Genomic DNA, 525,443 nt, shown 5'->3' with positions numbered 1-525,443 from the left:
ATGGCACTCCTGGATGAGGAGTGCTGGTTCCCCAAAGCCACTGACAAGACGTTTGTAGATAAACTCGTATCGGCCCACTCTATGCACCCCAAGTTTATGAAGACCGATTTTCGAGGAGTCGCAGACTTTGCCATAGTGCATTACGCCGGGCGTGTTGACTACTCGGCGGCCAAGTGGCTGATGAAGAACATGGACCCATTAAACGAGAACATCGTGTCGCTCCTCCAGGGCTCCCAGGATCCGTTCGTGGTGAACATCTGGAAGGATGCTGAAATCGTTGGCATGGCACAGCAGGCCCTGACTGATACTCAGTTCGGGGCCCGCACCCGCAAGGGCATGTTCCGCACCGTGTCCCATCTGTACAAGGAGCAGCTGGCTAAGTTGATGGACACTCTGCGCAACACGAACCCGAACTTTGTGCGCTGTATCATACCGAACCACGAGAAGCGCGCCGGCAAGATCGATGCTCCCTTGGTGCTTGACCAGTTGCGCTGCAACGGTGTGCTCGAGGGTATTCGTATCTGCCGCCAGGGCTTCCCGAATCGCATTCCCTTCCAGGAGTTCCGTCAACGATACGAACTCCTTACGCCCAACGTGATTCCCAAAGGATTCATGGACGGCAAGAAGGCCTGCGAGAAGATGATTCAGGCGCTGGAGCTTGACTCGAACTTGTACCGAGTGGGCCAGTCGAAGATCTTCTTCCGCGCTGGTGTCCTCGCTCACCTGGAGGAGGAGCGTGATTTCAAGATATCCGACCTTATCGTTAACTTCCAGGCCTTCTGTCGTGGCTTCCTTGCGCGTCGCAACTACCAAAAGCGCTTGCAGCAACTAAACGCTATTCGAATCATCCAGCGGAATTGTGCCGCCTACCTTAAGCTTCGGAACTGGCAGTGGTGGCGCCTCTATACTAAGGTCAAGCCCCTGTTGGAAGTTACAAAGCAGGAAGAGAAGCTTGTCCAGAAGGAGGATGAGCTGAAGCAGGTACGCGAGAAGCTTGACACACTGGCCAAGAATACGCAGGAGTACGAGCGCAAGTACCAGCAGGCTTTGGTGGAGAAGACCACTCTAGCGGAGCAGCTTCAAGCCGAGATCGAACTTTGTGCCGAGGCCGAGGAGTCGCGCTCTCGACTAATGGCACGCAAACAAGAACTGGAGGATATGATGCAAGAGCTTGAGACGCGTATCGAAGAAGAAGAGGAACGAGTCCTCGCGCTTGGAGGCGAAAAAAAGAAACTTGAGCTTAATATTCAAGATCTGGAAGAGCAACTCGAAGAAGAAGAGGCCGCCCGCCAAAAACTACAATTGGAGAAAGTGCAGCTCGACGCTAAAATTAAAAAGTACGAAGAAGATCTTGCGTTAACTGACGACCAGAACCAGAAGCTTCTGAAGGAAAAGAAGCTATTGGAGGAGCGTGCTAACGATCTGTCCCAGACACTTGCTGAGGAGGAGGAAAAGGCTAAACACCTGGCCAAGCTGAAAGCCAAGCATGAAGCCACAATCACGGAGCTCGAGGAACGTTTGCACAAGGATCAGCAGCAGCGACAGGAGTCTGATCGATCTAAGCGGAAGATCGAGACCGAAGTTGCTGATCTTAAGGAACAGCTGAACGAACGGCGCGTACAAGTAGATGAAATGCAGGCTCAACTGGCCAAACGGGAGGAAGAACTTACTCAGACTCTGTTGCGCATTGACGAGGAATCGGCTACGAAGGCCACCGCACAGAAGGCTCAGCGCGAGTTGGAGTCGCAGCTGGCCGAGATCCAAGAGGACCTAGAGGCCGAAAAGGCAGCCCGTGCCAAGGCGGAGAAGGTTAGACGCGACCTTAGCGAGGAACTAGAGGCTCTCAAGAATGAGTTGTTGGACTCGCTGGACACCACAGCCGGTAAGACTAAGCATCAATATTTTAAAAAAGTTTTCTCAGAAATCCGTATCATTAAGATAAATTTAATTTAAACTTTTTTTTTTTTTTTTTTTGACAAACAGCTCAGCAAGAGTTGAGGTCTAAACGCGAGCAGGAGTTGGCTACCCTGAAAAAGTCTCTCGAAGAGGAGACTGTTAACCACGAAGGTGTTTTGGCCGACATGCGACACAAACACTCGCAGGAGCTCAACAGCATCAACGATCAGCTCGAGAACCTGCGCAAAGCCAAAACAGTCCTTGAAAAAGCCAAGGGCACCTTGGAGGCGGAGAACGCCGACTTGGCCACTGAACTGCGCAGCGTCAACAGCTCCCGGCAAGAAAACGACCGCCGGCGCAAGCAGGCAGAGTCGCAGATTGCTGAATTGCAGGTAAATAATCACGAAAAATATGTGGCTGATCGCACATGATATTTCTATAACAAACAACTTATATGTATGCCTATGTTTTGCACAGGTAAAACTGGCTGAGATTGAACGCGCCCGCTCGGAACTTCAGGAGAAGTGCACAAAACTGCAACAGGAAGCCGAGAACATAACAAACCAGCTGGAGGAAGCCGAACTAAAGGCCTCGGCCGCCGTAAAGTCTGCAAGCAACATGGAATCCCAGCTTACTGAAGCCCAGCAGCTGTTGGAAGAGGAAACGCGACAAAAGTTGGGTCTCAGCTCCAAGCTGCGTCAGATCGAGTCAGAGAAGGAGGCTCTACAAGAACAGCTTGAGGAGGACGATGAAGCCAAACGTAATTACGAACGAAAACTGGCAGAAGTCACCACCCAAATGCAAGAAATTAAAAAGAAGGCCGAGGAAGATGCGGATCTGGCTAAGGAACTGGAAGAGGGGAAGAAGCGGCTTAATAAGGATATCGAGGCATTAGAACGGCAGGTCAAGGAACTTATTGCCCAAAACGACCGCCTCGACAAAAGCAAAAAAAAGATACAGTCGGAGCTTGAAGATGCCACCATTGAGTTGGAAGCACAACGTACGAAGGTGAGTTTTTGTCTGATTTAAATAAACTAATTCTAATACAAAAATTGCATGTCCTTGGTCAGGTGCTCGAATTGGAGAAAAAACAAAAGAACTTCGACAAAATTCTTGCCGAGGAGAAAGCCATATCAGAACAGATCGCCCAAGAGCGTGATACTGCAGAACGAGAGGCCCGCGAGAAGGAGACCAAGGTGCTTTCGGTTTCCCGCGAGCTAGACGAAGCCTTTGACAAAATTGAAGATCTTGAGAACAAGCGAAAGACCCTCCAAAATGAACTCGATGACTTGGCCAACACACAGGGTACAGCCGATAAAAACGTCCACGAACTGGAGAAAGCGAAGCGGGCGCTAGAGTCTCAGCTGGCTGAACTGAAAGCACAAAACGAGGAACTTGAGGACGACCTACAGCTGACCGAAGACGCAAAATTGCGCCTAGAGGTGAACATGCAGGCCCTTCGTTCCCAGTTTGAACGCGACCTGCTAGCTAAGGAGGAGGGTGCCGAGGAGAAAAGACGCGGACTTGTCAAGCAACTGCGGGATCTTGAGACCGAACTGGACGAGGAACGTAAACAGCGCACGGCTGCTGTGGCGTCAAAGAAGAAACTGGAGGGCGACCTGAAAGAGATCGAAACCACCATGGAGATGCATAACAAGGTGAAGGAAGATGCGTTGAAGCATGCGAAGAAGCTGCAAGCACAAGTCAAGGACGCGCTGCGCGACGCCGAGGAAGCAAAGGCCGCCAAGGAGGAGCTACAGGCGTTGAGCAAGGAGGCCGAGCGCAAGGTCAAGGCCCTGGAGGCAGAAGTATTACAGCTGACTGAAGATCTGGCCAGCTCAGAGAGGGCGCGACGTGCTGCTGAAACGGAGCGTGACGAATTGGCCGAAGAAATTGCCAACAATGCCAACAAGGGCTCCTTAATGATCGACGAGAAGCGCCGATTGGAAGCCCGCATTGCCACTCTTGAGGAGGAGTTGGAGGAGGAACAGTCCAATTCCGAGGTGCTGCTGGATCGCAGCCGCAAGGCGCAGCTGCAGATTGAGCAGCTGACCACTGAGTTGGCGAACGAAAAATCGAACTCTCAGAAGAACGAAAACGGGCGCGCTCTGCTCGAACGCCAAAACAAGGAGCTGAAGGCTAAGCTTGCCGAAATCGAGACAGCACAGCGCACTAAAGTAAAGGCGACAATCGCCACGCTAGAGGCCAAGATCGCCAACCTAGAAGAGCAGCTGGAGAATGAGGGCAAGGAGAGGCTGTTGCAGCAAAAGGCCAATCGGAAGATGGACAAGAAGATTAAGGAGCTTACAATGAACATCGAGGATGAACGGAGACATGTCGACCAGCACAAGGAGCAAATGGATAAGGTAAATAATGAAGTGGCTCATTAATATGAATTCCTACTGATGAGTATTTACTTTTATAGCTGAATAGCCGCATTAAACTGCTCAAGCGCAACTTGGACGAGACAGAAGAGGAATTGCAGAAGGAGAAGACGCAGAAGCGAAAGTACCAGCGTGAGTGCGAGGACATGATTGAATCGCAGGAAGCCATGAATCGTGAGATTAACTCACTCAAAACGAAACTACGGTGAGTCTTGGACTGTGCCAACATATTTCTTCTATGATCATGACGAGGGTTCCTTAGGTGTCTCTTGGAGATGCATTTTGATTATTGTTTGAAATTTATCTTTGGTTCAAGCTCCATACAAGTGGCCGAGACTGAAAAGGCCAAGGCATATTCGCCAAAAAAGGATGCCGCACTCATTATGAATTGTGAGGGTCTGCATTAGGTTTCCTTTCGCTTCGATTCGCTTCGTTTCCTTCTCGTAGGCTGTAAGTGCTGATGTTCGCCCTGATCCTTAGAACCAGTGAATGTCAACCGAACCCAGCAACCAAAACATTGTGTTCTCTTTGCATGTTAGGAACAGAACTCACGAAAAGACCAAACGTGCAAATTTATGCAGTTCTCCAAACTTCCTTAAAAAAAGTTCTTAGTCGTGAACCCTCCAACGTACCTCTGTTTGGACTCGTGTAACTGTTGCCCCTGCACTGCACGCTCATAGAAAAACCTAAAAACCGTCCTGAACCAAAATACTAATTATATGTCATGGTCTATCCCTTCCTAGACGCACCGGCGGCATTGGTCTCAGCTCCAGTCGGCTCACGGGTACACCTTCATCAAAGCGTGCAGGAGGAGGCGGTGGCGGCGACGACTCATCGGTGCAGGATGAATCATTAGATGGAGAGGATTCTGGCAATTGACGCGTTAATTATTAGATGAAGAAAAAGTTTAATCGCAGGAAGAAGGTGATGATGATGAAGAGCAAAATAAACGATTATATTTAATGTTTCTTTTATATAATTTCTCTGTTATTTTTTATATAAACTATTATACATACTTAAATTAAAACGTAAACAAAAAACCAACATTTTTATAACGACAAAACTTAAACAATGTTGTAAACACATGAACACTCAAGAATTTTCGCATCCCTCGAATGGCTGCGTGTTTAAGTAGTCAACGAAATCAAATAAAATAATACAACACACACATCAACCAAGAAACGTATTAACTCTCAGATCCAGAAACCCGCAAACACCAATAAAGAGAGACTAAATCCACAGAAAACTGATTTCTACATTTTTTCTACCTTAATATAAAACACATAGAATTACTCGATGCAATGTAATTTATGCATTTAACAACTAAAACGGTTTTCGAACAGAACAACAGACCATAACAGAAAATCAAATGTTGAACACGCAACTAATATACGAATTTCGTTTTTGTTTAGAACTTAACAATAAAATATTTGCTACATGAACATCATCTTTCCTTGGGCAAATAAGTGTTGCAATGTGGCCAATTGAATTTATTATAGGGACAGCATATAAATATTAACAGTTATAGGTAATGAACAGTTTATTGAACGATTCTACATATATATACATCAGATGACTAAAGACTAAAGGTAACTGGCGACTCTATGTTTACAAACTATTCTATAATTATACAGACAAATTCGAAAATCTCATTTAAGTTTGAACTTTCCCCATACCCGCCCATAACTAAACAACTAATGGCACTTTTACGTTCCCTGATGGTTGCCCCCCTCTTGAACGGGCAGTGGAACGGGCATGTCAATGTGGTGCACAACGATGATGTTCTCACCGCCGTTCAGTGCCTCCAGCTCAGCGGACGTCTTGCTCTCCTGGAGCTGCTCCTCCCGCCTGCTGTTCAGGTAATAGACGCCGGCTACGATCAGGCTGAACGATGTCACCGATATGAGCAGGGTGCCGTATTTAAGAGTTTGCTGAATGGCATTTAGACCAAAGGTGCTTAAGTACAGCGTGTGGAGCACCTCCTCGGAAAAGTCTCCCGACGTAATCTCGATCCACATAAGAGGAAGGATGGTAGTATTCTTCAATCTACCGCCCTGATCTAAAAAAAAAACCAGTACATACAGTATTTGTCCAACAGAAGGTTATCTGGTATTTGCGCTTACTTCTCAATATCGGCGTCTTGTCCAGCATTATGTTTATCTGGACACGGGACGCGCCGCTAATTGGAAAACCGAATCGAGGATGGATGTCGGCATAGGTTTGATGCACTGCTGCGTCTGGTTCAATACCCTCAAAGTCTTGGTACAGCACCGGATCGCCCGTGAAGAAATGTGGGAACGAGGGAAAAATGGGCGCATCTCCGTAGCACTTGGTGGCGTTGATAACTCCGCTGGGCAAGCACAGTTCAGTGTTGCGACAATAGCACTGGTTCGCAGGATTTTTGGAGGGATGGCTGAAGACGTCCATTGGCGTCCGGTAGCGCAGAACATCAATGTCGTTGTAGATGGTAACCTCTTTTTCGAAGTGAAGCGGCACCTTGCGGCACAGCACCTGGAGGAATACATTAACGGTGCTGCGATCCTGCAGCAAATGCGGTGAGAACATAGAAGGCTCGGAGCCATCGATGCGATTGCACTCATCGCCCTCCCAGTAGTCCAACTGAGGCATGCCGTTAAACTGGGTAATGATGCTGAACTTGGTGATGTCGTCCTCGCCTGTGTTAAGCTGGACCGAATCCACGCTAGTCCCATTGCGCTAATGGATAACATATTTTGATTAGCAAACCAATAACCAATTTCTTTCTCAACTTACGCTCATCAGAAGACCAAATCGTCGCCGGCCTCTGCCCAGTGATTTCAACTTGATAATGCTGTCCTCATAACCCCAGAGATATTCGGAAACCGTAAGCTCCTTAAAGAGAGGCTCCTTGAATTGTTTGATCCAAGTGGATACAGCTAAGCGTTCGAAGGCCTTCATGCGCTTAACTGGTCCGGCGGCAGAGATAAGCGGCACATTGGGCACCCGAACCACTTCGTGTTCCCCAATAGACGACTTTTCCGGGAGAAACTTATAAGACTTGCGGTCCTGAAAAACATATTGTTAAATCGTGTAGTTTGATTACATTGATTGGAGACCTACCCTGAAGCTAACAGTGAAATTTTTGTTAAAGGAAACTTCATCTTTAACAGTGTGTTCCTGGTAGGTGAGAGGTCCCACATCCACGACCTTTATTTTATCAGCCCGCCCTGCTAAGTAGTCATCGATGTTGGGGTAGTGAAAAATGTGAGCCTTTAGCAAAGTGTCGTACTTAGGATCGGGGTTAAGCCAACTATTAGCGGTGTCCGAGTTCTCGGCCAGGATCAGGTTCTGCAGATCAGTTGAAATTAGGAACACCACGATACATAGGATGTACGATAGACTCACCTCCAGAATGGTGTTGTTGTAGTATTCGGTGAACCACATTACGAAAAATCCGGTCACGCTGATTACAAAGAGCAAAAACATTACGCCTAGCACTGGAAAAAGTGAACCGCATTAATCAAGCATGTCGCGCTTGCCGAGAGTGCTCTACTCACTTATCAGCGTTCCAATATCCTTGGATGTTGGCTCGCGGTTTTGAGCCTGATTGCGCAGACCCAAGGCTTCCATTATCATGTGCAGCACAGAAGGTTTCTCGGCCCCGTTCGTCATGCCGTATCCCCCGAAGTTTCCCGTGCCCACCCCGCTCCGTGTGGAGTTCAGAGTGAGGGATTTAGGAACGGATGGGGCCGCTGTACGATCAGATTCCTGCCGAGCTGGCATGGGCATCTCTGCATCTTTGGTATGTGACATTGTTTTCAGATAGTCTGTCGCTGCACGCTGAAATGGGAGTAATAAATGTCGTAAATGTCGTTATGCTACACATGTTGTCCCCGGTTCAGAAAGTAAACAAGAGCAACATGTAACTTAGCTGGAATTCGAAATCTTGTTCATTAATATTAAATTTATATAGGGGGTTATCTTTATAAATGCGGAACACGTGGCTCAACCCAGGAATCGTTTGGCGTAACTAAGCTTATCAGGCTGGGCTATATATTAGCCTAGGAACTCGGGGTTCATTGAACACATAAGAACACTGTCGACTCCTGAGCACCTCTCCTTTTAAGTTGCTATAATTCACACCTAATAGTTAATACGTTGTAGACCCTAAATAAATTTCTTGGCTCGTTGTGCAAATTTTAAACCATTTTTTCGCACCGGACAGATTTTTAACCATGCGCTTACAGATGTTTCCACGAACTAATCGGGGTTTCGATTCCGAGAGCCTTGGTTGCTCCGGAGCTTGTGGATCTGCCCGTGCTGAATTCAAAGTTCAACCGTATGTGTTCTAGTCTTATCAGCAGCTCCTGCGTACATAAGCTTGGCACATACTTACTAGGCATTAATTCATTATTAAATGGAAACAACACGTATCAGTATGTGCACTATATGTATAGAGTTGAGATTTAGTTCGATTCGCCAACTCTGAAATCGGGTCAACGGCATCCGATAAGGCGCTCCCTGGGCGTTGAAATTTTCCAATAATGCGCTCGATCTTGAACTCGAATGTGAACGGGATTGAAATAATTGGTTGAACGGTCGGGTGAAGCGATTAAATTGATAGTGGAACTAGCTGTTTTCAAATAAGATAGGACCAATCTGAAAAAAGTCCGAAGCACTCTTCTCTGCTTTCTGGAACCTTCGAGATCAACCGAGGGCTATCTCAAATCGGTGGTCAAACGAAATCTGTATATCTTGACAATTTGGAGTCCTATGCTGCGATTGCTTCTACTATGATATCTTAGGGTCTGATCTAAGGATGGTATGGTTTTACTCTGCTCTGACTTACTTGTCGACCTCTCGAGTTCGCAAATGGTTCGTACTTCCCTCCGCGCTCCTCCTCTTCGCTTCAGTTGCAGAAAAGAGGCATTGGCTGATAACGTGATGCGTGGCGATAGAAAGGGGGTGAGTGGGTGGCACTGAGCTGGAGAGCGCTTGCAGAGAGCGCGGTCACGATCAGCGTGCACTTGGAATGAGCTTTGGGCACCAGCTGATTTTCGGTGGGCAACACAAACGTGCGCGCTCCGTTGGAATCGGAACCACTCTCTCGGAGACGAACTGCACCCACACGCGCTTATCTGGCGTTCTCTGCCCCTCTCTTTCTCGTTGTTTACTCGCTGTTCAGTGCTCTGCACTTTCGAAGTCTGCCAAACATTTGGCGTCTTAATTAACAATTTCGTCGCGTTAACGCTGGCTGCACACAGTCGTGTTTATTGGGTTTTTTCGGGTCTCGTTTCGCTCCCCTACCGATAGATGCTCCTGCTGGATGCACCCCACCTATGAGATGTATCTATGCGACAGACTCGTTTTGTATCTGCTGCCTGTATCAGTGCTGGTGTGCCTGTGCCTCTGTGTTCCTTCGTTCTTTTGTTGCTGCGCGTTCTTTGTTCGCCCGCTTCTTTGTTTTGTCGCCGTCTCTTTTGTGGGCTCGATCGCACTGGCTGGTCTGTTGTTGTTTTAATTCCAGCTGCAGCTGGAGCGTAGAGTTGGAGCTAGCGTTAGAGCTGGAGCAATATCAGGTTTTACAACCGTACTGCAGTTTTCCTGCCCAGATGCTGGTGCACGAATCTAGCGCGGATTAGCTTCCGCCGCCACTTCCAGTCAAAAGCGGCAATTAAAGACGGACTGCCTTGCGGAATTTGATTATCTGCGCACGGAGTACGAGTTTGGCCCACTGCCACCGGTTGATCCACTTGCAAATTTTTGCTTTGCTGCGATTAGCTATTAGCTACATACTCGGGGCGGCCCACGCACTATCTGGCCGAGAACCTTACGGAACCGATTAGATTTGGCCCGTTTCGCGGCGATCTGATCTGCACTGGGATTAGAGAGCGTGCCTGGAACTGGGACTGGTTCTCCGCTGGACTGGACTGTGCGTACTGCCGACCAAACAAGTTATTACTACGACGTCGGAATCGGACGGAATCAGTTCGAGCTGGGCAACTGAACTGAGCAATGCCAGCAGAGCAGTCGCTCCTCTTTCCTCATTCTTTGCCGTCGCCGTTGCCGTCGCTGCCTAGGTCGACGCCGCTGCCGCCGCACTGATAACCGGGCAGGCGGTCAGCTATGATTGCAGATTACCGCTGGACGGAGCTGGCGCCGACTGCGCTGTCGAGAAATCAAGAAATCGGGATCCCTTGTTTACTACGTAGCAGCTTTGTGCGTACCCGCGAGACAAAGTGCAAAGCAAATCGTCAAAACAAAGAATCCACTCGGGGCAATATAGAAGATGTAGCAACCCTCCAGCTGCTCGTTCCGCTCCAGCTTCGTCTGCGCATCATTATTATGGAATCAGACTGGATCCGTTAGGGAGGAGGCTCAGAATCGGGGGCTTCATAGATTTCCTTTAAAAAATGTAAATAAACCAGTCAATGTTTTGTTTTCGTTTTGATTTTTTATTAGTGCATGCAGATGCAAAAACAAAGTCCCACATCTACGACTATTTTTAGGTGTGCACTGTCGCCAAAACAATTTAATTATCACTTAAGTACTTTAGGTTCCCTTCACCTTCAATGGGCCTGCATTTGGATTACCCAAGTAATTAACGGCGGGGAAATGCACTCTGAGAAGTCCGACGATACACAGAATACACAGATGCTGAATATGCTCTCATATCTTGCTTTCCTTCGTAATTTTGAGACGAGGACGTATTTAAACTGGCTGATCACGCCGCTTCTTGGATTATTGAGCTGGCAGAAAGGCCGGAAGATCGCAAATACCCCCGCCGGAGCCGTGTTATTGAACCCCAAGTGTAAATGAGCTTAGCTTTATCAATTCAAAACGTCCCTTTCCCGAAATGCCTGCCTATTGCCGACTTCATCGGGTTTCGCATCAGCACAATGCGATAGCCCCTCTGAACTTTTTGTTTTCCCCGGATCGGTTGACGCGCACGGGTATTCAATCTCTCAATCTGCCGTGCTAGCTAATGGCCCCTCAATTTCGCAGACCTGCCTGAAATATTTACCTGCGCACTCTCGACGGAGCAGTTTTTTGTGCGATGTTCAAGTCCGGATGACAGCTCAAGGGGCTAAATGAGTTACTTAAACTTGTTTTAGGGCCTGGCTTAAGCCGCCCTCGACAGATGTTTGCTCGTGCCGGCTATTATCGGCTAGTGCCCACTTCCCTGCGACCGCCTACAGGAATCTTATCACCCGAGGGAGCTGGCTTATCAACCCGGTTGCCAGGCAGTAAAGTGCCAAACAGGTCACAAACACAATCGAATGTCAGAACACCACTACTCTGTATTGAAGCCAAACAGTTGGGAAAGTGCTCCAAACCCTTTGGAACTCTGGAACTCTTAATGGAACTCTGATCGTTGGCCATGCAGTTGGATGACATTCTGCATAGTAAGTCAGAAATGGAATCATTATAGATTTAAGACTTTTGTGACTGAGTGGGGGGACGCAATTGATGACACGCCACCGGAGCTGAATTAGCATATGCGTACACCGTTGTTGTTTTCGCGGTGTTTTTGTTATTATTTATTGCATCATTTACAGCAACAAATGCGCCACTTTGTACGACAGTTTACATAAACAGAAAGGTCGCATGCAACCCGGTTAGCCTTATTGGCATGCAAAGTCACCGCGGAGTCAAGCTTCGGATACGGGTCTCCATTAAGGTGATTATGTGTGGTTGGACTTGGCGTGGAATGTCACAAGCATTGGGGCGATATTGTCTTGGCCTACCTTCTATGTATGCATTACAAAGAAATGTAGAATGATATTCATATTTGTGTGTGACGATTGCCCAAGAGTTAAGGCTCATATTGGATTATGTTATTTATGATATATATTGCAACCAGATGCGCCACCGCCATGCAACTGAAAGTGCACTATATTTTCAGGGTGAACTTTAGATTTTTCTATGTGTCCGTTGTATTTTCCGTGCATTAATGACACAGCATTCCTATAATATTAGATTTTAAAATTTGTCTGGGGAAACAGCTCACTTGTTTATTTAGCGAATCCCAGTTAATGACGGACTGACTGTTCTACAATTTTTTAATGCAGCAGAAACGATTCACCAGACGGAATTTCTCCAGCTGTTTACTAAGAAGTCCGTCTCTGAAAAGAAAACCTGGGCAATTCAGTGAATCGCATTAGCTTCATTGATTTCCCCTTGTTGATTGATTATGTAAATACAGCAAGTTTCTGAAGCCAGGTTTTTCACAGCTAAATCGCGCATATCCCAAACTTCGCTTTGGCCAGGTCTTGATTCTGGGCAGGCAGCAAAGAAACCTTTCGCAATGCAGGCAAAAAGCTCCATCGGCAATAACAATAATTTGCGATAGCTGAAGCTGTCAACTTTGCATACATTCTGCGTACTGCAACCTGTCGTCGCTCGTGGATGTGGTTATTGTGCTGAGTTTGGTAACCACCCCGTGAGTCACCTGCCACAACTACTACAGCCGCGAGAGGAGCACTAACGACAGATATCATAATCCCGCGAGTGGACGAGTGTTGGTGTGGCAATCAGTGATATTTTTGGAGTTAGCAGCATAAAACGAAACGCGCAACGCAACAAAACGAAAGACTTCAATGCAAGGCAAGGCAACAAACTCGTTTCATCAGCCTGGTCCAAACATTGGCAACCACATGGACCGCCTCGCCCGATGCCGATCCGCTCGAGCTTTGATCGCATGCGTTGCACTAGCAAAACCCAAAAGCTCCCGCTTGCTCACTCTCGCTTTTGCTTTGCTACCCACCTGCCGGGCTGGGGGTTTCGCCTACCTGTTTATCAGGTTTTCCAGTTGTGCTTTGTCGCAACGCGAAGCCGAGCTTTCGCCGCCTGAACATCTTACGATCTTACGTTGGGGGGCCACTTGAAGACGGCGACTTCAGTTACTCGACGGCACTGCGAGCGTTCGAGTCGTTAACGATTTTTACCGGCGGTTGTTGCTTAACGTTCCCTGCTCACCGATCAACGATTACCTTCCACGTTATAGCCCGGGCCCAAGAATCTTGGCTTGCACATCGGACCGCCGCAAGTCCGAGTTACCGTCAAAAACAGTGTGAGTGAGTGAGTTGGCATGGCTATTTGGAAATGCCTGTGGTTTCCAGCCCGTCCAGCCCGTCCAGCCCGAATCAAACCTGCCGCACCAGATACGAGGCACCAGTGGCAGTAAGAGAGTGTTGGTTGGGGCAGCAGTGCGAGCCGCATTCCTAGGATTTGCCTGACTGCAGCTAGAGTTCGATTATTGTTTCTGCACCGATCGGTAGCAGACCCTTGGTCCCCCTTGCACGCTCCGAGTGCGAATCCGCATCCCAGTCACAAGCTTCGACTCCAATCAGAGCGCTGGTTAAGCAAGACCTTGCCCAGTCAGCCAAAATGAAACCACTTCGACAGCGAGTTCGCTTAGCAGCGCTACAAAAGCGGAAAATCATTGAATTATGCTTGGGGGCTATGATTTCTCAGTGTTTGTGTTTTTATTTCTGCTTCGGTTTCTGTGCTGCCTCCGCGTCTAAACGCTGTCTGCGGCCCTGCCAAAAGCGCATTTGATGTACGTGCATAGTTTTATGATTACTTGTGTGGAAAAAGTGAAATTTCGCTCTGCACTTCACTCGGGCTGCCACGAAGCAGCGACTCACAGCGAAATCAAATAAAAAGCAAAGCCAAACACACATTTACAAGACGCGAGATCCGAAATTAAGCATGCGCAGGCCAGAAACCCTAAGATAAATACTTGTAAATAAATGAACGGGGGCCAACCAGCTTTTGACCACATAACGAAGACGATTATGTGAAGGTTGCAGCAGCAAAGAGCTTTGGGCCATCTCCGTCATCAGGTCGGTTTGCCCTGCCGCTGTGCCCAGTTGATCATCTAATTGAGGTGACAATTGGGTGGCTTTGTCTTAGCCAGCTGTTGGCACATTTCACTGAGAAAGCCATCGCCAGCCACGCTTCGCACTCCGAAGTCCCCTGCCTCTCCCACAGCGGAACTGACCCACTGAAAGTCCAAGATGAACCACTTCAGTCCGCACATGTCTGTCACGCCATTGACGACGACGCCAACATGGTTTAAGGCCTAAATGTAAAACCCATTTCGTTGCGTATTATCAAATGCAGCACGGCACGACAAAACGACAAGTGAATTGTCATCCGCTGGCATACTTTTTTGGACGGTCAGTGTCACAGTGTCCATAATCAGCGGGATCATAGAAGGAGGGGTCGGTCCGAAGTTTTGAATACTCTATAAAGCTGTGTTAGGGATTTGCCTGGAGCTTTGATTGAAAACATGTGGTTAATCTAGTTGGGTGGATAGTAAAAGTGTCTTTCAAAAGACACCCATATTTTTCCCTTCAGAGGCAAGAAATAGTACAGACATCTTGGTTGACAGTGACTTGTAGGAGTGCGACTCCGAATGTAATACCCTCCGCAAGGGTAGCGTCTCACAATTTGGGTCAGGGTAATTGCCTCCACTAAACAGCTACTACCGCTTGTATTTATTTGTGCAACACTTAAACGCAGTGAAATTATGAGACGATTCAGCTCGATCTCTGCGCCACCAAGCTGATCAAAGCCGAGGAGCGGATGGCTTCGCCGCTATACCGCTTTCGGCACAGCTCATACAAGACGTGTGTTTAGAAAGTAAGTTTCTATTGAAGTTGGATTCTGGCCAGGCGATTTGCGTTAGCCGCAGCAACTGGAAGCCAGCAGCTGCTAATTGAACAGCCACAGCAAGTGAAATCAAAAATAAAACAAGCCATTACATCAGAAATCGCATTTGGACGGAATGCCGAGAGGCGCTATTGTTATGGAAAGGTGTTGTTGGGTCTAGGGTTTCCCGTTTCACACATTTGCATACTTCGCGGCGAGCTTGACGCTGATAAGAGTCGCTCAAGTTCTGGGTAAACACTTGGCAACGCTGAGTCACACGGTCTGCGTAAACATTTGGGCCCGACTGGTACTGATTCCGAGCAGTGAGCAGGCTGCACGGTTGCAGTCACCTTTCGGAACAAAGCAGCCCAGTGGGGCGTGAACGCAGAACCCAATTAGCAGGCAAAGAGGCAAACAGCTGAAGGCATGGGTAGCCAAATCCGAAATTGAAATCACTGATTAATGGCCTGACCGGCCAGTGTCGCCGAAAATTCATTTGAGGTGAAATAATTATTGGTTAATTAGTATTCAATGGGCATCGGTATCGGCATCGGCAACATTAGCGCGATGCCAACAATGGTGGATCCAATAGCCAGTCGAAAACAACAGCACAAATATTTAAGCCCAGCTCGAGTTCGGCGGGCGAGGGCAGAGCCAGAAGCGGAGAAGTGCGACCTTGTGGTGCTCGGAAAGCGCAGTAAACTCGGCAAATAATAAAACTTCGTGGCTGTGTGCGTTGATAGGCTAGAGCGAACTCAAAGTGCAAAGTTTAGCGCTTTTAGCTAAAACAGTGGAGAAATCGTAAAATCACTAGCCATTCTCGCGAGCCTCCAAGAATCAGACCCCTATTATCGGCGACTCGTGGAGCGTACGAGCCACATAACTCCATCTGGACTTCGTGGATCCCATATAGCATCGATAAACGGCCGTTTGTATGCACTTTGGAGGATCTAAATCGAACGTCAAGGGACCACTCGATCAGATCGCAATTAAAGTGTTTCTATTGTCTACGGCCGTGCAACGCCTGCAAATGGCATGCGGGCTATTTGCCGAAATCCATTTGGCGTCATGTCGCTTCATTTGCATGGTTTTTTCGGCTTCGCTTATAAATATGAATAATGGCGAACAGCGCTGTTGCTGGAATTGTCAATAATAAAAATGTCTCGGTTTACGAACGAGAGATACATGTATCTCATGTGTTTCGCGCTTGCGCAGCCCTGGCCTCGGTCAAGGTAGCTCACAGGTTGACCTCAGCGCAGACCGAGCCTGTTGGCCCATTAAAAAGCGCTTAATGGCGCAAGGTCCGTCTCTGTCAGGAAGGGCGCACTCGACTGCTGGAACAAAGTTCGCTGACTCGAAGGTTCTGGAGTCAGTGCGCCGTTGGGTTGGACTGCCAGATTGGTTTTGTTGGCTTTTGTGCTGCTGTTAATACGATTTCGGCCAAAAGCCCGCATATTGACAAAGCGATGTCAAAACAGCACAAGGCTAACACGCCCCAAAACGTGTCTTGGGTCTGTGGGCCTCGGATTCTCTTTAAAATACGGCGGTTGCATATGGAAAGACTGGGCAAAACGAAAAGATTGATCGCCATCTGAGAGTCATGATCGCGAAGCGATGGCCTAGGCCCAATGTCATTCAGAACGCAGTGATCAAGATGCTGTATTGAATTCCTGTTTGTCTGGCTGCCACTGGCAATTATAGATTAACGAGCTGAGACTACAATTTAACCGGTATTACGGCTAGTGTGTCCGTGTATCTCTAGGTCTCTGTAAAACAACGCGATATGCCTTATGTATAATTTTATTTTGCATTTTAGTTAACAACTGCAAGGCGGATCGCTCCTCGCTCTCCACCACACCCAACGCCAAAACCGACTTGGTCAACATGAACGGGCCGAAACACAAGTTTTGCACCAAACTCTCCAGCACCTATCTGCGAAAATGGTGTAAGTATTCCATTTAGATAACCCCTGGAGGTTAGTTCCAAATCACCCCCACCATTGCCGGCAGCATTCCCATGCAAGAAATTACCATATAAATTTCAAACAACCTATCCACAATGCATTGCGAGTGGATTCACAGGTACTCAGAGCTGGCGATTTATTAAGCTATCGCATAGGTGTCATAACTCCACGTGCCACGTTCTTGTTTTGAACCGAAATTATAGTTCCTGTTTACTCGACTGGTTAGACTGGTATCTGAGCAAAATGCTATTACCTATTACAGAGTACATAGTTATAAGATGACTTCCTATTTTACCGAGCATTCCCTTATGCGCAATTTTCTTATTTCCGAAGTTCTCTTGGCAGGGATATCAAAATCCGGTTAGTTTTAACTAGACTTTCCAGTTCTGGTGTATAGTTATTCGATCCATACTAATTGGCCGTATTTATAGATAATGGGAGATTGTAGAACTGGGAGTTAAAGGTCAAAGGGTCAGTGAATCATTCGCAAAGCTCGATCGGCGATCTATAAATATTGATGTTCCATCCCAAACATTGCAATCGAGCGTTTTCGGTCGAGTGCCAACTCAAATATGAGTTCCGATTAAAGGCAATACGCAGTTCACGTTTCCCCACCCAATATCAAATGACTCAACCCACTTATCCAGTAATTTATGCAATCGGTGAACAATTGCTAAACAATTCGCATTGGTTTTCCAGGGATTACGATTGTCGTCGCGGCGGCGCTGATAATTGGCGGCATTGTGGTGGCCTGTGAATTCACCGTGCTGATCGATGCGGTCGTGGACCGAATGGTGGCCCTGCGTCCCGGCGCCAAGACCTTCGGATGGTGGGCTAAGCCCCCAGTGGAGCCCAGAATCAGTCTGTACATCTACAACGTAACCAATGCGGACGACTTCCTCAGCAACGGCTCCAAGGCCATTGTCGATGAGGTGGGACCCTACGTTTACAGGTAAAAGATCACAATTGGTAGCATGAAAGCCATCTGGCTCAATCCATTACCTCATCTGCAGCGAGACCTGGGAGAAGGTGAACATCGTAGAGAATGACAATGGCACGCTGAGCTACAATCTTCGCAAGATCTACTCGTTCCGCGAAGATCTGTCGGTGGGGCCCGAAGACGACGTGGTTATTGTACCCAACATTCCCATGTTGAGCGCCACCTCGCAGAGCAAGCACGCGGCCCGGTAAATACAGCTCCACTGAAAAGTGTGTCCCCATTATTAACCCTGAATTTCTTGGTTCAGATTCCTGCGTCTAGCCATGGCCAGTATCATGGACATACTGAAGATCAAGCCATTCGTTCAGGTGTCCGTGGGTCAGTTGCTTTGGGGCTACGAGGATCCGCTGCTCAAGCTGGCGAAGGATGTCGTGCCCAAGGAGCAAAAGCTGCCCTACGAGGAGTTTGGCCTGCTGTACGGCAAGAACGGCACCTCCTCCGACCGAGTAACTGTGAACACAGGTGTCGACGACATTAGGAGATACGGCATCATTGACAACTTCAATGGTCGCACCCATCTACCCCATTGGACCACCGACGCATGCAACACTTTGGCGGGAACCGATGGCTCCATCTTCCCACCGCACATTGACCACGATCGCATCCTGCATGTTTACGACAAAGATCTTTGCCGCCTCCTGCCCTTGGTGTTTGAAAAAGAAGTAATGACTTCCAACGAGGTGCCCGGATACCGGTTCACACCACCAGAGTGGGTCTTCGCCGATGTGGACAGCCACCCGGACAACATGTGCTTCTGCCCCGCAGGCAAGCCGTCATGCTCCCCCAACGGACTTTTCAACGTGTCGTTGTGTCAATACGGTGAGAATGAATGTGGGGTACCATTAGCGATCAAATTCAAATTCAAAGCTCTCTGCAGACTCTCCCATCATGCTAAGCTTCCCGCATTTCTACCTGGCCGATGAAAGCCTGAGGACGCAAGTAGAAGGTATTTCGCCACCTGTGAAGGAAAAGCATCAGTTTTTCTTCGACGTTCAACCTGTAAGACCCGATAAAATCATCTATCTCCCAGGCGTACACTTACGACATTTTTTCGCAGAAAATGGGAACTACGTTGAGAGTGCGCGCCCGTATCCAGATCAATTTGGCCGTTAGCCAAGTGTTTGACATCAAGCAGGTAGCCAACTTCCCGGACATCATCTTTCCCATCCTTTGGTTCGAGGAGGGCATCGACAACCTTCCCGACGAGGTCACCGACCTGATGCGCTTTGCGGAGCAAGTGCCACCTAAGATCCGCGTGGCGCTAATCGTCGGTCTATGCACGCTTGGTGTGATCCTACTACTGCTGTCGACCTTCTGCCTGATCCGCAACTCGCACCGGCAAAGCACCCTGCACCTGGAGGGGTCCAACTATCTGGCCACCGCCCAGGTGGACATGAACAAGAAGCAGAACAAGGATAACCAACCCGCCAGATACTAGGCGCTCTAGTCGCTGTCTGGTCGCAGTACGAGTATCTTCGGGTGACTTCGTAGTAGTATAAGCCGTAGCTAGTAACTGGGACCTGCCCACTTCCACTTCCATCCCCAATCCCTATAACGATTCCCAATCCGACCTCCCTATGTTAATCCCAAACCCCCCATCCCCGCGGAGCAATGTGCCTCTATGTAGTTTAAAAGAAATGGAGCTGGGAAGACTTGTATGTATTTGTATGTGTATCTGTATCTATTGTATTGTATGTAGGTTATCTGTGTAAGTAAGCGTTATAAAAATTTTGATGTGTAGTCCAACGAAACGGTCGTGATCGCTTAAAGGCTCAAAGCTTCGACTTAGACAATATTTGTTATACCAAAACAGCAATCGATCCCGTTCTTGCTTCTTAAGCCCTTGAAATGAAATTGAATGTCCAATCAAGTCACAAAACTCGAAACGTTTCTCAAATAAAGCAAAGTTCCGTCCTCGAATACAAATGTGCTTTATAAGACCAAATGCTGGGCATGTTCCGCACATGAAATTTATATTCTATAAATACATAACTATAATAAAAAAATTAAAAATAATGTACAATTTATATTCATTAATGTGTACAATAAATCACGATATTATTTTAACTAGAGATTGGCCGTAATCTTCTGCAATCCATATACATATGTATAAATGATTCACAAGCTGTGCACGTAATCTTCTTCTATATGGTTAATTGGCTGTTATATAACTCAGTTATATTATAATTTACCTCATTGTGTGCGTGTATGTTTTGATGGAGTCTGATTAAGAATTTATCGGATAAATTGATATTTTTACATGAGAAGAAATACATTTCCAAAATTAGTATTCAATATATTTTAAAAAAAGAACATTTTCATTAAAAGTTAAAAACTACAATTTTAGGTGGCCTTAGTTATGAATTTCGTTCACAATCCCAAAAGTATGCAATACCAAGAAATTTCAAACAAGGGAAAGTACTACAATAATATAAATTGGTTTCAAACTTGTACTGCACCATTTAAATTGGAAAACATATAAATATTTATATACCCCACTATTATATTTATTTTATTATATTTACAACCCCACTAAAATGCTAGTATAATGAAATCTCCTGTAATTTCCTTTCTTAAAGAAATGGTCATGAATGAATGAATGGCCATGGATGCTATATCTTTTCGATAGTTTATAACATGTCACATTAAATGATTAATTTTTACTACCTAAAATTAGGGCACCCATTGACCTTTATATTAAGTTTATAGTATTTTCACTTTCGATTTTCACATCGCACTTCGTAGATGGACCAGACCGGATTCTGAAGCATACTAATGGCTATATAAGCTATAATACGAGATTCCGAGCTCAGGGAGGATCAGACAGACCAGCCAAAGCCAGACGTTTATGGCGAGTCATTTGTTTCGTTGCACATTTGGCTGCCCGCGGCACTGATAAGAGCAGAGAGATCTGTCTGTGCCTGATAAGCTCGCCTTTGCCAAAACCGCAGGGCAGGCAGAGTCGCCTGTTCCATGGTTGGTCATCCACACCTGCTCCCGATCAAGGTCAGTGCTATCCCGGTGAGGTCCACCCGGGAAGAGGGGCATCTCTGGAGGCTGTTCAGTAGTTACCCTCAATCCAATGGCCAATCTGCGTTATGGCTATTTTCTATGCTCGGGTCAGAGGTCCGTCGTTATCACTGTTATTCCCAGTCAGCTCTCGCTGCTTTGGTGATAACCTTTCTGCTATTGGATTTTATAAAATTTGTTTTCATTCCATTTTGATTCAAATGAAACAAGAGGAGCAAATGGAAGGCGGTGGCTGGTGATAAGTGATTGCACGGCCATTGCCGAAAGCGTTTAGAATTCAACTCAAACGGATCGCGTGTTTTCCCTCGATCGGACGCGATTTACTCCCGTCTCTGGATTCCGTCAAAGCCACTATTAGTAAATAATGAAGTCGGTTCAGTGGGTGAAAATATTGCTCTGCCTGATCCTTGCGGGCCTCAATGTATTCCTCTTCGTGTTGTCTTGTGGTGTGGACTATCGCATCTTGGTAGCTAGGGAACATATACGCTTCCGCCAGGAAATGCCCACCATGGACAGTTGGATAAACTCGCCATTCGGGAAACTGAAAAACTATGTGTTCAACGTGACCAACGCCGAGGAGTTCCGCAGCGGTCGTGATAACAGGCTTAAGGTAAAGGAGATCGGCCCCATTGTGTACAGAATCGTGGGGTTCAACGAAATCTTAGATCGCAACGAGACAAACGTTATGTATCGCAAGCACCGATACCGCGTAGTGGAATTCCTCCCGGAGGAGAGCGTGGCACCCGACGTCCTTAACTGGACCATTACCTCCACAAACAACGTTATCCTGGGCGCAGCGACGAAGGTCAAGCATACGGCGCCACTTGCAGCCTTTGGTTTTGATGCAGCGCTCATGATGGAGGATATATTTGTTACAGATAGCGTGTACTACTTCCTTTGGGAGTTCACTCGTCCCCTGCTGCAAACGCTCTCCAGGATCTCGAACATAAGACCCAACGTCGCTGTTCTATACAACGTAAGTCCCTGGTCTATCCTGAAGACTTCCTTGTTGGTTCCCCGCTAAGATTTTTCCCACAGGCTCTCAAGGAGAAGGAAGAGGTTTACACGGTCAACATCGGCCCTAAGCGCGGCATTGAAAACTTTTTCCGCATCGAGACGCTTAATGGCGAGGTGATCATCCGGGAACAACTTCCGCACACCCGTCAGTACGACTCCAACTCTTGCCCCTTTAACGTGTCCGGAGCGCTGGACAACTCTCTCTTTCCGCCCTTTGTCCAGCCGGATACGCCGCTGAACATAGTGGCTATCGAGTCCTGCCGGGTCCTTCCGCTGACCTACCAGCGCCAGGAGCGCTACAACGGCCTTGATACCTTCCGCTACACTCTGCTTCAGTCCCATCAAAAGCCTCCCGGCTGCCTGGACACAAGCTACGGTGTCAAGCTACCCGACGGAATGTTCGACGTATCCCAGTGTGTGATAAGTACGGTTCTACGTCCTTAAAACGACAGGTTTCCTTAGGTAAATCGAACACATTCTTACCCCCAAAAGATGACGCCCCCTCTGCGTTTTCGATGCCACACTTTTACGGAAGCAGCTACAACTGGAGCCAGCACTACGAAGGATACACACCCAACGCGGAGGATCACGAGCCATACATTTTGCTGGAGCCGGTCACTGGAATTCCGGTTACGGAGAAATACCGCTTCCAGTCCAACATTCCTATTCCGGATCTCAGGAGGTTTAGCTCACGCCTAAGTCGGTTTAGCAACATGATGATTCCCAGTTTTTGGTATGAGTTCGTAAGTACTTTGCCGCTGCAAGAGGAGTGCATATGATTACTCTCTAGTCCCACTCAGGAAATGGGACAGCTGCCCGGTTTCGTGACCTCCTTGATGTGGATCAACGTCAACATTGTGCAACACGTACAACCGTATTGCATGGTTCTTTTTCTGGTGCTGGCCTTGTGGAGTGTCCTAAAGGCAATTCGAGTGGCCTGCGGCGACCTCGGATATGTGGGCCTCTTCCGGAAGTTATGTGGCGATATGGGCACGGTCACCGCTCTAGAGACCAAGTTCCAGGCCACTAGTGCTTCCCCCGACGTGGCAGTCAAATAGTGATCTACTTTCTAGACTGGACCCGTGTATATATGTATGCAAGATTTAGATTTAGGGTAGAGGTGTCGCTACTGATGAACTATCAGTAGTCCGCCGTTACGTAATATACGATTTAGTGGAAAATTGAATGTGCCTCATTTCACCTTATCTGTCAGCCAGTCAGACGGCCAGGTCCAAGCGCTCCTCTGCCGCCTCCGCCTTCGTCGCCAACCAGGCAATTTGAGGTCGCGGCTCTGTTTGATTCGCCCCGCCTCTTGTGCCGTGCGGCGTGACACTGGAAACTTGGGCACGTACTGAAGATTTATTTTGCGTTTTATACAATCTGTGCATTTACTTTTTATTGTTAGTATTTCTTCAGCCTCTGAGCTCTGAGCCGCCGTTGTTGTGGATTTTGCGGTTTGTTTACTTTTGTTTGCCTTGCTTACTTCTCCTTCTCCTTCCTGAACCTGAACTTTTGCACATGTCGCATGATCTTCCCTGGCTTCAGTGCTGATGCCCTGTCCGACTTCAAGGTAAGACACCCTTGGCCCCTCGGCACCTTGGACCTGTTGGACCCGTTAAGCCCTCCTCCGCGCACGGCGTCCGGGAGTTTTTTTCCTTTCCGATCGAGCGCTCGCGATTTGCATAAATCAATACGAACCCCCAGTGCTCGGGGCTAAGGATGCCCCAATTTAAATGCTAATCACCGCGGACAAGCTGAAAGTTGTTTGTTTAATTGGCACGAGAGTTATGTCACAGGTGAAGAGTCAGCGCTGGTGATTTATTGACCTCCAAGACCAGACGGAGCGGAGCTGATCCACCGCGCCAGCCAATCAGTAGAATCGCCTGCGTCAGAGTCGTAAAATGCTCATAATTATACGAGGGTATGAAGTGTATTTTGGCTTTATGGCCAATTATTGTTTGCCCCACCATACTAGTAATTTCGGGCTGCACCGCGCTCCATTAGCGAGATCAGTTCCAAGTGCGGACGACCGCCAATGGTTGTCGCCGAAAAACCCCCAGCAAGCTGTCCGAATTGTCCACCTGGACAGGGGTAAATCCCGATTACTAAGGCAGACCAGTTGGAATCGGTGGGGCTGCGCCAAAACAAAACCCAATAACTCTCGCCCCGACCGATGAGCTTTCGAAATCTGGTTCAGTCTAGACTGGTGCGTGCGATTCATGACGCCAAAGATAATTAAAAGGGAAATGGAAATGCATAAAAGTGATTACAACACAGCGCCAACAACTCTAGCACTACCAAATGCGGTCGTTATGTCGGGAAAGAGTTGGAAACCCAACTCCAAGCTGAGCCGAGCCGATTCAGCAGCTGCGAGTCTCGGAGCCACTAAAAGCAACTGGCAAAATCAACATGTAAATTTCAATTTTCACGTACGTCAATGCTTTTCCTATGAATTTCGTACGTGAACGGGTAAACAAACGACCAGGGTCTGAGAGATAAATCTGTGATAAAACTCCCATTTCATTCCACCCTTTGAACCGCTGGTCCGAGCCTCGGACCACTTGCCGAAATTCGGCTGAAAAAACCTTAAGTCAGTCATCGAAAATCCGGTTCGGTTTGCCTGCTTTGGGTCTACGCTGTGCCGCGACTTGGCCAAACCCGCCGCCTGCTCGCTGCCTGCTAAAGCTCCGGACGCCAGAGAGCTGACCATTGCGCTCAGTGTACGAGCCGCTAAAGCTCCTGGTATAAAAGCGAGGCCAGCGGGCTAACTGCTCGCAATTCGAGTTGCGCCTTTGATCGTACCACAACTGCACCCGGGCCACCGAAAACCACCGGAAGAGAAGTGAGTAAGCCATTGTTCAAGCCGTGTTTAGTTCGCCCTGGTTAGGCCGAGCTCCCGAGGAAATGAGGGTGCTGCACCTCATGGATCAAGGATTGCGAAAACCAAACAGCTGGCCACGGGCTAGCACGGATTCCCATATTGGACGCAAAGAAGTCGAAAGCTGCTAAGACTACTTGGTGTCGGTGAAATTGTGAAATCTTTTCAAAAATATTAAATCCAAACGATGCCAATTAGTATGCATATGCGATATATATGCCAAGGGCCATAAATAATGCATGAGCTGGTGGGCAGACCACTAACCGCTTTGGATGATTCTTCGACATGCGTCGAAAACACAGAAAAGTCGAGACTGACTGACGCCTTCTTATTATCCGCTTACCCGGAAACCAAAAATCCCTCATTTTAGGACGTGTGTTTCGTGGCTTACCTTTAATAATTCGAATTTCTCACCTGCCTTTCCAGATAATCCTCCAAGATGAAAGCCTCACTAGCTCTAGTGTTCTGTGTTATTGTCGGTCTTGCGGCCGCCGCCCCTGAAAAAACGTACACCAACAAGTACGACAGTGTCAACGTGGATGAGGTTCTGACCAACAACCGAGTATTGGGTAATTATCTCAAGTGCCTGATGGACAACGGCCCATGCACACCAGAGGGCCGTGAACTGAAGCGTCTTCTACCCGACGCCCTGCATTCCGATTGCTCAAAGTGCACGGAAGTCCAACGCAAAAACTCACAGAAGGTAATCAACTACCTTCGGGCCAACAAAGCCGGCGAATGGAAGCTGCTCCTGAAGAAGTACGATCCCCAAGGCATCTACAGAGCAAAGCACGAGGGACACTGAGCGCTTTGCTCGTCCAGCATCTGCATCCAAATGCACTCATTTCACATGAACCTAATTTAAACCAGAGATCCACAGTAAAGATTTTAGTTTTTTATACTTAAATGCGGAAAACGAAACTTTTATTCCAACGAAGGCGGCGGCTTACGCCAATATATGCTATGAGTCGGCGAACAGTGCGGGTGGTGGTAGCCATGGGCCGATGTTATTTGGTCTCGTTAATAAGGTCGATGGCCCTAAACTGGTTGGCCACATTGACGGTCCAGTCCGATTGGTGCCCAGCGGTGAACTCTTTCACAAAACGGTAGTTGCAGATGAAAACCTTGTCCTGGTACTCGGGAAGGGTCCTGCAACAAATGGGTATGAGGAGCTTAGCTTTCGGGCAGTGGCAGTCCAAACTTACCCCATGTTCCAGGGTATTTCCTCGCCGCGTTCCCGCATCTCGGATAGACCACGCATTACGTGAAACACCATGGTGATCTCTACGAAACGCTTCTGCAGCTTGTCGTTTGCATCGTCAAACATAATACCTACCTGATAGGGAAAGCTGAGGTATATGTCGCTCTCCCTGATTTCCAGCTGCCTCCGTTGCGTCATTGACAGTTTCTGGATTACCGGCCTAAGCTCTGCGATCGCCTCGGGCGAGACAAGATTGTCCAGGGAGTCTAGGTCGCCGCCCATTAGTTTTGAGGATACTACCTATGAGGGATTAACAATCATTACACTTCATGATAGCCAGACCATGACGCACCTGCAGCGCTTGCTTGGCGCCGTATATGAAGTCCTTGAGTTGAAACTCGCTGTCGAAGTAGGGTCGAATTATGAACTGTATGGTGATCCAATTCTTCAACGAGTTCAGCGCCGATGGCCACACGATCTCTGGAAAGTCCATTAGGCGAGGCAGGCGGTTGAGGCTTTCTCTGGCATTCTGATCCTTCTTGTCTTGCTCCTGCGGCAGCGAGGCGAAAGACCGACTGACCGGTTGTGTTGGCTTCGAGATGGAGGTGGTGATGGAGCCAGCTTCCTGTCCCCTGGAGGCTGCCACTGTGGGTCTGGGCTGCAAACGCGTCAGGGATATCCGGGCCATGCCCAAGCAGCGAATAAGCGTGTGCTGCATTGCAGAAATTGCACTCTGATCAGCTGCAACTGGGATAAAAAGTTGTTTTTGTTTTTCTTAGCCAATTTAGTGTGACCGCAGACAGATAAATAAAATATACCAAGCTTCGTACTTGATGGCTCTAACTGAATTCGAACAATATAAATATGGCCGGATTTTGCATATGCACAGTGCTGGAAACCGCACAAAGTATTTGTTATTTAATAATTTTTTAAAATAAATCTTGCCACTCCGCTCAAACTAGTACATCCCCGAGGCGTTGCCAGACCCCCGAGTCCGTTATCGATGTATCGATAGCACCCTTCAGAAAATGGTGCTGACTTCCGGCTGTCAAATTTTTCTTTCTTTCCCAGCCACGACGAGGTCGACAGCATGAGGTAGATTTGTGTTCGTAAATATGAGCGAAAAGTTGCGCTCGCGGCGTCTAAATGTTTGCAAAGTGTGCCGGGCGAACGCGTGCCGTATGATGCGGCTGCCGGTCGGACAAGTGCCATTCTGTTTTCCGGCAGTTGTGAAATAACCGAACATGCGCCGCTCATGCACACACACACAAGCTGATAGGCGCATCCCAGCACGCTACTTTCGAAATGATGGACTAACAAGTTACCCTCCTTTGCAGTTCTCTAAAGCTCCAGAAGAGGCTCGCAGCCTCCGTGCTGCGATGCGGCAAGAAGAAGGTCTGGTTGGACCCCAATGAAATCAACGAGATCGCTAACACAAACTCGCGTGAGTAGAAATGGACTAAATGGTCGAATAGACAGCCCAGCTAACTGTGTTGTTATCCCATTCCAGGTCAGAACATTCGCAAGCTTATCAAGGATGGTCTGATCATCAAGAAGCCCGTCGTGGTCCACTCCCGTTACCGTGTGCGCAAAAACACCGAGGCCCGCCGCAAGGGACGTCACTGCGGATTCGGAAAGCGCAAGGGTACTGCGAACGCCCGTATGCCTACCAAGCTGCTGTGGATGCAGCGCCAGCGCGTTCTGCGCCGCCTGTTGAAGAAGTACCGCGACAGCAAGAAGATTGACAGGCACCTGTACCACGACCTGTACATGAAGTGCAAGGGTAACGTGTTCAAGAACAAGCGCGTCCTCATGGAGTACATCCACAAGAAGAAGGCTGAGAAGCAGCGCAGCAAGATGCTGGCTGATCAGGCCGAGGCTCGCCGACAGAAGGTGCGCGAGGCCCGCAAGCGCCGCGAGGAGCGTATCGCCACCAAGAAGCAGGAGCTCATCGCCCTGCATGCTAAGGAGGACGAGATCGCTGCCAAGGCCGCCACCGCGGGTCACTAAGCAGTCCGACCTCGCTAGTCGAGGAACTCCATATTGATAGTACTGTTTATCGTCTGAATAAAACACCTTTAGTTTGGCCGAAATGATTTTGTACAAACGTGAAACTCATGCTTCGTTTCTTAATGGCTGGTAACGTGTGAGCAGTCGTAAGGGAATTTGGTTGAATGTGACTTGTTAGTTCTCATGCCCTTAAATGCTCATTTTAAAAGACCTGTTGCATTTCATTGTGAATTCAGATTAAAGACAGACGGTGATCAAATTCAAAATATCCACTTCCCTCGTTTTAACATAACATCAATACTATCCCTCCACTATTTTCGCATTAATAGTTCTTCAAATGCTTAAAAGACTTTAATATATTGGTTCGATCGACAATGGTCGATGCAGTTCCACAATTTATCGACTTTTGAAAAACAACGAGGACATATGAGTGCTAGTTTTTAAGAAAATGGTAAGTATTTTGGAATTGAATTCATTAATTATGCCAGGTAATGTATTCATTTTACAAGCAGCGTCAATTATTACTTACAGAAGCGATCGTTTAAGTTTAATTGTATTATCCTAATATATTTTACTTTAAGGTAAATTAATATTTTACTTTAAGGTTACCCATATTCCAAACTTAACTGAAAAGATGCTGGCCCTAACTACGTTGGACAACAAGACGTCCAAGGCTCTGGAATTCTATATGTATTCTTGAATTTAAATCCTATGTATAATAAAAATAATAAGTCAAATAAATGTATAGTAATAAATAACTGATGAAAAAGGTAAAATAGCTCATGAAAAACCGCTAAACAGCGATGTAAATGCCAAATGTCCCCTCTTTCAATATATATAGTGAATAAATAGCGATGAACCGTAATGTTTTGCCTATTAAAATGTTTTTGTGATGATAAAATTATCGTATTTTTTTTTTCATACATATTGAGCGGTGAATTATGCGCTTGGTATTTTTACTGAGCGCTTACTTACTACCGAAGAACTGGGTAATGCATCTTATGCTGTGTCAAGTCGGAAACTTAAAATAGGTAACCGTATTTAATATATATTTAGTTCGTTTACACTTAAAGTAAAAATTAAATTTTTTTAGTATTTAATCGATTGTATAAAAGATTCCGAGTGCTTCCGATTAGCGGCGAACCGTATCTTCAATTGTGATTCATTCATCAAATAATATTGAAGAAGAAAAAATGGAGGAGCATAGAAATCTTGAAAAATTTGTGGAAAAAAAGCTGTATGTATGCAAAAAGAAGTATATTGACATTCCGAAGGACGAGGGCCAAAGATATGGTAAGCACTTTAAAGCACTGAAATCAAAAATCTTTGGAATACTGAGAAAGGAGAGTGCACAGCTGGACACCCTCATCGCCGCGTACAGTTTGGAAGGTTTGTATGTTTGGCCAGCAGTTCCTGATTCTCGCCTCCTTAGGCGGCAAGTTCACGTAACTCCATCCCATTTCCGATATATAAAGATAAAAAAAAAGTCCGGTCGTATTCGTGTATCCGCGCTTCGTATTCGTTTCCACCGCGATTCCTCCGCGCCGCGTTCCTCAGTCATTCGTATTCGTTTCCATCGCGATCCCTACGCGCCCGGGTTTCTCATTCATTACTAACCGCGTAGCTTAAATTCCGCAGGCAGTGTCGGGGATAGGTTAAAGATCGCGAAGCCCAACGAATTCGATTTGGTATTTAAGTTGGAATTTCCGTACTACAAAAGCATCGCCGTGACGCGAGATCCGAAAATTCCGGGCAACGTACTACTCGATATGACGCGCGTGTTAGAGCTCCTTAAGGATGATCCCCGCGAGGATTTCCAGAGAATTCGGGAACTGATTCAGGGTCGACTCGTGGATGCGCAAAACTTTCTCGTCGTGGACAGGCTTCGTTCTTGGCTTCAGAGCTTGTTTAGCCAAGCACTCAACCGGATATCAGATCGCGTGGAGCTGGTTCCCGGCGCCGTGTCCCATCTCAAATATAGAACCTGTGGGCCGGCCCACACCATCTACGTGTACGGTGATTATGAGTACTCTGTCGACTTCGTACCTGCCATCCGTTTGGCGGCCGAACAGAACGTCTTGCCCACGAAGCAACTGGAGTACTTAAACACTTCTTACTGGGAGGCGATTCCCAAGCCTCTGAAAATCCTAACTGAAACCAGCACCATCTCCTTTCGCTCCTCATTTTACGCCTTAGAGAAATTAATGCTGCAGGGTGTGCACGAGAATTGCCGGAATGCAATTAGGTTTATGAAAAAATTTCGCGATGTGAAGACCAACTTGGGCAATTGCAAGAGTTATTACATTAAAACTTTATTTCTTTGGAAAATTACACAGGAACCAAACTCCTACTGGCAGAATCCGCTCTCATTCATTTTACCCGATGTAAGCATGAAGTGACTTCAGTATGTCGACGAATGGCAAAATTAACTCTAAGTTAAATCCAACAGATGTTCCACGACCTGGCGGAGCACTTACGGCGGGGAGTTATTCCCTTTTTTTGGGACCCCGAGCTGAACATGCTCGACGCATTGACCCGTAAGCAAGTTTGGGAAATGTACCTGTGCGTGCGAAGGATTCCAAAAATGCTGTGGGCCGCAGGGATCAGCCGGAATAAATTGAGTCTTTTCGTACTTCGGGCATTTTGTAAGCTTCTAGAAGATTTACTTCCAACTGTCCTTAACGCCTCTTCGTTTCTTAGGTCACAAAAAGGAAAGAAATTTAAATCTAAAGTGCAGCTCTAGGCGAAAACGAAATGTTATTAAGGGACTGAAGACCACTTAAATTTGCATGCTAAGAAATGCTCGAACTAACGGTACCGCGCTGGACTTTGGACTCGAGTCGGCCATTCGCACAGGCGTCCATCGGAAACGGTGTCTACTTGGGACACTCTGCGAGAATACAGTAATAGACGTGGCGTGGTCCGAAGGGATTGTGGAGTCAGTGGACAGTGTCCTGCGACACGAGCGGTCCTAACAGACGTGCGCTTCCGGGTGGTTGCAAAGGTGGTTCTGGGAAGAGCATTGATTCGCAATAATGGACGATACACCTGGGGCGGTTCTCTAATCTCAGTGCAATTTACATATGTACTCTCTAGCAATTGTTGAATGCACTTTGGTGGTAATAAAAGGAACATCAAATGGCACGCTCTATTTTTTGGCCAAGTTATGTTACAACAATCTATATGGATAATTTGGTGTAAAACTAAAAAAACAAAACACAATGTTGAATATTTTGCCGCTTATCCTAATTTTTTTTTAAATTCAAGCATTTTCAAATTAGCTAATAAATTAACGGCGTTGGCCGGTGCTGCCACATTGAACATGACAGCTGATGTTTACATCGATTGCCCCGAGCTGAGTAATCGATAGTTCTATCGGAGCCTCTGCAGCCCTGACTCGGCCCGTACTATAAAAGCAACTGGCAATGCTCCCCTCTCTGTAATTTTTTCAAAATTCTTCTCGCTGACTGCTCGTGTCGAAACAGAAACTGAAATTAAATTGAACTCGGTGCGCGTGCAGACTGCTTAGAATTCCCATATTTAATTGGTTCGGACTAGATCGACGGCCAAAGCCAAACCAAAGTCGGGGTCTAATCGAGTACATGTAAATTTTTGGCATAAAACAGCCGCGACTTCTTGGAGGCAGCGCACTAGACACAGCAGTTCCGCCGGGGCAGCAGCTACTCCTACTTCGAATCCAAACCAATCCAGGCCAGACCTGCACTGCAACCGAGCTGAAGCCAGCCCAGTCACCTGTGCCGATTTCGTAATCCCAGTCAGGAATACTCCGATTCCAAACGCGAGTGAAAGTGCGCGAGTGTTGGTGCGGCCAAAGAAAATTTCTCGAACCACATATTTCCTGCAGCAGCAGTTCATAGTCATCAGGAATACACAGAAGTCATCATGAGTGGATACACGGACCTCACCAAGCTGGAGACAAGTCGGTAAGTCGGAATCCGAGTCCGCTAGTTAAGGCGTTTAAGTTCAATTTGCCCAAGTGATGCTAAATTGATCCCCCCTGTTCCCGCTCCCGCTCCCGATCCATCACCCAAGCCCCGCACCGCCTTCTCCACCAACCCATCCGAATCGCTCTCTTCCGTCCATTTACTCGCCTCTCAAATTGAATCCAAACCGCACCCCGCGAGCGTTTTCTCTTTCGTTTGCACCGCCACCGCCGAACGAAAAACGAGATACAAGAAATTTATCGTACGATTTTTCGATGGACAGGGGGACGGACGGCCATTCAAACACGAAAGAAAAATACAACAACAAATACAAAAAAAACCAAGCCAGCGCTAATATGACACAATCGGCTATATATTGTACACCTATACAGAAGTATGTTAGTGTTTTTTCGCCGTTTGTTTGCCTAAATGTTTCGAGTGAGCCAGTGGAGGCAAATCACAGCTTTGGGATAAGCGATAAGATGCCTTATCTGTGCGCACCTCCGGCCCACTGACACCAGTCCGCCAGCCCAGTTATCGGCCATAGCCATTACTCATCGCGGATAGTGCTGCCCGCCTCCTTGGGCCGCTTAAATCGCAGAAAATTCTCTGATTCACCTCGTTGCGCTGGCAGTGTGTCACTTTTTGAGGCAGGTGTCGCCTTGAGCGCCAACTTACGGTCGCCAATGCTCTATGCCCGATGGCCGAACCAATCCGGCCAACCCGGCCACCGAGTAGGTAGAATATCTAATTTGCGGGCGTATCAAAAATCGATTATGCTGGAGGTCGACGCGCAGCCAAAGCCAAAGTAAACCAAATATTGGTCAACTCGGTTCAAAGACTGCGTATGCGTATGCCTATGTATATGCCATTGCTCAACATTGCAAATACGAGAAATACCACTAAACATGGTTGCACGAGGGAAGGTGGGAAGGGAGGGGAAGGCAGAGCATCGCTAGCGATTCATTCATCTTGCTCAGCTGATGGAGGCGACTCTGGCCGCTGTACAGTTTCTGGGCAACATCACGCCACTCGGCAGCAAAGAGAAATCGGCGAAACGGACCGAAGAGAGAGCGCGAAGAGAAGCGTTTGATTCGCTTGCCACATAAAGCCAGCTCGGCATCAGCCACCCACCGAACCACCACCCCTTCAGCACTCCTTCACCGCCCTCAGCTGCCGCTGAGCGAAAAAGTCGCCTGATTTCGGCGTTGTATGCGGTACCTTTCCTCTCCCGCTGCTTACCCCGCCCTTCTTGGCGCGCATGTCGCGTGACGCTGGTGGGGCTTAACCAAATTTCCGCGCCGGGCAAGGAGTAGCACACCCAGCAGGTGTGCCTATTGCCTGGCCGATTGGCTGGTAGCATGTGGCGTGTTGCCGAAGCCAGCGTTTTTGGGCTCTCGGGATCTGTTCAGAGGAGTCGCTAGGAAAGGAAAGGTCAATAGCGCCCCTTTCAAAATGCAGTGATAAGTTGAACTAGCGTGTGGCCGGCTTAACTGGCTAAGCAAAGCAGGGGTCGTGGTCAGGGCGAGAAAATAACTATAATTTAAAATAAATAGAGGCGATTACTCAGGTTTCCACGAGATGGCAATCAATTATGGTCGAGTGTCTAAGCGAAAAGCGTTGATAAGATGGTAATTGTTTTCGCATTCCTACGCGGGTTTCCATGATTGGAACCCGCTGCAATTAGCTTAATTAGTCACTCGCTTGAGTGGCTGGGAATCCTCCGTCGACGTCCACGACATCTGGCCGTGCCAGTGGAAAAAACCTTGACACCCGCGCCAACCCTTTCTAGATCTAGATCTTATTCTGGCCCTAGACCACAGTGAGACGATGTCGGTCAGCAGAGCTCGGAGCACGCAGTACTCGCGTGGCCACCCCCACCCCGGCCTGCCGCGCGTTACACTTCAGTCATCGATATCTAGATTTTCTAAGTTGGATTGCCATGGCATCGGGGCGGGCGCTGGCCAGGGACAGAACTGTAGGGTAGAGGTCTTTAAATGGCGCAGTCACTGAAACTAAATTTATCAGTGCGCTCGGCGCTCACTCTGTCAACTAGCTGCGATCACGCGGCCCCCAACTGGCTGCCCTCATGCCGTTCCGTCCCGAGCAATCTGGCCGCATTAAATGGGAGGTGCGGGAGATACGCAACTTCAGCTCCGTCTGGGAACCGTCTAGCGACGATAAGCCAAGCCGCCTCTAGACTTTGGCCGCTCCAGCTCCAGATATCAGCAACTAACTTCCATTCCCGGCGGGTTAATGGAGGGAGCTCAGGCAAGTTTATGGGGCTTGACCTGGCGATGTTACGCGATCTTTTCGTGAAATTAAAGTTAATGCGACCAGCTAGGATTGTATAACCATTACTTTGAAGCTTGTGAGCAAAGTCGGGCTTTACCCGCGCACCCCGCCACCATCTGGCCCCCAACAGCACGTGGACGCGTTAAATTGGCTTCGGAAACCAAAATAGAAATCTTTCTGTCCGTCCGTCTGTGCTTTGTTTTAAGAGCCACACGAGCACTGTCAGGTATAAAGCACCAACTGGTTTTCTATTTTATACAAATTGAATTTGCGACAACGCCAGCGAATCGCTGATTAGCATAGAAACCAATTCATATATATCATATGCCACGTTGGCCAGCAGGAGGCGCACCCATCTCCAGCCGAAAGCATCAAAGAAAGATGGCTTCGAGTGGCGGAAGTCTGATCGCCGCAGACTTAACGACGCTGTAGAACGGCCAGCGCTTGGTCCAGTCTGGCGTGATGTGGCATAGTCACTAATCACGCAGACTATTGTCCAATCCAAACTGGTTCCCCTGCACACGCTCTACTGGTTTATTGTGCTCTGGCCCAAGCTCATCTTTCGATTGTTCTGTTTTTCAGAAACTGTCTGCGCCGCATCGCCCGTCACGATGAGCAGCAGTTCTCCAAAGACAGCATTGTCAATGTGATGGAGAAGTTTGTAAAGACTGTCAACATTATGGACGACACCATACTGGTGCCATGCAGGCTCATGGATCGACAGGTTGGTACCGCATAACCCAAGAACCCCAGCCCCCCGTTCGATCAGCCATCCGGATCCGGAACCAACGACTTATGGCTCCCACTTTACATAATTTATCCCCAGATCGGCGACAGCACTGATATCATCCCAGCCACCGGCAAGGACTCGACCGCCAACCAGCTGACACAGACCTCCAGTGCCCACGGCAAGCGGGGAGCGGCGCATTCGAAAAATGTCCAAGACTTTCTCAGCGCATCCGAGCTGTTCAATCTGTACAACATGCTGAACTCGCTGAAAAAAGATCTACTTTGGACCGCCAACCAGGAGGACGACGAGCAGCAGCACTCACAACAGCAGCTCAACGCCAGTGCCAGTTCCACTTCGAGCTGCAATCCCAGCGAGAGCAAGACTGAGTTCAACAGCGGCAGTCCAAGCACAACCGCTTCCGGAAGTGTCAAGGGTCATGTGCGCCGTACCTCTACCGCCTCGATGATGTCCACCAACTCGGTGAGCAACATGAGTGACTCTGACTCGGACATATCGCAGGAAAACGACTCGGGGCTAGAGTCCGATGGCAACAAGAGCGACAACGCCCAAAGCAGCGACGGCAGCGACATTGTAGACGTCGCCAAATCGAAGCAGGGCTCGGGGGACAAGGCCACGGAGCTGGCCAAGCGCTGCCGGAGGCATCTTAACGGTCTGTACCAGTGCCTAGAACAAATGACAGAGGCGGCCAACTACCTGACCGCCAGATACCAAAGTGATATTGGGCCCGTCTAGGACCGCCAACTCAAGGCCTTCTCGACCCTCTATTTCCTCCAACTCCTACACCTACACTATCACTTCCTTTCGAGCTGGTCGGGGTTAACTTCATACCATAGTCGCGGGCGGGTCTTTACACTCATTATTATAAAGTGTGAGGTCTTTTTTTAACTTTAACTATAACTGTATCAAATATCTATATCTATGTATGTATATGATTATGTATATGTATCTTGAGGAGGTGCTAAGCAAGACATATGAGAATCGTATGTGTGCACGAGGATTGTATAAATGTAAAACTGAGGATGATGAATAACTGGTAGATATAGTAGTGGATAAAGCAGCGCCTAAGCAACAAATTAACAAACGTTCTTTTGTAAAAATTGTAACCTCTGAGTTGCATCTCTCTTATGGGTTTAAGGGTAACCAAAGTCAAAAATCACAGAAGCGAGTCGCATCCATCCCAATCATTCCTTCTGTACCCGTTGGGGCTCCACTGCGCCCAAGTCAAAAAATTATCCATCCTGGCGCAGCGGTGGCACCGGCCCGAATATCCCTCTTCTTTGCAATTGATTTTCGTATTTATATATTGGATAGATAGCTATGGGAACTGCAACACAACACTAAAGCAACAATGTTCAACAAGTACAAGAAATCTAATTTCTAACTAAATTACGAATACGAACGTAAGTGAAGTGGGAGCTATGCTTGTGGAGACGGGACCACTTCACTTTTAGTCTGTACGCAAAGTTATATATTCCACAATTGTTATTGTAATTGTTTAAGCCAACTATTTGTGCCGTTATGTTTCGTTTGATTTCCTCTTCGCAGCCGACCAGGGACACCCAGTGGTTACAGCAGGAGTAGGGAGGATCGTCCCAAACCCCACCAAAGGTCACCTGGATATCCGACTGTGTGTCCCTGGTTCGACAACGAGGACTGCAGAGCAAACTGTAAATTACTAACGTTAATAGCGCTTGTGCGAGAGCTAAAAGAGAATTATTTATACACAATAAATAAATTTTACTTAGAAAATATATTCAGCTTGCTCTTTTACTGTGCTCGTTTTGGTCAGCCCCCTGGGCCCCGCTTTTTGGGGCTTGGCAACGATAAAGAAAGTGCCAACGGAGCTAAATTTCAGTTCTGGCTCGTGCGATGGGTACAAAGGCCGCTTGGATCAGCGGAGTCGAATGGTTGAAAGGTGGCATTGGCCATTGTAAATGTGCTATTTAGATTACAGTGGATACCCCGTAAAAGAACCGAGTTTTGGAGCAAAGTGCTTGTTGGCACTCTTATTGTCAATATAGCAATGGCTATATTTAATTTAAGCTCACTTCTCTGAAGAGTCTAAGCTGTATTACACATTTGATTGAAATTTCTGAATTCGTTCTTAAAATCCATCAGTCGTACTGATGTTTTCCTTTTAAACGGAAATTCCTCGTTATCTTATCCTAATGAAAACAAAGAGTCGATATAATTTGTATTTATAGCAACAACATAACCAACGTGACCACTTGTTATCCAGGTTTCCTTATATGCTTGTGTGCTTCTACAATCTGCAGTACTTCTCAATCCGAATCGGAAACTTCTCAATCTAATCGCACTTCCAGGTTATTTAATGAAAGCAAACGCGTGCCACATCTGGAGAGTCACTGGTATTATTCCTCTGGGGTCTTTGAATAGGCGTAGCTCGGGGAAAGGGAAAACTTTTCCTCGAACCACTTCTAGGTGAAGCCTATGAGGCAACCTTATCGCCGCATAGATAAAGTGCTTGAGGCGAAGCATTCGTCCAATAACAAAGTAACTCCCCGCCCTGCCGACTCGTAGCCTGTGACCGTGAAAAACCACCGATCATGCGACTGACTCATGGGCATATCTAGCTCTCGCTCAAGTTCAGGGCGTGGGAGGCCCAGGGAACTGGTGGCTCTCGAGTTCTTGGATCAAGACCGAAAAGGCGGTTCCATGCGAAAAAACATGCGACTCAAGCTAATGGTGGGCGCAATCCATCTCAATCTGGGTTCGGTTACTATTCTGATAAGTATGTATCTGGGCCAAGTTAATTGTGCTTTTTGCCGCGACCACTTGACAGCTAGTTAGTGTTTATTTCTGTTTCCATTATGGCTGTGCTCTTGGACGCGGCCTTATCATGGTGGTGTCGAGAATTGCTACCAGTCTAACGTAGAAGCCATGAACTTGTTTCGTGCTTATCGGCAGACTCCACTTGAGCGGTTTCCAGGGTCTTCCTCCTGGCCCACTGAATTGGTTGGGATCTAACCCGGCTGTGAGTCGGGGGATTTCTTATTCTGAGAGGTTCTACGTCTCCTCTCGGGCAATCAATTAGCGCCCTGCTACGGCTTCCGCATCGCCGGATGGTCCGGGAGGGGTGGCCAGCCGTTTGCCAACTGCGCCAGTCGCAGCTCGGGTTTCTTTCGAAACTTTGTTTTGGAATGGTGGATTGCCTTAGATTTCGGCTGCTGTGAGCCAAAACTTGTTTACGGTTCTAGTTGCCTTCGGCTTCCGCTTGTTGTTGGCCGTTCGCTCGCCTTAACCCCGGACGACGCCGAGATAGACGGAAGTATCCAAGCTCTGCGAAGATCGATACTGCGCCTATGCTGCCTTGTTGCCTCTCCGTTTATTGACCCCATCCGGACCGAAAGCATCTGAACCTTGAGCAGAGCAAGAGAACCGCCCTCAGCCCCTCGCCCCAAGGAATTAGCATATCTCGGCGGCGACAAAAGAAAGTCAGAGTCGACGTGAGTCAGCAGATTGGACCGTTTGTAATGGTTAAGCATTTCGGTACTGCCCAAGGTCGGAGTCCAAGTGTCCAAGGCCGGAGCTGGTGCTCTGCAGCATTGAGCTGCAGCCATCGCCGCAGCGGAGAAACGAAGTCGGAACCAAATATTATCACGTGCCGCTGCTGAGATCCGAAAATAACAATAACTCGGCATGCAAATCGAAACGAGAAATTAATTAATAACGGCACTCCGACCAGCTTCATCGCAGATTATCATTAAAGGTCCGAGCGCATCGAGAAACACTTCCGTTTGACCCCAGATCGACGTACGCAGGCGGAAGCGGAGATCTTGGCTCGCGCCTTAACAATTGTGTCTAACTTTGACTGGATTAGAAAAACGCCGCTAGGGTCGCCTCCCAAGTACCCGATCGCTTCCTGCTTCCATTCGCGGATGCTGGTCTCGTTATGGCCGCAGACCAATGGATTTGGATATGGATATGGTTAGGTTTCTGCCGCCGAATCGGGCGCCGAGAACAGAATTCCGCATTATGCTGTCAGCAGTACGTCACATAACCGAATAACCGCCCAACCCCTGCCCATCTGCGAGTTTTTAACAGATCAATAGCCAAGCGCAAACAACGCTTACGGTCTCGCGGGGATTGGCGGGGCCCGGACCGTGCTGGCAGCCAGCACTGCGAAGTCGGTTCATGGCTGTAGCCGCTGGTACAAAGTCCAAAAACTCGAAATTCGACACACACACACGTCCGAAGCCGAGTTGGCCGAGCTCACACGGCAGACATTACAGAGCGTGCTAAATCACGCCAAAGATATTCATTCACGAACATTCTGCGGATCCGTAGAGCTAGTTTCCCAATCCGCGTTACCCGAAACGCGATTCCCGCCCCGGGTGGGATGCACCGACCCTCTCAAAGTCCAGCGACCAACGTGATCTCCGGCTGAATGGGAGCGAGCGCTAATTGAGCACCCTCGAAATTAATTAGCTTGACCCACTCCACACATTAAAGGGGACCCACACTCACATTCGCATAAAGGTGGGCCAAGTTCGAAAACCCAAAGAGCTGTCGTGACGTCAGTGGCTTTTTGAGAAACAGGCACTTGAAGCCAATAAGCCCGGAACAGGTTCAATGGGACAGGGGGGCTCTGCTCGGAAGGATATGCTATGATGATATTTTTGCTACTAACGTTAACAAATGAGAACAGAAATGTAATCATGATCTGTTGCACGGTGATGCCGCTGAGGTGGGTGCCATTTTTGGCAGGCAACTGTGACCTGTTTGTGTGGAGGCAATCACTCAGAGATCACATCAAGTTGAAAGCCCCCGTTCCCTGGATGTCGAGAATCAGAACCGGACAATCCGCTACGCAGCGGGCTGAGCCGATTTTTGCATAGTGCCGCATGACTGGGCTATTTTCCTTTGTCACCTGTGGTCTGGGTACTCCTCGTATCGCCTGCCTGCCGTACATAAACCCCTTCTCAGAACGAGGTGCGATTGTCTTAGTATTGCGCTCATTTGTCTCACGTTGCGAAACGCTGAAGATGTGGCTGACGCAACATTGAGAACTGGACAAAAACTGCATGGGGAAGATCACTCATACGCCCTGTGCAGCAGTGTGGGTAATTACACGCTTACAAGAAGACGAGGCACGGGCAAAAGCTCGGACTTGAGTCAGACGCACACTAACACATGCGAGTCATTGGACTAGTTTCATAACTGCCAAAACAACAACGTGCCCCTCTGCCCACCCCACCTTTTGGAGCTGCAGTTCGGCTTGGCCCGACTCTGATTCGGTTTCTGTATCGGACTTAGTATCGGGCTCGGCCCGGGCTCAGGTGAATCTGAATGCCACACACCTGGGCATGACCTTCATGGCTAAAAACAGCGGTTGCGGCGACGCCACTTCGCTGTTCCCCTAAACAGCGACTGCGGCAGAGCCCGCAACTGCGCTGGCGCACCGAGCCGACGCTATAGTAACATTTTACGGCCGAAAACCAAAGCGGCGACAACAACAAGAATCTCAATAATAATAACAATAATCGACAAAGACGTTAAAAAGCAGCAACAACGCACAACAGTCAACACGACGGCAAACAGAAACCACAACAACATAGTAGCCCCCTTCCTCGGCGCTCAAAGCTTTCGGCGCGCTCGAGATCGAAAGCTACACTGCAGGCACAGATCACATCTTGGTTGTAGTCGGCCATGGCAATACCCTAACCGGAAATCGTCGAGCGCGGAACTTAATAACTGGGTTTTCAGGAGTGCGACTTACATTGTTTTTCATTTTTTTTTTTATTTTCAAGCTATGTAATTAATTACGTCTAGGCAGCATTTGCAAACTAACAGTTTATGGTCGACTTTTCACTATATTCAGCATTCGGAAATTGGTTAAGCACCTTTCATACCCTTAGTAAAAAAGCGAATCCGCTTGTAGACCGGCCCCTGCCTTTCCGAGTGCATTCCTCCTCCTGGCTAGCGCACAGATTGTGAAAGGCGAACCAGTTTGGCCATTTAGGGCGCATCTCCAACGCAGACAGATCAGGTCGCGCCTCCTTCTTCACTGGGCCACCACGCATTTTATGGCAACTCTTCCGAGCCATGTTTTTGCCGACTTAATGCTGATTTGATGTTTCAAGCGTGGCCTGGTCAATTGGTATTCCAACGGGCAGGCCAGTGTTCCTCGCCCAGCCCGCTCCCTGTCTCCGCCTCCATTTGCATAATTAGCAGCGGCCAGTCCATGATCTGTCTGCTAATTTTCCATTGCCGATGCTCTTCTGGGGATTTTTAGAACAGTGCGAGTTTATTTTTATCGCCAGACACAATAATGGACGAGATGACAAGAAACGGGGATCGGATCGACGTCTCTGGAAATTCCACGATGACTGGCATCTTGTTCGAACGTGGAAGAGCAATTAATGAGGCAGTTCAAAATATTGGTCCTTTATTGACGTTTAAAGTACATGGGTTCAATAATTACATGTGTCGACTGATAGGATAATGGGTATTCGGCAGAAACGAATATCACTCATACCACACGTGGTGCTACTGGGACTCGAACGGATGTAAATCCCCGTCTTTAAAGTGAATCTGCTGCAGTCTTTCCTAAGTTGCGGTTTGTAAGTCATCTTGTCAAAAGCTCGTTGGATTGTCTTAAGGTCGCTTTAATCGGAAATCCAATTGAATATTTGGAATCTAGGGTGCATAAATTAACATGACAGCTGCAGGTCCAAGCCGTCATTGTGGGCTGGGTGGAACTACGCATTAGCTGCCCATTTAAAGTTCAAAATAGCGAGTTCGATGTCTTGATATCGCGGCGTGCGTCTTTCGTTTTGCAGGCTGGCGTTCGATGTTCAAGTGTCGCGTCGCGGGTGAAACTAATTAAGTAAATTTAACACAGCATACCGAACCACTACCCCTCCTGCCACCCAGAGGCACTAGAAGCAGGCACTAGTACGTAAGCAAAAACGAAAATTGCAATTTTAATTTCGATGAGCAACAAGCTCGCAAAGCTACAAAACATGTATACGTACTACTAAGAAGAACAAACAAAACCGTTGAGAAATATTTAATTAATTTATACTTACAGTTCTGTGGGTCTTCTTCGATTTTGGATATGGTTTGATTTTGGTCTTAGGGTTTTCATTAAGTTTATTATCACGTTACAGTATGACTTAGATAATGTATTCATCGTGTAGGTTCTACAGCGTCTTTATGCATATTAATTGGGTACGCAACACCATAAATAATTACATGAGTCGATTAATCCAAATTACAACCAAATTTTTTCAATTGGAAAACATTAAAATTTTTGCCAATACAACAAAATTTTAAATTCATGGTAATGCCAGCTGGGATGTAGTTCGATTTCCGTTGTTTAATCCAATGTCTGGCATATAAACACAATAGTCGTTATCTACTTAACCAAGGAAACAAAACAGTAAAACAATGCCTTTTCTTTTCATTATTCTACAAACAATTTGGCTAAACAATTTTCATTTGGATGGATCTTAATATGGTTTACTTAAAGGTCTACTTTCGAATACTTTTCTAATATAGATAATTAGGTGAGATGTGTTGTCAAGTTTAGCAATAAGATGAGCTCTATAAGTGTAGGCGACGTTCAAATGGGATTTGCATTGAAATGTTAGTATATTTTCCCCATTAACGCACACGCGCTCACGCTCGTTAAAAACTAAGGAATACTACCAGTTATTAACTTATGTAGTTTGGTATAGTTACTAATATCAACGTATTCAAGCTATGATTGGATAGTATGAGTTGTTAGGATAGTATAATGGACATGCCACGGAAATAGTGTTCTGAACACACTTTCAGCTTGGGCACATAGACCGCACAAAATAGATGTTTCGAGTTTTTAATGAAAACAATGTATATGTCCAAAACAAAATTGATGTAAATAACAGAAACGATTAATTTCAACAGAATATTACTTAGTATACAAATCTTTTGATATGCTTTAACTAAAATCTATGGTGTCTAAAATACATTTTAAAACTGAAAATATTACTTTGCAAACTTCTGGGTTATGATTACGATTATAATGTAAAAGTTTCATCAAAAACAATTCGCTACATGCTAAATACTTTTTGTGATAATATTCTGCACCAGTTCATATGGTCTATTACGGCCCTTGAGTATTCTAGTATTTTTGTAAATAATCGTCTTCCCTTATAAGTTAAAGTTATTGCGCTTCGTTTCAGTGTCTAGTCTGAGGGACTCTTTTGGACTCAATATCTTAGCCAACTAGTTACTTTCTATATGATGCATTGTGAATATGTATGATGATGATATTAGTCCTATTAGTTCACTCAGTTCTATTCGCCATTAAATCCACTCAGTTGATGGCTTTGATGCTCCAAGCTGCGCTTTAAATCGACAATGGTATTCAGTATGAGCTGCTGCTTGCGGTTACTACCGCCTATTGCATGGCCCTTGGCCTCGTCAACGGTCACGTCTTGCATAGAGCTCTTGGCCGACACGGAGGCCAAAAGCTTAATTTGCGAACGCTCATTTGACTTGCACCGTCCGTTCGAATCTGTGTATCATTTGATTAAATACTTCACTAACAAACAAGCCGAATTACTTACCCAATTCGAAGTCGAAGTTTTTCTTTATGCGCTCAAACGATGAGCTACCCTTGTATACCTTGCGCTTTAAGGGCTCGCTGTGTGGGCAGTAAAAGTTGTTATTAATATTTAATTCGGCATGCAATGGATTTTGCATTTTCGTATTCGATCCATATTTTCCATCCACCGTATTCGATTGCGGCTGAGGCAAGTAGTTGTGATTGCCAATATCCTCTACAGCTATGCACTCCATCTCCGAATCACTGCCGTTGAAGCTGATCACCGTTGTCGTGGTCGTTGAAGTCACCATCATCGTGCGTCGCTTGCTCTTTGGACTCTCCTGAATACTCCTTCCATTTAGCTGAAGTTGTGGCGAGAGTGGAGCAGAGGGAGGGTTACCTTTTATTTTGCGTGGCGGCAACTCTGGTGGAGCATTTTGATTCATAAAGTTGGTCAGATGCGTTTTGCGAGGACTGCATCGGGCAGGCTTGGGACTGTTTGGTGGCGAAGAAGCAGCCGATGTCTCAAACTTAAGCATCTCTATGCGCTTATTAATGGCTGCTGCTAACTCATGCTCAAGCGGAGGAGAGTTCGGAACCAGAGTCTGTTTTTTTGAGTCCACTTCACTGTTTTTAAGCATTTCCACGCGCTTGTTAGCTAAGGGATTCACTCGTCTTGGGCTGGCGACAGGCGTGTCTCTGGGAATGCTAATCGTGATATGTTATTAATAACGAATCAAATATTGAAACTTTAACATTCCTTACCTCTGTAAGCTGTTCTTCATCGATTCCAGCAGGGACTCCGCTTCCATAATTAGTTGTTTGTATTTCATATCAGCCTCCAAGTCTGCTTTAAGAAGTGCCTTTTCGCTTTCTGCGATGGTGAGTGTGGACTTTTTTTTCATGCTTCCAAAGATTAGCGAGTTGGAGCGGTTTGACAGGGGAGACGTCTTGTATATTCTGTAGACAAAATATTTTAAAAGCCTATATATAATTATTAAAATGTTGTCTTATACCTCTCCCTTGGACCCAGTAGATTGCGGCGCAAGCAGACGGGCGTGCCACCCACACTTCGGGTGCCTCGTGGCTCACGAAGGGGTGACGAAGAGGTCTTTTCGCGATTTTCACAACTCTTCTTACGTGTTTTAAGGAACCGCTTGCGTCGGCGCTGTTGGGAGCTTTCACCTGTCTCCTGGCCGCTCTTGCGTCGGGAACGGACTGATGCCTTTCGATTGAGCATCGGACTGATAGGGTGATTAGAATAGTAGTGACAGTTGCCCAGATTTCGTGACAGATCCTTGCGGTCCAGTTCCACCTCTTGCATGGATGAAGTGTCTATAAAGTCAATGTCCAACAACTCGTCTGTGTCACACTCATCACCCGCATCCTGTCCAGTGTCGAGCTCCGAAGCACAGCAGTCAGTAAGGTCTGAATCACTGCTAGAAGTCGAATTAAATATAAGAAGACAACTTGAGTTTACTTGTCGAGCAATGAACGAGTGCAACTCACCTTAATATATCAGTTTCCTTTTCGTAAATGTAACTCTCGTCGAACTTCCCAATCATTTCATTAAGGGTGGCCTCGTCGTCACTAAGAACGAAGGATGTGGTGGTAGCTCCAGTTCCACCACCAGCTGCCACGGGCCCTGAAGTTGTTGTAGTCTCGGCGTGCTCCAAGTGACGACGCTTAATGGTATGTGGGGCATGCATATTTTCCACTTCAGTCGAAGTCGAGGAGCCCTCGGACTCGTAAACGACTCCCGCTCCAGGTGCAACACCAGGCCCTCCCCCAACAATGTCCATATCAGCCTGTTTGGCTGCCTGGCTAGGAGTAGCTCTGCAGTTGGGGGTTGCTGCATAAGGGACTGGCTTTCCTGCTTTGTTTGCTATTGTTTTGGCCACCGGAACTTCCAGTTCATTGCTTGACTTAATGCCCGACGAGGTCGTGGAGGTAGTACTGGTCGCATCCAGATCCATGCGTGTGGGGCCTGAGGAGGTAGGCAAGAGCTCTCCCGTGTTGTACCAGGGATTTGTTCTTATGCGACAGCGCTGTCTCGGCGAGGGAGCTGCAAAAATGGGAGAAAGAAGCAGTTGAGAGATGCTACTTCAGCCAAGTAGAGATTTTAAATGGGTTAATTGCTCAGTTTGCCGGCAGGCGGGCTAACAACACTGAAACTCACACTCAAAGAGCTTTGACTGCTGCCGCAGAGCTAGCGGACTAGGCGACGACTCCAGGCCATGAGTGGCAGTTGCGAAGTTGCTCTTGGGCAACGGATCCATAGGCGACATCTCCTCTATGCGGTTTAGGCCGAACTTGTAACGCTGGGCCTCGACGGCCAGCGAGTTGACGCTCTTCGGGAAATAGTGGGTTCCCGAGCGCATGTTAATGTAGTACTCAGGTGGATTATAGTTGCTGGCGGCGCAGGGCGATGTGCCATCTGTGGAGTAGCCCGTGGAATAAGCGCTTTCTGGCGAGGGCAAGCTATGAGGCCGTGGTCCCGACATAAAATTATTGCGCTGAATTCCCCGTGGAGTTCGCATACGCGAGCCGGTAAGTGAAGCGGGTGGAATAGGCGGTGTAGCTGTCAAATTATCCAGGGACTCGCCAAGCTGAGCCGGTGCTAGCTTAGAGGGAAGCAGGCGACCGTAACGAACATGATTCTTGCTTTGCCTTGGCTCTTCCTCGTAGATTAGACGCACGGCACTTAAGTTTTCTGACTGCGGGCGCTGTTGTTCTGCAATGGGGGGTGCAGGCCGAAGGAGCAAAGCGCCAACTTCCTCATACTCCACCTCCTCCTCAGGTGGGATGTGGTATTCCCCATTTAAGGACTGCTCTCTAAAAGTGGCTTGTTTGCCAGAAGAGGGCTCCTTGGATCCCGTTGACCAGGACAACGACGATATGGAGGACGAAGAGCAGTTTACCCTGGTGGGCGATTTCTCCGCATAGGAGGTTTCCTTGCTATTGGGTACGCTTAAGTGGTGCGACGGCTGCTGGAGCGGTTGATGCGGCTGATAGCAGTGCGGAGCGTAAAGCAAATTATCCGACTTGGGCGAGGCTATGACGTAGGAATCTTCATCTGGGGATTGCCAGCCATATCGACGACTGGGTGGCTACGGAAATATGATCGACGTAAGCATTCTTCATACTACTAGGAAGGAAGCTACTTACGTGACACTGGATGGGGGAGACCTCGCGCCTCCGCACCGGACTGGCGATGCTGTGGCTTCCGCTACTGGTCAGGACCGGGCTAGTTAGATTGCTGCCCTGTGTTGGTAAGGTGCCCGCCTTCTTCCCCGCGCAAAAACTGCCTGCGTCCACAGTCCCTTGCTTGTGTTTACTGCCCTTCTTGCGCGGACGCACAATATGCGTCTCCATCCAGGAGCGCAGCTTGGATCCAAACATAGTGGTATTCTAGTCTTAGCCGATGTGGACGGACGGTAATTCCTGAAAGGGGAGGTCATTAAGCTAGCTGGCTGCAATTCAGCTGCAACAATGAAGAGGAGTGGACTCCTGGGACCACTTTGGGCTGATAAGGAAATCCATTTACTACGGCACAAAAGCCGAATAGCTTTTCAGTAGGGACACATTTTCTATAGTTTGGGTGGGAGGCTGTGCTGGAATTTTATGCGAAATTACCTTACTTGCAAATGCGGCAGACAACGTTGTCCTCATATCCTTTGCGCCTCCTTTTATTGTGGCGCCCACACACACACGCGCACAAGAGATGAAAGGGCAACGGTAAATCTACACCAAAACACACACGGACTTCGTCGGCTTCCTATACTTGTGTTTGTTTGTTTTTTGTTGACGGTTATTTTTTGCCGTCATCCATTACGTCGCGCCGAGTACCGACGCACCCAATGTTGTGGGGGTTGTTCGTAAGCCGAGATGCTTCAAGGACTCCACTCCCGCACTCACCCGATGTAAGTATGTGTGTGTATGTGTAGGCCTGTCTGTGTGCTACAGCCCACGGTTGTAAATCCCACGTAACTGTAAATTTTATGTCAAGCTATTTTCCTTTTCGTCTGCAGACTCAAATGCTAAACGACATTTTGGCACTTTGCTTGTATCGTTATGGGTGATTGGCAATAGTCGAGCTTCGATTCCAGTCAATTTTTTTTGTAGTTTATGCAAATTATGTAAAAATGTTTCGGAAACTAAGGGAAAAAAGCACCGTTGCTTCCTGGAAAAACTACAACTTCCGATGAGTTTAACTGCTGCTTTTCACAGGAACCTTTCCGATTTTAACTTTTTTCCGTGCCTGTGTATGGGTATGCGATGTGTGAGCTTCGGTGGTAGTGAGAAAAGCATGCGGCAGAATTTAGTGAACTAAGGATGCGCGGACACGAAAGGAAACATCCGTCGTCGTCAAAAGTAAAAAAGCTAATGACGGAATGCGCAGCTACGTATGACTGCTAGGAGATGCCACTTGCATTTTAGTCACTTAGCTAGGTAACTGTAAATACAGACCTGGTAAGAATAGGCTTCTATTGTTTCCTTAACGTTTTTTTTCAGCTATTACAATAAACGCTCAACTCTCTCAGCCCAAAAGTAAGCTATTTTGCTAGATATCTACGTTTTCCCGTGGCGCTTTGCAGCACTGGCAACGCAACTGTGAGCGTCAGCTGTCTTTCCGCCCATCTGGCAACTCTATCAAAATTATTTGTTGTTCTAAGAAACATGCGTTGCTATTACGAGGAGCTTGAGCTCCAAAGAAACGCTAACGATGGGGACATCAAGACTGCGTACCGTAAGATGGCCCTGCGCTGGCACCCGGATAAGAATCCCGACCGACTGGCGGAGGCCAAAGAGCGCTTCCAGCTGATCCAGCAAGCGTATGAAGTTCTGTCTGATCCTCAGGAGCGGTCTTGGTACGACAACCATCGCGAGCAGATATTGCGCGGCAAAAACTCCGATTATGCGGAGAACTCCCTAGACGTGTTCCGGTTCTTCACGAGTTCCTGTTACAAGGGCTATAGCGACGATGAGCACGGCTTTTACCGCGTGTACACCGACGTCTTTGTCCAAATCGCCTCGGAGGACTTAGAGTTCATGGACAAGGACGACCGGCTGGGGATGGCGCCTGACTTTGGTCATGCGAACAGTAGTTACGAAGATGTAGTGGGTCCGTTCTACGCCTTTTGGCAGGCTTACAGTACCCGGAAGACCTACGACTGGCTGTGTCCCTACGATGTTCGCGAAATAAAAGAGCGCTTTATCCTACGAAAGGTGGAGAAGGAGATGAAAAAGATCGTGCAGGCTGCCCGCAAGGAACGCAACGAAGAGGTGGGCAATTAATTCGCTTGTTCTTCCGAGACACATTTTACTTACCTCATTTACTTAGGTTCGCAACTTAGTCAACTTCGTGCGAAAAAGGGATCCCAGAGTGCACGCCTACAGGCGCATGCTTGAAGAACGCGCCGAGGCCAATCGACTTAAGCAGGAGGAGAAGCGCAAAGAGCAGTTAAGGAAGCGACAGGAAGAACTGGCATCCGTCAGGAAGAATAATGTCTTTAACGAGGGCTACGAGGAACAGCTTAAGCAGTTGGAGCAGCAGTACGATAGCGAGTCAGAAGATTACACGGGTGAAGACGAGAACGACGAGGATGGCGAGGACTTCGACCATGAAGGCGGCCAGGAAGCCGAGGAGTACGAAGTGGAGTATGTAGACGATCTTTACTGCGTGGCATGCAACAAGACATTCAAAAACGCCAAGGCGCGTGCTAATCACGAAGAAAGCAAAAAGCATAATGAAAATGTCGACCGGCTGTGCCAGGAAATGGAGGAAGAAGAGGACGCCTTCCACAATGCACCCCATGAAGACAGTTTAATGGGCGTACAGGAATCGCTGGAAGAATTGCAAGTCTCCGAGGATCAGATATCTTTCGACGGGGTTCCAAGCGAAGAAGAATCTTCGCTAGCCAAACGATCCAAAAAAAACAAAAAGGCAAGGAAGTCAGCTGTCAAGCAAGCGCAGGCGGAAGGCAGTGATGAACCAGATGAGCCAATAGAACAGAAAGCAATCAAGAGCGAGTCAGAGGATGAAGACTGGAGTAAAGGCAAAAAAGCGAGCAAAAAGAGTAAAAGCAAAAAGACGACGACTAAGAAGGTGAAGCTATTAGAGCAAACGGTTTCGGAACCGAATACACAGGAGGCCACGGTGGCTCCAAAAAGCGGAGATGAGGACCTCGACCCGACCAAGCCGCAACACACTTGTGTTACCTGTAGGCTCGTCTTTGACTCCAAGAACAAGCTGTTTGCCCACCTAAAGAAGACGAACCATGGTGTCTACATACCTAAGGCAAAGCCTGATGTAGAGGGCAAGCCTCCTGGCAAAGCTAAGGGCAAGCGCAACAAGTAGGGTCGTATGGGATATCCATACCCAAGCCTTGTATCTATACTGTAGAATGTTAAAAGTTTATTTATGCTAATGATAAATTTAATTCGAGAATGAAGTAAAGTATGCTCGCTCCAAGTCAGACAGTGTTCTTATTGTATCCAAAGGCAGCTACGGAATACAGACCAGTTTGCTGCCCGCCTCCACGCGTCTGCGAACTCGGGTTCGCATATTGGAAGACTCTGCCTTTAGGCTTATACCGGCTGCAGTAAATGTTAGAAGTAACCCAATGATTCCGCAGTAGAAGGAAACTCCTGTAAGGATTACGTTTAGTAAGTTTCTACGATCAGTTTCAAAGAATTACCTATGCTACAGTCGGCGGGGTAAAAGGGCTCGGCATCCATGCCGCATAGACGTTGAATCCGGTTCGCTCGCCATCCCATCGGATGCAGAAATAGACCCAACATCATACATATTCCTATAAACAATGCAAACTTAACTGCTGCGAGGATATCGCAGTAATGGGTACTTACCTGCTACCACCTGGGCGCAGGCCGTCATGTTGTGTATGCTCTTGCCACAGGCCGACTGGCGGCAGCAGGTGATCAGGGTCAGGAGCACCGTTACAGAGAGTATACTAAATCCCAGCGTGACGAAGAACATTGCCGCTTTCCATTCGCTTGGGTAAACGCTACTGTCCGTAGCCAGTCCGTCCAAGTCGAAGCGGCCGCATTGGAATCCGCCCTCCTGCATGACCTTGCAGCGCGTGTAGATGCCCACCGAGGATTGGCGGTGAGGGCTGGAGGTGGAGTCTGTTCCTTGGGCGGGGCCCACCAGCCACCTGGGCGTGACCAAGGCCACAGCGAAGAGCATGTCCGCCACCAGGGAACAGAGGAACCACACCAGACTGGCGCTGGTGATAATAACGTAGCACATTTCGATGCACCAGATTTTCCGGAGTACACAGATTCAGCGATCGACGACGGACGACCGCAACGCGTCAGCACTTGCCGGATAGATAATAGACTCTAAGCGCTCTTGCGTTGTCTGGGCACGCACATCCCACACCCACTTTGCCGTCACCCACCACCACCGTCGCACCACTCGCCACCACCAGCAGCGCGGGGCCAGACCAGAACTTCCTCCCAGCTGACCAGCCCGAAATGGAATTGTTTATTTTATGTTTTGGCCGCTCGCTGTTGTGCGCTGCCTTCTGCCGTCTGTTTTATGTTATTCACCCCACTCACACGCGCGCGGAGGGTGACTGGGGGATAGGGGGAGCACGAGGGCGAGGGCGAGGCAGTAGACCGCCCAGTCCGCAGCTCTTTCAAGAACTCAATTCGCAGCTGACGTCGAAGCGAGTTGAAACAGAGTCGAGCGCGGAAATAACTCTGCCTCGATGGCGTTTTCGCTTATCCCCCAAGCGGCTGCAGTTATTTGGCAACTTTATTCCACACTCTGGAACTTTGGATCTGAGCTTCCGTTCGCGCAGGCGTGTCTGCTGCCGTTCCTCGCCAGCGTCATCTCTCGCCGACTCCGACCGACCGAATGAATGGAGCCCATTAAAGCCAGCTGCAGTCGCAGACGGAGCCAGGCCCCAATCGGAGCACTGGAAGAAAAGGTTTGGTGAATCACATTTTAATAATAACCCGAAAGAATTTAAGAAACTGAATTACTATTAACCTTATCCGTTTGGTAAGAATGTTTACTTAGAGGAATAAAGAATATAAAATATTGTAATTTAATGAAGAACTTTTTTATTTTCTAAGTCGCATGTATTTTGTATATTTTTAAAACTTATTTCCTATGTTTTCAGTGCCTTATGCAGATGTGGGCGCCGATTTCTCATTGAGAGCGTGGAAATCCAGACATTCCGAATTCAGAATCAGTCCCCGAATAGCTCTCCCTGGCTCTCTGCACACACGTTCGAGTTGGATCCAATCTGTCGACTCCACCACCACCAACCCCACCATTGCCTCCACCCCCGTTCGGGTGAGTAATGCACGCCGCCACTTCGATTCAAACTGATCATGTGCAATTCCGATCGAAACGATCTTCGGTCGAGCGGTTATCAGTTGGCCGAGTCTGTTGGGGGCCATTGCGTCATCCGCACTGTGTTTGTGTACAGTGATCGTGACCGAGGCCGTAATGAGATCCGTACACAAAGTGCGCAGCCTCCGGAAAGCACTTTCACTCTCCCTTTCGTTGCCGGAACCAATCCGCGGCTCATCACTTGCCATTAGCCGAGATGTCGCGCCGGATGGTCTTCCTGCAGTTGCTGCTGTGGGCAGTAGTTGAGGGTCACTACTACTACGACTACGGCTACTGGGAGATCAACGAGCCTCCACCGCTTTGCTCCGACTACGAAATGCTGGTGGTCAATACCCACCAGTGCGTGAGGCGCTGTAACATCGTCTGCCGGAATGGAGTGTGCTTCGAGGACGGACCCTGTCCCTGTGCCGACCAGTATCTGGCGGGTAATCCGGATGGGTTGGTGTGTGCCGCAGAGTGCCTCCCCGGGTGCGTGGCGGCAGGTGGCTACTGCGCCGCACCAGACCTCTGTGTGTGCCGTAAGGACAGGCACTACTACTTTGATCCCCTCTCCCAAAAGTGCCGCCACAGGGCTGCCCGTCTGCTGGACCCCTGCCTTGGGTGAGTATGATTCTTGCTCCTCACCTTAACGCTTGGGAACTGTACATACGTACATGTTCATGTACCCTTTCTCATTCGCAGACGCTGCACACATGGCACCTGCTCCTCCGACGGACGGTGCATCTGTGCCCAGGGATACGAGCTAAGGGACAGCCTTCTTCACGGACAGCAATGCATGCCAATCTGTGATCAGTAAGTTTGATTGTCGCTTTATCTTTTCGCCATACTGACCCTAAACTGTACCTCCAGCAACTGCGGACCACGAGCCTACTGCTTCGCTCCCAACTTGTGTGCCTGCCGGCACAAACAGCACCATTTTGCTCACAACGGCATCTGCTCGAGGGACTATTGACCTAGAGAGGAGGTTTGACAGCAATGGGGCTGTTTTAAGTCCCGCTGATGACGTCTGGATTTTAATATATTTATTGTTTAGGTTTATAATTATTAAGGAATTAAACTACAAAACTATGTTACGCTTTTGATTAATTTAAAAATCGAATGGAAAGGCAATCTTGTCTTTGGAAACGGTAATAAGGAGTAACATAAAGTAATCTATAATTCGTCCATATCAAAATACCAAATTAAAAAACACAAAGAGACACACTAACTTTATTAAGTGCTTACCCTGTAATAATTATTGGGCAACAATATATGTGTGTACTTACGCTTGATAGTTCGTACTGAGTCCGGAAACTTAAGTGCCTTACCTTTTGCAGGGCACAATTCAGAGAGCGCAGTGAGATTTTGATTTTAAAGAGCGCATGTCAACTGGTTTGGTTGTGGTGTTGTTGTTGCCGCACCCACCCCGCCGAATTACAAAGATACTTTGTTATTGTTTATAACAAATCGGACACATGGAAGTGCAGAATACTACAATATACAGTCTACAATTTCCGATCGCCGCCGATCAGCAGAGAAACCGGAGCAGACATGCGTACGTGTTCTCCAGAGGCGTCTCCTACTAAAATGCTGCCAAGGGGGTATCGTAGAGGGAGCGTGGATCTGAAGAGGGGCTTCTGTGTTCAGATGTTATTAGGCCATTGATAAGGCCCGAATTTTAAAGTGTTTGTGCTTGCGGGGCCTATAATATTTGGGGTATTTCAACTAACCCACACCCCCTAGAGGGTATTTCTTAGATAAAGACCAGAACCGTCATTTTTAGCTTTGCGCGTGTGGCGTGTTATTGTTTTACTTGTTGTTGTTTCACTAGAGGCGGGCCTCTTGGTCTCGACGACAAGGCACAGTGGGCAGAGTCACTAAACAGAGGAGATCATTTTGTCTTTCTTTTTTCAATTTTGATACCTGAGAAATTGTATATATAACATAATTATTATTTATGCATTGCTATTCCTCGTAGTGTCGTGTATTACGTTCGTATACAATGGATTTATATAAATTGAACCAATAACACGTTGTGATGAGTTCCACTGTGCCAGCAGCAATAACAACAAAAACATTGGCAGGCGGCAACACCGTGTCCGCAGCCGTTGTTCTCCATCACGATTCAGTTGGAGTTTTGCTGGCCATCGGCGCGGTTGTATCTCTGCTGGAGCTCCTGCACACCATCCTATCCAATCCCGAAGAGCTCTCTCGCCTTTGCTTAGTGCAGCAATTTGCAATTTTAATTATCTGCAAGGCGGTTCGACCAGAAACTGAAAGACACGAGAAAAATGGGCCAAGCAAAGGTAAGCTGAGTAAGAGTGCAGCACACTGTAAAGCCCACGCACACATGCACACTATTAGCTTGTGTATGCGCATCCCTTATCCTTCGTCCTTGGCAAGTGGGCAGCACCAAATGGAAAGCGTGGAAAAGCCTGAGTGCTTGGCCACCAAATTTAAGGCATTTTAAGTTATCCGATCCATCGGAGGGTTGTCAGATAGTTTATTGAAATTTTTAAGATATCTACATATGTATGTATGTTGAGTGTGAGCTGCCGCCTGTTCTGGGTTATGTAAGCGGATTCGCCAAGATGCTTTGATGCAACCGCTTGCCTAACAATGACATTGATTTAAGGCCGCTCGCGTGTGTTATCCATTTACTGCAATGATTAGACCGATTTAAGCAATTATTAATGCGTCTAATTACATGTGTACAGATATGGAGTATATACATACATACATATATACCTGAAGAGGCGTAGCTGCTGCGCAGTTTGTGAGGCACGCACTCAGCCTCAAAAATACGAAACAGCTATGTACATATATTAGCAACAATAACCGACTTTAAGAATAAACGTGTGAATGCACGAAACCGGTTGAGCCATCCCATCCTCGCCCAAAAAGCCGTTCAGCTGAGAATCTCGCCAAACACCGAGACGTTTCGTGAACCTTATCAATAACTTGCGGTGGCTAGCCAGTGGAAAGTATTCGGATCTCCTGATAAGCCACGGCGATCGATTGATACCAGTAGAGCAAACTCTCACAAGATACCACCTGTTTATCAGATCTCTAACCTAACCCTACTTATCTGTCTTTTCGCCACACCCACCTCCCACGCACTCCACAGAAAGTCTCCTCCGCCTTGAGCAAGCTCTTCGTGTACGGCGCCCTCAAGTACGGGCAGCCCAGCAACTCAATCCTGGCCAGCTCTGGCAACGGCTTCGCTAAGTTCTGGTGCAAGGCGACCACCACCCAAAAGCTGCCGCTGGTGATCGCCACCCGCTACAACATTCCCTTCCTGCTGAACAAGCCCGGAGTGGGATATTACGTAACAGGGGAGATCTACGAGGTGGACGACCGAATGCTCAATTCCCTGGACAACCTGGAGGATTGCGAGGAGATCTACACTCGCGAGATGCACGATATGAACATTGGCGTTGGAGAAGGGTGAGCATTAGTCGGATCTGACGTCATTTCAGCAATGTGGTGTGATGGGTCACAATTTCCTTTCCAGAACCGTTCCATGCTGGGTGTACCTGCTGCAGAAGTACCCGGAGAACCTACTCAGCCTGCGCTACTTGTCAAGCTACGAGAACTCAACCACCCATCCATACATTATGCGCCATCGCCGCACCCACAAGCATCCGGCCCAGGACGACCTCACCTACGAGGCCCAGAACTAATAGCCTAGGTTGTGGTATAGCCCGTTTCTTTGGATGTGCTCTGGATAGCCTGGCCACTAATCTTATGTTACCGTAGTTGCATTTTAAGACCGTACTTGCAGACGCAGATGTACTGATCGATATATACCCGTATATATTGGCAAATGATATAAACTGATACATATGTACCATACGCATTATTTAGGTTTTAGCGAACGTAGTCTGTAATTTGATAGTTTTCGACAAACAAAGCAAATAAACTGAAGCAATTTAAAATAAAATAAAATGCCCTCTCATTCTGTTATAGAAGTAAGATGCTAGACTGCAGTCCCTGGTAATTTTCCACAGCCCACTGCCGGCCGAGTGCTTCAGTTTCTCGCGGTGTACGGAGGCTAGATTCGGTGCGAATGGCAGCAAGAAGAAGAGCGGACGGGTTATGTCGACTGTGCAATCTACAGGTCGGATTTGATAGAACGATACCGCTTGAAACTGATAAGCCTGGCGGCGGGAAGCGCAATGGCTGAAAAGCTGAGAATGGCGGCAAGGGTCTTTGTGTATGGCACGCTGAAGCGCGGTGAGCCCAATCACCACTGGCTGACGAAAAAGGAGAACGGCCAAGCCCGATTTCTTGGCAGGGGGAAAACGGAAACGAAGTTTCCCCTGGTTGTGGGAACCCGCTACAACATTCCATTTCTGCTCGCCCGGCCGGGTGAGGGGAACCACATAGAAGGCGAAGTCTACGAAGTGGACGAGACCATGCTCTCCAAGCTGGACATACTAGAAGACTACCCGGACTACTATGATCGCGAGCAACAAACCATATTAATGGAGCAGAATGAGTATGAGAAAAGACACTAGAGTAGTTATGCTAGTGTCGTTAGTATGAGGATGTGGGATGATGGCCAGATGTGGTAACTCACTATTGCCCTTATGTGTAGAACCATTCAGTGCTGGCTGTACCTGATTCGCAACTTCCCGGACAAGATGCTGGCTAAGGAGCTGCTGATCTCGTACCACAACACCCCGGAGAGGCCGTACAATGAAAAGTCAGTTCGCACTGTTTCAGCAAGAGATGATCTGTCTTACTGATTTTGCAGCTACTTGGACAGCTGCCCGGAGGACCTCGCCATGGATGAGTGAGACACGAAAACTTATAAAAAAGTAACGTTTATAAACGGATTTCAACGCATGGGTATTATTCGTATTGTATTACATTAATCCATTTTTCAAAATGCAAAACGAAATGAACAATAGTAGTTTGTGGTTTAGGGTAAGAGTAGCTGTGGTGGTTTATATGAATCAAAAAGCCTAGAAAATCTGCATGTGCTGGCGTAGAACCCTGGGATGACTTGAGCTCGGCAGCGGACACTGTGGTAGATAGCGGTTCCCGTGGCCAGCAGTAGCACCGTTGGCGTGGACTGACCTAGCTTGCTTCGTCGTCGAGCGACTGGAATCGGTTGGATGCCGCCACCGGGGCAGCCGTGGACTCCTGAACGCGCTGGAAACGGCTTCCGTGACGGACTTCTTCGAAGGCGGGTTCGTTTTTCTTCTTGCGCTGTTCCTCCGGACGCGCCGCACTGAGTGTTGGGAAAAACTCGGTATTGGTGATGTCGGGGGCGGCGCGTCGTGGACGCAATGCCCCCCCAGTAGGGCCGCCTCCCAGTCCGCTTCCGGCCTGCTGCTGCAGAGAATTCGATTAAACTCGATCTGGATCGTCTCGCTCTTCCAACTTACGCTGTATCGTAGCGCGGGTGAAACGTAGGTCTTGGACGAGGGCTTTTCCACCTCCACGGGCACCGGAATTTGCATTACCTCCTCGGCTGGGACAACTTTCTTCCAGGGTCCGTGGCCGACGCGCTCCTTGTTTACCTCCGCGTTGTCATACCCATTGCTGTCCTCATCGTCCTCGTTGTAGTTCCCGCCGTCCGGGGCAGAGGGCACTCGAGCAGCTTGCGACTCGGAACTTTCCTGGGCAGTTCTGGAACGGGCCGAAGAGCTATAGAAAGCGAGTTTTCGCAATATGCGGGGTCAAATGGAAAGTTAATCAATGGAAGCGGCCTTTTCTCCTGCTCGTGGCATAGGCGGTCGGCGTAACGGTCGAAAACTCACATGGTGCTCAGCTGGCCGATCTTTAAACCACTGTAGTCCTTGCGCTGCTCCTCCTCGAACTCCTTCCATTCCTCCTCGACGGGCTACGGAGCGGCAAAACAATGAACTTATAAGCATGCCCTAGGTGGCGAATAGGCGCTGATTTCACCAGACTGAGATTCGGACTCACCGGGGCGGACTCTGGCACCTTGGTGCCGCTATTCTCGTTTTCGCCTACCACTGCCACGCCGCCAGCGGCTGCCTCGGGTTTTTTGGGCTTGACCACCTCGCGCTTGGTACCGTCCTCCAGGTTCTTGACCATATCGTCGGCGGTCACGAACTTAGTCTTGTTCTTGGACTTCTTCTTGTCCTTTTTCGCGAAGAAATCGTCCAGTTCGGCCATGGCTTGCAATTAATTATAAATGAATAAAATTCGCGACAGGAAATTTGGAGAACAACTCTGCACGCCTTTTGTGCCAGATGTATCGATAACCCGACCAGGGCTGGAGATTCCTGGAAATTCGCAGCGAAATTACAAGATGTCGATATAATTTCACTATGTAATTTATATAATTCATGCTTTTTTCATACCTGGAATTAACTGATGGTTTATTATAACTAATCAGCTTGGACAATACTGACAGCACTATCTTAGCAGGCCAAGCATCGATATATCATCTGCGTGATATCGATATTTCCAACTTTGGCGGCCTTTTTTAAAGCATCAGTTGGGACGTGACGTCAGCAACATATTCATTTTTTGCAACAAAATTTGTAACATGCATAATTTAGCGTGTGCAAAAATCAGAGGAAAGACTGCATTAATTACCAATATTCGCGACATTGTGCAACAATAGATTTGCATAGGAGATTGATAACCACCTAATTAAGGCAAACAAAGTGGAAACCACCGCCGCGGTGGCTGCGAATGCAAAGCTGGACCATTGTGTAATGGAAACCAATTCGATCCGTTGCTAATTTTGCATCCATAATGTTGCCAATATATCTTATTTGAGACAAAGCAGCAAAGCCAATAAAACTCGTCCAAATGGCAAAGCTAATGTTTCCAAAATATGCCCAAGAGTTCCTGGGCCTGGGACTTGCATCTTGTGGTACCCAGCAGGCCCGCCCATGTCGTCAAAAGTCAACTACTTGGCCCATCACTTGGACCCAGCCTCAGCCTCTTAGGCCAGACGGCCAGTTCCGTCTAGATTAGCCGAGCTAATAGATATTTATGTCTGTACCAACACCTGCCGAATACCTACCACAGTACGGTGTGCAGCCAGGCCAGTGGTTTGTTAGTTGCTTCGTTTCGGCTTGGTTTGCAACATCCCAGAGCACTGCTAGCCCACTCCACAGCGTATTCATATTGACAACCACCGAGCTGGTCGCGTTCAGTCTTCTTTCGAGCTTCGCAGCGTGCACACCGCTCCCTCCACTATTCGATTCGATTCGATCCGAACTAGTAAGCTCCGAACCGATATAGTCTCGCATTAATTCGCGTGCGCGAGAGTTTGATACCAATATTGCAAGTGTTTTATTTGAGGAGAATACCAAGCACTCAAGGTAATTGAAACACTTAGTAGCTCCAAAATAGTTTCGGCTTGCAATCTAGCACTCCGCCGACCTCATCTCGACCTGCGATTCCTCCTTGTGATTACCGCATTGTAAAGACAATGCTGCTCATTTTTCGGGGCTATTAGGCTGCAATTCGAGGCATTTGCCAGCCCAGCGAAGCGTTTAATTGGGGATAACAAAGGTAGGCCCCACTAGTTTTGTACCGTGTCTTGTCTAGTGGCTGCCCTACTGAGTTTGATTTCGAGATACGCTCGTGAACCCCCGTCTATGTCAGGGTCGTGTCATGACCTGTCGCAAAGTCTGATATTTCGATATTCCACATTTTCCGCTTCGAGTTCCGAGGTTTTGTCTGGCCCTTTGCATATATTTGAACCTCGGCTTGCGGCTTGCTGCTAATTTTATGTGTCGGGGTTTCATCTCATTTGTATCAATGCTGATCCAATACAAAAGCCATTTACATACTGAGGGGGTTTTTTATTTAAATATATCGTGAGACTACGTGAGCAAAGGCCAAATGGGAAATGGAATGGAAGAATTGCCAAACATTTAAAATTTGTTCGATTTCATGGTTTAATGTCTCAGCCTCAAGTGGCTTTCTTAATGATCCTCCACACAGCCACATCCGCAGCTCTTCTGCGTCTTCGAGCTTACGTTGCCTTAGAAAAGGGGTCATTGGTACGCCGCAGTCAGTCAATCAGTCACTGCGCTCCAATGGGTTTATTAACTGCAGACCGATTGCAGGCTGCACTTTGCATTGGAAAATTTTAATGGCCCCATCATCGTTAGCCAGTTCTGAGGTCGCAATCGAGTTGCAACAACACAATATTACTTAGGCTAAAAAGCAGCAATATGTAAACAAGAGGAGCACACCATCGATAAACACAGCCACATACAAGCTAATTAAAGATTCCAAAATGTTTCTACTTACAACTGATATACCGGTTTTGGCTCTAATAAAAATATGACAAACGAAGGAGAGAAACAAATATCATAAGATAAAGAGTCTTGTCGTTTCGAATAGGGTCAATTTGCGTTTGCGTAATATCAAAGAGCTTAAAAAACACTCTTGCCAATTGTGGGGAAGGTAAATATAAAATGGTATACAAAAATTTTCGGATTTGAATTTTTCGATTTCGACGTAATTTTTGCAAATCGTTCCGCTACATCAATATGCCTAAGAACCTAATACATAGATGGTAACAGCTCAAACAAGTTTCTTGAATTCCATTATCTTTGTGATGCTCCGTGTTGAATACTATGCACACATTGTCCTTTAATTAAAAATAACAAATAAGTTATGTTATTTTAGTTGTTTATCAGTATTTTGCATTAGTTACAGTTTTCTGATTCGTCTCTTTCTCACTTGTCCGCCCCAATTGGGATCAAGTTTGTGGCCTAAGTCTTTCGTTTACAAAATGAAAATGAAGCTCCGTTGTTTTAGGTTCAGTTTTAATAAATACGTTTGTGTGTAATGCTCATGACTTCGGGTTTGACAACTTGGGTCGACCGAAATTTGGCTCTCAAAATTTGTCTCAATGTGTGTATTTCGAGGATTGCATAAGTGCAGGCAATCTGAGGTTGTTTCTCGGGCTGTGGCGCTGCTCTCGTTGGTTTCACACATTCGGCGGACGCGTTTTAATTGGCCATAAAGCCGAAAACTGGGGCTCAGTAACAAGCCCCTAAAGGCAGGTGCCGCGAGGCGAGATGAAGGAGAACCGCAGTGATCCAAGTGAAGTGATCCCAGAAACAGCTCCAGCCACATAGATTATAGCTTGTAGTTCAAGGTGCATGGGGCTGCTGCGTCATGATTCCTTGCGATTTCCATCTTCGCCAGCTCTGCTCTGCTCTGCTGGAGGAGGTAAACACTCATTGCCGGAGATACAGTATTGGACATATGCATACACTTGGGCGGGGTGTGACCACAATCGAGCTGCAATAAATAGGTAAACAAGTACGTCCGCTCGGTCTTGCGTGAAATGTCATGACATGCCCAAAGTGCAAGGCACAGGCACAATCCACAATTCGAGATTGCCGAGCAGATGTGGCCAACTGTAACGCGGCTGCAATCCAACCCAGCCGCATGCAGATTGAGAAACAAATACTTGCAACAATCCCCGTCGGAGGGGGAGATATAAAGGCAACCTGGCACGCTAGACGGGTTCGATGCCAGCTACCCCTGGAAATTGCATAAGCCAGCAAAGAAATGCGAATCCACAGGCGCAATCGAAAATCCAAATAGAAACCGAAAGTCCACTGGAAACCAGTTTGCGGCAGGTTCAGCTCACTGGTTGCTGCTGGTGGTGGCTGCTTCCAAGTCGAACACCAGATGTGGCAAGAGGGGCACGCGTGGCCAGAATTAGCCCCAGTTTTTCCAGCACCACTTGCGCCATTCGCTTGCCAATCACTAGTTTTTCCTTTGACTGGTTTTCGCATTCCCGGAATGCTTCTTGCGTCACTCCATTCCCATTCCCACTCCCAGAAGGTGTGCTAATACACCCCTTTCTTGCAGCAAGATGACGGTGGATCTATCGCCTGTGCAGGAATACTATAAGGATAAGACGATCTTCATCACTGGAGCGTCTGGGTTCATGGGCAAAGTTCTGCTGGAGAAGTTGCTCTACTCCTGCCACTCCCTCAAGGAGGTGATCATCATCTGTCGCCCGAAGCGCGGCAAGGCACCGGAGACGCGTCTCGAGGAGATGTTCAAGCTGCCCATCTTCCAGCGCATCAAGGACGAGCGGCCGGAGATGCTCAAGAGGGTTACCATCTACCAGGGCGACGTCACCTTCGACCGTAAGTGTAGCGCTCATGTTCCGCACTTTAATATCGACTGATTTGCATTTCCTTCCCTTCAATTGCAGAGCTTGGGCTCAGCGGGGAGAGCCTCAAGCACGTGACCGAGAACACTAACATTGTTTTCCACATGGCGGCCACCCTTAAGCTGGAGGGCAATCTTCGAGACGCCATCGACATGAACTTGCTGGGCACCCGGCGAGCGCTCAACGTGGCCAAGGAAATGAAGCAGCTTGAGGCCTTCATCCACTTGTCCACGGCTTTCTGCAACTGCGACCAGGAGGTGATGTATGAGAAGGTTTACGAGTTCCCACACAAGCCGGAGGATCTTATGCGACTGGCCGAGTGGATGGACGTGAAGACCCTGGACGCCATTACGCCGGATTTGCTAAAGCCGCACCCCAACACCTACACCTACTCAAAGCGCCTGGCGGAGCTTCTGGTGCGCGACCACTACGAGTCCATGCCCGTCATCATCGCCCGTCCCAGCATCGGTAAGTGACCTTTTGAGCACGGATGCCACCTCGCTGTTGCCTATCCGCGTCGCTTTGGCCTGCGGCGAATCGATTTATCAGAGTCGTTAATTCTCCATGTCTCTGGACGGGATTGCTTGCTTGCTTGGTAGCCAGCTGCGCTGGAAGCGAAATGGAGACTGCAATTGCCAGCCGCCAGTTCCCCTCTAACTAATAACTAATAATGCGCCTCCGCTTATGCCGTCTTAAGTCTATGTCTGTGTCTGTGTCTGTGTCTATGTTGCCCTGGCTTGCTTATTATTTATATCTTTTTCGGCCACCTGGCGTATTTGTTGGACGTCTCTGCCTGAATGTACGATCTGTCTGCGCTGGCAGTCAATTAAAGTTTTCTATTAGCAGTTTTTGGCCAACCTGAGAGGTCGTTATTCATAGGAGGTGGAGAAACTATTGGGCAGAAACCAGTCTGACCATTTGCAAATGCAAATCTGCAAAATCAAACACTAATTAATTTGAAGTTGGGTGGTAATTTGATATGAAAGTATACTGTTTTCCGTGATGATTTCCTGCCAGTAGTACTCTATGTGAAGAAAAAGCAACATACAATTTATTTAATCGAATCTTCTATTTGTATACAACATATGATCTGAATAAGTAGAAAAACTGTCCAGACAAGGTTAGGAAAATGTTTGTGAATAGGTATTTCCGATGGCAGCTCCCCTCAAACTTATTTAATGATAGGCTAGCTGAATGCTGAAATCGATAGGAGTGGATGAATGTTGCATTTGTAACCGGGCGGGTTCAAGGCAGGGGTGACCTGCTTAGCTGGGCAAATAGCCCATGGATACACCCAATATAGACGGGTTACGTCCTCGTTTGCTAACTGGCGAGCAAAGTTCGGCAGAGTTCGCCGATTTTAGCAGATCTTCAGAGACATTAGCAGATGATAATGAATGTACTTGTTGGGGATTGGGTTGCTTTGGTGCTAGTTATAAGCCGCTTCTTGCCACCTACCGCTAATTCGTCAAGTGTTTACGCTTTCCGTGTGTTTTATGACATCGCCACTGGTTGATCTCGCGTCCTCCTATTCGGCGCGGGCTCACCCGCTTGACTCTTCCGCTGCCGCGCTTCTTAATACGTACACCGCACATGAACCACAGCAGCAGCAATACAGGTCTGAGCCACCACAAACCGCCAACCAACACCACCACAACCACAGCGCTTGAAAAGATAGAGCCCGATTACATGGCATGGTTTACAGCATTGCTTAAAACAACCAACTACCTCAACCACTGCACACAAACGCCGTCGTCATTGACCAAAAAGTTCAATGAGCATGCAATGAAAACAAAGAAGACAGAAACGCCCCGCTTTACCCTTCCTCTGCCTCCGCATCCGCCTCCGCCCTCGCATCCGCATCAGCCTGATCCCAGGAACGTCTGGGAGGAGGAGTCCCAATTTGAACTCATCTCCCGCACGCCCAGTGTCGCCGTCGGCGTACGAGCCTGTCCCGGGATGGGTGGACAACCTTAACGGACCCACCGGGCTTATGGTGGGCGCCGGCAAAGGTGTCATCCGCTCGATGCTGATTGACACGCGCCACCTGTCCGAGGTGATTCCGGTGGACTACGCCATCAATGGACTGTGCGTGATCCCCTACCAGTTTGCCAAGATGACGGAGCGGCCGAAGGACGTGCCGGTATACAATATCACGTGCGCTGACCACCGGAAGATGCAGTGGGGCGAAGTAATCGAAATGAGTAAAGAAATAGGGTACCGATACCCGATGGAAGCGGGTCTCTGGTATCCAGACGGATGCATCACCACCAACAAACTGCACCACAACATTAACGTGCTGCTTTTCCACTGGCTTCCCGCCTATTTGATCGACTTTATCCTGCTGCTGCTTGGCCAGAAGCGATTGTAAGTTGCGGACCCTGTGGATCGTGGACACAGATCTTGATCCTCTCTTCCTAGCATGATCCGCGTCCAGAACCGCATCTCTGTGGGCCTCGAAGTGCTGCAGTTCTTCACGATGCGCGCCTGGTTCTTTAAGTCGGACGCCTACTCCTCTCTGTGGGCCATGCTAAACGAGGCGGACAGGAAAAAGTACGTAGCGCGAGCGTAGAAGGGTACTGAGTTCACTTAATCCGAAACACCTGATCCCACCCAAAAGCTTCAATATGGACATGGATCCCGAGGAGACTGTCCCCATGTACATTGAGTCGTGTGTCCAGGGAGGGCGACAGTACCTGATGAAGGAGTCGCCCGATAGTTTGCCCCGCGCCCGGCTCCAGCTGAAGCTGTAAGCGAGACTCGCCCACAGGACCCTAAGCCCTGAGCCCGATCTCTAAGCACGGTCTTCCTTTCATTTATAGAATGTACATCCTGGACCGCGCTTGCAAGACGCTCATCGTGGGCACCCTGTGCTACTGGACCTACGGTTTGGTGGCACGTCTGCTGGGCGTCTAAGATGACGGCCACCCGGGACATTTCCAATCCATTTGCGCGCTTATCTCAATCAATCTCCGCTTAGGTTCGCTTGGGGCATAACTTCGAGCCACTCGACGAGAGGCCTCGAATCTGGTTTTCATTTCTACTTTAAGTGATTATCTATGTTTCGTGTCAAAATAAAAAGTCTGTGTACTGAGCTTATGTGTCTGTGCTTCAAGTGTACAAGTGTTGATCCAGAGGACTCGCGCGACAACACGAACAACACAAACAAAACCCACAAACCCACAGAACACACAGATCACACAGGAGAAAGAGCACAATGATATTTTCCCAGATTGCACACTATTTCCTAACTTCTAAATTCACACACTCATCCTTGGCGAAAACATAGTCCGAACCATACACAACTACACTACTCACACCCACACCCACACCCACACCCACACCATACACACATTCACACATAATACGGCTTCGGTGACCATCATCTTGGGCTCGTGGTATGTAGACTGGTTTCACGCGTTGAGCCGATCAGACGTCCCTTAGTAAACATCTCTTCCTTCCGCCGTGTAGTGTCTCCGGCTGCCTTCGAGCCGTTGCCCGGATGGGTGGACAACCTGAATGGACCGACTGGCCTGATGATCGGATGCGGCAAGGGCGTGATCCGGTCCGTTCTGGTGAATCAGCAGAACAAGGCCGAGGTGATTCCCGTCGACTACGCTATCAACGGACTGATCGTCATTCCCTACGAGTTCAACAAGCAGGCCAAGCGGCCTACCAATGTGCCCGTTTACAATATAACCAATGCGGACCACAGGAAGATGACCATGGGCACCGTTGTGGAGATGAGCAAGCGCATCAACAAGCAGATCCCATTTAACGCGGGCCTATGGTACCCGGACCCCTGCGTTACTACCAACCAATTATACCACAACTTCAACGTGGCCCTGTTCCACTGGCTGCCCGCTTACTTCCTGGACTTCCTGATGCTGATCTTAGGGCAAAAGCGATTGTAAGTTGCGCCGCACTGAATTACCCTAAATGTAGCTTATGTGCCGTTTCCCTCCCTAGCATGCTGAGAGTTCAGGAGAAGATATCCACAGGTCTGGGCGTCCTGCAGTTCTTTACCCTCAATGCCTGGTGCTTCCGATCTGATAGCTACGCCTCCCTCTGGAACAAACTCAACGAGGAAGACAAGGCGATGTAAGTGCTGCTACTGAATATTAACATATTAACATATCAACATCTATTTCCCGTTCAGCTTTAACATGAACATGAACACGGAGAACACCGAGGAGGAGTACATGATTGAGTGTGCCAAAGGAGCTCGAAAGTTTATCCTCAAGGAAAAGGATGAGGATCTGCCCAGGGCGCGCGTGCACATGAAGATGTAAGTTAGGCAAGAGCCTGTGCTACCAACTATGACTTACTCATCTTCACTTCCAGCCAATGGGTCGTGGACGTTGTGTGCAAGACGGTGATTGTGGGACTGTTCTTCTACTACCTCCTTAAGTGGACGGGGGTGCTGGCTATATTCTGATTCTAGTTCTCCGTGGACTTGCATTGGTTTGGTGGTCACAGGCATTTATTTAGTCAATTAGTTTAGTTGTAGTTACGCATATTCGAGGTTTTGAATCCAAATAAATATGATTGTAGGTTGTTGAATATACACATTTCGCCAACTGCGCCGTGTTTCTTTCCCAGTTTCCCAGACCAGTCACCAAATCAGACTTTGTGTCCTAGCATACTGACCTTTACTTTGTTCTCCAGTAACTCCAGCTGTCGCTGAGCCCCTGCCAGGTTGGGTGGACAATATGAACGGACCTACGGGAGTTCTCATTGGCGCCGGCAAAGGAGTTATCCGATCCATGATCTGCAACGGGGAGCTAAAATCTGAAGTCATACCTGTGGACATCGCCATTAACGGCCTAATCTTGTTACCATATCATAACAGTCTGGCGGAGAAGAGGTAAATTTTTCAGACGCCCCCTTGTCAATGTGATGTATAACTTCTGCCACAGACCTCTTCAGATCCCAGTCTACAACTTGACCGTGGACGATGCCAAAAAGCGCACATGGAAATGGATAATGGATGTGGGTCGCGACTTGGGCATTAAGTACCCCTTCGAAGTGGGACTCTGGTATCCCGACGGCAACATGACGTCCAGCAAATTCTATCACACCATCTGCACCATTCTGTTTATGTGGCTGCCAGCCTACCTTATCGACTTCCTACTCCTGATCTTTGGACAACGTCGCTTGTAAAACCTTCAAAAGAATTTGGCAGTTCCGAACAAGAATCTAACCCAAAACTTTTCTGTTTGTCTAGCATGATACGGGTTCAAACCAAAATCGCTGTGGGTCTGGAAGTTTTGCAGTTCTTTACCACGCGAAGCTGGGACTTCAAATCCACACACTTTGAGCAGATCTACAAAGAATTAGGATCTACAGATCGGAGGATGTAAGCAATATAAAACATATGCATCTTGATGCATTAAATAGGCTTGTAACGGAATTGTATTTACGACAGATTTAAGATTAACACCGACGATGTCGACGATTATGAGTACATGAAAGTCAGTATTTTGGGTGGCCGTCAGTATGTGATGAAGGAACCTTTAACTTCGTTGCCGAAATCGCGCATACAATTGAGATTGTAAGTAATTTGTTACTTCCATCTATAGTGTTAAACCAATGCTCTTGTTTGCAGCATGTATGTCCTGGACCGTATTTGCAAAACAATGATAATTTCAGGCCTTCTGTACTGGGTTTCCCAAAAACTGAGAGTAGTCGACCTATTGAGAAGCGCATTCCCTTCTAGTACATAAGCTTCTAGTACATAATATTGTTCTTCAGTTGATTTCTTAACATTTTGTACCTTTTATTTCATGTGCCTTTAAGAAAGGGTTTGTTGTAAATCAGGTCAAAAATATTCAGGTGTTTTGTATACGTAAACTTGTAATTGCAAGTCGTTGAAAATAAAAATTTTAAAACATTAAAATTTGCGAGTTACTGTTCTGGACATACATTTTTAAAGGCGCTGTCTTGAAGTTATAGAAATTTGAAAAAATAAAGACTCACGTCCCAAGCTCTGCAGATCTGAATGGGATTTGTACCAAATCAAGGATGATGTTCCATTGACAACGTTGGTAATGGAATGAATAGAATATTTAGTATCTATTATCACTTGTAGCCGTTTGTTATTAGTTATTATTAGCTGTTCGGCATACATATAACTGGGAAAAATTTAGCATTATTTTTTAATGCGCCCGGAAAGTCTTAACAAGTGTGCCCATATATCTGCCATTCACAAAATCTAAGCTCACGAGACAAAAGAGTTATCGATTGATAGGCAGGCTCTGTGTGGCCCCTGTTAGCTTTCTGTTAAATTTAAATTTCTGTAAAGTGCCCGCCACCGCGATCGCTTTCACGGATCAGATTAGTCGTTGTCTGGATATTAACGAGGAAGGTAATGATCGAGCAGCAGTGTCGTGCGTTACTTGCTTAGGCGCTGAGAAGTGTTTTGAAAACAGTTTTTGAAAGCCCGAGAAAGATCTCAATGGGTATGGACCATTGAGATGACTGTTGAGTCATCTCATTCACTATGCATATAAGACCGGTGTCGCGCCAAATCTTTACTTAAAGAGGATGACTCGCGGGGAAATTAAGACGTATTATTAGTTACGGCGAGTGAATCATGTGTAATGCAGATCTGAAACCGCAGTTGCAAAGTGATCTGTGCTCGACTTCAACCCACACAACAAAAACATAAGCAGTGAAAACAAGTTTTAAAACATTTAACGAACCAAGGTTAAGAAACTGCAGAAAACGGCGCCCACGGCGCAATCGAAAAAAATTAAAAAAAAAGCTTTGTTTTAATGACGCCAGAACAGCTAATAAATTGATTGAATTGCATTTGATAAATGATTAATTTGGAATGTATGCGACCAGTGACGTCATAGAAGTATTTTTAAAAACGATTTTAAAATGCCTGGTGGGCAGATAACGAACATGCCCTAAAAGGCAACGCCCGCCGTGTCCACTTTTCTGTGAAGTGCTCGGATTGTGATACCATTCCCAAATACGATTTGAACGGATAGTGTTCTTGCTGACCAGGCGAGTTTAGAAAATGTCGTGTAAGACGAGCCGACAGAGGCCCATGTTTACCCAACTCGGAACTGGGTTGGGGACAGTTTTCCCCAAGCACAGACATTTGCATCGAATTTAGGCGTACAGTGCTTCCGTTCCCCTCCAGAAGCGCTTAATATGCGTTTTTTATTGCCAATTACAATTAAGTAATCCATCGATTAGGCGTTATGCGGCATGTTAGGACCCTCCTCTGGAGCCCGCGCTCCAGCCTACTCACGACTGCAAAAACTATGCGACTGGATTGGATTCATTCGCTCGCTGATTTGGCTCCGCCCATCCAATTTTTTATTCGCTTCCTACTGTTCGTGGGGCACAGGGGCGTAGGCCCAAAGGGGCTAGAGTTTTTTGGACCGATTGGTAAGTGGTGATTCCTTCGGTTCAGGAATCCATCCATCCATCTAGCATACGAATTAGCCTTCGTGTGTTGATCTCACACATATACTATGTACATACGTCCGAGTGTGTTTAATTAAATTATTTGAAATTACTGAATCGTGCGGAGCGGAGGCTCTCTGTCTCCCCACTCCGGACACCCCTCCCAAATCTTTTGTTGTGCACACGATGTGGGCCAGTCAATTGTTTATGAAGTGCACAGTGGGTATATAGAGCACCGATCTCCATGTGGCAGGGGTATCCACTTTCGTGTGGCTATTGCCCATGTGTCTGTGGGCTGTTCGCTTAAACATTTTTTCCGAATACAACTAAATTCTGGCGCTGTTGTTTTTTCGCGGATGCTTCACAAGCTCACTTCACCATGAAGTCAGCCCCGTCCACATCTATATCCACATCTTCAGACCCATCTCCGCACGCATCCATCTTAATTATGACTTTTTTACGATGACAATTTCGGGCTGAGCTTTGCAAAGTTGATTACACAAAAAAACTTCAGTTGTGGACTGCTGTCCCCAATCACGATCGCTGTTTTTCTGCCACTCCTAAGCATTTTCAAAGAATTCGTGTTTCTGGCTATTTCCCTTGTTTTTCCAGCCCCCAATTCAAGTGTAAACACATCCGAACGATCGTCTGTTATTCATTAACTGCAGAGAGAGCATTAAATTTAGCAAGCAAAATCTTCCGTTGCCAATAAACGGACTTTATGGACAAGTAAATTAGTTTATTGTATTTCGAAATCGCCCACTCCATGAAAATCTATAAGGTCACGATATAGCCGAAATGTTGGCACTCCATTCGTTCCGGCACGTATGTACGTATGTATGTACGTATGTATATAACATGATAAACAAGGGAAACGCGATTTTAATATTCCTCAGATATTTGCTTGGATCCGGAGCAACTATAATTATCTGCGCTGCTTCATATCCAGCTGTCGGTGTCGCGAACTCCCTTCTTTTTCCAGACATTTTCCAGACTATCCCTCCGATCCCCTCTTGTTGGGTCCAATTTGGATTAAGTGACAGGGAGAAGAGAAAGCGAGAAAGTTATCGGCGAGCCGAAGTTTATCTACCCTTTTGTGGAAATCAGAATATATTTTCGCATAATATTTGACGGGCGTGACAATTGTAAGCTGAAGATCTGTAACTTCTCTATTCTATTGTGCTGTACTGAGTTGTATTGGGTAAGCCCATAATGGTATTTCTCATTTATACCATTTCCCCATTTTTGCCAAGAGCTGTGCAATTCTTCCGTTAAATGTTTGTGTTTGCTTGCTTCTTGTTTTTCCTGTGCAAACCTGATCGACGGGTTTTCTTTTGGCAGTCTCCAAGTGCATTCCACATCCCGAAGGCTGCGAAGAATTCGGTTGCCCGGTTCACCCGGCTCTTCTGAATGGCTGTTCTTCTAATTTTTATTACGCCATTCTGTCAACTGTCGGCTAAAACTTTGGGCCTGAGCTGGGCAAACAATAAAGTTGTTTGTCAATTGGTTTTACAAATAGCCTAGTGGCCAAATACGCAACACAAACAGAGGGGCCAAACAGTGAGCCAATTAGAGAAGATGATTGTGCGATTCTGTTTATCTTATCAGGCCGACCTTCCCACCTGGGGGGGTCATTTACAAAACCCAATTTTTTGCCCAGCCAAAAGACTTCGGCTGAGTAGCCGCTTTCAACGGATGGGTCGGGCATATGTTTCCTGATTACCAATTCTTCGGCTATTGATAAATAATCAGAAGTGGCGTATTCAAATTAGCCAGGTCTTGAGTGTGATTAGCAGATTTCTCACACATTTCAAGTATCACAGCGGTCAGCACAGAACTGTGGAAACGAGAATCCCCCAGAAGAAGCCGCCTTGAAATTTACGAACAAAGCCGCCTATAAATCTCGCCATTTCGGCGCTCCCATTGCCTGAGCCGCCCCAGGCTCCATTCGAGCCCCATCTAGAAGAGTTATCAAAGCGTAAAGCGCAACAAATTGATTGCTAATTGATACTGATGTGTCGATTATTTTATGATTATTCTTTATGATCGTTAGACGTTGATACCCGCACCAAACCTGATTCAGATTTAGTGGATCACTCCGGCCGCAGCCACTGCTGGTACTTTGGCGGCTCGAGTACCCCCGTCCACCGCCAACCTTGTCTTGTCTTCGCATGGATTGTTATAATTTAATAACTACACGGGGGAGCAAATTAAGACCGATTTCGGTACCACAGAAACCACTTAAGACGCTTTCTTTAATTGCCCCCAAAACGGAGATTTGGCTGTGAAGAAACCTGTAGGGCAGCTTTTTGCTCCCGCTCCATTCCAGCCTCATGTCCACTCCATGTGAAAACCATCGTAGCATGAAGCGATGTCAAATGCCGTTTTTCGAGAGCGTCCAATTCCAACCCATTGTTTCTGACTTCCAAGGCCCTAAGGTCTAGTGGGGTCACAAAGTTGCCTGAGTGAGCAATGCGGGTTCTTGCTTCATTTTCAGCTTACGTTACTCATTCGACGCGTGGGGGTAATTACCTGAAGTCCAGCCCACATATACATTGCTCATCCGCTCCGTGGCTGCTCTTTCTTTGCAGACCAAACCAATGGACTTTAACAACTGCGGCTTCATTGATCCACAGGCCCAGCTGGCTGGAGCTTTGGCCAAGCAGGACATCCGACAGTTCGTTGCTGCCATGGACAGCGGGGCCCTGGCCGATCTACAAGACGACCGTCATACCAGTATCTACGAGAAGGCACTCTCAACACCAGGTTGTCGGGAATTCATAGAAGCCTGCATCGACCACGGTAGCCAGGTGAACTACGTGAGTAGAGCAACAGGGAGTAGAGGTCGGACACAATCTAACCACAGTTCATCTTCACAGATCAACAAGAAGCTGGACAAGGCCGCGATCAGCTATGCGGCCGACTCGAGGGATCCAGGAAACCTGGCGGCTCTCCTTAAGTACCGCCCCGGAAAACAAGTCCAGGTTGATAGAAAATATGGGCAGCTTACTCCACTTAACTCACTTGCCAAGAATCTCACGGAGGAAAATGCCCCAGATGTGCACTCCTGCATGCAACTCCTGCTGGACTACGGCGCCTCGCCGAATATCGTAGACCAGGGCGAGTTCACACCCTTGCACCATGTGTTGAGAAAGAGCAAGGTGAAGGCTGGGAAGAAGGAACTGATTCAGCTCTTTCTGGACCAGCCGGAGTTGGACATCGATAGTTACCGAAACGGAGAGGTGCGCAGACTGCTGCAGGCGCAATTTCCGGAGCTTAAACTGCCGGAGGAGCGTCATACCGGGCCGGAAATTGACATCCAAACCCTTCAAAGGACTCTACGGGACGGGGACGAAACACTGTTTGAACAGCAGTTCGCTGAGTACTTGCAGAATCTCAAAGGCGGGGCGGATAACCAACTAAACGCCCACCAGGAGGAATACTTTGGACTGCTGCAGGAGAGCATCAAGAGAGGCAGGCAGCGAGCCTTCGATGTCATTTTGTCCACTGGCATGGACATCAACTCGAGACCAGGCAGGGCCAACGAGGCCAATCTTGTAGAGACGGCCGTGATATACGGTAACTGGCAGGCGTTGGAGCGACTTCTGAAGGAGCCAAACCTGCGACTTACTCCAGACTCTAAGCTACTAAATGCAGTGATCGGCCGTCTGGATGAGCCACCGTATGATGGCTTCAGCCACCAGCGCTGCTTTGAATTGCTCATTAATAGCGATCGCGTAGACATCAACGAAGCTGATTCCGGACGCCTGGTGCCTCTGTTCTTCGCCGTTAAGTACCGCAACACGAGTGCGATGCAGAAGCTCCTGAAGAACGGTGCCTACATTGGTTCGAAGAGCGCGTTTGGCACACTACCCATCAAGGACATGCCGCCCGAGGTTCTCGAAGAGCACTTTGACTCTTGTATCACCACAAACGGCGAGAGGCCTGGTGAGCAGAACTATGAGATCATCATCGATTATAAGAACCTGATGCGCCAGGAGAGAGACTCCGGAGTGGGAAAGACTTCAGATGCTCTCAACCAGCTGCACGACGAAATGGCCCCGATCGCCTTCATCGCCGAGTCGAAGGAGATGCGCCACCTGCTCCAGCACCCGCTGATCTCGAGCTTCCTATTCCTCAAGTGGCACCGACTTTCCGTGATATTCTACCTGAACTTCCTGATATACTCGCTTTTTACCGCCTCCATAATTACCTACACGCTCCTTAAGTTCCACGAAAGCGATCAAAGGGCTCTTACTGCATTTTTCGGATTGCTCTCCTGGCTGGGAATCAGCTACCTTATCATACGGGAGTGCATCCAGTGGATAATGTCTCCAGTTCGGTACTTCTGGTCTATAACGAATATTATGGAGGTGGCTCTTATTACACTATCTATCTTTACCTGCATGGAATCCAGCTTCGACAAGGAGACGCAGCGCGTCTTGGCCGTATTCACCATCCTACTAGTCTCCATGGAGTTTTGTCTACTAGTGGGCTCCCTGCCAGTGCTCTCAATTTCGACGCACATGCTGATGCTGCGAGAGGTGTCAAACAGCTTCCTAAAGAGCTTTACCCTCTACTCGATCTTCGTGCTCACCTTCAGTCTGTGCTTCTATATCCTCTTTGGCAAGTCAGTGGGGGAAGACCAGTCTAAAGGCGCTGCGCCGGGTCCACCTCTGGAGAATAAGAATGAGGACGAACAGGGCTTCAACACATTCACCAAGCCTATCGAGGCCTTGATCAAGACCATTGTGATGCTGACAGGCGAGTTTGACGCCGGAAGCATCCAGTTCACCAGCATCTACACCTACCTGATTTTCCTCCTCTTCGTGATCTTTATGACGATAGTGCTGTTCAACCTTTTGAACGGTCTTGCAGTGAACGACACCCAAGTAGGTCTATCGCCATTCGTATTATTTTCCTTCGCTAATCCCATTTCCGGCGTTATCTATTATCTAGGTTATTAAGGCTCAGGCGGAACTGAACGGAGCCATTTGCAGAACCAACGTCCTTAGTCGGTATGAGCAGGTTCTCACTGGCCACGGACGCGCTGGTTTTTTGTTGGGCAACCATCTCTTCCGCAGCATCTGCCAACGTTTGATGAACATCTACCCGAACTACTTAAGTCTGCGTCAGATTTCCGTGCTGCCGAACGATGGAAACAAGGTGCTTATTCCAATGAGCGATCCCTTCGAAATGAGGACCCTTATGGGCAACAAGAAGGCTAGCTTTCAGCAATTGCCCCTGAGTGCTGCAGCGCCCCAGAAGAAGCTGTTGGATCCACCGCTTAGACTTCTGCCCTGCTGCTGTTCCATGCTCACCGGAAAGTGCTCCCAGATGAGCGGCCGGGTGGTCAAACGGGCCCTCGAGGTAATCGATCAGAAGAACGCGGCGGAGCAGAGACGGAAACAGGAACAGATCAACGACAGTCGACTGAAGCTGATCGAGAACAAGCTGGAGCAATTAATACAGCTGGTCCAGGACAGGAAGTGATGGAGCATGTATTTCGGTAGCTTTAGTATTTATGAGACTAATCAACCTTTTAGAACGAGTTGCATTTAACTTGCAGTTTAAAGAGCCGAGTTAGTCGGAAATTGTTTTTATTAACATACGAGTAATGAAATTGAACAAAACCCTTAATAATTGTCAGTAAGTAAGTAGTATATAATGGTTATATAGACAGTAAATATTGTATAAACGAATATCATTACTGTACCATTTGTACCCGAGTAAATATTTAATTTCAAATGTTAGATGTACGTTTTTTAGAGTTTTCATTTAGTTATTCGCTTTACTTAATCTTCTTTTATTTTGATTTGATATGATTCGGTTCAAAATGTGTGTTAGTCACATATTATGGTTAATGGGCTCTTAATCTTTTACTTGTTTGTCTTCCTTCTATCATAATTCTTTTGTTTAAGTCAGAGCTGAACTGAGCGTAGCGGACCAAATCGAATTACACGGGCGTAAAGAGCTAACGAGGCAATCAATGGCAATGGAAAACCGACTGGAAATTTATGCAAGCTGTGCGGTCATAATTTGTTAACAATTTTCAGCCTAATTATTTGTTTTTTATGATTTCCGACAGCAACGGATAAAAAGCTTCAGGCCGTTTTATGGAGTGAGTGAAGCGCAGGCATCGATCGATTAAGCTAAGCTAGAATACAAATTACTACTAGGCCTTAGTTTGGTTACTCGACTTGATAACGCTGTTGATTAGCTGCTGTTATTGTTAGAGGACTAGGACTAGGACCTTCAAAGCGGCAAATCAAAATAATTGACTTAGTTCTCGGAGCGTTTTGGACAATCTTACGACTTGTTATTCGGTTTAAGTGGTATTATTCGTCTTACTCTGCTGCTGGTAGCGTGGCCGATGAAACATTAACTGCTATCTTTCGTATATACTTTAATCTCAACAATGTATATATATAAATAAAATCGTGTATTCTGTAAGGCATGCCTAATTAAACCAGCCGTATTGCTAACTATAGGTATATATTTGTGTACTTCCTGTGGTTTTGCTTCCTGCATCCTGCATCCACCTATCTCTCCCAAGTCCGGGAGATTGTCTTAATGTCTTGTCTGTGTTGCGTGAGCTCTAAATGCATAGGATTCGGATCTGTCTTCGCCTCCAATTCCGGTTCGCTTGCTTCGTACTGCTATTGACCGACTTGAGTGGGACCAAAGCCGCATCTACTGCGATTACGATTATCTAAGAGTTAAGTTTGTCCTTGTGTTCCCAGATTCTGTGTGAGTGGCCTGCCTGCTGCTGTTGTTTGAGTATTGGTTTCGGTAACGATGACTCGAACTAGCGTCTCTATAATTGAATATGCATCATTCCTTTTATTGTCGTTATACTCTATGACTAAATTAAACATCCCACATCATTGCATCGCTCCGACTGGTCTCGCCTCGCTCTGTAATCTGGTTAATCGATTTTTGTTGAAGAAAACTAAAATAAAAGCATTTCTCTTTTTTTGAGTTTTTAGTTTTTTTCTGGTTGGAATCAGGTTCTATTGCTATTTCGTTACCATTATCATAATCGTTTTTCGTTTATGTACAATCGAATACGAGTACGTACCAATATTAAATATCACTTAATTGACGAGTGTTTGGTTTCTGTCTGTTTTTGGTTTTGTTTCCTTGTTAACAATTCTAATTAAAATTATGACCTTATTTTTTGTATTTTCTGTGTAAAAATTGCAGTTAAAATCACAATTAAGTTGTTGTGTGTTCATTTGGTTGTTTGTTTCTGGAAAAAACGTTTAGTTGGTACCATAGAATTTCAACTTACTATCAATCGCTGTCTGATTGTCTGTTGTTAAGTTATGAAGGTAGAGTAAGAGTAGCAAAGTGCCCTGAATGGCGCGGGGGTGCATAAGTAATTCGGGATTTGTTAATATTTTCCCACTCGGAGTGTACGTTATTCACTTCTTAACTCTTTTTCCTGTTCGATGTTTAAACTTAATGCGATCACAATGGAGACTTAAAAGAGAGAACAACACTTAAAAAGTAACAAAACAAGGCGAGTTTCTTGGAAACTTGGCCCGTCCTAACCATTCTTAGTCGTACAATAAAGTGAGTGTAAATTGTAAATTATTTTGCTAAAATAGAGTTCATGTGGAAGCTTGTTGGTTGTTCATTGTATAGGAGACCAAAATTGTTACGTCCTGCTTTTGATTTGCTTCTTTCGACTGCACTTATCGAAAAAAAACTTAAAAACTTCACCTTCGTAAACTTCTTCTGACTGGTACTTATGTGGACTGCTGATTGATTTCGGGTTGATTTGGATCTCGATAGGAGTGCAGTGTAGTGTGTTAATCCCGACTGGGATTAGGATTGATTTATATATGTAAGTGCGTTGAGTACAAAATCACTTGACATTGTTTTTGGCTTAGTTGTTACCAAAGACCAATATAATCTCTAAGATGCGTAACGGCCACGTATTGGTGTTTGCAAAAAAAAAAAAATGGTATGGCGCTACGCATCTTCGTATTTTAACGTCTTTGTTTTTCACGTTGGATGCACAAGAGAAAGGGAGATGTGGATGAGGGAGGAGCCATAAGATATGTACAATACAATATAATAATAATCAAATCTACTAATACTTCGCTTTTGTACTTCGAACAATCAGTAATGGATAATATTCGCTATCGTAATCGCATTTGTAATCGGCAATCTTTGCGCTATCGTAACGAAAAACCTTTATAAATATTTCAATAAGTTGTATCTAACTAACGTCATATGTCTGTAACTATAGTATTAGCTCTTTAATTTAAAATACTTCCTTTGGCATATGTACAAAATGTATTTAGATACTATTCACATATACCTTCCGTATATGCAAGTCGATAATTACGAAACAAACACTACAGTTATGAGCCTAGATCTAACCGCGATAGTTAGTTACACATGTTATGTATGCATGTGATGCAAACCTCTACGTATTGTATAGTTCAAAAACAACCTTCGAAAATGTGGCAGAAAGTTGGCCCACGGCAGGAGAATAGAAGGCCGTGCCGATGCCTTGCCTTCATTGTCTCACTTGTGGGTCAGGCATTCTGACTACAACTAAATCGGGCAGTAAACTACCGACAAATTTGCTCTTCCTCAATTCTGATTGTGACATTAACCATGATGATGGCGATTCCGACTCATTCGGAGTTTTGATTAGATTCGAGTACTACAACGGTTTAATGCACGTTCTTGTTAACATAGTTAATATTGATTTCCTCCTTAAACTGATATTGCATGTATAAATTTGAATAGCTTCGTATCTGTATATGTGTATATATGTATATCGTATAAAGCGATTAATATATAACTATATAGGTAATCGACTATGATAACAAAGGGGCGGGCCCCATGCCTAAGCCTAAGAAACTACAAGTTCTGACACAAATGCACACAGGAATCGGCAAAGAATACGCACTCAGACCGAAGGTTGTCAGCTTGTACGCCGTGCCGAGGGTGCGGCTGTCGATGCCGCCGACGACGACGAGGAGGACGAGCAGCTCCTGATGCTGCTGGTGCTGCTGCTACTACTGCGGCTGCCACGGCTGGAGCGTTTCTCCGAATCCCGCAGAGGAGTGTTGACCGGAGGTCATCTCTGTCTGTCTGGAAGTGATTCGAACTGCGCTGTCTCGTCCTGCCCATTCCCTTGGTCGTCGGTGGCTTTCTCAGGATTATAGTCGTAAAACACCTGCGAAGTATCGCCCTGGACATTCACATCGATTGGCGCACCCACATCATCAATCGCCGCTGAGCTGAAATCGCCTCGTGGCGGGTCCTTCGGACTGTCGACCATGATCTGGACAGTGGGCATCGCGCACGTGTCCATTGAGCTCTCTACCGAGCCAGTTGTGATGCGTATCTGAGGCGGCGGCTGCTTGCCAAGCATGTCCAGGCCTATACCAAAACCATTTCCGTTGCCGCTCGAGGACGGGCTGCTCTCATCCTCCTCCTTGTACTCTTCGCTCTCGCGGTGTACCAGTACGTGGACCAGGGTTGCGTTGTCCGGACGCAGGCTCAGCGAGTGCGGATGCGTCTGTTGCTCCGGCGACGGCCTGGTGACGATCACCTCGGGGGCTGGCGCCTCAGCTGGAAGGGGGGAAATGGGGACTTTAGTGGGCTGCTCGTTCGAAAGATAGAAAGTACAATTCACACATACAGACAAAAGCGTTCTTGTTTACTCTTAAAGCGCTTTGTGCTGACAAACCTCTTTCTAGGGGCGGTTTCTTGCGAATGAAACTAGAGGCGCGCTTACGTGAAGGAGCCGACCCACCCCCCACCGCCTGGTGTCGGTCGCTGTCGGAGGCGGAGGTGGCTGCTGGGCCACACCCAGTGGCTGGGGCGGTGGCGGTGGAGGAGGCCGTGCCGGAGGTGGAGGCGGAGTTTGAGGTGGTGTTGGTCGTGTTGTTCATTGCGGCTGTCGTGGGTGAAATGTACGCATTAGTGTCAGGCAATCGTGATGGCACAACGCACAAGTACGAAGGTTGTGTGGACAGACAGGTAGGTCAGATAGACGAATAGATATAGATATAGATATAAAGAGATCGCAGAGAGTAACAGTTGATGACTCAAGAACATAAGCTTATAACTAGAAATGCAAAATACTGTTTTCGATGGAATGCATCTGGATGGAGATAGGCCACAAAAGTGAGGTTGATACTAACTGAGATTCAGAGAGTGGTGCAGATGTGGTTCGAGGTGCAGGCCTTTCGGGCGGTGCCTTTGTACAGGGAGTATATACAAATAGCGCAAGAGTTGTGAATGGTCTAATAAGTGATGGTTGTTGGTGGTGGGTTGTTAGGTCGAATGGAAAGTGGGTGGGTGAATAGGCACTTGTCAATAATTACTTTTTCTATGTACTGAAGGTGAGGTTAAGCTGTCATCGACAGCATCCTGATGACGCAAAAAGAAATTATAAAAGCTTCGGCGACGACTTGCTCTAGGCGCTTCCACAAAAATGCTACCGCTAATAATAGTAATAGTTTAGTAGTTGGAATAACAGTAACAATCATAAGCATAAATTTCATTTATCTGGATGTAGAATGTTAGGTTTAGGTCAGTTCACATATAAAAGTCGAGGATTGTTTCGTTTCAACGATAGCTGCAATTTTTTGACGAAATAACAAAAGAAATAGGGAAAGCTTTCAACGCTAAAGAAGCTGTACATCATTATCAATGGCGATGAAATCGATTTGGTATGTGATTTTGTCTTAGAGTTCCAATTACCTGGTGGCATGTTCGTTAAGCTACATTTAAACTAAATGAGAGTAATTATAGATAGCCAAATTATCTTAACGATCTATATAAGGGCAAGCAACCAATCAAAACTAAATCAAATGGCGCATTCACGTGTTCATCGCAAATTAATTTTGGCGAGACAAGTAAGGTCGGAATGGGTGGATCTACGGATTGGATTCAAAGGAAAAGCCGCTACTTACAAATGATCTTAATATTATTGTTATAGACATTTTTCAATTATTTTAAAGCTGAAATTACTGTGATTCTTGTTCTGATAATTGTCGACTAATAGTTGAAAAGAGTTGCTGTAGGGAGCTTCTGACTGCAAATGAGTTTTTGACAGACTGCTTTCGTTCGCAGAAATGAGCTGAATCGAGTTGAGGGTCGAGTTTGGATGGAGATACTAAATAGATTAGGTATAAAGGTCGAATGATTCGAGTACTGGATAGTTGGTACTGTAAATACATATGCTTAATCTATCTGAATATACAAGGATTGTGGATGAGTTATAGTCGAGAACTTAAAACGAAGTTGGTAAGATTGCTTGTTGCTTTTGTTTTAATACTGCTATTGATGTTGTCTGTTGTAAGATTTAAGATTGTACGTAAGTAGTAGGTTATAGATTGCCAGCTAAGCTAAGCAGCTGATGACTGGGAGATTGCCTTTACCTAGATAATTCAAGCCACTAGGCTGCGAGCCACTTCTGAGAACGGCAGTGACCATGTCTGCGAGCAGGGACTCATAGTTTAGGGAGATACAAGAGGATTTGCTAGAAATAGGGCTTAAGTTCATATACACTGTGGACACACAAAACGTTAATTTATCGATGCAGATCGACGGTTATGTTCTTGTTGCATGTGGCATGAGCATGGAAAGCCTTTCGTTTTCGTCTAAAAATTGCATTTCAAATTCATCGCAGCCATGAAACATAAACATACATGGAATGGCTACGTGTCAGTATGTGTGTTATTGGAGTGTGTGTCATGAGTCGATGTGGTTGTTTTGAGTAAGAGGAATGGGTGCTGCTGGATAACTACCGTTTGCCCAGCTCGTCGTTTTGCTGTTTTATATCCTTGACTACTTCGTCGGCACCTGAGACGAGCATCAGAGGCAGGTTCAACCAGGGCCCAGCTAGTTCGCTAAGATCGGATGCATCCGAGGCACGCGACGATTTTCGAGACGAGGCTCGACTGGAGCAGGCGGTGCCTCGACGACTCACCTGCGGAAAATCAAATTTGAGCATATTCATGAGGTCTGAAGTATATCCCTGTACTCACCTGAAGGTGGAAGAAATTTAGGGCAGAAAGTTTTGATTGCCATCCGCCAGGGCTGGAAGTTTGAGTGGCGCTGTCCCCAGAATTGGAGCGTTCCTTTTCCCGCTTGCGCCTGTGAAGAGACACCATAGGATTAGAAACTCGCAAATATCAGATAGGAAGTTCTCCGGAGAATGCTAGAGTGAGATAATGGGGCTGTTGTGGTAAATGTAGTACCGCAAATATTCCTTCCAGCCCGTTTGAATGGTCTTGGCCGCCTTTTCCTGGCGCTTCCAGATCCGCGTCGACGAAACAATTTCCAATTCTTTGCGCGTTGGAAACTGTTTCTTGAACTTGACATCCATTTGTTCCTGCAACTGTTTGAAGTTATCGGTCTCCTCGACATGACCTAGCACGTGCTTAACGAGCGCGTGCAAAATGTCGAGACAGTGTATTTTATTACCCCTAGAAATGGGTAGATTAAATGACACTAAAGCGACATTATTGGGCTTCGAGATGCCCAATGGTGGATCGAGAGAGGCAATAAAATCGGACAGTTGCGAGAAGTGTATAAATTGGGTGGCATGTGGATCGTATCTGCAAGTAAATCAGATGGTATAGTCAGCAGTGTTCCTTAAATTGTTTTCCAGGCAGCTTTTGGCGAGATCCTACGGCTAGGCCTACTGTCAGGAAGAAAACACATACTTTGACCAGCGAATGTAAAACATTTCCAGATCGTCCTCGACGATACCGATTTCCTCTTCCTGGTGCGCCTGATTGAAGTTTTCCAGGATAATGGCAATATACATGTTGATCACAATCATATAGCTGATGATGATAAAGCTCGTAAAGTAGGTAATGGCTAGAAGCGGGTGACCGCAGTTTCCGTTAGTGTGCCCATGGATAAATGGGTCGCAGTCGGGCGGCTGTATCATCAGGGACTCAAGGACGTCGTTCCACCCGGCTGAGGTCATCAACCGGAACAGTAACTGCATGCTGCGCCCGAAGGTCTGGAAGTTCACCATGTCATCGAGGGCACCTTGGAGCTTGACATTTCCGAACAGCGACATGCCCAGAATTGCGTAGATAAAGGTGATCAGTCCTAGCAGAGCTCCGATGTTAAAGAGGGCGGGCAGGGACACTACGAGAGCGAATAGCAACTTTCTGATACCCTTGGCGGCCTTGATCAACCGCAATATACGCCCAATGCGAAAGACGCGGACCACCCGAAGTAACGTCGGACTAATGGGCAGGTCTATCATGATGTCTTCCATCAGAATCCCGAAGATGGAGGCCAGCACCAGAAGGAAGTCGAACACGTTCCATGGCACTGTGAAGTAGTGGTAGCGCAGACCGACAATCTTCACAATGGCTTCTGCGGAATGGAGGTCATTTAAACACATCATTATATAAACAGCAAATTATTTCAGCGACTTACCTAGACCAAATACTGTGGTGAAAAAGGCGTTGCTCACTTCCAGAATGAAGAAGACTGCATGAGGCTGATCGTAGTGCTCGATGCCCATTGTAAGCATATTTAGAAAAATCAGTACAAAGATCGCGATCTCGAACCTGCACATCACAAAAGTGGATAATTAATAAGATTTTTGTTTGACACTATTAAACATCGGTCTAGCCGAATTCGCGGTGCTTAAAGAAATTCAGAAAGACGGGGATTATGTACAGGCATTTCGAGGAGCACCATTATAAGTAGATTTATATAGTTAACTAGTTCTAATGCTAACTATGTTTTTCATGCTGGTTGTACATAGAAAGGCGAGCTATTAAAGGGTCGGATCTTGAGGCCAAAGGACTGCTACTCATCCGATAGATAGAGCATGCCTAGAGTGCGGAGGGTCTGATATTTCGTATAGTATCTAGTTCAGTCGTTAAGTATCATAGCAAAATGTGCTCTACAAAACTTCAAGGGGTATGCATTTGAATATAGTATACACAGATTAAGAATACAGAAAATAGAGGCATTTTTGACGGTGCTTGCTTGAGACAAGCACCGGCTTTGACCAAAAATGTCGGGAATTTCAAGTGTTTAAATGAATTTTATCACCAAATCAGAAACATTCTATAGATGTGTTGTGGGCCTAACCTAAGCAACTAAGCTTTAGCATACACGTTGGTACAAAAGTACAAAAAGAGTTCATAGAGGACAGAGTCAGACTAATAGTAAGTACAAACTATAAGTAGATATACGTATTTGCTGTTCTTAGATTGAGATTGATTGGATCAATGGTTGATTGGCGGGTTTGTTTACCTTCTCGAATTGGATAAATCATAAAACATAGCTAAAAAATGATTTATAGGTCGCTTAATAACTTTCTGTGGTTTCTTTCGTCCCAATTTTTTCATAGCCGTGTAATAGTGTTTTTGAGATTCGGTGAGAAACATTTCCAACACTCCTCCTTCATACTATAAAAGTGATGAGAATAAAATGAACATTTAATTATATATATACAATCCACAGTTATGTAACACACTAAGCGGTATGCAAAAGATATTCAATGAACAACTCGTCACAACATAGCAACACAATAACACGGATAAATTTACACATTATGACGGCGATTCGAACGGAATACATCGATTCAAATCAAAGATGGATCATATATGGTTTGCGTTTGTACAGGTGATTTAAGTGTGGTTGCAAAGAAGCTGACCGGGCAGGAGCATAGGCCAATGGACTTACCTTCTTCTTAAGCATGTTAAAGTTATCAATAATAACTCCAATGAATAGATTCAGTGTGAAGAACGATCCGCACACAATAAATATAACAAAATAAATATACGCATATAGGTTGGCTTCCCGCTGCGGTTGCAGGTCCACTCCACGAGCATCAACAGCGTCTGCCATTACCTCCATCCAGCCCTCGAAGGTCGCCACTTGCAGCAGGGCCAGATAGCCCATCCCCACGTGGTCGAAAGTAATCTTAGAGTTAATCCACGTGTAGTTCTGTTCGATGCAGTCCCACTTGTCGTTAACCTCCTGGAATATGAAATAATTAATAATATCTCAGGTGTTAATTGGTATGAAGCTGCATCTGAACATCCACCAGAATACTTACAGTAATCGGCAGTAGCTCGCCCATCTCATTAACGCACTTAAAAAATTTACCACCAAAGAACTGAACACCCATTATTGAGAAGATCAACCAAAAAACCAAACAAACCAAAAGAACATTGAAAATTGATGGTATTGCATACATGAGAGCGTTTACTACAATCCGCATTCCTTGCCACCTGGAATAGAAATGATCGATGAAATGCCAGCAGCAATAACGTGATGGACACATGTCGTCTCAACTATGCCGGGAAAGTGCTAAGTGGTCGTGGTCAAATGGCTACTTTTAAAAGTGGTGTATGGATGGTGGAGTGGAACTCATCTGCTTAGTCAACTATTTAGCTAGCTTATCTTACATATATACATGTTTTTCTTTTCTATTTCTACAATATACCAAAACTACGGAGGCACAGGAAAGGTCTATACTTTAACTACAGACTAAACAGATTCAAGGACGAGGACGAGGACAAGGACGGAGGCGAGGACGATGCAATGCGTGTTCTACGAGTACGTATTTCTATTCGAAATTCATAAAGAAGACGAGATTGTATTAAACACTGCACACGGCTTGGATCGCATCGCTCGGTCTGACCAACTCCTCCCCAAAAAGATACAATAGATCAGTAGTGATAGAGGATGAACGAGAAGTAGTGACGGAAGTTCCTACGCAGATAGCTTTCTTCATCGGATGCACGTATGTCTGAGAAGGTTGTGGTGCAGCCTATCGGGAGACCAATAATTGGTCAACTTACCGAGAGATGGCTCTCAGCGGACGCAAAGCTCGTAGTGTGCGTAGCGATCTTAGGACCTTAAGGTTCTCATTCTCTTCAATAAGCAGCGAGAATACTGATACCTGGAGGAGAACAAGTTGGTTAGAAGAATTCTTACAATACATTTTTATTAATGAGACTTACAAACACTATGATGAAATCAAGAATGGTCCAGAAGCTGGTAAAGTACTTGGAAAATCCGAGGGCCAGCCACTTGAGGATCATTTCAACGACGAAAATCAGACAGAAGGAGAAGTTAATCCAGTATAGCACTCTTTTTAGCGTCTTGTTCTTGTCCAGGTTAATGTCCTCGAAGCAGAGCGTGATACTTGACGCAAAGATCAGCACCAACACAAACCACTCAAAGGCCGGAGTATCGACAACCGTTAAGACAGCCGTCCTCACGCGCGTCCAGTGCTTGGCGCTCTGCGTGTCCATGCAGCTCATGAACCAGGGGCAGCGAAAGTAGAAACTGAAAAGGAGTCAGAATTAGAAAGCGCAGGAGCGCAGGAACGCTGAGGAATACTTACTGATCGTAGCACTTCTGAGGAAAACAGTCGTCAGGCACCTTGGCGGCCTTTGTGGCCCCGTAGCTCGGAAAAGTCATGGGATCATTGTAAGCTCCCTGCGAGTTACGCCTCCCACCGACAGTGAGATCGTCTACGTAGGAAACCAAACAATGCCATGGTTTTTCGGTCAGTCGCGTAAATGCAGACGGCTTCTGGGTGGCATCTGGCGCCGTCGACTGCGACTGCTCAGTCTTATGGGCCATGGCCAGAGCCAGGGCTGAGCTTGTGTCTGCCGCTCCCGAGCTGTGCGACTCGGTGCGCGCTGACTGGAAGGATGCGGCTTTGTCTAGCGTCGATTGTGGATGCTCCATGCGTCGCCGCTGCCCAGCCATTGAGTGAGCATGTGCCTGAGAGTGGGCATGGGCGTGGGCGTGAGTGGGTGCTGCTTGAATGCTAGTGGCATGAAAGTGCTGCTGGTGCTCGGTAAGAGCAGCCAGCGGCGGGGTGGTTTTTAGCGATGAAATTTGCGCCAGTGTCGGTGGCTCGATGCTCGATTTTAAGGAGGTAGGCGGAGTAGCAGGAACGGCGGGTGGCGTGGCCATGCCCAGCTTTTGTTTCTGGATCAGGAGGTTTTCGTACGAGTTCGTGCTCTTTAGAGAGAGGCTGTCCAGGCGCAGCTGGTCGGGACCGTGCAGAAACTTGCGCGGCATCTTCTCCGACTCAATGCGTAGCGTCGAGATAGGCTTCTCCTCCTCGGGTACTTCCTCCACGCGCTCAATAAGGGAAAGACGCTTGAAGCGATCAAACTGCACTGTGAACGGATCGACCTTTCGCCTGAGAAAGGGTGATTGATTAGGTTGCGCCTGGCTGGCGCTGGTGGCTGCGACTGCCATTGCTTCCATGGCCACGAAGGGGGCGTGGATTTGATCACAGATTTTGCGTATCTCATTTGAGATGCTAAAGTCCTCATCGATCTTGCGTTGTTTTTCTAAGCTTCGACGCTTTAGTTTTACGGACTGGCGCTGAGCGGCTGCGCTGACGGATTGCGAACGTCGTGGTACGCTTGACAGGTCATAACTGTCGTACGGGTTTAAGGGGAGCACTACCTCGTCGGCGGCCGAGCGCTCGGAGGCTCCTGTAATGATAGCAATGTGCTCCATAATGGCTTTAGTGGCTTCATCGGCCGCCGGAGAGGGCTCTGAAAGGTTGGAAAGTTTGCGCTCTAACGATGTGGTGGACCGCTTGATCTCTTCTAGTTCTTTCTCAAAACTCTGAATTATATTGTCAAACTCTGAGTGTTCCACCAATGATTCGTTCTCAGGCTGTCCCATCTGACTAGACGGTCGTCGGGATCTCATGACATTTGAGATACGGCTCCGGTTGGTCCCTTTTTGCAGATCCTCTTCCTCCTGCAGGAACTGAAATAGTTCCTTTTGGTCGCAGTTGAGCAGTTCCTCTCGCAAATTGCCCTGCTGAGACAGCAGTTCATCCTGTTCAATAGATATGGAGTTGAGGGACTGGCCGCTCGAATGTCGCCGCATCTCAGCCTCTTCTGACTTGAGCAATGAGCGCTGAGACTGCCCACTAGATTGGGATAAGCGATCCAGTGACTTTCGGTAGCTAGGTGATCGCGTCAGCAGGGACTTCTGATACTTGAGATAGGCCTCGTCGTGCTCTTCGCTTCCATAGCGCCGCGATGAGTTGTCCTGCAGTGAGTCGCCTCGGTTAAAGGAACCACAGCCGCTCCTTTGATCGTTAGCGTACGGGTCTGTATCGGTAGAGTTGTATTGGCCCAGCAGGCGCAGCTCGATTGATTCTGTGTAGGTAGCCTCCTCGCGTGAATCGTTCTGTTGGGTGCTCACTCCCGAAGAGATTTGGTGCTGCAGCCGGCGCTCCGAATGGACGAACGGCGTTAGATTTTGGCAGGTCCCGTTTCCATTGACAGAGGAAAATGAGCCTCCAGTGGTGGCCATCATAGCACTTTCATACGTAGGTGGCATCGAGTCTGAAGTGGGTGGCAGTGGATGCGCCTGTAGCTGGATCTGCTCTGGCAAGTCTCCCGTGTCATCATACTCAAGGCCATCGACTATCGTATGCAGCCCGTCATGCAGGGGAATCTGGAAGCCAAAATCGGATCCAGAAACTGGGCGATTCATAGATTCCTGAGAAAGATATGGATTAATTTCATTGTTCAAATGTGATATGAAAGACTTTACCTGATAGCTCAATCTATGAAACTTGGTTTCGGCCAGCACACCGGGCTTGTCGCCTCTCTCCAGACCAACTGCAGCCTGATGGGAGTGAGTCTGAGCATGCGCCTGCTGGGCGTCTAGTACGATCTGCTGGAACTTCTCAGCAAACTTTCGCTCCTTGCGATCCTTGCGCTCTTGTCGCTTCTTGCGAATCAGGTCGCGCACTCGTTCGATACTCCTTGCCAACTTGGACTCCTCGCCCACTTCCTATTTGGGTCAGAGATGGCAAAACATTAGAACACAGCGAAGCCCAAGGGTGAAACTCAACTAAATAGTTCGCTACATGTTTCTTTTTGAATAGACATCAATACAATTGGGGATCCAATGCATACAAAACTGAATACGACTTATGCTAAGGGCAGGCAACATAAAAAATATAACGTACATATATAGCCTGATCGACTTTTTACTACTCTATACGTAAGTATTTACACATACAGTATGTCTGGATTTAGATATGGATTGGTTAACGCAAACGAGGCAAGCAAGTTTAAAGCAAGTAAGAAGTTTAGTTAAAAAAATTACCTTCTTCTTGAAAATCTGTTTAACGTTTTCAGTGTATTTAAATTGTTTAAGTTTCGTTTTGATTGGGTTTAAGATTGTGTTTAGTGTTTGGTGTTTTTTGTGTCGCAAGTTAGGATTTAAAACGCATTGTGCAGAGTTGACGACAGAAATTCGGTTAATTGGAATACGCTTTAGTGCATTTTTAAGATTTTTTTTACATGTAGACGTACAAAAAGACTTAAGCGAGGTCTGTTCTGACTCTGAGCTGAATGCGATTTAAGTGATTGCTAATTTTGTCAGAACAAACATCGCGGAAACAGTTTTCGGACGGGGCCGAACTAAAGAACCCAGCAAAGGGCGTCTGTGACTCCTGTGCTGAGTGGGGTTATTATAGTTTTGCTTAAATAAGAGAGTATGAACATTTAGCACAGTTAGTAACACAATACAGACAGCGATTAAATTTAGTAGGATTTTTAAAAACATGAAAATGATAATCGGTTTTGCTTGTGGAAACAGAGGAGTGCCACAAATCGTATGGTGTATAATTCAACTGGAAATTCAAATGGGGGTGCCATCGCGCGATCATGATAAAGCTAAATTCTTACACTCAGAGACACACAAATACCGAACACCACATAAAGTGCAAGACAAATTCAAATCATACATTAATAGTTCGACCAAACAATCGATCATCTTAACCATTTTAATGGATTGTTTAATGACACGGGAGAGATGATCCCTCCCCCATCGCTTTTCGAGATTTTCGGATTTAGTTGTTAGGTTGTTTAAGTACCTTTTCTGGTACACACATAGACATAAAGACATATACATTCACGAACGCTAAGAAACTGGGATCAAAATATAGGCATTCGGAACATTTGACTTGCCTCTTTTTTCGACTTGAGCTCCTCGGAGTTAAAACTGTTGAGCAACAAGGCCAAGAACAAGTTAAGCACCATGAAGTTTCCCATCACTAGGGTCGGCAGGAAAATGGCAAAGCAGGTGGAGGCTCCTTGCTGGAAAATTATATAAAATTTTAGTAACTTTCAGATATTAGTTATTAGCCGTAGGGCCATACCTCTTCTTCGGCTCGCATACAATCCCAAAGAGGCTCGATCCATTCGCCGCACAGAATGCGAAAGATCATCATAAATGAGTGAAAGAAGTCATTGAAATTCCATCTGTTCAAAGGTAATTAACATATAATTAATATAAAATCTTTCATAGGTTTCATTTTGGTCTTGCCTTGGCACTGGATCTGGATCAAACTTCTCGGGCGTATAGTCTTTGGAGAACAATTGCATGCCGATAACAGCGAATATGTAGATAACTATGACCAAAATGAGCGTGAGATTGCCAAGAGCGCCGATCGTCGAGATTATAATGCTAAGCAGCACTTTCATTGTAGTCCACGATTGAGCCAATTTTAATACCCTTAGCTGGAAAAATTAAATATGAAAATCCGAAATTGAAAACTAGGTGATGTCCTCCTACCAAACGCAAGCCACGCAAGACACTCAAGCCATCAACCAACTCAAATATTATATCAAGCAAGCTCGCAGTAACGATGAGAAGGTCGAAAATGTTCCATCCGCAAAGAAAAAAATCTTTAGACAGAGCCATTAGCTTGACAATGCACTCAAACGTGAAAATTGACGTAAAAACCTAAGAGGGAAAGAAAAAATTAGGTTTATTCTGGTGGTCGGCAATGTTACACTCACTTTGTTTCCCACATCCAGGGCGTTGCGGAAGCTCTCACTCATCCCATGGTGTTCCATGGCCAAAAAGGCGGTGTTTAACACGATGCAAAGTGTGATGGCCAGCTCGAAAAGGGGATCCCTCACTACCTTGTATAGGCAGTTTTGAAATTGTAGCCAGCTTTCATAGTCGGTGCACCAATGAACGCAGCGATCACAGTTTCGGTCGGGTAGGTCATCTGAAATGGTGTTATTTGCGTATAAAGTGTCCATCCAACCAAACTTATTTCTTACCGATCACCACCACCTCCGAAGAGAATTCCTGGTGCAGGGCGTACACATTGTGGTTCTTGATGCGGGCAATGTTTCCATTGCATTTAATAAGGCGTACCTCGCGTGGGGAGAGAGCCAGCTCAACGGTGGACACGTGCCCCATATCGTTCGTCGTATCTTGTTCCTCGTGATCGTCCACTACTCCAGAGTCGTCCTGCGAGGACTCGCGGTTCACGCCGCTTGAGTTGGAGCTCGGCTGACCGCTGCTGGCGATGAGCTGGCCTTTGTAATCCGAGGGGTAAAGCATATTAGGGTTCTTTACGCCCACACCGGTGTCCTGGAAGCTGATGCGCCCCTTGGGCGTGGGGGCCATTGAAGTGTTGCTACCGCCACTACCTGATTTGGCCAGCTTGTGCTGCTGCTCCATCTGCTGGTATTGTTTTTGCGCTTGCATAGTAAGTGCCGAGGGGCGTTCAGTTGCGCTATGGCGGGGACTTGGTCCAGGGCTGGGGGTGGCCGAATGGGATTTGTTGTCGTCCCCGTTGCTGCCGTTCCCATTGCCGTTGGTGCCACCTTCCTTTCCGCCTTTGGTTTTTTTTCGCCTAGTTTTTTTCTTGCTGTACGATGCCAAGAGGACTCCTTTCCGTGAGTCGATCTTTTTTTTGTTGTTTTTGTTTAGTTTTTTTACGTTGAGCACCGAGGGATCGAAGCTAAAAGTGGAGTCATCCCGATGGTCCAAGAGATCCTTCTTGCGTTCCTGCAAAGCCATTACAACTTTAGTATTGCGCCAGATAGAGATTTGACGGACTCACCTCGTTTGTTATCTCTGCTTCCTCCTCGTAACATAACGCCACTACAGCCAACATCAGATTGATTAGATAAAACGAACCAAAGAAAACCACCACGGTAAAGAAGGAGACGCTCATAGGACCACATGTTGCCAGCACCTTGAAGAAATGTCACTGAATTAGACCCGCACAACACAAGAAACCTCAAAAACCAACCATGTTATATACATTCTCCCAGTAGTCGAGCGTGATAAGCTGGAATGTCGTCAGCATGGACCACATAAAGTTGTCAAAGTTGGTGTAGCCATGATTGGGATTCTCGCCTACGCAGAGGCACACGTACTCGAAAGGGCAGTGTCGGGCTCCAGTTAAGTTACCACACAGCACGGGCAGTTCATCCTCGTCATATAGCCAGTTGTCGGTGTCGTTGACCCAGCTAAAACGAAGCAAATCATCGATTAGATCGCACTTCAGACCTTAAAGTCAGACTCCTTGCACAACTCACATCTGCCAGTCCGTATGAGACACGTTCGTCCAGTCGGTGGGAACCTGGCGCACGCACTTATTGCGCAGCTCGCCCATGTATACCTGGAGGGCAAAGAGCGCGAAGACCATCAGGCAGAAGATGGTCAGCGTCATGACCTCCGCCAGCTGGCGGAAGGAGTGCAGCAACGCGTTGATGATCGTCTTCAATCCGGGCATGATGGACACCGTCTTGAGGGCGCGCAGCACGCGAAAAGTGCGCAGCCCCGCCAGGTTGCCCACCTCCATGCCGATGGTGGCGTAGCCACTAGTAATTACCACGAAGTCCAGCCAATTCCACGGGTTTCGCAGATACGTGTACTTGTTGAGCAGAAAGCCCTTGGCAATAATCTTGATGACCATTTCGATAGAGTAAATAGCCAGAAAGATGTACTCCGCCTCTTCCACGGTCTCCGTCATGGCCAGGAAGATGCAGTTGAACAGAATGGTGGCCATGACGCAGTAGTCGAAGAACTGGTTGGTGGCGATGTAGACGCAAACGCGCCTTGCTGGGCTCCATGGGTAGAAGAGGAAGAGGCTCTTTGTGCCCGTGAAGCGATGGATGTAGTTCTTCCGGAACCGCTTGGATACTACACAGAAGGTCTGAAATTTGAAAAAGCGCGCTTAGTACAGGGTGCTGTTTGGTGGAGGATTCCTGTTTTCCAGTTAAAGCACCTCGCAATGTGGTCCCAAGCGTTGCCTACTCCCAATTTCTATCCCACTTGTTTGGCACTGCACTACCTCCAATTAAACAGGACTTTCTTGTTAAATCTCATTAAAATGAAATCGGATATGGCAGCACCAGAGCGCAAAATAAGTGGCAGTGTTGCCAAGTGGCAACCTTAGGTGGCAGCGCCACTATCGATAGGCATCTATCGCACCAAAGCAACCCTTCGGCGAGCTGTCAAATAGACACGCGAGCCTAGCACGCCGACTTCCGTTTTATATTCGTTCTTTCGTTCTCAAACCGTCGTCCAGACCAGAAGGAAAATGAGAGCTAAGGTAATAAATTGTGAAAATTAAATTTTCCCTTTCGAACATAGTGTTAAACGCGAGTGAACAGCAACTAACAGTGATTTTTATCGTTTGCAGTGGCGTAAGAAGCGTATGCGTAGGTTGAAGCGTAAGCGCAGAAAGATGCGTGCAAGGTCCAAGTAAGCGCAGCGGCATTGCCCACTAAATGGTGAGTTCATCCGCTGGTCGCAGCCTCTGGGAGCACCCTTTCCCATCTCAAACTATTTCCCCGTTTCCCGCACGCGAGGTTCTAATCCAAATCCCCTCTTCGTTTCAGGAACTCTTGATTGATGCTAACACCGAAACGAAAAACGCCGACAGGGTAGCCCCAAAATGGTGGCCCTCAAGTAATTTTGCAAACCAGTTTTCACACAAACGTACATGTGCATTTTAAATTCACGTAAAAATTGATTCTAATAAATTACTAGATTTTCGCCAAGGTTCCACAACTAAATCATGCGTTGTTAATATGAGTGAAAGAAAGAGAGCGGTGAGAAAAGGGCAAGCGTGCTCTTTCGACATAACCACATTCGCGAATCATGTGTCTATATGTGCGGGAGCGCGAGAGCACGTTTTGGCAAAAGTGTTTTGCTGTTGAGATTACAGATTTTAGCCACGTTAGCCCTGGGTGCCATGGCGATGTATGCTTATCGGCCGACCGGCGGATTGGATCCACTTGGTGCCCATCGGAAGACCACATTAAACATTGATCAGCTCGAGGCAGGGCAATAAATTGCCTACAAATCGGCTAATACGATTATTCAAGGCGCAGTCGGTTGGAGGAACTGCCTCCGACCAGGGAGCGCGTGTCCTGCGCCCGTCATGCCGTTCCGCTCCTGCCCCTTGGCCATGTTCGGAAAATCGATTTGTTTGCCTCCAAAGGGGAGCAACGAAAAGTAAACCTTAAGGCAGCCGCCCAGGCCACACTGGGTTGTTCATTAGCGCCCTGATTTCTTCAATTATATATGCAGATGTGCCTGCCGAGGATGATGTTTCGGCTGGCCCGCTAGCGTCCGACCCCCCTCCAGACCACTCGTCTGAAGGTCGTTTGTCACTGTAATACACACATAAACGTCGCTCAGCCAAGTAAGCAGAAATTTTAATGTAGCAAGCAGAAATTTCGATTGGGTGGCATTTTGCCATTTACCATTTTGTGGGCCTGCCTGTAAATTTGCATGCCTTTCCAGTTCCCTTCCTGAAATGCTGTTGGTGGTTACGGCAAGCAGCTTAGGGATAAGCGTGTGTATTTTTAAGTGCCCGAAATGAAAAGCTGTGTAGAAGCTTGTAGAGATTCCAGGCAAACATGCGGCGTCTGTGTCTTATCGTGTCGCCAGAGACGAGCAGACGGGTGTTGTTTGCCAGAAGATGGCCATTAAAATGCAATTAAGCACTTTGATTCTGCACCTGCAGTGGCTGTTTGAAAGCCATGCAGCCCATTTTCATAGGAGACGAGCAGTAAGGGCTTCGGATGGGAGATACTGGGTTGCTGGGCGATTGGCTACGCTGTTTGGTTAGGGAAGTTACTCAAAGCCATGGCCTAAGAATGTTTGGTTTGCTTAGTTCCCAGGGCATCAGCAGAGATGAGCAATAGTCACTGAGCGCCTACTAGCATAGTCGAAAGTTTTAATTATTTAATACCCTGTATTTTCAGAGCGCGTTAAATTGAAAGTCAATAATAAGCTTATGACACCAACTGTATTGCTCCAAAGAAATCACTGGTCACAATACTAAGTTTCGATGTGCTGCGCAGATGACGCAAAAATTACTCGGAGGTACCGTGCAATGTAGGTGCTCTGGGAGTTGGCTGATTCTGTGAAATGGATTAAACAAAGCCGTGCGGTCAACCGGAGATAGTCTGTTCTCCTAACCATTCAGGAATTAATTATAGAATGTGGGACAATATTGCTGCACTCGTCGCAGGAGTGACCCAGAAAGAGCGTCGAGATTCGCAATGGGATGTTCCCGGACTGCGAGCATGTCGCCAATAAGATTTAATTATAGATTGCCGGACTTTGTTTGTCTTGGACTTAGTGGGATGTCCGGTAGATCGATAAACACATCACTCGGCGTCACAGGTACGCTCATCTTATCGCTCCCCGTAACTCCCATTATAGTGCAGCCCCGTGGGCTGGCCACTTGCATGTTTATTCAGCCCAGCCCAGTCCAGTCCAGTTCGTCCGGCTAGGCCGCTATCCGGAATTATTTCGCCACGACACGTGGCGCGAAAGCCGCCAAGTCTTGAGTACACTTGCATGTTCGCCTATAATTTGTCCTCTGCGGCTGCTGCGGCAGCGGCTCCGGCCAGTTTGTTTGAGTCACGTAAATACGGCTGTCAACTTCGCTGCCCGGAGCCCTGTGCATGACATGACCCATATTTCCAGCACCGAGTTCATGCCTACACTCACACTTGGGCAGACGTGTTTGCAACTGTGTGTCCTTTGTTTGATGTACATAGTTCCAAAATTTATTCCCGGCTTTGAAATTTAACGAGCGAGCGGCATTTACGCTGATTTCCTTTTCGGCTTTCGAGGACCCACGAGGGCCGTTCTAGGCGTTTCCATTAACCGCAGTTTCCCTGCGCCAAAGTGCACTTCCACTTGTGCCCACAATGGGGCAAGTGCAGCGAGGCGACGGTATCAAAACAAAAGCATCAACAGCCGCGCGCCGTGTTCCATTTCCGCCGCCTGCACCTGCCACCACGAGGATTGCCCTACCACGAGAACCCGGATCTGGGGTCGGTCGCCTGCCTGTGACTTTTTAATTAGAGCCAATGGGCGGCCAACTGAGGCGAGGTCGCGGATAATGAGGGAATGTTGAACGCGGCAGTACTCACCTCCTCGTAAATGAAGGTGTCAATCTCCTCCAGCGGCTTTCCGTACATGTGCTCCGGAAAGGGCTCGAACTTGCGGGGCAGCACATCGCCGTCCTCCACGGAGGCCTTGGTGCGCGGGTGGAAGCCGTACTCCCGCACCAGCTGGATGTGCCGGTTCTCGTGCTTGACCTGCGACCTCTGCGTGTACGCGACAACCTGGTGCTTGGCGACAGCTGAAAGAGATCGAAGGGATTAATACTGCGACAACCAACACAAACATACAAATGTATATACATTCATATGCAGACCCCAACCAAAGTACGTAGACACCTCACTAATTTTAAGCTTTTACATTATTGTCAGAGAAATTATTGTGTATTTTAAAATTTCGACTAAATATTAAATTGGAAAATACTGTGTAATTGGCCAGAGCTTAATACAAGCCTAGCCACATTCTTATACAGTAGCAGGAAATTTAGCTTGCGGAATGACAACACACCACTTCGTCCTCATCTGTACAGTGAATAGCTCCTGCCGTGCTGGGGAGCTCGCCCCGGACCGAAAGCCAATCCGTCCACTCATCGTCGCCACATCCGATGCCCGAAAACTCGGTGGAAGTCCAGGTAATGCAGGCCGTCGGCGGCGGAATCGCCGGAGCTGCGACGCGTACCATAACCCAGCCGCTGGACGTGCTGAAGATCCGATTCCAAATGCAAGTGGAACCGGTCACCAACCATAAGGGGTCGAAATACCGTGGAGTCATCCACGCTTTCAAGTCGGTGTACGCCGAGGAGGGAATGCGCGGCATGTTCCGTGGCCACAACTCCGGCCAGGTTCTGAGCATTTCGTACGCTCTGGTGCAGTTCTGGTCCTACGAACAGCTTCGCTCCATGGCCCACCAGTTCGAATACTGGAGGGAGCGCCCCTTCCTCATGTTTTTCATCTGCGGCGGCATAGCCGGATGTCTGGGAGCCGTGGCAGCCCAGCCGTTCGACGTGGTAAGAACGCAGATGGTGGCCGCAGATCCCTCCTCGCGCCGCAGTCAGATGAACACTTTTACCGGGCTTCGAAAGGTCTATAAGATGGAAGGCTGGATGGGTCTTTCGCGAGGATTACCCTTCACGCTTGTGCAGGTGTTCCCGCTGGTAGGGGCAAACTTTCTCTTCTACAAGTACCTAAACGCGGCTGTCCTGATGGCCAAGCCTCCCGACCAGCGCCAGGAAATCCACGGCGCCTTCCTCTTCCTCAATGGGGCGCTGTCCGGGGTGTTGGCCAAGATGATCGTATACCCGGCGGACCTGCTTAAAAAGCGCATCCAGCTGATGGCCTTCAAACAGGAACGTAAGACCTTTGGCCGCAACCCTGAGTGCCCTACGATCCTGGGCTGCATCAGCACCACGTTCCGGGAGGAAGGACTCGGGGGCTTCTATAAGGGAATGTTGCCCACTCTGCTCAAGGCAGGACTGATGAGTGCCGTCTACTTCTCCATCTATGACATGTTTAAGCGCCACTATATAGCTCCAATGAAAGAGGCGGAGAAAAATCGGCAAAAACTGGTCAAGCATTAGGTAAACCACATACTGGGCGGCTGGCTTAAATTATTACACTAACATGGTTTATTTTGTACACCAGTGTCTTGGGAGAATGTGTGGAATATGGATGAGCGAACATGTCAAATATAAGTTAAACGTGAACAGTAGACTAGACGACCAGATGGCCAACGACGGACATTGCCGTCTACTTCCAGTTTGAACTGGATCCCGCCCAGCCGCCGGAGGCCGGCGCTGAATAGCTGTATCCGTCGCCACCGCCGCCGGAAGATCCGCCGTAGGAGCCACCACTGCCGGAAGCAGCGGCTGCAGCCACCACCTGGGTATCATAGCTGGATCCGCCGCCACTGCTATAGCCGCCGCCATGTCCACCGCTGTATCCTCCAGAGCTGTAGGACGAGCCGCCGCTGTAGGAGGAGGCACCGCTGTAAGAGGATCCACCAGAATATCCACCATCGTAGCCCCCGGAGGTGCCGCCACTGTATCCACCGGAGGATCCGCCGCCGTATCCGCCGGAAGAGCCATGTGAATCACCAGCTGCAGCAGCAGCCACAATCACCTGGGTGTCATGACCTCCTCCGCTGTGACCGCCACCGCTGTAGCCGCCGTATCCTCCGCTGCCTCCATGAGCAGAAGAGTCTGAGCTGGCGGCGATGGCTGCAATGTTGGCGATGGCATGGCCACCATAACCTCCGCCGTGTCCGCCGCTGCCTCCGTGTCCGCCATGTCCGCCATGTCCGTGATCGGAGGACGAGCCAGCAGCAGCAGCGATGGCAGCAATCTTGGCATCATCATGACCGGAACTATATCCGCCGGAGCTGTATCCGTGGCCACCGCCACCTCCGCCGCCTCCGCCACCCCCGGAACTGTATCCGTGGTTCTCGGTGATAACAGCATAGGTGTTCACATGGCCACCGCCTCCTCCACCGCCGCTGTATCCGCCATCGTGGGAGTGAATCTCATAGCCTCCACCTCCATGGCCGCCAAAATCACCGCCTCCGTGGCCGCCAAAATCACCACCTCCGTGGCCGCCGTGATCCCCACCGCTCTCCGGCAGGTGAATGCGGATGTGGACATGCTCTCGTCCGAAGGTGGGCTTTCCCCATACCGCTGGGCTAGCCAGCAGAAGCGCACTGATCTGGGAGTGGAAGGAGGGAATCTGTGTTAGGATCCACCTGAACTGACGTGGTGTCGTGCCAAACTCACTATGAAACGGGCTGCCATTTCTCTGGATTCGTTGCGAAGGACTCTCGAATGATTGCTCGCCTCTGGACCGACTGGAAATGATTCGGCAAACGTGGGCACACGCCGTTTTATAGCCCTCTTCTCCACTCGGGAGCCATGCGGTTATATAAGCGATCGCTCGCCGCGGAGCAAGTGCAGAGATAATCTCTTTCGACGACGACGAGCTGAATGAAGTGGAGCCAGACCACTGGAGCTTCACGACCGCGACCCATTGAAGGCCAAATGGCCGCGTCTTCGTCTTCGTTTTCTTCTCGGCCGTCCAGTCTTCACTCTCCCTTTCCGAAGATCGCGAGAGTGTTGACCTTTCACATCATCCCCAGCATGTGCCCTTTTGCAATCCCACTAGAGTAACGTAAAAAAGGGTCTGTGACTCAAAATTATTTTAAGTCCCATGGTGTGATGCCAACTTAAGTGTATCAATCATCTTTGGTTTTCCATTTTCAATATTTTACATGATCAACAAAACCGGTTTCGTAGACCAATTTAAGATCGCTAAGAGATATCTTAAATTCCTTTTGCTATATTTACGTAAGAAAATCATATTTTACGATATGGATATCCGCTGCATAAAAGATGTTTTTCTAAATCTAAGACTTTTATTTTTTAATTGTAATACTCGGATTCTCCCAGTGCACTAACACACTCTCTCCCGAGGAGCATTCGCTTCTGTGCTCTACTTTCTTTCGAGAGAAAATCTGAGTGGCCCTAAGCTTCGTGGGCTGGTCGCCGAAAATAGCTAAAACCGAAACTCAAACTGTGGTAATATGCAACTTGACCAGTTCCAGTTTTGGCCCAGAGCTCGTTGCTATTGCTACTTTATCACATCGCCGATGCTGGTTGTTAACCGTTAGGTATTTTGTTGACGTTCATGTTTATGGATTTGTATGCAGATACGACGAACTTCCTATTGGCAATTCCTTATTGTTGGTCCAGACTTGCATAACGATTGGCCAAGGGTTGGCCGGGTTGGCTGCTGCCCGCTGGCTGCTCGCTGTCGCTAGTCATTAACCCATTGATGGCCGTACCAGTGCCGGAAATTATCAATATAATTTTGTTTGCCAACGGAGCAGTGGTCCTGCTGCGGCTGAGGGGCAGGGAAAGAGCCAGTTACTGTTCTTTGGATTGGGCCAGGTCAGGTCGCCGTTCAGAGAGCCAGTTCGCGAGAGGCTCTCGAGCGCTATTGGGTTAAGCCTCGCCTGCAGCAACATCAAAAATATCTTGTCATGCCCCCGCGCTGCAGCATGGGCAAAAGGCAACGCGTCGTGGGTTTTGTTCGCGCTTACATCAGCAAGATGTCCGACTGGCGGCGGAGAGAGGTCATGGCCACTGGCCACCCAACACCGCCAACTCACCCACCCACCAATCTGCACGCCCCATCCACCCCCGCCGCCATGCTTTCGCCGTTGATTAGCCACTGTTTTCATTAGCAGTGAGTGACTTGGGCCGAGCCAGCGAATCGGGGCCATCCGGCCATTTCGATTACGTCGCTGATTATCATTTCTCATCTGGCAGCTACGGAGCTAGGCAGCTGGCTGCTCGTCGGCAGATTCCATCACTGCCGAATAATTAATACACATTTAAACTGTTTCGGATTGTAAACAAAGCGGGCTTACATAAGGAACTAGCTGGGAGCAGCAAGCGGGACACCGACGCAATAATCTGTTGCCAATCAAGCCACATCGCAGGTCATAATCACGATGCTGTGTCGAATGAAGTTCGAACTGGGAGCCGCTGAGCTGGAGCACATGGGCTGCACTCCAGTGCCATCAGAGCATCTTTCAATGGGGATTACATCTTCAGCTAGCGAGGGCCATGCTCACGATGATGAAGCTGCTTCTGCTGCCCCGGCGATGACGGCAATGACGATGGGCAACCGGTTGGCGGTCGCACATTAACATCAGATGCAACGGAGACGCACATCTTCCCCATATTGCATAATCGACCCGGGCTCGCGACTCGAAACTCCAGACCTGCCGTCGCATCTTCACGCGGAAGCAAAGCCATTCTCAAAGCGCCCAAAAACAAAAAGGAAATTGCACACCGACACAGAAAACTAAAAGCAGCTAGCAACGTGCAATGTCGTGGTTTTCCCAAAAAACCAGTTGCATCCACACACAGAGAGAAAAGTTGTGCTACAAGTGATTCACGAGAATTGTGGAGAAAGTCTTGAAAATGTCAATTCAATTTTCTGCTATATTATGAAGCTCTCTTGATATTCCTTATGAACTGGCTGCTTTGCTTCGGATTTGCTGGTTCAACTTTCAAAGTTTGTTGCTTTAAGTGCAGCCATTGTTGCAGTTGCAACTGGCATTGCTGCCTCCGTTGCAGTTGCAGCTGCGCAGACCTTTGAGCAAGTTCAATGGTGACGGGAATGGGAATGGAAATTGAAATGGGATTTGGACTCGGAGCGGAGGCTTAGGGGGCAGGGCAATTACGCCCCTCGCAGTTGGGGCACTTGCTCTCGACTGCTTCCTGGCCCTGGCCAAAAACCAAATCCAATTCGAGACTGGCAAGGCGGAAAGGAAGGCGGTCGGTCCAACCCCGGCCCAAGCCGAGCCGAAGGAGAAACCGAAACACTGGCTGCAGTGATGCGGGACACACAAAAGTGAAAAAGTGAATCGGTAGGATAAAGCGAGATGCAGCAGCAATTGCTCTACATATTTAATTAGTTTCCGTTTCCGTTCATATTCGTAATCCACAGATGGCAGCGCCTGCTGGCCTTTGTGCATTGTTCACCTCCCCAATGAATATATTCCGCTGACAATGGCGCCGTGCGCCCACTTATCAACCCAAGGCCCGCCCACTCACTCCTGCCGAAAGGACAAATGGCGCTCTCTATCGGCGCCTGCAAAAACGATTGCGTAACTTATGGCCAGTCATCAGCCGAAACTTTTGCGTCCGGCAAAAGCGCTTCCCATTTTCGATTTGTTTATCATTTATTTAAACGGCCTTAGGGTCGCTCTGCCCCGCCATTAAGCTGGTTCGATTCCATTTTCGTTTTATTGGCCAAGACCCAGGACACAGGACCCAAGTGCCCCAGACCCACGCCCATGCCCCGTATCCAAGGCACAACCGGCACAGCAATCGCCCGGCACACAATGAGCAATGCTATTTAATTATGTTGATGAGCAGGACCGGACAGCAGGACAGGAGTTCGGGAAGTGGCAGGAAAACGCTCAACACGCACAAAAAGGAAATGCCTTTGGTCCTCCCACCCCCAACTGCCTTTTATACGGCACTGTGGGTGGCTGATGAAGAATGTCAATCTTTGAGCTCATAACTTGGCCATCTAATACTCTTAAGCCAATTGTCGGTTTCCGGTGTCGGTGTAGAAGTCAACTTAAATAGGCCGAGAAGTTTAAAAAAAATGGAAAGAATAAAACAAACTTGCTCTCTATAACTTATAGAAAGAAGTCCTGCATCTCCAGCCAGACTCCTGTGTGTCCGCAACCACTGTGCACGTGTTTCTTTTGGTTGGCGTGCAGGTGTCGCTGTCAGGATGTCGGAGGAGCTGATTGAGGAAGGAGGAGGAGCAGAAGTCCTGCCCCGTGACACCTGCCCTCCTGACCTTGCACACTCCCGCATACAGATTTGATGGCCTCCCGGTTACCAAACTCCCCCCTGGACACATCGGGAATAATATTTATGAGGCCGGGTGGCTTGGAAAACTATCAATAGCAGTATCAGGAGGGCTTAGCGGTTTAGGGGACTCACCTTTCTCATCGTTGGACGTCGCTTGATCATCACTCATCTTGACTGATTGTCGTCGTTATGTTGGGTGCTGCTGCCTCTGGTTGCGGTTGCTGCTTGGTCCTTCGACTCCGTCGTCGTCGTCGTCCTGGGCGAAGTCCTTAGGGCAGCTGCATGCCTTGGTCGCGCTCTCTCTTGCCAGGCTTCTCACTCGATTTTCGAACACTGGGCATATGTCTATCTCACTATTCAAGCGAGCGGATCGCTCAGTTTACCGATAATATTGTCACCGTTCCCTTTGTTAACCATGTTGTGCCTAGTATCTACTATTGCTGTTGCTATTGTTGCTGTGCTTATCACGCTGGGGGCTTTCATGATGTCTGCTGCTATTGCTATGCTATGCAAATCTTATGACTACGACCGTTTCCAATAATGGCATTTGGCATCGTCCCAGCTCAGTTCCTCAGCCTCGTCTACTTCTATTGTGAGCTTTGGCTTTGTTGTGCTGATTATTGCTTTACATTTTGCGATGCGATGCGTATGTTTTCTAAACGAAAGAAAGAGATTGATGTAAGTGGAAAGATTTAAGCTTATGTAAGTAGGGGGACTGAGAGTAAATTAAATCGCCTCTGCCCGCAATTGCTCTGCGTCGCGTCAAGTAACGGTAATTGGCAGCGCGCTAATCCCCGACAGCTCAAAGCACCCGCACCAACGCACGCGGCTCACACTCAGAAAAAATCTTGAGATTGATGCCAGTGAAACAAAAAAAAAAAAAAAAACATACGATTACAGATTCTCTTTAATGTACCACCCCACAGTCTGTTATTTAATTTTAGACCAAGCTTATTTATTTTAGACCAAGTCTTTTTATTTTACTAGGATAAAATACTATAAATTAATACAAGACAATCAACAAGAGGAACGAATGTAAGGATTTGTTTCCATTAAACAAAGATAGCAGTCAGCACTCAATGGAGACTTCCTCTATACTGAAGAATACCCTATACTTTCTGCGAGTGCAGTACGTATACGCAACGTAACGACTCACTCGGCCAACGTATGTGTAATGTGCGTAACGGAAGAGATAAACACCTGAAGGGGAAGAATGCGAATTGAGGCGAGGGCCGGGAAATGAGTGCCGCTTTAAGACTTAAAGCTTGGGCGAGATAAAGTTAATTAACATTATGGGCACACCCATACACACAATCTAGCAGCTCCTGCACAGACACACAACACAAGTAAGATACAAGAATTGATAAATGGCGCCCAACGAAGAAGCAATGAGCTTGCGTGGGCTGTGGCGTGGGTCGGGGCTGCTCATTGCTCAGCGCTTTGTTGATGCTGCTCCCGGCATTGTTGTGCATATACTATATGGGCATGTGTATGGGTGTGGGGGTGCTTGTATAGGCCGGTGCTTCCTGTTGTGTTCCTCGCAAACTTCTTGACACGTCTGCGAGCAACTGGCAACTCGCAACTGGCAGCAAAAATGGAAAAGCGGTAGATGAAGGCGCCCATAAAATATTCAATATCAAGTTTCCACCGCCCCGTTATGGCAGTTGATGTGATGTTTGCTGGCGGAAATTCGCTGGCAGTGGCAGGGATGTGCCATTACGCCTGGAGGCTGGGCTGTCGTGTGCCATTGGAGATCCACCTGCATTTGCTGGTCTGTCCCGGACACACACAAATCGGCAAAAACACTTTTATTACAACAATGAGAGCGGCGCTCGAGGCATTAAACAGTGTGTTGTTGGCTTTCAATTGTTCGGTGGGGTCCTCCCTTTGGGGCGGGGATACTCGCTTCTGTTTCTGGTTTCTGCTTTCTGGGCGTGACCAGCGGTTGGTTTTAAAGTTGGCTCATAAAAGTGCGGCTGGCAGAGCTTTGCCAGTTGGCCCCCAAAGTTGTGCTACGAATTTCGTTCTCGGTCCCCTTCCGCCATTTTAGCTCTCTCTTTCGTGCGAACAGAACGAAGCGATTCGAAACGAAGCGAAAGTGTGGCCACCTAGTTAAGTGCACATCAAGGGCTAATTTATGACCAGGACATTGTTGTTGCGTTGGAACCCAAACTTCCCTCCAAACACCAACACACGCACAGGCGTCTGAATTTTCGATTTTACCTTTAAGCATTGGCCATCAGTGTTTTTATTCTCCGCTGGTTGCAGTTGTCGGATGTTCGGGATGATAGTTGGGCTTTATGTAATCGCTTGTGTGTTTGCACTCCGGCAATTTCTATTTCTATTTTCGTATTTCACTTTCTTGGGCCTGCAACACACGCACACAAAGCACACTTACACACGTACGCCTTCACTCGCACTTTAACATCGACTTCCCAACACTGGCTCACTATTCCCGATCCAGTTGTTTTTGCTCCTGCTGCTGTGTTTTATTTGATTTTATTTTACATTAATTACATTTTTATTTAGTCGCAACTGTGCAACAATGCGAATGTGAGTGGGTGGGGATGTTGAAACGGAACCAGCAACAAAAACAGAAACAGAACAAAGCAAAAAACTTCGGGCACGCACATTGTTTGACACACGCACACACACACACACACATACGAAAGCCTACTGGCAGTCTAAGAAGTGTTATTACAATTTACTGTTGATTTCTTTCGCGGCCCAAAGGGTGAGTGCGAAAGAGATAGCACAGTGGCCTCCCTGCCACCGCACGTGTGTCTGTGTGTGTGTCAGCAAAAGCGTGCGAAAGAGCGCGAAAATGTAGGTTAGTTTCCGTCGTGGCCTCTCCCCCTCCCTTCACCCACTCAGTAGCAGCAACAACAATATGCAGCACACATTTCACTCTATTTTTGGGCGCTGAAGAATTTTCATCGCACCGAATAATGCACTTGTGATGGTAAGGCGCTTCACTGTGCGGCTGTGGGGGTGCGAGTTCTGCGTTATGTTCCATGCCCTTTCAGGCTTTTCACTGCCTTTCACTTTTCACTTTTCACCATATTCCTTGGATTTTTTCACTTCATACTAGGACACTATGACACTGGGCCACTGTAAATACGTGCGCTTGCATGGCGACTGCTCGGTTCTAAGGTTCGTCGGAGACTGAGCTCGGCTAACGGGTTTCCTTTCCGTTTGACGTAATCTGCAGGGCGACCACGATGCAGAGCGATGAAAAAATACACACGCGAACTTCCCCCTATTCTCTCGAAAAGGACTCGTGCGGGAAATGCTCTCACGCTCGCCTTCGTGCCCAAAATCCCCCTGCGCCCTCACGTTTGCTTGTAGGTCAGCCGGCATAAACAAATGCCGTGCCACATGCAACACGAGCGACGAACTTCCCCATATTTCTCCGATTTGAATTCCGAATGCTTCGCTGGTGCACCGCGGGGCAAAGGACTACCTCCGCTGTCCCTTCTTCGGAAGGAATATGTCAAAATGATTTAGCTTGAATATGGGCCACTGGCTAACAAAACCAGCAGCATGCGGACGCTGTTAATCAGTCTAAAATGGTGTAAGGATGGCCTGTCTTCGCCGCCCTACCCACTGCGATTTCCGCCTCGGGCTGGCACACTCAGCGTATAAGTAATGCCAGAACAAGCTCGTAACGTATACGCAACGTTTGCTTGGGGAGATCGCTAGCTGGGTTTCTTTCCCAATTACAGATTAGCTCAATGCCCCGGACTTAGATTGATAAGCCTGCGGCTCGACTGGCGCAGTCTGAACTCAGTTCTGCTCGAGCTTCGGTCAGAGTCGGAAGCAAATCCCAAGACGCATTCGAAAGCACTCAGATAACCTTATCAAGGCGAAACGGAAGCCAGCAAAGGCAAAATGCGGTTGCCATTTGTGGGAGTATTGCTAATCCTTCTGCTCTCCGTGACCTTCGGAATCGGCCATTCCAGCTATGAACTGGCTACCAAGCAGATACTTGATAGAGCCAAAGACCGCATGCGCCACGTGTGGAGTCTGAACCGCAGGATCTTTGTGCAGCTCACGGCCAAGGGAAAGTCACCGCTGGGCGGACAGGTTCTGAACTCCAAGCTGGAGGTCGAGGCGGAGACCTATCGACTATTTTACGACTTAGCGGGCAATCTCAGCGTTGTGTCAGTGGCTGAATTGGATGACCCACTTCTTCGTAGGCGCGTGCAGCGAATGGCCAAGTTGCAGCTGCAGGGCCTGCGGCCAAAGGACTACGAGCAGGCCAAGGACCTTCTACGTCAGATTCATAACTTTGTCAACGGACCCCTGGTCTGCCCCTACGAGGACTGCTCCGCCCGTGGTTCGCTGGCCATGTACCCGCAGATCATGAACAAAAACATGCACACCAAGCTATACGAGGATCTGGTCATCAACTGGAAGGCCTGGCGCAGGGCCATAAACGAGAAGGACGTGGCCAAGAACACGTTCATCGGCTACGTTCGGCTTCTCCGGATCGCTGCCACCTACAACGGACATGTGACGCCCTCGCGCACATGGTACCTCAACTACGACACGGAGAACTTTCAAGCTGAAATGGAGGCGGTCGTGTGGGAGATAATGCCGCTCTACCGGGAACTGCACGCCTATTTGCGTCGCGAGGTGCAAGCTGCCTACCCAAAGGCGGACACAAAGAGCGATGGCGCCATCTCCGCTCCCATTATGGACCAGATCCTGTCGCAGGACTGGTACCCTCACCAGTTCTTTCGCACACCGCACCAGGGCAGACAGCACCAGTTGCCCTCCGTTCATCGGCGCCTGGAGGAGGTCCTGGTAACGCCCGTCAAAATCAACCGCAAAGCTGCCGAGTTTTTTGAATCGTTGGGCTTAATGGTGATGCCAAAGTAAGTATATGCTCTACAGATTTCAATGCTGTTGGCAGGTATTTCATTTTTAAACAGTAACTTCAATAAACTAGGTTATATTATATAAATATATAATAATAAATATAAAATAATTGTACTCGGTTAAAGCTAATAGAAACAACTTTTCGGTGACAGTATCTTTTACGACCGCTTTTCCCGCCGGATGAACGACGAGGAGGGCGGAGCTGAGTGCAAGTCGCAGGTATATTACTTTCCGCCGGATGTGGCGCTGCGCTACTGCCCCAAACTAGACTACAAGAAGATGATGCAGATTCACGGAACGATGGCTGAACTGCAGTACCACCTCTACAAGATGCAACTGCCCTTTGGTCTCGACACGGAGCCGTGTCCTGGATTTGGAGCTGCCATAGCGGAAACAGTTATCCTGGCTTCAGGCACTCCACGCCACCTGCACCGTCTCCACATCCTGTTGAACGACAGTCTTACGGAGGAGCAGTCCCTTAACCGCCTGTTTCGCATGGGTGTGCACACCTTGATCGCCGTGCCCCAGTACTTCATCAATGACAAATTCCTCGTGGACGTTATGGACGGGCGGATCGGGGTTAAGGACTATAACTGCGCTTACTGGGGCCTCCAGGACAAATTCGCCGGAGTCCAGCCACCATTACAACGTCTTAACAAGGACTTTGATGTGGATTTCAAGTTCTATCGAGGACTAAATCCGGAAACCTCCAATACCAAGTCAGTTTCCATCTTTTGTTTTTGATAATCAAGAATTTCCTATTCCCCGAGCCCCACAGAAAATTCCTGGCCGAGATCCTGGGCTTCCAGTTCTACCGTTCCTTTTGCCTGGCAAGTGGACAGTACAAGCCCGGTGATCCCAATTTCCCACTCCACAATTGCGATTTCTACGACAGCAAAGAAGCAGGCAAAAAGATTCGCGACATGATGCAGCTGGGAGCCACTCGACATTGGCGGGATGTCATGGAGATAGCCACCGGTGAACGAAAGTTGAGCGGACGCGGTATCCTTGAATACTTTGCCCCACTCTTCACGTGGCTGAAGGAGCGCAACAAGCAACTGGACATCGAGCCGGGCTGGGATGCAGATGAATGTGAGTATTGGTGCAGATATCCAAAATTTGCAGTGTCTCAAGTTTTCGTACTTCTTATAGTGTGTCGGAGGGACTAAGATACCACGTACAACACGCATTTATCTACCGGTATAAAACTATAAACCAATTTCCTAAGAAGAAATATAATTGAACATAAACAATCAAGTATTAACCGTCTTTTCTGATATTTAAATAACCGATCCATTATTTTAAGTATTTATTTACAAAGGCACTTTGGTAAAACGACAGAAACTTACGTATAAATTAAGCACTACATATATCGTTATAAAACGGATCAAGTATAAGCTATCCATGTGGTTAAAGCACCAAGTGGTAGCCTTGGCTTGTTGCACAAGATATAATATGTGTTGGGCATGGGCTGATGATGGCTGATGATGATTGTGTCCATGTGCGACGGTGAAGACAAAGGGCGAACCGGATTACATGGTCGTCTCCGAGTCGGGCGGTGTGTGGTAGTTCAGATTGTAGGCGGGCGGACCGTTGTTGAGAAAGGCCATTGAGCGGATGCTTTCCCGCGAAGCAGTTCTTTTGGAGAACGACATGGTGCTGACGTAAGCAGGCGCCGGATCCATTGGCGGCGGCGGAGGATACTGCTGCTGTTGATGCTGCTGTAGTTGCATGGGATGCTGTTGGTAGAGGGGTGGCGTACAAGGAGCCTGCGGTGGACTGGCGCTCGCTCCGTTCAGTCCAGCGAATACATTTTCACCAGTGGCATTCCCGTAAGCGGTGGAGAGTGGCCGTGAGCCATGAAAATTCGAGTAACTGGAGCGCACGGAGGGCGGTCGATTGTTGTACACTTCATCGGGAGCGTGACCAACGTCGTTTAGGTGCGTCGTAGAGTGTTGGTAACTGGGGTTGTAGTGGCCTCCACCGCCCCCGTGCAGGATTGAGGCTCCAGCTGCAGATGGCAGAGGTGGTGGCGGTGGAAGGCTCGGTGGTTCCTCCAGCGCTCCTAGACCATTGGTATTGTAGTAGATGGGGTCCAGCGGAATGTTTTTGCGGTAGCTGTGGTAGTAGTGCTCGTTGGGTTTGCCGAGACTTCCCAATTGGCTGCCGGAAGCATTGGTGTTGTTTACAAAGTCATTGTTGAGTGATTGCAGGTTGGAGGCAGTCAGCGAGAGTTTATCCTGTCGGTGGAAGGAACCCAGGTGAGGTTGCTCCTGCTGAAGCTGCTGATCAATGATTTTAGTCACTGGGTTCTGATGATACTTCCGGCGAGAGCTTCGAATGCTGCTCCTCACATAGCTTCCGCTACTGCTGTCTGCTCCGCCTCCACGTCCACTATGTCCGTGCTTGGATCTCAGGGTGCCGCTTGATCCGTGGTATGAGCGCCTGCTCGAGCCTCCTCCATTTGACTGCCTTCCTTGTGTGCCGCGCGCCATGACCGATCGCCGCTTGACGCGTCGTGGTGTCATCGGCTTAGGACTCAGTTCGCCGCCATCTTGGTCGCCCCGAGGATCGCCCAGTCCCAAGGAGTGGCCGCCATGCCGGATGGTGTCGGTGCTGCTGCCGAATTCGATGGAGTACAGCGACTGGCGGTGTTTAGACTGCTTGCTAATATGCTTCACTGCGCCGGGGAGAACAATATAGGATCAGTGGAAGATTGTTAAGACCGTTAAGCCGCGGATACAATGCTCAAAGTTACCTTGGCTTGTTTTTGAGTGTGCTTTTGTGATTGGAGCTGTTAATCAAGTTGGATTAGCTACGTTCGGAGAGAATCAATAGTTAGCGGTTGGTTAGAGGCACAATTGCTACAAAAAGCCAGCTACCAGTAAGAGAGCAACTTAGGAGGATAGAAGGATCGGCTACGAAAAAAGCTTCCGAGACAGAGATAGATTACCCGTAGTATGGTGTAAATGAACATTTTTATTGGAAACGCTTTCAATCTCATCGAGAATTGGCACCAGTCAGCGCACAATTCGCATGGCTAAAGATGGGGGATCTATCTAAAACAGTAAATAGTGTCTACGCTAAATGGATTTAGATCTGCTCTTGCATTTTGTGGCCTCAAGCTTAATACTAGGCTTAACATTTCTATTCGTAATTCTAAACGCTTTTACGTTTGCTTGCGCTTGTATAACGAATCTCATACTTAACGGAATAGGCAACTTCTTGTTTGTGTTCGTTCGACAACTAAAGTTAGCATCGTAGTACATACATTTCGTTATTAAGGGCAAATACATTCATATGTATTAATAGTTAAACAACAAAAGGCAACTCTCGGGGAGGCTGGGCTCTCCCGCACATAACATCGGTATATATATGTATGTTGTATATTCTAATCTCTATTCCGTCATTCATCCAAGGCATCTGGTTGCAATTGGCTCAAAATTTCATTTATCGCTCATATTCTCAACAAATTGTCATATCCTTTTCTTGATAATGATTTTGTGACATTTTCGTTTTTTAAATTATCGTTTGTCGTTCATGTTTGTTTTCAGTTATCACAGATCAACATAAAATTGTTAGGCTTGCATTCTGTCACGACTTTCCACGCCTTCTATCACAATTCGAGGAAAGTCTCTACTGATCGCACGTATGTGAATTATTAATTAGATTTACACAATTAAAGTCAGCTCTGCAAGGCATCATTAAAATCGATAAATGCCTGCATGGGAAGCTATGGTTAGGACCTGTTCTTAGCCAGGTTAGCCGGCTGGTTAGGCACAACAAAGAAACAGCAACACCTATGTATATGAAGTTTTTTATGTGTTTAGGGATCGAGTGATCCTGGTAGAGTTAGTAACAGCCATCCTGCCTAGGCAGAAAGCGTGAGTAAGAGAGAGGAGGAGCAAGTGCAGCGGGACGTACTTAAGTCTAACCCTGCACGCCCACTATCGAGTTGCAGAACGACCGAGGACGGGACTTTTGATCGCGACCGCCGCGACCGCTCCGACGGTTCACGTGCGGGGCAGCATCTGCCTCGACCTGTTCCATTAGACGATCGTCGCTCTGGGCGCGTACCACATAACCAGGAGGTGTAGCGCGAATCTGGTCGCAAAAGTTGACGGGATTGGATGGCCTTGGTCGACGATTACTGCGACGTACCATGGGCGACCCATGCGGAACGGGGAGTGGCACTTGAATGGGAAGGCCGGGTCCAAGCTTGCTGGGAATCGCATAGCGCTCTGCCACTTCCGGAGAGAGATCAAGGTAGGGCGCCTGACCCAAGCGTTGATGGATGTGAGGCCGCACTACCGGCGGAGGCGGGGGGGTCAGCATCTGATCGCGATCTTGCTCGGACTCGCCATCTGCGTCCTCATCGTTTTCCACCTCCTGGCAGTTGTGCATGGGAACCGTGGGCAGAGGAATGTGAGTCGGCCGTCGGGCATTGGAGTTTGACCCCATACGGAGGGAAGAGGGCAAACCGTTCTGGTCGTAGGGATAGGCATTGTTGTTGGGACTAGAGCGAGAGTTGGAGTGAAAGACTAGGTGGGGCTGGGCGTTGTTGTTCTCGCCCAGAAAAAGGCTGTTTGGAGTAGGACTTTGAAAAGGGACGTAGGTGACACCGTGTTCGCCGGGAGCGAACTTCTGCAGGGAAAAGTTGTCTTCGTCGTCCTCGAGACTGCGCGACAGGCGATCGAGCGGACGGACAGGTGAGGATATATTCATGCCCGGATTGAATTCTCCAGAAACAGGATAATCAGATTTAGGCGGCTTGGGCTTGTGATGAATACGGGCGAAATGAGAACTGCCCTGGAGCGAGTCGGGGCTCTGGAATATGCTGTAGTTGCTGTTGCTAAGGGAGTTCCCGGCTAGGTAGGGACTCGAGTTTTGCAGTGAGGCGTACGAAAGCGACGGCGTGGTCTGAGGGGACATGGGACTGGGACTGACGGGTGCCTTGGAATGGTGTTGTCGATGGCGGCGTAGACTACTGCAGTTGCTCCCCTCTCCGCCTGTGCGCTGGGTTACATGGTTGTTTGAAGGGTGACTTTGAGGTTGGAATGATGCGCTGCGGTTATTTGTTGTGTTTGGCGGCAGCAGCGCAGGCGCACGCTGGTGGAGATTATTGTTCAGTGTATTATTGTTGCTGCCGCTCAACTGGTAGTTCTTATTGAAGTGGTGTAGTTTGGGTTGCTGTTGTTGCTGATGATGATAGAGTTTCAGTGAGTTCTGCTGCGGCTGCTGGTGCTGCAGTTGCAGATGCTTATTTGATTGCATGGTGGCGCTTGCGGATGTTGTGGGTATACTTGTATAGCTCACGTACATTGGGTGCACCACGGTATGCTGTGGACTCTTCGCGTCGCCGTTCATGAAATCGACTGAAAACCAGAAATTGATTAAGATGCTTTAACAATAAACAGAGGAAAACTTCGGAGGTAGCAGGACACTGTGCAGCACCCACAAGCTTTTTACTAATTATAGGACTAGTCAAAAGTAATTGATTTAGCTTCTTATTTGTGTAAGTAAATATGTTTTTCTATTGTTTTCTCATTTTGTCTAATAAACGATTATTTTACATTTACATACTTTCATATATCATTTAATTATATTCATTTCGGAGCACCTATCTCAATGTCGAATTACATTGTTTAGAGCTGCACAGTGTCGCTGTCCATGCAAATACAATGTTTCTGATTTCTTGATTATGAGTAAATGACATATACATAACATGAATAACAATACGATTATGTGGTATGTGAGTAAAATGTTTTAAAAGGCATGTGTATAGATGCTCACAATTCAAATGGACAAGTCATAATGGTTAATATAGGATACAATTTATGTTTAAATCGAAACCATAATTTTCTGGGGGTACAGTCGCATTGCAGGTTGCGGGTTTTTGGGTAGGGAGGCAAGAGCCTTCTTATCGACAGCCTTATATAATCGAGAATAACAATAAGCAATTGGCCGAATTCTCGATGAAAACATTATAAACATTGCTTACACATAATGGAATATTTCAGGTTTTGTGAGAAAAGAAAACATACACCACAGTGCACAGAGAGACCCGAAAGTGAAAGATCTTATGGGGATGAGAGGGGTTAGCAATGACCGTTCCCGGTTAGTGGTGTTTATGACAGACGAGCATGTTTCTTATTCGCATTCAGAGAGCGCCACTTACATCTGTCGTCCTCGTCAAGAAATATGCAACTAATCAGAATCGCACCGAGTATGCCGAGCAGCTGTGGGAGTGGGAGAGACAATTTACACAATTCAGGGAACTTAAGCTAGTAGATCACTCACCGCCAGAGCGCACTGTACCCCCGAGTGTGTGATCTCCACAAGCGGGTAGTCCAGCAGGCAGCCTTCCACGCGCTCCGGCCGCTGGGGACGGAACGTATCGTCCGCGGCCATGTTATAGGTGGGCTTGCAGCCGTACCCGTTCGCCTCGAACCAGGAGACGCTGCCAGTGCCCAGGTTGAGCAGGTCACTGTCCTGTGAAGAGATTTCCGTCTAGTTTAGAAGAGATATGTCTCTTGTGGAGCCATGTAAACTCACCCTGTTCAACTGCCCCACATTTAAGTAGAAGCAAATGAGGAAGGTGTTCCACCCGATCCACAGGAAGTTCCATATTAGATACTGCAGGCGGGCACACAAAATAAATTGGGGTTATCGCAGAGATATGGTAATCAGGGCACTTACGGTGATGATGTATTTAACGCGAAAGTGGTAGGCGCCGTAAAACCCGAATATGATGAACAAAATGTGGAAAAAGTTCACTAGGATGGGCGCCCACATGTAGCCGAGGAAGTCGAATACCTGGCGCTCGATAATCGTTATCTAGGGGGAGCGGCTGTAGATTTCGAATTGTAATCATCCGGATCGCGGACTACTCACCACTTGCAGGAAGCATATTGACAGCAAAAAGTGTCGCCGCGTACACGAGCACGATCCCATCACATCGTCATTCCATTCAGAATTTGAATAATAAATAAATCCGCTCTCCCCGTCGCTATCTGTCTTTCCAGCTAGCTGTCTACTTCAGTCTATCGCTTCCTTATCGGGACTGGAACTGTTGGCTATCGGCGGCTGTAGTTGGGCCTCCTAGTGGCATTTCCGCGTCGCCTGCAGACCTGCTGCAAGTCAAGCGTGGCAAGTGCCGCTCTACCTCTGCCTCTTGGCCTCTCGCTCGCACCTCGAGAACGAACAGGTGCAGGGGATTCCAGGGGCAGGGTGGGAGCGAGAAAGAATGCAGCTGCCCCGTCGAGCAGCGAACAAAACCTGATCTGTGCGAACCGAGAGTAAATAAAGAGAAATTAAGCCAAATGAACTGCGCTACCGAGAGAAACCCTGCTTAAACACTGCTGGGGAGGGTACTAGTTCTTTGAACCTCGGGGACTGCATTGTGGGTTTATGATTTCACGAATACAACTTGAGTCATGAGATGTATCATAAATATTATATCCGATTGTAAATAAAGCCTAAAATGTACTTAGTAATATATTTTGAATCAACTTTAAATAAATCATCAAATGTTCACAGTAGTTTATGAGTCAGTAGAATTTAAAAAAAGAGATTATTTATTTGCGAACCTAAAGAATAGGGAAACTTTATAAAATGCTCTTTCCCTGGGAAAGTCACGGGTACCAAACTATTCCACCTAGGTACGAGCAAAGAGGTACTGCCCATCCCCACACCGCTGCTCACACACACTCGCGCGCACCGAATGCTCCCTACCAACACACTCGAAGCGAGGGGCTCACGTAACTTGAACCAAGCACGCACTATTTTCGCCCATTTCATCTACGCGAGCACAAAGTGTTATATGTATTGTCGATTTCAACAGCGTCTGCTTAGTGTCCAGGTCAAGTATGAGCAATTAATTAATTAGCACACAGACACGCCAGAGATGCTCCCGCATCATCATTCCAGTGCGGGTACGCCATGTCTATATTTGAGACCCTCACTGATCGATCGGTGGTTGGACGTACACGTCTTGGCGGTACCCGGTAATCAAATTAAACTGTAATTCAATGGACAACGCATGACGCGCTTTATTTGTCACTCGAATATGTCTCAAAGCGAGAACTCAATTTCATTTGTTTTTCACTTGCGACACGGAAGCCCCACTACACCATCAAAACACACAAACACACACACACGGGCAGGAGTGAGATACGCTGCATTTAGATTCCATATGTTTGGAACGGCCCCAACGCAGCGAAATCGGCACAGAACCACTCCACTTTACATAATAAGCAGCCACGGCGATTTATTATCTCGGAAAATAACGCTTTTCAGACTTACGTTGGGAACAAGTGCGCGAGCAAACGGGACAAACAATTGAAATAACTGAGCAGTGTGACCGTGCTACAAACGATAAGAATTCCTGCCTGACAGAAAATGGCGTTATATACCATTTCAGTTTGTAGAAATACCAATCATTGGAAATGGTATTTGACGTTACTTTTTAAAAAGTCATTTAATAATCAAACTATAAAATGTACAACTAAAATATTTTCCCGGTTGGCAGGCTCGATCGATCACCTTACAGCGCTCTTTTATCTTTCCAAAGGACATGACCAGAAGGACTCGGTTGTGGAAGATTAAGTTGAGGATACTTGTGGAAAATCCCCGGGAAGTTGCGTCCAGATACGTGTTGATTGGAAAGAAGAAGACGCGGGATTTTGGTTAGTTTAGTTTATTCTGTATGCATATTGTATAATTTGTGTTTTTACGGTTATCATACATGAATAAATATAAATTAAATTATGCTCTTCATTCACAAAGTGTGTTCTTTGCACCTCCGCTTGCAAGTTGCAACGATTCCTCGTTTTGAGTTCGGATTATTTTCGTGTCTTTGGCCAAACACCATAAAATATATATTTCAAACTCAACATTACGCTCAACGTACATTCATATGCTATGCGCATTTTATTGTGGCTAAGTCAGTTTCGATTTGGAATTCAAATTCAATTTTCAATGCTCCAAGATGCTTTGCATTCGCCTAGTTAATAGAAATATAATATTCGTGTTGTGTTTTCTTTAGCTAGTTTTTGAACTCGCAAGTTCTTCAATTCGGTTGTATTCAGTGTATTGTTTCGGCCGCAATGGTTCCTAACTCTGTCCTTTGCCCAATGTTTCATGATTATTTACAGCAATCGAGAATACAGCATAGTAAAATGTTCGCTACAGTTTCCTATAGTAGTTTTGGGGGCTGGGAATCGTTTCCGCTGATAGTTTCCATTAATAATCTCTCACTAATCGGTAAATAAATTGTTTCTTCGTATCGTTTTCTCTTTTTTGTACAATAGACGCGTGTTCTTTTTGTGTGTTATCAGTCGTTTTTCATTTACTTTACATGAATGTGCAGGGAAATTATTGTTAAGTTTTACTTGTAAATAATCCTCTTCTCCTCTAGTCGCGTCTCCTGCTCTACGAAATATATTTGCATGCGCATGCAAAAAGGTTGGATGCCGGAATTGTATTTCTAAATTGACACAGATAATTTAGGATCGATCACAAAGCGTAGTAAAAATGAGAGAAGATAGTACACCACACAGACAGGTAAGTAAAAAGGTGTCCGCCTTCGTGTATATAATACAATAATTACATGAATATATATCTATATATAAATATGTGTGTGTGTATACATATATTTATAATAATATAATATGTTAGTTTGCTTCGGTTGGTTGTCCCTCCTCCTGAGCTTCTCAGCTCCTCCAGACCTCAAGTCCAACGATTTGCAGAGACAAAAAAGTTGATATACAATAACCCACGCTGCCATGCAACACAGGATTACGCATGCAGCATCGTAATAGAATCATCAGCGTTGTGCAACTGACAGCGGGTGGAAACAGGGCGGGTGGGGTTGGGATTGGGATTGGGTTTGGGTCCGGGGTACTCACGGTTCACTGGAGCTATTCTTACTGCATAGCAATTACATTACATTACCGGACTTATGCATATGGGGAAGGAAGAATAGTGACAGATAGAAGAGTGTCGTGTGTATGGTTTTGCTCGGCTCCCGGAATTAAATTCCCTGGAGTATCTGTTAGGAATTCATATGCATATATGGCTTCCAGCACCTAGTCTGATCTGTTTCTGAATCTGTGTAAGAGGATGTGTCTGTTGGCTGACAATGGATCAGTCAAACTTTACCAATTGCCCCAAGAGGGAAAACAAAGTCCAGTCGCCTTACTTCTTGCTCTTGCGCTTCTGCTTGGGCTCCTCCCCTCCGGTCGTTGAGGCTGCTGATGCGGCTGAAGCTGCTGCTGCTGCCGTGCCCGTTGCGTTCAGGAGATTAATGTTCGGCTTGACCGTTCCCTTCTTCTGGGTGGCCGGCTGCTGGGGGGTGGCCTGCGTGATGTTGTTATTGGTCGCTGCTGCCGCATTGGCAGCTCCAGCGGCTTGGGACGACAGGTTGTTCGACGGCGTGGCCGGCGTCTCGTCCAGGAAGAGCGGATTCTTCACCTCCATCTCACCAGTGGGCGCCAGGCCGGGGCACTCGTACACCGTGTAGTCGCCCTCCTCGTTGTCGTCGTCGCTCTCCACGTCCGACATGCCGCAGCTACCATCCGTGGCCTGGTTCTCCATGGCGATGATCTGCTGCTTCTGGTGCTGGTAGTGGTACATTTGGGCACTCTGGGCCAGCTTTCTGTCACCGGAGGGCGAGACATCCTTGTTCGGCCCGGTAACGCCGTAGGCAGGGTATTCCACGTCCGCTGCTGCCTTGTGTCGATTATGGAACCTGTCAAGAAATATTGGTTAGCTTCTGAAGCAGGCATTGGGAGCTTCTCTGGGTTGCTTACCAAGTTACTCCGAGGGCAAGCAGCCCAACGGTCACCGCTGCACTAACTCCCGCTATTAGGGCCACAATGTACACCCCCATCTCGCTGTTCATGCCCAGGTGTTGGCGCAGCACAATCTGCTCCTGACTGGAATCACCTCCGTTGACCAGCGTCAAATGAGAGGGCACTTTGCCCTGCTTTTGCAGCTTGTTGATCAGTGCGTTAAGTTCATGGGGTGGTTGTTCTTTGCTCTGGGGAATATTCACTCCCGCCACGGCTGCGGCAGCGGCGGACTGGGGATTGATGCGGTGGAAGTTGGCGTTGGCGGCGTCAAGCAGCTTGGGCGGCTCAACGGGCACGGGAGCCGGCACTGGCGTATCGATCTTTGTCTTACTGGCGGTGGTGGCTACTTCGGTAGTGGGCTCAATGGGAGCGTACTCCTCGTAGTCCTCCAGCGCCCGGGAATCCAGCTCCCCCGAAGGGTCGTTCGGGTTGTCAAAGAAGCGAGCGTCGTTGGGACCTACGGCGAAGGGAATCCGCTCGCGCAGCACGCTGTTTCTGTTCGGAGAGTTGCCCAGGCTGGGCCGATTCGGAAGGCTGGGCAGGGGCGGTAGGTTGGGCAGGCGAGGGAGGTACAAAGGAGGACTTTGGAGATCAGAGACTGCCTCCATCGGACTGCCGTAGCTGGCCTCTGCTTCCGCGTTGTCGTACTGGTCGTACTGCTGGTTCAGGTTGTTACCGTTGGACTCGTAGTCCTCCTCCGCCTCGCGCTGTACTTGGAGCTCCTGCTGCCGCTGGCGGTACCGCTCCTGCTCCAAGAGCTGCCGCTGACGATCCATCTTCAGGTTGATTTCGTGCAGCTGCTGGTCGAACTGCTGCTGCAGCCGACGGCGGGCATACTGCTCCATCATCTGGGCCAGAAAAGCATACTCTTGCTCACTCTGCGGATCCATCACAGGCGGCTGAATGGGTCGACGGCGCAATCCTGCAAGAATTCGGATTCGAATCGGATCAATGTCATCGGATTAGTGGGCGCGGGCAGGTGATTATGGTAATGGTAATGAGCCTGGGCTGCGTGTTAGCGGTCGGAAAATAGAAAGTGAAATCGAAGTCGAAATAGAAAAAGAAGGAATGGCCGAGTGGCGGTGGTCTGCCCCTAAAGCCTTAAAGGATTCGAAATAGACAAACAAAAGTTCGTTTTATTGCCAGAGGCTAAAAATAGACCAATTACACACGCGCCCAGGTCAACCCGAGCCATTCCCGCAGAGTGAGGGAGACCAACATACAGTCGGAGGACTGGGAACCGAAGTCTGTGACGTGCGTGGCGATTCCATCGCACTTTGTTGTTTTCGTCGTGTTCGGCCCATTGTTGCGCTTGAATCAAGGAAGTATTTGTTATAGCTGTTGGGATGAACGGAAAAGCTTTAAGGCGCTCAAATGTATGCTACGAAGAATGTAGCTACTCCATATTACATATATTTATACAAACTGCATGGCCTGGGGAACAATCGTATGCATACGAATGAATGTAAATTTCGATTCCAGAATTTCGATCAGAGCACTTATGTGTATTTATGTATTTACGACGCTGCAGTTTACTTGACTATTTAGTTTTGCCGAAGCAAAGAGCGTGGGTGTTTTGGTTTGGTTCGGAGCACTTCGCAGGACACGCCATGCATGTATCTAGTGCAGGGGATACACAAATCGAGGTGGCAGCTTTCCTTTGCTTTCGCTCCTCCTGCGCCATTCAAGCCCGAACACTCAGGTTGCGTGTGTGGGTGCATGGATGTACGGGCTTATAGGTGAATGGGTGTGTAGTGCGCTATTTTTAGGCTTACCTGGGTAAACGGACATTTCGCAATGACCCAATATGCTGCACAGTACCGTTGCAGCGAGCGCCAAGCTAACGGTGATTTCCAGGCGAGCCGCCATCTTGCACTTGCACCGAATGCACTTGCACTTGCGGACTGCTCGAGAACTCAGAACTCAATTGCGAATGGGAACTATCTAGCACTGCACGACCTCTGCCACCACTGCCATATGGCCGGTTAATGGGGCTTTGGCCAGAACGACGACGTCGACGAGGGTTATTGATTTTCAACACCCACACTCGCACACACTTGCGAATATATCCAATTGGCAGCTGCTGGTGGTTGCTCCCCGAACTTTTGCACTTTCGCGTGGGCGTGCAATATTTCTGGCTAGTAACCTGCGCCAACTGCACTTCTCGAGGATTTTCGGTTAGTTGGTGTCCTAGCAAAGGTTATGCTGCACTCCATCGGCTGGTTAAAATGTCAAATGGTGCACTTTTCTCACAAATTGCTGGCGAAGAAGCTCAGATGGGCATATGGCTGTGGGGATATACATATGCGGATGGGACTCGACTCCTGGGCTGCGTTGCTCCGCTGTCGACGTATACCGTTATACTGAAGAAACTGAATGAGCCTGGCGGCGGCAAAAAGCCCGAGAAGAAGCAGAAGCTGTGACGCAAATGTTAGGTTCGCCCCCGCGCTGTTAAATGTTGCGGGCAGCTTTTGAGGGCAGGCCGTGCAGCAACAACAACCAGAGGGGCACAGTAGTCAAAAGCAGCGCCTGCGCACAGTGGGGCTAGAAAGCTCGGCACGTCCGTGCCTTTATTCTTTGAGTAAACACAGGCATTCATAAAGAGCCGAGACGAGGCCAAGGAGACTCTCGGCCAGCTAGCAGGTGGCTGCCACTCACGAATTCCGAAGCCCCGCCAGTCTACTCCCCGCTTGGGGAACCTTCCCTTTCCTTCAGCTTCCTCGCTTGGGATAGGGCGTGCTTAATTTTTATCAATGAATTGGCAGCCAAAGAGCTTTTCTCACCAGCAAAGGAGTGCGGGAGTTATGGTAGGCCGAAAAGAGTATGCAGCGGGAAACAATCATGGTGATACATATGTGGAGCATTGGTCCTGATGTCCTGATCGGTTGGGAGAAATACCCCCAAGTGGATCTTTGATTCTTGCGGGAAATGATTTCGTAACAGATTGTTGAGGAATACTCCTTTTTTCATTGCTTTCTTTTCATTGATTAGTCGTTGATAAACGGACCCAGTTAAAAGACATTTATTGAAAAAGCTTTCACTAAATAGAACTTGAGAAAGCAAAGCTAAGTCCTTTAAGAAAGCATTCCACGGAGGTTCGGAGAAAATATGCATATGAATTGAAAATACATTTAATTAGACTTGGAAGAATTTAAAATCGAATATCATAAATTATCTTTAACGGTATATACTAGAATCGGTATATTACGTTTAAATAATTTTGAATGGTCATGTTTTGGTCATACTGATGAACTGGCTCATCTGGAACTACACATCTGAGTCATTTTTAGGAGCGACAAAGGAAAAATTATAAACAAATACAATGGCCACCTTAAAGGGTAACTATGCACATCAGTCTCTAGCAAATCTAATGGCTTACGTTCTCCGCCTACATCAACACCAACTGGAACCCGCTACACACCTCTTTTGAAACCATCACACAGCGTATGTCTACAACTACACCCACTCCTGCAGCCAATCGACTGATAATGATTCCCCTCTTTGTGCAGCCTCTTCATCTGCGCCTTTCTTACATGCATTGGTGTCACCTTCCTGATCCTGGCCTGCGCCGTGCCCACGACGAAGATTTTCTATCCGTTCTTCGTTTTGCTGTTCTACGTGCTGTCGGTTCTTCCGGTCTTCATTGCCAAGAGAACAACTCCTGGAAATGAGACCAATCCGAAATCGGAGTTTGCTCACTTCCTTACCGCGGGAATGGTGCTGAGTGCCTTCGCCCTGCCCATCGTCCTAGCCCACGCATTGGTGGTAAGTGGACACACGGAGCTATTTGTAAGATTGTATTTGCCCTTCTCAACAGATCACCTGGACGGCGAGTATCCTGACGATAATAAGTAACATTATTAACTACGGCACTATCTTCTGGTACGCCATGCGCGATGACGAGCCATACGGATCCATGTTCTAGAGGGGATTTGTAGTTCTCAAGCTCAGTAGGCTGGTAACCGGCGCAGGAATATCACCGATGCACTGGGTCCTGGGGTTACGGCCATTTATTCGTAAGCACGCATGCTGTTCGCTTATCCGCAGTCATCAACAAATCTCATATAATCAAGTGTATCCAGATAAACGCAAACGAAATAAACAAACGTAGTAGACATTATCTGTTTGGTTCCGGTTCTTTTTGCTGGTTCGATATCGATATCTAAACCACTCTTCGATAGGCAGTAGTTCTCTCCACTGGCGTATCAAGGAGGGATTAGCTGTCAGTTTTCACTCATTTAATTGAGCTGGAAATATTTGTAGTCGGCAAAATTGGATGCACAGGAACTGGGAACTAGCATTCAGTTTTTAAATATACACATTTGTTAACATCCTTGCCGGATAAATGAATTGACTAGGGTGTGGTGATACTTTTTTCATTGGCAAAAGTACACGTCCTTTGACAAATGGAGCTAGTCCTCATTTGAGCCCATAACATGGACAGGATTATAAAATCAGAAATAAAGAAGGAACAGATCACGGGAATCCCTTCGGTGGCCCTTCATGGCATCGAGAACTCGATGCAGGACGATAGGGATGGCAACACTGACGTGGAGGAGGAGGACTTCACGGAGGAAGAGTTGGAGCTACTCACATACCAGGATTCAGACACGGGAGATTCTGATGTGACGCTCGCGCAGCCTGAGGCAGCGCGCAGAGTACTTTTGAGCGATGCTCCTATGCGCAAGTACCCTTTCAAGCTGAAGCAAAGCGAATCTGGGTGAGTATGCGCTTTAGGCACATGGCGGAGTTGTTGCCAACGAATTTTCAAATTCCAGGAACGTCCTGACCGTTCACCACACGATCAAGGGAGGAGGTCAGGCACTGCGCATCCAGATTGCCGCCTGCTGCTTCAACGAACTTAGCAACAAGCTGGTGGTAATAGACAAGCGGTAAGGCTAACTGGGGAGCCAATAAGGAAATACTCTTTTAAACAGTCTTTTTTCATTTCCAGTGGCAACGTTTTCGTCTTCGACTTTGTACGCAAACGCTACTGGCGGCTGGGATTTCTGATGCCCAAGGCCAAGCTCATTCGCCCATCCCCTCTCCACACTAGCGACTACATTGTGGGCAATAGAACGGGCCACATTTTTATCATAGACGTGGACAACTCAATTCTTGGGGTCGACGTAGAAGTGGGAAGCGCAGCGCTCGATGAATTGAGTTGGAGCAATCGCCTGCAGAATGCACGCTCCTCTATCGCTCTGATGCGCTTCGGCAGCGATGCTCTTCTGGTGAATCTCCATACTCTGCAGATATCCCATCAGCTGGATTTCGATCAGTCGCGCTACACTCTTAAGTTCGCTGCTTTCCTGCCCCACTCGGACCAGTTCTTTATAGGGTTTTCTAACGATTCGCTGCATGTGTGGTCCTCCCATTCATTGGCCACTTTGCGGATGGGCCAGCCTATCAAGGCCAGGAATCGCAAGCTGAGACTGCTACCGGCCGGAGAAACTATTCCGAAAATAGTTCTCCGAAGCCCGGATGACAGTGACTTGGAGGAGGACTTGACGTTTGACTGCCAGCACTACGACTTTGCCGATGGATTGCTACTCAGCTACTGCTTCACCCCCGACGGCAACAAGATGTGCCTTAGTACCTTGGATGGGTATCTTTTATTGCTGAGCGTGGCCTCCTTTGATCTGGAAAAGATGTACCGCTTGACGGACTTTACTCTCCATCAAATGGCTTTCCTCTCGCAGCCAAAGGAGCGCATAGTGTTTGGAATCACCACCAGAAACCAAGCGATCATGCTGGATTTAGCCAATACGGATCACAAACTAATTGTGCAGCGCTCCAATGCACGAAGCTTGAGTTTGAGCCGGGATGGAAAACTGTTGAGTGTAACGTCTAGCTGCGGAGAAGTGAATGTGTGGTCCACGTGCCGCATTTTCAACGCCCTGCAAGCTCAGACCCGCTGCCTCAACCAGGTGAAGTCCACTTTCAAACAACCGAAATCTCTGCCGCCCTGTAGCGTCGGCGGAGGCGTTAGCAAGGAACTGCGACATCTGCTGAATCCGCAGCGCCTAAAAACCATGCTCAAAGAGTACGGTTGCTATCCTGAAAAGTACAGGTACCTAATTTGGACATCCCTCTTAGACCTGCCCTGCAATGGTCCACAATTCCAGGAATTGATCAAACTGGGAGCACCTCTCCTGGTCAGAAATCGGTCCAAGAAGCTTAAGATTCGCAACGATCACCAACGCCGTGTTGTGATTAAGATTTGGAGTTGCCTTGCTCAATGGTGCAAGGTCTTAGCTCACGCAGATTTTATGCCGCACCTTATTTTTCCGTTTGTGAAGCGAATGCCCAAGAATAGTCTGGTTTGCTTCGAGTTAATCGCTACTCTTGTACTGAACCATTTTCAGCTGTGGTTTGAATTTCACCCGCTGCCGCCCTCCAATTACCTGGCCATGTGTGAAAATATCCTGCAGCACTGTGACGAACAGCTTTGCAAGTTTTATAAGTCCCAGGAGATCTTGCCCAAAGATTTTGCCTGGCCCCTTCTGAGCACTGCCTTTTCCGAGGTCCTTGAAGAGGAGCAGTGGTTATCGCTGTGGGACAACATCTTTTCGGAACCACCTTGGTTTCCGGTCTTTCTTGTGGTGGCCTACAATTTAATTAATCGAGAGATAATCGTGCGGCTGCCAGACAAGCGATCAGTCCTCTTCTTCTTCCACGATCAGAACCCAGTGGACATCAGCAAACTTCTTTCCAAGGCGCGCAAACTAATGTCCAAATGTGCGCTTGCACTTCACCCGCAGCGTTTCATGGCACTCTTCAGCCCCATTCCGAAGGGGGTGTATCCAAAGTTTCTCAAATATCCTAGCGAGTGGATCGATGAGCAGGAGTATCAAGCAGTATCGCTGATGAAGCACAACCAGGAAATCGATGCCCGAATTCGCCATCTAGAGTTGGAGGAGGTGAAAATTATGGAACGCCTTGAAACAGGACTTAAGCAAGAGGAGCACGCCCGCCGCCTCAAAGAAATGGAGAGAGTTTACCAGGACACAATCCATCGCGAGGAGGAGCGCATCACCTGCCAACGGAAAATGCTGCTCACCTACCAAATGGAGGTGCGTCGGCGCAAGAGCGAGGTCATCACTAAGTTACAGGAGTCTGAGCAGAGACGCAAAATTCTGGAAATGGAGAAGGACATGGACCTGCTGATGAACAGTATTGAGCGTGAGCGTCGGCGCCACAACCAAGAAATGCAGCTGGCCGAAGATGAAATTCGTAACCAGGAGATGGAGCTCCTTGCCCAGCGCTACTACTCGGATACGGAGGGTGCTCCACTGGCGCAAAAGTATTACGACAAAATCCAGAAACTTTGCTATCAGCGTGATCAGCTGCAGAAAAATTTGCGTGATGTATGTGATAAAAGATTTTAGATTGTATTCTGTGATCTTCAAAGTCTTCTTTCTTCCGAACAGATGACCATGGAACAGCTGCGAACTCCAGCGACATCATCTGTGCAATTTAGTCCCCAGCTGGTGGATATCGAAAATTCCATTTTTGAGATACAGAGAGAGTTTACGGAAATCATAACCACAGACACAACACTGGAATACAGAAGGAAGTTACCTTAATTGAGGCTTTTTTGTACAAATAAACTACAAGGCTAGGATTATGTACATGGCACTAGAAAATAAATAAACAAGGCATCTTGGTTATTTCTTGTCCGCGCTTGCGTTGGTCGCGGACGAAGGCACTAACACGTTGGGCACATTGATGAGCAAGTGTATACTGGATGGTGGAATCCGCAGCTGGTCGGCCACCACTATAAACGAAAATTAATTAGCTTAAGGATTCAGGAACGGTTTGTCAAAGCTTACCGCCAGCTAAGCTGCTGTGACTCCTGTGCTGCTGCAGCTCCTTTTCTAATCTGGAAATTCTTTCGTGCAGTTCTTGATTCTCCTGCTGCAGCTGGGCGTTCTGCTTGACGAGGTCCTTGTGCTCGTTTCGCATCTTGTTACGGTAACGAGAGGCGGCTGCCCTTCGCCGCTCCATACAATCCTCGTCCCGACTGCGATCCTTTGCTTTCGCAGCCTTGGGCGGTGTGGAGAAGCTGCGTCTGTTATTATTGCTGTGGATAATGGCCTTCAATCTTTCCTTGATGGGCAGCTGTGAGGTGGGCGTCAGACTGGCGCTACTGGGCTCGTAATTGGGTGGGTTGCAACTGACCAGAATAGGGTCGGGTCTTCTACTGGTCTTGTTAATTTCTTTCGCAGTGGGTTTCGGCAATATGAAGGGATGAATGGCACCAGGCGGCTTCACCCTGTTTCTGTTAGAATCTGCTGTAGCGATGGAAATGGGAACTGTCTGAGCAGGCAGCACCCATGTTAGGACCTGGGGCTGGATCAACTGCAGCGGTGGCGGTCCATCTTGACTGGCCTTGGAAGGCGAGGTAACTGTCGTGGCCAGAAGCTGGTCCACATCCATATCGCCGCAGCTGACACTTTGTGAGACTTGATTTTCAGACGAAACTGATACCGCGTTGGGGGCCTCGACGGGATACACCTGCGGTGTGTGCAGAGACTCGCCGTCATTGGGTGGAGCCTCTGGACGACTCGGAGTGCCGCTGACATTTCGTTCCGCTGCTTGCTGAAATCCAATATCAAAGGGATTCACGTGCTGCAGGTCCTCGAAGAGACCGACCTCGTCGCAGTTCTTGATGAGTCGCGTAGGCGTGGGCGTCTGGTCGGCGGCAAATAGAGTGTCTGACTTCTGCCCAAGCGAAATGTCTAGCGAAACATGTTCCGCCTGCGCCCGAAAGTTCCGATAGCAGGATACGTCGCCCTCTGTGGATTTCGGCTCAAAGTCTCCGAAAGACACACTGGCCAGGTGCTCCATGTCTCCGGCGGTGTCCATGTCAGAAGTTACATCAAAATCATGTTATTTACAAATCAAACACCATAAACCGCCGACAATTCTCAATAAAAACAACTATTTTGTAAATCACATTAGCAAAACAAAAAGAAAATGGTTATCGATGTATGGATGTGTTATTGAACCTATCGGAATCCATTAAGAAACCAACTCTATCTGCAGTGCTGGAAAAGGTATAAGGTTTTTCTGCCATAATTACGATGTAAAATGTATTTTATTACTAGTAGAAGAAAAATCATTACATAGAATTTAAAATAAATCAAATAAATAATTAATAGTCTTCACAAAATAACTAAGGACATTTTCAAACCTTGAAATAATGTATATTTTATATGTTGTTTACCTTTGCACAGTAGCGATGGGAGCAAAACGATATATCGATACCGAGAGTGGGTGCAAAAAGCGCGCGAAAGTTTTCAATTTGAATCTGGTTACCAATAAATACTGTGTGTAAAAAGTAACCCTCTGTGATGAGACCCTTCTTATTCCTAGCCCCCTTGTCTTTAAAGCTGTTATGCAACCACTGTCTAAGTAAGCCACTCTTGACATTCAGCATTTCCGCCACGAAATTGCGTATCTGCCATCGCATCCAAAATGCCAAAATGCGAGTCTTCGGCACGTAGAAGCAATCATATGTGAAGAGGAAGGTAAAGCGAAGAAAAAACAACGAAACATTTTTGGCAGCCAAGAAAACCCCATAATTTAAAATTTGTATCTTTTAAATTAGATTTCTCATTGGAGGAACAAGCAGAAAACAGACAGCGGACAAAACAACACGCAAAATGCTTTCAAGCCGATCGCATTTTGGGAAACATGCACGCAACGAAACGAGCAATTTTCTAAAACTCTGCCGCACAAAAAGCCGCAGACCCGACTTGTGGGTCAAGTTCAGTGCTCAAATTGTTCCCAGCGACAAGATGGAGGACCCCTTCCTGCCCTCGTCCTCGTCGTTCACCACCACTCCAATCCGCTCCGTTTGCGAGGAGGAAGGGCCGCAAGATGCACAGCATGAAAATTAAGAAAAAGTGATGCGTAATTACAGTCATTCTCTTTCACTGCAGCCAAGCGGGCTATTCCACACAGCCATACCCTTGGCCATGTCCCGATCTCGATCCCATCCCATCCCATCCCTGCCACGTTGCATGCAACGGACGCGCGTTTTTCGGACAGCGTGGTCCATGGTCCAAGGAGCTATGGGATGGAGATGGGTTCCGATCCTCGGCTCTGGGTTCTCGTTTCTCGGACTGCGCTGCTGCCGGTAGAAACAATCAGTTTGAAGTTCGTTCGCATAATTATGGGCAATTTTCAAAGAACATGCGTTCCGATGAACATCTCTCTCTTGCTCGCATTCAAAGTATCCATACCCCTCAGCTCCTTTTCCTGCCCCACCGCCACCTCCTTTCCATCATCGCACTGCAGCCCAGCCATTTTTCTTACTGTCCGTCGGTCTTCTGTGGTTAGGATCAAGTGGTTCAGAGTGCCCAAAATGGTTTCCAAGCTTGGAATAGCTTGCGATCAGGCTAAAGTAAAGCTTGAGAACATAATGTTTGAATAAGTTCCCCAAGAATGTACATTTTAAATGTATATATAATAAAGCTATAGTAGTTCAGATGTCCTCATAGTGGAGGAGATAAACCATTCCATTTAAGCCAAGACATGCCACATCGACCCTAGCGTTTGTTTTCATTTGAAAATCGCTTCTTTCCGTAATATTTACCAACTTGGCGATCAGGTTGCTGGCCCTAGGACATCTGCAAAGGAGTCAAGGACCGCAGTTGGCTATAACGGCATGTGCGGCCTGCAGGATCCGGCTGGTATCCAGCTCAGAGGATCACCCTGTCCTTTCATAAATATTCAAAAACGGAGTTCCTCGAACGCCCAACATTTGTTTTCCCCTGCTGGAAGTTGGCTTTCCCGCTGCCTTTTGGACACTTTGTTGGTTTGCCATTTCCCCAGCGGCAGTTTTGCATATAATTTATTAAGTTTGGCTGCCTCATTTGGGGTTCCTCCGGGAGAGCACTTCAGCCGAGAGGTTGTCCACCAAACGGTCTTGTTTATTTTCCGCTGGTATCTCAATTTCTTCATCGAGTGTAAAAGTCGAAAGGTGGACACCGAACGTTTTTGAAGGCCTATAGAAGTGGTGGCTATTTCGGCAGATTGCGCATATATTTTTGAACAACTTCCACGGCCCGGGGCACCGAAAACTTCCTGTGCCGCCGCGGCCCGAAATGATTTCTGCTTTTCCGACGGCATACACAGAATCGCCTGCCTTCGAGATACAGATACCTTTCGCTGCCGTCGCTGCTTGGCGCTCCAATAATAATTTCATAATTATGGGTTATCTGGCAAGTGGCATTCGTAAATAATAAAAACTAAGAGGCAAGAAACTACGATTCGCGGCAAAACATAAAACCCAAATATAAAAGCACGGAGATCCGGAGTTCGGTTGCGTTGCAGCGTGGCCGAGATTGATTGTCGCTAATGGGCGTGCGGCTGGGTTCCAGCGAAAAGGCCTCTCCCGGTTCCTGGCCAGCCCACATGGCCCAGACATCCGAGACAGACTCGGATTCAGATGCGGACCCTGAGTCCCTGTAATTGTTTTAATTGCCCTCCAGCAGGTCGCGCTGGAGCTGCGAAAGTAGACCAGGCGGCATTAGAAAGAATCGGGTCTCCATCTTGAGCTGGGTCCACTTAAATGTGACCTTGGAGCCGCGCTCCACTCATAGGCAACCATCCACATGAACCGCTCCAGCGATTGCACTGTGCAAACTTCGAAGAGTTTCGGATTACACAAAACATAGATGTTCTAATATCCCTCATATATTACATTTTTGAAGGTTGTTTTTCAAAGTATATTCAGAATGCGAATACATTTTCAGAGCTGCCCTGGCTGTCTAACGGTGGAGCTGAAGGCTTTTAGCTCGTGCTGCGAGCGCGCCAATCTGTTGGCCATCATCATAAGCCACAAGGATGGGGATCGGGAGTTGGGCCATGTCGGCGCTGCTCTCATCACGCCGTGATTCGGCGGATGATGGATTGCGTTCACTTTTGATGGATCTGCCACTTTCAGTTGGAAATTTAATGCTCACGTCCGAGAGGCGCTGCCTAATTGCCCAGCCCGTCGTAGGATCCCGATGCCGAGATCACTGGGGCCAGATCCCCCCAAGACCCCGCGACCATTTCCATTTCCGTTAAGGCCGCTGGCCAAAATCTTGGCCCAACTTTCGCTTTTTCTGCAGTCTCCTCAGACTTTTCATCGGGCCTCGACTGCCGTCGGCTTCTAACATCCTGTCCAGTCTTGTGTCCAGGGGCGAATCCTTCGACTGGACTGCATAATTGGCGTCTGGAGGCGGGTCTGCGGGTCCAGGGCTTGTGTCCAACATGTGCCAAGCACATTCTGGCCGAAAGAAAGCAAGCTTAGACCACGAAGGCGTGTTAGCCTTAAGAAGCCGCAAAGAACCGATAGAACCCCCTTTGAAGAGGGACCTCAAACCACCGCTGGGCATTTGGAACCCTTTGGAGACCTCGGCTAACGGTATACCTTCTTAGGCATTTGTTTAATTGCATGTTTCACTCGAGTTTCAGCGGAATTTCGGAAATCCCAAGCCACATGCCTCGCCAAATATGATTAGCAGTGGCAGCCAAATAAATAAAACAAGAACTAGCCATCAGGGGAATAGGTGTAAATATCTCTTAAATGCCACAGACACTTTTCACCCGCGTTCATTAATTGATTGTAAAATCATAATGAAACCAAACTGAGTCAGATCCATTAGGGTGAGCCAAAATTCATCAATGAAAATGATGATGGTTGATCCACTACATTGATGACAAATAAGTTCGTGGATACTGCTTACTGTTAGTACCTTCAGTTAGTAACTTTAATATCAGCATTCAGATGGGGTAATGTGCACATACCACTGCCGTCCGTTGCTATAGCTACCATATTGGCCAAGTTTTACTTTACCATTTGGACAGCTCCATCACATTTTCCCCATTCACTGTTTCAGCCAAAACGGATTTTACGCATTCGTAAACCTCGAAGTTCGCAGTCTCAATTCGCGACCTGCGGCCATTTTCGCGTTCTCAACTCAGCTCGACGGCGGGCTTTGTCTTTTGAGCCAAAACTAAAGCCATTGACAAATGATTGGTAACGCGGAAGGGGTAGGGGGGCGGGTGGCGGGTGGCGGGCGAAGAGTGCGGCTCGGAACGGCAGCAAAAACTCATCAATTAAAAGTGCTAATGGCTATCATAATGATATGTTAATATCACTCGCAGCTATGGCCATTCTGCCTTTGTTTTTGCGCTCTGGCTAACTGCGGTTTAGTTCAGTTAGCCGGGCCGAAAGAACCGGGTTGAAAAAAGGTTACACAGCGGTCTCTAAGCCAAAGAATGTTGTTGCATGATTAATTATGGCTTGGCGACTTTTTGGCGGTCTCTTGGCAAACGCAGTCAAAACATATTTCCCAGCTTGCCTCGGCTTCATTAGCGCATTTCTTCCTTGGTGGCAAAAAGCAGAGGGTCTACAACTCGTGATATATGTCAAATTAATTAAGTTTTCTGGCACAACCGTTCCGAGGGGTCATCGGAGCAGGTGAACGCGGCTGGTTGGGGCATCTGCCAGGTGGAATGAAGAGCACTCTCCGAGCTCCCATGGTCCATGGTCCCAGCCCTGATTTATAAGTTCAATCAAACTCATGAATATGCACACGGAGCGCCCGCGGGCCTAGGCTCGTTGATTTATTGCCCGAATCGGACCTGGAATCGAGATCAGGATCAGGACCAGATCCAGATGCAGAATCATTGCCAGATTCGGATACAGACTCGAGTATGCAAAGGTTGCAGATCGACGGGCGCATTTTTCACCATTCCCAGATTGATACGTGCTGGAATTCTCGGTGCCCGCTCATAATTCTCCTCGCAGCCCGTCACAGGTGATATATGCGTCTGCCCGGATCATGGGATCAGCGGAGCAGGGGAGCTTGCGAGCAGGCGAGCAGGCGATCTGCGGATCAGGGGTCGTCTTCGTGCGTAGGCCTAATGATTGGGTTGCCGTGCGATCGGGGTTAAGAATTATGGTTGAACTCCGCGGCGGATGTAGTGCATCATTCGCAAGCGGCCATAATGATAGGTCAGCTGGGCACTGGAAGCGTCAGCTTAGATTTAGCATTTTAATTGTTTCGCTTATTTTGGGAGTCGAAATTTATGCATCCGACGCGTCGGATGGCTCCGTTCCCAGCCAACGTAGTGCACTAGATACCTTGCAGGACAGCCGGGATTGGGTGGGTTCTCGGCAGGACGCCACAGACCACGTCCTAGTCCGGGCATTGCGTGCCAGGAGCCCATCACTGAAGCCGCCAGCCAATTGTAACGCAAAGTTCTCCATGCCGACTTGCAACGCCAACGCAGCTCGCCCTGGGCCAATTCCAATTTAACTTCTTACTGCGGCTTGATATTTGGCCAAAAGTCGGCCTCTTGCTGTTGTTGTGGGCCCGCTGCGGCCATGGCAGTTTGGGCTGGCTAACAAGTTTGGAAAATTTGCGTTTCCGGCATTTGCAAATTTACAATTCGCGCCTTGCATTTTGACAAAGATGCATGCCCCTTGCGATCGGCGAGACGAGGTTAAAGTTGGCCCGCCAGTGATGAGGACTGGCTTCTGGAGGTATAAGCTGGATTAGATTGGTTTCGAAAATTTGTTTTCATGGTAGCTCAGGGAAACTCGGTTAAGTAGATCCTACCACTTTATTCGTGATTTGATAAATAATATTTGCTGCCCGACACTTCTAGCAGTTCAATTCGATGTAAATAGTTAGATACTTTCATCATTTTCGAACTTCGGAGCTATGTAAGCTCCCATTTCTGTGGTAGTCCCACGTGCTCATCTCTGGTGGTGTCGTGGTCGTGGTCGTGGGCGGTGTTTGGTGTTTGGCGTTTTCGGGACCTGTCTGCGGTTGACTGACTGTGTGCTCCGTTGGACGGATGGCCGACTGCTGTTTTGGTGGCGATTTTGGGGGGTGGATGGCTTGGTTGGGGTGCCCAGCTAACCCAGCGCACCCGTTATGTAAACGTCTTTGCGCGCCTTCATTTTGCGGTTTCAGCAGCTTGGAATTTTTCTGTTTTTGTTTAGCCCGAGCAAATGTTTATGGGCTGTGGGCTAACTTCCTTTTAACATGCAACAATTTACGCCGCTCTGGCTGAAATTGCATGCGTCTGTGACCCCAAACCAGGCGCGACTTCCCCATCCGCGCACTCCGGGTGCCAAAACCCGTGCCCCCAGTCCAAAATGTTAGATGGCGGGCGCCATTCCGCCCCGAATTTACTAGTTTTGGATTTCGCACTCCGAGGACGGGCGGAAATGCTGACAGCTCATGGCATTGCAGCTGCCCCGTGGAATAAAAGTGATTTTCTTGCTGGACGGGCTGGTCAGATACAGATACTGATATCGACAAGATCAACCGCTTTTTGCTCCAGTCCCGCTCCCATATAAATCACAAGCCGCGCCGAGCCAAACAAAACGAAACGTCAAATTAAAATGCAAATTTAATTGATGTATCGGCCAACTAGTTTCCAGACTGTGTGCATTAGAGACACCGATCCGAGAGACCAGACCGATCATTAGATGCAAAAAGCTGAAACTTAAGCTAAAGTGCACCACACACTAGACCGCGCAGCGGAAATTATACGAGCGAATGCAATCTGGCTGCCGCGTTGCACTTTGCAATTTGAAATGCTCCGGCTAATTACACGCATTTCGCATGTGGCCAAAAGGAGCGGCCCATGGCCCATCCCCGAGTCCAGGATACGTGCTCCTCGCCCATTAAGTAATAGGTGCGGACCCTGCTAATGGTTGCACTTCCAGTTGCAGTAGCTGTGGCAGTTGCAGGGCCCCAAGGCCCCATCTCCTCCAGCTTCAAAGACATCAAAGGCAGCAGGACAGCAACTGTGAACGCCTCGGATGACATTACCATTAGGCGGCTTGTGATTTGCCAGTTGCTACGCATCTTCGAGATACTTTGGCCCACAGCGGCGAGTGGCGTTGATTGCAGTGATTGAGACGCACGGATTGAATTGTAGCACGTGTGCTTCATAAAGTTCAAATGGAGGAGATTACTTCCTCAGCTAAGACAGGTTTGCCTCGCTGACCCAAAGCTGCGGTTTTGAAAATTGACATCAAGAGAAACAAAAGTCGAACGGAGCATTGGAAAGGCGAAACATTTATAGATTTAAGAAATTCTTACAAAATGAGCAACTGACCATATCGGAATTTAAAAACTGATTTTACCATCAGACTTTTCTGTGGGGAGCCACTACGACCCCTCTGGGAACTGACACACTCGGCCAGTCAAAGTTCAAGCTGAGAAGTCGAAAGGTGTTGGTGTCCCTCAATCTTAAACGAGGAGGAGGAGGCGGAGCAGGAGGAGTCTCCAGCGACTTCAAGACAAACATTGATCGATGCGAGGGAAGCAGGAAAGCAGGGAAGCAGATGCGGCACATCCATCTGACAGATACTAAGATACTATGTCTGCCTGTCTGTCTTGGTCCATCTGTCTGTCTATCTGTCTGTGTGTTCTTGAAAACTCCAAATTGGCCGGGCTGCTGTTGCTTTGCATGCGAGTGGATTCACAGTCGCTGCAGCTGCACAAAGCCAAAGATTCAGAGACCTGGTCGAGGGCCACAGTCGAAAAAAAAATGAAGAACAGAAAAAAGCGGATGAATAAAATGGCCGCCAAAGCCATGGACCCATGCCAAAATCGAGGCCCAAGCTCCAGCCGAGGCAGCCATGGATGCGATCTGGTCCTGTCCTTATTTTTCATCTCATTTTCTACTTTCTGGCAGTGCCTGCCCCTCGTTGTGCTTTATCGTCTGCTGGAAATCTGCGCACGTTTTGGCCGGGTTATTATGCGCGCCTTGGTTGGCTTGGCTGGCCGAGATGGCTTGGTTGGCTTGGTTGGCTTGGATGGCTTGGTTGGCTGGGCTGGCGTTTTGCGGGGGCAGCCCTCGAACGTCGAGCCGCAGCGCAGTGGGACTCTCCTCCATCTTGGCTCGTCTCCGCTGCAGTTGGTGTTTTCACAAGAAACCTGGTGGTATGGTGCTCCCCAAACCTGGCATCGCATCGTATCTGGGTATCTGCTATCCCCCCGCTCCGGCGAGCTGTCAGCCACTTGGCAGCGTGTTTGTTAACATATAGTATTTTGAAGGCGTGGGAGCCGCATTGCAGCCCGGGTTCAGGCCAAGACCGAGACGCTTTGGGCCAAGAGGTGGAGGTGGGTGAGCGGCAGGGGAGCCCGAGGAGAAAAACGTTTTAAAGTTTCTGCCTTTGTCTGCGGCAATCGCCATTTTTCCCCTTGACTTCGTTTGGTCTTGGGCACCGAGAACATCCGACTCCGACTCCGACTTCGACTTCGACTTTGACTGCGACTCTAGTTTTCTAAGCCCGGCTGGCTGGCCATGTTATTTGTCAATGCATGACAATTTTATTGGCTTATTTCTGCGGCCCTGTTGCCGCTCTTCTGGCTCTTTCGGCTCTTGCCGCCCTTCCAGCGGCTTTGATGGACGTTTTGCGGTCTGCAGACACTTTAATTTGGGCATGGCACGGCCAATCCGCCATCCTGCGTGCGCAGTCCTAGGAGGCCGCCCCGCCTCTCCGGGGTCTTGCTTTTGGATTTGGGCTCGGGCACGAAGTAAATCACATCACGACACAACTCCGCCGATCCAATCCGATCCAGTGCGATGCGATCTGCGGCAGTTCCATTTCCATTCCCATTTCCATTCGAGGCAATCGAAGTGGCTTTGCATGGGTCGGCTAATTACGGGGATCGATTTGTGTTGCTGATATTTTCGGCGACTTGGCGTTAAGCGGCGAATCATGATCCACGGGGTGTTGGAAAATTCAGCGAAAATCGCCGTGGGGAAACCTTAACCCACTGAGTTCATAGTTCTGGGACTGCTCTACTAAAATGTGAGAATTTAGTATGCGAATGTTGCATATTTGCCTAAGCCCGCGAATTCTTCTGCGTTTTTCAAGATAGACTTCTCGCAACATTAGTAAAGGCATACTTAAGCCATCCTGGAAGACTTACTCGTCTTATGGCGCTTGCCTTCAGAGGGTTAAGAGCTGCTGAGATGACGTTGCCATTCGATGGCCGCAATCGCTCAAGGAAAGAAATCACACGGAATCGTGCCGCATTTTCCGCTCTACCCCAGCCAAGTCAGTCCACCCGCTTTTCCGAGGAACTCCCCCTACTTTATTTTTCACTTTCGGTTAGCTTTGCCAGCTAAGGCCAGAGAATTCTTTGGCTCGTTCGGTGGCTTGGCGGTCTCGTTTCCTCCCATCGACCGTACTAGCCACGTCCACAGCCGCATGCACAACCACATCCACATCCACATCCATAGCCACATCTACAGCCGCTGCCCTGGGGTTGCGATTCAATTTGGCTTTGTGGAAGTTGCCGTCGCCATTCGCCGTTGATTCTCGTGGCATGTATTTTGCATATTGACGCGCGGCATTTTGTAAGGCAACATTTCACATTGCAATTGGCATTCGACAGCCCAGAGTCGCAGCCACGTTTCGTGCCAAGATAACCAACTGCCACATAGCACACCACACGAGCTCCTTTGGCGAATGCAAAGCAAAATAAAAGCAGCTCACGACATCTCGACAAGCCGCAGCCCATGACTCATGTGAATATGAATGCAACTCCCGCCACGAACACGATCGAGTCAGTCCGCAAATCAACGCCGACACTGCGGCGATAAAAGCCATTGCATACGAGTATCTGGATACATGAACATGAATGCATATAGTCGCCTATAGTTGCAAAGCCAACAGATAATAACAATAACAATAAGCGCTTCTGACATTTTTATTGAGTGTCTGTTTGATGAGTTGTTCGCCACGACAGGTTTCGGTCTCAGTTCGCAGTTCGCAGTTCTCAGTTTCAGTTTCGATTCTAGACTTAATTCCTAGAGCCCCGTAGAGTAAAGTTGCCATAATCATAGGCCAGTACCGCTTCCACTCATGAAATGACAGAACCCGGGGCGTCTTTGGTTCATTACACATGTCATAATCAGGGATACTCACTTACTATTCAATTATTTTGTTCTGCAGCATGAGCAATTACTTGGCACCCTTATGACTTCAATGTGTTGACTTCCCCATGTGGCCAAAAGAGATTTCAATTCGTTTTCTAAGGATTTTACAACTTTACAACCAACTGAGTTGTAATTGGCATGCCAAGAAACTGTACGTAGTTATATATTAAAAGCTGCAGAATGCTGGACATCTGTGGATTGGCCCACCTACAATCGCCGATATTCCTACAATCCGTCGAACTACTTACGACGATGGGACACTGGGAACCAAAGGGGGCGGTCGCGATTCCTTCGAATCAATAACCATTCATCATCCGGGCCTAACCGGGATGAGGAGCCACATGGCCGGCCAAAATTTCTTCATTGGTCCGGGGCAAACCTCCTCCGCAGCCCAGCCCTTTGGGTGCCCCGATCGCCTCGTGATATTCCGCGGATACGCTTTTGATAGGACTTTTGATTTATTACAAATTGAAGTTGATTTTAATCGAGTGTTTGCCAAAGTCCGCACGCTCCACGTGCTCCGGCTGCGATCGGATCGAATCTGGAGTGGACCTGGACCTGGACCTCAGCTTGGACTGGGGCTGATTGATGAGTCGAGCAGCTGTCGAGCGCGTTTGAAATTTATGACAAAATATATGAGCCGCACTTTATCAGCTCGCGGTGATCGCGGCACGCCGCGAATATTAATTGGAGCGACTTGGTCCGTAGGAAAGTGTTTTCCATTTAAATTGAATCTGGAATCTGGGATATATCTGGGCGTAGGGAGCTGGAGCTGGGGCTGGAGCTGGAGCGGTCCTCTCTTCGAGGGCATTGCATTATTTTATTATAATGTGATTATTTATGCTCCGGCCGAGACGAGACTGTTGTTTGACACCCGACGAGGCGATCGACGGTCGCCGTGGTCGCATGCATCGAATTGATTTCAAAATTACAGTAATTTTCACAATTTTCTAATTATTTAATCGATTATTGATTTTTGATGTGTGCTAAGTGGCTCACTTAGTGCGTGAGAAATTGATGTGCAGAATCATTTGGCTGCGCCTGCCTGATCTCCACGAGGTGTTGACTTGCGAAGCTGCAGGTGGCGACGGGATAAATGGATGTGGAGCCGCACACCCGGCTGGTGTGGGCGTAGCAAATGGAGTGCGCGTAGGTCACCCCAAGCTAATGACTCAATTAGGTCGGCTCGCTCGGAAAGTAAGAGTAACCCAGCCCACGCAGACTCCGGATTGCTCTCGGCCAGCTTTGCAGGCGCCCCTGACTCACCCATCGGGCGATCCCCTTCGAAATGAGCCTACGAAATTGACGGCAATTGGGAGGAAAGTGAAATCCGAATCAAATTTGGCGCCGAGTGCCAATTGAGGTGGTCCGCCGACCGGGCCAAGAGCAATTTAGGTGTCTCTCCCGTTCCCCTTTTGCCGCCACGCTCTATTGGTGCTACAAATTTCGGCTGAGGCCGAAATTGAGGACTCGTTCCTGTCGTGTGTCCAGTTGGAACTCCCTCCCTCCAACTCCTGTTGCAAACCGCTTAAGATCGAATAAGATATAATGATAATGCTCTGAGGACGATGACGATCGTAATGAGCTGCAATTGTTGCGCTTGGAGTGTGCCACACTCCTCCTCCTCTGGACTCCGACTCCGGCTCCGACTTCCATTTCCACTCGAGTTCGACTTCGGCATCGACCTGCGACTCTGATTACACTTAAGTGGAGTGGCCAATGTGATTTGGATTCTGGCAGTGTTTTTGCCTTGCCCGCAAAGTGGGCTGTGGGCTGTGGTCGTGCTTGTGATCTGGAAGATCGCTTTACGCTCTTCGGGTTTCTGGTTTGCGTCGATTTGGCGCAATCATTTCATGGTTAGCCTTAGCATACGCATCCCGGAGCCACGGTCCAAAGTCGGGCCACGAAATTGCTGAAATTATTGCGGTACCAACTGTCACAGCGAAGCCATCAGCGAATCGAATCGAATCCAATCGGTTCTTTGGCTCATTAGAATGTCAACAAAATTTCGCTGACAACGATTTAGTAAATTGCCTTGACTTGGTTCGGATTGCCGACTATATGCATATGCATATGGATATGCATATGGATACGGATTCGGGCAGTCGTGGCTATAATTACTCTGGCCATACTTGGACGAACGCTGGACAGGTGTCCCCGCTCTGCGGGATTCTGAATAATTCAGGTGACTTGACATAACGACGGCAGGGATCTGCGACCTGCTGCTGCATTTCCCGTGACGCGACAGTGCGTAGTCCATTCGGATTCGAATTCAATTTGCTTGAATTATTAACGCAATTGTGTGTGCCTGCCATCTCCCCACCATCCCCGTTTCTCTTGCAGCCCCTTGAAGGATTTCATAATGCGGGGAAGTCATAAACTTGTTCAAATATTGACGCCCAATTATGGCAATTTGCATTGTCCAGTCCGCATTGCTTATGGATAATTTTCATAATAAAAGTCATGTGCAGCGTGCTGCGATTCCCCCACCATTTCTGGGAAATACCCGCTACTGTCTTTAGTTTTTATTCTAGGAAGCGCCGTCCTTTGATATTCAATTCCGCTTCGATGCATCGCCGATATTATTAGCTTGAAAGGTTTTGGCCCTTAAATTTAATGGCCGAAATCGGTGAAAAAATAATGAAGCCATAAGTTGATGGCGAATGTCATGGCGTGATACCAAAGTATGAATTCTCTAGTAAAATTTAGGTTACAAAAGAGAATATTCGTATTGAAAAGTAAGGAAACGTGTACATTAACTGTGACACCACGGATATAAACGCGTTTATCGGGATGGCCTTAAATTTGAAGTTGGCGCCCATGTAGTGCGCAAGCAGTGTGCAAGCAGTGCCGAAGCAGGCGAAGCAGTGAACCGGTTAGAAACGGGTAACACGCACTCAAGCAGGACTTTAATTTGTAAAGTCCCCTTTTTATTGGTCACAAACTATAAAAAACCACTGAAGCTTAAGTCATCCCCATCGCATACGACACCATGTGACTCCACTGCCAACTACCTTAATATGCCCTCGAGCACCTCAATAGCCTGTCAATTGGTCAACTAGCGACACTTTCAGTGCCTAATAAATTAATTACGCGCTTTAATTGATGCCTGCAGTCGCTGCTTTTGGCGTGCGAACAAGTAAGCCGGCCAGTCAGTCAGGAGGATAAGTCACCTGGGCTTGGTCAGGTGTTGGTGCAACAACAGAGTCATTAGCCGCCGCTGGGCGGGATGGGGCTCCTCCTCCTCCAGCTCCTGCTCCGCTGGCATCCACCTCTTTCAGTCGCCGAACTATGTGACATTTTTCAAATGTTCCCGCCGGCGGAACAAAGGAAGAGTACGGTTTCAGCTGGCCTTGTGCGTTCCCTTGCCTAGACTCCCCGTGTCCTCCTCCTCAAGGAACGTGCTGCAATGCCGACGCGTCAGCGTTGGAGTCAATTGCAACGCCAATCGAAGTTGCAACTACACTCGTAACAAATTAAATTTGGTAATTGTTCATGGGAATTCCCCCGAAACTACTGTCAAACTTCTTTTAAACCTAATTCCCTCGGCAGCTTTAATATACATCTTGTAGTTAAGGTCGGAGCTAAGGTTATCATATCCAAAACTATTTACAGAAATATTAAAAAAAAAAACATGAATTGAGCACTTGTGATATTGTTAGTATTATATTAAATATTCATTCACAAGTTTCGCCGTGTAATTGTTTCATTTTTATGAGTGCCGGCAAGTAGGAGCGGCAGTTCGACACTGGGCCGTCAATGGTGTCACAATGCCGGCTGAAAGCCAATCCGCGTCGCAGCAATGGGATGAGATGGGATGTGATGATCGGTCGTGTTCTGGCGGCTCCACCGCATGTACTCACGCCTGTCGAAAGCTATTTAGCCAGCATTCATTCAGAGCTCTTCCTCCGGGCTGATCCTCCAGCCATTCACGGGAGTGGACTGCCTGGGCAGTGGCAACCAGTTCTCGGCTTCTTCTCCAGCTGCCGCTCAACTTCAACTGCAACATCAAATCCCAATCAAACGTCGCTGCCGAGGGGAATGGTGAGAATTTCCTTTGTGGCCGCGGACGGCGTTTTGTTAACAACAAACAAGTGGAATGCAAACTTTCAGTTGCAGCGAGGGAAAACAGAGAACAGAAAGCAGCGGGGCGAGCTGCAGGGGAAAATAAAATAATTTCGGGCCACTCGGCTGGCCACTGACCACGTTGACATCTCATCTCTGGACCGGCGGCAGCACTTCAAAGCCGCGAATGCGAATGCGAACGCGGAGGATTCCCGCTGGCGTTTCTCAGTGCCGCGGCACGAAAAGAATTTCTCGTGCCTCCGCGGTTTGTTAGCGGTTCCTCGGTTCCTCGGTTCCTTGGCTAAGTTCCCAGTTCCTGGCCAGTTATTTGGCCTGACGAACTGCTGACCAAGCGGCCGAGAGGTTTTCCTCGTGGTTTATTAACCTTTTTGGCGACAGCCACTGTATCGATAGGGCCTTCGGATTCAGGTCTCCAGGGTCCACTGCCTATCGGCCAACTGCATCTGGGTTCTGACCGAGTTCCTCTCGCCCGATCCGTTTTATCTTTTTCGGCCTCCGCAATTAGACACAATGGCTGCGCTTAGCCGGTAAGCCCGCTCGCTATCGCAGCGGATATGTTTAGGAGCTATTTGAATATTATTAGCGGCGGATAATTATAGACACGCACTCCCACACACACACACACACACGAAGGCCTGCCCAAGTGCCAAGTGCACGCAGGCAGCCGACAATAGGAGGATGATTAGAGGGAGCGGGAGGGAGGAGAGGAAGGAGAAGGAGAAGGACGAGCAGGACCCGAGACAATGACACAGAAACGGGTCCTTGGTACTGGACCTTTGTTAGTTGCCGCCAGGCACAGTGGTCAGAAGCCAGATAAAATCTACTCGGATCGGGAGGAGATTCGGTCGGGCAAAGATGCCTACTTAAGATTGCATTGACTTGCATTTGGCAAGTTATTTGAGTGAATAATCGCTTGATTGAACAACAGGGGAGGATTCCTGAACGCCAAAGAAGAATTTTAATCATTGAGATAATAAAATAATTACGAAGTAAAGTGCTTAAAGTGCTGGTGTTATTATTCTTAAGCATATTCATAATATATTTGGTTGTATCAAGTGATATCCAAACACAGACTGTTAGGTTATTGCTTTGTCTATAAGATATACTTAAAAGACGTAGTTTAATATGAGAATATCACTATATAATTTAATATCACTAAATTTGGAATAAATTCCTTCGATTTCCACGATCGACTGCCACTGTGGCCTGCTGCTGCGGGATTTTCATTTTAAAATATTGTGTTTTTTTTCCTTTTTGGTCTATGGAAACCTACACTCACGCAGGTAATTATAATAATTATCTGACGGATGCATGAATGAGCAGGGACGGGAAAGGAAGTAGCGGGGGCAGGTCCTGCGGCACATCGTCCATCTTACGCATCAGCGTCCAGTCGGCCTTCGGGGGCGTGGCCGAGTGCAGCACCGCCAGTGGTCTACAACTACAACTGCAAAGGGCAGCCAAATGTGACTTCGCAACTGACACTAATTACACGGAGGCGGCGGCCACGTCGGTGGCAGCCGAATTCCTGCTCATCCGCTCGTCCTGGCGCGCATCCTCGTCCTTGTCCGCTCATCCGGTAGGAGGCAACCTGTGCCGCCAACTAATTGCACCTCCGCCCCCGCAGGATGCCGTGAGTTATTCGGGCATCCTTTAAAGTCGCACCGTCGGACTAACTTGAAAATCAGCCAGGACTCATCCTGCTGCGCTGCGCACGTGCTGCAGATTACACGTTTCAATGACTTTTGGCGGCAGCGGAATAAAAGGAATTACAAATGTCTTGCCGGGGCAGCAACCCCTCCCAACCCCTCAACCCCGCAGCCCAACATCCTTTGGGCAGACGAGGAACTGAACTTCAAATGCCCGACTGCTGTTTCAATTTGCTGGCCATTGTTGGTAGTTGGTCGCTTAATTAAGTTGACGCCGCAATCAAATCAAATAAAAATCAAAATCGCACGCATATGCCATTCGCCGCGGGAGCGAGCAGCGCAGCGATAGGCGGGCCACCCCAGGAGCAGGGCCGCGGCCACGGGAGCAAGCGGGATGGCAGGAACTCCGCCCAAGGACCTTCGGCATATGCTCCTGCTGATTCCGCTCTTTGCCCGATGACGCTGCTCCTGTGACCCTGCAATCAACAATTGCTCGTCAGTGGATTCGACTTGGGTGGGTGTTGGGTGGCTGGGTGTGAGTGTGGATGCGGTGGGTGGGCGGACGCGTGCGGTCTGCTAATTCGCTTTAAAGCTTTTCAGCTTTTCAGGGTCGCTGGCTGGATGTCGCCGCGATAACGCGTCTTCTTGACACACACAGCTTCGTCAATGGGATCGTTAAGCAATCCATTCAATTGATTCGCTCACTCGCTACGTTTGCACGACGATGATTACATTGTTCAGGGCAGATGGATTTCAGATGTACATACCATGAGTTTCATTACAGAATGAATATTGTTATTATTAGAGAGATAATCTCAAAATCATATGTTACTCGATACGCTTACCTAGGCCGATTGTATCTCATTTAATGTTTTGATTTTAATGTTTGATGTGAGCGAATCGAATGCGAATTTTATTGAGTACTTAGTACTTAAGATTTATATTAAATTCCTTTTATTAATAACTATGGGTTTTGTTAGTTTTTCCATTCCATCTGAAAGGTTGATTCATTGATTTCCTTGACCCAGATGTACATTTGGAATTATATTGGGAACTTTCTTTGCAACGTAACATAAACTTATATAAGCAGTGGGAAAATACATTGAAATACATTGAATTCATACACTGCAGCTGATAAACCCATTACCTGAGCAAATGCTTTGCCCCATGCTTATCTAACCAACTGCGAGCACCTCTCGAAACTCGATAGCTAATCATCGCATTTGGCCCGGCACAATAACCAAATTTACAAATTAGAGAGTCCAGTGGACAGCCCACTACAAATCATGCATGGAAATGGTAAAAATATTGGGCACATGGGCCGAGTGTCCGCACACATATGTGTACAAGATACGGGCTCCACCTCCAAGCCAAATGCTAATTTGAGTGCTCCACATTTTCCGAGGGGGCGGCGGGGTCGAAATTTGGATTTGTAATTGGAATCAACGGACGTGTGATTGGATGATTGACTCCACAGGAGCGGCTGGCAAAGGGTTCGTCCGGCGTCGGGTGGCTGTGAGCCGGGCCTATAAGTAGGCTAGCATTGCCATTGATTTTAAAGGATCTCGCTTCACCCGAGAATCTATGCAAATTGGAGGGATGCCCGGGTGGATGAGGGATGACGACGAGTCGAGGGAGGAGGGAGGAGCATATGCCCATGGAATCGGACAAACGGATGCGTAATGTCGCCTCGGCAAATGAATGAGTCGAACTTCGAACTCTACTCCGTGTGTGTGTGTGGTGTGCGTGCATTGAATGTGGCTTGTTTTACACTCGAACGCATTTGAATACGTTGCTAATGGGATTTTGATGATGACAATGTTGCCGTCTGTCCCACTCCCATTCCCATTCCCGTTCCTCCTCCCACGCCCACTTCGACCCCAAGTGGGTCTGCGTCCTGCCATCTGTGGAAACGCCGCTTCAAAAAAGCAGAGTTTCCATCCTTCGGGAGCCTGGAAGAAACTTTAACCGCAATGGAGCTGAGGCTGGAGCGCCTCGACTTGGTCTTACACAGTTTGGATGGCCGGCCGGAGGAGGGCAGCATTATGTCGCTCTAATGCGTACAAGTACATAATGGCAAGCATACACACAGTCGGAGAACGTCCTCCCGGGTCTGCCCATCCAATTACCACCCCGCAACAGGGCTTTCGACCCCGGCCGGATGACGACAGCAGTCCAACAACACGACCACGTCAAGCAGCGGCAACATAATGTGCCATTCACTTCCGTTCCGGCGGAGGTCCCCGAAGAACGGCAAAAGATTCAGCAGCCCCTCCCCTGCGAAGGTCCCCTTTGTCAGGACACCTACACACACACACCACACACACACAGGCGCAGAGACAGCCGGACTACATGAACAAACGCCTGTTCCTGTCACCGCTCCTGTTCCCGCTCCCGGAAAACCGCTCCTGCTTCCACCGCCGCCACATTTGCGGTTACGTTTTGAAGCCATTGCGCGCCATTGCCGCAGCGACACTCACACGCACACCGGCGCAGGAATTACAACAGCCACCCCTTACCTTTGTGACCCCTGACCCCCACCCCCGCTCCCACTCCCACTTCCCTCACACCCCCCTCCATCCTGCTCGCGCTGTTTACTTTTTACAGGTTGCGGCTGCGGTCGCTCGCTGCGCGGTGGTTGGTTTTCCCTCCGAGGGTTAGCCTGTACAGTACCCCCCTCCCGCGGCGCTCTTGGGTTGTCCATGTCCATGTTTTAGTTGGCCCTTTGCCAATGCAGGTTGGACAACTTGGGCGTGTCGTTCAAATACCGCAGGCCGTGGGTGGCCCAACTCCAAAACCACTTCCATTTCGAATCCCGACTACTTCCACACCGACTACTCACGCAAGCCCAAAAGAGGCCAAAACTCAGGAGCTACGACGGCAGTGCTGGCTGAACTAAGGGTCGATAGTTGGCCAGACCAAATTTTATTGGATCTGTAACTATTAGGAATCACAAACTGTGGTAGAATTACTAGATCTTAACAAGAATATGAGCATTTCGGGTCCTAAACTATGCAATTGAAGTCTAGGGAGTTAGACGAATCTTACTTATACTTGCACTTTTTCATATATAGTGCGAAATATTTTGACCATTTATTGTCTGCTTAAAGCCAAGTTGTCACCACCGATCAAACTCCAGGCGCTTGCATGGTCCTTTGTTGAGTTGCCCGAGTGTCCTTTGGCCGGGACAACTTTATTGGGCGGCCGAATCCGCCCCCTACGACCACCATAAGCAACCGCCGGCGACAACCACCCCTTGGGCAACTTGGCCATATCGAAACCCTCGGATCGGGGACCTACCCCTGGGCATACAGTTTGGCTTGTTATTGGCTTTCAGTGTTGGCACGTTCGATTATTTGTGTCTTAATTAGCGTTTGTTGAGATTTGCTGTTGATGTAATAAACTAATAAGCAACCGCAGCGCGGCGACTGCCCCACCGGCCCCACATGCCCCACCTGGCTGCAGCTAATTGCACTTCAATTGTCGATGTGCCACGGCAAAAGTTTTGTTCAATCTTTTATTGGTTCTGGCTGTGGCAGTGGCTTTGGCTTTGGCCAGCAGTCGAACAGTAGAAGCCGTCAGAATGCTAATTGGCCGGCATGAGCGAACGAGTTTAATAATAATAATTTGGCCAGCTGATTAGCCGTGGAACTTGGCTCGTTTCCACCTATTCTGGCCCATTCACAGCCATTCAGGCCTTGGCTAATTCGTGTATTTGTGGCTGTCAATCTGTCGATAGATTCGAATGTTGATGTGGGCCTGGATGAGAAAGCTTTTCGCCGCAATTACAATTTTATTTTCGGAACCACTTAGCACAAATTGAATCGAATCACACTCGGCTTTTGACCTGGCCTTACGGCCTCCTGCGAAAGGTGACCCGCTTGCAGGTGGTGTCTTCCATGGGGCAGCATTAATTCCGATCCCATTAAGTGCTCAATCAAACGGGAGCTCATTAAACGCAAGAAATGCACTTTGAATGGCGGCAATCACCCATTGATTAGCCCGCTTGCGGTGCACCACCGTTATGGAAATCGCAGTTGCCGGCCACATTAGAGCGATTAATTATGGTTTTATCTAAACGCACTCATTGCGGCGAGCGGGTCACCGTCACCTCGCAATTACACAAATGAGCTCGATCCGCTCGATCTGCCGCTTGTCACCAGATCGCTGGCAGGCGTCCCAGCTCCACAGCACAGCACGTGTTAAGTGGCGCTTTAACTGCACTTAATTTAGATGAAATTGGACGCAATCAGCGGCGGACGGGATATGAAAGCTAGCTGGCTGGCACTGACCCGTGCTCCGATGGTGGTCAGCACTTGCCCACTCAGCGCTTCCTTCCGCTGCAGTGCAGGAACCTTCCATCCTCCTGGCCAGGGCCCAATCAATGCAAATCAAGGTAGCAATCGATGGAAATTAGCGCGCGACAACAAAGTCAACACTCGGAAGTGGCCACTCATCGATCGGGATGAGGCCCTTGGCCCTCTTCCAGGGCAGCTTGCCACCTTGGATAGAGGTTCCATTTTTCACATTTTTGCTGGTATACTTTGAATTCTTAAAAGGCTCATTCTACCACCTATTTATATTTCAGCTTGTTGTTGTTTGTATAGTATTATTTTGAGTTTTTTGGTAGCGAACTATTAACATTTTATCTTATACATATGTTATTTGATGTTAGAATTTTCCTCGAATATTCAATATTGAAAACAGAAGTATCTAAGCATACGTATCAACATTTTCGCATGGTGTTCAATCACTGTGCATTGCCTACTAATTTACATGCGGCAAGGCCACAAAGCAGATGGATGATATCTTCATTGGCCCATCGCCAATCTTCAGTTGCCCATCCGGTCCGAGGACTTCCTGACGACAGGCGAGGCAGCACTTGCACTAACGATTTTTAATTAATATTTTAACTAACTATTAATAGCTGTGGCTTCCGGCGCTCCCCCAACTGCCCACTCCTCACTTCTTGATGGAGCGGAGGATGAAGCCGCGGACACGATGGACGCTGGTGTAGACGCCGGGATACTGGGCGTTGGCGCAGCCCAGTCCCCAGGAGACGATGCCGCAGAGCTGGTTCTTGAAGATCACCCCGCCGCCCGAGTCGCCGGAGCAGCTGTCTTTGCCCGCAGTGCGGGCGCAGAAGGTGGAGGCGGTGAGCGTGTCCCTTCCCTGGTAGGCCCTCTGGCACACCTTCTTGCGGATCAGCTGGATGCGCACCGTGCGCAGCTGGTTGGAGGGGCTGGAGTTGCCGTAGCGAGTGGTACCCCAGCCGGAGACGCGCATGTAGTCACCGGGGTTCCACTGCACCTGGCAGAGGGGAATGGTGGTGATGCCACTGCCGGTCAAGGCACTCTGCAGCCTGATGACGCCCACGTCCCAGTTGAGGCTGGAGCTGCTGAAGCCCTTTGGAATGAAGTACCTGGCCACGCGTCTCACGACGCCCGACTGGCTGAGCTGGCTCACTCCGCCCTGGACGGTTATGCGGCCCGCCTGGTAGCCTTTGAGGCAGTGGGCCGCCGTGACCACGTGCCTGCTGGTCACGAGGGAGCCGCCGCAGTAAAAGGTTCCGTCGTAGCGCAGGTTCACCACAAAGCCACCCACGGCGGAGAGCGTGGTGGTGGTGCCGCCCACGATCCTGGGCTGGATCTGGCCGCTGGCCAGGCCAAGGAGGAGCTGGGTTAGCTGGAGAAGAAACAGAGGGCGCCACATGATGGTGGCAACTGAGTGGGCCAGTGATTGAGATATGTGCTTTTATCAGCGAAGGAACTACTATCAGCTGGCTAGGAGTTTCAGCTGTGCAAACAAGGTGTGCGGATTGACTTTCACGGTCACTTCACATGACGCAGAATATCTAGACTGGGCTGGGTCAACATCGCAGAGATCTTCAGGGTAGACCTTGTGGAGATCACGAAAACACATATTGAGGGTTAAGTTTGTGTAGTTTAGTTTTGGGTAGGCAATAAATAGGTATAAATATGGGGAACATTTACTTTATTTTATAGATTTGAGGGGTTTGAGAAAGTATCTTACGACGGCAGTATTTCTTATTTTTTATTGTTAAATGACACTGAAGATACTACGGAACAGGAACCATTAATATCACCAATTTTTTAATAAAAAGTGCGATTCAACATGGCCTGCCAGAGCTTTCCAGCCTCCACCAGCAGGTAAATAGCCAAAGTTCAGCCTTGTTGTGAGTCATAATTCGGGGCGGGATTGGCTGCAGATCTCTGTCGGCGGATAAGAACTTCGTGCCCAGAGTCAAAGTCAATGGGAAAACAAGAAGAGAAGAAATTGGCAGGGCGGAATGGCAGTGCCTTTGGGTTCGTTTTGGCTAAAGCAGCTCATTCCGAGGCGCGGAAGGGAAACCCAACTTGGCATGCGGGATCGATGTGCGCTGGCTACCATATTGGGTTGGAGGAAGGCTGGATCCGAAGCCTCCTGGGTATGGGTATGGCTATGGGTTTGGGTCTTGGACCTTAGCCTGGCCTGGGCTACACCTACTGGCGGACGCCGACCTTATCGCACCCATTAATCTGGAGGCCGGGGAAGAAATGAGCAATAACGAACCAAATGAGCCAAGGCAAGATGGTGGATGTCCCCGCTCCAGCTCCCTGCTCCCTGCTCCTTGCTCCTGCCACTGGAAACTGGCAACATGGCGGAGGACGGAGCAAGACCTAATGAAAAGCAAAAGCAACCCTCGGGAGGGAGCGGTGAGTTAAATATTATGACCGGCTCTGAAAACGCCCGCTAAAGCTGGGTTCCTGCAGCACGGCTTGCCCCATACGCAGCCGACGAAACAGAAAAAAAAAACACGAAAGTAAAATAAAACGAGAGAAAAAATATGAATTTTTTACGATCTCAAGTCATGCAAAAAGCGAAGCGAATCAGAACGCGGTGCGCATTGGACGTGAGTGGCGAATGCTTCGTGCGGGGCTATGATGGCGGCCATGGTGGGTTAACGTCATCCGGAGTGCGGTCCCCCTGCCCGCATCCCTTGGCCAGCCCACGATTTGGGCTTTGCACTCCTTTTTCTTGTGCGCACACACCGCCCGAGATAAGAATGTTTTTCACTTTTTGTACTTTTGCGCTTTGTAATGTGTATTTGGCTCGTATTCCGTGATGGCGAACATCATGGAGCATGGAACCTCTGGCGGAAATGTTTGACAGACACGTAATGCCCTCGCCACAGTCATAAATTTTCTATTCTTTGCATACGTTCTGTGTTCGCCCCGCGCAGCCATCTCCATCTCCATCTCCGGTATCGAACGATTTTCCCCAGCTGTTTTCGGATTCGGAAAACCGCAGCTGAAGAAACTGCCGATGGAATTTTATAATGAACATTCAGTGGGCCTGACATTTGCGCTGCCAAAGTGCAGTTAGGGAATAATTGTTACTCTAAAAAACAGCAGCGAAACCCGTAACTAAGCCCCGAGAGGGGCAGTAGTAGAAATGAGGAACCCCACCTCACAATGGAGGAGGATCCCACTGTTCGCAAGGGGAGCACTTTGCAACAAAGTGACGAGAAAGGTCGCAACATCAAAAAGGAGCAATCATGGCACATTTCTGTAGTGAGTGGGAAAGGGCATTCAGGTGTTTAACGCACTCTACGCGAAATATACAATTTTGTGTATATGCAATTCAAAAAAATGGCTTAAAATATTAGCAAAGCTCAATGTCGATGACTAATACCTGAACTTCATTCCTACGTCTCATAGCAAAATGTTGGAGTGGAAGTAGACTGGTACAGCAGAACAATTGAATTTGTAAATGAAGCTCCAAGAGGCTTCCTCGATGCACTAATCAAAACCTCAGCCCACATTAATTGCTTCCATGCGGAGTGCTAATGCATATCTTATCACCAGAAGCCCTCACAACTTGTGCCCCAACTACAGCAAACCAAGCCCAAAAAACTTTAGGGACCCCAGCGGCTTTTTTTGCGAGAGAGCTGTGGCGGGTAAGATGGCTGACGACACTCATACGCCCCGTTTTCGCTGCAGCAACCACAATGGCAGCCAAACGAGCGCGGCAGCCTCGAAAACCGCTTCAGTTGCGTCGGGCCAAAAAAGAGGCACAACAAGCAGCTCAACAGTGCAAACGCGGGCACCGACCAACAACCATGACACCGAGTCAGGAGTTGGGGGAGTTGGAGCTGCAGTTGGAGCTGGAGCTGGAGCTGGAGTTGGCCGAACGAGGGAAAAGGGGCGGAGGGTCTGGCATATTCGTGCGCAATTTCGCGTTTGACGAAACATATAATCTTCGCACATTTCTATGGAAATGAATGGATTGGTGAATGCCTTGCTGGATGCATTGATAGATGCAGGCTCGGGATTGATGGATATATGGCTGGTTGGATAAATTGGGTTGGTATTGGTTTTCCAGCTGCGCCCCAACAAGACGACCATCAAAGAGATGGGTAGAACTGCAAAAATGGGAAAAAAGTGCAGAAATAGGTGGCACATTTCTTTGCCAGCTGCAGCAACGTTGCAGTTTCTCCCGCCGTCGCTGCATGCAAATGGGTATCCCCTGCTCCACCTCCGTGGGGGCCACACCCTCCTTGAAATCTCATTCTCCCATTCTGCAAGAGGCAGGCGCCCCAACGTCGCTGTTTTTGATTTTTCCAGTCGTGTTCTACTTACGGAGTGTGTGTGTGTGCATTTCGTGTGTTTTTCTGCTCTGCGCCTATGCAAATATGCAATTAAGTCGGCCTGGCCCGACTCTTGCCATCGAACGGCATGTTTGCTGCCATCTAACATGGCATTCCGTCAGCAAACAGACGAGCCATCGACATCGGCATCGGAATCGAAATCAGCAACAGAATCTGAGTCTGAAGCACAGCCTGAATCCGAATCCGAATCCCTGGCTCCATCCGTACGCTCATCGTCGCCAACTTGCCAAAGTTGGCACTGCGAGTCGGGCTGGAGACGGATGTGGAAGTGGGAGGGACAAGTGGACGAGTAGATGGCCATCATGCGATTGGGCTAATAGTTGGGTCATGTATGAGTCAAGTGCGGACTGTGGCGTCGAAAATGGCTGGGGCGGATAGATAAGAGCACGTCTTGATTATACGGTCATATCAATAGATAAAAATGCCTCGAATTTGCATTTTATATTGAAGTGGGCGTATACTTGATGCACTTTGGCGGGCTTTGTGTATACTTAATATTCTGGGACCCTCTAACGATTTCTGGCTAATACGAAATTTGCATCAGGTATGCAGGCAGCAAAATGCCGCAAGGCAAAGAAATCGCAAAAAGAAAACAATGCTGAGTGCTTACAAAACGCTAAGCCGCAGAGGAGAAAGAGGAGGAGAAAGAAGATGAGGAGGAGGAGAAGGAGGAAGGTAGCGAGATGCCGCAACGAAAACAGAAACAAAAAACAAAAATGCAGCAGCGAAATTCCGATGAAAGCGCTGCTGCATCTTCCGTCCCTGCTCCGCGCACGCCCTCTCTCGCTTACTCCCTTCGGGCCGCGCCTGTCTGTGTGTGTGTGTGTGTGCAGTGGCGACGCCATGTTGCGTGTAGTACGCGTGCAGAGGAACATATGTGTGAGTTCGCATGCACATGGCTCGCAGTTACCTGTACGTGTGTGGCACGTAACGCATTCGGATTTCGCATTATGGCCGACGCGAATGCTTGTGGCCACATACACGCGCACCATGTGGCCATGGCTCTCGTCTTTGACTTGGCTTAACTTCCACTTCCAGCCACCCAAACCCAGACACTCGCAGAAAAAAAGGTTAGACAATGCGATTGATTTCAGACAAAAGCTTGGGACTGAATTTAACTCAACTTATCATTTGAAACATTTTATTGCTGGTGTTATTGTAGATACATTGAAATGGAGCATACCATGACAGAAGAGCGGTAAGAACGAACCCGAACAACTCACTTGGCTGGCTTGGCGGTGAAAATGCATCCGGATCGAAAGGCGGCGGAGTTTCAGCTGGAAGAGAAACCCCTCAGGGGGCGGTGAGCTGGGTGCAACATAGTCCCACAAATTGGATTAGCTGCAGCGAGGTGCTGAGTTTATGGGTTCCTGAGCCTACGCAAAAGCCCCACAAAGATTGTGATTAATAAAGCTAATTTCGAGGCTCTCAGGCTTTTGAACTATTCCAAATTAGCTGGCATGAAATTTTCAATTAATTTTTAAATTTCAATTTATAAATTGAACCAGCAGCTGTCGACTGAAGCTGCGAGTAACGGCCGCCACTGAAAGTGTGATGAGAAATTTCGTAATGACTTCTTAGCCCCGTGAGTCCATAATAAGTGCAATTAGGCCATTGATGGTCGCGCCAGCTCCACAGCCACTCCGGAGCACTCCGCTCCGCAGACGGATGTGGAGGTGCGTCCGAGGTGGGAATGGGTGCACTGGAGTGGAGTGCCTGGACCCCAGCGGAGTGGTCGTGTCGGATCCCAACGCTCCTGCAACTGTCGCCTCGCCTCGTTAGCCGGCCAGCAAATTTGCACCGTCTAACATGGCCGGTCGCCATGTTTAATCAAATACGTGACTTGATTTCAACTCGGGCGCCAGTCCGCCACAGATGCAAACCGCTTTTCCACGTTTAAGGCCTAAAGAGTTTCCGCCAGATGGCACGTTGGTGCGTAGCAAATGGGTTAGGCGACAGGAGTCCTGGGGAACACATATGTATCTTCAAAGTTGCAATGGAAGTGAAAATATATCAGCTAAAATCCAATTGGTTATCAATCCAGAAGTAAAATGGTAGTGATAGCCACTGTCAGGAGTGGCATATGTAGGCAGATGTTTAGTCATATGTTTTAATTTTAGCGAATATTGTTGTAAATATTATATAATTAGAAATTGGCCGACAAGGGTTGAGCTAATTACAAGGTTAAGGTCTTCAGATTTCGGTTCTCGACAAGTGCGTGGATGTTTTGGCGGATCCCATGGACAAATGGCTCGGGTTAACCTGTTCCGCATTTCAACAAGTCAATCACTTGGCCGACTCTTCGGTGATCCCAGTCTGAGGTTCGATCTCTGCGTATTCGACACGATAATATGCCTGGTTCCGACAACAAGCCAGTCTCCACTCTCCGCTGAAAGTAATAATAATAATATGTGCTGTTCAACAACAACATAATTGCAAATTGGCCCGAAAATAAAAACAACAAAGCAGCAAAATAAAAAATCAAAACCGAGCCACAGAAACACGATAATTTAATGTTTGCCAAATGGGTGAACGGGACACACACACACACACACACACAGATACGAGACACTCACACACTCGCAGCGGCGAGCCGAAAAAGTAAATTATAGACTGTCTGGTGACCTTGAAAGTGAAATGCTCCAATCGCTCTGGCGGGGGTAGATCGCTGAATGGCAGTCGGGGACTCACTGTATCGGAAAGGTGCCAGGAGTTGGTGCCCAGAAATTAGTTACTCTGCGACCGGAGTGCCCGCTCTAATTGCGTAATTGACTGATCCGACACAACGGCGAACAAAATGCAAACAATTGACAGACACTCAGCTACACATTGGGAGCAAAAACACAGGGAGCAGCACCGGTCCACTGAGAGAAGAGACGATGTGATTGATTATTTTGCAGTGATATCACATATGTCTGTTGACTGAAAGTAGTAGCTGCTCCATTCTACTTTCTAGATACTTTTGTCACGTTCACTTTTCTGAATTAAAAAACAAAATACACAACAATTTCCAATCTTTTTTCCTGTGTACTAGTCCAGCTTAGGGCTGCGACAATCGGACCCAGAAGATTGAATCCCAGCAGGGAGGCGGGGAATCGGGGAGGGAAGGGGACAGGACAAAAGGTCCTTCTAGGGTTACGCAGTTGCTGCGCATGTATCTTGCAGATACGCGGATACACATTCTACTCTCATGAGCCGCTGCACCTTCGCCACTCACTGTTTTTTACTTTTATGCAATTGTTCGGCTCCTCTCTCGCTTTTTCCCGCCCGGCTTTTTGTTTAAAACATTCGAATGGGCGTGAACCGAAAATACTGCCGCTGCTTTCTTCTCGAGTTTTATATTTTTTGTGTTGCTGCCGAGCTGATTTCCGGCGCGTTTTGGATTACACAATGCAAGCAGCAGCGGCAGCGAGCGAAAGGTGAGCGGAATTTACTTGTTTTTGTGCCCGGCCTGCAGAGGAGTACCCTGGACTGGCCTGGAGATGGAGTAGATGCCAGGCAAGGAGGCAGGCAGGCGGGCGAGTGGCAAGTTCCGCCCAGCGCCGTGGTGCGCGATTCCTGTGCCGCCGTCTTGAGAATCCAATTTGAATTGTCAATGCCCGGACTGCGACTCCCGGAAGCCGCTGGAAACAAAGCCTTGAACTTGTGGCACTGCCACATTTGTTGCGCCCTTTCGAGAGCTGCCTTCAAGGGTGCTTGCCACTGGTTACCCCTTGCCGGGCCACAGCTCTCCTCCTCCTGCTCGTCGTGCTCAGGCCGATTCCTCCCCCGGTTCCTGCCCGCCCCAACTCGATCGTCTGCTCGGATTGTCAACTCACTCCCTGGGTGCTCCTTGCCATTACAATTGGTTTACAGTTGGAACTCGCATCTGGCGGAGGACCTAACGGAGCTGAGCAGCTGCAGGATACAAGCAGTTAGATCTCGAGAGCACTTCTCGAAATGGTTACATAAAAGAGGTGACCTTCGGGCGATTAGTATCGAGCATTTAGTACATTTAATTTTCCAATCATAGCCACATCTGACCTTGCCAATCACAATCGCAGTATCTTCAGTCACTCGAAATCGCTGCTTGGTAGAGTCACGTCTTCTTTCTGGCCACACAAAAGCTCAAGTGAAATCGAAAAACCTATTAATGTTTCCAGGAAACCGGGAGGGCGTGGAGAATTCGATTAGAGCGTCTGTCACAGAAACGATCAGCTCAGAACCCAGAAAGCCAGAAACCCAGTCCAAGTCCACGAAAGGTGAGAGATGAGCATAGCACAGCGGGGCCAGTTCAGGTGAAATTAATCAAATCTAAGCCGGGCCAAAGCTCAAACCCATTCACACATCGGCTGTGGGCACTAGCGGGTTAATCTGCGCCGAATCAATGAAATGCCGGCTGTGTGTGGCGCGGCTCCAGCGTCCGCCAAACAATGAAAGTGGCAATTAACCAGAAGCCGAGCATTAAATTACAAAATGCGATCGCAGCAACAGGTTGCCGATCGCCCGATCGCCATCAATAGATAGTTGTAATAATAATAAAACAACGGCAGCAACACAACAACCGCTCAATGGGCTTGACCACGGGGACCTGGATGTCGAGTGGATGGGAATGTGGAGCTGCCACTGCCACTGCCACTGGCACTGGACTGGTTCTGGCCTGCTCCAGCAGGCACTCTCTTTCTTCGGTCTTTAATCGATTTCTGAGCCCCCGGCCTCAGCCTCTTCCACTCTTCCATTCCTCCAACTGCAATTAGATAGGCTTGCTGCACTCTCCGTGGGAGATTGCAGCTTGCGGTTCGGGACCTTCCCTTTAACCCTCGAGTGCCCGAGATCCGCATCTCGGCAGATCCCCGGATTCCAGCTCGGCTGCCCGCTGCGCCAATGCATATTGATCGAAAATTAAAAATTGATCTATTACGAGTTACGAGTCTCAAAGTGCGACATCGATAATCCGCTGCAAAAGTGCACATGGTCGTGGAACAAAGGACGCAAGTAGGCCCGATCCGCTCGTGGGCGTGGTCGGTGCACCCTAGCCCAGATGCATTCGCATTATCCGATCTGTGTGTTTAGAGTGCGCCCGGCAGGGGGCGCCTCACACCTCTGTAATCCCTTGCTCCGTTTGATTGACAGTCGGCGACACCTCTTATTTACGACCGTCGCTGTTGTTTGTTACTGCATTTTTAATGATATCACGTAGTTTAATTTACTCGCGCTGCTCAGTTTTTCTTCTGGCTGCGAAATGCGAAAAGTTTTCATTTCAAACACATCACATGGCAAACGCTACTTCCTTCCTGTCCGTTAAAGAGACGAGTGTCGGCGAGGGGGGTCGGATGATGAGCCAGCATTCAATGGATTTGCTCATTATTGTTTGCACAAACTTTTGCGGTCAACCCATTGGCCAGGGGTCGGAGGTCATTGCGGGCGACATGGATACGAACGAAGTGTCATTGATAGCGAGTGCGGTTGGGCAATGCCATTTAATGGGGATATCAAATCGGATGGCCAACCAGTTTCAGCTTTAATGCGGATTAGTATTTTAATGGGCCAACAGCATTTGATGCTTGTAGCTCTATTAGCCTCTCAAACCTACATGATTCTCAACTATCTATTTATTATCTACAGCTTAATCATAGCCCAATGAAATATTTAAATGGGCACCATATTTTCCAAGCCAACCCCTTGCTTTCGTTGTGAATCAAGGGCTTAGTTTAGATGTCAACCCCTAACGTGCTAAGATATGCAAGCACTTCGATTTGATTTGTCAACTACTCTGGGGCTCTGGGGCTCTGAGTTCCGAGCGGCTGAGTGACCTGAGGTTCAAGTTGTTTGCATGAGCCACATCTTGATTAGCCCAAACACTCTCGGAACAAGTGAATTCACATACGACTACACACTGTACCGCTCCAGTGGTTGTTGCCCACCGCTTGTGGTAATCGAATTGTTTCAGCGCCGCTCGGCAGTTGTCCACAAATCGAGTCAATTTAATTGACCTCCAGAGGTCAAGCTGTTCCCTTTTGTTGCTGCTGCTAGTCCGCCAGAGGGTGGGGAGGGCACCCCCATGGGACGCTTACGCTTTCTTTCTTCCGTCGGATTCCCAGTCTTTGTGGGGAGTGTGGGATCCGCAGCAGCACCAAGCTGTAGTGTGCAAAGCGAGCGAGCTCCTTCCCTGTTAATGGATTTAATTGAATTTGGCTTGTTGCTGCGTTTTATTTGTCTTAATTGTCTGCGAAATAATCATAAATCAGTTTTGTGAGCCTCGCGGAGACGGGACAGGCCCAGTCGCAGCTCCCCACCCACCCAAAGGCGAGCCAGCACTTGGGTCAATCAATTTATGACATATCCCCAGCTCAGCTCGTTCCAGACCATAACTCGACCGATCTCAAGCCGAGCGGATGATGCGGCACTTTCGAGCTGGGAACCTGGGAACTGCTGCTTCATCCGCCTCCTCCGCCCAGTACCTCCACCGAGTGGCATTGTTTCGCGGGCAGCTCCTTTGTCTCCAGCTTGGGCCTCCGCGGGCAGGGGTCACCCACAATTGGAGAGCATTTCAAACATTTCCATGCGGGCTGGCCCGAGATTTAGTTAATTTAGCATAGCAGATCTGCAGATCCCCGGATACCCGGATCCCCTGATCTAGCTCGTCGGCTGTTCTCCTCCGTTGGCCAGCGCGTTGCTGCGGTTCGAATCAAAGCCAGCCGAGGCCAGCTTCCTGACCATGTTGACAACTAAATAACACGTTAATGTGTTTATTGCGTATGCTACAATGTCCCCAGAGTCTGGCTGAAGCCTCAGCTGGGACTCAGATGGAGATGGAGCTGCACTGTGGATAGAGCTGGAGCTGTCGACTTGGACTTGGACTGTGTTAGGTGTCGCGGCCAACACATTCGATCTGGCCTGCTCTTGATCCGCACAGCTCATGGCTTTCGCATTAAACATGAGGCTGTGCTGGCCAAGTGAATCGCAGCCGGGGACACAAAACGCGTTTCACGCCTGGCCAGAAGCTTGGGAAAGCTGGTTGCACTTGGGCTGCTCCTTAACATTTATTTATGTATTTATGAAAACGTCATGCGATCACTCGGATCAGCGGTAATCGTATGCTGCGCTGCTGAATGCCCACTGCCTTAATACCCCTGTCTCGCCCCCGAATGTCAAACCATAAATAAAAGATTAGCCTTTGCGGAATTAACATTTTGCCAGTTGTCCGCATTTAAAATGTGTCGCAATAAAATTCTGAATTATTGCACCAGATATTGGGGGAATCGGCGGATGCAAGCAGCTGAAATCAGGGCGGTCAGAAAGGGGGAAACTCTTCTTGAGGATTATATATCCAAAACTGGATAATCCTTCTAAAACACTTCCCAGCTTTCAATGAACATAGCCAGATCCAGAGCACACTTAGTCCATTGCAAGTGTCCTTCTGTTTAAAATACACAAAACAGTTATGTATCTTACCCCAAGAACATGGGCATGCGAACTTTTTAGCAATTAGATCTGCATTAGGAGGTGTTTCCTCCCGCCGCCGCCCTCGTAGTTCCGACGGGCAGCTGCTGCTGAGTTTCCCTTCCGCCAAGTGGGCCAGATCAAACGACGCTTGTCACGTGCCTCACGTGCCACGCCCACCGGCTGATTAAATTAGCGGATTTGTGCGCCTCGGCGGCAATCGACAGCGGTACATATCTAGGCACGGAGGAGGTAAAAAGCGAGCTACCCGTAATTGCCAGTTTCGGATTTCGGTGTTTAGTGTTCAGTTTTCAGTTGTTATTTTCCGTTTCGGAGCTGAGCGCAGGCGCAGCTGAAACGCTCACCGCCCTGATCCCCCCATCCACCCTCTCCCGCGAGGACCGTGATATGACCGGGTCTCGTTACACAAGCCAAGTCTGTTACAAATGTCAGGCGACCTTATGCATGGCGGGTCTGATGTTCGCCGCCAAATGTCGGCAAGTCGGAGTGCGAGAGAGCAAATTAATTCATTTTCAACACCTATTTTGACAGTTCATAAAATACATTTGTCATAAAATCGGCCAGAGACAGCGACTTCTGCTTGGCCGGTCGTTACCGACCTGGCCAAGATTTATGTGGCTCATTGGAAATGCGATTCAAGAAGGGCAGCCTGCCTGCCACGTCAAATTTGTCCCTTTTTCGCCGGACCTTCGCCTCTCTTTTTTCGGTCCAGTTGCTTGGAGCAGTGAGACGGATCCGGAGGCCCCTAAAGCGAGTTGCAAAAATCTTAACAAAGTTATTTTAGCAAACGGTACGACAAAAAATGTCATGTCCCTAAACATTGCAACAGACCAGCGGGCATCCTGCGATCCCATCCCCGGTGACCATCCCCGATGAACTGGCCCAACTGACTACTGACCACTGCTCTGCAATCGATATGCGTGCAGATGCTCCACTTTGATCAGGTCATCAGCGACACATCGTTCATCATTCCAAGCGGACGGTGCGCAGGAATGCAGCAGCTCTGGAGGCTGGGGAAGGGAAAGGGCCTGAGGAGCAGAAAGGATGGAAGGCGAAGAGCAGGAGCTGAGGATGCATACTGGCTATGCATGACCAGTAGCCGAGTTCAAGACAATGGGCCACAGCCATGAAAGGAACGCTTTTCAAGTTTTACGCCAAAGACCCAATGTCTGGGGTTTGGGCTTCGGCTTGGCTTGGCTTGGCTTGGACTTGGACTTGGTCCTGGACTTGAGCTACAGCTGAAACCGAAGCCGGGAGCTGGGAGCTGGGAGCTGGGAGCGGAGCTGGATGAGGATGAGGATCCCAGGGCCAGGGCCGCGACTTTGACGGATGAATTTCACAAATAACTTCAACTGCTTCTGCAGTGCAGCTCTGCCGTTTTTTATTTCGCTGCTGCTGCCTGCGTTATTTATTGTACGAGTATTTGGACGCAAAGCTACACTGTGCAAAAATCGTGCTCCAAATTTGGGAAGAAGGCAAATATTTATTTCAGAAATAAAATCACATAAATGCCTGCTTTCCTGTGTAGTTCAAAGTCGTTTCCCAAAAATGCTGGCCATCCTGCTTAGTCCCATGGCAATTTTTCGCACAGTGTACCTATTTTTGAGCTGAGCCAGGAGCTGCAGTCCGCAGCGTTGACACAAAACCTTGTTGAGTTTCGGAACGCAGGCCAGCGAATGACAGCAACAACGTTGGATGTCCCCGATGTGTCTAAGTTTGGTATGCGTCATTTTTACAAGGAAATTCCTCTGACTTTGTGGCTCTGAGCCCGAGTCCGACTCTGAGTGGGACTCCCTGGACGGGAGCAGTCTGGTCCTGCTGCTAATTTATGTAAACACGCTAAGTACAGTCCTAGCTGCACTTTGCTCCCGTCCACTGCCCCCTCAATTAGAACCCACTGAGCACGCGGACCCGCGAATTCCGGCTGCAGTTTTAAATTGAAATCGCAAAAAGCGCTCACAAATGCAAAATTCTCCGCGAGCTGGCATTCCTTTGGCCGGCCATTGTCTTTTGTTGGCCGGGTCGAAAAGGTGTTGATTTAATGAGGCCCAGGCAGGCCAGGCAAGCGCGGAGCCCAGTTCCTGGGCCCATCGTTCCCTGCGAGGTCTGAGTGAATCCTCAGTTTTGAATCCGAAATCCAGCGGTGATTGACATGGCCTGGGATATGCTGGAACTCAGGAACTCTGGAACCCGCGCCGACAGTTCTTATGTTCGGCAGGAGTCTCGTTTCGTCGGCTAATTAATTGGCAGCAAATGAAACACTTGGACAGTTGAAAGGGAGGCGTGTAAATCCGTGTTTTCCTCACTTCGGAGGCATATAGCGAACGGATCTGCATCCCTCGGAACGATGTCGCTTCGAGGACATAATGGAACCATTCATCCAGCCCGTAAAAGCCCGCCCGTTTCAAGCATATCCTGTTGCGTTCTTTCATGATTAATGGAACAGATTTTCCAGCTTCCTTCCGCCCTCCACGCAGACACACAGATACACTCACCGGCGCACACAGAGACACAGTTGCCACTTAACTTTTTCAAGTGTAATGCATTAATGTGCCGCCGTCGTCCTGTCCCGCATCCTGCAGCCGCACCCCCCTTCATTCCAATCCTGAAAGGACAGCCAATGTCCCTGGAAGTGGCCCTCAACTCGAACAAAGTGCGGTTGTTTTATATTTAAATTTTCTTTATTTTTATTGGGGCTTTGCGCTTTTTTCTGCTGTTTGATTTGATTTAAAAATTACATTAGTTGCTAAAATTTAAATGGGGAGGGGAGTCGCTAGGCTCTTCTGTGATTTGTGTTGCCATTTTCTAGATTACAACTAATTAATTAAATGCTAGCACATAAGGTTTGTTTATGCATTTCTCATTAATTTGATTTCGTTCGAATTTGCCATGTGTTTACTTTATTGTTTTGTTTACATTGCAATCGCGCACTCAGACAGACACTCACTCATCCACTCGAATATATTCATCGATTCATAAATTCAACCACGCACTCACTCGCACTTTAGTCGGTAAACTATCAATTATTTCCTTTAGCTCTTGCTGTGGTTAAATTAAACTAGGGTGAAACACACGCACTAATTACCACTTAAACTAGATTATGTTAATCCATAATTGCAGCTACAGCAAGCTCAGCAGCGAGTCGAATTTCGAGTCTGAATCTGAATCTGAATCTGAATTCGCCTTGATTCGATTGTTTAAATGGGATCCCTTGACATTTGATGCACACATTTGATTCTGCATGCGGCCTATACAAAATGTACACTTGAAGCAATTAGTTAACGCCCAACAGGTTGGTAAATAAGATTATATTGCACAATAAAGAACGAAACCGGGCTCCTCTTCTGGGTGCAGGTAAATTAAAATACAAAAAAATTAAGGGGCATTTATGGATTAGGAGGACTTTTCCTTTTGCATTTGAGATCTGATTTTACTGATTTCTGTTGCTCGTTCTTTTGCCTTTTTTCGACTCTTCTACTCAAGAACAAATCACTCGAAAGAAACTCTAAGATCAACAGCTGATTTCCATTTGTTTGATTTCATTTATTTACGATGTACTCTTTACGATTTATACTTTGTTGTTGCTCACTACATATAGTTACGTTCATATAGATAGGTTTATACATAGTTAATTTGCTAAATTAAACAAAATTAAAGGACACGTTTCATACTCTCTCCTTGCTTCTGTGATTGAGGAATGTTCTCTGCTTTAAGTATTTTTTCTTTTCTTTTTGTGTTGTTTGTGTGTGTGTGTTTTTGTTTTCTTCTTAGCTAGACTACATTTTAGAACGACTTTATTCACGTTGGTAAACATATTTATATTACGTTTCAAATGTACAAAACTTGACGCTTAACTTGCCAGTGCTCTCGCTCGCTTCTTTCTCGACATTTCATAGATATTTTACAGGTTGCTATCATGGTTGTTTATTGTTTATTGGCTAAGATATCGTGTGCTGCACTGCCCCGCCCCCGAAGGCCCTGCCAGCGAGGTCCTGCCGCTGGAGGAGGTGCTGGGCCTCCGCCTGGGCCTGGTGCTGCTGCTCGAGCTGCTCCAGCTGCAGTTGGTGCCCCAGCTCCTGGCAGGAGTGCTGGTGCAGGGACTGGTGCTGCTGCTCCAGGCTCAGCTGGTGCTGCGTCCAGGCAGCCGAGGGCAGCTGGTTCGGATGCTGTTAGACCGCCGGCCAAACACTGTGTGCGAAACGGATCAAGGGAAATGGGGTTAGCGGGGTTAGGAGACTTCGAAAGGGGAATGAGGGCTGGAGCTGGTGGTAAACGGTCTGGTCTGATTCATCGTTTACAGCCAACTGGGTATATCGGGCTGGAAACTCACGTCACTAGTGATGGATTCGTCTCGGGCTGGTACCAGTACTGGGGCACATAGCCACCCATCTGGGGCGGCGGGTTGTGGTGGTGCGTCTGCGGATGTAGCGTTGCCGCTGGATGAGGTGGTTGTGGCGTCATTTGGGGCGGCGGCTTGTGGTCGATCCAGTGCGGTTTCTGGTCCCACGGCGCTTGCGTCGGCGGACTGAGGCCCGTTGGTGGGAATTCTGTGGGCACAAAGGCAGCTGATGAAGTGGTTTCTTGACGCTGGGCCTCCGCGCAGGCAAACTCACCAGGTGAAAGCTCGGACACGGGTGTACTCGATGGCGTTGGACTGTGTCCGGGAGGTAGATAATGTGAGGGTGAGCCGCTGTTCGAGCCACCGCCGTTATTACCGCCTGTGGAATGGACAAGAGCAAGAGTTGCATTAGTTCCTAATGCCGCCCAGAGGAATCTCCCGTTTGCTAACTCACCACTGTGCATTTGATTGGGGCTGTGCTGGCCGGGATTGGGTCCTCCCCCGCCCAGAGGCATGCCGCTGTTGGTGCCCGGGCCCTGGGCCGCCTTCATCATCTTTTTGTACTTGGAGCGTCTGTTCTGGAACCAGATTTTCACCTGCAAGCAAACGTTGAACTCGATTAGCGTGGGAATCGGCCATAAAGCAATTGATTATCGACTAATGCGACCCGACGGCATCCTTAATCGGGGCAGAACCCCGCTAACAGATTCATTTACAGCTAGAGATACATATACTGTGGAGCGTTGGCAGCTTTTCAAACAGCTTTTCAGTTGAAATTAAGAGTGAACGCTTGTGAAAAGCGGCTGGCAGGAAAATGGCTCTATAAACTATGGATTTTGGCAGCGTGCGACACATATTCGCGTCTTAATCGCGCTGCAGCTCGAGATGTGTTTCATCAGTTGCGAAACCCGTATCTTTGAAGCACTTGAGGCGACGGCAGCCGAAAAGTATCTCGCGGATACTTTCAGTTTTCATTTGGAGCTTGAGCTCCAGCTGCTGGTAGAACTAATTGTGCGCTGAGCTGTGAGTTGTGAGCAGAGAGTTGTGAGTTGTGAGCTGGCGGAGCACTTCACTTTTGAAAGCCCCGCAGCTGAAGCTTCGCTGAATCCCCGGCCGAGTCCGAGTTCGAATCTGAGTCTGACTCAGGCCCCTTTTAAATATAGATACAAGCAGTAACAGCGCGTATCTAATGCTGCTTATGAGTGCGAGTATCTGCGAGTACGAGTATCTGCGCCTGCAATCTTGTACATTGATTCTGCCATGGCGTCCACGTTGAGCTAACATTATGCACATGTACATGTACTCGGCATTATAGATACTGTACCAGCACTAGCTATATAAACTTGCCCGGCCAGACTTGCTCAAGGTCGTTCTTCGCGGTTGGCTGAATTTTTGTAGCGCCGCTGGAGCTCGCTTTTTGTGTTTGGCGAATTTCACTGACTTTGGGCTTTCGGTTATTCGTTTTTGCTCATAAAACAGTCGGAGGAGACTCGGCTTTTATGTGCATTCCACCCATCGATTTCAATTAGCCGATAGCTACCAGAATTGACTGTCCGTTCGGCCTGGGCTATTCGCTCCATTGTCGGATCATTGACATTGGCAGCCCCGAACTGCGGTAGCCGAAATCCACGATTGGATTTCCATTTCATTTTAGTGTTCAATCAAGCGCGAATCGTTATGTCAGGCCGCACAGATCACCTCAGTTGGAGATACTTTCGGCTACTGAAAATTCATCTTTTCACATCTGGGTTGTTCCAAGCAAAGGAAGGAACTGCCCTAGGAAACATTATTTTTCGAGCATACACATTTGTTTAGATGTTACGCAAGGCAGGCCAAGCGAAAAATCTGCGGCAATAGTAAAAAACTGTCGAGGTCTCTAAAAAGTAGACACTTTTTGAAACATTTAATCAAACACTTTTCTATGTCACTTGGCATTCACAGAGCTGAGCAGGTGTCAAAACTAATGGTCAGCAGCCTCTCAATTGTCAGCTTTAGAGCCACGATCCAGCGAGTGTGTATATTTATATAAAAAACGAAATAAATGCTCAAACAAGATAAGCGAAATATCAACTCAACAAGTTCCCCTTTGCGAAGACGAGGGAAAAAAGTTTGCATGATAGTAAAAGTGTCTTTCGAATCCATCGGACGGACAGACTGTCAAATGTCAATCAGCCTTATGCCGTTCGCGTTCTCTCTTGCCCCCGCCCCGAATTTGTACCACTTTCGCATGGACAAATATGGCAAAAACGGCAAGAAATTAGCATGTCACTGTGTCAACTCCACAGCAACCACAACGGATCGAAGCTGCCTGCTCGGCATTATCCTTTTAACCCACTTCGATTCAGATAGTCAGATGGCCAGCATGCGGCAGCAACACTTGCTTGATCACTTCCGCAATATGTCACTTGGCATATAATTCATGCAGTCAAACGCAGAATTGATGGCTAGCCAAGAGTCTGAGTCTGCGCCTTGGTCTGGGATGGCATGGGCTCTGGGGCCTGGGGTTCCGAGGCGGAGGCAGGGGCAGATTACAGATGGGTTTTATGACGACGGCAACGCGCTTCTCCTGCAGCCGCTGCTAGATCTTCACAGCCAAGTGGCTGGTGATGACGGGGCTCCAGATGGAGATGGAGCTCTAAGGAGATCTGAAGCCACCAGGGAGGAGCGCGGAGTAAACGCCACTTGGAGCGGGCTTTCTAATTGCGAGCACTTGCCGTTCGAGCGACAAAAGCCAGTCACAAAGACAGAGACGGAGACGGGGACACCTGTGTGCCCCGGCAAGTGGTAACTGGTTCCGTGGGGCATTGCCAAATGTGTCCCAGGCCCCGGCCAGGCTCTAATTCATTTGACAGTTGAGCATTTAAAACGTGGGAAAAGATAAGCCAATCCGTGGTAACGCCAACCGATCCGTCTATTGATTTGTGTGGGATCCCTGGCTGTACGGTTTTCCGCTTTCCGCGGAAACACTTCACGTCATTGCCGTTTTTCGTACGTATTTTCCCTGATAAATCACGCCGCAACGAGCCGACCGCCCCTTGCCAAGTCATAAACCGGAGGAGCCGCCCTTCCCTCGAGCCCACACCCAAAAACTTACGGCTTTATTAGCAAAGCTGGCTGGGAGATGTGCTAAGTAAATAGAGAGACGGCTCGGACACAGAGGCCTTGGCTTAATGACACCGACACCGCCCCAAAAACGTTCCATGGAATAGAGTCCGATGCTCTCCAGTGGCAGGTGGGCACTGCGAGGTGGTTATGGAGCTTAGCACCCTGGGACCTGTGTCCTCTAACCCCAATCGTTTTTGAATTTTCAGCTTGAGGAGATCTCTTTCAAATCCTATTGTGTAATCTTGTTGTGAGATAATACAAATACGTTACATTATTCGATCCTTAGTATTTAGGTAGCCCAAGTCTAATTATATCCACCTCCGATCTGATAGGGTATCTCAGCTTCTTCCTTTGGCAGCTGGTTGTTGCAAATACATTTCCTCCTCGACCCGCCAACGATGTCTGTCTAAAAAGCAACTAAAATGTTTATGGCTTTCCCCGCCACCAGGGGCAACTGCTGCAACAACAACGATCTGCAGCAACAGCGGCAGCAACAACAAATGGCGAGGCATGAAATGGTCTCAGTTTTGTTGCCACAAATTTATGGCTACCAAACCGAGTTTTCCCCTCATTGTTCTCAGCTTGTTGCTTGTTATGTTCGCTGATGTTGCTGCCGCTTTGGTTTTCATTCATAAATTCCGTGCAACAAGATTTTAGCATTTTTGCAGCACATTTTTGGTGCGAGAAATTTCAATTTGCTGGCCAAAGCGGTTAACATGAAAAACCCCTTTTGGCGGCTTCTTTCAGCGGTGGCTTTGAGTTACGGCCAGGACCGGAGGCATTGTCTTAGCCGTTGATTAATAGCCGCATACGATTACGCGCTTGTTTGGGATTATCGATTTCCGATCGGTATTCGCAGGCGCCAAATCCAAAGGTGGCTAAACTTGCGATTAGCTCGCAAATTGATAACCAAATGGCCCAAACGGGCCATTGCGCATACGCCCTGTGAGTAGCAGTCGCAGCTCAAGATCATCCGGATCACTTTCGTTTTATTTTCGGCTACAACCTGCCTGGCTGTCCACTTTTATGAGCAACAACTTTCCTTTGAGTCGCGCAGCACGCGCCAGCTGACCAAACGGTTTTAATCGCGCTGCAATCGCCAGCAAAACGCGTGCAACCCGCTTGCGCGGCAATTTTTAATTTATGCACAAGGGGAAAATCGTAAAAAAAGCACAGAAACCATAAAAATTTAAATAGGCGATAGAGTAGGAGAGAGAGAGGGTGAGGGAGAGGGAGCGGGACAGGGACAGGTAAAAATCTGAGCTGCGCGAAATAAAATTTTGATTTATGATCTTGTCGCTGAAGTTGTTCGTCAACAGCCGGCGACGGCAAGTAGCGTGTTTGCTGTGGTTGTTGTTGTTGGCCGAAGCTGCTGTACAAGTTTGTTGGCGCAACAAGTGCTTTCGGCCAGTATAACTCACTCGCCGACGGTCGGTCAGTCAGTCATTCATAAAAGCAGTGGCCGCGTGGCACTTTTGATTTTGTTGCCGTTGCTGTGTCTTTATTTTGGTAAGCGCATGTTCGGAGCTGATTTTTATCTCGGGACAGTTAAAAACAAAAAGTAAAAGCCAACAAAACGCATTTAATATATTTCTCACTGGCCGAAGCGATTGCAAATGCGCGATTGAAGCGATTGTTGCTGCCGCAGCGACAACAGCAACTGTTGCGTGTGCTGAACGCAGCCAGTTGGAGCTGGGCCCACCCTCGCGAGCAGCAGAAGATACTGCCCCTTCCCACTGGCGGCCACAGAAACATCAGCATATTTCTTCCTCAACTTCTGCCGCCAAGAAGGCCCAAGCCCCGCGTCCCCCGCCCCGAGGCATGCTCTTTTGACTGCCATGGTTGACGGATTACGCAACTTGCCGGCCGTAGCATTTTCATTTTATTATTGTTATTATAAACTCTCCGCATTGTCGGTGGCGTTTTTCATTGTGCTTGGAAAATTTGAACATTGCATGCGATTGTTTGTTGTTATACGCTCCGCGGCAGCAACAGCAACAGCAGAAACAACAGCACCAACAGCTCAACAAAAAATTTGTTTATAATTTTGAATGCAGCGAGCGGCAGCGGCAGCAACAGCAACAGCAATCGCCGCTAGGCAGGCAATGACTTCGAAACATATACAACAATGCCATGTCGTGGCAAAATATGGGGAAAAAAACGCTACAAAAAGTTTTCTTTTGAAAAGGTTTTTGTGTTTCCCGTGTGGCGGGCCTGCCCTAGAGTCAAGTGTCACGCACACTCCGTGCTCTGTGCTCAATGCTCCATGCTCCATCCCCAGTCGCAGCCTCAACTTTCAGCTCATTAAAGCCAACACCGCATGCTAAAGTCAGTTCAAGTTCGCTGCCTAAGTCTTTCGTTCTTGTTAGCAAGGAGAGCGAGCCGCGGAAAGGGACGGCTATAGCGCTTGCAATGGATGGATGGGGCAGAGCAAACAGAAATCTTCGCCGTTGCGAAGACGTGCAACCAAAGTGATTTCCAAATAAAACCGTTGCGGGCTGTTTTGGGCAACGCCTTCCCGAAAAAACGAAATCCGAAAACAGTAGAAAGGAAAGCGGCAGCAACAGAGTTTCAACAAAAAGCGCTCCCAGGCTTCAAGGCCAACAACGCAACAACGCCTTGAATCCGCTCCCCTGCTCCAGCTCTGGACGCAGTTCGGACCCGGCTCCATGGAGCAAGATCGCTGCCAGCAAATGAACGCAAGTTAACACCGGCCGATCCGGTCCAGTCCAGGCCCAGACAAATTGAAAGCAAATCGATGCCCGTTCAAAGTTGAAACACGTGGCCGCAGTGCAGCGGGGCAGCAACGCAACTCTGACCCCGTGGCAACTTGTGAACTTGTGGCAGCTTGTTGGTGGCACGCACGTGGGGCGGCTACCGCAGCCCACTGCATTGCAGACAAATTAATTTGCTATTAATTCCACGCTCATCGGAGCTACTGCTGCTGCTCCAGCCGCATTTCAAAGTTCACTGAGCCCCAGTGGAGCCCAGTGGACATTGGGATGCAAAGTATGCGGTCGACTGACCATTTTTGGGTCACCGCCAGTGCCGGTGCCAGTGCGCTTTTCCCTCGGGGGCCGCGCACGTTGTCCCAGCTATGCCATTGATCTTTATCAATGGAGCCGGAGAAGGAGTTGCACGCCGATAGAGTCGCCAGTGCCATGAATGAAGCTCTCGGCGATCCCGGCTAGATTCATTAATTTATGCATATATAGGCAGTGCGGTGCGTAAAAAGTGAATGAGATGAGCGAAACCAGAAGGCACAAGACGCAGACCAGGCACCGAGCTCCTGGCCAGTTATGAGCTGCGCCAGCGGTGGCAAGCCCCTGCTTAATAAACAATAAATATGCAATTAAGCAAGGCCAGACGAGAGAGCTGTTTATATAAGATGCTCCCTCCGTTCTATAGCCTCTCTAATAGCAATTAACTCCGACTTGGCCACTCGGATACTTGGATACTTGGACGCTTGGACGCTTGGATACTCGGATACTTGGCGACTTGGGGACTTAGATACTTGGCGTGGACTGAATCGAAGCCATCGGCGATGCGATCGTGGTGGCTGCTGCTAATGAGAAACGCGGCAGCGACGAGAGGAACAATTTTTATAGACGGCTGTGTATAAATGAAGATATTGATCTAATTTCTATATAGCCATGATTGCTCAATCGCCGGTCGCAGCATTTCACCAGCTTTCGACCCGAACTCGCTCAAAGTCATATTAATTATGTTGTTAGGCCGGCCGAGTCTGGAGCAGAGCCTCTTTGGTAACGGAGCTGGGATTCTGGCTAAGTCGAGCGACAAGTGCAGCCGCATGCCAACCGCCAAATTAGCCGCGGCCAAGGACAAATCGAGCATTTTACTAACTCAATTAGTGCTTAGCTGGCCGCAGAGAAATGCCTGGGTTGCCATTTCGAGACCACTCCAGTTCGGAGAATCGATTAACGATCAGGGACCGATCAGGGAATCAGCCGAACGGATTGTACTATGCACTCTGATGGCTGATGACGCTCATCCGGCCCAAAGCGATTGTCAATCGGTCGTGGATTCAGACTTCTTGACGCGATCGCCTCGCATTGTGCAACAAAGTGCTGTTGTCAAATCCGGAAACTGTTCCCATGTTCGCTGCGAGTGCGAGCCATTGAAAGCAAAAAACAGCGACTGCTGATCGCTAAAAAACTGAAAACAGAAAACTGAAAACTGAGCACTGAACACTGAGCACTGAAAAACGCCCCAAAGCAACGTTCAAAGCTGTTCTGACTGACTGGCATGCAATGCGACTGAGAACTTTGCTTTTTGATTCACCTGCAAAGCCTTGAAATTTTGTAATTCTAATTCGCCGCTGAAACACTGACTCAGTTCAGCTTTTGTAATCCATCAGCGCGGCAGCAGCGCGAAATTATGATGAAAAAATCAGCAGTAGCAGCAGCAGCAGCAGCGGCAGCGGCAGCTGACGTACACAAATTGTTCAACAATAAATCGGCGGCAGCATTTGATCAGCAATTGTCAAGGTGAGATTTTAAGCAGATACAAAAACAATAACTGCGATCATGACGACGGCGACGGATGGAGCAACAACAACAAGTGCAGTTTCCAGTAGAAGTGGTTGCCCAAGGGGCGGAAAGAGGGGCGTGTTCACATAGTTTGTATCCAGTATAGATTTGTTTCGAGCGGACTCGCTTAGTCAGTCGACTTTCTGCAAGTCGCAGTCACTTCTACAGTCACTGGAAAATGTTAGTCATGTCTAAATTAGTTTTCGGCTTTTTACTTGTAGCAAGTGTCAGTGCAGATAATTTGGCACTATGTATGGTCATTAATTCTTGGAGATGGCATGGAGTACTGGGAGCTGACTAACTTGCTGGCCAGGTCTGGTAGATTTCCGTACAGCTGCAGGTGGGGGAAACCCCGAAACTTGTTTAATATTAATGCGATTCTTCTGAAAGTCCAATCAAAAAACACTCTCAATCAAGCTACACTTCGAACTGGGCCCTAACAATAGACCCAACTGTGGAATAACTGAAAGTGGGGGAGTCCCATTCGATCTTGGGAAAGGAAACTCCTCGGTGGGTGGGGTGCACTTCATCGGCCCGGCCATCAAGCTCAATTAGATGGCCCAATTATAAGCAGTGTCCAAGCAGCCATGGCCGCCCCATCAAATGCACTCGAAGGAAGGCATTTTCCGCACGGCTAACCAGATTCCGGAGCGAAATTAAATGGGGAGACGGGATGGCGGGTGACCCCTCGGCGGGCAGAAATCATTTTGTGGTCAGATCCATCGGCCAGATAATGACAAACAAAACTGGGGGAAAAACGCTAACAAAAAAGTGTGGCGGCTAATTGTGCAATTTATATAAGCGCATTCTTTCACTGGGCAGGTTTTTGTTCGCTCGGGGCTGGCAATTTAAATATTGCTCTTCGGTGTGGTGTGTCCCTCTGTTTTTTGAGTTCGGAGTCGGAAAATGAAATCATGGTCAACTGACTATTATTTGTCGCTTACACACAGTTTCCCTATGCATTTTCACAGCCCGATCATGATAGTGCTGCCAGCAACAAAAGAGTCGAAAAAAGACCCGCGAGTTAACCAAGCGTTAAAAGTTTGTTGTCTCGCCATTGTTGTCGTTGGGGAAAAACCTCCAAGGAAAATTTAAGCCAGTTGATTTCCGATCTCCCGCCATCCACCCCCTCGAGTCCGCCTCCATCAGTGCACGCCGGAAAGTCCCGCTTTAATTGGTGTCAGAGTACAAGGCTGCTGGGGATGCGATAGCCAGGACATTCGAGTGCGGCTAATTGGCATCGCGTTTACAAGGCCAAACAAGTGCAGAAGGGTTGCGGGTTCGCCGGTTCGATATCTGCAAATTTGAGAACCAATTAAAATATGAAACCAGCCTGTGTCTGCCGAAGAGCCACCCACTGGAGCGGGCTATCTCGGCGTGCTCGGGCCCATCACTTCCTTCCAAACCAGTTGAACCGCAGCCTCCGAGTCTCGGCAATAAAATAATAATTATTATTATTATCGCATCGGAGAAATCTGCCAACCAGGGGCATCCTTGGCTCCGCATCTGGCCAGGGCTTGTTTACCTTTCCGCCGTGTGTCAGCAAATGAAGCCGTAATTAACCCTGCCTGCCTCGCTCGTTTTGTTGGCCAATAGACCGATGGCCAAGATACCCACGGCATGGGTATCTATGCCAGGCACTCCAGCTATGCGCGATAGTCGTAAAACTTTATTTATTTGAATACTCTCACTTGAGCAGGCCCATAACTGCCTGCCCCCCTGCCCCCCTCCATCGGACGCTCGTTGGGGCATTTTGTAATTTCCTGAGCGTTGCGTACGATTTTGATCGAAACGCTGACGGATGGGGCTGCAAATGGAGCCGGAGCTAGAGCCAGTTTGAGCATTTTGAAAGCTGCCAATATTGTGAATGAAACGCGAAACTTGCTTTCAGCACAGGGACCTCAAGCTGGGTGGAAAGGCGAGTGTAGTTGTTGTTGATGAACCCATTCTGAAGGCGAGAGGAAGCTGTAAATGTTGGCTGGGGAACCATTAGAGGTTACCCTATCCCCCAGGCTTCTGGCTTTCATTTTTCCATCTGCGGCACGAGGATGCAATATATGTTAGCTAGGGATTGGACGATCAGATACTTGTATAAAACTGTGTTACATGCAGAAAGTTGTCTCTTTGTAAACTGGTCCACTTTGGGTTCTCATCCATAGATCACTCATGCCAACCCGAGCCAAGGTATTTTCAAAGCTTTCAGCTCTTTAGTACTTGTATCTTTGACACTGGTCTTTCAGCTGGAGCATCTTTTTGGCACGCTTTGTGGGTTAATTTGTGTTTCGGATCGCTACCTGCCAACGCGAATTATGTCAGCTGCAATCGAGATTGCACAAGCAGCACGTAGCCACTCATCGGAGCCATCTGCGATACATCCACGAGTCCGGGTATCCACATGTGTCCGCTTGGCTCTTGACTGGCGTTAGATTGAGCTCTCTTCAAAATGCAAATGCGGTCGCCGGAGGAAGATGAAGAAAGGGGCTTCGAGGAGGGGGAGATCTGCTGGAGAACCGCTGGGGAGAAATTGAGAAACGCTCGCTCGGCCGAGCTATGCATCATTGTTAATGGCAACTTGTTTGTTGTCGAATGTCGCTGCTGCGGCTGCTGCTGCTGCTGCTGATGTTGCTGCTGCCACTGGTGTTGTTGTGCTGTAGTAGCACCAGCACCAGCATCAGCATTGATCAAACTTAATTCAAAGTTCCTGTTGCGCGAGCAGCGGTGCAAATTACGACACAGGGAGGCAGGCGGGCGGAGAGTCGCTGGTGTTGCTGCTGGGTCCGTCGCCGATGTTGCAGCAATATGCGTGCGATTAAGACGCAAGTGCGGCTGCTTAGTTACAGCGTATTATGTGCCATAATTTAATTGACATTGCCCGCGTAAATCAGGCAATCACTGATCTGATATACGATGTGTTGCTGCTGCTGTTGTTGCTGCTGCTGCTGCTGCTGCGGCTGCTGCTGCTGCTGCTGCGGCTGCTGCTGCGGCTCTGTCCGCAGCATAAACGAACGTGAGCTGAGCATTTAAATGCGGTCAGCCAGTTTTTCATTTTTTCTCGCTTAGCCGTTGATACTAACTAGACACTTGTATTATTTAAATCAAGTTGTGCTAGTTTTTTTCCTAATACAATAAAAACGCGCGCATTTTTTGCCGCTGCCGTCTGCTGTGTGTATTATTTGATGTGGAAATTAATTTAATTTCGTTACAAGTATTTTGTTTGGCCTGGAATTCCAGCGAAGTATCATTTTGGGTTTCTCCGCGGAGTCCATGACCTTTGCGCCATACCAGAGCGTTGGCCACGTCTCACATTAGGGGTGGAGCAGCAGACTTATCGCGGCTTGGAGACCCCAGCCCCCAGCTCGCCGAGAAGCCCCAGCCGGCGAAGGTGTGCACCGTGGGCGATGCGTCTGCGTCTGCGTCGTCATCAGACCAAGTCTGATCTGCGTGCAGCGGAGATTCGCGGAGCTACAACACACACCACACACACACATCGACGCGGGCGGACTCATAAGCGGGCGTTGTTGATTTTTGAAGACAGGCCCGGGCAGAACCATAGACCCACAGCGAAATGTTAGTGCAAACAAGTAAGAAGCTAAAACGTGCGGCATACAACTTTTCTTATTTCATTTCCATGTCGTTCATCTTAATGGTAGTTGATAATGTATGTTTATAATTCCTATTACTTTAGAAGAAAATTTCCTTAGCTCGCACAATCCAAGATGCATATATATGTAGTTAAGTTATGCAACTTGAAGTACTATCAGTTTTTTTTCCTCGACTTTTGCCCCTTTTTCCTGGGTCTCTTGCTCCCACAAGCGCCGTTTTGGCAGTTCGTCTGCCAAATCCTTTGTTTTCAGCCAGCGTGGCCTCCTACAAAATTTCGTGGCTTTTGTGGCCGTCTCGTTGAGGTTGAAGTTGTTGTGGCTGATTCAGTTGTTGTTGTTGCGCCTAAGAGCCTCGGCGGAGGAACCAGATCAAAATGTGCCGATATGAGCTCATAAACACGCAGTTTAAAAGTATTTTTTATTATTTTATTTCATTTTGCTTGGCGGGGCTTTTGTTTCTGCTCGTCTCCGTTTTTCGGGAACGGAGATCGGAGCCGCGAAGCCTGTTGAAAGGGTCTCGCACGGACTGTACATACACTTTTGTCTGGCGCTGTCAGCTGGACTCTGCTTTTCTGGCAGCGAGAACATTTGGCAGTCCACTTGACCGTTCTATGTAATTATTCAATTAGTCGGGGTGCAAAAACGAGCCAGATAGGGGAAACAGTAGCCGGGATTTTGCTCTAATTGAAACTTAATTATTCTCCGAATGTTTGTACACACTCCATCCAAGTGTTTCTGTGCTCTGAGCTCATTAACAGTCACCGGATGCACTTTCAAATCAAGCGAACAGCAAGTGGCCAAGTGAAAGATGCAACTGGCAAACGAGTTTTTGCTGCCGAAGCAGCAGCAGCTAAAAAATCATAATAAAATTACCATAATTAAAAAAAGGCCATAAAACAGCAAGTAGTATGCCACATTTTTTTTTTTTTTTTTTTGCGGTAATGTTCTCGACTTTTTGCACAGGGAGAGTGGCTGCTGCTGGCCGGCAGGTGTTAGAACGGACAAGTTGCTGTCAGCTGAGAGCTCGGACTGTAAGGCACAACAACCGAATTGTATAACACGCCCCGAAAAACAAAAACTCAATAGTAGAAAGCCACCCCACCGCCCCTGAAGGCTGAAGGCCATTAAGCTGGCCTGGTGTTTGTGCAACGCATAAATCTTAGGGCCAACACAACGGTTTGTTTGCACGGCCCAAACATTGGCGTGTACTGGCGACTAGCCTCTGACCATCCCAGACCATCATGACCAGGAGGAGCAGCTCCTGAACCTGGCCAAATCAATAAAAAACTTCCGTTGCTCAAACGACGAGGGCGGTTTTAATTAACACGCGGCCCGAGTTTCGCCGTCCGCGCGGAAAGCGAAAGCGGCCAAGACTTGCACCCCAAAATGCAGTCATAAATTCAGGATTTTGGCCAACTGTTAAGCGTTTAACCCCTTCAAGGCCCGCGGCCACGGAGCACTGAGATAGATCGGGTTGATTGTGTCGCTGGGGGCGCAGGGGCGTGGCTATTTGCTTAGCTGCCTCGATTGACAGCTGCCACAGTCGCGACTTTGGGAAATCAGGGTCTCTCCCGATTCTGCGGGGTGACTAACAATGGGTCTGGCTTTCGTTGGGCTCCATACCCAAACCCAAACCCAGGCCCAGGCCCTGGCCCAGGAGAATTTATTACACAGCCGCCGTGTGGCACGCCCGTTCTAGACCCGATCCCCGGCACCCGCTCTCCGAGCAACGGTGTGCAGTACATATTCAAATATGTATCTTGATAAACAACTTGCGGCGGAGCAACACCCACGCCACCAATACAATGCCAGCCACACAAATACAGAGGGTCTTCAACTTGTTTTACAAGTTTTCCTTACAACATTATTGCGGCTCTCGCCCCGCAGTTTCGGCTTCTGCCCCTCCGTCGTGAGCACATGAACTTTCGTGGCACACTAATTCAATTAGGAAGCCCACGCCCACTATCAATAAATTTCTCAAAACACGAGACTCATTCACGGCACCGTTTTGCAAACGCTGCTGGTTGCGGCTCATCTGGAAAGCCATTAAATGGAGCAGTGGCAACTAGACGAACTGGGCATCGAGTCTGAGTACTGCAAATACGAGTACGACTATGAGTACTTGACTTGGGTGGGTGTTGCCTGTGACAATGCCGGGCCCCCGCCCCCGGGAAACCTCCCTGCCGTGGGCAGCAGCGCGTGCAAAAACAAAACCGAACGGCAACTGAAAAACTTTTCACAAAGTTGACATTGACACACGTGGAGGAGCAACAAAAAGAACATTACGATATTGCACATACGCCCGAGTGGCGTGTTGTCAGGGGAGAGGGTCACAGGCGTAGGAGGTTGCCATTGTTACTTGCTCGTTGTCTTGGCTCGTTTGTCAGTCAGCATTAGAGACATGTCAACAATTCAATTGGGAAAACGCCAACTAACCACGGGCACAGCCAATGAAATGGTCAAAGGATCCTTGCCAAGGCTTAAGAGCGTTGGTGGTTCGAAGGGTAAAACTTCCCCTGTCAAACTTGAAATTTTGAGTTATGGCACAGACGGTATTTATAATATCAGTATAATATTTATATTTACATATACACTCATTAGTAGGTAGACCAAAAAGAGATGTAATATCTTAGATAAGTAACCCCGTTCGCTGACCGCCAGATTCCCAACCACAGAGATGGAACTCACCTGCGTTTGCGTGAGGCCCAGACTCGCCGCCAGCTCCGCCCGCTCCGGCAGGGCCAGGTATTGGGTGCGCTGGAAGCGGCGGTTGAGCTGCTGCAGTTGCAGCGAGCTGTAGATGGTGCGGGGCTTGCGCATCTTCTTGCCCTTGCCGTTGACGCGGAGGCCGGAGTCCTCGCACTTGTCGGAGATGGAGAAGTCTGCGGGGGAGAGGGGAGAGAGAAAACAATGCGATGAAAGGAGCAGTTGAGTAGAGTCTGTAAATGGCAGGCTGGAACTGGGCAATGATGAATTTATAATCAGGCTATGGAATTATGGCCAGAATGGCCCTTTTTGTGCCCGTGCACCAAATGCATATTTATGAGCGAATTCCAGCGGCAGCTGGAATGCATGAAACTGTTACATTTATGGACCTGCATTAATTGCAGCCGCATCGCTTAGAAATCGCCGGCCCCGCCCGCTCCACTCGAATATCGATTCGTTAAGTAACTTGTAAATGTCAACGAATTAGCGTTAATTGCTGAAGCGAAAGTTCAAAGCACTCCACACGGAGTTGTCCACACAGCTCATAAAACTATGATGATGATGATCGGCCGACACTCAAGTTCAATGAGCGACGACTGCAACTGTTGACGTTGCTAATTGTTTGAAAACAACACACGGAGCCACCAAACGAACTATTATTAAGTGCCAAATATGGCCACAGGTGTGTATCTGTATCGGTATCGGTATCTATATCTCTTTCCGTATCTGTATCTGTGTCTGCCATCCGAGTGTTGGTGTCGGCCGCATATTTTTGGCGCCCGAGCAGGCGCACGTGCTGCACACTCTTAATGGCAAATGGCAAGACTCAGTGCGGCGGAGCAGCAGAGATGGCGGCACTCACTGTCACCTCGGCCACCTCCGCCACCCAGCGCCCATTGCTCGTCGTGGTCTTCACAGAGCGTTAGTATGTGCGAGTGGACAGCCACCATTGGGCCAACTCACTCGGCCACTGCCACACATTCGCCCATAACAGAATGGAGTAATTAATTAAGGCTAACGAAAGCCTAATTGCAGCAATTATGATTACAAACACCTGGGGATTCCTTCTAACGATCAGCTGCTTTGCAGATCTCTTGGCCAGGTCGAAACGGTGCGCAAGTGAGGCGGTTTCAAGAGCAAGTGCACCAAGGTTAATTGGCCCACGTTGCGTATGAGTGACGAAAGTCAGAGACAACAAATGGAGGCTGGCTGAAGCGTTGGCGTTGCCGTTGCCGTTGCGTTGTCGTTAGTAATGCTTCCACTGTTTTTACTGCTTCTGGCGGTGCTCACATCCCCGACAATGGATAAAAATGAATTGCTTTTCACTCACCGAAAAGCGAAACTGCTCAACCAAAACGCATCGAAATAGCAACAAATTGTTCAACAAATACGAGAGACAGCCGCATCAGCAGCAACAACGAGTTGTCACAGTCAAGCGCGCAATTATGCCAGAGACTGGGAAAATGTTCCAAAAAACATAAAGAACACACAAAAAGCAGAGAGATGTAAAAATAAATAAAATGGGAAAATTGCACGTACGTGGATGAGCAACAAAGAGCTTCCAGAGGTCCCACAATTTCAATAGAATACGTTTTATGGGAAGGAAAAGTAACATAAAAGTCAAAAAAAAACTTGCGTGTATTATATTTTACCTAAAACTTAACCTGGCATTTTCAATTTTAGTACAGTCTTAAAAAGGTTGTGTCAACTTAAATGTCTTTATATATTAAGCAAGTTAATCTGTACAGCTTTATAACTAATTAGTGTGAAATAAGAAGACCTTAAAAGAACAACTTAGTGGGATATCTACGAGAAAGGAAGTGTAATAATGAGACACAGTGAAGCCTGATATCTTTATCTTCGATCTGATGGTTAAGTACTTCTGTAGCCGATTGAAATTGAAATTTGATAAAAGTGAAAAGCACCGCAGTCGCAAGAGGACAGTGAAGGCAGCCTAATTGAGACGAGTCGAACTTGAAGTCAACGAGCAAACAAAGCCCGCAGAAGGCGACCACAATGGCTCTCGACGGCGTTGAGCTCTCGAGTTCAAGTGTCGCCAAAAAATAGACAAGGAAGCAGCGAGCGAGATCTTTTCAAGATCTCTTTCCCAACAAAAGACCCGGATCTCTTTGGGAATAGGTACTGGGACTGATCGGATAAGGAGGAACAGTACTTACCATCCTTCGGTGGACTGGCGCAGGGCGGGGCGTAGCTGCCCAGATGGTAGCCGGAGTAGGAGTTCTGGTGCATTGGCGGGAACGGGTAGCCGAGGGCGCTGCGCGGACTGGGGAAGCCGGAGTCCTGGCCGCCCTGCGGTCCGAAATGCTGATAGGTGCTCCGGATGCCGCCGTACCTGGAATGCCGCAAATGCACGGAAAATAATCAATACGGGGCTGTAATGTAGCTGTGGCAGTTGTGGAAGAAGCAGTGGAAGCAATGGAAGTGGCGTACACCGGCTGTGAATGTGAATGAATCGTGCCGGGGACAAAACTTTTCCTCCTTGCGTGTTTTGTCTACACTTTTCACTATTCACTATTAAATTCAAACGTCGCCGAGCACAGGACAAGCGTTCGGCCGGGAAAATATCTAAAAGTGGGCCCAAAATGTTTCATGTTTAATGCAAGAAGCGTCGAAACGAAAACTTTTTCTCTCACAACAAAAAATTAGGCTGGCGGAGAGGAAGGAAATTTTTGCCATGACTTCATTTACACAAACCAGAACAGAAACCAAAACCAAAACCAAACCAAAGCCCGAACTGGATGCGGCTTAATATATCAAAGAAAAATCAATACGAGTGTCAGAGTCGCTGTGTTTTAGTTTCGGTTTGGGCCGCAGTTCCGTTTGCAGTGCCGCCGCTCGCTTGCGGTAAATATTTTGTTAACACTTTGCGGGCGAAACAGTTGAGCAAGTTCCCATGCATTATGTTCCGAGCGAACTGCATGAAATATTCAATGCTCTCCTGGCCCCTCAAACACGGAAACGGAAGCGGGCCGAAAGCAGCAGAAACCGCAACGGGCAGCGGCCAACGGACAGCGGACAGCGAACAACATGGCAGCCACTCCGGGGACGGAGAAAAGTCGTGGCCAGGAACAGCTCCCGAGGGCTGGTAGGCGCAGCCAAGCATTCCAAGTCCCGTCCCAGCCAAGAGCCCAACACGCACAAATGACAGAGCAGTGGAAACCGCAAGGCTCAAAACCAAGAATGCAATAAAATATGTATAATGAAAAATCGAATCGTGCGTTGGGAAAACAATTTGCGGCTGCAAACAGTTCGCCGAGTGAGCGGTAACAGTAAACAGACCACCGAGTCCGACTTATTGCTACCCCATGAGGAACGAGTAGTTGGACAGGAACAGAACCCTCCGGAGCAGACGCTTATTTAGCACACGGACCGGGAGTAAACTACACTTAATTGAATTTATTTTTGGCTTCCGCTCGAAGCCAGGCAGGCACCAGCATGAACTGTGAGCCGGAAAGTGCAGCTGAAGTGATTTTCTTAATCAAAACTAATAGTATAGCGAGAGCCCAACGCGAAATCGATCCCGAAAATTGTATCATAAAGATGGAAAAAAAAGCTGACGGGAACTTTCATCGATTTAGTCTAAATCGAATTGGCAAATTGAAATTTAAAATTGTGATTTCGAATGGATACTACACATTTGTTACTTTAAAAGTAAAGTTTTAAGCAAGGCAAAATATGTTTTAACTTTGGCTTACAATGACGAATCCATAAATCTACAATTGGTAGCTTTAATTTTAACTATTATTATATTGTTATTATTATTGGTTATTGTAATGTAATCTGTAATTAAGACCCTAAACAGTTATATGAACGACTTGGACAAGACCCTCTTGAGTTAACCTGACTTTATTTAACTGCTTGCTTTTACCAACTGTTAGTTGCTATTAAAAAAAATTTAATTTGTTTATTGTAATGTTAATTTACTCGTAATATTGTAATCTATTTATGCAATTTTGCAGTTTGTAGTCCTATGCCAACTAACTTTTCCCCATGAGTTTAAAGACTAAATGGTTTTATGGTACTCTTTAGATTCATTTAAAAGATTCATATTAGAGTTTTGGTAACGCCCTGTGTCAACTACTCTGCACAGATTAAGATTGAGTTCCGATGGGTTTGGCTTTGGAAGGGCTGAAGTCTGGAGGGGATCGAGTCTTTGCGCCGAAACACTTTCTGCTATCTTTTCAGTAGCTCCACTCCACTGATCTTGGGGACACTCACCCGGCGGCGGCGTGCTGCTGCAGCTCCACGAAGGCGGACTTTCCGGGGATGTTGATGCCGGGCGTGACGCTGGCCGCCGTGTTCCCGCCGTCCATGTACTTGGGCGTGTGCGGCGCGTCGGGGGCGTCCATGCCCGACTGGGGGGTGCTGGGAGGCCCCTCGTAGGGGCTCCCTAGGTCCGTGAAATTGAGCGTGTTGGCGCCTATTGAGGCCACTTTATCAAGAATTTTGACGGCTGTTCAGGGGGATGCGCGCGGGAAGGAAGTTCTCAGCGATCCGATGGCAATGATCAGCTATACTTGGACAGTAGGAGTGTGTGGCTGGCGTATCTAAGGTTTTTGTAGGACACAATGTCTTGGCTTCAGTTCAGTTCGGCGACTGTGATACGGCGGAACTGTCGAGCGCGTAAATCCTTTCAGCTGGCGAGGAGGCACTTTTCTCAGCACTGACACTCAACTTGTTAGCAACTCAACTCACTCGGAATTGCTTTCATGTATCACTTCGATTTCTGGCTGTGCATATTCTTTGTCGATTTTCACGATTTTCAACTCCGTTTTGCGAATCAATCAAATCAATTCATATCAAATCAGATCAGATCAGATCAGATCAGATCACAACGAATCACTTTCTAGTCCGCGACGGATCACTCAGCTCGACGCAAGAACGCAGAAACGCAAGGCGCAAAACGCTACGACGGATCGACGACGGCAATTCAGCGGCGAGAACAGCGGCGACGACTGCCCACGAACAAAGTGCGTATACGACTAGGTGAGGTTTTCGCGGCGCGGTTGCGCGAGACTTCGACTCGCTGCGCTGTCGCTTTGCGGCCGTGCCGCTTTGCCGCTCTGTAGCAGTGGTGTGCGAGCGGTGCTGCTGCCATCCATCACCGTGCGTCGGAGCGGGACGGCTGCTGAGGCCCGAGCCGCTGGCAGCGACTCTCGCCGAGCGTCGCCAATCGGGTGGTTTGCAACCGGTTTTCTCGGTGGTGTCTCTGTGTGGTGGTGCAGAAACCGCACCAATACTATAAATTTCCCCGTTGCGGGTGCACGGGGGTGGGGCTGGGCTCTGGGACCCCGTTTCTGTGCCGCTCAACTCGTCAACTTTGTCTAGGTCTAGGGCCCGCATCGAGATTGAGGCGTGGCCTGTCGCCCCGCGTCCCCACGGATTTGGGGAACTTACGGCGTGTATATGCAAATTCCAGGGGGAACTGCCCGTGGAAAGTGCAAATATTTTGACGTTTTAAATAATGTTGATTAAATGCAAAGGTCTCAATTATTAAATTGATTGTTGAACCTGTAATTTGTCTTCTTATTTAGCCGCTGCTCCTTTCGGGTCTTATTTTCGGATCAATCGAAACTGTGGCACACGCATTTCCATGGGTAATCAACAGTTGCGGACAACAGACGAATTAACTTAATGATTTGTTTACGTTTTACAATCGGTGGGCTTGCTTGCAAGGGAAAGAACGCTACGCACACGAACCACATAGCGTGGTACATATGTAGATATGACAGGTCTACTATCATTTTCTAATGGAACCTTTAATTTGAAAATCCTTTTTGGGGAGTCTTAAAGCCTCCTTGGAGTTGGCACTGGTGGCGCCACCTAGTGGCCGCCTTTGGCAGCGACAAACCAGTCTATCGGGCCAACCTGCTCACCTGTCAAACACACACACACACCCTCGCAGTCACAGTCGCACTCGTACACACACATACTACCTGCGCACCCAGCACGCCCCCTGCTGAGAGCAGAAACTCTCTCGGCACGCCCCCTTGAGCGTTTCGAGAGGGAGAGGAGAGCGCGCGCAGGTCCAATTCAAAATGGCGTCCTTTCGGCCACATAATGTCGCTTTGTGGCTAGGGCCAAGCGACACGGACCGTTTGCTCGAGCGGATTTTTCATTCACAAGACAAAGTCGCCGACCGAAGAGAACAGCGGAATTTCCACCTTTGTCCGCTCAGCCTAACTGGCAGTTGAAGCGGCGGTAAAGCGGTCTCCACTCCACCCCCCTCCCCTCTCCCAACAGCAGGCAGTTGTCACCTGAGAAGGATTTCCGCTAAAAGTGGAAAATATGCATATGCATGAGTCGGAGCGGCGCTATTAACCAGAACCAGAGTGCCACAAAAACCGAATTAAGTTTATTCGGTTTATTATAAAAGTATTTAAAAGTAAATATAAATCGAGCATCCAGCGGTAATTGAGCGCCTGATCCGACTGAAATGCTAATCCCCTCGTCCGGATTCGATCGGATCGGATCGGCAGTGGAGCCCGCCGTTCCGAGTTGTGACCTGGTCGGCTGCGCTGCACTAATTTAAGGTAGCACTGCAAATGCACGTAATTGTTGCAATTACTTAATGAAATATTTATTAAATGCAAATTATGATTAGCCCGGGCTAGCCACTGCACTGCACTGCAGCTACTGTTCCTTTTCCCAGTGAGGCGCCTGGGCTGCGCTGCTTGTGCTGGACTAGGCCAATGGTAATACGGGTGCCCCTCTTGGGCCGCGATTAATTGGCCATAAATCAAAATCAAATTACCGCCACACGAGACACGTGCAAATATGTCAAGCGAACACGTTTGCAAGTCAATCAGCCTGGCGAATTAATTTATCAACTGTCGCAGATGAGCTCGCGACATCGATAAATCAGCAGATATAGGACATCTGATCTATAGGTTGACTTGACCCGTACACCATTAGTGCTGATAACATACCAGATATTATAACGACAGTTTTCAAATTTAACTATCCAAACAAACAGAAGTTACAAGATGGTTATTGCTAGTGATTGTTGTATTAGTACGGATTGATTAGAATAACTTCCACAACCCCTCTTATTAGGAACATTAAAATAGATTAAGGTAATGAACAATTATCTCGCCAACGTTCCTATTGACCTAGTCCGCTTGCCTGTCGGCCTTTCTTAGCCATTATGGCTGAGATTAACATAATGCCACTGTGTTCCATGGAAGGTCATAAGTGAGCAGGAAGAGAGGAAAGCCCTTAAGCTTTTCCCATTCTGATATCTCACTTGGCCGAGAAATCACTTCCCGAAGCGGGCAAATACGGAAGCCAAATCGATTTTATTACCAAACAACATTAATTCCCAAATTAAAGCCAAGAGCGGGCATTCGGACAAATGAGACGATTAATTTTCGGCCAAGAAAACCCAAGAAGAGCCGCTCAAAGGAAATCAACGGAAAACTGGAAACGAACAGCCAGAACGCCCACTACAGTACACTGGTACAGTGGTAAAGCAACTGGGAATCGGGGAAGGAATCGAAGGGGAAAGCGCACGGAAACACCCACGAAACTCCAGGCCGCGACCAAAGTTCCCGGCCGAATACAATTTATCATTTAAATAATAATGTGCCACAAATGACGGGACGAGTGAACGTGAACGTGAACGTGAACCCTTGTGCGAGCGAAAGGGCATAAATCAATCCGACTCGGGCCAGAAAGAGATGGCGACCTGGGCTAGCTTCTGGGGGTTGCTGCCGAGCAGTTGGCCAATTCAATGAAATGGAAACTGCCTCGGACTCCGACTCCGCTGCGACTCCAAGCCACATTTGATGGCCTGCTCACTTGACCGTCGCCACTGCAGCCAAACGGCCAAACGGCCAAATGAAATGCGAGGCGCAAGGCGCTCAAATTACATTTTAATGAGTCAAGTTGGGTTGGGGTTGGGGTTGAGGATTGTGTTTGGGTTTGGGTTCCCGGCTAGCAAAAATCAAACTGCAGACTGACCTTACTTCGGAAACGGGGCAAAATAGAAGGAGCGCGGACCATTCGATGCGCCTTTCAACGCCGTAAACTGTGGAGCCCGCGAAGTGCAATGCGGTGGAGGGGGGCCAGTTTATGAATCTGTTTATGATGTACGAGGAGGCTAATGAAAGCGCCTCAGCAGGCGCCAAATTGGGTCAGGACCGCCTGCGGTTCGCCAGAGCCCAGAGTTGCGGACGCGGCCGTGGACGCACATGGAGCCAACTGGGCCTGTGTGTATTGACATTCAATTCGAAATAAATCAGAGTTTACGACTCCAGCCGAGCCAACGACTTCATCGCCCTCCTCGAGCCACTTCCACTTCCAGGCGGCTGCCTTCAAAGATCAACGCTGGTGGCTGCGGCTCCACGCTCTACGCTCGACGGTTGGCTCTCATCCTGGCGTTAATTGGCCGCGCCGACACTGGCCGTGCCAATAAATTTCCAGACCAACGGATGGCTCGGAACAGTGTTGATGTATTCATTGGATCCTAGGATTTGTGGCTCTGATCCCGGGCGTATCGCGCGTGACTCGTTGGTGCTTGCTTCCTCCTGGGACTGGGACACAGATGCCAAGTGCGCCAATTAGCCACCGAATCACAATGGCCGGGAAAGTGGCTGTTGTGGAAACGGGTTGGCTGCACTGGCGAAGATCTGCTATTGGGGTTTCACTCTTCGGGATGAATATGGCTTCACTGTTCTGGGGATAGTAAAATGGAGCTATTTATTAGAATAATTGGGATTTTTAGCATTGGAAAATAACCAATTAGTTGAAATTGAATTGATAAACACATTTCTCTAGGTAGAACTCATGTTCTATTTGAACGAATAAAAGCCCGTTTCAAAACAAGAGACTTAAGCAAAAAACCCGATTGCGAAGACTAATTCGCGTAATTCGCTTTAATACTCCAATTGAATATTTTCGATCAGTATCTTTATAAGAGCAAGTGTACTAATTTATTTATTTGAACTTTAAAAGTTTGACATTTCTTAAACTATATTACATGAGTAAGTGCATGAGTATTAGATAACTCTTCTAACTTGACTCGTTGAACCCATTACTGAATATTTCCACCCCTGAAATCCGCTCAACTACGAAGGGGATGCGGCAATCCCAATTTCACACTTTGGAAACCTTTTAAGCAGCGTCACTCGAAAGGAACAGCCACAAAGCACCAACCAAAACCCCAAAAAACATCAAATAGCTCAGCACCGAACCAAAATGAAATGAAATGTTTGGAAATTTGAAAATAATTGTTGACACTTTATTATTGTACTGGCGTCGGCAGTTGTTGTTGCCGTCGTTGTTATCCCAGCGACGTAACAAGTGTCTGGCCCCGCACCTTCAGCCCCCTCCTCCTGCCCTTTGACCTCTTGGCTGCACATGCGCAGGCCCGAAAAACTTCCGGCACAACAAGCTGTACAACAACAACAACGAGCCGTATGTAAATGGGAAAAATTTAGTTGTGTCACATTAAAAAGCAATTATCACCTTAAATTAACCGACGGAGTCGGAGTCGCATACATTGCCATCGAAATATTCAAATTGCGCGACTCGACATTTTTTCTAATGACTTACCAAAAGGAGCGAAGGTAGGCGGGGGAGGGGCTGTCCAAATTAACTTGTTGCTATTTTCAATTGGATGCCTTCGGTTCGGTTTGTTTGGGTTCGGGAGGTTTCAAACGGTTGCGCTTTTAATTCGTTTTAAATTGTCTCGTCGCCGTAGTTTTGTTTCCGTTTTATTCGAACGGAAAAGTTGGCTGCTCCAACTCAAAGTAAAGTTAATCATTGATACTGATTAAATCATATCTAAAATATCATTTGATCTACAATTGATTTAGTATTCAGGCATCTCTTGTAAAATATATATTATATATTTATAATTGCCCCCAAAACATGTGATGCCATATTTTCACATGCTCCCATTTCCATAGACCGCAGCCCACTGTGCCCGTCCACCTCTGGTGGTGCTATGTGGCCTGGACATTGACAAAACAAAATGAAAACTTTTTCTGTGTTTTGATGGAAGCATTTGTCAGCGATTTTCCAGCGCCAGGCCCAAAAGCGCGCTGGAAAACATTTTGAACAATTTAATTAGAAGCACATAGGCCAGACCTCCAGCAAGCCACCCTGGCCAAATTATCATGTGCAGCAAGAGCAACGGGGAAAACCGTTTCCGATGTGATTTACGAGCAGCATGTGTGACATTTGTCGCCTCCACCTGTCCGCTTACATCAGCGGCAATTACGGAGAGAGAGAGGTGTTGGCTCATCTACAACTGGAGCAGCTTCACCAGCAGGAGCAGGAAGAGGCTTTCTAGGAGGGCGCACCACCAGGGAAGCTTGAGCCTCTTGGCTGTGACACTTTGCAAAGGGTGGTGGGCTAGGAAGATCTCCTCGTGGAGGTAGCACTGCTGGCGTCCGAGAGTTAGTCCTGTACTGCACTCCGCTCCTTCGTTTGTTTCCATCGGCAGACCCAGCAGGACCAAGAGAAACCACATGGATCTGCAAGGCCCTTGAAACCTATGAATCGTGGGGTCTCTGAAATCTATCAAATATGTTGTTGAATTTGGTTCCGCCTCCGAAAAATGCAAAGTTTGCTGTGACTTTCGGGGCTCAAAAGGAAAATTCGAAGCCTGAAAAGGTGTCTATTCTGGAGCTGGGCAATTAATTAACAAAGGCTGCGGTCGCGGCACTGTATGCCAGCTTACCCCTTCCCCCGCCCTTTGTGTGTGAGTGATATGATTTATACTCCCTGGCCGGCGCCACATCGAGAATCCTCGGCACCGGTCGGCATCTTTCATGTCTTGGAACTGGGAACTTAGAGCTCAGAATTGGGACCTCGGTGCCCAGAATACAGAATACAGAATCCAGAACCCAGAACTCAACTTAATTCCCTGTGTGCGTGAGTGTTTTGCGGACGTTGCTAAGGATGATGCTGATGATGATGAGAGGCGGCTGCGCTTTTAATTCCCGGCCTCGTCTACCTCAACTTCAGAGTCCTGGGCTCAGTTTTCGGAAATTCTGCATCGACTTTTCACACTTCCTTCGGCTACGCTCCAATTTCAATCGGAACACCCCCGCTGACTGGCCGGCATTAAAAAGAGATTTGCTGGCTCGCTAATTATATTTTGGTACACGGCGAAAACACCTTCCGAGCCCTTAACCCGGAAACCCTTGACCTTACCCCTACCTGGGTGGGTGGTGGTGTGGCTAATGAGGTGCCCTGCAGGAAGGAAGGATTAGGCGGGTCGCAACGGAACGGATTTAGCTAATCCAAGGCCATTGCCTAGCGCCGGCTCAAAGTTCGTCTCAATTGGGTTCGCAATCGGATTCGCACTCGCAGTCGGATGCAGATTCGGATTCGGGTTCGCCCGTCGAGAACTGGGCCACCGAGTTTATGGCCCGATGCAAATGAGGCCCAAGCTCACAAGCCAAGTCAGCTAACGGTGCAGCTTCTGCTGCTATGCTACTCTGCTACTTCTACTGCGACTCTGTCCTCCAATGTTGCACTGCAGCACAGCAGCAACGCCCCCTGGTAGATCGCTCCGGGAGTCCGAGTCTGCCGCATCTATCAAGCTGCGAGGAGGGGCAGATACCCACTCCGCGCCAGAGATGAGAGCCATGTTCCCGGGTATTATAAAGTGCATTGTGGCTACCAGTTAAGTGCATGTTGCTGGCCAGAGGGTTCGGCAGACGGAGCCCAGCCCCCGACTTCTACTCCGACTTCACTTCGACTGCGGCCTCGGTAGGTGTGTAAACTATGTTGCTGCTGCCCCATGTTGCCGTTGCTGATGCTGTTGCTGCATGCCGCATGTTGCTGTTGCCGCTGCCGAGCAGTCAGCAGAGCCAACCCATCAAAAGCCAAAACGCCACGGGGTAGGACCTTTTTCTTAGCTTTTTTAAGCCAGTTATTTTGATACCCTGAAAGCGGGGTATATGCCTTTTTATGAGCAGCGTTTGCAATATAACCGAAATATACAAATATGGTTGCAATCTATATTTCCTTGATTGTTTAATCTTCTGATTTCACAATTTGCCAGATTATGGTTTTCGAACTATATCCATAGAGAGTAGTAAAAACTTCGGCACTCCATGGCTGGACTCCTACTTCTGTCTTAGCTGTTTGGAGCGCTTTTTGCAGCCGATCGGAGTAACCGAGTGGGCGCGTTCACGTACAACATCCACCACAAACAGCCACATCCACATCCACGTCCGCGTTCACCTGACGCCGCCACTGCTGCTGCAGTAGAACAGCTTCTGTTTAGCATGGAAAACAGCAAACTGGGCTGGCTTTCTTCCATTCATGCAGTTGGGCCAGGCTGGCAACAAGTTGCCAAGCTATAATTACTGCATCCATGTCGCTGCAAGTTGCTACTTCATAAATTAGCATGCTGCTGCTGCTGCTGCTGTTGCTGCATGCCGCATGTGGCTCCTGCTGCTCCAGTCAGCGGTCAGCTCTTTGTCATTGCCAGAACTTAGGCCAGAAATGGCGCGTTTTCCAGGGAAACAGATCGAGGGCCAAAAGCACAAATCGCAAATCACAAATCACATGGCCAGCATTAGGCTTCCGTGTGTAGTCTCCTGAAGAATAAGATGGAGCTGGAGTCCAGAGACAGCAAAGCAGCCCCAGACGAGGTCGTTCCCCGCCTCCGGGCAGGCTCCTCATCCTCATCCTTTTTCTGTTTCTGTTTCCCTTGAATTCCTTGAAACAACGGAACGCCCCATGGCCCGCTCGTCCTCACCCTCATCACCACCCCATCCCCATCGCCATTCGCATCCTCCTGCTCTTGTTAGGCCCTGCCCCGCGCCACGCTGACCCACAAACAATTTGTTTTTGCATTTCGCTGAAGGGGACGCGGACCTCGGACCATGATATGGCTACAACCCCAATCCGAGTTCGTAAAAAGAGCGAGAAAAACTGGCTCTCGACATCATTATCACTGCGATCTGGGCCCCTTGCGTGTCTCTGGCTTTGCAGCTCGTCTCAAGGTTTCGATTTCAGGAAATCAATCTTGTTTTGGCCAAATACTCGTACCACCTCGGAACTTGGCCAGCTGAAATATACGAAAAGCTGGCTGCCCTGGCAATCATTAGCCCAGGTCGGTCTCCCTCGCTCTGTCTCTCTGCCTCTCTGATTCTCTCTGGAAGGGAGGACAGGAGCTGCCAGATGACCCCGGGCGCAGTCTGAGACTGGTCAACACCCAGGCCAAATGAATGGGGGGCAGGGACAGTTCCAGTCTCAGTCCCAGTCCCAGTCCCCATCGGAATCGGATGCTGGTGATGAGGCTCTGACTTGGACCTGGGCTGTGACGGTGCCCCGAGCCCCGGGGCTGCAACTCGTAAGCGTTTTGAAGACCTCCAGTGCAGCACGCGATTTATATACGACACCCAGGAAACGGGCTCCGCCTGCCCCCCGAACCAGGGGCTCGTGCTCTTGCCCTGGGTCTTCTTGATCTTCTTAATTCCGGACGGGCTGGACTAAAACTTTATGCGCTCATTAACGATTTCACTTGAATCCCCATCGGATCGATGAAAAATGTGGTTTTAATTGGGATTAGGCTGGCCAAAACAACTCACTCAGGGCAGCGCAACACGTTCAACGCATCGGAGTGTTTGAAATGCTAATAAAAGATAGATTTATCATCCGATGCACAGGCGCTACCACAATGATTACAGCAAATACTCGTAGTCAACGGCAGCGCCTAACCAGGCACAACTTCACCGACTGCTGGCAACTTCATTCCCGAAAAGCGCTGCATCATGACGAGGGTTCCTTGGTTCCGCAGGCCTCTCCGGGGAGGATGATCGCGCTCCAGCGACAGGCCAAGCACTTGCGTGTGTCACTGCGGTGACGCTCAAGTGGTCGACTGGCTCCGGCTCCGGCTTCGGCTTCAGCTTCGGCTCCATCGCAGCCAACGGCAGAGGCACCTGATCCGGTTGGGTTAAAGGTGCTCGGGAGCACTGCGAGAAAATAGGGTCGCCACGCAGAGGATACTAGTGCGGAACTGAACTGAAAGTCATACGAAGTTTCTTCCAGTGGAGGTCGGGTCGTGAATTAAGTCATCACGCCAGGCAGAGCTAGGCTGAAGTAGGTGCTGTAAGTTCCCCAAAATCAAGAAAGACAGAGATATATGCTTGCGAACCGCCAGCCAGACACTTCTTGATGAGATTTGAGCTCATCAGCCAAGTGTCTGGCGACTGTTTGCTACCTCTGTCTGCGTACCCGGCTGGCAGATGATGATGAATGGGCCGAGTTGACATATGAGGGTTTTAATCGTCATAGAAAACCTACGCATGCGATTCGGGCATTAAAGTTGTAGAAGCAGCTTCGAAATAGAAATCACAGAACGAAAAACAGAACATCGCCGAAATAGAGACAAAACAGACTTCCTTACTCATCGCCAGAAATTGATGAGTGGACTGGACGGCTGGAGGGGGCAACTGTGTCCAGGCACTCCCACGCTCTGCTCCGCGGCCTTGTTATCCTGATCCTGGACAACCGGCGGCCCCTTTCAAGCGCCTGCACAAACACTTGACTTTTGGGCAAATCATCTGCGCCGGAGGATCAATGGGGCAGCGCCCCTTCTGGCCTCGTCAAAAGGATCAATCGGCTTTCAACAAGTTTGTGCGCCTTTTGTTGGTTCAGTTTGGAAGTGCCGAAAAGAAAGCAGAGCTGGGCGGGAAGCGGCAGCGAATGTCAGTCAAGGGGCATTGATTATGATCATCAAATTATTGAGCACCCATGAGCAGGCTGGCTGGCTAGCTAGCTGGCACAAAACGCCCCTTCCGCAGCGCAGTAAGATGAAGACGTGAACTGTGCGCGGTGCTACATGGATACATGTGTCCGTCCGCTCTTGGCCACAACCACCTAAAACTGCTGACACAATCGCAGCAATTAAATCGTATGACGCTGCCCAAACCCAAATGCAATCGAAGTCCGATGAGGAGATGCGATGGAGATGGAAATGGAGTTCCCCATGGGCCGAAGTCAATCGAAGAGGCTTCACCTCTCGAGGAGCGGCAGGCGACGATCTCAACAGCGATAAATTGTTGTTTTCGAGTCTTTACAACCTTAACAGGTGAGAAAATGGGTTCACTGGTTGCCCCGGCCGGGCTGGAACATGCTGATCTCATGCCCCCGCCTTGGACCGACTTCACTTCGAGGTCTGGCCAGGCCCATTCATGAGTCCTGCTCTTCTAATTCGATTGTCCCAGCCGGGGCCCTGATGCCAACCAATGACGATCGCGGCCGGGTATCTCCAATCTCCATTTATTTCCACAGCTCAGCAAATCTTCACGAGCCGATGGGCGATGGGCGATGGCCGAATCTCCCGGCCAGTGGATAATTTCACCCATAAATTGAACGCAACTTCCGTTGCGATTGCGCGCCCGCGATAAAGGTTTTTGGCCCGGTTTGGGGTTTGATCTGATTTGGTCCGGTCGAGGTCACCCATCAATGGGTTGCACGGATGGTTGGGAGTGAGTGGTGGTGAAGTGGATGCGATTGGTCTTTAATCTGTTGCAGTCGAGTGGAAGCCAGAAAAGGGCCAGCAGGAAGTTCGTATCTACATTTTCGAGTTACAATTTTACAAAATACGAATGCAGCTCTCGATCGAATAAATATATACTAACCTGAATAGGTTTTTATATATATAATATTATAATGCCATGTTAAATCTTCTAGAGCAAGAGATAGGAGGAAGTAAAATAACTGATCTAGGGAACCAACTAACAAATGACAGGTTTAAGGTCAGCTTAATATTTCCCATTACTCAACTGGCAGACTGCCGTAGTTCGAGTTACTAGCGAAACGAGTTCGAATCCGCATCCATCGGATGGGGATTTGATTCAGATGAAAAGCAAAGATCAGAGCGAAATCAATCAGTTGGCATGGGGCTTATGCAATCGGCAGGTCTCAGTGCGAACCAAAGGCAATTAGGCTAATAGCTGGCAGCACAATCAAATGATAACATGGCTCAAACTCCGACTTCAGGGATACCAGCTGGAAGAATATCAAGCAACGCAGTCGAATGTTTTTCAGATATTTTCCAGATTTTTGCTTTTCGATTTCCGTCGACTTTTCCACGCTGGCAAGGCTAGCGGCAAATTGGCGGCAATTTATTAATTCAAAATGGCCAGCAGAAAAAAAAAAATTAAAATCGGGGAGAAACGCAAATCCTATTTGTCAATTTATTTGCCCAAGTATGCGTGCAATCACAACAAACAACAGAGCAGCAACGAATGCCAATTGCTTAAGCAAAATTGCGCATAATTGACATTTTTCCAATTTTCCCACTCGTGGGTTCAGCGGGGGCTGAGGTCACTGTTTGATAGCCCATCCCCTTCCCCAGCACGAACCCTCCCTCCACCGTCCTCCCTCCTCCAATACCCGCCACGCCCGCACTATAAAACTGTCCGCGGGAATGATTTAATTTCCCAAATATTGTCGAACATAAATTCCATGTCTGGTGGAATGGGTATCCTAGATCTTGGCCAAGTGTCAAGTGGTATTAAAAGAAGTTGCCGCCGAGGCTGGACCGCACGAAATCGGCATTTATGGTTTGTTTGCGACCACTCATTAGCCTGGTCAGCAGCCCTACACTACCGAGTACCATGCCATGGACCACAACGAAGGACCGGCAGTCCCTAGCCTCGTCCTCATCCCCGCTCTCGAATGTGTCGCATTGTGTGGCTTCCACAATTATGAGCCTTTTGTTGCTCAATCTGCCGCAACACTTGTTGCATTGTGCTGGCTTTGTGCCTGTGTGTGGGTTCCATAGTTTCCGCCTAAAAGGATTTCACAGCTCATAGATAATCCCATTGGCACAGGAATGGGATTGGGACTCCTTTGTCCGTTCTGGCCTGTTCTGCGGCAGACAGGCAGAAGGCGTTGGCTCCCAGCTCCTCTCTCCACATGTCCATTTGCGGGTATTTTGAGCACTTTCGGCGACCTTAAGCCATAAGGCGATATTCGGTGTGGATGGTCTAGATCTACATACATATGTACAAATTAGTAAGACTAGCCTTATTTATCCAACTCGCATTTTCTGTGCGGAAATGAAACACTGTACCGGCAGATACACCCTTTCACAGACTTATCCGATAGCCCACTCCACCAGTTTGGGAATTCTAAGGCTGCGTGAGATGTCGTCTTGGTATTTTGCTGCCTCTGACAATGTCATGATGGCGTCTTGAAAACACTGAAACGGAAACGTAGATGGAACACAAACACAGTGTCTGACAAGTTGCCCCTTTCCGTTCCAACGGCCCTGCCCCCGCCCTGCCCCTACCATCCCCTCATCACTGCCATCCCCTCACCCCGCCGCCCATGGGATCTTGGCCATATAGCGTGCGTGGCGGCGGCGGCAAAAGTGGCCCCTATCATTATGGCTGTCGTCTTAGCCGAAATTGGTCGGAGTAGCAGCAAACAACAAGATTTCTCGCTGCGGATGCTCTTCCAGAATGGGCGCCTCCTTTCCCTGTCCCTGGCCGTCCCCGATTTCTGATTTCTAGGCCTAAACCTAATATTTCGGCTGAGAGACCACTCTTAAGCATTTTCCCCATTTTTCTGTCTTTGGCGGGGAAAAAATTGATTTACGACTTCCGCTGGCAATGAAAATTCACTTTGGGCTTTGAAAACACTTTGAGCCACTTCTGTCTTCAGTCTTGTGGGTTTTTGGCCACTGGGTCCGCGAGATCGCCGATTGAGCTCTAGTCGCCGCTCGGGGTGCTCATTTTTATAGACTCATTTAAGGCGATTATTTAGCAATTTTTTAAGACATTTCTGTCGACGTTTTTTCGCATACAGGCTGGCTCGGCTCCTCGCCAGTTAGTGGCGAAATTTATGGCTCAGAAAGTGAATCATTTAAGTTAATGACTTTCAAACGTGTTTCACACCGAAGTGCGAGCGGGATGTCCATACGGCACTCAGTAGAGTGCGACGGAGACCGAGCTAGGCGATGGCCGATTGACTTGACTCACTAGCCAAGACAAGTAGCCGCCGTGATTGATAATGCGCTGATTGAATTATGGCCATAAGTGTAATTTGGCCAGTGGCGTAGCCAACAAGAACGAATTCGGCTTGGAGAGGAGAATGGGGACTATCGACCGACCACAAGGATCTATGTGATAATTGGATGAAGTCATATGTTTGGAGATCTTTTCAAACTGGTCGACTTACGAATATTACAATGTATAAAATTAGACCCCCGTTGTCCATTTCCTTGGCTCGTAGTGGGCCCTTGATAGAGACGCTTTTATGGACACCATCGCAGGTCTAGGCCACCTTACGATTTGTTGCTGCTCTCCACCGATCCAAAGGTCCCAAATGGAAGTCGGAATTTGTCTGCCCGGCCTGGGGGCGTTTTTGGGGTTTTATTTTTCAGAGTCGGACTGAAGCGAGCCGGGTTTTGTTTTGCGGTTCGTTTTGTCTTCTGTGTTTTGGCGGCAAATCAAACCGAGTTTATGAAATTGGCAAATTGGCTTATGGGCAGTCGCGGCGGCAAACCAAAGCGGCTTGATGGGCGACCCAGACCCAGGTCGGAATTGAAGTTGGAGTTGGCGCTGGAGAGTTCCAGTTCCAGTCACAGTCGCAGTCGCAGTTGAAACCCAAGTCCAGGTCCCAATCCTATCTATGCGTGCCAAAGCGCCAATGGCGTTTTAATTTGAAGTTGGGACCGGCGTCAGCTGCCGAGCGTTTATGAGCTGCCTGACTGACTGCCGACTGCCGTTGACTTTTATTTATTTAATGTTTCGGCCTTAGTATGTGCTTCTTTATTATTTTATTTGGCTTTTCCTGTGTCTGTGCCAGTGCCAGTGCGAACCTGGTCACCGTCTACCTGCAATGACGAGCGAGATCGCTGCAAAACTGGATTAAGTCCCTTCTACGCCCTAATCCCGGCTGGACTTGCTGGTCCTTGCTGCGATGCTCTCGTACTAAAGGAGAAGTCCTGACCGAGACCTGAGACCTGAGACCTGAGACATGGCGCCAGTCAGTCAATCGAGGCCCCTGACGAGCACTAATAGGATCAGCAATGCTGTCTGAGCCCTGGCGTGAAATCCGCAAATGTTGTTTACCCTGCCCGGAAAGGGGTTGACCCCTGACCTCTCTGCACACCCACTCGCCCGAGTGCAAAGTATGGCAAGTAGGTGTCTCTGTGTTTATTTGTTTTGAGCCCTACAACGCAGCAACTCCGGTTCTGGCCTGCTTTTTCGACTGTCACCACTGCTCAGTCTCAGACTTGAGCACCGCCAAAAGCAGAGGCTGTCCGTCCGTTGGATTGGGATGAGTATGAGTCAACAGAAAAGAGGTGATGGTCTCGAAAAGTTCGCATCGATGCGATGCTGATGGGAAAATCGGGCGAACAATGAGAGCCGAGAAAGGCGCACAAAGCTCTCCTCTGGAGAGCCGCATCAAGATATGGAAGCATATACTGGAGTCGGGGTAAGTACTGATCCGGCCATCATTATGGCTTTCGATAGCAATTATCCGCTACCGTTTAATTGCGCGCTTGGCGATTTTGTGGGCCGCTGCTGGCTGATTTTTCACACGCACTTGCCGCTGCCCACCTGCCGCTCCTCCGCTCCACCTCCCCTCCTCCGCACATGGGCCGACTGAACCACCACCCACTCTGTGAATGCTGTCATGTGTCTAATGAGTCGCTGGCCCAGTTCGCAAGTTGGCCCAAAGTTAGCGTCCTTTGTGTAATTTGCACACTTGCATGGGCATTTGCATTTCCTATTTTCCCCATTTCACAGTTCACATTTCCACTTGCCACTTTCGCATTTCCATCTACCACGCACTCCGATGGACGGATGGGCTCGCCGGAAACTTTGAGGGTAATTTGCATATGGAACTTTTAAATCATACTGCTCGAAGTTGGCCCACGACACCTGGGCTTACGTCTGCAATCGCAGGAGGAGCAGCTGCGTCGATGGACACATTTATCAAGGAGCTCGCAGTGCGGCGAGCCCCAAAATAACTATATACTCGCAAACAGTATCCCAGATTATATTTCACAATTGTAAATTTATCAATATAGTAGTAGTATTAGCCCAGGGGGCCCCACAAAATCCTTAAGATTCGCATGGTATCTATAATTAATTCAGTCCGCGGAATATTTCCCAGTTTATGGGCGCCATAAAGCAGTTCCCGAGATCCCGAACAAACGAGGCAAGTCATCTCATCGAGTGGACAGACGCGATCACTTAATTACCTGTGCGAACTTTTCAACCGCGCCCCAGTAGGAGAAGGTACAGTGAGCACTCGCTACGGCGGCGAGGCGGGCGGGGCAAGCAGTTGCAGGTGGGACTGACGTTTTCACCTTGTTAATTATGCGCACGGTCATGCTAAAATCGCGTAATGAGTGACGGCCATTGAGAGTTGCATTGTCAGCAGAGAATGATAGTTTAATCGTGAGGGGTTCTGGCGAGGATTGGGGAGCAGAGCGGGCCGGCTGGTCACAGGGTGTCCTAGCACATGTACAGCTTGGAGGGCTTCATTCGGCCGTACTCCCCGTTCTCGGTGACCGCAACTTTGAGGCCCGTAATGCCGTCTTGCTCCAGCATCTTCAGATCCTCCAAGCCTTCGGCTACCTCCTGGGCGGTCACCATGAACTTCTTGGCCAGGCGCCTCCTGTTGGCGTACTTGAGGAAGTGGCCGTCGCCGTACCGCTGGCGACTCGTCAGATAGATCTGGTCGATCCGCTGGTAGTGGCAGCACTGCATCTTAGGGTACCACGCGAAGGTCTCCTGCCAGTGCCTCGTCGTCCTTTCCATGGCATGGCTGAAGGCGAGCTGGTAGCGCAGCTGCTCCGTGGTCACTATGTCCGCCGGCATCTTGTCAGGGGTGTGGGGTTGTGTTTACTTTACTTCGTGTCCTTCTGGTTGTGGAGTGGATGGATATATGTGTCCGAAATGTGTGAAGTTTGTGGCTGGCCCACCTGATTGGCAGCTGAGTTGCCAGTCCCAAGTGCCAATCCCGTTTTCTGTGTGCTCCCTAATCGCATTAGCAGCCACTTGACAGGCGACAGGTGCAGTGCATCCAGGTCACTGCCAGCCGCCACCTGTGCAGAAACTCTGCACATAATTCTTAGCGCTTATGAACTGGGCTGGTTTGAAACTTATGTACGTGTTTAAGTTAACTTCCGTCACTACACTATATTTATTTTCGTAAATCTCAGTAATGTGACAAATACATCACATCAGACCCACTTAGACTTACTATGTTGATATTGGTCCTGCTGACCGCCATCCAATACTAAAACGGCATAACACCTTACCAATATTTCAGCTTATGGGTTGAAGAGCTTGTATATCATTGGATATGACTGTTTAGCTCTTGGTGAAGTATAGGATGACATCGGTGCGCGGAATGCCCGCGACCATCCATGTGCTGTTCATCATGTATCTGCCATCGGGGATGATCGACTGGACCAGCTTGTTCAGGTGCTGCACGGGAAGCTTGTCGAGCACGATGTCGTGCTGTGGGTGGGGGACAAAGGCGGAGATTAGACGGCAGGACATGGCAACGCTCACTCACGTCGTAGGGGCAGGTGTGATTTATGTTCGAGTAGGGGGCGAAGGTCTGGTAGACCCAGTTGGCGACCACGTGCTTGCGGTCCCGCAGGAACTTGCAGGAGTCCACCTTGAAATCAAAGTTGTACAGGAGTCGCCTGTTCTCGCGCATCCTCAGCTGGAACCTGGTCTGGAAAATGGTCGGGTGTTGTGAGTTGTGAGACCGACAGAGTTCTATCCTCTTACCTCGCAGTTGTCGACGGGCAGGTGGAACACCTTGGTTTTTAGCGAAAGGTACTTGTAGGTGCGATTCACGGACTTCAAGTAGCAGTACTCAAAGTCCATGAACATCCTGTCGCGCACGAGGCAGACTACATTATTGAATTCGAAGTGTCCTCGGATCTTTGGATATCAATTGTTCTATAGTGCAGTGCCTTCAATTAGCCATACGCATTCGATTCTTACTGCCATCGGAGCCATCGAAATCAACAGAAAAATCCACAATGCGCGCATTCTGAATGAGGTCTGGATCACAATAACTACAACATCGAGTACCAAAAGCTGAAATACTCCAAAAGTTATTAATTGTGATTGCTCGGTCCATTGCTGTTCTGAAATTGCCAGCCGATATTAAATAATCGCTGAGAATCCATTGAGTGTTTAATAACTTATATTAATGGACATTTAAAACACACAGCATTCGAATAAACCTATTCCAGCAAATTGACCCTCAAAATGCCAGCGATTATGCGATTAATTAAGAAATTTGTTGATATTTGATTATTATTTATAGAGTTACAACATATTCCACCATTGTGGTCCATTTTGTATGATCTAAAAAGTTAATATTTCAAAATGTGCTAAAATGTGCCCACGGAAGTTAGATTGTGTTGGTTTGTGGCACGGATATATTCTCGGCAATGTTTTCGGGCGGCTTAAGTCCACACTGAGTAGTATCAGTGTTCCAAACCACCGTACTTTAAATGAACCGATATCGGTTTTGTTCCATCCCTAATGCATTGTTTACGTTTTTTGGCGCGATTTATTTACTAGCGGAAATCCAAACTGTCTGTGCGTCCTTATTAGTTGAATAAACCAAGGAGCGAAAATGCCGGAGGCGGATAGAGAGCTGGTCAACATCAGGCGCTTCCTGAAGGAGCGCCTCCAGCGAGACTACACCACCCTTAGGGGCTACGCAGAGGAGCGGTCCAATGTGCGCCTATTGCTGCAACGCACGGCTGAAATGGGGGAATCCAACTCCTTGCTGCTCATTGGGCCGCGGGGATCCGGAAAGACAACGGTATGAGTCCAGGACTTACCGGAAAGCCAATACAGTAATCTATACTCTCAACTTCCTTAGCTCATCAACTCCGTGCTGGCGGACTTGCTGCCCAATAAATCGTTCGGGGAAAACACTTTGATCGTCCACCTGGACGGTAATCTGCACACGGACGACCGAGTGGCCCTGAAGTCCATCACTGTGCAGATGCAGCTGGAGAACGCTGCGGACGGCAAAGTGTTCGGCTCGTTCGCCGAGAACCTCGCCTTCCTGCTCCAGTGTCTTAAGTCGGGCGGTAAGAATTCCAAGAGCGTGGTCTTTATCCTCGAGGAGTTCGATCTCTTCTGTGCCCACCACAACCAGACTCTGCTCTACAACCTCTTCGACGTCTCCCAGTCAGCCCAGGCGCCCATCTGCGTGCTTGGCGTTACCTGTCGGCTTGACGTGATCGAGCTGCTGGAGAAGCGGGTCAAGTCGCGCTTCTCGCACCGACAGGTCTTTCTCTTTCCCAGCTCGCAGCGCTTCGAGGAGTATGTTGACCTGTGCAAGGATCTACTGTCCCTTCCGACCGGCAATTCACTGTTGCTGGCGGCGGAGAGAATCTATAACCTACAAAACATCCAGTCGGGGGCACTTTACTTCTCCCGAAACCATTTTGACCCCGGGGAGTACGGCTTCTCGCCCAGAATACGCGACGCCTGGAACAAGCAGATATGCAAAGTCCTGGCCACTCAGCAGGCAAAAAGCACACTCCAATCGCTTCATGACTTCGACATCAGCGAGGCCTATCTCAAGAACTTCCTATTCCGCCTGGTGGCACATCTCCGACCGCAATCTCCCCACATTACAGCCGAAAAAATGGCTGCGGTGGGATCACAGTTTGAGGGCGACGACAAGATAGAGCTGCTTTGCGGGCTCTCAGTCCTGGAACTGTGCCTTATCATCGCCATCAAGCACCATTCGGAGATTTACGATCGCGACCCCTTTAACTTCGAGATCATCTACGCGCGCTTTTCCAAGTTTGCCAAAGTGTCCACCACAATGCAGGCCGTGGAGCGGTCCATTGTCCTGAAGGCCTTCGAGCATTTACGCATCGCAGAGCTGATCATGCCGCTCTCCGGTGGAGCTGGCGGGGGCGTAGGCAAGGTGCAGAAAGAGTTTGAGATGCATAAGCTGGCGCTGACATACGGCCAGATTCAGCACTGTGTGCAGCGATACCAGGCCCTTCCCACAGAGGTTGCCCAGTGGGCGCAAAGCTCTCTGATCTAGCAGTAGATCAAAAATCCTTGTTATATTTATTAAGTATTTCGAAAAAAACCGTACAGAATCATTTAGTTGGTATTGTTTAGGAAATTAAATAAACTACTTTTAATCTTCAAAACGTATATAAGAGAGAAGACTTAAGCATATATGTATGTAAGTGGTATGTGCTATCAAATTTGGTTCTTATACAAATGTAACGTAAAAATGTATGCACTTTATTTATGGCCAGGTATTTAGGTCAGGTTAGTTCAGTTTTATCTGCTTTGCACTTTCCGATCGATAATGCTAATTCCTGGAGTCGCCCGCATTTCTGTTCCACGCAAGATGCGGGTGGATCTCGCTATATAAAGACCACCAATTGTGGAGCAGGAGTCAGGTGAAGCTTCAGTCGCATCAGCATGAGAATTATTACAGTCCTGTCCGTTTCGCTCTTGGTGGCTCTTGTGGCCATCAGCCAGGCAGACGACAGTAGTCCAGGATTCTTCCTAAAGATCACCAAGAACGTACCGCGGCTGGGCAAGCGAGGCGAGAACTTTGCCATAAAGAACCTAAAGACCATTCCTCGCATAGGACGCAGTGAGCACGTGAGTCATACCCAAGGGCTTTCCTAAAGGGTATTTATAAACCATAAACGATTTCCAGAGCTCTGTGACTCCTCTGCTGGCCTGGCTATGGGATCTGGACACGAGTCCAAGCAAGCGCCGCTTGCCCGCAGGGGAATCAGCAGCAAAGGAGCAGGAACTTAACGTGGTGCAGCCCGTCAACTCGAATACGCTCCTTGAGCTACTCGACAACAACGCTATACCCAGCGAGCAGGTGAAGTTCGTCCACTGGAAGGACTTCGATCGTGCCCTCCAGGCAGATGCGGATCTGTACAGCAAGGTTATCCAGCTGGGACGCCGTCCGGACCAGCACCTCAAGCAGACCCTCAGCTTCGGCAGCTTCGTTCCCATCTTCGGCGACGACCAGAATCCGGACTTCATGATGTACAAAAACAACGAGGATCAGGAACTTTACGGCGGGGGAAATCGCTACGGTAGCCAATTCCTCAAGTACAACATCCTGTGAGAGGTGAAGTATTCGATTTGAATAGGGACAAAGGAATATGACATTATAAATAACTTACCAGCACTGCTAGCTAGTGTATTCAAATATATCCGGAACCTTGAAAATGTTCCAAGCAAGAATTGGAATATCTTCTCATTTGGATAATCCCAGAAAACAAATGCCTCTTTTGGTAATTCCAAAAAACACCTCTGAAAACGATAGCAAACATAATAAATTTCGGCCATATGGAAATGATTCATCCTCTATAAGGTAAGTCTTCGTTAGAATGCTTTCCCATTAGTACGTATATACGAAAGTGTCAACCAAATCCGCGTTCTGGAACTGTCAAGAGAAAGTCGAGATCCGGATTGCGGTTGCCTGTAGCAGAGCCTTTCTTTATCGCATTCCCGGAAGGAATCGAATGGGATCAGCGCATTAACGGTGCTTCTTTGACCAGGTCCACTCCACTGCAATCCGCATCTCAATCTGGCGAGTCAACAACCCAGCGGTCTTCTTTTGGCGGCGATGTGCGAATGTGGGGTGGCTGACTCAACGGAGCGAGCTCGGGCTTATCAAATTTATGGTTCCCGAGATGTTAGGAAATTCCAGCGATCGCATTCTTCTGCTCCCTTTTACCGACTTTTACCTTTTGATTGAATTAAGCGAGCTGCCCGCGAATTGAATTCCCAAACAGGATGATGGCGCCGTCGCATTCTGGAATTTGATGTGTTTATTTTGTTTAATTAGCGTGCTGCTGTTAAGTATGCTGACCAGAATTCGCCACAATCCAGTAATCCCGCGGCTCATCAACAACTTCAATTACAAGCCCGGCTTGATCGGACTCAGACGCGATGACGACGCAAACTTGACTTTGAAATTTTTGCAATGCCTCACTGATGCTCGGCTCGGTGCGGGTTGTTATTGTTTTTGGTCTTTTTGATTGTTTACTTTGGTTTTTAATTTCTATTTTCAGTGCAAGCGAGAACAAGTTTGCTAGTGGCTCCAGGGGCTTAGGCAGCCAAATGTAAGGGGGGACTGCGAGTCGTCCTTAAGTCTTTGGCTCAAGAGCGACTGAAACATTTTGCTGCATGAGAATCCATAGTCTATGAAACTAGACTACCTAACACACAATATTTAAACATTCCCACCCATTGAGGTTCCAAATCCTCGATGGCATCGACGCGCGCCTCTGTTTTTTTCGGGGGGCTCCCGATCTCCCACCCGCTGCCGCTCTCCCTCTCGCTTTCGCTCCCTGCCACTTTCGCTCTGCCGTGCGATTGCGCTCTCTGCGCTCTCCCGCCGCCAAAGCCGATCTCAGAGCTTAAATACGTGTGGAGCGCCAGCGCCGTCCGAAGACGACTCACAGACATCGCCGCGACCGGTTGTTCGACATAGTACTGCAAGACTATAGTGCTCGCTCCGTTTCCGTTTCGCTTGGAATTCGCCGTTTTCGTGATCGACTGGTGGGCGCCCCTCTCCCTAGACCGACTGACTCCCCCATCTTGCCGAGAAACCGATGTGTGAAACAAGCTTTTGCGTTTCAAGCTGAGACACACGTACACCCGAAAACAGCGATAATACGAATTGGCCACGCTCGTTGTTTGGTTAATTCAATTAAGTGCGTCGGACAGAAGAAAGCCACTTGGCTAGCCCCCGAAACCAAGTGATAATCCATCAAGCCGCCACAAAAGCGCTTTTATTGGGCCCTAAAAAAAAGAAAGTCGCCGCACAAAGGTTACACAACCGAAGCGTGCAATTGACCCACGGATCACGGATCACGGAGCACGAATCCCCTGAACTCTCCGTGCAGTGCGGAGTACGCAACATAAAAGCAGCAACGCCACCATGACGACTGCGGCGAAAGTAATCTTGGCCTGCTGCCTGCTGGGCGCCTTCCACATGCAGATCAGCTCGTCATCGGCCATTCCCATCTGGGAGTTCCTGACCCGAAACGAGAAGGTAAGCGAAATGCACATTGCGCATACGCCGCGTGCGCCAGGTGCAGGTTGCGCATACGCCTCGTTTACTCCACTTACACACGGCAATTGTCCTTGGCATTGCGCATCTGTCGAGTAGAGTCTGTTGAGTCTATTGAGTTCGATTCAATCTGTCGAATCTAGCGCAGCGCTGAATACTTGATCAGCAGAGCATGATCGTTAATAATAGCGATATTGATATGGATATGGGTATGGGTATGGGTATGGGTATGGATATGGATGTAGACATGGTGTTGTGATAACTTCAATGAGTTCGCATATTAACGGCGCTTTGCGCGCTTCTGTTTTTGGGTTTCTCTCCGCACTTTTCAGTCCGTCGAAGACAAAAAACTAAAGGAATGAATATGAATGTCAGCATGAATATGAATGGTTGACAAGACGCCGTTCATTGTCAGTGAGCGGTATTCGCTGCTCATTTGCATAACTGTACCGCGATTGGCATCGTAACCAACATGGCACAACAAACACTCGAGCCGAAAGCTGAAGAAGAACGGTCCTTGGCATAAATAGACGCCTGCGGAGTGCGGCTTGACATTGGGCCTTATCAGCGCCGAGTCTGGCGAGGATTATGCGGTGTGGTACAGTGGGGCCTGGTCTGTTGGGAATACCGGTCCAGCGGTACAGCGGTCCGGCTGGAAAGCCACTTGACTTCGAGAGCGTTCGAGGGAAGTCCACTGGCTGGCGTTGCCAAAACATCAGCCATCTGGTTTCACAACTGATGAAGCGAAAAGGTTATGCCGCCTGGGATCTAGCCGCGATTAGCCAGCAGCCAATCCCCCAAACAAGCGAGTGCGGTGGAGCGTAGAGCAAACATTAATTTTCATTTATGAGGAACAACAGTTTCAATTTACATTCGCAAGTGCTGCAAATTGCCAGCGAGCTGAGGAAAAACTTAATAATGGCTAAAAGCTTTTCACTTTTCTGCACAAATGTTTGTGCAACAAAGCGTGACAACGCTGTGGCAATTTTCTCCGCCGTTTTTGTTTATTTGCTGTTTTTTGGTTAATGAACTCCGCCGAAGTGGCTTCAGTCCGCTCATTAATTAGCCGCCGGACTTTAATTTATATGTAGCGATTTGCCAGTCATTAGATCTCTGTGCCCTGCTGCCAGCGCATCAATCCCCGACCGAATCTCTGCCTTTCTGACCGCTAAGCACGCGAACTGCGCCTTAAATCCGCGGATCGAGACAATAAAGCCCGCAGACAATGTGACCCAATCCGATCCCGGGCCAGAAGTGATTGAAAGCCGCATCCGGCATCCCACACGAGTCTCTCGAAATGGGAAAATAATTTCTAAAAGGCAATTAGCTGCCGAAACGCAGTTTGTGGGGCTATGGCTGTACGGGCTATATCTTTTTGCACTTCATGTAAATTTCTAACCAGACTCGCCTCGGAACGATCGCTTTGGGTGTATTTATAGAAGATGCTTCAGCTTCCTGTTTCGAGACGACTCTTCCCTGCTCCCGGGTGATCGCAGCTATTTGAGCGCTTTCGATTTTCGATTGCAAAAATAAACAACAGCTTAACAATTTGTTGTTGCCCTTATGTTTTTATGGGTGCAAACGCGTTTGGCCGGTTTGCGGTCTGGGCCCCAATAAATAAGTTATGTTCGCATTACCGTTTTGTTTTTACGTAAAATATGCTGGGATACCCAAACATGTCTGTAGTAATGGAACCCTTTTCCCATCCGATACCCGATCGAACCGGAGTCATTACCGCGTCTTTTAGCTTTTTATTTTGTCTGTTATGAAATGTTTCATTTTCGTGGCTGTCTTTGCGTTGGTCTCTTTGGTTGGCCATTTCGATGTTTCATAATGTAACCTGCGCATATCAACAGGTTATTGACCGCCAATCCGCTGGGGATGGCATGTGGTATAGACCAGGGGCCCGGGAAGCGTCTGCAGACCCACGAGACCGCTTTTGGCCATCTCTGGGTCTCGCTTCTCGGGGGTTGTGCGTCGACTGAGTATCTCGCATAGGCACAAGGAAGTTTGAGATATAGATACAGATGGCTCGGGCCAAGATCAGTGTGTCTATAGGCTAGACTTGCGCACAAAGCAGGCGATGTCAGCTCAGCTCAGCTCACTTCGCTGGAAGGCTAATGAGTTACAACCTGTCCGCGACGATCTCGAATCAACATATTTTTATAAAAACGAGCGTATATTATATAAGCGAATTAAGTACGTGACTTTGACAACTCCCGCAAAGGCTTTTTGGAATATTTGCGCGCTAAGCCATAAATAAGTTTCTGTTTTGCTGAATTTGCAATTTTGACTGGCTTAATTATTTAATTGTGCCAGGGCCTGGACCATAAAATCCCGACAGAGTGGCTTCCACTGGCGGAGGGGTGGGCACAAAGGAACCGATTTGTTCAATTAATCGCTGCCCCACTCAAGTACACATCTGAGCAAATGCACACCCAGGGGGGTGCTGAGGTGGTGCGATGGTATCCACTGCATTTCGCAGTTCGCACACGTTTGTGTGGCCCCACTGAGTGGGTAACGGTAATTGGTAATGTGAGCCAACCCGCCAACTCCCCAACTTTGGCCCCTCCGAGTCCGCCGATCCGATATATCCAATGCATTATGCAAACGGCGTAAAATTGTAAAACCCAAAGCAGAGCCAATGCAAATGAAGCTCTTGCTGGATTTTGAAGCAGATCAAGGGTATATACATATATACATATATATATATCTAGAAGGAGGCTACAGACCCGATACTGGATCCCCTAGAGAAGTAACCCAGTTCCCCGCATATTTCTTTGTTCTGCTGTTTGCTCGTCGACTCTTCGATTGTTTGGCTGTCTGCCGGGAGAGGTGCTAAATCGTGACCGATGCCGGATTCGGAACTCTTGGGGAGCTTCTGCTCTGTATTACCACTAAATTAGCATCGGAGCTGAAGCGATCCACTTGACGTCACCGGCGACCAGAGAAATCCCACAAATCGCAGATGCAGATGTGTCACCGCAGTAGAACATTCGGCGCTAATTAAAAGTCCATTCGACGCTTCGCTGGCCACGGAGAATAGACAATGAGCTGCTGCTTTGGCCGCTGAACCGTAAACCCATACCCATACCCAGCCCATCCGAACTGGGGCACATGAACCAGATGGCAGCCATCCGATCGCGCCCTGGGAGGCAGTTGCTCAACTCGCGAGCCGCGCTGTCGAAATGCATTTCGTTTGTGCAACGAAAGTGCAATCATCTCCCGGCTGACACACACGCACCTTGCGAAATCCCCCATTGAGAGGCACCAGGCAGCTCCACCTCTGCCCTGCGTTACCCACGAGACCTGGTCGAAGTATGATTGCCTCGAACTTTCTTTTCTGCACGTCGTAAATCTGCTAAAATGAAATCTAAGAAACTAAGAATCTTTAAGTCTGCAAGTTTTTTAGGAAACCAATATCACCCACATACTTATGTTCTCCGATTTCCGCTCGTGCCAAATCAATACCATATTCGGCTGCTGAACAGAGAAGCGATGATTTGCTTTCTAATTTATATAACTTGATTCTTAAACACAAATTGCCCTTAAAATAATCCCCCATTTTTGTCACCCTGCAGATGTCCCACCTCTACTCAACATTCGCCCAATTGGTTAGCGTGCACTGCAAGTCAACAGCCGCCGTCGGAGGCCTCCCAGTGAACCAGTGCAAGCACAACCTGCTCGGTTACGGGTCCGCCAAGCTGCAGACGCTCTCCGACGCCCAGCTGGAGGCACTAGATCCGTATCAGCGCGATGCCAACGAGCTGAGTAAGTGTCTCTATCTGCGTGGGAGACTGATCGATTTCCGCGTCAGAACTTCCGCAGTGCGCAGTCGCGACGTGCTCGACGTGAGCTCTCAATCTCGATGTCGATCTGACCGCTCTTTTCTTCCGCAGTCTGGTCATCGATTATGCGGGACCATCCGAGCGGAGCCAGCCTAGTGACCACGAGGCAGCCGCTCCAACAGCCCCTGCCCACTCCGCCCGCGTCCTCTCTGATCATCCTAACGCGCCAGCAACTACCGCACGGAGCATCCCATGCCCATGCCATCCAGAGCTCCGGCTCCGCCACCAATCCAATCTTCGAGAGCGGCGAGCAGAAGCACAAGTACGCCATGGACATGGACATGGCCTACGGCTACGGGCCCCAGTCCAGCAGTGAGCTCCCAGTGGCCGCCGCCCTGACTTCAGAACCGCCCAAGAGATTCCTCACCGGACCTCTGGTGATCCGCGTGCGACCCGATGGCTCACCGGTAGAGGAGGACAAGAGGATGCCACTGCCGCGGGACGAAGACCTGCCCTACTTCCGCCTTGGTTTGGCCGCCGCTCAGCCCAACAGGCATCGCAAGATCGCCACAATCAGCGCCTTGAAGCAGCAGCACTTCGCCTCCATCCTGCAGAGCGACCTCCAGCCACCCCACCAGACGCAGAGGCGCCTGTTCCGCCAGCAGCAGGCGTAAGATCGCGTCCAGAGGATCCGCAGACCTAGACCTAAGTCCTTGTGTGAATGTGATAGAGCAGATCAGGAGGTCATCCTGCATCGTAGAGTGCGAGAGTGAACTAGTGAGCCTTCTAGTTGTAGCCGTTTGAGGAGTTTTCTTGAATGCACTTGAGCTTTAATGGAATTTCGTATCGTATTCGTTTAAGTTTTTTTAATTTTATTTATTCGCGTGCATTAGCCGTAAGATCACATAGAGATTCTTGAGTAATAAACCGCATGATGATTATCATTGTTACGAACGTATTAATTCTAAAATGTGTGGATTGGGATGGAAATGAGGATGGGGATGCGGTCTCTGCACATAGCCAGGAACCGGTTGGTTATGGTAATACGAAAGTCGCATCTCGGCCAGCCACCAGTTCCTTGTCGCGAGCTCCACTCACACCTATATTTATCACGCGAAAGGCTTATTAACCCACATCTACAGAGTTGGCCCGAACAATGGAGGTACTGAATCCGGTTTGGCGGGTTCAGAACGCACTGCCAGGCCACCAAATGCGCCGGCCATTAGAATTTGCGAGTTTTGGCAATTACATTTCGGTGTAATTTCGCTGGCAACTGGTTTGTCAGGCTCAGGCCTTTAGGACGCGCCCATTAATCTCGGCTGAGCAACAAAGGAAGGTAAATTGGGATGCACGTCACTGGGCTTGAATAAATGATGCCGGGACTTTCCACCGCCCTTGCAGTGCAAGCGCCTTCATATGCACGAGTTTTGGGCGTGTAATCTGATTTATTGATATTAGCTGCTTTTAAATTAGGATAGACGAGTGCGCCGATTGTCGATAACAGTTCCGATTATGACACAGTGACAATCAATGAAACAAAAAAAGGTACATCTGAAATGGCTGCGGTCACACTGGTCAAAGCTGTTTGGTAAAATAGTAAAAAGTAAATATTATTCCGAAAAAAATTGTGTTTCCTAACAGCTTGTCAGCAAAGCAAAACGAGATAAGGAAGGAACGCAGTAGTCTATAAGGTATATATGGAACAAGCACGACAATTGTTGATTCCATTGTGACGCGGCGATGTAATTCCCACGCGAAATGAATCATTGCCCTAAAACTCATTTATTGTACATTTATCCTTAGCGTTGCCGATATCAAACTAATCGATTTGGCTAATCTTTGTCGTCTAGTTTTTGAAAGAGGGGATTTCCCTGATCTGTGAACGCAACCGTGAAATCTCTGATGATTAAAACCAACCATTGCTACCGCGACAACGGAGATATGTCGGAGGAAGAGTCATTCGTCATCTTGGGTAGCTCGCCGTGCTCTTCGCTCATGCCGGACAGTTCCTTGGGGTCCAACGCATGTGGTGACACGCAGGAGGCGAAGGAAACCGATGCCTCTACAAGCACTCAGCCACCAACAGTGAACTGTATTCCAGTCAGCATGACTGCATCGCAGCAGCAGCACAAATCGCTGGACTCCGGATCTTCCCAGCACCAGTCCCTGGCGACCAGCTTCATTATGGGAGAAGTTCAATCCGATGTCCTGAAGGTGAGCGCCTGGTAACCTCTTGCTGGCTTCTAACAACAGTCTCTTAATCCATCCACAGAACAGTGTTTATTCGCAGTTTCCCAGCCTCTGCTCGTTACAGGGCTCCGCTGAGGAAGTAGTTAAGCTGCAGAACCTGATGACCGAGTACCTTGCGCTAAAGAGTGAGTATTTTTTGCCACTAAAGTAATATACAGCAATAATACGGCATTATCCGGCTAGGCACACTTGACAAGGTCAACCAAACCATGCTGAACTACCACAAGCTGACTCAGAAATGGCGCCAGGAAGCCGCCGACCGAGAACGCCAGTACAAGGAGCAGGTTAAAGAGTGTCAAGCGCAAATCGCGACCCTTCGCGAGGAAAACCAAAAGCTGAAGAATGACCTAGAGACGAAAATCGAGCAGATTGAGGTGGTTCAGACTATCAGGCTAAAAGAGCAGGATGAGCTTCGTCAGAGCGTATCTGGAAAGCAGGCCCTGATCGACAACATGCGCGTGGAGATTGACAAACTGCAACAACTAAATGTATGTCTACCAGTTGCACTTTGCTCCAAGCACTAAACTGTGCAGTATCTCTCTAAAATAATCTCTCCGGGGCTCACCGCTCTTTGTCTTCTGTTATTTCAGCATTCGTTTGAGTTCGTACCAGAGGATGCAACCAATTCGAAACTTGACCCGAACATGGCTTTGGACTATGTGCAAAGGGACGAGCACGACCGACAGGTGCAGAACCTAAAGGGCCAGCTCTCTAAACTCGTGGCTGAAAGCCTGAAAATGGTTTGTGATTTTATTCTGCTGTGCGATGCTGAAACTAAGCTTTAACTTCTATAATTATGACTTGCAGAAAGGAACCTATATTGAGGAGATCGATTGCTTAAAGGTTAACTTGGTGAGCGCTCAGGAGCTGATGAACAAAATGCAGCTGGATATTAGCGAGCTGCAGGCAAGGGACATCCAGAAGCAGGAGGTGATCGAACATCTACAGACCCAAAACGATATCTACCGCAAGGACTTCGAAATGGAGCGGGCAGATCGTGAGAAGAATGCCGGCGAGAAAGATCAGTATCTTATGGATTTGCGATCATTGCAGCGGAGGAACCAGGAGCTTATCGAAGCTCTGGCTGAGTCGCACAAGGCAAGCAAGGCGTCCTCGACCGCTTCTTCGCTGAGTTCAAGCAGAAGCAATTTGCGAGAGGAGCAGAGACCAGTAAGAGTATGCTGATTCCAAAGTCCATAAATGTCAATACTAATTTTTGTATTGGCAGATTCTCGACCCAACAGGCGCCTCATCCCGGACTTCGGACACCACCTTGCGATGTCCGATCTGTTCAAAGTCCTTTAACGCCTTAAGCGTGCTCCAGAGTCACGTTAACGATTGTTTGGATAAAAACTAAGCACAATTTCTTACCATATATTAACATATATAAGCCATATTATATAAAAACACTACAGTTCCGTTAACAATGAAAAATGCGCGGGTCTCCTCAGAGTTTGCTGCGAATGGGGGGCATTTCCAAAGACCAGACGCGGTGTACATCTGGACTGGCTACCAGGTTGCTAAGCACATTTAAGTCTGCAAAGAATTAAGATTAGCTAGAACTCATCGATTCGACTTTCTGCTCACCGTTGGTGCGTGCAAACTGCTGCAACGTGTTGCGGATATCACAAATAGGAATGGCTGTGTTTATGTTTGGGTAGACGACGTCGTCTAATTTAATGTTGGATACACAAACGCCTAGGATGCATCCATTCTGGTCGAACATCGGTCCTCCACTTTGGCCCGCCTGCACGCTGCCATCGGACATAATGGCCCCGGTGTCACACTTGATGATCCTCCCTTGAAAAATCGAAGGGTTGAAGTCGTGCCTGAAGCTGAAGTTAACGTAGTAGGGAAACCCGGCATTGTACACCATTTGCCCGAGGGTGGCTGGACTCCTGGCCAGTCGCACGCAGCATCGTTCCGGCACATCCTGCGGAGCTGTAAGTAGAGCCAAGTCGAAGGGCTTATCGCTGTCCGGGTTGCACCAAATCACCTCAGACTGGAACTCGCGATCGGCAGCACGGCAATTAACAGTCTCAATGTTCTACGTGAAAGACATTAATTTAGTGCGCCAAGGTTAAGGACATCCCATGCTTGCATACCTGTCCCACCACATGTGCACAAGTGAGGATAAAGCGCTTGTTGTGGACTCGTATGAAGGTCCCGGTACCTTGCTGACCCGCCGACTCGATGACCACAATGGTGCGCTCCCCTAGAACGGTGTGTAATTACTATAACAACAACGTGGAATTAGTCTTAATTTACAGGCAAAGCTCGACGGCTCTCGACTTAGCTGGAACTCTGTAGTAGACATGCCCAGTTGTTCCATAAAGTTGCGCAAAAGGTAGCCAAAGTTCGCGGCCAGTGTGAGGTTGACGTTTTCGTGATGGCGTTGGAATGAGGTGCATATCACAATGCCAACGAGCCGCCTGATAAACGGAATATTATATTTTGGTATATTACGGTTCGGTTTCGTATTTATCACCTACAGCTTGTTGTTGAACACTGCAGAGCCTTCACAGCCCAGGGGCAAAGCGTTTGAAATGGCAAACAAGCAGCCACTGCGTCCCATAACATTAGACACTTTTCCAATGCTGATGGTCTTATAAAAGTTCTCCAGGCCAAAGGGCGAGCACATGACCAGCACGTCGTCCAAAGTGTGCATGGGCTGCAGGTGTCGCAAGTAGTTAGCGATGTGCGCGAGGAAGCGTTTGAAGGACTCCTCCTTTTCGGGCTTTCGCAGGCCCAGCACCACGAAACTGGAGCGCAGCACCTCACCCGCATCGCCGGAGTCAGCAGTGAGTAATATGTGGTGCAGGTTGCGGCATACTTCGTCCGCACAGAACACGTACAGCGGATAGGCAGTGAAGCGGGAGAGGATGTGTGGTTTGCGCGACCCAGGTGCAGTGTTTGGCCTCGGCCGTCGTTGCTGCGGATCGAAGGTGGCCACAAAATGTAGTGAGCGGATCTGCGCATCCTCTTTCTGCTCCTCATTTTGAACATCTAGCAGTTGACCCCGCTGCAGTCTGGCAACAATTGCCTTGTTCTGCGCTCCTTTGTCCCCATCTACGGCCAAATGTGGTTGCAGAATGCTTCCCGAACTGATGATGACTTCGTTGTTAATAATGATCGCGGACTGCTTCGCGGCCGGTGGACTGGTGACCTCCAGCAGGGCGTGGCGTATCTTCAGCAGCATTATCTCTAGATTTGATTATGAAAAGGCCCTTGTCATGGAAAACTGCGTTGGCTCCAAATGGAACCTTTGTGTTTGGATTCCGATGTTGCCATTCGCAGCGACAACCAGCTGTTTGCAAACCAAAACAAGTCAGATTTTGTCATTCACCGCGCGCCGATCAGCTGATGGCTCCAACCTCAAAAACAGTCCCTTAAGGAATTTTAGAACTTTCCAAGGAGCTTTGCATAATGTTGCCTCTGCGCCGGAGTTTGCTGAAACCGCTCCAGGATGTACTCCGACATAGCCATCGCCAGCTGGCGCAGAAGAACCTTCTGGAGCTCACAGATCGAGGCTTTTTTCAGGGCATATTTCCTGATACAGCGGCGTAAGTACTGGACCATCTGCAAAGAGAGAAGATTGCGATTTTATCTATGAAAACTGCTGCTCCACAGTCCCAGGATGAAACAGCTTTTCACCAGCGGCCGACAGAGCATCTACGCAGGATTCGATCCCACCGCTGACAGCCTACACGTGGGAAACCTGCTGGTAATAATGGGCCTGATCCATTGCCAAAGAGCCGGCCACAGACCTATTGCCCTCGTAGGAGGAGCAACTGGACTCATCGGGGATCCCAGTGGACGCAAGACAGAGCGCAACCAACTGGGCGAGACGGTGATCGAGACCAATTTAAAGGCTATCGAGCAACAGCTTCGCCAGGTGTTCGAAAATCACGAGAACTGCCTTTGGGACTCTAAGAAACAGAAATTCCCACTGGCTCCCCTAATGTGAGTGTGTAGCCTACATTAGGCCGTGTTAATCTCTTTCTAATCTCCTGCAGAATCGTCAACAATGCCGACTGGTACGCGGACCTGCAGCTCATCGACTTTGTGGCCAACATGGGACGACACTTTCGCATGGGGTCAATGCTCTCCAGATCCTCGGTGCAGTCCCGCATGGAGTCGGAGGATGGAATGAGCTTCACCGAGTTCACCTACCAGATTTTCCAAGCCTACGACTGGCTGCACCTACTGCGCCGCCACAACTGCTGCTTTCAAATGGGAGGCTCTGATCAGACGGGCAATTTAATGACTGGCCACGAGCTCATTAGCCGCGTAGAGCGAAAGCGAGAGGTCTTCGGGCTCACCCTGCCACTGGTCACGACGGAGGAGGGCGATAAGTTCGGCAAGTCGGCAGGCAATGCAGTGTGGCTAGACTGTAACAAGACCTCGCCTTTCGCCCTCTACCAGTTTTTCCTGCGCATGCCAGACTCCGAGGTCGAAAAGCTCCTGAAGCTGTTCACCTTCATCCCGCTGCCCCAGGTGGAGCAGTTGATGCGGGAGCACACGAGGGAGCCCGAGAAGCGGAAGGCGCAGACTCTGCTGGCTGAGGACGTGACTCTGCTGGTTCATGGAGGTTGTACTCTATATCATTGTTCCCTTGTATCAGGACTTTAGAAGTTTTCAATTCACAGAAAGTGGGCTGAAGCAGGCGGAACGGGTGACCAATGCCTTGTACAAAGGCAACGTGGAGGGTTTAGCGCAACTCAACCTTCCCGAGATCCAGCAGACCTTTCAGGGAGCGACTATGGTGAACCTGTTGACCGAGCCCGGAATGTCCATCCTGGAGCTGGCCATGAAGGCGAAGTGCTTTCCCACGGAGAGTAAGTTATCTTCGACTTTGGAAATACGGGGCATAACCGATTTGTGATCACTCCTTAGCGGATGCTGTACGTATTATAAACGCAGGCGGATTTTACGTTAACCAAAAGCGGGTGCAGAATATCGCCGAAGTGCTAACTACGGGCGTGCACATCCTGCGCAACGGAATTTCTCTGCTGCGCGTGGGCAAACGCAACTTTTATATTGTGCGCTGGCAATAGTGAACAGTAACCCTTTTATCCGGTAATATTAACTTTTAATTGTTGTTAAATAATCATAGAATGGCTTACATTGTAAGAACTTATGCTATTTATGTGGGTCTGGGGGCGGGATTTTTGCGCCACCGCTTTCGCGCCAGCATTTCCTTGGCCTTCTCCTTTTTCAGGTCCTTGTCGTAGAACTTGCCGCTCTTCGTGAAGGTCTTCTGCTCGTTGCGCATCTCGGCCAGCTTTCGGTTCTTCTGCTTGATGATGTTCTTCTTGTTGGCCGACTTCTTCTTGCCCGCCTCGGAGATCTGCACCTTGATGTTGCGTCCCTGCAGCTCTGTGTTGTGCAGCTGGAAGGCATTCTGGAAACTGCTCAAGTCGGCCATTTCCACAAAGGCGAATCCCCCTCGCCGCTTCTTGGGAATGCGGATGGACTTGACCGCGCCTGCCGCAGAGAAGTGCAGCTCCAGGTCGTCCTTTGTAGTTTCGAAGTTGAGGTTCGTCACGTACAGGACGTGTCTGTTGGTTTTTGAGGCTCCTCGAAGCAGTGAACTCAGCTGGTCACTGGTTATCTGCCCATTTTCCGCAGATTCCTCTTCCTCAGCTGCGGAAGCAGCACTGCCCTCAGCGGCTGCCTCGTCGTCGGACCTGGCCTCATCCTCGCTGTTACTATCCTCTGGGTCACTGGGATTCCGTCCGTCCTCCTTGTCCACATACGTGCCCTCGAAGATCTCCCTCCGCTTCTGGTCATCGAAGTTTCCCAACAGATCCGCACTGTCGTCGTTGACCGTGCGCCGCACCCGCTTGGGATTGATGAAAGCCTCCACCTCATAATCGCTGCCAGAATCACTGGCCATCGTTATATTTCTGGTGGGGATTGCAGTGCACACCGATACGCAGACACTACCACGTGGGATTCCCTCTGAATGGCAATACTCTGTGCTGTCCCAGACATTTTCCAGCACTGGCTATTTGCGCGCCAAGAAATTCAAATCAGAGGCCATATTGCATTCGCAGCTTGATAGAAACCGGTTGCAACTGCGGGAGCAAAATCCGACAGCTAATGGAGTTATGCGAAAATAATGCTAATCGGCGATAGCATCGAAGGAATAGACCGGTTAGCTCTTATCAGCTAAAAATTGATCGTGCGGTGCCGACAATTGATGAACGCGGTTGTTTTGGGAATCTTCCGCACAGATCTTCATAGATAACCCCGCGAATATGATATGCCGAGTGGGGCGATAATTAATGCCTGAAGAATGACTGCATCAATGTCTTTTGTTTAATTAAGACAAACGACCGCTGGGAGCCAGTTATGAAGAAAATTTATGCAGTTGGTAATTCCGGCCGGTAAAATGTCAGGGGAGAGCTACATATAAAAGCGCAATTTTCGGCAACCAGCAGTCAAAATTGTTTCGTTATCTATTAGCACACACATCCCCTTTCCAACAATGAAGTTCGTGGTAAGTAGCATCGAAATTTCATTTTGGGGACCTCTGAACATCGATTTGTCTTTAAGATCGTTCTTGCCTGCCTTTTGGCCGTGGCCTTCGCCAACGAGGAGGCTGATGTTCTGAAGAGCGACTCCGAGGTTAACGTGCTGGACTTTAACTACGCCTATGAACTGTCCAACCATATTCGCGCCGTGCAAGCTGGAGCCCTGAAGGAGCACGACAACTGGGTGGTTTCCGGGGAGTACGAGTACGTGGCCCCCAACGGCAAGACCGTCAAGGTGGTCTACACCGCCGATGAGACCGGCTACCACCCAAAGGTCGTCGAGGCCTAATAAATAGGACCCACTCCCGAAGACCGAAATAAAAAATTAAATCCATTGCAGCAGCCTACATTTTGAATTTTCGTTCTTTTGGTCTTGTGTGAATAGACACTCTTCTTCTTTCTGCCGCTAAAATCTAGGGCTGGCAAATTTCGGCCGAAATTGTATACAATGTTATCGCTTGGCTCGCAATTTATTTGCATTAATGTGTAAAGTTTGGTAAAGTAATTTAAAACTATGTCTGAGGAGCCAACAGCCATAGACTGCTTAGAGAGCAGTGGAAGCACAGTGGAGGATGTCCAGGAAACACCAGCGTCGAGCGAAAAAAGTTACGGGTTGCCGGTGCGCAAAAAAGAATATAGTTTGGAGTCTCTTAGAGTCTCTCTAGAAAAGGGAGAAAAAGCCGCAAAAGATGTGGAGATGGAGGACCTGACACAAAGTGAAGCAATCGCCGGCAACGGTTCAACAATGAAGCAGCGCCCATATGGAGCTAAGGCTTCTGATGAACCTGGAAAGTTGGCCGACGAATCGGAGGACCACAAGGGAGAGAACACGAAAGCTAGCAGTATCGCCATTGAAGGCAGCCCGGTTCTGGTAGCTGTGGATTCGGACAGCAGCGTTGAACTAATAGAGAGTCCTGTCAAATCCTCCTCCGCCAACGAAAGTGAGGAAGATCCGCCAAAGCCAGATGCTGTCAATGAAGCTGCGGCTGTTGAGGCTAAAAAGACCAAGGAAATGAATGATAGCAGTATCAGCAGTCCCACATCCGAAAGTTCTCCCGAAAAAGATGAATGGACAAATAAGAAGGGGCAACAGAGAAATGAGCAAGAAGCTTCTGGCATGGAAGTAGATCAGGACGTTGAGGAGTCAATAAATCGCCCAGCAGAAGACAAGATTGAGAAGACATTAAAAGATCACAAGCGTATTAGCTCAACGGAAATCGAAGAACACTCAAAATATGATAAAAAGGACGATGTCCTAGAGGTGGAGCTTGAAAAGGGCACTGCTCCGAAAGCTGCAGAGGACGCGAAGCTGAACTCTTTGTCATCAGATGGAGATGTGTTCTACGACAAGGAATGTGTCAACTGCAATTGCACAAAGCTTCATAAACAGTACGTGTTGGCTAACATGGCCACTTTAAACTTTTACCAGGTGCTCCGAAAGTCTTCCAAGCAGCAGTTCCTCTGCATGGGATGTCATGACACAGCAATGGACTTGTATGAGGTCAAGTAGCTCATTTATATTTAATTAACTTTGAAGGTAAACCAGAACGAATTTCTTTTTTTAGGAGTATGCGGGTCAACTGATGGCCAAGCAGCCGCTGCTGCTGAAGGATTTCCACCAGGATCACGCTGACTTTGTGGCTCTGGACAGCAGCGATGAGGAAGAAGAGAAGAAACAGCCAGGTGAGACTGCTATGATGGGCAATGAACAATAGCAAACAAAACTCACTAAATATATTTTATCCGCACAGAAAAATCGGACTTTTCGAAAAAAAAGCTGCAGCTCATTGAAGATGAACTCGATGATGCCATCAAGAATGTTCTCAACAAGGTGGATTTTACGGCTCAGATGGCCTGGTCAAAAACCATTCTCCAGGCGAAAGCAGACCACTTGGAGCGACAATTCGCACTGGCAGATGTGGAACTCGAAAAAGTTCAGACCACCGCTGACAAAATGCACTGCGCTCTGTATAATTCGTGTCCGGTGGCACACAAACATCTACCCATCCTGGACATCGAACCCAGTGACTATGTGGTAAGTCAGATGGGATGCCATTTGGATCCGTTTTAATACCACCATTTACTCAGCATGAAGTTCCACCTGCCGGCGAAATCGTGCGTCCTCCAATCCAGTTGGGAGAAACCTACTACGCTGTTAAGAACAAGGCTATTGCCAGCTGGGTATCCATAAAGGTAATCGAGTTTACGGAGAGCACCGCCATCAACGGAAACACGATGAAGAGCTACAAGATTAGGTACCTCAACACTCCGTACCAGATGATCAAAACAGTGACGGCCAAGCACATTGCCTACTTCGAACCACCGCCAGTGCGACTGACCATTGGTTAGTTACCAATAGAATGGTTATTTGTCAATCTATAAACTAATCCACTCATTGTGTACTAGGTACCCGCGTGATTGCGTACTTCGATGGCACTACTTTATCGCGGGGCAAGGATAAGGGCGTGGTGCAGAGCGCCTTTTATCCAGGCATCATCGCTGAGCCGTTGAAGCAGGCCAATCGCTACCGCTACCTTATATTCTACGACGATGGGTACACTCAGTACGTTCCGCACCGCGATGTCCGTCTAGTTTGCCAGGCTTCCGAGAAAGTGTGGGAGGACGTACACGCCGCGTCGCGCGATTTCATACAGAAGTACGTGGAGAAGTACTCTGTGGATCGTCCCATGGTGCAATGCACCCGGGGCCAAAGCATGAACACTGAATCGAACGGCACCTGGCTGTACGCGCGCGTCATGGACATCGACTGCAGCTTGGTGTTGATGCAGTTTGAGGGAGACAAAAACCATACGGAGTGGATATACAGGGGTTCATTGCGCTTGGGTCCTGTCTTCAGGGAAACCCAGAACAATATGAACAGTTCAAGCGCACAGCAGCTGCGTGTCCCAAGAGTAAGCATAGTGTCCATTCATCCAGCGGCCCTCAATACAATATTTCTTTCTTTTTCAGCGCACGGAGCCCTTTATCCGGTACACCAAGGAGATGGAGTCTAGCAGCAAGGTGAACCAGCAGATGCGTGCCTTTGCCCGCAAGAGCAGCGCCTCTGCGCAAAATAACGCATTAGCAGCTGCATCTTCGGCAGCCACCTTAGCCGGAGGACGCACCAATGCAGGAGGTGCCAGCACCAGTAATAGCTCAAGTGCTGTGCGGCACCTGAACAACTCGACAATATACGTGGACGACGAGAACAGGCCCAAGGGCCATGTAGTCTACTTTACAGCCAAGCGGAATCTGCCTCCCAAAATGTACAAGCGCCACGAGTGCAGCCCGAACTGCCTCTTTAAGATCGTTCACCGCCTGGACAGCTACAGTCCGTTGGCGAAGCCTCTGCTTTCTGGCTGGGAACGTCTTGTCATGCGGCAGAAGACCAAGAAGTCCGTGGTATACAAGGGACCTTGTGGCAAAAGCTTGCGCAACCTGGCCGAAGTTCACAGGTACCTACGAGCTACTGAAAATGTGTTGAACGTAGACAATTTTGACTTTACGCCCGACCTCAAGTGTCTGGCCGAGTACTCCATTGATCCCTCGATCGTGAAAGACACGGACATTTCAAAGGGGCAGGAAAAGATGGCGATTCCGCTGGTAAACTACTACGACAACACACTGCCGCCCCCATGCACCTACGCCAAGCAGCGCATCCCCACCGAGGGGGTTCATCTGAATCTGGACGAGGAGTTCCTCTTGTGCTGCGACTGCGAGGACGACTGCTCGGTAAGACGTCTTACAGATCTGATTACCTCAATTTATACCCAGCCGCCCAATGTTTTGTGTATCCCTACCAGGACAAGTCAAAGTGCGCTTGTTGGCAGCTAACGGTGGCGGGCGTGCGGTACTGCAACCCGAAGAAGCCCATCGAGGAGATAGGCTACCAGTACAAGCGACTCCACGAGCACGTGCCCACCGGCATCTACGAGTGCAACTCGCGCTGCAAGTGCAAGAAGAATTGCCTGAACCGGGTGGTGCAGTTCTCCCTAGAGATGAAACTGCAGGTGTTCAAGACCTCGAATCGTGGATGGGGCTTGCGCTGCGTTAACGACATCCCCAAGGGCGCTTTCATCTGTATATACGCCGGCCATCTGCTCACGGAGACTATGGCCAACGAAGGCGGACAGGACGCCGGCGACGAGTATTTCGCGGACTTAGATTACATAGAGGTTGCCGAACAGTTGAAAGAGGGATATGAGTCGGAGGTGGACAACTCGGACCCTGACGCGGAGGAGGACAACGGTGGACCCGATGCCGAGGACGATGACGACTTCCGGCCAAACTATCACTACCAGCGCAAGATCAAGCGCTCTTCCAGAAGCAGCTCCACGCAGAGCTGCTCCACGCAGAGCACCGAGTTGGACTCGCAGGAGCGTGCGGTGATCAACTTTAACCCAAATGCCGATCTGGACGAGACGGTGCGCGAGAACTCGGTGCGGAGGCTTTTCGGCAAGGACGAGGCGCCCTACATCATGGACGCCAAGACAACGGGCAACCTTGGACGTTATTTCAACGTAAGTTGGAAGTCTATTGTTCCTTTGCGGTGTGGCTGATTCTCTTCTTCTCCCGCAGCACTCGTGCAACCCTAATCTCTTCGTGCAGAACGTGTTCGTGGACACCCACGACCTGCGTTTCCCCTGGGTTGCCTTCTTTTCGGCCGCGCACATCCGCTCCGGCACCGAGCTGACCTGGAACTACAATTACGAGGTGGGCGTGGTGCCCGGCAAGGTGTTATACTGCCAGTGCGGGGCCCCCAATTGCCGCATTCGTCTCCTTTAAGTCCTAGCTTAAGTTTTAGATCCATATGGGAAATTTGCTTATTAAAGAAAAATTTGAATAAAAAGTTTAAACTTTAAACATTATCTGGTCACCCTAACGGAAACATCGCATTTCTACCGTCTGCTGCTGTTCTGCACCGTTCGTTTACTTTGAAACCATTACACCATATATTTTATTCACGTTTAGTGTTAAATGGATAAATATAGACAAATTAATTTAAAAAAATTATACTTTAAATAAATATCATTAATGTCGGTAATTACCGGTATTCATTTAAGTGGTATTTTAACGCAATTACCTAGTGGTATACTTATTCATCAGCAGTACGGTATTTTTAATCGTTATCCAAACGGTCACACTATCCACCGAGCAAAAAAGCAAATTTAGGCTTTTTAAAATTCGAGAGTAGCTAAATTAGGGGCCGCAATGCGCCAAGCTCACCTGTAAGTGGCTCCAGCAAGTGTCTCGTCGCAGGTGCACAGGTGCGAGGCAGCGGGACTCCGCCGACGGCTGACTAAGAGCAGCTTATCCGCCCCTTGGGAAGAAAAAATCGATTTTGTGATAACGGGCTTACGCTTACGCGTTTTTGCACTGCTAGTCGGAACCAATTGGCCAGTGGACTCCACACCATGAATGTGGACTTTGCGAGGGTGTGCGGGAAGCACATAGGCGTCTACGAGGCCTACTACAAACTGGTAAGCACACCACGAATCCAAGCCGCACTGTTACCAGGATGGCGGCCAATGTTGGGCATCCGTATCCACACCCACCCTCTATCGATTTTTGCAGATTGACCCCAAAGGCACCGGGGCAATTGAGGCCATGACAGCGGCCAAGTTTCTCAAGAAGTCTGGCCTCAGCGACGTTGTGCTGAGCAGGATCTGGGACCTTTCTGATCCGAGCGGCAAGGGCTTTCTGGACAAGCCGGGCTTTTTTGTAGCCCTTAAGCTGGTGTCCCTGTCGCAGGCGGGACAGGTGGCCAGCATGGCCAACATCTACCTGGACATTGCCAACCCGCCCAAGTTGGTGAGTAATCGCATATTCGCCCGAAATGGGAAAGACGAGATATGCTACATTAATGTCGCCCCAATCGCCAGGGTGAACTACCAAAAACGATGCCGTCGCGTATTCAGACTGTTCCCGTTGCTAGCGGCGGAGTGGCAAACGGAGACTGGTCCATCGGGGTGATCGATCGGCTCAAGTACGAGCAACTCTTCGAGTCCCTGCACCCCAGTAATGGAATGCTGCCGGGCAACAAGGTCAAGGGCGTGCTCATGGACTCCAAGCTGCCCATGAGCATACTGGGAACTATATGGGATTTGGCCGACCAGGACAAGGACGGCAACCTGGATATGCACGAATTCGTGGTGGCCATGCACCTGGTCTACCAGACGCTGCAGAAGCGCACCATCCCCAGCGTGCTGCCGCCGGAGCTGCGAAAGCCCGGAGTAGCAGGTCCGCCACCGAAGCCAGCCATGCCACCACCGCCAGCGGGTGCTGCTATGCCACGTGCTCCCAGCGGGGAAGGTTTTGGGGACGGCGGCTTTGTAGCCAATTTTCCCAAGGACATCGCTCCGCCGGCGGCTATTCCGCCGCTCCCGGTGGCTGTGCCCCCCATGACGCGCATTCCCCCGGTAGGAGCGGTTAGCTCTCAACCGCTGATTCAGACGGATCCATTGATACCGATTGGAGCTCCGGTGACGGCGAATGCCGACTGGGTTGTCACCCCAGCGGACCTTAAGCGGTTCGAGGAGATCTTCCGGCAATCGGATCTGGATAAGGACGGCCTGGTCTCCGGCCTTGAGGTGAAGGATATTTTCATCAAGTCGGGTATTCCGCAGCGCAGCCTAGCAGACATCTGGTAGGTATTTCGTGTATAGATATGGCCAAAATATCTTTAATGCTGCCGTTCCTTTTAGGGCTCTTTGTGACACCAATCAGTCCGGCAAGCTGACTGTGGAGCAGTTTGCACTGGCCATGTGGTTCGTGGAGCGAAAGCAGCGCGGTGTGGACCCGCCCCATGTCCTCAACGCTAATATGGTGCCGCCCTCAATGCGCGCCACTGTGGCTGGAGTCGATCTGCAGCCGCAGGAGGTCAAGCCCACTTACTCAAACCCGGAGCTGGAAATGATCTCCAAGGAGATTGAGGAGTTGGCCCGCGAGCGGAGGGTTCTGGAGACGGAGATTGCCCAAAAAGAAGCGGATGTGCGCATCAAAAACGGCGAAGTGCGCAGTTTGCAGGCGAGTCTTCTTTAACTAGTATCCAAGTTGAATTTAATAATTCAGAATCTCCACCCACAGAGTGAACTGGATACTCTTACCGCCACGCTGAAGCAGCTGGAGAACCAGCGAGGAGAGGCCCAGAAGCGGCTGGATGACCTGCAGGCTCAAGTAGTTATTTGCATGATTGTTCGGGTGCTTTCGGCCCCTGCGCCACTGCTTACCTTTTCCTTGCTCCTGGGCTTACGTTTAATTTTATATTTAAATTCAATCTTTGGTTTCCTTTCTTTATCATGTTCCCCCCACCACTTTGTTAACAATTGGCTAAATCCATACTAAACTGGTGAATGCACTTACACTTACAATTACGATCGCATAAGGTTTCCCACAATACGGCCGTGCTGGCCAACGTAAGTCTTGACATATCGCGCACCAACGAGCAGGTTTGTTTCAGTTTCTCATGATTTCTGTATATATTTCCTTTGTGTTTTGTTCTCGTCCATGTAATTTATATTTTGACCATCTGTTGTGCGAAATATTTTTAAAAAATAGCCTAGTTATTGATCGAGAAACCCGCTTGCTTGCAGGTGACCAAGATTCGCGACCAGTGCCACATGCAGGAGGAGACCATCAACGAGCAGGAGGGCGAATTAAACGCAAAACGCTCGGAGCTGCAGAAGCTCAAGGACGAAGAAGCTTCGTTGCAGAAGGAGTACGACAGCAACAATCGGGAGTTATCCAAGCTAACCAACCACCTGCAGGCAACCCAACTGCAAATCAGCTCGGTAAGACTACACGTGATACATCAAGTGATCAGAGATTAACATAAGTCTTCTGAAGGTCCGATCAATGGTCACACAGCTGCTGGAGACGCAGCGACAGATGACCGACGCTTTGCTCATTTGTCGGGCTGCCATGGAGAACCAAAACGCCGAACTCGTATCCGAATACCAGTTGAAGATAGAGCCGGACTTTGATGAGGCGCGCAAGACCCTGACAAAGGAAGTGCAACTGCCCAAGGATGATCCCTTTGAGGAGAACAACAGCGGCGTCGCCAATAAAGCTACCAACGGCTTCGGCAGTGATCCGTTCTCCGGTCAGCCGGCCAACAAGCCGGCTATTTCTACAGGCTTTGATGACAGCTTCAACATGAGCTCAGGTTTCGATAGTGGCTTCGATGCCTTTGGTCAGAGCGGAACGGGCTCAGCCTTTGGTCAGACCCAGCGGGATCCCTTCGGCGGGGATGCCTTTGCGGCCAACAAGAGCAACGCCATTACTCCTGAGGTAGTATTTAAAATAGAACACTCTAATTTGTACCCTAATCACTATTCGAATCTTCTACAGCCCGGCAAAGACGACTTCGGCAGTGATCCGTTTGCTGCCCTGCATGCTCCAACCGGCCAGGGTCAGGTGCTCAGTCCCAACGCCCAGAAGTCCGGACCGCCGCCCAGACCGGAGTCTCCTAGTCCAGCATTGCCGCCAAAGAAGTCCAAGGTGCCGCCTCCACGACCAGCGCCACCACGAGCAGCACAGGTAAGACGACCCCTTTCTGCTGTACAATGGAGAATCCCTAATTTATTGTCTTTGCCAGCCCACGGGTGGTTTCGGAAGCGGCGGAGGAGGATTTGCCGACTTTGACGACTTCGACAATAAGGTTGGTACCCCACAATTCAGTGTCCGCTGGGATCGGTGGTAATGCATGCGCCCCGCACCCGCATCCCAAATTTTTTTTATGTAGCGGTCATTTGTTGCCGCGCTAAACCCTGGTTTTACGTTTATTATCACTAACACTTCCTGAGTTTTGTAGAAATAAAACACTTTGATGCACACTCCAAGAACGTTGCCCTTGAGTATTATGATTTCTGACTTGATTTGGATTTGTAGCACCTTTTGTTTACCCTTAGTAGAAGCTACTGCCGGAACACATCCCACCCAGATCACCTCACTACCCAACCTCGTACATCCCAGTAGCTTTGCTTGGTCTTGCTTGGTGCCGTATTGAACTAACCGTCTGGTCTCTCATCTCTGCAATTCTCTACTTTCAGTGAACACCTCAAGATAACCCATTCTATATACGACATATACCAGTACTAACACACATACTCAGTTAATGAATGGCCTCCTCTAGCAGCATAACGAAACAAATCAATTTGAGCGTACAAAGCTATTTGCAGCAGCATATTAACGTACATATATCAGTCACGGTGCATGGTATAATATCTAGAGGACGCAGCATTATCGTTCATGCCTAATTAGCTAAATGTACTAAATCAATTCAATCGAAACTCAACCGAACTCAAAACAATTTCAAGCGTTACGTATCGTGTTATAAATGTAGTCACAAATTAAAACAGACAGCAGGCGGGAGGAATCCCCAGAGTTCCAAGCGTTCAACTCCCTTTGCTGTGCAGTATTGTACTTACCTACTATTATTACTATTATGAATTCCCCTCGAATCGTTTCAAGGCCAGTGTATTATCCCGATTAGGTTTTGTGGGTAGAGACCTCCTCTGTAAGGAATTTAATGCAAGTTGTTAGTTGTTTTTGCATATGCGAATACTAAAGTTTAAAGCAATTATACATCCATAATATAAAGCATTTTACACATAAGGCTCACGAACATACAGATATTTATGTAACTGCCGCGAAAGTTCGACTTTTACGGGCGGTCCGCCCCCGGATCCGGACTGCCCACTACTATTTACCGCAACCCTTTTCCACTCAGCTTCTAGAGCCGCGCAGTGTTCCCGGTCAGGAGTGCGTCGCGGTGTAGCCAGCAGTTCATCTTGAAAGGGGGTTGGTCTCCCCTCTACTATATAAACTACTTGTACACATATAAATATATATAAATATTTGCCAGACCTCGATTATCATAGCCACAGACGTACGAACACCCACACCGAAACTAAGAAGCTTCCGAGCATTGATTTACCGAGAATACATATTCCGTGCATACCACATAAATACTTATAGAGCAACTTTTAGAGAAGCCCGGCCTAACCGATACAGAAATGTAACCGACACAACGTTTTGCATTATTAATAAAGATATCTATGTTCGACATCATTCAACGTACGCCTGTCGGAGTTCTCTTGCTGGCGAAACCCAATATCCTCATGGTGCTGGTCACGATCTCACACGAATCACACAATTCCTCGTGGCTGCTTGAACGCTTTTGTTGACCCTGATGATTGATTTCGGTTTCCCCTTTGTTGTGTTATCTTTTCGATTCCGCTTAATTTGAGTTCGTTTTAATTTAATTTTGTTTCATTCACTTCTATTCCCCCCGACACAACGCATCTACACAGCTCCACAACATTCCAAGCGCACCCACGCCCACGGCCACTGCACTGTCCCTTCCCCCACCCACGCTGCCGCCCCCCATTCCGGTCGTCAGTGGATCGTCATTGCTAGACAGCTTCTCGCTATTCGACGATCCCGGTCAGATCCACAAGCAGGCGGCAAGCACGCCCAATCCCACGCCCATCACTGTTCCCACCGTACACACCCTGCTCCCGACATCTTCATCCACGCCAGCAGCCCCATCACCGGCATTGCCTTCTCTATCAACATCAGGATCGGGATCGGTAGCGGGAGCGGGAGCAGATCTCCCCAGTAGCGTCACCATTACCACCGCCCCCAGCTTGAATAACCAGCATCTGTCGCGTTCCAATACACCGCTGCAGACCCAAAAGACGACGGATGTGAAATTGGAGCCCAAGGCAGTAGCCAGTGTGTTTGATGCCTTTGGAGAGATTGGCACTCGGAAGGCCCCGACTCCGAGTCTCATTACAGGGCCAACCGACTTCAAGGACGATCCCTTCAAGGATTACCGTTACGAGGATCCGTTTAGCATCAAGGATCCTTTTGCCGAAGAGGACGAGGAGGAGTTGTCAGAAGCCAAAGGTGCTGACCACAAGAGGAACTTTGCGGAGGACTTTAGCTCGGGGGGTGAGTATGGTGCTATTCTCGGGCCTATCCCCATCTAATAAAGTTTCCAATTACACAGATGAGATGGGAGCACCAGCCAAAACTCTGAGTAACATCGTGAACAATAATAGCAGTAAGCCCAAGGCGGCCACGCCGCTTAACAACGACCTGATGCAGCAGTTCGACGCCTTCAACTTGAACTCGAGTCCTGCGCCGTCCCACCACTCAAGCACTTCGTACCACTCCAACTCCAAGCCGAACCACCATTCGCAGACGGCGCTGGACGCATTCGCTGACTTCGACGACTTCGCAGCTACGCTGGCAACCACTGGTGAATCTGGGGCTGGAACCACGGCCACAACCACTGGCAATACGAAACTCAACAATTCCTTTTTTGATGCATTTAACGACAACTTCAGTGTGGTCCAGAGCTCATCAGTACCCACTGGCGTTGTCAGGCCCAACGATCAAACGGCAAAGGCCTTTGACGCCTTCAACGACAATTTCGAGGACCACTTCAAGACAAGCCCCAACGCCAACTTCGCCAAGTTCGATGGCTTCGAGGCACACAACTTCTCGAGTGACTTCGGAAACACCTCCTTCGGGACGACGGGCAAGGAGAAGCAGAACGGGCAGGTGGACAAGAAGCTTCAGAGCAAGGAGCCGGTCAAGGACAAGTTCGCTGCAGACTATTCCAAGCCGGAGAGCTTCGACGCGGACCTGGAGGAGGCGCTGAAGCGTAGCGTACTGGACAACTAGATTAGATGACAACCTTGGTGGGTTGGATGTGATTGACCCACGAGATATTGCAGTGGCACATGCAAAGACCTCTCTATTCGCACCCGATCCGCTCTTTAGTGTTAGTGCTTTCTTTCCGCTTCGATCAAGACATCCTGGAGCCACACGCGTACATATGTAGCTTCCATGGTATTTACTCAGTACTCCCCGTGCTCAAGGATCCGGGCGAATAGAGGAGACCAACGAAGCCTCAGCCGGTATTACAAGCTTCATGCTATATACAACTATATATAATTTCGCGTAACCACATACTCGTAGAGCCTAATCATGTTGCGATTTTTAACCTGTACCAAAACCCTATGAATAAACGTACGAAATAACATCACCGCTACGGAGAGGAGCAGAGAGAGAGGGAGCAGAGAGCGAGGCTCCACACTCGCCCACACCAACACCACTGCCGGTGGGTTCTCAGCAGAGTCGCCGGCAGAGCTAGCGGGCCGCTATGAAATTTCATGTTCGCGATTCAGATCGCGTTTGCACTCCGGAGAGGACGTTCGTGCGGCAGTTCTGTATTTACTTTTGTGGTCACAGAGAAATGTGAGTTGCGAGTGGAGTGCGCTTGTGTGTGTGCGTCAGCCCCCCTGAAAACAAACACACACACACACTGGCCCACAAATTGCTGCATTGACATTATAAAAACAATTTGCCGGCGATTGCAGGAGCACACACTCAAACCTGGGGGCGCCTTCTGCATGTGTGTGTGTCGCTAATTACATTTATTTTGTAAACTTAATTTCCAAGTCGCCAAAAGGGGGTTGAAGTGGGGGCGGTGCGCGAGCGATATATGTATGTAGTTCCAGTATCTTTCCTACGCCGTGTGGTCGCCATGTTAGTTGCTCTGATAAGTCGCCAGAGATCCGGGGTTATCTGATATTGCTGTGGGTGCGACACGGATTCGGTGCTGATATAGGGGGGTACTGAAATTGTAGTGGTGTGAGTGCGGTTACCAGTAATCTGGGATGCTATCGCTGCTAGACCCGCCGTCCGCATCGCGAGGTTGGGGTTGAGCAATCTATAGGCAGACAGTTACTCTAGGTACAAGTATTGGAATATTCCCCAGATCCAACCATGTCAAAGCCAGCTCTGTATTATGCCACCCTAAGTCCCCCATCGCGCGCCGTCCTCCTCACGGCCAAGGCGATCGGGCTCGACCTTGAACTACGGTAGGTTCCCACACCGTGCCACTTAACTCAATTAACAGAGTCTTCGCCCGAATGCAGGCCAATTAACCTGCTGAAGGGAGAGCATCTGACTCCGGAATTCCTGAAGCTGAACCCCCAGCACACCATCCCAACCCTGATCGACGGCGAGGCCACTATCATTGACTCGCACGCCATCTGCGCCTACCTGGTGGAGAAGTACGGCCAGAAGGAGCAGCAGCTCTACCCGAAGGACTTGGTGCAGCGCGCCAACGTGGATGCCCGGCTCCACCTGGACTCCGGCCACCTCTTCGCGCGCCTGCGCTTCCTCTACGAGCCCATCCTGTATTATGGATCCACGGACTGCTCCATCGACAAGATCGCATACATCCAGAAGTGCTGGGAGATCCTAGAGGGATTCCTCAAGGATCAGCCGTATTTGTGTGGTTCTGACCTGACCATCGCAGACTTTTGCGCCGTGGCCACCGTAACCTCGGTGAACGACGCCGCTCCCATCGATGAATTTAAGTTTCCCAAGATGCACGCCTGGCTGAAGCGTCTGGCAGAGCTACCCTACTACCAGGAGGTGAACGGCGACGGCGCTGACGAGCTTAAGAGCATCTTCAAGGCCAAGCTGGCAGAGAACCGTGGCAAGTAGGCGGCGACTCCATCATGTTTTGTTTTGTACCCACACATTCTATATGCATATCCACTCTTGAATAAACGGATTAGCTCAAAGTAAGATTTCAGCAGTTACAGCGACTTTGATCGATCCTTTATTAAGTGGACTTAACTTACATATAGCAACAATACGCTTAGGCGGTAATGGAAACGGGCATCGACTTGGGGACCGAATCGCTAAAAGTCGGGGCGCCCAGGAGACCTCCGCTGGTGTTGGGTGATCCACACATACACAAACGATGGCGAGGATTATGATCTACAACATAGGTCGTCCAGGTAAAGAGTGTATTGGTAACTAGAACCAAAGTATAAAATATATCTACAGAAATTACAAATATAAGCGCCCTCTAGCGGAGATCGGCCAGTTCCGCAGATCTGTTAGGGTCCGGAATCGGGCGTCAATGAACTAGCGCTGCAGGCGCATACAATATATATGGGTAAACAGACTATCACGACCCAGGCTCATGCACACTTCCCCAAACACGCATTTCTCATTCACACTCACTGGGCCCTATTTCATAGAGCTCATGGTCCAGAGCCCTAGTCGCGGCGCAGCAGGAATCGCTTGATGCTCTCTGGTAGCGGCAGCTCGCTGATCGCGTCCTCCGCAAAGTTCTCCAGGATCACGTTGCGACAAGCGCTCTGCAGGGACAAAACTGCAGAAAGGGGGATGGATTAAATAATAAGATGTCCATCTCACATCCCGTTCTGTTCCACTTACTGCCCTCTAGCTGGATAATTCGAATCTGCTTAGTGGTGCCATACACATCGATCACCACGAACAGAGGCGCTCTGTTGAGCGGAATGTCTCGGGAAACGGGGCCACGGTCCACCCCGTTGATGATGAAGTGCAGCTCGCCCTTCGAGTCGCTTTGCACAGTGGGCACGTAGATGATGCCGATGCGGGAGCCCTTGTCCGTGAGCAGGATGTCTGAGTCATTGCCGTTGCCCATCGCCGGACGTAAAAGTCTCTTTGGTAGCAGGCCGCGGGGCGTCCTCACGTGCGTGGCGTCGCCAAGGAGGTTTCCTGCGAAAGATTGGCTATAGACAAGGGCGCATGGTAGGGAAGACTGTACATACTGTGGGGCGCGTCGTCCGTCTCAGGCTCGATGATGTCGTTTGCCTCCTGGCGCTGGTTCATTTCGAACTTGGAGATTGGGTAGATCCAGCTGTTGCCTAGGTTCGCCAGGTCGGGAAGTGCGAAATGGGGTAATCCCTCGCTGCTGGTGCGAATCACATTGGGCGCTAGTTCGGTGAGACCAAGGCGCATATGGCCCGACCAGCCGCGCTCTATCTTTTCGATCTCTACCAAGAAGATGTCACCAGGGGCCAGCGGGCGCTCCGAGAATGTCAGGGCGTCGGCAAAACTAGCTCTCCGGTAGGCCACTGTGGCGTCGTCGCCCAACTGGATGTTGGATCCGTGGTATGGATGGAAGCGACTCAGCTGCCGCTTGCGACTGCTCAGGGTGGGGGCGCACTCCCACGAACCAATGGGCGATTCTCGGCCCCGGTCCTGCTCCTGGTCTGGGTCTGGATCTTCCTGCACGGCGGCCGCGTAGGCTGCTCGCGAAGGCTCGCAAAGGGCGGCTGGTGCTGTCGCCTCGTCGCGCTGCTCGACGGCTTCCATGTGCGCGTGGTCTTCGGTGATCCTTGAAGAATCTCCTGGCGTGCCCGCAGGTTGATTATTTACCTTTTGTTCCACGGAGACTCTAAGTGTGACCGTGTGCTTATGTTAAACGATATACCAGGGCTGCAGACGTACTGGCAATCACCGCCAAAAGCAGGAACCAGTTCGTGACGTAATCTGAAGCAGCTGTTCAGTTGGCCAGGAGTCGGTGGAAATTACGAGGTGGGTAAAATTGTATTTTTTGACTGAAATGACCGGACTCACTGAGCCAAGAGGTTTCAGATGCGTGTACCCGGAGCCCTGTTTGCCGCCCGCGGCCGAGCGCCTCAAAACGAGAAGGACGTGCCCTTCCAGGAGATTCTGCCTCTGCGGCTAAAGAACACCGTGAGCGGGAAGGCGGACTCCGGATCCGATGTGGCCTGTCTCCAGGAGATGGGTGTGCTGTTCGCCTGCTTGAAAGACAACGAGTTCGTGGAGAAGTACTGCCACAAGGAGATCAGCCAGTTCCAGAACTGCTACAAGTGCTACATGGACCGTAAGTTCGAGGCGAAGAAGACCGTGAACCAGGGAATCGTCCAACCGGGCAACAACCTGAACTACAAGCAGCTTAACAAGTACATGCGCCGCTACCCCAATCCCGTCTAGCTTTAAATCATTCAAGTTGTTTAATAATACACTATTTACAATGTACGCAGCAGCATTGATTCCTCAGTAGACCACGTCGGCGTCTCCCAACCCGGCCGAGGATTGGCTGACCGGCGAGGGCTGGCTGAGCACGAAGTTGGGCATGGCACGCAGGAACTGCGGATGGGAATGAGAGTGCTGCGCGTCGTACAAGTCCGACAGGAGCGGCGGCTTCTCGCGAACCCGACTGAGCAGATCGGACATCTGCCTCGGTTTTGGGACGGTGGGTGTCGGCAGAGCCAAATTAATGTGCAGTGGGTAGCCGCCATGCTCCCAGGTGTCGGCCAGAATCTGGAGGCTGCGATTGGCCTCAAGAACGCGGGCGCGCTGGAAGTTGAGCCTTTCTTGCTGCAGTTCAGACCACTGTTCCTGTGCGAAAACCACGAAAGGGGTTACTATTGATCACAAGCTAGAGTGAGGACTACTTACAAATCTGGTTCCTAAACGGCCGAAATACTTAATCTGCTCCTGTACATTGAGCACCTGCATCATATACCAATCGCGCGCCTTCTCCACGCCATCGAGTCCGAAAAGAAGCAATTCCCGCTGCTCCTCCAACTGCTTCAGTCTTTTTAGCATGTTGTAATCGATGCCGTGTTGCAGAGTGTGCCTCCGCGACTCTCTGCGCTTGCTGCTGGTCTTCTTGGGCACAGCCGGAAGGGCCAGGCTCCAGTCGGTGGCCGAGGCGGAAGTGGAGGAGGAGCCCCCGTCCGCCGATCCACGGTGCTCGAATTGTTCCCTCGACTGCGTCGTTTTTGGTTTGCCTGCATCCGCCATCAGGTTCAGTTGCCAGTTTTGGAGGGCATGGCGAATGTCGGCTTTACCCAGAGCAGGGGACTTGGGCACCTGTCGTGGCGGCTTTGGCGGCGGAGCAGGAGAATTGAACTCCATCTCCGGAGCAAGAGTTCCGTGGGAACGAGGCCGCAACTTCAGGTCTTCTCCGGCATTTTGCTGATTGCGGAGCAGGCACAGCTTGAGGCCGGCGCAAAAGCGCTCGAAGGAGAGAAGTCCGCTGCTGGGAGTGACCCGACGCAGTGAGTCCAGAACTCCACGGGGCAGTCCCTTGGAGCCATCATCCTGCCAGCCCTTCTCGATGTCCGTAAAGCGCACATATCCGGTCTGCTTGTCATCTAGGATGTCGAAGAGCTTTTTCATGGACAGGACAAACTGCTTCGGCAGCGAGTCCAGTTCCAAAAATTGCGACTGCCCCTGTGGATGGCTGCCTCCCACATCGCCTATGCTTAGGTTCAGCAGACTGGTACTGGTGTTCTTGTTCTGGCGGAGCATCTTCGTCTGCGGATGGCGCAAAATGGAAAGTGGGATGAGATTATGAATCGTATCGTCCCACGCTTGGCACCAATGCATAACTTATATTAATAGGAGCTCATTTGCATGGCTAACTCCAAATGGAATGTGTGTGAATCTGGCACGCTGCCTTAGGACTGAATCTCTGAGGTAAGATATTTCCCACTTATTTACAAGCAGTTTTAACAAATTTGTTTTTATTAATTCTAATCGCCACACTAAATTACTTGATTTCAAACTCTCCAATGTTAAGTATACTAAATTTTATTTCCGCAATTGCTCAACCAAGACTTGCAAATCAATGATTTCGAATGATTTTGTTAGTTTCTTGCCTTCAAGTACCAAGTTTACTCAGTGTTATTTTTTGAAACGTTGTTTATCTCAGCTGCATCTGTACCTTGTGGATAAGTCCACTTTGGTTGCTTATTTTGTTTATAAACAAAGAGACGGCCCTCCAACTGGCTGACTTACCCAAGCTATGCGGAAAAGTGGCTCCTGAAATCCGAGTCCGCGGCTCGTCTGGCAGCCTTTTGAGGCCGTTCGTCAAGGCTTCTGCGCAAACTCTGCAACTATTCTGTGTATGTAATGCAGCTCGGTCGCTTGGATCCCCGGCCAAAACACCCAAACCCAACCAACTGGTTATATTGACTGCACACTAGATCAGCGGCCGAGGTTTTGGGCCCGAGTCTCGCACGCATGCGCAACTTGCGCGACTGGTTTCTGTGGGTTTTCGGTGGATCTTCCAACACAAGCGCAGCTGAGAGAGTGCCAGGAGGCTAACACACACAGGCTAGGCCAAAACCACACCGCAGTCCCAGCGAAGTGCCGAATAGAGAGGCTCTCTTAAGATTAGGTAGAAACGTATTTATTAGTAGAAATGCAATGCGCTTGGCTTAATCAGTCGAAAGAGGGAGCTAACCGCCTAGGTTAAGATTGTATCTGGTAGATGCACGAACTGCAAACTCTGCGTGATCCGCATAGGGCTGTGGGGCACCCGGATGGATTACTAGAATGAGCCTTTCACCTCAAAGTTGTGTTCCTCTAAAGGCTAGAACTTAGTCTTATTCTAAGGATCTCCTTCGAAAATCCTGTCCAGGAAGTGTTCACAAGTCGGCCACCGACTTCCGGCGCACGTACTTGGCGAAGTAGTCCGGGCGCCAGCACTTGCAGGAGCCGGGGATGAGGAACCAGTCGTAGTAGAGACGCACCTGGAAGCAGCCCAGTTCATCGTGTCCATCGCAGTGGGCGTCCGCCTGCGACGCGGAGCCGGCTGCTCCAGACGAGGTTCCGTCCGAGGCGGTAGCCACGCCGGCCCTCTTCTGCAGGTATTGCTGGTAGGCCTGGAAATCCTGCACCGAAGGGGCCTGAGTGGTGGTCGAGCTGGTGGGCACCGTGTCCTCCGCATTGGGGTAGAAGATCTCCGCCACCAACAGGCTTACCCAGCGTGGTGACGACAGGCAGCCGCCGTCCAGGTAGTGGCAGCGTGCCTGGATGCAGCGCGTCACTTCCACCGTCTGGGTGAAGTAGCCCTCATAGGGAATCTGGACCACATAACGCCAGGCGCCTTGGTAGTTCTTAGCGAAGACGGGAGTAGCGTACTCCACCTTGGCGGGACACGGAGTGGGAGGGCCCTCGTACCGGATGGGACCCACTTCCTCGCGCCTTTCCGCAGTGGGCGTGGCAGGGGCTGCTCCTCCGGTGTCTCCCTGAATGGCCCTGTATAAGGTGCAAAATCTGCGGGTGGAGTTAAAAATTTAAAGATCTTTTATTAATTGACCCGCACGCAGTTGTGTCGTCCAAATGCTAAGCAGTTGAATTCCCCTTAACCTAATCAACATATCTATGGATGCCGAGTCAAGTGTTGAGCTTCTTTAGTTGTTATGATGTGCAAAGTGAAATGGCAAGCTCATTTTGGATCTTTGCCTTGATAATTCTTCGAATCTATAATTTTATAAAGATGACTCATGATTATCAAGTGGTGACCTCTTTAGCTTTATATATGCGCCTTTCCCGTGCTTCAGTAAATACGATCTATTTATCTGTCAGGGACTCTATTGCTCATTCATGTAGCAGTTAAGATTGGAATAACTCCACTCCCCCATTTCCATGTTAAGGACTTACACTCCACCGCCATCGCAGAATTTCCGTGGCTTCCTCTCCTCGGCGGCCCTTCTCTGCTGGTTACTCCGATCCCTTTGCTTGTGCTGCTCCTCCTCGTCCAGGGCGGGATCGAAGTAGCTGTACTCGTTGGACTCTATGCCCTCCGGCAGGCTGCGGCGGACGCGAGTGGAACCTCCTGCGGGATAGGGCCTGTCGATGTTGTTGCTGTCCAGCTGTTCCACGGGCTCATCTCGAATGATCTGGGTGACCTTGGGCAGGGTATCGTCGGCCTTTAGAACGGGCAAAGTTTTCGAAAGGAACTTCAGCGTTTGGTTGCGAATAAGTTCGCTGTGGAGGAGGTGCACATTAGAGATGTCTGAAATTTGTTACGCAAATATTTTCACCTACAAGGGATAGGGCTCCCCGAGTACATTTTGTCCCAGCGGGTTCTTGGGTATCTGACCCTTGTTTAGATCTCCGCAAATGTTGTGAACGGACACGGCAGACTTCTTGCCAGCAGCCACGTCCTTGCACTCCGCATTCACAAAGGTGTAAGGTGGCGGCCTGACCTTGGGAGGCACCGCATTCGGAGACTCGACGAAGGCGTAGTAGCCCTCCGGAGGCTGCTCCTCGCCGTAGTCCGATGGCGACTGCTGCTGCGGCTGGGAGAAACCCAAGTGGGCCAGCAGCAGAAAGCTGAGAATTTTCTACAAAACAAAAGACAGTCACAGTGGAGGTGGAATCTGGGGCCGTAGCCGTCTGGAGTCGAGTTAATTGCCCAGAAGAGTCGGTGAATGGCCCAATATTGTCCGGAAAAAGAAGCGAGATCTTTTACCCGGCCATACATACACATTTCGATGTTTTGTTGTTTGGCGAAAGCGCGAAAGTTTCTGTTTCTGTGAAGATAAACAAACCGAGACGGCAACTGCGATCGAGACGGCACTTCAGCATCTCTCCGCTGTGTTCACTTGACCATTAATTGTTCGAGGGAACTTTCCCTGAAGTTCTGGGCAGTGGCATCTCAATGAAACCAAAAGTTCCACGGACAGAGCCGAGTTATCCAGGTCAAGTGGTACAGCTCGGTGGGCGGCTGCAGTGCCAAGAAGCTGTGGAATTTCTCTCTTTGTGACACGGTTCACAGCGCAATTTGAATGCGGCGTCGGGGAATCCAAAATCGGGTCAGCCGCTAAGCTCGTTCTTTTGTTTTTTCCCTTCTAATGAGGCAGAAACTTGTTTGCCCTGCGAGAGAGCTCCCAAATGGAAAGAGCCCAATTTGCATAGGTAAATATTGGTAGCTCAATTGCAGAATGGAGACCTAACCGCCTTTCGGGGCCAAGACAGGCTGATTTGATCTGGTCAGGGGAGAACTTGTTGGCGGTCTGTTCCCAATATGCGTGCCACACGCCTAACGGGAAAGTTGCTCGGCACCCGGCCAAAAGCCAGTAGTTAGAAGACCGAACTAGAAGAAGGGGCAGAACGGATCGGAGCGTACGCTGCTCCTCGGTTAGCTTAATTCATTAGCATGCTCCAGAATCGGGCGGTTCCCAGTGACTGGGTAACAGTAAACGTGAGCGGTTAGCTCGCCAATGTTAACGCATTGCAAAACAAAAGACTTGGGCAACGAACTTGACCAGCGAGCCATAGAAGAAGTGTGCAGTTAGCACACCCGTAATGATGACATACCAGCACTAGACGATAATCCATCTCCGCTCGTTTGCTTCTTGTAGAAGGTTCTTGGACTTGGCCTTCTTCAGGCTTGGCTTAATCCGCAGTGGTGGGAAGCAGAACCAGACGCGTCAAGTGCAGCAACTGAACTGAGTCGTGGGCCAAGTCGCTGCAGACGTTGAACCTCTGGCTGCTCGCTCGTAAGTCCGGTAAACTAGCCAGAGCATGAGAAAGTGGAAAGAAAGAAAGCTTTACCTTGAATTTTGCATATTTCGAGAGAGCCAAGTATGAAAACAACAAAAACAGAAGCATACTTTCCGGCTGAAAACAATGTAAAAATTTTGTCGAGTACCACCAATGACGACAATCTGTCAGTTGTGAATAAGATAATGGCCAGAATTGTGATCCAGGATTACAAGAATTCGGAACATGGCAGGATTCAACAATATTTGAGAAGGCCATCAGCTTCCTAGCCCCAACCAAGTGTTTTTTTTTCGATTTTTATTAGTTCACTTCCAAATCATACTCATATTCAACAACTTCACGTTTATTTATGAATACAATGAACATTTTACACCGTAATAAAGTTCTTTCTCTCCAGAAAACAATGTGGTAGAGTCCTCAAACATTTTTTATCAATATAATGTTTTGGTGTAATGCTTTCGTCTACATATAGAATACATTATTTATAAAGTAATATATATGTTTGTATATAGATCCGCATTATAATCAATTCACAAAACGCAGCCCGACAACGAATCGAAAGAATCATATGCAGTTGTGCCAGAATTTTATGTTTGTGGAAAAGTTACAATCAGATAGATTAATGTACAATTCAAAGTAATCGTAAGTAAAGAGAATACATGTCCTTACATTTATATCTATGCGCATAGATTTTAGTCTGAAACTTGGTTTCATGTACAAAAAGCTTAACTTAGGCATGCCAAGCACTCCATCGTTACGTAAAAATCGTTAGGGAACTATACAAGAAGGTTTATAGTTTGAACGGAAAACTAAATCAAATCAAATTGTACTTCATTGTTTGGCTAAATAAATATCGGTAGTCGTTAGGGTAAAAAAATCTTCGTCGATTCGGTGAAATATAAAGAAAACTAATCCTCGTCATTGGCTTTGAATTGCTGTCGAATAAATAGTCTAATGCTTATAGATTATATTCAAGTTTTGACAAACTTTCAAACGTTATGCAGTATTGCAAGTATCGTATATATGAGTACGTATCTTAAAGTAAACAAAGTTGTATAACATCTTCATAATGCGTTTTGCTTATCGCTCGGGAGCTCCGGTTAAGAAATATCATATAAAGTAAACCTTAGGCTTATGGCTATAGTGCGTTTTGTATATTCTTGTTTCGGCTTCGCTTTCATTTTCGGGTTTCTTTACCAAAGTATACATCCATAAAGTATAACCCAATTGGATTATAATATCGCATCTAATTCTTGGGCGAAACAGTGATGAGTTTGTGTGGCGTCACGGGCGATATCTGTAACAGGATGTTTAAATTTAGTAAGAATGCCTCCAGGTATTCTACAACTATCTCGACTTACCCAAAGGGACCTGCCCATGTATGAATCGTCGTCATCTTCGATCAGTCCGGCTGTATGATGGTGACTCTGTTGGTCGATAAACAGCAGCGTGTCCTTGCTGCATGTATTTGCTGACTTGCGTAGCAAGGATGAAAGTGTCTCAGTGTAATTTGAACTTGTGGAAAACGAATGACGAAGGCTCAGACTGGCCGCCGCCTGCTGCTGTTGATGGTGCGTAGCATTCTCTACTGCTCCTACGCTGCTCCTAGATCCGTGCCATTGATGGTTGTGCAGCACATGCCGGGATAATTGCAAGCTGGACGAGAGCTGCGACGTATTTCCATTTCCATTGAAAAGCGCTGGAGCGGCGCTCATGTGGCCGTTGAACTTGCTCTGCAGAGTGGATGCAGCTGTCACTGAAGTGCTCAATGATCGCGGCGAGGAGCGGGACGAGAGCGAGCTTTCCGAGGAGGAAGAGCTGGACGAAGAGCTCACGTGGCCATTGGTCTTGGGCTCGGCGGTTGGTTCGCTCGCATCTGGGGCTTCGCAGAGTTCGTCTTCCTTCTTAACGCATTCCTCCTTCTTCTCCTGTCCAGCCTCGGCACAGTCTTCATCCATGGCAAATATAGGCGTGGCCTCCTCTACCTCCACCTTCTTGGGTTCATCCTTTGCCGCTAGATTTACCTCCGCCTTGCTGGTCTCACTTAGACTGGTGTCTACATCTGCATCCGCGAATGCCAGTTCCTCAATATGTAAATCATGTGGAACAGATGTCTGTTCTTGAACAGCGTCTGGGCATTCTTCAGTAACTGAAATAAGTGCATAATTTAAGATTAATGTATATCTTCATATATTTTTGGTAACATTTACCTTTCGCCTTATCCTGGCAAACTATGGGTATGTCCACCGGCTTGGACTGAGCCTTCTCCGCTACTGCTGCCGCAGGAGATTCTGTGTTTTCCTCCAACTTGACCGGCTCCCTCTCCTTTCCTGACGTCGATGATGCGGACGACGTTGAGGCTGGCGTAATTCGCGATACCCAGTGATCACCGGAGTTCGAACTGGACCCGGAACACTCGCCTGCATCTACACTGCGTCGCTGGTAGAAGAGCATGTAGGCCTCGTTATTGATGATGTCCTGCTCAATGTCGTCCTCTGGCACCTTGCTCACTCGCTGGTCGTCGAACTTATACCACTGACGGTCGTACGGATTCTTGCAGGCGGCTGTATAATGCCCTGTTTCCAAAGTATCTCCCTGATGGTAGCAAACTGCGTAAAGGTCGTATCGCGTGTCCTTTGCGTCGCAGCGCGAGTTAAGTGTGGAGGAGCGCGAGTCGCCGGAACGAGCTTTCTTCCAGGGATTCGACCCCAGACCCAGTCCAAGTCCTAGGCCCGTCCCCATACCGAGCGAGCTGCTGGCGCTTTCATGCACGCCACGTGCCAAGTGCGGTGACATGTCGAAAGCGGTTAGTGGAAACTTGACCATTGTTGTCAGCTTGGCCGCTTGCGGACCCTTAGATTGATGTTGCCGGAAGCGTTTGAAATGCACTACTAGGATGTCGGGCAGCGACCACAGACCCAGCGTCTTCACTACTGGAAGGTATTGCTGGCAGTGTGGACAGCGCCAGGCATCCTCGGCACTCAGAGTCTCTGCCTTGGTATAGTGCTCCAGGCACTGCTCCAAAGTCAGCGCGGCGGTGTCGCTCGGCTTGCTGGCACTCAGACGCGCAACGCTCTCGTGCTCCACGACGGCTTCTTCTGTGTCCTGCTGCTTACTGATAAAGTGTGCCTCGGGTGAACTCCACTCCAAAAGGAGCTTTATATGCTGGGGTCCTGCCTCGGATGAAAGCACGGAAAGCGCCATGTCGATCATCTCGGTAAGCAGCGGGTGCTCCACCTGCTCCAAATAGGTATCAGGGTCTGCGGAGGGATCTTGCAGCCGAATACGGAACATCTCGGCCAGTGGGGTGGCATAGGAGAACACCTCTGGCTTGAGCAGCTGCGCCATTTCGCGGAGCATTCGTTTCTGCAGATCCTGGTATGAGCAGTCACGAGGTGCCTTCATACTGAAGGGGGCTCCAAAGCGGGTTATATCCGCGCCATCCTTCGCCCGGTATACGTTGGCCACTAGGAGCAACAGGTCCGCCTGCGATTGAGCTGCAGCAGGAGATGGAGTCACTGCTGTTGGAGCAGCCTTATCCCCCGTCTCTGAAGGAGTAGCAGCCTTGGCAACAGGAGTTGGTTCCGGCACCTCGATGCAGTAAATGGTTTCAATGCTAGATAGCGTCTCCACGGGTTGTGTATCGTAAAAAACGCGCGTAAATCCTTCGGCGTTTAAGTCAACCAGGACCATTCGCGATCCCTCGATGCCCGTGTCCGTCTGAAGCTGCTCGCGAAGCGCTACTATTGGCGATCCGGCTGGAACTCGCAGGCCCATCCGCACCTGACGTGGGAGCTGCTTCATGTAGACTACCGTGACAAGTATCGTCTGCTGGGTGAGCTGCGGCAGCTGCACGGAGATGCAGTGAAAGGGGTCGAATGTGTTTGACTGCTTTTCGCAGCGCGGGCAGGTAAGCGATGAGCGAAACTGGGCCTGGAACACGGCCTGGACGAAGCTGTTGTTGCACCGGATGTGGTTGGCCAGCGTCTCGGCGGCGATCACCTCGTCCGAACGGCCGTACGAGTTCTGCGAGGAATTATGAAAAAGAAAAATTTGTTGCTTTGTCCGAAAAAGCGGATGCCGCCAACTTGAATTGCGCCTACCTTGAGGCTCTTGTAGCGCCGCTTGCTGGCTGTGTTGAGGTCCTCGTGCACCTTGTCAAGCAACCAAAAAAGAAACTCCTGGGCATCGTGCTGCGTCGAGCTGCGGAACTGCGTTCCGTACCGATCCACCACTGCCTTAAAGCTGGTGCTGTGGTCACTCTCGTTCTTGCAGGTCCACAGCGCCTTCAGCACGTTGGCCAGCTGCTCGGTGAGCTCTCCCTTAGTGCCGAACTTTCGCGAGTTGATCTTGTTGCGTCGCTTGAGGTCAGCCTGTAAAGAAAGGTTGAGGATTAGATGGAGATATTTGGAAAGTGAATAAGTATATTTACCTTGTACTGATCCAAAACAAAGTACTCGGCCAGTATGTCTGTGTGACTGAGGCACTGCAGCACCGCGTTCATAAAGCAAGTGTTCCCGTGGTTCTTCAAGCCCATTACACCTGGAGTCTGATCCGCCGGCCACTGATAGCCTCCGATGGGGGGCACTCGCTCCCCGCCGCCTGGTCCTCCTGCTCCTCCTCCGCCGCCCGCCGAAGAGCCCGAAACCGATGGCTGACCATGTTTGTTCGCCTGGGGAGGAAAAGGGGGAGAGTTGTGTTAGTCGCTGGGGGTATCAATTGGCGACCGGTGAAGGATCTCGTTTCCAGATTGCACTGGAGTGCAGTGTAGTAAACTGAGGCTATTCGATTGGGTTTCAATTTCGTTCCCAATTAAAAATTGTTTAGCGCTGCGAGCAGCCATCAATTTGCGATAAATGAAGATATATTTAGAAAACAAGGCAAAAAAGAAAGGCCTGTCGGCCCAAACGAATAGGTAAACACTCTTCTATTAGTTTACACAAGCTATGAGTAGTAGACATTTTCGGTAATCAGATATGTTAAAGCTTCCGCGAATTAGCTTTACTGCCATGCAAATATTTAATGAACCAATTAGAAGTGCATATTTAAGGAGGGCGTGTGATTGGGCTCAATGGTGTGGAAAATTTCGGTGCTAATCAAAAAAGAAATCGAAATTGCTTCAATACGATGAGGAGGTGTGTCTGGTGTGTAGATCTCTAGAACTGGAAAATTTTCCTTGTTACATAAATCAAACGAGCATCTCTTGAAAACCGATAAAGATGAGCCCCAGTCTTTCGATGAATGATCTCTAGCATTTAATATGGTGTTCGCTCGTGGCAGTTCCTTTTCCTTTGTGCAACGGGAGCAAAACCTCCCAAAGGCGCCGAATTTCACGATTTGCGATATTACAAACCAGCCATGGAATCGCAACGAAAACGAAAAACGATGAAATTATATGCGGCTGGGATTGAGTCTGTTTCGATGTGGAACTTTCGACGTGGCCGAGTGCCTTTAACGGCTTTGGTTGCGATTAGCAATGAAACTTGGTGGATTATGAAATTGGCAGCCGCACGGGGAACGCAGTGTGCAGTTGGAGGTCACTTGGCTGCCGGAGGTCAATGCTAGATGGCTTTCCCGATTCCACTGTTTCCCGGCGAAATGAAAGACTCGGTGACGAAAGCAGACTGACGGACACAAGATGAGTAAGATGGTAACGTCATCGTTCGATGCCAAAAGAAATATACCCGAAAATATCAAACAAAAGCCAGCGAATAATGGATTCAATAGAGTCAACAAAAAGTGGGCAAAAAAGCGACCAAAATAAGCGCAAATCGAACACAAAAAACCCGTTTCGGAAAGCGAAAACCCACGCAAACCTAAGAGGCAAAGAAATAGGCGGCCAGTGGTAAATTGGCCAAAAGGAAATAAATCTCTGTGTGGGATGGGCATTGATGTAGGGATGGTGATCATGACATTACCAGCGGGCTGTGCCATGCTCTGGACTGCAGCCCACTGATTAGGTTGGTACCTCTTTTCTGCGCCAGCATCCGGTGTAGAATGGCACAATTTCAATGAAGGCGAAGCGATTCGCAGGCGAGTGCTGCTCCTCCGACTGAAGACGCGGCATTTCCGGGGGAGAAATGAGGAGATAGGTTAGCTTGGTCGACAGTTAGCACATATATACATATATTCCCTCGCATCACGCTGCCGGAAAGTTCCGCAGTTCGTAAGTTCCCAAGTTTCCGAGTTCTCAAGACATTAGCCCGGATTTCGTTGTCTCATTCGCTTAAGCTTAGCGACACCACTGGGCCCCCATCGTTGGCTTTGAATAATTGTTGCTTTTGTTGGCAATTTGACATTGAACTGACGTTGACTGCATCGAACAAATGCCATTTGTATTGTGATCTGTGGGGAAACCGAGACTGAGCGGGCGGGTAGTGGCCACGTTGAATGGCGGCCAAGTGGCTGCTCGAGTGCTTGCCGGACAAAAGAAAGATGCCCTGCAAAGGGCACGAACCGGGGCCAAATTTAAGTGCCACCCCTCCCAGTGCTTGGAGCTTAAAGACTAAACCCTGGAGCACCAGGTTTTAGCCTGGGATCCCCGCACACTAAGCGGATTTTCTTAATAATTAGAGGCGTGGCGCTAAGCTGAAAGGGTTCCGAGTTGGAGCAGCTCACTTCATTAGACAGAACCCAATTCAAATGTATTGGGCAGTGATGTAAACTGAGCCAAAGCCATTGCTTAGAGCGGAGCTCTACGATTCCGCAGTTGGAACAGCGTCTCAATGAATAAATTGAGTGGAATTTCTGCCCCAAACGAGTGTCCAGAACTCGTCTAAATATGTGTACGTATATCTTCCCGTTCCCATTTCGTATGTGAGTCTGCTGACCTAATCGCGGTGGTCATTTCTCACACAGCTGGAGACAAAGCAGCAGACTTTGAGATGTTGCGCATACGCCGCGTTCGCCCGGCTTCCATTTGTACTTTTCTGGCTGGTTAATTGAGCCAGAATCGCGGAGGCATAGAATGAAAGTAGCCACTGGCCACTTGTCTCAATTTGCGCCGGCAATTTTATCATCATCGTCATTATTATTTATAAATTTAAGCAAATTTCTTTCGTTTTGTTTGTCCGCGGGCGAGTCGAGCAGTCAAGTGGCCCCAAATGTTTTTCTTTATATATCAAGTGTCCTCCTCCGTCCATCCTCCCATGGCTTTGTTTACATTCGCGTATTTCGCTTAACTTGATGTATCGAATTATTAGGCCCTCGACTCGGGTTCATTTAGCCTTTTCCTCGTTTTTCACTTATTCCAGCCAGCAAAAATTCCATTCCGCCGGAGCAAATGTGTGCTCATGCGGCCAGAGCTCTTCTGATAAGACGGTGGGGGCCGACGGGAGGCGTGGCGGAGCGGCAGCGCGCCAGATAACTTAAAAATATTGCACTGCACTCGAGTATTTGCTTGCCCTTACGTAAGCCACAACATGCCGCTCCAGATGCAGATATATGTAGTATCTGTTGTGCAGTTACGTTTGCGTTTTTATTAAATAATTGTAAATAATTGAAGATAATTGCCGTTGATGTGGCTGCCACGAGGTTGTTATTACCTACGAGATCTTGGCCACAGCATGAATGAAATTGGCTTTCCGGCTGGGCACCAGAGAAAGAGAGAGAGAGAGAGCGGGAATGGAATCTCGGTAGGATTGAGATCGCTCGTAGATCCGAGACCGAACCGAGTTCTCCTACCGGTTGGACGGCATTTTATTAATGGAACGCTCGAGCAGACTATTATTAGAGCCCACTTGCCCCCATATATCTCCGCGCCTTATCGCCACCCATTCGTCAAGCGCCTAATCGGCAAATCGCCAAATCGCAGTCGATACTCGGCGTTCCGAGCTTTAGCTCCGATCTAAGCGATGGCTTCGACCCGCAAACGATCACGTGACACCTGAGAATGTACTACTAATGCATAACGTCACCATTATCATTGATTCCGGCACGTCGGCGCCGGCGAGGGTAAATCATTTCGCCGACTGAGATTTTGGAATCGCCTGATAAGATCTTCAAATAGCGTTTGGCAAACACACTGCTTTGCCTTTATGGGTCTATTGTCTCGCCAGACGTAATCCTCAGAGCAGTCTCGCCTTTTCCACCTGCCAGTAAACTAATTAGATCCCCCCGCTCAATATATTTAATTACGTAAGTGGGGGCACTGGCACGCCCATTTCGGAAGAGGCGCGATTACGTGGAGGAGAACGCGCGGCTCTGTCAAGGTTGCGCCTACAAAGGGGCTCTAATCAGGCCACCTTGCGAACACGCCGCTTATCAGAGCCGAGTGCTCATATCTACATATACAGCGCGCGGCATGGGTATAAGTACTTTCTGGTTCGTGGGGGTCTAGATTTTCGAACTAACTCTACTTGATGAATAGCAGAACTTGTTCGATGATCAGGTGATCAAGACTTCATAAGCGACATTACATTACTGGCAATGGAAGCCAATAATTATGCTAAAAAACTAACTGAGCACTGGCTGGCTTTACACTTATGATCGGCACTGTTTGCCTTCTGTCAACTTCAACTGATATCTGACGTTCATGGACCGACAACGTACATTTTGTGGCTTTTTCGGGCAAGGGCAAATCGCTTGACAGCAGACCAGCGATAAATTTGCACTTTTCACTCGGACCTGATGTCACATACGTTTGGCACATAATGGAATACTACGGCCGGGAGGCCCCAGTGGAGCGAACTACTTGATGATGGTTTTTGGGGTGTTTGTGGGACTTTGTGGCCATATATCATTGTGGGGCCACCGGAGCAGTGCGTAATTAACTGCGAATGACGTGGATAATTTCTGGCTGCCGCCTGGGAACCAAGCTAACATGGAAGAGTAACTGCTATTTGGACAACCTAAGCGCTGAGCACATAATTCTATAATACCTCGCCATGGAGCGGACTACTACTTTACCCCCGAAACCGAAATTTAATTCTAAAATGATTGTTTATGAAAATAAACGTGCCGGGCCATGGAAGTACGAAAATAACTGCAAAGGCTAAAAATTCCGAAAACATTTTTTCAATTAGTTTGATCTCAATTGATTTTACCTTGAAAGCGAATTCAGCCAGAACGGCAGAGTGAAAGAGAGGGAGAAATGGGGCCGAGCGGTACGGAGAACGTGCGGAGCAACCCCAGCGACAGCAACAACAACTGCACCACCAGGAATCGCACTGCGAGCACAAACAACAAAGCATAGACTATAGACAATAATTCGCACAGTTGTACAACAGCAAAAGTTACGTGTGAGCCAGCGGGCGGAAATACGGAATACGGAATACAAAGACTACTACGAGTGCGCGAAAGGCCTCCCAGTCCCCGAACCCACCCCCCTCCCCACCCCGCATCGGATATACCCCGCTCGTGCTCTTGAAATATCATAGAAAATCAGCAAGCAGAGTGCTGTGAGGGGGGGTGGGCACTGGCGTTACGTACTAATCTTGCCATCAACAAGTGCACCAACAACAACATCCATCAGCATGAGACGCGCTTTTGGGCGGCCAGACTCGAAGCATACGGAAATATACAAAACTGTTGCGAACACTGAACCAAAAAGTATACAATATTCATGTAGTAGAGTAGTTTGCACTATTGGGTGATTCATTAGACAAAGATTAGCATTTGAAATACAAAATACATCGTTATGACTGCAATGCAAGTTGCCACCTCTGATTTTTTCGCGTGTATTTGCTTGCATGTGCGCCATCTACCTCACGTGTTGTTCTTGGCGCTTTGGCACTTGTTGTTGCCCAGATCGTCACACAGTGTCACTTTTGACTTTTACACCACTGCCAACCCCCTTACCTCCCCTCCCCTCTCGCGGTGCCCAGTGGCATTTGCAATTTTTGGCATGCAATCTTTAATAAGCCATATTATTGCTGCCCCGTTTCACAGTTTTCCCAGTTCTCGCAGTGCGATTTTTTGTTTTTCTCTTCGCATTTCGCTTTTCCGCCATTTGCGTCGCTTTTGTTGTTTTTTTGTTTCTCTGCAGCTATTCAAACTGAGCTTCTGAACAAAATCAATGCAAAGTGCGCGAAACGAGATGCCAAGTGCCAGCGGCATGAATCATAAATCAAAGTAGTTGTTTACAATGAGGTAAGCGCACAACAACAACAACAACCACAACAACAACTCAACAATGGTCAATTGCCACATAATGTCATTAGGAAAAGACTCACAGCAAAGGCAGTAATACTAAGTACTTGTTGCTCACTCAGTTACCCGAATATCTTGCCTTTTACGTGTTTTTTTATTCGCTTGCTGGTGAAAGGTGCCAAAAGACAAAAGACAAAAGGTAAGCCAGACAACTACAACTGCACCTGGCCAAGTCTGCAGAGCAATAATGGCTCAGTAAAAGCTTGCAGCATGCAAATCGCTCGAGTTTCCCATCGCAATCTTCCGCTGGCTGTGGCAGAAACTACAGATACTGTAGTTTTCATTGAGCTCCGTGAGCTACGTGCTCCACCCCGCTCGACGAACACCCCCACTGATCACTGATCATTCATTGCCGACTCGTTTTGAATGAAATTAAGTCTGTTTTCGTATGCGGTTATCGTTCTGGAATTCCGAGCGCTAAAAAGGTCAGCTGCACTACGGCCATAAGGTCTGCCCTCTACAATTAATCAAACTCGTACAGTCACAGTAAAGCCTGGCAACGGCAACGGTTCGTTCCATTAAATAGAATCAAAAACTCAATCTCTAATCGGATTACGACTCGAAGTTGAATGTTTAGTGGGCTTGGAAATATTTGTTTATTATATCGCCTTTCGCATTATATTACTCGGCTAAAGTGTCAGGAGACAGAAAATTCGAGACGCTAAGTTGCACTGTTTACAAATTGATACGCACACACTGGGGCGCCCAATGTGAGTATTATTAGATCAAATTCAATTCCAGCAGCCTCGAGTTGCAGCGATATCGCTTTCTGGCGGGGATCGGGCGACTGGCGGCGTGTGTCATTGCGCCCTGCACTTGTCTTCGGCTCTTCACTTGTCGCTTTCCCCACTTTGTGGAGCTGGGGGCTGTCTCCTCCGACAGAAGCGTGGCACACATAGGATGGTAGTTGTGCTCCCTCGCCGGAGTTCCCGATCCCCGGTTCCCCACCCGGTCCGTCACTAAGTGCTGTCTCGCTCCAGCAGCTCACGACCTGAAAAACTCTTGTTTTTCGGACTGTGTGTAAGTGTGTGTGTGTTTGCTTGCTTGTTTATTATAGCCCGAACGGAGCAACAAATGTTGGCAACATTTACACAAAATTGTTTGAACAATTGCTGTCTGCGAAACAAAAGGCGCCCACCTACACCTAGTTACAGACCCCCGGAACCCCGCTTCAGCCACTCAAAAGCACAACAAAAATTATGATAATAATGAGACAGCAATTGTTTAAAAATAAAATTAATTTCCATGCGCCGTCCTCGCGTATGGTAATCGTAAATTGCCGCTGAAGAGCGTAGAACATTTGAGATACACTTCAAAAAAGCGGAATCCGATGTATTTATAGTTGTGTAAACAAAGGCTTTTTATCCGCCGAACGGAATGTGTGAACAAAGACTGGGGCTACCATATAGATTAACATAACGAAACTCCCTGGAGGAGGAGGAGGAGGAGCAGCGAGCCAAAGTCCCAATAAGCCGCTTTTTGGACTGGCATACACAACACGGCTCGGCTCCCTTATCATCGGTCACGCAAATTGTGACTCAGCACGGGTAGCAAAACAAAAAGCTGGGCAAACGAAGCGATACGAAACAGAAGGAGAAACGTGGCAAGGGGCGATTCGCGCCCATTCTCGACCCGGTGGGTGGCGACTCTTTGCGGCACAAAAGACCCAGAACCAGCACCAGAATACCAGAGTAGCAGAATACCAGAACGGTGCCAAATCAGAGCCACTCGCATCCAGATGCAGATGCAGATTGCAGATGAAGATGCCATGCGTCCGCCGTAGACAAAGAGCAGCGGGAGCAAAACAAAGCAGCCGATAACGCACTAAGCGAAGATGCCTTTCATGAAAGTACGGCCGGACTCCTGATAAGGGGCATTGTGGCACTACTTAGTGCGGAATGCGGGGGATAGAGCTAGAAGATGCGCTCTAAGCAGCGCGCAAACAAAGCGAAGAAAGAAAGGTATACTAGGGGGAGCTCCATATGTACATATACATAGATGCCTCGTTTATGCGCGCTCATTAATCGCAGCTAAACAGTTCGTGTTACATATGTGATTAGCCCACTGTTCCTTAGTTACGCTAGATTCGTAAGTTATTGTGCCGTATAAACAAGAAACCCGTTCAATTAGTCACAATAAGAGACCAAGGGCACCATGATATGTTTTGATGAGTAATAGTTATATATTGGATAGTAATATAACGTATCTTAAGATACATTGTTAAGATACATCTGCTATTCGATATATGTAGCTTTCCACACTGTTCCGGGCTTACCACGACATTAACCGTTGAACTCAGGTGCTGGGCGATCCGGTTGAGAAACTTCCTGAAGGACGAACGGCGCAGAGCACGTGTCCGCTTGCTGCTGCTGTTGTTGTTGTTACTGCTGCTGTTGTTGTTGTTTCCATTGCTGGCGGTGGTTGTGTTGTTGTTGGTGGACGAAATGAAGGGGGCCTCGTAGCTGCTGAGCGACACAATGCTCCCGCTCCTGCCACGCCCACCGCCCACGCAGGACGAGATGGCCGTGTGGCTGCCACGCCGCTCCCTGGCCCCGTTATTCTTGCCGCTTTCGACATCATTTTCCGCTCCCGCGGACGACGTAACGGCCGCTGCCGTTTTGAACTTACGCGTCCAGCGGAAGGGATTGCGTGGCATGGAGAAGGTGCGGCGAATCTTTTTGGCGGCATTCGTCGTGCTCGTGTCTGCTGCTGTGGTTGTTGTTTTTGCAGCTGGCAGCGTAGTAGTAACTCCGGCTGCTACTATTGCTCCTGTTGTTGCTGTTGCTGTTGTTGTTGTTGAGTGGGTGGTGGCGGCGTCGCCCTCGCTCTGCTCTCTTCGCTCCTTTGTTGTACCCATGCTGGTCTTGCTCTCGCTGTCTCGCTCTCTCGCGCACACTGAACACTCTCAGATTTCGGTCACATATAAATTGGTATTAACGTATGAATTGCACGGACGCAGGACGTACTGTACTACTTAACTAGTGGCTAAAACTATAGCGAGTCGAAATTGACCTTTTAGCAGAGATTTCGCGGCCTCGTTATTGCACTTTTCCGATTTTCGCCTCACGGTTTCTCGTTTTTGTGTCTGCCCCCACCTCTCTTTTCGTGCACCGCTGGCTCTTCTTCTTGCTCGCTGACCCACTCCGCGACTCTTTTCCGCCTCTCACATGCAAATACTTTCACTTTTTCGGGCGGCGTCGGCTTAGCAGCAAAAAAATTAGCTGGTCGATGGTCGCGCGATCGAACCGTTTTTTATCTTTGGGCCGCGAGTGCGCTAGTATTATTAACAAACAAGAGTGTGCTTGTATCTGGCTGTTCAAAAATACCTTCGATGTGCCGAGTGTGACTGTTTCCCGTTTTGCAGGTTATACACAGACTGCTATCGATGTTTTCTGTTAGTGTGAACGTGTTTTTCTTGGTAGCCGCTTTAGGCTTGGTAATGGTTGGCAACGCGACAAGTGTTCGTTTTAGAAAAAGGCTTTTATAAATTACGTATCGTAATTAAATTATTGCAATCAAGAGTGCTTTCAAATGCATGCTAGGTATGATAAATTGTTAGTTATTCTCAAGCAGTTGAGAATATAATATAAGTTGCTCTTATATTATACCCGATTATCGATAAGTGACAGCTCGCTTACATAGAATATCGGTGGAAATCGATAGGTAGATCCAGTGCGGTCATTTCAAATGATGTACTCCAAAATCAAACACATTTTCAGTGACACATTATGATTTTCTAATCAACCATTTCTGAAAACCTAATTTATGGCAGCAATGCTGATAAATTACCTTAGTACGCGTGCTATTTAAGGTGGAATTATGCCGCCGGGCGCAAAGGAACGCCACTCTGCAAATTTCGGCGCTTGCAAATGATATTCAAACAGCCGTGATACTCTAGATTTACGACGGAGACAAAGCCATCGCCGCCGGCGACAAGGACGAATGTGGACGGACGGCTCAGTTTCACTTTCATCACTTCAAACCCGATTAAGCACCTCATTTTATGTGTTATTTATCTACTGATTGGATGGCGATGTGTGGCGGAGGAGCCGTTGCCCTCCAGCCTGGGTGGCCGGTCTATTGCCCTTGTTATTTTCCACTCGGCGTTCGCCGTTCTTGCGAGCTCGCCCTTCCCATTACAAGACGACAAAAATACGCGTATAAATGCCACATAAAACAATACAAAGAATAATAGGCCACCATTTTTCACCACCCCGCCCACGCCGACGGGCCACGCCCACTTCTGCGAGTCTGTCAGACAGCCACTCAGTCGGCGACACCTGTCAGGACCCCACTTCCTCCCACTTTCTGCCAGTTTCTCCCACTTTCTTTCCGCAGGCGCGTATGTGCGTAGGCATAAAATAAATAAATAAAAAATTGACTACCAGCCGAGGACCCACTGGGGCAGGAAAATAATATTATGTCGACCCATTGAAACGAGCATGATGTAATTTTCTTTTCCGTTAAGTTTCATTTGGTCGCTGAGTGAAAGTGGCTTCCCCAAGTCGACACACACATTTCCTTTATGATTTCGGAGCAGGTGCTGCGTTGGAGCCATGGGCTCCGGACTGGCATTGCCAATTTGCTAATTTGCAATTGTAAACTCCCTCCGCCACTCGACACTCGGCACTGCCTTAGTCTTAGGCTTCTTCTTAGTCCTGGCCGAATGACATAATTCCGCGGGATTCAATTATATTGCCATATTACATAAGCCGATTACAGCGATGATAACAAAGCATTAAACTCATTAGGAGACAGTCGTGTGGGCGGGCTGAGTGGACTGGGTGGGCTGAGTGGGTGGGGAGTGAGTGGGGAGTGGCAGTGACAGAGAGTTAAGATGAGATGGCAGCTGGCGAGGCCCATGCCCATTAAATGAACTTATCAATAAAAAAATGAAAGCGCCGGGGAGAAGCGGAAAAAAACAGCACACACCACCAGGATATGTACAGTGGGCACTCGAATTATAAACCAATATATTCGAAGATGGTTACTCTGTGATATCTCCTTTTGTAGTAAGGAAGTAGTCTTAAAAATATATGAAGCTTATAGTGCTGTTCAATCATTCACACTTAGCTAGGCTTCACTGTGCAAGGACAACAAACAGTGAAGGGAAAAAAGTCGAGAAAGACAATAAAGGCAAACAGAACATAAATTGAAGCAGGCCGCGCCAAATATCAACAAAAGCTTGCCCAGTGGGTGGCAAACACACCCGCAAACACAATGCGCCACCCCAGCCCAAAAAAGGAAAGAGAGAGATACATAAAGTGAGAGGGAGAGAGAGAAAGGAAGGGCGATATCGCATATCAAGAAAAATCACAGCCAACAAAAAACCCCAAAATTAAATGTCCCCAGCGGACATCCGAAGATGAGGGCAAGGGTATTTCGTGGGAGATGGAATGAAAAATGATTGACTTTTATGGGGTAGCGCATAGTCGGTCTTTAACATAATATTTGTCATAAAATTAAGGGCTGCACAGGACGAGGAGAGGGGGCAGAGAGGCAAACATTGTCGTGCAAAATTTGCTAAATGCCGGCACGCAGGAAGAGCTTCCTCTTGGCCGAGGCACAAAAGTTCATGCAGTTCACAAATCGTACACATCGGCACACGCACACACATGCGCCCATTTCCGGTTAAAATAATAATGCCGTAGGGGGTGGAGGTGCGGGTTGGGGGTTGCGGGTTGGGGTGTAGCTGGTGCGTGAGGAAGGACGATAGCTACCAACAAAAGCAATAATTATGGCAAACGAGTTTGCCTCGTCTTACGCCTTTTGTGGCCCATTTTCCTGCTTTGACAGAAGCCTTAACCTACAAAGATGTGCCTTCTTCCGCTCGCACCCCCAAACAGCCCCAACCCCCCGCTCTCCCACCCACCCTGTAGCGCAGAGAGACACCCAATGCTTTGCTTTTGCTCTTGCCTTTGCTGTCATGTTCGAGCAACAAAGCAATCGAAGCTGCCCCTCCAGCCCGCTGAAGAAGCCGACTATTGTTGGCCAGCTACGAAGGAAAACCTCCCGGCCACCCCCTGATCCACCTATCCACCCAACCACCCCGTGCCTCCGACGCCAGTGTGTGTGTGTGTGTGTGCAGGAAATTTCGTTTTATGCGCGAGACAAATCGCACCTTATTATGTGGGGCGCGCATGTGTGTGTGTGTGTCCGTGTGAGTGGGTGGGTGGCAATAAGGGCTTGTGCAGACATTCGGTGGCTTGCTTCCTTGGTTGGTTGGTTGGTTGGTTGGTGTGTGCGTTGCGACTTTGCGACGAGCCATTATCCACACTCATGCACCCACGCTCTATCTATGGCTTTATCACCCAACAACAGCGAACATCGGCCCACCCACAGGAATTTACATTTTACGTCCTGCATATGTGTGCCAATTGCGAGGTTGTGGATGAGGGGCGAGCGGTGCGGGGTGTCCGAAGCGGTTGGCCAGCGGATGCGCCACTCGTCCTTGTTAACTTCATCACGTTTATGCCCTGCAAAGTAACTCGGCGTTTTATATGTTTTGTAGGGAATACTCGGGAACTGATTCCACATTGTATGAAGATTGAAATGCCATTATTCGGTTGAACTTTATTCAACACTGGCAGTACATGTGATTCCTTTATGATAGCTTCATTCGTAGGTTGATGGAAGTGGATGGATAAGGCGATTCTCTTGGTATTTGTTATGAGTGTCCCAATTATCCAGAAACAACTCCTCCGCTTGCAGAGACAGTAACCCATTTCCGCTAACCGTCTTCCAAATCCGCCTTGGTTTTTATAGCGCGCATTTAAGCGTATCTCCATCGCCATCTGCAATCTCGAATGGCTGGCAGTTTGCAGTTCGTAGCGCGCATAATTATCAGATGGCAGGATCCATTTGTGGGTCACAGGAGTCCTGGCGAGTCTGAGTCCGATTTCCAATCTGCGTCTGAGTCATAGCCATCGTCATCATCGATAAGCGCCGAGCATTAGTTTAGTTTCCCTTTTGCCTTCCAGCACTTCCTTTGCAGAAGAAGAAGAGGAAAAGGCGAAATAAGGAAGCAGCCCAAGAAGCGGCTGTCGACGGCTCAAAGCTCCGTTTTGGACTTAAAGTACGGTGGAACATCCTTAAGGTGAACTGCTACATTAACTGAATACTCTGAATACTTGAAAGAGAGCAATTTTAGAACTTGATTGATATTGTGACTACGTTTTGTCGATTCACACGGCTTGATGCCTTCGGAAGGGCGACTTAGCGAAGCTTGACTGTGTTTTTTGGCGGCATTGTTTGTGTTTGCCTTTGTTTTTCGGGGCGTGGTGGGTGTTGGGAGGTGGAGGGCTCTCTGTGCATCCGGTCGCCGCGTGACTTGCCCGAGGGATTGGATCTGGGGCCAGGCCTGGGAGGACGCGGGGTGTCCTGCCGCCGCCTCCCTTTATCACATTGTTTGGCCGCTTTGTGCCTGCGCGAAATTTCATTCACAAAACTTGCCTCTGCCTCCCTCCCTGCTCCACTGTGTGTGTGTGTGTGTGTGTGTGTGTGAGCTTTCTTTTTCGTTTGCTCTTCGTGGTGCGTGTGCAAAAGGGAAATAAAATAAATAAAATGAGCAGAGCGCCTTGTGCGAGGAAGGACTGCGCAAAATCCTTGCCGCCCCCTCTCTGCCCTGGCTTTCCACTCCACTCCTCTCCACTCCGCTCCTCTCTGCTCCTCTCCTTGCGTTTCGTTTCGATTCGTTTGCTTTCGTTTTGGTCAGGCGACGTCCTTGTAACGCTTGTATCTGAACGGCAGAGCGTCGCAGCTACCTTGGCACGCTCGCAGCCGAAGGACCAAACTGCCAAACTGCCATACTGCCAAACTGGGAAAGTGCGAAATGGCGAGATTGCGAAACTGCGAAACTGGGAAGCTGCGAAATTGGCAAACTGCGCGACTGAGGCTGAAACTGAAACTAAGAAACCGAAGCTGGCACCGAAATTGAAGAGGATGCTGCTCCGACGTGCGACGCGATGCGATTGGATGCTCAACTTGCCCAACTGTCAGATGCGGCGACGATAACGAGTCTGATTCTGACTCGAGAGCAGCAGCACTCAACCACCCACACACTCACCCACCCAGCCAGCAGCCACCACCCCTTCAACCTGTCCTGCTAATGCACTCGACGGCATCCCGCCAGGCGGTGGGTTTGGGTATCAATCAGCCAGGGAGCAAGCTCTGCGAGCAGCAAATAATCGCCTTAATTAATCAGCCCAAAATGTAACCCGTTTCGGATCATTCTTTCGGATACGCTCAATGAAAATGGGCTTAGTAATAAAGCTTTACTTGATTATCAATATGATTTGTATTTAAGAATGATATGATATTCGTGTATGATTCAAAAGTGTGCGGGTTGGCAGCTACCCGCCTTTGAAAGAGTATCCAGGACTCCTTCTATCGCTGGCATTTTCCCAGTTGTTGGTATTATTTTGTTATTTGTGCTGGCATTTTGGATTTGTTTTCCATTTTCTCAGTGCCTCTCGCATCCTCTCAAACACAAACGCACACACACACGCACGCACACTTTCGCTCGCTCGCCGCAAATTTTCTTGAGGGTTATTCCGTTTCTTATCAATTTCTGCACGCACACCGACATGCGAGTGTCGGGCTGCCATTGTGTGGGTGCTCGTGTCCGTGTGTGGGTCTGAGTGTGGGTGTGCGCCCGCATAAGTTTGACACATTCATATCCACGCCACAAACACACAAGCGGCAGTGAGCCATCTTCGGAGTGCTCGATGTCCTGGCACTTTCACTCTCCTCCCTGCTGGCTCCCTGCTTCCTTTGCTCCTTGGTTCCTTGGTTCCTTGGCCGCTTCTCGGGTGGTGTGTTTGGGTCTGGTCTCGGGTCCTTCTCCGCTCGTCCTGTTGTCCTTGCATGTGTCACAGTTATTGATTGGAATGCGCATAAATTGAAGCAAACTGCTTTCCAAGCCAAATGACTCCCCCGTTTCCGCCTGCGCCGCCCTGCTCTCATATAGTAATCTTTGTATTTTTTCGATTTCTGTTTGTTTTGCTTCCCACTTCACTTGGTCACTTTCCCTCGAATCGGGTGTGGCTAATATGGCCTGGCCGGGCTTCCAAGGACTAGGCCTCCCCTTTGATTTGTCGTGGCAGTTACTTAAGTTAATTACCAAAAAGAAAACTTAATAATTCAAGTGCTGTCTGTCCACCCCATCCTTTGGCCCGACTAACCGCCAACTATTGAGTGACTGCCTGTTCCTAGACCTACTTCCTCCGCTGCCACGGATTCTGCTGCTGTCGAGTGTCTGTTTGAAGGTCGGCGTGGCCTTGGATACTTGGATGCTTGGCTGCTTGGCTACTCGGATAGTCATCGCAATTGGACTGCCGGCGAGAGCTCGGCAGAAATGTGCATCAAATTGGTCGTCAGCTAGGTGGAATGGCAAGAAATGATTTTCGAAAAATCTCTATGAATTTTTAAAGCTATTAAAAGAGGAAGGCTTTCTATTCGATTGCCATTGTATACCCCTTTTCCCATTTCTTTTATTTATCAACAGTTCATTTAAATTAGTAGATATGTGCATGCTGAGACAATATTCAATTGATTTGCGTATTTGCGGCAATACACAATTACTGCGCCGCTAATTGGCAATGAAGGAGCTGCAGGATGCCGGAAGCGGGATAGTGGAACTGCATCGCCCCCAGGCTACTGGCAACTAACCCTCCATAGACTGCGACAACAGCCCGATTTCGAATCCGACTCCGATCCGAGTGCGATCCGACTCCGCCTGACTTTGGCTAAGCTGGCGGGCGAAACTAAAACACGTCGAGTGGGATTAAACGACATTATAGGGTATTACACATTTAGGCCAAGTGAGACAAAGACAAAACGCCATAACGAAATGCGCACACAAAAGCCAGAGACCGAAAAGTAAAAGTGAAGGCGCGTAGAGGGGTCAGGACGGGCGGCAGGACGAGGGCAGGACGAAATAGATGAGTCGAGTCAAGTGGGGGCTTCGCAGTGACTCTCTCTGAATCCTTCCCTGCTCCGCTGGTGTGATTAAGTGCCCTGCAGCAAGTAATTCTTCTTACTTCAACTCGAACTGGCCCAAAAATGGGTTTTCGAAACGGCTGTTACTTAACAGCGGCCCTGTTAGCAGGACAACAGGATGGGTCCTGGAAATCGCCGGAGAGCGACGGCGCACGGGAGAGCGCGCCGCTCTCCTTTGTCAGCTGCTGAGCCCTCGGGCGTGAGTTCGGCCGTGGATTCGGGCGACTTCGGCTGCGACTCGGGTCCTTGTGGACCGCTCGCACATTCCAGTCGAGCGCCATCTGCAATGTGGCACAGTCAGTGCCGTTTGGGGCCATCAGCAGGAAGCAGGATTGTACGGTATTTGTCCTGCGACGTCGCGTCCACAAAAAACACACAAAGTCCTAGCCAGTAAAAACAGCAGCCATTGGCCAACGGCAGGCAGCCTCATCTCTTCAGTGAATCAATCGGTACTCGGGTCCTTGGCGAAACTAACGAAATCAAACGAATCTAACCCAAATTTGTGGCTCGAATCGCAATCAAATCGTAATCTTAGCTGAAAAAAGCAAAGAATCGAGCAGGAAAATCTGCCAAGCATAACTCTCGAGCTTTGCTGCCTACCACGCCCCCCGCCTTGGGCCGTGGGTCCCCGCCCACACATGCGAAATAACACGGCCGTTGATGCTGCGCTCTACGGGAAATAAGAAGAGGAAGAAATAGAGTCCCCCTCCCCCCACCGTGCATATAGTACATATTTACCTATTTACATAGGTAAAGCGCATAGGTAACCCCCGAGTATTTGCCACTCGAGAAAGTGTTCCCCAAGTGCTTTCGAACTCGTTAATTCGCCAAAGAAAACGGACGGTTGCCCCCAGCGAAATGTTATATAATGCAAAAATGAATGTCCCCGTATTTCGGGGAGTTTTTCGCTTGCGATTGGCAGCGGATAGGAAAAACGCAAAAGCGAAAACCCCGAAAAACCCGAAAACCCAAAACCCGCTGAGGAGTGTTCCAAAGTTTTTCGTGCTACGTTCCGGGCTTATATAAGCGGCTGTTGTACTGAAACGAAAGGATCCACAGCCAGCACACGCACCATCGAAAAAAAGAGAAAATCCTTATACATATACAGCCAGCCACGAGTGTGCGTGCGTGCGAGTGTGTGTGTCTGTGCGTCTGTGTGTGTGTGCGCAGTGTCAACGCAGCAAATAAAACAAAAGTGAAAGTTAACACACAAAGAGCGAAGGAAGAAAGCCTCCGCAAGGAAAGCAAAGAGGACAGTCGAGGATTTAAATGAAACGCGGAAAATGCTGATTTTTTATTCAGAGTCCTTTGTGGTACACACGTTCTCGAGGGTTATTGAAAGGACATGAATGTGATTTGGGACTTTTTGTTCGTTTTTCAAAATATGCCTCGACTTCCACTTCTTGGACTCTTGGCTCTAACACCAATACCAACGCAGGGAAAAAGCCAGAGAGGCACACACGCATAGGCTTACCACCAATACAGCGAGAGGGCGACTTCTTTTGGTCCTTCTGGCCTGCCCCGCTTCCCCTCCCTCTGCTTCCTCGCCATCTTCTTGTTCTTGTTCCTAGCCAACGTCTTCTTCTTGGCTGAAATCCGAGAAAAGTGGTATGCGGAGTGCTTGCCTGGCCGCCCCAAGTAACTACTCACGCACACAGGCTCACTCGCTCCTTTGCTCCTTCGCTCCCTCGCTGCCTTGCCTGCCTCGCAGGACCAAATGGGCGAGAGAGCGAGCGCACGGTAGTGTGTGTGGGTGGCGAGAGAGCCACGGCTTACACCCACTCGCGCTCCTTGTGGATGGATCCCTGCGTTCGCTGTTTTCGTGTTTGCAGCGAAGCCAACAAAAACAACCAGCGGCTGAGAGAAAACTGAAAGCAGAAGCAGAGCAGCGAATTATATAAATTTCTTTGCATGCCCGTGTGCAAGTGTGCCTGTGTGTGTGTGTGTGTTAGATATACGGGACTTCCACGACCGTTTTTTCGGCTTTTTTCCTCCTTTGTGTGTTGTTCGCGTTCGCTCGGTTTTACCGTTCGCAAGCTTCGGGAAAACTAAGCGCTAGTGAAAATATGCAAGCAAATTGAAGTAAATCGCAACATAAATTACCCAAAAGTTATTAGTTCAATCGCGAAAAGGTTCCCGAATCATATTCATATCCATTCGCATTACCGTAATGAATTTGAGAGAGCGCGCAAATAGAGCGCATTGGGAAACCGAGAGCGTGAGCGCACAAAACATTTTCGAACATTACCCCCCATTTTTTTGACTGAAAACACACACATTAATATCGGAAAAATGCCCCTAACAGTGCCTAACCACCAATTCTTTGTCTTTGTGCAGATTTCTTAATTAATTAATAATGTGAGCAACCCAAGCCCCATACAAAATAAAGAGAGAAAACCCAATTCAACGAAGCAAACGAATTTCAAAATGTCCAAATCCAATTCCATTTCCAATTCCAAGGTTATTGTGCAACACCAGCGGCCACAACCAATCCGACAACAATAATCTACGCTTAATAAAATTAATACTATTATGCGAGTAACCGAAAATTAAAACGCTAAGCGGAGTGTGTTCGAACCAAAATCGCGGTCCTCAACGCAGGTGATTTGCATGCTAGCCAGTTATCAGCTGGAAGGGAACTGGGAACCTGGCTGCTGCGGATTCATGCCGCTGGATGTGGACGCAGGGCAGCAACTGAAGCTGGAGCGGCTCTGGCGGGATCAGAGGGATCAAACGGATCGAGAGAGAGCCGATCGCCACCCAAGAATACCGCTCCGCAGCCCACACTACTGATGATGATGGGGCCATGAGCCCATCATTATTCGCATTGAATTGGAGTCGCAAGCGCGTCTCAAGCGGGCCTGCACCATGCTAGCACCGCCGAACCCGAGGTCAATATGCGGCCAGGACCCGGGCTGGTCGTGATGGCGCTTGCGTTTATTTCGGGGGCTCGGCGTGGCAGCAGCAGCAGCATCAGCTCAGCAACAGCAACACCAACAGCGGCAGCAACATCTGCAGCAGCAGCAGCGGCGGCAGCAGCAACATCCGCAGCATCAACATCCGCAGCAGCAGCAGCAAACACAGCAGGCGGCCGTAAAAGGGGCAGAAGTGGCGGCGGAGTCGGAGGCGGAGGAGTTGCAACCACGTTACCGTCCACTGGCGAGTCGTCGTCATCGTCATTCGTTCGCAGCTCTGGCTCATACCTGCTGCCCATCTTCCTGCCCCACCACCTCGACTTCGCGCTCCAGTTCCACCCACAACTGCCGCCGCGGGAGTACAGCCAGGGCCGGGCCCACTCCGAGTCCTGGGCGTCCTCGAGGATAGCGGACAGGCTACAGCAGCGGCGACGACGACGCGAGAGCAGCAGCAGCAGGGATATAGCAGGTAGGGCAGGCGGAACAGGCGGATCGGGAGCGGATACAGGGGGTCTGGCAGTCACAGCCGGTCACAGCACAGAGTCAAGCGAGGCCAACAACCAGGAGGACGACGAGGATCGCGGCCTGACAGTGCAGTTCCCCTCGTCGCAGGCCTACGACGAGGACCAGGACATCTTTGCCCTGGTGGCCGAGGACGACCTGCTGTCCGAGGAGTCCTTCGATCGCCTGATCAAGCTCAACGAAGACGCCGACGAGGAGGACTACAATCTGCAGCAGCAGAACTTGCCGCAGCACAAGCAGCAGCAACAGCAACCCGGAGCGGAAACGGAAATAGACACAGAGCCAGAGAGCGAGACGGAAACGGAGACGGAGACAGAGGCAGAGACAGAAGCGGAAGTGGAAGTGGAAAGAGAGACCGAACAGCAGCAGCAGGACGAGAGCCGACTGATTGATGAGGGTGTCCTGCAGCACAGCGACCACAGCAACAGCCACTCGAAGGAGTTCGCCATCAGCTACGATAACAACAATAACAAACGGGAGGCCAGCGGCCACATCCTTGATGCCCAGACGGCGCAGTTGATTGGCCACAAGGATAACACCGTGCCCGCCGTGGCCAGCACCGAGTCGGCAGGAGCCAGCAGCATCACCACATCCTTGCCAGCGCCCGTGGATCTGAAGAAGTCCATACTCGGGACTGCGACTTCGTTAACACGCCTTAATCCTTGGATATCAGCCTGTGATCTGGCACAGCCGGGCACAGGAACCGACTTGCAGGTAAGTTTGCCGGCTTATTGCACATCCCTGTCTTTGGAATCCTCAATCCATCGAACTGACTGCCTTGGGACTGGGATCTGTGCAGTCATCATCTGGGATTTCTGTGTCCCTGTGTCTCTTAAAATCTTTCTATTCACTCTGAGGAAATTCGCTTCTTTGTAAAGCTGAAAAACTGTCGGGTTTCCTTGCTTAGTTTTCACCCTTAGAGCTGGGATCCTCAAGATTTTAAAGACTGAATATCTATGTCCTATTCCCTTCAATCAATTATTGTTCCTATTTGTTCATTGCGCGATTACTAAACAAAGTTTCGAAATGCTACGATTTTTTCCTGAGTGCATGATGCTGTCAGGCAATCGACAACGGAGCTCGGCTTAAGTGCAAACACAAGGAACACGCACAAAGACCCACTCGAATGCATATACAAATTGTGTGCATTTCGATGGACTCTCGAGCGATTCGACTGTCAGTGGTCTCTGGACAGTGAGACTTGGCCATATTGAAAGCAGCCGTCAATTATTGACCAAGTCGATGGCGTTTCCAGGGACAAGGTTGCCTGCTTCGGAGCGCAAAACTAGGAGATTACTAGAATTTATTCCTTTAAGGTCGGTGCCAGTTCGGTAAACTGCAGTTTCCGCTTAAGTTCCCGCAAGGGGGGGAACCTGCCCGGCCACAAGGCCTTTTCCACATTATTAGAGCCGCAATAGAGGCAGCTACTTTCGGTTTGTTGGCTTGCCACTCGAACTGCCAAAGGAAAGTGATTTTCGACGCTATATAGCGGAGTGTTCGTTGTGACAATTGTGCGCCAAATCTTCGACCACTTCAAGAGCCCCGACAGCTTCATCATGGCCGGAATCGTCATCATCGTCCTTTCCACGCCGTAGTCATCAGCGGTAGTGCTGGCAACTGGCGAAACGTGCTGCAAATCAACGAGAATGCCCGGGTAATTGAGCTCGGAGCGGGAGGTGGGGGCAAGGACGAGGCACAGGCTCAGGCAAACACTTTCCAATTGATTTCTTTTTGCGGCTGGCTCGGTTTTGGTTGCGTGCCAAAAAACCCGGCCAACCACTCACCTACTGCTGCAGCTGCCCACCCAATTGGCCCTGCCAAGTGTAATTGAGATCGTGATATTTATTAATGCATTCCAGTTCTAATGCAAATTTAATTGAATCGAATAGGCTCTCGCCTTTTTCGCCGGGGTTCCGCCAGGAGCACAACCAAGTTGGAACTCGACTGACAGACAATTAGCTGCAATTCAGCTTCAAATGGCGATTGCTTAAGCCGGTGCCATGCCACACTATTGATTTTCCAATCATTGGCATTGGTTGCTTCATTTCCACTGTCTGTCAGTTGGCCAGCCGGCAATTAAGCAATTAAAATGATCAATCCGTTTTCGAGACGTAAATGGTGTGTCTAAAAAATAATTAAGCCTTTCACATCAGGTCCGATTTATACGTTTATATCGTTCAGGCCAACGTTGCCTCATGGAATCTGTGGAAAGTAGGTCACTTCGAGAAGGACGAAATCAGAAATAGTCCTTCCATAAGTGATATTTTGTCTTCTCAATTGTTGAAATGGGTTGTAGATTTGGAATTCAGCTGCTATCGAAGTGTGCTGCTTCTCAGGACCTTAGTTGCATTGGGGCTAGGATCCAATAATCAATTGCCCTGTCAGTTCCTTTTTTACTTTGCAGAGTTTTGGGCAGCTTAGAGCGTATAAAACCCCTTTATCGAATGGCAGCACAAAGAACTGTCTAAACTTTCAATAAAGCCGTGTCCAAAAGGACGAAACGCCTGCATCCGAGCTGCAAATTAGCCAGAGGTTCTCCAGTCGCCGGGTTCATAGTGGATTAATCTCTCCTTTTGGCCCTTTTCACTCTGCCTTTCTGTCATTCTCTTTTGGTGGCAGTTTTTGCGACGAGTTCAGAATTTATGATGGCGGAATTCGCAGGATTCGGCGGCCTGTTGATGAGTTGATGCGCCAATGGGTTGCGAGCCAAAGGCATCCTGCAGCCAGGCTCTTCTCGCTGTGTCGAGTGCAGGGCTAGGATTTTAGGAGCACCGAGGACTCGCACGGGGTGGCAAGTGGGCGGATGTTGTCACTCAAGTGCCCTTCGAAACTTAATACGTGCGAATGGAGGCATGGAGGAATCGAGTTGCGCTCGCAGGCTACCTATTCCCGGCTGGTTGCTCTTGAGCTTCTTCTGTTTTTCCACAGGACACAGGACGCAGGACACAACACAAACACTCCAATCGGGCGTAGCAACTTCATTGGATTCATTAAACTTTCGCCTGCAACTGTGCACACTGCGCACTGAATTGAATTGCCGTTGAAACCCCTCAAATTCAATTAAAAATCCTTAAGCTTTGTGTGGACTTAATTCAAAATTTCCATGCAGCATGGCAAACTTATGCTGCGTTCAACTCTAGCAGAGCGAATGTTTATTTGTGTCAAGGATGTGAACAAAATCAATTATTTTGTAAGCAGTTGCCACTTGCCGTTGTTGTTGCTGCAGCTGCCGCAGTGGCTGTTGCAGGTTGCTCCTTCTGGTTACATCACTCCACTGCCGAGGATGCTACCCATTTCTATCCATTCATTCAGGCCATCGGGAAATCGGAACTCAGCCAGACACAAACAACCGAAAACTGTCATAAATTTTCCGCCTGCAGGCAAACGATGCCAGTTCTGCGGAATATCGCCAGCTCCATGCCCAGATGTCTATATGCATCAATTGTGGTAATTTCCCATTGCAGTTTGCCATCCTGCAGCCCGGAGTTTAATTCCCATGATTTCTGCTCTTGGTCTCGCCTTTCAATCGAATGAAAAGATTGCAATTGATTACAGGAAATGCCATATGCAAATTATTTCGCCTCATGCAGTTTCATTAAACTGAAAGCCGGCGAAAACAATGTTGAAGTGGGGATATGCTGAAAACATATTTTGCGAAGAGCCTATTTCTGCATTTGAATATTTATTTTGCTCGCAAATAAGAATGCACGTGATTGATGAACAATCAATAAGTTGAAAAATGCTTTTAGTTAATTAAAAGCTGCGGTTACAAATGGTTCTACTGACCCTAAAATGCCCACTTATCCATTGGATATTGAACTATTGAACTATTGACTGGAATGGAACTAATCAAAAATTGGCAATTGACTGGGCCGATTAATGCATGAGCACCCCTTTGTGATCCGTCTTGAGGTCTGGGCCAAATGTCTGCACATTAGACGCCCGACACAGACAAAGTTTAATTAGTTGGCTCCAGATTAGCCGGGCCAAGATGCCGGTGGCGGTGGAGGCACCTTCGTGCTGGAATCGCTTCAAACGCTAATTGCCAGCAATTTGCATTTCGAGCTTGTCAAATGGGGCCAGAAGTTTCCCAGCTCGGCGATTCGTGTGCATTGATTGGCTCATTAGGGGAGGTTGGAGGTCAGGAGCAGGAGCAGCGGGAGGAGCGGGAGGAGCAGCAGGAGCCGGAGGAGGAGTAGGATCAGGAGCAGAACGTGATGCTTGGATGCAATGTCCAGGCTGCTAAATACACAAAACAATTACATTAGCCCGGGGTGGAAATGGGAAATGGGAGCCACATCCAGCGCATCCGGCTAATGCAATTATGCCCAGCGCCTGGGCTCCGAGCACGTAGATTGCCAAGGGACTGGGACTGGGAGCTCGCTAAGTGGAGCACTGGTGCAGTTTTCCACACCCAGCTGCTGGATGCACCCGTTTCCCCACTGCCCACTCCCCATTCACCATTCCGTTTGGGTTTTCATTTGTGCCGGCGCAGGGCGTAAATTATTCAATGAGCATTGTTTCAGCAAAAGTTGCAAAATGAATTTCTACTCAAGAATTTCATTACGAGTTCGAAAACAAGCGAGTGCGCTGGATGCAGGGAGCAGGATGCAGGCAGCAGGATGCAGGCAGCAGGATATACGGTGCAGGGGGCAGGACAGTTCCACAATGCCTCCTGCCTCTTGTCCCCGTGCTCCGCTTTCCCACTTTTTCACCGCTTGTTCGCAGCTGTCCACATGTTTACATCTCATTTCATTAAATTCATTCAACTCATTGTTCTCATTAGAAGGGACGCATGCCACCCACACACGTGAAATGCCGGTAAATGTTTGACAAATTAATGTTGATAAAATTGTGTGGCATAACGACAGGCGCCTGATCCTGCGACTCGCGTGTGTGTGTGTGCGTGTCAGTGTTAGGCAAACAAATATGTGATGTGACAGACAGACAGGTGCGTCGCCTTTTTGCCTGGCCAACAGCTCTCCTCCTTCTAATCCTTGCTCCCTCCCCAGTGTCCTTTCCTTTCCTCTTTGCGTGTGAGTGTGAGCGGCTTTCCTTTTGGGCGCGGTTTTCCACGAATTTTCGGGGCATTTGTTTGCCCGTTAATGGGGTCTCGTGGCCGTATAGATTGATATATGCATAAATAATGAGCGATAAGTACAGGCGCTGTTTAAATATGACTAAAATGATATGACGCCCCCGCCAGCGGGCTCTTCAACTTGATGGATCGCTCCGGTTAATGGCACTGAAACATAATTCCCGCATTTACCCAAGCCCCAATCCGAAAGTTTAACAAAGTAAACCAAAATAATTGGTAGATAAGCAGGGATTTGATTCCCACGCGTTCATAGCACTATTGGATCGAACAAAAGTTGCTATTTAAAATGTGTAGAAAGCAAATGTTAACAAATTAGCTCCTCCTTTTGTTAAAAACAAACAAATACCAGTTGATTGAATTAACAAGGCTGTCTCGTTGAAAAAGCAATTGCGGGCAACGGGAATAATTGATTAGCCAGATGTGTTAGAACTAGCAAATATTTGATGACTGAGTGGGTGCCAAATATGTGAAATTTGCGGCAGAAGAGGCACATTTAATTGCTTGCCAAATCAAATATAAATGCCACAGATTCTCGGTGCGGCACTCCATAAAAATCCCCCACCTTTTCGGCCACTTTAGTTGCGTGCCCGACCCATTTGTCCCTTTGGAGTGCTCCTCTGGGAGTCCTCGCTGAATAATGCACGAACTGTAATTGTCCTGAACGACCTGACAGCACTCTCGCCTCAGATCCTGGAGACCTTGTGCTGGTGTTTCTTGAGCACGACAAGCGATTTCCGCCTTGCTCGCTCCGATTTCCCTGATTTCCGCCAGTGAAAACGCTCCGCTGCCTCTGCTTTTTGCCTGCCAATTGCACATCGAAAATTGTTGCATAATTGCGGAGCAGACTGCTGCTGAGCTGCTGGATTACACTTGTTATGCAAAGCAATGCAGCTGGCAAATGCGTGCAGCTCTGCACTTCTGCAGTTCGACAATGTGCAAAACAATGCGGCATGGCTGCGACCGGGCGTGGAGGCGTGCCAGCGAGGGGCGTGGCCGGGTCATGTTTATGATTTTGACAACGAAACGGCAGCGAGTCCTAGTGTCACCTCTACCGCTCACCTCTCACCCACCACCTACCACCCACCGCCGCCCATCAAGGTGAACTGGCGAGGGGCGGGCACTGGGAGCTGGCCCGGCCATGTGACAAACAATTTGCCTACGCCCCACCCACTGCGACACCTCCCCGCCCTCGCATCCACTTGCCAAAGCCTGTCCCTTGCGGCTTTCAGCCACGTCAACGCGGCCATGTGACTGTGCCAGTGCCAGTTTGTATCTGTGTGTGCTCGGGTGTTAGCCATCTCCTGCCTCAGTCTGAGCTGTGTGTGTGTGTGTGTGTGTCGCCTGTCACTTTTTACGCTGCTGCACAACACATCCACACCCATGGAAACCCCAGCACTGACGAGCTGCATAAATATCTAAGCGAGAATAGGGTCTCAAACGAATATCGGATACCTCAATGGGGATGTGTAGATACAAGTGGTGGAAACTCGATACTGCACACTATCAACACAAGCAGACGTGCGAGGAGACGACTTTTGAATAATATTAAATTTGGAAGGCAATAGGGATTGGGTGTCCAAATACAACCATATAGAACAACGTGAAACCACAAGCGTTCAATCAAAAAGACCAGGTTTGGATTGTATAGCTGGCGTACTTTACTTTCGAGCTGGAATGGGATTTCTTCTAAACGTAATCAGACTTCAAATACTAACAATGTCTAATGGAGGCGGGGGGCAGTCTGGGCTTGAACTTGGCACGTTGCCCCAAGCTCCGGGAAATTGTGCATTCGAGAAGCAAGCTCGAACACTCGTAACATCCTCTTCCTGGAAGGGTATCGCTCACCCACACATTTGCATGCATGCATTTGAAAATTTGAGTGCTGCCTGCGACATGTTCTTGGGCTGTTGTTGTCGTTTCCATTGCCGCTGCATTTTTTCTCCGCCTGCATTGTTGACAGGCGTTAAAATTTGACATACACACACACACACGCCGACTGCCGACTAACACAGAAGCAGCGTGTCCCTATCAGGACGTGTGTGTGTGTGGGCTAGGACATTGTTTGAATTGCCCGTCGAGGTTAAGCTGTAACATTTAAAGTGTTGTCGGTTCCGTTTGCCGTTTGCCATTGTGGCTGCATGTTGCATGTTGCTGCTGCTGCAACTGCTGGTGTTTAGCTCAAGTGCTCTTCGGGTGCTTCCCTTTCTGGCCCCAGAAGTTGACATTCCTGCTGCCGAGGAGGCTCTGGCGGCGGATTTCAATTGCCCCCGGCACTCGGCAAAAGTTCTGAATAATATTTCGCTTGCACAACTAATCAAGGCATTAATTTCTCAGGGCATTTAGGGGTTAACCGGGCCCAGTGCCATGTCACACATCCATCAGAGATTGTTGCCGGGCCGAGCTGTCATGGTGTCATGGGTCAAGTGGCCGGAGAGCTCCTCCTTGGACCTCGAAGACCCCGCCCCCGTCCGCCCTGCAACTGACATCATCATTGTGTGGGCCGAGTCCATTTTCATTGTCTAAGCATTTAGGACCTCGGCTTATTAGACATTGTGGCCCGCCTCTCTGGGCCTCGCAACCTCACAACCTCGCAACCTGCACAAAGGATCGCAGCCACAAAGGACATCCCCGGCTATCTACACAGGGCATAAATGTGTAGTTGTAGGCGTGTGCCATTAGCCATAATGCATACTCCATTATGCCGGCATTGTTTGAGTTTTTGCGCCCCCGTTCTCCTTTCCTTTGGCGTGTGCAATGTGCTGGAGGCTGGAGGGCAGGGAGAAGTGGATGCACGGAAAGAAACTGTAGCCCGTTTTTTTATGATTCTATTGGAACAGCTGGCTTAGCTTTAGAAGCAGTAGTACCCAGTACTTGGGCGCCTAATGGCAAAGCTAAGTTATTCGAAGGGACTAGTGACTGATGGAAACTCGAAAATGATTCTACCTTGCAACATGTTTGTGCCACAAGAGCCCAAAGACCAAAGCCATTTGGCTGTCAGTCAGATTCAGTTTCGGTTTCAGTTACAGGTCCACAGCAAAGTTAATGACAACTTGCATAAGAACACTTTACCCCGCCGCAGAGACAGCTGGCGAGTGTCCTGCACACATGAATGTTTCAGCATCTCGCCAGGAGTCCTTGGCCAGTGGCCACTGGAATTCCTGTTGCAAAACCTCTCGTCCGCCCGACCAGAGTATGAATATTTCATGTCGCCCTCCCATCCAATATGCTCTGTATGCAGCCGAAAACGGTAGGACAATAATGGCCAATGGATTCTAACACTTTCGAGCCTGGAAATGTTGAGGCATGTCAGCCGGAAGTTTCGTTGCGTTGCCTTGTGGGAGGGCTAACAAAATTCAGGGAAATACCAAATAAAGACGGATTCTTGGAGCTTAGTGTGGGGGGCACTCGTTGCTTTCACGGAATATGCATAAATTAAATATTAATCGGTTTTAGTGCTCATTATGATGTTGGCAATCGTGCAGAAATTGGAAAGTTTTCAAAGTTTCGCTGCCGTGAGTGGAAAGGGGGGGCCGGACTTTCAGGACATCCGCCCCCGGACAGGAACTGTAATTTCTTATTTTGCCTGCTGCGAATTGAAGAATTTATCTTTATTTTTTACCCAGCACATTCCCCTTTGCTCCTCCAAGCCGCATTGTTGTGCATTGGGCCGCAGCTGGTCTGCCATTAAATCAACAATGGCCGCCCGTACACGTGCTCGTCCTTCTCAGCGCGAGTGTGTGGGTTCGTCCTGTGTATCTGCCTCCCTGCCTGCGTGTGTGTATGTGAGTGTGCTTTGCTGTATTAGTTTCCCTTTTGTATGATTTTTCATTTGAGTTAAGGCCCCATCGTGCCCCCCGAGCCCCTCGAGCCCCGCGGCCTGGGCATATTTGTGCGTATTGCAAGTGAAATTCTCTGCTGCTTATTGTTATTGCCCCGGGAACATGGAAAACGATTGAGCGGGCGGAGAGCGGCGGGGCAATGGGAAGGGCTGGTGGGGAGCGGGGGGAAAATCTGGGCAGAAGGGCGCACAGGACACTCGGAACACAGAGCTCGGCGAACAGGACACGCAGCAATTGAGAGTTGTTGATTGTTGCATATTACTCACTGCCCGAAAGTTCAAAGGGTCATCGCTGCTGCCAAGTTGATTCCGTTTCTGACTCTGAATTTGTTCTCAGCTCGACAAAAAAGGGAACTTCCTGTGCATACCCTAGAGAATAATGCCCGTATTGTTCGGCCAGCGTGCAGTCGGATTATTCGGGCTTAAATTGATGTTTAAAATTTTGCGAAGGAGCTTACAGCAACCGAAATGCTTGACATTTCCAATTGGATGCGTTCGGTGTTTAACAGGATATTAACAAGGACGCCGACTTGTGCATACGTGTGCATCTGCAGTTATAATCGCTGTGAACTAGAACCCAAGTTTAAGTTGGCCCCAATCCCACCAAACAGGAATCACCTTAGATGGGATGATATCCAGCACACTGCAAGCATCTCTGATAGACTTGCAGTTCGGGATGCAATTTTTCCAGCCAGGCTCATAAATATTCATGCTTTAACCGGAAAACGATTAAGTCGCAGAAGGAGCTGCAGCAGCTCCTGGAGTACCAGTACTCCAATATTGATAGTAAATTCCTACGGAAATTCTCCAGCCACGCGAACTCGTCCTCGCCGCCCACTCCCCGCCCACTTTTCGCCTCTCTGTGTTGTTGTTGTAGCCGCTGCCTTGAGTTTTATGCAAGCATGTGGAAAATTCCAACGAAGTGCGGTCATTTTAATAACAAAAACATCAGCTCTTTATGCACTCAATGCTCCTGTTTTTTTTCGCTGTTCGCAGCTTTGGCTTCTATTTACTTGCTTTTTTTGCGTTTTATGACTTTCGCTGTTGTTGTTGGCCGAGCAAACTTTTCCAATATACCAGTGTGCTTTTTGTTTTTCCTGCTGCATATAGTTGTTGCTCCCCGCTGACTTGGTTTTCCCCAATGCGCGTAGCTGTGTGTGTGTGGGTGGCTTGCAGTGGTGTTTGTGTGGCTATCACAGTCGGTGGGTTTAATTTTTAAATCACACAAGACAGTTAATTGGTGGAGCAGGGAAGAGTGGTGTTAGGAACAGCGTGTTCCAATAAATATGAACTACATTCCAGTGCAGATTACCTTGGTTTCCCAACTGTATATGTGGGCAAGGATACTTGGCACTTAAGAAATGGCTTCAACTTCTTCGACAGAAGCTTTCGACCGAAAACAGAGCTTTTTAAGCCGCATCACAATAAAAGATTAAATGCCATATTAAATTGAGACTGCAAATCTCTAGTTAAGTGTATTTCTCAATTGTCGGTCTTAAATCATGGTTAAGAGCTCCTAAGAACGTCGTATCCTAGATTCGGGTTTTATTGTTCTGAAGTTTATATCCCCTTTATGACTTTGGTAGTCGCATGGCAATATCGACTCAATGCATTCATATCATCAGTGGCATTGCCTTGTATCTGTACCGTTTTGAAATAAATAATAAGGATTTTGCTGATATTAATAAATGCTCCTCTTCCTTGCAGGGTCAGTGCTCGGCTGGTACACTGCCCATGGCCTGGGTCGATGAGGGACCCGGGCCCCCAACCTGCCCGCGATCCTGCGCCGAGCAGCAGCTACAGAAGCCAAAGGCCTCCAAGGCCAAGCGGAGTGCCACCAGTAACAATAAAGTCAAGTATTTCGTAAACTATAAGACAACCCAGATGCGGTTGCGCCGCGCTGGGGATCACGCGATGGACGCCACCGACAGCCATTCCCCGCTGGCCAGCGAGCGGCCACCGAGCACCACCGACGACCAGGACGTGGACGTGTCCTCCACCACTGAGGAGGCGGAGCCGGAGCCCACGCTGTCCTACAGCCATCTGCACGCCCAGGAGCCGGTCCTGGCCCACCAGCAGGACCCGCGGGAGCGGGAGCAGGAGCAGCAGGAGCAACAACAGTGCCTTGAATATCTGGGCGATTCCGCCGAGTCGAGTCCGCAGCACCTGTGCGGCCTCCAGTCACCTGGTCATCTGCTGGAGCGGCTGAAGGTCCTGCGGCTGCGCAACTGCTGCGAGAGGAGCGTCTTCAGCTCCCTGCACACGCTGGCCCTCAATGCCAGCCTCACCGATCGCCAGGAGTGCGTCCGCGTGCTCAGCGACCTGCTGGACGTTGATGGACTGGCCAACAGGATCACCTGCGAGCTGGCCGAGATCCTGTTCCGCTTCGACTGCCGGCAGGTCTACTCGCTGATCAACCAGTGCGACGACTGCAAGGTGAGTTTAGTTTCCCCCCTAATATCCTTGGCTCTTAACCCATCTAATCCCCTCGTCCAACCCCGTTAACCCAATTAAGCCCAAACCTCATTCGCTTTCCACTTTGGCCCAGGCCGAAACTCTTCCGCACCGCGTGACATTTTTAGCTGCTCATTAATTATTAAAGTTGAGCTGCGAAAAAAGGGAAAAACTGAAAACAAAACCAAACCCAAAGGCTCTAAGAGCGGAATTTACACTGCGAGAAATCACTGCATGTTCGGAGTATCTGGAATCAAATTGTATATACTGCCGGAAAGCAAGCTTAAAGTGGTTGGAGTGCTTGGACTAAGTTACTACCTTTTGAAAGACAACAAGTACTAGACTCTTAGATGAAGTTGTGAAGTTTCTTTCAGTGTCTGACCAAGGGTCAAAGTTAAGCTTTTAGGGCATCTAGGTTTATCTATTTATCAAGGGGTCTTCATTTTACTCTCACAGTAAGCAGCTCCCTGGGCAAAGCAGATGTCAAAAATAGTAAGCTTTAGCCCGCCAAGAACAATACCTTTTTGCATTTAAAATTTCCCACCCTTTCCATTGGCCATTCGGACATTTTTCATTCTCTCAGTGCAGAGCTCATTGAGGGCTCATGCTGCTTTGGCCCATAAGCGAGCCAGGACTCTTGTCCAAGGATTCATATTTCAGACTCGTAATTACGGGGCAGGATGGCAAGGAGGCGAGAGCAGGAGCAGGAGCAGAAGCGACGCGGAGTCCACGTTGCGGTTAATTTGTGGCACTTAAGCTCGACTGCAGTTGTCCGCTACATGGCAACACCAGATTTGGGTATTTCGGTGCATATTTGATGTCTGTTCCATATAATTGGTAATTATTCGTCGAGTGTCGGCCAGAGATTCCTTTCCTTAACCTGAAAACCTGAAATGGCTGAAGGGGCGAAGGAAAAGCTGGCTGAAACAATGACTACGCTAATGAGGGTCTCTGTGGGCAAAGGAAAACCTTTTGAATACTGCAAAATCTCCGAGAGAGAGAGGCAGTGAAAAAAAAACAGAAATGTGAATTGCGCTGATTAACAAAACTTGAGGCAAATGCTAAGCAGACGGCAACAAAACAACAACAACAACGCGGGCCAAAAATACACAAGATGTGAGTGGGAGTGGGCTGCCAGGGGGTGGGCATGGGCATGGGGATGGATGTGGGTGGTGCAGGTGCTAGGGGCAGACATATGTACACACACAAATTTAAATTTAAATTACGCATACGCCTGGTGGCACACATTTAATGCGCTGTGCAGCCACAGAGGCAACAACAACAAGGGCTTTAAACTAACCGAAGGATAGGGATTGCAGGAAAAGCGGCGAAGGGGTGGCGAAAGGGTGGCGGGGAAGGAGAAAGGAGAAAAGAGAATCAGAGCAGAGATTCTCCAGCAGCAGCCTTAACATACTTCTAGTTCGAAAAAAGTGCGCTCTCAGCTGGAAGTCTGTCAGCGGAGAGCTGGTGAGAGGTTTCCAGGACCGTTGCGCTCTCTTGCGGTGTCAGCAGAACACGCTCTCAATGAGGAGTCCCTCTCTCTCTCTTCCTCTCTGTCTCTCTCCGCCTCTTTGGCTTTTGGGACTCTGCAAACTTTTTCGCAGTTTATATAAGTTTCAACAGGCCAATGTTTTGTTGAGAAAATTGGAAAATTGATCAAGTATCTCAAATTGTATGCAACTTCCATTGAAAAGTGTGCTATTATTGTGCTATTAAGACTTATAACATTTTAGGAGCTCAGTAGTTAAGTGGCCATAGTTTGGCAATTGGGACCGACAGGAGCCATTTGAATTTTCTACTGCGCGCGCTGCTCCTGTCCCGCTCTCTCGTTCCTGGTGGCCATTCAGCAGAAGTTTCCTTCGCCTTTCTTTTCCAAGTACCAGATTCCAGCACAAAACACGTTTTTGCACATGGCCCGAGTGGAGTTTGGACCTAACCCCGCTAGTATCGGTATCGGTATCACTGGGCTGCGCTATCATCCATGGTCCAGTTAACCGATTTAAGTACTCCACCAATGGCATATTTACTTATGATTACCCACCTTCCCCGCCGCAGCTCCTCTAATTAGTCGCAAAGGCTTGACATTGCGGCCAACCGCAAAGGGAAAATCCATTTTGCGGAACCGAGCTTCAAGGCAACGGTTTGTGTCCTTATTTGCGGTTTTCAAAACATTTTCGCCCCTTTTGAAGCCAGGAGGTCGTTGATGGTCCCATCATTGCGGCAATTCGATTATGTTCGTCATATTTGGGGAACAGATTAATAGATTTTTAGGTTAGCAATTTGAGGGAAATGCATTATCTTTACAACCCAGAGAACCTTACCCTCTGAAAGGATACAAACATATTCATCAGTTTCATCAGCTAGTTATATAATATCCTTAGTATCCTTAATCGTATCCATTTAGGACAAATCCTTATCAGCACCCTAAACAATAAATATTTGCCACTCTACTCGTAGCCCAATTAGTTTTTCAATGAAATGAATGACAAATAGATGAGCACATGCATATTCATAAGATTTATTTTATTATGCACAAAGCCACAATAAAGCATTGACCTCCAGAGCCAGCAAAGTGAAACTTTAAACTTCACCAGAGAGCAATAAAGCCAAAGTTCAAGTTTCTGCCTGATTCCAAGTGATTTAATCAATTGCTTAGATGTGCTTTGTGTGTATTCCCCAAATTGGCCTGGCCAAAACCTTTATCTGTATTTGCTGTCATCAAAGTTGGCCGTAATCTATTTCCATCGATGATTTCGATTTAATGTGGGTGGCTTTCCTTTCGATTTTGTTTCATATACTTTGTGGCAGTGTGTAAATTTGCATTTTACATATAGACACATATCACATAACCTTACGTCATATAAGGACCGAGGGGGGAGCTCATGGATGGGTGGTATTGGCTCTGCAAGGAGCCTGTGTCGGCGAAAGAAAATTGTCAAAAGCGGAAGTAGCGTAATTTCATAAATGATTGATTACAAACACTTTACACGCATTCTCACTTATGTGCGCCAATCGCACACAGCCACCCACACACACAGACACATGTCCTGCCGAAGGATAACGCCCTCCCTCCTCTCCCCTCTCTCTTGGCCATATTTGCTTAGGTGTTTGGGCCATAAACGATTTGTTGCTGTTGTCGCCTGGCGACAGCTGACAACGCTGAGCTGTATTACACTATAGCCGCGTTTTGTTAGGTCCGCTTTGCACTTCTTTATCCTCCCACCGCTGATTCCTCCATGTCCTTTACCCCTCCCCCCCGCCAACCCGCTTTGCGGCTGGACACATGTGTGCGTCGACAGTCAGGAGAAAAACTTTCTGTGTTCCAATAATCTTTTCCCCCCTCCCAGCAGCCCGGCATTTGTTCCACCTTTTTTTGCATTGGCATTTGGCTTGGCTTTCCTCCTCCGGTTATCCTGGCTGTCCTCGTCCTGGCCGCCTCCTTCCCAGCTTGCCACTTTGTGCAATCTAGCAATTTATCGAGTTTTGCGTGGGCGCCGCATCTTCCAGATTATAATCCTGCCGAGGGTGAAAGTGGAAGTGGAAGCAGCTGGCCCGAGACTCCAGATTGATAGATTTCACTTTGTGGTGCACGGTGGATTAAAGAAAAAGTTGATTTCGCTGAGATTCCTCAGCCACATGGAATCTCGCTGGATGCTAAAAATATCCTCCCAATAAGTATCAGGGAAAAATGGCCTTTTCCTCTATTCACTTCGATTGAAATGGATTTCTGGTACTATATCTCGGTAAAATCTAGCTTCCTCAATGGAAATAACTACTCAAAACTTACAGGTATTATGTTTCAGTACCATGGAATATACATATGGGTTGCCTCGCTCACCCAACAAACAACGACCCACCAGCACCACATAAAAGTTTTTCCCCTGATTAGCCCTGGGTCCCCCTTTGAAAAGAGGAGCAACTTTCGCTTTTGGCCCTCCGAAATACTGCGAATACGCCATGTAGGCCCTGTACTGGGAAAGTTTCAGTTAAAGGCCCTCTTCGGCAAATAAATGGCGCAATGCAGCGGAAAATTGGCCAATTCGAGCCAACAGAAGCAGCAGAAGGAGCGCTAATGTGACCAAGACGCGGAGAGGGGGAAGCGGGCCTCAGGCAGCAGCAAACGATTAATCAATAAAACGAAGTCTGATGAGCAGGACACAGACGGGCGGACCGCAGGACAGACAAAGGGTAGCAAGGGCAGCAGCTGCTCCTTGTGCTCTGCTCCTCGGGGTCCTTGGGTTGTGAAGCCCTCCGCCACGCGCCCCCCGCGAATCTTCGCCAGCTCCGGGTGAGCTGCTCCCACGTTGACTGACAAGTCTTTGTGCAAACAGACGCACAATCCCACTCACAAACACACTCGCACACAGGGCCAACACACACAGAGACCAGCTCGTTGCTGACACAATATGAAAAATGTTTTTTTTCCCTCTTCCAGGGGCGGTGGCTTTTGGGGCGGGGCATGTTCGTAATCCACAATCGACAAAGATAAATCGCTTTTAGTGTGCTCCAAAGCATTTATTTAAATTTACGCTCGCTCTCCGTTTCTGTTGCTGTCTCGCACGCACCGACTGTCACCTCGCTCTTTCTAGTCAGCTACACTGGGAAAAAAGTGTTCCTTCGTGTGAGGGGTCAATATCATGTTTTATTTGTTTACAGGGCGTTGCAGGAATCTTCTGAAGCTAGTGATAGGCCGAAGGATTGGAAACCTTCTTTTTCCATAGTTTTGAGCCTTGTTAATATTTTTCGCCGTGCAGCCGGGAAAAGCTGAACATCGAACCCGAAAACGAGACTATTTAATTTAATTTATTTGTGCTTTATCCCTTATATATATATGTACATTTCATTAAAGCTAATGGTATAATTAGGTATTTACAGTGTTTAGCTAAGGCTTTCATCTGAAATATTTATTAATTATGTCTAGTTGACCTGTTTTTAGTTTTTTGTATAACAATATTTATTATTTATTAAGGAAAACAAGGGAGAAGGAAAACGAGACTAGAACAGCGGCCAACAAAGGCCAATGAATTATTTGCGGTTTTCGCTGCACGCTGACGTCATAGATACGCGGCTACGACAACTTAAGCCACCCTGCAATACACTCCACTCGGCGCCCACTTGCAGGACCCCAGTTCAGTTAGGGCTCCAGGACTCGGGACTGGGAACACAGGACTCCGGATGTCCCGCTCCCCAGGCGACTGGTGGCAGGCATTAGCGTCATTCATACTTTGGGTCCAGCTCCTTCTTCTTAGCTCAGCGCTCAGCATGTGAGCCACCCCCCCAAACTTATGGATGTGTGCGTTGTGTGTGTGTGTGTGTGTGTGTGGATGCTAGTGGGTGTGAGAGTGTTTAACTGCCTGTAATGAGCTGCCAATGACTCAGCCTTGGTCGCAGCTTAATGAGCAAATTAGTCGGCTAGAAATTGTTTTGTGTCCTGTGACTCTGTCTGTCTGAAATGGATTCGATTTGGCAACAACGTCCGTAAGCTGATTAAACAATTCCCACCTTTATCCCTGCTCAAATATCATGGCAGGGTGTGAAGTGACATCACTAAAAGGATATTGGGTATATTGTGCTACATATTAGTTATCGTCTGGTTATAATTCGTTGTTTTTATCCACATTTTAAAGGCTTCGAAATTGGAGCAGCGCTGTAAATCATTGTGACCCACATCGCCCTGTTTATTTACATATGACATGGTTCGATGGGTATTTCCGCGTCTTATTTTTAATTAAACTTTCAGTTCATATTTGCCGTCAGTTAAGCGGCTTTCGAGGAATTGCGCATGCTGCACATCTGAAATATGGAACATGGAGCGCCTGGCTGAATGTCTTCTTGGCCCATTGACATGGCTGCATATTTCTCGGGCAAATGTTGCAGACGTGGCTCGCCCAGTCACCCAATCACACAGTCACCCCGTCGCCCAATCACCCTGGTCCCCATCCTCACACTTGTTCTGCGAAACCGACTGACTTCGCCCAACACATTGAGCTCGGCTTGTGCATTATTTACTTGTGTGTGCCACTGGCATCCATATCCATTGTATTTGAATTGTCAAATCAGCGGCAGCCGAGGGGCGCGGGTGGGGGAGAGATGGGGCTGCTGGCAGGGGCACAATGGCCGACGATGGGAAGTGCGCAGACAAACAGGCGGGGCTCCCATCCTTCGGGCTCTATCAGCGCCCTCAACGGCTGACTGACTCGACCGGACGGAAGCTGCAAAACAAACTAAGCATTGCATTTACGGCTAAATAAAGCGGGCTGAAAGAGCAGCTGCAATGAAAGGTTAGGGCAGATGCACTGCGCGAACAGACGCTTGTGGTCCGACATCGATTCAACATGCACCATGGTATGGCTATGGTATTCTCGGAATAGGAAACACCGCATCCTAGTTTATAGCTCATAAGCTGGTTTAATAGAGATTACTCTCGTATCAAGGTGACTTCTGTGCTTGGTGATATATGCTTTTTAGGTCTGATGAACATGATGAATCCAAGCCTGCTAATGACTCGCCCAAAGAATCCGTCTTCTGGGCACATCCCCGATCTAATTAAGTGCTAACTAATGTGTTTGTCCATACTTGGGTGGACAACTGGACCGGCTCAAAATGCTAATTAGATGGAAATGGTCCCTCCGCCATTCGAGTCCCTCGAATGTGTGCATTATCTGTTTGAATATACTCGCAGCGAGTAGTGGGTGTTTGCTTTAATGTTTATGCATGTATGCTGCGCCAGAAATTCCAACACTTGTCGACCAACATATCCGTCATAAACATTTCACATCAGCCGCAACGTAAATTTCACTTAAATATGCAAATTTCCTTTCCCCTCACAAAAAGGGGTTTTGGGGTTGACGTTTCAACTGTTTGCCGCGCTTCACAAAAAATGATTCGAAAAGCGAGTGGGCTCCGGACTCAAAGCAAACACGTTAATTGAAAAATTTACCCACATTCCGCATCCGCTATGAAAACGCTGTATGCTGGAATGTTGACAATAGCGAATATTGTCGGCCAGTTATGACAGGCAATTAAATTTCGACTAGGGCAGCATTTTGTTGCCCAATTAGCCGAGTCTGCCAGCGATTTACAAGCGGCCAAGAGGAGGAGCACTCCGGGTTGACAACAGACCAGGCACCAGCAACCAGCAACAGACACTTTTGGAGAGGCGGCAAATGACTGCGGACAGCTCGCCAGATACAGATACATTTACAGCTACAGATGAAGCTGAATCTGAATTGGAATCCGAGGCCGAACAAATGTGCCAAAAAATGCTCATGATAATTCGGGCGGACACCCTTTTAAACACTCATCCGCCCCGTTGGCCCCGTTAAAGAGCCAGCAGCTCTGGCATTTTGTTATGGGATTTTGCGGTTTTAAGTTTAGTATTTGTCGGATGCAGCACGTAGCGGTTGGGGAAATGGACTGGGATGGGGGTGCATGGGGCATGGGGATAGTAAGAGCACCCGAGCTTTATGCGCTGCACTCAGTAGGTAACACGTGACCGTGTGGCAAACAAAACAAACGAAGCAATGAACCAGGCACCGAAAGGGAAACACAAACCAGTAGCACAGAAGAAAGTGCTGACGAAGGGTTGGGGGAAGGCTGGGAGCCGGGGCCGGGGGCCGGGGGCCGGGGAATGGATCTGAAGGGGTACATAATGGCCCTTGCCAGGCGTTTGTTCGCTGGTTGCGAGCTGCAAAAACCGCTCCGCAAGAAAGCGGACACACACACTCGCGAATGGATGGAAAATAAAAGTTTATCCTTGGACCAACAGCAGAGGCATTACTTAAGCGCAGTGCACACTGTGTGTTCTGCTTATTGCCGTAGCCAATGCGACAACACGTGCCGAGCTGCAGTCCCCCAGTCCCCCAGTTGCCCAGTTCCCCGGCTCCCCAGCTCCACAGTTGGTCAAGTGCGTTGGCGTGAGCGAGGAGCCACTGTGGCCAGGCCACTTTGAGCTGGCTAACAAAATAAGCAGGCGCACACACAGCCACTCGGCCCGAATAGTTCAGCGTTGCATTGTAATCGTGGTCGAACGCGATATCCTGCAACGATAGGTTTTGGCAACAGCCTATACTTCAGTGGCAACTAGTCCCAGTTAATCCGCATGCTAGAGAACATTTGTTATGTTGTGGAACTCGCCAGCCCGGAACCATTAAAAATTATTATATTTCAAAGGAACACGTCATTGGTTGTCATTTATTACGTTGGTTATACACCGACCATATTTTCGCTGCCACCACTGCACAGCTTCCAGTTACACACGAAACTGGCATAAATATTCTTCGAATGGTTATTGTTTCTGCTTGACATAATTGAAGTATTTACTCCGCAGAAACAATAACCAGATACATTTCGAATTTGCATTTAATGGCTGCAGAAATCATGGTGATGGTTATTTATGGAGTGAATTTTAATAAACGTGTTTTAAATTTCTCACACATACATAAACGTGTGTAGCACGCTCATGGGCCGCGATTCGCACACAGGCGCACGAAGGAGGCCCACACACACACGCACCGTTTCGTGAGCCATTATGCAAATTGGCAACAACATGGCGCTGGAATCGGAAGTGGGCCCGAACCGAACAGCCCGAAAGCCGAAAGAGTCGGGAAAGCCGTAATGCCCGGCTCTTACTACTCATAAATCTACTGCAATGGTACAAATCAAATCATAACTTATTTGCATACATACGAGCCTAGCCCTGCGCCACAGGCTCGTATGTGGGAAGGTCCCCAATCACCAACTTCACATACATACGCACTGCTGTATGTGCTATGTGCTATGTGCTCTATGAGCGCCATATCAATTACATTACATAGTCCTGGCCTAGCTTGGCCTGGCCTGGCACTTGTGTGCTGCGCAAATCTTTGCCGAATTCAGTCACGTTTCCATAACACACTGACCAGGACCAGGACCACACCAGCCAGCCAGCCACTTGGCCAGGAGCCACAGCCACAGCCCACACGAAAGTGTATTAAATTCGAGCTGAAGTTGGGGCTTGGGGCTCGGACACTTTGCGGCGGTGGAAGGAGTGCGCTTAGAAAGCCATAAAATATTTATGTCTCAGCCAGTTTGCGAATGAATTTGAAGGCCAATGCAGGAGCATAAACTCTGATACACCCAGCTGCGCCAGCCAATCGAATGGCGGATGGACTGGGGGCGAGTGGCGGGGATCGATAACGCAAACAATATGCAAGGGCAAACAAAGTTGTTTCCATTTTGCTGGTCATCGTAGTGGGGTGGTTCCTTCATTCAATAGTTTTGTTTCTTCGATGCCCGCAATTCGGATTCGCACAAATAAGCAGTGCGAGTATTGAAAACAAGGATTTTTTAGACTTTTAATCCTTAATCGATAATCAAATAAGCTGGCTGCTCAGCCGAACTGAGCCGATTTGGCATAATAAAAAGTGGGATAATTTTCGCATGTTGTTCGGTTTGCGCCCTGCGGCTTATTTATATGTGTATTATATTTTTTATTACCAAGCGCCTGGGCAATGTTTGCGTTATTTCTTTGGTTCAACGGCTTATGAAATTATGATAGTAAAACCCGACTACGGCAATGGCAGTGGCAATTCCAATGGCGGCCATTTGAAAACTCGTAAATCAACCCACACGCAACGTCTGCTCCGTTTGGCAAATATAAAAAGGACTCCCTGGCCGTCTTGGCGCTTTCAAAAAGACGAACGGACAAGAATTCAATTATTTGCCATATGAAACGGTCATTGACTGACTGATGGTCAGTGGCAAAGGTTGCTCCTGCCTTTGTTGTCGCTTTCTATGGCCTGTGTCCTGTGGGCGGTGTCCTGTGACCCCTGCGCCCCCAGCCGCCGACCCTTAACCCTTAGGTTAGCCATTAATGTTTACGAGGGGCAAAAGGAGAGCGGACTTACAATATTTTTCAGGGCCACCATCAGCGTTATTCCCATTGATATGGCTGGCCGTAAAAGCGGCTGACTCTGGCCCATATATGAAATTAGAATTTCATCGCCCAATCTGCATTTCCAATTAAGCCCCGCTCATCGGATCCGCACACGACTGCGGCTCATTATCGCATATTGGGTTTCAAAAATGTTAAGCCACAATTCCGATTCCTCTGCGCCTCTGCATCCTGTATGCCCACTTCCATCCGGTCAATCTGGGTGACAGGAGGCGAAGGACGAGGCGCGAAGGTCACACGTCGATGGGCAGGCACAACCCGGCTTATTTACTGCCCGCATGTGTGTCCTGCGTCCCATGTCCTGTATCCTCTTGCCACCCCCCTTTGCTGCAGGCTGCACGCCCATGCCGATGTATATGCTGATGGTGATGGTGTCGTGTCGGCGTAATGGCCGAAAAGGACGAAAATCGGGATTTTGCGTGCGGAATGACTTTTGCGCGCCGCATTTAAATGAAGGCAAGCTTAAATGGATTCCGCCGGCTGTCGGGGATGAGTTTGAATCCACTTCTTCAGCTCGGATTGATTTTTGCAGCTCCTCGGCGTGAAAGCTGCGACTCTCGCAGCCCGTCCGCTGCACAGGCTCCAATTAACTTTGCACCTGCACACCCTCTAATTGAGTTCGCCTTTTGAGCCTTTTTATTTCGGCGTCGGAATTCATTTAGTGCCGAGAGCAGGCGCATGTTAGTTCAGGCGACAGCAGATGGGACAGGTCGGGCTCAAGTTATCCTCCACGTGCCGCACGAGGCGGCTGCAGGACTCGTTTCGCGGCGAGCAACTCTGCACGACGGTGTCCTATTAATGGCAAATACTTTTTTGTAATTAAATAATAATTTAGCGAGCGGGGGACTGAAGCCGAGATGACGAGCTCGCCCACGCAGCCGAGAGACCCCAAAGTAGTCTTGGCAACAGCCACCTCTGTGTCCCATGTAGGTGCACATGGAGAAGTAAATCGACTCATAGGAGTGGTCTTCTTTATATTCCTTATTGTGATGTGTAAGTGAAAAGCTTTTCTCGCAGTGTAGGCAGTCGTGGGTATATTTATTTGTATACGAGTATTTGTGGTTTAGTGCCAGACACTTGCTGAGTTTATGGGTCGTTGTTTTTCATGGCCAAAACGAAATGAGTGCAGGTCTCGATGCACCACTCACCACTATTTTGGCCATTTCACGAGCTCGGGGAAACGAGCTCCCTCGCATGATCGAACTACTCTGCGGATTAGGCCGAAAAGTAGTTTTAGCCCGGCCTCCTCAGATGGAGCCGCACGCTGTTGCGGCGGATAATTTTAGATTTTTCTGGCCGCAAACACCAGCGCCCGCAGTGACAGCGGCGGCAGCGCAAACAATTAGCCTTGCCAGCTGCAGTCGGCCGCAGGGCAGCAGTGCGTATGCGTGATTTATGAATGCGGTGCACGCTGTTGCGGCTATCAAGGGTAGGTAATATTTGGCTGCAGCTCCGGACATGTACATTATGGGCGAAACGGGGGCGGGCTAATTCAATTAGAGCTGTGTTGTGTTTGCGTTCGGCCTTTGCCCAGCAGTGCTTTGTTCTATGCACACGAGTGCGAACACGAAATTCGATAATTGATTTAGACAATCAGTGCACTTTGCTGCACTTTAACTCGGGGCAATCAAGAACGTGGATAAATATTGGGCAGATTTTCTGCTCCTTTGCCTGCCCACTGGTGACTGGTGATATATGTATATTCTGTGTGTATGCATAACAAAAATCCAATGACTCTAGTCCCTCGCTCTGAATCCTGCCATCCTGCGAGCGATGCTCGAATGAAACTGAAAACCGAAATTTCTCTGCCTCGCTGTCCTTGCAGGCGAATGTAATGGCAGCGCAGACACATTGATAGCCACAGAAATGTTGGCAAATAGCAAAAATTTCACCTGTACCGAATTTCTCTGCAGGCCTGCAAAGAGTTGTTTGTTTGGTATGTGCCTTTGACCAATAGTTATGGGCGATGGCCGGAGGGCATGGGCTGGCAAATTCCGAAAAAACTACTGCAATAGTTCTGATAGAATAGAAAATCACAAGAGGACCAGAAACAAATAGCAAAATTCAGCAGCGGCAAGGAATATGCAAAAATATTTTCTCTACCCTCAAACAAATTGGCTGCCAAATGGAAAATATGTCGGCTGAGCGGAGGAAAGAGTGGGGATGGTCAGTTAGGTGGGTATTTAAGTTTTTGTAATGTAAAAAATGGGCAAAAATTTTAACTTTTTAATTTAAATGCCAATCGATTAGGAATGTGAATAGGAACTAAATGAGCACGTTTGGACCATAAAATCTATAATTTTGTCCAAAATAATGATTTTTAGGTCGGAAAATCCGAGGGTAACCTTCATAACTTGGCTAAAAAGTGTCTGAAACCGATAGAAAAGGCAGTTTTACACAGCTTAAAGTAAGGACAAGAAAACCCTATCAAAATCCGGAGAATTTAGAAAAATTAATTTTTGGCCAATTTTTGCATTTTTTATAAGGGGTTACATCATTAAAATTGGCCAAAAATTGAAAAAATTTTATATTTCAAATTTAAATGCCAATCGATTAAGAATGTGAATAGAAGCTAAACGAAGTACAGAACTCAACATTTGGACCATAAAATCGATCATTTTGTCCAAAATAATGATTTTTAGGTCGAAAAATGCAAGGGTAACCTTCATAACTTGGCTAAAAAGTGTCCGAAACAGATCAAAAAGACAGTTTTACACAGCTTAAGGTAAGGACAAGAAAACCCTATCAAAGTCCGGAGAATTTAGAAAAATTAATTTTTGGCCAATTTTTGCATTTTTTATAAGGGGTTACATCATTAAAAATTGCAAAAAATTGACAAAAATTTGATCGTTCAAATTTGAATGCCAATCGATTATGGGTGTGACTACGAGCTAAACGAGGTATATCATTTAAGATTTGGACCATAAAAACTATTGTTTTCGCCGAAAATCGATTTATTTGGTTCTGTTCAGTAGATTTGCTCCCATTAAGAGTCTATTGAAAAAATAACCAATATTACAGGGAAAAAATTAAACTCATTATTCATATTACTATACATACATTATATAAATGTTACATTCTCCCTATTTAGCTGTTATTCAGTAATTTCAATTAAACTTTCAAGGCACAAAAGCGAACACGTTTCCACCGAAATAATTTAAATGTGGCCCGGGGACCTGCATAATTGATGAGTCCTTTCAATTGCTTGTTTTGCAGGAAGCATATCGTCGCTGGGTCTGCAGTACACTAGTGCCATATTTCGCCGAGCCAAAGGACGTGTCGCCGCAGCCGAAGGACGAAGGACAGGGCAAAGGCAAACGCTCGGCGAGAAGTGCAGCGAGTGCGGAGGCGACGGCGATGGCGGACGGAATCAAGCATAAATCTCTGAAATTAATCAGCAATAACAATAAATCAAATAACGGCAATAACATGAACGAGCGTCAGATTAATCAGAAGCATGACAAGAGCTCCAATGCGAACGCGAACGCGAACTCGAACGCCAGCAAGGACATTGACCGCAGCGCGGAGGAGGCGATTGACAGGGACCTGGCCCAGACATTCTACGACGTTGTTGGCCTGTCTAAGCCCCGCCGCGGCGAGGAGGAGGTCCTGCCGGAGGACGAGGCTGGATTAGGACGCAGTGCGGACTCCGAAGTGGATAAGGGTGCGGAGGCGGACAGGAAGAGAAGTAGGAACAGGGAGGCGGAGCTGGAGCTGGATACGGAGGCGGAGGCCGAACAACAATCCAATAATTTCATATCGACTGCCAATAATTCGGATCCCAGAGCTACGGATCCAGTGATATCAAAACTACAGAAGAGGTGAGCCATCCATTCGAATGCAGCTAAATAGTTTATTTTATATCCACCGCTTTCTTAGATCAACGCGCAAGACAGAGTTCCGTAAGCGTCGTCGTATCCGGCCGTGCCTGAGCGTCTGCCAAACCGTGGAACAAAAGTGCCCCTACCTGCTGCCCGCCGATCGCGCCCCTGCGCTGCCCACCCAATATGCCGGCGAGCCGACATTTCTCTGCCTAGGTGAGTATGCCTCCCGGCGCCATAAATGCTGTTCTCATCCTCACTCTCCAATCCCCGCCAGATCAAAACATACCCGAGACTGGGGCGCAGCTGGAGAAGTCTAGCTACGGCCCCAACGATTGCTGCTACAGCTACTGCAACGGACCGGCCTCCGGAATCTGCACCGTTTGCCAGGACTTCAGCCAGCCCGGGACGGAGGAGCGCGATGTCGCGGGCAACTCCACCCGCCGTGTGCACAACATCACGCTCTCGCTGAGCTCACATCCCGGCGAGCACGCCCGCGCCAAGAGCGTGGCTTTGGCCCTGCGGAACGTCAGCCAAACCGGGAGCGATCCGGACGCAGTGGAAACGCTACTCGACCGCCTGCCGTACTACGCCAGCCACGACGGGATCTTCTACTACGACGAGGAGGGCGAGATGCCGCACGCGTCGCTCTCCGGCGACTGTGCCGTAGTGCCCGCCGCGACCACGCGCTGCACTATTCCGTACTACGCCTCCGGGACGGGCGCGGTGGCCAAGCCGCCCACGCAGCTGCTGGTCTGGCTGAGCGCCCTGCTCGGCCTGCTCAGCAGCTGTGGAGCGGCGCGTCAGAGGTGGAGCTGTCAGTGGAGCAGTGGCTGCGGCGGGCACCGAACTCGCAGTCGCCAGGCGGTCACCTGCGAGGCCAACTGCCACGAGCAGGAGCTGGTGAAGAGCAGGAGCTGCAGCCAGAGGAGCCCGAAGGTGCGCAGGGAGAAGCCAGGTCAGGACCAGGACGCTGAGCTGGTGCCCTTCAGGACGTGGCTGTGGTCCAGCTCCTGGCATGCCTACAAGCTGACCTGCAGCAAAATACGATACTTCAGCAGCCGGAGCAGGTTCAAAGGAGAGGCGAGGGCCGCTCGTTCAACGAACTCCAAGGACCCAAGTGGATTACAGTGGAGTCGGGGGGCAGGATGCACTAGGACTAGGAACTACCGCTTCTTCTACTACTACAACTACAACATCAACGACTGGTGGCGGAGATGGTGGCGCTGCCTGAGCAGCGGGGCCTTATAGTGCCTGCGAAGGAAAAGGATTACCATGACGACTCCCTCTCCGGCGGGGAGGCGATACCAAGCACTAGTAATAGCTAAGTCGGAAGCGATGCATAGTAGATGTGGCAAGGGTCCGGGAAAGACACACAGTGACACAGAACACACAAATCCATGGAATACGAATTAAACGAAACGGAAAACAGAAACCACTTAAATATTTATGGTCCTCTTTCAAACGAAATAAAAACAAGCATGAATTAATTATAAATCTCTATTGAAACAAAACCAAAATAGCATATTTTATTACAACTAGAACAAAGAATATGAATATTTAATTAAACAAAAAGCAACTGCCACAAGAATAGGTTTTTTAGATAAACGATAACGGAAGTATAAAACAAAACAAAAAAGAAACAAAAAAACAATTTAAAACGCATACAACTAAAACATAAAAGGGATACCGACGGAAAATATAATAATATAAATAGTTATTAATTTAATTGCTGGCGAACATAAATACGAAAAGTTTAGGTTAGCTACAAAACAAAAAGACGAAAGGAAAAATCCAAATTTACTAGACTACAAATTTGAGTGCGGCGAGGCGATTAGCGGAAAATGGGGAAACCCCCCATGTTCAACACACAATTTCATTCAGACGACAACGTATAGGCCGCGTATCAACCACCTTTCAAAGAAAAGCGAAACGTGAACTTTACTTAAATTAGTTTACACATGTACATACGCGCATGTGTGTGTGTGAAGTACTGTAGTCGAGGTGGGAGCGATTTAACTAACAATTAAAACAATTAACGGGAAGAAAACAAAATGAAGCCGCAAAAGTGTCTAAAAATTTCTTTATTTAGTATACAAATAAGAGGAAGTAAACATTTGTATAACCCAATGAAGCAAAAGAGCCAAAATGAAAAAGGAAGAGTATGAGTACGAGTACGAGTATGTAAAACGCACAGTAAACACGTATCTTTAAGATTCATCGACCGACATGGCGAGGGACTCTGGCCGAGATTCGGATTCGGATTCGGGTAGCAACGGAAGCATTACCGGCATGTAGGACATATGAGTCGCATATATGTATGTACGTTAGATATAGTCACAATGTGCAACGTAAGCCGCAAATTAAGGTAGAGAGGCGTGGTCAGAAGAACAACAATATACCTACTATATAAATACTAACAATGAATAATAATACTTTTTGTAATAAAGTGAACTCTATGTAGCGTATATATATATTAATTATATATATGAAATATATATATTTATATAATATATATTGTCTTAACAACTTATCGTACATAACTTGCAGCAAATGAAAACTATGAGAAAATCGAAACGAGAAACCGAAACCGCAAGCGAATGCAAAACCGAAACCGGCGAAATCCAAGCGTAAATAATTAAGAAATAATTAGTCGTATTTGGTATTAACTAATTAACTATTAAAGTAAGAACAAACAATTTGAGAGAACCCTCTGATAGAGCACACTCGCCCACACTCTCACAGATATAGAAAGACACCTCTTCGAGCACTCCTAAAGGTTCAGTTCAAGTTAGTTGACCCCACCCAGCCAATCACCCGATAACCCAATGACCCCATGACCCGGTGACCAGACATCCGATCACCCGACTTCCATCTGTCACTCCACCTCTCTCACCCTCTCACCCTTTCACGTTTTCGGAAAAGTCCTTTGTTCGATCTCTTCCCAGAGGTCTATAATCGAACGGTTCAACCCACTGCAGGCAGTGTCGGAATTACCAGGACTTAAGTCTATCAGGATGCATCGGAACGTTTCCCACACGACTGTCCACAACATTTTGCATTACCAAACTGACGAAATTACTTTAGGAGGAGGTAGCAGGACAGCAGATGGCACGGATTTTGTTAGGTGTTGTAGTAGCAACGTATCGATGTAACGAGCAGGAGCAGCAGCCTTCATTACGAACCCTCCATGTCTCTCTGGTTAGCCCCCATATCAATAACTCTTTGTAAATACAGATTACGTATGAGCAACTCGCCTCGAATCCATCTGCACAGTCCCATCCCATCCCCGAAGCATCCACATACGCCTAGCCTACGCTACACTTTCGCTCCTTCGATTCTCCAAGTGACCCCCAGTTGCGCCGCGTGCGGAACTGTTTCCATCAATGTGGCGATGGCACTGAATGACGTTGCCGAACTTTTCACTTATAGTATAGAGTATAGGGGCGGATGCATGCCTTTTCTTGGGAGAACAGGGGCGTTAAAGCAGGAGAGGGGCGGTCAGGGCGGACAGGGGCAGAACGACACCGTTATCAGGCACTTCAATGGCGGAACGGAAGCGGAAACGGAGCAGGTAACGGTGGCGGAAACAGTAACAGAAACAGAAATAGAAACAAAAGAGCAAAGGAACAGGGCAGAGTCAGCCGCTGGCACAAATTGCGCGCATATAGAATGCAAATTGTTATGAATTATTGTGTACTTTTGTAAAACTTTTTGATATATATAATATAGTTAACATGAATAGATGCCTAAATAATAATAAATTAAATGTTAATTTATTTAAATGTAAACAATAAATAGAGAAGGACACTGGAGTAGGCCGGTGGGTGCGGACACGGAGGCGGACCGAGGTCGAGGCCCGTCCGGTTTGTTGGTCAGTGCGACTCGATCCCGGGCCCCAATCCATATCCGAGCCCCGGCATTAGCGTATGTACGAATAAATTTTAGGCACCGGAAATGGAGGATCCCGACGCCCCTTCGGCGAGGATGACTCGTTCCGGGAGGCGGCGATATCCCTGTGCATAGCGAAACTAGTTGAATTGTGTACGTAATGTGGGCGAAACCATAGCTCCAGATCTGATCCATCGACTTTGCATGGTAGACAGCGCATCGACACCATCTCATGCGGTCCATACACAATCGAGTCACGTTCAAATCCAGATCCGAATCAATAACCAATTAGCACGAATTATACAATAATTTTTGTAATTGATTAGCCGCTGCCACACAAGCAAAAGCAAAACCAAAACCAAAAATCGAAAATCAACAAGCAAAAACAAAAACCAAAAACTCCGCTGCAGCTTTCGCTAGCAATTATTTTTTACAAAAACCAAAAAAAAATATTTCAAATATGTAAAAAAAGAGATTTTTAAAAACCGAAACAAAATTGGAAACACGAAATTCTTTTTAGGCCAAATGAAATTACATAATTGTGTGCCAGGACAAAAGTGACAAAATATAAAAAAGAAGAAAACGTTAAAATGTGTTGTATTTAATATCATGCAAGCATGCACAGAAAACCGAACAAGGCGAATAAAGAAAACAATTAATATAACGAAATTCATAGCGTCAAGTCAAGTTTAATTTAATTAAATGAAAACATAGACTAATTTAATGGAAAGCCACACAGCTAGCAGACGAAACAAAAAGTCTCCATAAAATTGAATACTCTAACCATAGTAATTCCCGAATGAAAGTTTGCATAGTGAAAAATCGAATCCAACAATGAAAAGCCCCTCCCGAATAACAGTAATTTAGTGGAAACTGATAAAACGTAAAACCTAAAACCTAAACCCCACTTGAGACAGCTAAAACTTTAAAAACTAAACTGAAATCTTCTGTACTTGTTATTAAAATACAAAACGTAAGGATAAAGAAACATAGAAGAATCAACAAATTATAAATAAAAAAACGATGAAAAGCCCAAAAATAGAACACAAAAACGAAATTTCATAGTCCTTAAGCTAAAGTCTAAAACCAAAGAAAATTAAATTCCCCCAGCCAAACTATCTAACGTAATGAAATTCATTTCCAGAGCGGACGGAGAAGGAATAGTAATACTTTCTAATAATAATGGCAACTGGCATAATTATGGTAATTGTAAAATAATTAAACAATGACGTAAACGTAATACCAAAACGGAAAAATCGAAAATAATAAAAATAAATTGTTGTTATTGAATGTATTTGTATAGAAAAATTATTATGATTATGACGATGAATAATAAATGATTACAAAAATAATAATTATTGTTCAAACCGAAAAAGCAAACAAAAAAACAAAACAAATATATATATATACGAGAAACCGTCTTTGACTTCCTCTACTGGGATGAACTGGAGGAACTAACCAGCTCACTGCATCATCTTGCCACTCAGATGCCACGTGCCAAAACCCGTGGGTTTTGCTCGGGAAAAATCGGAATAACGGTCGGGAAAACCCCCAACAAACAAAATAATTTGCAGCAGAGAGAGAGAGAGAAGAAGGAATGGAAAGGCAAGGGGAAACAATCGCATGACTCCGAACCAAAGAAAAGGATAATTGCATACGTGGGGTTAAAGCAGTGTTTCCTTCATATTTTAATTTTGACAATTCTATTAAGATATAGGGTTGTCAAAATCGTTAATGAATGAGATGAAAACAAAGATGCATGTTTCAGATTTCCTCAGCCAACAAAGTCTGTTGCCTACTTTCGAAAGGCTTTGCAATTATGAGTCGAGTCATCATTGGCAAGACTTGACTCACGATCCCTATTTAGTATACAAAGTCGGAACGCCTTGTTTACCTAATCCGCCTGGCCGGGTTATCCGTTATTTATGGAAAGTATAACCATGCATATCAGGTGAAAATCTTGATTTCCCCAAGCAGCTAACCGGCAAAGTGGCAGCAATCAAGTCGGGAAACCAGCGAGCGGCGGCAAATGGCATGTTCTGCAATCTCGCACGCACTTGCGTTTAAATTGCTTGTGGGCTTGTGCGGGACCTGCGAGGGGCTGTATTATTATATAACCTGTGTAACTTTCACTTTCGAGCCGCTCAACGCAGGTGCTTAGCGGCAGTAACGGCGACACCATCATCGGCAGCCGCAACAGCAAACACTCTAATTAGGCGCGAGGAGGACGAGCGAGGAGGACGAGGCGGCAGGACGAGGGGCAGAGGACGAAGGCAGAGTCGGCATGCCGCTGCCGAAGATGGCTCCTTCGCACACGAGTCCTTCGGCTCCGTTGGCCGGGGCACTGTGCCGCCGTCCGCCGAGTTTTCAGATACGTTTCGGCTGGCGAAAGGGAAAGTTCGAACTGCGGACGCGTCGCCGGAAAATCGCTCGCTTTTCCGGCTGTTTTTCCGAGTTTTGCGGGCTGCATGTGAACGCACCGTCGGTACGTGTTTATCCGCCTTTGAAATGTGTGTTTGTGGCGCTAAATATTTGCGTAGTGCTAACGAGTTGTGCGTCGACGGTCAACTAGCTTTTCTGTTTGCTCGCGGCACTGGCGTATATATTTGCATACTTTTTGGCGCCAGTTGAAAAAGTCCAAAATAGAAAAGTGAAATTGCGAATCCGTCCAAAAGCATTAATGTGGCATGAAAACTTGATGCCAACTGACAGCTACATGAATTGCTACTTAGGCCTAAGTGCGAGTGAAAGGTCAATGCTAATTGACACTGACGCGGCAAATAAGTTGGGAATTTCTCGATAATTGGGAATTCAATTACCTACTCTCGTAACATTTTGATCGCTTGGTAATTGTCGTTGAAGAAAACGAGAGAAACTTGTGCAAAAACTTGGAAACTTCGCAAGTGCAGCGGCACATTTAAATATCTGATTAGATTAATCTTTAAGTCTTTGGTTGCTTAAGCGCATTTTAAATTGTTTAAATTGATAAATTCAAAGTTGGTAAAATATTTTTTAATTGATTCAAAGTCCATCAAAGCCTAATTAAAAGAAAGCCCATATTTACCTCTAACTTTTTTTATTAAACAATTATTAAGCTGACTATAAACTAAAAGATCCTTTAGAATCCTTGTTAGAATCTGTATAAGCTTGCATTGTTTCAACTAGACTTCCCTTTACGAATTGAGTCTTTGGTTGCTGGCTGATTGCCAGCATCTTCAGCTCGCTTAAATATTAATTGAGCCCTCGTTCGACCAGCGTATTATGAGTGGAGAATGAGGCAAGTGACACGCGCATCGTCGGGTCAAAGTCAGGCCCTCCTTTCATGCCTCATTATCGCCGTGTGCGCCGCATTAATAATTCAAGCTGGGCAAATCCAGGGTGCGAAAGCTCAGCCGGGACGCGAACCCGGCGAGGTGAATTCGCCCGGTAACGGTGCGTATGAAATCAGTACTACTGACACAGAGAGGCGATTGCGCAAAGTAATTTGGAAATGCGTTCCCACAGGAAATGGGACCACTGGCCACCGCGTGCCGCGCAGTGTGTTCCACGTGCGGTGGAATCCCAACGAGAAGTTCATCGTGGAGAGTCGCGAGAACCCGGCCATCAACTCCTCCAAGCTGGCTCCGCATCCCCGACTCAAGGTCTCCAAGAACACCAAGCTCACGCTGAGCCCCAAGCTGTATCTCTGCCACGACAAGCACTCGGAGCTGTGCCACAACAAGACCCAGCAGTTCCGCCAGCGCATTGTCCGGGCCTTCGAGAAGGCCATGGTGGAGTCGGTAAACGAGTCGCAGGCGAACCACTACAACGTGGACTACAAGCCCGTCTTCGGGGACAGCTTCGAGGAGCAGTACTACCCCTCGACCTGCCTGGTCATGGAGGCGGGCGTGCGGGTCCTGCGCCGCAAGGACGCGCCCTTCAACAAGCTGCCCTTCGGCCGACTCTTCCCGCGCCAGAAGCTCTTCCGCAACGTCAAGGACATCAAGACCTGTGCCATCGTCTCCAGCGCGGGATCCTTGGCTGGCTCCAAGTTAGGCCGCTTCATCGGTGAGTAGATCTGAAAGCAGTATGCAGCAGAACATGATTCTAGTTTCTTCGTTTGAGCACTAATACATAAAGTACATTTTACTTGTTAAACTGGCAATGTTGAGTTTCGCTGTGTGCAACTGCAGTGCACCCACCTGCATGCTCAATCAGTCGGAAGAGGCCGCTCGTGATCGGTTTGATTTAGCCGTCTACTCTAATTCCGTTTACTATACATTCTGGCCCACTGCGCTCCGCCCTGCTCCCAGACACGCACGACATTGTGATGAGATTCAATCATGCGCCCACGCAAGGACACGAGGTGGATGTTGGCAGCAAAACCACGATCCGTGTGGTGAATTCGCAAGTAGGCTGTAGCGCAGTTCCGCACTTTCGATTGCAGCTGCAATCTACTTTTCCCCTCCCCAGGTGGTCACCAAGCCGGAATTCGACTTCACCCGGGCCCCCATCTTCCGGAACGTCACGATCGCCGCCTGGGATCCGGGCAAGTACAATGGCACGCTGGAGGATTGGCTCACCAGCGCTGACTACGACCTCTTCACCAACTACGAGCTGTACAGGCGGCGCTATCCCAAGTCGCGCGCCTTCCTCATCGATCCCCACTCCGTGTGGCGCCTGTGGCAGAGTCTGCAGATGTTTGCCGGAAACCGGCCGATAAGCAGGAACCCCCCCAGTTCCGGTTTCATAGGTAAGCTATGTAGTTCAGATGCTTGGAATTGTGTGCCTTGCGCCTGCTGAATGTGAATTGCTGAGTGATTTCTATGATGTGCCTTCCCAGGACTGGCCCTGCTCCTGCCGCACTGTCCCCAGGTGGACTTCGTGGAGTACGTGCCGTCCACACGACTCAATGGACGCTGTCACTACTACAGCAAAGAGGTGGGTTCGAAAATTAATTTACTCAGCCGACTCTCCTGAGCCCCTGACTTCCTCCATTCCCAGATGAATTCCGCCTGCACATTCGGCTCCTGGCATCCGCTGGCCGCCGAGAAGCTGATGGCCCTGGACATGAACATGGCGGAGGACGACGACATGTCGGTCTTCCAGTTCGGCATCCTGCGGATACGCAGGCCGGACAAGCTGCTCTGCGGCTTCAACTTCTTTGGCTACTGAGGAGGAGCGCGATTCCCAGTTGCCAGTTCGCAGTTTGCAGGCGGAAGTGGCAGTGACAATCCAGGTGCATTTAATCAAGTGGTTTTCATCGAGTGCAATAAACAATTCAACTTTGCAATGAATACAAGCTGAAGTACACTCGGTCGAGTGGAGCGTGGGAGGAGGAGGAGGAGGAGTCCGGGTCCCAAGTGGGCTCGCTGCCTTTTGATTGCTTCTCTCGGCTGGTTGGAACAAAGCCGACCAGAACAGAGCAGAACACAAATTATGACTGTCCTCATGGAGCCGTGTTTTCCTTTGCCATTAAATGCCATAACTGTTTGTCTACACGGGCGACCTGAGTGCAATAAGTATAAGTATTATGATTGTTATTCCGGCCCCAAGGATCTCGGCGTGGGCGTGGAGTGGACGAGGTGCGGCGAGCTGGGTGGGGAGGGAAAGCACTCATTAATACGTGATGCGGCAGGCCGAACGTGCGGCGACTCCAAAGTGACAAGACGTCAAGACAACTGCGGAAAGTCGGTGTTATGATGGCAATTTTTGGTCGTTTTCTGCTGGCGTTGCTGGAGTTAAACGCTGCGTATGCGCGATTAAATAATATATAGCGAAAATAAATATTGAGATTCCGTTGAACCAGGAACAGGGCTCGGAACGAAAGTTATGGCCGAAGGGCACTGGGCAGCATCTAGAAAGGGAGCCAAACGAAACCCAGAGTGTGAAATGGGAGTTCCTTGAACCCACCGGGCCACCTGCTCCTCCATTATTCCGCCAGCTTGCTCTTTTGCATTTCAACAGCCAGCCACAAAGTTCATCTAACTCGAGTCGAAAATAACAAGCCAGCAGAAGTGCAGTCCGAATTTTTGATTTAAGCTTCCATTTCGGACGTTTATTTGACAAATGCAAATAGCAGCAAGACGTTCACGTGTTTATGTTTGCTCCGGCCACTCTTTGTTTTGGTAATTGTGCAGCGCCCCTGCCCTGAAAATGGCCAAAAGCCATTGGCCATCGTCCATCGCCCACTGGACACTGGACACTGGACACTGAGCACTGGCACTTGGCAGGCGGTATTTTGACATTTTTACAAGCAGTTTGACTTTTGTTTTGCCATTCTGCCGCGAGCTCTTCGCGCAGGCGCGTTCGTTGCCCCCGTGAGAACGTGTTTGCCATGCTGATAGATGGCGAATCAAAATTATGAATTTTATAGCTGAAAGTCATAAAGTGATGGGTGCGCGTGTGCAGTCGCCTCCGTGGAATAGGACACTTGGCTGCGATCCCACATCCCGCATCCCCAAAACACAATTTTCGAGTAGTCCAGAGTGAGTAAACAAAACGATAAGAATGTGACTCACATTGGTGGACTCTGGAGGAAATCGAAACGTATTGTCTGTACCATTTGGTGCCTGCATATCACTTTTTTTTGAAATTGATATAATTTTCTTCAGATCTCTCCCCACATGAGTTTATTGGTGATTCACTGAGTTGTTTTATTTAATTTCTTTAGAAATGACAGGCGATTTCGTTACATATTCTAATAGGAAAGTATATGTCTTTTAATTTTATTATACAAAATATTACTGCATTTATTTTTAGGAGTGTGTCACTTTTAGTGCTCATTTTCCGTAGCTTCTGGCTGGGCAAACTCCCCCACACCGACGCCCCTTGCTGGGATCCAACTCTTATGTAGCATGCAAATTAAAAATGTTGCTTTTTATTGGATTTTTATCGACTGCTGAATGACAGGCCCGGCCGCCCGAGAGGGTCAGCACTGACATGGACGTGGACATGGACATCTGTTTTGAGAATCCACAGAACCTCCCCCTGAAATGTCAATTTGGGTCGGCTTCAATGTTGTGCTAATTGAAATCAAATGGACGTCATCCATCTATCTTCGAAAGTTTGGATGCAGGGCTCGATGAGCCACAGTGGCCAACGGATGACTCAGGCCCGAAATTTAGGAAATTAAATATCTGTTTTCTCCATTGGGTTTATTCATTTGCATTGCACGTTTGCTTAGCTGCAGGTGGCTGTGGTCTGCTTTTGTTTTACCCAATTGTATTTTGGGGGATAGCATTACTCAGGGGATTCCGAGAAGCGTCGGGATAGTCAGTCGTGCGCCCAAATAAAATATGAAACATAACTTATGCACTGTTGTGGTTTTGTGGCCTTTGATAAAAGGGTTAACCCAGACGTGGGTTAGACTGTGTGTAACTGTGGACACTAGGGTGATGCATCTGGGTGTGTCCGGCGACCACAACACGTAGTTGATTCGGGCCAGATCCAGACAAAAGATGGCTTGCACAAGCAGCCTGCGAAGAGTCAAGGACGGCAGACAGCTTTATGTACTTTTCATTATCTCCCAAAGAAATTTGCGGCTGGGATAACTGGGAAACTTGTCTTTTATTATGGGGGTGGAGCAGGTTCGGCAGCCAATAAATTCTGAACAACTACTCCACATACTAGTGGGTCTTGGGCTTTTCAAGGATATATACGCAGAGTCAATAAAGAAGGACGTGCGAGCAGAAGACTTGTATCTCTTCTCTTAAAAAGTAATACTGAAGAAACGATGTTAAGGTAGTAGGAATACCCAAGTAAAATCGATGATTGCCTTATTTACTGTCTGTTAGCAATGTAAGCAATCAAACAATGACACCAGTAGAAGGATTTCTTTTGAGATACCCAAAAGGAGTGGCCCCATCAATCAGTGCGGTTAATCAAACAATCACTCAATCAGACTTCCTGCTCGATTTGAATTGCTCTTTTGTATCTAAAATCCTTAGTTTATTCGCCTGTGCGACAGCCATATCAAAATATTTAATTGCAATACAAACGAAGACATCACCCCCGCTCCTCCCCGCGAATCTCCAGGTGGGGAGTCAGTGAGGAGGTGGCCGTTTGAGGAAGCAGCCAAGAGGACGGCATTCCAGCACGTTTGAGTGCGTATAAATCAAAATATAAGAACAATATAAAGCGAAATTTAGCATCACAGCGACCGAAGTCGAGGCAGAGTGAATCGAAATGAATCAGCCTGTTCTGCAGCCGAAAAATCGGTGGAAGTCGACTCAATAACCTATGCCACATTGGTGCCACATGCACCAACGGACGCAACTTTCAGGATCGGCCTGACCTGACTCATCCGCTCAAGAAGCCGGGATTGATGCGTAACTATCCCGTTATCGGAACGAAACGAGGAAGGCCCCCCAGCACTGCGAAAGGGGTGCTGACAGGGAAGGACGCGGGCATCAAGCCGAGCTGAATGACTGGCGTTTCGGATCTCGGAACGGAACGCTATCGGATCGCCTTGCTCCCGGCCATATAAAAGAATCTAAGCGGAGCGTCCCGAGTCTCAGTCTAGCGCACTAGCGAGCCTCAAAAACGCACTCGAACTTGCAGTTACGGCAGCTTGCTGCGGAAGGCAAATCTCCATAAGATATAGTATAGCTAAGCAAATTAGCGAGTGTTAAACAAATTACTTAGTGCTTCCGCTGCGTGAAAAGCTTTCCACCCAGAGTGAAAAACACAATTTAGACTGAGAGCGAGAGAAAGCTGCGCCCTCAGGTGAATCATCAGTGGATCTAACAGCTAGCCAAAAGCTTGCTAACTTCTGGCTTACAGTGCGTTAACAGTGAAGGTGAGTCCTAGCCAAACGAGCTTTACCCCAGCCCCTGTTGCTCGCCAGAAATGAGTGCTGGTTTTTTAAAAATGACACTATCACACTATCAAATAGTGTTTCATTAAGGGAATGTTATACTCTGTTAAAAAATATCTAATCGATCACCATGGCTAGTAGAACACAGTCTGCTAGTCTGGCTAGTTAAATCCAACCGAGAGCTAGTTCCTTCCTAATCCTGTTGCTCCACAATCGCATGCAAGGGACGAAGGAGCAGGGGCGACCAGCTATTTTCAACCACCAGAACTAGGATTCCACCTATGGACGAGTGTGTGTGTGAGCGAGTGTCGCTGGCTATTCGCGTGACTCGTAAACTAGAGGCGAACACAGACCCAGGTCTTAGCCATTAGACCCGCACACACTCGCAAGCCCCATGGAAATACAAAAGTAGGGGTGGCGAAGACGACGACGCGAACATTATTTTGCTGCCACCACACTTGCTGAAGGCGGAATGCCAGAATGGCAGAGAGCTGGAACTGAAACAGCAACAGAAACAGAAAGCCAGACGAGTCGCAATCGGAACCCGCTGTGAATCGGTCGCTATCGTCTCTCGCGGAACAAGTAGTCTTGGCCAGAAACTGGGAGTAGTGCTAGCCCCCTGGACATGAGTGTGGAGTGTGGATAGCGCCCTGCCGTAGCCAAATCCGCCCAAGTGATAGTGACTATATAGTGACTTCGCCCGCCTTATCTAACCACGAAGATCTAATCGCCATCGGTCGCAGATAAGCCCGATAAGTTCGAAGCGGCCCTGTGAAGAACCTAAAGAAAACAAAAGTCGCTTTGTGCAATATTTGCTGAAGGAGCACGGGCACCGAGCTGATTATTTCACAAATTGGTTTATGCAAATTCTGTTTGCTCAATTCGCCTGTCTGCCGTATGGTAAGTAGGTGTACCAAGTGACTCATCTCCGCCAGGGAATTCCACTTTCTCGACGGGCATCAATGGGCGAAGAGCGATCTTTGCTCGGACTCCGCACATGACATTGCGGGCGGATCACAGAGGCGGCCCAAACAATCGGCACGTAGGAGCTTTGTAACATTCCGATACATGAATACATATAATTATAGGCACATCAGATACTTCATACATACTATCGAAGCCTGACCGTGACGTGATTGAGTTTAGAAATAGTTTTTCGCACTCAAAGTCAGAGCCGCGCACTCCATTCAAATAATATACTATACAATACTATATTCATATGCAATTAGCATTATCTGCCCCATCTGTATGACAATTATATGTTCTGCTCGGCCAGGTGGCACAGTTCAAAGGCAAAAGTCAATGCGAAATCGCTTGATTCGAGGCGGCGTGGAAAAGTTCATTTCACTGCCGGCGCAGGCAACCAGCCTCAGTCCATCGCACTGCATCGCATCGGGATGGGGCATGGTCTAAAAATACCATAAATAGTTGTCTTTAAAGGCAGAAGAAACTCATAAATATTTCATTGTTCCGATGGCGGAGCAGCAGGGCAAGCTGCATCGCACAGCAGGCGGCGACGACAAGTCAACTTGTCCACTGCCATAACAGAGGAATATTTTCATGTATATATGGAAAGAGACCCCAGAGCCCAGAGCCCAAGCCCATGCCCATGGCCCACAGCCCGGAGCAGATGGGCAAGCACAGAGGGGCTGACAGCAGGCCAGATGCACTTGGTCCATGGATAAATGGCAGCAACAGCATCCGATTTGTCTCACAGCCCCCGCTTTGTTCTGCCATGTTGTGTTCTGTCGCGTTGGCTGTGCCAGCTCCATAAAGCGCATCAGGAACTGTCGTGCAGGCAGAATGCCGCCCATTATCTGGCTGTCGGATTCACTCTTCTTCTCCAGCTGCATCCCAGCTGAACCTTTGGCTTGGGCTGCTAGCCAATTGCTCAGGCCGATTACTGGATTTGTTTGCACTAGGTAGCAATTTGATTCACGTGGCAGCTGAGTCACCCCAAATTGCACTCAATTGATATTAATGGGGTGGCGCCGACGTAGGGCGAATATATATATTATCGATTCGCAGAAGAAGATACCCAGATGAGTAGCTTATTAGCACAGGTCCGCGGGAGAGGGTGCTAATCAGTCTGTTGTAAAGGCAAATGTGTTAATCTACACGATTTATGAAGGCAAATAGATAGGCGTAGATGCACTGTTATCAAGCATCAAGCTAGTTATATTCACTTATCCTATCTTTTTACACTTATATATTCTTGCTTTTGTGAAACATACACTTTCCGATTATCACTCATGAACTTACGCATTACTCATACGCCCATTGAGAAACCCCTTGACCAGGGGAAATCCAGACCGCAGATTCATTCATAAAATCTTTTCGGTTAGCGGCGAGGCGTGGCAGATCGGAAGTTCACCCGAATTCGTATGCGAATTTCAAGAAACCAGATCCGCTGCGTTGTAAGCGTTTGCCCAAGGGAAGCGGGGATAAGCTGTAAAGTGCCACCGAGGGCGAGTATTTCGGTGGCCGCAGCGGCTGCTGTTTGCTGGACCAGCGGCGTATGACACATGTGCGGTGATTCCAAGAAGCGGATTACTCATACGCCTCCTCTGCAGCGGAGAGGGGCGAGGGGCGCGGAAGGGACAACTTCGATTATTGGCAACAGGTTTCGGCAGTCCCCCGCCACGAAATCTCCATCTCCACCCCAGCAAGCATCGCCAGCGCCTCTGTTAGCCGCAAAAGCTCTCGGCTCCCCTCTTCGAAAGCTCCACTCACGATCGCCAGTCGTCGTCGTGCGCCAGCGAGCGCTGAAGATCAGTTGAATTTTGCGCGCAGCCCAGGGCGGATGTGTTAGCGGCGAGAAACCGAAAAAGTCACCACGATAGAATAAGAATCGCAGTTGGAGTCTAGTGCTATCCAGATAGTCGCGAAGAAAGTTATTCGAAAAGTGAAAGAGTTCAGTTTTGGGTTTTGGTTTTAAGTTTTGGTTTCGAACGCGGAAGCGAGCGGGAAAATGGAAGTGCCAGCGGGCAATTAGTGCAGCCAGACATAAAGACACACTCACAGCTCGAAAATACAGCAAAACAAAAGGATTGCGACTGTGAATTATAAAGTATAAATTATAAGCAACGACAACACATCCACAGCGGAATACGCAGCGACGACAGCGACAACAAACAACAGAAAGAAACGTATGTGCCGAGAGCTAATTAATTAATTAATTAATCGTAAGTGTTGCAAGCGACATGCAGCAACAAAGGCAGCAGCGATAGTTCATTGATCTGCAAGTGCATCCCACTGGCAGCCCAGCCAATTGAAAGGTCAACCAGAAGCGGGTCCGAGCCCATTAATCAGGCCTAGCCCATTGAGCACTCCGCTTCGGAGGTGAACTTGAACAGCACGGCGGATTGGGCGGTTTCGACACCGCTTGCCCAACCCGGCGTGTGATATGGCTATCACTAAGGTCAAGTTCTAGTAACACTTGGCCACTCATGCCCGAACTATGCATTTGTGACTCCCAACATAACTCCCGCCGATCGCCACCATATCTTATCGCTCTCGGGAACAGTCAGCTGATAAGGTTAACAATGCCAAAAAGTCATAGCAAGTGGAATTGGGTGTCGTTGGGCAATTTGGGGGTATTTTTCAACGCACGTCAACAGGGGAGCCGATCTTGGCCAAACTGGTTGGACTCCCAATGTATTTATTATTTTAATTCGTGTTTAAATGGGCGCTGGCATCCAACGCCTGACTCACGCCTCTTCGCAGAAATCCCAACTTCGAGTTTCGACTCACAGAAGATGGCCAGGAGCCGGCGAACCGGTTTGCAGCTGGCCAAATCCACCTTATCGTCAGCGAGCAGAAGCCCTGCTTATGACCCAATTCTGAACACCGAGCACACACCCAGACGTGTGCTACATGTCGTATACGTAACCATTACGATAAACGAAACAGGGCAACTTTCGCTCTGAATGCAGTTTCGCCATCGATTGCTCCGGCCAAAGCACTCAAAACTCACTCGCTTTATTGATCTAACAGCGGGAAATGCGTCCACCGTTATGACAACCCAGCGGATCCCCGCCTTCCCTTCAACCCATCAGGCGGGTTAACCACACGGCGCTAACCTTAAACTGTCAGCCCGCCGACCTTCAACCCGGCCGAAACATTTGCCCAAAGAGAAAATGGGAATTGTTTATGGTATTTGCTTAGCGAAATTATTGTAATCAGATAAACCCGGCGGGCCAATGGGGTGTGCGTATATTCGAAATAAATTCGCCTGTTCATTTGGCTGTTTGGCTGTTTGGCTGGATCTAGCGGCTAATTGCCTGGCATAAAACAGACTGCTAGCTGTGCCGCTCTGAAATCCCCTGCGATTAGTCAGCAACAACAAGAATGACAGGCTTAAGTGTTCAGTGTCCGCTCCAGATATATACATACATACGTACGATATATCATGTATTTGCAACGGTGAGCGCCACACGGCGTGTACTTGATACGACTTATCGCCGTCACTTTTGGCCACTTGCTGCTGCTTCTATTATCACTCGGATGCCGGGCAGTAGTGGCATCCGTATCAGCATAGGTGCAAGATATATAATGGGGTAAACATCTCCATCTCGCGCCCTAGGTCAACACCATCCATATCAGCAGAAATACGAACGACCGCGGAAAACTGCGCTATATTTAGCAAGCCAAATATCGGAATATCAACAAGGGGCCCACAGTCCTTTACGGTTATGGCCGACCTGGTATTTACCAGTCTAAAATTAAATTCTAATTGGAGTCTAAACTTACACGGGCTGTTTATGACGTCCGAGCTGTCCAGACACCAGACCACATGACTTACCACTACAATATACCACATATATCTCGACCGATCAAAACATCGCGCACAGGACAGCTGGTGCTCCGAGATGCTCTCGGGGATTAGGGAGACTCAGATATGGTGGCGGGTTCTGCAAATATTTGGCTCTGATAAGGGGTATTCTTGGCCCGATGGCTTAATGGCTTAATCGCTTGACAAGATGTGAGAGTGCACTTTTCGGTCAGTTCGCTTGCTCCCACAACAGCAAGTGTTTTTTGCTCGACCTACGTGCATAACAAGGGGTTTGCCACACAAGTGTTGTGCTATTTCTTACTACGACTACGGTACTCTGTTTGCCTCAACTGAAAACGCCGGCCACTTCCGATTGCCGTTCCACCTGCCACACAGAATGTGTGCCACATTCAACCTGTTGGAAAGTGGGATTGGGGTGGAGTGGAGTGGAGTGACTTCCGTTCGCCCTTTGCACTTGTACTTGGCCTGCTCCCTTTCCAGTCGCTCTGTTCCTGTTTGCCGCTGCTTTATTACTTGGCCGGCTTTATGAAATATTAATTGACCTTTTCCCCACCTTCACCCTTTGCCTTTGCAGTGATATAAAGTTCAAAGTGCCAGCGGCAAGTGGAACCACATGACAAGTAGACGAGCCTCGGGAGCAACCCACTGCAAAACCACCAACAACAGCAATATCAGCAACAACAGCAACAACAGCAACAAAATGACAAACTGCCAAAGTTCAGTGTTCATAGTCGTAGGCACCCTGTTCTCCATCCTGGCAGCGGCTCAATCGGCACCCGTTTCCACCACCACACAGGCGGAGGTAAGTTTATGCGCAATTAATTAAGTTATTATCAGAAACTACGTTATTATAGTTCCTCGCAAATTGTTCCGACTAAATTGAATCAGACTTTTCCGTTCATCTATAATTTATATAAAATCAGGGGATAATGGCATCTAGTATTACGAAATTCAACAGGAACGAACTTGGAATGGAAGTGAATCAGAATCGGAGACCGATTCTGAGTCCGAATCGGTTTTTTGCACTTGCGGTGACGACAAATGCACGAGATAGCCGCTTTGTCTGCTCTGTCTGGCCGGTTTATACTATGTGGTCAGTTCATGAGGCTCCACTTCCGATTTGCATGACGGGCGTGCCAGGCGCTCAGAGCTCCGAGTGGCGAGCTGGATGCACTTGGGAATTATGCCCAATTTTCCGCCAGACAAAATGTTCCGTATTCACGAGTGTGTCTGTGCAACAGGCTCACGCGCATCGCAATCGCATGTCAACGGAATTTATTCCGCTCACACACTCGGCTTGGTTTTGGCCCGGCTCAGAGGTTCTGGCCTTAGCCTTAGTTGCACGGCTGGAAGTGCATGCCGCCGGCTAATTGCAGTCTGATTATCGCTATCGTTATCGCTCGTGACATTGGCCAGCGGAAAACGTGGCTGTCCACCAGGAAAACTCGCACGCCACCCAGCAAATCGATTCGAATGCACTCCCTGCGATATCACAAACAATCCATCGCTGGCAATTTTCAAAAGCAAAGTACCGCGGCTTTAAAAACACCACATATTCATAAAAAAAGCAAGATTAGCATAATAGATCTAGAAATTCCCTCATTATTCCAGTAGATTAAAAACCCCAAAAAACCCATAAACAAGGGCAATGATAACAATAGAAAGTATGGGAAATTGCTGTTTTTATTCCTAATTAAATATGTTATTATTACCTGGAAGTGGTCAGATAGACCTTTCGAATGCCATTTAATTTTAGAAATGATTCAAGTGCACCGTCTTGAGGGAAACTCCAAGTTAAAGCCCTCTTAACCTGTCATTCGAGTCAGAATGGCGCACCTGAAATGCATTAAGGGGCACCCGCCAAAAAAAGTGATAACGAAACCCCATGAATTATTACTTTCGATTTGTTGAATTATTCCTCCCCGCGGCAACTTGATTTCCACGCTTTCAATTTATAAATATTTATCTGCGGTTAATTGCTTGTCATGATCGCTGTTTTGCTGCTTCGCCGAATGTAATTTGCAATTACACATTCAGCGATCCATGCGCTATCTACCCGAAGCTAATCACGTTTACTTGCCACAGACTTGCATAAATTAATTGGGAAGACGCGGAGAAGCGGACCCAGAACTTCCTGAGTACCCATTTACGATCGCCGCCTCCAGCAGGTGATGATATGGATACAGTACAGTGTATCCAGCCAATCGATTCGCTTCACATCGCTGCTACTATACTATATACCAGCACGCATTAGCGCGTGCTTAACATTGATTCTAGGTTTATTTATGTTTTACGTAATCCCCGACTTCTAATTGGTATGTTGGGCGCGTTGGCCATAACTTGGCTCGTTGTCGCTGGCCAGTCGCCCCAAAAGCAGCTAAGGCGACGGTGTTACGTGTTTGTCTCTCCAATGTCAGGTTCTTTGTTCTCAGATCCCTCCCGAAGCCGATGCCAAGTGTCAAATGCTTTCCCATAAATCTCCCGGAGAATGCAAATCGTGCAGACCACCGCCGGAGCAAGGAGGCGATCGTGATTCTGTCCCCATCAGATAGCACTTTCCCGATCCGATCGGAGCAGGAAAACTATCTGCTCCATCTATTTCCCAGTGAGTCATGCGCTGCGGAGCCAGGGGCGAGCATAATGGAGCTGTCAAGAGGTTAATTACTCGGCCAATGAGCGAACTCAAATTCACTCAGGCGCATTCGTCATCGCAGTGGGCGCACAAAGGCAAAAACAGAGAGACCCGTAGAACTTTCCTGCTCTAAATATAGCTAATCAAGTCCGTTAATTCGCCAAGTAGTTCGCACTTCTCCCCCAGCAATCCCGCTTTCGTGGCCAAAAGCAATCGATAGAGTGAAGTGTTTGCAGTTCGTATCCGAGTTTGATTGATTTGCCTATGAAATAGTTGCGTGCGACCTTCGCGAGGTGCCAAATGCACAGGCGAGCAAACAAAAGGCTGCTCCAGCCTTGCGGAGAAGCACTTGACAAACAACTGACAGTTTTTGCCGCTTCGAGCCAACATCCTTTCTCCTTTTCAGACTTCCCCAAGGTCACTCATAGCTTAGCATTTCACGCGTCTCGCCATAAACAACCCGGCAACCGCCTAAAAAGGCTGCGGCGGAATGGCAGCGGCAATAAAATCCTTTTTTGCCTGACTTTGCATGAATAGCGCTTTTTATTGTCCGGTTATCTTAGCATCTTGACGCTTATTTATCGCCGTTTGAAATTAGCCACTTGGGGCAAACGGAGCTGCAAAAAAGAAGACACCTTGTGGAAATGTCAAACACATTTTGTGGGAGTTTCCCTGCCAGGCAGCCTGAACTAAGAACCGAGTTTCAAACTTTAATTTGGATGGCAAAACCAGCTGGAAGTTCTTTCAATTAATTCCCTCTCTCCCAGGTCTGAATTAAATTGAAATCGTTATACAACTTTAAGCCGCATTTCAGACTGCCGTTGGCCCAGTTTCTGTTTTGGTTTCCCCGGTCTGGTTTGCGTTCGTTATAGTTTTGAGTTTTCTTTTCAATCTGCCTAATCTGCCCAGTCTCCCCAATCGACTCGTTATAGAAACCCAAAAGAAATGCCGCCAAATGAGGCGCCTGCGCTTCGATTTGCAACTGAGGTGCGAGGGGTGGTGATGTAATCGCCGCGCTGAAACATTTAAGCCAGTTAAGCCTGTTTGCTAGTTGGCAGCGAGATTGGACAACTCAAATTGCACACGCTTGCGGTGGGAAAATCGCAGGGAAACGCAGGGAAAAGCTCCGCCATTTGCCTTTAATTGTCGCAGACACTTTCGCTTATGTGCCACGTGCCACGCAAATATGTGTGCAACTAGGTCTAGGTTTGTTTGCAGGCAGTTTGCCAGGGGAAATGGAGAAGCGGAATCCCTTCTACCTGTGACCCCCGTGTGGCGGACGAAAGTCAACGACCTGGCTGACCCACATACCGCATTCCTTCCCACGTAAACTAACCACGCACCCCCGAAAAACGTTGAACGAACGCCCCAGAGTTTTCATTCGCCAGCTTTTCCCGCTGGGCAATAATTTTCCCATCAATTTCCATCGGGCACGTTGCCGATGTATACGAGAATTGTACACAAAGCGATACTCGTTTATAATTTATGCATGTCCTGTTCTTGTTTCGACCGGAAATAAACGAGGCGGAGCAGCACGCCTCCAATTGAAATGGGTGAAAGTTCAATGACTCGGCGAAGGAGCTGCCACTGCAATGCCATTTCCCCTGCAAAATCAAATCAACTTTGCAACTTTGCACCGTGCAAATTGCGTTAAATATTTGAAGGTTGCACTGCGATTGTAGCATACTTTCCCGGGCTCACACACACTCCTGCAGCTCCTGGCCAAGTCGAGCTCTACAGTTCGCATTCGCTCGCAAACCCCCGTGGGCCACGTCCTGCAAGTTCAACTCCTTCGGCTAAGTAAACCAGGCAAGCAGGTCAGCCAACTGAATAGATACCTACCCCCCCAAACTGGTGGTTTCTGGGTGGGAGTACACATACAGAAGTGTATAAATATTTATATCTACCTCGCTTCCAGCTAAAGCGAATAAGTTTTAGCCCATGTACAGATCAAACCATATACAGGGTACTTTCAGTTAGTTCTACCTAGAGTTCTGGGTCGTGGCAAAAGCCATTCTGTGTTGACATTATTCGTTCGACTGTCCGCCAAACAGCAGAGCGCAAAAAAGTGTGTCAATGTGCAATAATAAATTGAAGTGCAATTTCAACGCCCTCCGAATCGTGACCCGACTGCAGAGGCCCTCACCCCTGGAGCGCGTATTATTTCCAATGATTTGCATCTGTCCGATCCAATCCCGTTGAGAATCGGTAATAACATGCAAATGCATGTGTATCCAAATCGCCGTGGATGCACTCAAATCATGGCCGAGTCCCGAAAAACGTAAGCCACGTTAAATGGGTGGCCCATCATTTCCGGTTTCGCCCCGACTTCCGTTCGCCTTGTGACGCATTGCCTTCTGTATGAAAAATGCGTCAGAAATGACTCAATTACGGACAGGTTGAGTGGTCTTTTGTTTGCTGCCAATGGGGCTATCTTATCGATGGAAGATAACCGAAAGAGACGAGTTTGCGGCCCCGAACAATGCATTCGATTGCTGTCAGTCTGTTTGTTCTATGACAAAAGCTGCACTACAATCCCCAGCGTTACCCAAGCATACTGGCTGGCATGGCACCTTCTCGGTAATCAAGAGGTTCGTGCCCGCCAAAGGGGAGTAATTATGTTAATTGCACAAAGAGGCATGGCTAAGGTCGCAGATGAGTCGGTGGAATCGCTCTGAATCTGAATGAGAACCTGGACTTGGAGTGGATCTGCATCTGTCAGGAGATGAGTGACAGATACTCTCCACTCGAACCGTGCTTTGTTTACAGTTCGTTTACCTTTCGAGGAACGGACCGGAGCCAGCTGATCGGTGGCGAAGAGCAAAGACTGGTAGCCAACCCACCCAGCAAAAGATCACAGAGCCACTGGCAGCAGACGCGACTCGAATACTGAAGATTCCAGCGAAATGTTTACTTCCTCGCAGGCGGAAAGAACACAATAAAATTAACAGTCAGCTGGCATTATGCAAGATTCGGCAAATCATTATACAACATGTACTATATACTATATATGTGTGTACATATGTGAGCGGCGGCATTAAGTCATTAAGAATGTGCGACACATAAACGGCCGGGGAACCTGATGCCCATGCCAAGTCGAAAATCGTATTATCGCATTGCCGAAACGTTAAGCGCATAAAACAAGCGGCTGTAAGACAGTTTGCCGTTGTAATTGGCCAGAAAGCAAATTCCATGTAGCTAGATAGCTAGATAGCTAGATAGTTAGATAGTTAGTGAACACTTAACGGTTGAGATAACCTCGCATTGTTCTCCGATCGCAGTGCACTTCCCTGATGGGCAAACTGTTTTCATTCGATGTCTCAATGTTACAATTTACAATTTACAATTAGCCAGTGATCGCTTCCTTAAAGCTGCCGATGCTTGATGATCGATTAAGCGTTTTCACACCTTTCCCAGTCACGTCGCATTCGCAGTTCATCCGTATGGATGCGGGGGCTGCATGCATATGAAGCATACGACATGGTGCCCCTTTCCCCTCTGGTTTATTTATACGAAGTGGAAGCCAGTGAGGCGGTCGTAAATTATGCAAGTCAGATGGAAAGGAAAGGCGACAGAGTAGCCAGGACTAATCTGATTGCCATAAATCAAGTTGGCCGCGACGGGTGGCCATCGGTCGCAGCCCATTGATCTTCGCCAGCTGTCCCTAAGCCTTCCTTCCTCCCTCCTTCCAGATCTACCTGTCCCAGTTCGGCTATCTACCCGCCTCTGCCCGCAATCCCGCCAGCAGTGGACTGCACGACCAGCGGACCTGGGTGAGTGCCATCGAGGAGTTCCAGAGCTTCGCGGGACTGAACATCACTGGCGAGCTGGATGCGGAGACCATGAAGCTGATGTCCCTGCCTCGCTGCGGAGTTCGGGATCGCGTCGGCACCGGCGACAGCCGCTCCAAGCGGTACGCCCTGCAGGGCAGTCGCTGGCGTGTGAAGAACCTCACCTACAAGATCTCCAAGTACCCCAAGCGGCTGAAGCGAGTCGATGTGGACGCGGAGATCGGCCGCGCATTCGCCGTGTGGTCCGAGGACACCGACCTGACCTTCACCAGGAAGACCTCCGGCCCCGTGCACATCGAGATCAAGTGAGTAGCCCAAAAGCCTTTATTAAATACAATTGCCAATCTTCCTCTCCTTCCTTTTCCTTACTCCCAGGTTCGTGGAGAGTGAGCATGGAGACGGCGATGCCTTTGACGGTCAGGGTGGCACCCTGGCGCACGCCTTCTTCCCTGTCTTTGGCGGAGATGCTCACTTTGACGACGCGGAACTGTGGACCATTGGCACGCCTCGAGGCACCAATCTGTTCCAGGTGGCCGCCCACGAGTTCGGTCATTCCTTGGGACTGTCCCACTCCGATCAAAGCTCCGCTCTGATGGCGCCCTTTTATCGCGGCTTCGAACCCGTCTTCAAGTTGGACGAGGACGACAAGGCGGCCATCCAGTCACTGTACGGGCGCAAAACAAATCAGCTGAGGCCCACCAACGTGTACCCGGCCACCACCCAGCGGCCATACTCTCCTCCAAAGGTGCCACTGGACGACTCCATCTGCAAGGACTCCAAGGTAGACACGCTTTTCAACTCGGCGCAGGGCGAGACCTACGCTTTCAAGGGCGACAAGTACTACAAGCTGACCACGGACTCCGTGGAGGAGGGCTACCCGCAGCTCATCTCCAAGGGCTGGCCGGGATTGCCGGGCAACATCGATGCGGCGTTCACCTACAAGAACGGCAAGACGTACTTCTTCAAGGGCACTCAGTACTGGCGCTACCAAGGCCGCCAGATGGACGGCGTCTACCCTAAGGAAATCAGCGAGGGCTTCACGGGCATTCCCGACCATCTGGACGCCGCGATGGTTTGGGGGGGCAACGGCAAGATTTACTTCTTCAAGGGCAGCAAGTTCTGGCGCTTCGATCCGGCCAAGAGGCCGCCGGTCAAGGCCAGCTATCCCAAGCCCATCTCCAACTGGGAGGGTGTTCCCAACAACCTGGACGCAGCGCTGAAGTACACCAATGGCTACACGTACTTCTTCAAGGGCGACAAGTACTACAGATTCCACGACGCCCGATTTGCTGTAAGTACTGCTAGCTGGGGGGGATCCCAGCAATACCCAGAACAATACCTTATTCTTTTGGACTCCCGCAGGTTGACTCGGCCACGCCCCCCTTCCCCAGACCCACCGCCCACTGGTGGTTCGGCTGCAAGAACACGCCCTCGTCCACAGGTAATTTCGTCGACGGTTCGGACAACGAGTTCGAACAGCACTCCATGATCCCGCATGCCGACGATGGCAACGGTGACGACTTCGACGCAGGTGAGTGGGACCGACTCAGCGGTAGTTTTGTTTGAGCTCGAATCGATCTACTGGATCCACGAATATCGAATCCCGAACTCTGAATGTCAAAAAGATCTCATAGAAAGAAGTCTTGTATGAGTTGTTACTTAGCGAGAAGCAGTTACGAGTCATGAAATGATAATATTAATAATCCTATCTTTATGGTATGTTTAATTAAGTTAATGTCTATGTAGTGAAATTCTATTACTCAAGTCGAATGTGTTTGTCTTTGTTGCCTATGGAAGAAATACATTTATAATACCTATTGAAAAACTAATTACCAAACTGTGTGTGTCGAATGTCTTTTGCCAGTCTATATATGTATACAATATATAGCGTGTACATTATACGTATATTGTAAAGTTTTACCTTCTCTTAGTCTTGATTTTGTGGTGTTTTACTTTAGTTTTGTTTCAGTGCTTTCATGCTGAGTTTTATTTGGTGAAAGTACTTTTCTATAAAGTGAACCTCTAAACTTAATTTAACTGAAACCAATGATGTAATAACTTTTCTAAACTAACCGTACTAATCTTGAAACTAACCCAACTTTGCTGATTTCATTTTCAACTAACAATGTGTTCTTTCCATTAACTTAACTAACCCATCCTTGGTAAACTAACGCTTTTGGTACTTTTGGTTTTTTGATTCTATTGAACTAACCAACTCAATTTAGCATACCATGTACAAAGATATTTAAAAGGAAAAAATGATTATACGAACAACAATAATATAATACCTTGCTTACAGTTTAGTAGCCAAGTGAATATTTAAGCAATTATCTACCGCAACGACAACAACAGCAACCAAAACTACTGGTCAGTCGGTCTCACTAACTGAGGTCCCAGATCAACTCCACCGGAAACCATGTTCCTAGCCTATAAGTCACGATCGTAGCATGCGCACTTCCTAACCGCCTAACCAAAGCCAATATAGCATCTGCAATAGTTACTAACTGGCTAACCCCAAGAACAAGCAACACTATCTGTTAAACACCACAAATTCCGAAAATGGAAACCCCAAAAGAACACCCCACCTATGGTCTAAGCTATCTAGTTCCGTAGTTCCGTAGCACTAAGTATTTATCTAGATATGGTACTGTTAATATTTGATCTTCCACTCCCCGAACTAAACTCTATACCCTGTAGTCGAAATCGCAGAACCTCGAACCATGTTTATGCGTAACCGTTTCCTTGTTTTGGCACCCTCGGCACAAAATTCCGAATGGCTAGTGGCTGGGTTGAGCCGCACCTAGAACCACCCACTCACTGTCCAACCACCCACTGTACCCACTCTACCCACCCCACCCAACACACACTCACACACCCGAACTCCCCACACACCCAAGTAATTGCATGAACAACTCAAATTGTACTAACACGGAGCAAACAAAAGATTCCCACCTGCATGGCACGGAAAGTCGGAGGTATTGTAAGAATGCTGGATATATGGGCTCCCTAAGTGATATGTGATCCACTCCCGTTATGACCCAATCTCACTTAACACTCGCATGCACGTGCCTGGCCCATAATCGTCTAATTTGCATTCAACAAGAGCCGAACAATCCCAATGTATTCGTATTCGTCATTGTCATCTGTCTGTACGTACGTATGTATATTTCTTGCAGGCTTTAAGAGACGCGGATACAAAAACAAGAACAATTAACCACAGCACACATCCAGAAAGCACAACAGCAACAACAACAGCCGAACAAACCGAACATCAACTCCATAACAACCCACACCACCACCACCACCACCAACCCCACCCCATCCACATACATAAGACTCATGGCGCAGAAGAATCACAAAGCGAATGAGCCGCCATAGCACATGGCATTCGGTCTTCTGGCTGCTACTGTCTTTCTTCCGCTTTCCCGCCTCTTCTCCCGTACATACATGTGTACCTTGTGTGTGTAGTTGTAGTGTGGCAATGCTGGTTCTTCCTGCTCACACGTAGTATCATCCTGTTGTAGACTGCTAGAACCCATCGCATCGCACATCCCGCCCTCCCAGAACGCAACCTTGATATTGCTGCATCCCAGGAATTGCTTTATGGTTTTATTCAATACTTTTGTTCTTTAAACGAATATTTTTATTTGCGGCTCCCAAACTCGCACCGATCTACGCAGCACCGCAAGTGCCGAGTCTGAATCCCAACCCGAATCAGGGCATTCTGCCCGGCTGGATGTGGGGCCTGACGAACAGATTCTTCTAGTCTAGAGGATCTGGTGCTCATCCGTGTGTTGTAGCCAGTCCCGTTGTAATTTGCCAGCATTAGTGTAATCCATCGCCCGCATGAGTGATCTCTGTCTGAATAAAGTAAACCATCAATCGAAACATACAAAACATGCCACGCCCACGAACTGCGCCGCCTGCCGAAACGCCAAACCAAGCCAAATAGAAAGAAACGAGTTTACAGAGTGAAGAGTATGTTACATCAATTATTTTAATTTGATCCCCCTAAGTTATTTAAGTTATACCTACGTTCTGTTCCGTTTTTTTTTTAGCTTATTTGCCCCCCGCCCCCTACCAAGTCACGCCCCTAAAATACAATATCCAATACCAAATCTTATTTAGCTTAGATCTAAGCCGTTTCTGCACCACAGAACATCCTAAGTCTGAACAGCTTGACGAGAATCGCCACTAACTTGACTTTCCAAATCCCTGTTTCCCTTAGCCGTGGGCGATCACCAGTCCAATGACGAGCCGATAGTTCCGGAAGTGGCCGAGCGAACCGGAAACGGAGCCATGTCCCAGTCCAAGCTCACCAGCAGCTCCGCCGTGAGCACCGTGATCACCACCATCCTGATGTACCTCGTCTCCAAGCTCATCGTTAGCTAAAAGAGCTAAGAGATACCAGCGACCTGCGGGCAGTGCATTTGTGAACCTTAGGATCAACGCTAGCCACTCGAGTAAAGTTTCCGAAATTTTACTGCACGTTGGACACCGGAGTGCTTGAAATTCAAATGTTACGCACATCATATCGAATACGATGAGAGGAAATCCAAAAAAGAATAATGAAAACACACAAATTGAAATCGAACAGAATATCAATTGTAAATTGAGCGATCAGCATGTGACACAGGTGCCTTATCAAATACTTTTGTTGTTGTGTAAATAAAATCAGCCTTAAATATAATGAAATAGTTTATAACATTCCGCATTCAAGCCACAAAACGATCAGAAGTCATATCAAACCAGAAGTTCTCTACGTAGTAAGCTGTTTTGGTAATGACAAATTGCGATATTAAATTTAACGAGCCATATGCAAGGAATTGGAGAGAACCAAACAAAAATTAAATACTGAGCATTGAACGTAATTTAGTTTAGATATAATTGTTAATGTCGGCACATGGGAAAGGAGCTCCGCGTGTTCCTCCAGCTGTGCTACGATTTCGCAAACGCAAGTGTTTTAAGTTTACAAAACGATACGTGACTTGACCATATATAAACTAATATGAAAATCATCATCGAGGACATATGATTATTATATAAGTGATATTTAAGACAGTCCATTAAACGATATTTCTTCGGGTTTAATATTTAAAACCGAAATATTATTTAACTTACGTATTATTATGTATTATTACTATTATATACCATAAATGTACGCTGAAATAAGAGAAACTGAACAAAAACGAAACGAAAATACAACAAATAAAGAAACAGAAATCCAATAAAAAATAAACTAAACTATTATTCTTAGTCGTCTACGACGAGCAATTTGGTACACTGTAGCATGACAGATTAAGGATCAGGATCGCGTTCCAGTTGAGCATAGAGCTCCTCAAGTCTGTCATCCTTCTCGTACTCGTCAGCAGTCTTCATCGCACTAGTGCCTCGTCTGAAAGGACCCGTAAACAAGCGACCAAAACAGGATCCTAACCAAGAGAAGAGGAGGAGGAGTAAGGCAAAGAACTCAATTTGGCTAATAGCATACTTTTGGCTTTCTTCTGGCTGTCATCTTGAGCTTGTGTTGTCGGCTTGGTAGCCGGTACGGGATCAGGGATGCCCAAGTAGTCGCACTCTTTCTTAATGTCACGCATTAGGTGCACCGCATTGGATCCTAGCAAACAACCTGTGGGATTCACGCTCGGCTCTACTTTCGGGGTAAGGTCAGGTATAAATGTATCTGCGAATGGAAAAGTAGTTTTTGTAAGACGAGTATTCATATATTCAAAACAGATCAACACAGACCTTCTAAGCTGTTCTGTCTGAATTGCAAACTTTTTATAATAGCGCCGTACTCGACCATTTGACGCTTGAGCTTTTCAATCTCCCTTTCCTGTTCGTTAATCTTGTTCTTGCGCTTGCCGTCGTCCTTGCCGTTACCACTGGAATCTGAGCAGTTATCGCTGTCGCTAATTATGATAGACTCCACCGGCGGCGGAGATATGACCTTGCAGTCGGTGTTGTCGTCGTCTCCATGTGGCGATTGCAGACCCTGAAAGGAGGTGGCGCACTGCACCATGGGCATCCCGGCGCGCTTCCGGAGTCGCCGGTAGCGGACTGTGAGAGTGCGGCTGTTCAGCGGTGAGTCGACCAGCTCCTTGAACGCTTCCATGGTCTGGTCAGGTGAGGCGTAGCGCACAAAGGCGTAGCGAGCGCGCTTCTCGCGCTTCAGCACTCCGATGTCCACGCGCATGGCGTTGGCGAAGTAGGCCTTGATGGCCGATGTGGTCATGTTGAACGGTATGTTGCCCACATACAGAGAACAGGGATCAATGAACTCGGCTTGCTCCTCATCGGAGAACGGCTTAAGCTCCGCCCGAAGGTGGCCCGTACCGAAGCGCACCCTGTTTATGTCGCAGATGGTGGCCTCCACATCGGCCCCGGCCTTTAGATGCACTAGACAGTATCGTGGAGCCACACTGATGGGCAAGACCACATCCCGAATCTCCTTGGACAGTCCTGCCAGCATGGGAGCAGTAATCTCGGGATCAGGAAAGCGGATGAGCAACACCTCGGAGGCGGGTGTCTGGCCCGGTTTGTTCGTCAACTCGCGTTCCAGGGCGAGGGCCCGTAATGTGTGCTCACGACGCATTTTGGCCAGCTCCCGACGGGACAACTTGGCAGTGTCGGCTGAATGAAATTGTTGTATAAGAGTACTAGCACGTGAACGTACTATCAACTTACGTTTCTTGTCACTGGTGCTCTTCTCCAGCTCGGCGTCGTTGTCCAAATCCACGCTAGCTTTCCACGGCAGAAGTTGGCTTCCTTCGGGAGTCGGTTCGAACATATAGGACTCATTCGGTGGAGTGCATCCGTGGCCCGCGAAGGGTGCTACGTGTTTGGCCAATATAACCTGACTGCCGTCGCCCCCCGACTCTTCTTTGTCACGATCCTCGGTGGTATCGAGGCGCTTGGCATCCGGACCGTCGCCGGATTCAAGGGCCGCGCGTTTTGAATCCATTTTGTTAAGGTATCAAAAATGTGGAAAAATGTGGAACGTGTTCCTAGCTAAAGTTGTGGAAACTGGAAAAGTCTGTTCTATAGCTGTGTTGTTTACCTAATGAATGTTTCCGGAAGGAGTCGGCTTCAAATCATAATTCGAGTCTGACGCAAAACTCGTAGCTGCTGCGACCTGGTGATCCGGCAACACCGACGCACAGCTGATTTTTATCCGGTGCATTCCTAAACAACATACATTGCCAGACCTTCTTCTTTGACAACTATCGGGCAGTGCCGTTGATTACAGCACAGCTGATCACATTGCCAGACTGTTTTCAAAGACAGCATAAGAAAACACAAAATGTGTGCGGCCCTCTTACGAAGTGTTAAATTGGTTTATTTACGGCCAATATCAGCCAAACCGAATTTCCAGCGCCTGCAGTAAGGCCCATCTATTTTTCCCCACAGCCGGTTGAATCACTCTGCCCTCTCTCATTCAGCACCAGCAGTTTGCTCCGCAAGTGGCGGAATGCGTCCTCCGGCGAAGTGGAACGGAAGCTCCTCTTTGGCGACAGGCTACCAGATAACTATAAACTGATTTACCGGGCCCCTATCGAGAGCTACGTGACCTGGACGAAGAATATATCCACTGCCACGACCACTATACTTGCTGTGGTGGCCGCCTATCACTATGCGACAACCATGAACTACCTGAATATGGTCCAGAAAATGGACATAGCCATTCTGGTGTCCCAGGAGTCAGATCTGTACTACTTTGTAGGTGGATTTCTGCTTATAAACCTGGCGATTCGAGCTTTTGTGGCCAAATATCCACTGAGAATATACAAGAGCTCGGAAAAGTAACTTTGATAAGGTAGTACATGACATTCATAAATAGTAACTTACTTTATTTTTAGATATGTGGCTGTCTATGGATCCCAACTACCCATTGGAACTGTGAAACACTATTTTGAACGCGGTCAAATAGCTGAATACAAGAATTTTTTAAATCCTTGGAGCCACATTATGTACAAACTGGGCAACCGCTCCTCGATGCTTCTGGTTGATTACTTCAAGACGCCCTCGGAGTTCCACCAACTGTTCGCGACCAAACAAGAAACGTAGACTTTTTAATTGTTGATAATTGTTAAAAATAAAATGAGAAAAAAATTCCTTTGTCGAAATGTTTGTAATTTCCCGCCCATTTTCTATCGGTTATACCAGGGATGGATCTTCATTTTGGGTATTTTGCCGATCAGCTGTTTGGTTCGTTAGTTCTCATCAAGAGCTCCACGTGCAAATGGAACTTAAAAAAATGAAACCTTTAAAAGACGACGCTGCCGAATCCGAATCCCCGCCAGAAACGGTGGCCAGGAAGCGCCGCAACCCGTTTAATACACAGAGGCTCAAGGAAGAGAAGGAGCGCCGTCAGAAAAAGCGAGCGCGTCTCATCGTTCGCAACATCAGTTACAAGTCCACGGAGGATTCGCTTCGCGAGCATTTTGGGCAGTGGGGCACGCTGGAGGATGTGCACATCCTGAAACGCGGTGACGGGAAGCTGGTGGGCTGCGCCTTTGTGCAGTACGAGACCATTAACCAGGCCACCAAAGCGATCCTAAACTCCAACGGCAAAGAGCTGCTCGGGAGAAAGGTATTTGTGGACTGGGCTTTGGGCAAGGACGAGTATGTATCAAAGAACCCGAAAGACGAGGAGCCGGATGAAAAGAAGCCAAAGGTGGAAGTGAAAGAGGAAAACGGCGACGAGAAGGAAGTGAAGGAGGAAAGCGACCCGGAAGCTGGCAAGGAAGACGAAAGTTCTGGGGAGGATTCTGATGCGGAATCCGGCGAGGATGAAGAGGACGCTGAAGAATCTGAAGACGAAGAGAACGACGAAGACCATAAGGAGAACAAGGACGAATTAAAATCAAAATTGGATATCGAAAATGTCAAAAGGGAAAAGCAAATCTCCAACGACGTCCAGGAGGGCTGCACGGTCTTCATTAAAAACGTTCCCTTTGATGCAGAAGATGCCGACTTGAGAAAGGCGTGCCGCAAGTTCGGCTTGGTGAGCTACGCCATTATCAATCGCCAGGCGGTTTCTGGCCACTCCAAGGGTACAGCCTTCGTTAAGTTTAAGGCCAAGGAGTCAGCGGATCTTTGTCTGCAAGCTGGAACAGAGTTTAAGTTGATGGATGAGGTCCTGGATCCTCATCCCGCATTGAGTCGCGAGGAAATGAAGTCGAAGCAGACGCAGGAAAACAAAAAAGACGATGCCAAGGACTCACGAAACCTGTATTTGGCCAGGGAAGGTCTTATCATGGCTGGAGCGAAGGCAGCCGATGGCGTTTCTGCCTCAGACATGGCCAAGCGACATGAACTTGAGCAGGTTAAGACGCAGGTGCTCAAGAACTTGAATCGGTAAGACTGCTACTTAGTACGCATGACAGGTCAATCTGTAATCCAATTGATTATCCTCCAGGTTTGTTTCCCGCAATCGCTTGTCCGTTCACAATCTCCCCCAAAACTACGACAATGAAAAGCTGAAACAAATGGCTCTGACTTACACTGGCTTCCGACCCCACGAATGCCGGGTGATGAGGGAACATAAGGTGACCCCTGAGCATCCGCAGGGCAAGTCCAAGGGCTTTGGTTTCCTATCCTTCGACACGCATCAGAGAGCTTTGGCCGCCCTACGGAAACTAAACAACAACCCCAATATCTTTGGAACACAGAGCGTAAGGAATTTTAGACAACTCTCGCTAAATTCACTTGCTAACTATTCACTCCCTTAGCGCCCCATTGTCGCGTTCAGTATAGAGGATCGTGCTGTGCACAAAATCAAAGAAAAGCGCACGGAGCGCTCAAAGCAGAACAATCCCACATACCAAAACAAACAGCAGGAGCGCAAGGAGCGACGCCAGCAAAAGCGCAATGGTCAGAGCACCAAAACTCCGGTTCCCCAGGCAGATAATAAAAGCAAGCTTCAGAAACATATTAAGAAGCTTGAAGCTTCGCGAGCAGCCAAAGCGGAGGGTAAAGTCGCGGAGAAAAAGCAGCTGAGCGATGTGCAGGGCGATTTTGTCGGCACGGCAGCCAAGCCAGGCACCTCGCTGAAGATGCGATCCAAAAAGAAGATTGTGGAGCAGGCCAAGGAACACTTGAAGAAGGTGAAGACCGAGAAGCGCAAGCAGAAGAACAAGAAGATACGCGAGTCTCACCTGGCAGAGCGCAAGGCTAACAATCGGCCCAAGCAAGGACGCAAGAAGGAAACGGATGACCTTCGGCCCCTAATTAATAAGTACAAGAACATGATTAGTGGAAATCAAGGAGGTGGCGGTGTTACGGGAGGTAAAATTAAGAAGCCTAAGCGTACCAAGTGGTACACGGAGTAGCGTTCCCTCTTCTAGGATAAGAAAAATCTTTTTAGCAATAAAACTGTAGATGAGAAAATCGATACAGGTAACTAGCGGAAAAACTGGGACTTTTTCTTGGGATTAGAGAAGGAACATCTGCTCTGCAATGATTCTACCTGCCTGCCAATTCGCGTATTATGCATATATAGTCTGCGTGGTGGACCAAGCTCGTTAGTATTGCATAGCAGTGACTGTGAAGTGCGTCGTCCGCAAAAAAATAAAATTATCTTCAAGATGGCTCCGCGAGAGAAAGTGGAATTTGTGCTGGTGCGTTTGGCCTTTGTTCCTTACATGTAAGCAATTAATATAAATACCCACAAGATCGTCAGAAACTCATTCATTCCTGTCGCAGAAATCCTCTGTACCCGCGCATCAGCTACCAGATCAGAAAGCATGCTCCCACTGGATCGATTATCCAAGTGCGCGATTGGTTCGAGCACGTGATGATGCGGGAGCGCTCCAAGCTGCCCCCCGATGCGAATATACGCTACGCAGAGTGGCGCATCATCACCGGCGACATGGAGCTGTTTCAGGTGCAGGGCGTCCGCTTCGACAAGATCATGCTGGTGCTGGGCGAGGAAAACATCTCGTGGGTGTTCTATCAGAACACGCCGCTTTTCCGCCGTATCGAGGGCAGCGCCTGCTTCCCTGTTAGCTACTGCGGATGCTGCCTGAACAACCAGTACCTGGACATCATGGCGAAAATCAAACAAACTGTGTCAAGGAAAAAGATACGATGAAATAAATATATCGAGTACTAATGGAAACAAGAGTTTATATTAAGATGAACGCTTTCAAATTTCACTAGGCGCTGGCAGCTGTCTATTCCAGCCAGTGGAAGCGAGAACCGTACTTTGCTGGCGGCTTGGGGTAATCCTCGGGCAGACCGGGGGTGGCATCGGGATAGGAGACCTTCTCCTCCTTCTTGGGTGCTTCGCGAGCTGATTGGATGACCTAAAAACAGAACTGTTTAGGAGAGGTCTGGATAAAGCCTGCTGGGAAATTACCTTGGCCCGCGAAAAGTATCCATAGGAGGGACGATCCCAGTCGAAGTTATCCTTGATACACTTGTCGAACACTCCCTGGGTCTTGCGGCAACTAAAGTATGGATTGGCTTTGGTATATCATGATTGGAATATTTAACATTTACGGAGTGCTTACTGTGAAAAAGCCATAGTACCGCTGCTCTTGTCCAGGCAGGTGGCGTACTGCGTGAACTCCTCATGGCAGGTCTTCTTCACCTTGCGGAAGAAGTCCAGGGCGCAGCTGGTCACGGCTTTGCCCTCCGCCAAACAGGCCCGCGGGTCATCCAGCTCCTGCCGGCACAGCATAAACTCCTGAAATTACATGAAGGAAAATGTAAACAAACTGGGGGAAGTGCTTTTGAGGTTAGGTTATATAACTAAACCGCTCGGATTTTTAAGGGGCAGCGGATGCCAGCTTCACTTTAAGCTGCATTTCACCTAAGCATTACTATCAGGAGGATTCCCTAGCAATCTGGATGTACTAACATTATTGGCCTGCTCGCATTGCTTGCCCAAATGGAAAGCGCCCGCACGTAAGGCCGCCGACGAGAGATTTAGCTCCTGGACGTTCAGCTCCGACTCCTCGGGCAGTGTTGTGTTGTTTGTGATGACCATAATTGCGTTGCAGTCCTGTGCGATCAACCAAAAACCTGTAAGGCGTTGAAATTCAATAAAAAACAAAATAATTGTAGGATTTTGTTAATTTTACGTTTGCCTACAACACAACAGCTGATTTTGGTCCAGGGCTGCTAAGACGAAGCTGTCAATAAAAATTCATATCGATAGTAGAGCCGATTCACACAGTCATCGATAACAGGCTCACAATTTGAATTAAAATGATTTCATTAATCCTATACATCTTTCTATTTTATAGTGCTGCAGCTGATCGTAATTTAAAAGTAGTTAAGTATGAGAACTCGGTTGACACCATTGTTAAGGACCTCATCGACAACTGGCAGTCGCCGCTAGTTTACCTGAAAAGCCGTGGCTACCTGCCGAAGGATGCGCCCGAAATGGATTTCCAGCAGCTGCAAGGAAACTTGGACCCTGAATTTTTGTTAAACGACTTAGTTGAGCTCAACAAGGATTCCAAACGGCAGACGGAAGCCAAAAGCCAAGACAATTCCATTGGGCAGATGGATCCGCGGGCAGTCCGATCGCTACAAGATCCCAAGGACCTCGAGCTGAAGAAGATGTTCCAAACGCTGTTCTCTTCGAACGACAAGACTGCCTCCGAGGAGATCAAATCCAAGCTGGGAGTGTCCTGGGATATGAATTCTTTAAAGACATCCGCCCGTATGGGGGCCAAGAAATATCTCGAGAAGTTCAACAGCAAGCGGAATAAGGGGATGTCCCTGTTGCCAATTGAATCCTCAGATGGGACACTTACTAACGACGCATTTTCGAATTTCTCCTCACTTATACCGCATGCCTTGGAAAAGAAAAGCAACGATTCTGTGCGAAAAACCACTAACAGTAAGCCAACCTTTCTGAAGGGAGTGGCCAAGATTCTGAGCAATCCAGAAATTAGGTATAGGGACTGGGATTCCAAGCCTGCACAGGAAATCCCTTCGAAGGCCGCGGGCACATAGTTTTCAAATTCATTGTTGATGATTAAATGTTCTTTTAGTAGCAAAATGGGTTAACGAAATCGCAATCAATTAGTTGGGGGAGGCTGGCCTGCTGATGCCAGAAGCAGACTCGATTGAGTAGCAGCAAATTTCATATTCATGGCTGTCTGGTTAATCTCAGTCATTTCATTAGCAGATGCGATTGAAACCCGTTTAGTGGGCTAGGCAACTTCGGCGTAGTATAAAAGGCCGACGGGCATTGTTTCATTTCAAGAAGCTGCTCCAAAATGCTGAAATATGTGAGTTCAATCGTATTTCAAGCGGACTATTGGATAATTCGTCACTTCTTAACTTCAGACCCTTATCTTTGCCCTGTTCGTCGTTTTGGCCAGCTGCAGTGAGGAGGATCTGCAGGCGCAGCTTCTGAAGTCGGAGAACCTCCAGAACTTGGACGGAGCTGGGCAGTTCCAGCATGAGATCACGGTCAGCAATGGGATCCAGGTGAAAGCTCAAGGCAATGTGAACGGCATCCAGGGCGAATACTTCCTTCCCGGTGAAGATGGCAAGCAAATTCGCGTGACTTACACCGCAGATGCAACCGGCTTCCATCCGAAGGTCGAAGAGTGACCGACTGACTTTGATATTATGGTAATCTTAACTTATAATACGGCGGTTTTTTCCATTAAATAAGTTGTGAGATAATGTGTTGTTGTTCCTATAAAACGTTCCACAGGTAGAACTCAGATTGAGAACTGTTGGACGCTTCAGCGTCTTTATCCAAAGGTCTGCCCAATTAGACCTTGCGCTTACAGAGCCCGTGAATGGGTCATGTAGGATGATTTCCTCATCCTACTCTCTGCTGCACAAATAAAAGGTTACCGAACAGCACTCAGCTTTATAATCAATGGCGTCAGGCGGCATAAAATACGCATTGTCATCCGTATAATAAGGAACCCAGCGGAAATGGGGCAAAGTGGGGGAACTCACCGGAAGGGAAGCCATTGGGGCTATTGTTAAACGGCAAATTCAAATATGGACTCGCCCATTGTGCGGGGCCATTGGAATATGTTACGGAAATGACAACTTAAATGGGTGCTGCTCCCATTTGGCCCATTTCCCGCTTTACTCCTCCATCCGCGTATCCTTGAAAAGCACAATTCTGCATGATGGTTTTATAAACACAATTGGCTTTATAACAAACAGACATTTAGACAAGAGGGGCTATCTCACAGCTTGGCACTGCCCACTGGAATTGCGCTCCCGTTGCGCGTGAGTTCCATATCCACCGACGGCTGGTTCACCAATTTCCGGACCACATCGAACTTGGGGTTGTTCTTGTCCCGAACCAAGTCGAAGATAACGCTCTCACTAGTGGTGATCACACAGCCCGCTTGACGCAGGCGATCCAGGGCTAGATCTCGATCCTGGTTAAGCCTGGAGGAGCAACAGTCCGCCACTATGTACACGTTGATGTTCTGCTCGAGGAGATCGATTGCGGTCTGCTCCACGCAAATGTGGGACTGTTGAAATTTTGAATTTAAAGTTTTCGAATAAGAGTGTTTTTTTTTACTAAATCCACCTCGAGGCCATATAACACGACATCCTCCGGCTTGTCATTGAAGATATCCTTGATCACAGCCTTGACTTCGGGAGTAAACATGCTGAATAGGGTTTTACCGGAGACCAGCTTGGCATGGCTTACATCCAGTTGGGCCACTGTTTTCCCTAGTTTTTCCGGATAGTGTTCGGTTACAATCAGTGGAACATCTAGAGCCTTTCCCGCCCGGGTCTGAAATTTTTTAGAGTTAATCTCAGAGGTTAAAGATAAGGATCAGTATCGAATTCAAAGTTCAACCCACTAGTTTGTCGACGTTTTTGATCATGTTATCGAAGAGCGGCATGGCCGGTCGGAACTTTTCTTGAATGTCGCACAACAGGAAGAGCGTTTTCTTCGGGTTCAAGTGACAGCGTCGCAAGGCCATTTTGTTCTACAATATTTACTAGATTGGGTTTAGAAAATGCGCAATGTTCACTTGGTAAATAAACTGTAAATTGTAACAGCTGTTTACTACCAGGGGTACGAAAAAACGAAATGGTTGGCTTGATCGATACCGATACGAGTTGTGAGCACAGCACTTATCGATTACCGAATGCAAGATTTAGTACATTGCTGTAACTGTTTTTCAAACTCCTAACTTTAATTTATAAGTTGCAATATTTCAGATACAAGCTACGGAAAACTGAGGTCCAGATATTGCTTACACAGACTAGACCACATAACCGACAGACTTACTTAAAACGAAATCCTCATTTAATTTAACTTTGCCCACGGCGACATCATCAAGTAAATGTGTAATTACTTAAACGCCTCACTCCGCCCTCGCACAAGCAGCAGATTTATATTCATAAGCCAAGGCAACCTGGAATTCGAAGGCATTTATAATTGAATTCCTCGCCGGCACACCGACATTATAGTAATGAAGCCACCGGTCCAGTCAATTTCAATAACGCAATCAAATGCGTGCAGTTTCAAAAACCACAAATGCGAAGCGGAGGAGGGGTAGACCAATCCCAATGCCATTGACATGCCCGAAATGAGTGTCCGGCGGGCAATCTCTTGGACATTCCCGGCACGTAGCCTCGATGGACCCGATACTTCTCCGGGCAAAGGAAGCCCACGATAATGGCCATGGCGAGTCGCATGCATATTTTAGTAATTTGCGCCGCCTTTTGTGTGCCACGCCCTGCTGCCGCTCGGCCCCGCCCTCCCGCGCACGGATATTACTGGCCTACATATTTCATGAGACCCCAAGCCTGCGGATGCTGCAATTTGGGGGCCGAGGAAGAGAAACCTTAGTGGAACCACTCAAAAAGTAATCGAAATGTCTGAGACAAACACATGCGTACGCACCTGAATGGCACCTGTATTTGCAATTTGCCTGCGTTTCTGTATTCATGTCGGCTCTCCATCTCTCCATCTCTGCTCTATATTTTCCTAGTCTTCAAGAAAAGTCATCTTGATTTTCAATTTCGACGCCATTTGCGCTTCACCGGAATCGAGAGTCATTTGCATTTTCCTTCTGCTACACTTTCACTTGGGAAGTATCCGCACTTGCGGGCGAACTAGTGGTGCGTTACGTTGATGGAACTTCCGGTTTTCGATTTGGATAAAGCCTGAGACTTTTTTTTTGAATACTTTGTGTATTTGCATCTATAATGCTTATTTTATTGTATTGCAATGACGTGGAAAAGGATAATTCGCAATGCATGAACGCCAGATGCCATACTCAGCATACTCTTATCCCTTTGCTACCAAATCTAGGTGTAAGCCTAAAGCTCTTCTAGTCGAGAAGTGCTAATGCTAATAATAAGTCGACACAATTGACAAAAAGTTTTTCATCTACAGAGGAAAGTGGGCCAACAACAATATGTCCCACCAGCAATTTGCTCGCATCCCAGCAGCAATTTATTGAATGTGAAAATTTAAAATTGTTCATTTGAGAAACAATTTGCGAGCGTAAGTAAGTCGAATTGCGTTCGTTTTGTTGTTTCAGAACTGGCAGCCATAAGTTCGAATATATGGCAATAAAAATCCAAGATGCTCGGGGAGCAGCAACAAGCGCCCGGGGAGTTTGTGCGTCTGACTGTCTGACTGTATTTTTATGTGATTTCTGAGGCCATCCCCCATCCTCCAGCTCCAACTCCAGCTCCATCTGGGAGTCCTGGGGAAAGTGCTCTCATGCGAGATCGAATGGAGGAGCGGGGAAAATGTTATGCCATTTATTTAGAGTATTCAAGTCTTTGAGCTCCGCTTTCCGTCCGCAGTGCCATTTGCAATTGTGCAATTTGCCCAATGAAATGTAAATGCGAATCAATTGTAGTTTTATTTGCAGTAATTCCTGATTCGACAAACTCGACTTGTGTAAACGCATTTCATTTGGAATATTCAGTTCCATTTGCATATTGCTGCCTGGCCCAACAATATGAATCTAAAGCCCCTAGTTAGTCACTTAGGTGGAGCAACTAAAAGAGTTGAGGTCTCGTGGCGGCGGAAAACATCGGAAAGCACTTTGCACGGAGTGGGGCAAGCTTCCCGTGGCCCAAACATATGTGGACGCATATACATACATGGCAGGTACGTGAGGATGGGCTTTCGCCGATCCAATTTGATTTTCCCACCCGCGTGTGCCCTCTGTTTACACCTCTTGAGGTCGCCTGCCTCGCATGCATATCAACGATTTTCAAATTGGCGCCGAAATGATATGCCAAACTACACGGCGCAGGAGGAAAATGTTTCCTTCTCCTGGAAAACTCAGGCACCCAGTGGGAGGAGCGAGAAGCGAGGTCCCCGGATTCAGGACCCCGTGTGACGACATGCAGCGACATCGACATCATCGGGGCACAGGGAGCTGGATGGAGCTGGAGCTGGAGGTTGTCCTGTAGCTAATGCTTGTCACGTCTCCTTCAAGGCAAATTCGCCGAATATTCCGCCCTGACTTCGGGGCCCACCTTTGTTTTTTTCGACGAAACGAAGAAAATGATTTTCACAGGTGAATTGGAAAGCGCGTAATGTCGTAATGTTTGACTTGCCGGCAGGCACGTTGCCAACACATGTCCTCGGGTCCTCACAAAGTCATCACTGAGAAAAAGAGGGAACTTCGGATTATGGGTTCCTTGCATATTAATAGACAAGACCAAAATATGGATCAAATAATGGGAAAGGGTAGGATGTATTTCTATAAAAAATCAACAAAAATTAAGGTTAATTTCGTGAAAAGACTTTGGAGACGCTGGACTTTAAGTGTACGCTCACGTGTCGCATCGAATTCGGCGGACTATGGGGCGTATGCGTATTCCACTTTTGCAAATTGGATGAAAATCTTTGGCTTTTCAGCAACGCAATCCTTTTTCCCCGTTCCGTGGCCATGTGCGATGCATCAGGCTGGAAATTGACATGTCTAACAGAGGGTTGCATTTCTCAAAAGGGCCGAAAGGGGGGACATCCAAAGGCAAGGGCGGGCCTTCCTCATTCATCATGGCATCACGGCACCATGGCTCCCTGGCTCCCTGGCTCCCTGGTTCCCTGGCTCCCTGGCATCCTGGCACGCCTGGCCATGTCACACAACATACGTATATGTTGTATGTGTTGTAAAAGGATATTCGGGGGCAGCAAGCAGCAGCAACAATTTCGAAGAAAAGGATTTACAGCGCAGATCCAACACCTACACACAAGACAGGACAAGTTCTTGGCAGCTTGCTCGTGTTTTCTATTTTGCCCGGATTATTTCTGTAAACTTTTGCCCACTCCCATTCCGGAAAACAAATTCAAACAAATTGGAGAGCTCGGCTCACCTTGTTGCCCATTAAAGGAGCTGAGCTGGGCATGTGTTACGGCGCCGACGAGTGCGAAATGTGCCCGTAACTCTTGGCCCCACGTTTTTATTGCCCCGGAACTTTAAGGAGATTGCCGGAATTCTCTCGCACTTGCAGCTACGTCTACATCAGCTTCCACTGAACTAAACTACTGGGCTGCTGTCATTGGGGGTCATTGAACCGTATGTCAAGCGGGCCGCATTTCCGGATTCCGTGTCTGTGTCTTGCAACTCCGGCGGAGTCTGCAAATAATCCCGGCTGAGTGGCCTGCTTGGAGACTCAACCTGGCTTTGATAGATGTGCACATAATTATGGCGGCTGCTCTGAATGGGCTGCCGTCTTTAAAGCCGAGCAGCGTGGCCTGCTTAAAGGCCATATCCACATCGGGCCTTAATTAATGTTGCATAATTAACGGTGGCGCGGGGGCTGGGGAAAGGTAGCTTTGTAGCACAAAGTTAAAGCGCGGCAGAGAAAAACAAACCGAAAACAAAAACTTTTCTAAGCCTCTGCCGAACATAAAGCATACAAATTCTCACATCCTTGCCGAAGAACACGAAAAAATTGCGGCCGAGCTCAAAGGAAGCACGGTCCCAAAGGGCAAGCGGTGCCAAAGGCAAAAACAATGCCCGAAAGGGGCGTGGCCGGGCGGGAATTCCCACTTTCGGCTCTTTGTTGCTGACAGCCTTTTGGCCACCTTCGACTTGGGCGAGCGCCTTCAAATTGGCGCCAAGTTTTAATTATTCCATCATATTTATAAACTTTTGTACTTGCCACGCAGACTCATTATGTGCGTCATCCAGCCACACTCACTCACTCACACACAAACACCCACCCACTCACACTAAGGCAACGCAACACAACATAGCACAAAGCACCCACACATACTCGCACTTAAGCTTGAGCTGCACTGAGAAAAATAGGGAAGCATAAATCAACGGCCAATGCTGTGCTTTAAAAACTCACCATTAGTAACATGACTCATATCATATAAAAAGACTTTTAGATTTATTATTGCCATTTAAAAACATTATTTCTTTCAGTGCACGGGGAAAGTGCCTTGTTGTTGCCGCTGTTTCCCACTTGTTCTTGTGTCGTATCACAATAATGGCTGGGCGACAACGGCAGGACAATGACGACGGCTGCTCCGTCCTGGCATCCTCCACACCAGAAGGAGTAGGGTGCCCGGAGCAAGGGGCAAGGGGCAAGGAGGCGGCGCGAGGCGTTACTCCATAAAAATGAACAACAGCTTTTTATTGCCAAACAATGGAGGCAAAGCAGCTCTAAACAACCAGAGCAGAGCAAAGTTCGACCTTTCCCCCGGCTGGCGATCCAGTTTGCCGGAGCCCAAGTCCTTGTCTTTGTTCCCTCCTGCCGCCATTGGAAGGAGCATTTAATGAGGCTGTCGCATTATTGTTCAATTGTGCTTGGAACGGCTGAGCTGGCCAAGGAATTTCCAATAAATACGGCGGTGAAATTGAGAGAGTTGCTCTATAAAATGTTTATGGGTAAGTCGAAGGAGCGAATTAAATCAAGCATTTGTTTAAGTCAATCGAAGGCAAAGACCCTTTTATTGGTAGTTAAATGCAACAGACTCTGGCCGAATGACTAAGTGCGAGCTTGGGAATAGCTAAAATGTGTCAAATATATAACTTCAACCACTATTTTAAATCCCAAATTGGCATGGAAATAGACTGGCGGAAACGAGGTTGAATTCGGCCAGCGAATAGTAGGACCTCCGCCGGAGGACTCAATTAATGGAATGGAATCGAGGAACATCCCTCCCCAAACCCATCTTCCCAAGCCACTCTTGCGCTGATGAAACTAATAACATGTCATCCGAGCTACGCACCAGGGCACACAGAGGCACCACCTCATCCCAGGACCTGTCAGGACCTCCCCGAACCCCCATCCCGCCCACTGGCGCAGCACTCAAAGGCTAAACGAGGCTCAGCGCTGACACTCAAAGCCGACAAGTTAAGCCTGTCGCACATGGCGATTAAGCGGCGAAGAAGAAGGCTCCTGCTCCTACTCCTGCTCCTACTCCTGTCCTGCCTGTCCCCTCCTCCAGCCTCTCTAGATTAGCACTTTGTTGCAGTTGGAAAAGACTGGAAGCCTGGACGCCCCAAACAGTACCCCAGTGCCCGAAAGTCGCGCCCCCCTTTTTCAAGGGCTTCGTTAGCCCGCCGGCAGTTGCTGTGCCCTCCAGGCTGCGGCCTCCACTACGTATGAGCAATATTGAATCGCAATGCAGCTGCAGTGACGAGGAAAGGGCAAGGGGGAAAGGGAACGGATGGCAGAGCGGATCCACTGAATGTGCATAGTTAGAGTGATAAACTGCTTGGCACGGAAATGGCCCTGGAAATGGAAATGATGTCGAGTGTGCCTCTGTGCATAAAAAGGCCAATTAGAGGACGACCGAGTCGCACGTTTTCCGCCAGGCACTGAGCTAAATACCTAGGATCCACCCATCAGCTGGGAGGAGAGCAAATCCTCTTATCTAATAAATTTAACAAAATTATGTATACATGTTAATCAGCTTTGTGTTCAATTCGGCTTAAAATTTGTAAATCAATTTAGCAAAATATTCTTCAGCGTACTCCGATTTCTCTCCGTGCATCTAAGACCACCTCTCTAGCGGATTTTTCCCAGTGCCTTTGGTAGGCGGAGCAGCGTACACTTGGCGACTGACAAATGCCAGATTTACGAGCGAATCTAACTTTCCCCGCCTACATATATACACTCGTCCTGAGTGTTTATATTTTAGGTTTCGGCCTAGGAATTTATGGTTGCAAGCAAACTTTAAATGAACATTTCGGGGCAGGGAAGGAAATTAAATAAGTTACATGTTCCAGCAGGCCGCTCCACCCGGCATAATCAAAAGTTTTAAATGCATCATAAAAAAGAGGAACTTTTTTTCCTTCGGTCAATTTGAAAACTTGCCGGTGACGTATGTGGGGATTTATGTGTTTTATTTACTTGCCAGCAGGCCAGCGGGCTTCTGTTTATGACAAATCTAGAGGCGACAGGTGGAGGAGATCTGTCAAATGCAGTAAAAGTGCCACTGTGCACATAAAAATATTTATGAGGCCGGAGTTTCAATATCGGCGGAGCAACAAAGGCAATAACAAGTGCGCATACATTTACCTGGCGAAATCGGGCGTGTCCTTGGCTCTTGAACTTGATGTGTGAGCACAGGATACAGGCTACAGCACATATCTTAAGTGGCTGCCTAGCTGGCTTGTGCATTAAACATTGCTCGGGGAGACAGGCGAAATCTGTGCCACATAAATTATCAGACAAATGCTCTTAGCCCGACTTGATGTCGCTTTTATTGACAGTTTTTGGCGCTGTTTTGGGGCCAACTCATGCGTCGATACACCAAGTACATGCGCCTGCCATGACGGGGCGAAAGGGGCCATAAAATTTCAATTATCGAAAATTGCCCCGGGCTCCGGCCCATTCATAATGTAATTAAGGACGGAGTGCACTGAATGCTGACGTTTCAATTAAATTACGAAAATCATTCCATACGAGCCGCGCTTAATATTCATTTCGCCGACGAGCCAGCGAACAAGACTGTTGCCTACTTCCCAGCGCCGAACTTATGTACACCAGTGCATGTGTGTAGGTGTAGGTGGGGAGGTATGGCGGTGTGGAGGTATTGGTGTCTGCGATCCGAGGGACTTCCCTGTGTGTGTGTGTGTGGGCCTGTCAAGTGTGCTTTGGCGCTGTCAATTACACACATCCTTCGGCTTATGAGTGTGTGCGCAGAGGAGGAGAGGAGGAAGGACACCGAGGAGCGGGCAAGGCGTTCTGGGACACCTGGGCGGGGAAACTGTGATTGCCGGCTTACGGGCTGCATCTTTTGTTATCTCGAGGACTTCAGACTGTAGCTCGTAATTAAATTATACTGCACTTATTGCCAGCTGCCAGATTCACCCACCCCTATCCGGTATTCAGCAATCCTTTCCCCCTCTTAAAATATGCCCCGTCACGGCCAGACTTCAGTGGCAGCGCCACCGGCAATTGACCCAGTTAACTGGCCCGGGATGTCAGTTGCAATTGTCTCGGGCCTCGGGTCTCCGGCTTCGGATCTCGGATCTCGCAGCCCGGGTCGCCCACTTTCACTTCATCTAATTAAGCGACCTCTCAATGCGTGACACAATCCCCTGGCCCATAAATGAAAAATTAATCTATTTGCCCGAACTGCAGCAGTTTGTCTGGCATTCATGGCGCGTCTTTCTTGGCCAACAAAGAAATCCGTTAGCTGAGAGGGCCAACTGCAGCTGCCACACTGAAAGAAAGCGGATATTCCGAGCTACATAAACAAAATCTATAAGAAATTAGGATCAAGTATACTGCGTTAGATTATTCCATGCTGTTCCAAAGCAGTTTATATATTTTCTTTTGAGAGATTTTTAAAGTGTAACACGGAGAGTTCATCAGTGCTCAAATAATTAAAATAGTTACACCGTTCCGGGCGGATACCAGGAGGAGAGAGCCAAGGCACTTTACCTCGCTGACAGTAATTTAATTTGCCTGAGCAGGACAATAAGTAGGGAGTCCTTGCTGAGCAACTCTTTCCCCACTGCGGGGAGTTCGCGCGCTGAAACTTAAGTTTACGATCCAATCAAGAGCAGGACATAAAATAAATGCTGGCCAAGCGAAAGATGAAGAACTAGCGAGAGCCAGGATATGGACTCGAATGTATGTAGTAATGTATTGGAGACAGTGACCGTAAAAAGCTGAGCAATAAAATTTGAAAGAAACAAGCCGAGGGAAGACGTCTGTCACGGTCTGCCGTTTTCCTCTGGCTAATGGCTTATGTAAGAGCCCGGAGCCCTGGGACAGGACCTCCGAAGGACCTCGAAAGGGTGTGAAGGCCTCCCGGGCCCGACGCCAGCCCACACAAACCCCAGCCAAAACAAACCCAAACAGCAACAGACGTAAGCGTCTTATTAGATTTTCGTGTGTACTTTACGCCGGGGAAAGGACTCGAGTGCAGGGCGAGTACCAGGAAAACCACGGCGACGCAGAATTGGCAGGACAGCACTCGCATTAACAACTTCATTAGGGCCCGAGCACACACAGACGCGGACACAGGGACTCGGAGACGGACAGGCTGACTGGGCAAACACACACGCTCACGCAGCAACACACAACAATACACAACAACACACAGCTGCTAAACTCAACTGTGAAGTACATTAATTTTGTGGGCTTTGGCAAATGGCCATAAATCTTCGGCTTTCCTTGGGAACTAAGCGGCTATCTATATCATTGGAGGGCCAACTCGCATTGACAGCTGGATTGAATTGGGAAATGCAGCCTCGGCTGACATTTATGGGCCCCAAAAGCCGAGAACAATGCAGCGCTATCTCCCAGGACATTGGCTTCTTTGTTTTGAGAGCCAAAATTAATTAGTGCAGCCGGCTATTCGACAGGGAAACAATGTAGCCGCAGCAGCAATCGGCCAAAACAAATCAAATTACGGAGGAGCCAGCCACTGTTGACGGAGCATCCAGGGCTCCTTTCCCAGGACTAACGAATCAGGAGCAACACTTTCTGAGTGGAGGTCCGGTCCAGCCAGCCCTCGCATGTTGGCAGTGGAGCAACAAAAGTTGCATGCCGCAAATTGCCTTTTTCGTGGAGCTGGCTATAAAAATGTAGAAGGACCAGGATGCCATGCGAACAGGAACCGCAAGCCAAAGGATAACAATTGGGAAATGATTATTCAAAACAGAAGCTGGGAGAGCTCAGTTGCCGGATATCTTTGGGGCATGTATGAGCAATCAATCATGCAAAGCGAGAGGTCTTCATTCATGTTCCCTGGCTAACAAGAAATGTTTTAAGACCACAATTAATTAATAACATAATACAGAAAGTCACTATTCAAATAATTAAATAGAACATTTCAGACACGTCACACATTTCCCTAATTAACATTAAAATCGGAGCTCCTCTTTACGCTTGAGTTATGTTCCGGATTATTGGGCTTGTAAGTTTGGGCATTACATCCATTCTTCATCCATTATTCCAGGGAAATGCTCGTACATTGCTGCCCACTCCTGGGCCTCCCCGGCGTATACTTAATATTTGAGCAGGCAAGAAGGTTGCCGGCCATTATTTGTTCATTATTTAGTTGTTATCAGCTGGATCTCAGCCAGATCCAATATACTGCCGCCTCGGGGCTTCCGGCCCACTGCCTGCTGCCTGCTGCGGTCAAAGGTCGCATTCTGTGGGCACGTCTGCCCATTAGAGACAATAATTTTCTTTAAATTTGCCGATTAAATTGAGCGCAGCGAATTCGAGTGATATCCCAGCCCAATGCCAACCGCAAGTGCGCAGTGTGTGTGCGAGTGTGTGTGCCCGGGTATGCGGGATAATGGGTGCTCTTAAAGCCAGACTAATGAATTTAGCCCGGTCCGCCGGAATTGCGAGTTTTAAATTGCGTGACAGAAGCGCTTTCAAAGGCAATTAGAAAGCGAGCGAGTGTGCAGGCTTTTTGCTGCACACTTGGTCCCGAGTTAACAGGCCATGACAGAAATGTTTAGCATACATCTGGACTGGGACTGGAATCCTTGTGAGAGTCCCTTGCCCATACCCGCGTACAGGTCACGTGGCGCCATCAGCCGCAGCGGCACCGACGACTTCCGGGAAGCGGAAGCTGTAGCCGGCCCGCATTATGGCGAATTAATGCGCCGTTATTAGACAAATGCATGACAAGCGATTCAATTAGGGCGCCATAAACTGTCGTCGGCCAGGCACATACACACATCTACTTGTTGTGACACTCGGCCGGCTGGCATCATTATAGTCAACTGCAGGATGGCGCAGGACAATGCGCTCGCCTGCGGATAATCAAGCGCTCTTAATGATTTCACATTCTGTCCGGCGGGAAATTGCATTTCTGCCATCGATTGCCAGCTCTAGTTTCCACTCTCGCACTCTCGCTCGCTCGCGGTGGCCATCAGAAAGCAATTTAATATTAAAATTTTCATAAATATTCAGTCGGCGAGTCGGCAGGACCTCGCTCGCATTGCCACGTTTGGCACGTTTGGAAGGGATTTTATTTCCCGATTTCCACAAGAACGACGGCCAGTGCCTTCTAACTCGACAGCTGCCCCAATTGATGGCCGTTTTTGATTCGGGCTATTAATTAACAATTCCATTATTGCAGATGTGCGAAAATTGGGCTTTAATTAAATTGCTCGTAATGCCGTAATTATTTCACACACACACACGCGCACTCTGAGTCCACATTACCCGTAATTAATGGGATTTTAGTTAAAAATACATTTTTGCTTGTAATAATGACATGGAGGCAAATACAAATACACCAACATGTGCCTGGCATTTTCAATAAATTTAAGCACACACAGCTCATTAAATGCTTTACATGTGTTGGCTTTCCCCCAGACCCAAGCTCAAATTGTAGAAAAGTCAAGATGGAAAGTCAGTGGCAGGGGGATGGGTTCTGGAAGCCCTAATTTATGCAAATGCCTATGCCACAGTGGGCGTCTGTGGCTGCTCTGGTGTGCCTGTGCACTTATGTAAGCCTCATCAATTTTCCATTGACACAAAGAAGAGTTCCACAGCAATTGCGAATGTAAATGGGGCACCATAAAGTTCGTTAGGGCAGCTCCTCAAGAATGAAGCTCGACGAGTAGATGCTTTTCTGAAATGATTCGCTTTAGACACCCAATTTGGTCTTAAATCTTTAAAGGTGTCTGATTAATTATTTCGCGCTTTTCGATACCCTTCAGATTTTTCAAGTATAAGAAAAACCTTTAAAATAGCAGACTTTAAAAGGCATACTCTCTACCTACGGATGTTCCTTTCGCGACCTCAGCAATTAAGCGGCATGGGAACCGCACATTTAATCCCAGCAGTTGGGGAACATCCTCTCGACACATCCAGCAATCAGCATAAAGCTCCAGCGAAAAGCATTAGGCGTAATTACGAATTGGGCTCAAGTCCCGACTTTTGGATGCAATGAGCTAGACAAGTCCCCATCCCGATGGGATTAGACATGACTTTTGAATCGAAACTAAGTCTCGACTCCGCGAAGTGTGAAATTGCGGCTTCATAGACCCATCAATACGGCGAATCTGACTTAACCCGTAGTGCCGTAGTGTGGGAAATGATTAATGAAAGATATCGGGTGATAAGAAAAGCTGCAAAGGCGATAAGCGTGGGCGGGGAGCTATTTGCTGAGAGAGGGAAAGATAAAAAGGCGAAGCTTCGCCCTGCTATCTTATCAACAATTCAAATCCCAGGGGCTTCTGACTCTCCGCTCAAACTCGCTGGCCAAATGTATTCCAATGACTAACCCAACCAGTGCAAGACCAAAGCATTTTGCTGATAAATTTATTGGAAAAATCGACTCAGAATGTGTGTGAGCTTTTCCGCCACTCGATAAGATATGGAAGTGGCACTAGCTGCGAGCCATTCACCCACTCATTCAGTGCACCGAGAACCTTTACGATGGCGAGTTTGGAAGTTGTAAGAGGTCTGACCTTTGCCCTGCTGCTGACGCAGTTGCTGGCAGCCCACGTCGCCCGGGCGGAAGTCATCGATGCGGAGGAGACGGACCGCTTCTGCTACCCGGAGTCCTCGAAGAACTCCCGGCGCTCCTGCGAGTGCAGCAACGTGAGTGCTTCTCCCTGGGGAAACCGAGCCCTGCGCATCGACTGCAGCTACAAGGACTACAAGGTGGCGGATCTCTCCCAGCTGCTGCCCCTGTACATTGACTCCCTGGACCTCTCCTGGAACGCCCTGGTCTCAGTACCGATCTTCACTAGCGACAGTCTGCACCAGCTGAACCTGAGGCACAACAACATTTCGCAGTTGGTGTCCGGCAACTTCAAGCAACTGACCAGTTTGAGGGAGCTGTACCTGGGCTGGAACAGCATTGGCAAACTAGAGGCCGGATCTTTTGACGGATTGCCACATCTGCAGGTCCTTGACCTGGCCCACAACAATCTGCACTTGCTGCCCGGTCATCTGTTTGCCCCGCTTTTGGTCCTGGGCACCTTGGACATCTCTTGGAATCGGCGCTTCAACGAGTCTGGCGAGGATCTATACACCGGACTCGGGGTGAACTGGAAACTCTCCACCTTAAGACTGGACGCCTGCAGCCTAAATGATCTTCACCTGCCCGTAAATGCGCCTCTGAAAGAGCTTTCCCTCCGTCGAAACCAGTTGAAGCGGATTCCCACACAGCTGCCGGAGACTTTACTCCGCCTGGACATCAGCGACAATCTGCTGGAGGAGCTGCTGCCGGAGGACACGGCCAATCTCACCCAGGTGCGCCAGTTGTTTATCGAGGACATGTCGCTGCTCCAGAGGGTGGTGGCAAATACCCTGACCCACCTAGATGTCCTCGAGACATTGAGCTTCCAGAACAGTCGTCAGCTTAGCCACCTGGACGCGGAGGCCTTTGGACCCATCATGACCACCTCCTCCAAAAAAATTGCTCTGCGATCGCTGAGCTTTCGCGGCACTATGCTGCGCACCTTTAATTCCACGCTGGCGCCGCTTTTTACTCAGCTTGCCGAACTGGATCTCAACGGTCTGCCGCTGCAGTGTGACTGCGAGCTCGTCTGGCTGAAGCAGCTCCCGGTCCAAACCAACGGGCGCTGCTACAAGCCGGCCCGCATCCGCGGCATGCTGGTCACCTCAGCCCGCGGCGACGCCTTCAGCTGCGACACCTGGCCGAGATGGGCCTACGGCCTGGTGGTGCTCTCACTGATCGCCCTCAGCGCCGCGGGCATCTACCTGATCGTCATGGGACTGAGACCCCACCGGGGAGTCACCATGCGCCGCAAGGTGGGTGCCGGCAGTCCCTACGCCCGCGTCACCATCGAGCCCAATCGCCAGGAGAATCCCCACTAGATGTCGCCCAGTGTCCCAGTACCGCCTAAGTTCTTGTAGTCAATCTTTCAAAATCGCAAACAGAAAATGTAAAGCATTTTAATCTAGTGAAAGTTACATTTGAAATATATGTATTTAAGAAAGTACCCATTAACCAGGTATATTAAAGACGTCCCAACTTGATATTGGGGTGGAAGGCCACACCACGATCAGCTCCCAAAACATTCGATGGATGGGATGCGCTGTACTTGATCCTAATCCTAAGTGGCTGCTTTGAGTGAAAGCGGTCGACGGCGTTTACATCGTATTCTTCCTGCAGAGAGCAGAGATTGGGGTAGCGAGGATTCCTTCCCGACCTGCATCCTGTGGCAGCCACGCCCACATGGTAGACCTGCTCGTGGGGCATATTCCCGCGGGCAAAGTTACAGACGATGAACTGCTGGTGCCACAGCACGTGACTCCTCTGGCGGAGCACGCCGCATCCCATGTGGGTGGAGCTTTCCTGTATCAACTGCCGGAAACTGGTGATATTGCTAGCTGGATCGGCGGCCTGCAGATCCTTGTTGGCTCTCATGTACTGGCCAAACCAGTTGGAGATCTTGTGGCGCAGCAGCTCCAAGTCGCTGTGCTTTCCCGCACTGAAGATCACGTGGCCCGTCAGCTGGCCCACGTGCTTGAAACGCCTGGTGTTGCGGCATCCGTCGCCGGACAAACTGCACCTCTTGGCCGCCAGCTCAGCCAGCTGTGCCAGCTCGGGATCCCAGCGGACACTAGCCATTCGGTGGGCGGGTCCGAAGGCGGAGAGTCCGCCCGAAGCCACCTGGTTGCGATAGAAGTTTACCTGATGCACAATAAACGCCTGCAGCTGATTGCTGAGCGGGACTAGTCTGGCCTCCCTTCCGCAATCGAGGCCAAACGTCTGGATCGTATAATATTTTATTTGATATTTTATGAGAATCCGTACAGGGAATGATACTCACCCCGTTGTTGTTGCACGCTACGTGGTCGGTGGAACGCGGACACCAGTGCTCCTGGCAATAGTCCCAGGAGTAGGCGAGAAAGGGGTTGAAGGAAACTATCACCAGGCAGGTGAACCACACTCTGATCGGAAACATTGTTGACTGTGGAAGGGAGGCCATTTACTCTGAAGTCAATCAGTACGAGGCCAGAACATTACGATTTTCACGGCTTAATAATCCCAAAAATGCGAAAACAAATCTATAATACATACGAATGTGTATAGATGATATATGGCTAGTCAAAGCAATAAACAGTTCATCTTCACAGCTACAAATGGTTTTTAAGTAGGCTTTAAAAAATTAATTAATTTGTCCCCCTGCTCGCATTTAAGCCCAATTGAATTGAATTAAACCTGTCAATATGCCACTTGCGCTGAGTCCTTGGCTGGGGGTGACCAGAATTTATATGCCCGACCCACTGGCAGCACTCCATTGTGCGCGGCATTAATAATAATAATAATACAGTATGTAATAGTCGCGTCATAAATACTCGGACCAACAGCTTCAGCTGCGAGGGTGCCGAGAGATTTACGAGCCTCGCGAAGCTGGAATTCGCATAAATAAATATTTTTTGTTTCGCCTTTCCCGTCTGGACACCACCCACCAGTATTGCGCGAATTATTAATTTCGATATCTGACTGGCATTCTTTTTTGCTCATGAATTAGTTAATAGGGGATCCAAAAAATGTGGATTGCTCATACCAGCACTACAAGTTGGAGGTTCGTCCCTTGCAGCTCATGACTAAAGAATAAATGTTGTTCAGAAGCCATTCTAGATTATATTCTAATTATATTCAGAAATTAAAGTAAGAGCTAGTTTTGCCATATCAGTAGAAACGTTGTTGTAAATCCATCCCCTGATGCCCTAATCCGCATTTCTATGGCCAGTTGTGGGGCAATTATTGACAAGTAATTTGCATTTCACTACGACAATCTATCAATGACTAGCTCGTCATCGGCGACGCCTGTGCATATTAATTGTGGGCCATTTTCACGCCGTCTGTGGGCCACAGCAGAAGCCAAAGGCAAAGGATGCGGTCTCTCCGGGCGCCTGCGTCCTGCGTCCGTGTGCCAGTGGCCCAGTGCCACGAGTTGCATGCCACTCCGAAGGCGAGTCCGAATGCGAGGCTGAGTCCGAACCGAATCCGAATCCGAGCCCAACTCGGAGCCGCCAGCATCCGGAGGCGGGCTGTGTGCCAGTTGGAATTGGTGCGTCGAGGCGAGTGGACGCGCTGGCGGATGATTGATGCGAACATTGCGTATACGTCGTGTGTGCGGTTCAAACGTTCGGCGGTTGTGTGTGTGGACTGGGAAGCTGGTGAGCTGGGAAGCTGGGGAGCTGAGGAGCACTAGCTAACTCGAGGACCCGTTAATTGTGCGCTTGACGGTCTGGCATTGGCCGTGCGAATTATAAACCGCTTTCGAGTTCCGCCGGCCGATGTTGTCCTGGCGCTCGTCAATGAATTATAATGTCCTAATACCAATTGACAGGGAGAGCAGCATGAATAAAATATCAAAAGCATTTTGAGCCCCCAGCTCTGGCTGGCGTTATCATCGCGAATGAGCAAGGGCAATTCTCCGGTGTGCCGATGCTTAAGTTGATTTCATTGCTCGTATCTGGGCGAGCACACATCCCTTTGCATTATTAAATATTCAGCGTTTATACGCAACAACAAAAAGTCGTTGCTCTTGCTTTCGCCCTTTGCCCCACTTTTTCCCATCTCGTCTTTTCGGCGAATCTCAAGCTGAGAAGCAAAACAATCCTAATGTACATTGACAGTGTGGTCGGAGAGGAAGCCATCCTACTGGGCCATGTCGCCCGACATCTATATCCACATTCACATCCACATCCGGATTCGCCCAGCGGGCTTAGCGAGTCATGTTTACTTAATGGATACGCCCGGCAACTATTAAGTGCTCCCCAACCGCTCCTTCGCCTCCAATTTACCACCAAGCAGGGCGGGGCGAATGTTAGATTCAATATGGTCCTGCCAGTTAGCCACATTGTCTGAATGTGCAATACAGCCACGGCTGCAGCTAAGCTCGCTGGCGGAGATTAGGAGCACCCTGCTAGAGCCATTATACGCACTTATTATCATTATTATCCTGGAATTACCCCACCAGAAATACTGAGCCCAAAATTACGGACTTGACCGTCCCCGGGGACGGCAACCTGCATTGGTTTATCGCGCTGGCCCCATCTCCAGACCATTACCCTTCCCACAGGACAACAAAGGCATTCCGCGCAGGACTCGCTGCGTCCAGATTCCTTTGCTTTCCTTTTTAATTTTAATGCGAATCTTCCTGCTGCAGGACAGCGGCTAAGGCGGCGAAGGGCGGCAGGTGAGAGCAGTGAAAGCGGAGCCCCAGGCAAAAACCCAGAAAGAATTAAGCCAAGTTGAAGAGCGAGCAAGAAACCCCGCCAGCGGGCGGTCCAACAGCCAACTTCATTTACGTCTGAAACGCAGTTGAAATAAACGACTTCACGACACTGGCGGATTTCCTAAAAAGTAAGTTAAGCCTATGCCACCACCTGTCATCCCTCACCCATCAACCAACCACCCACCACCCACGCCAATCCTCACCTGCACTCGCTCTCGGCATTCCGGAGCAGCTCATTAAGCCCGGGTGTCGGGGAAAGCTGGGAAAGTTCCAAAGACGGTACACGGTAAATAATAAAGCAATACAATTGGAATATCCATTTGTTATGGTTATGGTTCATTACTACAGTCACATAAATAATATTTGAGTTTCCTCAACGAAAAATTAGAACATATTTAATATGACATAATGCTACTAATTTTATATATATTTTACAAGCTTATCTTTTCTGAGAAAAGCTCCAAGTCAATATTAAATTGAAGCAATTAAATATATAGAACACTTATCCAGTTAAATGAATCGTAATTTAATGGTTTCGAGCTCAACGTGATTCCAAGTTCAGCGCGCAAGCGAAAGTATCGAGTTGATTTGGCTTAGACAGAAGTTCTCTGAGGCCGAAACCCCGTATTTTCCGCCATGTAAGAGCGCCCGTGGCCAAAAGGCCAAAGTGGGCGGCAGCCAAAGAGGATTGTGCTTTTGGCCAGTTGGCATTGTTTCAACTCGGAGGCGGATGTGCCGTCGGGGGCGGCATTTCTGCTCCCGCCACTCGCATTCCGCTCATCCGAGCCAAGTTCCCGCATTCCAAGCCGTTTCCTGCCGCCCCTCCGCCGCCTTCCATCCACCAGATATTTACAATTGTCGAGGGCGGCTAATTAAATTTCACAGCGTGGGCTTGGACGAGCTCAAGCGATTCATTTGGCCTACTGCGGAGCACCCGCTTTTGTTTATGTTGCACCTACGGGCGGAATCGGGAATCGGTAGTCCGGAATCCGAAGCCCGGATGCAACTGGCAGCACTGCATGTGGTTGTGCGGGGAGGGGGGTGGGTTGGGGTGCCCGAGGGTTTAGGAATGGCAACAGCTGGCGGCGGAGAAATATTAAAAGTTTTTACCTACGGCTTCCTGCCAGCTGCCACATGCCACATCCTCACTCGGCTGGTGGCGGGAAGGGGAATCCCCAACCCAGCGAGGCCCAACGCCAGGGAACCAAACCGAAAAATGTCACACAAATGTGGACCAAAGCGATTTATGTGCAGCAGCTCAGTTATGACAATGCCAGCAATGCAAATTCACGCTTGGCCAACCGAATGTGCATTAGACAATAATACTGGAAGTGGGTGTGCCACCCATATGTGGCACGTACATGTATTTGCTAGCCAGGATCTTGCAGCCAGGCTGACAGAAGCCGCAAGGACGAGCCAGGACCAACCAACAGAAACTCGATTGCCATCGCATAAACAAAAATGTTGCAGAAATTGCTGTAATGCGGCGGAGCATTAAATAAAAACCGAAAATAAAATTATGTTTATTTTCCCCATCTCAACGCAAATGTGTGTGTGCGAGTGTAAGTGTGTGTGTGCTTGTGTGTGGCTTCTGGAGGAGGTCTTCAGAAACTTGCCAACGACACAAGAAACTTTCTCTTGAAGCACTCTCCAAATTATGCTTTTCCTTCTTGTTTTCCTTATGGGGGAAACTTGCTTACACCGAATTCAAGAGACGTTAACAACGTTTTTCCCGAGCTGGGGACGCAGGGGGGGCTGGAAAGGCGGGGGCGGCTGGTTCGTATTTATATACAAGCTCTACAAGCTGCGATAAGCGAAAGGAGAGCACATTCAGATGGGGCTCAGATATTTGACTACGAGGGAACAAACAATGTCAGGCGATTCAATTACATAGTTTCGAAATACGGAGACTTTAGCATCCTGGCCATTGTGACATTATAGGCCATTACGGCATCTTAAAGTTGGGATTTGATTAAGGACTTGCCTCGGCTGAATGTTAAAGTGCACATTATCCTTTTGCTGGAAGCTAACTCACATTGATGATCCAGCAAATTTTCCAAGTACGAAGCAAACAAATAAGACAATTTTTCAATACTTATAATTATCCATTTGTCACCGCTTTTCTGCCGATGATTGAACGCCAGGATTTGGAATTTTCAGCAAAGTGTGCGCATACACGAGGGAAAACACTTGACACACAGCCATACGAACGCTATCGCTTCGTGCTTATCGCAAAACGCATCGCAGCAAGGCAGAAAGCGTAGGAGGAGCTGGGAAAGCTGGAAAAAGGGAAAGCCAGAGGGAAAACTCGTGTGCGACAGTTTGCCATTGTGCCAAATTGTTAATGCTCAGCATTCTCGGCTCGCCTTCTCCTTTTGGCCGCTGCCTCGTCTCATTGTTCCTGGCATTATCATTGTATCGTCGTCATCGCTGTTATTCTCCTATTCGCCTCCTTTTCCGCACCCTTCCCTTTTATTTCATTCTCTGTTTTTCTTTTTTATATTTTGCGTCTGCCGGGAAAATGTAATGCTTCTGGTGGCGTCTGGCGGTCGCGGCGCCAAAGTTTCTTTATGACCTCTGCTCTGTATCGGGGATAACACCCCACACATACCACATTTATATATATATGTATATATATAGTATCCAGGCCACATTTGTGTGGGTGAATTGATTGATAAGGTTGCTGTGAACAAAACAGAAAACAGGAGTGGCAACAGAACGCAGTTGTAGAAATAGCTCTGCTGGTGTCGCCACAGTTTATGACGTTTTCCAGATTACGCATACGCAGCGCTGGCATTTGAAGATTACGCATACGCAGCGTTGACAAGGCAAGCAGCTGGCAGGCGGAACTCGAATGCAGCCACCCAAAAACCGAAGGAGAGTCTCGAAACATGACGCTGCCGGCGGCTAGCTGCGAAACTGAGAAGCTGGGAAACTGGGAAGCTGGGAAACGAGCAGACTTCGGCCATAAAACGAACGGCCAGAACCGCAAAGCGTTTGCTTAGTTATCCCCGCCAGCATCTCGCAAACTTTTCGCTTTAATTCCACTTTCCGCTGCCTTTGCCTCATTTTTAAGCAAATATTGTGGTAGACTTACACACATCCACTTCCACGTCCATGTGCGATTGCCGCCGGCCTATTTGCTCCTCCACATGTGACTCAATCCAACCCGTTTTGCATGGGCAGCATTGTTGCAGCGAGGACGACAACAAGGCTGCCAATAAAAAACATCCAACTAATTTGAAGCGCGTTGAAAGTTTTACGAATCTCGAGGCCCCAAGTTATATGCAACTAATTACGTGCGTTACATTGTGCGAATGGTAAATGGGTGTGTGGGGGTGTGGATGTTTGCACGGCCATATCTGGTAATTGCCTTCGCCTTTTTACGGCCCTGGGGTCTTAGCCTAATGACCATAGGCGTGCTCCGGACTTGACCACCGTCACCATGGCCATCAATAGATGCAGAAAGTTGGGCCAAGTTCTTCAAGCTAATCAGATTTACAGGCCAAGTGGATTGCCAGTACGACGCAGTAAACATGGCTTACAAAGTACCACTAAATGTAAAGAGCTGAAACTAAGCAGGTTATCGCAATATTAGTGCAGTTGTAAAGTCGTAAAGTAGATGAAGTATAGTGGGATATGGTTTGCAATCAAAAGCAACCCACTTTGAGTTTCCCAGGGTTATGGAAAACGTTGGAACCGAACGTTTTCCGAAACGAAAACAGAACGCCAAGGACTTCTGACCGATTTCTGCATTTCAGTGGGCCAAAGACTAACAAACTTCACTTGGTTTTCCAGTTTAGTCACCTCAGTCACCGCGAATTTCGAATATATATCTTGCAACACAGTTTGATGTTAATTATCTGACTTTGCTGCACAGCATATTTTTGACAGGCTATTGCGGGGTGTGAAAATCGAAGGAGGAGGGAATCTTCTCCCTTACCAGCCATCGTTTTTCCTGCCCTGCGACAGTGAGTTTATGACACGAGTGTAATATAATTCATATTGTACCGAAAAATTTTAATGCCGCCTGAAAAATACCTCCCAATAAATAATCCTTAATGTCCCGTGTGTGTGAGTGGGTGGCTGTGCTGGTGTGCGAGTGGGCGGGAGGGCGTATGTGTGGCTGCTGACGCCGCCCACCAGCCACACCCCCTGTTATTTTATGCGGTGTAACCGCAACACATACAACCTAGGTGGTTGGACGAGGCCATCATGTCCTGACAGTATTATGACGTTGCTCGTCGCCCGCTCCTAACCCGGAATCTCTGCCCGTGACATGGACTTTAAAGCCGGAGGACCCAGGGAAAACAAAGCGAATGGAGAATGAAACATGGCCGCGACAAATTTGTCAGCACAAGGGTGTCCAGATGAAATAAATGGCCCGTTTTTGTTTCGTTTTCTCTCGCTTTATTAATATTTATGTGTGTCTGGGGGCGTGTTTTTAATTAAGCGGGTCCACGGGACTCCAACTTGCACCAGAACAGCTCCCGGGGCATCAGTCGGAAGCCGGAGATGCTGCTCATCATGTCCGCCGGAGTGCGATCCGTGGGCTTCAGGTGGTAGCGCAGGACCAGCTGGAAGATCAGGGACTTCACCTCCATGAGAGCCAGCCGGTTGCCGATGCAGCTTCGTTGGCCTACTCCAAAGGGCATGTACGTGAACTGGCGGATCTCGTGCTTGTGCTCCTCGTCAAAGCGCTCCGGTCGGAACTCCTCGGGTTCCGGGAAATTATCCGGGTCGTGATGAAGTGCCCCCACGTTAATGTGCACTAGGTCGTCCTCCCGCAGCTCAACCACTACCTCGCCCTCCTCGTCCTTCAACTGGAAATCAGACCCACACATTCGATCCACGATGAACGCCGGTGGCCACTTTCTCAGCGACTCGGACACCACGCAGTCCAGATACTTCATGCCCATCAGGGTGTCGTAGTCTAGTGGCTTCTCACCCAACTGCTCCTTTACGGCCCGGATCTCCTCGAACAATTTATCCTGCACTTCGGGGTTCATCATGAGTTCGTAGCTGGTGAAGCTCAGGCAGGTGGCCACCGTTTCGAATCCTGCCGAGAAAAACAAGAGGCACTGGGCCAGCAAGTCGTCATCGTTGAACTCGGCCCTATCCTGCTGTGCTCCACTCTCCGCGGATCCTTCTTGCTCTGCCTTAAACTGTCTCTGGGCCTCCATCAGCAGATGAATCATATCGGGCCGCACGATACTCTGCTCCTTTCGATACTTCATGGCACCAAAGACCAGCTTTTTGAAGTAGTCCACGTTGTTCATGTCCATCACGGGGACCCGAAGTGCCTAGAAGAAAGAAAAGGTCTTACAACTTCAATAAAGAATGGAGAGGTCATAGCTTACCTTCATCAATTTTGGCATCAGAATGTATAGCATTACTTTGAGTCCGCCCCAGAAAGTAAACTCCGAGATGCGCTGGCCGATGGAAAAGAACTCGTTGTTGGGATCCTTGAAGGAATTCACTTGGATGCCAAAGGCAGCCGTCGCGATCACGTCGTTGGTGTAGCGCGTGAAGAAGTCCTTTAGCTCCAGTTCGGAAGTGCCGGCATCCAGTTGGCGCTGCACGAAGTCCACCGCCTCTACATTGCAGAAATGGATGAGCTCGAACATCTGGCGGATCTTGAGGCTGGTGAAAGTGGGCGTCAGGGTGTTGCGCATTTGCTTCCAGCGACGATCCCGCAGACTGAGCAAGCTCTTGGAAATCACGCTGGTATCGTTGAATCCATCAGTTATTCCCTTGCGATGGTTGCTGAAGGTATCGAAGTTCTTGATGCCCACCTGGCGAATGAGTTCCGGGTCGGAGAGATAGTATAGGGGATCCCGCAGGTTGTAGACTCCATAGACCTTGTGCTGCTTCAGACGCAAGTGCAGGTCAATGCTAATGGAAACGGTAAAACGTAACTAGAAGGAGCTGAAAGAGGGTCGTCATATTTACTTACCTATGTTTTATGTACGACTCTTTACCCATCAGCACCGACCACGGAATATTTCCCAGCAGGGGAATGGGCTTTTCGTGGGCCACGCCCCTCTTCGAGAAGTACCCGAAGGTGTAGACGGACCATTTGTACAATAGCAAACCGATGAAGGCCACGAATATCGACAACTCCACGAAAACCATGACGGGATTTTGGGGATTGAGAGTGGGAGTAGGGAGTAGAAGACTCTAATCGAGCTGCGCAGCGCGGGGAGGTTCCCGAAAATTCAGAGAGCGACTTCGCCAGTCAACAGACGGAACGCCACTGAAATAAACAATGCGCGCTCTTTCTGTATATATATAGAAGCTATCTCGGAGAGAGATACTATGGGCACATATATAGCGAGAGAGAAAAAACCGGCGAAAAGTGTGAATGTGTGTTTACCTGATTAAGCGAAAAAAACAAACATTAAGAGAGTAGGTTTACTTATCAATTAGCATTGGAAATCACATGAACATTATAGAGATACATATATTTATAAGAACTATCTGCATGGTATTGCAAGCCACATTAACCAAATATTCAAAAACCACAGCAGCTACAAATTTCGGCGCAACTTTCAACCCCATTGCGAAATGGGAAAAACAAATGACGTAACTGAGATATAAATAGATCCTAATCGAAATATTCCATTAGATGGTAGCAGGATGGCCACACACAAAACGGATTAATCCGAACAGATAACTCCAATCTGATGACTAAGCTACTTTGCTGGTTTCCTGGAGGAAACTCACTAAAGTCCATGAGCATGTGCGACTGGATTCAGTTCTCAGCCGAGATGAACATGGCATTCGGCATGTCATGCCTAATCTCATTGGCATAAACTAATTTCAGCACTAATCCCCCAAAGCGACTCAACTATTTATTATAAAGGACTTAGCGAAGACAACCCCGTGGAGTGGGAGCTGGGGGTTGCTTAAGGAGCCGAGGGAGCTACGTGCCTGGGATCTTCCCGCAGTGGCGACCTCAAACTAAAACTCGAAGTCAAACTCAAACTCTGTCCCTCGCTGCATCTACACTGGCAAAGCTATAGGCCGATTGAAATATATCTGATGATATATACATATATATACAATTAAAATAAAGGTTTGGTTTTCCACTGCTTAAATAGGCGGAAGGATCGCTAACAAATCAGAATGCCAATTTTAAAACACTCTTCCAAGTGGAGCAGTATCCTTTTGAGAAGTACAACCCTGTATGATTTTGTGAGTTTGAGTGGTGATAGCTTAATAGCTTGTAGTTTGCAGGTGGGAAAAGTTTAGTGTGCCGGCATCCAGCTTCTAACTCGCTCTAATCGGAGAGGTCCTGAGCGAAGTCCTTGGCCATCCAACTCACGTCCCGGCCAAATGACAAAATTTGCTTGCATTTAGTGCGACGCTAACGGGAAATTATTGCACTGCTTGCAGGACGAGGGAGCGATGGAGCCATGGAAAGGACCACAAGGGACGATGAAGACAAAAAGCCAACAAATCGGTTGGCAGGCAAAAATCCCATTTGATTCAGCGGTCAGTCCGGAATATCAAATGAGAGCAAAATCAATCTCTCGCTCGTCCTTTGAGCTCCAGTTCTCGCCCGCCTTGTTGTTGGGAGCTAAGTCTGTCTTCCAATGGAACTGCTTGTTGCGGCCAGAGGCGCAGAAGGGCCAAAAAAAGGGGATCGCTTAAGTACTATCCTTTCAATTCTTCTTTTGATGATATATAAGTTACATATGTTAGCTTGCCACATGAATGAGACCCCTGTTTATAAATCTATCCTAAGCCACTGGCCTTCTTCATCGTTTTTGTTTCTGCTGGATATCAAATGTGTTTACATTGGCAAAAATGGGTCGAGGTGGGCGAGTTCAGGGGGAGGTTGTGTAGAGTGGAGTGGAGTGGAGTGGGGCAAATGGCCAAGTACTTGAAGACGCTTTTTTTGCACTTCATTGGCAACCGATGGGTTTGGGCCATTTGAATCGTTCGTCCTCGCAATCGACCTTGTTCGTTGGCTTTGTTGCTGTTGACTTGGCCGTTTGCGAGTCTGTTTTCGCTTCCCTTTGCCTTTCCGTTCGCCATTAGGACTCAAGTGCCGCCAAGTTGTGCTCCTAAGTGGGATCCTCTTTGATGTCCGCCCAAATACCCAAAGTCAATGTTTTGACATTCTGACTCTAATTAGGCCAAAACGCTGTGTTTTCTCTAATCAAACGGATAATAACGCTATCGCGGCCGCGCACACAAGCGCAAACATTTGCCCAGCCAGTAAGTGTGTGTGATTTCGAGTGCCCAGAGCGGTGTGCATAAGGTGCTTCAGGAGGCAGATGGGCGGAAGTGGGTGGTGCACTTGACATATATCCTGCGTTCACCATAACCACCCACCCAAGAAGGTAGGAGGGAATGTGGGGTAGAAACATAACAAATACTCTCGCAAAAAATCTAAAGCTCATCTTTGTTTTGTGTACGATTCGTTATGATGATAGCATCATTAAATTATTTAAAATGCTTAGGGCTTAGATTGCATTAACTTTAATACAGTTGATTGAATTGCTTTTGGAACGCCTTGAGGCAAACACTTGGCCACTGTTGCGAATTCCGAATACGAGTTTCCTCTCTTCTACGTATGTCCTGCCATGCTGTCCTGCCATTCTCCCCTCTTCCTGATGTTTGATTTGATAATTTATAATTAAAATAAACAGACAATGCAGGACATCATACATGAGTGTTTGCTGCTCCGAATCTGAAAGTATGCAACCCGAATTAAGCTATCTCCAAGGATTCCTTAGAGACCTTAGCTCGGATCCTCGGGCCTGGTCAAATCCGCTTTGAATAACTGCTTATTGGAATGCCAAAAATGTTTCTGCCCGATAATCGCGCCATAAAAGGCTTAGCCAACTGCATAGTGGAAAAGGACACACACTCACACACTCGCACGCCCCGAAACCACATTCCATATAAAATGTTAATTTATTGCCATTGTGGGCCATTCCACAAACGATGTTATTATGCAATCGCTGGCAAAACATGCCCGGAAAAATGCCTGAGCACACAAAGCAAATCGCCCGAATTTCAGTTTAAATGTGTTTCTATGGCGGCGTGGAACCAAATTTATGACAAACGGAAACCGTTTTAGCTAGATTTTTCGCCAGAAAATCAACAAAATGCAATAAATATGTGTACAAAAATAAAGCAGCCAATGGGGAACAGTGCTCCGCCCTGCCCCCCGGCCCACTTATTGATTCCGCCCGATGCGCCGCCTTGTCGTCGGGATCTCGTTTTGGAGAAAGTGGCCAAAAGACAATGCCCGAGCTGGCGGCCAACACCTGCTCGCACGTGACCCGGGCCAGGAATTTATGTGTGTCGAAGGAAATCGAAAAACATTTTTTATGCACACATCAAATTTATGGCCAAACAGGGCCGATCTCCCCAAATATGGACTTGGCCAGATAGCCTTCTCCCACTCCAATCGACTCCACGCCACTCCTTCCATTCCGGGCTTCGCGACCTCCTGCACTCCGCAGCCAGCATTCCCCCGTCAAATATTTGCTCACGGAGCCCGTCCGCCGGCAACGCGACTCCTGTCAATCGCAAATTCCTGATCCCGGGGTGCGGGTCAGCCATGTCCCCGCATAGATGAGTCCTGCTTTGTGCGCATACCGTGCACTGGGGTATCCGGAGTTGTCCCCACGTCGATGGAGGCCAGATTCCACAGCTTCAAAGCTCATTTCAAAGTTGACTAGCACTTTTCCTGAATTTCTTGTGTTGGCTTCAAAGTGTCATAAAATGAATGATACATGGGGGAACAAGGATACATGGATAGAACTTAAATATATAGAGGTTCACTGGTACTATCAATACTATCTTTGAACATATGTACTTGCCGAAATAATCGAGATAATAAGTGGGTTAATTCCCACATATGCTTTCAGAGCGATCGAACCACTTGCCTTTATAGCCTTTACCTAGAATCCTGCTCGGCCCATCCCTGGCTAAAATAAAAGAATGCCCAAATGTGATAAGGATGCTTACACAATGTGGGCCTTGACCCTCGTTCCCCCGCCGCCTCTGTGCGCACTCATTCAAATTTATGCTTATGCCCAAACGCTGATTATGACAAATATGTCACGGTCCACCGAACACGCCACCCTCTTACCACCCACTTACCACCCTCCACTTGGTCCGCCCCTGTCCCCTTACAGTGTGCCCCTCTTTCTATGGGGGCCTATTATTTCTGTGGGCCTGTTTGTTTGCAGGCGCTTTGTTAGCCCTCGGTCAGTTGACGAAAATCCCAAAATAAATAAAAGTTGTATTATTAGCTTGGTGGCGCTTGGAAGCGGAGGGATGGATGGGACAATGGGTGGGACAGGACTTCTGGCTCCATTCAGACGGCCACTAATGACACGCACGCAGAGTCTCAAATAAATATGGGTACACCAAATATGTTTTATATATATTCACGCATCGTGATGTGTCAACAATTATACTGTGCAAATTGTTCGATGTGTGTGTGTGTGTGTGGTGCTGTGTCACCTGCCACATTTGCTTTATTGCCACTCATTAGAGATGCTCGTCGAGCGGCAGGTGAACCCTTCCACCTGGACCCCGCCACCCTTGCGACCTTGGCACTCCCGATGTTTTACATGTTGCTCTGTTGACTTCCAGCACGTATTAGTTTTTCCACCCCGAGTCCGCCCCTCATCAAATCCCTGCGATTTGACAGCAAATGACAAAAGATTCCGCTCGCCAGCTGCTGCGACACTTTGATGAATGGGGTCACCGAGTTGCGGCTCCAGGATTTACGGCTCTGCCGAATAGGATACAAATGTTAAGCGCTCCGGCGATCGGAGTTCGCCTACTCACATACACGCCCAAAAGTTCACAACACAATTGGTTCGCGATTCGAGACAAAAGTTTCTTCTGATAAATACCCATTTCTTTACTGCTTCCAATAGTTATAAATATATACTTTCAAGTAACTAAGAGCATTAAATCACAGCTTTAGCCCGTTTTTTAATACTATCCTTACCACAATGAAACAATACTTGTAATTGTGGAAACTTAATGCCTATGATATCAACTGCTCCACTTTTTGTTTGCAGTGTATGCCGCGTCGATAATTGTTTTTGCCAAACTAATAACGATTAAACCTTGAATAAATAGTAAATTGCTGCTTTGTTGCTAACGGATTATTATTATTCTTCATCTGAGATAAATAGCTTTCAAATATAAATTAGAAATCGGACTACGACTGTTTTGGCCAAAAAAACGGATTTGCTCGAACAATCAGCACTATAACTATGGCAGAAATACTCCATTACCAGAAAGGTCTATCCTCAAAAATTAGCCAAAAAGAGTCACAATCGTTTTAGAATGAGTTTTTTGCACTGCCAAAGGTCCAAAATAAAGTCCCCTATCACAATTTGGCAGATTTTCAAAAATTAATTTTTGGCCAATTTTTGCATTTTTTATAAGGGGTAACATCATTAAAATTTGAAAAAAATTGACAAAAATTTTAAGTTTAAAATTTGAACGCCAATCGATTAGGAATGTAATTAGGAGTTGAAAAAAGTACACCATTCAGAATTTGGATCATAGAATCGATTTTTTTGACGAAAATACTGATTTTTTGGTGGGAAAGAAGAGGTTGTAAGTCGCGTGGAAGTCATGCACCTATTTCAGTTATTGTTCGCTCTCAATTTCGAGGATTTCAGGACCATGACTTTCCGTTCGGCAATTGTCCTGGCAACGGCGATTACATTGAGTGTGCGATGCGTAATTGTCGGCATTTCTGCCGGACTAAGTCGAGCAATCTCTCTAAGCCAACAATAGAAGGGTCTGTGAAACCCGGATGGCGTAACTGAGCCGGAGCCGGGCCAACAAAAAAAGGATTATTTTGATTATTTTGCGTGTTTGCCGGCGAAAGTGGGTGGGCGGCTGGGCTGGGGCCTGTTTATTTCAATGAACTTGCCTTTCAAACGAAATTTTATCATGCTTGGCCAGGCCGAGTTAACCATTTGGCATTTTCCCGAGAAGCATCGCAACAATAAACCGAATGCGTAAACAGAGCACATTTGAATGAAATTTGCTTATGCCTGTGCCTCATATTCTCTCCTCCTCCCTCCCGCAGACATCCAATCCCTGTGGCTAACGAGCTGGCTCAGCTCCGGGAGGACCAGCGGGCGGACCAAGCGGAGCACCGGCGAAGGATTCGGAATCGGAGGCGGAGGCCACGAGAAGCGCGCAGTCAACGTTTACACGCTCCAGCAGCCGCATAAGTTTCCGCTTCAGTTGGACGTGCACGGCGGCGGTAATTGTAGCTTTGATTGCCACCAGGAGCTGGACAGGATCCGTCATCCCGGCGTCCCAGCGCCGCGCCAGCAGTCAACAACACCTTCCTCGGCACGGGCCGGGGAGATCTACGAAACCAAGTTTATTGAATGCTCAATGGGTAAGCAACCACTCCCTCCCAGAAACAATCACAATCAGCAGGCAGCAATAAGAATTTAAATTAAATTTTCGCCTTTTTCCGCCCCTCGTGAGCGCTTTTCCCGGGGATTTTCCCTTTTCGATTGCGGAAAGTTGAAACAGAAACGCCGTCTGCTGTTTGATTCCACAGTTCAATTTGCATAATTTTGTTAAGCAACATTTTCGACTCGGCGGGGCAGGGATTTCCATGGGTCATTCATTCGGTTTCCCATCACGCCAAATCTGTTCTAGTAGCCTAAAAGCCCTGATACCCTTATCCTTATAATCATGTATTTGCTGCAGGGGAGTCAGACAGATAAGATACTCTTAAATAATACTCTGCTCTTGATTTAAAACACTTAAGATGAAATATTTAAAATTGATTCGATTCGACATTCAATTGAAGTAAATCACAACCCTTTTCCGTTGCCCGTGCAGCCCAAACGATGGACGACATGGTCTTCCAGTGCAGCAATCAAAACTCGATCTATGTGCTGAATGCCAGCTACGGTTCCTATGGGGTGAGTCCTGCAGTCTGCGAGTCCACTTGCACATCTATCTGAGCTTCTTTCGTCCTTCCTTCGGCACTCCCTGCACATCCCTCCGCATCTCTCCACCATCTTGGCAGGACTATGGCACATATGCGGCAACAAAGCGTGAAATAAATGGCAGCCGGAGCAGAGCGGCAAATCCAATTGGGGCGACTTGCTCGAGTGGCGTCCTGCAGCATAAATTCAAAACTTTCGGCAGTGCCGCAGCAACAACAGCAGCCGCGGCAGCTGCAGCGGCACCAGCCATGGACGCAGCAGCGGGAGGCGCAGCAAACTACGTAAATCCTGTCGCTACATCAATGTCAACCGCAATGTGTTCACCGGCAACGGCGGCCCTGCAAAAACTGTTCAATTGCAGCGTCGGCGTCGCCTGCCAAAATGTCACCCACGCCCACAGCAACCACACCAACCAAAGCAGCAGCACCAACAGCAGCAGCAGCATCAGCAGCAGCCACATCCACATCAGTGGCAGCAACAACAATGCCGCCGCCAGCAACCATAACAATAGCTGCCTGTCGGCGGCAGGCGGAGTGGGCCTCCAAAGCGCCCGGAATCGGAGCCGGAGTGGCGAATGCCTCGATGGCGCAGCGGGAGCGGTTACCTCGTCAGCCGGGGGCGGAGGCGGAGGAGCAGGTGGCCTCCCTCTGCTCCCAAAGAAGAAATGCACCAATGTCAAATCAGCGCTTATTGCCAAGAAGACAAAGTTTCTCAAATATCTCGAAGAAGAAAAATGGCGCAGCAACGCGGCAGTTCCGGAAGATGCTGGTGCCATCAGGTATGTAACACCCAGACACTCGGAGAAATCGGAGTGCACCTGACCTCAATACAATATAATAGAATAATTTTGTATATCAACTTATTTTTCCGAGTGCATTTGGCGAGTATGTGCGTTTGAGTCAGTGTGGCAATCTCCTAGCCGTCGCAAAAACTTATAAATTCCCATAAATGTTATAGGGCGTCGTGCAACGCGCTGCAAACTGTGGCAAGTTTTATGACGGCAATCCGGGGGACAAGTGCTGGTTCCGCGGTCCTAGTTGCCATGCCGAAGTGGTTTCTCATTAAGTTGACTGAGGACCGGCAAATTCCCTCTCGCCCGGCATGCGATTATTTCATAATTTCATAATTAATTATTGAAGAGCAGCAATCGGCGTTAGTTGCCATTTATAGCCGAGTGAATCGCTGAACCCATCGCGGCCATTATTCCAGATATCGATTGGTCATTCCCCTTGGCCTCTCCGGTGGCCTCCTGGTGGCCAAATGCGCCTTTCTTGTCCGGACTGCGGCTTCTAAGCGCTTTCAATTATCTGTCAGCGGACACTTTGTTGCATCGGGGAAACTTTGTGGCGTTGTTCACGAAGTCATAAGTTCTGATCATCATCATCATAGCAAAGTTGCTTCCCGCACTTTCCACCCGATTTTCCGCCCGCTTTCCGCCTTTTCCGCCCAGCAGTCATTTGCGAAATTGAAAAATTAACGCGGTCGCCGTAAACATAAAGTGAGGCGAAAGCATCGGCGCTTAAAGAGGACTTAAGAAGTTGATTAAAACGCCGATGCCGCCCAGCCCATAAAGGCACACATTGAAGTGCAATAATCACATTCTGCGAAACTTGCCGCCCAAGTTGCACTTACATACATGTTACGAGCTACACCCGTCCCCTGACATCACTCATACGCACTGTTTTTGGGCTCCACCCCCCCACCATCTATCCATTTTGCAATAATGATGTCAGAAGTTCGCTCGCTCACTGAACATTTTCGCTGGCAAAGGCGGCTGCGAAAATTTCATTAATTGCACCGGGCGAAAAGGGCGGCTTCGCTTTGATTTATTAGTGCCCTGTGCGCATTTAATTAGTAAACGTCAGCCGGGAAAAATGCAGAGCCCTTTTTCCTCTGCCTTCTTAGGCATTTCCACGGCGGAAACTCTCCGGCGCGCATTCATCAACTTTCTGGATGGCGACACCAGCGAACTGACAGGAATAACTCCCAACTCGTGTCGCCAAGTAACTGCGGAAATTTGTTGGGCAAAGTTACTCGCTTTTGCATTTTTCCCGCCGCTTTTCGCGGCCTTGTGCAGCCCGCTTTTCCGCTGATGCGGCTTAAAGGCTCCCCGAAGGTGGCTTAATTCTTTGTGGCCACTGGCTGCAAGTGCTGCTGGCGCCCATTCCCCAGTCCGATTGTCGCCGCAAATTAAATGGGAATCATTGTTTCAATTTTAAGTTCTTTTGCGGGCGGCGAAGTGTTGCACACGCAGTGATTTATCGCTTTTATCGATCGATTTGCCTTTGTTATCGGTCGGATTTAAGCGCTTTTGTGATGCTTCTTTTCATATCTTTTGGTTTCCGCCAACTTCATTTGAACTATTTGGTTTTCATAACACACCAATGTGTATTATTAATATGAATACATATTGTTGCTACTGATTTAAAATCAACAAAAATAGCTACAGGATATTTTTGTTAGTTGAAAACCTTTTTTTTTATTTCTGTTGAGCTGAGGCTCTGTTTATAATTTCCAGTACGCTAGAGCCTTAATTTTCCGGCACACGTCACTTACCATAACCATGTCCGTAGCTGCTCCTTTCCCACGTTATATCAATTTGCATGGGGGCCATGCTCGTCCTTGCTAATCGCTGCGAGTCCTTCGACGCCACTTGCAGCCATTTGATACGCGTTTAGTTTAGTCAACCAAACGCTAAATAAACTTTCATTTAACATGCTCGACAGCAACGAGGCGGAGCCACCCACTCCGAGCGGCAACAACAACGGCGGCAACTTGAAAAATCAGAGCAACAGTCGGGAGGCTGGAAGTGGCACTGGAAGTGGCAGTGGAAGTGGGTGTGGAAGTGGTGGGCAGCCGAACAAACCGACCAACTGGAGCATGCATAATGAGGACACCAGCACGGCGCTGGCCAGCCACCACCAACTACAACAGCAGGTGAAATCGAGTTCCGAGCTCTACCAGGAGGCAGCCGACATTTTGGGCCTGAGTTGCAGCCTCTGTGATAATTGCCGCTGCCTGGACTGCCAGGTGAGTAACTGTGGGAGTGGGGAGTCGTCGGTAGAAGGGTCAGAAACGGCACCTGATTTTGGTATGATTCATTAGGTCTCGATACACTTACTGCTGAATATACAACAATACCTTTAGTATTATTGGTTTGCTAGCTAAGCTTTATTAACTTAATAGAGATGAACTGAAATCAGGGTTGTGTGTTCTCCTGTGAGGTTTTCTTAAGTACGCCTGCCCTGTTCGGCATGTCCGCAATGATGACTCCCCGCTTCCTGGCCAATCAAGAGCTCAATCTCGAGCGTTAACAAACCAACCATTCCCCCACAGAGTGGCTACTTTGACTGCGACGACGACGATGAGAGCTACTCGGAGCAATCTCTGATGGACGACGAGTACGACGAGTTCGACTGCGGAGCGGAGGAGCTGCAGGCGGCGATGACAGCAGCCCGGCACCAGGATGTGCCCCGGATGCCCTGCTGCCCGCTGGCGGCGGGTTCCCACCTTGCACACAAGGCGGGCTCCCCGGCCGCACACACGCCCCCGCAATCGGAATCCCTGGGCCATCGGGTGGCCATCGATTTTGATTTAATTAACGCCACTTGCAGCCAGGTGCTGCAAAACTGTGAAACATTCAACGATTTGAGTCTGCTAGATGCCGCCGCCGGAGCCGAGCGTCCTTTCACGTAAATCCAGGTAGGTGTCCGGCGTGCTGCACAACTACGTGTGTTGTTTGTGGGGCATTTCGTGAATTCCGGAGCGCTGTATGACAACCATATCCCCATATCCCCGTATACCGGCCAGAGCCCGTTGGCAAGCCGATTTGATTTCACCTGTCGCAGGCGTACCTCCTCACTAACCGGGATCCGGGATTCGGGATCTGTCCGAAATCCACTGCGGACTCGCAGATTGCTACAGCAATTTCTCATTCGTTTCCTGGCAGCGAGAGTGAAACTGAAATTGGGGCTTATGCAAAAATGAGCAAATTGCATTTTATTCTACGGAAGCGCATCAAAAAGGCTCTCGACTTAGATATACCCTTTTCATACCTTATACCTTGGACCTTGAGATCATTTCCACCTTACATTTCCAAACTACTTAATTTGGTTTCAGTCATTTCTGCCTTTCAAGCGACATAGAAACACCTATATACTCGTACCTAGTTCAACTGCCCCAGCTCTTATGGATTCACAAATCATGAGTACTTTTGTGGACTGCTCCACCCTTGAACCCAATGAATGCGGGGTACAAAAATGCTGCTGAGTTGGCAAAGCTTAGCCATAGCTTGGCAAGCGAATTGCTGGGGGATCGGGATGGGTTCCGGACCGCAACAGTGGCGAAATGGCCTGGCACTGGTCAGTTTATTGCATTTAGTCAAGTTTCGCTGTTTGCATGGACGATTGCTGGCAACAAATGAAATGCGGTGTTTCGAGGTTTGGGCAGCCAGGAGATTCGGAAGCTGAGGGCCGGCAAATTTGATTTTCCCACACACACACACTCACACACACACAGGCAGACAGACACACACACTTTCACCGACAGCAGGAAATTTTCCATATTTGTTGAGGGCTCAAAGCAATATGCAAAACATGCACTTCCGTTTGTTTCCCCCGCTTTTTCCGAATTAAACTTTCCATGCTGCATTCGTTTTATTTTGCAGGACTTTTTGTTAGCCGCCCATTCAATTGAAATGCAGTCCAACAAAGGGCTCAAAAGCCAGGCTGAAACTATGAAAAATGCATTGCCATCAGAATGGCAAGCGGCAAAAATGGCAAGTCGAGAGCGGAACTTAAATCGAATTACATTTACGAAATGAAATTTAAAGAGCCAGTCCTGCCGAGTGAGTAATGACTGCTACAAGCGGTGGCAATAAATAGGATGCTCCTCGCCCGCCAATCCCCAATACCCCCACCACCCCCACCACCCCCACCACCCCCACCATCCCCACCATCCCCACCATCCCCACTGCCATCCCATGGCCATGCTCCGCTGCTCGCTGGCAGCCAAAGCATCCAAAGCCTACCGTCTAAGCCCCGGAGGCTTAGTGTCTACAATGATGCACTGCGAGAAGAGGCTGATCCCGATGCTAAGTCAACGTCGTGTTATAAACTTGAAAACAAATGAAAACAAATTTTCTCTAGAAAATGTAAAGAGTATCCACACGGATTGCATCTGGTGCTGAAAATGTTTGTTGGGTTGGTACTCATTTGACAGATCAAGTTAGAAGCACGAACTTTTTCGAGTGCAGCATGTGGCCAAGTGAGTGTGCTCGAATGCGAGGGAGTGGCCGTGCCAACACATCAAGTGCATTTGGTGTTGGCCAACACCTCCCCGAAGCTCCCCGAAGGAGCAGCACCCAGAGCTGCGCCAGCTGTTGGCCATTTGCCAGGCTCCGCTGGCATTTCGCTTGGACAGAAGACAATGCACTAAAAAGGACGCTTGCCCAAAAACATGGCTTTCGGCGCCCTGCCCGTGCGAGCTACTTATGCAGTTTGTGCCCACGGGCAGTGGGCTTTATTGAAAACTCATTTTACCTTAGGTTGTCCGACATGGCCCATCGGGCATCCCATTCCCACTGCCCACTAAAAGCAGTTAGATGGAAGCGCCAGCCATAAAACCGCTCTGCAAATGAAATTTTACGCAATGCCCACAGAGCTAAAACATTTTGTGGGCCGGCTTTTATTTCAATTTCCCATTCGGACGCTGGTGCAATTTCATTACCATCCAATAAAAACACCTGCACTTTGTGGATCCACAGGAAAACATGTAAAAGCAAGTATTAAGGTATGAAACTTAATCTAATCGGTGGAAAATGCTTTAATACAAATGGCTGTACCTTATCGACCTGAAACTGGAAAACTATTTCGTGTTCTGCTCCAAGTGGTTCCCCACTTAATGAACCCCAGCACCCAAATCAAACTTTTCCTGCGGTCTGCGATTGCCAGTTTAGCTGGTCCAAAGTGCTCCTAACCACGGTGCGCTGCAAATCCGAATGCAATTGCCATTAGAGCCCGGCCGCAGCACGCCCACAGCCACGCCCCGCTTAATGATGCTTGATTTAATTAATGCCGCATTACCTACGTGGCAGGACGCAGTCCCCGACTTGGGGCACTGGCACTCCGATAGGGATTGGGACGCGGACTCGGCTGGGAATGGGAAATCGCACGGCCGGATGGCAATTGGAAATTGTGCGCGTCTGTTGGGGAAGCAGCGGCGACAGGATGAACCACATTGCCATTTGCTGATGATGATAATTTATTGCCCCGAAGGGCTTATGGGGGCCTCCACTCCACGGCGCCCCGCCCTCGGTTTTCCGGACCCCGCGTCCTGGGCTCCTTGGAGGAAACGATTTCCGCTTCGGCCTGCCTCGGGCGTGGGCAAATATTTGCCATGGCTTTCTATTTCCCCAGCCAGGCCAAACAAATTGTTTACAATATTTATTGTTTGTTCGATGTTCTGCGGCCGTTGACAATGATGAAATGGCAGCCTGGGCGACGGACCCACCGCCCGGCCGAGAAATCAGCGCATGTGACTTGACCGAAGGAAGAAGGGACCCCGAAAGTGGATGTCTGGGTCACGACAACGGCGTCAATGCTCATTTCCGTCGACATATTTTCATTTCCTTTCGACTTTCTGCTCCGCCTTCGCTGGCTGTTTGTCCAAGGATTACCAGCAGCTGGCTCGTCCTTCCGCTCGTCCTGCGCCGCCGCCGAGTGAAATGTAATTCATTAAACTTTATTGTCCAGCGTTTTCCACTGACCTCGCCCTGCGTTCGACTCCAGTTTAATTTGTTTCTGCGGCAGGAAAACCTCATTTATTGCCCATGTAGAGGAAACTTTTCGGCCGAACTCGAAACACACAAAAATAAAAATAAAAACAAAAACAAAAACACGAGCCAGCGCACACAAAATCATAATTAAAATTTTCAATAAAATCTCCGTAAGCAGGGCGAAAAGCAAACAGAACCGCTTTGCTGGCTGCTAATTATAAATTATAATTTTCCAGATCCTTTGTTGCCAAAATTAATCTTAATGAAATTATTCAAACAAAACTTTTCTGCAATCGCTGGGGCGGCTTTTTCCCGCCCGCCGGCAATTAATTTCGCCCGACATCCATTGACAAAGTGAAAGCACGTTTCGATAATGAAAGCCGCCAACGGCCACGCCCCTTCACGCCCCCACTAATTGTGCCAACAACTCGATTCCAGCTGAGCAACCTTCCACACTCGACACTGGCCCTCGAAAGTGGCCTACACCACATAAAAGTGGCGAGACGAAAGGACTCAGCCTCCCCCTTTTGGCTGCCCCGAAAAGTATGCTATCTAATTGTTGGGGCATCGAGCAAGTGCCTCAGATTTGAGGGAACTGCTCTGCTCGAAGGCACAGCCTCCTCCACTGCAGTTTCATAAATTTGAAATTCAAATTTGGTACTCACATGCCGCAGATTCGACTCCCAGATACCTTAAATTAAATTCTGGGAGCGCCTTTAATCTTGGGGGAGCCAACTTGGCACAAATCAACATATATGTATGTATGCATGTACGTGCTGACAGGCTGACAGGTGAAATGCTATCTCCAGCCTGTTGCTGACACCAAATGGGGGAAAAGTGGGGAGCTAGAGTTTTTAATTATGCTCAGCTGAGATTAATTTTTTGGCCTGGCATTAGTTTTTATTATGTAGTTATCAGAGGCACCTACTTTATATACTTACTAGATTATATATATTTGATATATGATTTATATAACTGACATAGGGCGTGCATACCCAGCTTGGATTTTAAGGAAGGTGCCTGGCTCGTTGGTGAAAGTTGGAAAGTTCTGTGCGCATGCAAATTGATTTGTGCTACAACTTCCACCCACTTTCACCTCGTGCGTGGGCGGATTCATATGTATCCAGTTGATAAAGGTCTTGGTCGGCTGGCACTTTGGGTTTACATTGCAAATACAAAACTATTAACAAGACATAGTCGGGGGATAAATTAATTAAAATGTCAACCTGGATTTATTTCGTGTGTGCGGAACTTGACAAAAGTTGTAGCCTCCTGGGCGTGGGTGGCATTTCCAAGGAGCAGCCTGGCACAAAGCCACAAAAAGCCAACAGGAGCGGAGGGCAGGGTCTATGAATTCTTCATGAGCACAGAGCGTGCATAAAAATTTAAATAATTTGTGTGATTCTTATGCGAGAGTGGGCATACATGTGCACACTCCTCCCACTCAGCCGCAGAGTAAACAATTGCCCGCCCTTATTTACCTTTCAACATTTCTATTTGCACAGGTGACGCGCTGGCAGGCGGGGATTCCCGCCCAATCAGGAGTCCGCACACTGCAGCTAATTAAAGTTTAACAACGGCCAGGTCGGAGCCCATTAATTGCAACTGACACCTAGCACAGTGGCTGCCATTTGTACGCGGACACAGCGCCGCTGGTGTTTGCGTTGCGTTTATTTTCTTATTTCTCATTTTGTTTTCAATTAAGTTCGATGCAAATAAAGCAGTTGGCTAACAGGAAGCCTCCGCTGCCATATATCCTGCATAAATACGCAATATGTGGCCCATGTGTGTGTGTGTGTGTGTGTGTGTAGTGGCATTGTGCAAACGTGGATAGTTGGCGAGCGTGACGAACTGGTCAACAAATCGCAAATAAATTAATTGGCAATTGCAATTTCAATTCAATTCAATTCCGAGGCAGCGGAAGCTCAATTGAAAACCAGAAGTGTTCCGGCGATGGCGATTATCAGTGAACATAAACCACATATGGAACAATGAAACAATGAGAAACCAAAACGAATTGTGCCAATCCAAACCAATCTCATATTCAAATATGAATGTTATCGAGTTGCAGTGAGTGCAAGCCAAATCGAATTCATTGGGATTATGCAGCTCGTCGTAATCTGACAACACAACTAATTGAAAATTCAATGAAATATTTATCCCTAATCTGTGTAAAGGGTCTATATGTTGTTAGTGCTTAAGTATGTAAGAATTTTAGTGTGATGCTTTTCGTTCGTTCACTGATTTCAAATCAAGGAGAAACATTGGAAATATATATTTGTGTTGGAAAAGAAGCCCCGTGTCTGCGAATTGTTTGCTTGCCACGGTGTTTGGACAGGGGTTAGGGGGCCAGGGTCAAGGGTCGTTCCCTGCCCGCGATTCGAGGATGCACAAAGCCAACGATCATGAGATTAGCTTCAATTAGCCGTTAACAAGTGACTGACGGACAGAATCCGGAGGAGATAACGGCCGGCACAAACATAAATGCAATCTGGCCGAGATAACTGGGCCTGCTCACCCCGGGAATTGGCCATTTGGAGAGCGGCTGCCAGTGGGCCCAGTTCGCTCATTAGTCTGGAAGGGATCCCCTGCGGCCGGAGACAAAGGTGGTAAAAAGTCCATCAACTGCTTAAAATGTAATCAGAGTTCGGGCCACTCGCCATATCTTACATATCTTATCGCTTTGACATGTGCCCGGGGCTTTAGAGTGAATCACGGATTCCGTTTTTGGCCAAAACAACTCATTCGGTGGGTCATCTTGCGGGTCATTTAACCGAAATGGATAATCTGGGCGTCGTGCTCCTGGTCCTGTGCGCCCTCAGCTTCCTGCTCTTCCTCCTGCGAGTGAGTATTCCCCTCAGAGCCGCCTGTTTATCCCGCACTGCCCAGTGTCGTTTTCCAGGTGCTTCTGATTGCCTGTCGCTCGTACTCAATGTCGCTGCGCCCGAAGCAGGAGCAAGGTGAGTTCTTCGGGCATTTGAGGAGGGCAAACATAAATATTTGCCCTGGTTGGGCCACTGAACTCGTTCTCGAGATGAGGGAGAGCAAGAGTTCCCGGCCGCCATAAATCAAGGGCGACATTAATATATATATGCATATATGTATGCGTGCGTTCGAACATATATCTATTTGCGCACATTTATCATATCGCCTCATTAGATAAATTGCGAATGCGAACAAAAAACAAAGCCCTGGCTCGACACTGGTTTTGTCGCCTTATCAGCTAATGATTACAAAGCAAATATGTGCGTTCCCCGTTGTCAGCCCCGAGTCTGACCCATGCCCGGATGTCCTATCAATTCGGTGGCCAGTAGTTCAGGTTAGTCGGCTCTGTCAGTTCGTCAGAGAACGGCTGTCTTCGAGAAGTTTTTCAATTCCAATCAGGAATTAACACCCGAGTTCAACATGGCCCCTGCCATAAACGCGACGGTCAGCACCCCTTTTGACTCCACCACGGTGGCGAACGGAACACTTAACACCACTGGAAGTACGAATTCGGGTTGGGAATACGTTAACACCACTCCCGTCACAATTTGGATCAACGGTGGCGGCTACGATCCATACATGTTCTTTTACCCCAGCTATGTCATTTACATTGTGCTGGTCTTCCTCTTCGTCATCGCCTTTCCTCTGGCCATGATTATGGTAAGCCAATTCGGAATGGGACGTCTCCTGCTCCTGCTAATGATCCACTCTTTCCCCGAAGAGCGCCAAACGCAAGCGAGAGGCCAATGCGCGGAATCTCGCCCAGCAGAGACAACGAGGTAAATTCCCTTTCCTGTCTCGTTTTGTACTTTTAATTGGGGGACACCGTTTAGTCTAAATAACCTGCTTGAGAGCTTCGAGGAAACCAAAATTAATCAGTCCCAGGTAGAGGTAGTAGCAGTTGAGCTTGAAAAGCTCCCATCGCTCGCGCACCCGCAGCCACAGGATTCGCGAGGATCCGGTACCAGACTGTTTGGCTCGCTGTTCAGCGTACGAGGATTGAACACAGCACTTGGACATAACCCAGAAGGCGGTCATCCGGTTCTGGGTGCGCAGCGTGGACTCAATTCCGCGGATCAAGTCGTTTGTCTTCAGAATGAGCAGCATCTGACGGTCCACCTGCTCCAATACGTCGGAAATGTGCGGCAGCACCAGGGATGTGTTGTTTTGCAGCGTGTTCTTCTGCAGAAGCAAAGCATATACTATGAGTAATTCAAGAGAAGAATTTGCTGCCTGAACTTACCTCTTCTTTGGAATATTTGACTTTGGTCAGGCCCTGCATCACCGTCTCCCACGGTCGTCCCGTCACCATGCATGCGAAAAGACCGTAAAGATCGCCCTGAATCGAAGAAATGGAAAAGTTAGAAGGCTTACGTTCAAATCCACCTCCCAAGCGTCGTAAATACCTTAATTCCAAGCTGCTCACTGTGTTGTCGCATCGCTTTGCGGTCCACATTAAGAATACTCAGCCAGAGATTGGAATAATCGTACCGAAACTTGTCCGTCAGATTTGCGTACAGACCGTGATCCAGCAGAACTATCTCCAGACTGTTCTTCGGCGTGCGCCTTACCAAGATGTTTCCTGGGTGCGGATCGCTGTGTACGAAGCCGGTGCGGAAGATCATCTCGGAGTAGAGCTGCCCAATGCGATTGGCCACCGCAAATGAGTCAATTTTGTTTCGCCGTATGTAGTCCAAGTCCGTGACATGCCCGCCCTCCAGGTACTCCATGACTAGGACTCGAGAAGAGCTGTATTTCCAGTATATCTTGGGCACCCGAAGCCACGAGTACTTCTCGAACTGCTTGGCTACTTTCTCGGCGTTACGTCCCTCGTTAAGGAAATCGAGTTCGACCGGCAAGTTCTTTTTGGACTCCTCAACCAGCCAGTGGATCTTGAAGTCAGGAAATATCCGCGCCAGCACATTGACGGCCAGTTCCATGGTCTTCATGTCAACGCGGGAGTTACCCTTAACATAGGGATGTTGCACCTTCACGGCCACCAGCTCGCCGGTCTTGAGGCGCGCCTTATGTACCTGGGCAAGGGAAGCGGTTCCCAGCGGCTCCCTCTCAAAGCTGTCGAAGATGTCTTCCGGATTGCAGCGCAGATCCTGTCGGATTACCTTATACAGGTCCTCAATGGGGTTTTGCGGCGCATCGGAGTGAAGTACCTTCATGGTCTGCACAAACTCCTTGGGTAGCAGGTACTCCAAGGCCCCTATGTGCTGGCCCACCTTGATGTAGACACCCTTGTTTATGCAGATCAGCTGAAGCAGTTTCTCTGCGGCTATCTTGTGGACTCGGCTCTTTTCCGCCTTGTACTCGGGCGTCTCCTTATCCCATTCCCTGTAGTAAAGTTCCCGCTTGTAGGTGAGTGCCACGTCCACGACGGCGGCGGCGGATCGCGACAGCCGGACGATTCCGAGTGAGTTGGGATCGTAGTCGTTGGTGTGCAGGCTCCAGCCGGCAGACGCCAGTCCGGCGCCGACTACTCCGTAGCCCAGAACGCGACGCAACAGCATTCCTCCGGCTGAATAATGAAGAGAGTTTAGTCTGGTGTGCAAACACAACAGGTGTCAATGCCGATTAACCTTTGGGCTTTCACCTAAATTAAGCGCGTTGTTTTACGCGGAACTAAGGCACTGAGGCACTTTGAACTTTGCCCTCCGCTAAGTAATTTTTGGCGAATACAGCCCACTAAACCTGTTGCATCTCCGCAAGCATTTTCATTTACATTTTTCCCATTTACATTTTCCAGCGCTCACATGTAGCTAAACTTTCACCTCAGTAATTCCGTCTGCGCCATTATGTAAACACACCTGACTGAAGGTGAGCCGCGGCTCGCTCGCATTGACTGCCAATAGTTTCACTTACTCGATATGGTGCACTACAGGTAGCGCCGGAGTTCAACGGCGCGTAGGTGTTGAAATTCCAAAGTCTTTAATTAAATTGATGCGCTTCCACTTCTGTGGTGGCCTCAGTTGGCACAATCAGCTGTTGGCCTGACGTCAGACCAGCTGACCCAATAGCAGAGCTCAAGGGCGTAGTTGCTTTGTCTTAAGGGGGTTGAGTGCTCTTACAATAATATAACGGCTTTTTAATCAATATAAAAAAAGTTATATTAAATTTCATTTACGACTCGGAAAAAATCATTAGTCACCCGACCCCCCTATGGAAGGCTGTACTTGCTTCTTTTGCCTTAAAAGCGGGTAACATTTAGCGGTTAACAGAACGGGCGGTATATGATACGTTATATTTAAAGGAATACCAATACTAGCAGGTACCGGTTAACAGAACGCAACGGTTTAGACGTCATATTTAAAAGTTATACTTGCTAACTTCCGTTTTTAAAGAGTTTCTGTGGGGTTTCCTTGTCCACTAACATTTAAATTTCTTTTTTCCCCAGCCCGTCGCCAAATGGAGATCAATGTGACGAACAATTGCAACGGCGGCTCCGGAGGAGTCGGAAACGTGTGCTCAAACAGCCAGGACGAAGTCAGTGTGTTGCCCAAGACCTTGGATTTGCCGCCCACGTACGACGAGGCCGCTTTTAGCGAGCGAAAGCAGGACAGCACACTGACCATAGCCACCACCTTGGAAGCGAGCAATCCCAATTTGGCGGTTGGAATTAACGAACCACCGCCGGTTTACGAGGCGAATGTGGCCACAACTACCACGTCCACCACCACCACCGTATTTTTGGTCAACGGTCAACCACCGGTGGTGTAACTAAGCATTGGGCTTCTGAGAAAAAGTAAATTTATTATTATTTATACACTAAACAAGACACTGTACAGCTTTGTCTTTGTAAATAAACTCTGCGCCTCGACAACTCTTTAATTTTGCATAAATTATAAAACCCATTGGGGTAAATAAATAAACAAACGTATTCTGCATATTATTAAAGTTTTCTAGTCAAAAACTTAGCTTAGCATAGATGAATTTCGTAATTTTGCAGGATTTTATGATATGCATATGAAAACACTTTTCTGGTCGAAAACTATGATATGCAAATAAAATGAGTAAACGATGCGTAATAAGTCTTGAGTATTGAAAATAATATCAAGAACCAAATCCGCAACCAAACTAAACGAAAACTTCTAACTTAAGAAATAACACGAAACTATAGAATAATTTGAAAACAAATATATGGTTAGTGCATTAGCACCTCAAAATTTCGTCGAGCGTAGGTCCCCAGCGGCCGTAAGGATCCTTGGGTAAAATGAATATGTTGTCGCACCAGGAGTAACCAAGGACTCGATTCTCAACGATCAATTTAAATGCAGGATTTTCATTAATCAGGTCTCTGTAGTTGTCGTTGGAAACCACGGCAGCATTCTTTTCGTATGCCAGCTGCAAAATGAAACTAAAAAAGGAATTTTGCATTTCCATTTCTAGATAGAAAATGTTTTTCTAAGGAGCTCACCGATCATCGTAGCTAGACGACATTTGACCGGGAATGTTTTTGCACGGCGTAAACACAATCTTGCCTTCCTTGTGCAGCTTATCGAGAAGCTCGGGATTCGAAGACTTGAAGTTGTTTTTCCTGAACATTGGAATCACAGCCTTAGCTTGGTGACCCATTTTCTCGAAATACTGCAAGCAATACTTTATTCCCTCCGATGAAAATATGTTTGAGTTCCCATGGCTGTCAAATGAAGATGAAATAAATAGTCCGTCTAGGGTTAGCTTTAAGAAGAAAACTTACGCAAAGGCGACATTGCTACCATCGATGATAATAAACCTCTTATTCGTTTTCGGCTTATTACTCGTCTCTCCTGCTTCCTCAGTGGGATTAAATGTGTTGGTGTTATAGTCTCCGAGCTTCTTCTTTTCTTCAGTGGTGAAGAAGCTGTCATTAATTCGCGCAGTCTTCCTATTGGGCGTTTTCGCAAGCCTAGCACTTTTCTGCTTCTTTCCCTCCCGCAATTGCTGCGAGTACGATGGGATCGGGATGAAATCTTCTCCGGAAGTGTCTTCAATTAATATAACAGAGTCGTTGCTGTCAACAATTAGACTTGGGACTGCTTCGAAGGTATCGTCCAAGTTGATGATGGAATCTGAAGAATTCTGTTTTCCGATAGTGGAGTACAAAACTGGGTTTTCCGTTTTCGGCGTTATACGCAAAGCGGCCTCGCCATTGCAATCCATAATTATCTGTTTCAGTAGCTGGTCACTGGTGCTGGGCTCATCATCCTCGTCATCTAGAATCCTAATGGATTCGTTCGAAGTATCCAGCAACACGCAGTCGTCATCATCGCTGCTGTCCAACTCTGTGACGATTTCTCCTTCGTCTTCACTGTCATTCTGATGTTCGGTTGACCAGAATGTTATATTGTTGAAACACATAACCTATAAAAGCATTACCTTCTTCAGATTGTAGAACTTCGGCTTGGGCAGGTCGTTTTTCTTTGCTGGCGATTCCTTACTGCGGAAGTCCAACCTGCGCTTGATGTGACGATTCTTATGCACTGCATACTTTTTTTTAATAGAGCTTAGGAACTTGGATACAATTTCTCGATTAAGTGCCTTCTTCTGCATTGCATTGCGCTTTAGTCTTTTCGGTGCGTTCTGTGGAGTATCGCATGCCGTAATACAAATATATTTATATTTCGGTTGCTTACCTTTGGCTTAGGGCCTCGAACCTTTTTGAAGCCCTTGCGCCTTACGGCTTGCGCGGACATTTTCGTGTTTGAGGTGGAGGTTTCTTGTGCTGCGATCTATAAGGAAAAATGGAATGTAATAATTGAGTTGTGATAGCATAGTTTTGGAAAAGTTTTTCTACTGTTACTTTTCCTACTTACTGCGAATTCAAATACATTGGTTCTTTAAGTGCTTTGAGTAAAACTGCATTTGTGGTACATCATTTACATCAATTTTATTCTGAGCTGGAGTCTACAGGGCTTACGTATATATCTAGGCGTACACTCTAACTAGGAAAATGATTTTGATTACACTTCACTTAGGAGTAAAATTAAGTAGATGTTCGGCAGAGAAGGTTGCTCAACCAATACACGAGTGCCTTGCAGTCAAACGAGGTAAAACGGCCAGTAAGTACACAACTCAACAGCAGTAAACAAAGCAGCCCCGTCGCATCCTGGTCCTCCAACTCCGATTTACTGCTTCTTCAGCTCGCTGATCTCGTTGCGTATGTTGGCGCGGGCTAGCTCTTCGTACTTGTCGTGGTAGTCTCCAGTGGCGTAGATGGAGGGAATCATCAGCAGGGTCTCCAGCACCTTGATGCGCATGGCCTTGTAGGTGGCATCGTCGAGATTGGCGTACTCCGAGCGAAGGAGAGTTGTATAGTGCTTGTACTCCTCCGGCGAAGCACTTTAGAAGTTTAAATGGGTTTGAGATATACGGACAATGATTGCACAAATACTTACGCTAGGACCACCAGGTCTACGTCCTGCAGCAAGTTGGCCTCGTCGTCATGGCACCAAGTCAACTGGTTCTCCGGGGTCTTTCTCCCCAGCAAATTACATACCAGGCTTTTTGCATGGTCCTGTTCAAGGTAAAGCACGCCGAATATAGAGGTTCAGTTATACCGCACGCCTACTCACATCCTCGATGACGGCATCGTTGCAAAACTCCTCAAAGACCTCGCAGTTCTTCTCCGCACAGCTGCGGTTGCCATCGAAGTGGTAGTACTGGAAGAAGGCGGCCAGCACAATGTTGGGATTGGCCACGCCCGCCAGGTGCGGCTCCTTGCGCCGCATCATCTCCTCCCAATTGTGGTAGGCGCGAGCGGGATCCTCGGAGCTCAGGTGCTGCTGGATGCGGGCGAACCACTCGTTGGCCACCTGCTCGGGCACATCGTGGTGCTCGCACACCTTCTTCCAGATCTTCTCCATACTTGGTGGGTTGTAGGTGATACTTTGGCCTCTGGGATTCGGGCTTGCTGATTTCGGCAGCAATGATTCAGTTGGCTGGAGCTGGTCTTTCTGGAACTTTTCACTATTCGCTGGGAATGTGGGGTGCAGGGCGCTGGCGATTGCGCACTACCCAAAGAAGCCCCTACCACCACATGGTTAACACTCGCGGGAAAACAGAAACTGCGCGTGCCGCCGACGCGAGCTTGATATTGTCGCAAAAACGGATTTCATTTATAGAACAGGCAACTTACCGTGTGACTAGGACAAGCGTCCTTTTGGGGATCCTCGGCCGCCAGCTGCAACAAGATATTTGAGGCCATTACAGAGGTTGATCCGCGCTTGTGCCAAGGTTGCTTCTTCAGACTGGCCCTCTTGGGATTCTTGTTCTTATTAGCTTTGCTCATTTGGGGCAATCGCTTCTGAATAATGCAGTAAAATGGTTAAAACTCTGATCTTCATGGACTCAACAAAGCTATGGAGGGAAACAGCTGATACCGCAATGTGCGTTATGTTTTGGTATTTTTTTCAAGCACGAGGCTCTTTCCACTGCGAGAGGTAGCAATCTAAAAGGCGTTAGGGTGTAACTACATTGTACAGTTAATATAAACACCAATATTTTAATAAATTATATAATTCGCCCAAAATTGAAGTTACTTTAATACAATAGAAAGATCAGTACATGAATAATGTTTTTTAATTTCACTAATGATTATTCTGCATGCCTCGATACTATCGCCTCACCAGCTCTTCCTGCACGCCCCTGGCAACCCTGCTTTGCTTTGGAAAACAAATTTTTGCAAAATCGTAAACAAAAACTTTGTGTGGAAATGAAGCAGGATTAGGACTCACCCAGTGCATCCGGTTACGTCATGACTGTCTGTGTGCTCTGCCTGGCCAGTACCAATGCTGGCTACGGCCTACAATCCGAGGAAGGCGTCCGTCTGAACATTAGGGCGACCATCCACAAGCACTTTGCGTTCTCCGAGGTAAGCTCTGCGCCATAATCGCAAGTTTTGGATGCCCCAAATTGAACTCTGCGCCATCCACAGGTTCTTACGGCTGGCGATGAGGCGGAGGTCTGTCGGGAGTGCTGGGACTGCGTTAGCAGCTTCGAGGAGTTTCACCAGCGCGTTTCCTGCCTGCACCGGCAGCGAAGCAGCGATTCCAAAAGCGAACCCATCGAATTTTGCGGACAGACAGAGGAGGCCATCATTAATCCGCTATATTCTGTGGAGTTGGACGCATTGGCGGAGGCCTTTTTTGCGCCCAGTGACGTCAAGGTGGAGGTGAACGAACTGGAACCCCTGCCCAAGGTGGAACTCTTGGAAGACCCAGTTAAAACGGAAATCAGAACAGCTCCGAAACGGTTGGGTGTCCCAAACGAGGGCTCACCACACTCGAAGCGGCGCATTAAAAACGAGCTGCCAGTGGACAGTGACTCGGATGCACCTCTGGCAGATTTTTTAAACTCGGATTCAAAGAGAAGCTCAGTTGGACCCGCAGAGAACAGCGAAGCGAACAAGGGACGCCCGCTACGAAGGAGTGCAAGAAGAGGACGGCCGCCCAAAGCTAAGCCGGAATCGCCTCCTTCCCCAAAAAAGGAACTGGACTCCGATGATGGCGAAGAAAATGACAGAGACAACAATGACATGGAGTTTGCGGCACCCGAGGCTGTCTTGGGCACGGACGACAGCTCCAGTTCCTCTAGCGAGAGCAGTGGAGAGGATTCCGACCAAAGCCTGCCGGACATAGAGCCGGAGGAACGTTACGCCGAGATTCCCAAGCGGGTTGTGGTAAAACCTAAGAAGTACCGAAAACGGGAAAAGCCATTGGTTCCACCCGTTCGTCTGAGTCGCGAGGAGATTGAGCGGAGAAAGCTCCAGCAAGACGAGTACGATGAGATTATCCTGCAGTTCTTCAAAAAGTTTCCGTGCTCTCTGTGCAATCTGCTGGTGCAGAACTTTGCGGACATGCGACGCCATCAACGCGTTTCCCACAACATCGAATCTGGCTACATGGAATGCTGCGGGAGAAAGTTCCACCTGCGCAAGGCTTTGGCCGAGCACGTCTTGGTCCACAAGAACCCAGATCACTTTATGTGCTCTCAGTGCGGGCGTGTGTTCCAGGACTCCCGCGCCCTGGAGGTCCACGAACAGACGCACATAAACCCGGAGGTCAAGGCGGAGCCGAAGGAGAAGCGGGTCTACCAGTGCGAGAAGTGCCCCAAGAGCTTCACCACCAAGGCGGCCATAGAGTATCATGACGTTTCCAAGCATGTCCCCAAATCCGAGTTCAAATACTCTTGTCCGGAGTGCAACAAGAAGTAATTGTCCATCAGGTATGAGGCATATGAGCAACCCCCAAGTAATCCCTTAATGCTTTCAGGATTCCTACGGAACGCAAACTGAAAGAGCACTTGCGTTACATGCACGACCCGGAAGCGGCCATCATCTGCGATAAGTGTGGCAAGACGCTGCGCTCACAAACGAATCTCAAAAAGCATCACGAGCTGGAACATTCCGAGAAACCGCGCCCAAAACCCGATCCCGTGCAGTGCGAGATTTGCGGCACCTGGCTGCGCCACTTGTCCGGACTTAAGCAGCACATGAACACGGTGCACGAGCCGCCGGGAGACGAGCACCGCTGTCACATCTGCAACAAGACATCCACCAATTCCCGAGCCCTGAAGCGCCACATCTACCACAACCACCTCTGTGAGCGAAAGTTCAAGTGCGGGATGTGCGAAAAGGCATTTAAGCGTCCACAGGATCTGAGGGTAAGTGTGGGGCTCCCTTACAGAGAAATCTAAGTTTTCGAAACCCAATTTACAGGAGCACACATCAACCCACACCGGCGAGGTGCTGTACACCTGTCCCAACTGCCCCATGACGTTCTTTTCCAACGCCAACATGTACAAGCACCGCCAGCGGCTCCACCGAGCCGAGTGGGAGGCGGATCGCAAGAAGCCGCTGCCGCCGAACATCATGAAGATTTCGCAGGGCGCCACCACAGCGATGAAGAAGCGCCAGGCCAGCGGCGCGCTGTTCCCACAGTCGGAACAGAAGCAATAGCATTTGTCCATTTACGACATCCATAGATAGTAGATAAATCGTCAACCATTATTATTAACTCGCACTTAACACAGATAAGTTAAGCCATAAATAAGTAGACGTGGACATATTTACATCGATTTATGGGGGCTGAATCTTATCTAGCTATCGTCCTGCGGTATCCGAATTTCCTCGCACATCCCCTCCTCCCGGTGAATGCTCGCCCAGTGCTGTGAGAGCTCCCGGCTGATGGCCTTGCGGAACACCATGCACGATATGTGCGGCAGCTTCTCGAAGCGTACCCGCAGCAGTCCAATCCTGGCCAGGGAGTAGCGCCAGTTTTTCATGAGGTGGGCGTTCTTGCCAACATGTTGGGAGTCCGGTGTGATGAGCACGAGGATGCCCTCGGGCAGCAGCAGGTCGTAGGCCTGGAGGCAGCACTGCAGTCTCTGCTCGGCGCTGGGCATGTACTCCAGTAGCAAACTGAAAATAACGCACTCGTAGTGGTTTGCTGGTAGCCTTCTTACGCTGCCCTCCTCCAGCTCAGGTTCTCCTATTCCGGGTACCACATCCACTTTGAGGAAATCCGCCTGCAGCACATCTTCGGTGGCGGGACACAAGTCCAGGGCGGTCACCTCCAAGTGCGGAGCACTGGAAAAGGGATTGAAGCAACTGCCCACATCCAGCACGTGCAGCCTGTCCGGCGGCTCCTCCATCAGCCTGCACTGCACCTCGCCCAGTTTTCCCTCGGCTCTGTAGGATTCCAGGAGGCGCTGCTCACGCTGGCGCTTCTGCAAGTATATGCCCTCGGTAAAGAAGTACTTGGTGATGTAGTCGATGGCCCACTTGATGCGGCTGCGCGCCTGCAGCTCCACCTTCCCATCGTTGGTCTCCCATATGGCCGCCAGTTGCTTCATCGCCTTGGCGTACTCCGCCAGTTGCTTGGCGTTCCTGGGACTCGTGTGCTCCTGCCAGGCCGCTGTGGCGCCAAACTCCTTAGTCAGCTGGCGCAGGCTTTCGTGGCAGCTCTTCACGATGCTGGCCAGGCGCTGGTGCTCTTCCGTGGCCATTTCGCTACCGTTTCTTCGGTGTTACTAAATTGGTGGGTCGCGTGCAGCAGGGATGAGACAATCTGGACGCACCGACTAATCGGTATCGTTATCGAAGCAGCCTCAATGAAGCGAGCTTACCGTTCAGAACCAATATTCAAATATAACGTACAAAACTGGTTAATAAAAGTGTAAAATTTTATGATGCACTTAGTATTTGCACTAAATTTTTTGCACTTTTCAATTTCTCGACGTGTCACAATTTAAGTATCTGGTAAGATGAAAATTCGTTCCTGGACGCCCTGTTATCTAGCTGGTCTTCCCGCCGTCTGGTTTTACCATAATCCTGGGATTGGGCGAATCGTCAAACCAAGACATTACATTGGCGCACAGCGCAAGGACCTCCATCTGGGGATTCGGGGGAAACACGCGACCAAAGCACTCCAGCAGCATGGGCTGTCGGCGGACCACCTCGTAGTACTCATCCACCCCAATGTTGGTATCCTTGTCCAGGTCGAATTTGAGGAACAGCATCTCCTTCATGTCCTGGAGGAATGCGAAATGTGTCAGTGTTTCAATGGAGCAAGTGTAGGAGATGGTGCCTCACCAAGCGCAGCTCAATGGATTCGTCTTCATCCTCGCTCTCAAAGAACTTGCCGACGAAGAACCCTACTTGCTCGCCATTCAACTGCTTGGAATCGCTCTTATCGTAGACCTGCAATGTAAGCAAATGGTCTAGGCTAATTTCACATGAATACCATGAATTGAATTGCCCACCGAGAATGCGAATTCCATTTTCAGCTGAAGATCTTTGGTGAAGTATACGGTGAAAAGCCGCACAAAGGACTCCAAATGAATATGTTTGTCGGAAAAGAAGTCAGGAGGCCTGGAGCCCGGTGTATGCGCTATTCTATACACAATGGTCGCAATGAGGTCCCGATCCACGATCTCAAACAAGAGCTCCATCAGCGCAGAGAGTTGCTGAATGGTCATGTACCTTGCTCTCGGCCCATTGACCAGCACAAACTTATGATAGAGCATTACGATGCTAATCAGCTCGTTATGCGAGAAGATGGAGTCCTTTGCCAGGCGAGCAATGTCCTTCATATACACGTAGTTGAAGCGGGCATTCTCCAGAGTGTCCAAGGAGCCGTCCAGGTCCTTCATTTCGATTTATCGCAGCTTTCCAAAAGTTCAAGTACATGAAATATATTGATAGAACCCCTGATTTTTAAACCCTGAACATTTGCAGACTTGCACACTTTGATTCATTTTTTGGGGACTAAGGGCTCGGGGATCCCCCACTTAAACGCACATCCGCCTGTTTATACACTATGTATTTGTATTTCATTATCTAATGGTTTAATCGTACCTTGCTCTCGCCCGATATAGGGTATTAATTAAGCTGAAGCAGGTGACAGGATATTACAGCGCTATACAACACGACGTACAGTAACTTATGCTTAGACGAATTATAAAAGATTCGCGTAATGTATGGACAACATACATTGATCTGTATAAGTAGTAGTTGTGTAAAAAAAACTTAAAGCTAACAAATGAAGGTATAAAAATAATACAGTGGCCATAGAGAATACTGACTGATGAGTAAATTGCGTTCTGCAAAGGGGAACTTATTCAGAGTCTGTGCATGAGTATTTTCGAGTTTGTTTTCGACGACACAACCGCGTTTTGAATTGATCTCTTCGCCCGGAGTACTTAACAGATACGGATACAATTATGTAATACTAATTTCTTGAAAATGCAATGCCTGTGAGTTCGTCGGGTGCGAATTGCACAGTAAACAACAGTCCATTCGTCCGAGTGGCAACTTGAGTGTGTCGATGAGTATTGTATGCGCGTCCGGCGTTTACGTTTCCGTTTCCGGTTACTCTGGCTGACCGGAAGAGCTACATTTCGCTAAACATATTTCAAGCTAAATTTTAAAGTACTGTTGATGTTTCCTCTAAATGCCTTACACCCTAATTGCTGGCTCTTTTCGTATTGTATATGCATATTGGCCAACAGCCACGCCCCTAGTTGCAGGCGGCATTGAGCGCCAGCGCCCCCTCCGCACTGGTCGATGGCCCGACCTCGTGGACATTGTTGTAGTCCGCTTTGGCATTGCACTTTGCTGAACTCTGATCCTGTATGCTTCCGTTCAGGCCACCGCTCTTCAGCGAGTAGATCCCCAGGCGCGCCTCGTGCTCCCGTCGTTGCTGCCGCAGCCGGATGTCGTGCTCCTCGCGCATGTGCCGCAGCTTGAGGTCCTGCTCCTGCCGGTAGTAGGCCATCTTGACCTCCTGCTCCATCTGCTCGAAGCGCAGCTTCTGCTCGTGCTCCCGCCGGGCGTAGTCGATCTCGGCCAGGCGGGCCTGCTTGAGCAGCCTGAACAGGTCCTGCTTGTACTTCTGCTCCACCTCCGTGGCGGCGACCAGATCTAAGGACTGGCTATTTGTGTCCGCAACTGGGGTGGCGCTCGGAGCTGCGTTGGTGGTGGCTTCGTTCTCGTCTGACAGCAGCGACTGGGCCTGTGAGAGCTGGTCAACGAGGAGATAGTAGTATTAGTAAGTTCCGACAAACACAGAAAGATTAAGATTACTCATCACACAAATTGGTAACATGTAGAGCTAATCCTTAATTAATAATAATAAATAAACTCGCGGCTTGTGTTCAAACTCACATTCCTTTGTCGCCGCTTTCGTGGTGGGCCTACGCCCTTTTCGTTCTCCTCCCCCGTTTCGGCGGACGTTTCTGTCTTGGCGCCCGAGGGCGACTGCTTGGCCTTGGTCCGCTTGCGTCGCTGGGCTGGCAGCTGGGCGGGATTTCCCTCCTGCTGGGAGTCCCCGTCTCCGCCAGCGGTGGAGGGCGGTGGCGAGGGGATGGCTATTGTGGAGGTCTGCAGCGTGTCCTCGCTGGCGTTCGTGGAGTTCGGCAGAGCGGCCAGCGGCATGTCTTCGTCCTCGTCGATGTCCAAGAGCTCCTTCTTAAGGGAGCCGTTTGTGTTCGCGCTGCGTGTCTGACTACGCGAGGTGACCGGATCCTTCTGCATCTCCTCCAGGAACTCGATCATCCGCATGCCTTCCAGGGCCTCCGTCTTCGGATGCTTCTGCTGGTGCTCCCGCTTGGCGGAGTTTTTCATGCTACGCCACTGCACCTGGATCTGCTCCAGCAGGCGATGGCGGAAGTTAAGGGCATTGAACCTGGATGGGGGTTGGAATGGAAGGAGTGGAGGGCCATTATAAGAGGAGCTCCACTGCCCAATTGCGCAACTTACTGCTTGGTGATCTGCGACCAGGCCAGACGCTTGGCCTTTATGCTCTTGGCGTCCACGCTCCGGTTCTCCACGAAGGCCACCTTGGACTTGATGACCTCAAGGAGCAGCCCCCTCTCCGCCTCCTCCCAGTTGAGGGAGCGTTTCTTGCGCGTGCCCTTCTTCTTGCCACCCGCGCCTTCCTTCTCGCCAGCATCCTCGGCCGCATCCTCCGCGTTCTCCGCCCCCTCGTCAACGGTGGAGCTGCTCGACTTCTGCGGCTTCAGCTCCACCTTCTCGTCCTCGTCGTCGTCCTCCGGCGGAGAGGAGGCTCCCTTGGTCAGCGACTCCTCCAGTTTCATTGTTTTTGTTTACACACTGGATTCGCTTTGGCTGGATTCTAATTCGAATGCCCAGGCTTGCAAAAATCCTATTTGATTTCTGTATATACTGGAGCTTAGTGATGTGAGAAGTGCATCGTGCATCGGGCATCGATATATTCGCTGTATCGATGAAGTAGCGAATACACCCTCCGCTGTTAGCGGAGACGCACACCAACGACTTGACCAGTATATTTCGGTATATTGCTCGATGAAAATCCCAGCTCCCGCCGCTTTGGTCATACTGTCAGTATCGAAGGAAGTAAGTAGCAGGCGTAATTTTATGTTTCATAAGAATTCGATTTAAGAATATATCTCAACCAAACCAGCGCGATGGCATTCGGTGACTATCCAGCTGAGTACAACCCCAAGGTGCACGGGCCCTACGACCCCGCTCGCTTCTACGGCAAAGGTGAGCAGGTTACGTAATTTTTGCGGCAGGCGCAGAGCACATTTGCACTGCTCAAAAATGTGCAGCGTTTTACATAATTTAAACAACTCTCCGATCTCTCCGATCCGCAGCCGATGTGCCCTTCGGCCAGGTGAAGCTGGGCGAGATCGGCGCCTGGCTGGGACGCCGCAACAAGACCCCCAACGCGTTGGCCGGAGCCGTGAGCCGTGCCTGGTGGCGCTGGCAGCACAAGTACGTGTTCCCGAAGCGCGCCGGGATCGCTCCCTTCTTCCAGCTGACCGTCGCTAGCATGACGTTCTTCTATCTGATTAACTACACCAAGTTGAAGCACCACAGGAACTACAAGTACCACTAAGCGGCGCTGCCCGGTGGTCCTGCATCTGCAACAGATTCTACACTTTCCACAAGGCGTGCGAGAGGCGGGCAAACACCACTAAACTATATCTATTTGGCTTTTGTGTTTTGAAAACTGCTTAAGTGAATAAAACGGCTGCGAATATCCATGCTGCCATAGACTCAGACTCGGTCGTTGAAGCAGTCGAAGACTGCATTTGGGCCTATGTCCAGCTCGGAACTGGACTGCTCCCATGCGAAAGTTGACCGGGCCGTGTGGATTTCGCAGATAAAGGGCAGCTCCCGGTCGCAGTTCAGGGTTTGCCAGGTTCCCTGCGGCGTCAAGGCCACGCAGCTGGCGTTGCCCAGCTCACCACTGCAAATTCAGATAGATTTAGTGAAGATACCAATGGCGGCTAACCTACTAAACTGTCAGCCTACCCAACTCGAGGATGACCGCCATCCCAGGCTCTGTAAAGAAAGCACTGCAAGCTCTCCCGTTGGGCGTTCCTGAAGTCCAGTGGGCTCAAGGACGTTGAGCTGTTGTAGACCAAACCCACATAGGCCAGATAGACATTGCCTTCTGCCTGAGACTGGGATTTTCTGTTGAATTCCACTAGCCATTGGGCCAATAAATTGGTTCTGTGTTCGGAGGCGATGTGGGCCAGACTACCAGTGAACTCCGAGGAGTTGGAACAGGTCAGTGAGGCATTCAAGTAGGCACTGGGCTGAGTATACACCACGAAGAGTCCAACCTCCGGTATGCAGCTGTAGTTCCTTACGACTGGCAAGAACCACAAAATTATTTACCCAAACAGATACTCTAGATACTCCATTTAACCTGTTGGCCTTCCATATAAGCTGTAGTAATCGAAGCGACTGTCGTTGACCATCCCTGAAAATGTGTTATTCTGAGGACACTTCAGGACGTGGCAGTTGAAGAACTGCCCTGGTTGTTCGAAGACACTCAAACGACTTCGAATGCGCTGCTCCTTGTCGCCCTGCTTTCCAAAGGACCTCTGATCAAATGAATTTAGCCTCCTTTTCGGTCCTCCTGGAGCGTAGTTCAAGGCCAGCCCCCGCAGCGCATGCGCCAGATCAGTACATTCCTGCAGAGAGGATGTGTTTTCCAGGGCCAGAGCTTCATCAGCTGCAGCTCGTTGGCACTGGCGAACCAGGTGGAACTGCAGCGGGTTCGACCTCACAGTGGGACAATTCAAGGAGCCCCTCGTCACAACGATCAGATAGGTAGACACAAGAAACAGGATGGCGGGCGCCATTGGAAGTAACTCGGAGTAGTTGAATCCGAATCTCACAAACCTACGCTCATATCTCCACTGACATATCACACTGAAATTGTGCCGCTTGGTGTTGCAATCCCCGACAGGAAGTGCCACTCACTTTCAGATATTAAGGTCAGTTTGAGTTTATTGTTCATTGATTAATATTAACTTAGAGGTACACTAAATTGAGCTTCAGTATGAATTGAATCGCGTGGCTTGTACGGCTCCAGAGGAGCATTCTGGGAGCATCCTGGCAGTGGACGTCGGAATGCTCGATTGAAGCGGTGCAAATGCTGAGCTTGGTTTGAGAACTATTCACTTCTACCTTCATATATGTTATATATACCATGTATAGTAGGTGGCTGATCCGGACGGCTGAATTATAATAAGGGCTAGAACTCCTGCCGCATGGGAATTAAGTACGTAAATCGATGACAAGAAAGTATTCAGGAAATTCTACTAGAAGGGCAGTTGGTCATCCGATGAGTAAATAAATTACGCGTAGTGCATTCATAGTTAGGCATTAAGTAGATACGAGTACAAATATCACCTGAGCGTCGGCTGCTGCATTCGTTGTTAGTTCCACAGATTGGATTGGAAAGGGGGCTAGTCAGGGATGTAGAAACACGCTTAGGGGGGGCGGGGGACGAGTCCAACACCGACTGTGCGGAACAGAGCTCCTTGGATGTCCATTTCCGAATGTGGATGTGGCCAAGATCTCTGCGACATTAGCGGGCAATGGGGATGGACCCCGACCATTGCCCGGTAATCTCTGCACATCATTTGCAACTTAGGCTAGGCTTAATCTAAGAAACAGCCGCTGGACCAGACTGGTCTGACTGCTCCGGCATCCTAAAACTAGGTGGCTCCAACTCTACCAATCGTTGACTACCGCAGCGCACCTGCGCGACCGAATCTCCTCCTGGGAACCCTCTGATTTTTTAACACTTTGAGTGTTTTGCATTTTGGAAACGTTGAATTTAGAATCTCCTCCTGGGGACTATCCATCCTCCTCATCTTCTCGCGCTTAGCTGCTGTGCGAGAAGGCGGTGTTCGTGTAGGGTCCGCTGTAGATGGAGCTGCCCGAGTTAGACACCGTCTTGGTGCTCCTGCGCGCCATGATGCAGAGCACGGCGGCGACCACGGCCAGCATAAGGATCAATCCGGCGATGGCAATGGCTATGGCGAAGGTGCGTTGCGACACGCACAGAGCGTCGTCCAGAGTCTGTGGTAAAGGGGTATTAGTCACATGCCATCAAGCATTTCCTGTCCACATACCTTCTCCTTGTAAACCGCGTCCTCGTCGCTGTCGTTGGCGTTTTCGTTCTCGTTCACATACAGGCCAGAGAAGACCTCAATGGTGGCGGGCAGGCCGTCCTCCTCCTTGCTGTCCACGGCGGCCTGGCGCTTGGGTCTCTTTCCGCTGCACTGGGGAGCCTCCTGGCAAGTGGGATCCTCCAGGGCGCACAGTCTTACGTTGCACTGGTAGTACACGGAGGTGGTGTAGGGGAACTTGTGCGCCGGGAAGGTCACGTTGGCTGCCAATCGGTCCTGGGTGTAGTTGAACTGACCCATGATCTCGTTGTCCATGGGGCAGCTGAAAGAACAGAGCGTTGCAAATAACATATCCATAAAGATTAAAAGCCATCTTACCCATCTTCGCCCACCAGTCGCTGCTCTCCCCAGCCCAGACCATCGCGAACTATGCAGTCCGTGACATGGAGTCCGTATACCTTCTGCTTATCGATGCTGATGACAATGGTCAGAGGATCGCCGATCTTCACATCGTCGGCAATTTTGTGCTCGTCGTTGTAGATCTTCATGTGGCAGCCCGGCATGGGGATCTCGTTGTTGGTCACGTCCTCCTCCTGCGGCGGGACATTCGCATCGTAGACATCCTCCTCGTCCAGGTCGTCGTCCTGCTGCTTGTCCAGCGATCGTCCGTACTCCCGCCGATCATCGCTGCGGAAGGCCTGCGGCTTCTGGGCGTGCTTGCGCAGATACTTCTTGGGCTTCATGGCCGCGTCGCGACTCTTGTACGCACAGCGGACGTGGTAGCCACGTCCCAGGTCCGTGATGAGCTTCAGGTGGGGCTGCAGCACGATGGTGTTGAAGAACTCAATGCCACCGTCATCCTGAAAGATGGGATTAATTTACATTTACTATGCCGTATATGGATCCAATTTAAAGGAACGTTGCTTACAATTACCATTAAATGGGAACTTTTCATCAAATTACCACCACCTATCGACCTGGCCAACAAACCCGTTCGCCCCCAATCCGCCACTCGAGCTGAGCTGCCCAACATCTAATACAGATCTTATGAGTTCCGAAAACTGGATACCCAAGTCGAGAAGCCATATCATCCACCTGAACGCAAGTAGAATGGCGACTTCTCATTATGCATTCAGATTCACGCTTGGCTGCAGCCAGAAATCGCCCCTCAGAGTTGAATGTGCGATCCAAGTCAAACAATACCATATGCCCAAGCCATGGGGCTGTGGAGCACTTCCTGAAGTCGCCTTCAGAATGGTGCTAGAGCCGATCAGCCAGGTGTGACGTCTCGTCGGGGATCTGCGGGCCTTATCTCCTCGCAAATTAGCCAAGTTTGCATGATGAATTTCAATAGCTTCTGCTTGGGCACTTGGAGAAGCCAAGAATACTGCCACCATCATGATGCAATTTCCCTTACGAGGGAACTTTAATTGGATATCCACTGGTAGCAAAATCATTAGGCCCACCTGCTTAGTATCACCTGCAGAGATTCATAATTGAATTCTCTTAAAGAATTACTTAAGGGAATCAGCAGAGTAATAATAAATAGCCCCTTGTAATTCCAATAAAGATTCCTCAAAAAACATATTTATATTGAGAGACGTATCTTTCTTCCGAACTCCAAACTTTTTCGCGCTGTGCACTGGTAACGGGTTATTCGCCCATCGGTGATTGTGCTAATTCCAGCGGACAGCAGAAACAAATCGAGTACACACTCGATGGCTTTGGCTTGGCCAACCGAAAGCCAACTCCGCGGAAGAAAGGTGAGGTAATGACGGAGTACTCCATGCCATGCACGCCGCCCGCTCGGAAGTTTTGTAATTGGGTCTGTACAGATTTGGGCACGGAAGTTCTTCGCTTAAGTGGCCCTCCTCGGGCGTCCATTCTTAATGGCCAGCGCCGATGTTTGTTGCTATAGCAGGCAGTAATCGACGGCTGAAGAAGCCGACTTTCTGTGGATTTAGACGCTGGTCAGTGCGATTTATTGCCCAACACGGTTTCCGCCTAAAACAAGCCGAGAAACTGTTAGGAAAACAAGAAGACGGAGCGGGCAGGGCCTTCCTTTGTTGCCCAAGTCCCCGAGAACCGTTGACAGTTATGTTCGAGGGTCGGTTCTCAGCATCTGGGCATCATCATCTCGAGACAATGGCCAATAAAAAGCATAATAAAGTGACATTTAAGACTTCGAGCACGGCAGCGGCGGTTCTAACGGTAGAAAGCCCTATTATGTCATTATAACACTTCTCCGCGTAAATATGGAGCTCGAATCTGCTCCGGAGCCAGTGTACATGTATCGGATGGCATCGGCTGGAAAACAGGTTCGGAGCGGATGCGTGGGAGTCAGTCGCCGCACTGACCTTCGCTCCAAACACGGCGGTAGCTGCCTTTAAATATCAATATCGACCATAAACCGCTTACATGTCCCAACACTTTTGGCCTTTTCATGGTCATCCGACGGCATTGGTGGCCAATGAACGCACTGCCAGCGAACAGAACAAATTGATTTCGACGCGAGATGGCTTACTAGCGGAGCTGTGAACAATTGCCGAAGATAGCAGTCGGGAGTTTGGAGTTCTGGGATGGCAGCAATTAATTTTTAATTAAAAATCTCTGACGACCCTGAGAGTGCTGATCGCACTGTTCGTGGCTCATTTAATTATGCCTGACATGCGCACAGCCGAGACCCTCGACTTCCAGCGGAGCAAGTACCAGTCGCTCAATGGCAGCAGATGTGTCGGCCTGTCACGCGACTTTTTACACTGCAATGAGCTCATCTCGACGCGGATGACGTAAGGCAGGATAGCTGCCATTAGGGGACTGCACGCTGGATGAGACCCGCTCATCGTCTTTAATGACAAACATTTAAGACATCCACCAAGCGACGGGCCTTGGCCAATGTTGATTTTCCACTGTTTGCGGGGGGTAAATAATGTTTACTGATTCTTGCTTATTGAACACTCGGCGTGAATTGCTTGGATCAACAAAAAAGGCGGGACGGCGAAGGACAAAGCCATAAAAACGAAAGACTTAGGCAACGAACTAAGTGAAAAGAATACTTATGTGCTATATATGGCTGGTGGACCTGCGTTAAAAACATCATTAAATCTGTAAATTGTTAACCAATAAAAGCATTGCTATGAAGCCTGGCCATTCTCTATTAGTTCTATTCTGATCCAAGCACTAATCTGTGATTTTTTGCAAAAATCAATCAAAAACAAATGACTTAGACAACGAACTTAGTTATGCAAAGGCCTTAAATACGTATTCTTCATTATTAACATTAAAGCGCACTAAAACCTTTTAAAATATCTATATTGTTTGATCATGGAGCAGCTAGCCTCCATACCATCTAGTGGTTCTGGAACGGACGGTACTCTGTTGCCTCATCGACTAAATGGCGGCTATCGTAACTGCAATTAACATTGGTAATTTCAGAAATTGTGTCAATCCAATCGAGCGAAAGGAAGGAGAAGGAGCAGCAGCCGCGAATTACAAAACGCTGCCCCATAAATGCCGAGAAATTGCATTAATATGTACCACAATCGGACCGAGGCAATGGCTACAAAATGCCAGCCGGTGCGTGAGTTGCAGCCACATTAGCCCGGTTAAGTGCTAATTGAGATTTCAAAATGAATCCGAGCACAACGCAGCCCGTTGTTTGCCCGAATCGATCGAGTGAATGAGCCAATAAATAAGTCGAGCCATATAAGCATTTGACTAGCCCAATGAGAGACTGAAATTTATATGGCACATCTCGGCCGTCTTTCGGATCATTCGATATGGCTTACAGGGACATGGGAGACAGCTCGTCATGGCTGATCGGGCGCATGAGATCAGTAATACACATGATTGGCACGGAGATCTTGGGAAATCTAGCGCTGATTGAAGCTAGCTGGCAAATGTAATTAAAAAAGCTTCTGACATAGAAGAATGATAATATTTAAAAATACATATTTTATACAATCACTCAATCATTTCTGGCCCACTCTAAGTAAGCGACAGACGTTTATAGTTGCCAAGCCCATTACTAATGGTTCCCCATCTTACCCAGCAGATCTAACAACTGCTATTTTAGATAGAATCTCCGTGAAGCCGCCACAATCGCATCATTAGTTCAGCCGCAAAAGGTGCGTGAGTTGGCCATTTGAGATTCAACCTTTCAATGGACTCATCATCTTGGCATATGGACTTTACCTTGTAACCAATGAGTCGGGTCTGCCTGCCTTATAAGTGCTTAAACTTAATGTTTAATTTTTTATTTGCATGCCAAAATGGCAGAACGAGTTGGCCGGTACGTGGCGTCACCTATGTACGTACCATCGGCCTGAGTGGGAGTTTTCTGGGGAGGATGGGGTTCTGGACTTACCGTTTCCTTTGGCATCGTGTTGCAAGATCTCAGCGGCAGCTTGTACCGCAGGGAGCCCACATGATCTCTGCGGGGGAGGAACGTGGATTAGAATCCAGATTGGACTACCCAAAGTGCGGACTCACCTGTACTCGCTCAAGCAGGTGGAGTTCTTGGACAGGCCTTTCGGGTAGATCATGCCGCTGAACAGGCCCGTTTCGTGGTTCGGAGGAGCGTCTTTGATGGTGATCAGCATCGATCCGGAGAGGCACTTGATCCGCACACTCGGCTCCACCGCCGGCTTAGAGGTGGAGGCCACCTCCGCCTCCGCCGCCGCAATCGCCTCGCTCAGCGAGCTCTGGGCATCTTCTGCAAGGGAAATCGAAGTCGGGAAATTATGAAATGCAAACAGAAACACGACAGGCCCACTCCCAAAAAAGCACAGTTAGGCGACCCAACGGATTGGCATCCTCGAGAGCCGTTAGCATAAATCATGAGCCAGCCAAGACAATGGCCCATGGGAGCAGTATTTAGTTAGGACTGCAACTTCAAGCTGACTTTAAATGGCATGCGGAAGACTAGCAAACAATGAATGATGAACTGAGAAAAAATTCAAAGGTTTTACAAACTTTACTTAAATAATGCTAAGATATGCAGAGATCAAGAAAAATCACAATTATTGACTTGAGGTAATATTTCTAGCTCTCATTCTTAAAGGATAAAAGTTACACTCTAGGTGCAATTATTTGGCAACAAGCACAGTTGTTTTTTTCAGTGCACGTTCATGACATTGAGAAGCCATTGAAGCGGCAACTTCGAAAATCAGCAGAAGCAGCAACTGGGGGCGCAGACACGCCACAGAAGCTCGGGGCCATTAGAAAGACGGCACGCCGCAAGTTCCTTGAACTTTGCGAACCATTCGATGCACTGCCGGGGATTTGGAGGTGCTCTTGGCGTTTCCTGCTTTTGGCCAGCCATCGCAGAGCCGAGAACTCCCCGCTGGCTCCTCTGCGAAGGTACACAATTGGATTCCAAGACCAAGAGCAACTCCAAGACCAAGAGCAAGACCAACAGCAAGAGAAGAGACCTGAGGAGAGCTGCCCAGGCACGTTCGCCCTGGCAGTTGGCGGTGTGTATTCAGCGGTGTGTATATGGATCGGATGGGATGCGATGGGACGGGATGCCTTCGGTCGAGGCGGTTCAACGAACCTTGCAGCATTTCGCATCACTTACTGCGGTTCTGGGCAAAGTAATTGCATGCAACACGGCCGTCGCAGAGCCGGTTTTCTTACTCCACTGGAATGGAATCCACTCGGCGGCTTGGCGAGCACATAAAACATTTAATGGCTTTCTATTATGTATAATTTTACGGTCTCCGCAGGCGAGCAGAGCTGCACTCCTCAAATAGAACGAACTAGACTGGGCCCAAGTTGCCCTTCCTCAAGTGGCTGTTCCCTTGGCACTTGGCGAACAAAGAAAATGCAAGCCTAAATCAACTTCCCAGTTTCATAAATTTATGAGATACTTCGTGATTTAGATATGATTCAAGCAAATTATCGATCGCTTTCACCGACAAATTTTAAGTGCAAAGATGGACGAGATTGCGCCAGTAAATAAGTTAAGACAGGAATGGAAAGGTGGAATGGTGGACCAGGATCAGATCGATGCCCTGACCGTGGATCTGGCTGCTGCAATAAGGAGCTCATATTTGACGAGGAGGGTATGAGAGGTTCAGGTTATGTTCTGAACTGCCAGACCCTAGAAGATACGATATAATCCGTAGATACACCTCCTCCAAACTCTGCGATGTACAATAGAGCGTCTTCAGCCTGGTCAAGGATATCAACCCGGTGCAGCGGAAGTGGATATTCGACAGTCGCTGCTCCTACCACCGAAAACCAGGTGGCAACCAGGGTCAGTTCTTCACCTACCAGCAGTTTCTCAACTACCTGGAGTCGCTCCAGCAATCGCTGTCCGAGCATGGCTCCTAGGTCACCGGGGTCTTAGCCAAATCCCATTCCCAATCCCAAGCCCTCTCCACTCCAAGCCCAGCCGAAAACGCAATGTGAAAGCCAGAAGGAAGTGTGCCGCAATGTTCGCCAGTCGCCCCTCAATGAGGCAGCTCCAAAGCCTCCGAAGCGACTTCACTGGACCGCTGTTTGCCATGCGATTATAATGGCTCGTTTTGGTTTTGGCAAACAGAGTCAACAGAGATTTGGCAACCGGAGAGACAACAGCCAGCTTAGCGGGTTTACTTAACAATGGCAACAGCGCTGGCGGATTAAGTGGAGTGCCTTTATAACTAATTAGGTAATGCTTCGCCAATTTGAAGGGGAACCAATTCATCAGGCATTGGTATCCATTTTATGAATATATTTGTAAGCTGCTTGTTACGTCATGATGGATTTAAAAAAAGGTACTACTTATTTTACCTTAAATTCATACTAAATATTCCCAATTTGATCATATTCTCTCTTCTGTTTACTTCTGTTTGAGCGGAAACTAGTTGATACCTCAGGTTTCGATGGCTCATTTGAATATTATTTTATGTTTCCAGCGACTAACAAAGCACCCAACTGTGTTTAATCTTGCCAGCGTCTGTCTGCGGTAACAATATGCTGGCAATTTTTCTTTGGTCCCCACTGGCTCGGTGTCCCAATCCATAGAATTCGGTTTAGCTTCCTAATGAACAGATTTATGTACTCACTCATTGCCGTTGGAATCTGCGCCGCGTGCGTCGTCAGAGCTGCGATTGTCTGCAAAGAAAGTGGAGACAAGTCACTCATTAGCATAGTTGGCATATAGGCTACTCCATCCGATCCGACCAGCTCCGACCATGGACCATGGATGCCCGACCCCTTTTCAAGCACAAAGCGTTGACATAAATCACGACAAGCCGACATTAAGTCCCTGGCCTAATCCATCGCCAGTAAGCTTCTTTAATTAAAGGGGAAATTTCGATTTCGTGTTGCCGGCGGTTAGGGGAACCGCTGCATTCTCACGATTCTGAGACTCCTTTGGACGGGCTGGCAAACTTTCGCCAGCCTGGGTTAGAGTTGAACCCGGGCCCGAACCTGAATCTCGGATCTTTGGGGCCAAGCGGCTTAGAATGGCGCTGGTGTGCCACTTTTGGCCACTCGGATTCGCGTTTAGCATACTGAGGAGGGGAGCAGTCGCTGTGGCCTCCAGTCCCGCATCCAGGTTAATCGCATTGGCATGCAATTGTCATTCAGCGGGCTGCCTGATTGATGTGTTCTGGCCGACTCCAGCAATTTTCCATTTCGATGGGCCTGGGGAGAGAACCCAGTGCAGAATACTTACGATTAAGTGCAGCGCCGTGTGGAAAGCGTCCATTCGAGTGCCTGTCTTCATGGTGCGAGATCTGCAAGAGTGAGAGAAGATCGAATGACGGGTATTAAGCCTTGGCAAATAGTCAAAACCGAAAAATAAACTGAAAGCCCGCCGAAACCGGTTCCACACCCACTGCTCACATATAGCATTATGCTAAATCACTCGAACACAGCGATTCTGTAATGAATATCGTGGCCCAAAGGCAACTTTCTGCTGCCAAATGGGTCAAGTCAACAGCGCGAATTTGGGTTCGCGTGCGGGCTGAGCTCATTGCAAATGGGTTAGCCTCGCACCAAGTGGTGCTGGTTACTGCTGGGGAACTCCACATCTCGGCGGTGCCAGCCGTCGAGCGCTGGGCAAACAGACGGCCACCAAGTGCAACTCATGGCAGCGTGGCATCATGACTCGGGTTTCCGCATTTTCTCGGCAACAGAAGCTGCTGCATTACGAGATATTAAGCGCATATCAATGGCCCGTGACAAACGGTTTTCCACTTCCTGCCGATCGCTGAGAACTTTGCAGGCGAGTCACATCCTCAAAGTGGTCACCACACAGAAAGAAATATGTGGCGATCGGAGTCGAGTCATATCTATGCTCAAAAGCTGGTTAAAACTGTTCTTCTGACCAATTTGAAGACCAAGTCATCCAAAATTATTTATTTCACAAAGTAGTGCTTTTATCCCCCGCAACTGTATCTCACACTCTATTTCCTTGGACTTCATGTCTTCGTCTTAACCAAGTAGATCTTTTGTAGAACCCCATTTCACCCATAATAACACCCAGTTGCTATCCGAAATGAGATCATTTTTTCGCCGTGCATGTGGATCCGTGTTTTGGGCGTCGTAAGACAACAAAATGCGGCTTACACTGATGGCTGAGAGGCGATAATGATTTGTTGTTACCGCTGACGCTGCCAACACATTTCATTCACCACACACACACACACACACAAGAGCGGAGTGATGATGTCACAAGACCAGCAATCCATCTACATCCACTCACCCCGGATCGAGATACAGACTCGAAGATACGGCCGCTTATTATCCGAGAGGTGTAATCTCGCTGGGAGTCTGGTTGCTATTGAAATTGGTTCGGGGAGAAGCACGGAATTGGGTCAATAGATCCGCTGGAAATTGATAGATTGTGGGCATTATGCGGCGAGCACACGTCAATTTGTCAAAGCTGGAGGCCCACACTTCCTGAACACCAGGCGATCGATCCGTGAGTAGACAAACGTGGCTCGGAGCCGAATGCAAATTGCCAACTGACGCCACCAGCCAACCAACGTACTCGTGCCCCCTCCACTGGCATTGCAATAAATTAGCTAAAATTAGCAAATGACGCAAGCGACTCTAAGCGAGATACACGGCTAAAAAGCTCGGATTGAAAACGCACCTCATGCAGGCAAAAAATGAGTTGGAAAAATGCGGCGGAGCACGCCAACGAGCATTATGAATAATGACTTTGATTGGCATCTGCTCTCGTTACCCAGTTCGGGCTAAAAAACGAGCAAAGGAAACAAACATGATGCCCAATGTCCAATGCCCAATGTTCGGTGGAAATGGCAAGCTGACCTTCAATTGCGATCATCGGTGATAAGGGAAATTGCACGGAATTGGGGCACAAATTGCAGATACCTAGTCATATCGTAGTCATAATGAAGGGATGTGGGAATACTCGTAGTCGAAGATCGATAACAACTAGTATTACAATGAACTATACTCCTTAAGACGCCGCTTCCTGTAACTCCGCCATCGCATTTCCTCAGCTGGGAGCCTTTCCTTGGAGCCCAAGAACTCCTGACCAGAATGAAAATCATTCGTTGATGATTCACAGTCCAATCAATCGTGTGCATTCGAATGAAACGAATGGCTGCGAGTGTCGATTTGAATTCATTTGACACACATTTCCCAGAGCAAATAGCAGCGAAGCAACTAAACAAACATTCGGTAAGACTGAAAACAAAAAACCAACAAAATGGGCCGTGCAACTGAATAAATTAAATGGGTCTTGCGTGCCAGGCGGGCCACAAAGTTGTGTGCTTTATGTTTTTGTTAAAAGTTTAAACAATTGCAGTTTCATTGGAGTGTGTGCTCTGCTAATGTTAATGTGGCGGCTAAGTGACCTCGCGTGTTTCCATTTTCCCGTAGTTTACTAGCCTTAAACACCCAACGCGGGTGTGCAAAAAAGTAGTTTTGAAATGCACACTTAGCTTTACGGCTTTCTGCTTGAGCAAAATCGCTGGGAAAAGGGGAAAATGGGAAAAGTGGGAAATAGCGTGAAAAAAGCGCGTAACTGTGCGTGAAATTGCGCCCAGCTGAGTATTCGAAAATGAATCCAAACGAATCCGAATCCAATCCCCAATGAAGTGGATAATTAAAGGGAACCGACCTCCCGCCGATCTATCAGCATATCTGGGTGAACCACTTTAATCTAGGCGCACATCTGGGAACCTTCGGAAACCTCAGCCATCTCGGGAAGCCAGTCAATTAGAATATCTGACGACTCCCATCTCGAAAGTCAGATCTGGTTCCAATCTGAATTGCCAAAGGCATTGGCAAATCACAAACAGAAACTGTGCTAAGCACACAAACCCATAGAAACCCATAGAAACCCATAACGTGGCTGACCCATTTGGAACTATGCTGGTGGTGGTGGTGGAGGGTATGTGTGGGGTTCTACCAACTTTCGGTTGCGGTTTGCCATTAAAATGGGAAATCTCGTCGTACATCGCGGCGTAGTGTGATCAATCACACTCGAAGAAAAATGTCTTGTCATGTCGAGATCAATTTGAGGATTTCACATATTGATTAAATAAGAATTAAGGTAAGGAGGGTAAGTGTTAGCCACTAATGCCAAATACTTCGAATTCAACACGTTGCCATATTCTTCTAGGTACAAGGCATTCACATATCGAGCCAAACTTTCTTTCCGTGTAGCATAGCGATGCGTAGAGCTAATTTCGCTGCAATTCCGCTGGCGTAGAAAGTAAGTTGGGCAGGGTTAGGGCCTTAAAGACCGACCTCCGAAGACTGAAGACTTCGGAGCGAAGATGCATTGTGCGATTGTCCGCATTGTTCTTAATGACGGCAATTAACGAGTCGAACAAAAAGGGCAGCTCAGCTATGGCCATTCGCCGATTGGGGTCAGAGCGGCTTTATAGCCAGACTTCGGGCTCAGCTTTTACTTTTACTCAGGTCCGAAATTCTAGTTGGCCAGCGGGCTGGGGCTAATCAAGCGTCGGAGATCAATGGCAATTGAGGCATCGACTTTCACCTGCTTGCGTATGCAGGCTCTGCTTTGTTTCTGGAAATTAGAATTTCAAATTGCGACTTCAGATGCAGCAATTAGCTGGCACTTTATGGGCGATTGATAGCTGGCCAGGTAGGTAGCCGAGAGCCAGCGGATCGGAACGAACCTATAGCCACCCGGCGATTGTCCCAAGGTCAGTGCAATTGTCTCGCCGCAGCCATTGTTCGCCTCAAATGAGCTGACAATGCTGTTAATTTGCTGTTGGCCAATTGCAATAAACGCCAACGCCGATTCCGTTTATAGATTTAATAGATTGGGCCAACGGCAGCCGACCAGGCTCTAATGGGCAATTGGCCATTAAGGCAATGTGAGAACTCGAAAATCGCGCATCATTAGGGGGTCCTAAAGTGGAAAAACGCAGCTCCACCCTCTTGGCCAAATGCGCTGACCCGGTTGTTGCCACACGCATCAAACTGGAGCGTGGAGACATCGGACATCTTGCCACACACTGTGCGAACCAAGTTTGGGCTTAAGACCAAAAGCTGCCCAATGCGTTGCGTGTCTCTGCTCTTGCTGCTGCCACGAAGTTATGTAAGTTCTCTGCAAATGGCGCGCTTCTCTGCCATTTGTCAAGATGTCCAAATGGGCTCAAACCGACTGGCCAATATGCAAACCGCTGATTGGACACCCACAAGCGCTTGGCCCGCGGTGCTGCCTAAATATATTTTTCTCTCCCATTTTGACGCCCAATTTTTGTGGCCGCAGGCTTATTGTCACGAAAAAAATGTACGAAAAAGCAAAAAAAAAAACAAACGGCTAAGAAATTCGCATTGAACGTGACTTGAGCTGAGCTGTAGACATGAATGTGTTTGATTTTTATCAGCCGGGTCTACAATATTTCAGTTTTAGCCATTTACTTTGCGCTTTTTGCTGTTGCCGTGCTTTTTGCCTTTTGACTGGCGCCCATTGTTACCCGCTGTTTTTATGGCTTTTTTCTTTCAGCCCAAAGGCACAGCTAAAACTAGTTTTGTAGTTCCGTTTTTGCTTGGCTGGGGTTTCGCGTCTAGAAGTACTTAAAATCCAGCCTCCCAGCTACTCGTACATTGGCAGCTACTGCTGGTCAGAATCAGCCAAATTCATCATTAAAACTTATACATTGAGCCCCCTTTTTTAAAGGCTAATTATTGCTCGTGATGAGGGATTCGACTGATGAGTTCGAGAAATGGACATTACTTATTAATGGCAGGCCAAGCTGACCTTAGGTTTCCCATAATAACTTTATGCAAGTTTCCTCAGCTCAGTACTTAAGTAACTAATTTTTGAGGAGGATTTCCTCTGAGCCATAAATAGTCTCGTACTTGAGGTTAATGAGCGTAGAACTTCACTATGGTAAATCACATGTAGTGTCATAAATGCTAAACTTAGACACAGATATCATAGACGATCGCTACTATATTACAATAATTTATTTATCTTATGTCTTGGTGTCTGAGAACTTAACACACTAAGTATTGGTAACAGTTCTATGCCCACTTCCTTCGATCTGCGGACAGCAGTTCAAAAGTCTTGGCCTGCCACTCCCCTTTTAAGGCTTGGATTTGAAAGTGTTTGGAATGAATTGAACAACCTCGTGGTCGGTCGACTGCAGTCGCGGGGTTTTGCGTGGGGTTGGTCTAAGGTAAAAGCCTGCATTTAAGTCCGCTTGAGTTTGCCAATGTTGGTTAAATTCGCCAGTGGTGGAGGAGGAGGCAGGGGAGTGGGGATCAACTAGCCAGACGACTTTTCATTTTGGCCGAAAACAAACAAGCTACCCAATGCAGAGTGTCCGTTTAACGGGGGGCAAGCGAGGCTTGTGACTCATGGCTGGGTTCGGGGCACGCCTTTCGCTAGCATTTGGGTTTTTGCATAATTAGTGCTGAGCGCCAACGTGTCGTATGAGTAATGCAGTCGCGAAGTTCGTTGCCTAAGTCTTTCGTTTCAACTGTAAATCAATACCAACAGGCAGGCGGAAAATCTAACGCTGAAAAGGTCTTTGCCTGGTTGAATGAACTCACCATTTTTGGCGCTTTCTTTGTTAGTTCTTCGGCGGGAGATTATAAATCAATCACACAGCTTTTGGCAAGCAAGCCCACACGCATCTCTCGGCTTAGTTCATAAACCCCCGAAAATCCGTCATTTGTCTTCACTTCTCTCACTTAGCTGAGCACACACAAGCCCAAGCAGCAAAATAATACGAAATTATACGTACAATCATATTTTCCGTCTTTACCTTATTTTGTGCCCGCTTCAAGGTCACTTCGAGTTGTTGTCTGGCTGTTATATAAACAAGTTAACTACACGATGGCTCAGAAACTGGTATTCGAGCAGCTCGAGCGCAGATTCGCCTTTTAATTATACAAATTTTACGCTTGCGTTGGCGTTCCTCGACGCAAGCTTTCCGAGAATGCCGGAGAACTGGGAAATATCCAACAGAAGTTGGAGATAAACGCCTTCGACGGATGAGCCATTATTCACTAGTCAAGGCGTTGCATTCAACGCAGATGAAGACCATTACATTGGCCAACTACAATATTTTGATGGCTAACAAACCACAAATTAACCAATTAATAGGCCATGCATCACCGAAAAGGGAAAGGTTCCCATTCCCATAGTCCATGGATGATGCAAGTGTCGGATCGGGATGGGTTGAACCCCGGACTCTCCATCAATCAACTTTTCTAATTGCTTCTTTAGACGCCAGCCCGAACACAATGGAACGAACATAATTATGGCTGTGTGATCCGTGGAAGTGCTAAAAGTTCCACAAGGAGAAGAACCCGGTCCCAGCTCATGTGGGCAATGTTGGGTCAGCCAATTAGCAACAGATTCTGGCTTATAATGGCCGCACACGGAGTGGGGAAAATGTGAATGGACCTTTGATTCCAAGAGCCCGATGACACATTACTTATGCGGTGCGCATCCAGAAATGGGCATTGAAAAACGGGAAAGAAGGCAGGAAAAGCGGATGAAAGACGGATGTCCGTGATGTGGCTACTCAAATAGCCAATTGCCGATGGCCAACCCCATCCCGGCCATATTTGTGTCCCCCGGTGATGCAACTGGCTGCGAACTTGGCAGCCAACTTCGGCCACTGGCAACCTTGGCAAACAGGTTCAGATCCCCGGACAGATGCTTCTCAGGCCGCTTTTCAGATAAGGCCCATTTCATTTGCACAGAAAACAGATTGCAACGCTTCTTCAATTCGTTCCCCCGAGTACAAGTATTGGTATTCCGTGAATTCCGAATTTCGAGCGAGGCGAAGTGAAGCCAACCGGTTTGGCTGATGGATTTTTGGCACATCCACAGCGTCGGCGATTTATGAAGTCATCTTTTAAGGCTGTTTTGGTTTTGTTTTTGCAAACGGCACAGCTTTGATTTTCTGCCTGATTTTAACTGTTTCTTTTCGCGGGTTTCGGGTTTCTGGTTTTTCGGTTATAGCTTTTCAAACACAAACTCCGCCACACTCACCTCTAGCCAACTTCGCCCTTTTTGCGTAATCCAATTTGTTATGTGTCCGTTGTTGCGATTTCGCTGTGCCTTAAACTGGTTGCCCGGAACGATGATGATTTTAGATATTTTCACGAATTTTGGTTTCACATTAGTTTGATTTTGTTTTTATGTACTTCCTAAGTGTTTTTTTTTTTTTGCGGGCTTCCTCTATAATTATTTCGTTTTGTGGCCAACACTCGTTTTACATGTTAACGCTGCGGGAATTGCACATTTAAGAGTTGGCCAAGAGCGGTAAAGAGACGCTAAGAGCTGCTCTTTGGCGAATTGTGGCAAATAATCCGAGCTGTTGTTGCTGTTGCTGCTGCTGCTGCTATTACGCTGTCTCAACACAAAAGACTGAGGCAACAAACTTCCCGACACTTTTGCACTTCCCCAGAAAACAACGCGAAATATTCAAAAGATTCACAAATCATTCAGCACGTATTTGCTGGCCCGGTTCAACCACCCGTCGAGCTTAATCGCTTCCCAAGGGCAACAACAATCGGAGAAAATCACGACAGAAACATCACAGGCACAACAGCAACAACCGCAACTATTTCAAATCTCGGAAACCCATGAACGTCTCTCTGAGCCACGGGAAGCCGTTCCAAATCCGCACGCACGATCCAATTAGAACCGGGTAAACGGAGCCTTAGGCCACTCGAAAAACTCACGCACGATTCGGGATCGAAACGAATCGGAAAGCAATCGAAATCGAATCGAAGGGATCGATGGGATGGAGGTTCGTTGAGCGCTGTGGATGTGTCTCGCACACCGACCTGGCCAAGACTGACGGGGCCCGAAACCGAGCCACTCGCACTCCGACGAAAACGCCAAGACGATGGCCGACAACCGGTCTTGCCAAGATTCGGAGTGGCGGCGCTCTGGGTTTTTCGGAGCAATTGGCAAGTCTATGTGCGCTCTTCCGACGATCTCTTCACCAAGGCATAGTGTAGTATCGCCTCAATTGGCGGTGGCCGCGGTGTCGCTGCCAGTTTTTCAGCAGCAACACGTCGTCCAGCTGAGCTGCACTTGATGACCGGCGGGACTGGCGGCCACGCTCCGCTGGCTCCCTTTAATACACCTACGGCCGCGGGTCCAGATTGTCTTTCTAATGAGTGCGGCATAATTAGAGGGTCGGGCGGCGGTCATCCCATATCGCAAGTGTGCACAAAGAGAAACATTGGGCTGGAAACCTCAAGAGAAAACCATATATTCCCTAGCTAAGGTTTTTAAATTTAAATATTTTTTATGTTTGCTTGTGATTAATATTTAGAAAACTGCTTTGACTAGAAGCACTCTAGACTAAGATTCCAAGTATCCAGCTGGTGTCTAAGTTTCTTTGGAGCCCCTCCGGCCAGCGTCATGATTTTGGCCACAGCTGTGCGCTCGCAACTGGAAGTCAGGTTCTGCTCAAACTTGGCAGCAGATCGGTGCAATTATGGCCAGTGTGTGGGCTGTCACCAGAACACCTTGATGACGGCATATATGGCCACTGGTGGGGCTGACTGCTTGGACTGACGAGGCTTCTCTGTGGAACACATGCTGCTCTTCTTTTGTTTTACTCGGGAGGCACATAAATCTTGAACTTGCCTCTACATTCTGTGAACCCAGCGCCCTTGCAACCTCGAAATTCCAGGTGCGAGTACAGGTAGCTGTGACACCTCGGAGACCTCGAATTGTTGTTATTTTCTGCCGTATTTCCCTTGAAGCGGCCCGGTGCTGTTTATACTTAAGTTCTACCAATATTTATGATTATTATGCGTGTTCCTCTGTTTGGGTTCTACGGGTGTTGGGAAAACTTGGATGAAGTGGACGAATTATTCTTTTGAGACGTGAGAGAATTCTCTAAGGACCCTCAATCATCACCTTTTGGCATTAAAAGTACTTTACATAAATTAAATATAAACATAGTTTTAAGAATGAAGAATAATGTATTATAAGCTAATTTATTGGTAAGCTAAAATAGGTAAGTTACATCATGCAAGCTCTAAACAGCATAGGCTGGTCACCTCGTTGTGTGAACCACTTTGGCCGAGGATAATAAATTCCTTAATTCCTCCATCCGTCAAAAAGGGGAAGTCCAAGCAACAGTCGTCGGGGGGACAATCGAACAAACGGAAAACCACCCCATTGAACAGCAACAGGACATGGAGTTCCGGAGGGACCAGGCCGATTCCCAGAAGGCGGCGGGGGGGAATCAGGACTACGTAGCCCGGGGTAACTGTCAATGTTTGGCGTCCGGAAAATGTATTAACTCCAGCCGAATTTATAGTATTAACCTTGATATAGCCGTGTGGAGCTACTAGCAAATTAAGTCTGAGAAAAATTCAATGTGTGTAGATTGTCCAGGTCTTTTATCAAATCACAATCGTTGCTGCAAGAAACTTAGCTACCGTCCTCACATCGACCCACCGTAATGGCCGAGCTTTTGTCCCGCGAGAAGGAACTCTTTAAGATAAACCAGGAGCTGAATCTCCTGACCCTCAGTCCAGCTGCCGAGGCCATGTATCCGGCGAAGGGGTCATCCAAATCCACTGCGGTGACGGTGCCGCGCTACGCCACCTTCCAGAAACAAAAGGGACCGAGCAGCCTGCTCCGGAAAAAGGGTGCTCCCACACCGTCCACGAAGGCAGCACCGAAAGTTTCACCTGGCAGAGAGGCGGTGCCCGATATGAGTCTGCTGACCAAGTCCAAGCCCGCTGCCGGACCCACCTCTCCCACCCCCCGCCATCTTTCCAAATTTAGTACCTTCACGAAGGATATGAGCAGCAAGACGGCCACGTATGTGAAGTACCGGAACCCAAACTTCAGCGAAAGTCCTTCCTTGGACGAACTACTGCGTAACGACGCTGATGAGGCAAACCGAAATCCAGATGTTGTCGAAGTGGAGGTCACACAGAAGCGAGAGAGTACAACCGTCGTCAATGGCCAGCTCAAGAAGCAGGTCACCAAGGACAACTTTATCAAGTAAGAAAGCCCAAAGACTAAAAATAATAAAATAATATATTCTGAGAATACATGACTAATTTTTGCCTTTTAGATTCCTCAAGGCCAAGGTGGCCATTTTGGAAGAGGATCACGCTCAACACGCCGGAGAGTTGACCCGACAGAAGGAGCAGCTTGAGCACGCCTTGGAAGCGCAACGCAAGTCCGAGCACCAGCGCGACCAGGCGATCAACTCCAACAAGCACCTCTCCGAGCAACTGATGCGGGCCGAACGGCAGTGCGAAGTTTTCACCCAGCGCCAGAAGGAGCAGCAGCTCGAGTTCATCACCCAGCAGCGGGAGCTGGAGCTGCTGAAGCGGGATTCCAAGGTTTCCAGGCAGACGAACATAAACCTGGAGAACCGACTGTCCCGCGTCCAGGAGGACGCAGACGCTGCCCGCCAGGAACTCAAGCTGCTGCGCGAGGAGCAGCGCGACCAGTTGGAGGCGCATCGGAAGGAACTAAAGCTGCGGGACAGCCGGATCCGGGCCCTAAAGCGCCAGCGCGGCGACCTGCTCAACGCGTACAAGAAGCAGCTCTACATGATCGACAACCTGAAGCGCCAGACCATCTGTTTGGAGCAGTCGGCGGCCATCGGATTCGGCGAGAAGGAGTTCAACAAGGTGCTCGAATGGAATGCCAAGACGTGAACCCCTCTGCATTATGAAGTCCAGCCTAGGTTAAGCATAACTCAGCTATGTACATAAGTGGAATATAATTACATTTTATGGTCTCACTCGAAAAACTCCCCAAGCAATCTAGTTTTCAATTATCCCGCGGTAACTCGATTAGGCGCGCGGCATCCTTCTGCTCGGTTGGCGAGTATAAAAGTCGGGGATTTGCCTTGTTTTGTCACAGAATCATCCGGCTTCTAACACAGCTCAGACCTTCCTTCGTTCACTGCCCACAACGCTCACCGAAAACTGCAAGATGGCTCTTCGATTCACGCTCACTCTGCTCCTGGTCACGATCCTGGTCGCAGCCATACTTTTGGGCTCCAGTGAGGCAGCCTACAGGAAGCCTCCGTTCAACGGCAGCATCTTCGGCAAACGCAACAGCCTAGGTAAGCCGAAATCCGTATCCCGGTAAAGCCTTCACCCATATCCCCTTCCAGACTACGACAGCGCCAAGATGAGCGCCGTTTGCGAGGTGGCCATGGAGGCGTGTCCCATGTGGTTTCCCCAGAACGACAGCAAATAGGACCACGCCCTGCGACTCCGCCTCCAAGAACTGATCTCGAGCCTACGACTAACACACCAGCGACAGGTGGGCAGATGCTGTGCCTGCTCGTGCGACTGAATGTGGAAATGCCGGACGTTAAAAAAGTCATGTATAAAATTTATAATGTAAGCCGTGCATATAGGTACATAGAACTTATGCCATACATATACATACAATACTCAATAAACTTACAGCACTGAACTCGCTCTCCTGCTTCAAATTATTGAAATATTCTATTAGATACCTGCGAACAGCACTCGCTTGAGATACAATGGGATTTAAATTAAAATACGGATTACTGATTTCCTAGTGGGTCCTGGGGGCTCGACCCCGCCCCCTCTGCCTCAGTTCGTTGACGTGCTTGCGCAGATTGCTAATGTAATCGGTCATGGAGGAGGTGAGGGCCTAAAAATCAACATCGAAACATTTATCCAATAAACGAAAAATAAGTAGGTGTTGAACGGCACTTACCGCATCCAGGACATAGCGAGGAATATAGCCTTTTAGGTCTAGGCAAAGCACCCACTCCACAATGCAGCTATCCGATTTGCCAACGATTTCTCGAAACGCAAACCCACTGACAATGTTCTGCCCTCTGAAAATTGAAAAGTCAACCGACCGTAATTGTGTACTTTCATCGAATTGTATAGTCCTGAAACCAACCTTGTGTATTTGGGTGAAGGTGGAACGGCAGCATATTGCACACTAATCGCCGAAGTGACCCAAACCTTGTCCTTGGTTTTGCCCACGCTGGGTACATTTGGTTTTGTCATGTTATTCGCTTCGGCGTCGACCTTGTCCTTAGCATCCTCGAACTCGTCCTGATCCAGTGGCGGTGGCTCCTCGTCAAAGTTCACGATGGGACCTAGGCTCTTGGCGCCCAAGCTGTTGCCCAAGGTGTCGAAAGGCACAGCGGCTCCCTTGGATGAACTGGGAAACGTTGCCTTGCAACTAGACACGCTACTGGGCAGCAGAGGGGTGTTTGAGTCACCATCGGAAATGGTACTAACACTACCCTCGCAAGACCGATTTAGACTGATGTTCCCATCATCGCTGCTGATCTGAGCCGTCTCATCGTCATCGCAGATTTGACCATTGTAAAAGAGCCTACAAGACCGCAAGTTCACGAAGTCGCGGCTCTTCACCATGCCCCCTCCTCCGCCCACAGATACCTGATAGGTAATATCGGTGTAGGAGTTGATTTTCTGTGCGAAACACTCAATATAATGAGGAGTTTTAAATCGTCATGTAGTGTGCCTACTCACGCGCACTATTTTGGACTCCAAAAGAGCAGGATTCCACTTGGGGCAGTCCTCAATGCGATAGAACAGATCTTCCATCAGAGCCTTTGCAGGATACTTGATGCGAGCCTGTGAAGTGTACGTATAAGAAATATTCCCTGATCATTGTTTTAGCCTTACCGTCAACTTGTAAATCTTTCCAATCTTGTCCCGCTGAGTGCTGTGTATGGTGTCGCCTTTCTGGGTAACTTTTTCCACCTTCCAGTCACTAGACTCGATGATCTCGTAGGCCTTTCGAAGGCAATCCAATCCCATTTGTGTGTACTCATCATCCTGTAATGCGAACGAATAAAAAATCTTAGAAATGCGGGAAAAACTCCCAGATTTACCGATGTCATTGGGTCAGACTCTTTGGAGATATGGGGACGAAATCAATCGTGCTTCACTTTATATTCTCACTAGATTCATTTTCTTATTCTGAACAGACTTAAAAATGCGCATTCATGAATAGCATACCAACTCATCCTCCTCGTCGGAATGCCGAGCCGTGTCCATGAGTGAATAAAAGTCGGTTACACTTTGCGGAGGCCGTTCTTGCTCAATCAAAATGGCAGGCTGATCCATGGGCGTGCGATCATTTGAAGTCATAGCTTAAATGCGAAAATCAATGAATATACCATCTGAGATCGGGATCTGTCTGCGTGACTTACTCCGGAAATAGTGTTGGGCATGTCGCTCTTGAGGAATCACCCTACAGTCCAGGAACCAGGCTTCTCCCCAAGCCAGTATGAACGAGGTTATTATTAGGATTACCTCAAATACCTGCTGCTTTGAATCCAGCCACTGAAAGATGCGCACGAAATTATCTAAGAGTACATTAAGGTGGCTGGTTTCTCAGTCTTACATCGAACACAAACACCTTGGAGATGAGGAACAAGCAAGACCCACTTGTAGAGAGCTGCAGAAATAATAAGATATACAAGAAATTCGGTAATTGGAAAGGATTACCATACCGCTATGATGGACCAGTGATTGATGTACAATACGGCGTAGAAAAATATAAGCACAACAAATCGGCAGATAGCGACGGCTACAACATCAAAGAGCGATTTGTAGATGGTGTACTCCACGATTTGTTTGTGGAAGGCAGTGAATATATTGTCTCCATTGATCTGGGAACAGAGTTGCATGATAAATCGCATCGTAATCTCATTGGAATGCCTCCAACCCCTACCACAATGCAAATGAGCCACAGCAGCGAAACGAAGACCAAGTCGAATGTGACGAAGAGGCAGAAAAACCTTCGAACTACGGACATCCTGCCATCCTGCATGTAACCGGCCAAGAAGTCCTCCGTAATCAGGTTAATAGAATGTGCCCGTGCTGAAGTCGGTGGGAGGTCGTTATGGCTTGGACGGGATATATCACTTAACCATGGCTATACTCACACATATCATACTGCATGTTATAGGCGCTATTTCCCTGCCGAGCGTTGGACAGGATGAGCTGGGCGGTACTGCGGACATCACTTGGATCCATATTGGACATGGCGAGCGGTTATATTTGGCTTAGCTCATGTCTGGAAATAAAGGAAACCATGTACGTATACTAGAGTTCTCATATTGAAGACCTTTGCATGCAAATGTAAATAAACCTAGTTTTCGAATCTGGAGCAGATTCAGTTTCAGTTATAGATTATGGGCAGTTATAGATTGCCGATACGCATAAATGACTCGTCAGCCTGGAGTTCTTTGTTTTTTGTTTTTACCCAGCCATAAACAAATGGTATCGTATTATCTGGCAAGAACCCGCATAATTTGCGAGAAGTACCTCTATATGTCCGGTTAGCACAGGTTCGTTTAGTTAATTACTCTCTAATACTAGAAGGTCCACAACTAATTCCGGCACCAAAAATGCTATTAGAGTTGCAGTTGTCCCAATTTATATTAATTGCACTATCGAAACAAAAGGAACACCGACTGCAAGAAACAAATCAGCTGTTTAGTGTGCCGAGCTGGGAAAACACCAAAAAAACCGAGTTCCAAAAAAATACCAAAATTCTTTGCCGCGCATTTGCGGTGCTCCAAAGATTTGAAAACAAGTGTCGCTGAAAGTTTTATTAAAGCCCTGTGCTCAATTACTTAAGTGTATTGAAATAATTTTAATGTCGTCGTAGGGCTTGTCCGTCTTGGGGTTCGCCTTGGAATTGCAAATGTTGAGAACCACTTCCATGCCGCGATAAACTCTTCCGAACACCGTGTGCTTGTTGTCGAGCCAAGGCTGCAAATGGAGATTGGTTAGTCAATAAGCTAATCACCGCTGCATTCATCCTCACCGTGGGTAGGACTGTGATAAAGAACTGGCTGCCATTCGTGTTCGGACCCGCGTTAGCCATGCTGACCGTGTAGGGCCGATCGTGTTTCAGGCTCGGCACGAACTCGTCTTTGAAATCGCTACCCCAAATGGACTTGCCGCCCGTGCCCGTTCCCGTGGGATCGCCAGTCTGCACCATGAAGCCCTTGATCACGCGATGGAATATGTGGCCATTGTAGTAACTGACAATAAAATGTGATTGTAATGGGACAGCTCTCAACAGTTGACGTATATATAATACCCATTTTTCGCATGAACACAGAAGTTCTCAACCGTCTTTGGAACCTCCTTGAAGAACAGCCTCATGTGGATATCGCCTTTCGTGGTGTGGAGCACCACGTTCTCGTAGATGCGTTGCACGACTAGAATAGATGAAACATTTTGTAATGAATTGTTCTAGAAATATCTGATAGGAATAACCTTCGTCTTAAAATATTGTTGGCGTGCAATAGAAACATATTTTGGGTTAGTTAAGAAAGGTTAATGGGATGAGCCAAACCAAAATACCTGAGGCTTCCGGCACGGCGATAATGTCCTCCTTCGAGGGCTTCTCGTTGAAAATATCACGGTCGACATCCTGCAGATCCGAGGGCAGCCTTCGGCTGTACAAGTAGAAGCGGCTTTTCCTAATAGGAGTAGTAGAATGGACATGATGATACAGCAGGGACATAACTAAAAATCGGTATGAACTAACTTGTAGGCAGTGCAAAAGGCTGTCGGATCGTTGAGGATATTCTGGAGTGCTGGGTTTTCACTGGCCTCCTGCTCCATTGTTATAGCAGCTTTTTGGCGCTTAATTCTTCCTTGAAACAAGGCCACCTGGAGGGGCCGTATGTTGTCGGTTTTTCCTAGAATTGTGACGCAGCGATTCGTGACCACATTGATCACCTTGATGCCCAGCATCGTTGGGTAGAGCAAGAAGTTGCCAGTGCTGTCAAATAAAATATTAAGGGTTGTATTCTGGGCAGTCTTCTCCAGATCCCGCTCAGCCGCCATTCTGTAATTTAAATCTTTAAATCAATAAATAATAACTATATTACTTTAGTTTACCTTCTGCCAAACTCCATGTTGGGCAGTGCGTGCTTCGTTTGCTGCATTTGGGTGTATGTAGATAGAGCTTCATCGAATACCCGGATCAACTTGCCCGTGTTGAACTGAAAGACGCGGACCTTGCGATCTGTGGAAATGGCGGCAAAACGCTTTCCATCCGGCGTGGCAGCTAAGCCCGTGACTTGGGTCTTCTGTTTTGCAAACTCAAAGAGGCCTAAAAGGTTAATATTTCAGTTGAGTCTAGGTTCACTTAGCTTAATCATCGAACTTTACTTGTGTCTAGCTTGGAGTCAAAATTCACCAGGCGCTGTGGAAACTTGTAGTCGTACTTGGAGTTTTGCCAGTATTCCAGAATACCATTGCGATCGACAGAAATGACGGTCTCCATTGCCACATTGAAGCACATTGCCACCACGGGTGCCGAGTGAAGTTTCTCCAAGGTGTGAAGGGCTTCTCCGCCTCCTTGCCCGTCGTAGATGTGTATGCGGCTGCTCTCTGAATCCGAGCTGGAGGAAGAGCAATCAGAATCTAAATCTCCATCTATTGATAAGGTACTTACATGGCCAGTGCTTGTACGGCATCTCCCGGCCCATTTATCCACTCGCTGCACTGCGGCGTATAGCCCAATCGAATGATATTGATCATGTCGAAGTTGACTACATCGAAGACCTTGGCTGTCTGATCCGTGGCCGCCGAGCACAGCAGCGTGCCGCTGTCATTGGTGGTCAGTGATTTGATGGGGACTGCAACAAACTCTTGGTTAAACGAGGAAATACACGTTATGTGGGTCAAGAACCTACCGAGGTGGCTGCGGAAGTGCTTGACGAACTCGATGCCCAGCTCGCCCTTCTTCCAGAATTTGATGTGTCCATCCAGACTGGCGGTCACCACGAAATCCGTCTTCGTGCACACCAAATGGGTGATTACATCGCGGTGCATGTAGCTCCTCTCATAGCTCTCAGCATTGGGAAGGTTTTCCAGGTAGATGTGTTCATAGGGCAGGACTATTTATTGATTAGGTTTAGTCAAATTAAATATAAGGCTTCATATTAACCCTTCTTTTTCTTGGCGGGCACAGGAGCGCTCTGCTCTGACGGCATGGGTCCAATCCAGGCGTCCTCCTCGCCTTCCGCCTCTTTTTCGGATGACACTGCTTCCTCCTGAGGTTCATCCTCCTCCTCCGGGGCACTGCGCTTTAGGTCTTCCTTGGTTTTATCGCTCATTTCGGAAAATAATAAACAAAATACGGCTGAACTAGTTTGCCGCCGATTAAACAGTGTTGGTTAACAGTCAAAAGCAGCTGATTCGAATGCTTCTGCGATATCTTTGAACGAATATCCTGCATTTAACTCAATACTAAAAGAAACCAGTAAAATAAATTGAATTACCAATAAATGGCTAACTGCGCACATTAAATAGCCTAATCGAAGCAAAACTCCATCAGTACTTTCCGTCTTTCGCGCTCAATCAGCTGTTTGCGAGCAGTTACAAAAGTTGTCCGCGCTCTTATGCGAATACCGCGCAATATTCACACAAATTGCAAACACAACAAGGCACTGGGATTTAAACAAATCGTTTGTATATAAAAACGCAAGCCTAGCGATGCAGAACATAGCGGACGAGGAGGGCGCGACGCCCAGCCACGCGCCAGGGGGCGTGGCCGCATCTGGAGCTGCCGAAGGCGATGATGGCGGCGGAGGAAACGGTTGCAAGAACAGCGCCAGCGGCAACGGCAACAACAACGCCAGCGGTGGCGGCATCATTGTTTTGAGAGCTGCGCTGGGAGAGAACGAGGCGAGAGCGGTAATCAATAAATGGCGGGTACGCGAGGGACAATTCGTGTCGGCTGCCCAAATCCTTTTTCTTTACCAGCCCGTGGGCGAGGACGCGAAGGACGCGGGAAAGCCGGGCGGGGACAGTGCCATCCAGAGGTACAAGTCCCAGCGCGCCGGAGTGGTGAAGAAGCGGCTTCGCAAGGAAGGGGAGCTTCTTACGAAGGGGTGAGTTTGGGGGTTGCAATCGGGCGGCGAGTGGGCGTGGGGGAATGCAATTATGCAGCCGTATACACACTAACCGAGCCTGTTCTTTAGGGATGCCATTCTGGAGCTGTCCGAGTGCATACACACCACGGTCATCAAGGACATGTGCGCGGACTGCGGAGCCGACTTGCGTCAGAACGAGAATGTGAGTGCGCATTGCCACCCGCCTCAATGGGCATATCGAATAATTAAACATTCAACCCGCAGGGACAGACCTCCGAGGCCTCGGTGCCAATGGTGCACACCATGCCCGATCTTAAGGTCACCCAGAAGCTGGCCCAGAAGCTCGGGCACGACGACACCCGCCGCCTGCTGGCGGACAGGAAGCTCGTCCTGCTCGTCGATCTCGATCAGACGGTGATCCACACCACCAACGACACTGTGCCGGACAACATCAAGGGCATCTACCATTTCCAGCTGTACGGACCGCACTCCCCGTGGTACCACACGCGCCTGCGCCCCGGCACGGCTGAGTTTCTGGAGCGCATGTCCCAGCTGTACGAGCTGCACATTTGCACTTTTGGTGCGCGCAACTACGCGCACATGATTGCCCAGCTGCTGGATCCGGAGGGCAAGTTCTTCTCGCACAGGATTCTGTCCAGAGACGAGTGTTTCAACGCCACCAGCAAGACGGACAATTTGAAGTGCGTTTCTAAACCCAAAAGCTGTTTGGATTTTCACTTGGTTTTTCCAATACGTTAATACTACTAATCGAAAAGTGAAAATCACCAGCAATTTTATCGTGTTAAACAATAGCCGACCAATTGTTCATTACAGGGCTCTGTTTCCGAATGGCGATTCCATGGTGTGCATCATAGACGATCGCGAGGATGTGTGGAACATGGCTTCCAATTTGATTCAGGTTAAGCCCTACCACTTCTTTCAACACACTGGTGACATCAATGCCCCGCCGGGCTTGTCCAAGCATGAACTGGATGGCGAAGGCGTTGACTTCAAAGGTGGGTGCTCCAGCAAGCTGTCTTGAATGTTTCTAACGATGTTACTATTTGTTGCAGAGATTACCGAGAAACATGGGGACAAAGATAAGACGGAATCCAGCAGCGAAGTCAAACCAGAAGACACCGATAAGGGCGATAATACCGTCACAAGCACAAGCAAAGATGACGATGTAAACGAGGAGTCGGTAGACGTGTTCGAACTAGAGGGCGATGCCAAGGATCCAGAGGTTTCCAACGCCTCAAGCGCTACAGAAGCACCCAAAGAGCCGAGAGACAAATTGAATGGCAAGACTAATACAGAGGATATTGTGGTCATAGACGACAGTTCATCTGGCTCACCAGATGCTGAAAAAGCAGCCAGCGATGGCGAAGACGTAGTTGTTATTGATGATAATTCCAAGGAGAGCACAAAAGCCGAGGTGCCCCCCACGCCGGCAGAAAATAACGAGGTTGTGGCCTCATCCACCACTTCGCCGGAGGAGAAGCGCCCGTCTGCTGACGCGGATGTGGCCACCACGTCTAAGACGCCCAGCTTACGAGCACCGCTCGAGGGGCAAAAGCAGATAGAGATTGAAGACCCCGACGATTACCTGCTGTATCTAGAGGTCATACTTCGTAACATTCACAAGCGATTCTATTCTATTTACGACGAGACCACGGAAATACCCGACCTAAAGGTCATCGTTCCGAAGATTCGGAGCGAAGTGCTGCGCGGCAAGAACCTGGTGTTCTCTGGCCTGGTGCCCACGCAGATGAAGCTTGAGCAGTCGCGGGCATATTTCATAGCCAAGAGCCTGGGAGCCGAAGTGAAGCCCAATATCGGCAAGGAGATAACGCATCTAGTGGCGGTCAACGCAGGCACCTACAAGGTTAACGCCGCCAAAAAAGAGCCTGCCATCAAAGTGGTCAATGCGAATTGGTTGTGGACCTGCGCCGAGCGCTGGGAGCATGTGGAGGAGAAGCTATTTCCACTGGACCGAAAGGTGCGCAACAAGGGTCGCCAGCCACCCGCCCATTGCCATAGTCCCGAGCACGTGGTCAACTACAGCGAGCGTTCGGAGATCTCACCCTCGAGCAGCAAGCAGCAGGAGGAGCAGAGCGGCAACTTCCGCGAAACGCTGAATCCGCTGCTGGTCTTCACCAACGCAGATATCGAGTCCATGAATAAGGACTACGAAACATTCTTCGAGTCAGACTCGTCCAGCGACGAGGGTCCTGTAAATTTTGGTGAGTAGTTTACTTATTAATCCGTGTGTTAGTCACCGACTCTAATCGAACACATCTTTAATTACTCAAGAAAATCCACCCATGGACAAGAAGCTGCTGAAGAGAAAGCGCGAAGATGATAATTCCAACAGGGCTCACGACTTTTTCACGCGAAGCGAGGATATAATGATTGGAGCGCCCAACCTCGTGGAGGTGGACATTAGCTCGAACGAGGAGGCCGATGACAATAACGAGAAGGAGGACGATGACGATGAGATGCCCAGCGCCAAGTTTAGGAGAGGTAGCCCGTCCGCACAAAAGTTGTCTTAACAATTAATATTTGAATCAATGTTCCAGGGGAGGACCTGCCCTCCGACCTGGAGCTTGGATCCGAGTCCAACAGCGAGAAGGAACCGGAGGACGAGGACGACGGCGAATGGAACATGATGGGCGCCGCTCTGGAAAGGGAGTTCCTCGGCCTGGAGGACTTTGACATGTAGAAATTCTGTAGCATCTGTGAACACCAGACAGGGCCATGAGACCCCGCATTGGAGGCATCCCCGCATCCTGCTGGCCAGACACTCAAGACATATTTGATTCTCGGTAGACCATGATTGAAGGCCATGGATTGGGCTGTGTCCTTGAGTAGAACATCCAACTACACTTATGCTTAGGGTTCGCACTGTATGTATTAGCTGTTAATATGTACTTTAAAAGATAAGATAAGATAGCGCACACTCGCGGGCGGCCAGGACCTTCAATCGCGTACATTCTTGAATCAAAAACTCTCATTCTGATCTAATGTAAATTGAAGCCTACTGTAAATGTAAATGTTTTAAAAATAAATTCCGTTTCAGCGGACTAGTACCTAGTGTTTAATTTTAAAACGAATGTACACCACACCAGTAGTTGTTTATTGTTTGCGTTGTGTTTGTAATACAAATCCACATTAAACTTGAACAAATATACTAGTAATATCCAGCTGAAGTTTTACTCTTCGCTACGTTTTGTTAAGGGCTCGCTGCTCCTTGAAGCGGCTAACCCGCTTCTTGGGCGCATGCGAGTCTATGAACTTGCCCGGGGGCAGAGGCTCCGGCGCAGTCGGCTCCTTCTCCACGAGATCATGCATGACCTTTTGGTAGGCGCTCATGTCGCGCAGGTCGTCGTCCAAGGTGCGCTCCTTCTTCTTTTGCTTCCGGCCCTTCTTTCCCTTCTTGGGCTGCTGGTTGACATTATGCGGCTCCAGGTCCACAGCAGATTTGTTTCGTAGGATCGACTTTACCGCTGATTCAGGGTCAGTAGAGGAATTGGGCTCGGAGAACTGCGCTCGGTCCTTCTCATAGCAATCAGAGGGGTTTCCAGGTATGTAATCGCTTTGATCATTACTGGGCGAAGGTATGGCACCGGAATGTGTGCAACTTATGTCTGAAGAATTGGGCTTGGAGAACTGTAAGGCCAGGACGTTAGCTTATGATCTGATCGAAATTACATGATCTTACCTGACTTCTGGGATCTTCATAGGCTGATCCACGAGCAGCTTCGCTCATTATGGGAACTTTAACTTGCTCCTCGCCTTCAAAACCGTTCACATAGATAGGAAACGAATCATTCAGCCGCGCTCGGTCCTTCTCATACTTCTCATAGAAATCAGAGGGTTTTCCTGGTATGCCATCGCTTTGATCACTACTGGGCGAAGGTATGGCACCGGAATGTGTGAAACTTATGTGTAAGGTGTTGATAAGTCCCGTAGACTCTTCCATAATTCGATTGAGCAAATCGAAGTCCTGGACACTCTGGTTTTCCTTGACAAACTCAATGTTCCTTTCCACTTTTTGCAAGATATCCTGGTTTGATTGACGTTTTGTTTTAATGGATACGGGTTGTGGATCTCCTGCCGGTTTAACAGGGGCATCTAACTTAATGATATCCCTCGAGTTCTTTTTCGCATTGGGCAACATTTCGGCAACGGTCTCCTCCCTTCTGAATTCAAGTTTTTCGTCGTCGAGGGCAAACGAAATGCGACGTTTATTTGTGCTGGCTTCAGGTGCAGTCAAAAGCTCTTCGCTTGGCTCCTCTGGAAGATGACTGTTTTTGACTACTTCCTCCTCTTCCTCGCTGGCCTCCAGCTCCTGCTCAAATATCAAATCCTGTAGGTCGTCCTCTAGCATGACCACCACATTCATCAAGTGAATCAGCTCGTCGCTTATAAAGTTGACTTTTTGTATCTTCCTCATTTTTGCTTTGAGTACATGCAGTTGAGCTCTGAGGAACGGCTCACGATCTTCGTTGGGCAGCAGCGCCATCTGCTCCCGTATGGTTCGCACCTCTTCCTCCTGGTCACCGTCATCATCATCATCGTCATCTTCTGCTATGGCTTCCTGTATTTCCACGTTTCTTTTGGTGCCTGCAGTGCGTTTTTTGGAAGATGGAGTTTCTGTTTCTCCGGACATGAGCTGGCGCACTAGTTTATCCGTTGTTTTAAGGCTTTCTTCTGCTTCTGAGCTGAGCTCCGCGGCTTCGTTCTGCTCCTCGGCTTCCAGCTTCTTCCACAGCTCATCCTCCTCTTCCTGGGTTAAGGATTTAGGACTACTTTCGTTGTTGGATTTCTGAGGTTCTTGACTCAGCATATCGTGCAACTGACCCTCGTCGATATTATCTGGATCTAGACCCAGTTCCTCCATCATTTCTCGCTCTTCTAGCTTCCGCAGCACTTCATTATCTTTCTCCGCAGGTTCCACCTCCCGTTCGAGCCGCTCCTTCTGCTTTTGCTGACGCATTCGCTTTCTGTGCTCCGCCAACCACTTGTTGTGAGACTCCTCGTTAAAATCCTCCACAATTTCTACTTGGTCGCCACTGGGAACCGCCCCCTCCGCAAATGGAGTGTAGAGTTTTTTCCTGTTGGACGAGCGTAAACATTACTTTTCCCTACTTCTGTGTACTGATGCACTTACTGCCAAAGATCGTTCTCCACGGCCAGCTTCTTCAGCTGCTCTTCGGCCAGCTTCAGGCGGTACTGGCAGATCTCCTTGGCCTTGTGGGCGGAGCAGGCGGAGAAGTAGCCCTCGTAGTGACCCACCAGAAGCTCGTTGGTGTGGATCAGCTCGCCGGGCATCAGCGCCTTTCGTCCAATGGGCACCATAACCTCCACGCTGAGATTCTGGGCGAACTTGTCCAAGTTCCGGACGGTGCTCTCATAATCGCGCTTGAAGGCTTCCCAGCGCTCTGTCTCGCTGGCGTTCGTTTGGAGGGCCTGTCGTACATGGTTCCATAAAGTATTTACCCCAGTTTCTCCATTCATATATGGTAATTAATAACATTACCTGCAGCAGAGCATCCTCTCGCCGGTCCATTGTTATTGTTGTTTGCGACTTTAGTGTGACCGTAGGTCTGTCCAAAAAAAATAAACTCTAATGCATTTTCATATAAATAATTCTATGTGTTTCTTAATGTTTTTTAATTTTATTCTATTTATGTGTTACGAAATAAAAACGTAATGCGAAACAATGTGTTAGTTAAATTTGATTTGTTTGAAAATGTACTAACGCGAGTCTGCGCGCCTTTTGACATTCAAAAGCTTGGACTTTTGAATTATTTTTTAGGTCTTGCTCCTTCATAATTTTCCGTAGAAAAATAGAAAATGAGCCTTTCTCGAATTTCATATTCGACAAAAACTATACTTTTCCTGAAATCAGAAAACTCAACTACCAAACATCGCTCCCCAGCTAGCAAACAACGTAGATAAGAGCAGAAGAGCTCCATATGTCCGATAATAAATCTGCTCCATACGACCCAACTACAACCAATTTCCATTTGGTGATAACTAACCTGCGACCACCATATGTGGACATTAGATAGGGGGACAGGTTAGGCAAACATACGAGGTGATTACGACTAATAATTGTGATTGATTTGAACTTTATTAGGTTGCGGGCATTTGCTAGACACAAGCTCACTCGTAAATATTAGAATCGCATCCCAGATTAGCTTCTGTCTGGACTAAGTCACATTGAACAGATGGCTTCGTGGGTCGCGCTACATGGACTGATGGGTGATATAGTTCGGCTAGTTCTTTTTCGGGTTTCCACTCACAACATGAGCTGGGGACATGGTTCCTAGATGGTTGACACGGTATATATGTACATAGAAAATATACAGGAATAAAGCTTTTGTTGTCCTACAATCCGACCGCCTCAATTGCGATGCGTGTTGGAAGCTGAGCTCCCGAGTACGGGAAAGTGTTTGGTCAGCTCATGCGCCTGCTGGTGGCCCTTTAAGTCGGCGGAGATGAGGATCTGTTTGCACACCTTACAAACTTCAAGCGCGGGCAAGGATTTGCGCTCGGCGGGCGGCAAGCTGTTCAGGTGTTGTTTGTGCACTAAGTAAAGTTCCTGGAAATGGTGCAAAGAATGAGTTCCTCTGTTTATGTGGTTTTGCAAACGGGTCTTACCTGTTGCTTGCTTATGTCCGGCAGCATGGCCAGCAGCTCCGGGAACAGGTTGTAAAATGAGCTCAGCATGGCGCACTGGCAGTGCTCGTAATAGGCTTGGCCAGAACAGGATCCGTCGCGGAACTTGGACGAAAGCAAACGGAATTCGTTCAATGCCTCTGGGGTCTTCAGTAGGGACATAACCTCATCAACCAGTTTCTGGACGCAAAACAAATGCTTTTTAAGTTAATGTTTTCTAACTAAATCGCAAACAACGTTCGCTTACCTGATTCCTTATCTCGGTATTTGGTGGATCGGTGTACGTATACGGACTGGGTACAATGTCATACGACTCGCCCAGCGAACTGGTGAACGTGAGATTGTTGGGCAGCTTGGCCACCGAGTTAACAGTCACGTTAGACACGAATCCTGGTGGTGGTTTTAGCGGTCCACCAGGTTTTAAGCCGGGTGGCGCACGTATTGGCGTAGGCGGAGACCCATTGGCTTTTTGTTCGTTGTTATTATTTCTCTCCTTCGGTTTGGCCGTCTTAGGCTGATTCTCCTGGTTGCTCTTCTTATCCTTCTGCTTTTTATCCTTTTTATTTGCCTGCTGCTCTTGGACATTGTTATTGCTTGCCTTGGTGGCAGGTTTCGATGTTGGACTCGGCAGAACCGGGGCCGGCGCCACTTTGGCCTTGCGATTCTCCAGCTCACGCTGCTTTTTCTCGTTAACTGGCTTCGACCAGTTCAATGAGGGAGATCCACTGCTGGGCTTTGGAGCAGTCGCCCTGTTCGAGCTGGCGCTGGCACTCGGTCCGAGGCTAGGGAATTCCGCCGCAGTGAGTTTGGGAGCACTCTTCTTCAAAGCCTCCTGGCGCGCTTTGGCCTCGTCCTCCTCCTTTTGTACCATTTGAAGCTTTTGGAAAGTGCTCGGGCTAGCCACTGACACGTAGTCATCGGCCAGAGACCGATGCTTAGCCGAGATGTTCGCCATCGGCAGTGCCGATCCGCTGGGCAGCATATCCTCCTCCAGGTTGCGCAGGTTCTTCTTGTTTCCCTTACCCGGTAATGCAGGAAAGTCTACTTGCGGCGTAGCAGCCTTTTTGGGCACAGCTGCTGGTCGATTTGACACATGCAGTAGCATTCCGTTACCAGGAGGCCCACTTCGACTGCCAGAACCTGCCGCGCTTGTGGGTTTCTTAAAGACAGCGGCCACGGGTTGCTGCGATTGAGCAGCCCTGGCGGCAATGCTGCTGCTGGTGGGCCCAGTAACGCCACCTCCATTTCCTCCTCCCAGGGCCGGGAAGTTTTCTTTGGTCCGAGCAAGACCAGAAGTTCCACTAAGATTGCGCATCGAGGGCGGCGGCGGTCTTACCAAGGATACGCTGGGAGCTGTGGAAGTGCCTCTCAATGTGGGAAACTGCTCCTCGTTACCAGCATCAATGCTCACATGGCGCTGGGTAATCGAAGGCAAATCGTTCTGGTAGTCGTTGTGCTCGTCATTCCTGTAAGGTTTAACACTCTAAGCGTGCCTTCTACAAATCGGATGGCCGTCTCTCACCTGGTTCTCACGCTGGCTATGCCCTGCTCCGTCTGCCCACTACGTCCACGAGGCCCCAAAGTGATCTCCACCTGCAAGGTGCGCGTCTGCTTGGCCTGCTGCTTGTTAAGCGACTTTCCGTGCACGTTGGCCACGTGCGCCTTGTACTCGATTTCGTTGCGGAATGCGCCGACGAACTGCTCGGTGGCGCACTTACCCTCCTCGCAGAGAAAGTGCTCCTCCCGGAAATGTTCCGCCAGATCCGCATAGTCATTGTAGAACTCATTGCAGCCATCGGCGTCGCAAAAGTGGCAGAAGTAGTGCTCACGGCGCAAATGACGGAACAACTCATCACGGTCCACATAGCGTTTATTGCAGTATTCGCACAACGGATGACCGCGATGCGACCGATTGTCCGGATCGCCCTTGGTGTTGTGTAGCTGCAGCTCCGCCTGAGTGTAGCACCTCCGTTCGAAGGTGAAGATGTTGAGGGTCTCGACGCACAGGTCACAGTACAGAAGGTGGTGCTCGCTGCGCACATGGTTGCGAAGGCCCTCGAACGTGCGGTATGGAGGTGCATCGCATCTGCAATTTAACGGAGAAGGGTGAGCCTCAATCGTGCAACTCAAGTGCCAGGCAGGATACTCACTTCGGGCAGGGATGGTCGAGCAGTTTGAAGAACTGCTGTCTTATCTCTGCGGTGCAGAAACCGATGCGGTACTTCTTGCTGTATAAATCAGAGCGGTTATTGGCCTCCAGTTCGCGATAGGGCAGCTTGTCCAGAGTGAACAAAACCTGCAAGTGTTTTAGAATTAGCTAGAGATTCGGTTTTTTAGACGAGCACAGGACTTACCTTGGACAGGACGTGGCGGCAGATGGGGCACTCGTTCTGCTGGCAGAGGACCCTCATTCGAGTGGAGCACTCGTAGCACACGGGATGATCACAGTCACCGATGGAGAAAATTTCCACGTTCTTGAAGCACACCACGCAGGCGTTGTCGTCGTTGCCAGTATAGCTGTCCAAGGCCTCCGGTTTGACAGCAGCGTTATCAGTGGTGGTGTTGGCCACTCCGGCTTTGGGACGGCGGTGGAACGACGGCCTGGCCGCGGATCTCGGCTTTCCGTTATGCATTTCACTAGAGATTTTGCAGCGAATGGAGGGGGGGAAGTTACTTGTTGCCACGGGCACTTGGAAATGTACGTGTAACGATTGCTTTCGGATAAATCAGCTGGGGTTTCTTGGATCCCCCGGTTGGTTTACTCTTTTGGATTCTCGTCAGCAAAATAAAGGGGAATTTTCGCAACGCCAACTCGAAAGCAATGCAACACGCACACACGACAGACGAAAAGAAAACTCAGAATTTAGAAAACTCGATTACCTACGTTATCGATGACACTGCTCGGATCCCCCGTAGCACCGATAGTTCCCTGTTGGAAGCTTTGTTAATGTTAAATTAACATAGCCAGAATTTGAATAATTTCGCAACGATCAGTAACCACTACAAGTAAAGCTTTTTGATTTCGAATTTATGAAAAATTCAATCGCTTTTTGAAAACTTTTAAAATATTCATATCTGCTGGTTCTGCATGAATATATTCATAGAATATTTTCTTTAAGTTTTCACGAACTAAATAATCTTAAAAATTTTTATAGTTATCATCCATATGGTGGAGAAAGCTTTGTATAATAATTATATTTATAATATTATATTTTATATATACTAATAATAATTATAATGTTATAGTTTTTATATAATAATTATAATAATAGTTTTGATTGTATGAAAAAAATTAAGTTCATTCTCCATGGGAAATTAATATTAATTTTCTGAGCAGCACTGTTAACTGTAAAATCGAGTCCTATCGGGCTATCGATAGACTCAACTCAGGGCTGAAGAAAATGTTGGCGAAAATTACAAGGAGTTCATTTTACGCTTCACGTGCGGTCGCTCGTTTGTCCGGTTCGATTCCAACGTCACCAGCGGCCCTTGCCAGCAATTGCAGATATATTCAGATAGAGCGGAAGCGCACGAAACCACACGAGATGGCTCTGTACGAAACCGTTGAGAAGGGCGCCAAGAATTCGCCGAGCTACAGCCTGTATTTCAGTGAGTAGAGCAGCGCATTGGCGGCCGAATGTGAATGTGACCCGGCTTAACCTTTTACTTCCGCATTTGCAAGTTACCCAAACTAAATGCAGTTACTGCAGCTAGAATTAGTTGATCGGTACCGGACTGATTATGCAACGGGTCAAACCGGACTCTGCTTATTTAACTCGTCGCATTATCAGCACTATCAGCCGATCCGATTTGTCTTGCGTCGGAAATGGCGGAAACACCAAGAGTTTCGGCCCCTTTGGTCTTATCTCTTGCCTTTATTAGCCCATATTCCAAATAGCAGATATCGAAACTGGTGGCTGAATTTCGGTTTACTGGCACGCGAATTAGTGACCTTTGTCTAGCCGACAGGTCCCCGGTCACTATCAATCAAATCGCGTGTCCAGGTGTTGCCCATATATCAGATATAATAATTTCTGGCCATTCTCCACAGAAAACAAGTGCGGCAATGTCATCTCGCCGATGCACGACATTCCACTGTACGCCAACGAGGAGAAAACCATCTACAACATGGTGGTGGAGGTGCCACGTTGGACCAACGCCAAAATGGAGGTTGGTCTGCCTGTCCCTACGATACATGCCCCTGAGTAATACGAAAATTGCATGTCTAACCCTTAGATTAGCTTGAAGACACCTATGAATCCCATCAAGCAGGACATCAAGAAGGGTAAGCTGCGCTTCGTGGCGAACTGCTTCCCGCACAAGGGCTACATCTGGAACTACGGAGCCCTGCCCCAGACCTGGGAGAACCCCGACCACATCGAGCCCTCCACCGGCTGCAAGGGCGACAACGATCCCATCGATGTAATCGAGATTGGCTACCGTGTGGCTAAGCGCGGCGACGTGCTGAAGGTCAAGGTGCTGGGCACCATTGCCTTGATTGATGAGGGCGAAACCGACTGGAAGATCATCGCCATCGATGTGAACGATCCGTTGGCATCGAAGGTCAATGACATCGCCGATGTGGACCAGTACTTCCCGGGTCTGCTTCGTGCCACCGTTGAGTGGTTCAAGGTGGGTGGAATGTGATTTTCTTACGATTCCTTCACTTACCCTTTGCATTTCGCAGATCTACAAGATCCCCGATGGCAAGCCTGAGAATCAGTTTGCTTTCAACGGCGATGCCAAGAATGCGGACTTTGCCAACACCATCATTGCCGAGACCCACAAGTTCTGGCAGAACTTGGTGCACCAGAGCCCCGCATCCGGCTCCATCTCCACGTGGGTTAAATGCCATTTTATACATTTACAAATAATCCTAAGTACGTCCGTTTTGCAGCACCAACATCACCAACCGCAACTCGGAGCACGTCATTCCCAAGGAGGAGGCCGAGAAGATACTGGCCGAGGCCCCCGATGGCGGCCAGGTCGAGGAGGTGTCTGATACAGGTAAGGTTCACTATGTTAGATCGAACTTATAGCCGCTTCACCCGATCCCAACCAAAAAACACGCTACTCCAACACACGCTTTAACCACCAGTAACTTGCAAACAAATTGGTTACACAAACCCAACCTGCACGCTTACTAATAGCTACTTTAATTGTCCAGTTAGCAAACTAAATTGAGATTACTCCATGCTGTAAATACTGCTAAAACCCAATTCATGTAATTGGCTCGCTTGCGTTCGTTAATCGTTGTACATATACTTTATACTGATGTTATCTTGAAATAAACCCTTTTTATACCCTCTTACGTCCTTTGTAATTGCAGTCGACACTTGGCATTTCATTCATCTCAAGTGAGATGTTCCCCTGGGCTGATTCCATCACAAGATCCACGATCTTTCTGTAGTCCAATCGAATCGAAAATGCTTGCACTTGTGAATTATTAATACTGAAATATATCGTACGTTGAATAAAGTTTTGCACCGCAATCAAATTCGCTGCCGACTCCTCTTGAAATATACAATCTTTATTTATATTTTACGACTAGATCCAAACAAGTTTAAATTAATTAATAGTTATGTAATCGTAGGGCATTGCAATACTACATAGAATCGAATCGAATTATGCCGTGTGGGGTTGCTCAGATGTGATTTCCGTTCTATTGCAGGAGTGCATATGTGGGAAGGTGTGGAACGTAAAATTTATTGCCGTAACAAATTAACTTAAGCTTACGAAATAAAAGAAATGTACAAATCAGTTAGGCGTTATAAATATGTATAGAAATCTTTAAAAGAAGACAAAAATAGTTATATACATCAGACATTTTGATTCTTGTTCGTTTGTTCGTTCGTTTGTTTGTTTGCTTGTTTGTTTGTTCTCATATTTGTTTCTTGGCATAACCTTTTGCTTTCCTTCTGCGCGAAGAACTAAAAGAAATAAGCATAATTCACGTAATTCACTACAACTAAAAGCTCCACGAGACTGATTCATGACAGATGATAGAAATAATATATAGACCAATTTAAACTTTCCGATATAAGTGCGGATAAGTAGCGTGTAATAGTTTAGTAATTGTTTTCATAATTTTTTTTCAACATTTTTGATCTGCTTTCTCTTGTAGCTAGATGTTAGCTTAGTTGTTTCTTTAAGTGGTACACATTCCTCGGGTCGATCGTTTCCTGGTTGCCATAGTTTCGTGCCGTGTTCTGCCACAGTTATCAATAATAATAGTTTTAGTTAATAGTTTATAGAATTAAGTAGCTGCTCGTGCCAGTGACGGTGCCAGAAAATCCCAGAGAATCGCACTTTACTTGCGACCCAGGGTATCGCGCCATTCGTTATACTTGTCCATCTCCTCGTGCAGCTGAAGAGCCTCTATGCAGGCGTTGAAGAAGGGCGATCCGAAGCATTCTTGCCTGTGTTCAAAAACAAGAGGAGTAGGGATTAGGAAACCTGATTTTTTCCAATTTGCTATATAGCTTGCTCAGGAAAAAAGAGCCAAAGTTCAAAAGCCATATTCAAGTATGGTTGAATATATCACAAAAATTATTGTTCAACCTGTTTGCTCAAAAAATACGAGCTCACCAGTTGAAGGATTATTAAGAAATTTTAAAAAAGGTAACGGTAAAAAGTAAGAAAAAGTAAATGCTTGTGTACTACTTAAAAGCCAAGATTGCACAAGGTCAAAAATCAAATAATTAATTAAAAACAAAAGGAAATTATAACGTACCAAAACAAAAACGGTAAGCGGGCGTTTTTAGTCGCGCCAGAAACGCGCGCAAATCGCCAGCTGCAGTCTGTCTGTCTCTTTCGCCTCCTCTATGGCGGTCTCTTTCTCTGGCGGTGTCCTGCGTCGCGCATTCGCATTCTAATTCTCATTTATCACAATTTTGATGCTCTCAAATAGCCAGCGAATGATTGATTATCCTTTATTAATTTACAGGGGTTTATTAATTATGTATTATTTATTGCCACATTTGTAATGCAGTCGTTCCGTTCTTCGCGTGTTTTTACCAGGTTTTTGTTTGTGTCTTGCACAAATTGCGATCTTGCGTTTCTCTCTAATATTTAGCATGTGTGTAGGGTACTCGTATTCGGATACATGTAAGGCTTTAGCTTTAGATAGGTATGCATATACTATATACTATATAGGCAAATACATATCTCCGTTTTGCGCCAACAGATTTACACTAATTCAGGGTTTCATCTTTACAAAATAGCACAAAATTGTAAGTGTAATACATTTGCAAAATACTTTCGGTCTCGATTGCGGTGTATATATATATGCGTGTGTGTAGTGTGTGTATGTGTGCTTGTATGGGTTTATCTTTATCATTGTAGTTTTGCCCTTGCGGAAAATCGTGTAAAATGTAAACTCTAAATGCTGATTTTACAGTAGAATACAGATACAAAAATAAAAGTTATAATTTTACATTACATAGATTAAAAACAATGGATTTCGTTTTGTTTATTTTATATACAAACCGCATAACGCAATAATAATAAAACAAGCTAAGAATACTTAAAAATAAATACTTCGGCTTCTATGTATATGTGGGGAGTGCGAGATCTGCGATCCTCCTCCTCCGCATCATCATCATCTGATCATCTGATCATCAGATCATCATCGCCCATCTCCCACTCCCCGATTATGTTACTTACAACAAACGCATAACGTTCTCAATAAATTAATAAAAATAATTCGTTTTTAAAAAAACACATATAGTAAAAACTGTAAGGCATACAGTAATAAATAAGTACGAATTAAATTTGGGCGTTGTAATATTTTAGATTTCTGTGTTCTGGCTCTGCATTTGTGGTCGTAGTGGGACTGTTTCTGGATCTGGATCTGTATCTGGATGCGGATGCCCGTTCCAACCCACGATATTCGCAGCGATTCTCAGCTGTCTGTGGTGTGTGGTGTGTGTTGTGTGTTGTGTGCTGTATGGTGTATGGTGTGTTGGGGCTGTGGGTGTGTGGGGCGGGAACTTAGAGTTATGTTTGCGGCCCCATGTTGAAGGATATGGGCGAGCCGTTCACTACTCTCAGAAAGTGCTGTAGGTTGGATATTTCCTCTTCGGGTATTAACAGCACTTTCAGGCATTCGCCAAACCATTTTGAATCAAAGCAGTCTTTCCTAAAATTGAAAACGAAAATCAAAATGAAACACAACGGTAAAGGTAACTGAAGGCAGTAAGAAATCAGGAAAATGAAGTCGTTGCGGAAACGAAAGCGGAAACGGAAGTGGAAACGAAAGTGGCCGAAGCTAGGAGTCTAGTGGTAGACGGGCTTGTGAAACGGATAGGGCGATCCGTTGATCACTTTCAGATAGTGCTGCAGCTGCGATATCTCTTCATCGTCGATCAGCAGCACCTTCAGGCAATCCCCGAAGGTCTCGTGGACGAAACAATTGGCCCTGCATCGAATAGACAAGAAGACAGATGTAGGACTCGCACAGAGGGAAGTCAAACGAAAAAGTGATAATCTTATTACTATTTAGGTGACTATATAGGGTGGAACATAAGAAAGAGAGAGAGATATAGACCAAATGGAAGAAACCGAATAGGCAGCGGTCTCTGTGCGAGAAAGTCGAGGAGAAAGTAGCGGGGAAAGCGCCCATAAAGTTCACAAACAACCGAAGGTCCCGCGAGCATTTTCCGATACCCCGGCATTTGTATTTGTGTCAGGGTCTGCCAGCACTTAAGATCATAATTAGTGTTTCTTGGACGGCCTTGCCTTGAACGCTGTAAGGAACACTGCTGCTGCTTTGGGGTTTTGTTAGATATACATACATATGTGCGTATGGATGGGGCTGTGGGACCCTAGGGAAACTTACTTGCATAATCGGTGTATACTCGTCTCGCGGAACAACTGGTAGCAGTCCTCGCAGATGCGGTCCAGTCGGAAGAACATGGTCTTGTTGAAGATGCCCTTGCACTCCAGGTCGAAGAAGTTGCTGCGCTTCGACAGATTGTGGTTGTGTGGCAAGGCGGCGAAGATTGGTATCAGGACGAGAAACAGCACCACCGAGATCTTTATGTTGCGGGAACACATCTGCAAAAGTGTGGGAAACCGGAAACACGGTTAAGAATAGATGCCTATTTATAGGTGCGATCGGATCAATTAACTGGCCGGACCACCTCTCTGGCCAAGCAGATGTGGGCCAAGCCAGCTCGATGTCGGCCCAGCTCCTCGCCGCCGCCAAAGGACAGGGACAGGGGCAAGGGCAGCTCGCCCAGGTGGCATCGAGCTGCTGCTCGATCCGCGTCGCGGATGGGCAGGGGAACGGGCGGGGACCCTATAAATAGACCTCGTCCGACAGCCGTCTGCCGACTGGCTAAATATAGAGCCCCCATCCCCATGCCCATGCCCATGCCCATGCCCATGCCATTCTCCACCCAAAGGTGCAATTGCAATAGTGGCAACAGTTGCAGTCGGTGCCGCAGACGATCTTATCGCAGGAGCGCTCTATAAATAGCACCGGCGATTTCAATGTTTATTGCATTATTTGCCATCTGTCGGCGGGCTTAATTTATGATGTAAGTCCGCCCCGCCCCGCCCCGCCCCGCTCCGCTCCGCCCGCCTCTTTGGCGGCTCAAAGGAGAGCCAATTTGCGAACGGACGCGGACGCGGACGGGCCCCCAAATCGGGCGCATTTGTTTACTTTGCATATTTTATCAATTTGCGCGCCCGGCGGGAATTACAGCGATGACATATATACTATGTACATACATATGTGCATTCGTGGCATTCCGAACTATTGAATAATTTGATTAACAGCCCGCTTTTCGCAAATTTTTCCACTGCGCGCTGTGCCAATTGCCGTTTGCACACGACATGTGTGAAATTCCTTCGACCCCGGCTGAAAAATGGAAATGCTGAATGAAAACCAGGCAGACACGACGACGTCGGCTATTTCGAGAGCGATTTCGAGAGTATCCGCAACATGAAAGCGAATTTGTGCCGATAATGATTTGAACACATATAATCGCTAACGAGCGTACTCGTATTGTTTTAGCGCTCTAAGATCTTTGGCAAATTGATTTTTTATTGCCTTGCTGATGTCTTCAATTAAGTTGAGCACATTTTTTCGCAGATTTATGGCCGCGGGATGGGAAAACACCGAAATGAAAATGGTATGGGTATGGGTATGGGAATGGGGCATTGGGGACTGCCAATTGGAATCGGAATTCTTAGAAAGTTCATCAGTCGGCCGCCGAAATGTATATATATATAAATATCTATGAATACTATACATATTTTCGCGATAAGTGAGACTTCTCGCTTAAAAGTATGCTCCACCGGGGTATTTATTTGATATAACTTCCGTTGACGATATCAAGGGCTCATGTGTCGTCATACTTAATTACTTTGTGTTTTTTTTATGACAAAACAAATATTTTTAAGCAAGCACATATTTTTGTAGTGAATATAAATAACTCATCCTAAGCCATCAGTTGCCATTGTTTAGAACTTAGTGAATCTAAGTCTAAAAATAAGTAATTTGCCATAACTTTTATCCGCCTTTCGAAAGTTTAAATATAAATCAAGAGTAAGAGTAATACATCCATCTGTCGTCATAGTAAATTGCTCGTTGTACTATCGCCAACTATTTTAACATCATGACTTGAACTTGCTGGAAGTTAGCATCAGCTCCAGAGCCATGAACCCTACTACCCAACCAGCAAAAGGTGGACTCGAAAAGTGCAAGTTGTGGTCGGGTGGGGAACCCTTTGCACCCAATGCACATGGAGCACTCGTTTAGTCAGAGTTCCCGGCGACGTCCCAGTGCAAAGTGCAACAGCTTGCGTACGGCGACTCAGCTCAGCTCGATTTCCCCGATGGATTCGGATTCCGATTCGGATTTGGCTGTGGGCTGTGGGCTGAGCATCTGGTGATAATTGGCTTCGAGTTGCACGATTTATGGCATCATCGTCGCTGCAGGCGGCTATTTTTAACGCTCTTTGCCGGCGTGAGTGCCATAATTGATATGCGAACCGCGTCGAAGATAATGTAACATGGACCGCGGAAAGGGGCTTCAGTACCGAAGAAGAAGGCGAGGGAAAGTTGGAGGATGAAGTTGAATGGATGATCCGGCGCGACTGGGCCGATCGATCGAATGGCGTCATCGTCGCAGGAAGGAGCCAATGAACGGCGTCATCTTGATCGATCTCCGATCTGCATAGCTGCCATCTTATATGAGTAGCTGCTCCTCCGATCCGGCGACATGTGCTGGCAATTTGTTTGCATTTCACTTTGATTAGCTGCCAATTGATTTTATTTGTCGGCCGGCGCTTTGCATCAATTTCAATTCGAGTCGCACATACAAGCCATCCCATTATTCGACGACTATCTATGTGTCCGTGTGCTCCATATGCTATGAGCTATATGCTATATGCGCCATGTATACCCCTGGTTTATTGGAGCGGGGCGCACGCACGCCCCTCGATTCCCAATTGGCATCTCGCTAATGCTGTTGTTGATTGCCGCCTGATTGTACACCATTCAACTGAGATTTGATTGCTGTTTTCGCCGATGTTTTACTGTCGCTGCTGCCAGGCGACATTGAATGAAGTCATGAGCCAAAAATAATTATGCCAATTATGACGGACAGACGGACGGTGCCTTCTTTTTGCGCAATAGTTTATAATTATTGTGGTCGCTGCGGAATTCGGATGGGGCGGCATATGGTCGATATGGTTTGTAGCAAAAGGGCACATTACGATTCTTTAGTTTATTATGTGGTATTTTGAGGTGCGCCGCATTTCAAGGTCGACCCCTTTGGGCGGATTTTCACCCACCATGGGAAACGAGCTATTTATAGACCAGGCGCTCTTATCAGTTACCCGTGAAATCGTCGCGGTATGTGGGAGTGTTATCGTCGAAATCCCCGTGCATTATGTGGATTATAAAGTTGCCTGCCAAGCTGTGCATTCCCCGCCAGATATGCCCGACTGCGATGTGTGGCACCACCACCACCACCATGCCACTGGTGCCACTGGTGCCACTGGTGCCTCCACTGCGAGTCTTAACGCTTGGCTACGCAAGCATGGCGGAGCCGAGAGTCTAAACATGAAACACAGGCCCCTCGCTATTTTTTACGGCGCAACTAAAAAGTGCTTGGACACGCAAAAACAACACCACTGGCGGCAGAAGAACGCCGAGGAGCGTGCATAAACACTCATGGCGAGACTGCTTGGTACCAGCCACTACATCTGGGCACTCGTATAGGTACGCATGCTGAACTGGCTGGCGCGAGGTGCTGCGCCTGCGCGGATCTCCAAGCGCTCTGCTGCTAATTCGATGGACATGCAGGAGTCCCAGTCCCGAGCCCAATTTGCATGATGCTTGTCTTCGATTAATATTCATGTATTCATGAAATCTGCGGCGGTCTGCGAAACAGGAAAGGCCCAGTGGAAAACCAAGACCGCGTCTTGGTGGCCGGTCGAAGCCAGTGTGCACTGGAAAAAACGCTTCCCGAATCTTCCGCAGACACAAGTCGCACGTCATCCAAATAAATCTTCACTGCATCACATGACTGGTATTTCACTTTGCTTAGACAGAAAAAGAAAAACAATACGCGTATCTTGCCTTTCCATGAGTATGCATTTACCAGAAATATGATTATTAGTTTGTTGATGTGTTCAACTATCTTATTTTGAGGAAATAAGCTAGACCCCTGCCTTTCCAAAACGATTTCCTAACTAGGCACACTCTTCGCGCAACTTTTCGTTCTCCCCACTCACAGTGAATGCTGCCATTGCAGCGATTCTATGGCTTCCGTCCGAGGGCCGACCGGCGAGGGATGCGGAGGGCATGGCTCAGAGATCGGAGCCAAGTGATCTGAATATGTGGGTGGATATCCAATTGATATTATTGAGATTAATGGCGAATGGCCGCTCCGTTTCGCAACAGATCTCGGCGTCTGCCAAAAGGCAATTGGCCGCACTTGGCGCACTTGGCCCGCTTGCCGCGCGGCTTTCTTAAGACTGGGGCAAACAGTCGCGGTGTTTGGACAGCGATGACACAAGCGAGTCGGCAAACAGCACGAGATACTCCAAGCGGGGAGCCAAAGCCAAATAAAGGGTGAAACGGAACGGGAGCGACGCGCGAGCAATCAACTTTTGTTGGCAGCTCCAAAACAAAACTGAAGACCGCGCGCGATCTGTTGGCTGTTGGGGCTGACTGCTTCGGCTACCGCTTGGCTTATCAGGCGGCCCACACAGATACGCACGCACACAGCCGGGCGCAGCCGACGACAGCGAGTCTGGCGAAAAGGTATCTGTATCTGGCTAGCGCTCGAGTATCTGTATCCGAGAGATCGCCGCGCTGAGAGCGCGAGTGGAACACCCAGGCGTATACGTGATGTGCATGCTTATCACGCGGCCAAGCCAGCAAAAGCCGTTAAGAAAAAATCAGTGGAGAGCGGCACTTGTCCTGGCACGCCGATGGAATATCTAATCGCCATTACTAAACTAGTTTGGCCCCGCCTCACCCAACCTGCCGCTCTCCCCGCCCCCCCTGAATTAATCAGCCATACAAACGAGTGGCTGCAACTAAATTTTCCACCTTGCAGTGGAATTTTCTCAGCCGATTCTATCTGGCTAAAAAGAGTTCGGCCACAAGTGACTAAGCGGCCGAGTTAATTGTCTTAAGTGAAGTAATTTCCGCAAGTTCTTTGAATAAATTGCACCCGAGTCGTTTTGTTTTATAATCTCGATTGTAAAGGCGTCTTGAGGAATTCGTTGCATACATTTGGGGGTTTCCTGGGAGTTGTAATTGCTATTGCCTAATTAGCCAGTTTAGCTAGCTAGTATTGACACATACGCTATAACTACTGGTATTTTATTAATTGCAATTTCTGTAAAATCACAAACTTACACCTGTTTATATTCCGAGTGACAGCCGCAGCTGCACTTTTGTTTACGGGAGCGATGTGTATCAACAAGCTATTAAGCTAATGGTGCTATAAAATAGAGAATAACCCTATAAAAATATATAGATTTATATATTAGTTAGTTTGGCGTTAGTTTCTTCTATTTTTAAAATTGCAAGCGATATTGATTTTCTCCCACACATGTAAATTCACAATTGTTCATAGCTTCCATGTATATGACTATTTCTTGAACATAGTGTAATTATATCGCAAGCTTTCCTATTTAAAAGATTAGAATTCCTTGTTCTTGTGTCAGACTCATGCATTACTTAATAAGTTGTTGTACAGGGAATGGGAATTTCAAAAATATTACTATTTTCTGAAATACCCCTAAGCCAGCCAATGGAATTTCAAATTCCGCATCACTCATACGCCGCGTTGCACTGCTCCGCCAATTAATCGGGCAGCTCTGAAGCTCTGAAACCATTTCCATTCTGCCGATCCAACGCAACAGCAACAGCAATACCCAGCACATGCGATCGAGAGGTGCATCGTGTGCATTGTATCTCATTGTGAGTACATCGCATGTGGTGCTGACGTTGTCGCGCGGTTTTGCCAGCCAGTTGGGCGACCATTTGGCACAAACAGACTGACAAACTCGCACAGATACAGATACTCCGGCAGTCCGACAGATACTCATGCACTCAGATACGCGAGGCGCAGCACTCACCACGACAATTGGCTTTTTATTAGTTTAATTGAAAGCAAAACAATTTAGCATGGCGAACTGGTTTCAGCTCGTTTTCCAAATGCATGCCAAATTATCATACTCGACTCATATATGTATGTGTGGTTGTTTTGCAGCTTTGAGCCAAAGTTTGAGTCGGAATTTGAGTCGTGTATCTTGTATCTTGTATCTTGCATTTTGTATCTTGAAGCCGAATGCGAGGCAGATGCTGGGGCAGCGGCGCACAGAAGCGTGTCACACGCTTCTCGCTGGCAAGTGCTTACTTATACGCTTTGCATTTGTGTATAAATAAACAAGTCCATTGAGGAAATTATTTGCAAAATATTCGAAGAGTGAGAGAGAAAAGAAACCGATCGCCTTTTCGCTGATTGTGCCAATTTTCGGTGGTTTTTTTTTTACTTTTTGCTGCGCTTTGTTTTAAATAAAATCGAAATGCGAAAATCGAAAATCGAGAGGCTTATAAATCACATAATTAAGTTTTGCCCCTCCAAATCGGACTCGATCTGAGTGTTATGGCTGCGTGAATCGGATTAATGAAGCGTAACCCAGCGGGTGTTGAGCTCTCGATAGGGCCATTACGCCCCACAGCCGGACGCAGCTCCTCCTCCGCCTGCGAGTCTCAGGTATCCCGATCCCGCGAGGAGGGAGCCGCCCGAGGGGATCGCATCTCCTCTCCTCTCCGCGATGATGGCGAGGTGTGGTTTATTTCGGTCGCGAATTTCGCGGAATCCTCACTCATGAATGACACTTAAGCTGATTAAAAGTAAACGCCTCATGCAGTCACGATCAAGGTGCTTGAGTGCCAAATAGAATATAGAAGTGAAAGTGCTTGCAGGTCTGAATAATGTTAACTAAGTTGAATGCTTGAGGGAATCTTAAAGAGAATCAAGAGTATTATCCTTTCAGATTTTATTTATTAATTTATTTGGTTCAATTACAGTTTTATTGAACCCCATATATAGGTTGATTTATTCATAGGAAATAGCGCCTCCTAATTTTATAATCCCCCGTGAACTGCACATTTCGAGGATATCAACATTTGAATATTTCCGAAACGTGGCAGCAATTACTGGAACAAAAACACACCCAAAGTATTCGAAATATTCCAAAGTGACGACCTATATTTGAGATTTTGTTTAAAGAATTTGGCAAATACGAGTGTGCACATTGCCAGCCGCGAATGTCAAACTGCGGCAGGCAAAACGGAAATGAGTCATTGGCAAAGTGCGAGGCTATCGCGATCAAAGAACCAATTACAATGAGCGGCCATTGAACGACGGATCGATCGGGTGTGAATAAAGCCGTGGAAGGAGCAGCAGATAGCAGCCCAAGCTGGCCATAACCAATAAGTGCAGATACATATACAGATACGGATACACTTACAGATACAGATACAGATATAGTAACCAACACAATCGCTCGTGCATTCCAAGAATTCGAGAAATGCCCCAAACGGATTGATGCACAGCAAGAAAAGAAGTGCATCGGCGACTGAATGGCTAATAAGATTTAAGCCACATTACAGATACCAAAATATTAACCCCGAAGAGCCCACTGGTCTGAGATGATCGTGTGATATAACATCTGCTTGCGCAACAGGCTACTTTTATTTCTCGCCGTGTCCAAATCGCGTAATTTGTGTTTTGGAAGGTTTTTCACATTCCACTTGGGTGCTGGTGCCGTGCGGCTTGGTTTTTCCATTGGCCAATTCTCGTGGTCTAATAAGGTCACCTACAACTCCGAGCTGCACTACACTGCAGCAACTATTGCGATTGCAACTGCAATTGTCGTACGGCCAAGGACGGAAGAAATGTGCGCGAGGAGATCGGATCGGGCCAGTTGACGTCAATTAAATTGGCTAAATGGCTGAAACGAGTTTGCGGCCCAGGTCCCCGACTCGATTACATGACACAAAATCAATCATTAACATTTGTATCGCAGACATATACTCGAACTCGTATTCGTACTCATACTCATACTCGTATTCGTACTCATACTCATACTCATACTCGTATTCGTATTCGTACTCATACTCATACTCGTATTCGTACTCGTATTTGGTAACCCGTCGTGTGTCTCCAACTTTTCAGCTTCGACGGGCCCCCGTTTTCATTGTTTTTATTATTTCGCAGCGATGCTTTTGTTGTTATTATTTATTATTGTCATTGTTGATCGCCAAGTTTTAATGGCGTTTTGTCAATTTGTTGTTAGTTTCATGGCTTATTACAGCACTTCGTTGCCTGCCTGCCTGCTGGCATAGGAACCCATTAATAATTTAACGATCGCTTATTAATAACAATCCAATTGACTCGTTCAGCATAAATTGATAATTATATGTAGAGTCATGTGCATTTTACGACCAATTGGGAGTTAGCGGGGCACGGCCATAAAAGGCAAAGTTAGTTTTATTTGCAGACAAGCCATAAAACTTGCGGTTGCATCAGCCAATTTCAATGTGAATTGCTGGCCATGATTAAGAGTAATTCCCGGCCACAGTCTGCTTTTATAGGGGCTTTCGTACTCCGAATTCCTTGGAAATTGTTGAGTCATTGTGATAAATATCTGCGAGATAAGACAATGCGAGATGGATGCGCAGGTGTTGTGGATATAGAGTAGGTGCTTTTTGTTATCACCTCGTCACCTAAATAAGTTCATCGCGCCCTCTTTCCCATGGGATTCCCATTCCTCTGGCTAGCTAATCTGTAACTATTTCTGTCTTAGTTAAGGATTCGACATGATGCTGCCACACTCGCCACGATTGACTACACTCCCCCACCACAGCCCAGATAAATAAGCAATCAAAGGGCAGCACCAGGGTTTTTTGGGGCATTGAACTGCGGAAAATAAGCCAAACGACAAGTCGGGAACAGTTGGCAGTTGGCAGATGTTACGGCGCACAAACGTACAATTATTCATACTCGCAAGCGAGCTGGGGGCAAATGCATATTGTACTCTGTATGATATATGGCCAGTGACTGGGGAGCTCTTGAGTTGCCAACATCAAAGTCGCGTATCTGCGAAATACATTGGTATCTGGATCTGGACCCTGCTCGTGGCGTCCGCATCTTCTGCCACACATTAACCCCGGGGAGACCCACACTCGGCTAGTTGAGTGCGCCACAATTGCTTTTCAATTAGCCAGAGTTGCGGAGGAGGATCTCCTCCGATTCCGATCTGGTACGTGCTATATGGAATATGGAGAATGGAATATGGCGGATGGTGAGTGGTGTGTACGGGATGCGACTGAGGTGGCGCGTGGCAGTGATTTATTGCAGAATTCAATTAGACCCACTTCAGTCTCTGGCAATCCGCAAAGGCGAAGGTCAATCCATTGACCGATGACCAGTGACTGGTGGGGGAGGTAAATGGCATTTTAAATAGAGATCAATCAGAGATCAAATAGAGATCGAAAGAGTGAGGGATTAACGTAAGTGAGATCTATCATCTGTGTATAATCTGTCCAGTTGCACAGACTAGTTTCTAAGTCATGAGACGGAAGCAAATATAGTTTTCAAATGAGCTAATTTCCGGACTTCGGATTATTACATTTCTGGCAAGCAACAAGGCTGGCTAAAAACCCAGGTAAATCTTGTATGATCCTCTGAGTTCGTACTTTGGATTCTCTGACATGTCAATTGACCCGAATGTCTGCATTCGATTCTTCCCCCCATCAATTGGCAACTTGGGAACCGCTGCTCCTCCTCAATGCGTCTGTCTCCGATTGCGCACTCCATTTCAACACCGATCGTCATCGCCTGGAAGTGAGGAAAGCAACTCCGTCATGCCGCTCATCCTCCGCCGGCTGGCTCATGATCTTGGTCTTTTCAAGTTCATTAACATGACACGGTCCCACCGCCAGCGTTCCCCTCGGAATTCTGTTCCGTTGCTGAACTTGAAAAGTGCACTTCCCCCGCCCCAGCCCCCAGCCACGCCCCCCGGGCAGGAGGCCCTTTGTTGGGTTGGGACAACATGTTGTTTGCATCAAGTACTATACATATGTATGTACGTATATGCGAGTGGTGATGTCAATTCTTGAGGCGCGACCAGATTGATACTCACATTTAGTGACAGCTTCTTCATAGCTGGAGCTGGATCTGAAGCTGGAGCCTTTCTGCTGGGAGTTGGTTGATCTGTTTCTGCTGTTCTGCTTTTCCCGAGGAGAAAGAAGTCGGTTGTTTGTTTGGGTTTCTAATTATTGTATAATGTCGAAACGAATGTTTGCTTAAGTACTGTTGCTGGCGCTTAAGTACTTGGGTTAACACAGCTCGGGTTCCTAGTTTGTAAGTTGCTTGGCCGCAGATGTTGCGATTGATTGGGATCTGATTGGATCTAAAATATCGAGAGGAATACGTTTATATCTGATTCTCCAGCGCTGACGGCGTCCGATGCGATCTTAATCACCGCTTCTTATGCAATTCGGATAACCGATCGGCTTAAGCAACAGATTGACAGCAATCAACGATCAAAGTCGAAGTCGAAGTCGCGGACTGACGTCTAAATTTGTTGTTCGCGTTCCTTACAAGTCCATATGCCAACTGGCATGATCGCTGATTGTCATTTATTGTTATTAATGCTGCTGCTGTCGCTGATTAAAATCATTTACATATACATATGCATCGCTGCAGCAGCAACAGCAGCAGCAGCAGCAGCGGCAGCAGCGGCAAAAGCAGCAGGGCAGTTGCAGTTGCTACTGCTACTGCTGATCTGCTGATGTTGATTTATTTAGCCGGTTCGCTGGCTGGGCTGCATTTAAAATGTCGGAAGTGTTTGCACGCAAAAAATAAATACAGCAGATACGAAAAAAAACACAGCGCACGCTGGAAATGCAATGGAAAATGTGTGTGCCGCTCGGTCCTCAGCATAAAATGTGCTGTATTTCCTGTTGCACACGCACTTTTAAACTACTGAAGTGAAGGGGCAGCGATAGACGCCGGCGATTAAACGCGAGATTTCGGAGAAATACGCCCAGGGTTTTGCCGTTTGGTGTTTGGTATTTGGTGTTTTGGCTTCGAGTGCCGACTCCGATTCCGAACGCCAGTCGCAGTCCCTAGGGACCTATGACATCATCGCCGGATCAATATCGGCTGGGAATCAACGAAAGTTGTTCTGGTGGCTTGACAACATGGGAACATGGGAAGCATGGGAATACGAAGACGAGAAACACAGAACGAGGGGAGATCGAGAAGGAGAAGCGCTGACCAATGGAAATGGAGGTGGAGGTGGAGTGGAGTTGGCTGCTGCAAGGTGGCAACATCGTGCGAAAAGGGCCACGAGATGTTGGCCACAAGCAGCAGGTAGTTGGTACAGAACACCTCAGCCTTCTGGCAATTCGGTCAACTGGCCAAGCGGACTGGGATTACAGATAAGCAAAGCAATTGGTATTTGGTTTTGGCCAGGGCTAGTAGGACATTGGGCAAAAGCAGAGCCATCTCATAATTGTTACTTAATGTCTCCCAGTACTTTTCCACATGGGATCGGGACTCGGACTCGGACTCGGATTCGGATTCGGATTCGAATTTGTGCCATTTGTGATTTTTATTTTGTTTTCGCTTTAATGTTAATTGCTGCCAATCTTGAAAGCTGCTCCAAGTTCGAGCCGTATTTTTTGTTTATAATTAAACGTTTAACGTTTATTACATTTTCGTAATTCCGTTTGTTGTTTTTCGGCGGGGAACTTTGCGTTGCGTTCGATTTTCAGTGCTGGGCACCGACCGGCACGGATTGGTTGGGTTTGGGTTGCAGGGGTCACGGGCTACAGGTTACAGGTTACAGGTCACAGGTCACAGGTTGCAGGTTGCGTTTGTGCGACCGTTTTCCACGCGGAAAACCCGGCTCTTTCACTGGGTAAGGCTGTTTGAGCACTTGTCGGCTTCGTTTTTCGGGCACACACTTTTCGCCTTTCGTTTTCGTACTCGATGTAAACCAACAGAAAACTGAACGCGAAACCGGAGTATCTGTATCTCAACTGGCTGCAGTGCGATGCGATGCGATGCTTACTTGTTGCTTCGCGTTTAAGGACTAATATTCAACTCGGCGGTAACATTGTATTTTAAGTGATTGCTGGCAGCGCCGTACTTGTATCTGCGTCTGTGTGCTGCGTCTGTATCTGTATCTGTGGATGTATCTGTGAATTAGCGATCCGAGCGAGCGAATCGGGTGAAAATTCTCTGAGCGAAACGGTTTTTTTTTTCGATTTTGAAAAAAAAGAGAAAAAGAAGAAGAATTTTCTCTTCTTTCGCTTTAAAGCATAAAATGTGAAAAGAGAACATTTTAAGCAGCCTGTTTTTTCTCGAAATTGGTGCTCTTCTCTTAAAGATTTGTTGTGATGATTCGAACAGCTGATTTACATTTACATCACAATAATAATAATGCGATCGCATACATAAATGGCTATATAGTTATTGTAATTGAGGCACATCATTTAATATTATACGAAATGTGTTTAAATATAAGAGAACTTGTTGCCAGCGGAATAGAGTAACTGTTCTTGGTCTGTGGGGCATTCCCTTTGCATATACATATGTACATCTATGTCATATCTAATTGCTAATCAATGTAATTATCAGTAGCGGTAATTGCAGAGCAATTTCCATTGTTTTTCGCGGGAATGGGAAAACGTCGACCAAAAGTCTAAGTAAAACGATGATGAGGCGTTTTTACGGATAAGCCGGAGCTGTAACTATGCGAACATCGCTTGGTCCTGTGATTTTTAATAACTTGTTTCTAAGGGCACTGGGTTAGTTGAGGCAACTTGCGTGATTTCACGAGATGGAAAATTGTTTGGATTGTATAAGTGCATGATATCCAGAAAAAGTGAACACTCTTTAATATTTCATTAATTTTTTCAGCTAAAAGTGGCCTTGTGATCTGTATCAATAAGAAGATAAATGTAATATATAAATAAAATAAAAAAAAAACATTAAAAACCAAATAAATAGGCCAGAGATTTATCATATAAATATTCAAAAAATATTTATTTAAAATATCAGACACTTTGAAAATATTTACTCTAAACAAATAAAGACCCAATTTAGAGACGGAGGTGTCAAATCTATAGATGCACCGATTCGATCCAAATAATTTAACAAATATTTAGTCTGTTAAAAGTGGGCGTTAAATGTTATTAAAAGCAAATAGATTAGCAATAATGAAGTTATTTACTTTATAGTACCTACAATCTTCCCCTGATCTCCACTCGATTTTGGAAATTTCTCACTTTCGCAGCAAGAGAACAGAATCCCCCGCGAGGGGTGTTAATCAAGTTGGTGATAATAAGACACCTTGCTGAATTGCGTAGATGGACGCGACGTCAACTGTCTGGCAACTGCGACTGCACTTGTTGTTGATAAACGTAATTAGGCGTAATTCAGCATGCAAGTGTTCCCTTTCGCCCGCCGCCCGGACATTCCCATACCCAGTCGCACAATTGTTGTTATTTAACAGAAGCGAATACAATTAATGGCCAATTTTGGTCATTGCCGTACCGGGTGGGATATCGTCGCGCAATTAGCATAATTCCAATCGATATTACGAGGTGCTGGGATCAGGGGATCCCGGGGCACCTTGCACGTATTTGTTCTGGATGACTCAGTTCTGCCAGCCAACTGGAAGTGAACAGACGGAAAAAACCGATCGATGGACGTAATAATGCTCAATGGGTTAGGGTTCCGCGACACTTTATGGTCTTATATAACAGAAGTGGATGTTCTCGTTTATATTATGATGGTGGTTCCCGATAAGGCGAGGCTATAATATAAGCCGTCTAGCGGGTTTTGGACTAGGGCCTCAGTGGAACGCAGCCAGAGCATTGCAACTATAGATAATTTATCAAGAGCGTACTCCGAATAGTATGCAATACAACTGAATGGAAATCTGCTGGAAGACTGTAGAACAAACAGTCATAATAGTCACATGTACCACTTTCCACATCCAAGACAAGTTTGATGATCAGACCATAGAGTTTCCCACACGCAAGAGCTGATCAATTGAGATGTGAATTATGCATTGTGGCCGTGGCACAGGCACACACACACACACACACAAGTGACCGTAATGGAGCACCCATTACAGACTTAAATACCGGAACCGGAAACTGACCCAAGAGAATCTTGACTGATATACGCACATAATCCATGACTTAAATTGAACTAAGCACACCCGAAATTGAGATAAGTTGCTATAATTCGTCACCCAGTCGAACTACTGACCTTGTAACCATTTCTTCTTACACGAATCAAGATCCGAGCTTAGTCGGAGCCATAATGCAGGGCCAGGGACAGGGACAGGGCCGTCGACTATTTGCGGACTTTCGGATTGGCGGCCACTCGGATCCACTGTACTTGACCGCCCCGAATGTTATTAACCTCCAAGTGGGCCAGACCCGCGAGCCGAACAAAAGCTGAACTTGTAAAAAGGGTGTGACACCGCTAAATGTGAATGCAAACAACCAAACAAACGGATATACTCGCAAATCTCGATCATCACATACACACATACATATACACGACGAAAATTCCCGTGAAGACTATCAGATATTTGGATTGGATTGCGAATCGAAGAAAGTTTTCAGTGTTTCAAGAAACTTATTTCCTAACCACGAGAATACTTTGACATTCGTTGCATATTGAAGATATTTCCCACTTCTGTGGAAAGAACCCCCTTTTCTCCCAGTGCTGGAATGCGATGTGTGGTATTTTGGAGCGAAGAATCGTAGTGGAGCTTACCTTAGGCGCTTGTTTCGGGGTTGGTGCGGGGTTTTCTGTGGACTGGGCCACCCAAATCTTCGTCTTCGGATGCTTATCGCTGGTTGTGGTGGGCTCTGTGGTGCGGGATCGGGTTGTGTTGTTGTGGGGCAGAAACGAGTTTGTTTACCTCCTTTTTAGTTTGGGGAACGAACTTTTTAGGCCCGCGGCGATTCTCTGGCACTCGAGTTTATCGCCATTTTGTGTGGATTTTGGTCAGGTCTTTGTGTTTGTTGTGTTTCTTGGGTGTCCGCTGATAACGCGTCACAGGGGGCGTCATAAGGGGGCGTGCCCAGAGCGAACTTATCGACTGTTGCCGCTTCCTCTTCATTCGCTTCGGCCTCCGCAGCCCCCGCACATTCTCCTACGTTCGTATTCGTATTCGTAATCGTAATCGTATTCGTGCGTGGTGAAAGAGCAAAGCAAAACTGGCGATAATCGCAGCAATGAATGGGAATGAATGTGAATTGTCGCTGGCTTGTTTGTTTGTTTGTTTGTTATTGCTGCTGTTCTTGTTCTTGTCGTTGTTGTCGTTGTTGTTGTTGCTGGCGGTAACTGATCTACACGCACTGGAAAGAGGGCAGCCCCACTTCCACTTCCACTCCCACCCTCTTTTAGTGACATTCAGTGCCAGGAGAATCACTCACACACACAAACAGGGGGCATCTTTGTAAATATATTTCCACATAATTGACACTCCACATTGACGTTACAGCAGCAACAACTGCACCGCGAACTTGCAACGCCAGCGCGATTCCCACGTTCGCACCGATTATTCACACACTTTGGCGTTACGACTATACATACGTATGTACGTATGTGCACTTGCTTATTTATGCAGCTCACAAAAGTATGTGTTTTAGCTCAAAATATTAATATTTGCACAACGGCGGCGTAGCTATAGTCACAGCTATACACATATATGTATTTATGCAGATTTCGAGACAAGGCAACGGACGCGATCGCGACACAAGGATTTTCCGGCGAGACCAAAGGAAGGGAGGAAAAACCCAGACCGCATGAGAAGCGAAAGCAGACTAACTGCAAGCATTAAATGTCAAAATGCTGGGGACCGTTCTGCCTTTCTCGCACACACACGCACACGAACATCGTGCGAGGGTTGATCGCAAAGTTCGTCCAGACCTAAACATTGCTCTTTTGTCAAGTTTGCAGTGTGGTGATACATTTGCTGGGCAATATAGTGCGCCTACCTTAACGTTCGCCCATATATCATGAACTGAAGTACGTACTTATTGCCAACTGTATGACGAACTATAAAAGTGCCCCTCGTTGGATATGTGGAACGATTGTCGCTCGAAAGAGCACGCATGTGCCAGTGGTTTGATTCGCTTTTCGTTTCGTTTCGCTGTCGCGTCGTGTTTGTGTGTCTGTGAGACAATGCGGCCCCAAATCTTGCCCACCCACCCCACTGTGCCACCCGCTCGATCGACTGCCCCCCCTTGCGCCCCACGAGCGTGGAGACAAGCGCCTCTAAGGGCTCTTTAGACGAACAAAGGAAGTGGCTCGAGGGTGATAAGTCCACATCCATATCCACTCTCGCAGCGAGTCATGGTCGCTGTGTATCGGGATCGGGTTATCGGGTAATTGGCCCCCGTTCGACTGCGATTATCCGTCGATCGACGCCCCTGTCCACTGACTTTGGCTCACCGTGTCACACACGCACACATGTCTGCTAATTGAAAATGAAGCATGTAACTGTAAGTCTGGCGCTCGCGAACGCACACGAGTGCAGCTTGGAAAGTGCAGAAGAATCCGCGGGAAGTTCGAGCTGGAAGTTTATTCCGAGTGGCGTGGAACTTCAGGAATGACGGGTGTGTAAAGTTAGCGGCGCACTTTATTACCCATTTCCGTTCTGTCTCTATCTCTCTCTCCCTCTCTTTCTCTCCGCCCGTTTGTTCCCGTAAGGCAAAAGAAGCTAGTAAGTGCGATCATTTCACAGAAGAACTTCCATTAGTCAAACATTATTGTCGCAAAACAGATACAATAATGTTAAATATTTTACTTATAAGTTTTAACACAAAATCGCTTTCTCTGAAGGTGGAATCTACACTTGGTTGCGAATGTAAGGCATTGTGGACAATGTAGGCTTGTTCACGTTAGATTTACGAGCATTCTGCGCTCACGACCGCCCCGGCTCATATATCATGCATTTCTGCTATGAATTGCGTTTTCAGGTTGTGCTTGCAATAAAAATATTACGTATACGCCAGCGAGGTGTCAACAAACTTGTAATGTGGCACAGTGTGATTCAATCGCCGGCCCCCAGGTGCGATCAGAATGGAATAGCCGCTGGAGTTGCAAATGTATGGACAACCTACGGTTATGGTGGTTATATAACGTCCACTCAAATAAGAAATGGAAACAAGAACCGCTGCACTCGGTTCCGACTCGACTCGACTCGACTTGACTTTGACCGGTCGGTCAATTTAGCTGCAGTTAAGCAGTCGAGCGGGCTAATTGCCGCTTTCAGATCTAAATGAGCGGCGCACACGCAAATGATAGAAATGGAAACACGGGTCGGCAGTTGGGCACACATTGTAAGGAAATGCCAGGCACAAGCTGGGATCGAGATTCGGATCTTGGATCTCGGATCTCGGATCTCGGATTTGCCCCAAGATGCTCCGCGACTCGGGCACTTTCTCAGAGCCTCGCAAAGGTCAGAGCAGAGCGAAGCGAAAACGATCTGCAGATGTATCTCGGTTCGTGACTCTGACTCGTGATGGGCACTTAGGAAATCCAGATATAACCGATGCCATTTAGAGAGACGCGCCGCAACATAAATAGCAATTCCAAACAATTTTCAATTGCCAAACGCCCGAGTCGGCGGCTCTTCTCTCCCCGCAGCCGTCGTCGCCAAACGAGTTTCCACTGTAATTGAAACTAGATCTATTTTTAGACCCAGTCCGGACGACAGACGCTAGCCCAGAAAGTATTGCAAAGCCCCGACTCACTCACACTTAGCCCCAATCGACCGCAAACGATCAATCGATCGATCCGTGGATCGTGGATGGGCTTATGTGGCCATAAAATCCCACGCAAAATGAAAGTGTCGTTTTGGTTGGGACATGGTTCTGGTACCGCTGGGTGCGGTCTCTTCTTTTCCGGAACTGCAGTTAACGTCAGCATTAAAAAAAAACGTTTGAAAAATGAACTAGTAAGAACTTTTTTCTCTAAGCTTTCAGTGCCATTAAAACACCGCAGAGATCCTTGATCTTGATCTTTTGAGTCACTGTCTTTCGTTCAATTTCTGATACCACACTTCCTGACAGACGGGACCATGTTCCCTGCACTCACCATTCTGAGGACCTTTCGCTGGCTTGACGGATGAGCGGAGTGAACTTGGTGAGCACTTTCCCGGCGAGTCTAGCACAAAACTCAGGCGATGCCAAAATGTTTGCGAAACTTCTGGCCAAGTCGCTTTTATACGCCGCTCGCATCCAGCATCCAGATGCAAGGGCTTGGGGTGGCGGAGCTGGTGGTGGTGCCGACGGTTGATGGTTTTGCATAATGCGCGGTTAGTATTGGCTGATTACAAAGAGCCCCGAGACACAAACGCAAGACAACACAAACTCGAATACAACTCAAACCGAACTCAAGCCAAGAAAACCGTATAAATTATACGATTGTGCCGCCGCAGAATGTCTGTTCTGGTCATATGATTATGATTACGTTGATTAAAACGCGCTCTTATCGCCACTTGGTCCGCTGCTGCGTGCTAATGTGCCGTCCCACGCCGAGCGTCCCAGGATCCCAGCATCGCGCATCCGCCCCGTGCGCCCCTCCAATTGCAATTGCTCATACGCCGCGTTGGCGACAGGACAACTGGAAAAGCAGTCCCGCCTTTCAATTTGCTCACAAAGGGACATCGTTAGCCTAGCGAGTGATGGATTCATTATGCACATCGATATGCGCTCAAGGTTCTGGGTCACATTTTCTGGGGGCGGGCAAACCCCTTTCACTTTCTTCTTCACTTGTTGTTCGATGGCCACCATATGGAAGACAAGTTTTAAATGATAATAACACTCTTTACTAACACGCTTTTATTAAGAATAAACTTTTTTTTTTAGTGGTTTTTAGGTTGTTTTTAAAGCCGAGTGATGAACTTGTCACAGATGTATACATTTATTTAAATTATAAATCACCTTCCTGTTTCCTACTGTTCTATAAAGAAATCTATAGTTGTAGCTTGCCCTTGCCATGGTGTCCGTGATGTCCATGATGTCCGTGACCGTGACCCCCGCCACCGCCACCTCCACCGACCGCCACGGGCTTGACCACCACCACCGGCTTCACAATCACCGGCTTTATGATCACAGGCTTTGGTTTCACGAACTTGGAGAGCAGCTGGCTGGGATCCTTCAGGAAGGCGGGCTTGGGCGGCAGCTTGGCGAGCAGCTGGCTGGGATCTGGGAGAGCTGGCTTGGATTGCGCGATTTTGGCTAGTAATTTGGAGGGATCCTTGAGAAAGTCCGGCTTTGGTGGTAGCTTGGCTAGCAGCTGGCTGGGATCCGGCAGCGCTGGCTTGGCTTTCTGAATGGTGATCGTGGCCTGGGCGCCGACACACAGGTAAGCTCCGATGACCAGGAGCAGCAGGTGCCTCTTGAGAAGATCCATGGTGAGTGTGCCTCCCCATCAAAGATGGCATCTATTTATGCTGAATGGCGGTGACTGAGGCTCATTGGCATGCAACTGGTGGCCCAATCTCGTCGAGCTTTTATTCAAATTGGACGAAATCTTCTACGGCAGGCGGCGGCATTCCACGCGTTCTGTCGGAAGAATTCCCCGAGTGTAAGTTGAATTCACAATTACCCCTGAAGCAGGGTTTTCCTCCCCATGAGTGCGAGCCACATTAATTCGAGATCGATGCGATTGACATTCAGCAGGTGACTCGCGAGATTCAAATCAGCCGCGACATGACGTCTTCTGCTCCCGAGAATCAAGGTTCCACTCGCATGTCTGATGTGCTGAGAAAAGTTGGCATAATTTCTGAATCCAAAGGCGGAAGTATGATTAGACATTGCCAAATCTGAAGATATGCCCAGAATTTATATGGTTAACTCACGTTTGCATAATTAAATTGCTAGTTTAATGATGTAAAGGATGGAAATATTTTACTCATTAAATTTACCTATACGAAAGTTAAATTAAAATTAAATTAGCATGATGCGAGCTGAAAAGTTTTGAAAGTTATGAAGTTATGGCTATTAATAAATAAAATCCAATATATCGGTTTATATAATTGCACTACATTTAAATGTTAATTTTATTTTAGTTTTTTAGCCGTTCGATAGAATATAGAACAAAAAAATGAAAAAAGGAAACACCAATAAATATGCAACGACTTTTAAATTTGGGCGCCGACTATCGGTTGCAGCTATCGCATATAGAAATCGATAGCGCTCGATAAGTTATCAAATGCTTTGCGTTGGCATGACAACCCTGCAACAAGGGAGAAAAATAACAAATATTTGCAAACAAATCTGAATTATCAGAGAAAAACTAGTTTTAAACAGAAATGGACGACAGCGTTATACTGGTAGACGATTCACAGAACAGCGTGGTGGTTCTGGATGACGACGTGGAAGAAGGGGAGCTGGACGACGATGTGGTGTTCGTCTGTCCCGAAGAAGTGACCAGCAAAGAGGTCGAACCTCCAACCGCCAAAATTGAGGAAAAACAATCAAATACAACGATTCAGGTGGGTAATTCTGGATATATTCAATACTGGGGCAATGCGAGCAACTCCAATTTAGGACACCACCGAGGGAGATGGGGATAGCCTGGTTTTCGAAGTTAGATTCAGCAAGGAAGAGCACTTCACCAGTCTGCAACAGCAAGTGCTCGTCGCCTTGGAAGACGCCTTTGCGGACAAGCAAATTGTGTTCCGGGATAACCCACGGGAACTGGTGATATCTGCCTTCGAAAAGAGTAGGACCTTGCCAGAGGAGGAGCCCCAAGACCTCTTCCTGATCGACACTCAGCCAGCGGCCAAGCTGAATGCCGCACATGTTCCCTCCTACAAGCGCTGCAGTGCCGACATCCTGGACGAGCAGACGGCGGAACGTAAGAAACTGAAGGCCGAGGCGGTCAACAAGTGCTTCCGATTCAAGGCGCAGTCGTCGTGCTTCAATTGCGGCGACACAGAACACTCCCTGCGCGACTGTACCAAGCCCAGAAACAATTCAAGGATAATGCGCGCTCGCAAAAAGATGACCAGCCGCACAGAGCGCTATCACGTCGACACAGAGCAGCGGTTTGGTCACATACGCCCCGGCAAGATCAGCACCAAGACACGCCATGCCATGGGCTACGGTCGCGGCCAGTTGCCCTTCATGTTCTACCGCATGCGAGTGCTGGGCTATCCGCCTGCTTGGCTGGAGGAGGCAAAGGTGCAGAGCTCGGGTATAGCTCTGTTTAATGCAGATGTAAGTTACCTGCTCGTGTGATCAGCGGAACTCTATCTATACTCCTTGCAGGGCTCGGAGGTTACAAAATCCGACGACGAAGAGGGAGCGTCCGACACCTTCAAATACGACATCAACAAAATAGTGGAGTATCCCGGCTTCAACGTCCAGCCTAAGGCCGATTGTTTCGACGTAAGTATTGATATTATAAATCCCCCCCATCCTTCCATTATCCCACAAACCCACAGGACTTTAAGCACCACAATGTACCGCCATTCCAAGAGAGCCAGTCCAAGGAGAACTTCATCAAATCGCTCGGCGAAAACGTGATCAACGGTTACAAGCGCAAAAAGCTAGTGGATTTGCCTGCACCACACGACCCTGTTTCCGCACCCGACGAGAAGCTGACCAGCTTCGATGACTACGACATGGAACTGGAAGACGAAACAGAGGACCCTCCACTGCCACCATCAGTGCCCCCGCCGCAACCACCTCCGCCGGAAGATTGCGAAGATGGCGAACTGACAGCGCGCTCGCCATCTCCAAGCCTGGAAGCTTTGAAGGCCCAGCAGGAGAAGCTCCTCCAAGAGCTAGATGCCAATGCGTCGCATAACACGACGGCGAAAGAATCGAAACCACCAACCGACCTGGATGACACGTCTGAGACGGAGGTTGCTCCATCTGCTGCCGAGTCCGGAAATATTGAGCAGTCCCGATCAGCACCCTCGACTCCCTTTAAGGCGTCTTATGAGGGCACGCCGTTGCTGAAATTCTCCGTTTACGACAAACTGCCTGTGGGCAGCAACTTTAGGGTGGGCGTCAGCGATGTGATCAACTTTGAAAACCTGCCCGACTCCACGGGAAAGTACGAACAAATGAAGGGTCTGCTAAAGAACGTACGCGAAAAGATGGTGAAACTGCAGGACGAGAACTGACGAGAGCAAGGAGACGGCAATACAAACCACATCAAATCCCGCCCACCATATGTACATTTTAAACATTTTAAAGCCTCTTGTACAAAGGAAATACACAAGGAAAGCGGTTAGTTTTCCAAAGTCTTTTAAAAAGTGTCCAAATATGTTAGTTGATAAGCCGGTGTGTTTCAGAGTGCGCGGTTTCGTGTTTTGTACAATGTAAGAGATGTATAATTTGCCTAATCTGTGTTCTGTGTAAACGTGCGAATGGATGGCACCAAGTCGATTGAATTGGTTCTATCCGTGGTCTCTGTCCCAATAGTGGGAGAATTAACAAAACAAGGAATTGCGGTCTGCAAATTGTATTGTGATGCTCAGGTTTCGTAGAAGCAGGGGTCCTCGGAGTCGCCTAGTTGATGGCCGGCGGAGGAGGCTGCGGCGGAGAGCCGTCCTGGTTATTGTCGCGTCGGCCGCCAGCTCGCTTATTGCTGGTGAAGTTGCCCAGGGTACTCGGGGTCACTATGTTCATAAACAAGGCCACGATCAGGAAGATCATGGCGACGAAGAAGCCGCTGTCATCCCCGCGTCCGGCGATCTGCGCCTGGTGCGGATTGCGTCCGGTGACTGAGAACGGATGGATTAGTTATTGTTTATACTATAGTCCGTAAGTAGAAGCACTGCATACTTTTTGGCAACTTATTACTAAGCGCGTATGACCGTATGTATGTTATACAAATGTAAATGCAAAATGTACTATAAATCTAAATGTTTTCTCCTTGTCATACTTAAAAGGAAAGACGTGAGACATTGATACTGACCATCTAAACACTCGTTGTCCCCGCAGGCATCCTGGTTCTGTCGTATCTATAAAAAAGGACAATGGATCAGGAGCTTGGAGCTGCGCGCCAGGAACTTACGAAGTTGATGAGACGCTGCATCACATACTCCTGCGACCAGACGCACTCGCAGCCATCGAAGTCGTCGGACATGGTTTCGGATTAGCCTTAGTCTGAGTTGCGCTGCGGAGATCGGAGTAGGTTATACTATAGGGAACAGTGCGTGTGGAATTGCGAATACTACATTTTGCCTGCTGCCACTGACGTGTCTGTTCGGAGATAGAGAGAACTGTTTCCAAACCAAACGAACCGAGCTGAGACTAATTTATTTGCGGCCGCAATCGAGTTTTATACATGCATACTCATATGGTTCCGATAAAGGGGCTTGCAAATCGCGAGTGCGGAGCGAGTCGGGCGTACGTACTGGTACCTATATGTCTGGACTATGTTGTTCTGCCACTTGGTTCCCACAGAGCACAGCTTCAATTTTGGGGCAGCTGGGAGCAAATAACTTACACACTTGACAGCTAACGCCAATTGAGCAGAGGGATTCAACAGTGGAAGGGGTCCACCCCAATGCCGCTCCACTTAGTATATACACAGACGTAAGCCCGATTGCTTGGTGTGTGTAGCTATTTGACACAAAAACACGATTATCAGAAGGAACAAGACGTCTAGTTTTAATTGCCAGCTAGAGCGAGGGCGCTTATCACACCTAATTACAAGGTCTTTTCGTTGGAAGCTTCCCGTTTGAACCAAAGCCACCCCGAAAACGGTATCTGGCATTCGAAAACGTAAACACAACTTTCCCCTTTTGTTTTTGTTGCCCCAAAGGGGCGTAAACAAACGCGTCTGCGGGCGTTTGGCTATTAAGTGGCGTTACCTTGCGAGACTTAACACTTAAATGTGCACCGATTTGGAATGGTAAAAAAGTTTTGGTGCAATTTCACTGCCACAACGTAACAATTACACTTTTCTTACCAACTGGAATTGGAATGGGAATAAAAAGTGCACATATGGTAGTGCTGGACAGCGACCAGAACTGGAGGCACATATCGGTGGAGCTGCCAGTGCTCGAAAGTGTGCCTTCAGAGGGCGGGAAATTCAAAATTATTCGATTTGGAATCTACTTCATCCTGCAACTCAAACAGCTAAAATGACTTGAGTTATTCGCTAATATTCACTAAGGTTAATGGAAGAATAATATGACATTTTTCTCTTGAGCTTTGTTTTGTTAGGGTGGATGGCAATTAATCCATTATCCTTTTAAGTGCAACCTGAAAATATTTTTGCCTTGTCATGTGGTCATTCTACGTAGCCTATAAAAGCATTTTCCCGCCGCCTTATGGTAATTAAAATGCTTTCTTTTCTGCTGGGGTCAGTTCTTTTGAGCTTGGTCGGTGCTCCTGACTTGGAATACATCCAAGTCCAAGTCCTCCAGGATCTTAATATGGCTTTCCAAACGGAGCTCAATGTGTTCATCGATTTTGAGTGCTGCGCCGCCTCAGAAATACTCCACAAATTGGACACGCCGAGAATTCTACTCTCTTCCAACTCGAGGGAGGCTAGAGATCTTAGAATTCGAGGAAACTTCACAGAGAGTGCTCTAATCATTGTAAGTGTGAAGGAATCAGGTCTGAATCCACTGGTTGCCAGTCTCCTGCCACGCTTGTTGGATGAGCTCCATGAGCTGCACATAGTGTTCCTGAGCAATGAGGAACCAGGATTTCCGAAACAGGACCTATACACCTACTGCTTCAAGGAGGGATTCGTAAATGTGATTCTGTTGAGCGGAACGCGCCTCTACAGCTACCTACCTTATCCTCGTATTCAAACGATCAGCCTATCAAATGTGTCCGACTATTTCAATCGGGCAAGGATCATTCGAAACTTTCAAGGCTTTCCCGTGCGCATACTTCGGAGCACATTAGCTCCTAGGGACTTCGAGTACTCCAACGAGCAGGGTGATTTGGTGCGAGCAGGATACTTGTTCACGGCGGTCAAGGAGCTCACCTATCGCTACAACGCCACCATCGAGAGTGTACCCATGCCCGATCTGCCGGAATACGATGTATACTGGGCCGTTGGTGAAATGCTACACTCAAAAAAGCTGGACATTGTTTGCTACTTCAAAGATTTCAGCTTGGAAGTGGCCTACACAGCACCACTTTCGATTATCCGCGAGTACTTCATGGCTCCGCACGCCCGTCCACTATCCAGTTACCTGTACTACTCCAAGCCTTTCGGCTGGACCCTTTGGGCGGTCGTGATTTCGACAGTCTTGTACGGCACCCTGATGCTGCATCTGGCTGCGCGAGGAGCTCGAGTCGAGATGGGAAAGTGCTTGCTGTACTGCCTCAGCCACATCCTGTACAACTGCCACCAGAAAATCCGAGTTGCAGGCTGGAGGGACGTGGCCATACATGGCATTCTAACGATCGGAGGCTTCATACTGACCAACGTCTACTTAGCCACGCTCTCCAGCATCCTCACTTCCGGGCTGTACGACGAGGAGTACAACACGCTGGAGGATCTGGCCAGGGCTCCCTACCCCAGTCTGCACGACGAGTACTACAGGAGTCAGATGAAGGCGAAAACCTTCCTGCCCGAACGGTTCCGCAGGAACAGCTTGTCCTTGAACGCCACCCTGCTGAAGGCGTACCGGGATGGCCTCAACCAGAGCTACATCTACGTGTTGTACGAGGACCGCCTGGAGCTGATCCTGATGCAGCAGTACCTGCTGAAGACGCCGCGCTTCAACATGATTCGCCAGGCCGTGGGTTTCACCCTCGAATCCTACTGCGTGTCCAACAGTCTGCCGTACTTGGCGATGACCAGTGAGTTCATGAGGCGCCTGCAGGAGCACGGGATCAGCATAAAAATGAAGGCGGACACTTTCCGGGAGCTCATCCAGCAGGGAATCTACACCTTGATGCGCGATGATGAACCGCCGGCTAAGGCATTCGACCTCGACTACTACTTTTTCGCCTTTGTCTTGTGGGCTGTGGGACTGAGTTCGTCTCTTCTCGTTTTTTTCGTGGAGTTCGTAACTGGACATCTTTAAGGAAGTTAGCAACTCATTTATTTCCTCATAAGGTGGACTTAACGAAAAACGCTTATTATGATAACCTATACAATCATTCTATATGTCATGATAAGACCCCTAATGGCATACACCAATTTAATTCAACTAAATCTCTACCCATTTCAAATCGGCCAGCCGTTTAAATCTTTTGGGTATAAAGCAACGCTTACTTAATGTGTACTAATAGCGACTTCGACTCAGACCCAGTCTTCGACTCTTTTTGGGTTGCATGCAAATAGGGGACATGTCCTCCGCATCCTGTCTATTCTTTGCACAGTCCTTGGAGCGATTTAAGTCCCTGTCAGCCAGCGGAGTACTTGTCGAGGAAGGCTTGGGTGCGAATCGCTCCATAGCCGGTGAGGCGCAGGAAGTAGAAGTTTCAGTTGACGAAACGATCTTTCGCTTTCTTTTTAGGGACAGAAGGTTCCGGCGAGCTATTACGGACTTCTTGGTGGCCTGATCCAGTGGTGATTGGCCGGCAAGTTGCGATAGTGAGGAGTGGATCTCCTGCGATCTTCTGGGCGTCCTCACCAATGGCTGGCTACACAGCGGATGCTCCTCCTTTGCAGAACGCTCCACGAAGAGGTCGTGCTTGAAATGCTCAATATCTAAGGGATTTTCTTGACTTTGTACATTGCAAAAAGTTGGTTTGTTTGGACTGTCTTCTGTCGCCGCTTCATCTACGAACTTGGCAGCAATATTTCTCGATTCCTCAGAGATCACAATTGGTTTGTTCGAGTCAGTGCTTGCATCGGCGGCTTGAAATTCACTCATGAACTGTGCAACTTTCTTTTTCGTATTTTCGGAAATCACAATTCCTTTATTTGAAGCGGTACGAAAGCCGAAGAACTCGGTCTCAGATGCGGTTTTAGTATGCACAGCCTTGGTATTTTCAACATTTATTGAATGAATCTCATTTTTTGGAGAGGTATGTGGAATATCAGGAAAATCGCTTGGCTGCCATTCAGCTCTGCCAATAAGCTCTTCGTCGTTTAGTTGGCCTTGTTGGTCTGTAGCTCTAGACTGGGCCAGAAACATGGCTCCTCTCTTCTCCATCGCCTCGGTAATCTCAATAGCTTTGTTTGACGCTGTTCTAAAGCCGAAAAACTGTGATTCATTTAAGTCACTGCAAACTGGGTCAATTTTGGGTTGATGTGGTTCTCCCAATGTAGTATCAACGACCACCAACTTTGAAGCTTTCGTTGGCATTTCTTCTGAAATCTCTATTGATTTTTTGAAGGCTGTATCACGTCCAACAGACGTCGAGTTGTCATTTGGCTGATTGACTAAATAATCATTTTGATGATTTGTTTCTTTGGATTGAAACTCAGCCATAAACTCTGCAGTTTTGATTTTCATCTTCTCAGAAATAGGAATCGCCTTATTTGAGGCTGTGCGAAAGCCACAAAACTCGGGCTCTGCTATAGTTTCGTTATTGAGAGGACTGCATTTTCCATTTATTTCTCCAACTTCAACCTTAGCTAACATATCGTAGGTTTCTTTTTCATCCAATAATTCGATGGGTTTACTTAAGGCTGATTTGAATTCCACACGCTGTGTTGATTCCATCACTTGGCTATGATTGTCGGAGTATTCCTCAGTACGTAAGTTGCACTTGTGACTAGGGTGATGTAAACCGGATACAACTTTCTCTACAAACTTTTCGCCTTTAATTTTCATTTCTCCCGAAATCTCGATAAATTTGAGGAATGTCTTTCGGAAGGAAAGTTGATGACTACTTGTGGACCGACTTTTATTAGGAGTCTCCTTTTCTGGTTGCTCCTCGTCGTTCCGCTTTATTGAATTGATCTCTTCTTTAGGCACTTTAATTGCGTCATTGGAGGTTGATGGTCCATTAGAACACTGCATTGGATGCCATTCATTAAAAAGAAACTCCTCAAGAAGATCGCCGTCGTTTGATAGGTTTTCTTGCTGTGCAGCATTAGGCTGATCCAGAACCGTAGTTCCTTCGTTTTTCTTGGTAATATCACAGGAGGCTGCTCTGATCTTTGATTCATTTGAATCTTTGCTACTTTTTTGTTCTTTCTGGGAACTTGGCTCCAACTTTACCTTTTTGTCGGGTATATTTTTGATTACATCTTTGGAGATCTTCGGCGGTTCCATCGGAGTTAGCCATTCGCTTAATGGTATGCCTTCTAATATGAAGTTCGTGTTCTCCTCTTTGCCAACATGTTCTGCCTGCGTTGGTCCCTTCAAATGTTTCTTATGTTCGGCAATTTCGACATCGGTCTTTTTCGGTGTAGAGTCTGCATCAGAACAAACATTAAATTTTCCACTGTCTATAAATAAAGGTTTATATTAATGATCTCCGCAACAATATGAATTGCATATGGATTACCCAATTGGGGGCGCGTAATGGGAACCGCTTGCCTGCTATCGCCAAAAATAGTGTCTGCCATAGATCCTGGAACTACGTACATATAAGAGGAGTTACAAATGTGTTTCTTGCCATATCATCACACTCCCTACCTTCCTGCTCATGCTCATTGTCATAGATAGAGGCCTCGAAGGTAAATCCGTTCTGCAACAGGTCATCCCTCAAGTTCTCCACTTCAGCGTTGAAACACTCGTCACCAGAATCCTGCCTTGCTTCGGTTGGCAGATCTATTTGCGATGGGACAGGAGTCGGACTAGAAGCTTTCGCGGTCGCGGAAAAGTATTGACTGAGGTTCAACAGGACCTCGTGTATCTTCTGCGATGAAGCAGCATCGAAGTCACAAGCCACAGATGTGGACGAAGTATTGAGATCCCTCTGCACGGAGAGGCCTGAGGTACCACTAGACTTCTCGGTTCGCACGGCCATGTAGCTTTTGGGATCCCTCTTCCGACTGTAGGTTCTGATCCTTTTGTTGCGAAATCGAAACCACGGCTCCGACTCATAGCTGGGCTCATCCTCATCTTCTTCGTATGTTGGAGACGAGCAGAAGTCCCGCATGATCATCTCGACCTGGTCCTCGGGCGTGGGCTCTGCGTAGGCCAAAATAAGGTCCTCCACGGCGACGAAGTCGCTGTTGGCCACCGCAAGCCGCTCGTGAACTTGAGTCCGTCGAGCGATGGCGCTAGTCTGGCGATCGGCTTCGCATATTTTGGCCATTTCGTTGATAATGTTACTCCGATCTGCCGCCGCGGAAACTGTTGCACTGCGTTCGCACGCATAGGCTTCTTTACCTTGGGATAGCCGGTTCGGACGACTTCCCGATGCGCCATTCTGGTCCATCACGTCATCTAATTGTTTAAATGTGTTTTATTTGAAGTAAACAAGTGTCCAATGTTTTTGTGGTTGCATTTCCAAAACAAGAAGTGCAGTGTTGGTAAGCGTTGCCTTGGTGGCCATTATCCGCTAACTGAGGAGGGTGGACTTGCTAAGCAATCGACAGCGAGAAAGTCATCGATGGTACGGCCAAGAACATGAAGGCCCCACATATCGATGGCAGATGCATCGATGTTTTTTAACATCACTAATCACTAGTAGCGACAGTTTTTGCATAAAATACAATTAAATAATAAAGGGCCATCGCCGAAGCTGCAAAAACCAGGTTTTACACTGCTGCAATTGCTGAAGAGTCTAGTTTAGGTGCCACTCGAAAACAATACCGGAAAGTGTTACGCGAAAGCCCAGCAGAGCCCCAAAAAATCAACCCAAAAGTGAAAGCCCCCAGAAAAAGTAAAGTACAAAAGAGCGAAAGGAAGAGCCAGAGAGGTAAAGAAAGAGAGAGCGAAGAGCGTTGAAAGAGTCTGTGCGAGAGAAAAACGATTTTTTCAACTCCGCGAATCCTTGGTCATATTCCGTGTGCAAATCCTGGTAAGTGGGCATTCCGCTGGATTCCGACTAGATTGACCATAACGCAAATTCCGGTCAACCCAGGTAAAGCGGGAAGTGAAGTGAAATACTAGGACCAGGAGCAGAACGCCGTCAAGATTCTCGGGCCTATCTACAGCGGTATCCAGATCCAGAGCCACGGCCACCAGGACGCAGAATCCACCTACAGCACCTACAGCACTCCACTAGCCGCCACCACGCTCCACAAACAGCCAGCAGCCATCATGTTCGTCAACTCCATGACGTTCCGCGGCAATCCGGCGAACTACCACCAGCAGCAGCCGGCCCTGAACCACCACACGCTGGCAGCGGCGCACCACCAGCAGCAGCTGCACCACCACGCCGCTGCAGCTGGTCACCTGAGCCACGTCGGCGGTGGCCACGCAGCCAGTAACCACCTGGCGGCCGCCGCTGTTCTCGGACGGCATGGCCACAACTCCCTGGGCAGCGGGCACACGTCCACGTCCTCGCACTCGGCCAATGTGGGCGTGGGAGTCGGCGGGGGAGCTCTGGCTAGCGGCTCCACCGGGGGCAGCGGTGGCAACAGCTCTCCGGACAGTGGCAAGATCTATATCAAGAACCTGGAGCGGTCCATCGACAACAAGGCGGTGTACGACACGTTCTCGGTGTTCGGAAACATCCTGAACTGCAATGTGGCCAAAGACGAGGATGGCAATTCACGCGGATATGGGTTTGTGCATTTCGATTCGGAGGAGGCCGCCCGGGCGGCCATCGAGAAGGTGAATGGGATGCTGTGCAATAATCAGAAGGTGCATGTGGTCAAGTTCATACCACGGCGGGACCGGGAGCAGGAGAAGGCCACACACTTCAAGAATCTGTATGTGAAGAACCTCAGCGAGGAGTTCACCGAGCAGCATTTGCGCGAGATGTTCGAGCCCTACGGCCGCATCACCAGTCACAAGGTACGTTGTTTGGTCACCTCATCTTCCCTACGGGGGTGTTAGTGGGGCCGGGTGGTTGGACGACAACCATGTGGCACACTTTCGCACTCTCTTAAGTCCTCTCTTGCGACATTGCTGCGCATGCCCATGTAGCCACGGAGAGTTGTGGCGGCGGGGAAGAGGAGGACCCATCCACCTGGCCCATCTGTGCTGATTTGTTTATATCATCGATTTGCTTTCTCCGATCCTTGCAGCTCATGCTGGACGAGGAGGGCCGCTCCCGGCGCTTCGGTTTCGTGGCCTACGAGAACCCCCAGTCGGCGCTGGCCGCCGTAATTGGCCTGCACGGCAAGCAGCTGGGCGACAACAAGTTCTTGTACGTGGCAAGAGCCCTCAGCAAGGCCGAGCGGCAGCAGGAGATCAATCGCAAGCTGGAGGAGCGCAAGCGCCAGAAGGCCGGTCAGATATTCTACTACTAAGGCTTCGGCGGCGGCAGCTGATCCAAGGACATCGCTAGGAGTTGACTCGGAACCCACACACATACAATACACACCCATATATAAACCTATATAGATATTTACGAGAAATTGTATCGAGCAGCTAGGCGGACATTCAGGCAGCAGGTGGACGGGAGGCAGATCCTGCGCATATACACTTAGATGTAGGCAAAAGTCTTGCAACACAGTTGAAATTTATAGAAAGAACACAGGGCAGAAACAAAGGGAGAGGCAGAACACGAGCTCTCAACCGAAAGGATTTTCTAGGCATTAGGACAACAATTTCTTAGCACTCACTAGCGTTTTTTTGGAATTAGATGTTTGTCTTTACTGTTGAATTTAGTGAGCAGGGGCTTTGCTGTCAGCTTCTCGCCTAAAGAACACATTGCGTACACACCCGTATTTCGAAATGTATTTACCCACACCAGGCCAACTTTCACACTGGCCCCTTGGCATTAAGTCTAGATCGTGCGATCGCAACTAGAGCTACGCCCATCACAGTCCTGGGCAACATATGAATATTTACACTTACCTAATATATATATTAAAACCAAACTAAACCAAGAAACAAACGAAAACAAACAAAAAAAGAACAAAAACAAAATGGAAAAACGGAAAAAAATACAATTGATGTAACCCCTATTAACAAGTGAAGCACCCACTCCACGTATATACATAACATATACATATATCTAATGTAACTCCACACGCTGTAGTTAGAAAGCGTTTATAATACTCACACACCCTACGCTATAACTAAACTTTTGACGAGGAAATCAAGTGCAACCATTGCGAAAGCGAACCCTACACGTAATTTATAGAGTAGACGCCGATGCGGACGAGGAATAGGTCAGAGCTGGAGAGGAGAGATCCGACATGGAATTAGCAGGGGCCCAGCGCCACTCCTGCGGACAGTACATGAGTATTAAAATTTTAGCGATTACAAGACATTTTTGTAATTAATTGTACATTGTTTCAAGTAGCAGAAACTAAAGTGAAACCCCACAAAACAGGACCGCAAGACAGTAACGACCGTAATGTAACGTGAACAAGATGAAAGTGAAAACCTAATTGAATGTAACCAATCCAGAAGTGTACACAGTGCAATGTTTAAATCTTTTAGAATATTATTATGGATACAAGGCACGAACTAAATCGCGAAATCGAAATAATTCACAGCACGCTGTAGGCCGGCGTGTGTACAAGTTTGAAATGAAAGCAAAGCATGCATAATTTAAGATTATTGAGCTTAATTTTTAAAGTCTTTCCGAGAACAGAAAACGAGAGCAAAGTGAAAAGTGAAAAGTAAAAAGTAAAAGGAAATTATTAAGATACCCTACAACGCTAAACTCACTCGAAATTTGTAAGATTCAAGTTTTCCGTCTAGACATATACACAATGTATAGTTAAACAGTACCACACACAAAAGAGGAAAATTAAACGACATAAAATAGTTATAACGATGGCAATATTTAGGATGGCATAATTAACTAACCCTCATTTGACCGTATTTATTTCCATTACACTTCATTTCGAGCTTAGGTTGCCCGCTCCCCGGGGAGCCGGCGATGTTACGACTCTAGTTTCCAGGACAAAGTAGGATTAGGCCTCCACACAGAACATATGCAATATGAATTTACAAGACAACCAGGAGAAATTACGCAATTGAATAATATTTACACGAATGTACAAAACAAAAGAGAAAGAAATGAAATTTATTTTCCTTTGCCAAGCAAATGCGACATACTTCTTATTATTATTATTACAAATTATAATTGTAATCGAACTTCATCTTTGGTAATTGCTTTTGCAGAATTTACCTAAAAACAAAATAAACGAGAAACTAAGGAAAGAAACCCCCAAGGATGACCTTTTATAGTGCTAAATTTTTAGAGTACAAGAAATAATGTTTGTTCAGTCTCACAAAATTAATTGATAGCCCCATTTCGAGCTCCATTTTGAACCCCACACTCCCCGCCAAGTTTACTCAATTGTGCACGTTTGCTAATGAGACACCACCATGCCACCCACATCACACACAATCTACTCACGAGATCCTAGTTTATTTGAACCTTTGCTTGGACTGGGCGTGTGTGCCCCTCGAAGTCCCATTTTAATGACTAGCGAACCCACGAGGAGCACAGATAATAGCGACACGGATGGCGTATAATATATGCATTATATATGTAATTCCATTGAAGCGAAATCCTAATTATAACATATTACGAATACCTACTTATTAACAAACCTAAAAACAATCGAAAATGAATAATGAAAATGAAAAATGAAAAAGAACAAGAAACGGAAAACATTTAACGATGAAAATCAAGATGCAGTGAGCAGAGACATGTGAAACTTGAATAAAAAAATGCTTTTGCAAAAAGTGTTTGAAATTGCGACCCGTCGAGTTATTAATTATAAACTTGATTTGATTTATCCCTAGTGCATTTCAATGGGTGCTCGTCTCAATGGACCCCACTTGGAGCACGCGATCTCCGCAGCTAGCATCCCTATGCCGACCATGGTGCCTCCCAAGTAGGCAATCCACACGTAGTACAGGTCCTCCCAAACCAGATCGTGATAGAGTGACGGCGCGGGATCGACGGTGTAGTTCAGTTTGCCCACGGCCACTGCCTCCTGGTAGGATCTCCGGAACCACAGGTCGTACAGCCCGCTGGCCAGGGTGCGGCTGAGGTACGTGTTGAAGACGTCGCGGTATATGGAGTTCCTGGCCATCGGCATGGTGACCGGCATGAATCGCGTGAAGCTTATTTCATTGGACTTCCGGAAAAGGGGTCGGTGCATGCGGATCTGTTTGAGCTGGAGGAAGGGCCACAATGTGTCGGTGACCGGGTAGGCGAAGGAGGTGTTCAGCTCATTGCGATGGGCCAGAAAGTCCACCACGGACGGGGTCACCTCGAAGGTGTCCAGGTTTCGCTCCAAAACTTCCCTGCCCACCGAGTTATTCAGGGTGGGCAGCTCCTGCTGGGAGATAAGGATTTTGCCACGGGTCCTTCTGAGGTCGTCGTAGCTGAGTATCCTGAAAGCAGCTGGGGGATGGACGAGTAGCGTTGCTAGATTGGCACTGTAGAAAGTGCTCACTATGAGTCCCGCCATCATCAGCAGGCTGTAAAGAAGAGTTCTGCTGAAGGAGAGCCTGCTGGGCATGACGAAGGACTGTGCCAGGATGGCTCGCAGCACGTGATCCCCGAGGATGTTCCCGCATCGCAGGGTGAGGAGTCCTTGCCCCGACTCCAGGCGATGGGCGTTGACCAGCAGCAGCGCCAAAATGATCATCAGGCCCAAGAAGTACTGCCAGCCCTTGAGGTTGAAATACAGGCTGGAGGGAGACACGTCTGGTTCCACGGGCAGCATCAAGAACCAGCTGGTTATCTCGCCCACGTGGCTGGGATAGAAGGGCTCCGGAGCGAGTGTGGTCAGCACCAGGGGAAAGTCCACCAGGCCATCGCGAAGCAGCGCGGCAGTGGCTTCGATGCTGGGGGTCTCGTCCTTCGGAACCAGATCCCAGCGAACCAGCAAGGAGGCGTTCAGGCTCCTGGCGAAATTCCTGTAGAAATGGGTGAGGTAGCCCGTCATCTGGCGGCGACCCTCCCCATCCCTGTAGATCACAGATCGCGGCAGAAGATTGTAGGGAACGGTGGCGATGGGATAACCCTGAAGATCCTTGACTTGGGCCTCAAAGAACCTATCGACTTGGCTTATTCTTCTCCATACCACTTTGAAGAAGGGAAAGGCGCGGTAGCTGTATACATACTTCGGATTCAATGTACTCAAAGCCAGGACATTGAGCATCTGATGGGAGAAACATCCTTCAAACAGACTGCTGATATTGGTTTCCAGTCCAACTAGCAGTAAAATCGGAGATCCCCGCATATCCATTAGGTTTTCACCCAAGGCTTTCATAACGACCTCGGTCTCCTCAGCAGAATCCAGACAAACCAGAGCCAGTATTTTCCTGCTGACTCTTCCTTTAAGGTAGATACTTTGATTCGCATTGAAGTTCAGGTTTGGGTAGCGGTCAAGGTCGAAGTGCTCCCAGCAGACATCGTTCCCTCCAGCGCCTCTAAGGATGAGTAAGGTTTCAAAGGACAGCTCCAGCCTTAGAGAAACTAGGATACTGTTCAGGTTCAGCACTTCTGGTTGGGCACAAGTGTGGCCCAAGCAAACCACTGTTAATATAATTAAATGGAACCGCATCTTAGAAGCAACGACTTTCCAGTTCTGGCTGGGCTGCATTTATAGGCCCGAAACTAGTTAGTTGGTGGTTGGTAATAAATTTCCATGACGGGCAAGACTAAATCAGTAACCATTAACCCGTGCAAATGAGGGAAGGTTTAGCATTCATTCGTGGTAATGTGGCTTTATTGGTAGTCTGGTTGGGGAGATACGAATAATCCGTTTAGAGTGAGGAGTTCCCCAAGTGCCACCTGTAGTGAGCTAGCTCCAAGAGGAGCGCCAGGAAACTAACGATAGTTCCGCCCAGGTCGGAATAGCGGTCGCCGTAGTCTCACTTGGGACAGCTCTAGAAAGGGCCACAGGCTAGTGGTCACTGGGTAGGCGTAGGAGGGATCCATTGAGATGCGCCTCCTCTGGAAATCCGACGAGTTCGTGAGCTGAAATACATTGCCGTAGGCCTTCATAAAGTCCGTGCCCAGTATCAATGACATGTACTTGAACTCCTCGGGAATGGTAAGTATTTTAAGCTCCAGGCAGCGCAACTGATCCCACTCCAGGATTGGATCATTCGCCGGCGGATGTACGAGCCACGTCGTGAGGCTGGCCATGTAGTAGTTGCTCAGAAAGAACCCACTCAGCAGGAGCAGCCAATAAATAAGCATCAGCTTGGGGGAGAGCCTTCTCGGAAGGACAAATGGCTGTGCCAAGGCTCCCCGCAGCACCCGATCCGCCAGGTAGTAGCAACGCCAGCTGGGCCCCAGACCCACTTCCATCCGATGGGCATTGCCGAGCACGGCACCCACAACAACTATGATGGGTAGCAGCCTCTGCAGGCCCAGCTTGACGAAGAGATGAGCTCGCGGAACGGGCGGCTCCATGGGCAACATCAGGAACCAGCTGGAAATCTCCATGGGCACATGCTGCCTGCCCGTCTTGTTGTAAATGGCAATGATTCCCAGCGGGAAGTCCACGTGCTGTATCTTCGAGAGCCTTGATATGGTGAAGTGCCTCATACCGTCCTCGGGCACGAGGTCCCAGGAAATCCTCAGAGTTCCATTAATGCTCTCCACATAGTTGCGTATGAAGGTATGCAGGTATCCGGCCAATTGGCGCTCTCCCCCGGCATTCCTATAGCACATTGTGCGTGGCATTATGTTGCCGGGCAGTGCAGTCACTATATGCCCGCCAAGATCCTTGAGTTGTGGTGCGAAGTATCTACGGATTTCCACCAGCTTTCGTTTTATAACGCGGAATGTTGGGAATGCCTGGTAGCTGTAGATGTATTCTGCACTAGAACCCTTTACTGCCAGGACATTCAGCATGCTCTCCCTGAAACACTCCAGGAATAGATTGCGTATTTGCTCATCCGAGGATGCGAATAGTAAGGTGGGTGTATCTCGCATATCCTCAAGACTTCTATAAAGCGATTTCGCTGCCTTTTCGCTTTGGTTCTGCAAGCAGGCAAGTGCAAGTATCTGCGAGTTGAAAGTATCTTGTGGATACGCGTTCTTCTCCCCCCTCAAGTTTATGATGGGAACACCCGTTTCAAAGGGCTCCAGGCTCCAGCACGAAGAGGAACCTCCTACGAGCAGAATGGTTGTGTAGTGTAGCTCCTTCCCAAGGGACATCAGCAAGCTGCTCAAGAAGGCACTCTGAGTGCCAATCGAACTAAGAAATGCAACGTATATGGCAAGCCGCATTTTTGAGGCGACTGCTCACACTGCTGGGGTAGGATAAACTGCAACTTGACAGAATTTTCACACGGAGGTTTGGTGCGATAGGATCTGAAATCCGAAGCTAAATGAGTCAAGCAATTAGAGACCATCAATCTTATGAGTTCCAAAGTCACTGCCTTTAATTGGACTGCAATGGGGGAAAACTCATTTAAAACCTCGAGGCAGGAATGAGAACCCCGAAACCAGGATATATTCTAAAAAGCAAGTGCCATTTATTGGTAAGTCAAAGATTGTCAGAATATAGTTACACGATTAGTTTATTGGTGAGTGCGTTTCCAGAGCCACCTGTGGTATCCAATCTCGGCCAGCAATGCCAGGCAACTCACGGTAGCTCCGCCAAGAAAGCCAAGCCAGGCAAAGAGAAAATCCTCCCACTTCAGATCGGAATAGGAATCATAAAGCCAGTCCTCCTTGTAGGAGATCTTGTGGATCGCCACCAGCTCGGAAAAGCTTTTCTTGAACCAAAACAGATATAGTCCGGCCTCACTGGTCCGCGACCTATATCGCTTGAGGGAACTGAGGAAAATTGAGTTGTTCTGCATGGTCATTACCATGATTACGAAGGGCAGAAAGACCAACTCCTTGGAGCGCCGGAAGATGGGTCGGTGCAGTTTGACTTGGGCCTGCCTTAAGAGGGGCCACAAGGTGCCCGTCACGGGGAAGGCGAAGTGCAGCTCCATGGACATCCGCTGGGTCTGGAAATCCATGGAGTCGGCTGCCTGAAACAAATCGTTGTGCGCATCCACATACTCCGCTCCCCTCATGGACTTCAGGTAGTCCACTTCCGTCGGGAGCATAAGGATCTTCAGCTTGGCGCAGCGCATTTTCTCGAAGTCTGTAACTGGATCACTTGTCGGGGGTTGTATGAGCCAAGCTGTGAGATAGACAATCACGTAGTTGCTCACAAAGAAGCCACTCACCAGGAGCAGCCCGTAGACAAACATTAGTTTGGGGGATAGCCCCTTCGGAAGGACGAACACCTGTGCCAGGACTCCCCGGAGCACCGTATTGCCCATTGAACAGCACCGCCAGCTAGGAGTTAGGCCAGCTTCGAAGCGATGAGCGTTACGTAGCACGATGGCTAGGATTATTATCATCGGTATCAGGTATAGCGATAGGCCGAACTTGATGAAGAACCGAGCTCGAGGAAGGCTGGGCTCCATGGGTAGCATGAGGAACCAGCTGGATATCTCCATGGCGACGTCCTTTTGCAATGTTTTGATACTCAGAACGTTCAGCCCTAATGGGAAGTCGACGTGATTGCTTCCCGTTAAGGTGTCCATATCGAAATCACCGTCCTCCGGGAAGAGGTCCCAGCGGATCTGCAGACTTGCGTTAATGGTGCTCACATAGTTGCGGATGAATTGGCTGAGGTATCCGCCCATCTGCAGCTCTCCATCCTCGCCTTGGTACACCAGAGTTCTGGGCATGACGCCATCGGGCACAACCTTCAGGACACAGCCCCCCAGATCCTCAAGCTGCGGCTCAAAGTACCGACGCACCTCCTTCACCCTGCGCCTAACAACCCGAAGAGTTGGGAATGCCTGGAAGCTGTAAACGAACTCCCTACTGGAGTCATTGAACGCCAGCACATTCAGCATGCTCTCGGTGACGCACTCCTGGAAGATATCACGTATGTGGCTATCCGAGGGTGCGAATAGTATGGTGGGCGTATCTCGCATGTTCTCCAGATAGCTGTACAGCGACCTCATTGTATCTTCGTCGCCTTTGTTCAGGCAGACCAGCGCCAGTATCTTTGAATTGAAACCATCTTTTAGGTAGACGTTTTCATTTGCCTTGAAGCTTAGCACAGGAACCCTGTCGTGGAAGTAGCTTTGCTGCCAGCACTCGACATTGGGATCACCTTCCAAAAGTAGAATAGTCCTGTAGCACAGCTCATCCTCTAGAGATTTCAGCATGCTTCCCAAGGAACCATCATGTGCTCCTGCCAGGCAGGCGAAAGTGAAGAATAGTGCGATTCGCATTTCTATGGCGACTATCCGAAACGAGCTGCTAATACATACTGCCACTCCGCTGCTTTGTCCACAGGGTAATGGTTACTGCGATTAGATCTCATATCCTTCAGTTACACCGGAAAGCAATAACAATGAGTTGTGACTTATTTTAATGGCAGGCCAGTGCCTGCACTTATGAGTGGATTTATCCAATTAGGATTCCCAGAGCAATGCTTAATAGAATGTCATAGTGTTTATTTACTCAAGTTCAATGCTAATGCTAATTCAGTTGCCACCTGTGGTATCCAATCTCGGCGAGGAGGACCAGGGAACTAGCGATGGTTCCGCCCACGAAGCCCAGCCACACGTAGCTAAAGTCCTGCCACTCGAAGTCTCGATACGTCTGATGATCATCATTCACCTTGTAGTGGATCTTCCGCAGGGCAACCAACTCGTTGAAGCTCCGCTTGAACCAAAACTCGTACAAGCCGCTCTGGTGGGTGCGTGCCCTGTACCGACTCAGTGACTTGTGGAACATGGAGTTCTTCGGCAAGGGCATGGCCATGATAAGCAGCGGTATGAGCACCATCTCCCGGGATCGTCGGAACTCTGGCTTCGGCAGGCGGATCTGAGCGTGCTCCAGCAGTGGCCACAAGGTGCACGTCACAGGATAGGCGTAGGATTGGTCCATAGCCAAACGCTTGTCTTGGAAATTGCCCGATTTGGAGAGTTCGAAGAGATCGCTGTTGCTCTCCGTGAATTCCTCGCCCAGGGCCTTGGTCATGGAATCCAGCTCGGAGGGGACTATAAGGACTTTCAGGTTCAAGGTGCGCATTTGCTCCCAGCTGTGGATTGGATGTCCCGAGGGGGGATGCACGAGCCAGGTCTCCAGACTGGTGATGGCATAGTTGCTGAAGGTGAATCCATTCAGCAGGATCAGCGAGTAAACCAGCATGAGCTTGACGGAGAGCCTTCGGGGTAGGAAGAATGCCTGGGCCAGTGCGCCTCGCAGGACTCTGTCACCCAGGACGTAGCAGCGCCAACTGGGACGCAAGCCCAGCTCAATGCGATGGGCAGTGCTCAGGAGGATTGTGAGCAGCAGCAGCACTGGCGTTATCTTCTCAAAACCCAACATGATGAAAAATTGAGCCCGAGGAAGGGAGGGCTCCATGGGCAGCATGAGGAACCAGCTGGAGACCTCCAAAGGAACGTTTTGGCTCGTCGACCCGTGCTCAATGCCATGGATGCCCAGTGGGAAATCCACATCATGGATCTCCGAGAGCCTGACTACCTCGCCCAACTGGATCATGCCGTCCTCGGGAACCAGATGCCAGCAGATCTTGAGGGTTGCGTTGATGGTGCTCACATAGTTCAGCATGAAGGGGTACAGATATCCAGCTAGCCGGCGGCTTCCATCCGGGCTCCTGTAGACCACAGTTCGCGGGACAATGTTGTCGGGCAGAGTAGTCAGGGTATGGCCACCGAGATCTTCGAGTTGGTGCTCGAAGTACTGGAGGATGTCCCTAACGTCGCGCTCTATGACTCGAAATGTGGGGAAGGCACGAAAGCTGTAGACGAACCCCCTGTCCAATCCTTTGAAAGCCAAGACATTCAGCATTTTGCTACTCAGACACTCCAGAAAGACATTCTGGACTTCGGAATCCGAAAGAACGAATAGTATGGTGGGCGTGTCCCGCATGTCCTCGAGATTTTCGTAGAGAGCCTGCATGGTGCTCTCTACGTTTTCGTTTAGGCAAACTAGTGCCAGTATATTCGTATTAAACGCATCTTTCAGATACAAACTTTGATTCGAATTAAAGTTCAGAATTGGCACCGCTCCTTGAAGGTACCTGTGCTCCCAGCACGATTCACTTTCACTCGAACTTTCCACTAGGAGAATCGCTCTGTATTGCAGCTCTTCCTCGAGAGCATTCAGAATGTATCTTAGGGATACGCAGTGCGCGTCTACTAGGCCGATGGCTACAATCAGATACAAGCTCAGCCTCATTTTCGAGTTGTCTGCTCTGGAGTGCGGAATCAAGTAGACTGCAACTTAACCTGAACGAGTTCTTGGGGTTTGGGTAATTAAGAAAAAGTCGTATGACTGCCGGAAAAGTACGCATTGTTTATTGGAACAATGGTTAATCGAATGTCATAGGATTTAATTGGAGCTGGGTGCTAATCGAAAGTGCATTAATGGTCTATTTTCGTTAAGAACGTACTATAAATGCTGAGCTATAAAAAATAAGTTTAACCTTGCAATATATATACAAAGCTTGTAGTAAAGATGCTTCGATTTGATTCTTCATTTCATGCATTTCTTCAAATACATGGCAAATCCAATTAGAATGTCAATGTATTTTACACAACTATTTTACAGCGTAAGTTACATTACATGTGTATGGATGCACAGGAGTCACCCTAACTACGGCAATTAACAGTTGGTATTTTTTGGCACTCGCAGAACGGTCTCTCTGATGTCAAACGTGAAAAAAGTGAAAAAACAGACGGTTTAGTTTAGATCTTATTATTTACTAGCACGGTAGGACTGACAAATGGGTTACATATAAACTCCACTGAGGGCACGCTGTAAGCGGCGGCTAAATTATAGGCGTGATTTAACCGGTTGTCACTCGCACGAAATGCGAGTATACTTCGAAATTTGTTGCTGTGTTGTGTAATTTGGTGTGATATAGTGTGCGAGGCAAAAACAAAAACAAATCAAGATCGCGCGATATTGCGTCGATGACGTAGCTCGGTGCGTGCGTGCGTGTGTGTGTGTGTGCCTGTGTGTGTGTTTTGCAGCCGAAAAGGAATTTGGGATCTAATCAATGTATTGACTTTTAACCAAATCGGCAGTAGGCTTAACCAGAATTCCCACCTTCTATTTCTACTTTCCATTAGACGAGAATCGTGGGAAGGAGCCCGTTACTTGCGCCAGCGAAAGAGGAACAGAGAAGGACCGCGAGGGCGGATACATGCGAGATCTGAGAAAAACAAAGGCGAAATAAGGCAAAAGCAATCAGAAGTCGAGCGACAGAGAACCCAAAGATACACAATCCACAGACAGTTTGTCGGAAATTCAAAATTCCATTTGAAAATACTTTGAATTCGGTTTGGAGGCCGAGCCTAGCCACGCCCCCCAGCGCCACCACCCGCCACCGCCATGAACGCCCTGCTGCGACACAAGGGACGCAACCTGCGGACGAGTCACTTGGCCCAGAATGTCTACAAGCGCTGTAAGTTGGCCAAAACAGGGAAGCGAAGGCGAAATCGCGTGAAAACTTTCCACTCGCGTGCGCGTTAGCGGGCATTTTGTTATGACTGCACTTTCGCTGGAAGGAACAGCTGACTGGCTGGAAACTGCGACGTGCGCTGGAAGTTCTGTAGTGGGGGCTTCGAATTTATTTGTTTTCGAGCAAACAACCAATTTATCATACATTCCTAGAGTTCTTACCGGTTTCGGAGCTCTACTGACGTATCAGTGTTTTGGAAACTTAGCTGCTAATTTAATTACTCGTATTGTTTTCAACGATTTGTTGACTTTGGATCGCGACCACTTCCAATCTTATCTTTCAGCCTATACATATGGCTTAATTTTGATAATATAATTTCTTTATCTTCAACATCTTTCACCACAAGCCGAATGGTTCGTTTAGGTTATAAAAGGGATTATTAGGATTAGACCTGAGTCTGGTGACTCACAATGCGACAGATTTAGATTTCGTAGGAAATCACCTGCCTGGAAGAGGAGGCTCGAAGACAGGTACCAGCAAGACCAGACAAAGAGGCACCTGCGGGAAAGTACAGTCATAGTCCAGAGCAGATAGTACTGTGTACTCAGAACTGAAATAATAATAGATACTCGAAATAAGTCGGAATCACCCTCACCTTCTCCACAGCAGTTCCTCTTCTTGTTCCCTCACTTTCGACTCAATTGCAAAATCATTTACCTTGAGCGTTTGCCAAGAATCGGAAAATCGAATAAGAGAAGACAAAAGGAAAAGTGCGCTGTAAACAAATGCAGTCGACGCGGCCGTCTCAATGTTTGCTAAGCATGTATTTATAGAGGTAGAGAATTCTCACCGGTGGTGCGAATTTTCGGTTTCTCGCTGTGGGATTTATGTAAGCTCCACTCCAGGTGCTAATTTATCTGGTCTGTCGCCGGCAATCTTTGCCTTTCTATTATCAACTATCAAGCCCACTGAAAATCCCAACAAAATACATAATCAAGCGACAAAGCGCTTATCAACCACAAACTTTTCTCATTTTTTGTAGCTTTGATTAATAACTTATTAAGTGTTATTTCCTTCGTTCTTTGTTTCCTTATTTTCCTTTGGTCTTCATCTGCTCTTAGTTTCATTGATACAAGGAAAGCGGTTCGGGAAATCGTATGGAATACGGTTATTGACCTGAAAGAATCTTTTGTGAGAATATTACATTGTTTTATTTCTTTGTTGTAAATTAATCGGATAAACAGACATCACTTGAACTCTCCAGTTTTTAAATATAGATCTCCTTATCTTACTAACTACGTACTATTTATCTTACTTAACATAATTTTCAATATTTTTTACAGTTCTTAAATCGAACTGTTGCGCATGCAGTTCGGTGAACGTCACAGATGAACCCGCCAAAGAAGATGAACGGCCGCGAAGATCTGCGTCGACCTCGGTGCTGGAGCTAAGCAGATCGGTAGGCACTTACCGAAGGTTTCAGCCACATGCCAGCTACGGATACCACTACTCCGGCTATGGATTCAGGCATCTGCATACGAGCCGGACTTTGCTCGAGACGTCCAGCTCAAAGATCGACGCAACAGTCAAGAAGCTGAAAAACCAGCAGAAAGAGAAGGTGGAGGAGATCATGAAGGAGGTGGCCAATGGCCAGGCCGCGGCAGTTGCCAGCAATGCCGCTACCGCCACGGCCTCCTCGGAGAAGGGTCAAAACGATAGTGCGACCGCGGGCTCCACGTCGGCGACTGCCTCAACGACGTCTTTGGCCAAGACCGCAGACAAGTCTGTGGCGAAGCCAAAGAAGCCGCTCCGCACACGGATATGGGATGAGCTGGTGCACTATTACCACGGCTTTCGGCTGCTCTTCATCGATGTGGCCATTTGCTCGAAGCTCCTTTGGCGAGTGCTCAACGGCAAGACGCTCACGCGGCGCGAGAACAAGCAGCTTCAGCGGACCACCTCGGACCTGTTCCGTCTGATCCCCTTTTCGGTGTTCATCATCGTGCCCTTCATGGAGCTGCTGCTGCCGTTGTTCATAAAATTCTTCCCCGGCATGCTGCCCTCCACGTTCCAGACTTCGACCGATCGGCAGGAGAAGCTCCGGCAGTCACTTGGCGTCCGCCTGGAGGTGGCCAAGTTCTTGCAGCAGACCCTAGATCAGATGCCCGTCCAGCACAAGGAACACAGCAGCGAAGAGGCCAAGCAGTTCGAGGCCTTTTTCACTAAAATCCGGAATCCCACTGAAGCAGTGAGCAACGATGAAATCATCAAATTCGCCAAGCGATTCGACGATGAGATCACCTTAGATTCACTGTCTCGGGAGCAATTGGCGGCTCTTTGTCGCGTCCTTGAACTGAACACAATTGGCACCACCACGCTGCTGCGGTTCCAGCTGCGTCTGAAGCTGAGATCTTTGGCCACCGATGACCGGGTTATTGCCCGCGAAGGAGTCGACTCGCTGGACCTTCTAGAGCTGCAGCAGGCGTGCAAGGCACGCGGAATGCGTGCATATGGCCTAACTGAGGAGCGTCTTCGTTTTCAGCTCAAGGAGTGGATAGATCTCTCGCTTAACGAACAGGTACCGCCAACGCTGCTGCTCCTGTCAAGAACCATGCTTATTTCCGACGACAGCATCACCACCGATAAGCTCAAGGAGACGATACGTGTGCTACCGGATGCAGTGGGTGCCCACACACGTCACGCTATCGGGGAGAGTGAGGGCAAGGTGGACAACAAGACGAAGATCGAAATCATCAAGGAAGAGGAGCGCAAGATTCGCGAAGAGCGCGAGGAAGAGCGGGAAGAGACCATCGCAAAACGATCGGCCATCAAGGAGGAGATTCCCGCACCTTATGTGTTTGCTGAGAAGTTGTCGGGTTCTCAGGATCTTCTGGATCACAAGGAACAGCCCTCGGTGTCCGAGACGGACAAGGGCATTTCCTCTACCGATGTACAGCTGCTGTCTGAGGCTCTGAAGACACTCTCATCTGATAAACAGCTCGTGGTGGAAAAGGAAACAATCAAGGAACTCAAGGAAGAATTGGCCGACTATAAGGAGGATGTGGAGGAGCTACGCGAGGTGCGACAGGTAGTCAAGGAGCCTGTGCGCGAAAGCCGAGCGGCCAAGTTGCTCTACAATCGGGTCAACAAGATGATCTCCCAACTCGATAATGTGCTTAACGACCTAGAGGTCCGACAGCATCAAATCAAGCAGGCGGAATCCACTGATTACGCGCCGTCTAGTCCCACGGTGGAACCACAGCAAATGGTGCACATTGACGAGCTGGTCGCCACCATCCGGCGAATGAAGGAGGCATCCGATGAAGAGCGATTCAAGGTTGTCGGGGATCTGCTAGTCAAACTCGACGCGGACAAAGACGGTGTGATTTCGGTGAACGAGATCACCAAAGCGGTTCAGAGCATCGACCGCGAGGCCACGAATATCGACAAGAAGCAGCTGGAGGAGTTCACCGAACTGCTTTCCAAGCTGGCCTCCCGGCGACGACACGAGGAGATCGTGCACATCGACGATCTAATGAATAACATCAAGGTGCTGAAGGAAACCAGCGATGAGGCACGACTCAAGCACATCGAAGCTGTACTGGAGAAGTTTGATGCCGACAAGGATGGCGTGGTGACCGTCAACGATATTCGCAAGGTAATAATGGCATGTTCATTAGGCTGAGCATTCACTCAACTGGTTTGGTGTTCCCTACAGGTGTTGGAATCCATTGGTCGTGATAACATCAAGCTGAGCGACAAGGCCATTGAGGAACTCATCAGTCTGCTTGACAAGGAGCAAGTACTGCAGGCAGAGCAGAAGATTGAGAAGGCCATTGCTAAGAGCATGAAAGAGGCTGAGAAACTGAAGTCTGAGGTGGACAAAGCGGATAAGGACTTGTCCAAGCTTGTTAATGATATTCACGATTCCGCCAAGGAGATTCAGGATATTGCCAACGAGATGCGTGACAAGGAGGAGACTGTGCCCGACAAAGCCAAGGAGCTGAAAGCAGAGGTAAGTCTTTGGTTTTGACATATAGTGGTCAGGCTTCTAACAATTCAGCTTCTTTAGCCCGCATTCAAGGATACGGCCAAAACATTGAAGGATAACGCAAAGGACCTGGACGATTTAGCGAAGGACTCCAAATCAGACCCCAAATCCCCCACAAAGGCTTCTACAGGGTCCGGTCCAGCCGGACTCTCAGGTGGTGGCCCCAGCAGTGGCAGTAGCGGAATTGCCAGCGGATCAACGACGGAATCAGCTCTCCGAGAGGCGGCCGAGCGTCAAATGGAAAAGATCCTGCCCTCCACAGACATTGGTCTGCCCCCCACGATACAAACACCATCGCAACCACCGACGTCCAAAAAAGCAACGGCCACGGCATCGACCCTGTCCACGACGATTACGGCCAAGAAGCTGCTCTGACCGGCCGAGGAGTCGAAGAAGGGAGCGGCTGAGACAACTCCTAAGCGTGAACCTAAGCCGAAGTGATGTGTTGGAGTAGGGCGGGGGTGGCGGTGCTGCTCGTGTGTCCCATATTGTTCCGACTATGCAATGAATTAACTGTTACCATTTAACATAAACGTAGCAGGATGAGGAGAGTTCGCTATACTTAACGCATGGCTGTAGTACGGTATCTTCTCTAAGTAAGGCACAAATCAGAAACTACTAGAAATACATAAGAATGTACACTTTACACATATATCTTGATTTCCAACGACCTAGTTTTACATAAAGCCCATTTCGAAGCAATTCGTTTGTAGCTTCTTTTTATTTGGCCCAAATTTGCGAAGCGATTGTGATTGTCATTAGGTGAATTGTTAATTTACGACTTATATCATCCATCTATTAATATGTACGTATGTCCATCAAGCCCGACCGGTTTTCAGGTAACACCGAATGGTGGCGAGACATTGGAGAATAATTGAAACCACGTGATAGATCTAAACAATAATGTGTGTGCTTGACTTAGCAAACAGAATTTGTAAAAGTGTTTCGCAATAAAAGTTAGTATAAAAACAAAAGACGAACTGTAATTACGGGAAAACGAGTCGGCAAGTGCCCTATTATCTGTGAAATCGCCTTGAATGCCGATGCACAAGTTCTAAACGGCTCTATCCCCAATTTCCCAGAAACTACTGCTGAATGGCCATTCGGGACTTTAAATAACTGACTCCGACCGAACAATTGCTTTTACGAACCGCATTGATTGCTCAGAATTATATTTTTGCATTGTTTATTGCCTCGGGGGCGGGTTGGTGCTCCACAACCGCTCCCAAAAACCCGGACTTGCCAACTGGCCGGCAGTGATTCGGAATCGACAACCGCAGAACCCAAACTTTTACGGCCAAGTTAGTTTTGGCCGAGGGGGGCGTGCGGGCGGAGCAGTGCATGTTCAGCATCATATCCTGGGCTATTGAAGTAATAAAAATTACCACAAAATGTTCCAAAATTTCTATCTTTGCCTGCCCGCTGACCCATAAATTCCCATCATATTCAGCGAGGGCCAAGAAAGTGTGGTACTCGTAAAGCATTCGGCTGCCAGCTATGTTGGCCTCTTTTCGGCCAAATAAATTAAATATGGCCCTGTGTAGGATTAGCAACTTGTGTATGCCCCAGCATTAATCAATCCCAGCTTGTGCGTAAACATGCGAAACTTCCGACCAGCAGCGAAATCGAAAACAAATAGACGCAGAGCGCTGGAAAAGAATACAGCGGAAATTTATTTAAAGGTAAATAAAACCGCCAAAACGCGAAACAAGCCAAATAATAATAAACTTCAGCTCCGCTGGGAGGGAACTGTTGTTTGCAATCAGGCAAGCCCGACCATCCAGCCAGCCAACCACCGAACAACCCAACAACCAGGAACCGCAGACAGACCAGAGGATCCGGGGAGCCGGTGATCCGGAGGGGTCGGTCGCTGGTCGGAATATGCTGGCTGGGCAGGACGGGAAAGTTGGCAGAGCGTCTTAGTCTTGGCGAAAGTTTGCGCAGCTCAAAGTGCTTCGGATGCAACAATGAAACTCGAAATCTGCCATGAATGGTCTGAAGTGCAGACAATCAGCGACAGAGGACAGAGGACACAGGACACGGGACAAGCGGACCGGGTGAACTTAAAGCATTGCGCCATGGAACGAAGTTAATAAGTTTTAGAGCCAACGCCCGGAGAATGCTCATTCCAGTGGCGGGTGGGCGGAAAAATGGCAAAATTATTTGAAGAAATGTTACAAAACAATTAAAAAGTTGCCGACTTTCATGAGTCAATCAAAAGGGAGGCGGCCGCAACGAGTTCCGCAGCGAGAAGTTGCCCAACTTTGGCCCACTTTGAATGCCAGACAACAAGCATACGCCCCGTTGTACGCCATGCGAGCAGCAGACTAATGCAATTGTCCTTGCTGGATTTCATTTTCCGCCAACTTGAAAACTGCTGCACTTTCGAAAGCGCCAAAACAACGGAGGTCGGCCTGTCGGAAAGTGGCGCTGTCAGCGGAGCTCTTGGCTCTTGGCTCTTGGCATCTGCTCCACACATCGGGTGGCGGGCTATAGCCCGGGATGAGCTCGTCGAGGCGCTGGTGCACACCAGATGCAGATGCCGGATGGATTGCATGCAACCATATTTGATAGAGTTATTTCGCCCTGCCACGTTTGGACATTTTTTCATTTAATAAAGTTTTAATATCGCCCTTGGGCCAAATCAAGCCCAACTGGATTATTCCGACCTAAACTGGCCGTTCCCTTTTACCTTTTATTAGTTTTTGCAGGAACGCCGAATATCCAGTTGGGTTATAACTAAACACATTGTACATTTTTTATTAATATACATTTTATTGAAAAGCAAGAGGTTCGCATTCTAATCCGAATATTTTAGAGGCCTCTATGGAGAGAAGCATTACATTGAAATTGGACAGGACAGGACGAAACGCTGTTCAATCTCGCCTGGGCACGCGCTTCTGCAGGAGATCCGACTCGCGGTGGAACCACCCATATCGCCAGCTGGTGGCCTCCGGATAGTTGTACTTGTCGTCCGGGCTGCGCTCGTACCGCCGCTCCAGGTAGGTGGTCCTCTGGCCACTCTGCAGCAGTCGCAGCTCCGCCGCCGGCACGGACTTCATGGGATCCACCGCACTCTTGCCGAATCCGGTCTGCTCCAACTGGGACAGATGGTACAGGAAGGCCGCGTGCTCGGAGGAGCGGCGAGTGCGGCTGGTCACAGTATAACAGCTCCGCACGGGAATGCAGAAGTGCTGGGTCCTACTGGAGGTAGTGTTCCTAGTGGCTCCGGAGCCTGGCGGAGATCCTGGCTTGGGAGTGGCACCCACACTGGACTTTCTCACCAGTTGTGACCTAGCACTCGCTAGTCCTGCACTTTGATTTGGAGTTGACTTCGCTTTCGACTTCGATTCCGATTTCTCCGCTGTCTTCTCGGGAAACTTATGATCTGATAGATTAGAAAAAGCTGGAGTAGTCTTGGCCACATTGTGGGGCTTCTCTGCGTGCAACGCGGAAATAGATGGCCGTATGTTTCTTGACTTAACTGAAGCTAGTCGCTGCATAACTTTACTTTAAAATTTGGACGCTAATTGTTTATTGTGTTTATTGTGGGACATAAGCTAGTGTTGTATACCAAGGACACATTTTTTGACTTTGATGGAAAAGGGAGAGACCTGCTGATGGGGCAACAACTTTCGGCCAAGTGAGCACCAGGGAAGCGTACTTTTATGGTCGGAAACCTCTTAAATGTTTTCATGGCGGGTTTCAAGTTTATTTTACCCGCTGAACCGCAGAAAAAAGCAGCGTATCAAATGTAACTAATAATTCCGAATGGCCAGCGTGAGTTTTTGCTGAAGCACGTTCTATAAATGCCAGCTTTAATTCCCAATAAATGGTAATCCGCAACTGGATTTTCGGTTCCCTCGTAACCCGAATTTGTGTTTATTTTCAATTTGGGTGGTGGTGTGAACATATAAAGTGGATTATACACAGATAAGAGCGCTCTACAGACCATCTCTCGCGCGCTTCCGTGTATTTTTAGCCCGGCCAAAAGGAAGCGTGGCCCACACGGTGGCCATAAAAATATCTCAGATATGTCGCCACACTGTGAAATGTTTATATCCATGGGGTCGCGTGTCGTGGTGCAGTTGCAGCAGGAAACTCCATAAGCCCGAAGAAATCGACAGGTCCTTCCTTTCCTCCGGCGACTGCCAGGATATATGTGGTGGAGCATTGATTTGGAGCCGTTCCAATTGGCTTGTTTATTTCCGAGTCCATCCCCCCTGCTCATTCGACGGGTTCGTTAAAGGTGTCTGGGTAGTTTTTCGGGACTTGGCTTTGTTTGTGCACCTCCTTGCCACCTGAACTTGCCTCCAGGAATCCAGGAAGGCAGGAAGACTGCATAAATTAGCTGCACGTTGGGTTTCGTTTCCGGTCTGTGCTATCTGTGGGCATCGCAATATATCACCGAAACTCGATACTTTCGCTGCGATTGCGAGTTCTATGTGACGTTTGATACAGTATCGCAGATTGATTCCGCCCAGTGCGATATGATAGATGGGCGTGGTGTCAGTACAATCCCCTCGGAACTGAAAAATTGAACGACTTGCAACTTTAATAAGACGAAAGTGCGCGACAGCTGAAGCACTCGCTTCTCCTCCAGCTCGCTGACCATTAGTGGAAACCCACTCCACTCCACTCGACTCTCTTCCATTTCCATTTTCCTTCGCGTGCTGCATTTTTCTCGATTTCCCATCAATACCTTGCCACCCGCCCCCGTCTTCTTAATTCGCGCGGCATTTGTCGCCATTTGGCTTTCAGTAAGTCGGCAAATGCGGAAAGGCGGCAAAGCGGGAAATCGGGGGCCGCTCCGCTGACTGATGGAGCTGCAGTTGCACTTTGCTGCAATTGGTTGCACTTTATTCGCGGTTGCGTGGGAGGAACTCGGAACTCGAAACTCGCAACTTGGAAATGGAATTGCAATTGGCGGCGAGCGGGTTTAAACTTCTAAATTGCATTATTGCCAGTCCTAAACCAACCCACGTCCTTCGCAGCACGGCAACATCTTCTTTCTAATTAAACGGAGCGCTGTGGATAAGCGATTGTCCCTCAAGAGGTAAGTGCTCTTCGAGATGCTCTGCACCTTGAGCTCCATTCGGGGGATATCCGGAAACTATAGGATAAAACTTACCGAAGACCACCACACTAATCGGTTAATACGGCTCAATTAAGATTTGGTTGCCTAATAATCTGGCGAATCTTTAAAATGTCGGCAGAATCGTCTTTGGTCAAAGAGAAGATGAGGATATTATCGCAGGCTGGAGCAAACGACCTGATAGCCGAGACCTGAGTGGCGGATGCCGTGCACCAGGCCAAAGTTCGTTGACGCAAAATGGCACTTTGGGGCCAGGCACTCACAACATCTACATTTCCATAAGCAGAAGCAGCAGGGGATGAGCAGCAGCAGCAGGTCGCGCAGGATTCCCAGGAAGGACTATGTCAACAATGGCGTGTGCATTGCTAGGTTTATTAAAAAGGGCTCAGGTGAATGTCTGAGCACCCCGCTCAAAACACCCCGCGCTGTGTTTACTTAGCTGAGCCACTCGCAACGCTACGTATACGTAATATTGAGATACAGACCCAGCCGTGGCCACCAGGAGCCTCTAGTTTCCCGACTCGGAAGCAGTCTGCCGGCAATGGTCAAAGGTCATTTGCATTTTGCCATCGTCAGCTTGTCCTGGCCAACCAAACAAATACACACGTTCGTCGTCAGTTGGGGAGGGGCGATGGATACAAATACAAGCTGATTAAATGGCCGAGATTGGAGGGGCGGCTGAAACATATACAAAGAACTTGGCAGCTCCTAAAGCCACTTTAAAGCTATTGAAGTACCTTTTCTAATAAGAATGCTCTTTAATAGAGGGATGCATGTAATGCCTAATTTTATATCAATATTTCACCATTAAATGGATAAGATAGGAAAATAATAAAGACAGAAGTTGAAGGAATTCGCCTTGTTGCGAGCCCAGGAACAGCAATGAAAATCATATATTTTGTGTATTTATTTGTACAATGATTAATTGTCAACTTGCTGAAATATGCTTTTTTCGCATGCCACATGCCACAGGCGTTCGAGGACTGCCAACATTTTCACCATGTAAACACATTTCACCGACCCATTCCATCTCGATCGCATTCCCATCTCCATTGCCAGTTCCACTCCCAATCCCAATCCCTATCCCAATGCCAATCTCGTCGTGTTCAAATCGCTCGTCATTAATTTCCACACATCGGAGTGGTGGTGGGTGGGCTCGAGAACAATGGAAGCACTTGAAACTGTGCTCCAAACCTTGTTTATCCGCAACAGCGTCCTTAACTTTTATTGGGTCTTTAGTTTGGACGGCGACGGGGGTTTAAGTGGGTTTTGGGGTTTGGGTGCTGAGTCCTGGCTGCCGCCGGGTTAGAGGCAAGAAAAACAACAATCAACACCATTTGACGCTACAAATTAAGCTGGGAGCAAACAAATCGTGGCAAGTTCCCTCGGCTTTGCCCGCCAAACTTCTTGCTGTTTTTAGCACATGTTGTTGCCCGCTTTTATGTGGCTGTCTCGTCTGCCTTCCCGCTTTTCCGCCTTTCCGCTCATGGTTCGGCTCAATCCCCATCCCAGCCCCCGAAACGGAAACCCACTCCACTGCTCGATTGTCTCAGGGGCAATTCCCCTTCGATTGGCGATGCTCACTATTTATGGGGCAAAAGTGCTTAATCAAGTGCCAAGCGGCAGGGGCACGCACCGAAAACACGGCGTATACTTAATTTACGCACATTGCCCGGGGCCAAAACATTCCTGAGTGCTAATGAAGCCATGGTCTTAGCATCGAAAATTCTTATTTAATTAACAAGTTGAACAAGGGCTTAACCACTAATGGGGGGACTTTGCACATTAAAAGTGTGTATTTAGTTATTGAAAAAACTGAATTTATTTCGCTCTATTTTAAAAACAAAGAGATCTTCCTGTTTTTATTGTTGAAAGAGAGGTTGGTGCTCAAGCGATGTACTTGAAAAGTTAATGAATAATCCTCAATAGCCAATTCTCAAAAATATTTAACTATTCAAGCTAACTCGTAACTTTGGAAAACACGGATTGTGAATGTTTTCGCGCTCGGCGCCGCTAATGCATTTTGATTGTCAATTTTGATAAATGGCTTTATTAATTCATTTAGCGCTTGGCCCGCGGCGAGGGTAATAAAATTTTAAACAAAACGCGTGGCCATCAATGCATAAAACATATTTCCGAACGCGAACCTTTGCATGGGCGACAACGTGTGTAAATTGGTAAAATAATTGCATTTTTGTGATTCTATTTGCCGGTCGTTTGTTTGCAGTTCTGCCTAATTTATTTATTCGGCAGCGGCACTTTTGGCAACGTTTGTTTTTGGGAATTGGCCATATTCGGCTGGCACGTGCCTAATCCTGGTGAGTATGCGCCACACCTAAAGGACCTCCTCCTCCTCCACCGCCGGCGCACGGCTGTCATAAAATGTTAAATATAAATTTATGCCAACCTGCGCGCTGCCGGCATACTAAGCACCGCATCAGGACGCAGGACTCCGTGCTCCGCGCTCCGGAGAGTCGCAAAAGGACGACTCTCCGGCGGAGTCCTTCTTCGCTGGTTGGCCAGGCACATTAGCAAAATGAAGCTGTTTCGATTACGATTACATTTGCCAGAGATTTGCGCTTTTGTTGCACTTTGCGATTTTGTTGTCAGCATTTCAGGCGGCGAGCAGATGCCAAGGACACAGGACCTCCTCAAGCAGGGTCCTGCTGGAAAATCGAGCTGGCGGACAAATTGAAATATTCGCAAAATGCGGCTGAAACGGTTTTAATGTAATTGCCCCATTTCGTTGTGACAACGATAATCCGATTAACACGATAATTGTTAATTCGCCTTTGGATTCGATTATGTAGATTTGCCTTTGAAGCAGATTACCTCATTATTGGAAAATGATTTAATTGCATAACTGTTTGAGAGGACACTAATAGAAAATATATTAAAACCTAGTAAAAATTACATTTTATGATAAGCGAATTGTGGAAAAAAAGCTATTAAAACAATATGTCAGCAAAGGGGTAATTATGTTTTCATAAACTTGGTTAAAAGTGGAAAGTGGATTTCCAGTACGCACCTAGCAGGCGTTTAGATCCTAAACAGATCCTAAAATTTCGATCTTATACATAAAGTACACTCCATAGTATTTTAAATAATTAGCCCCACTTCAATGGCTCAGCGATACGATCGCGCGGTGACCATTTACTCACCCGATGGCCACCTGCTGCAGGTGGAGTACGCCCAGGAGGCCGTCCGAAGGGGATCCACTGTGGTAAGTCCTGCCCTGGTCCTGGCGGCCACCCGGACTTGCCTATTAGTTAATCCTCCAAATACCCACTAAAGATGGGTCTGCGCACCAACAACGCCATTGTGCTCGGCGTGGAGAAACGTTCCGTGGGCGACTTGCAGGAGGAGCGCATGGTGCGCAAGATTTGCATGCTCGACGACCACGTGGTGATGACTTTTTCGGGTCTCACCGCGGACGCGCGGATCCTGGTAAGCCGCGCCCAAATGGAGGCTCAGAGCCATCGCCTGAATTTCGAGAAGCCCACGACCGTGGAGTACATAACCAGGTGAGGAAGAGCACTGCCTACACAGGAAAAAGTATGCAATGAGAGAGCAGAGTTGCGAACCACAAAATACTCTTGCATACTTTTTGCTGCTCATTCGAAAAAGTTAGGAACTGTTCTCTCAGTGCAGCCCCTTGGGCTAATTTGGATTTACCTTTTATGTCCTTTCCGCTTCCCATGCAGATACATAGCCCAGCTGAAGCAGAACTACACGCAGAGCAATGGGAGGCGTCCATTTGGATTGTCCTGCCTGGTTGGCGGCTTCGACGAGGATGGCACTCCGCACCTGTTCCAAACGGACCCCTCGGGCATCTTCTACGAGTGGAGGGCCAACACCACCGGCCGCTCAAGCCAGCCGGTCCGCGATTACATGGAGAAGCACGCGGACGAGATTCTGACCATCGCCGACGAGGCCGCGGCTGTCAAGCACATAGTCCGCACCCTGGTCAGCGTGTCCTCGCTGAACCACACCCAAATGGAGGTGGCGGAGCTCAAGTACCGCCAGCCACTGCGTATGATTGATCACCAGGTCCTGGCCGATCTGGAGCGCACCGTTCGCAGGGAAATCGAAGCCGAGGCGGAGGCCAGTCGCCGACCCCGTGCCCCCTAGTTCTGGCTAGCCACCCTGGTCCACCCTGGCCGCCGTGGCCCCTGGCCATTTTCATGACCAATCAAAAGTTGATAACCGGTCGTGCTCTCTTTTTCTGGGCAATTCAATTTCGGCCGGGGAGATGGGGAAAAGTAATCAGCAGGAAAAATGTGTAAAGCGGGCAAATCACTTAATTTGTCTCCAGGGCGTATTTGTTTACTTTATATCCCTCTCCGGCGGAGATGCGTACGCTCCTTTCAGGCCAACCAAGTTAAAAAGTTTTAAGTGAAAATGCGAATTGAATTTGTAGAGGAAAAATAAGAAAGTGCGCGCACACATGCAGAAAATGTTTGTAAATCGAAATGGTTCCCCTTGATTGGGTTAATAAATTCCTAGGTGCCAAAGAATGCCCTTGATCCTGATGCGAAGAACATGGTTTTCTGAAGGCATCTTTACATTAAAGCAGGTAAGTTCCCATTGCAGAAGTAATGCCGTTTTTTTCGCCGTGAGTTCCATTTGCGATTTCCTGCTCCACCTACACTAGGTTCCCCAGGCTGTCATATTGGCCGTTCAAAGTTGAGTTCCGCTCATCTCCTGAAATCAAGTGCTTCAACCAAAAAAAGGGTTGCAGAGGTTAAGGTGTATGCTGTTATTAGGGTTTTCCCTGCCTGAAGGGTTAATCAGGGCTGCATCATTGCTGTCAACAGTGGAGCACCGCACCCTCCGTTTCCCCTTTAGCAGCTGGAGCATCTGGAGCATCAGGACTACGTTCTGGTCATTACAGACGCGTTTTGCGGCCTCGGCTTCCAAGAAAGCCAGGCTTCTAGCTGTGAAGGTCATCGAGTCCTCGGGCCATTAAGGGTTGGAATCCTGCTGCCCTGTCGAAGCCCTGACATATCGATTGTTGTTGAACTGTCATTGTGAAATAGTAGGCCTTGTCATTTCGCACTGTACTTATTCATTATATTTAATTCAAGTGAACTAGCAACATGTCGTCTCCGTAAGTAACTAGGTTTTCCCTATAAAAAACATAGCAAATCACAGCAAAAAACTTTAAGCAATAGCAACGAGATATCAGATGGCAGTTGGATCAGTTGGTTCCTTGGAATCATGGGAAACGAGTTCCTCTGCCGCGTGCCTACTGATTTTATCGCGGACAAGTTCAATCTGACGGGTCTGGAGTACTGCAGCCATACACTGGACGTGGTCTTGGATCCAGAGTTCGACAGCGAGGACTGCGACTGCGACGATGAGGAGAAGCTTTATGGCATGATCCACGCCAGATACATCGTGTCGCCGCGTGGCTTGGAAGCTATGCGCTTAAAGTACGAGAGGAAGGACTTCGGTTTGTGTCCGAGGGTCTTTTGTAAGGGGCAGAAATGCCTGCCAGTGGGCCTCACCGACGTGTGGAACCAGGATCATGTGAAGCTGTACTGCCCTAGCTGCTACGACGTCTTCGAGCCGCGAACCATCAGTGGAATGCTGGACGGAGCCATGTTCGGGACCAGCTTCCCGCACATGTTTTTCATGCAGATGCCGAACTTGAGGCCCCATCCGCCCGTGGAGAAGTACGTCCCCCGGTGAGTAATTCTCCGAATATAATCCTGGTTCTTTTCTACATAGAGCGCTTGCACTTGCAGTCTCTATGGATTCAAGTTGCACCCGAAGGCCCTGTTGCCGCCCGAATCGGACGAATCCCCGCCAAAATATATCGAATCCACGGCTAACAAGTCCCAAGTCAATGGCTCCAAGATTTTCAAGGAATGATCTAAATTTTTAACACGAACACGAAATTTTAACACACGAACAAAGCACACTAAAATTGGTTGTATATCTTGTTGTTGCAATTAAACAGATGCGTTGATATGGCCAGTGACCACTTACACATGGGTGTGCTCTCTCTGCCCTAAACACTTCACACTATTCGGTTCAAGCTGGCCATATCAAGCACTCATTCGAACAACAAAGCGTACTTGCGTTAATAGTGGTAATCACCTGGGAGCTCGGAAGTGAAGCAGCTTTAAGCGGCCTATTCATCCGCTTAGTGTCAGACACTGCGAGAAAATGGGAGTCCTGTCCGGTACTAGTTTTCGAGATGTATCCTCTGGAATTGGCATCAAGTGCACAAGGATTAAGGATTTACACTCCAAACGTTGAGTTAGATTATATTTCATCGCTGTGTGCTCCTTGAGTTCGCTGGACTACGCAATAAAAATCCACTTGGCGGCACAACCTGCTAAGCCGATAATGGGAATTACGTTGAGCCGAGGCGTGGGCAGGGATTCGTGAATTTGCAGGAGCAGCCGCGTCCTGTTACTGTTCCTGTTCCTGTTCCTTGCCACTGGCATCTCCAATAAGTCATGCCTTTATTATTATTTACTGCCGCCCTGGCGCTTTCATTTTAAGTTTTCCACGCCACTCGACGCCTTCCACTTTCCTTCGAGTGGAGAAGTGCGCCTTTTCCGCTTTCCTCCGTGGCGCCACCACCCCCGTTTCTCGCACTTTTCACACTTAATTTCATTAAGTAATCTTTCATACTGCAGCTTTTATTGAGTTTTAAACTGGCGGACCGTATGATGAGAATGGCTGGTGGGAGGAAAACGCGGGAAAATGGAAAAGCGCAGGATGCGAGCGTTTTGTTTTACATTACAATTGAGCTGGCAATGTGGCTGGACTCGGATTCCCTTTCTCTGGCGGGACCTTGTGGCTTCGTGGCCACCTGTTGTTCGCATCCGTCATTACTTATTCATAGTAATTTCTAGGACCCCATCGAAATACGGAAAGAAAGCCCGCCGTCTCATTTTCCACGTATTTATCCAATTTCAGACGGAACACGTCGGTCCGCGTGGGCAAACAAATCCGATTGCTGTTCTTGTAAACAAAGTGTCTGCACCCGATTGGAAACTCTGCTCCTGGTGCAGCTGTGTTTCCATTCTTCCGCCAGTGTGTTTTCAAGAATGGTCGGGTATTTGATTGTATCGCCGCAGGCTCCGCCACTTCTATCCACCAGTGGAGCCCAGTGGGAATACCCCACCCAACCACCCGGCTCCCAGCTCCCGTTTTCAGAAAGTTGTTTTCCGAGTGCCGCAAAAGCCCCACTGAAATATTATTGTGTGCAGGCTTTTCAAAATATTTTGACTCCCTTCGCTGGACACACAATAAATACAATTCGAACGAGGTCTTTAGAATTTCAATTTTACGAATGATTCCTGGGCTGTGGAATGCACAAGAAGGAGTACGACTTTAATCCGATGCAGATAGAAAATAAATAGGAGCAATCGAAAACTGCATTACTGGTCTGTTTTGCTGTAGATATGTATATACATAGTTTAAGATCTCTATCCATTGTTGCATGCAACCAAATTGGGACTTCAAATGTTTCATTATCTCTTTGGCTCGCAGTCGGTCCACACTTCACACAGTTGACGTAATTTTTAGACTCTCCGCGATTAACCCCGTTCCGGCTAAGCAGTTCAGCAATTTATGGTTAATGGCACTAAATTGGTTAACTTTGGAAGGCGGCAACTTTTGCAAACTTGCCAAAGGAGAGGAAGACGGCCGGTTCCGTTAATTTGGAGCCAAGCGGTTGACCAAGCCCCGAAAGACAGCTGCAAAGACCTAGGAGCCGGCTGATTAACCCATTGGGACGGATGGCCTGCTCCGTAATTATCCCGGCGAGATTGGCCGGCCGGAACACTCAGTCCACTTCACTCCGCCGGAGGACGCCGGGTTCATCAGCCTGGTTAGCAGCTCAAATTAAGTTACGGGCGGAACGCCGGACATGTCTGCCCGGTAATAAGCTAAATGAAAACAAAAATGGATGTCACTCAGTGCCGCAAGTTGATGAAGATGAAGCAGGAGGTCTTTGAGGTCCTGGGGCGGGGGACGTAACCCAATAACTTTGGCCACGCATTAATTGGAATTTATGAAGCCGGCCACTCTACGCCGGAGATTCTGCGCTAAACAAAGCGCGTAAGTGTCGCTGGAAAGGGTTACTCACCAATCCTGCGACTCCGCCGAGAAAATGGCTGAGGAAATGGAAAACTGGCAAAGGGGAAGAGAAGTCCCTTTGCGCCAAGTTTAAGTGCTTTTAAAAAACCATTAACGTCATTTCCTCAGCTGTCTGGCTCCATTCAATGATGGCCGAGCATCCTTTTTTCTATATTTATCTTTGCCAACGGACAACATCAATACAATAAGACCGAGAAACGTAAATTTTGTTAAAGTGGATGCGATGATTCCTGGTTACTTGGCCTTCTTCTTAGAATCTGGCTGCAGGGATCCGGATCCCCAGGTTCCAGTTGGATTGGGCACGGGTGCTGGCCTATCGTTACCAGTTGGAGGAGGTGCCACCGAGGAACCAGCTCTCTTGGAGATGCTCTTCATCCTACGTCTCACTGGAGGCTGGGATTTGGGAAGAGGCACATCCTGGGCCTCGGGAAGTTTTGGTTCCGGTGCAGTGGGCTTGGGTGTGCTGATGGGTGGACTAGTAGGCGGAGGAGGACCTTTCAGGCTGGAACCTGATTCCCTGGCATTGGGAGCCAAGTCTGGTTTGTTGAGGGTACTCAAAGCCTTGCCCACAAGACTTCGGAAAGGGGGCTGTGCACTCTTGGTCAAGTCCGGCATGGGTGGCAGCTTCATGGAAAGCTGGCTGATTTTCCTCTGGTTATCCAGCGGGTCGTTGTGGATCACCTGCATGGGACCGGGACAAGCGGCGACCGTTGGAGTATCCGTATAGCAAACATGACGGCCATAGTCAAAGGACTCCTTGCTGTCCGTGGCGGGCATTCCCCTGCGGTGGAAGCAGTTGATGGGACAGGAGGCGACACAGGGAGTGTATGGCTTCTCCACCTCGGCCAGCTTCTTGATCTTCACCGAGTTGCAGTAGATCTGGTGGCGATCGGCCACCTGCTCCTCGCGGCACTTCTCCCGCTGCTCGTACTTGCGGTAGGCCAGCTCCGCCTTGGAAAAGAATCCTGGCCAGCAGTAGTCCCTTAGACTGCTCCTCTTCACCATCCTGCCCTCCGGTCGCATGTCCAGCTGGTTCTGCCGCTCGTAGCGATCCACGGCGGTGGCAATGGGATACAGAGGTCGCCCTACCTTCCTCGACTCCTCCATGATCTCGACCGCCTGCTCAAAGAACTTCTTGTCATCCTCCAGGTATGGATCCTCATTGCAGGCGGCTAGGTTCATTAGCTCGGCGCGCCGCTTCTCGAGGAACTCATCCCGCTGGCCAAAGAGAACGTTGCGCAGCTCCTCCTTCACCTTGTCCCTCTTTCGCTTCTGAGAGGCATCGAAGAAGCGATTCGCCTCGGCGTTCTTTAGGCGGCGCGCCACATGGAATCGCTGCAGCTCCTGCTGGCGGCGGAGCTTCTCGGCGTCCTGCTCCCGCTCCAATTTCTGATACGCACGGCGCTCCTTGGCCAGCACCTCCCTTTCGCACTGGCGCCGGTTCTCGTCCACCTGCGTCTCAAAGGCATGGCGGTCCTCCGCGTGAATCTGGCGCTCTTCCAGCTTCTTTTGGAGCACTTGCTGCGCCTGGGAGACACGGAGTGCCTGTAGCTCCCTCTCTTCCTGACGCTTCTGCCGCAGCTGCTTTACGTGGCTTCCATAGCGACTGTCCAGATTGCGACTAGCCACGATGTAAACGCAGTTGCGCCGGTCGTCAATGGCGTCGCAAATGCGCTCATCTGGAGGAAAGAAATAATATACATATATATTATATATATTATTATATATATATAATAATATCGTATATATGTATCTAGTTCTGCTCCACAGTACTTACGTTCTGCAATATCCGCCTTCTCTTGGAGGGACTCCTTGTAAGCCTTTCGATTGAAGGCGATTTTCCGGGCCTTCTTCTCTTTGAGCGCCTTCTCCTCCTTGTCCTGCAGACACTTGTAATGCGCCCGATCCACCTGCTCCTCGAAGACCCGTTGCTCCCGCTCGGCCTCCCTGATCTTCGCCCGCTGCGCGATGTCCTCCCGCATGAGCTGGGCATGTTCCACATTCTTAGCGGTCTGCTTGGCCACCTCCTCCTCCTCGGTGGCGTGGCCGAAGGGCACCAGGGCCGCAGGACACAGGTCCTCATCGGCCCTTTCCTGGGCACGGGCTGCCTCCGCTATCTCCTCGTTAAGGGCCTCATTGTACTTCCTCTGGTGAATCATTTCGCTGTAAATGAGCGCCTGGTGCAGAGCGCGGGGTCCAGGCTTCAGTTGATCCAGTAGGCGGTTGGCTCGCAGGATCCTCTGCTTGCGCAGCCGCTCGTCTGCTAACTTTGTGTCCACATCCTTTACCACTGCCATGGCCTCCTTGCTCTGCGCCCTAGCTGATTTCTTGACCTTCGGAGCATTGGGATCTGTGAACAGGCTGCACAGGAGCTCGTTGCCGTCCTTCAGGTACTGCCGGTACCTGCGTTCCTCCTCGACGGCCTCCATTTGGGCATGCTTCTCATCCTGGCGAGATCGCCCCTTTATGGCTGCAAACCGCTTGGCCGAGATCACCACAGGATGCCGCGTAAAGCGCTTTCGGACAAAAAGTCCATCGGGACCCACTTCCTTGGGTTTGCACACATTCATTTTGGCTATGGCAGCATGAATATAGAATCAGTTCGCAATGTTGTTGGTTCGGCAAGGGTGTTGTATGTATGATCCCTTAGAAAACAGGACAGCTTCTCTATAAACGAAATATATCTAAACTCCTGGACTACTGTGCATCAAATATATCTATGCTATGATTTACCTAGATACTTTTGTTATTTTCTGCATGGGTTACGCTCTAAGAAGATTAATGATCTTCGATCCCAATTAATGCCTAATGGCCAAGTTCAAATGGGAATGTATGATGCAAGTGCACCTGAGCATCGTCAGTCCTCTACGTGTGCTCGAAAGGAAATCATGGAACAAAGGATTGCTATTCTTATAATAGTTGCCTTCCTAGTCTGCAGTGTAAGAGGAGCAGTATCAAATGTTCGAATTTGATTATAATACAAGCCAAAATTTCCCCAGGAAGCTACATTTGCCAAGATGACGAATGCTGTGTGCAAGTCCTATAACCAATCGTGGGTGGTTATTCACTACTGCCGCCTGAAGGCCTATTCCCGAACCAAGACCAGCCTGAACGTAAATGCCACTTTCGTAGAGCCAGCCAAAAAGATATCGCTTCATTTAAAGTTAATGAAGAAGGCCAATGGGTATAAGCCCTTTTTGGTTGACTACACCTTCGACGCCTGCGAGTTCATGAAAAGGCACAACCATCCCGTCACCAAAATCGTGTGGAACATCATCAGGAACGTATCCACGGTCAACCACACCTGTCCCTATGAGGTGAGACTGAGAATTGAAGGTCACTTAATCCAGTTTGTCGGAATATTTTTGGATATTTTAGGGCTTGCAGGTGGTAAGCGACTTCCATAACATCGAAGTTCCTGTTCCACTTCCGTCTGGAGAGTACCTAATCCTATTCGATTGGTTATTCGACTTAAGGCCGCAGTTTGCTACGAATGTGTATTTCACCTATTCGGAGGAATATTAATTTACGAGAGTGTCAAGTGGGTTCGAGTTTTCGGTCAGTACCGGTAGTGTATTGGCTGGTTGAATTCGGTGTTATTGAAACATTTATTAACTGTTTTAAATCGATATTTAATGATAATGTAATAAACGCATTCTCCACTTAACCATCAATTCAATTTGATCAAAAATAGAACACATTTTGAAGCTAAAGAGCCGGGTTACGTCAGTCATCCACGGGTGGTCGACCAAGAGCCATGGATCACAAGGTTTTCATTTTCGCAGTTTCGTTATTGGTGGCCTATCTAGGCTGCGGAGTAAGAAATCGGACTGCAGGACCTAATTACATGTCAATTAAAGCTACATATTCCATCAGGAGGCGCCCTTTCTCAAAATGACAAATGCTGTGTGCAAATCGTATAACAAATCGTGGGTAGCCATTCACTACTGCCGCCTGAAGGCCTATTCCCGAACCAAGACCAGCTTGAATATAAACGCCACGTTCATCAAGCCAGCCAGAAATATATCAGTTCACTTAAAGACGATGAAGAGGGCCAGTGGGTATAAGCCCTTTTTGTACGACTTCACCTTCGACGCCTGCGAGTTCATGCGAAGGCGCAACCAGCCAGTGGCCAAGATCATCTGGAACATGATCCGGAACGTGTCCACCATCAACCACACCTGTCCCTATGAGGTGAGGTCTCCCCAAACTGTCATTTAAGTGCGTAACCCGTTCCATCTTTCAGGGCTTGCAGATGCTGAGCGACTTCCACAAAGTCGATCTCCCTGTGCCACTGCCATCTGGGGACTATCTACTAATGGTCGATTGGTTGTTCGATGGCAAAGCGCAGTTCGCCACGAATGTATATTTCGCATATATGGAGGACTTACTGCCGACGAGCTCGAAGCACAGGAGGGGCAGTAAGGAGTTCCCCCACGTTCGGAACTGATCTTAGGATGCTAATCACAAAAATACGGAAATTGTAACGACACTAGAATTCGAATAACAAACAAAAACTCCATCGAGACCCTTTTATTCAGATACTAACTGACTACACAACTCAGTTTCCGAGAACTTTCGTTTTGAAAGGAAGTAGATCCTGAGGAAAGAGGAAAGTATAGATTGCTTTACTTGGACTGCCAAGTTCACACGCGTCCAACAGAAGTACTTATACAACTGGCAGAATGATCTTCGATGTGCATACATATTCACATACGTAATTTTCCAGCTGAATGGCTCCATGCTAGTTACAACTAAAATTTGTATTTAATGAAGCTCATTTACCTGTACGCCGTCAGTTTTCAACGGATTGGTAAACAGGCATGGATCGTAGGGTGGCCGCATTTGCTGTTTCGGTAATACTTGGCTTTCTGGTCTGCGGTGTAAGAGATCCAATAACATATAATATATGGTATAAATACTTGGAAGCTTCCCCCAGGAGGCACCCTTCGTTAAAATGACGAATGCAGTGTGCAAGTCCTACAACAAAACATGGGTGGTTGTTCACTACTGTCGCCTGAAGGCCTATTCCCGAACCAAGACCAGCCTGAACATAAACGCCACGTTCATAGAGCCAGCCAAGAACATATACCTCCACATGAAGATGATGAAGAAGGCCAGTGGGTATAAGCCCTTCCTGTTCGACTACACCTTCGACGCCTGCGAGTTCATGCGAAGGCGCAACCAGCCGTTCGCCAAAATCGTTTGGAACCTGATTAGGAACGTGTCCACGGTCAACCACACCTGTCCCTATGAGGTGAGATCGTAATTTGACATATTTTAGCCCTATTTCGTCGGGATGCTTTTGGATATTTCAGGGCTTGCAGATGTTAAGCGATTTCCATCACATTGAAGTTCCCGTTCCACTTCCGACCGGAGAGTACCTACTTCTGCTTGATTGGATCTTCGACTTCAAGCCACAGTTCGCTACGAATGTGTATTTCACCTTCGTGGAGGAAAAGTGAAAAGTTTCAATCTGAGAGCGATATGTTATCAAACTTTTCTCTGATATATGCGAAAATGTTTAGATGGCCCGAAGTGGACTTCACCCCCTGGTAAATATCATCCGGACCTTAATAAACTATGTTTCGCCCTGTTACTATATGGCTAAGTAATGCTCGAGATTATAATGCTCTTTGTTCCAGTACCACCTCCTTAAGCGAGATACTTACTCCATCAATCGGGGATCTGGTAGCCAGTAACATGCTTTCATTGCAAATGAGACTATATCCAGGGAATGCCTTTGTTTCTCGATGGCCCCTCATTAGTTTTCCATAGCTGGTTCATCAGCCCATAGATATATACTCGGAAAAGCTGAGCGAATGGCATTCAGGAGGTCTTGTTCGGGTTCCGGTTCATCGCACAGAATAATACAAATCGCAAATCTTTATGCAAGCATTAGCACGCCGATAATGATGATTTCGAAAGAACGCTAAAATATTGTTAATTGGTCAATTTAGCTCGCTTACTTTTGCATCGCACTGAACATTTTGTAACCCGCTAAAAATTTACAGAGGGAAGGCTTCTATTTGCGCCATTTTCATATAACTCCGCAATTAATTGGCGCCATAAATCGCATTTGAAGACTGGACCTGTTCCACTGCGGCACATGATATGCTGGCCATCCGCAATTAGATGAACCCCAATTAGTGTTAATCAAATTAGGCAAAACCCGGGTAAAGCAAATGGCGCTCCGTCCAATTCCGGCAGGCGTCAAATTATACAGAAAACTCAGATGGCACACAAATGGAATCAAGAGGGAAAAGGCAAGTTGACTTTCATGCGAAAAGTTTTCCGGAGCTGGGCGTGAATTCCTGCACCCAAAATGTTCATGGTTTTCGGGGATTGGATTTCGCGGGGGGCGCTGTGGGCGTGGTCAGACGGCAAACACCGGCGATTATTGTTCCGAAATGCAGCGGAGCGTGTAATTTTTTGGGCACGGAAGAAACGCAAAGAATCCGCATCCACATCCAGATTTAGTTTGAGATTCAAATTGCCCAAAGAAACGATTGGACGAGACGGGAAAAGGGCGGCGAACGCGGCCTCTGAAAATTGTTTTGCGAAAATTAGTTTTCAAACTTTCCCGTCCGTTTATCTTGCATTTCTGACGGGCTCGTCCTTTTTTTCCTTCGTCCTGCGGGCCAAATGGAAATCTAAGCGCAGTGTGCGATATTAATTTGCATTTGGGCCTTGTTGTCATCTGGTCTGTGGTGCGGGGAATCGGGGTGCGGGGCTCCGTGGCACAATAAAAATCAAATTTAAATAATTTTTAATTTATTTAGCAGCGCTTCGGTCGAAAGTTGTCGGTGTTTTTGTGTAATTGGGATGGGATTCTGCGGCTGTTTCGTTCTGGGATCCATTTGTTGGCTTCTTTTCGACGCTTTCGGCGTAATTGCCTCGAAATTACCTTTTGAGTGGGCCAGAGCCAAGGGAAACGAGACTTTATGCAAATCGCTTTAGTGATATTTATTTATTTCGATTTGAATCCTCTGCCTATGAAATACGTTTGTTACACACCTCGCGTTCATTTAACTAAAGTTAGACTTACTTAAACGGTAAATTTATTTGGCTTTAACTAGTCAATTACTTAGCTACAAATTAAAAATGATTCAACAGCAATGTCCACATCAGCCGACTTAAATTCTTGACAATCACAAAGTTAGGATTTGATTTTGATTCGTCGAACAGTGAGTAATTTGGTATACGACTCGAGCTATGGAACTACAACTATGATTAACCACAACGCTTTAGGGTCCGCCGATATCAGAGTCTACGTAGATCCTTAGTCCTTAAGTGGTGGAGAGCTTGGCGAAGGGGTTCCGAATGTCGAGCGGGTTCTGAGAGGAAAGTCTGATATCTCTGTTTTCCATAAATCCTACGTTTAATTTAGCCGACGCACGCACAACAACTAGGATTATATTATATGCTACTCGTGGGTATGTTGGGCTGGGAAACTTAGGGTATCACAAACATTGAATGAACACTTACTATGGTTAACTTCTGCTTAACTCGGCTAATTGCGATCCCCCAGATCAGGTGTGGTAAAGAAAGTCTAGCTAGTGGGTCTTGAAAGTTCTCAGATGGACAGCAATCATTCACAGATTACTTTATAGAAAGTGGAATATCTGAGGATAGGTGCTATCTATCATAATCCTTTGTTTAGGCTTCAATTCAGAAAGGGCGCTTTCTACAAGCCATGGGTACTTTGTGAATCTCAGGGACTTTGAATTGAAATTGAAAACCCGACCAAAGGACCTCCTAGATCTTAAGCCTAATAGAAAACACTCATATTATGGTTGGATCATGCGATATTATATAGACACTCACACGCACATACACCTATGGAATCTTATAGATACTCGTTCGCTCTCACTCCCTATTCTGTGCATGGTTATACCACATACTGGGCATCCATGATCCCAGTGCCCTCTGTGATCCTACTTGCGATACTCGGCCATTGGAAAGCCGGACTTCTCCGGCGGCGGACTGTGGCAGGCGGCGCGAATCCGGCTGAAGCGCAAGCTGCCCGTGTGGGAATGGAGACGCGTCTTGGCCTGCTGGTGCAGCGGATGGTGCGAGCACTTGGCCTGCCTGGCCAGCAGTTGGTTCTTGGCCAGGATCACGTCCTCGGCGTACTAGATGTCCGGAATGCTGCGACCGCAGGCCAGCTTGCCGGAGGACTCCCCATCCCCGTTGGCGGCCTTGCTCTTGGCGCAGTTCACGTCGTGGAAGAGGTGCTCGCACAGCTTCGGCTCCGAGTTGGAGAACTTGCCCAGCTCTGCAGCCGTGGCCGCCTGGCTGAGGTTCAGGTTCAGCTGCAGATCGCTGGCCTTGCTGAAGGAGGTGGTCTGCTGCTGGTGGTGCTGCTGCGGCTGGTGGAGCTGGTGGACCAGGTGGTGGGTGTAGGGCAGGTGGGGCGGCAGGTGCTTCTGCATGGCGTTCAGGTTGCCCGAGCTAACGGTTCTCTCCAGGATCTCGCCCCAGTACTTCTCGGAGAGGCCCTCGATGTCAGGCCGCGTGGTGGAGAAGGCTTCCGTGGCCTGGTGGTTGTGGACTCCTCCGCCCATGGTCCCTCGGATGTACTGGGAGGCGCTGCGGCTGAGGCTGTTTGTGCGCGAGCGGCCGCAGATCCCAAGGACGGAGCCACCAATGGAACTGGCCACTCCGCCGCCAGAGCTGGGACCTCCACTGGATGGACCTCCTCCTCCTCCTCCTGCTCCGCCCGGAGGACGGGATGATGGCGGCTCCGGGGGAATCGGAAGCGTTGTGATTTCGAAATCGTTAGCATTGATGTGACAACAGCCTGATTTGTGCTCGGGCGTATCCTCGTGGGGGAAGCACTGAAACGGCAGGGAGGCATCATAAATTCCGACTCGCACAAAAATTAATAAGGATTTTAAATGCGCATTTATTCCGGCAGAGCACAAGGTTGGGCCATAAATATTCCACAGACTGACCCCGGCTCTCCGGAAGTAAATCATGCAACTTGACTGCGTTTACCAAAATGGAATCAGGACCTATGGGATGGGGTTTGCGGGGCTACGAGGATGTAAATGCCGTTTTAGATTTGCTCTTTCATAATTCAAAATCACTTTGCAGGACCTGCTATTGTTGTTGCTGCGTCTGTTGATTGTTTACTTTGCCCGGGCCAGTCTGCCAGCTTTCTGGAGCTTACACCTTCGGTTACGGATTTATGGGGGTTTTCGGGAGGATGTGCTCCTGTTTTTGCAAACTTTGCGCTGTGCAGCCGGAAAATTTGCGAGCTGCAGGATGCACTTGGGCGAAGCACCCATATTTGGGCTTGGGGATTGGCATTGGGGGAGGTCAATGAAAGTGTGCACGTGGTGTTTGGAATAGGGATAAGCGAATCAATCAATCAGGGCTTATGGCAGATTTGCTGCTGAAACAGACAGTGAACATCGCTCCAGATCAGAGAGGCAGTAAATTAGCCCCAGAAGAGGAGATTCATCTTCCCACTGTGGGATACCCGACCCGATACTCACTTTGTTCGGCATCAGCTGGCGACTCAGGCGGCGGAAATCGGAGTTCAGCAGCCAGTACATGAACGGGTTCCACAGACTGTTGCTCAGCGCCGTCCAGGTGACCAGGAAATCGAGGAACGGCGGCAGCTGTGGACGGACATAGCACAAAATGTCACAAAATCAGAACTGATGAGCCACGCGTGGCCTCATTACGTATGCGCCGCGTGGTACGCAGCACAAAGCGGCCACACAATAATCCTTTGTACAGGACACTTGCCTTGGATCCCGTGCAGGCGGTGACTATTTCCTGAATCGTCCACGGAGTGACCATCACTATGAAGCCCAGTGAAATGGCGGCCATCGAGCGCGAGGTGGATCCGCTGGAGTTCTTCTCTTGGATGGGAACAATCTGTGGGAATGTTGCGGCAATTCAATTAAAGCGACTATGGTGCTACAATTTGTTGATTCAATTTTGTGTAGATACTGCCCAAACGAAATTCCTATTCCTGTTTATTACCAATATAGTTGAGTATTCTTTATAGTTTCAGATACAACTTCTGCTGCTTTCTCTTTTGCTAAAATGTAATATTGGCTTCTGGAAATATTTTATACACGGAAAGTGAGTAAAGTAACTTTCACAGCTCGAGTTCTTTTTTAAGTGAGTTTTAGTTTAGTTTACCTGAGTTCTGGAATTTAATTGAATTAGCTGGTACCATTATTGAATAGCCCGTTCACAAATAGTAAAAGCTGTTAACAGTTCTTTAAGTTCTGCGAGTGCATACTGATAGACCTAACAATTTGTTTGGCGATGCCGAGAAAATTCTATTTACTGCTAACTTAATCCCCAACTCGCTCGCCTGAGCAAACTGTTGTGGAGCCCGCCTCCTTCATTCTTCTTCATCCTTCTGGCCAGCAGGCCACCTGGCTTCCTCAGTTCACCCGGTTCAGCTGGCTCACCTTTTTGGTAATCTTGTTTGTCATGTTCGGCATGCCGGCCAGTCCCATGCTCATGGCCATGCTGAGATGGCCCATAACGGGAGGTCCATGATGGTGGGGGTGGCCATGGGGGTGGTTGGGGTGGTTTGGGTGGTTGGGGTGGTTGGGGTGGCTGGGGTGGTGCGAGTGGCCGTGGTAGAGGTGCGAGTGCAGTCCCGCCTGCTGGTGGTGCTGCTGGTGCTGGTGCATCTGCAGCTGCTGGGCGGCGGTGGGGTGTGGGTGCGGATGGGGGTGGTGGGCGGCCGCCGTGAGGGGCATGGTCGGATCGTTTAGCCGGAAGCGGCTCATGTGGAAGCTGGAGCCGTAGCAGTACATCAGCACCATCGTCGTGGGAAAGTAGAGGGCGCACGTGGACAGTATCCTGTAGGATGGCTTGCTGTAGAAGGGCTCGCAGGCCATTAGACCCGTATTGTTGAAGTAGTAACCTGCGCATATAGTTTATGGTTTGACGTGTTCGAGAGCACATTGATGGCGGGCCAATCTCGGGCAGCTCACCTTTGGGCAGCACCAGAAAGCCAAACACCGTCAGGCTGATAATCCAGGTTAAACTCAGTATGGCCACGCAGCCCTGCAAAATGAATACACAATTAGTGGAGCACATTTCCGCCAGGTGCGGTCTGATTTATGACTGGCGAAGGGCTTCAGGCACGTATCCCCTGCATTTCAGGAGATATCAATTATGGCCGATACTGAATTGGAACCGAATGTACGTTGGGTAATCCATTTTAAGTGTTTATTTAGCTAGAAGTGGCTTATATCAAACTAAGGCAAGCTGATAAATCTGAAACTCCCTCTTCAACTTTATAATTTCCTAAAATTCCACTCGCTTCACTGCACATTTCATCTGACATTCAACAAGGGAGTCCAAGAGGCCAAAAATGGAATAACCAACTTTTGATTATGCCAAAATCACTTGGTGAAGGGTGCAGACCACAGGGGGAAAGCGATACTTCCGCTCTTTGGAAGTGGAAAACTGCTGCCACAATCGCACTGAGTTACTGAGTTACTAAATGCAGCATTCTGACATCCTGAATGCGAAAATGTTGTCCACCTGTCCACCTGAAAAAATGAAAATGGCCCCATCCCAAGTGCCAAAAAGTCCTGGAAAAAAGGGAAGCTCAACTTTTGTCCGTGTCTCTTTGAAACGGACCTTGGCTGTGATTAATTTAATTTACGCTATCACATTTAAAACTTTTCCCGAACGAAACAAACAACGCAGGGGGATCCCAAACAGTTGGGTACAATTTTTGAAATGTAAATATTATTTTTTTGCAGGATTCCAGGAGTTTTTCGTAGAGCACAACCCGGCGAACGCTGAAGTTGTAAGGATAGTCAGCAAATATCCTAGATTACAAAATAATTGAATTTCCAAGTGCATTTAATACAAATTGTGAGTGGCGAACAACAAGGCGAGTTTTGAGTCAAGCTGTTAAATTCACTAAAAATTAAGAGATATATTCAAGACTGGCTTTGAATTTATGGCACTTTTGAAAGTGAGCAAAAACGAAAGTCAAAGTTCCCCATTACCATTACCAAGTTCCGCCGAGCATTGGTTTTTCTGCATCCCCAGTATTTCGCATTCAGCATCCATTTATTAATTTTCGACACTGCGCCCATCATTTTTACAAACGAGGCGTGGCAGTGCGCCAGTTCCGCACACTCGTCCAATTTTGGAGGCCAGATGGCAGGAAAAAACCGAAATGGCGCCGATTTTCGGAGCATACAAAATTGTTATGTAAATTTATTTTCCACTATTGGTACTTCCCCGTTTTCCCATTGTTTTTTTGTTTTATTTGGCCTGATTGTATTTTCTTTTATTAGTTAAATTACAACTGTTTTCAAAATCAGCTAGAAAACAGCGAGAAACTGAGACTTTAAATCAAAGCTTGATTATTTGGGGGAATGGATTCTAAACCACACATTTATTGATCGCCAATTTGAGCTGAAACAGTCCCGTTCATTTGGGACAAGGACATTCGGGCTTCGGTGTCCTTAGCCGACTGTTGGCCTCCTAGTTTTCGTTTGTTTACAGTCCGGGAGCCATAAATTACGCAAGGGGGGAATGGGAAATAGGGTTGGTTGAGAGCTCGTTTGCTGCTCTTTGGTCCTGGCTGCGGTTTCCGTGGGAGGTGCCGCTTCATTTGCCTGCCTGCGTCCTGGAAAAGGACTTTGCTGTGGTCGTCGCCCTCTGCCGAAGTCATTGCGCGTAAAAAATCTCTAGGCCAACTTTGCTCCCTTTTTTTATCCCCATTTTATACACTTTTCGAATGTCTATTCGACTTGGCCCGCTCGTTTTTTTTCGGTTTTGTTGGTTTTTGCCAACTTTGCTTTTTCATTCGCCACGATGCTTTGTTTTGCACTTGCTCTTTGGCGCTGCCCACCCATTTTTTGCCTGTTTAATGACTGTCAAGCTGCTTAAAGCCCATTATCCTTATTTATGCTTGCGTAATTGGCTCGCCGACCATATTGTGTAGTTGCTGTGCGGTGCTCTTCCCATTGTTATAGTCGATTTTATTGGCGCGTGATTTCTCGTCATTACGCCGCAGCTTTGTTTATTGTCCTTCCGAGCGCGAGCGCAAGAACAACAGGATAAGGATCGCCGAGGAGCGTGCCTTATCCGGGCAACCCAAAATAGAAGTTCCCCATCGATGCGAGGCGATAGGACGTGGAATCTTACCTTCTTGCTGGAGTGCTGGTAGTAGCGGCGCGGATGCAGGGCACACATGTATCTATCGACTGCCATGCAAACCAGGATGACGGCGCTCTGCTGCGAAAGCGCTCCTCGGAGCAGGGCCTGGAAAACGCGGAAAAGCCGGAAAATGCGTTACTGCTCGTTTAGAAGTTTATTATTTGTATTATGGCTTTCGGCAAACTTTTCCGCTTGTCGAGGCGAAACGAAAAACTTGTAATGAAATTATTAATCGTCAGTATGTGTTGAATATCAGTGAGTTATGCGGGGAATGCGTGCATGTTTTTCAAATAACCCCTAAGTGGCAGTTGGAAAATGCCAAATTTCGTGTTAGAAACGACATCGTATAAAATATATAATGTGAGTCTGGTTCCCATGAAATTAGTTGTACGAGTGCTATCTGAATTTTATTACAATATTTTATTATTTATTTAACCTTTTTAGGCATGTGTAAATGTACGCAACTATTTTTGTGATGTATTCTATGTGATTTAGTTGCACGCTTTTTGACACTTGATAAGTGATAAACTAACAGTTCCTGTTGCACACTCCGTCATGATAATTAATGCCACTTCCCACAAAACAATGGCTTTTCCATGTGCACTAGCTTGCTAACCATATGGCTGGGATAACTTTCCGCTTGTCACACCTCCTGCATCGGAACCCTGACTCTTACCGCAGAATCCTACACTCTCTCGACCACGTTAATACTAGCATTACACATTGTTCCACCCGTTAATCGGGATTGTCCGTTTCCATCACCGCCATTTATGTCCAGTAATTACCGTGCATTGTGAAGAGAGTTAATTGACCGCAGTGGCAACAGCCGCAGACGGGAGACGGGTGTTCCACAACAAATTATCGCACTTCCGCCCCACTTGTTGACCTGGTGGTGACCCACTCTTGACCCGCTCACCTGTATCTGACAGAAGATCTCTCCGTACGGCCAGCAGTGGAACAAAGCCGGCATTAGACCGAATGGTGTAATTAGCAGACCAATTGTCAGGTCATTCAGGGCCAGCGAGGTGAGCAGATAACGGGGCTACAAGGAGAGACACAAGATGTACAAGGTGTCAAGCCAGTGACTCAGCCTCCCACCTGTTGGTGTATGTAGGCCGCATAGCGGCGGTTGTTGATGACGAAGATGACCAGGCAGTTGGCCCCGATGACGCCCAGTGTGAGGACCAGGATGAGCACCGCCTCGATGGTCTCCGCAATCCCTATGTGGGCGATGAAGTTGTGGCCGGAGTAGCGTGGATGCGAGCAGCTCGAGTTCTTCACGGCGGGTGCTACCAGGAGAGAGCCAGTCTTTAGATCCATGGCAGAGCTGCAAGAAAGGATATGAAGGATATAAGTCTTCAGAAGCTATTAAAGCGTAAGCGAAAAAAGTACAGCAGCACAAAGCTCCTTGACAACGTTGAGCAATCAAGACACACATGGAAAACTGAGATGGAATTGTCTATATGGCGTGTGACCAATCCGTCGTGTGGCCACAAAGGCCCAGTTCGCAGTTTCTTTCGGGGATGTCTTCCGCTTCCGTTTCCGCGGCGAGGAATGCAAAATGCCGACGATTTGTTACGCCATAATGAAGCCAAAGCATGTGAAAGGGAAGCCGCGCTGACGATTTATCAGACGGAGTCCTCCGAGGGAGCGGCAGGGAACGACTAAGGCAGGCGGCAGGATGGGCATGAGTCCTGCTACCGAAACCGCAGTGTGTCACTACTAAACAGAGTGCTCCACATAGACAATGGCGCAACAATGGGCCAATATGGCGGCACATCCGGTCCCGAAATAGCACAGTGACATAATGAAAGTTAGCAGTATAATTGGATGGCAATCCCCGTCCGCCCTGCCATTGCCATTGCTGGCGATAAATCAAAACACTTGTTCTCCCCGCGAGTCACGTTGATGTCTCTCTTTGGCGATCCGTCTGCGAACGGATGGCACGGTGAAAAATGTCCTGTGCAGCGGCATTGCTTTAAAGATTTTTCCGCTTTCCACAATCCCATTTCCCTGCTTCTCCACCTCTCCTGCCCACGTGACTGTCGCCTGCCGTCTGTCTATCTGTATCATTTGTTTGTTGTCGCATCTCTTATTAAGTTTCGCCACGCATACTATACCCACTATATGCCGGGCTCCCGGATCTGCGCCTTGATTTATCGTGGCCCGTCCAAAGTCGCCAGAGAGTCGGGATGTCGCCGGGCCGTTCGGTTCGGTTTTATGCTAAGTCCACAAATCACCGCATGATATATAACCGAACGGCAAAACATTAAGCTCACCCAGTGGTCTAGACTAAGTACGCCAATGTGTCCCAGGTTGCAGGTCCGAGATCCCAATCCTAGTAGCCAGTGCCCCGTTGGTGGGAGTACAGGTTTTTCATTAACAAATCGTTGTGCGGGCGGCAATAAATCCTCAACTTTGGCTGAATCAATTAGGATGTGGTTAGTGAGTGGCATTGCGACTCCATGTGTGCGTCCCAGTTAAAAAACCAATTTCCATTCCCAAGTAATGAAAGGGGAAATTCGCTTAATTCCTCCCATTGTTAAGTCTAGCGTAATCGAAGAGTTGCAAGTGCAGGACCGAAAAGCCGGGGCAGAAACAAACTGAAAGGTACTGATGAAAAAAGGATACCAAAGCCAGACGCAAATGCAAAACCGCGTAATTGTTTTAAAATGCACAACGAAAATGGCAATAAACGGCAGATCCGCATGGTAACTGGTAACTGGAAACAACCCGCTTCATGGGCGAACGCCATTAAAATAAACGAAATTTCCATGCCAAATTTCAGGAATGAAGGCCCTGTGGCGGGCGAAGTCCCGACAGAGTCATCAGGATGGTGGGAGCTCGGATTCGTGAACTCAATTCGATGACATCGCCAGAGACAAATGCTGAATAAATAATTTGGCTGCCGGATTAGAGAGCCGCAATCCGCTTTTGAATTTACACTCAAGTAACTGCCATTAGTGGCGCTCTATTGCATATCATTAGGCGCCACCGCAAATGCAACTCGCAACTCGAATGCAGCTCGGCTGCAATCTGCCCCTGCCCCTGCATCTGCCCCTGTCCCGCAGTGCCCCAATCAGCGGCCATTGTGCATCGGCCCTAAGCCGCTGCCGGAGTTACTGCAGCTACTCGCCACTGGATTTGGCGAGGATGAAGCTAACAACTCGCCACGCACTCTCCTCCGGCAGCCAAATGGCGAAGAAATATGCAACCGCTTCACGGTGATCTGGAGACCAGGTTATTCTATGCACTGCGAGAAATGAATGCTAACTAGTTCTCGGAGATTCTAGATGTGATTTAAGTCTTTCCGCAAAATGTTTCGAGCAGTATTTTGGGGCCACCAGTGCTCAGCCCCGAAAAAGGACACCCGAAATGGCTGGGCATAAAAAACAATGCCACAGGAGCAGAACGGCAGGGCGCCGAGTAGCAGAACGGACGCAGGATGCGGGGACCGGAAGTGGTGCCGGCAAAGGAAAGGGACACCAATTCCACATTCACAGTGCGTTTTGTCCTCCCAAAGGATGCGTGTGCGTGTGTGTGTGAGTGCGAGTTGGGGTCTGTGTTTTGGCCCTCTGTGCGTGCGTGTTAATGCACGAAAGCGCAACGGCAGGCGGAGAGGGAAAAACGAAATAGTTGAAGCCATCCTGACGATGCATTTCATGCGCACTTACACTGCGGAACTGGAAAAGTTGCTCCGGCTGGGTCCTGGTCTTGAGCCAATGCTGACATGCCAGAAAGTGGGTGTGCATGGCAGCATTTCACATGCAAATTTGCTGGCCAAGTATCCACTTTTTTCAGGTCCTTGCCGGCTCGCTGGCTTATTTATAAGACTTTCTTTGAGGCCACTCACTCTGCACATGGCTCCGAGCTGATTCGTTTGACAAGTTGCCCCAGCAGCCACCCGCTGACTGATTGCCACGCCCACCGCCCGACAACCCGCCCACCGGGTGGGGGCATGGCAAGTGCTCAGGCGAGATTGCGGCTCGCAATGTGTGGACTCTGGCTGGGAATTTGCGGGCCAAAACTGACTGGTTGGTAGCCCAGATCTTCCGAGTTGCTGTACATTGTCAAATCGTTTCGCTTAACTAATTCGCCATTGATTGCGTCGAGCACCTGGAGATGCGTTAATTAATATCCTGCAGATGTGGCTGCCAGCTTGAGCTCCAGCTGCCGCCAACGTGTCGTATGCGTAATCAACGCAAGAAAAGGCAAATTAATTATGAAGTGCGTTTCATGAAGGCAAACATTGTGCGTGTGTCACTCGTTGTGTCAAGCTGTGTTTACTTTTAAATAATAAGTGATTTCCAGCAGTCAAGTCAAGATGTTGAGATTGTAGGGCATGAATAATTGGCAGGCTCATAAAGCTGTTTAATGGCCAAATGCCAGAATGATAATAGCCCATAATATTCGTAATTAAATTTAAATACGCTACACAATCATATTCCTCTCAATGCGAATGTTTCACTTCCCTGCGTCCTTTCGCCAATCGAAACTTGTTTCAAGCACTTCTTTGTGGCGCGTCTCCATGCAACCGAATTTTATTATATTACCTCTTCATAATCGGGTTCGTTCCAAGAACCGACGGCTGATGTGTGCGAAATCAGCAGCATATTGAGTCGCTGACTCCGAAAATAAACAGCGAAATGAGTGGAAGTGGTGCGGCTTTGATTGGCATGCAAAATGCTTCCTACCGCAAGGGAAGCCCCACTCCCGTCCATTCGTTCAAAAAGCATAAAACTCGGGGCACATCCACGTATTCGGGGCGGATACAAAAGTTGTGCAGCCAAAACGGTGCAAACGGAATTTAATAAGTACGTGCGAGGCATTTGTAATTTCATTCGCACTCGCTGCTAAAAAACTTCCCCGAATAATCACCCGCTTGGCTGCAATTAAAGAGCCCCCGCAGCCATAAAGTGAATCCCCCAGGAACACATACATTCTGTATGTTTTGGGTGTTGGGGTTTTCGGGTTCGTTCTCGGCTTTTCTCCGGCTAAACTTTGCGTTTGCCATGCGTGGTCACGTACACGTGAAAATGGCGTAAATGTTTTAAAAGTTGCATCAAACTTGTTATGAAGTATTTGGCCCCAAAAATGAAAGGAGCCACCAGCCACTCCCCAAAGTCCCCAAACATTTGCCAAGAAATTGCAACGTCCAAGGAAATTAGCAGCTACATTTGCGCCCTTTCCACTTGTTGTGGCAACGGGAGGGTGGCAAGATGGCAAACGGGTTAAGTCTGCAGATACAGATACAAACACGTATCCATTGAGGCATTTATGGGCTAATGATTTTTGAGTCTAGCTCAACGAAATCGTTTAGGAAGCTTCTGGTTAACATGTACTTACACACAGGTCACAAACTCGTGTTCTGAGCAGTTAGCCCCAAGTTGAACAGGCATTTCCCCCGACAAACAGGCGGCTTAAATTATTTTCCTGATGTAATTATTCAACATTTTCCAGTGCACTGTCAGGTTGGCTAGGAAATGCGTCCACCGCAACGAAAACACATTGTGCAAAGTTATCTTTGGCTCCGGGGATCGGGCCATGTTAGTTTTCAGGTACGAAATAAGCAGACTTTTCCGAGCCCTTGGCGGCAGGTGGAAAATGGCGCTGGGAATGGGCAAAAGCACACTCCGGAGAGGAGGCTGCTCTTTAAGCCAGGACACGCAATTAAAGCATTCCCCTCGGCGCTTTTCCGATGTTGAACTGTCTTTGCCAGACTTTGTGTCCGCAGATCATTGCGGAGAGAGCCGAAAGTTAAGGTTAATTAATGCCGGAATCGAAAGTCCTTTTCCCCCTCGCCGATTCCGCGGCTGCAGAGCCGCCGTTCTTAATGCCCGACATATGATTTCATTAATTAAGTCGGCAGATTGCAGGCTGCACTTCAGATCTCTTTCGCAGAGATCCTAATGACGATGGCGCTGGTTTCGATTGGTGGTATCCTCTTGCTGCAGCTCGCACACGGCTGCCAAGGTCTCAAGAACCACATTTAATTGAGGCTTAATTGGAAAGTAATTAAAATGGGAAATTCCTTCAAGCCACCGGTCCTTTGTTCTGCCGAACAATGCCACTCGGGCACCCGCACTCTCGCCACAAACAATGCAAATAGTTTTATTGCGGCGGACAGTATTTTCGTGCTGTCAATATAAATAATTTTTAAATTGCCATCGGCTTGGCTGCGCCCAGAATTATAACTCTTTAATTTGAGCCATATGAAAGGAGCACTTCCAGATTGATTTGATTCCGCCTGACAAATGGCAGCAGTAGGGCAATCAGTGTCATATGCGAACTTAATTCATTAAATGCCCAAATGCGGCCGATGAGCCACTCATTTGCAGCATTCGGCATCATTTTTAATCCGCCCCCAAAGGACTCAAATGGCACTAATTAAGGGCAGCACATGTTGGATTGTTGGATTGCTGGATAGCTGGATGGATGTCCGCAAGAGGGAGGACCATCAGTCATGTTCTGGACACGGAACTCGGGCAACCACTGATGGAGTTCACTTGGCAGATCGTGTGTGGCCCATATTTCTATGGAACTACGGAACTGTTAGGCTGGATTTATTATTGTTTAATAATTGGTTTTACTATTTACCATTTACTATATACTATTTGCATTGTGCACTATGACAAATACAGTTGGTAATCGGCTTTGGTGGGCCGCAGATAAACGGCGACACATGTGGCATGTGGCTTCAACTCCCCCTGATGGGAGTGGAAATCGGTTTACACAATCGCCGAAGGCCCAATTGGTAGTCGTCTGGCCAAATGGCCCTTAACCCTTTCGAGTTATATTCGCTTGCACGCAATTTCACGATCCGGCGCGTTCCAGACGTCGGAGCACTTGGATTCTGATTCGGTTTGGGATCCGGTTTCGGATCCTCGGGCCAAGTCGGGCAGCTGAACCGAGGAAGGGACATTTGCGCGGCTCAAACCGAGGCGCCTTTAAATAAGGCTGGCAATTAAAACGGCAGACGCAGTGGCTCACACTTCACTGGAGTGGCTGCCATGTAAATTCTGGCTTTTACATTATTAATAACTCTCGAATATTCATTGAAAGTCAACGCATTCGCATTCCGCATTCGACTCCGATCGAATCCAATCGAATCGAATCGACTCGAATCGCATCGAATAAATTAAATGTCAACATGTGTCGAACGGTCCGCTGTTTGGTCACTTAATCACGTCGAGCGATGTGCCAACCGATGGAGCCGGCGATTGCGGCCTTTCAGCATGGCCAGTAATACGATAGGGGGATTATCCCGCTTCGAAACCCATTCATAACGGGCACACCTACTCCCGAACCAGGGAACACTTGCGTTTAGCGGATTTGCTGCTCTGTCTGGCCGAGCCATAAATATTTGCAGCACATTGAATAATGAAAGAGCCCGGAACCAACGGGCAGCACATGTATCCTGGCAGCTCAAACACCGCCAAAATACATTCGTAAGCCCCCGGCCAAATGGCGTACTCGTATCCCTGCTCCAACAACAGGTTGAATAAACACGGGCAATTGGAAACTAAAACAATGCCGAATTATTTGCCAAACAATGGGCACAAAGCAGCCAGATTTCATTGTATGAGTTTAGCATCTCGTCCCCTGGGAAATTGTGACTTTTTGTTCTATAAATTACGAGGCAAGCCAAAATGAGGCATGCAAATATTGAATATATTCATCGCCTGTTTGATTGGGTAAACTGATCCACGGGTATTTGTATAGATTTTATGTTACTCTTCATATCCTGACTTCCAATGGATCTGCGAAGGAAGCCAGAATATTTTATTCGCTCTACAGGTGATATGGAAATCCGAGTACTCAAAGTTGTGGCATCTCCTGCGAACTGAAACACTCTGGATACTCATGTAACGATTTCCCGGAAGTCACGTTGTGAGCCCGCCCAAGTGTAATTGCCATTATCCTTTAATTTTTCCGGTAATCTGTGGCCATCGAGCGATGCGCAGTGGGGTTTTCGGCGTACTGACAGCCAGCGTGATTGGGTTTTAATGAAGCTGCATCGTGGCTTTCGGAAAGCCAAAGGCCAACGACCAAAGACCAGCGAAGATTAATGAATGTGGCGGACCCAATTGAGAGGTCGTTGGATTCCAAGCCCCGATACAACTGACGCATCCGAGGCTGCACTAATTGCCGCTTTGATGCGTTTTCCGGATTGCAAGCGCTGCATAAACGGATTAGTTTGCTCTGCGCTCGCTGGGCTTTTCCTAAATTTCCCAATTTTCCGCCCAATCCACTGCGACCTCTGCTCATTTGCCGCAATTGCATGCAATTTAATTTAGGTGGAATATGGGTAAACTGGAATTAACATTCGCACACACACGCACAACGACCGGAAATGTTTTATGGTACCGAGCTGCTCCTGAGCCTCCTCAGCTTCTGCACAACGATCAAAATGAAGTCCGTGCCCAGGGTCATGTGGATTTCGCCCATATTGGAGCGAATCCGCATGAAGGTTATGTCGTTCGAGGGGTCCAGATCCCTGACCACGTTGCGGGCCATGAAGAGCAGCGGCTTCAGGTTGGAGACGAACAGGAAGGTGCGTCTCTGGCTGCAGGTGGATCGGAGCGGCACTCCGTGGCTATCCAAGATCATGATGTCTCGGGCTCCGCGATGGGCGAAGAGATTGACGAACGCATCTCCATCGTAGGATCGACTGCGACTAGGGGATGGACAAATGCGGAGCTGGTCAAGAGTCTGAAGCTGTGGACGATTGCGGGTTCCAACTTACGTAACCGCCTTCTTTACCACTTGAGTGGATTTGCGCTGATTTTCAGTTACCGACAGCCTCGAACTTCTGGACATTTTCGGGCCTCACAAATGTAACTAGTAAGAGTATAGTAGTGTCAACTAGGTTTTGACCTATTTGATTTGATGATGCAGGAATCAGAGCCTACTATCATTACGAGTTCAGCAAACTCAGGTTGCCAGCAGCCGACCAAGGAGGAATCTTCCCTGAGCACAATTTCAGCAAAACTACGGACTTAGGGTCTAAACCGGACTGTTGTCAATTTATTTAGCAATACTTTGCAAGTTGATTTAAACAATATCTGATTTAAATGGGAATACGGGTGCGCAAGTAGCTGAGCAGCGCCGAAGTCCCCATCGATAGAATCTGGTGGCGGGGCTGGCGGAAGGGATTTCCCCACAGCTCCAATTCCCTGAGATTCTGCATTTTGCCCAAGATCGGCGGCACTATTTCGATGTCATTGTTACCCAAGTTCAATATCTTCAGTTCCCGCATTCCGCCCAGGCCCGATTCACTAGCATCGATGGCGCGGATCTGGTTGTCGTGGGCCGACAAGGACTCCAGCCTCTCCAGCTCGTAGATGCAGCGTGGCAACTGGCGGAAGCGATTGTGTGAGATGTCCAGATTGCGGAGCAGCTGCAGTCCGCCCAACTCCATGGGCAAGTCGCACAGGAGATTGTTGGAGAGGCTCAGGTCAGTCAACTTCGAGTACTGCGAGATGTTGGTGGGAACGAAGGAGATCTGGTTCTTGTTCAGGACCAACTGGGTGAGGTGCTCGGAGAGCAAGGGCAGATCCTTGGGCATCTCGCGCAGCCTGTTGCCATCCAAGCTGACGATGTTCACCAGCTCCTGTTGAGCTGCCTCGAGTACCTCCATGGGCACCTCGCTGATCTGAGCCTTTGACACCTTAAGGATCCGCGTGTTCCTCATGTGGTACTTGTCCGGAAACGGCCACTGACTCCCCTCCGCTTCCGTTTCGTCCCTTCCGCCCTGCAGCCTGGGGCTGTTCAATCCATCACAAACCATATACATGTCGTGGATTTCCTACTACCGAATGAATCGATTCCGTAAAGGATTTGAAGTGAGCAAACTTACTGAATTTAAAAAAAATTATATAAATAAAGCTTTGTGACTTGCTTCGCCTGATTCAAACGGAAAACTGAAATATCTAAGTATACTGCTATGAAGGAGCAAACATATGAGCTGACAGCATTTCCACAGGGATTGTGATCCATCAATTCCACATTTAATATACTTGGAATATATGCACAAGTGTATCTCGTATCTATGTATCTATGCACATTAACCATTTATTTGTGGTTTACAGCAGCAATCGATCCTAATTAATTTTCTTCGAAAATTTATGAGTAGATCCCAACTATCTACTGGGAATTTTACACCTTTCAAATCACTCCACAGTCCGTCAGCGAGATCAAGTTGTGGCTCATGGGCAGGTGTCCGACGGCGACCTGAATCCTCTCCAGGAGCTGCATGCCCTTGCGAACCTTCCCGAAGGCGATCCTCCTGCCATTGAGAATGGACAGGGGCTTAAAGCTGATGGTGAAGTTGACGGCAGTCCGGGCGTTTCCCCTGACATAGCGACTGGGAAAGGAGAGGATTCCGGCGTCCACTCCGTGGTTCAGCACCTCGAAGTCGTGCTCGATGTTGGTCAGCTCGGTGCTTCTCTGCGGATCCATGGCCAGTCGTCCCTCCATCCAAATGGGCGCCAGGGCGCGGTTGAATACGATGGCGCTGCTGTTGTTCTGGGTGCAGATCCTCATGAACTCCAGCACCACCTGCGGACAGGCCTCGGTGAAGAGCTGGATGATCAGCCTGCCCTGGATACGGGCTTCCCGCACCTCGATGTCCAGGTAGATCTGCGGACGCAGCAGCTTGCACAGAACGCCCACGTCGCACTGGTCCATCAAGTTCTCATAGCGATGGAGCACGTGCATGGGAATCTCGCAGCTGAAGGAGCCCGAGGACTTGGGCTTGTAGCGCTTCGACTTGCCCGCCTCCGGGTCAAACAGCCCGCCTCCCTTGTGGAACTCCTTGTTCTTCTCCAGCTGGCGGCGCTCCTTCTCCCGGGCCAAGCTGGCATTCCGCCACCTGCCCGCCGCCAGTCGCTCCGGCGACTTGGTGAAGGTCCGCAGCGTGTTGTTGCTCTTCTTGTAGAGTGCGGTCAGCATCTCCATGTAGGACAGCTCCATGCCATTGCCCTCGATCTGGACCTTCGGGGGCGGCAGATAGGTGTTGACCTTGCCCTTGATGTTGGACATTCGATCGCGGTGCTGACGATACAGCTCTCGCTGCTCGTTCATCACTATGTGGGATCTGGTCTTGGGCATCGTCCTCCGGGTAGTGGGCACAGGGATCAGGCGCTGGTGGTGCCTGTAGTTGCTCTCCAGCTCCTGCCTCTTCACATTGAAGGTGTGCTTGGGCCGGGACTCCTCCACCTGGCCATCCAAGCCCACCAGGTTGGGGTTGTGGGTGTTGTACACCGGATTGGTCATTGTGTAGGGTCCGCGCGTCACTGCCGCCACGTAGGGCGTCATGGAGCTGGGGATCTGGGGAATCTTGCCCCGGGAAGCCTGTGGCGCATCTCCGCGGATGAACATTGTGGCTAACTCGTCCAAAATCAATGTACTCTATATACTTGAATTTGAAATGACTAAGCGGGTTCGGGTTGTACGTGTGGGGGTAAGAAAAGTTTGACTGATGGGATTTGGAGGGAATGGGAATGGGTCGAACTAACTGGCACGGGTCACCTGGATTGAAAACTATAGCTGCGAGAAGCCATCTGGATTAGAGCGTGAGCCCACATAATTATCTGCCAAATGCGTTTTTATAAACTATAACTAACTGAAACATAAAGTGCGTGCCGCGGCGCGCCTGAATATTCTTTGATGTGGAAAACAACGTGAAATTGCACATTTCGGCATAAATTATTAATTCGATGTATAATGAGGAGCACATACGTATGCGTACATATGTAAAGTACTGAACTATGAAGCTCAATTTAATTATTTCCAACTATTTTGAACGGAATTAACACTGCGGTGGCCTCATAAATGCAAACTTGCATTCGCGTAATTAGTGATTAAATTAAAATCAGCAAATATGCACGTCATTAAAAGCGAACTTCACATCTGCCCTTCTAACTTCACTGCACTGCACTTCTAATTCCCATTGTTTTCCGGCCAGTTAGCTCCTTCAACTGAATACCATTGGATACTATTGTGTCCCATGTCCACATATTTAGGAGCTTCATTATATGTTGCTCATTTGCTGCATCCGGATTTGGCTTTATTTTGCGCGCTTTTGGCTTGTTGTAATCGCCGGTTAAATGGGCCATGAAATGGTTTTGACACTTTTTGTCAATGCAATCGGTGTTTTTAAGTCCGCTCAACCGTTGGCAGGATGGACAATTAGTGGCCGTGGCACTTGAATAATTGTGCGACACAGTGTGGATAAATGGAGCAGCAATGCAAAGTAATAACAATAGAAACCACTGATTTGCACGGCCTTTTAATTTATAATATTTGCTGTGTTTTTTATTCATCCGAGGCCGTGAATTAAATCAAAGGCATGGCGCTGGCCGATTCAGTCCCTTTTAAATCGGATTAAACAATATCAATAGCATATGGTGCGCATAGTCGAGTGCAGATAAAAACAATTGGGATAAAAAACCTATTCGCATAGCATTAATTGATTGTTAATATGGTAGGGCTTTTGCGGTCACAATTAAATGATTAATGCGATTGTCTGCGGCGCAGCACGATTGAAGGATACACGAGCTTCGCCGGAGGATACACCCGTAGATGCATATGGTCGGGTTAATCCGATGCATTAATGGCCGCCACTCAGCCGCCTACGAGGACGTCAGCTGAAGGACATCCCGACCGGGCCAAGAGTGCCGGGCCAAGTGTCATTAGGGCAACGCTCTTATCGCTCAACAATCAACGTCAAAGTGGGTGGTTGGGCGGACTGGATGGTTGATGGGTGCCTCTCCTCCATAGACATTGAACCACTTAAGCGTTTTTGTTCTCGAGTGCCACGCCCCCCCTCGGTGCATCAGAGGGCGTATTATCATCGCAGTTGGCCCAACTTTCACCTCCACGACATGTTTTGTACTTTCTCTAGTGCCGAGCCATGGCATTCGCACTTGATATCCATATTGCAGGGTACGTCTCAAAATGTGTCAACAATAAACACACCCACACAACCGCGCCAACAAGTGACTGCAATTTGATCAAACACATATGCATACTCCGTTTTATTTCATTTTATTTAACTTATTTTACCCACAATGCCCTGTGACAACATGCTGCATATTTGCACCGGAATGTCGGTCTGGGTCTGGTCATATATGAAATTCCCCGACCAGTCAGGGGTAAATATTTTAAAGCCCACGTTCCGGCTATGAGTTCTTTAAAACCTATTTGCATATTCCGATTTGAAAGGAGCTGCACCTGTTCCCATGAGCTCTTCAGAGACAACTAAAATTATAGTCAAATCATAGCCACCAGGCGATAAAGTGCTCTTGAATGTATACATCACTCTGCCACGTTCTGACCTTGTGGCCAATGCCCCAAGCCCCCATTCATTCCCAGCCATTTTTTATGGGCGAAAACAAAGCCGGAGCCCCTAGTTGATAGCATAATGGATCATAAATGCTCTGGCTCCGAAAATGTGATTTTATTTTGTCTGCTCCGACGCGTCTTTCGCCTCCATTATCCCAGCATCGGGAATCTGGCTTATGGAACCTAGGAGGTCCTGTCTTATTGCTGCCCGGCTCCTGGATTACACACATAGTGTGTTCCTTTGTGCATACGAGTATGCGAGTGTGGCCCAAGTGGCACAAGTGTGTATTTTTATGACATTCTGTTTTCGCTCAGCTCATGGTCTGGAGCACTTTGTGATTGTCATATCTGCTTACCGCCGAAAAGTGGTGGGGGATTTTGGTAAGACAGCAAAAATCTTGTAAACGGAATGTGCAGGTATTTAAGCTGGCTCTTTGCGAGGGTGAAGCGAAAGGATATTAAAATACCATCCGCAGAAGGCATTTAATACTCCGCACACTAAGCCGGGACTTTAAGTCTGACACCAGCCTCCATCCAGGCCATTTAATCAGCTCCAATTAGCCATTGCCTTGGCTCAAACGCCATCAATTCCTGGCCCGCGAGGCTGAGTCCCCATCCGACGGTCGTTGAGTGTCTGAATGGGCTGAGCCCGGAGCCATCAGTTAATTAATGCCATTAATGTCTTAGCAGTCGCTCTCGAAACCAGTAATTAACCGAGTTGACAAATCAAGTTTGGCCCACAGGACGAGCCTCCGGGGATTATATCAGTTAGCAAGCGGGCCTAATTAACAATAAGCCAAGGTGTTAATAGCCCGACGACGGCCCGAACCCAAAAGTTCGCTTCCCGCCCGAAAAACATTTAATCCCATTCGGAGACAAGGTGGAGGCACTGAACCATCGCCAGGACCCACACATTAAAAAACCATTTCAAAGGATTAGGTTTAGAATCCCATTCCCAATTCCACCCCCCTCCCACTCGACTGACAGTTGCTTACCTTTTGCGAGAGCCAAATGGTAAATTCGAAAAGTTGTTGTGCCGAAGATGAAAATGCTGAGATACACTTTTAAGTATCCGTGTAATCCCAAAACAATTTATTAGCCAGGAAATCAAGCAGCTGAGTGGGGGTGGCCAATTAGGTTAATGTGTCGAAAGAAGTCGCAAAATAAATTCCAAATATAGAAGACAGCCATAATTAAATGCCGCTAAAGTAAGACAGAAGCCGAAATGTAAGGACATTTTACCCGTATGTAAGCCTGTGCCATATTTATTTCTGTAGGGATTTGCTAGTAATTCTTAATTAAAATCATAAAACGACCAGCAACGAACAAACTGTAACTGCAAAACCATTTAAATGTGGACATCTGTGGAATGGAAACGTGAGAGTACGGACAGGACTCCTGCCTCTGGCTCCTGCAGCTTTCTGTTTCTGGGAGGACTCCTGCCGGCGGGAGGGACCACCACGAGTGTTCCTGAGACACTCACAAAGGGCTTGGCACGCTCACAGAGCCGGGCTTACATGCGTTCTCGGTGCCTTAGAATGCAGGATAACGGCCACAGAGTTGGCTCTGAAAAGCCATTTATCAGGACATTGCATAACAATGGCGCGCTGCCATAAAGGATATTCAAAGCGAGTTAAGCTTTATGATTCGAACACGTGTTAACAACACATAAAAGCAAGCAGCGATTCTGCCAAAGGCGAGCAGCAGGAGCGGATTCCAACTAAATATAACACTGAATCCAAGATGGATTTAGTGGAGCAGAAAAACCCAAATCGCTGCCCTCCAAGATGGAAAGTGCAAAGTGAGTGCTCTTGCGGCGCTCCTAAGTCAAACACCACTCCACCGCCTTCATAATTTATACCGGAACGCAGCCAACAAACATAATAACTCTGAGTAAGTAAAGAGGTGCCGTGGGCAGGACCCCGAATGAAGTTCGCAAATTGCACGGATCATAAATTAGAATCAAAGGCAAACAGTCCACGAAGAATGAGAAAAGTTAGCTAAGCAATCGCGGTGCTACAGCGCACTCAAAGGACCGCTTCCATTTCCGAGTAATGGCTATTTGGAAAGCTATCCAGATAATACGGATTACAAACAACAAATATGTTACAAATTGTTCTTAAATGCATAAACACAAAATATGGATGCTTAGAACGTTTTTTCTAGCTAATTATCCCCCTATCTTGGCCAAAATGAAACCGAAAGTGGCAAGGAAAACATTTTTGTGCAGCTAATTGCCATCATACAGTATTTTCAGTATTTTTTGGTTAATTTCGACAAAAAAAAATGTTAACAATTTTTCGCTTTTTTCATAGGGGATACATCACTTTTATATTCGAAAATTTTTCAAAAATTAAAATTTTCCTATTTAATTCTCAATCGATCGAGAATGTAATTACGAGCTTAGCAATATGTGACTTTACATATTTGGTTCAGTTTTTTTCTTGCTACAGCCTTTTTTCCTCCCAAAACAAGGAGCATATGGGCGAAAGTAATTCTTTGATTGTCAGTCCAGGGAAAATTCACAATTATACCGGGAATTTCTGGAGCATCCGCGTAACGTTCGACGAGTGGTTTCCCTAGCCTGTTGCATACTTCCGGCGGAAGTAATACTCCCATAGAGCCAACGAGTACCGGGCAAGAAGATCCCTCCAACACATGCACATGGCGAAAAGTCAAGTGCATGCAGGGGCGGATGGGATGAAAAGCCTGGGAAAGTGGAAGCTGGCTGCCACAAAGCAGCTGTAAAGTAGTTTTAATATCCGCTGGCAAGTTTCATTGTGTTGTTGCTGGTTGCCTCGACCCCTTCCTCTGCGCTCATTTCTTAAGCTTTCCCAGTGGGGGGCCTCACTCGGTTTCCTTGGTTTCCCCTGGTTTCCCCTGGTTTTCCTCTGTTTTCCCAGCTTCCCCCGGTTTGTCACCTGCCCGGGTAGCTGCCAGCTGTTTGATTGCACATTCATAACATTTCCCATCAGCCCCCAGCTTTGTATGGCATATTGCACAGGCCCTTTGAATTGAAGCTCATTTCTAGCATTTGGCTTGCGGAAATTTGAACCTCGGTGAATCAAAGTGCACGCCCACCCCCCACACAGCCAGCCCGTTTGGTCCCATCTCAAAGTGTCTGTCACTAAATAAACTTTGATTTATTTACACACACTTTGCACTCGAAACGCCCCCTTTCAGAGGAATGTCCTTTTAGACAGGACAACTATTTTGAGTCTCGTCCTTGCCGTCTACTTTGGGATTTCCACTTTCTGCTCTGGGTTTAAGGTAGGTGGGATTGGGATTTGGGCACATGGCCAAGCGCAACAAATCTGAATTTCCTGGCAGCTATGCCAGGACAATTAGAAAGTACATTTCCAGACGTGCCGTGCACGAAGTTACACACGCAAAACTAATGATGTGGCCATTTGAGTGCATCCAAGTGGTCCGCAAGGTGTGCAAAGTGGGTTAAATTATAATAAACGTGGTCTGAAGACCGCTTTTTGCAGTTTGTCTCACAAGCTCCTTTGGCAGATGAAAACAGCATTAGCTATAAACTTGTAATTCTATATAAAAGTTCAATACCCCGTTCGTGTTCTGAGAGTCTACTGTGTAAACTATGAGATAGGTGTAACAAAAGAGTTGTGCTTCGTTTCGATACTTTCATTCGCCTGTATACCTATTGATGTCAGATCTCCAAGGAGCTCCGAGGCCCGCCCGATTTAAATATATAAACGGAGTCCTTATGCTGCGTAACTCAGACGATTTTTCATGCTCAGCTCCACTATGTAGACAGCTCAGCAGAGTTGTTTGAAAGACTTGTTGCCGGATGGAGAATCTGCATAAATCCTCGTTAACGATGTCGCACCTCGTGACAATGTGAGCAAGGCAGGGATTCGACATCTACTGCCATCCGTGGAAGTGCCTGTGCAGTAGTAAACTTGACAAGGGGAAATTGTTGCCACTGCAGGAGTCGTCAAGTGAATTGCACAGCCCATCGCCCACTTCGCACCTCGTCAGCCGAGGGAAACCAGTTGTCCTGGTGCTCCGCTCACAATGCATACACGTTTGCTCAGCCCGATTGCTGCATATAGATTGGAAATAGCTGCGAAGGCACCTGTTGACACGGTACCTGCTCCGAACGCGGCTAAATGAATTATCGCTTAACTCTAACTCATCCACAGTATCACGCAGGATTTTCTGTGTGGTTGCCTTCGTCTTTGTAGCCTCCAATGAACCACAAAATGATTTGGGCACAAAGACCGAGAGCAATCCATGGGTTTGGGAGCAGAAAGAACTGGCAAGCTGAAATGTTTGCTTTGGATGTATTTTTCATCTGCGGTGCACGTACTCCTGGCCCCACTTGTTACCCATTCTGCTGGCATAGAAGCAATAAAATCACGTAGAAATACTTACGAGCTAAACTTCTACACTCGACTTTTGTAGCCTTGGCCTTGAACAAAGGGGCTGGCATTTTCGGTGGGAAAACATGAAATATTCCCTGTGATAATGGCCCAGAGTGAAACCCAAGACGGCCTATTATTCGGCTCCCGATCCAACCAATTACCGAGCATTCCGTTATTGTCTATGCAAATGGATGTCACTTCTGGCAGTTGTGACCCACAGATGATCCACCGGATTATTGCTTTTCCCACTGCACTCGAACCGAGCACTTGGTTTAAATCAAATTTCAGAGGAAAAACACAATTTCAGCAAATAGCCAGGAGACTGAGGGGCGCCGCCCACAAACCTAATGAAGAGGGCATTCCCCGGCAATTGGAGATGCTTACCGCATCCATCTGGCTCTGATTGACTCCAGTAGCTCCGGCAGGATTGAGGACCCAGTACAATGGAGCTTCTGCAGGAGCAAACTAAAATAACTGCGAACGGATTGCCGTACAGGGGAACTTTCGAGTGCTCGATTGGCAAGCACGACCACAAAACGCCAAGTGGGTAGCACGTAAAACCGACTTGATTGTTAAAGGCATGCTAAGTTTGCTCCACTCCATTCCTCTGGCGCTGCGACTTTGTCGCTATTTAATTTAAGTTTACTTTCAGTGCATTGCCATTGCTGAAACTCGAGTGTCTGCACTGCAATGGCATACCACATGCACATTTAATATGCATTCATAAACCATTTAACCAGTGGAAAAACAATGCATTTATAAGATATAAAGGTGAGTTTTTATAGTCTGTACTCCGGTCTAATGTGTTTACAACTTTGTAGAACTCGGATATCTGGAGGAGACAAGTGCCATTCAAGTCTCAATTTCTCAATTTTCCCAGTGTATCCATTGTTTTTCCAAACATTTTGGCCGCACTTTGGCGAATGGAATTGAGATCCTAAGCTGAAACACTCTTATTTTTCGGCAGTTGTTTGCCCTTCGCAGCTTAAAAATGTTTTTATTCGCTGCAGATAAATAAAGTGCTGTAATATTCAGTCGCAGGCGGAATAAAAACAGCCAGCTGGCACCTATGTATGCAATATTTATTCATACATATACGCGGGCGTTTAAATGCAAGCCATTTAAGGCGTGTTTTGGCCCAAACGGAAGTTGGTGGGCTGGTGGACCTGCTCCCAGGATGTTGTTTCAGCCACTGCTGTTGCCGTTCATGTTGTTCTCGTTGTTGTCCCCGCCACCTGTCGCCCGAGGAGTTGGGAGCTGATATTTCAGCCCGGCTTTATCCAGCCTCCGCATCTCGGGCGCCCAACCCGGCGTATGAGTAATCCGCATGACGAACGGCGTGCGCGTTCGTCCCACATTTTGCACTTTTTTCGCATTCTGCAAGCGCAGCTGCCGCCGCAAGTTTGTGCTGAGTAAATTAAATTTTAACTGTGAGTTTAGCTTAAATGGAAAGTTTCCGATCCCCCGGGGCCACTGAAGTTGAAGGATGGAAGGGTTGGGTCTGAACCCTGCGACTAAGAAGCACCCGCCTTTCTTAGTTTGGAGGGCCTTAATTAAAACGCGAAACTTGCTCTTCATGTGTTTTTGTGCCGCCTCTTGATGCTTAATTAAAATACTTATACGACATGTCGTACATGCAAGCGAACATATCTGTATCTGTATCTGCATCTGTATCCGTATCTGTATCTGTATCCGTATCTGTATCTGCAGAGTGTGTCAACAGCTGCTCAGCCCACACCTGTCGTCCATGTGCTGCCCACCTGAATGAATGGAGTGCTCTCCGTGCTTGCCTCCTTAAAGCTCCTGATTCTTGGCAAAAAGTGCGCAATCCGCGCTAATTTGCCATTCCCTGTTAAGTGACACCATTAGCTGGCTTCGCCGCTTTGGCTTTTAGCCGAAGATGAGCTGCTGTCGAGCACTCAGCAAATGTGGTTAGTGAAAAAGTGTAATCCCTTCCTTTTGCGGACTAATACAGCTACCGCGCTTATGAGCAGAAATGAGTTTCAGCTTTAAGGGCCATTTCCATATTGGCGAATTCCCAAGTCCACAATCTTTCAAATCCCCTGAGATATTTTAATTAAAGGCCGTTAGTCTTTCGGCCGGAATTCGGGGGCTCATGGCGTTAAAGTTGGCTCATAAAATGAATTATGTTAACAGCCATCCGTTGGCGGCAAATTTCGGAGCCCAACTGCCATAGCCGCATTTTTCGTTCATATCACCGTTTTTGGTTTTTGGGTGTCGTGACTGCGGCTGGCGTTTTATGGCATTTCTTTGTACAGATTTTGCGGCTGGCGGTTGCCGCATTGACGCTGACAGCCCGACAGCCCGACTACCAAGTGACTGATCCCGCCGCCATAAAGGACATTCACGTACGCATCGAGGATGGGGCAGGATGCTCCTTGGCGTCTCTCAGCCTAATGAGCGGATGCGCCCGTCGCCCGGCGGTTTAAGCCAGGAATTTGTTGTCGCCGTCGTCGGCGTCTGGCTTAAATGAATTTAAGCGATTTGTGCTGCTGAGCTGGCACACGTGTAGAAATATACAAAATTTAAAGGAAATATATTTTAATAATGTAATATAATTATAAATGTTAATGGCACCCAGTTTAAAGCTTCGAGTCTGGCCCTAATCCCTGTGTAACAACTTTCTGTGATTAAATGCATGCATTTATAAGTGGCCTAATCGCCATTTGCAGTTCAAACCGCAAGACAAGAGGTTATGAGGGTGAAATGTCACTGGCTTCGATCATGCTCATGAGCAGATTCCCCGGGATTTTCCCCTCCCATGGCTACCCCCCATGCTGCCCCTGCGGTTACCCCTGGCTTTGAGTGACAATGTCTTGTTAGTCAAATTGGATTTCGCTTGGCTAACTTAAAGCATATATGCGTACTTATGTGAACGGGTTTATGCAGCGCTGCCACAGTTTTCGCCGGAGCTTATGGGAAAGTTGAAAAAAAGGGTTATCAGCACGCAATCAGACCGCACCCCGATCCCGATCCCGAACGGAGGACTCCGTCCTGCGGAGGACTCCCGCCCCCAGCTTCGACTTCTGCTCCTGACGTTTATTATATTGCATTATGCGAACATTTCTATTGGTATTTATGCGCGTGCTTCTTGTGGCAAAGCTCCTTCCTTTTTTTTAAGGGCATCCCTACGGCACGCCCATGAAAGTGGGCGGGTGTCCTAATTTGAAATGTGGTGCTTGACTTTTTATATGTATGTGTGTTTGCGACACTTGAGGCGCGGCGTTTTGGAATTTTATTTAATGTGCTTTCATTTTTCATCCCTCAGCGCGCCGTGTTATTGGCACACACATGCGCCTGTCTATTTATGAATTATTTATTTATTGATAGCGGGTAGGAACGACAACAGCAGGGCTGAAAGTACATAGACAGTTAAGTAAAGTTTCGCTGGAAACTGGCTTGACAGCCGCAGAGAACTTGTGTCGAATTATCCATTCAAATTGGTAGCGAAAACTTTAGCAGAAACTTTCCAGTCCAAAAGCCACTTAGCCACCGGAAAGTCTGGGCCAACTGATAAGTATGCAACGCAGTGACATCTAAATGTATTGGGCCCAATTCGATGGGATCCAACGAAGGGTTGTAACTCGACTTATATAATTAAATGACAAAAAAGTGCCACTGGCACGTGTGGCGTTCAGGAAACAAATGACGACATTATGGGCTTGATATGCCGCCAATATTCTGCGGCTGAACATTAAGCTGTCGAAGTCGGGCAGAAATCTGATCGGGACAACGGGGCGGATGGTGACAAAGATAAACGTAGACAAACACGATGGAATCCCCGCGGCTGGTGGCCCAAAGCACTTACACACACACATACAGGAACCAACATTTACATTATTTATATATTAAAAAAAAACAGGGGAGTAGGGAGGCCGAAAAGGGTAGGGCATACAAACGCCAAGTAAATAACACTACAATGCGAAAAAATGAAGATGAATGCGAAAATATTGCGTATCCGCCGGGATGGCATCGAAATCGCGCCGCGGGTGGCGGCCCTGATGTTTGGCCCTGGCATTTGTGGTGACAAGCCCGCCCGGTTTATGGCCTTTAAATCCGATTTCGATATTAAATCCTGCGGCACGTAAGTGCCAAGTTAAGTTGTGCGAAAGCGCAAAAACGCAAAACTTGTGCGCTGCTATTTGCGAATCAATCAGACTTATTTATTATGTGCAGAGATTAGGATCGGAAATAAATTAGAGAGAGCGAAAAATGCGAGGGAATATTCCGATGCACAGGCAAATATTTAAGACCATTCATAATTCCAAAGTGCCTGTAGGAATTTATTGGAGGAGAGCAAAAAGCGAACTTTATCAAGTATACGCAGTCTAATGGATTTTGCGGGTAACAAAAAAGAATTCCCCAAGCATAAGAGGCTGCAAAATAAAATGTTATATAAATCACTGCACAACTTCACTTGGCGGAGAAATAAAAAGCCATAAAAACCCATAAATGTGATTTAATTCAATAAATCGATATGGCCAAACACTTTTCACATCAAATTCATGCCACAGGAAGTAAAACTGAACAAAGAGTTCGAAAAGATAATATGCCCAAAGTTGAAGTAAGGGGCTGTCTAAAGCTGTGGAACAGCAGATAAACAAAGAAATACACAATGCTAAAAGGAAAATCGAGGACGGAAAAGTGATGGAAAAAAGTGGGGGCTGTAATCCAAAATAGCCATCACAGAGCTTGTTGCGGAAGGTTGCAAGCCAAATTTGCGACTTAAAGTTCATTTTTGGGGTTTGCTGAGCTCTTCGGGACATCGGAAATTCTACAAAACGCTCATGGGGCTTGGAAACGGATTTAACGTCACTTTAAGTGGATTTCAGGCATGATTTATTTAATTTTTAGAAGAGGCAACAGACTACACACTAAATACAAATTTAAAGTCACTCAGCTCGAGTTTTTTGTATTGACAAATTAAATATGCTCTAGCAGAAAAGTACATTGAAAATTGATTGAGCTCTAAAATGGATTTACTTTTATTGCAGCCATCGAATGCATAAGTCGGCTAGGCTTTCAGCACTAAACCTTTAATCCGTTGAATAATATTGACCAAATCGAAAATTGAGCAAATACATGCGTGTGTGTTTATGTTTTGCTTCATTAACCAAATTGAAACCGTTTCATTTTTTCCGCAATAATTTAATAATTCAAAAAGAGACACTACCATCTGCTGTTTTAAGCAAACTAACTGCTGCATATATGTACATTTAACATCAAATCGGTTGTGGATTCCGTAGTGACCGCTATTGCCCTCTGCTGCTGCCAATCAATAAATCATTTCCGCTGCCTTCAATTAAATCCGATTCCCGCTCCCCCATCCGTTCACAGTAGCTTGAATTAGCGGAGAAAAAACTCGAAAATAAATCCCATTTAACTGGTAAATCGCCGAAGGCGTCGAAACGCGAAAAAGCGACTCGGAACAACAGGAACTGCTTGAAATATGGCAGCATAAAAGTTAAAGTGCCTTCAAGAAAGTAGAGAAGCAAGTGTCCCAAGTGCCTCCGAGTGTATTACATTTCTCATTCTTCGCCGGGCCTTTGTTTTTCTCGGCTTCTATTCCGGCACTGGAAAATCCATTTCCCCCGGACTCTCTGGGGGATTCCCGTCAACGCCGAGGCGACTTATGCGCATCGGCTGGGAGGACTATTCGGAATTACACGGGCTGCCTGACTCGACTTTGTGCCTCAGACCCAGACGCAGACTCAGACTCAGACTACACAAATTATGATAAGCACTTAAGTATAATAGGCCATGGAGCAGCAATCAATGCGGAGCACAGGTCCCCGCTGACTATTGGGCAAATGAAAGTCCGAGGGAGATGCTCCGGATGATTCGCTGCCAAGTGCATGGTCAGCAGCGGTCTCTTTCTAAGGCCATCGCGCTGTCCCTCTCTGCTGGGCCGACAAACAAAATCACTTAGACGGCTGTCGACAATTGTGCTTGCCAAGAAAATTTAGAAAAATAATAGAAAACTCCAGCTGAATAGCGTGCCAAATAGTTGTTTTCCCCTCCATCTCCTTTACTTCTCCATTTGTGTATTTGCTTATGAATATACATATATATCCACACAGGCGAGTAGTGAAAACTGAAAACTGGAGGAAAACAAAGCGCAAACCCAGCCGGAAAATGCCTTGAAATGTGTCAGAGGCATACATTGTAAGTGGAAAAACTGGAAACTCCGGCCAAGTCGAAATAAATTATGGCAACAACGAAAAAATTGATTCGAGCGGCCCACTCGCCTGGCTGGAGCAAGAAATAAACTGGGTTAGTCATGGAATTTGACTAAATATTATACGAAGCGCCAAATCCCAATGGATCTATTTGCCAAACTTAACCGGGCCAGACCAATTTTATACACACTGAACTAGAAATGCGCTGGCCAAACAAATCCTTGGCCCTGGACCTCAGCACATGTCAGTCGAAAGGCTCCCAGAGGCCCCGAAAGTGGTAAACTTGCAGGATTTTAACTGCAGTCATTGACTGAAACATGGACTGCACACGGGAAATGACGAGGGAAAGCCGGGAAAAGCGGGAAAAGCGGGAAAAGCGGGGAAACTGGCGAGCGAAAGCATTTGTCTGCCCAATTTAACTAACGCCCAACGGCAAACAAACCTGCCCGGCTCCGTTTTGCGGCGTCCCATCTGTCCCCATGGTAATGGAGCTCTAAATCTGTAGGGCGGCATACATACATATCGAAGCGAGGACTCGGACCGGACGGGGGGTTGTCGGGGAGGAGTGCCCTCCGGGCGGGGGACGGGCCAACAAGATGCAGAAGGCGCTTATTATTGTTTGCCATTCAAGCATCACCCGGACCTCGCAGTGCGGAACCCAAAACATCGGAACCCGAACATCGACCACTCGACTACTCGACAAGCAGCGCGGCGGAAATCAAAACAATGGAGGCCGAGCGAATCTGCGCGAAATGACCGATGAAGTGAGCGGAGCGGGCAAAGAGCAGGGATCCGGAAACTGGGCGGCGAAAGTTAGGCTATAAAAGGCCAACGAAAGTGCACATTAACTATTTGTGGCCAGCTACACAGAAAGTCCTTAAATGCCTGCGAACTAATGCTCAAATAAGCAATTAGTTAGGATAAGTTTATAGATAACATATAATAGTGCCTAAAAGATTAGTACATTTGAAATCAAAAACCATCTAAATATGGTCTCAATCCATCGCATACTTTGAGATACCTTCAACGAGATTTATTACCGCTAACCCGTCGGATGTTAAACTCTGATGCTGCTACGCAAAAGTCCTTAAATTGCGCATACGCCGTGTTGGCCGCGCGGATACACAGGCGCGTCGCATAACGAAGCAATTAAAGGGAGAGAGAATGCAAATATCCGGCTGACCAAAAGGAGCAAAGCGTAGTGAATTAATGTGGCGTCAAATTGAATGACGAGCCGCTGCCAGAAAAGGTGAAAAAGAACGCGCAATGGAATTAAAGATGCTGATGGCGATGAAGAGGGCGCTGATGACGGGGGCCCAGAGAAATGGAACGACAATTTCATTTCAAAAATGCAAGATGCCGTGATGAAGCTGATAAAAATGAAGTGGATTCCTCCCGGAATTATAAACAGCTGTAAGAAGGAGCGGGAAGAAGCCAGCCTGCCAGCCAGCCGTCTGTCCACTCGGGATCCGTAACAAGGTTCTGGACACAGACAGGTGGGTGGAAGGAGGTGGGTGCCGCCATCTTCCAGAAGGGCGACTCGCTGTCACGTTTCAGTTAGTCAAATGGAAAGGGGATCGGGAATGGGCATGGGCATGGCCGCGGGCCAGGACAGACGGAGTGATGAACGGAATTATACGGAGTGCCTGGCAACTGTGTGTTCCATAATGAAGACGCCCGAGAAACGCCTGGCTGGCAATCCGTTTAAGACTCGTCAAAGGTTTCTCAATGTCCGCCCGGAGACAGAATCGAAGGAGAAACGTCGAGGATGCTGCATTTTAATTGAAGTTGCAGGGCGACGGACGGCAGTCCTGGGAAAACAGAGCACAAGCATGCTCGTAGTTGCTACACACTTGTGAAAGCAAATATTCCCAAATAATTGGCAGCATGCATTGTTTTGACTCCAATTACACTTAAAAGTTGTGAGAGCCATTTGAAGATTTGGGGCAGTCATGAATTTTTCATGGAGCACACGTAAATGGTTTTATTGCTCAATACGCAGTCAGCCGAAATCCATATCCATAAAACAAAATAAATGCTTCGTTAGAGGCGTTTGTGCGCCCTGGGATAATTTAATATTTTCTTTGACACTCGAAATCCAAACAATTCCCGGGGCCACAAATGAATGCTTTGTCATGATTTCTTTCATTACAGACCGACACCAAATGACAAACCGCACGAGAAACACAGCCAAAGTCAACGAACGACTGCAGACGCAATCTGAGGCAGGTTTAATGAGAGTTCGCCATCTGAAAACCCCCTATAGTATGCCCCAACTATCCTATCCAGATCCGTACTCTTGCCCCACCACACACATGTGTGCGAATTATTATCCTAGCCACACACAGATACACGTTTGAGTGTTGATTTACATTTTTGATTTATTTTATTTATTTAAGCCATGCCTTCTGTCTCTGTGGGTGTGTCGTCGTCTAGGCCACAGAAATGCCAAATGGCAGAGCAACAAAGCTGGCAAAAATATTGCTGCCCATAATTTTCATGCTCTCATTCGTATATTTTCTGCATTTTTTCGTTATTCGGTTTTTCGGTTTTGTGGATTTATCGCAGATTTTGTTCTTTATGTAAGTGTTTTGTTTCCCACCCCCCCTGCTCCTTGCTTAGGAATTCCGGAGAGTTGAGCCACTTGAGCGGAGTTATCATGGGCGGATCCGCAAATGTTTGGATGGCTTACGGACCCCTACAAATAGTCCTGCTGACCCCGGGTTCAAGTAACCAGACAGCCAGGACTCGACAGCCAGGCTATGGGCTTGTACCAATATCTAACAAAGTTACAGTCCTGATTGCTACCAGTTTTAGACAGGGAAAGTGTTGGATGAAAATGTTTGACATTCGATTAAAGGCAGAAATTGCAGCTTGATATCAAATTTAAGGAGCTAGATACTCGTCAGATTTTATGATTTGCCCGCATTTTAGCTGCCCATTCGGCCGAAGGCGAGCTTGCGAGTGAACAGGTCAATCATCAGTTAATTTACCCCCATGATGCAGTGCTTAATGGGTCATAAGTCGTAAATTATATTCTTCCAAGAAGCTTCTAGATTTATTACCAGTAAAATTTGTGTTAACGTCCAGTCGGTAATTAAATTATTTGCCCTGCGGAATTGGATGTTTTGTTGTCTGAAGCACAGATCTCGCACAGACGTGCAACCAAGACAAGCAAACAAACAGTGGAGCAGTGGAGCACCTAGGGCGTCGAGCGTAGCGAGGCTCCACTGTAGTTCGTTCGGTCGAGTGGCTTGTGTATTTTTCATAATTATGTGTGCACATTACTCATGAGCAGCCAAATGCAAACAGGGACACTGGCACACACAGGGCGTTAAGTCCGTGCACGGGGGCCCCACTGTACAGTAGCTAGGCAAACATTTGCCGTATATTATGGCTAATTTAATTGACTTCCCCAGCTTCCTTCTGCAAGTGTTGTGTTGTGTTGTGATTGGGCGCCTGTAGTTGCTGTGTGGCGAGTGGCGGGGGGATTCCCCGCCTCGTGTTTGGATGTGGGTGTGGTTCCCTTTGATGTTGGCCAGAGTTGTTGAAGAATGTCCTTATTGACAATACAAGGGTCCCGAAATACCAGACGCCACAATATCAAGCGCAATCAGTTGGGCTAAAGAGGTGAGCTGAGGTAACATTTTGAACTTTATGAACTCGATGGAACCGTTGGAACAGAACCTTGAAAAATTACCAAGAATCATGACGACTGGCCGATATGGGTCCTTTGAACTTCCCCATTCTCTATGATGAATATTCCCATTCTCTATATTCCCATATTCACTCAAACACATATGCAATTGCCAGCCATTCTGGCAAATGCCACTCAAATACCCCGCACATCCATTCTCCAGTGGCCAAGACGGCATGTTCGGTTCGGTTCCATTTCTGGTGCTAATGTTCTGGGAAATGCGTAGGGGCAGGAAATTCCTCCTGGTGGGCCCAGCATGCTCTATATTCACTTAATTATAGATGCGACACGCACAATTTCTGGTCCTTCTCAGTGGGTATTGTAATGCGAGTGGGTCCCTCCAACAAGCCGAGGCATATTTATGCGCCTGGGGCTGACCCTCTGGGATTCGTGGGCTCCTTGAGTCCATTTCATAATGGGACACGAAGCTACGATAAAGTAGCAATTACAGAAGTAGTAACACATTGAAATGTCCAACAAAAGGCCTCTAAGAGGATGCTTTCGGATGCTTCCAAACTTGACTACGAGTTTCTAGGGAAATAATTCAATGAAGCTATAATAATTGACATATTCCCGAGAAAAAACGAAAACCAATTTAAGATTTTTTCCATAAAAAGCTGAAGCTAGTGCTTTCATCCTCACAATATATGGTGTGCATGCGGATATTATTTTTCAATCTAGATGGTTATTAAAACTTTAAACTTTAATTGATCTGTGGATATTGTGATATAGTTTTTTTATCTCAGATACTTCAAAAACCTCCTTGGAAAATGCTTGAAGTAAAGTTCATCGATGGAATCGAGTGTACAGTTTCCACAGGACGTTCGCTGCACTCACCATTCACATTCACATCACACGCCCAATCTGTTCACTTTGCTGGCGGTTCACGTAGTTAACCAAACAGGATCGAAGGACTGAAAAGCGCACTTTTCCACAAACTCCGCTCTGCAGTTGGGCCGGAAAAGAAACGAAACCGCGGCAGCTTTGCTTAACTAAATTTCGTTGTCAAAACTTCAATTGTTGGGGGCCAGGACGAAAAGTTCGGGCCAAAACATTTTGACAGGCCCGGAAGGAGCGGAGAGTGAAGGGTTGGGTCCAAAAAACTTTCGACGTGTGAGGGCCAACTGCGAATGGGCCGAGTTTCAGTTTCGAGCGCACTTAACTACCACGGCTAACTTCGCAGCACTTAACAACACTTGAGCAAACTTTTTGCTAACCGCACTGACTAGTTTGGCAATATGTTAGGCCCTTATCTGTGGCTAATTCGTGGCCTGAGTCCTTACCCCTGGGCTCCCCAACTCAAACGGATCCCGTGAGTGATTTTCCGACCAACTCGAGAGCCGAGCTGCAACCGCCTCGTCGAAGGAATCACCGCAAACTGTCTGAGCGTGTCCAAGTCCCCAGACAGCAGACTGTTGGTCCGTTCCTTCCCAGCATCGGGTGTGCTGCATCCGAGTCGGAGCCCGAGTCCTCGGCCAAGAAACATCGCCGCGCTTTATGAATGGGGCGATGTTTTGGGAACGCTGCGGAATCGGAACCCGATCTGCGCATGCCCACGGGGCGTATGCAAGATTTATGACAGTTGCGCTTCGGCGGCATCCATCGAGCACGTGGCGGACCACCAACAAGTGTGATAAGCGTGATAAGGCCCCGAACGCAAATCCAACTGTTTGCCACCGAGCCACCGGGGGAGTGGTGTCTAAGGTCAGGGACACTGACCGCACACTGCTGATACCAGA

General features: G+C 48.2%; 105 protein-coding genes and 6 long non-coding RNA genes across 190 annotated transcripts in view; 57 read left to right on the top strand and 54 right to left on the bottom strand.

The window, feature by feature from the left end:
* LOC6736168 (myosin heavy chain, non-muscle) overlaps window positions 1–5,722 on the top strand; it is a 21,246-nt gene extending 15,524 nt beyond the window's left edge. For 3 of the 4 annotated variants that reach the window (XM_016181172.3, XM_016181171.3, XM_039291537.2), the window contains 6 exons: window positions 1–1,882; window positions 1,984–2,288; window positions 2,374–2,904; window positions 2,967–4,262; window positions 4,322–4,485; window positions 5,024–5,722. The exon at window positions 1–1,882 is cut by the window's left edge and continues 858 nt beyond it. In XM_016181172.3, the coding sequence (XP_016029583.1) occupies window positions 1–1,882; window positions 1,984–2,288; window positions 2,374–2,904; window positions 2,967–4,262; window positions 4,322–4,485; window positions 5,024–5,159 (4,314 nt within the window). In that variant the 3' untranslated portion in view covers window positions 5,160–5,722. Of the gene's footprint in view, window positions 1,883–1,983; window positions 2,289–2,373; window positions 2,905–2,966; window positions 4,263–4,321; window positions 4,486–4,596; window positions 4,731–5,023 lie in introns of all 4 variants that reach the window. The other variant, XM_016181175.3, reaches the window with a different exon arrangement.
* An 80-nt stretch (window positions 5,723–5,802) lies between these two features.
* On the bottom strand, window positions 5,803–10,655 carry LOC6736167 (scavenger receptor class B member 1). 3 transcript variants are annotated; one of them, XM_016168948.3, is made up of 7 exons: window positions 9,109–10,655; window positions 7,817–8,099; window positions 7,665–7,756; window positions 7,380–7,607; window positions 7,053–7,325; window positions 6,404–6,995; window positions 5,803–6,339 (listed from the first exon to the last, which is right to left on the bottom strand). In XM_016168948.3, the coding sequence occupies exons 2-7, from the start codon at window positions 8,070–8,072 to the stop codon at window positions 5,987–5,989; spliced, it is 1,794 nt and encodes a 597-aa protein (XP_016029579.1). In that variant the 5' UTR covers window positions 8,073–8,099; window positions 9,109–10,655; the 3' UTR covers window positions 5,803–5,986. The 3 variants fall into 3 exon arrangements, with proteins under 3 accessions (XP_016029579.1, XP_016029580.1, XP_016029578.1); XM_016168949.3 differs by lacking the exon at window positions 9,109–10,655 and adding an exon at window positions 8,403–8,530; XM_016168947.3 differs by lacking the exon at window positions 9,109–10,655 and adding an exon at window positions 8,478–8,502.
* Window positions 10,656–11,515: 860 nt separating this feature from the next.
* On the top strand, window positions 11,516–19,953 carry LOC6736166 (lysosome membrane protein 2). Of its 4 annotated transcripts, none has more exons than XM_002083030.3 (7): window positions 11,516–11,665; window positions 16,735–16,863; window positions 17,581–17,833; window positions 17,895–18,068; window positions 18,129–18,700; window positions 18,759–18,880; window positions 18,939–19,953. In XM_002083030.3, exons 1-7 carry the CDS (start codon window positions 11,641–11,643, stop codon window positions 19,317–19,319), a joined length of 1,656 nt encoding a protein of 551 aa, XP_002083066.1. In that variant the 5' UTR covers window positions 11,516–11,640; the 3' UTR covers window positions 19,320–19,953. The 4 variants fall into 4 exon arrangements, with proteins under 4 accessions (XP_002083066.1, XP_016029575.1, XP_016029576.1 ...); XM_016181177.3 differs by lacking the exon at window positions 11,516–11,665 and adding an exon at window positions 13,147–13,332; XM_039291539.2 differs by lacking the exon at window positions 11,516–11,665 and adding an exon at window positions 13,199–13,336.
* A 1,171-nt stretch (window positions 19,954–21,124) lies between these two features.
* Window positions 21,125–23,109, top strand: LOC6736165 (lysosome membrane protein 2). Its single transcript, XM_002083029.4, has 4 exons — window positions 21,125–21,887; window positions 21,950–22,352; window positions 22,421–22,671; window positions 22,729–23,109. Exons 1-4 carry the CDS (start codon window positions 21,276–21,278, stop codon window positions 22,984–22,986), a joined length of 1,524 nt encoding a protein of 507 aa, XP_002083065.1. The 5' UTR covers window positions 21,125–21,275; the 3' UTR covers window positions 22,987–23,109.
* Window positions 23,110–24,622: 1,513 nt separating this feature from the next.
* LOC6736164 (ejaculatory bulb-specific protein 3) lies at window positions 24,623–25,713 on the top strand. Its single transcript, XM_016181179.2, has 2 exons — window positions 24,623–24,770; window positions 25,233–25,713. Exon 2 carries the CDS (start codon window positions 25,246–25,248, stop codon window positions 25,609–25,611), a length of 366 nt encoding a protein of 121 aa, XP_016029573.1. The 5' UTR covers window positions 24,623–24,770; window positions 25,233–25,245; the 3' UTR covers window positions 25,612–25,713.
* On the bottom strand, window positions 25,682–26,940 carry LOC6736163 (m-AAA protease-interacting protein 1, mitochondrial). 2 transcript variants are annotated; one of them, XM_016168946.3, is made up of 4 exons: window positions 26,826–26,940; window positions 26,360–26,754; window positions 26,012–26,307; window positions 25,682–25,955 (listed from the first exon to the last, which is right to left on the bottom strand). In XM_016168946.3, the coding sequence occupies exons 2-4, from the start codon at window positions 26,723–26,725 to the stop codon at window positions 25,814–25,816; spliced, it is 804 nt and encodes a 267-aa protein (XP_016029572.1). In that variant the 5' UTR covers window positions 26,726–26,754; window positions 26,826–26,940; the 3' UTR covers window positions 25,682–25,813. The 2 variants fall into 2 exon arrangements, with proteins under 2 accessions (XP_016029572.1, XP_044778669.1); XM_044922734.1 differs by lacking the exon at window positions 26,826–26,940 and having other exon boundaries at window positions 26,360–26,819.
* Window positions 26,941–26,951: 11 nt separating this feature from the next.
* LOC6736162 (60S ribosomal protein L19) lies at window positions 26,952–28,121 on the top strand. The gene is made up of 3 exons (XM_002083026.4): window positions 26,952–27,102; window positions 27,345–27,451; window positions 27,518–28,121. The coding sequence occupies exons 1-3, from the start codon at window positions 27,098–27,100 to the stop codon at window positions 28,015–28,017; spliced, it is 612 nt and encodes a 203-aa protein (XP_002083062.1). The 5' UTR covers window positions 26,952–27,097; the 3' UTR covers window positions 28,018–28,121.
* A 1,010-nt stretch (window positions 28,122–29,131) lies between these two features.
* On the top strand, window positions 29,132–31,159 carry LOC6736161. The gene is made up of 3 exons (XM_039291540.2): window positions 29,132–30,401; window positions 30,467–30,662; window positions 30,718–31,159. Exons 1-3 carry the CDS (start codon window positions 29,787–29,789, stop codon window positions 30,798–30,800), a joined length of 894 nt encoding a protein of 297 aa, XP_039147474.1. The 5' UTR covers window positions 29,132–29,786; the 3' UTR covers window positions 30,801–31,159.
* A 287-nt stretch (window positions 31,160–31,446) lies between these two features.
* On the top strand, window positions 31,447–36,760 carry LOC27207071 (dentin sialophosphoprotein). The gene is made up of 3 exons (XM_016182819.3): window positions 31,447–31,961; window positions 34,839–34,980; window positions 35,083–36,760. Exons 1-3 carry the CDS (start codon window positions 31,921–31,923, stop codon window positions 35,737–35,739), a joined length of 840 nt encoding a protein of 279 aa, XP_016029570.1. The 5' UTR covers window positions 31,447–31,920; the 3' UTR covers window positions 35,740–36,760.
* Window positions 36,761–42,105: 5,345 nt separating this feature from the next.
* Window positions 42,106–48,083, bottom strand: LOC6736160. 2 transcript variants are annotated; one of them, XM_016168943.3, is made up of 8 exons: window positions 47,198–48,083; window positions 46,730–47,005; window positions 45,741–46,671; window positions 45,071–45,626; window positions 44,578–45,000; window positions 44,327–44,521; window positions 43,584–44,269; window positions 42,106–43,531 (listed from the first exon to the last, which is right to left on the bottom strand). In XM_016168943.3, exons 2-8 carry the CDS (start codon window positions 46,961–46,963, stop codon window positions 43,311–43,313), a joined length of 3,246 nt encoding a protein of 1,081 aa, XP_016029568.1. In that variant the 5' UTR covers window positions 46,964–47,005; window positions 47,198–48,083; the 3' UTR covers window positions 42,106–43,310. The 2 variants fall into 2 exon arrangements, with proteins under 2 accessions (XP_016029568.1, XP_016029567.1); XM_016168942.3 differs by having other exon boundaries at window positions 44,578–44,997.
* Window positions 48,084–48,144: 61 nt separating this feature from the next.
* LOC27209168 (dnaJ homolog subfamily C member 21) lies at window positions 48,145–50,036 on the top strand. The gene is made up of 2 exons (XM_016184654.3): window positions 48,145–48,847; window positions 48,906–50,036. Exons 1-2 carry the CDS (start codon window positions 48,242–48,244, stop codon window positions 49,920–49,922), a joined length of 1,623 nt encoding a protein of 540 aa, XP_016029566.1. The 5' UTR covers window positions 48,145–48,241; the 3' UTR covers window positions 49,923–50,036.
* LOC27206196 (LHFPL tetraspan subfamily member 2 protein) lies at window positions 49,960–51,463 on the bottom strand. The gene is made up of 3 exons (XM_039291541.2): window positions 50,432–51,463; window positions 50,263–50,376; window positions 49,960–50,212 (listed from the first exon to the last, which is right to left on the bottom strand). The coding sequence occupies exons 1-3, from the start codon at window positions 50,832–50,834 to the stop codon at window positions 50,070–50,072; spliced, it is 660 nt and encodes a 219-aa protein (XP_039147475.1). The 5' UTR covers window positions 50,835–51,463; the 3' UTR covers window positions 49,960–50,069.
* LOC6736158 (wnt inhibitory factor 1) lies at window positions 51,392–54,210 on the top strand. 2 transcript variants are annotated; one of them, XR_006541649.1, is made up of 5 exons: window positions 51,392–51,519; window positions 51,715–52,550; window positions 52,632–52,742; window positions 52,800–53,484; window positions 53,908–54,210. XR_006541649.1 is itself a non-coding variant. In XM_016181181.3 (4 exons), the coding sequence occupies exons 2-4, from the start codon at window positions 52,147–52,149 to the stop codon at window positions 52,900–52,902; spliced, it is 618 nt and encodes a 205-aa protein (XP_016029563.1). In that variant the 5' UTR covers window positions 51,392–51,519; window positions 51,715–52,146; the 3' UTR covers window positions 52,903–54,210. The 2 variants fall into 2 exon arrangements, 1 of the variants encoding a protein (XP_016029563.1); XM_016181181.3 differs by having other exon boundaries at window positions 52,800–54,210.
* Window positions 54,061–55,862, top strand: LOC6736157 (troponin C-akin-1 protein). The gene is made up of 3 exons (XM_002083021.4): window positions 54,061–54,235; window positions 55,057–55,376; window positions 55,444–55,862. Exons 1-3 carry the CDS (start codon window positions 54,221–54,223, stop codon window positions 55,610–55,612), a joined length of 504 nt encoding a protein of 167 aa, XP_002083057.1. The 5' UTR covers window positions 54,061–54,220; the 3' UTR covers window positions 55,613–55,862.
* Window positions 55,863–55,982: 120 nt separating this feature from the next.
* Window positions 55,983–56,844, top strand: LOC6736156 (putative gamma-glutamylcyclotransferase CG2811). Of its 2 annotated transcripts, none has more exons than XM_016181182.3 (3): window positions 55,983–56,430; window positions 56,530–56,637; window positions 56,701–56,844. In XM_016181182.3, the coding sequence occupies exons 1-3, from the start codon at window positions 56,108–56,110 to the stop codon at window positions 56,729–56,731; spliced, it is 462 nt and encodes a 153-aa protein (XP_016029562.1). In that variant the 5' UTR covers window positions 55,983–56,107; the 3' UTR covers window positions 56,732–56,844. The 2 variants fall into 2 exon arrangements, with proteins under 2 accessions (XP_016029562.1, XP_002083056.1); XM_002083020.4 differs by having other exon boundaries at window positions 56,689–56,844.
* LOC27208699 (protein CDV3 homolog) lies at window positions 56,743–58,192 on the bottom strand. Of its 4 annotated transcripts, none has more exons than XM_016184257.3 (4): window positions 57,870–58,192; window positions 57,701–57,783; window positions 57,326–57,587; window positions 56,743–57,269 (listed from the first exon to the last, which is right to left on the bottom strand). In XM_016184257.3, the coding sequence occupies exons 1-4, from the start codon at window positions 58,080–58,082 to the stop codon at window positions 57,015–57,017; spliced, it is 813 nt and encodes a 270-aa protein (XP_016029561.1). In that variant the 5' UTR covers window positions 58,083–58,192; the 3' UTR covers window positions 56,743–57,014. The 4 variants fall into 4 exon arrangements, with proteins under 4 accessions (XP_016029561.1, XP_016029558.1, XP_016029560.1 ...); XM_016184254.3 differs by having other exon boundaries at window positions 56,743–57,272; window positions 57,326–57,569; XM_016184256.3 differs by having other exon boundaries at window positions 56,849–57,272.
* Window positions 58,193–59,054: 862 nt separating this feature from the next.
* On the top strand, window positions 59,055–67,975 carry LOC6736155 (putative fatty acyl-CoA reductase CG5065). 4 transcript variants are annotated; one of them, XM_016181186.3, is made up of 8 exons: window positions 59,055–59,245; window positions 61,767–62,050; window positions 62,119–62,544; window positions 66,745–66,943; window positions 66,996–67,235; window positions 67,304–67,435; window positions 67,505–67,630; window positions 67,685–67,975. In XM_016181186.3, exons 2-8 carry the CDS (start codon window positions 61,771–61,773, stop codon window positions 67,800–67,802), a joined length of 1,521 nt encoding a protein of 506 aa, XP_016029557.1. In that variant the 5' UTR covers window positions 59,055–59,245; window positions 61,767–61,770; the 3' UTR covers window positions 67,803–67,975. The 4 variants fall into 4 exon arrangements, with proteins under 4 accessions (XP_016029557.1, XP_016029555.1, XP_016029556.1 ...); XM_016181184.3 differs by lacking the exons at window positions 66,745–66,943; window positions 66,996–67,235; window positions 67,304–67,435; window positions 67,505–67,630; window positions 67,685–67,975 and adding exons at window positions 65,548–65,986; window positions 66,046–66,177; window positions 66,236–66,364; window positions 66,421–66,643 and having other exon boundaries at window positions 59,056–59,245; XM_016181185.3 differs by lacking the exons at window positions 66,745–66,943; window positions 66,996–67,235; window positions 67,304–67,435; window positions 67,505–67,630; window positions 67,685–67,975 and adding exons at window positions 64,005–64,443; window positions 64,498–64,629; window positions 64,697–64,825; window positions 64,899–65,175 and having other exon boundaries at window positions 59,057–59,245.
* A 381-nt stretch (window positions 67,976–68,356) lies between these two features.
* LOC6736154 (transient receptor potential cation channel protein painless) lies at window positions 68,357–75,251 on the top strand. The gene is made up of 4 exons (XM_016181187.3): window positions 68,357–68,443; window positions 72,090–72,317; window positions 72,378–74,390; window positions 74,458–75,251. The coding sequence occupies exons 2-4, from the start codon at window positions 72,099–72,101 to the stop codon at window positions 74,989–74,991; spliced, it is 2,766 nt and encodes a 921-aa protein (XP_016029553.1). The 5' UTR covers window positions 68,357–68,443; window positions 72,090–72,098; the 3' UTR covers window positions 74,992–75,251.
* On the bottom strand, window positions 75,082–105,271 carry LOC6736152 (sodium channel protein 60E). 14 transcript variants are annotated; one of them, XM_016168929.3, is made up of 28 exons: window positions 104,315–104,573; window positions 102,224–102,746; window positions 95,736–95,947; window positions 91,872–92,491; window positions 91,583–91,802; window positions 91,391–91,525; window positions 90,600–91,335; window positions 90,330–90,544; window positions 90,103–90,273; window positions 89,854–90,047; window positions 89,687–89,789; window positions 89,496–89,624; window positions 88,630–88,644; window positions 88,069–88,311; window positions 85,874–88,014; window positions 85,488–85,815; window positions 85,326–85,426; window positions 84,578–84,752; window positions 84,202–84,498; window positions 83,770–83,924; window positions 82,939–83,072; window positions 82,206–82,875; window positions 81,738–82,097; window positions 81,525–81,633; window positions 81,285–81,466; window positions 80,916–81,016; window positions 79,169–79,426; window positions 75,082–79,098 (listed from the first exon to the last, which is right to left on the bottom strand). In XM_016168929.3, exons 2-28 carry the CDS (start codon window positions 102,258–102,260, stop codon window positions 78,602–78,604), a joined length of 8,538 nt encoding a protein of 2,845 aa, XP_016029539.1. In that variant the 5' UTR covers window positions 102,261–102,746; window positions 104,315–104,573; the 3' UTR covers window positions 75,082–78,601. The 14 variants fall into 14 exon arrangements, with proteins under 14 accessions (XP_016029539.1, XP_016029543.1, XP_016029540.1 ...); XM_016168933.3 differs by lacking the exon at window positions 80,916–81,016 and adding an exon at window positions 79,857–79,975; XM_016168930.3 differs by lacking the exon at window positions 80,916–81,016 and adding an exon at window positions 79,857–79,975 and having other exon boundaries at window positions 79,217–79,426.
* LOC123327099 lies at window positions 92,741–93,040 on the top strand. Its single transcript, XR_006541561.1, has 2 exons — window positions 92,741–92,890; window positions 92,981–93,040. It is a non-coding gene; the product is annotated as an uncharacterized LOC123327099 (long non-coding RNA).
* LOC27208964 (mitochondrial thiamine pyrophosphate carrier) lies at window positions 96,018–97,489 on the top strand. Its single transcript, XM_016184495.3, has 2 exons — window positions 96,018–97,282; window positions 97,347–97,489. Exon 1 carries the CDS (start codon window positions 96,311–96,313, stop codon window positions 97,280–97,282), a length of 972 nt encoding a protein of 323 aa, XP_016029551.1. The 5' UTR covers window positions 96,018–96,310; the 3' UTR covers window positions 97,347–97,489.
* On the bottom strand, window positions 97,308–99,048 carry LOC6736151 (glycine-rich protein DOT1). Its single transcript, XM_016168927.2, has 2 exons — window positions 98,471–99,048; window positions 97,308–98,402 (listed from the first exon to the last, which is right to left on the bottom strand). Exons 1-2 carry the CDS (start codon window positions 98,486–98,488, stop codon window positions 97,452–97,454), a joined length of 969 nt encoding a protein of 322 aa, XP_016029550.2. The 5' UTR covers window positions 98,489–99,048; the 3' UTR covers window positions 97,308–97,451.
* LOC27209204 lies at window positions 99,096–101,854 on the top strand. 2 transcript variants are annotated; one of them, XR_005543619.2, is made up of 2 exons: window positions 99,096–101,130; window positions 101,211–101,854. It is a non-coding gene; the product is annotated as an uncharacterized LOC27209204 (long non-coding RNA). The 2 variants fall into 2 exon arrangements; XR_001601256.3 differs by having other exon boundaries at window positions 101,179–101,854.
* Window positions 105,272–105,869: 598 nt separating the features above from the next.
* On the top strand, window positions 105,870–108,232 carry LOC6736150 (angiotensin-converting enzyme). The gene is made up of 4 exons (XM_002083014.4): window positions 105,870–106,971; window positions 107,128–107,694; window positions 107,754–108,067; window positions 108,128–108,232. The coding sequence occupies exons 1-4, from the start codon at window positions 105,983–105,985 to the stop codon at window positions 108,142–108,144; spliced, it is 1,887 nt and encodes a 628-aa protein (XP_002083050.1). The 5' UTR covers window positions 105,870–105,982; the 3' UTR covers window positions 108,145–108,232.
* Window positions 108,233–108,271: 39 nt separating this feature from the next.
* LOC6736149 (sodium/potassium-transporting ATPase subunit beta-1-interacting protein) lies at window positions 108,272–115,409 on the bottom strand. Of its 5 annotated transcripts, XM_016168925.3 has the most exons (8): window positions 115,280–115,408; window positions 113,870–114,258; window positions 113,675–113,812; window positions 113,531–113,611; window positions 113,276–113,467; window positions 113,154–113,214; window positions 112,296–112,350; window positions 109,504–109,655 (listed from the first exon to the last, which is right to left on the bottom strand). In XM_016168925.3, the coding sequence occupies exons 2-8, from the start codon at window positions 113,927–113,929 to the stop codon at window positions 109,643–109,645; spliced, it is 600 nt and encodes a 199-aa protein (XP_016029536.1). In that variant the 5' UTR covers window positions 113,930–114,258; window positions 115,280–115,408; the 3' UTR covers window positions 109,504–109,642. The 5 variants fall into 5 exon arrangements, with proteins under 5 accessions (XP_016029537.1, XP_016029536.1, XP_016029535.1 ...); XM_016168926.3 differs by lacking the exon at window positions 112,296–112,350 and having other exon boundaries at window positions 108,272–109,655; window positions 115,280–115,409; XM_016168924.3 differs by lacking the exon at window positions 109,504–109,655 and having other exon boundaries at window positions 109,935–112,350; window positions 115,280–115,409.
* Window positions 115,309–116,426, top strand: LOC123327100. The gene is made up of 2 exons (XR_006541562.1): window positions 115,309–115,449; window positions 115,506–116,426. It is a non-coding gene; the product is annotated as an uncharacterized LOC123327100 (long non-coding RNA).
* LOC6736148 lies at window positions 115,884–120,199 on the bottom strand. Its single transcript, XM_016168923.3, has 3 exons — window positions 119,604–120,199; window positions 117,787–118,750; window positions 115,884–117,725 (listed from the first exon to the last, which is right to left on the bottom strand). The coding sequence occupies exons 1-3, from the start codon at window positions 119,695–119,697 to the stop codon at window positions 117,173–117,175; spliced, it is 1,611 nt and encodes a 536-aa protein (XP_016029534.1). The 5' UTR covers window positions 119,698–120,199; the 3' UTR covers window positions 115,884–117,172.
* Window positions 120,200–121,107: 908 nt separating this feature from the next.
* Window positions 121,108–121,948, top strand: LOC6736147 (vacuolar protein sorting-associated protein 55 homolog; the record flags this gene model as incomplete). The annotated part of the gene is made up of 3 exons (XM_016181188.2): window positions 121,108–121,166; window positions 121,338–121,593; window positions 121,646–121,948. Coding segments are annotated over 3 exons (423 nt in total), but the record flags the coding sequence as incomplete, so codon positions are not given.
* Window positions 121,949–121,994: 46 nt separating this feature from the next.
* LOC6736146 (TBC1 domain family member 31) lies at window positions 121,995–125,501 on the top strand. Its single transcript, XM_016181189.3, has 4 exons — window positions 121,995–122,548; window positions 122,607–122,720; window positions 122,783–125,198; window positions 125,262–125,501. Exons 1-4 carry the CDS (start codon window positions 122,265–122,267, stop codon window positions 125,415–125,417), a joined length of 2,970 nt encoding a protein of 989 aa, XP_016029532.1. The 5' UTR covers window positions 121,995–122,264; the 3' UTR covers window positions 125,418–125,501.
* LOC6736145 (cyclic AMP-dependent transcription factor ATF-2) lies at window positions 125,397–126,872 on the bottom strand. The gene is made up of 2 exons (XM_002083009.4): window positions 125,664–126,872; window positions 125,397–125,608 (listed from the first exon to the last, which is right to left on the bottom strand). Exons 1-2 carry the CDS (start codon window positions 126,697–126,699, stop codon window positions 125,499–125,501), a joined length of 1,146 nt encoding a protein of 381 aa, XP_002083045.1. The 5' UTR covers window positions 126,700–126,872; the 3' UTR covers window positions 125,397–125,498.
* A 20,392-nt stretch (window positions 126,873–147,264) lies between these two features.
* Window positions 147,265–148,517, bottom strand: LOC27206195 (seminase). Its single transcript, XM_016168922.3, has one exon. The coding sequence runs from the start codon at window positions 148,251–148,253 to the stop codon at window positions 147,504–147,506; it is 750 nt and encodes a 249-aa protein (XP_016029531.1). The 5' UTR covers window positions 148,254–148,517; the 3' UTR covers window positions 147,265–147,503.
* A 13,660-nt stretch (window positions 148,518–162,177) lies between these two features.
* On the bottom strand, window positions 162,178–181,983 carry LOC6736140 (homeotic protein distal-less). 2 transcript variants are annotated; one of them, XM_002083004.3, is made up of 7 exons: window positions 181,197–181,981; window positions 179,135–179,310; window positions 176,940–177,133; window positions 163,449–163,590; window positions 163,269–163,373; window positions 162,986–163,202; window positions 162,178–162,843 (listed from the first exon to the last, which is right to left on the bottom strand). In XM_002083004.3, the coding sequence occupies exons 1-7, from the start codon at window positions 181,325–181,327 to the stop codon at window positions 162,825–162,827; spliced, it is 984 nt and encodes a 327-aa protein (XP_002083040.1). In that variant the 5' UTR covers window positions 181,328–181,981; the 3' UTR covers window positions 162,178–162,824. The 2 variants fall into 2 exon arrangements, with proteins under 2 accessions (XP_002083040.1, XP_016029530.1); XM_016168921.2 differs by lacking the exon at window positions 162,178–162,843 and having other exon boundaries at window positions 162,982–163,202; window positions 163,269–163,590; window positions 181,197–181,983.
* Window positions 181,984–186,806: 4,823 nt separating this feature from the next.
* Window positions 186,807–187,572, bottom strand: LOC27206194. The gene has a single exon (XM_016168919.3). It carries the CDS (start codon window positions 187,453–187,455, stop codon window positions 187,228–187,230), a length of 228 nt encoding a protein of 75 aa, XP_016029528.1. The 5' UTR covers window positions 187,456–187,572; the 3' UTR covers window positions 186,807–187,227.
* Window positions 187,573–190,461: 2,889 nt separating this feature from the next.
* Window positions 190,462–191,239, bottom strand: LOC120284398. The gene is made up of 2 exons (XR_005543615.2): window positions 190,632–191,239; window positions 190,462–190,578 (listed from the first exon to the last, which is right to left on the bottom strand). It is a non-coding gene; the product is annotated as an uncharacterized LOC120284398 (long non-coding RNA).
* Window positions 191,240–196,684: 5,445 nt separating this feature from the next.
* LOC27206193 lies at window positions 196,685–198,109 on the bottom strand. The gene has a single exon (XM_044922747.1). It carries the CDS (start codon window positions 197,792–197,794, stop codon window positions 197,429–197,431), a length of 366 nt encoding a protein of 121 aa, XP_044778682.1. The 5' UTR covers window positions 197,795–198,109; the 3' UTR covers window positions 196,685–197,428.
* A 127-nt stretch (window positions 198,110–198,236) lies between these two features.
* LOC6736137 lies at window positions 198,237–199,339 on the bottom strand. The gene is made up of 4 exons (XM_002083001.4): window positions 198,938–199,339; window positions 198,719–198,874; window positions 198,498–198,662; window positions 198,237–198,439 (listed from the first exon to the last, which is right to left on the bottom strand). Exons 1-4 carry the CDS (start codon window positions 198,983–198,985, stop codon window positions 198,290–198,292), a joined length of 519 nt encoding a protein of 172 aa, XP_002083037.1. The 5' UTR covers window positions 198,986–199,339; the 3' UTR covers window positions 198,237–198,289.
* Window positions 199,340–199,457: 118 nt separating this feature from the next.
* Window positions 199,458–201,136, top strand: LOC6736136 (origin recognition complex subunit 4). Its single transcript, XM_016181190.3, has 2 exons — window positions 199,458–199,772; window positions 199,833–201,136. The coding sequence occupies exons 1-2, from the start codon at window positions 199,581–199,583 to the stop codon at window positions 201,018–201,020; spliced, it is 1,380 nt and encodes a 459-aa protein (XP_016029525.1). The 5' UTR covers window positions 199,458–199,580; the 3' UTR covers window positions 201,021–201,136.
* A 104-nt stretch (window positions 201,137–201,240) lies between these two features.
* Window positions 201,241–202,145, top strand: LOC6736135. Its single transcript, XM_002082999.4, has 2 exons — window positions 201,241–201,598; window positions 201,657–202,145. Exons 1-2 carry the CDS (start codon window positions 201,413–201,415, stop codon window positions 202,080–202,082), a joined length of 612 nt encoding a protein of 203 aa, XP_002083035.1. The 5' UTR covers window positions 201,241–201,412; the 3' UTR covers window positions 202,083–202,145.
* LOC27206894 lies at window positions 202,059–203,298 on the bottom strand. Of its 2 annotated transcripts, none has more exons than XR_006541657.1 (3): window positions 202,833–203,298; window positions 202,141–202,775; window positions 202,059–202,076 (listed from the first exon to the last, which is right to left on the bottom strand). It is a non-coding gene; the product is annotated as an uncharacterized LOC27206894 (long non-coding RNA). The 2 variants fall into 2 exon arrangements; XR_006541656.1 differs by lacking the exon at window positions 202,059–202,076 and having other exon boundaries at window positions 202,142–202,270; window positions 202,708–202,775.
* A 96-nt stretch (window positions 203,299–203,394) lies between these two features.
* On the top strand, window positions 203,395–208,784 carry LOC6736134 (rhythmically expressed gene 5 protein). Its single transcript, XM_002082998.4, has 3 exons — window positions 203,395–204,020; window positions 207,620–207,809; window positions 207,938–208,784. Exons 1-3 carry the CDS (start codon window positions 203,907–203,909, stop codon window positions 208,498–208,500), a joined length of 867 nt encoding a protein of 288 aa, XP_002083034.1. The 5' UTR covers window positions 203,395–203,906; the 3' UTR covers window positions 208,501–208,784.
* Window positions 208,785–209,357: 573 nt separating this feature from the next.
* On the top strand, window positions 209,358–211,510 carry LOC6736133 (NF-kappa-B essential modulator). Of its 3 annotated transcripts, none has more exons than XM_016181192.2 (7): window positions 209,358–209,517; window positions 209,677–210,040; window positions 210,099–210,201; window positions 210,260–210,564; window positions 210,667–210,816; window positions 210,884–211,252; window positions 211,305–211,510. In XM_016181192.2, exons 2-7 carry the CDS (start codon window positions 209,729–209,731, stop codon window positions 211,431–211,433), a joined length of 1,368 nt encoding a protein of 455 aa, XP_016029524.1. In that variant the 5' UTR covers window positions 209,358–209,517; window positions 209,677–209,728; the 3' UTR covers window positions 211,434–211,510. The 3 variants fall into 3 exon arrangements, with proteins under 3 accessions (XP_016029524.1, XP_002083033.2, XP_016029523.1); XM_002082997.4 differs by having other exon boundaries at window positions 209,359–209,517; window positions 210,884–211,246; XM_016181191.2 differs by having other exon boundaries at window positions 209,361–209,517; window positions 209,630–210,040.
* LOC6736132 lies at window positions 211,418–213,394 on the bottom strand. The gene is made up of 5 exons (XM_002082996.4): window positions 212,569–213,394; window positions 212,345–212,508; window positions 212,182–212,291; window positions 211,664–212,123; window positions 211,418–211,612 (listed from the first exon to the last, which is right to left on the bottom strand). Exons 1-5 carry the CDS (start codon window positions 213,273–213,275, stop codon window positions 211,524–211,526), a joined length of 1,530 nt encoding a protein of 509 aa, XP_002083032.1. The 5' UTR covers window positions 213,276–213,394; the 3' UTR covers window positions 211,418–211,523.
* A 17-nt stretch (window positions 213,395–213,411) lies between these two features.
* On the top strand, window positions 213,412–215,209 carry LOC6736131 (tyrosine--tRNA ligase, mitochondrial). The gene is made up of 5 exons (XM_002082995.4): window positions 213,412–213,639; window positions 213,707–214,039; window positions 214,093–214,667; window positions 214,726–214,914; window positions 214,973–215,209. Exons 1-5 carry the CDS (start codon window positions 213,503–213,505, stop codon window positions 215,131–215,133), a joined length of 1,395 nt encoding a protein of 464 aa, XP_002083031.2. The 5' UTR covers window positions 213,412–213,502; the 3' UTR covers window positions 215,134–215,209.
* Window positions 215,147–216,070, bottom strand: LOC6736130 (uncharacterized RNA-binding protein C365.04c). The gene has a single exon (XM_002082994.3). It carries the CDS (start codon window positions 215,973–215,975, stop codon window positions 215,223–215,225), a length of 753 nt encoding a protein of 250 aa, XP_002083030.1. The 5' UTR covers window positions 215,976–216,070; the 3' UTR covers window positions 215,147–215,222.
* A 377-nt stretch (window positions 216,071–216,447) lies between these two features.
* On the top strand, window positions 216,448–216,962 carry LOC27207546 (larval cuticle protein 9). The gene is made up of 2 exons (XM_016183233.3): window positions 216,448–216,581; window positions 216,638–216,962. Exons 1-2 carry the CDS (start codon window positions 216,570–216,572, stop codon window positions 216,902–216,904), a joined length of 279 nt encoding a protein of 92 aa, XP_016029522.1. The 5' UTR covers window positions 216,448–216,569; the 3' UTR covers window positions 216,905–216,962.
* Window positions 216,963–217,000: 38 nt separating this feature from the next.
* Window positions 217,001–221,478, top strand: LOC6736128 (histone-lysine N-methyltransferase eggless). Its single transcript, XM_016181193.3, has 8 exons — window positions 217,001–218,116; window positions 218,181–218,298; window positions 218,367–218,650; window positions 218,704–218,959; window positions 219,022–219,527; window positions 219,586–220,347; window positions 220,419–221,135; window positions 221,194–221,478. The coding sequence occupies exons 1-8, from the start codon at window positions 217,130–217,132 to the stop codon at window positions 221,398–221,400; spliced, it is 3,837 nt and encodes a 1,278-aa protein (XP_016029521.1). The 5' UTR covers window positions 217,001–217,129; the 3' UTR covers window positions 221,401–221,478.
* A 233-nt stretch (window positions 221,479–221,711) lies between these two features.
* LOC6736127 (epidermal growth factor receptor substrate 15-like 1) lies at window positions 221,712–228,673 on the top strand. 6 transcript variants are annotated; one of them, XM_016181199.3, is made up of 12 exons: window positions 221,712–222,095; window positions 222,190–222,426; window positions 222,498–223,261; window positions 223,320–223,641; window positions 223,702–223,791; window positions 224,001–224,030; window positions 224,208–224,405; window positions 224,461–224,904; window positions 224,965–225,153; window positions 225,212–225,274; window positions 226,929–227,571; window positions 227,630–228,673. In XM_016181199.3, the coding sequence occupies exons 1-12, from the start codon at window positions 222,030–222,032 to the stop codon at window positions 228,307–228,309; spliced, it is 3,726 nt and encodes a 1,241-aa protein (XP_016029520.1). In that variant the 5' UTR covers window positions 221,712–222,029; the 3' UTR covers window positions 228,310–228,673. The 6 variants fall into 6 exon arrangements, with proteins under 6 accessions (XP_016029520.1, XP_016029516.1, XP_002083027.1 ...); XM_016181195.3 differs by having other exon boundaries at window positions 224,001–224,063; window positions 227,307–227,571; XM_002082991.4 differs by having other exon boundaries at window positions 224,001–224,063.
* A 77-nt stretch (window positions 228,674–228,750) lies between these two features.
* Window positions 228,751–230,229, top strand: LOC6736126 (glutathione S-transferase 1). Its single transcript, XM_016181200.3, has 3 exons — window positions 228,751–228,885; window positions 229,409–229,511; window positions 229,569–230,229. The coding sequence occupies exons 1-3, from the start codon at window positions 228,801–228,803 to the stop codon at window positions 230,143–230,145; spliced, it is 765 nt and encodes a 254-aa protein (XP_016029514.1). The 5' UTR covers window positions 228,751–228,800; the 3' UTR covers window positions 230,146–230,229.
* LOC6736125 (neuralized-like protein 2) lies at window positions 230,227–231,862 on the bottom strand. Its single transcript, XM_002082989.3, has 3 exons — window positions 231,249–231,862; window positions 230,890–231,195; window positions 230,227–230,824 (listed from the first exon to the last, which is right to left on the bottom strand). The coding sequence occupies exons 1-3, from the start codon at window positions 231,793–231,795 to the stop codon at window positions 230,709–230,711; spliced, it is 969 nt and encodes a 322-aa protein (XP_002083025.1). The 5' UTR covers window positions 231,796–231,862; the 3' UTR covers window positions 230,227–230,708.
* A 19-nt stretch (window positions 231,863–231,881) lies between these two features.
* Window positions 231,882–232,485, top strand: LOC6736124. Its single transcript, XM_016181201.3, has 2 exons — window positions 231,882–232,017; window positions 232,078–232,485. The coding sequence occupies exon 2, from the start codon at window positions 232,078–232,080 to the stop codon at window positions 232,438–232,440; it is 363 nt and encodes a 120-aa protein (XP_016029513.1). The 5' UTR covers window positions 231,882–232,017; the 3' UTR covers window positions 232,441–232,485.
* On the bottom strand, window positions 232,442–234,467 carry LOC6736123 (suppressor APC domain-containing protein 2). The gene is made up of 3 exons (XM_016168916.3): window positions 234,256–234,467; window positions 232,909–233,772; window positions 232,442–232,848 (listed from the first exon to the last, which is right to left on the bottom strand). Exons 2-3 carry the CDS (start codon window positions 233,764–233,766, stop codon window positions 232,504–232,506), a joined length of 1,203 nt encoding a protein of 400 aa, XP_016029512.1. The 5' UTR covers window positions 233,767–233,772; window positions 234,256–234,467; the 3' UTR covers window positions 232,442–232,503.
* Window positions 234,468–234,627: 160 nt separating this feature from the next.
* LOC6736122 lies at window positions 234,628–237,751 on the bottom strand. Its single transcript, XM_002082986.4, has 4 exons — window positions 237,568–237,751; window positions 236,293–236,591; window positions 235,906–236,232; window positions 234,628–235,518 (listed from the first exon to the last, which is right to left on the bottom strand). The coding sequence occupies exons 1-4, from the start codon at window positions 237,586–237,588 to the stop codon at window positions 234,888–234,890; spliced, it is 1,278 nt and encodes a 425-aa protein (XP_002083022.1). The 5' UTR covers window positions 237,589–237,751; the 3' UTR covers window positions 234,628–234,887.
* A 318-nt stretch (window positions 237,752–238,069) lies between these two features.
* LOC6736121 (ubiquitin carboxyl-terminal hydrolase 31) lies at window positions 238,070–251,302 on the bottom strand. 3 transcript variants are annotated; one of them, XM_002082985.4, is made up of 7 exons: window positions 250,178–251,302; window positions 243,722–243,805; window positions 242,186–242,425; window positions 241,857–242,126; window positions 239,964–241,779; window positions 239,115–239,902; window positions 238,070–239,050 (listed from the first exon to the last, which is right to left on the bottom strand). In XM_002082985.4, exons 1-7 carry the CDS (start codon window positions 250,757–250,759, stop codon window positions 239,000–239,002), a joined length of 3,831 nt encoding a protein of 1,276 aa, XP_002083021.2. In that variant the 5' UTR covers window positions 250,760–251,302; the 3' UTR covers window positions 238,070–238,999. The 3 variants fall into 3 exon arrangements, with proteins under 3 accessions (XP_002083021.2, XP_016029511.1, XP_039148879.1); XM_016168915.3 differs by lacking the exon at window positions 243,722–243,805 and having other exon boundaries at window positions 250,178–251,301; XM_039292945.2 differs by lacking the exons at window positions 243,722–243,805; window positions 250,178–251,302 and adding an exon at window positions 246,798–246,959.
* A 6,838-nt stretch (window positions 251,303–258,140) lies between these two features.
* LOC6736120 lies at window positions 258,141–291,668 on the top strand. Of its 3 annotated transcripts, none has more exons than XM_039292947.2 (6): window positions 258,141–258,350; window positions 260,239–262,052; window positions 271,982–272,710; window positions 285,879–286,483; window positions 286,542–286,699; window positions 286,761–291,668. In XM_039292947.2, exons 2-6 carry the CDS (start codon window positions 260,799–260,801, stop codon window positions 287,732–287,734), a joined length of 3,720 nt encoding a protein of 1,239 aa, XP_039148881.1. In that variant the 5' UTR covers window positions 258,141–258,350; window positions 260,239–260,798; the 3' UTR covers window positions 287,735–291,668. The 3 variants fall into 3 exon arrangements, with proteins under 3 accessions (XP_039148881.1, XP_039148882.1, XP_039148880.1); XM_039292948.2 differs by having other exon boundaries at window positions 258,151–258,240; XM_039292946.2 differs by lacking the exon at window positions 258,141–258,350 and adding an exon at window positions 258,376–258,664.
* Window positions 291,669–292,722: 1,054 nt separating this feature from the next.
* LOC6736119 (beta-galactoside alpha-2,6-sialyltransferase 2) lies at window positions 292,723–295,650 on the top strand. 5 transcript variants are annotated; one of them, XM_016181203.2, is made up of 7 exons: window positions 292,724–292,859; window positions 293,630–293,806; window positions 293,879–294,421; window positions 294,667–294,764; window positions 294,827–295,106; window positions 295,197–295,294; window positions 295,358–295,650. In XM_016181203.2, exons 2-7 carry the CDS (start codon window positions 293,647–293,649, stop codon window positions 295,526–295,528), a joined length of 1,350 nt encoding a protein of 449 aa, XP_016029505.1. In that variant the 5' UTR covers window positions 292,724–292,859; window positions 293,630–293,646; the 3' UTR covers window positions 295,529–295,650. The 5 variants fall into 5 exon arrangements, with proteins under 5 accessions (XP_016029508.1, XP_016029505.1, XP_016029507.1 ...); XM_016181206.2 differs by having other exon boundaries at window positions 292,723–292,859; window positions 293,630–294,421; XM_016181205.3 differs by having other exon boundaries at window positions 292,741–293,220; window positions 293,630–294,421.
* A 3,255-nt stretch (window positions 295,651–298,905) lies between these two features.
* Window positions 298,906–315,215, top strand: LOC6736118 (matrix metalloproteinase-14). Of its 9 annotated transcripts, none has more exons than XM_016181209.3 (6): window positions 298,906–299,153; window positions 304,541–304,768; window positions 310,291–310,694; window positions 310,765–311,680; window positions 311,752–311,920; window positions 314,618–315,215. In XM_016181209.3, exons 2-6 carry the CDS (start codon window positions 304,580–304,582, stop codon window positions 314,779–314,781), a joined length of 1,842 nt encoding a protein of 613 aa, XP_016029502.1. In that variant the 5' UTR covers window positions 298,906–299,153; window positions 304,541–304,579; the 3' UTR covers window positions 314,782–315,215. The 9 variants fall into 9 exon arrangements, with proteins under 9 accessions (XP_016029502.1, XP_016029503.1, XP_016029504.1 ...); XM_016181210.2 differs by lacking the exon at window positions 298,906–299,153 and adding an exon at window positions 299,698–300,071; XM_016181211.3 differs by lacking the exon at window positions 298,906–299,153 and adding an exon at window positions 301,924–302,320 and having other exon boundaries at window positions 311,752–311,830.
* Window positions 315,216–315,455: 240 nt separating this feature from the next.
* LOC6736117 (protein painting of fourth) lies at window positions 315,456–317,506 on the bottom strand. Of its 2 annotated transcripts, XM_002082981.4 has the most exons (4): window positions 317,077–317,506; window positions 316,138–317,022; window positions 315,881–316,072; window positions 315,456–315,821 (listed from the first exon to the last, which is right to left on the bottom strand). In XM_002082981.4, exons 1-4 carry the CDS (start codon window positions 317,351–317,353, stop codon window positions 315,688–315,690), a joined length of 1,488 nt encoding a protein of 495 aa, XP_002083017.1. In that variant the 5' UTR covers window positions 317,354–317,506; the 3' UTR covers window positions 315,456–315,687. The 2 variants fall into 2 exon arrangements, with proteins under 2 accessions (XP_002083017.1, XP_039148889.1); XM_039292955.2 differs by having other exon boundaries at window positions 316,138–317,506.
* A 108-nt stretch (window positions 317,507–317,614) lies between these two features.
* LOC6736116 lies at window positions 317,615–318,515 on the top strand. Its single transcript, XM_002082980.4, has 3 exons — window positions 317,615–317,772; window positions 317,832–318,191; window positions 318,249–318,515. Exons 1-3 carry the CDS (start codon window positions 317,693–317,695, stop codon window positions 318,454–318,456), a joined length of 648 nt encoding a protein of 215 aa, XP_002083016.1. The 5' UTR covers window positions 317,615–317,692; the 3' UTR covers window positions 318,457–318,515.
* A 44-nt stretch (window positions 318,516–318,559) lies between these two features.
* LOC6736115 (RNA-binding protein 28) lies at window positions 318,560–320,806 on the top strand. The gene is made up of 3 exons (XM_002082979.4): window positions 318,560–319,749; window positions 319,811–320,066; window positions 320,124–320,806. Exons 1-3 carry the CDS (start codon window positions 318,632–318,634, stop codon window positions 320,721–320,723), a joined length of 1,974 nt encoding a protein of 657 aa, XP_002083015.2. The 5' UTR covers window positions 318,560–318,631; the 3' UTR covers window positions 320,724–320,806.
* Window positions 320,807–320,879: 73 nt separating this feature from the next.
* Window positions 320,880–321,511, top strand: LOC6736114. Its single transcript, XM_002082978.4, has 2 exons — window positions 320,880–321,037; window positions 321,097–321,511. Exons 1-2 carry the CDS (start codon window positions 320,979–320,981, stop codon window positions 321,482–321,484), a joined length of 447 nt encoding a protein of 148 aa, XP_002083014.1. The 5' UTR covers window positions 320,880–320,978; the 3' UTR covers window positions 321,485–321,511.
* Window positions 321,503–322,392, bottom strand: LOC6736113 (NADH dehydrogenase [ubiquinone] 1 alpha subcomplex subunit 8). The gene is made up of 4 exons (XM_016168913.3): window positions 322,256–322,392; window positions 321,906–322,081; window positions 321,752–321,842; window positions 321,503–321,698 (listed from the first exon to the last, which is right to left on the bottom strand). Exons 1-4 carry the CDS (start codon window positions 322,382–322,384, stop codon window positions 321,567–321,569), a joined length of 528 nt encoding a protein of 175 aa, XP_016029499.1. The 5' UTR covers window positions 322,385–322,392; the 3' UTR covers window positions 321,503–321,566.
* Window positions 322,393–322,541: 149 nt separating this feature from the next.
* LOC6736112 lies at window positions 322,542–323,407 on the top strand. Its single transcript, XM_002082976.4, has one exon. It carries the CDS (start codon window positions 322,606–322,608, stop codon window positions 323,359–323,361), a length of 756 nt encoding a protein of 251 aa, XP_002083012.1. The 5' UTR covers window positions 322,542–322,605; the 3' UTR covers window positions 323,362–323,407.
* An 86-nt stretch (window positions 323,408–323,493) lies between these two features.
* Window positions 323,494–324,042, top strand: LOC6736111 (pupal cuticle protein Edg-78E). Its single transcript, XM_002082975.4, has 2 exons — window positions 323,494–323,639; window positions 323,698–324,042. Exons 1-2 carry the CDS (start codon window positions 323,628–323,630, stop codon window positions 323,965–323,967), a joined length of 282 nt encoding a protein of 93 aa, XP_002083011.1. The 5' UTR covers window positions 323,494–323,627; the 3' UTR covers window positions 323,968–324,042.
* A 465-nt stretch (window positions 324,043–324,507) lies between these two features.
* LOC6736110 (isochorismatase domain-containing protein 1) lies at window positions 324,508–325,418 on the bottom strand. The gene is made up of 3 exons (XM_002082974.4): window positions 325,200–325,418; window positions 324,920–325,129; window positions 324,508–324,860 (listed from the first exon to the last, which is right to left on the bottom strand). Exons 1-3 carry the CDS (start codon window positions 325,320–325,322, stop codon window positions 324,567–324,569), a joined length of 627 nt encoding a protein of 208 aa, XP_002083010.2. The 5' UTR covers window positions 325,323–325,418; the 3' UTR covers window positions 324,508–324,566.
* Window positions 325,419–337,023: 11,605 nt separating this feature from the next.
* Window positions 337,024–338,610, top strand: LOC6736109 (vasorin). The gene has a single exon (XM_016181212.3). The coding sequence runs from the start codon at window positions 337,201–337,203 to the stop codon at window positions 338,608–338,610; it is 1,410 nt and encodes a 469-aa protein (XP_016029498.1). The 5' UTR covers window positions 337,024–337,200.
* A 62-nt stretch (window positions 338,611–338,672) lies between these two features.
* LOC6736108 (antigen 5 like allergen Cul n 1) lies at window positions 338,673–339,728 on the bottom strand. Its single transcript, XM_002082972.4, has 2 exons — window positions 339,570–339,728; window positions 338,673–339,508 (listed from the first exon to the last, which is right to left on the bottom strand). The coding sequence occupies exons 1-2, from the start codon at window positions 339,726–339,728 to the stop codon at window positions 338,753–338,755; spliced, it is 915 nt and encodes a 304-aa protein (XP_002083008.3). The 3' UTR covers window positions 338,673–338,752.
* A 1,047-nt stretch (window positions 339,729–340,775) lies between these two features.
* LOC6736105 (induced during hyphae development protein 1) lies at window positions 340,776–368,192 on the top strand. Of its 2 annotated transcripts, none has more exons than XM_039291831.2 (8): window positions 340,776–340,926; window positions 341,922–342,118; window positions 354,079–354,399; window positions 354,855–354,937; window positions 355,045–355,742; window positions 357,691–357,994; window positions 358,301–358,666; window positions 368,128–368,192. In XM_039291831.2, the coding sequence occupies exons 3-7, from the start codon at window positions 354,396–354,398 to the stop codon at window positions 358,658–358,660; spliced, it is 1,449 nt and encodes a 482-aa protein (XP_039147765.1). In that variant the 5' UTR covers window positions 340,776–340,926; window positions 341,922–342,118; window positions 354,079–354,395; the 3' UTR covers window positions 358,661–358,666; window positions 368,128–368,192. The 2 variants fall into 2 exon arrangements, with proteins under 2 accessions (XP_039147765.1, XP_016029497.1); XM_016181213.2 differs by lacking the exon at window positions 368,128–368,192 and adding an exon at window positions 363,245–364,033 and having other exon boundaries at window positions 340,777–340,926.
* On the bottom strand, window positions 346,389–348,262 carry LOC6736107 (cytochrome P450 9c1). Its single transcript, XM_002082971.4, has 3 exons — window positions 347,947–348,262; window positions 347,351–347,885; window positions 346,389–347,293 (listed from the first exon to the last, which is right to left on the bottom strand). The coding sequence occupies exons 1-3, from the start codon at window positions 348,123–348,125 to the stop codon at window positions 346,439–346,441; spliced, it is 1,569 nt and encodes a 522-aa protein (XP_002083007.2). The 5' UTR covers window positions 348,126–348,262; the 3' UTR covers window positions 346,389–346,438.
* On the top strand, window positions 364,171–368,819 carry LOC6736102. 2 transcript variants are annotated; one of them, XM_039291833.2, is made up of 4 exons: window positions 364,171–364,375; window positions 364,446–364,583; window positions 364,642–364,699; window positions 368,128–368,819. In XM_039291833.2, the coding sequence occupies exons 2-4, from the start codon at window positions 364,518–364,520 to the stop codon at window positions 368,448–368,450; spliced, it is 447 nt and encodes a 148-aa protein (XP_039147767.1). In that variant the 5' UTR covers window positions 364,171–364,375; window positions 364,446–364,517; the 3' UTR covers window positions 368,451–368,819. The 2 variants fall into 2 exon arrangements, with proteins under 2 accessions (XP_039147767.1, XP_002083003.1); XM_002082967.4 differs by lacking the exons at window positions 364,171–364,375; window positions 364,446–364,583; window positions 364,642–364,699 and adding exons at window positions 364,870–365,384; window positions 365,446–365,503.
* On the bottom strand, window positions 365,509–367,733 carry LOC6736103 (aarF domain-containing kinase 1). Its single transcript, XM_016168912.3, has 4 exons — window positions 367,596–367,733; window positions 366,131–367,251; window positions 365,968–366,063; window positions 365,509–365,906 (listed from the first exon to the last, which is right to left on the bottom strand). Exons 2-4 carry the CDS (start codon window positions 367,241–367,243, stop codon window positions 365,559–365,561), a joined length of 1,557 nt encoding a protein of 518 aa, XP_016029496.1. The 5' UTR covers window positions 367,244–367,251; window positions 367,596–367,733; the 3' UTR covers window positions 365,509–365,558.
* On the bottom strand, window positions 368,464–372,128 carry LOC6736101. The gene is made up of 6 exons (XM_016168911.3): window positions 371,848–372,128; window positions 370,346–370,441; window positions 370,089–370,292; window positions 369,430–370,028; window positions 369,148–369,369; window positions 368,464–369,087 (listed from the first exon to the last, which is right to left on the bottom strand). The coding sequence occupies exons 1-6, from the start codon at window positions 371,998–372,000 to the stop codon at window positions 368,883–368,885; spliced, it is 1,479 nt and encodes a 492-aa protein (XP_016029492.1). The 5' UTR covers window positions 372,001–372,128; the 3' UTR covers window positions 368,464–368,882.
* On the bottom strand, window positions 370,581–371,749 carry LOC6736100. The gene is made up of 3 exons (XM_016168910.3): window positions 371,285–371,749; window positions 371,108–371,226; window positions 370,581–371,051 (listed from the first exon to the last, which is right to left on the bottom strand). Exons 1-3 carry the CDS (start codon window positions 371,573–371,575, stop codon window positions 370,838–370,840), a joined length of 624 nt encoding a protein of 207 aa, XP_016029493.1. The 5' UTR covers window positions 371,576–371,749; the 3' UTR covers window positions 370,581–370,837.
* Window positions 372,129–372,324: 196 nt separating the features above from the next.
* LOC6736099 (transcription factor grauzone) lies at window positions 372,325–374,772 on the top strand. Its single transcript, XM_002082964.4, has 4 exons — window positions 372,325–372,582; window positions 372,646–373,919; window positions 373,982–374,372; window positions 374,428–374,772. The coding sequence occupies exons 1-4, from the start codon at window positions 372,466–372,468 to the stop codon at window positions 374,665–374,667; spliced, it is 2,022 nt and encodes a 673-aa protein (XP_002083000.1). The 5' UTR covers window positions 372,325–372,465; the 3' UTR covers window positions 374,668–374,772.
* Window positions 374,695–375,797, bottom strand: LOC6736098 (S-adenosylmethionine sensor upstream of mTORC1). Of its 2 annotated transcripts, XM_039291832.1 has the most exons (2): window positions 375,493–375,688; window positions 374,695–375,437 (listed from the first exon to the last, which is right to left on the bottom strand). In XM_039291832.1, the coding sequence occupies exons 1-2, from the start codon at window positions 375,541–375,543 to the stop codon at window positions 374,808–374,810; spliced, it is 681 nt and encodes a 226-aa protein (XP_039147766.1). In that variant the 5' UTR covers window positions 375,544–375,688; the 3' UTR covers window positions 374,695–374,807. The 2 variants fall into 2 exon arrangements, with proteins under 2 accessions (XP_039147766.1, XP_002082999.1); XM_002082963.3 differs by having other exon boundaries at window positions 374,695–375,797.
* A 75-nt stretch (window positions 375,798–375,872) lies between these two features.
* LOC6736097 lies at window positions 375,873–376,961 on the bottom strand. The gene is made up of 3 exons (XM_002082962.4): window positions 376,473–376,961; window positions 376,303–376,410; window positions 375,873–376,241 (listed from the first exon to the last, which is right to left on the bottom strand). The coding sequence occupies exons 1-3, from the start codon at window positions 376,860–376,862 to the stop codon at window positions 376,005–376,007; spliced, it is 735 nt and encodes a 244-aa protein (XP_002082998.1). The 5' UTR covers window positions 376,863–376,961; the 3' UTR covers window positions 375,873–376,004.
* A 54-nt stretch (window positions 376,962–377,015) lies between these two features.
* On the bottom strand, window positions 377,016–379,437 carry LOC6736096. Its single transcript, XM_016168909.3, has 3 exons — window positions 378,970–379,437; window positions 378,376–378,895; window positions 377,016–378,232 (listed from the first exon to the last, which is right to left on the bottom strand). Exons 1-3 carry the CDS (start codon window positions 379,305–379,307, stop codon window positions 377,729–377,731), a joined length of 1,362 nt encoding a protein of 453 aa, XP_016029491.2. The 5' UTR covers window positions 379,308–379,437; the 3' UTR covers window positions 377,016–377,728.
* A 40-nt stretch (window positions 379,438–379,477) lies between these two features.
* LOC6736095 (putative ATP synthase subunit f, mitochondrial) lies at window positions 379,478–380,258 on the top strand. Its single transcript, XM_016181216.3, has 3 exons — window positions 379,478–379,587; window positions 379,655–379,737; window positions 379,848–380,258. The coding sequence occupies exons 2-3, from the start codon at window positions 379,659–379,661 to the stop codon at window positions 380,090–380,092; spliced, it is 324 nt and encodes a 107-aa protein (XP_016029490.1). The 5' UTR covers window positions 379,478–379,587; window positions 379,655–379,658; the 3' UTR covers window positions 380,093–380,258.
* On the bottom strand, window positions 380,016–381,451 carry LOC6736094. Its single transcript, XM_016168908.3, has 3 exons — window positions 380,912–381,451; window positions 380,512–380,854; window positions 380,016–380,446 (listed from the first exon to the last, which is right to left on the bottom strand). The coding sequence occupies exons 1-3, from the start codon at window positions 381,348–381,350 to the stop codon at window positions 380,254–380,256; spliced, it is 975 nt and encodes a 324-aa protein (XP_016029489.1). The 5' UTR covers window positions 381,351–381,451; the 3' UTR covers window positions 380,016–380,253.
* A 20-nt stretch (window positions 381,452–381,471) lies between these two features.
* On the bottom strand, window positions 381,472–397,914 carry LOC6736092. Of its 3 annotated transcripts, none has more exons than XM_016168906.3 (9): window positions 397,779–397,914; window positions 397,084–397,319; window positions 390,295–390,355; window positions 389,681–389,729; window positions 387,120–387,342; window positions 386,995–387,061; window positions 383,007–383,488; window positions 382,632–382,950; window positions 381,472–382,578 (listed from the first exon to the last, which is right to left on the bottom strand). In XM_016168906.3, exons 3-9 carry the CDS (start codon window positions 390,343–390,345, stop codon window positions 382,381–382,383), a joined length of 1,389 nt encoding a protein of 462 aa, XP_016029487.1. In that variant the 5' UTR covers window positions 390,346–390,355; window positions 397,084–397,319; window positions 397,779–397,914; the 3' UTR covers window positions 381,472–382,380. The 3 variants fall into 3 exon arrangements, with proteins under 3 accessions (XP_016029487.1, XP_016029488.1, XP_016029486.1); XM_016168907.3 differs by having other exon boundaries at window positions 397,783–397,914; XM_016168905.3 differs by lacking the exons at window positions 397,084–397,319; window positions 397,779–397,914 and adding an exon at window positions 391,327–391,541.
* A 1,370-nt stretch (window positions 397,915–399,284) lies between these two features.
* Window positions 399,285–400,837, top strand: LOC6736091 (testis-expressed protein 9). The gene is made up of 2 exons (XM_002082956.4): window positions 399,285–400,074; window positions 400,148–400,837. The coding sequence occupies exons 1-2, from the start codon at window positions 399,524–399,526 to the stop codon at window positions 400,740–400,742; spliced, it is 1,146 nt and encodes a 381-aa protein (XP_002082992.1). The 5' UTR covers window positions 399,285–399,523; the 3' UTR covers window positions 400,743–400,837.
* A 72-nt stretch (window positions 400,838–400,909) lies between these two features.
* On the top strand, window positions 400,910–401,514 carry LOC6736090 (neuropeptide SIFamide). Its single transcript, XM_002082955.4, has 2 exons — window positions 400,910–401,155; window positions 401,207–401,514. Exons 1-2 carry the CDS (start codon window positions 401,023–401,025, stop codon window positions 401,290–401,292), a joined length of 219 nt encoding a protein of 72 aa, XP_002082991.1. The 5' UTR covers window positions 400,910–401,022; the 3' UTR covers window positions 401,293–401,514.
* On the bottom strand, window positions 401,410–404,554 carry LOC6736089 (steroidogenic acute regulatory protein-like). Of its 2 annotated transcripts, XM_016168904.3 has the most exons (12): window positions 404,385–404,554; window positions 404,003–404,133; window positions 403,789–403,937; window positions 403,568–403,726; window positions 403,459–403,512; window positions 403,265–403,397; window positions 403,071–403,204; window positions 402,735–402,887; window positions 402,579–402,683; window positions 401,977–402,518; window positions 401,785–401,908; window positions 401,410–401,718 (listed from the first exon to the last, which is right to left on the bottom strand). In XM_016168904.3, the coding sequence occupies exons 2-12, from the start codon at window positions 404,100–404,102 to the stop codon at window positions 401,620–401,622; spliced, it is 1,752 nt and encodes a 583-aa protein (XP_016029485.1). In that variant the 5' UTR covers window positions 404,103–404,133; window positions 404,385–404,554; the 3' UTR covers window positions 401,410–401,619. The 2 variants fall into 2 exon arrangements, with proteins under 2 accessions (XP_016029485.1, XP_039147764.1); XM_039291830.2 differs by lacking the exons at window positions 403,071–403,204; window positions 403,265–403,397; window positions 403,459–403,512; ... (2 more) ...; window positions 404,003–404,133; window positions 404,385–404,554 and adding an exon at window positions 402,944–402,967.
* Window positions 404,555–404,612: 58 nt separating this feature from the next.
* On the bottom strand, window positions 404,613–407,507 carry LOC6736088 (peptidylprolyl isomerase domain and WD repeat-containing protein 1). Of its 2 annotated transcripts, XM_016168903.3 has the most exons (12): window positions 407,366–407,507; window positions 407,032–407,231; window positions 406,778–406,981; window positions 406,537–406,720; window positions 406,251–406,483; window positions 405,978–406,191; window positions 405,622–405,924; window positions 405,435–405,553; window positions 405,348–405,353; window positions 405,169–405,289; window positions 404,890–405,109; window positions 404,613–404,834 (listed from the first exon to the last, which is right to left on the bottom strand). In XM_016168903.3, the coding sequence occupies exons 2-12, from the start codon at window positions 407,198–407,200 to the stop codon at window positions 404,688–404,690; spliced, it is 1,920 nt and encodes a 639-aa protein (XP_016029484.1). In that variant the 5' UTR covers window positions 407,201–407,231; window positions 407,366–407,507; the 3' UTR covers window positions 404,613–404,687. The 2 variants fall into 2 exon arrangements, with proteins under 2 accessions (XP_016029484.1, XP_002082989.1); XM_002082953.4 differs by lacking the exons at window positions 405,348–405,353; window positions 407,366–407,507 and having other exon boundaries at window positions 407,032–407,202.
* A 72-nt stretch (window positions 407,508–407,579) lies between these two features.
* On the top strand, window positions 407,580–411,162 carry LOC6736087 (RNA polymerase II subunit A C-terminal domain phosphatase). Its single transcript, XM_002082952.4, has 7 exons — window positions 407,580–407,977; window positions 408,068–408,161; window positions 408,224–408,660; window positions 408,794–408,975; window positions 409,033–410,202; window positions 410,273–410,482; window positions 410,539–411,162. The coding sequence occupies exons 1-7, from the start codon at window positions 407,580–407,582 to the stop codon at window positions 410,679–410,681; spliced, it is 2,634 nt and encodes an 877-aa protein (XP_002082988.2). The 3' UTR covers window positions 410,682–411,162.
* Window positions 411,056–413,659, bottom strand: LOC6736086 (unconventional prefoldin RPB5 interactor-like protein). Its single transcript, XM_016168902.3, has 4 exons — window positions 413,502–413,659; window positions 413,133–413,431; window positions 411,681–413,076; window positions 411,056–411,628 (listed from the first exon to the last, which is right to left on the bottom strand). Exons 1-4 carry the CDS (start codon window positions 413,529–413,531, stop codon window positions 411,182–411,184), a joined length of 2,172 nt encoding a protein of 723 aa, XP_016029483.1. The 5' UTR covers window positions 413,532–413,659; the 3' UTR covers window positions 411,056–411,181.
* Window positions 413,660–414,079: 420 nt separating this feature from the next.
* Window positions 414,080–417,562, bottom strand: LOC6736085 (E3 ubiquitin-protein ligase ZNF598). The gene is made up of 6 exons (XM_002082950.4): window positions 417,001–417,562; window positions 416,797–416,942; window positions 416,169–416,732; window positions 414,894–416,112; window positions 414,629–414,826; window positions 414,080–414,569 (listed from the first exon to the last, which is right to left on the bottom strand). The coding sequence occupies exons 1-6, from the start codon at window positions 417,277–417,279 to the stop codon at window positions 414,372–414,374; spliced, it is 2,604 nt and encodes an 867-aa protein (XP_002082986.2). The 5' UTR covers window positions 417,280–417,562; the 3' UTR covers window positions 414,080–414,371.
* A 463-nt stretch (window positions 417,563–418,025) lies between these two features.
* On the top strand, window positions 418,026–421,066 carry LOC6736084 (inorganic pyrophosphatase). Its single transcript, XM_002082949.3, has 6 exons — window positions 418,026–418,255; window positions 418,698–418,816; window positions 418,883–419,278; window positions 419,334–419,485; window positions 419,544–419,653; window positions 419,976–421,066. Exons 1-6 carry the CDS (start codon window positions 418,048–418,050, stop codon window positions 420,005–420,007), a joined length of 1,017 nt encoding a protein of 338 aa, XP_002082985.2. The 5' UTR covers window positions 418,026–418,047; the 3' UTR covers window positions 420,008–421,066.
* Window positions 420,156–441,449, bottom strand: LOC6736083 (ion transport peptide). Of its 5 annotated transcripts, XM_044922606.1 has the most exons (5): window positions 434,911–435,338; window positions 433,333–433,602; window positions 423,486–423,703; window positions 421,380–422,786; window positions 420,156–421,065 (listed from the first exon to the last, which is right to left on the bottom strand). In XM_044922606.1, the coding sequence occupies exons 2-4, from the start codon at window positions 433,351–433,353 to the stop codon at window positions 422,645–422,647; spliced, it is 381 nt and encodes a 126-aa protein (XP_044778541.1). In that variant the 5' UTR covers window positions 433,354–433,602; window positions 434,911–435,338; the 3' UTR covers window positions 420,156–421,065; window positions 421,380–422,644. The 5 variants fall into 5 exon arrangements, with proteins under 5 accessions (XP_044778541.1, XP_044778542.1, XP_044778543.1 ...); XM_044922607.1 differs by lacking the exons at window positions 433,333–433,602; window positions 434,911–435,338 and adding an exon at window positions 441,330–441,449; XM_044922608.1 differs by lacking the exons at window positions 433,333–433,602; window positions 434,911–435,338 and adding an exon at window positions 437,997–439,053.
* On the top strand, window positions 422,786–423,576 carry LOC123327123. The gene is made up of 2 exons (XR_006541596.1): window positions 422,786–423,092; window positions 423,150–423,576. It is a non-coding gene; the product is annotated as an uncharacterized LOC123327123 (long non-coding RNA).
* Window positions 441,450–442,039: 590 nt separating the features above from the next.
* Window positions 442,040–442,707, bottom strand: LOC6736082. The gene has a single exon (XM_002082947.4). The coding sequence runs from the start codon at window positions 442,647–442,649 to the stop codon at window positions 442,209–442,211; it is 441 nt and encodes a 146-aa protein (XP_002082983.1). The 5' UTR covers window positions 442,650–442,707; the 3' UTR covers window positions 442,040–442,208.
* A 729-nt stretch (window positions 442,708–443,436) lies between these two features.
* On the top strand, window positions 443,437–445,506 carry LOC27208013 (zinc finger CCHC domain-containing protein 8 homolog). The gene is made up of 4 exons (XM_016183635.3): window positions 443,437–443,733; window positions 443,789–444,460; window positions 444,512–444,631; window positions 444,688–445,506. Exons 1-4 carry the CDS (start codon window positions 443,551–443,553, stop codon window positions 445,372–445,374), a joined length of 1,662 nt encoding a protein of 553 aa, XP_016029476.1. The 5' UTR covers window positions 443,437–443,550; the 3' UTR covers window positions 445,375–445,506.
* LOC6736081 (small integral membrane protein 14) lies at window positions 445,482–447,260 on the bottom strand. 3 transcript variants are annotated; one of them, XM_016168895.2, is made up of 4 exons: window positions 447,171–447,260; window positions 446,271–446,372; window positions 446,172–446,217; window positions 445,482–445,977 (listed from the first exon to the last, which is right to left on the bottom strand). In XM_016168895.2, the coding sequence occupies exons 2-4, from the start codon at window positions 446,340–446,342 to the stop codon at window positions 445,763–445,765; spliced, it is 333 nt and encodes a 110-aa protein (XP_016029475.1). In that variant the 5' UTR covers window positions 446,343–446,372; window positions 447,171–447,260; the 3' UTR covers window positions 445,482–445,762. The 3 variants fall into 3 exon arrangements, with proteins under 3 accessions (XP_016029475.1, XP_016029474.1, XP_016029473.1); XM_016168894.3 differs by having other exon boundaries at window positions 447,073–447,199; XM_016168893.2 differs by lacking the exon at window positions 447,171–447,260 and adding an exon at window positions 446,434–446,643.
* A 111-nt stretch (window positions 447,261–447,371) lies between these two features.
* Window positions 447,372–449,253, top strand: LOC6736080. The gene has a single exon (XM_002082945.4). It carries the CDS (start codon window positions 447,535–447,537, stop codon window positions 449,251–449,253), a length of 1,719 nt encoding a protein of 572 aa, XP_002082981.2. The 5' UTR covers window positions 447,372–447,534.
* A 1-nt stretch (window position 449,254) lies between these two features.
* LOC6736079 (breast cancer type 2 susceptibility protein homolog) lies at window positions 449,255–452,656 on the bottom strand. The gene is made up of 3 exons (XM_016168892.3): window positions 451,765–452,656; window positions 451,634–451,705; window positions 449,255–451,574 (listed from the first exon to the last, which is right to left on the bottom strand). The coding sequence occupies exons 1-3, from the start codon at window positions 452,510–452,512 to the stop codon at window positions 449,455–449,457; spliced, it is 2,940 nt and encodes a 979-aa protein (XP_016029472.1). The 5' UTR covers window positions 452,513–452,656; the 3' UTR covers window positions 449,255–449,454.
* A 34-nt stretch (window positions 452,657–452,690) lies between these two features.
* Window positions 452,691–455,974, top strand: LOC6736078 (polyadenylate-binding protein). Its single transcript, XM_016181217.3, has 3 exons — window positions 452,691–453,097; window positions 453,161–454,038; window positions 454,272–455,974. Exons 2-3 carry the CDS (start codon window positions 453,340–453,342, stop codon window positions 454,494–454,496), a joined length of 924 nt encoding a protein of 307 aa, XP_016029471.1. The 5' UTR covers window positions 452,691–453,097; window positions 453,161–453,339; the 3' UTR covers window positions 454,497–455,974.
* A 979-nt stretch (window positions 455,975–456,953) lies between these two features.
* On the bottom strand, window positions 456,954–458,732 carry LOC6736077. The gene has a single exon (XM_016168891.1). It carries the CDS (start codon window positions 458,730–458,732, stop codon window positions 456,954–456,956), a length of 1,779 nt encoding a protein of 592 aa, XP_016029470.1.
* Window positions 458,733–458,879: 147 nt separating this feature from the next.
* LOC27208623 lies at window positions 458,880–460,419 on the bottom strand. Its single transcript, XM_016184184.3, is given in 2 exon segments — window positions 458,880–459,023; window positions 459,025–460,419. Coding segments are annotated over 2 exon segments (1,476 nt in total). The 5' UTR covers window positions 460,412–460,419; the 3' UTR covers window positions 458,880–458,934.
* Window positions 460,420–460,704: 285 nt separating this feature from the next.
* On the bottom strand, window positions 460,705–462,366 carry LOC27207286. The gene has a single exon (XM_016183006.1). The coding sequence runs from the start codon at window positions 462,364–462,366 to the stop codon at window positions 460,705–460,707; it is 1,662 nt and encodes a 553-aa protein (XP_016029468.1).
* A 306-nt stretch (window positions 462,367–462,672) lies between these two features.
* On the bottom strand, window positions 462,673–464,758 carry LOC6736076. The gene has a single exon (XM_002082941.4). The coding sequence runs from the start codon at window positions 464,408–464,410 to the stop codon at window positions 462,683–462,685; it is 1,728 nt and encodes a 575-aa protein (XP_002082977.2). The 5' UTR covers window positions 464,411–464,758; the 3' UTR covers window positions 462,673–462,682.
* A 76-nt stretch (window positions 464,759–464,834) lies between these two features.
* LOC6736075 (mitochondrial proton/calcium exchanger protein) lies at window positions 464,835–470,663 on the top strand. 4 transcript variants are annotated; one of them, XM_039292180.2, is made up of 5 exons: window positions 464,835–464,897; window positions 465,307–465,641; window positions 466,982–469,296; window positions 469,357–469,653; window positions 469,711–470,663. In XM_039292180.2, exons 2-5 carry the CDS (start codon window positions 465,569–465,571, stop codon window positions 470,062–470,064), a joined length of 3,039 nt encoding a protein of 1,012 aa, XP_039148114.1. In that variant the 5' UTR covers window positions 464,835–464,897; window positions 465,307–465,568; the 3' UTR covers window positions 470,065–470,663. The 4 variants fall into 4 exon arrangements, with proteins under 4 accessions (XP_039148114.1, XP_016029467.1, XP_039148113.1 ...); XM_016181219.3 differs by having other exon boundaries at window positions 464,837–464,944; XM_039292179.2 differs by having other exon boundaries at window positions 464,876–464,991.
* A 1,781-nt stretch (window positions 470,664–472,444) lies between these two features.
* On the bottom strand, window positions 472,445–473,339 carry LOC6736074. The gene has a single exon (XM_002082939.4). The coding sequence runs from the start codon at window positions 473,190–473,192 to the stop codon at window positions 472,566–472,568; it is 627 nt and encodes a 208-aa protein (XP_002082975.1). The 5' UTR covers window positions 473,193–473,339; the 3' UTR covers window positions 472,445–472,565.
* Window positions 473,340–477,818: 4,479 nt separating this feature from the next.
* Window positions 477,819–479,298, top strand: LOC6736073 (proteasome subunit alpha type-7-1B). The gene is made up of 3 exons (XM_002082938.4): window positions 477,819–478,007; window positions 478,079–478,308; window positions 478,489–479,298. The coding sequence occupies exons 1-3, from the start codon at window positions 477,906–477,908 to the stop codon at window positions 478,913–478,915; spliced, it is 759 nt and encodes a 252-aa protein (XP_002082974.3). The 5' UTR covers window positions 477,819–477,905; the 3' UTR covers window positions 478,916–479,298.
* Window positions 479,299–479,747: 449 nt separating this feature from the next.
* Window positions 479,748–480,861, top strand: LOC27209295 (suppressor-of-stellate-like protein). 2 transcript variants are annotated; one of them, XM_016184741.3, is made up of 3 exons: window positions 479,748–479,894; window positions 479,953–480,474; window positions 480,535–480,861. In XM_016184741.3, the coding sequence occupies exons 1-3, from the start codon at window positions 479,884–479,886 to the stop codon at window positions 480,659–480,661; spliced, it is 660 nt and encodes a 219-aa protein (XP_016029464.1). In that variant the 5' UTR covers window positions 479,748–479,883; the 3' UTR covers window positions 480,662–480,861. The 2 variants fall into 2 exon arrangements, with proteins under 2 accessions (XP_016029464.1, XP_016029465.1); XM_016184742.2 differs by having other exon boundaries at window positions 479,869–479,894; window positions 479,959–480,474.
* Window positions 480,862–483,001: 2,140 nt separating this feature from the next.
* LOC6736071 (stress response protein NST1) lies at window positions 483,002–485,600 on the bottom strand. The gene is made up of 2 exons (XM_002082936.4): window positions 484,683–485,600; window positions 483,002–484,584 (listed from the first exon to the last, which is right to left on the bottom strand). The coding sequence occupies exons 1-2, from the start codon at window positions 485,473–485,475 to the stop codon at window positions 483,140–483,142; spliced, it is 2,238 nt and encodes a 745-aa protein (XP_002082972.2). The 5' UTR covers window positions 485,476–485,600; the 3' UTR covers window positions 483,002–483,139.
* A 14-nt stretch (window positions 485,601–485,614) lies between these two features.
* Window positions 485,615–486,430, top strand: LOC6736070. Its single transcript, XM_039292918.1, has 2 exons — window positions 485,615–486,222; window positions 486,284–486,430. Exons 1-2 carry the CDS (start codon window positions 485,923–485,925, stop codon window positions 486,428–486,430), a joined length of 447 nt encoding a protein of 148 aa, XP_039148852.1. The 5' UTR covers window positions 485,615–485,922.
* Window positions 486,431–486,497: 67 nt separating this feature from the next.
* Window positions 486,498–487,425, top strand: LOC6736069. The gene is made up of 3 exons (XM_002082934.3): window positions 486,498–486,722; window positions 486,782–487,099; window positions 487,152–487,425. Exons 1-3 carry the CDS (start codon window positions 486,663–486,665, stop codon window positions 487,353–487,355), a joined length of 582 nt encoding a protein of 193 aa, XP_002082970.1. The 5' UTR covers window positions 486,498–486,662; the 3' UTR covers window positions 487,356–487,425.
* A 253-nt stretch (window positions 487,426–487,678) lies between these two features.
* Window positions 487,679–488,370, top strand: LOC6736068. Its single transcript, XM_002082933.3, has 3 exons — window positions 487,679–487,788; window positions 487,845–488,162; window positions 488,224–488,370. Exons 1-3 carry the CDS (start codon window positions 487,729–487,731, stop codon window positions 488,368–488,370), a joined length of 525 nt encoding a protein of 174 aa, XP_002082969.1. The 5' UTR covers window positions 487,679–487,728.
* Window positions 488,371–489,856: 1,486 nt separating this feature from the next.
* Window positions 489,857–525,111, bottom strand: LOC6736067 (5-hydroxytryptamine receptor 1D). The gene is made up of 9 exons (XM_039291463.1): window positions 524,988–525,111; window positions 497,171–497,399; window positions 496,989–497,114; window positions 496,061–496,177; window positions 493,879–493,951; window positions 493,345–493,808; window positions 492,665–492,796; window positions 492,409–492,534; window positions 489,857–491,745 (listed from the first exon to the last, which is right to left on the bottom strand). Exons 2-9 carry the CDS (start codon window positions 497,390–497,392, stop codon window positions 491,041–491,043), a joined length of 1,965 nt encoding a protein of 654 aa, XP_039147397.1. The 5' UTR covers window positions 497,393–497,399; window positions 524,988–525,111; the 3' UTR covers window positions 489,857–491,040.
* On the bottom strand, window positions 504,336–504,977 carry LOC6736066 (dynein light chain roadblock-type 1). The gene is made up of 2 exons (XM_002082931.4): window positions 504,819–504,977; window positions 504,336–504,749 (listed from the first exon to the last, which is right to left on the bottom strand). Exons 1-2 carry the CDS (start codon window positions 504,890–504,892, stop codon window positions 504,431–504,433), a joined length of 393 nt encoding a protein of 130 aa, XP_002082967.1. The 5' UTR covers window positions 504,893–504,977; the 3' UTR covers window positions 504,336–504,430.
* LOC6736065 (leucine-rich repeat-containing protein 40) lies at window positions 505,072–506,034 on the bottom strand. Its single transcript, XM_002082930.2, has one exon. It carries the CDS (start codon window positions 505,866–505,868, stop codon window positions 505,143–505,145), a length of 726 nt encoding a protein of 241 aa, XP_002082966.1. The 5' UTR covers window positions 505,869–506,034; the 3' UTR covers window positions 505,072–505,142.
* On the bottom strand, window positions 506,119–507,594 carry LOC6736064. The gene has a single exon (XM_002082929.4). It carries the CDS (start codon window positions 507,452–507,454, stop codon window positions 506,240–506,242), a length of 1,215 nt encoding a protein of 404 aa, XP_002082965.1. The 5' UTR covers window positions 507,455–507,594; the 3' UTR covers window positions 506,119–506,239.
* Window positions 525,112–525,443: the final 332 nt, after the last annotated feature.

The sequence above is a fragment of the Drosophila simulans genome, chromosome 2R, assembly GCF_016746395.2.
Source record: "Drosophila simulans strain w501 chromosome 2R, Prin_Dsim_3.1, whole genome shotgun sequence".
Taxonomy (NCBI): Eukaryota; Metazoa; Arthropoda; class Insecta; order Diptera; family Drosophilidae; genus Drosophila; species Drosophila simulans.
This window is presented reverse-complemented; position numbering and strand designations above follow the sequence as displayed.

Bases quoted from the DNA above. Each gene is read 5' to 3' on its own strand.
- LOC6736117 (XM_039292955.2), bottom strand. From the start codon at position 317,353: ATGGATTCAAAACGCGCGGCCCTTGAATCCGGCGACGGTCCGGATGCC. The intron at 316,073-316,137 runs GTCTGTGTTGAT...TTCCATTCGCAG, and splicing joins CAGACAGAACAGCTTAGAAG to ATACATTTATACCTGACCTT. The intron at 315,822-315,880 runs GTATGCTATTAG...TCTCTTGGTTAG, and splicing joins CAGCCAGAAGAAAGCCAAAA to GATCCTGTTTTGGTCGCTTG.
- LOC6736146 (XM_016181189.3), top strand. From the start codon at position 122,265: ATGGACAGGATTATAAAATCAGAAATAAAGAAGGAACAGATCACGGGA. The intron at 122,721-122,782 runs GTAAGGCTAACT...TTTCATTTCCAG, and splicing joins CTGGTGGTAATAGACAAGCG to TGGCAACGTTTTCGTCTTCG. The intron at 125,199-125,261 runs GTATGTGATAAA...TCTTCCGAACAG, and splicing joins TGCAGAAAAATTTGCGTGAT to ATGACCATGGAACAGCTGCG.
- LOC6736135 (XM_002082999.4), top strand. From the start codon at position 201,413: ATGAGAATTATTACAGTCCTGTCCGTTTCGCTCTTGGTGGCTCTTGTG. The intron at 201,599-201,656 runs GTGAGTCATACC...AACGATTTCCAG, and splicing joins GCATAGGACGCAGTGAGCAC to AGCTCTGTGACTCCTCTGCT.
- LOC6736101 (XM_016168911.3), bottom strand. From the start codon at position 372,000: ATGAGCAAAGCTAATAAGAACAAGAATCCCAAGAGGGCCAGTCTGAAG. The intron at 370,442-371,847 runs GTAAGTTGCCTG...TTTTCCTTATAG, and splicing joins ACGCTTGTCCTAGTCACACG to ATCGCAGCACAAGAAACCTC. The intron at 369,088-369,147 runs GTGAGCTCCTTA...TTCCTTTTTTAG, and splicing joins TCGTCTAGCTACGATGATCG to TTTCATTTTGCAGCTGGCAT.
- LOC6736152 (XM_016168933.3), bottom strand. From the start codon at position 102,260: ATGAGTGATGATCAAGCGACGTCCAACGATGAGAAAG. The intron at 90,274-90,329 runs GTGAGTGTAACA...TTTCCCTCTTAG, and splicing joins CCCTGGATGTGGGAAACAAA to GTTTTTACGTCAATTTTCAC. The intron at 83,073-83,769 runs GTAAACAAACCC...TGTGATGTGCAG, and splicing joins GATTTATCCAATTCGAGAAG to GTTCGAGATCGCGATCTTTG.
- LOC6736119 (XM_016181206.2), top strand. From the start codon at position 293,647: ATGAGGCAAGTGACACGCGCATCGTCGGGTCAAAGTCAGGCCCTCCTT. The intron at 294,422-294,666 runs GTGAGTAGATCT...CCCTGCTCCCAG, and splicing joins CAAGTTAGGCCGCTTCATCG to ACACGCACGACATTGTGATG. The intron at 295,107-295,196 runs GTAAGCTATGTA...GTGCCTTCCCAG, and splicing joins CCCCAGTTCCGGTTTCATAG to GACTGGCCCTGCTCCTGCCG.
- LOC6736086 (XM_016168902.3), bottom strand. From the start codon at position 413,531: ATGGACCGGCGAGAGGATGCTCTGCTGCAG. The intron at 413,077-413,132 runs GTAAGTGCATCA...CTCGTCCAACAG, and splicing joins GTGGAGAACGATCTTTGGCA to GAAAAAACTCTACACTCCAT. The intron at 411,629-411,680 runs GTAAGATCATGT...CTGGCCTTACAG, and splicing joins ATGAAGATCCCAGAAGTCAG to TTCTCCAAGCCCAATTCTTC.
- LOC6736160 (XM_016168943.3), bottom strand. From the start codon at position 46,963: ATGTTTGGATCCAAGCTGCGCTCCTGGATGGAGACGCATATTGTGCGT. The intron at 45,627-45,740 runs GTGAGTTTCAGT...CCATTTTTGCAG, and splicing joins GCAGTCAAAGCTCTTTGAGT to CTCCCTCGCCGAGACAGCGC. The intron at 44,270-44,326 runs GTAAGGAATGTT...TATCACGATTAG, and splicing joins ATGAAGAACAGCTTACAGAG to CATTCCCAGAGACACGCCTG.
- LOC27206196 (XM_039291541.2), bottom strand. From the start codon at position 50,834: ATGTGCTACGTTATTATCACCAGCGCCAGTCTGGTGTGGTTCCTCTGT. The intron at 50,377-50,431 runs GTAAGTACCCAT...CATTGTTTATAG, and splicing joins CTGCGCCCAGGTGGTAGCAG to GAATATGTATGATGTTGGGT. The intron at 50,213-50,262 runs GTAATTCTTTGA...TAATCCTTACAG, and splicing joins CCCCGCCGACTGTAGCATAG to GAGTTTCCTTCTACTGCGGA.
- LOC6736134 (XM_002082998.4), top strand. From the start codon at position 203,907: ATGACGACTGCGGCGAAAGTAATCTTGGCCTGCTGCCTGCTGGGCGCC. The intron at 204,021-207,619 runs GTAAGCGAAATG...GTCACCCTGCAG, and splicing joins TCCTGACCCGAAACGAGAAG to ATGTCCCACCTCTACTCAAC. The intron at 207,810-207,937 runs GTAAGTGTCTCT...TTTCTTCCGCAG, and splicing joins GCGCGATGCCAACGAGCTGA to TCTGGTCATCGATTATGCGG.
- LOC6736132 (XM_002082996.4), bottom strand. From the start codon at position 213,275: ATGCTGCTGAAGATACGCCACGCCCTGCTGGAGGTCACCAGTCCACCG. The intron at 212,509-212,568 runs GTAGGTGATAAA...TCCGTTTATCAG, and splicing joins GCAGTGTTCAACAACAAGCT to GCGGCTCGTTGGCATTGTGA. The intron at 211,613-211,663 runs GTGAGCAGAAAG...AATTCTTTGCAG, and splicing joins GCAGTTTGCACGCACCAACG to ACTTAAATGTGCTTAGCAAC.
- LOC6736081 (XM_016168895.2), bottom strand. From the start codon at position 446,342: ATGTCCGACGACTTCGATGGCTGCGAGTGCGTCTGGTCGCAGGAGTAT. The intron at 446,218-446,270 runs GTAAGTTCCTGG...CCTTTTTTATAG, and splicing joins TGCAGCGTCTCATCAACTTC to ATACGACAGAACCAGGATGC. The intron at 445,978-446,171 runs GTCAGTATCAAT...ATCCGTTCTCAG, and splicing joins GGACAACGAGTGTTTAGATG to TCACCGGACGCAATCCGCAC.
- LOC6736128 (XM_016181193.3), top strand. From the start codon at position 217,130: ATGTCTGAGGAGCCAACAGCCATAGACTGCTTAGAGAGCAGTGGAAGC. The intron at 220,348-220,418 runs GTAAGACGTCTT...TATCCCTACCAG, and splicing joins ACTGCGAGGACGACTGCTCG to GACAAGTCAAAGTGCGCTTG. The intron at 221,136-221,193 runs GTAAGTTGGAAG...CTTCTCCCGCAG, and splicing joins ACCTTGGACGTTATTTCAAC to CACTCGTGCAACCCTAATCT.
- LOC6736154 (XM_016181187.3), top strand. From the start codon at position 72,099: ATGGACTTTAACAACTGCGGCTTCATTGATCCACAGGCCCAGCTGGCT. The intron at 72,318-72,377 runs GTGAGTAGAGCA...TCATCTTCACAG, and splicing joins ACGGTAGCCAGGTGAACTAC to ATCAACAAGAAGCTGGACAA. The intron at 74,391-74,457 runs GTAGGTCTATCG...TCTATTATCTAG, and splicing joins TTGCAGTGAACGACACCCAA to GTTATTAAGGCTCAGGCGGA.
- LOC6736085 (XM_002082950.4), bottom strand. From the start codon at position 417,279: ATGCATAACGGAAAGCCGAGATCCGCGGCCAGGCCGTCGTTCCACCGC. The intron at 416,943-417,000 runs GTAAGTCCTGTG...AAACACTTGCAG, and splicing joins GCCGCCACGTCCTGTCCAAG to GTTTTGTTCACTCTGGACAA. The intron at 414,827-414,893 runs GTAAGCGAACGT...TTTTGCGTCCAG, and splicing joins ATACCGAGATAAGGAATCAG to AAACTGGTTGATGAGGTTAT.
- LOC6736162 (XM_002083026.4), top strand. The intron at 27,452-27,517 runs GTGAGTAGAAAT...ATCCCATTCCAG, and splicing joins GATCGCTAACACAAACTCGC to GTCAGAACATTCGCAAGCTT.
- LOC27206193 (XM_044922747.1), bottom strand. From the start codon at position 197,794: ATGCCGGCGGACATAGTGACCACGGAGCAGCTGCGCTACCAGCTCGCC.
- LOC6736158 (XM_016181181.3), top strand. From the start codon at position 52,147: ATGTCGCGCCGGATGGTCTTCCTGCAGTTGCTGCTGTGGGCAGTAGTT. The intron at 52,551-52,631 runs GTGAGTATGATT...TCTCATTCGCAG, and splicing joins CTGCTGGACCCCTGCCTTGG to ACGCTGCACACATGGCACCT. The intron at 52,743-52,799 runs GTAAGTTTGATT...CTGTACCTCCAG, and splicing joins TGCATGCCAATCTGTGATCA to CAACTGCGGACCACGAGCCT.
- LOC6736071 (XM_002082936.4), bottom strand. From the start codon at position 485,475: ATGAATGTGTGCAAACCCAAGGAAGTGGGTCCCGATGGACTTTTTGTC. The intron at 484,585-484,682 runs GTAAGTACTGTG...TCTTTCCTCCAG, and splicing joins GAAGGCGGATATTGCAGAAC to ATGAGCGCATTTGCGACGCC.
- LOC6736100 (XM_016168910.3), bottom strand. From the start codon at position 371,575: ATGGAGAAGATCTGGAAGAAGGTGTGCGAGCACCACGATGTGCCCGAG. The intron at 371,227-371,284 runs GTGAGTAGGCGT...TACCTTGAACAG, and splicing joins ACGATGCCGTCATCGAGGAT to GACCATGCAAAAAGCCTGGT. The intron at 371,052-371,107 runs GTAAGTATTTGT...AAACTTCTAAAG, and splicing joins GTAGACCTGGTGGTCCTAGC to TGCTTCGCCGGAGGAGTACA.
- LOC6736148 (XM_016168923.3), bottom strand. From the start codon at position 119,697: ATGGCGGCTCGCCTGGAAATCACCGTTAGCTTGGCGCTCGCTGCAACG. The intron at 118,751-119,603 runs GTAAGCCTAAAA...GAATTCTTGCAG, and splicing joins CGAAATGTCCGTTTACCCAG to GATTGCGCCGTCGACCCATT. The intron at 117,726-117,786 runs GTAAGCAACCCA...ATTTCTTGACAG, and splicing joins CTTGCCCTCGGAGTAACTTG to GTTCCATAATCGACACAAGG.
- LOC27207071 (XM_016182819.3), top strand. From the start codon at position 31,921: ATGAGTGGATACACGGACCTCACCAAGCTGGAGACAAGTCG. The intron at 31,962-34,838 runs GTAAGTCGGAAT...TCTGTTTTTCAG, and splicing joins ACCAAGCTGGAGACAAGTCG to AAACTGTCTGCGCCGCATCG. The intron at 34,981-35,082 runs GTTGGTACCGCA...ATTTATCCCCAG, and splicing joins GCAGGCTCATGGATCGACAG to ATCGGCGACAGCACTGATAT.
- LOC6736157 (XM_002083021.4), top strand. The intron at 55,377-55,443 runs GTGAGCATTAGT...TTTCCTTTCCAG, and splicing joins AACATTGGCGTTGGAGAAGG to AACCGTTCCATGCTGGGTGT.
- LOC6736130 (XM_002082994.3), bottom strand. From the start codon at position 215,975: ATGGCCAGTGATTCTGGCAGCGATTATGAGGTGGAGGCTTTCATCAAT.
- LOC6736089 (XM_016168904.3), bottom strand. From the start codon at position 404,102: ATGTCCAATATGGATCCAAGTGATGTCCGCAGTACCGCCCAGCTCATC. The intron at 403,938-404,002 runs GTGAGTATAGCC...CACCGACTTCAG, and splicing joins TAACATGCAGTATGATATGT to CACGGGCACATTCTATTAAC. The intron at 403,727-403,788 runs GTAGGGGTTGGA...CTCTGTTCCCAG, and splicing joins TGTGGCTCATTTGCATTGTG to ATCAATGGAGACAATATATT.
- LOC6736097 (XM_002082962.4), bottom strand. From the start codon at position 376,862: ATGAAGGACCTGGACGGCTCCTTGGACACTCTGGAGAATGCCCGCTTC. The intron at 376,411-376,472 runs GTGGGCAATTCA...CTTACATTGCAG, and splicing joins AAATGGAATTCGCATTCTCG to GTCTACGATAAGAGCGATTC. The intron at 376,242-376,302 runs GTGAGGCACCAT...GCATTCCTCCAG, and splicing joins AATCCATTGAGCTGCGCTTG to GACATGAAGGAGATGCTGTT.
- LOC6736087 (XM_002082952.4), top strand. From the start codon at position 407,580: ATGCAGAACATAGCGGACGAGGAGGGCGCGACGCCCAGCCACGCGCCA. The intron at 408,661-408,793 runs GTGCGTTTCTAA...TGTTCATTACAG, and splicing joins AGCAAGACGGACAATTTGAA to GGCTCTGTTTCCGAATGGCG. The intron at 408,976-409,032 runs GTGGGTGCTCCA...TATTTGTTGCAG, and splicing joins CGAAGGCGTTGACTTCAAAG to AGATTACCGAGAAACATGGG.
- LOC6736067 (XM_039291463.1), bottom strand. From the start codon at position 497,392: ATGGATCTAAAGACTGGCTCTCTCCTGGTAGCACCCGCCGTGAAGAAC. The intron at 493,809-493,878 runs GTGAGCTGCCCG...CTATATGCGCAG, and splicing joins CTTTCTGGTGCTGCCCAAAG to GTTACTACTTCAACAATACG. The intron at 492,535-492,664 runs GCAAGTGTCCTG...GTCCGTCCACAG, and splicing joins CCGCCTGCACGGGATCCAAG to CTGCCGCCGTTCCTCGATTT.
- LOC6736098 (XM_002082963.3), bottom strand. From the start codon at position 375,716: ATGGCCACGGAAGAGCACCAGCGCCTGGCCAGCATCGTGAAGAGCTGC.
- LOC6736116 (XM_002082980.4), top strand. From the start codon at position 317,693: ATGTGTGCGGCCCTCTTACGAAGTGTTAAATTGGTTTATTTACGGCCA. The intron at 317,773-317,831 runs GTAAGGCCCATC...TCTCTCATTCAG, and splicing joins CCGAATTTCCAGCGCCTGCA to CACCAGCAGTTTGCTCCGCA. The intron at 318,192-318,248 runs GTAACTTTGATA...CTTTATTTTTAG, and splicing joins ATATACAAGAGCTCGGAAAA to ATATGTGGCTGTCTATGGAT.
- LOC6736103 (XM_016168912.3), bottom strand. From the start codon at position 367,243: ATGCTGTTGCGTCGCGTTCTGGGCTACGGAGTAGTCGGCGCCGGACTG. The intron at 366,064-366,130 runs GTATTTACGACG...TCTTCGATTCAG, and splicing joins GTGAGCAGCTTGGAATTAAG to GGCGATCTTTACGGTCTTTT. The intron at 365,907-365,967 runs GTAAGTTCAGGC...TTGCTTCTGCAG, and splicing joins TCAAATATTCCAAAGAAGAG to AAGAACACGCTGCAAAACAA.
- LOC6736070 (XM_039292918.1), top strand. From the start codon at position 485,923: ATGACGAATGCTGTGTGCAAGTCCTATAACCAATCGTGGGTGGTTATT. The intron at 486,223-486,283 runs GTGAGACTGAGA...TGGATATTTTAG, and splicing joins ACCACACCTGTCCCTATGAG to GGCTTGCAGGTGGTAAGCGA.
- LOC6736133 (XM_016181192.2), top strand. From the start codon at position 209,729: ATGATTAAAACCAACCATTGCTACCGCGACAACGGAGATATGTCGGAG. The intron at 210,041-210,098 runs GTGAGCGCCTGG...ATCCATCCACAG, and splicing joins TTCAATCCGATGTCCTGAAG to AACAGTGTTTATTCGCAGTT. The intron at 210,817-210,883 runs GTTTGTGATTTT...TATGACTTGCAG, and splicing joins TGGCTGAAAGCCTGAAAATG to AAAGGAACCTATATTGAGGA.
- LOC6736165 (XM_002083029.4), top strand. From the start codon at position 21,276: ATGAAGTCGGTTCAGTGGGTGAAAATATTGCTCTGCCTGATCCTTGCG. The intron at 21,888-21,949 runs GTAAGTCCCTGG...TTTTTCCCACAG, and splicing joins ACGTCGCTGTTCTATACAAC to GCTCTCAAGGAGAAGGAAGA. The intron at 22,353-22,420 runs GTACGGTTCTAC...TACCCCCAAAAG, and splicing joins CGTATCCCAGTGTGTGATAA to ATGACGCCCCCTCTGCGTTT.
- LOC6736107 (XM_002082971.4), bottom strand. From the start codon at position 348,125: ATGGTTTTCGTGGAGTTGTCGATATTCGTGGCCTTCATCGGTTTGCTA. The intron at 347,886-347,946 runs GTAAGTAAATAT...CGTTTCCATTAG, and splicing joins GAGTCGTACATAAAACATAG to CATTGACCTGCACTTGCGTC. The intron at 347,294-347,350 runs GTAAGCTATGAC...TCTTTCTTCTAG, and splicing joins TGATGCCAAAATTGATGAAG to GCACTTCGGGTCCCCGTGAT.
- LOC6736069 (XM_002082934.3), top strand. From the start codon at position 486,663: ATGGATCACAAGGTTTTCATTTTCGCAGTTTCGTTATTGGTGGCCTAT. The intron at 486,723-486,781 runs GTAAGAAATCGG...ATATTCCATCAG, and splicing joins TGGCCTATCTAGGCTGCGGA to GAGGCGCCCTTTCTCAAAAT. The intron at 487,100-487,151 runs GTGAGGTCTCCC...TCCATCTTTCAG, and splicing joins ACCACACCTGTCCCTATGAG to GGCTTGCAGATGCTGAGCGA.
- LOC6736074 (XM_002082939.4), bottom strand. From the start codon at position 473,192: ATGCAGCGACTAGCTTCAGTTAAGTCAAGAAACATACGGCCATCTATT.
- LOC6736115 (XM_002082979.4), top strand. From the start codon at position 318,632: ATGGAACTTAAAAAAATGAAACCTTTAAAAGACGACGCTGCCGAATCC. The intron at 319,750-319,810 runs GTAAGACTGCTA...ATTATCCTCCAG, and splicing joins GTGCTCAAGAACTTGAATCG to GTTTGTTTCCCGCAATCGCT. The intron at 320,067-320,123 runs GTAAGGAATTTT...TCACTCCCTTAG, and splicing joins ATATCTTTGGAACACAGAGC to CGCCCCATTGTCGCGTTCAG.
- LOC6736092 (XM_016168906.3), bottom strand. From the start codon at position 390,345: ATGAAGACAGGCACTCGAATGGACGCTTTCCACACGGCGCTGCACTTA. The intron at 387,343-389,680 runs GTGAGTACATAA...TTTCCCTTGCAG, and splicing joins GCAGATTCCAACGGCAATGA to AAGATGCCCAGAGCTCGCTG. The intron at 383,489-386,994 runs GTAAGTCCAGAA...CCCATCTTTCAG, and splicing joins ACACGATGCCAAAGGAAACG to GATGACGGTGGCATTGAGTT.
- LOC6736082 (XM_002082947.4), bottom strand. From the start codon at position 442,649: ATGGATCTTCTCAAGAGGCACCTGCTGCTCCTGGTCATCGGAGCTTAC.
- LOC6736108 (XM_002082972.4), bottom strand. From the start codon at position 339,728: ATGGCCTCCCTTCCACAGTCAACAATGTTTCCGATCAGAGTGTGGTTC. The intron at 339,509-339,569 runs GTGAGTATCATT...TATACGATCCAG, and splicing joins TAGCGTGCAACAACAACGGG to ACGTTTGGCCTCGATTGCGG.
- LOC6736099 (XM_002082964.4), top strand. From the start codon at position 372,466: ATGACTGTCTGTGTGCTCTGCCTGGCCAGTACCAATGCTGGCTACGGC. The intron at 373,920-373,981 runs GTAATTGTCCAT...TAATGCTTTCAG, and splicing joins TGTCCGGAGTGCAACAAGAA to GATTCCTACGGAACGCAAAC. The intron at 374,373-374,427 runs GTAAGTGTGGGG...CCCAATTTACAG, and splicing joins AGCGTCCACAGGATCTGAGG to GAGCACACATCAACCCACAC.
- LOC6736088 (XM_016168903.3), bottom strand. From the start codon at position 407,200: ATGAGCGATAAAACCAAGGAAGACCTAAAGCGCAGTGCCCCGGAGGAG. The intron at 406,484-406,536 runs GTAAGTACCTTA...CTCTTCCTCCAG, and splicing joins GCCGTACAAGCACTGGCCAT to CTCGGATTCAGAGAGCAGCC. The intron at 404,835-404,889 runs GTGAGGATGAAT...CTCCATTTGCAG, and splicing joins TTATCACAGTCCTACCCACG to CCTTGGCTCGACAACAAGCA.
- LOC6736156 (XM_002083020.4), top strand. From the start codon at position 56,108: ATGGCTGAAAAGCTGAGAATGGCGGCAAGGGTCTTTGTGTATGGCACG. The intron at 56,431-56,529 runs GTATGAGAAAAG...CCTTATGTGTAG, and splicing joins ATATTAATGGAGCAGAATGA to AACCATTCAGTGCTGGCTGT. The intron at 56,638-56,688 runs GTCAGTTCGCAC...CTGATTTTGCAG, and splicing joins GAGAGGCCGTACAATGAAAA to CTACTTGGACAGCTGCCCGG.
- LOC6736167 (XM_016168948.3), bottom strand. From the start codon at position 8,072: ATGTCACATACCAAAGATGCAGAGATGCCCATGCCAGCTCGGCAGGAA. The intron at 7,757-7,816 runs GTGAGTAGAGCA...CACTTTTTCCAG, and splicing joins GGATATTGGAACGCTGATAA to TGCTAGGCGTAATGTTTTTG. The intron at 6,340-6,403 runs GTAAGCGCAAAT...TTTTTTTTTTAG, and splicing joins CAAGACGCCGATATTGAGAA to ATCAGGGCGGTAGATTGAAG.
- LOC6736120 (XM_039292947.2), top strand. From the start codon at position 260,799: ATGCGGCCAGGACCCGGGCTGGTCGTGATGGCGCTTGCGTTTATTTCG. The intron at 262,053-271,981 runs GTAAGTTTGCCG...TCTTCCTTGCAG, and splicing joins GCACAGGAACCGACTTGCAG to GGTCAGTGCTCGGCTGGTAC. The intron at 286,484-286,541 runs GTGAGCCATCCA...CCGCTTTCTTAG, and splicing joins ATATCAAAACTACAGAAGAG to ATCAACGCGCAAGACAGAGT.
- LOC6736080 (XM_002082945.4), top strand. From the start codon at position 447,535: ATGGTAATTAAAATGCTTTCTTTTCTGCTGGGGTCAGTTCTTTTGAGC.
- LOC6736110 (XM_002082974.4), bottom strand. From the start codon at position 325,322: ATGGCCTTGCGACGCTGTCACTTGAACCCGAAGAAAACGCTCTTCCTG. The intron at 325,130-325,199 runs GTGGGTTGAACT...AAAAAATTTCAG, and splicing joins TCAAAAACGTCGACAAACTA to ACCCGGGCGGGAAAGGCTCT. The intron at 324,861-324,919 runs GTGGATTTAGTA...AAATTTCAACAG, and splicing joins TCGTGTTATATGGCCTCGAG to TCCCACATTTGCGTGGAGCA.
- LOC6736124 (XM_016181201.3), top strand. From the start codon at position 232,078: ATGCGTGTACCCGGAGCCCTGTTTGCCGCCCGCGGCCGAGCGCCTCAA.
- LOC6736137 (XM_002083001.4), bottom strand. From the start codon at position 198,985: ATGCGCGCATTGTGGATTTTTCTGTTGATTTCGATGGCTCCGATGGCA. The intron at 198,663-198,718 runs GTAAGAGGATAG...ACCATTTTCCAG, and splicing joins TGCCCGTCGACAACTGCGAG to ACCAGGTTCCAGCTGAGGAT. The intron at 198,440-198,497 runs GTGAGTGAGCGT...CCCCACCCACAG, and splicing joins ATCACACCTGCCCCTACGAC to CACGACATCGTGCTCGACAA.
- LOC6736161 (XM_039291540.2), top strand. From the start codon at position 29,787: ATGACGCGCGTGTTAGAGCTCCTTAAGGATGATCCCCGCGAGGATTTC. The intron at 30,402-30,466 runs GTAAGCATGAAG...TAAATCCAACAG, and splicing joins TCTCATTCATTTTACCCGAT to ATGTTCCACGACCTGGCGGA. The intron at 30,663-30,717 runs GTAAGCTTCTAG...TTCGTTTCTTAG, and splicing joins TTTCGTACTTCGGGCATTTT to GTCACAAAAAGGAAAGAAAT.
- LOC6736090 (XM_002082955.4), top strand. From the start codon at position 401,023: ATGGCTCTTCGATTCACGCTCACTCTGCTCCTGGTCACGATCCTGGTC. The intron at 401,156-401,206 runs GTAAGCCGAAAT...ATCCCCTTCCAG, and splicing joins CGGCAAACGCAACAGCCTAG to ACTACGACAGCGCCAAGATG.
- LOC27208699 (XM_016184256.3), bottom strand. From the start codon at position 58,082: ATGGCCGAACTGGACGATTTCTTCGCGAAAAAGGACAAGAAGAAGTCC. The intron at 57,784-57,869 runs GTGAGTCCGAAT...GCCGCTCCGTAG, and splicing joins AGGTGCCAGAGTCCGCCCCG to CCCGTCGAGGAGGAATGGAA. The intron at 57,273-57,325 runs GTAAGTTGGAAG...AATTCTCTGCAG, and splicing joins CACCCGCGCTACGATACAGC to CAGCAGGCCGGAAGCGGACT.
- LOC6736125 (XM_002082989.3), bottom strand. From the start codon at position 231,795: ATGGAAGCCGTCGAGCAGCGCGACGAGGCGACAGCACCAGCCGCCCTT. The intron at 231,196-231,248 runs GTATGTACAGTC...AATCTTTCGCAG, and splicing joins GACGGACGACGCGCCCCACA to GAAACCTCCTTGGCGACGCC. The intron at 230,825-230,889 runs GTAAGTGGAACA...CCCTTTCTGCAG, and splicing joins AATTATCCAGCTAGAGGGCA to TTTTGTCCCTGCAGAGCGCT.
- LOC6736131 (XM_002082995.4), top strand. From the start codon at position 213,503: ATGTTGCCTCTGCGCCGGAGTTTGCTGAAACCGCTCCAGGATGTACTC. The intron at 214,040-214,092 runs GTGAGTGTGTAG...AATCTCCTGCAG, and splicing joins TTCCCACTGGCTCCCCTAAT to AATCGTCAACAATGCCGACT. The intron at 214,915-214,972 runs GTAAGTTATCTT...ATCACTCCTTAG, and splicing joins GAAGTGCTTTCCCACGGAGA to CGGATGCTGTACGTATTATA.
- LOC27206195 (XM_016168922.3), bottom strand. From the start codon at position 148,253: ATGTGGCGCCCTCTGTTTCTTCTCCAGCTAACCCAGCTCCTCCTTGGC.
- LOC27208964 (XM_016184495.3), top strand. From the start codon at position 96,311: ATGCCCGAAAACTCGGTGGAAGTCCAGGTAATGCAGGCCGTCGGCGGC.
- LOC6736112 (XM_002082976.4), top strand. From the start codon at position 322,606: ATGATTTCATTAATCCTATACATCTTTCTATTTTATAGTGCTGCAGCT.
- LOC6736091 (XM_002082956.4), top strand. From the start codon at position 399,524: ATGGCCGAGCTTTTGTCCCGCGAGAAGGAACTCTTTAAGATAAACCAG. The intron at 400,075-400,147 runs GTAAGAAAGCCC...TTTGCCTTTTAG, and splicing joins ACCAAGGACAACTTTATCAA to ATTCCTCAAGGCCAAGGTGG.
- LOC6736075 (XM_039292180.2), top strand. From the start codon at position 465,569: ATGAACGCCCTGCTGCGACACAAGGGACGCAACCTGCGGACGAGTCAC. The intron at 465,642-466,981 runs GTAAGTTGGCCA...TATTTTTTACAG, and splicing joins CCAGAATGTCTACAAGCGCT to TTCTTAAATCGAACTGTTGC. The intron at 469,654-469,710 runs GTAAGTCTTTGG...CAGCTTCTTTAG, and splicing joins CCAAGGAGCTGAAAGCAGAG to CCCGCATTCAAGGATACGGC.
- LOC6736136 (XM_016181190.3), top strand. From the start codon at position 199,581: ATGCCGGAGGCGGATAGAGAGCTGGTCAACATCAGGCGCTTCCTGAAG. The intron at 199,773-199,832 runs GTATGAGTCCAG...CAACTTCCTTAG, and splicing joins GGGGATCCGGAAAGACAACG to CTCATCAACTCCGTGCTGGC.
- LOC6736149 (XM_016168924.3), bottom strand. From the start codon at position 113,929: ATGGGATCGTGCTCGTGTACGCGGCGACACTTTTTGCTGTCAATATGC. The intron at 113,468-113,530 runs GTGAGTTTACAT...ATCTCTTCACAG, and splicing joins ATGTGGGGCAGTTGAACAGG to GACAGTGACCTGCTCAACCT. The intron at 113,215-113,275 runs GTGAGTGATCTA...CCACTCCCACAG, and splicing joins GGGTACAGTGCGCTCTGGCG to CTGCTCGGCATACTCGGTGC.
- LOC6736095 (XM_016181216.3), top strand. From the start codon at position 379,659: ATGGCATTCGGTGACTATCCAGCTGAGTACAACCCCAAGGTGCACGGG. The intron at 379,738-379,847 runs GTGAGCAGGTTA...TCCGATCCGCAG, and splicing joins CGCTCGCTTCTACGGCAAAG to CCGATGTGCCCTTCGGCCAG.
- LOC6736121 (XM_002082985.4), bottom strand. From the start codon at position 250,759: ATGGGTACAACAAAGGAGCGAAGAGAGCAGAGCGAGGGCGACGCCGCC. The intron at 242,426-243,721 runs GTACCAACCTAA...TTTCCTCCCCAG, and splicing joins GATGCTGGCGCAGAAAAGAG to GCGAACAAACATGGTCAGCC. The intron at 242,127-242,185 runs GTAAATATACTT...CTTTCTTTACAG, and splicing joins TTGTTTTGGATCAGTACAAG to GCTGACCTCAAGCGACGCAA.
- LOC6736077 (XM_016168891.1), bottom strand. From the start codon at position 458,732: ATGCGGTTCCATTTAATTATATTAACAGTGGTTTGCTTGGGCCACACT.
- LOC27209168 (XM_016184654.3), top strand. From the start codon at position 48,242: ATGCGTTGCTATTACGAGGAGCTTGAGCTCCAAAGAAACGCTAACGAT. The intron at 48,848-48,905 runs GTGGGCAATTAA...TCATTTACTTAG, and splicing joins GCAAGGAACGCAACGAAGAG to GTTCGCAACTTAGTCAACTT.
- LOC6736096 (XM_016168909.3), bottom strand. From the start codon at position 379,307: ATGAAACTGGAGGAGTCGCTGACCAAGGGAGCCTCCTCTCCGCCGGAG. The intron at 378,896-378,969 runs GTAAGTTGCGCA...ACCCCCATCCAG, and splicing joins TGGTCGCAGATCACCAAGCA to GTTCAATGCCCTTAACTTCC. The intron at 378,233-378,375 runs GTGAGTTTGAAC...CTCGTTGACCAG, and splicing joins GAAAGCGGCGACAAAGGAAT to CTCTCACAGGCCCAGTCGCT.
- LOC6736084 (XM_002082949.3), top strand. From the start codon at position 418,048: ATGTTGGCGAAAATTACAAGGAGTTCATTTTACGCTTCACGTGCGGTC. The intron at 418,256-418,697 runs GTGAGTAGAGCA...CATTCTCCACAG, and splicing joins GAGCTACAGCCTGTATTTCA to AAAACAAGTGCGGCAATGTC. The intron at 418,817-418,882 runs GTTGGTCTGCCT...TCTAACCCTTAG, and splicing joins GGACCAACGCCAAAATGGAG to ATTAGCTTGAAGACACCTAT.
- LOC6736066 (XM_002082931.4), bottom strand. From the start codon at position 504,892: ATGTCCAGAAGTTCGAGGCTGTCGGTAACTGAAAATCAGCGCAAATCC. The intron at 504,750-504,818 runs GTAAGTTGGAAC...TCCATCCCCTAG, and splicing joins GTGGTAAAGAAGGCGGTTAC to TCGCAGTCGATCCTACGATG.
- LOC27208013 (XM_016183635.3), top strand. From the start codon at position 443,551: ATGGACGACAGCGTTATACTGGTAGACGATTCACAGAACAGCGTGGTG. The intron at 443,734-443,788 runs GTGGGTAATTCT...ACTCCAATTTAG, and splicing joins AATCAAATACAACGATTCAG to GACACCACCGAGGGAGATGG. The intron at 444,461-444,511 runs GTAAGTTACCTG...TACTCCTTGCAG, and splicing joins TAGCTCTGTTTAATGCAGAT to GGCTCGGAGGTTACAAAATC.
- LOC6736114 (XM_002082978.4), top strand. From the start codon at position 320,979: ATGGCTCCGCGAGAGAAAGTGGAATTTGTGCTGGTGCGTTTGGCCTTT. The intron at 321,038-321,096 runs GTAAGCAATTAA...TTCCTGTCGCAG, and splicing joins TTGGCCTTTGTTCCTTACAT to AAATCCTCTGTACCCGCGCA.
- LOC6736079 (XM_016168892.3), bottom strand. From the start codon at position 452,512: ATGGACCAGAATGGCGCATCGGGAAGTCGTCCGAACCGGCTATCCCAA. The intron at 451,706-451,764 runs GTAGGGAGTGTG...ATATGTACGTAG, and splicing joins CAATGAGCATGAGCAGGAAG to TTCCAGGATCTATGGCAGAC. The intron at 451,575-451,633 runs GTAATCCATATG...CTTTATTTATAG, and splicing joins CATTACGCGCCCCCAATTGG to ACAGTGGAAAATTTAATGTT.
- LOC6736126 (XM_016181200.3), top strand. From the start codon at position 228,801: ATGTTCGCGATTCAGATCGCGTTTGCACTCCGGAGAGGACGTTCGTGC. The intron at 228,886-229,408 runs GTGAGTTGCGAG...AATATTCCCCAG, and splicing joins TTTTGTGGTCACAGAGAAAT to ATCCAACCATGTCAAAGCCA. The intron at 229,512-229,568 runs GTAGGTTCCCAC...GCCCGAATGCAG, and splicing joins GGGCTCGACCTTGAACTACG to GCCAATTAACCTGCTGAAGG.
- LOC6736078 (XM_016181217.3), top strand. From the start codon at position 453,340: ATGTTCGTCAACTCCATGACGTTCCGCGGCAATCCGGCGAACTACCAC. The intron at 454,039-454,271 runs GTACGTTGTTTG...CGATCCTTGCAG, and splicing joins GCCGCATCACCAGTCACAAG to CTCATGCTGGACGAGGAGGG.
- LOC6736102 (XM_002082967.4), top strand. From the start codon at position 365,145: ATGGCCCCTGCCATAAACGCGACGGTCAGCACCCCTTTTGACTCCACC. The intron at 365,385-365,445 runs GTAAGCCAATTC...CTTTCCCCGAAG, and splicing joins TTCCTCTGGCCATGATTATG to AGCGCCAAACGCAAGCGAGA. The intron at 365,504-368,127 runs GTAAATTCCCTT...TTTTTTCCCCAG, and splicing joins CGCCCAGCAGAGACAACGAG to CCCGTCGCCAAATGGAGATC.
- LOC6736164 (XM_016181179.2), top strand. From the start codon at position 25,246: ATGAAAGCCTCACTAGCTCTAGTGTTCTGTGTTATTGTCGGTCTTGCG.
- LOC6736064 (XM_002082929.4), bottom strand. From the start codon at position 507,454: ATGTTCATCCGCGGAGATGCGCCACAGGCTTCCCGGGGCAAGATTCCC.
- LOC6736105 (XM_039291831.2), top strand. The intron at 355,743-357,690 runs GTATGTAACACC...CATGCTCGACAG, and splicing joins GAAGATGCTGGTGCCATCAG to CAACGAGGCGGAGCCACCCA. The intron at 357,995-358,300 runs GTGAGTAACTGT...ATTCCCCCACAG, and splicing joins GCCGCTGCCTGGACTGCCAG to AGTGGCTACTTTGACTGCGA.
- LOC6736073 (XM_002082938.4), top strand. From the start codon at position 477,906: ATGGCTCAGCGATACGATCGCGCGGTGACCATTTACTCACCCGATGGC. The intron at 478,008-478,078 runs GTAAGTCCTGCC...TACCCACTAAAG, and splicing joins TCCGAAGGGGATCCACTGTG to ATGGGTCTGCGCACCAACAA. The intron at 478,309-478,488 runs GTGAGGAAGAGC...CTTCCCATGCAG, and splicing joins ACCGTGGAGTACATAACCAG to ATACATAGCCCAGCTGAAGC.
- LOC6736150 (XM_002083014.4), top strand. From the start codon at position 105,983: ATGCGGTTGCCATTTGTGGGAGTATTGCTAATCCTTCTGCTCTCCGTG. The intron at 106,972-107,127 runs GTAAGTATATGC...TTTCGGTGACAG, and splicing joins GGCTTAATGGTGATGCCAAA to TATCTTTTACGACCGCTTTT. The intron at 107,695-107,753 runs GTCAGTTTCCAT...CGAGCCCCACAG, and splicing joins CCGGAAACCTCCAATACCAA to AAAATTCCTGGCCGAGATCC.
- LOC27206194 (XM_016168919.3), bottom strand. From the start codon at position 187,455: ATGTGGTTTCTCTTGGTCCTGCTGGGTCTGCCGATGGAAACAAACGAA.
- LOC6736122 (XM_002082986.4), bottom strand. From the start codon at position 237,588: ATGGATTATCGTCTAGTGCTG. The intron at 236,592-237,567 runs GTATGTCATCAT...TTTGTTTTGTAG, and splicing joins TGGATTATCGTCTAGTGCTG to AAAATTCTCAGCTTTCTGCT. The intron at 235,519-235,905 runs GTAAGTCCTTAA...CTCCACCCGCAG, and splicing joins TTCTGCGATGGCGGTGGAGT to ATTTTGCACCTTATACAGGG.
- LOC27209295 (XM_016184741.3), top strand. The intron at 480,475-480,534 runs GTGAGTAATTCT...TTGCACTTGCAG, and splicing joins GTGGAGAAGTACGTCCCCCG to TCTCTATGGATTCAAGTTGC.
- LOC6736163 (XM_016168946.3), bottom strand. From the start codon at position 26,725: ATGCAGCACACGCTTATTCGCTGCTTGGGCATGGCCCGGATATCCCTG. The intron at 26,308-26,359 runs GTGCGTCATGGT...AATCCCTCATAG, and splicing joins GCGCCAAGCAAGCGCTGCAG to GTAGTATCCTCAAAACTAAT. The intron at 25,956-26,011 runs GTAAGTTTGGAC...CATTTGTTGCAG, and splicing joins GAAATACCCTGGAACATGGG to GACCCTTCCCGAGTACCAGG.
- LOC6736145 (XM_002083009.4), bottom strand. From the start codon at position 126,699: ATGGACACCGCCGGAGACATGGAGCACCTGGCCAGTGTGTCTTTCGGA. The intron at 125,609-125,663 runs GTAAGCTTTGAC...TTTCGTTTATAG, and splicing joins TCACAGCAGCTTAGCTGGCG to TGGTGGCCGACCAGCTGCGG.
- LOC27207286 (XM_016183006.1), bottom strand. From the start codon at position 462,366: ATGCTGAAATCTCTAGAGGATGAGCTGTGCTACAGGACTATTCTACTT.
- LOC6736076 (XM_002082941.4), bottom strand. From the start codon at position 464,410: ATGAGGCTGAGCTTGTATCTGATTGTAGCCATCGGCCTAGTAGACGCG.
- LOC6736127 (XM_002082991.4), top strand. From the start codon at position 222,030: ATGAATGTGGACTTTGCGAGGGTGTGCGGGAAGCACATAGGCGTCTAC. The intron at 223,262-223,319 runs GTAGGTATTTCG...CGTTCCTTTTAG, and splicing joins CGCAGCCTAGCAGACATCTG to GGCTCTTTGTGACACCAATC. The intron at 224,064-224,207 runs GTTTGTTTCAGT...GCTTGCTTGCAG, and splicing joins TATCGCGCACCAACGAGCAG to GTGACCAAGATTCGCGACCA.
- LOC6736118 (XM_016181209.3), top strand. From the start codon at position 304,580: ATGACAAGTAGACGAGCCTCGGGAGCAACCCACTGCAAAACCACCAAC. The intron at 304,769-310,290 runs GTAAGTTTATGC...CCCTCCTTCCAG, and splicing joins CCACCACCACACAGGCGGAG to ATCTACCTGTCCCAGTTCGG. The intron at 310,695-310,764 runs GTGAGTAGCCCA...CCTTACTCCCAG, and splicing joins CCCGTGCACATCGAGATCAA to GTTCGTGGAGAGTGAGCATG.
- LOC6736094 (XM_016168908.3), bottom strand. From the start codon at position 381,350: ATGGCGCCCGCCATCCTGTTTCTTGTGTCTACCTATCTGATCGTTGTG. The intron at 380,855-380,911 runs GTTAAATGGAGT...GGTTCTTGCCAG, and splicing joins CTTATATGGAAGGCCAACAG to TCGTAAGGAACTACAGCTGC. The intron at 380,447-380,511 runs GTAGGCTGACAG...CTGAATTTGCAG, and splicing joins GGCGGTCATCCTCGAGTTGG to TGGTGAGCTGGGCAACGCCA.
- LOC6736068 (XM_002082933.3), top strand. From the start codon at position 487,729: ATGGATCGTAGGGTGGCCGCATTTGCTGTTTCGGTAATACTTGGCTTT. The intron at 487,789-487,844 runs GTAAGAGATCCA...AGCTTCCCCCAG, and splicing joins TTGGCTTTCTGGTCTGCGGT to GAGGCACCCTTCGTTAAAAT. The intron at 488,163-488,223 runs GTGAGATCGTAA...TGGATATTTCAG, and splicing joins ACCACACCTGTCCCTATGAG to GGCTTGCAGATGTTAAGCGA.
- LOC6736166 (XM_002083030.3), top strand. From the start codon at position 11,641: ATGCAGTTGGATGACATTCTGCATA. The intron at 18,701-18,758 runs GTGAGAATGAAT...AGCTCTCTGCAG, and splicing joins CGTGTCGTTGTGTCAATACG to ACTCTCCCATCATGCTAAGC. The intron at 18,881-18,938 runs GTAAGACCCGAT...ATTTTTTCGCAG, and splicing joins TTTTCTTCGACGTTCAACCT to AAAATGGGAACTACGTTGAG.
- LOC6736113 (XM_016168913.3), bottom strand. From the start codon at position 322,384: ATGGTCATCACAAACAACACAACACTGCCCGAGGAGTCGGAGCTGAAC. The intron at 322,082-322,255 runs GTTAGTACATCC...ATGTAATTTCAG, and splicing joins AATGCGAGCAGGCCAATAAT to GAGTTTATGCTGTGCCGGCA. The intron at 321,699-321,751 runs GTAATTTCCCAG...TTCTGTTTTTAG, and splicing joins GATACTTTTCGCGGGCCAAG to GTCATCCAATCAGCTCGCGA.
- LOC6736123 (XM_016168916.3), bottom strand. From the start codon at position 233,766: ATGCTCCGCCAGAACAAGAACACCAGTACCAGTCTGCTGAACCTAAGC. The intron at 232,849-232,908 runs GTAAGTAGTCCT...GTTTTCGCACAG, and splicing joins GCCGTTTAGGAACCAGATTT to GAACAGTGGTCTGAACTGCA.
- LOC6736109 (XM_016181212.3), top strand. From the start codon at position 337,201: ATGGCGAGTTTGGAAGTTGTAAGAGGTCTGACCTTTGCCCTGCTGCTG.
- LOC6736065 (XM_002082930.2), bottom strand. From the start codon at position 505,868: ATGTATATGGTTTGTGATGGATTGAACAGCCCCAGGCTGCAGGGCGGA.
- LOC6736155 (XM_016181186.3), top strand. From the start codon at position 61,771: ATGACGGTGGATCTATCGCCTGTGCAGGAATACTATAAGGATAAGACG. The intron at 62,545-66,744 runs GTAAGTGACCTT...TTTGTTCTCCAG, and splicing joins CATCGCCCGTCCCAGCATCG to TAACTCCAGCTGTCGCTGAG. The intron at 67,236-67,303 runs GTAAAACCTTCA...CTGTTTGTCTAG, and splicing joins ATCTTTGGACAACGTCGCTT to CATGATACGGGTTCAAACCA.
- LOC6736083 (XM_044922605.1), bottom strand. From the start codon at position 427,467: ATGCCCTCCGCATCCCTCGCCGGTCGGCCCTCGGACGGAAGCCATAGA. The intron at 423,704-427,395 runs GTGAGTGGGGAG...ACACTTTTGCAG, and splicing joins CTGCAATGGCAGCATTCACT to ATGTGTTCCCGCAACATAAA. The intron at 422,787-423,485 runs GTAAGTTTCCCT...TTTCAATTTTAG, and splicing joins AGTATACACCGATTATGCAA to GAAAGACTGCTTTGATTCAA.
- LOC6736140 (XM_016168921.2), bottom strand. From the start codon at position 181,327: ATGGACGCCCCCGACGCGCCGCACACGCCCAAGTACATGGACGGCGGG. The intron at 163,591-176,939 runs GTGAGTTCCATC...GTTTGCTTGCAG, and splicing joins TGGGCCTCACGCAAACGCAG to GTGAAAATCTGGTTCCAGAA. The intron at 163,203-163,268 runs GTGAGTTTGCCT...TTGTGCCCACAG, and splicing joins CGTGTCCGAGCTTTCACCTG to AATTCCCACCAACGGGCCTC.